Raw genomic sequence first — 530,129 nt, forward strand, 5'->3', positions numbered from 1 at the left:
GCTCAAGACCTCAGCAGGCTTTGGCTGGGAGCCACCGGGGGCAGCCTGGGAGGAGGGCAGCCAGTGGCTTGCCTGGTGAGGTGGGACTGAGAGAGGCCCTCTGGGATTCTGCTGGGCCCGCTTAGGGGAGTCACCCTTGGGAGCCAGGACCCACCTGACTGCCTCCAAGTGTGGTCTAAATGTCACAAATCTAACAACACCCCATTAATCTTTGCAGATCACAGCTCATATTATCCAGGAGATTTGTGTTTTCTGGAGAGAGATAATGACCACCAAGCCTGAGCATGGACAGTGATCTCTAGCCTGGTCTCTAGAGTCCTTCCTTGCATGGGAAGTTTATAGCTGTGAAGCCCTACATGACCGTATAGTTATAAATTTCACTTTTTTCATGGAAAAGACAAATTTTTGGCCTGAATGTTAAGAATCCTAATGACAATCTCAAAATTAATCCAGAATTAGTTCTCTTGTGATCTGAATCTGGAGGCTCAGAGATACAAGTTTCTGACCTGGATCTTGGCATGGAGATTTTAAAGCATAGTTTCTCTGAATTCCAGAAGATTAAGACAAGGAGATCTCCGAGTTTAAGATCATTTGGAATTAAAGTCACAGTAGCACATGGCTTTAATCTGGGCCACGCCCCCTGCTGGAGACTGACAGGCTTTAATCTGGGCCACGCCCCCTCCTGGAGACTGACAGCCTTTAATCTGGGCCACGACCCCTGCTGGAGACTGACAGGCTTTAATCTGGGCCACGCCCCCTGCTGGAGACTGACAGCCTTAAATCTAGTCCAAGCCCCTTGCTGGAGACCTACAGACTTTAATCTTGGCACTCCCCTCTCCTGGAGACTGACAGCCTTAAATCTGGGCCACACCCTCTCCTGGAGACCTACATAAGGACATTGGAAGGAGGCAGACACTCTTTTCTGCCTGCTTGCATCATGGGACTGAGAAACTGCTAGATCCTTGGTCGTCCATCTAGAGCTACTTCTGACTATGGTTGGGGAGTTGGACTGCAGACTGTGAGTGCTCAAGAAACTCCCTAAATATATAGAGACTCCCCATGTGTTCTGTGACTCAGAAGAACCCTGACTAATAAAAACATTGTGATGAGACAGTGGGGCACTGTGATGGGACAGTGGGGTATTGTGATGGGAGAGTGGGGCATTGTGATGGGACAGTGGGGCACTGTGATGGGACAGTGGGGCATTGTGATGGACAGTAGGGAATTGTGATGGGACAGTGGGGCACTGTGATGGGACAGTGGGGTATTGTGATGGGAGAGTGGGTCATTGTGATGGGACAATGGGGCACTGTGATAGGACAGTGTGTCACTGTGATGGAACAGTGGGGCATTGTGATGGGACAGTGGGGCCCTGTGATGGTACAATGGGGCATTGTGATGGGACAATAGGACACTGTGATGGGACAATGGGGCATTGTGATGGGAGAGTGGGGCATTGTGATGGGACAATGGGGAATTGTGATGGACAAGTGAGACATTGTGATGGGACAATGGGGCATTATGATGTGACAATGTGTCATTGTGATGGGACAATGGGGCATTATGATGTGACAATGTGTCATTGTGATCGGACAGTGAGAAATTGTGATGGGACAGTGGGGCACTGTGATGGGACAGTGGGTCATTGTGATGTGACAGTGGGGCATTGTTATGGGATAGTGGGGGCACTGTGATGGGACAGTGGGGCACTGTGATGGGATAGTGGTGCATTATGATGGGATAGTGGGGCACTATGATCAGAGAGTGGGACATTGTGATGAGACAGGGGGGCACTGTGATTGGACAGTGGGACACTGTGATGGGACAGTGGAACATTGTGATAGGACAAAATAACAGTATGCCAACACGGAACACGACAAATGTGTTTACAAATGTGTAATGTTTCCAAGCTATGAAGACCCCTTGTGTATGGCTCTTGCCTTAATAGCCTTCTGTTTCTCTGCATTCACAGCTGTGGTACTCTGTGTCTTTGTCAAGCACCATGACATTCCTATTGTGAGGGCCAATAACAGAATCCTCAGCTCCATATTACTCATTTCCCTCATGTTCTGTTTTCTGTGCTCCTTTTTCTTCATTGGCCATCCTAACAAAGCAACCTGTATCTTGGAGCAAATTACATTTGGAATTGTGTTCACGGTGGCTGTTTCCATAGTTCTGGCCAAAACAGTCACTGTGGTTCTGGCTTTCAAAGTCACAGACCCCGGAAGAAGGTTGAGAAAATTCCTTGTATCTGGAACATCCAACTACATTATTCCCATATGTTCCCTATTCCAATGTATTCTGTGTGCAATAAGACTAGCAGTTTTCTCCTCCCTTTGTTGATATTGATGAACACTCTGAGCATGGCCACATCATCATTGTGTGCAACAAGGGCTCAGTTACTGCATTCTACTGTGTCCTGGGATACTTGGCCTGCCTGGCACTTGGAAGCTTCATTGTTGCTTTCTTTACAAGGAATCTGCCTGACACATTCAATGAAGCCAAATACTTGACCTTCAGCCTGCTAGTGTTCTGCAGTGTCTGGGTCACCTTCCTCCCTGTCTACCATAGCACCAAGGGCAAGGTCATGGTTGCTGTGGAGATCTTCTCCATCTTAGCATCCAGTGCAGGGCTGCTTGGATGCATCTTTGTACCCAAGATCTACATCATTTTAATAAGACCAGACAGAAATTCTATCCAAAAGGTCAGGGAGAAATCATATTTTTGAATAAATAATTCAGGAACTCTATCAAATGTTGACACAAACCTATCAATTATTGGATTATAGTGCATGTATCTACTTTTGAAATCACTCTCACTGGCTCCTCTATTGATGACTAGAAGTATCATATCTGACAATCTTGTGTACATTCTCCATAAAATCTTTACCCCTTTACTTGCTTTGTTTACTCTGGAAGAAATAAAATTCTCAAATCCTTATTACAAATTTATTCATCATATTGCTTTTGTGGATATTTCCCCCCTTATAACTTCTAATAAAATTTGATAAGGCAGTTGAATCTATGCCCTTATATAGGAAGTGAGTTCCAGAACAGACATGTCTATAAGTAGAAACCATCTATCAAGTCAAACAAACAAATTAACTAAAAAATTTACAAAGGTGAAATCAGATCACATTTTCTTATTTCCAGTAGGACCACATATATGACAGTGCACTGCCTATTTTTTCACCTAGTCTTCAATTTATTGGCCAGTAGTCTGAGGCAGAAAATTTCTTTTTCTTCTCACAAGTACAAAATATTATATTGAACAATGGATAGAAGCTGTGGAACCCAGTGGTTGAATTATGGAATAGCTAGAATAGGCTGACAAATAGGGTGACCCATAGGAAGACCAACAATCTCAAACACCCCAGACAGCCAAGATCTCTCTCACATTATACCACTAACCACGCAGCATAAACCAGCTGACATGAGGCCCTCACATATACGGTATAGGATGGCCTGGTTTGGCCTCAGAAGGAGAAGACACATTGACCCCCTGAGAATTGTTAGGACCCAGGAATTGTTAAGGTCTGAGAGTTGTGAGGTGTGGATATCCTCTTGGAGATGGGAGAGATGGTATGAGAAGAGGAAGTGTCAGGGGCAAAACAAGGAGGGGGGGGATAACAACATAAGTTAAAATAATAAAGACTGAAGAATTAAAATATACAGAATGAAACAAAGAAGATTGTAGATATGTGAACATGCTATTATAATGTAAGTATGGAAGGGATTGTTAAAACTACTGATATAGGCATGTAGCTATTTTTTTTTCTCAGAGCATGCCCTTGATGTGCAGTTCTGACTGAGGTCCTTAACTCAGAAAATTCTGGGAGGATGGAATGGGAGCCACCTGCTCCCAAGACAGTGACATTCCCAAAAAGACAATTGAGTGTTTGTGATTGTATTAAATCCATAACATTCATCAACTCTGTTCTCATAATGGGATGAAGAATGGATCTAAAATGCATCAACATTAACAAATATTATCACTTCTCTAAGTAAGTCTTCATACAAATATGCAAATATGATCATTAACAATGTCCCTTTAAGACCCATTCTTCAGTAACATCCACATTGTATTCATTGAAAATTCACGGAAGATGTCACTTCAAAAAGAAATATATATATATTCAAACTGGAGTTTAAAGGAAGTCTACACAACTTTATTATAATAACTGATCTCCTCTGAAATTACATTTATGTTATATTCCAACCTTGAATTTTAATAACATTTACTTATTTTTTCATATTTAATTTTGTGTCCCTAAATATTTTCTAGTCACCATATAAGTGCAGGAGATGGTGGAGAAGAGAAATTGGCAACAGGTCAACTGGACTGTAGAAGTTGGATGGTGGTATTCAAGATTCAATGTCTCTGTGTGATTAATGAAGAGGACAAATGATTACTTGTAACATTAAAAATAAACTGATAACAAAATGACTAAAGATTTTATTCATGAGCTAGATCCCACATTTTAAAAATTCACATGATTTTATATCTATGAATTTGTGGATAATTTTTGACTTATGATTTATAGAATGTGAGGAATCTTATATTTTATATTTTAATACACATACAGTTGCTGCAATGTTATGAGGTAAAATGTTATTGCACAGTTAGTCAAAATTATTAAAATTATGTTGTCAACTACAGAACCAGTAGTACTCAAAAGATTATTTGTTTACAAAAATTGCTCCCTACATAAAAAAGGGAGATTGGTAGATTTAGTTTGTAATCATTTACAAAGAAATCAATGTCTTTAAAGGACACCTGTGGCCAGCCATGGCTAAGCAGCTATATCCATTAACACTAAATATGATAAAGTGAACCCATCACCAGGATTATATAATAAGTGAGATTACATAACCCTAGGAGGTGTCTGCCGAAATCCATACATTTTCACATAATACTTGCTCAAAATTATTATGAAATGAATTATAAAATTATTTCTAATAAAATGAGTCATAATCAACCCATTTAGAACAATAAATTTAACAAAATTTCAACAAAATGTTTATATTATTTTGCTTACGTGTATGTGTGTGCTATAGGTACACAGGTGCTTGTAAGTGCATACAAGTGTAGCTGCAAGTGAGAGGCATTCATTGACCCTTGAGTTAGACACAGAGACAGCTCTGAAAAACCTGACATGGATAGAGGAACAGAACTCAGATGTTCAGAATGGGTAGTACATTCTCTGCACAGTTGAACTGAATGCCCAGGCACATAAAAACATTAACCTATAATTGCTTTCCAAAAATGCATTTCATAGAGAAAAATAAACAACACGATGGAAGCACATCATCACTCCCTGCACATATCCCAAGATTCAGTTCAATTGAAATAATGTTTCTCTTTTTTCCTGTTTTAATTTTCTTACTTTAATCCTTTGTTTTATAGGCCAGATTTTATTTCCCCTCGCGGCCTACCTTCTGACTGTTCCACATCCAATAACTTCTCCCCTTCTCCACAAGGTGGCGCCACCCCACCCACATCCCTCACCATACCAAACCTCCCCACTTCCTGGGGCCTCCAGTCTCTTGAGGAATAGGTGTGCCTTCTCTGACTGAGTCAGACCTGTTAGTCCTCTGCTGTATATGTGTTGTGGGCCTCATATCAGCTGGTGTGTATTGCCTGGTTGGTGTTCCAGTGTCTGAGAGATCTAGGCGTTCCAGTTTACTTGAGACTGCTGGTCCTGGAAAATAATACACATGAAATTAAAGACATATTAACGATTTCTAAATTAATTGATTGGTAAGTAGAAGTTTTCTGGTAAAATTGAATAGTTCCATGGAAAATATTTCTGATTAAATTAAAGAAATATATAGAAAAAACTAAACTACACGGCAGTGGTAAGTAGAAATAATTTCAAATTGTCAATTTTAAAACATTTTCTCAGGATATTTCTTCAATTTTATCAGAATTATTTTACATGTACCTTTCATTTTATCAGAAAATGTGTGTCCTTCCTCCTTCAATTTATTTAGAAATGTGTTTTAAATAAACGAATTTTTCGCTATTATTAACCATGAAAATGGTCACTTTTAACACTTAAAAATACTTTCCTTGTTAACCTTCAATTTTTTCATATAATGATTTTTCTTTCTTTTTCAATTAATTTAGTAAAATATTTATGCCTACATTTTTATCAGTATAATTTTCCATGAAAATTGACAATTTTAACAGGATTTTCTACATATTTCTTCCATTTTATCAGACACACTCTCCATGGAAATGTTGCATTTTGATATAAAATGTTTATTATTTCACTTTCAATCAATTTACTAATGCTTTTTGTCTACAATTTAATCTGTATAATTTTTCATGAAAATCTTTAAATTTATCATATTTTTTTCTTTTTTTGAATTAATTTAGCAATGATTTTTATTTTTACCATTTTATCTGTATACTTTTCCTTGAATTCAGAAATTTTAATGTGTTTTTGATATATTTAATCAAATTTATCTGAAATATTTTCCATGTAAATCTCTACCTGTGTCAGTAAATATTTATAATTCCACTTTCAATTAATTTAGAAATATTTTTATGCCTTTCATTTTATCTGTATAATTTTCTATGATATTCTTCTATTTTAACATGTTTTCCTATAAATGTCTTCAACTTATCGTAAGTATTTTCTAGGTAAATCTTCAATTGTATAATAAAGTGATTCTACTTCATTTATCAACAAATTTAGCAACGTTTTTTATGTATACCATTTTATCTGTATAATTTCCGAAGACAATAGTGTATTTTAATTTGTTTTTCGATGTATATCATTTTTTCTGATTTTATTTCCATCTAATTCTGTAATAGTGTCAGTAAATACTTATAAATCTACTTTCAATTAATTTAGAAATATTTTTATGCCTACCATTTTATCTGTATGATATTCCATGATAATCTTCAATTTTAATTTTTCCTGATATTTCTTCAATTTTTCTTCAGTTTTCATAAATATTTTTGATGTAAATTTTCTATTATTTTAGCCATGGTTTTATGTATACCATTTTATCTGAATAATGTGCCATGAAAATCATCAGTTTTTCTGTGCATTTCTTCAATTTTATCTGAAATAGTTTCCACTTAAATCATCCATTTTATCAAAAAATGTGTATTTCCTCCTTCAATTAATTTGGAAATATTTTCAATTCAACCAATATATCCATATTATTTTGCATAATAATCTTAATTTTATCAGAAAATGTTTATAATTCCACTTTCAATTAATTTAGAAATGTTTTTGATGTCAGACAATTTATTGATATTATTTTCCATGAAAATCGTCAAATTTAATACCTTTTTCTAGTTTACCAAGCATACTTTCTACATAAATAATCTATTTTTTCACAAAATATTTCTACTTCATTTCCAATTAATTTAGGAAAGTTTTTATGCCTACCATTTTATCTGAAAAATTTTCAATGAAAAACATCCATTTTAACATGTATTTCTATGTTTTTTCAATTTATTAAAAATATTATCCGTGTATCTTTAGTTTTATGAGAAAATGCTTTACTTCCCCTTTCAATTATATAAGCAATGTTTTTATGTCTACCATTTATTTGCATAATTTTCCCTGAAAGTTGAGAAATGTAATGTATCTTTCTATATATTTCTTTAATTTTGTCAGAAATGTTTTCCACGTAAATCTCTAATTGTGTCAGGAAATACTTATAATTACACTTTAAGTTAATTTAGAAATATTTTATGAGTACAAATATAATTGTATAATTTTCTATGATAAGCTTCAATTTTTAACATGTTTTCCTGTGTATTTCATCACTTTTATTTTCCACGTTTCTTCAAATCTATCAGAAAATATTTATACTTTTTTCCTCAATTATTGTCCAAATGTCAACCAATTGATCTATATTATTTTCCATTATAATCTTAAATTTCAATATTGTTCTCTATATTTCTTCAGTTTATCAGAAATGTTTCCCTTTACATTTTCAAGTTTATCAGAAAATGTTTATAATTTGCTATCAATTAACTTAGAATAGTTTATATCATCCAATTGATCTATTATTGTTCAAGAAAATCGCAAAACTTAACACATTTCCTATATTTTCTTCAATTTTTTCCAGAATAATATCCATGTAAATCTTTAGTTTTGACACAAAATATTTCTAATTCCACTTTCAGTTAATTTAGTAATGTTTTATGTCTACAATTTTATCTGTATAATTTTTCATGAAAATCTTAGATTTAAATATGATTTTCTATTAAGTTCTTCAATTGTGTCAAATTTTCCATGTAAATCTTCTTTTTTATCACAAAACATTCCTACTTCATTTTTCAGTTAATTTAGCCATATATTTTATGTCTACCAAATAATCTGTATAATTTTGCATGAAAATTGTCACTTTTAACATGTTTTTATATTTATTTTTTCACTTTTATAAAAAATATATGCCATGTAAATATTCAATTTTATCAAAAATGTTTATAATTCCTCTTCAAATTAATTTGGAAATGTTTCTATGCTTACCATTTTATTTGTATAGTTTTCTGTGAAAATTGTGATTTTTAATGTAATGTCTATATATTTCTTCTATGTGATCAGAACTATTTTCCATGTAAATCTCTAGTTGTGTCAGTAATATTTATAATTTGACTCTTGATTGATTAAGACATATTTATGTGCCTGCAATTTTATCTGTATAATTTTCCATGATTATCTTAAATTAAAAAAAAATTCTATATACTTCTTCAATTTTGTCATATTTTCCATGTAAATCTTCTATTTTATTAAAAAATATTTGTACTTAATTTGGCAATTAATTTAGAAATGATTTTAGGCCTACTATTTTATCTGTATAATTTTCCATGAAATTTCTCAATTTTAAAGTTTTAGAGTTTCATTAGGGGAGGGATGTGGACACTGACATGCTTCGTAGCAACAAAAGATTGGCTCATCCACTAGGATTTCTTATCTTATTTCCCAGTAAAGGGCAGAGTGGAAGTGTGGGTAAAAGTAGCAGGGGTTTGGGTTGTGGGGAGCTGTGGGTTCTGCAGGTTACATCTACAAGAAAGGAACAATTTGACTTCAGAACTTAGGAACTGGCTACAAAGAGATGACAGGATATCAGGCCCAGGCAAGAACAAAACGCTTCCTTTAAGCCACCATCATTTCAGATGTTACTGTGTAAGGTTGACTGCCAGAGCCATGAAATGGGGCTCATGGAGGATATCCGAGGAAGAGCAAAAGGTCTCTACGGTTTATAATTGAATAAGGCTTTCCAGAGCCAGGCATGCTTGTGCACACCTTTAATCCTAGCACAGTAGAGGCAGACAGGTCTCTGAGTTCAAGGTCAGTCTGGTCTACAGAGTAAATTCTAAAACAACAAGGACTGCATAGTGAGACCCTGTCTGAAATGAAATTCCTTTATATATATATATACATATATATATACATATATATATATATATAAGATTCAATTATTAAACTTAAGTACACTGTAGCTGCCTTCAGACACACCAAAAGAGGGCATCAGATCTCATTACAGAAGGTTCTTAGCCACCTTGTGGTTGCTGGGATTGGAACTCAGGACCTTCAGAAGAGAAGTCAGTGGTCTTAACTGCTGAGCCATCTCTCCAGCCCCAAGAGATTCTTTTCATGACGGGTAGACAGATTCACTGATAAAATTTCAGGTGGTCAGGTTCTTTGATGATCCAAGCACTCACAAGGGTGTGGGGTGGTGAGAAGGTGAAGGTGGGGCAGAGAGAAGGAGAAGAAAAGTATCAACTCTCAGAACAAGGAAATAAATCCCTTAGGAAGTATATTTTAGAGGAAAGGTCTGTGAGCTGGTCAGATCAGTGAAGGAATAGGACACAAGGTAAACAGCAACAGAGGCAGCTAATCGTACTGTCCCACTCTAGGACACACGTGAGTTCCACGTCTACAGGAGTGAAACAGCCTAGGTCAGTTGTCAGATAGGATGTAGACATGGCCACTCCCTCTGCAACAGCAGCCTCTGGGGTTTGACAGTTCAGAGATGCTTGACTTAGAAGGGGCCTGGAACTCCACACACTCTGGTTGCTCAGATGAGATCTGCATACCTGGGTTCTGTAGGTGGGTAATTTTTTTTGTTTTGTATTTGTTTGTATTATCTCTGTGTGTCCTTGGTTGTCCTGGCTGATTTTTCTCTAGAACCTTTTTTTTAAAAACAAAATCCCCTGGCCGGGATTGCAGCCATCATTTAAAGGGGCAGGAGCTTGCTTCCATGAAAATCCATCCACTTGCTCATGAGAGTCCTGCCTACTTCTCTCTATGTTCTTGATGGATGGCTTTCAAGATATTGCCTTGACTGTCAGAGGAGACTTTAGAACTTTGAACCTTGCAAGAGGTCCTAAAGACTGTTAGGATCACAGAAGACCGAATGCATTTTCACCACAGGATTAGCATGAATCTATCATGACCAGGGCCACAATGCAATTGATTGAAACAAAAAGCATCTAGATAGAATAATGTCTTTGAATGCTTGTATGTCCTGTCTGTCTTTTTTTGTGGAGTTCGTGGAAAGTCATGTATGAGAGACTTTGCCAGAAATAAATTAATAAATAAATAAAATAAATAAATAAGTAAATAATCCCCTTAAAGAAATGCAGGAGAACACAGGCAAACAGTGTCTGCTTTCAAGACACCATCTGAAAAAGTTGCTCAGGTGACGAAGGATGGAGAACTATTCTGCACATCAGGATGAGTTTTCCTTTTACTTTATAGATTGTTAGGTGCTTGATGTGGGAATGTTAGGGTGGTAGTAGCTGGGCTGGGAATGGTATCTGAGCTGCATCCCACAGGTCTGTATCTTTATGTGTAATGTGGATGTTTTGCCTGCATGCACTTATATTCACTACACACACAGGAGTTCAGATGTGGGAATAGGATTGAATAAATGTTGAGTTCCACAGAGCTGGAAGGATAAGAGCCTACAGGTTGGTAGCAGGAACGAATCCTAGTGGTCTAAAAGCATAGCAAGGGCTCTAATCTGTTGGACAATCTCTATTGCCTCTAAGGTGTCCAATTTTGAGGTAGGATACACATCAGAAAGCACAGTACTCAATAGTATATGAATAGTAAATGGGTTTGCTCTATAGGCTGGCACCATCTGGACAACACAACCTAAAACACATTATGCATGTGCTTGTGTAACAAAACAGTCCTGAGGTGCTGAGTCAGAACTACAATGCTGAGGAAACAGTCTTGACATGGAGCTGTATTCAGAGTCAATGAACCAGAAGATGCAGAATGAATTCCCTCCATAGAGGACTTCATTGCAAAAATCATGCCATTGTCTTTTTTTTTTTTTTTTTTTTTTTTTTTTTTTTTGTGGAGGATTTTGATTTTTTGAGACAGGGTTTCTCTCTGTTGCCCTGGATGTCCTGGAACTCACTCTGTAGACCAGGCTGGCCCCAAACTCAGAAATCCTCCTGCCTATGCCTCCCATGTGCTGGGATTAAAGGTGTGCGCCACCACTGCCCGGCCACACCATTGTCTTAAAGAACACTAGTAGCCCCTTCTCCATTTTTGTCCCTGCAGTTCTTTTCTGTAACTGGGGGACTGGGGTGCAGGCCAAGGCTAGATTATAAATCAAGAAATAAAATAATAATAATATAATAATGATAATAACAACAACAATAATAGGACACTGTTAGCACATGGAGAACATCAATCCCCAGTGGGTTTGAGGCATAACAAACCTGCTTATCCTGTCTCTACCTTTCTGTGGGTGAAGTGACCTGGAAGACAGACGGGCCCTCAGGAGATGGATAGAGTATGCATTCTACTTGTGTGAATAAGTTGTATTGTGGGACCACACTTTCACAGATAAAATTATTCAACATTATGGAAGAGGAAGAAGATAGACTATGGTCATAGTAAGTCTTATGATAGCCCATGTCTGGGAAAAATGATACTTTTAACAACTCCTCCACACCCCATTTCTAGAGTGTGTGTGACTTCAGGGTCTAGAGTAGGAATGACTCTGAGTCCACAGTCACATCATATTACATCACAAGGAAGGTTCTGGACAAATGTTGGTTTTCAAGAGCCACTCACAATTAGTTTGACAATTCTGCGTACATACCAAGGGGTGGGAAGCAAAGAGTAAAATACAATGTCTTAATTGACTTTAATGCTACCAATATGTCTTACATGATAATTTCTTTGATCATACATCATGATGTCATAGGATACTATGAACATAAACCTAAAACTGAGGTCAGTGACTCAGTAGCACATGAGAGGAGAACATTCAGTTCATGGATTGGCCATATATTTACAACATGGGGAAGTCACTGGCGATTCTGTCCCGATGGGGGCACATTTAGAAACGCAGTACCATCTTTCTGATTCTACAAGACACCCGATGTTATTATCTTATTCTTCATTTCAAGTGACCCCTGTGCTCTCCATACACAGAACACCATTTTGATTCCAATGGATTTGAAACCACAAAGTTCCGGAACCCCATGATGAACGTACTTCCTCAGATATCATGTCCTAGCATCTAGAATCAACCTCTTCTTTACCGCCAGCAACGGCAAAGTCTGGTCTTCATATCATAGATGCAGTGACTCCAATAATAACGGCAGGTTTCTGAAGCAAATGTGATTGTCTTGGGCTGCCTTCTGGCCCTGAGAATGTCCATGAGATTTTGACACAGTTGGGAAAATCTGTCCACTATAAGATAACCCTCGTGATCATAGCACTCTAGTGGGGCAGGGTACTGCTCAACAACCAGCTTGCTTTGATTGGCCATGCATTGCAGAAGGTCCTTTATTACAGCAGTGGAGAAGTCATTCTCATAGAAATTGACAGAGGTGAGCTGTGAGCACTGGCCCAGAGCAGGCAAAAGGATTTTGAGCTGAGAGTCATTCATCCTGCAGTTCTCTAACTGCAGGGTTTGCAGAGTTTCAGATTCATTCTCTAGGAGAATTCGGAGACTCTTGGAACAGGACTTGGGAAGCACTACATCATCGAAGTGCAGGTGTTTCAGTTGATAGAGCCTCTGACACACTGACATGTGTTTCAAGTCTGACTTGGAGAGTTGGCAGACAGTCATAGACAAGGACTCCAAGGGACTCTTCAGGCATCTAGAGAAAGAACAAGAAAAATTTTCTGACTCATGGTGCTGGAGGACACTAGTAAGATTGATACTGACACAGAGAATCCACATATGTAGAGTCAATCTATGCTTATGTTGAAGGTCTACCCTGGGGAAACAGCATGTTGGTGTCTCCTCATAGCATGGTTTACTGAAGCATATTACACTCAGGTAGGGTGGGATCAGACCGCATGTCTGCAACAACCCTTCCTCACTCTGTCAGAGAACTAGAGTTTGCACCATCACGCTAGGAGAGCACACCTAGAAAGAACTAGCACAGAAGGGTTCTGGCAATATCTTGGCCTATGTCCTGTAGACTTTATCCATGTCCCGGCAATCTCCACAATCTTTATCCCTGATCACAGTGTTTCACCCCTGACACTGATGACCCCCATCACAGTGTCACAGATTTCCCGTCTACTTAGTCAAAACTTGTGTTCAAATCTTTATGGAGAAGTAGAGGCTTACTGACTACAATAGAGGAACAAACGGGTTCCTGTTCTCACAAATCTTTGTAGAGGGTAGTTGTGGAGCCTCCCCATATCTGTCCTGTTACCTTGAATCAGTTTTGCCTGGATCCCAAAGGGTAATATGGAAAGCACACTTACAGCATCTGACCCACACAATGGACATGCTTACAAGACAGCTTTCTCAATATCCCTTACCCCAGCCCATACTCTTCCACATGAGTGGGGACCGAATCAAGTGAGCTCCATTAAGAAGGAAACGATCCACACATCGATAGTGTAATAAGTGCATCACTGTAACATCCTCTATGACTGTCACACCTGAGATGCCCACTAATGATTGAAGTAAAGGGAAAGGTTGTTGCTATAACAGAAACAGATCACTATCCTTCCTTACCTGAACAACAGTTTCATGTTGTCACTGGAAAAGTAGCCACCATTCATGGAGAGGTGTTGGAGATAGTTGAGTTTGGAGAACTGAGAAAGGAATTTGGCAGCACAGTCCTTTACATCTGCAAAATGAAGCACACCACTAACTGAGATCCTCAATCTTATTTCCCTTAGATGGAATTTGCGAAGATTTCTCATCTGGCCAAAGCAAGGTGCAAAGCAACCTAGAAAGGATAGGTCCTGTTTTGTGTATATTTCCAATTCCTCAATATAGTTTGGCTGAAAAATGTTCAAGATCTCCCTGATAATCTCCACTGGGAAGTGACAAATCTTCATCTTCAGACAGCATAGCCTCAAAGAGTGTTTTCTCTGCTGGGCCCATTGTAGTAAGCATGTTTGATGTTGTTGCAGAGAGAAGTCAAGGCTCAGGTCAGTGACCACCTTCAAACGCTGCCTCAGTGCATATCTAGGAATGTGCTTTGCAACTTGTTTCTCATTCCCAGTCTTTGCTGAGCAGACTTCATCCTTTCTTCCAGCCCATACATCCCAAAAATCCTGGTGCACATCTCTCAAGTCCAGGACTTGAAGCTTCCTGCTTCTGTGAAAGATAAAGGCAAAGTTTCATAATGTAAAATGAACCAACATGGAGTTAGCCTGGATCCCACATGTCTAAGATCAGCTCCATCAAAGTACATTGCACCAAGCAGGCAAGGAGCTGCATCTGGAGACATGACCCACATCCCTTCATTCATCTGCTCTTGACTTGTGTCTATTCCATATCTAGTGCCTGTAGGAAAGGCACAGAAAGGCTCATCCTAACATGGTTCCTTGTACCCTGAGCTGTCCTGACCTATGACTATCATTTAGGTCAGTTTTCAAATTGAATAGTATTTCCACAAATCCCCATGTTAATGGCATCATTATCCCCTGTGCTGTTTCCCCCATTCTTCCTGCCCTAATGTGTGTCTTACCACTATCCCTATGATTCCCCATTTAGCCTCCTTGGGCCTTGCTTACCTGGGACTAACATTCTGTGTCAGCAGTATATCTATGCCATCCAGCACAGCTTGCAAGTCCTCCACATCAGGGGTTTTCAGCAGTGTCCCCACAGGGAGGCAGGTAAAGGGCCAGGCTGCCACCATTGCCTTCAATATCTGTGTGTGTCTTCCATTGAAGGCCTCTAGGAAGAGTGGTGGGAAAAGCACAGTGGGCAGGTGATCCAGATCGGAGGAGTTTGTGGCATCTTTCCTCAGCAGCGCATCCAGTGCCAGCTACTGGGGTGTGGGAGGGTTGTAGGTGCTCATCCTGCTAGATATTCAGTCAGAAGCAACCTGGTGAAGCATTTAGGAGACATAATTTCAGTCTAAGTTTTCAGAAGTCCTATTTCTCACATATTGCATGAACCAGAAGTATAGAGCCCATGCTCTGGCAATAATGGAGAACACAGTCTGCCAAAGGATCCAGGTTCAATTCCCAGAACTTCCGAGGCAGCTCACAATTGTCTGTAACTTCAGTTCCAGGGTACCCAACACGCCCACAGAGACATATATGCAGTAAAAGTACAATGCAAGGCAGAAGCAGGTGAATCTCTTTAGTTTGAGGACAGTCTGGTCTACAAGAGCGAGTTCCATAACAGCCACAGATACACCTAGTGTCAGTTAATTAACTAATTAATTAATTTTAAGAAGGCTCAACAAAAGGCTATGTGTAAGTTACAAGGTTACCTATGACTAGGTATCTGACTTCAGACTGGTTAAGATACCCTAATACATCATTCTATTTAATTTTTAGAAAATGGTCATTCAGCTGGGCGGTGGTGGCACAGGCCTTGAATCCCAGCAACTGGGAGGCAGAGGCAGGCAGATTTCTCAGTTCGAGGCCAGCCTGGTCTACAGAGTTAGTTCCAGGACAGCCAGGGCTACACAGAGAAACCCTATCTCGAAAAAAACAAAAAGAAAGAAAGAAAGAAAATGATCATTCAAACCCACAGAAAACTTTCTAAATTCTGTTCAACTAACTTAGTGATTGATTATTCCCTTCCTGTTCTTGGTACAACCTTATTATATATAGCAATGTCAAATTTTTTTAAAGCAATGTCTTAAAGTAATTCCAAGTACTTTGAAAGTAAATAAACCCAAGTTAAGGAACATAGATACAAAGCTACAAATACAATCTTTTGGGAGTGGTGGCTCATGTCTGAAATTCTAGAACTGGAGAGGGTAAGGCAGACAGGAAGATAGGAAAGACTTCAAGAACAATCTAGGCTACATAGTGGTTTTTTTTTTTTTTTGGTTTTTTGTTTGTTTGTTTTTTTGAAACAACAAACAGGATTTCTCTGTATAGCCCTGGCTATCCTGGAGCTTACTCTGTAGACCAGGCTGGCCTTGATCTCAGAAATCTGCCTGCCTCTGCCTCCCAGAGAGCTGGAATTACAGGTGTGCGCTGCCACCACCACCCGGCTCTACATAGTGTTTCTAAAGGTCACTTTTATAGGTGGGAAATTTTGCTCAGTTGTTAAAGAGTACTAGCTGCTCTTGCAGAGGACCCAGGTTCTGTTCCTACCATCCACATGGGCTGCACACAATCATTTAATGCAAGCAAACCAAACACTTGTAAACATCAAGTAAATTTTTAAAGGGTTCTGGGGGCTGGAAAAGTAGTTCATCAATTAAGAGTCCAGGCTACTCCTCCTGAGGACCCAGGTTTGATTGCCAGCACCCACTTGACAGTTCAGAACCATCTCCAATCCCAGACGATCTGAGCCTTCTTCAGGCCTCAGCAGCACCAGACATGCCTATGGTACATGTACATGCAGGCACCCACACACCAGAGCATAATTTTGTTTCGACACCTTTTGCTTTGTTTCAAGACAGGATGTCTCTGTGTAGCCCTGGCATTCCTAAAACTCACTCTGTAGATCAAGCTGGCTTCAAACTCAGATTTTCCTGCCTCTGCCTTCTGAGTGCTAGAATTAAGACACGTGCTACAACCACCCAATTTATTCGGGTCCTTATGGCAGGTTAGGTATACAGCTTTCTGTCTTCTGGGGAAGTGGGGAGTTTAAGAGACTCCAAAACATGATACATAAATTGTTGCCACAAGAGAGAAATAACAGGAAAGCAATAAGCAAGTGGTTTTCAAAAACTTTCTTTTTGTCTCTCCACCAAAAGCATGTGGACTGTGATTGTTTTGAACAGATATTTATGTTAAACTGATAGAAATTCATGAAGCTTTCCATATTTTTACGGATTTGTATTCAGCTATAATGAAAAATGAAATTATGGATTTCACAGGAAAATAGAGAAAATTAAAGTATATTGAGTTAACCCAGACACAGAAAGATAAATAGTACACTTTCATATGTAAATCTTAGTTTCTAGTTGTTAAATATGTGAATTTAAATGAAAGCAAGATGAGAGGCAATAGGACACAGATATGAAAGCAGATGGACTGATGGGAACAGACAGGTTGATAGAGATATGGGTAAGAATCAGCCAAAACTAAGTATATATTAAAAATGCTGTAAGGAAACCTATTACTTTGGAAGCTAATTTTTAAATTAATACTTTAAAAACAGTATGTCACAGATCATATTGGTGCCAGTAGAGCCCAGAAGAGGGCATCAGGTCTCCTTGAACAGGAGTTACAGACAGTTGTAAGCCTCCCTCCCCTACCATGGGTACTGGAAATGTGGAGTCCTCTATGAAAGTACCTTTAACTATTGAGTCATTTCTCCCATCCTTTTAAAGTAATATTTTCTTAAACATGTGGACAATATTGATAAAAGTAAATGGTTTTCAGACTGCAGTCTTTATCCAAACACATCGACATATCTCTAGACTACAAAAAATAATTGGTTTACAAGATTATGGATTAGTTTAAGCCTTTGGCCAATTCTTTGGGGGGGGGGAGTGGGGGAGGAAAAGAGGGAGGTATGGAGGGATAAAAAGAAAAGAAAAGCTAAACTCATCTTGGCAAAGCTGAATATGGCAGCAAATCTCAAACTAGGGTAGTGGTGGTGCACGCCTGTAATCCCAGCATTCTGGGAGGCAGAGGCAGGTGGATTTCTGATTTCGAGGCCAGTCTGGTCTACAGAGTGAGTTCCAGGACAGCCAGGGCTATACAGAGAAGAAACCCTGTCTCAAAAAAAAAAACCAAAACTAAAAAAAGACAAAACAACAATAACAACAAAAAAACAAAAAACCAGAAACAAAAACAAAAAAGAAAAGAAAGAAATCTCAAACTGCATTTACTGCCAAGGATCTATAAAGCAGTTATATATTATCTAACTGACCTACTTAAAGTAAACTTAGGGTAAACATCTTCTTGAAATGAAGTCTTAGGATACTTAGGTATCACTTAGTAACAAAAGATACTTTCAAGAGCTTAGTGTTCTGCATTGGCTGGTGATCCATCTCCACAACCTAAGTGTGCTAGACCACTTTTAAGTATCCCCAAGCAAGGGTTGGGATAGGATTCTGCTTTTATTCTCCTGGAAAAAATAAAAACAAACCCCTGCCCAACTCGTGCTTGTGTGTGTGTGTGTGTGTGTGTGTGTGTGTGTGTGTGTGTAGCAGAGAAAAACAAAACATCCAGCTGATGTTCCTTTTCAACTAGTGTCCCAAAAGGAAAAACTTTCTCCTCCACACTGTCTTAAATACCTTTCAACGCAAAGACCCTCCTTCCTGCTTACTTATGTTCACTGCCTGTGGGCTGATTACTTGCTCACTGCCTCTTGACCTCGCACTGACTTTGGTTCTTGGAGTAAAGGTGTGTGATAGTGCTGAGATACACCACCACAAAGTCTTTTCAGTAAATATCAAAGTCTTTGGGGATTCACAGTATGATCAAATATCCTGCAACGTTCAAGTGCTGTGGGCCATTTCAACTTTACTGTTTTGTCTCACCCCTAGATGCCACAGCAATATTTTACCCAACTCTCTCTACTATACTATTTTATAGCAATTACAAAGATTGACTGCCTTCTTTACTAAACAAAAGCATTTTTACTAGTGTCTAATAAACCCAATATTTAAAGACAATTCAAATAAGAAAACTACTTTGAAAAAGAACTAATTCTTAGGACAATTTTCTAATTGTCATTCTAGTAATAAAGGACAGATAGGCAAATAGACAGATGTTCAATATAATATAAAGATAACTACTTTAGAAAACTCTCAATGGAGTTAAATTTTACCTAAAAGTAGGCTGGGAAAAAGGCTCAGTGGTTAAGAGTGCTGCTCTTCGAGAACCAGTGTTTAGCTCCCGGCACCCTTGTAAGGTGGTAATTCCACCAATTTCAGCTAAAGAGGATCAGACACCCTCTTCTGGCCTCTGCAGGTATGTATATCTGGCAAACACACATATATGAGTACACATAAATACATTTTATACACATACACACAAATAAAAACAGCTGGAGGGAGGATGTGGGGGTGACACACTCCTTTAATCCCAGTGCTAGGGAAGCAGAGTCAGATGCATTTCTGTGACTTAAGGCCAGTCTGGTGTACAGAGCTAGCTCCTGGACAGTCAGGTTTACACAAACAAACCCTGTCTTGAAAAAAACAAAAACAGTAATAACTAGAAGTGGTGGCATACACCTTTAATCCTGACAATTGGGAAGAAGCGGGATCTCTGACTTTGAGGCCAGCATGGTCTACAAAAGAAAGTTCCAGGACAGCCAGGCTACACAGAAACCCTGTCTTGAAAACCAAAATAGATAAAAATATGAAAAAGCTGGAGATGCTTTAGCTGTTGGCAGCACTTGCTGTTTTTACAAAGGAACCCAGACTGGTTCCCAGGACTAACATGGTGGCTTTAGGACATCTGCAACTTCAGTTCTAAGGGATCCAATGCCTTCTGACCTCTGCTAGCACCAGGTATGAATGTAGCACATAAAACATATGTGGAGCTGGGCAGTAGTGGCGCACGTCTTTAATCCCAGCACTTGGGAGGCAGAGGCAGATGGATTTTTGGGCCAGCCTGGTCTACAGAGTGAGTTCCAAGACAGCCAGGGCTACACAGAGAAACCCTGCCTCAGAAAAAAACAAAAAGCAAAAACAAAAAACCCATACATGGAGGCAAAACCACCCATTAACACTCACACACATTGGGCTGGGGAGATGGCTAAGATTTAAGAGCACTGTCTGCTCTTCCACAGGACCTGACTTCAATTCCCAGCACCCACAAGGCAGTTTGAAACTGTCTATAACTCCAGTTCCAAGGATCCAACACCCTCACACAAACATACATGCAGGCAAAACATCAACACACATAAAATAAAAAATAAACACACATTAAACAAACAAATCAAAAACATTTTAATAAAAATATATTTTCTTTGAAAATTTTATCTATGACATTTTGAAGTAATAAAGGATTCATAGAATATTTCACTTTGGGCATTGTTAATTCTCCAATTTAAACTACTTATAAAAATATGCACCCAGGGACTGAAGAAAACATTTAATTAAATTTCAGGATCAATGTTATCTACTCAAACCACTATAAAATAACCACATTATCTTCAGAGTATTGTCTTACCCTTCCTACAGAAAAAATAACTTTTTATCTAGCTCATTTTAAAAATGAAATTATGAAAGAACCATTTTAAAGGAAACCAGTCAGAATAACTCACTTTTTGCTCCAATGTTATTTATTACTTGACCCATAGGGTCTATACTGTAATTTAAAAAAGACAGTAGTCTCCAAGGGCCCCCTGGAATGATACACACAGTAAGTGAAAAGTATTCTAGTTGGAGGAAGGCTGAGAAGAAAAGGGAGTATACCAATCAAGACGGAGATGGGTAGGGCATATGTTTCAGGTATTTTGGCTTTTGATTGTTGTTGTTTCCCCTGTTTTCATTTTTATACAGAGTTTCCTAGCTGTCCTAACATGCCATATGTGCCTGGCAGAGTTTGATCTCTAGACCCATAGTAGAAGAAATGAACACATGTAAGCTTATATGAAAGCGTATGTGTATGTGCCCTTACACACACATTCATACCCACACCATATACACAATAAACAAAACTTTTAATAAGAAATTAGAAATGATGACTGGGGTGATTGCAGAGTATGTAAAAGTGCTTTTTTTCTGCCAACACAAGGACCTAAGTGAAATAAATAAATAAATAAATAAATAAATAAATAAATAAATAAATAAAATATATAAATAAATAAAAAAGCAGGGCATGGCCATGTATGCTTGTAACCCACACATAGAGAAAAGATAGAAACAAGCACATATTAATGGAGCTCACTAGCCTAGCTGAGACCTTAATCTTCAGGTTTAGTAAGAGACCCTGTCTCAAGGGCTGATACATAAACCAGACAGCGATCAAGAAAATGCCTGATGAGTTTCCTATGCTGCACGGGCCTGTACCTCCATGCACATATTACATATGCAAGTACAGGCATACAAATGAGTGGTAGGGATGGGGAGGGGGGAGGGAGACAAAAGGAAAGGGGAAGGGAAGAAAGAAAAAGGAAAGAAAGTAAATTTAAAACGATTGCCAAAATGAAAAATTAAATGGTCAGTCTAAATAATAAAACAGGCATAGATGAAAACCAAGCTACTAATCTGGAAAATAAAGGGGAGGATGAAGTGGAAATATCTGGTTTCTTTAACAACTCAGTTGTGTCGTGTTTTTTTCCTGCAAGCTGTCGTGTGAGAGAACATGCATGTGCTGTTTTGCTGAAAACAGACACTTCAGAGGGTACATGATGTTTAGAAAGGACATAAATAGAACCCCACAATGAGGACACTCTTGCACTGCTACACGCCCGCAATGCTTTCCTGGTCTTAGAAACACACAAAAGAACTTCTCGTGGTATTCCAGCTCATTCTGGCCACTTTCCTGACTTGTGCCATTCGGCAGAGTCTTGCTGTTTCTGCTGGATCATGCTGCCACTACTGATTCATGTTTGGTACTTGCTATTGAAATGGACTGCTGATATCCTAACATCGAAGAATGGAATCGTCCCAAGGAATTACTTCTGAACAGTCCACAACACCCTTTCCTATTATCCTTCTTTTTCCCCTACCCCTGGTTGATGGGTTTGAAGAAAGGTTGAAACATTTAAGAACCCTAGATAAAGTAGATTTTGAAAAATCTAAGCCTTCAGAAGGAAGTCTATATGGGTAAAAAGAGCAACATTTAAATTTTGTCAAGCCTTCACAATCATGTGACCCAACTCTTCAATCCCTGGAAAACTGTCAACACAGAGTTTATCCCAAAGTATAAAATAAAATATCAGGCTGTGAGGTAGTGGCACCTGCCTTTAATCCCAGCAATCAGGAGGCAGAGACAGGCAGATCTCTGTGAGTTTGAGAACAGCTTGGCCTACAGCAAGGCTGTTACAAAAACTCTGTCTTGAGATAGACAGATAGATAGATAGATAGATAGATAGATAGATAGATAGATAGATAGATAGATAGACAGATAGGCAGACAGACAGACAGACAGACAGACAGAAATATACAAACTCAGAATATAAGTATGTATATTCCACTTAGTTCCAACTAGGTGGAAGAAAAGATAGAAGTCTTCCCTTATAAAATTCTAGGAGTTAGCAGATAACCCTCTTCCCAAGTGGAGCTTCATACTGTTTCCAGTATGTGAGTGCAGAGAAAACTGAGTGGGACAAGGTGACACAGAGCTATAGTCTTCAGCAGTTGGATGGCTGGGACAGAAATAGCACAAGTTTTGAAGGCAACATGGAATATAAACAAGTCCCAGATCAGGATTGCCTATATAGACAGACCCATTTCAAAAATCAAAGAAGGGAACATGATGGTGGTGGCACACACACCTTTAATACCAGCACTTAGGAGGCAGAGGTAGGCTGATCTCGAAGTCAGTCTGATCTACAGGGCAATTCCAAAACAGCCAGGGTTACACAGAGAAACCCTGTCACAAAAACAAAACAAAACATCAAAACTTTAAATTCAGTCTCTTTAAAATATCCAAACTCCCTCTAAAACTTCGAAATGCCTCAACTGTAGGCTCACATAAAAATAAAAAAAATAAGTTACATACTTTAAGAGGTCAGAATCAGGGCAGTTACAAATCAAGTCAAAGTTCAAACATATAAAGAGTCACTGCTTAATGTCTGGGACCCACTGAGGATCCACTACGCTGTAAGGGTCCTTGGCAGCAGCATTTATCCAGCTCTGTCTTCCTCAGGACATGCAGCTTTTCTTGTAGGCTCAGACTGGCTCCACTCCATAGCTGCTGCTATCCTGGTCATCTCACAGTACAGGCATCTCCAAAATGTTGGCATGTCAACCACAACTGTGCTGCACTGTCACCAATACCCTCATAGTTTTTTTCTTCAGGGACTCAAACCCTGCCACATAGTGTGAAACCTCAATTCCTCTCCATGATCTATCTCTACAATCCTAGGTATTCTGAGGATGTATCTAGCTCCCACTACGACTGAGTGCCAGATCTGCCAGCAGCAGAAACAAACACAAAGTCCAATGTGACACTATTCCCCTGGGTGACCAGCCAGCAACTAAGTGGCAGGTTGACTACACTGCACCGTTTACATTGTGGAAAGGGCAATGTTTTGTCCTTGCTGAAATACAACATATTCTGGTTTTCAATTTGCCTTCCTGCATATAAAACGTCTGCCAAAACTAAACCCACGGAATTATAGAATATTTTATCCAACACTATGATATTCCACATAGCATTACTTCTGACCAAGAAGCTCACTTCACAGTCAGAGAGGCGCAGGCCATCTCATATAATTCACTGCTTTTTACTATGTTTGTCACTATCCTGAACAGCTGGACTGTTAAAAAAATGGGATGGCCTCTTAAAGACATGCCTATAGGACCAGAGTTCTCCTGAAGGTGATATATGCTTAGACTCACCATAGTTTTTCTTAAAGTTAGGATTCATGGGTCTAAAAATTAAAGTGTAAACCTGTGATGATTCATCTTGGTTATCAACTGATTACATCTGAAATAAAAACACAAATAGCTGGACATGCCTGTGAGGAATTTTTCGTGATCATTTTAAGTGGGAAGATCCACCTTAAATCTTATGCCCCACATAAAAGGACACATAAGGCGTGTTGTTTTCTGCTTTTTGCCTGCTTGACTTCATTGAACGTCATCTAACCTGTTTTAGACCCATTCCTTCATTGGAATTAAAATACATTCTTCAGGATTCTGACAAAGACTAAAGACCAGCCACTCTCTTGGAATCCTATACTCCAGTACCAGGTTGGAACTGCTGTGACATCTAGTCTCGTAAACTGAATAACTACTAGGATTTCTGGCCTTTCCATTAGGAATCAGCCACTGTTGAACTATTTGAATGAATCACCACCTGTAAGCCAGTCTTTCTTTTTTTTCCCCTCCAGGGACTAAACATGAGTATTTGCCTCAGCCACTTGAGGATGAAGCAGGAGTAGGTGGCACTAATACCAGGCCAGCTGTGCTTAAAAGGCATATAGGTATTGGAGAACTCACACAAGTAATGGCATGTCTGCTCTGTTTAATTTCTATCTGGTTGAAGGTATAAGCCCACTATGCTGCATACCATCTGGTAGGATGATCATGTTCCTCAGGTAGATCTTCACCACCTCAGGCTTCTCCATGGGTAGCACCTCCTACTTGGTTTTTCTCAAATGCTTGAATAATGTAAGTACTGCTTCCACTGCCTCTAGAAAGCACTGTACAACTGCATCTGCTACTCATAGAACATGCCCAGTAATTGGTCCAGATCCACACCACGGCAGGCGAATTTGCAGAAGATCCACTTCTCCATTTCAGCCATCTTGGTGGCTGCTCAGAAACACTGGCTGCATCTGTACTGTTATCTTGAACTTCCTATAAGATATTCTTAATAACAAATGTTAACTACATTCTAGTAGATGATATAGATCATGGAAGAGCCTATTTATTCCTAAGAAAGGAAGCATATTGCAAATAGTATCTGCTGTTCAGCTTTACTGAAAACTTATACTCTTCAAAAATAAATAAAGCTGCCAGGCAGGGGTGGCGCACGCCTTTAATCCCAGCACTTGGGAGGCAGAGGCAGGCGGATTTCTGAGGTCGAGGCCAGCCTGGTCTACAGAGTAAGTTCCAGGACAGCCAGGGCTATACAGAGAAACCCTGTCTCGAAAAAAACAAAAATATAAATAAATGAATGAATAAATAGAGCTAATAAAAATTAAGACAGGACTTGCTGATGTGGTGCACATCTTTAATCCCAGCAATCAAGAAGCAGAGAGACAGGTAGATTTCTTTCCTGATATACATGGTTAGCTGTAGGCCAGCTAAGGCTATATAGTGAGGACCTGTCCCAAAAAATAATAAAGCAACCATATATGTGGGTACAGACAAAAAAGAAATGAAAGAAGAGTCTTAAAATTTTTGCATATATATTAACAGCTGCACTAATCACAAGAAAAGAAGTGGAAAGAAGCCAGGGCATAATAGCACATGTCTTTAATCCCAGCACTCAGGAGACAGAGGCAGGTGAGTCTGTAAGTTCAAGGCCAGCCTGATTACAAAGCAAGTTCCAAAACAGTCAAGGCTACACAGAGAAAGCCTGTTTGGAAAAGGCCAAAAACAAAAACAGGAAACAAAAATAGACTAGGAGCCAGCTAGATGGCTAAATGGACATCAGTTTGATACTAAAGACCTGCATAGTAGGAGAAAAGAGACTCCATTCAGCAAATTGCCCCTCTGACCCCCACAAGCATACCATGACATATGTGCCCAAACACATACAAACAAAAATTTAATTTAAAATTAAAGGTTTAAAATGGCTACAATAAGAGGCTGGGGAGATGGCTCAGAGGTTAAGAGCACTGACTACTCTTCCAGAGCTCCTGAGTTCAATTCCCAGCAACCACATGGTGGCTCACAACCATTTGTATATGGGATCCCAAGCCCTCTTCTAGTGTCTGAAGCCAGGGACAGTATACTCATAAACATAAATCTAAAATGACTGCAAGAATAAATATGTTTTGACAATCAAAGAAACAAAAATATCTTCTGTGTAGTAGCACAAGCCTATAACCCTAGCACATGGGAAGCAGAAACAGGAGGATCAGAGGTTCAAGGTCATCCTTGCCTACCATAGACTGGGAAGGAGAGAAAGAAAAGAACTACAAAATATTTTCTATGATTGCACCACTCCATATTCCCACCAATAATATATAAAAGATTTTCTTAGTATCTTTGCCAACAACTGGTGACTATGTCTACTCACATCTTATTTTTAGCTATTCTAATAGTTAACATAGTAATATATTATTGTGCTTTCAATTTGTATTTTCCCTAATGTCTACTGACTAATGACTACTGATACTAAACATCTTTTTATTTGCTTATGTGCCATCTGTGTATCCATCCTTCTTTAGTGAAAGGTCTGTCTTTTGTTTGTTTCCTAAGTGACTGGTTTTTACTGTATAGTTCAGTTTCTTACACATTGGCTTTTGCCAAACATATCTTACAAAGACAGTGGTTCTCAACCTTCTTAATGCTGTGACCCTTTAATACAGTTCCTCCTATTGTAACCTCCAACCATAAAATTATTTTCATTGCCACTTCATAACTGTAATTTTGCTACTGTTATACTATGCTTTCTGGTGGTCTTCAGTGACCCTGTGAAAGGGTAGCTTGAGCCACCCAACCCCCAAAAGTTGAGAACTGATACTCTAGGACTACAGAGGATCACTGGATAAAAACATTTGTCATATAAGCCTGATGACCTAAGTGTGATATCTGAATCCAACACAAAGATGGAAAGGAAAACAAAGACTCTAAAAAGTTGTCCTTTAACTCTCATATACATGACTTGGCATGCATGAACCCACAAACACATATCATATATAATAAAAAAAGTCATTCCAATTCATAACTAGTGTTTGTGTATATGTAGCATTATCTGTAGGTGGTGGTTATGTGAATGAAATGCATGAGGGTTTGTGGACTCATACCTTCACATGCTTAGGGTACAAAAGGATGCCAAGAGCCTTTCTCTTGAGACTGGGTCTCTCACTGAACCTCAACTAAAGCTCCCTGTTTTCACCTGGCTAGAAGGGCTAGCCAAGGAACTCCAGGGATCCAGATATAAGCTTGTCTCCGTCCACATCTATGCTGGTATTAACAGACATTTGCAGCTATAGGCTCTTGCATGGGTGCTAGGAGCTTGAACTCATACCTAAACATCAAGCATTCTTACTGAGAGCCATCTTTCTCAACCTTGTAGTCTATCTTCTCATCTCCCTAAAAGTTTTCATACACCCAAAGGTTTTAGTTTTGATAATGTCTAATGTATCAATATTTTCTTCTATGGATTATGCTTTCATTCTAGTAATAATTAAGGGATCCTTAATTCACAAACATGTGGAAATATCACAAAATATAATATGTATTATTTTAAGTAAGCTACATATAGAACTATTAGTATTGCTTTATAGTAAATATATTAATGTGCTAATAATTATCTAAAAGCCACAGTTTAGTTCTACACTTAAACATATCAACCAGTATTTAAGATTTAGAACAGGTTATATAAGTATGGTGGCTTATGCCTTTAATTTTAATCCAGCACTCTGAAGGTACAGGCAAGTGTTTCTCTGTAAGTTTGAGTACCTCTATACAACAAGCATCAAGCTAGCCAAACCTACATAGTAAGAGCCTGTCTCAAAAACCAAAAAGAAAGAAATAGAAGTGAGGTCATCCATTATAAAGACTAATGCAGAAAGTATACTTTGTTCTATAATATTTTATTTACATTTAAACAAATTAAATTGTTATTTATAAACAACTAAATTTCCTATTATTGAAATGATTCACTATGTAACTATTGCTTAAAAACTGTTTTAGTCCTTAACACTAAGAAAGCTAACTTATAGCCGGGCAGTGGTGGCGCACGCCTTTAATCCTAGTTCTTGGGAGGCAGAGGCAGGCGGATTTCTGAGTTCGAGGCCAGCCTGGTCTACAGAGTGAGTTCCAGGATGTCCAGGGCTACACAGAGAAATCTTGTCTCAAGGAAAAAAAAAGAAAGGAAGAAAGTTAGTTCACTCATGGACAGAAAATGGCTCTTAAACTAGGTCATACTAACCACTCAAGAAAACACACACAGTATAACACATCTGCCATACAAACTGCACCCCGTAAGAAGTTCATTAAAAGAACACAAATGTAATACATGAGGCTGAAAACAAATGTAATACATGAGGCTGAAATATAATACAGCAACGGGGTATTACTGCACACCCATGCCAAGATGTGCTCTTGAGAAATTACTACATGCAAGAGGTCAGGTGTGAGGAGGTTTACTGGGAGACGGCAGAGGGGTGAGGACCTGAAGACTGGGTAGAGGCAGACAAGAGCAGAGCCATGAGGGCAGATAAGGGAAGAGGGGGCCAAAGGACAGAAAACACTGGCAGAACTAAACTGTACCATACAACACCAGGATTACCAAACGCTGACACGATTCTAGCTTCAGTCTTAGGAACTAACTAGTAAGCTCATTATTAGATTAAAAGAGGCACAAAGACAAATTTTTCTAGCCACAACTTAGGCTATCACTACATTATATTTCATAAATTAATACAATATTTACAGTGCTTTCAGTAATTATGCATGTTTATATCAAAGATTATTATTTGAAGCATTAAATACCCTATCAAAGTCAAATTAGCTTTTGTAAGATTTATAAGAATCTTTAACACTTAAAACATATTTTATCCACACACATGACTCTTTAGTTTTTGAAATAACCTTTGATTTGGTTTCTCTTTCTGAAATTTGTATTAATGACATATTATATACATGAAATATGGCTAAAGACACACAGAAGTTGTCAGCTAAGTCATAGGAGTAAAAAAGAAAATTTAAATGTTTTAGGGGAATATGGAAAAGGCCCTGAGAATAAATTACTAATTCTGCGAACAGAAGAGTTTTGCTTTCAAATTTGCTCCAGGCAGGTGTGAGGGTGTTCAATGGTGTATTCATTACAAGCCCAGAACTGCCATATGTTTCTCTTAAATTCTCCTTAAGTAGCTTATTTACCAGTCCTGAAGACTTTATCACTTAATAGTCAGAGAAATTCCTGTTAGAAAATTACTGTTTCCAAGAAACTCTGAATCTATACACCTACTTTTAAAAGCAAATGACTTGAGAATTCTGCTAATGTGTATGTCACAGTCATTAATGTAACTGAAGAAGAATGTCCCCACAGACTCAGATATTTGGACACTTAGCTGGTGGTGCTCCTTGGAAGGGATTAACAGATGCAGCCTTGCTGGAGGAAGTGAGTCCCCAGAGGTCAGCTTTGAGAGGTTAAAGACTGTTGCCATATTCAGTCTGCTTTCTCTACTTCACACTTTGTGCCTGCAGATGTGAGCTCTCTGCATTCTACTCCAGCTGCCACGCCTGCTGCTTGCTGCATTGCTGCCCATCATGATGTCTATTAAACTATAAGCAAAGTTACTTTCTCATGGGAAAGGGAGCAGGAAGGTCGCTTCCTCAGGTTTGCAGCTTGCTTGGGAGAACATCAGGTTCTCTGCGTGAGGAAGTGTCTCCTCTGTCTTGGTCAGCTGAGAATGACAAAGACCCTAGGTTGCCTGGAAACCAGCAAGCTGGGAGCAATCTCCTCATGCCATTTCTCTACAAATAATAAAATATATCTTGTGGGGGTGGGGATCGACACATCTGTGCCTTCTATCTATCAACTATTTGCTTTCAGGATCACATTGCTCCAGGATAACCTAGCTAGGCTCTTTGGAAATGGTAATGGAGTTGAGAACACACACTAGCAGAAAGAGGAAGACCCCACTCACTCGGGTCACTCTTACCCAGCCTCGCTCTGCCAGCTCAGGGATTTCTAAGGCTGAATCTAGACAGTATTTATTTATTTAATTTTTATTTATTTATTTATTTATTTTGACATTAAATAAAAGTTGGGGTCTAAACTAAATAAGCAACACAACCTGCAGAACGGATGAATTTGTAAGGCTTCCCCTACAGAGTTTACCTGAGGATTAAAATACTGTGTGTCTGGGACTGACTTGCCTGAGAGCAGCTGTGTGTTTGTGGGTGTGTGTGTGTGTGTTCATTCTGTGTTGGAAAGTCTACCTAGTATTGAGGGATGATGGCATCACATAACTGTACAGTAAAGAAAAAGAAATCTAAAACAGAGAGCAAAACAAAACAATATCCAAAATAACCTTTCCTGGGGTTAATGAAATAACAGAACTGGGTGTGGCCATACATGCCTTTCATCCCATCACTCAGGAAGGAAGGAAACAGAGGCAATGCTGTGAATTGGAGGCAGGTCTGATCTGCCTCCCAGAGTGCTGGGATTACAGGCGTGCGCTACCACAGCCCAGCTTATCATTGGTTTTTCAAGACAGGGTTTCTCTGTGTATCTCTGGCTATTCTGAAATTCACTGTGTAGACCAGACTGGCCTTGAACTTAAGAGATCCACCTGCCTCTGCCTCCTAAGTGCTAAGATTAGAGAAATCTATTACCATCTTCTGGGAATAAATAATTTTTAAAAGCCAATATTTATTGAGAATAAAAAAAAATCAATACCATTAACAGTAGGCTTCAAGAATAGATCCCTTTCTCTGGGAATTCTCTAAACTCATCAGAAATGCCTGCTGCAACTTTCTTCTCTTGCTGACAGAAAATTCTACCTACAGAAAAGGCAAGAAGTCCTAGAAGATCTACTAGTTTTTCATAAGTTTATTTCAGAAAACACTCCTCCTCAATAGAGTATGCTGGTGCATACCTGTGATTCCAGCACTTAGGAGGTAAAGGCAGGAGGATCAGTGGTAGTCCAAAGTCATCCTCAGTAAAGTACAAAGTGAGCTTGAGGCCAGACTAGACTATCTGAAAGCCTATCTCAAAAATAATTAAAAGAGCCAGGCGGTGGTGGCACACGCCTGCAATCCCAGCACTCTGGGAGGCAGAGGCAGGCGGATTTTTGAGTTCGAGGCCAGCCTGGGCTACAGAGTGAGTTCCAGGACAGCCAGGGCTATACAGAGAAACCCTGTCTCAAAAAAAAAAAAATTAAAAGAATAAAAATTCTTCCTGGACTAAAATATTCCCTTTAAAATACCTTTTGTTTGCCGAGGCAGAGCTGGAAAGATGACTCAGTGGTTAAGAACTCTTGCTGCTCTGGCACAGAACCTAAGTTTCATTCCTATTACCCGGATGGCAGCTCAGAATTGTAGCTCCAGTCCCAAGGGCTCTGACTTCTGCCGACTCCCATGCCAGGTGAGCACATGGCACACATGCATGCAGGCAGCAAAACACTCATGGACATAAAAAAACAAAGCTGCTCTGTGTAGCCCAGGCTGCCCTTGAACTCAAGAGATCTACCTGCCTCTGCCTCCCAAGTATTGGAATTAAAAGCATGTGCCACCATCACCTGGCTAAAAATCGTTTTTTAGGGCTACACAGAGAAATTCTGTCTCAACAAAACAAAACAAAACAAACTTTTTTTTTTTAATTTAAGTATCTTGCCAGCCAAACGATGATGACACACATCTTTAAACCCACTTGGAAGGTAGAGGCAGGTGGATCTCTGTGAGTTTGAAACCAGCCTGGTCTATAGAACAAGTCCCAGGACAGCTAGGGCTACACAGAAATCCTCTCTCCGGTGGGGTAGTGGTGGCGCATGCCTTTAATCCCAGCACTTGGGAAGCAAGACAGGCAGATTTCTGAGTTTGAGGCTAGCCTGGTGTACAGAGTGAGTTCCAGGACAGCCAGGGCTACACAGAGAAACCCTGTCTCGAAAAACCAAAACCAAAAAAAAAAAAAAAAAAAAAAAGAAGAAGAAAGAAATCCTCTCTCCAAAAAGAAAAAACAAAACAAAAAATCTTTTATTCTTTCTTTTCTTCTTTTTCAATGCAACATTGAGGATTTAACCCGGGATTTCCTGTCGGCTACACAAGTGTTCTAACAACTGAGCCGTATCCCCAACCCTATTTTACATTTTACTGAAGCAGTGCATAGCCATAATTCATAATCAAAGTATGGTGTCTTATAGTGAAAAAGAAAAATGCTGTGTAGTAGCCCATTCCCATTCCTAAGTCCTTACCTTTTTAACGCCATGGATATATTTCTTGGGGTAATTACCCCATTTCCCCAGAGCATATGTCTGACTGCCACTTACATGCTAAGTGGATCAAGGGGTTCTGCCACCAATTCTGATGACCTGAGTTTGACCCCTGGGACCTGTATGGTACAAGGAGAGAATCAATAGATAGATAGATAGATAGATAGATAGATAGATAGATAGATAGATAGATAGATAGATAGAAAGAACATAATCCTATGATGATTTTCTTATGTATCCATTTTAGACCTTACAGGTTTATTTTTGCTGCAACCAGTAGTGATTTAAATGTCTTATATTACCTTCCATCCTTTATTTCCCTAAATTCAATTATGATATTTAATTATTTCATTAAATTGTTTCTATACTATTTTGACTTTATAAATGTCAAATAAGAGAGCCAAATTCTATAGTGTATTGTAATCACATTTATTCCATACACGAATTTGTCTTTGGCTTAGAGTTTCTAATTATATTTTTTCTGGCAGTACCTTAAGTATAATTGATCTCTTTTACCTCCCTACTCTGCCCAGAGTACTGCTTGATCCTATTAAGCCACCTTTTTCTTGGAAACCTTCCTCCTGGAATCCACTATAGTATCTCTCTAGTCTGGACTGACTGATAGGGCCATGCTTACTACATGGTCAGGTCCTAGGATTTCATTTGGCTGCTTCTCCTTCCTGAGACTACTACATCCTAGATATGAAGTTTAAATCTTCCTGGTCTACAGAGAGAGTTCCAGGACAGCTATGGCTATACAGAGAAACTGTCTCAAAAAAAAAAAAAAACTAAAAAAAAATTTAATCTCTTTGTTACACCTTTGTTTTTCTGGAGCACATTGGCACATAAATTCCTATGAGAGTATACAGGCAAATTTTAAGTAATTAAATGTGAAAGGTTTTATTATTTGTTTTTTTGTTTGTGGTATGATTTGAACCCAGGGCCCTACATATGATAGGCAAGTGTTCTAACTCAAGACTATACCTGAGTTCCTGTCTTTATACACCCAAAATTAATACCAATTTAGCTGTGTATAAGAGTTTACATTTAGAGCTCAAGAGATGCCTCAGCAGTTAAAAAGTACTAGCTGTTCTTCCAAAGGACCCAAGTTCAAGTCCCAACCCACATGAAGGGTCACAACTATCTGTTCTAAGGGATTTGACACCTTTTTCTGGCCTCCAAGAGCACCAGGCAAAAACAGGGTACCCAGGAACACACAGAGCAAACATCCACATACATAGAATATAGATAAATATTAAAAATTTGAAAATAAGGCAGGTGTAGTAGCACACACCAGCATTTGGAAAGCAGGAGCAGACAGATTGTTGAGTTTTGAGGCCAGGCTGCTCTGTATAGTCCCAGGACAGTCAGAGCTACATACTAAGACCCTGTCTTGAAAGAACAAAAAAACACACAAATAAACATACATACCTACATACATACCTACATACATATATATATTTGTTTAAAATAAACTAGTTGCTGGGCGGTGGTGGTGCACACCTGTAATCCCAGCACTCTGGGAGGCAGAGGCAGGTGGATTTCTGAGTTTGAGGCCAGCCTGGTCTACAGAGTGAGTTCCAAGACAGCCAGGCCTACACAGAGAAACCCTGTCTCGAAAAAGCAAAAAAAAAAAAAAAAAAAAAAAAAAAAAAAAAAAAATTTGTTGTGGATTTGTTGGACAGAGTGATTATAGTAGGGAACTAAGCTAGGAAAAGAAGGAAGAAAATAAAAGTGAGAGCCGGTGGGGTGGATAGCGAAAGGTGGTGTGGATAACAGGGACTGGAGGTGGGGGATCTGTGGGTAACACACAAGTGAGCTGGAAGGAGAAATGGTGCTTACAGTGGGTGACTGGAAACCGAGAGTTAGGGTGTGCTGTGGTTATGGCTGATGAGCTGGTCTGTGGAGAAGCTGATTGGTTGCAGGAGAAGAGAGGAAGTCAGGCAGGTGTTAGAGTGCTGGCTGGGTCATCACCATGGATGACTAAGTCCCCTAGAGGATCAGGGTTGAAGTAAGATAAAGAAAACTGCTATGAACCAAGAAAAATTGAAAAATGTGGTTTTGCCAGATGGGGGTGGTGCATGCCTGTAATCCCAGCACTCTGGGAGGCAGAGGCAGGCAGATTTCTGAGTTTGAGGCCAGCATGGTCTACAGAGTGAGTTCCAGGATAGCCAGGGCTATACCGGGAAACCCTGTCTCAAAAAAAGAAAAAAGAAAATAAAGCAATATTAATAAGCCAATCTCATGAAGTTTTTTTTTTCAAGGCAGAATTTCACCATGTAGCGCTGGCTACCCAGAAACTCACTATGAAGATAGATCAGGCTGTTCTGGAATCACAGCGATCTTCCTGCCTCTGCCTGCCATGCCAATCTTATAAAGTGAATAACAGCATAATCTCCCAAGATCACTATAGACTTATGGCAAATTCAGGTTTATAGACCTGATAGAGGGCAGTAGATAGACATGGCAGGACAGATTGGCATGCAGGGAGTTCTTGAAGCCATATCTGACATGGTTAATTTTAATATTTTTAAAATCAAAAGTAAAATATATCAAGTGAACCATCATACCTATAATTCTGGCATTTAGGAGACCAAGAAAAGAGGATTGTTATGAATTCAAGCCAAGGCCAACCACGGCTGTATTATGAATTCCAAACAGATCAGCCTAAGCTACAGAGAGTGAGACCCTAATCTCAAAGTAATTTTTAAGTGAAAAATGTCTAAAGATATATAATTTTAAATCTTATAAAAGAAGAAAAGATGTTTTTAGGGATGTGTTTATTATTTTGGTACTTACGTCTATATCTGATCCATTTTGAGTCATTTTATATATATTTTTTTTTGAGGTAAGAGAGTCTAGCTTTATTGTTTTATATGTGAACATCCAGACATGCTAGTGCTGTTCACTGGGGCTCATTCTGTGAGCTGTTTCCTAACATTATAATAAATATTTAGTTTATGAAGTACTTGGTCTCTTCTCCTTTTCTGTGCTTTGGAAGAACATAGAAACTTCCACATGGTTAGCACACCACATACACACACACACACACACACACACACACACACACACCAAAAGAATTTTTTTTTGATTTGAACAACTGTGATGGCACTTACATAGCTCTAGCCCTTGAGAGTCAGAGATGGTAAGACTGAGGATTTGAAACCTCCGAGGTGCTGTCAACTTGACAAATCTCAGGTCATGTCCAAGAAGGAGTTTTTATATTGAATTCATTGAGGTAACACCTTAAGAGAGCAGTACTGTCCAAAGCCTGGGTTCCTGGGCTAAATAAAAAAGTGCCAGGGTTAAGTGTGTGCTGCCATTGAAGAGATGGGACAGTGTGCTGATCAGGAGGGACCAGTTCCGGCATCTGTAATTCCAACGTCAGGAGACCCAATGGCCTCTTCTGGCCTCTGTAGGCACCATGCAGACACATGGTGCACAGACATAGAGTCAGACAAAATACTCATACACTCTAAATAAACAGATGTGTGCCACCACACCCAGCTAAATTGCTTTATATATATAAAAAAAAAGAGAGAGAGAAATCAAACACAGCTTTCATCTCTCCCGGCTTCCTGACTGTAGATGAAATGTACAGAGCTGCTTAGCGCTCTCCCACTGATACCCTGACTCCTCAAACTGTAATGAGTTTGACTGAAGCCTTCCTAAGTTGCTTTGTTCAGGTTTTTTGTCACAGTACCACCACCAACAACAACAACAACAACAAACCCACAATGAACTGGGTTACATAACAAGTTCTAAGCCAGGCTAGCCTTGGCTACAGAGTAGACACTATCTAAAGTAAATAAAATTAAGGAATAAAAAAATAAATTAGTTTTAAAAAAACTAATTAGTGAATTAGTTTTTAAATTTTAATTTTTGTAAGTTTAAAGAGAGGATGTGTATGTGCGTATATGTACATGGTACAGGAGTGCAGATATCTACAGAGGCCAGAGGCCTAGTGTGCTGCTAGAGCTAGACTCACCAGTGCTTGTGAACCACATAATTGAGAATTGAAATCAGATCTTCTATAAGAATGGAAGTGCTCTTAACCACTGAGTCATATCTCTGGTTCTGATAATTTTTGTCTTTTTTTAATTAATTAATTAATTAATTACTCCACATTCCAATATCAGCCTTCCCCCACGCCCCAGTTCCCAAAATCCTAAAGAAAAAGACAAGTGACTGAATCCAACAGTATGCAAAAAAGAATTCATTGTGTCTGAGTTGGATATGTCCCCGAATCTAAGATTAGTTTATCACTAGATAAACTAGAGAATCAAATTCCTGCATTAGTAGATGAAAGCCAGTGTCGTTTCTAGACCACAGTGAACCTAATAGGCTTTCTACAGCATGGTGAAGAGTAGATTCAGCCTAGGTGTATATGAAGCCATGTAGAGTCTAGTAAGGAGTTTCTCTTCTCTTTAGGTAAGTTTGACTCTGAAGGGGGCAATAGCACAGGTCTGAGCAAACTAGTCTTTCCTTTCTGTCATCCCCTTCCTCCTCCTTTTCCTCCTCCTCTTCCTCCTTCTCCTGTCTGTTTTTCCAGGTAGGGAGGATTCAGTAAGTTGCCCTTGAACTCTGCTTCTCTTTCTGCCTTCCAGTAGCTGAAACTACAGGCCCACGGCACCAAGCCTGGATCCTTTTAGGAACATGGTAAAGTACTGTGTACACAGATGCCTATAGTCACCCTACATGATTATTAGCAGCTTTGTCCCTTGAGACCTTGTTTCTGCCATCTAAACACAGTTTTATTTGTTTCAGTTTTAGGTTTGGAGTTTCGATTTTTGTGGCGTTTTGTTTGATTCCAGGTGCCCCTCATCTCCCAAGGTCTGGTCATTTCACTCCTTTACAGATATTTGCCAGTCTTAGCCAAAAAACACGTTGCTGCTAATTTTATGTAAGTAAATGCTAGGGTGTGGTGTGACTTTGAGTCTGTTTGTGTGTGTATATGTCTCTGTGTGTCTCTATGTGTGTGCTTGTGTGTGTGTGCCCCTGTGTGTGTACTGTGCTCTCCTGAGCTTCTGTGGAGTCCAGGATAGACTGGTACTCTCTGGTTGTTTGTCTTCCTCAATTGCTTTGTTTTCCATCTTTTTTTTTTTTTTTTTTTTTTTGAGACAGGCTCTCACTGGACCTGGAGCTTGCTATTTTGGCTAGGCTGGCTGGTTAGCAAGTTCTAGAATCCACCTGTTTTGCCACCCTAGACCATGATTCTAGGATTACAGATATATATCCTTAAGCATCCTTTTTATGGGGTTGCTAGGGATCTGAACCTATGTGCTCATGTCTGAACAAGCAAACATTTAGTGAGCCATCTCCCCAGGCCCCATTCTTCATTTGATTTGAGTCTCATGTAGCCAAGGCTGACTTTGAACTCCTGATCCTTTTGCCTCCACTGCTTGAGAGCCAAGATTACAGGGATATGCCAGCTTTATTTGTTTGTTTTTTGTTTTAATTCCTGGGTCTTCCACTGACTTAGAACTCAATATGTAGACCAGTCTTGCTTCAAACTTGATACCTCCAGGCCTCCTGGTCCTACCTCTCAAATGCAGGTTTTCAGTACCACACCCTACTCTGCCTCAACCATAGCACCTGCCTATGCACACTCACAAACACACCAACAAGAGACACTCATTACCTGTTGACTCTAAAAAAAGTTGTGTGATTCCTTAGAGGCTCAAATCCTGAGACCAGGCCGTGGAAGCTAATATTTCTCAACAACAGATCCTGTTTCCTTTGACCCATTTCCTTCAGGGAGATCAAAGACAGCTCAGATATGATGACTGTGATGTTCCTGAAGGTTGAAACTTCAGTCATTTCCTTATTCCTTCAACACGTGCATATTTCACATATTCGTTCAGCAGGTGTGTGCATTTGAAACCAGGTAGAGGAGTTTCTACTTCAACATTCAGAGAGAAAGCTTGCTGTCAATAGATTTTATTACTGTAGAAAATCAAAGGCATTGGATCCAGTGCCTTAGACATTCTGAATGATAAAGAATGTGCACCTCTGCTCTTCAGCAGGCCTCACCTGGAAGAGTGGCGTCCCCAGCACAGCACCACGGACTGGAAGGTACATGTGGAATTGCACAAAAGAGCAGGCCCATCCCCATCCCCCTTTAATGAAGCGTCTCCAAAACATGCCACGCAAACCCCACCACTACCGCCATTACAGCTGCACCTGTTTCCCTGTTAGCTGGTACAGATACTATAACCCTGCTGTCCAAATAAGAACTTCAGCCTAATGTGCTGTCATAATTGTAATTTGAGGCTAAAGAGTTGCTGGAAGTGTGAAGCTATCCTGGGCTACATAGTGAGTACCAGACCAGCCAGCAATCTGTAAGGAGACCTTGTCTCAAACAAACAAACAAAATATCACACAGGACCAGGTACAGTAAGTAGCTCATGTTTGTAATCTCGGCACTCAGGAGGCTGAAACAGGATTGTGATGTTATTAAGGCCAGCCTGGGCTACATTTGTATCTTCTAGGCCAGTCTGAAAAATAGGATGAAACTCTGATAATACCCATCTTCCCACCCCCAGCCCATCTTAGTAACTTTTTTTTCTTTTTCTTTAGTTTTTTTCCCCCCGGTAACTTTTCTAAAGGAGCAGCTGCAAGAAGTACTGTAAGACCTATCAAGGTAACACACTGCTACTGCCACCCTGTCTGAAAAGAACCTTCTCAGGCTGTAGTGGACTCTGCTAGCAAGCAGCCAACATCAAAGGGGAATGAACCTGTTGTCCACCAGATGTTCTGTGTGCTTACCTCTTACCTGGGCTCACTGTACTTAAGGTGGGAAAATTTCCACTCCTCCACGAGTGTACCTAGCACCATCTTCTAAAGAAGCCTCTTGCACCCATCTTGAGATCTGTGTCTTCAGGAACTATATCTCTGACAACCCAAGGTAAACTAGGGGTGCAGTAGAAAGTATAGACAAAGGCCTCTGCTAATCTTTATTCTATCCCAAGCAGTGTTCTCTCCTCATCAGGAATTCTAGCTTTGTGGTTGACTCAGGAGGCTCCCACTCATTCATCCCCTACCTCTCAGAGGCAACTAGACTCAACCAGACTCTCTTTTAGCTTCCAATTGCCATACAGGACATCCTGGCAGAAACAACCAGAGGAGAAAGAGTTTGACTTACAATTCCCGGTCATAGTCCATCACGGTGGGGAAGTGAGCTGGAACTTGAAACAGCATTCCACTGTCAAAGGGCAGAGAAGAATGAATAAATACTTGATCGCAGTCTACGGGCTGGGATCCCCTGCCTAGGGAAGGATCTTCCCACCTCCATTAACATGATCAAGATAATCTCCCCACAGATGTGCCCACACCACAGGCCAACCTGAACTAAACAATACCTGAGACTCCTCCAAGATGATTCTAGATTGTGCCAAATTGACAAAACTGTCAGCAGACAAGCAGATCTCTGTGAGTTACTGGCCAGCCTTGTCTAAATAGTGAGTTCCAGGTCAGTCAAATGCAATGAGACTCTGTTAAAACAAACAAAACAAAACCACCAAGACCATTCAACAAACTTGGCTGCATGCTATCTCTATCACTTCTACTTAGTTTTTAACTCTTTGAGGCAGAGGCAGAGACTCTTAAGTGGGAATGAAGGGAAGGCCTGCCTTCGCAGGCTGGACCTGCCATTCACCACCTGCGGATGTGTACTGTCTGCTTAGGACCATTTCTTTTTCTCTTTTTCTCTTTTTTCTTTTTCTTTTTCTTTTTCTTTCTTTCTTTCTTTCTTTTTTTTTTTTTTTTTCTTTTTTGGAGTCAGCTCAGCAGTTAAGAACACTCACTGCTCTTGCAGAGGAGGACCATGGTTCAATTCCCAGCACCCAGATGGTGGCTCACAACTGTCTGTAACTCCACTTGCAGTGGGGTCTGATGCCCACAATACTAGGCACATGTGATACATACTCATACATGCAGGCAAAACACTCATGCATAAATTAATAAGCTAAATCTTTAAAAAATTAAAAAATACTTACATGCATAAGAATAAAGAGAAATTATTACTAGGAAAAATAATCATCTTGGATGAGTCTCAGGGATGTTTTTCTTTGTATTATAGGTTTTTGTTTTTTGAGACAGGCTTCCTCTGAGTAGCCCTGGCTGACCTGGAACTTGATCTGTAGACCAGGCTGGCCTCGAACGCAGATATCCGCCTGCTGCTGCCTCCCAAGTGCTGGATTACTGTGTGTCACCATGTCCAGCTTTGTATCCTAGTTTTTATCTTGAGCTGTAGGTTTTAACCTGTTTGTTTGGGGACAGTTAGAATGGTGTAGGTGTTACCCTGTTTGGGGACAGTTAGAATGGTGTAGGTGTTACCCTGTTTGGGGACAGTTAGAATGGTGTAGGTTTTACCCTGTTTGGGGACAGTTAGAATGGTGTAGGTGTTACCCTGTTTGGGGACAGTTAGAATGGTGTAGGTTTTACCCTGTTTGGGGACAGTTAGAATGGTGTAGGTTTTACCCTGTTTGGGGACAGTTAGAATGGTGTAGGTGTTACCCTGTTTGGGGACAGTTAGAATGGTGTAGGTGTTACCCTGTTTGGGGACAGTTAGAATGGTGTAGGTGTTACCCTGTTTGGGGACAGTTAGAATGGTGTAGGTTTTACCCTGTTTGGGGACAGTTAGAATGGTGTAGGTTTTACCCTGTTTGGGGACAGTTAGAATGCTGTAGGTTTTACCCTGTTTGGGGACAGTTAGAATGGTGTAGGTTTTACCCTGTTTGGGGACAGTTAGAATGGTGTAGGTTTTACCCTGTTTGGGGACAGTTAGAATGGTGTAGGTGTTACCCTGTTTGGGGACAGTTAGAATGGTGTAGGTGTTACCCTGTTTGGGGACAGTTAGATTGGTGTAGGTGTTACCCTGTTTGGGGACAGTTAGAATGGTGTAGGTGTTACCCTGTTTGGGGACAGTTAGAATGGTGTAGGTGTTACCCTGTTTGGGGACAGTTAGAATGGTGTAGGTGTTACCCTGTTTGGGGACAGTTAGAATGGTGTAGGTGTTACCCTGTTTGGGGACAGTTAGAATGGTGTAGGTTTTACCCTGTTTGGGGACAGTTAGAATGGTGTAGGTGTTACCCTGTTTGGGGACAGTTAGAATGGTGTAGGTTTTACCCTGTTTGGGGACAGTTAGAATGGTGTAGGTTTTAACCTGTTTGGGGACAGTTAGAATGGTGTAGGTGTTACCCTGTTTGGGGACAGTTAGAATGGTGTAGGTTTTACCCTGTTTGGGGACAGTTAGAATGGTGTAGGTTTTACCCTCTTTGGGGACAGTTAGAATGGTGTAGGTTTTACCCTGTTTGGGGACAGTTAGAATGGTGTAGGTTTTACCCTGTTTGGGGACAGTTAGAATGGTGTAGGTTTTACCCTGTTTGGGGACAGTTAGAATGGTGGCTTGCTTTTTCCAATTTGTGTGGCTGATTTTCCAGGCTCTCCTGTGGACCGCCTTCTGTGCCTGCATTGCAGATCTTTGTAACAAAGGAAGAGACATAACTTAATGAGAGTGAAGCCAGTGGTGGGTCACATTTTCTCCATTCATCTTACCTAGAAGCCCTGGTGGTGGCCCCACTGTGTAACCATGGGTAAGTAGTTTCAGGTTTGAGTGTCAGTTTCCTTAACTGTAAAGTGGCAATAAATAATCTTCTCCCTCGGAGTGTGTGGGTCTTCGTGAGGGTGTGATCACACAAAACAGAAACTCCCTCTATAGCAATTCTGCTTTTTCTACCTCCTTTGCCTCTGCTGAGAGCGCTGCAGGTGGTGAAGGCTCATTCAATCACTGTCTTCGCCTTAGAAGACAGCTGCAGGGGGGAGGGGTGCTGTAAAGACCAGGTGGCAAGAAGCATGTGGGAAAACAATGGCCTGGAATGTGTCCTGGGAGCAGGAACTCTGCTTTCCAGGGTGAGCTGCAGTGTGCACAATGAGAACAGAACACAGGCTTTCTGCAGAGTATTCGGAACCCTGGGTTTGGACCCAAGTACAACACTACATTAGTTACTTCATCAGTTTAAATAAATAAAATAAACAAATACAGGCTTTCTGCTGATACAATTTATATATTTTTTCTGGCTACATGGCTTCCAGATCCAGTTCTCCAACACCCCCACCCCCAGTCTGAGTCTATAGGAGTCACCTATGAATTTAAAAACCAGTTAGAGTAGATTCTGTTATTTAGAGCTAAATTCCCTGACAATTTCCATAATTATAGATAAATACAGTGTCTGGTACTAGAAGTGGGGTCAATCAGACTGTACCTGTAGCCTCTGACCTTTCAAGTAGATGAAATAATACATTTCCTTATTGCTTCTGGTGTTCCTACTGAAGCTTCCATCTCCCTATGCTTAAGTGCATGAGAATCAGTTTCACTGAGCGAGGTGGGGCCCAGCGTCCCCATCTACAGATGGATCTGTGGCATATGTAGCATATGTGCGTCCAGGGCAAGAGGAGGTCACGGGTGGGTGGGTGGGTGGGTGGGTGAGTGAGGGGAGGGAAGGGGAGAGGAGGGGAGCAGAGCAGTTCTCCCTGGGGCTAAGGCTGGCACTCACTGCCTGGGCCCCTGCTCCATCAGGGCGGGCGGAGGAGGGCTGAAGGGGTTCGGGGAGGTTGTAGGCTGGCAGCCAGGGCTGGCGTGTGTGGGTGGGGCTCGGGCCGGGCCGTGTGGCGTGCGTGCGCGCCTGCCTGTGGTTCTTGGTGTGCGCTGCGGTACAGTGCGTGTGTCTGCAGGGCCCTGGGCTCGCGTGGGCTCGGCGTAGGGCAGGCGGGCAGGCGGGCAGGGGGGCAGGGGGGCAGCGTTGACAGTGGCGGTGGGCGAGCGCCAGGAGCAGGCTCTTGAGGCTTTCCGGAGCGGTGGCCGTCATCTATGGCCATACCACCCTGAGCGTGCTCGATCTCCTCTGATCTCAGAAGCTAAGCAGGGTCGGGCCTGGTTAGTACTTGAATGGGAGACCGCCTGGGAATACCGGGTGCTGTAGGCTTTTTGGACTCCGCCCCGGCGTGTCCTCTCTTGCTTTTGGTCACTGTCACGACCACAGACGGCCCCTCGGGGACCAGAGACCCGGGCCCAGGGCAGTCCAGCCCCACCCACAACCCACACTCGGGAGAGAGCACCCACCCCCTCGACCTCCTCGAATAGGATGAGGCTTGTATTGCCCATCACCGCTGGCTCCCGGAGCCCTCAGAGTGGGCACCGCCACACCACACCACACCGCACCTCGCTGCAGGGCTGGCTGGCTACCTAGCTGGCAGAGGGTTGGAGGGGAGAGTCTCCATTTGCACCAAGCCCAGGATGGCCTCCAACACCCATCCGACCCACCCATCCATCCTGATCCAACACCGCACTTGGCTCCCACCTTGCCCAGGCAGGGAGGGGGGTGGACCAGGCTACTCCACCCCTCGCCCTCACCCACTCCCTCTCCGTGGGAGGAGTCCCCGAAGAAGCCAGCCACCACCCACCTCTCTAGCCTGCCTCGGGGGGGTCTAGGGAGCTCTGGGGGCCTGTGTCAGAGTGTCTGCTTGTGTCTTGTATCTGGTGCGTGAGTTCATGCGCTGGTATGTGTGGGTGTGAGAGCACGCAAGAGACTGTTTGACGGGTGTGAGACTGTGTGTTGCCATCTTGCCTTCTGCTAATGCGCCTCTGTGTGTGTGGGTGGGGTGTGTGTGTGTGGGGTGTGTGTGTGTGTGTGTGTGTGTGTGTGTAGCATGAGGGCCCTTCCTGCATACTTGCTCTTCTCAGCCAGTACATACAAGTGTGTGTGCCTGGGAGATTGGGTGGGTGTGCCAGCCCGCTAGTGTGGGAGTGCTGTGTGTATATGTATATGTGTGTGTATGTGTGATGGCATGTGTGCTTTGGGGCCTGGAAGCGCTCGCGCGGGCCCGCACAGTGCGATCATGCTTGTGAGTGCGTGTGTGGATGTGCGTGTGTGTGCGCACGCACGCGTGTAACCGGTCCTCAAGTTCCCACTTCTGTGCATCAGTAGCGTGTGTGGGCCGGCGCGCTTTCTCGCCCGGGGGCGGCCTCGAGCCCTTGCTCGTGTCGGGCGCTTTGTGCCCCTGTGTGGGTATTGTGTGTGCGCCCGCTCGCTCCAAAGGGAGGGCACGGACGGTGCCTGGCTCCCGGGCTAGCCTGTGCCGCCGGGTGTGGCTGTGCGGATGCTGGGTGGGATGGGATGCCAGCCATCCACAGTCGGTCGAATTCCCGTGCGTGTCCAGGCTGAGGGTCCCAGTCCGGGGCACGGGGATGGACGGAGGGACGGACGGTGCAGTGAGCGAGGTGGGGCCCAGCGTCCCCGATTCCAGATTCCAGAAGCCGGACTGTCCTCCTGGTCCTCATCGAGCGTCCAGGGCAAGAGGAGGTCACGCGTGGGTGGGTGGGTGGGTGGGTGGGTGGGGATGCTGGTCCAAGAACCTTCGGGGAGCGGAGGGGAGGGGAGGGGAGAAGAGGAGAGGGGAGGGGAGGGGAGGGCAGAGGAGGGGAGCGGAGGGGAGGGGAGCAGCAGGAGAAGGAGAGTTCTCCGTGGGGCCAAGGCTGGCACTCACTGTCTGGGCCCGTGCTCCATCGGGGCGGGCGGAGGAGGGCTGAAGGGGTTCGGGGAGGTTGTAGGCTGGCAGCCAGGGCTGGCGCGTGTGGGTGGGGCTCGGGCCGGGCCGAGTGGCGTGCGTGGTGCGTGCGCGCCTGCCTGTGGTTCTTGGTGTGCGCTGCGGTACAGTGCGTGTGTCTGCGGGGCCCTGGGCTCGCGTGGGCTCGGCGTCGGGCGGGCGGGCGGGCAGGGGGGGGCAGGGGGGCAGGGGGGCAGCGTTGACAGTGGCGGAGGGCGAGCGCCGGCAGCAGGCTCTTGGGGCTTTCCGGAGCGGCGGCCGTCGTCTACGGCCATACCACCCTGAACGCGCCCGATCTCGTCTGATCTCGGAAGCTAAGCAGGGTCGGGCCTGGTTAGTACTTGGATGGGAGACCGCCTGGGAATACCGGGTGCTGTAGGCTTTTTGGACTCCGCCCCGGCGGCGTGTCCTCTCTTGCTTTTGGTCACGGGACCAGAGACCCGGGCCCAGGGCAGTCCAGTCCCACCCACACCCCACACGCGGGAAAGAGCACCCCCCACCCCCCCTCGTCCTCCTCGCATAGGACGAGGCTTGTATCGCCCATCACCGCTGGCTCCCGGAGCCCTCAGAGTGGCCACCGCCACACCACACCACACCGCACCTCCCTGCAGGGCTGGCTGGCTGGCTAGCTAGCTGGCTGGCAGAGGGTTGGAGGGGAGAGCCCGTCTCTATTTGCACCAAGCCCAGGATGCCCTCCAACACCCATCCGACCCACCCATCCTGATCCAACACCGCACTTGGCTCCCACCTTGCCCAGGCAGGGAGGGGGGTGGACCAGGCTACTCCACCCCTCGCCCTCGCCCAGTCCCTCTCCGTGGGAGGAGTCCCCGAAGAAGCCAGCCACCACCCGCCTCTCTAGCCTGCCTCGGGAGGTCTAGGGAGCTGTGGGGGCCTGTGTCAGTGTGTCTGCTTGTGTCTTGTGTCTGGTGCTGCGTGAGTTCATGCGCTGGTATGTGTGGGTGTGAGAGAGAGCACGCAAGAGACTGTTTGACGGGTGTGAGACTGTGTGTTGCCATCTTGCCTTCTGCTAATGCGCCTCTGTGTGTGTGTGGGTTGTGTGTGTGTGTGTGTGTGTGTGTGTGTGTGTGTGTGTGTGTAGCATGAGGGCCCTTCCTGCATACTTGCTCTTCTCAGCCAGTACCTACAAGTGTGTGTGCCTGGGAGATTGGGTGGGTGTGCCAGCCCGCTAGTGTGGGAGTGCTGTGTGTATATGTATATGTGTGTGTATGTGTGATGGCATGTGTGCTTTGGGGCCTGGAAGTGCTCGCGCGGGCCCGCGCAGTGCGATCATGCTTGTGAGTGCGTGTGTGGATGTGCGTGTGTGTGCGCACGCACGCGTGTAACCGGTCCTCAAGTTCCCACTTCTGTGCATCAGTAGCGTGTGTGGGCCGGCGCGCTTTCTCGCCCGGGGGCGGCCTCGAGCCCTTGCTCGTGTCGGGCGCTTTGTGCCCCTGTGTGGGTATTGTGTGTGCGCCCGCTCGCTCCAAAGGGAGGGCACGGACGGTGCCTGGCTCCCGGGCTAGCCTGTGCCGCCGGGTGTGGCTGTGCGGATGCTGGGTGGGATGGGATGCCAGCCATCCACAGTCGGTCGAATTCCCGTGCGTGTCCAGGCTGAGGGTCCCAGTCCGGGGCACGGGGATGGACGGAGGGACGGACGGTGCAGTGAGCGAGGTGGGGCCCAGCGTCCCCGATTCCAGATTCCAGAAGCCGGACTGTCCTCCTGGTCCTCATCGAGCGTCCAGGGCAAGAGGAGGTCACGCGTGGGTGGGTGGGTGGGTGGGTGGGTGGGTGGGGATGCTGGTCCAAGAACCTTCGGGGAGCGGAGGGGAGGGGAGGGGAGAAGAGGAGAGGGGAGGGGAGGGGAGGGGAGGGCAGAGGAGGGGAGCGGAGGGGAGGGGAGCAGCAGGAGAAGGAGAGTTCTCCGTGGGGCCAAGGCTGGCACTCACTGTCTGGGCCCGTGCTCCATCGGGGCGGGCGGAGGAGGGCTGAAGGGGTTCGGGGAGGTTGTAGGCTGGCAGCCAGGGCTGGCGCGTGTGGGTGGGGCTCGGGCCGGGCCGAGTGGCGTGCGTGGTGCGTGCGCGCCTGCCTGTGGTTCTTGGTGTGCGCTGCGGTACAGTGCGTGTGTCTGCGGGGCCCTGGGCTCGCGTGGGCTCGGCGTCGGGCGGGCGGGCGGGCAGGGGGGGCAGGGGGGCAGGGGGGCAGCGTTGACAGTGGCGGAGGGCGAGCGCCGGCAGCAGGCTCTTGGGGCTTTCCGGAGCGGCGGCCGTCGTCTACGGCCATACCACCCTGAACGCGCCCGATCTCGTCTGATCTCGGAAGCTAAGCAGGGTCGGGCCTGGTTAGTACTTGGATGGGAGACCGCCTGGGAATACCGGGTGCTGTAGGCTTTTTGGACTCCGCCCCGGCGGCGTGTCCTCTCTTGCTTTTGGTCACGGGACCAGAGACCCGGGCCCAGGGCAGTCCAGTCCCACCCACACCCCACACGCGGGAAAGAGCACCCCCCACCCCCCCTCGTCCTCCTCGCATAGGACGAGGCTTGTATCGCCCATCACCGCTGGCTCCCGGAGCCCTCAGAGTGGCCACCGCCACACCACACCACACCGCACCTCCCTGCAGGGCTGGCTGGCTGGCTAGCTAGCTAGCTGGCAGAGGGTTGGAGGGGAGAGCCCGTCTCTATTTGCACCAAGCCCAGGATGCCCTCCAACACCCATCCGACCCACCCATCCTGATCCAACACCGCACTTGGCTCCCACCTTGCCCAGGCAGGGAGGGGGGTGGACCAGGCTACTCCACCCCTCGCCCTCGCCCAGTCCCTCTCCGTGGGAGGAGTCCCCGAAGAAGCCAGCCACCACCCGCCTCTCTAGCCTGCCTCGGGAGGTCTAGGGAGCTGTGGGGGCCTGTGTCAGTGTGTCTGCTTGTGTCTTGTGTCTGGTGCTGCGTGAGTTCATGCGCTGGTATGTGTGGGTGTGAGAGAGAGCACGCAAGAGACTGTTTGACGGGTGTGAGACTGTGTGTTGCCATCTTGCCTTCTGCTAATGCGCCTCTGTGTGTGTGTGGGTTGTGTGTGTGTGTGTGTGTGTGTGTGTGTGTGTGTGTGTGTGTAGCATGAGGGCCCTTCCTGCATACTTGCTCTTCTCAGCCAGTACCTACAAGTGTGTGTGCCTGGGAGATTGGGTGGGTGTGCCAGCCCGCTAGTGTGGGAGTGCTGTGTGTATATGTATATGTGTGTGTATGTGTGATGGCATGTGTGCTTTGGGGCCTGGAAGTGCTCGCGCGGGCCCGCGCAGTGCGATCATGCTTGTGAGTGCGTGTGTGGATGTGCGTGTGTGTGCGCACGCACGCGTGTAACCGGTCCTCAAGTTCCCACTTCTGTGCATCAGTAGCGTGTGTGGGCCGGCGCGCTTTCTCGCCCGGGGGCGGCCTCGAGCCCTTGCTCGTGTCGGGCGCTTTGTGCCCCTGTGTGGGTATTGTGTGTGCGCCCGCTCGCTCCAAAGGGAGGGCACGGACGGTGCCTGGCTCCCGGGCTAGCCTGTGCCGCCGGGTGTGGCTGTGCGGATGCTGGGTGGGATGGGATGCCAGCCATCCACAGTCGGTCGAATTCCCGTGCGTGTCCAGGCTGAGGGTCCCAGTCCGGGGCACGGGGATGGACGGAGGGACGGACGGTGCAGTGAGCGAGGTGGGGCCCAGCGTCCCCGATTCCAGATTCCAGAAGCCGGACTGTCCTCCTGGTCCTCATCGAGCGTCCAGGGCAAGAGGAGGTCACGCGTGGGTGGGTGGGTGGGTGGGTGGGTGGGTGGGGATGCTGGTCCAAGAACCTTCGGGGAGCGGAGGGGAGGGGAGGGGAGAAGAGGAGAGGGGAGGGGAGGGGAGGGGAGGGCAGAGGAGGGGAGCGGAGGGGAGGGGAGCAGCAGGAGAAGGAGAGTTCTCCGTGGGGCCAAGGCTGGCACTCACTGTCTGGGCCCGTGCTCCATCGGGGCGGGCGGAGGAGGGCTGAAGGGGTTCGGGGAGGTTGTAGGCTGGCAGCCAGGGCTGGCGCGTGTGGGTGGGGCTCGGGCCGGGCCGAGTGGCGTGCGTGGTGCGTGCGCGCCTGCCTGTGGTTCTTGGTGTGCGCTGCGGTACAGTGCGTGTGTCTGCGGGGCCCTGGGCTCGCGTGGGCTCGGCGTCGGGCGGGCGGGCGGGCAGGGGGGGGCAGGGGGGCAGGGGGGCAGCGTTGACAGTGGCGGAGGGCGAGCGCCGGCAGCAGGCTCTTGGGGCTTTCCGGAGCGGCGGCCGTCGTCTATGGCCATACCACCCTGAACGCGCCCGATCTCGTCTGATCTCGGAAGCTAAGCAGGGTCGGGCCTGGTTAGTACTTGGATGGGAGACCGCCTGGGAATACCGGGTGCTGTAGGCTTTTTGGACTCCGCCCCGGCGGCGTGTCCTCTCTTGCTTTTGGTCACGGGACCAGAGACCCGGGCCCAGGGCAGTCCAGTCCCACCCACACCCCACACGCGGGAAAGAGCACCCCCCACCCCCCCTCGTCCTCCTCGCATAGGACGAGGCTTGTATCACCCATCACCGCTGGCTCCCGGAGCCCTCAGAGTGGCCACCGCCACACCACACCACACCGCACCTCCCTGCAGGGCTGGCTGGCTGGCTAGCTAGCTGGCTGGCAGAGGGTTGGAGGGGAGAGCCCGTCTCTATTTGCACCAAGCCCAGGATGCCCTCCAACACCCATCCGACCCACCCATCCTGATCCAACACCGCACTTGGCTCCCACCTTGCCCAGGCAGGGAGGGGGGTGGACCAGGCTACTCCACCCCTCGCCCTCGCCCAGTCCCTCTCCGTGGGAGGAGTCCCCGAAGAAGCCAGCCACCACCCGCCTCTCTAGCCTGCCTCGGGAGGTCTAGGGAGCTGTGGGGGCCTGTGTCAGTGTGTCTGCTTGTGTCTTGTGTCTGGTGCTGCGTGAGTTCATGCGCTGGTATGTGTGGGTGTGAGAGAGAGCACGCAAGAGACTGTTTGACGGGTGTGAGACTGTGTGTTGCCATCTTGCCTTCTGCTAATGCGCCTCTGTGTGTGTGTGGGTTGTGTGTGTGTGTGTGTGTGTGTGTGTGTGTGTGTAGCATGAGGGCCCTTCCTGCATACTTGCTCTTCTCAGCCAGTACATACAAGTGTGTGTGCCTGGGAGATTGGGTGGGTGTGCCAGCCCGCTAGTGTGGGAGTGCTGTGTGTATATGTATATGTGTGTGTATGTGTGATGGCATGTGTGCTTTGGGGCCTGGAAGTGCTCGCGCGGGGCCCGCGCAGTGCGATCATGCTTGTGAGTGCGTGTGTGGATGTGCGTGTGTGTGCGCACGCACGCGTGTAACCGGTCCTCAAGTTCCCACTTCTGTGCATCAGTAGCGTGTGTGGGCCGGCGCGCTTTCTCGCCCGGGGGCGGCCTCGAGCCCTTGCTCGTGTCGGGCGCTTTGTGCCCCTGTGTGGGGGTATTGTGTGTGCGCCCGCTCGCTCCAAAGGGAGGGCACGGACGGTGCCTGGCTCCCGGGCTAGCCTGTGCCGCCGGGTGTGGCTGTGCGGATGCTGGGTGGGATGGGATGCCAGCCATCCACAGTCGGTCGAATTCCCGTGCGTGTCCAGGCTGAGGGTCCCAGTCCGGGGCACGGGGATGGACGGAGGGACGGACGGTGCAGTGAGCGAGGTGGGGCCCAGCGTCCCCGATTCCAGATTCCAGAAGCCGGACTGTCCTCCTGGTCCTCATCGAGCGTCCAGGGCAAGAGGAGGTCACGCGTGGGTGGGTGGGTGGGTGGGTGGGTGGGTGGGGATGCTGGTCCAAGAACCTTCGGGGAGCGGAGGGGAGGGGAGGGGAGAAGAGGAGAGGGGAGGGGAGGGGAGGGGAGGGCAGAGGAGGGGAGCGGAGGGGAGGGGAGCAGCAGGAGAAGGAGAGTTCTCCGTGGGGCCAAGGCTGGCACTCACTGTCTGGGCCCGTGCTCCATCGGGGCGGGCGGAGGAGGGCTGAAGGGGTTCGGGGAGGTTGTAGGCTGGCAGCCAGGGCTGGCGCGTGTGGGTGGGGCTCGGGCCGGGCCGAGTGGCGTGCGTGGTGCGTGCGCGCCTGCCTGTGGTTCTTGGTGTGCGCTGCGGTACAGTGCGTGTGTCTGCGGGGCCCTGGGCTCGCGTGGGCTCGGCGTCGGGCGGGCGGGCGGGCAGGGGGGGGCAGGGGGGCAGGGGGGGCAGCGTTGACAGTGGCGGAGGGCGAGCGCCGGCAGCAGGCTCTTGGGGCTTTCCGGAGCGGCGGCCGTCGTCTACGGCCATACCACCCTGAACGCGCCCGATCTCGTCTGATCTCGGAAGCTAAGCAGGGTCGGGCCTGGTTAGTACTTGGATGGGAGACCGCCTGGGAATACCGGGTGCTGTAGGCTTTTTGGACTCCGCCCCGGCGGCGTGTCCTCTCTTGCTTTTGGTCACGGGACCAGAGACCCGGGCCCAGGGCAGTCCAGTCCCACCCACACCCCACACGCGGGAAAGAGCACCCCCCACCCCCCCTCGTCCTCCTCGCATAGGACGAGGCTTGTATCACCCATCACCGCTGGCTCCCGGAGCCCTCAGAGTGGCCACCGCCACACCACACCACACCGCACCTCCCTGCAGGGCTGGCTGGCTGGCTAGCTAGCTGGCTGGCAGAGGGTTGGAGGGGAGAGCCCGTCTCTATTTGCACCAAGACCAGGATGCCCTCCAACACCCATCCGACCCACCCATCCTGATCCAACACCGCACTTGGCTCCCACCTTGCCCAGGCAGGGAGGGGGGTGGACCAGGCTACTCCACCCCTCGCCCTCGCCCAGTCCCTCTCCGTGGGAGGAGTCCCCGAAGAAGCCAGCCACCACCCGCCTCTCTAGCCTGCCTCGGGAGGTCTAGGGAGCTGTGGGGGCCTGTGTCAGTGTGTCTGCTTGTGTCTTGTGTCTGGTGCTGCGTGAGTTCATGCGCTGGTATGTGTGGGTGTGAGAGAGAGCACGCAAGAGACTGTTTGACGGGTGTGAGACTGTGTGTTGCCATCTTGCCTTCTGCTAATGCGCCTCTGTGTGTGTGTGTGTGTGTGTGTGTGTGTGTGTGTGTGTGTGTGTGTGTGTGTGTGTAGCATGAGGGCCCTTCCTGCATACTTGCTCTTCTCAGCCAGTACATACAAGTGTGTGTGCCTGGGAGATTGGGTGGGTGTGCCAGCCCGCTAGTGTGGGAGTGCTGTGTGTATATGTATATGTGTGTGTATGTGTGATGGCATGTGTGCTTTGGGGCCTGGAAGTGCTCGCGCGGGCCCGCGCAGTGCGATCATGCTTGTGAGTGCGTGTGTGGATGTGCGTGTGTGTGCGCACGCACGCGTGTAACCGGTCCTCAAGTTCCCACTTCTGTGCATCAGTAGCGTGTGTGGGCCGGCGCGCTTTCTCGCCCGGGGGCGGCCTCGAGCCCTTGCTCGTGTCGGGCGCTTTGTGCCCCTGTGTGGGTATTGTGTGTGCGCCCGCTCGCTCCAAAGGGAGGGCACGGACGGTGCCTGGCTCCCGGGCTAGCCTGTGCCGCCGGGTGTGGCTGTGCGGATGCTGGGTGGGATGGGATGCCAGCCATCCACAGTCGGTCGAATTCCCGTGCGTGTCCAGGCTGAGGGTCCCAGTCCGGGGCACGGGGATGGACGGAGGGACGGACGGTGCAGTGAGCGAGGTGGGGCCCAGCGTCCCCGATTCCAGATTCCAGAAGCCGGACTGTCCTCCTGGTCCTCATCGAGCGTCCAGGGCAAGAGGAGGTCACGCGTGGGTGGGTGGGTGGGTGGGTGGGTGGGTGGGGATGCTGGTCCAAGAACCTTCGGGGAGCGGAGGGGAGGGGAGGGGAGAAGAGGAGAGGGGAGGGGAGGGGAGGGCAGAGGAGGGGAGCGGAGGGGAGGGGAGCAGCAGGAGAAGGAGAGTTCTCCGTGGGGCCAAGGCTGGCACTCACTGTCTGGGCCCGTGCTCCATCGGGGCGGGCGGAGGAGGGCTGAAGGGGTTCGGGGAGGTTGTAGGCTGGCAGCCAGGGCTGGCGCGTGTGGGTGGGGCTCGGGCCGGGCCGAGTGGCGTGCGTGGTGCGTGCGCGCCTGCCTGTGGTTCTTGGTGTGCGCTGCGGTACAGTGCGTGTGTCTGCGGGGCCCTGGGCTCGCGTGGGCTCGGCGTCGGGCGGGCGGGCGGGCAGGGGGGGGCAGGGGGGCAGGGGGGCAGCGTTGACAGTGGCGGAGGGCGAGCGCCGGCAGCAGGCTCTTGGGGCTTTCCGGAGCGGCGGCCGTCGTCTACGGCCATACCACCCTGAACGCGCCCGATCTCGTCTGATCTCGGAAGCTAAGCAGGGTCGGGCCTGGTTAGTACTTGGATGGGAGACCGCCTGGGAATACCGGGTGCTGTAGGCTTTTTGGACTCCGCCCCGGCGGCGTGTCCTCTCTTGCTTTTGGTCACGGGACCAGAGACCCGGGCCCAGGGCAGTCCAGTCCCACCCACACCCCACACGCGGGAAAGAGCACCCCCCACCCCCCCTCGTCCTCCTCGCATAGGACGAGGCTTGTATCACCCATCACCGCTGGCTCCCGGAGCCCTCAGAGTGGCCACCGCCACACCACACCACACCGCACCTCCCTGCAGGGCTGGCTGGCTGGCTAGCTAGCTGGCTGGCAGAGGGTTGGAGGGGAGAGCCCGTCTCTATTTGCACCAAGCCCAGGATGCCCTCCAACACCCATCCGACCCACCCATCCTGATCCAACACCGCACTTGGCTCCCACCTTGCCCAGGCAGGGAGGGGGGTGGACCAGGCTACTCCACCCCTCGCCCTCGCCCAGTCCCTCTCCGTGGGAGGAGTCCCCGAAGAAGCCAGCCACCACCCGCCTCTCCTCTATAGCCTGCCTCGGGAGGTCTAGGGAGCTGTGGGGGCCTGTGTCAGTGTGTCTGCTTGTGTCTTGTGTCTGGTGCTGCGTGAGTTCATGCGCTGGTATGTGTGGGTGTGAGAGAGAGCACGCAAGAGACTGTTTGACGGGTGTGAGACTGTGTGTTGCCATCTTGCCTTCTGCTAATGCGCCTCTGTGTGTGTGTGGGTTGTGTGTGTGTGTGTGTGTGTGTGTGTGTGTGTGTGTGTGTGTGTGTGTGTAGCATGAGGGCCCTTCCTGCATACTTGCTCTTCTCAGCCAGTACATACAAGTGTGTGTGCCTGGGAGATTGGGTGGGTGTGCCAGCCCGCTAGTGTGGGAGTGCTGTGTGTATATGTATATGTGTGTGTATGTGTGATGGCATGTGTGCTTTGGGGCCTGGAAGTGCTCGCGCGGGCCCGCGCAGTGCGATCATGCTTGTGAGTGCGTGTGTGGATGTGCGTGTGTGTGCGCACGCACGCGTGTAACCGGTCCTCAAGTTCCCACTTCTGTGCATCAGTAGCGTGTGTGGGCCGGCGCGCTTTCTCGCCCGGGGGCGGCCTCGAGCCCTTGCTCGTGTCGGGCGCTTTGTGCCCCTGTGTGGGTATTGTGTGTGCGCCCGCTCGCTCCAAAGGGAGGGCACGGACGGTGCCTGGCTCCCGGGCTAGCCTGTGCCGCCGGGTGTGGCTGTGCGGATGCTGGGTGGGATGGGATGCCAGCCATCCACAGTCGGTCGAATTCCCGTGCGTGTCCAGGCTGAGGGTCCCAGTCCGGGGCACGGGGATGGACGGAGGGACGGACGGTGCAGTGAGCGAGGTGGGGCCCAGCGTCCCCGATTCCAGATTCCAGAAGCCGGACTGTCCTCCTGGTCCTCATCGAGCGTCCAGGGCAAGAGGAGGTCACGCGTGGGTGGGTGGGTGGGTGGGTGGGTGGGTGGGTGGGGATGCTGGTCCAAGAACCTTCGGGGAGCGGAGGGGAGGGGAGGGGAGAAGAGGAGAGGGGAGGGGAGGGGAGGGCAGAGGAGGGGAGCGGAGGGGAGGGGAGCAGCAGGAGAAGGAGAGTTCTCCGTGGGGCCAAGGCTGGCACTCACTGTCTGGGCCCGTGCTCCATCGGGGCGGGCGGAGGAGGGCTGAAGGGGTTCGGGGAGGTTGTAGGCTGGCAGCCAGGGCTGGCGCGTGTGGGTGGGGCTCGGGCCGGGCCGAGTGGCGTGCGTGGTGCGTGCGCGCCTGCCTGTGGTTCTTGGTGTGCGCTGCGGTACAGTGCGTGTGTCTGCGGGGCCCTGGGCTCGCGTGGGCTCGGCGTCGGGCGGGCGGGCGGGCAGGGGGGGGCAGGGGGGCAGGGGGGCAGCGTTGACAGTGGCGGAGGGCGAGCGCCGGCAGCAGGCTCTTGGGGCTTTCCGGAGCGGCGGCCGTCGTCTATGGCCATACCACCCTGAACGCGCCCGATCTCGTCTGATCTCGGAAGCTAAGCAGGGTCGGGCCTGGTTAGTACTTGGATGGGAGACCGCCTGGGAATACCGGGTGCTGTAGGCTTTTTGGACTCCGCCCCGGCGGCGTGTCCTCTCTTGCTTTTGGTCACGGGACCAGAGACCCGGGCCCAGGGCAGTCCAGTCCCACCCACACCCCACACGCGGGAAAGAGCACCCCCCACCCCCCCTCGTCCTCCTCGCATAGGACTAGGCTTGTATCGCCCATCACCGCTGGCTCCCGGAGCCCTCAGAGTGGCCACCGCCACACCACACCACACCGCACCTCCCTGCAGGGCTGGCTGGCTGGCTAGCTAGCTGGCTGGCAGAGGGTTGGAGGGGAGAGCCCGTCTCTATTTGCACCAAGCCCAGGATGCCCTCCAACACCCATCCGACCCACCCATCCTGATCCAACACCGCACTTGGCTCCCACCTTGCCCAGGCAGGGAGGGGGGTGGACCAGGCTACTCCACCCCTCGCCCTCGCCCAGTCCCTCTCCGTGGGAGGAGTCCCCGAAGAAGCCAGCCACCACCCGCCTCTCTAGCCTGCCTCGGGAGGTCTAGGGAGCTGTGGGGGCCTGTGTCAGTGTGTCTGCTTGTGTCTTGTGTCTGGTGCTGCGTGAGTTCATGCGCTGGTATGTGTGGGTGTGAGAGAGAGCACGCAAGAGACTGTTTGACGGGTGTGAGACTGTGTGTTGCCATCTTGCCTTCTGCTAATGCGCCTCTGTGTGTGTGTGGGTTGTGTGTGTGTGTGGTGTGTGTGTGTGTGTGTGTGTAGCATGAGGGCCCTTCCTGCATACTTGCTCTTCTCAGCCAGTACATACAAGTGTGTGTGCCTGGGAGATTGGGTGGGTGTGCCAGCCCGCTAGTGTGGGAGTGCTGTGTGTATATGTATATGTGTGTGTATGTGTGATGGCATGTGTGCTTTGGGGCCTGGAAGTGCTCGCGCGGGCCCGCGCAGTGCGATCATGCTTGTGAGTGCGTGTGTGGATGTGCGTGTGTGTGCGCACGCACGCGTGTAACCGGTCCTCAAGTTCCCACTTCTGTGCATCAGTAGCGTGTGTGGGCCGGCGCGCTTTCTCGCCCGGGGGGCGGCCTCGAGCCCTTGCTCGTGTCGGGCGCTTTGTGCCCCTGTGTGGGTATTGTGTGTGCGCCCGCTCGCTCCAAAGGGAGGGCACGGACGGTGCCTGGCTCCCGGGCTAGCCTGTGCCGCCGGGTGTGGCTGTGCGGATGCTGGGTGGGATGGGATGCCAGCCATCCACAGTCGGTCGAATTCCCGTGCGTGTCCAGGCTGAGGGTCCCAGTCCGGGGCACGGGGATGGACGGAGGGACGGACGGTGCAGTGAGCGAGGTGGGGCCCAGCGTCCCCGATTCCAGATTCCAGAAGCCGGACTGTCCTCCTGGTCCTCATCGAGCGTCCAGGGCAAGAGGAGGTCACGCGTGGGTGGGTGGGTGGGTGGGTGGGTGGGTGGGGATGCTGGTCCAAGAACCTTCGGGGAGCGGAGGGGAGGGGAGGGGAGAAGAGGAGAGGGGAGGGGAGGGGAGGGCAGAGGAGGGGAGCGGAGGGGAGGGGAGCAGCAGGAGAAGGAGAGTTCTCCGTGGGGCCAAGGCTGGCACTCACTGTCTGGGCCCGTGCTCCATCGGGGCGGGCGGAGGAGGGCTGAAGGGGTTCGGGGAGGTTGTAGGCTGGCAGCCAGGGCTGGCGCGTGTGGGTGGGGCTCGGGCCGGGCCGAGTGGCGTGCGTGGTGCGTGCGCGCCTGCCTGTGGTTCTTGGTGTGCGCTGCGGTACAGTGCGTGTGTCTGCGGGGCCCTGGGCTCGCGTGGGCTCGGCGTCGGGCGGGCGGGCGGGCAGGGGGGGGCAGGGGGGCAGGGGGGCAGCGTTGACAGTGGCGGAGGGCGAGCGCCGGCAGCAGGCTCTTGGGGCTTTCCGGAGCGGCGGCCGTCGTCTACGGCCATACCACCCTGAACGCGCCCGATCTCGTCTGATCTCGGAAGCTAAGCAGGGTCGGGCCTGGTTAGTACTTGGATGGGAGACCGCCTGGGAATACCGGGTGCTGTAGGCTTTTTGGACTCCGCCCCGGCGGCGTGTCCTCTCTTGCTTTTGGTCACGGGACCAGAGACCCGGGCCCAGGGCAGTCCAGTCCCACCCACACCCCACACGCGGGAAAGAGCACCCCCCACCCCCCCTCGTCCTCCTCGCATAGGACTAGGCTTGTATCGCCCATCACCGCTGGCTCCCGGAGCCCTCAGAGTGGCCACCGCCACACCACACCACACCGCACCTCCCTGCAGGGCTGGCTGGCTGGCTAGCTAGCTGGCTGGCAGAGGGTTGGAGGGGAGAGCCCGTCTCTATTTGCACCAAGCCCAGGATGCCCTCCAACACCCATCCGACCCACCCATCCTGATCCAACACCGCACTTGGCTCCCACCTTGCCCAGGCAGGGAGGGGGGTGGACCAGGCTACTCCACCCCTCGCCCTCGCCCAGTCCCTCTCCGTGGGAGGAGTCCCCGAAGAAGCCAGCCACCACCCGCCTCTCTAGCCTGCCTCGGGAGGTCTAGGGAGCTGTGGGGGCCTGTGTCAGTGTGTCTGCTTGTGTCTTGTGTCTGGTGCTGCGTGAGTTCATGCGCTGGTATGTGTGGGTGTGAGAGAGAGCACGCAAGAGACTGTTTGACGGGTGTGAGACTGTGTGTTGCCATCTTGCCTTCTGCTAATGCGCCTCTGTGTGTGTGTGGGTTGTGTGTGTGTGTGTGTGTGTGTGTGTGTGTGTGTGTAGCATGAGGGCCCTTCCTGCATACTTGCTCTTCTCAGCCAGTACATACAAGTGTGTGTGCCTGGGAGATTGGGTGGGTGTGCCAGCCCGCTAGTGTGGGAGTGCTGTGTGTATATGTATATGTGTGTGTATGTGTGATGGCATGTGTGCTTTGGGGCCTGGAAGTGCTCGCGCGGGCCCGCGCAGTGCGATCATGCTTGTGAGTGCGTGTGTGGATGTGCGTGTGTGTGCGCACGCACGCGTGTAACCGGTCCTCAAGTTCCCACTTCTGTGCATCAGTAGCGTGTGTGGGCCGGCGCGCTTTCTCGCCCGGGGGCGGCCTCGAGCCCTTGCTCGTGTCGGGCGCTTTGTGCCCCTGTGTGGGTATTGTGTGTGCGCCCGCTCGCTCCAAAGGGAGGGCACGGACGGTGCCTGGCTCCCGGGCTAGCCTGTGCCGCCGGGTGTGGCTGTGCGGATGCTGGGTGGGATGGGATGCCAGCCATCCACAGTCGGTCGAATTCCCGTGCGTGTCCAGGCTGAGGGTCCCAGTCCGGGGCACGGGGATGGACGGAGGGACGGACGGTGCAGTGAGCGAGGTGGGGCCCAGCGTCCCCGATTCCAGATTCCAGAAGCCGGACTGTCCTCCTGGTCCTCATCGAGCGTCCAGGGCAAGAGGAGGTCACGCGTGGGTGGGTGGGTGGGTGGGTGGGTGGGGATGCTGGTCCAAGAACCTTCGGGGAGCGGAGGGGAGGGGAGGGGAGAAGAGGAGAGGGGAGGGGAGGGGAGGGGAGGGCAGAGGAGGGGAGCGGAGGGGAGGGGAGCAGCAGGAGAAGGAGAGTTCTCCGTGGGGCCAAGGCTGGCACTCACTGTCTGGGCCCGTGCTCCATCGGGGCGGGCGGAGGAGGGCTGAAGGGGTTCGGGGAGGTTGTAGGCTGGCAGCCAGGGCTGGCGCGTGTGGGTGGGGCTCGGGCCGGGCCGAGTGGCGTGCGTGGTGCGTGCGCGCCTGCCTGTGGTTCTTGGTGTGCGCTGCGGTACAGTGCGTGTGTCTGCGGGGCCCTGGGCTCGCGTGGGCTCGGCGTCGGGCGGGCGGGCGGGCAGGGGGGGGCAGGGGGGCAGGGGGGCAGCGTTGACAGTGGCGGAGGGCGAGCGCCGGCAGCAGGCTCTTGGGGCTTTCCGGAGCGGCGGCCGTCGTCTACGGCCATACCACCCTGAACGCGCCCGATCTCGTCTGATCTCGGAAGCTAAGCAGGGTCGGGCCTGGTTAGTACTTGGATGGGAGACCGCCTGGGAATACCGGGTGCTGTAGGCTTTTTGGACTCCGCCCCGGCGGCGTGTCCTCTCTTGCTTTTGGTCACGGGACCAGAGACCCGGGCCCAGGGCAGTCCAGTCCCACCCACACCCCACACGCGGGAAAGAGCACCCCCCACCCCCCCTCGTCCTCCTCGCATAGGACGAGGCTTGTATCACCCATCACCGCTGGCTCCCGGAGCCCTCAGAGTGGCCACCGCCACACCACACCACACCGCACCTCCCTGCAGGGCTGGCTGGCTGGCTAGCTAGCTGGCTGGCAGAGGGTTGGAGGGGAGAGCCCGTCTCTATTTGCACCAAGCCCAGGATGCCCTCCAACACCCATCCGACCCACCCATCCTGATCCAACACCGCACTTGGCTCCCACCTTGCCCAGGCAGGGAGGGGGGTGGACCAGGCTACTCCACCCCTCGCCCTCGCCCAGTCCCTCTCCGTGGGAGGAGTCCCCGAAGAAGCCAGCCACCACCCGCCTCTCTAGCCTGCCTCGGGAGGTCTAGGGAGCTGTGGGGGCCTGTGTCAGTGTGTCTGCTTGTGTCTTGTGTCTGGTGCTGCGTGAGTTCATGCGCTGGTATGTGTGGGTGTGAGAGAGAGCACGCAAGAGACTGTTTGACGGGTGTGAGACTGTGTGTTGCCATCTTGCCTTCTGCTAATGCGCCTCTGTGTGTGTGTGGGTTGTGTGTGTGTGTGTGTGTGTGTGTGTGTGTGTAGCATGAGGGCCCTTCCTGCATACTTGCTCTTCTCAGCCAGTACATACAAGTGTGTGTGCCTGGGAGATTGGGTGGGTGTGCCAGCCCGCTAGTGTGGGAGTGCTGTGTGTATATGTATATGTGTGTGTATGTGTGATGGCATGTGTGCTTTGGGGCCTGGAAGTGCTCGCCTGGGCCCGCGCAGTGCGATCATGCTTGTGAGTGCGTGTGTGGATGTGCATGTGTGTGCGCACGCACGCGTGTAACCGGTCCTCAAGTTCCCACTTCTGTGCATCAGTAGCGTGTGTGGGCCGGCGCGCTTTCTCGCCCGGGGGCGGCCTCGAGCCCTTGCTCGTGTCGGGCGCTTTGTGCCCCTGTGTGGGTATTGTGTGTGCGCCCGCTCGCTCCAAAGGGAGGGCACGGACGGTGCCTGGCTCCCGGGCTAGCCTGTGCCGCCGGGTGTGGCTGTGCGGATGCTGGGTGGGATGGGATGCCAGCCATCCACAGTCGGTCGAATTCCCGTGCATGTCCAGGCTGAGGGTCCCAGTCCGGGGCACGGGGATGGACGGAGGGACGGACGGTGCAGTGAGCGAGGTGGGGCCCAGCGTCCCCGATTCCAGATTCCAGAAGCCGGACTGTCCTCCTGGTCCTCATCGAGCGTCCAGGGCAAGAGGAGGTCACGCGTGGGTGGGTGGGTGGGTGGGTGGGTGGGTGGGGATGCTGGTCCAAGAACCTTCGGGGAGCGGAGGGGAGGGGAGGGGAGAAGAGGAGAGGGGAGGGGAGGGGAGGGGAGGGCAGAGGAGGGGAGCGGAGGGGAGGGGAGCAGCAGGAGAAGGAGAGTTCTCCGTGGGGCCAAGGCTGGCACTCACTGTCTGGGCCCGTGCTCCATCGGGGCGGGCGGAGGAGGGCTGAAGGGGTTCGGGGAGGTTGTAGGCTGGCAGCCAGGGCTGGCGCGTGTGGGTGGGGCTCGGGCCGGGCCGAGTGGCGTGCGTGGTGCGTGCGCGCCTGCCTGTGGTTCTTGGTGTGCGCTGCGGTACAGTGCGTGTGTCTGCGGGGCCCTGGGCTCGCGTGGGCTCGGCGTCGGGCGGGCGGGCGGGCAGGGGGGGGCAGGGGGGCAGGGGGGCAGCGTTGACAGTGGCGGAGGGCGAGCGCCGGCAGCAGGCTCTTGGGGCTTTCCGGAGCGGCGGCCGTCGTCTACGGCCATACCACCCTGAACGCGCCCGATCTCGTCTGATCTCGGAAGCTAAGCAGGGTCGGGCCTGGTTAGTACTTGGATGGGAGACCGCCTGGGAATACCGGGTGCTGTAGGCTTTTTGGACTCCGCCCCGGCGGCGTGTCCTCTCTTGCTTTTGGTCACGGGACCAGAGACCCGGGCCCAGGGCAGTCCAGTCCCACCCACACCCCACACGCGGGAAAGAGCACCCCCCACCCCCCCTCGTCCTCCTCGCATAGGACGAGGCTTGTATCGCCCATCACCGCTGGCTCCCGGAGCCCTCAGAGTGGCCACCGCCACACCACACCACACCGCACCTCCCTGCAGGGCTGGCTGGCTGGCTAGCTAGCTAGCTGGCAGAGGGTTGGAGGGGAGAGCCCGTCTCTATTTGCACCAAGCCCAGGATGCCCTCCAACACCCATCCGACCCACCCATCCTGATCCAACACCGCACTTGGCTCCCACCTTGCCCAGGCAGGGAGGGGGGTGGACCAGGCTACTCCACCCCTCGCCCTCGCCCAGTCCCTCTCCGTGGGAGGAGTCCCCGAAGAAGCCAGCCACCACCCGCCTCTCTAGCCTGCCTCGGGAGGTCTAGGGAGCTGTGGGGGCCTGTGTCAGTGTGTCTGCTTGTGTCTTGTGTCTGGTGCTGCGTGAGTTCATGCGCTGGTATGTGTGGGTGTGAGAGAGAGCACGCAAGAGACTGTTTGACGGGTGTGAGACTGTGTGTTGCCATCTTGCCTTCTGCTAATGCGCCTCTGTGTGTGTGTGGGTTGTGTGTGTGTGTGTGTGTGTGTGTGTGTGTGTGTAGCATGAGGGCCCTTCCTGCATACTTGCTCTTCTCAGCCAGTACATACAAGTGTGTGTGCCTGGGAGATTGGGTGGGTGTGCCAGCCCGCTAGTGTGGGAGTGCTGTGTGTATATGTATATGTGTGTGTATGTGTGATGGCATGTGTGCTTTGGGGCCTGGAAGTGCTCGCCTGGGCCCGCGCAGTGCGATCATGCTTGTGAGTGCGTGTGTGGATGTGCATGTGTGTGCGCACGCACGCGTGTAACCGGTCCTCAAGTTCCCACTTCTGTGCATCAGTAGCGTGTGTGGGCCGGCGCGCTTTCTCGCCCGGGGGCGGCCTCGAGCCCTTGCTCGTGTCGGGCGCTTTGTGCCCCTGTGTGGGTATTGTGTGTGCGCCCGCTCGCTCCAAAGGGAGGGCACGGACGGTGCCTGGCTCCCGGGCTAGCCTGTGCCGCCGGGTGTGGCTGTGCGGATGCTGGGTGGGATGGGATGCCAGCCATCCACAGTCGGTCGAATTCCCGTGCATGTCCAGGCTGAGGGTCCCAGTCCGGGGCACGGGGATGGACGGAGGGACGGACGGTGCAGTGAGCGAGGTGGGGCCCAGCGTCCCCGATTCCAGATTCCAGAAGCCGGACTGTCCTCCTGGTCCTCATCGAGCGTCCAGGGCAAGAGGAGGTCACGCGTGGGTGGGTGGGTGGGTGGGTGGGTGGGTGGGGATGCTGGTCCAAGAACCTTCGGGGAGCGGAGGGGAGGGGAGGGGAGAAGAGGAGAGGGGAGGGGAGGGGAGGGGAGGGCAGAGGAGGGGAGCGGAGGGGGAGGGGAGCAGCAGGAGAAGGAGAGTTCTCCGTGGGGCCAAGGCTGGCACTCACTGTCTGGGCCCGTGCTCCATCGGGGCGGGCGGAGGAGGGCTGAAGGGGTTCGGGGAGGTTGTAGGCTGGCAGCCAGGGCTGGCGCGTGTGGGTGGGGCTCGGGCCGGGCCGAGTGGCGTGCGTGGTGCGTGCGCGCCTGCCTGTGGTTCTTGGTGTGCGCTGCGGTACAGTGCGTGTGTCTGCGGGGCCCTGGGCTCGCGTGGGCTCGGCGTCGGGCGGGCGGGCGGGCAGGGGGGGGCAGGGGGGCAGGGGGGCAGCGTTGACAGTGGCGGAGGGCGAGCGCCGGCAGCAGGCTCTTGGGGCTTTCCGGAGCGGCGGCCGTCGTCTACGGCCATACCACCCTGAACGCGCCCGATCTCGTCTGATCTCGGAAGCTAAGCAGGGTCGGGCCTGGTTAGTACTTGGATGGGAGACCGCCTGGGAATACCGGGTGCTGTAGGCTTTTTGGACTCCGCCCCGGCGGCGTGTCCTCTCTTGCTTTTGGTCACGGGACCAGAGACCCGGGCCCAGGGCAGTCCAGTCCCACCCACACCCCACACGCGGGAAAGAGCACCCCCCACCCCCCCTCGTCCTCCTCGCATAGGACGAGGCTTGTATCGCCCATCACCGCTGGCTCCCGGAGCCCTCAGAGTGGCCACCGCCACACCACACCACACCGCACCTCCCTGCAGGGCTGGCTGGCTGGCTAGCTAGCTAGCTGGCAGAGGGTTGGAGGGGAGAGCCCGTCTCTATTTGCACCAAGCCCAGGATGCCCTCCAACACCCATCCGACCCACCCATCCTGATCCAACACCGCACTTGGCTCCCACCTTGCCCAGGCAGGGAGGGGGGTGGACCAGGCTACTCCACCCCTCGCCCTCGCCCAGTCCCTCTCCGTGGGAGGAGTCCCCGAAGAAGCCAGCCACCACCCGCCTCTCTAGCCTGCCTCGGGAGGTCTAGGGAGCTGTGGGGGCCTGTGTCAGTGTGTCTGCTTGTGTCTTGTGTCTGGTGCTGCGTGAGTTCATGCGCTGGTATGTGTGGGTGTGAGAGAGAGCACGCAAGAGACTGTTTGACGGGTGTGAGACTGTGTGTTGCCATCTTGCCTTCTGCTAATGCGCCTCTGTGTGTGTGTGGGTTGTGTGTGTGTGTGTGTGTGTGTGTGTGTGTGTGTGTGTGTGTAGCATGAGGGCCCTTCCTGCATACTTGCTCTTCTCAGCCAGTACCTACAAGTGTGTGTGCCTGGGAGATTGGGTGGGTGTGCCAGCCCGCTAGTGTGGGAGTGCTGTGTGTATATGTATATGTGTGTGTATGTGTGATGGCATGTGTGCTTTGGGGCCTGGAAGTGCTCGCGCGGGCCCGCGCAGTGCGATCATGCTTGTGAGTGCGTGTGTGGATGTGCGTGTGTGTGCGCACGCACGCGTGTAACCGGTCCTCAAGTTCCCACTTCTGTGCATCAGTAGCGTGTGTGGGCCGGCGCGCTTTCTCGCCCGGGGGCGGCCTCGAGCCCTTGCTCGTGTCGGGCGCTTTGTGCCCCTGTGTGGGTATTGTGTGTGCGCCCGCTCGCTCCAAAGGGAGGGCACGGACGGTGCCTGGCTCCCGGGCTAGCCTGTGCCGCCGGGTGTGGCTGTGCGGATGCTGGGTGGGATGGGATGCCAGCCATCCACAGTCGGTCGAATTCCCGTGCGTGTCCAGGCTGAGGGTCCCAGTCCGGGGCACGGGGATGGACGGAGGGACGGACGGTGCAGTGAGCGAGGTGGGGCCCAGCGTCCCCGATTCCAGATTCCAGAAGCCGGACTGTCCTCCTGGTCCTCATCGAGCGTCCAGGGCAAGAGGAGGTCACGCGTGGGTGGGTGGGTGGGTGGGTGGGTGGGTGGGGATGCTGGTCCAAGAACCTTCGGGGAGCGGAGGGGAGGGGAGGGGAGAAGAGGAGAGGGGAGGGGAGGGGAGGGGAGGGCAGAGGAGGGGAGCGGAGGGGAGGGGGAGCAGCAGGAGAAGGAGAGTTCTCCGTGGGGCCAAGGCTGGCACTCACTGTCTGGGCCCGTGCTCCATCGGGGCGGGCGGAGGAGGGCTGAAGGGGTTCGGGGAGGTTGTAGGCTGGCAGCCAGGGCTGGCGCGTGTGGGTGGGGCTCGGGCCGGGCCGAGTGGCGTGCGTGGTGCGTGCGCGCCTGCCTGTGGTTCTTGGTGTGCGCTGCGGTACAGTGCGTGTGTCTGCGGGGCCCTGGGCTCGCGTGGGCTCGGCGTCGGGCGGGCGGGCGGGCAGGGGGGGGCAGGGGGGCAGGGGGGCAGCGTTGACAGTGGCGGAGGGCGAGCGCCGGCAGCAGGCTCTTGGGGCTTTCCGGAGCGGCGGCCGTCGTCTACGGCCATACCACCCTGAACGCGCCCGATCTCGTCTGATCTCGGAAGCTAAGCAGGGTCGGGCCTGGTTAGTACTTGGATGGGAGACCGCCTGGGAATACCGGGTGCTGTAGGCTTTTTGGACTCCGCCCCGGCGGCGTGTCCTCTCTTGCTTTTGGTCACGGGACCAGAGACCCGGGCCCAGGGCAGTCCAGTCCCACCCACACCCCACACGCGGGAAAGAGCACCCCCCACCCCCCCTCGTCCTCCTCGCATAGGACGAGGCTTGTATCGCCCATCACCGCTGGCTCCCGGAGCCCTCAGAGTGGCCACCGCCACACCACACCGCACCGCACCTCCCTGCAGGGCTGGCTGGCTGGCTAGCTAGCTGGCTGGCAGAGGGTTGGAGGGGAGAGCCCGTCTCTATTTGCACCAAGCCCAGGATGCCCTCCAACACCCATCCGACCCACCCATCCTGATCCAACACCGCACTTGGCTCCCACCTTGCCCAGGCAGGGAGGGGGGTGGACCAGGCTACTCCACCCCTCGCCCTCGCCCAGTCCCTCTCCGTGGGAGGAGTCCCCGAAGAAGCCAGCCACCACCCGCCTCTCTAGCCTGCCTCGGGAGGTCTAGGGAGCTGTGGGGGCCTGTGTCAGTGTGTCTGCTTGTGTCTTGTGTCTGGTGCTGCGTGAGTTCATGCGCTGGTATGTGTGGGTGTGAGAGAGAGCACGCAAGAGACTGTTTGACGGGTGTGAGACTGTGTGTTGCCATCTTGCCTTCTGCTAATGCGCCTCTGTGTGTGTGTGGGTTGTGTGTGTGTGTGTGTGTGTGTGTGTGTGTGTGTGTAGCATGAGGGCCCTTCCTGCATACTTGCTCTTCTCAGCCAGTACCTACAAGTGTGTGTGCCTGGGAGATTGGGTGGGTGTGCCAGCCCGCTAGTGTGGGAGTGCTGTGTGTATATGTATATGTGTGTGTATGTGTGATGGCATGTGTGCTTTGGGGCCTGGAAGTGCTCGCGCGGGCCCGCGCAGTGCGATCATGCTTGTGAGTGCGTGTGTGGATGTGCGTGTGTGTGCGCACGCACGCGTGTAACCGGTCCCTCAAGTTCCCACTTCTGTGCATCAGTAGCGTGTGTGGGCCGGCGCGCTTTCTCGCCCGGGGGCGGCCTCGAGCCCTTGCTCGTGTCGGGCGCTTTGTGCCCCTGTGTGGGTATTGTGTGTGCGCCCGCTCGCTCCAAAGGGAGGGCACGGACGGTGCCTGGCTCCCGGGCTAGCCTGTGCCGCCGGGTGTGGCTGTGCGGATGCTGGGTGGGATGGGATGCCAGCCATCCACAGTCGGTCGAATTCCCGTGCGTGTCCAGGCTGAGGGTCCCAGTCCGGGGCACGGGGATGGACGGAGGGACGGACGGTGCAGTGAGCGAGGTGGGGCCCAGCGTCCCCGATTCCAGATTCCAGAAGCCGGACTGTCCTCCTGGTCCTCATCGAGCGTCCAGGGCAAGAGGAGGTCACGCGTGGGTGGGTGGGTGGGTGGGTGGGTGGGTGGGGATGCTGGTCCAAGAACCTTCGGGGAGCGGAGGGGAGGGGGAGGGGAGAAGAGGAGAGGGGAGGGGAGGGGAGGGGAGGGCAGAGGAGGGGAGCGGAGGGGAGGGGAGCAGCAAGAGAAGGAGAGTTCTCCGTGGGGCCAAGGCTGGCACTCACTGTCTGGGCCCGTGCTCCATCGGGGCGGGCGGAGGAGGGCTGAAGGGGTTCGGGGAGGTTGTAGGCTGGCAGCCAGGGCTGGCGCGTGTGGGTGGGGCTCGGGCCGGGCCGAGTGGCGTGCGTGGTGCGTGCGCGCCTGCCTGTGGTTCTTGGTGTGCGCTGCGGTACAGTGCGTGTGTCTGCGGGGCCCTGGGCTCGCGTGGGCTCGGCGTCGGGCGGGCGGGCGGGCAGGGGGGGGGCAGGGGGGCAGGGGGGCAGCGTTGACAGTGGCGGAGGGCGAGCGCCGGCAGCAGGCTCTTGGGGCTTTCCGGAGCGGCGGCCGTCGTCTACGGCCATACCACCCTGAACGCGCCCGATCTCGTCTGATCTCGGAAGCTAAGCAGGGTCGGGCCTGGTTAGTACTTGGATGGGAGACCGCCTGGGAATACCGGGTGCTGTAGGCTTTTTGGACTCCGCCCCGGCGGCGTGTCCTCTCTTGCTTTTGGTCACGGGACCAGAGACCCGGGCCCAGGGCAGTCCAGTCCCACCCACACCCCACACGCGGGAAAGAGCACCCCCCACCCCCCCTCGTCCTCCTCGCATAGGACGAGGCTTGTATCGCCCATCACCGCTGGCTCCCAGAGCCCTCAGAGTGGCCACCGCCACACCACACCGCACCGCACCTCCCTGCAGGGCTGGCTGGCTGGCTAGCTAGCTGGCTGGCAGAGGGTTGGAGGGGAGAGCCCGTCTCTATTTGCACCAAGCCCAGGATGCCCTCCAACACCCATCCGACCCACCCATCCTGATCCAACACCGCACTTGGCTCCCACCTTGCCCAGGCAGGGAGGGGGGTGGACCAGGCTACTCCACCCCTCGCCCTCGCCCAGTCCCTCTCCGTGGGAGGAGTCCCCGAAGAAGCCAGCCACCACCCGCCTCTCTAGCCTGCCTCGGGAGGTCTAGGGAGCTGTGGGGGCCTGTGTCAGTGTGTCTGCTTGTGTCTTGTGTCTGGTGCTGCGTGAGTTCATGCGCTGGTATGTGTGGGTGTGAGAGAGAGCACGCAAGAGACTGTTTGACGGGTGTGAGACTGTGTGTTGCCATCTTGCCTTCTGCTAATGCGCCTCTGTGTGTGTGTGGGTTGTGTGTGTGTGTGTGTGTGTGTGTGTGTGTGTGTGTGTAGCATGAGGGCCCTTCCTGCATACTTGCTCTTCTCAGCCAGTACCTACAAGTGTGTGTGCCTGGGAGATTGGGTGGGTGTGCCAGCCCGCTAGTGTGGGAGTGCTGTGTGTATATGTATATGTGTGTGTATGTGTGATGGCATGTGTGCTTTGGGGCCTGGAAGTGCTCGCGCGGGCCCGCGCAGTGCGATCATGCTTGTGAGTGCGTGTGTGGATGTGCGTGTGTGTGCGCACGCACGCGTGTAACCGGTCCTCAAGTTCCCACTTCTGTGCATCAGTAGCGTGTGTGGGCCGGCGCGCTTTCTCGCCCGGGGGGCGGCCTCGAGCCCTTGCTCGTGTCGGGCGCTTTGTGACCCTGTGTGGGTATTGTGTGTGCGCCCCGCTCGCTCCAAAGGGAGGGCACGGACGGTGCCTGGCTCCCGGGCTAGCCTGTGCCGCCGGGTGTGGCTGTGCGGATGCTGGGTGGGATGGGATGCCAGCCATCCACAGTCGGTCGAATTCCCGTGCGTGTCCAGGCTGAGGGTCCCAGTCCGGGGCACGGGGATGGACGGAGGGACGGACGGTGCAGTGAGCGAGGTGGGGCCCAGCGTCCCCGATTCCAGATTCCAGAAGCCGGACTGTCCTCCTGGTCCTCATCGAGCGTCCAGGGCAAGAGGAGGTCACGCGTGGGTGGGTGGGTGGGTGGGTGGGTGGGGATGCTGGTCCAAGAACCTTCGGGGAGCGGAGGGGAGGGGAGGGGAGAAGAGGAGAGGGGAGGGGAGGGGGAGGGGAGGGCAGAGGAGGGGAGCGGAGGGGAGGGGAGCAGCAGGAGAAGGAGAGTTCTCCGTGGGGCCAAGGCTGGCACTCACTGTCTGGGCCCGTGCTCCATCGGGGCGGGCGGAGGAGGGCTGAAGGGGTTCGGGGAGGTTGTAGGCTGGCAGCCAGGGCTGGCGCGTGTGGGTGGGGCTCGGGCCGGGCCGAGTGGCGTGCGTGGTGCGTGCGCGCCTGCCTGTGGTTCTTGGTGTGCGCTGCGGTACAGTGCGTGTGTCTGCGGGGCCCTGGGCTCGCGTGGGCTCGGCGTCGGGCGGGCGGCGGGCGGGCGGGCAGGGGGGGGGCAGGGGGGCAGGGGGGCAGCGTTGACAGTGGCGGAGGGCGAGCGCCGGCAGCAGGCTCTTGGGGCTTTCCGGAGCGGCGGCCGTCGTCTACGGCCATACCACCCTGAACGCGCCCGATCTCGTCTGATCTCGGAAGCTAAGCAGGGTCGGGCCTGGTTAGTACTTGGATGGGAGACCGCCTGGGAATACCGGGTGCTGTAGGCTTTTTGGACTCCGCCCCGGCGGCGTGTCCTCTCTTGCTTTTGGTCACGGGACCAGAGACCCGGGCCCAGGGCAGTCCAGTCCCACCCACACCCCACACGCGGGAAAGAGCACCCCCCCACCCCCCCTCGTCCTCCTCGCATAGGACGAGGCTTGTATCGCCCATCACCGCTGGCTCCCGGAGCCCTCAGAGTGGCCACCGCCACACCACACCACACCGCACCTCCCTGCAGGGCTGGCTGGCTGGCTAGCTAGCTGGCAGAGGGTTGGAGGGGAGAGCCCGTCTCTATTTGCACCAAGCCCAGGATGCCCTCCAACACCCATCCGACCCACCCATCCTGATCCAACACCGCACTTGGCTCCCACCTTGCCCAGGCAGGGAGGGGGGTGGACCAGGCTACTCCACCCCTCGCCCTCGCCCAGTCCCTCTCCGTGGGAGGAGTCCCCGAAGAAGCCAGCCACCACCCGCCTCTCTAGCCTGCCTCGGGAGGTCTAGGGAGCTGTGGGGGCCTGTGTCAGTGTGTCTGCTTGTGTCTTGTGTCTGGTGCTGCGTGAGTTCATGCGCTGGTTTGTGTGGGTGTGAGAGAGAGCACGCAAGAGACTGTTTGACGGGTGTGAGACTGTGTGTTGCCATCTTGCCTTCTGCTAATGCGCCTCTGTGTGTGTGGGGTGTGTGTGTGTGTGTGTGTGTGTGTGTGTGTGTGTAGCATGAGGGCCCTTCCTGCATACTTGCTCTTATCAGCCAGTACACACAAGTGTGTGTGCCTGGGGGATTGGGTGTGTGTTCCAGAGTGCTAGTGTGGGAGTGCTGTGTGTATATGTGTGTGTCTGTGTGATGGCATGTGTGCTTTCGGGCCTGGAATCGCTCACGCAGGCCCTCGCAGTGCGATCATGCTTGTGAGTGCATGTGTGAATGTGCATGTGTGGGCAAGCATGTAACCGGTCCTCAAGTCAGGCTGGCTTCATTGATGGTGGCGTAGCGTGGCCGTTGGCAGCAGGCTCTTGGGCCTTGCCCTCCTGCATTCTGCTAATGTAGCTGTGTGTTTGTGTGTGTGTGTGTGTGTGTGTGTGTGTGTGGCATGAGCACCCTCCCTGCGTTCTCGCTCTTACCAGTCAGTACACACAAGTGTTGTCCCTGGGTGATTTGTTGGGTGTGAGATCATGGAAGAGACTGTGAGTGACTCTGTGATTGGACTCGGGATGTGAAGTCATGTTTGATCCTCGTGCAGCAGGGGTGGGGACAGGCTGGTCCGTGCTGCCCTTTACCGGCTGTGCTCGTTCTCCGCGCTAGGCAGATAAGTGCAAGTGAGTGCTCAGGAGGGTTCTGCTTGTGTCAGCGGGTGGTGCAGAGCCTGCTGAGGCTGCAGGCTGTGGTGTCACCTGGGCTGTAGGTGACAGGACTGTGACAAGGAGGTCCTGCAGGATCCTTAAAGAAACAACTCTCTCACAAATCAGAGAATACAAAGTAAGCATAGAAAAACTTTCATTGCTGATGTTCATTCTACAAAACAAAAACTTGCCTGTGTTGGGGCAGGGAAGTGGGGCGGACCAGCTGTAGGCTGCAGACGGTGGCTACGTCGGGGCGCCCACAAGCCCTGCAGGGCCCTGTCCCAGTGTCTGTCCGATCACTGCTGTCTCCAGGGGCTTGAACCCCACGTTGTCCAGGGGGATTCCGAAGGCCAGTAACTTGGCCTCATAAGTACGCAGCAGGTCATTGTGGGCCTGGAAGGACAGAACAGTGTGACGAAGCGTCCGCCTGGGCCTGGAACACAGCCACACGCTGTGGCTCAGCAAAGGCAGGCTCTGTTGATGGAGGATCTGCCAGAGGTTGTTCTGTCTAGAGCCGTAATGATGGGAGTAATCCTGTAACTCACATAAGCACAGTAAGGACTGACTGGGGAGAGCTGGCACTTGGTGGACTCTGTGTCCTTTACCAAGTGCTTCCCAAGGGACTCCTCCAGGGGCAGCATGTGTGTGTCTGTGGGGGCGGGGAGGCTGGACCCCCAAAATGCTGCTGGTAGCCCCACAAAGATAAGTGACTTCCTTTGAGGGGGTTCTCTTGATAATTCTGTTTTGGTTTTACTGTATGTAGCTTAGGCTAGACTATATACCCCAAGCTAGTTCAACTTACGTAGTCCAGGCTAGCTAGAACTTGCTGTATCTCCAGATTGGCCTCACCCTAAAAATCTCATTGCTTCAATGGAAAGTCAGTTTTCCCCGTGCAGTGTCACTGGGACAGTACCACTCTCCAGGGCTGGCCCTGTGCCCAGGAGCAGCTGATGACTAGGAAGTGCTTGATCTTTGGTTTTGTGGACTTCTTTTTGTTTTTTTGTTTGTTTTTTCGAGACAGGTTTCTCTGTATAGCCCTGGCTGTCCTGGAACTCACTCTATAGACCAGGCTGGCCTCGAACTCAGAAATCCGCCTGCCTCTGCCTCCCAGAGTGCTGGGATTATAGGCGTGCGCCACCACCACCCGGCAGTTTTGTGGACTTCTTGTATTTAGTCTTGCTTTGGCATTAATTTATTTGTTTTATCAGCGTCTTACCTGTTTCATTTTTTGTGGGTTTGTTTTTGTTTTTGAGAGAGAGAGAGAGAGAGAGCGAGCGCATACAGCTAGGTTGGAGGTGGGGGATCTGGGAGAAGTTGCAGGAAAGGAAAAAACATGATCAAAATATATTATATGAGAAAATATTTAATGGAAAAGACTGCTATCTCAGGCAGGTGAGTGCTAAGATTACAAGTGTACATCACACACCTTGCACAACGGGTGTTTTACGTCTTTATGCAGACCCTCCTGTGTAGCCCTTGATGGCCTGGAACTACACCAGGCTGACCTAGAATTCACCTAGATCCACCTTCTTCTGTCTCTTGAGTGGTGGGATTAAAGCGGCATGCTAGCACACCTTGTATGTCTAGTATTCCTTATTGTTACTACACATATGTATGGGAAGGCACGCAGATGCCCACAAAGGCCAGAAGATCAAGTCTGATTCCCTGGCGCAGAAGTAACAGGAGCTGTGAGCCTCCCCCACGTGGATGCTGAGAACCAAACTCCACTGATCTCAACAACTCCAAATACACATTTTGTACCAGGAGACCGTCATCAGGGAGCTGGGAGGATTTGGATCTGCTGTCTGTCTGTCTGTCTGTCTGAGAGAGGGTCTCAATTGCAGCACAGCCCACGCTGGCCTCCAGGCTCACAGGCGTCATGAACTGAGCGAGTGAGCAGTGCTGGCAGCGTGCCCAAACGGCCCAAATGCGACCCAATGGCTCCTGAGCAGGGATTGCAGCACACGCCTTTAATCCCAGCACAGGCAGAGATGGGCAGATCTCGGAGTTCCGAGCCAGCTAGGGCTACACAGTGGGCCTGAGTCTCAAACAAAAGCAGAGAAAAGGGCCAGGAGGAGGTGGTGGCACACACCTGTGATCTCAGCTCTTGGGAGGCAGAAGCAGGTGGATCTCAAGGTGGAGTTCAAGGCTAGCCTGGTATGCCAGGGCTACACAAGAGAAACCCTGACTCGAAAACAAACAAACTAACAGATAAGAAAAGGGTTATCCTCACTGTGGCTCAGGGAAGAGAAACAGTGCTTTGGAACAGAGAGAAGGGGAGAGTGAGGAGGGGTCTGAGTGTCCAAGGCTGTGCTCTGGCTCCCAGAACCCCCAGGTTCAGACCTAGCCCCCCAAGAGCTGTACACCCAGCAGAGAGCCCTAGTTTTGCTCAGAGCACGCCAGCTGAGAACAGGTGTGATAAGTGCTAGCCTGGGCTCCAGGTGGGCCAGAAAGCTAGGACAGCTGCTGCAGCCCGGGGCCTGGGCCACGGGGACAGACACCGTCTACCTCTCTATCTAGGGTTAAAAATCAAACAGGATGGCATGACCGTATGGACGAGGCCCTGAAGCCCAGAGATGCATATGAACACGTAGGAGACAGAGCCCCAGTGTGCAGCAGGGGCTCTGTGTCCTGTGAGCATGGCCAGGACAGGCCTCTTTCTGGCCCTAAGGCTATGAGTCACATGGGGACCACCACCCCTACCTCCTGCACCAGAAATGAGTAAGATTCCTCAGGGACCCTGTGTCTGTGATATTGACAAAGAGAAGCTGGGTGCAGGGCACAGCCCCAAGGGAGTAGAAGCCCTGAGGGAGAAGATGGGGCCTGAAGAAGGTGGGGCCTGAGGGAGAAGGTGGGGCCTGAGGGAGAAGGCGGGCCTGAGGGAGAAGTTGGGGCCCTGCGAGGGGGGAACCAGCCATACCTTGCAGACGCGGGCCAGCTCATACTGTAAGTCCTTGATGGTGGTGTTCTTCGATTCTAGAACATCCTAAGGAGAGACAAGAGTGACTCTGATACTGTCGTCTAGTGGAGGTGGACAGGATGACACTGGTCTAGAGGCTCCCTAAGGATATGAGAGGCTCAAAGAATAGCAGTGGCACAGTGATGAGCAGACATCAGCCTCAGGGCCCCACTGCTGCCAAGTCCAACAAGGTCTCTCTTGGATTCTGGTGCCACCTAAGGCCTGAAAACTGATGCTACCAAGTCAGGCACGACACCCTGAACCACTCCCCACTGGCAGGGCCTAATACTGAAACAGGTCCCAGACCTTGGCACGACTGACGCCATGATGGACGTGACACTCAGGCTGCAGAACACGTAGACAGCACCACTGCCAACATCAAGGTCCGCAGTTCTGGAAAAGCCTCTAAATGCCCCGCCCTGCTCTCTTGTAGCTTTTAGCTTTCTGGCTTTTGTAGCTCTGCTTCTGGCTAATTGTTCTTGTTAACTGAGATATATCAGCCCACAACATGTTTTTTATGCTTAAAAGCCTGAGAAAGGCTCAGTACTAAGTGAGCTCTGGCCCCGCTGCTACGGAACAGGGATGTTACCTTGGATCCCCGGAATCAGGTACAGCCACTCTCACGTCCGCCTCCTGACAACTCTGCCATTCCTGCTTTTCACCCTTTACCAGCCGTACCTGTTTCTTTACCGTTCATGTCCCACCTGAGGTGGAGTGGGCTTTTTCTTTTTCTTTTTTTTTTTTTTTAAGATTTATTTATTTTTATTTATGTGAGTACACTCCTGCTTTTAGACACACCAGAAGACGGCATCAGATCCCATTACAGATGGTCGTAAGCTACCATGTGATTGCTGGGATTTGAACTTACAACCTTTGGAAGAGCAGTCGGTGCTCTTAACCACTAAGCCATCTCTCCAGCAGCAAGTGGGCTTTTTCTGAAGCTTCTACGCCCAGAACTTCCCACAGTTCCCACTACCACTACATACTTCTGTGCCCTTGCCGGGTCTTTGAAATCACCTGCAGTCTGCAACCCACAAAGCTCGTGTGCTCCCTAGGGAGGCTCAGCTCGGGGCTACCAGCAATGCCTAAGGTTGCTTACCTCAGACTACAGCAAGAGAGACAGGCAGGGAGGTAAACAGTCTATGCGCAAAGCTGACGTCTGTGGTGAGCGCTAGCATTAAGCTCGGCTAGCCTGTGTGCTGTACACATCTCACAATGGAACCTGTCCACCGGCCTATCAGCCGCGGCACAACTGCCTTTCTGCTTCCACAGAGAAGCCGTGGCCCTCCTGCCCTACAGGGTCTGCCTTGGGATGAAGTGGCCCCCTTGCTGGGCCGGTTGGGGCTGCAGCTGTTCACATCTCAGAAGCATCAGGGAATATGGCGCCAGAGCACCACAGCTGTCTCCAGGGCCCCTGGGAAAGACACCCAGAGCTACTGGGGACCAACCGGTCTGAAAGCCTCAGTCACACTGGCTGGCTGGCGTTCACGTCAGCCAGACTCCCTCACCCTGTGCCACCTGCTCCTTTGTTCCCATGCCCCAAGCGAGGTGGAGGGGGCAGAGAGAGAGCAGGCAGCAGGTAAGCCGGGGCTCGGGCAGCGGTTCCGTGTCCTGACTCTCCAGGGAACAGAGAGCCTTCTGTCCCCAGGTATCCCATGGTGCATGGCGTTCCACTAGCTTACCCGTCCCCACCTGCACTGCCCCACCACAGCACTGTCACAGGAATGAGCGATGCTCTTAGCTCTAGTCCGGCGCTACTCCCAGGGCCTAGCAGCGAGGGCTACGTTAGGATCCATGGACCCTACGGCCCAGCCGTCCTAGATCAGTGTCCGAGGGTCTTCACGGAGCAGAGCCATCCCGTCTCACGCACATAACAGAGGACTCGGACCTATCAACTCCCAGGTCACCTAAGTCCCAGTCAGTGACTGGGGCTTGGCACAGTCTAAGCCACACTCACTGGGAACTCAGGTAATGCCAGCACTCAGAAGGCGGAGGACGGGGGATCTCTGTGAACTGGATGCCAGCCTGGTCTACAGAGTGAACTCCTGTCTAGGTGGGGGGCTACGGCTGCGCAGCACAGGGGCGTGTAGTCCAGGCCCCGCTCTCTGCTGCAGAAACCATGGGAGACCCTGACCAACTCGGGGTCTGCGCCACCAGAGAAGGCGTAGCGTAGCACAGGATGGAAGGGGGCCTACCTCAAGTTTGCGGGACACGAGTGTCAGTGCCGTGGGGTCCAGGTTGGAGGCGGCCAGCACCTCATTGAACTGCACCTCTCTCTTCTCCACAGCAGCATTCAGGGCCTGCAGCTTCCGCTCCAGCAGCAGGTTCTTGAAGCCCGTCTTCTGCTGCACCTCCTGGATGGCGGCAGTAAACTTCCGGTAGAGCTCTTCCCTCTCCTGCTGCACCTGAGGATGAGGAAAGAGAGCTAAAGGGCCCTCGCGGGAGGCACCTCACCAGGGAGAAACCTTCGCACGCCGCCCTGAGCGTGCTGCTCTGTGGAAGGGCCACTTTTACTATGACCGCACTGTGGCACGAGGACATTTGCTGTCCACACTGCCTGCCCTAGACCCTCTGTGCACACAGCAGAAGGGAAGAAGGGAGACCAGCATTGCTGCTGGGATGAAACACCATGACCAAAAGCACAAAAGCAAGCTGGGGAGGAAAGGGGTTGGCTTACACTTCCACACTGTAGTCCATCACTGAAGGAAGTCAGGATAGGAATACAAGCAAGGCCGGAACCTGGAGCAGGAGCTGATGCAGAAGCCATGGAGGGTGCTGCTTACTGACTTGCTCCTCATGGCTTCCTCAGCCTGCTTTCTTATAGCACTGAGGGCCATCAGCCCAGGGATGGCACCGCCCACAGTGGTTTGGGCCCTCCCCCATCCATCACTAAGAAAATGCCCTATAGGCCTATCTATAGCCTGACCTCCTTGTGGAGGCATTTTCTCAACTGAGGTTTCCTCCTCTCAGATGACTCCAGCCTATGTCAAGTGGACATAAAACGATTCAAGACACTGAGTGTTCTTCTCAGAAAACGGAGAATGGATGGAGATCCACACTGATAACTTTCACTGGCGTCAGGGCCAGCCTTGCCCAAGTGAGGGCCATGGCTCAGATGAGACCTTACCGCCAATCACCCCGTCCGAGAGTCACGGCAAGCCCAGATGAAGTTTGAAACAAGTGCCTATCAACCATGGAGACACCCCCGCCCATCTCCTCCAGTCCCGCCTATCAGCATGTGCTGTGAAAGACCAAGGCTCTGGGCAGAGTCACCATCTTCCTCGGGCCTTGCCGATACCCATCCCTGCCTGGGCAGTGTCAAATATCTGGCAAGGCTAAGCCTGCAGCCCAGGGCACCAGGGCTCTGACCAGCATACGTGGTCTGAGGATTTCAACAACTTCAGAGAATCCACTATACAGACCAGCACTGGTTTTGTCCTCTTCTTCCCCAGAGCAGAGCAGGCTCCTTTCACACAGTCCATCCGGTTAGATCTAGATTTACTCTCAGGGGCTCTGAGCCACTTAGAGGATATGACTTGTTCAGCTCCATCACTGTTTGTATAAGACAGGCTAAGGGCTGAGCCAAGGGGTGGGTCACCAATACACCCCACTGGTCAACACGGCCACCTTCCTTCTCTCTGTGCTCTTGAGGTCAGCATTTGAGGACGGGGGTGGGGGGCAGAGATGGGCCTTTTCAGCACATTCTAGGGGCCCAAGGCACTGACACTAGACATCCATTGAACATGGCGTTAGAGATCGGAAGGATTCTGTAGCAGGAAAGATTGTGAACCACATGTGTGCTACTTGGATGCTGGTCACCTTTGGGTGAAAAGCTGAAACAAGGTCACATGTCACCCCTAACCGTAAGACTGCTCTCATGCGCGTAGAAAACAGGAGAGAGCCCCGCCAAATGTTTAGATTAGCGGCCGCTAGGAATTCATGGTAAAGGGAGTTTTGGTTTTATTTCTTTATCGAAGTACAGTATTTATTTGTCTATTTAGAGACATTCCCTTCACGTAGCCCACACTGGCACTGAACTGCGGAGCGGGGTTGACAGCTGTGTCCCATGCCTGGCTTACTCCACGTTCTCTTCACAACAGACAGGCCATAAGCTCACATAAGAAACTGGCCACCAAGATGAGCATGGGGACCCAGGGTCCCACAAACCCACAGGTCAGCTGCCAAGGAGATGAAAGAATCCTCACCAGGGCCTGGACCTTCCACAGAATATACCACAGGCTGTTGGCTCAGAAAAGTTGTATGCATGTCAGGTGTTGCACACCTTTAACCCCAGCACCTAGGAAGCAGAGGTGGGCGGATCTCTGTGAGTTCAAGGCCAGCCTGTTCTACAGAGTGAATTCCAGACAGGTAGGGCTACACAGAGAAACCACAAAAAATTGCCTCAAAAAACAAAAAACCACCGGGTGGTGGTGGACATTGGTGGCACACGCCTGTAATCCCAGCACTTGGGAGGCAGACGCAGGTGGATTTCTGAATTCGAGGACAGCCTGGTGTACAGAGTGAGTTCCAGGACAGCCAGGGCTACACAGAGAAACCCTGTCTCGGAAAAACCAAATCCAAAACAAACAAACAAACAAACAAACAAAACAACAACAACAACAAAAACCAAAGTTGTGTGCACACAGCTGTAACTCCAGCTGCTCAGGAGGCCAGAGCACGAGGCCAGGTTCCAGGAGTAAGGCCTGGCTTCGTGGGACGGTGAAATCCTATTTCCAAACAAACAACAGGCAGGGCAGGCCCAGCTAGGGGGGGACTCCCAGACTCGGAGCCCGCCGCGGCGCCCACACCCGCTCACCTCCATGGCGCCCACACCCGCTCACCTCCATGGCGCCCACACCCGCTCACCTCCATGGCGCCCACAGCTGCTCACCTTGATGAACCTCTGCTCCAGGACCTCATGTTCCCACTGCAGGTCCTTCAGCTCCTTCTCAGTCACCTTCAAACGTGCCTTTGTACACTGCAGAGAGGTCAGAGGGTAGGAGACATGAAATACTTAGGACTCACAGACACTCACATACCACAGACTCCTGGAGACAGCAAGGCTAGGAAAAAAATCGCCAGGAACAACTGGTTGGAAGACTCTAGCAGCTGGGCCCCACCCAAGCTATGAGTGGAATGTGTGGAAAACTCAGGTCTAGTCTTATAGCTCCAGAGGAGTCTGAGGAGGAGAGGGTGGCATCACCACGCCGCCCCCTCTGCACAGGGGCGAGTCCCGCTCCCACGGGGCCTCAGGAGACATGCCCTCACAAGCCTTCCCTCCTGGGCCCCACAGGGAGAGGGGGATTCAGCGAGGGGAAAGAATTCAGCGGGACACTCACCACCAGGATCTGCTTGTCCCGTTCGTGGTTCCCCAGTCTCTTCTGCATCTCGTTCATCTCGTCCTTGGCTTTCTGAAGCGGGTCGGCCAGCCGCCTGTTCTGTAGAGACACCTCCGCCATCTCCCTCTCCATGTGCTCCTCCTTCTTCCGCATGTCCTCCATCTGCTCCTGTGAGCAGACACACACCGGGGTTCATCTCGGACACTCGTGCCACACACAGGGGTTCACCTCAGGACACTCGTGTCACACACCGGGGTTCATCTCGGACACTCATGCCACACACAGGGGTTCATCTAGGGACACTCATGTCACACACAGGGGTTCACCTCAGGACACTCGTGCCACACACAGGGGTTCACCTTGGGACACTCGTGCCACACACAGGGGTTCACCTCGGGACACTCGTGCCACACACAGGGGTTCATCTAGGGATACTCGTGCCACACACAGGGGTTCACCTCAGGACACTCATGCCACACACAGGGGTTCATCTCAGGACACTCATGTTACACACAGGGGTTCACCTCAGGACACTCGTGCCACACACAGGGGTTCATCTCAGGACACTCATGTTACACACAGGGGTTCACCTCAGGACACTCGTGCCACACACAGGGGTTCACCTCAGGACACTCGTGCCACACACAGGGGTTCACCTCAGAATACTCGTGTCACACACAGGGGTTCATCTCAGGACACTCATGTTACACACAGGGGTTCACCTCAGGACACTCGTGCCACACACAGGGGTTCACCTTGGGACACTCGTGCCACACACAGGGGTTCATCTAGGGATACTCGGGCCACACACAGGGGTTCACCTCAGGACACTCGTGCCACACACAGGGGTTCACCTCAGAATACTCGTGTCACACACAGGGGTTCATCTCGGACACTCGTGCCACACACAGGGGTTCACCTCAGAATACTCGTGTCACATACAGGGGTTCATCTCGGACACTTGTGTCACACACAGGGGTTCACCTCAGGGCACTCGTGCCACACACAGGGGTTCACCTCGGGATACTCGTGCCACACACAGGGGTTCACCTCAGGACACTCGTGCCACACACAGGGGTTCACCTCAGGGCACTTGTGCCACACACAGGGTCATCTCAGACACTTGTGTCACACACAGGGGTTCACCTCGGGGCACTCGTGCCACACACAGGGGTTCACCTTGGGACACTCATGCCACACACAGGGGTTCACCTCAGGACACTCGTGCCACACACAGGGGTTCACCTCGGGACACTTGTGTCACACACAGGGGTTCACCTCAGGGCACTCGTGCCACACACAGGGGTTCACCTTGGGACACTCGTGTCACACACGGGTTCACCTCAGGGCACTCGTGTCACACACAGGGGTTCACCTTGGGACACTCTGTCACACACAGGGGTTCATCTAGGGATACTCGGGCCACACACAGGGGTTCACCTCAGGACACTCGTGCCACACACAGGGGTTCACCTCGGGACACTTGTGTCACACACAGGGGTTCACCTCAGGACACTCGTGCCACACACAGGGGTTCACCTTGGGACACTCGTGCCACACACAGGGGTTCATCTAGGGATACTCGGGCCACACACAGGGGTTCACCTCAGGACACTCATGCCACACACAGGGGTTCACCTCAGAATACTCGTGTCACACACAGGGGTTCATCTCGGACACTTGTGTCACACACAGGGGTTCATCTAGGGACACTCGTGCCACACACAGGGGTTCATCTCGGACACTCGTGCCACACCTAGGGTCATCTCGGGACACTCATGTTCATGTGACTTATTATTAGTATGTGATGTGTGTGGGTGCCAGCCACAGCACACATGCAGAGGACGACTGTCAGGAGCTGGTTCTCGCCTGTCACCACAGGTTCTAGGGCCCAGCTCAGATTATCAGGCTTGCACGGCAAGCACCTCTACCTACTGAGTCATCTTGCTGCTACTGTTTGGTTGGTTTTTGTTTTGGTTTGATTTGGTTTTCTTGAGACAATGGCTCCCGAACCAGCCTAGGCCGGCTTTGATCTTGCTCTCCTCCTGCCTCCACCTTGTAAGCACCGGGAGTATAGGTTGGTGCCACCATATCCAGCTACGAATGCCCTTAGCTAGGAACAGAGCTAAGGTGGGCACGGGAGCACACACCTTTAACCTCTGCCGCCAGGGGTGGGGGCAGAGGCAGAGCGAGGTGGGCCTCAGTGCGTTCGAGGTTAGCTTGGTCTACACAGTGAGTGAGTTCCAGGACAGCCAGGACTACCCAGTGAAGTGCCCTGCGTCGAAAAGCCACGCAGCCATGGGCAGGCCGAGAACCTTGTCTTATTTTCCATAAAGGCAATACTTTTGCAGCCTTCATCTATTCTGAATTATGTAAGAATGCAACGTGCACACAGACCGAGGGGCTGCGTCTGTTTAGACCAGGGGCAATGCTCTACTGTGGAAATCCCGCCAGTGTCAGCTTAATGTCCCGAGTTTCCGAGCAGTGACTGGTGGGAGGAACTCCTGACCCCATCCTGTCGACTGCCAATGTAGCCACTTCAGTCAACACACACTGCCTACCTCAGCCCTGCCTGCATGTCAGAGCGCCTCTGACGTCATTCCTTCCACTGCAGCTCAGTTAGGCAGACGTCCAGAAGACTGCCCGCTAAACTGCGGGTAGCTTACCTTACTTACGGATTATATCTGAGAGTAACGGAGGGACACATGTTATGACGGTAAGGAGTGCTAGATGTGGCGGGTGCAAAGGAAGGCGGGTCTGCACCCCACGGGCCAGAGCACGTCGGTACCTTGAGGGAGTTGATGAGGGCCAGGTTGTTGAGCGTGATGTCGTTGTAGTAGTTCTTGATGTCGGTGAAGGCCTCCTCGTGGCGCTGCATCAGCGTATTGATCTGGCCATTCTTCCTCTCCTCCACCTCGTGGATCTCCGTCTTTCTCCGCAGGTCAAGCTCGTCTCTGAGCATCTTCATCTTCTTGTCATACTTGGCCTCGATTTCTGAAAGGCAGCAGCACACACAGCAGCTCAGACCAACAGGTGACCTCAAGCCACAAACGAAGATGGAACCGAGAAGCAGTGCCCAAGAGTACCCGCCGGGGCCAGACAGAGGCTGCACCGGCAACTCTGCCAGCAGCCAGCCGGCGTTGGTGGAGCCTTTCCTGCAAGTGACATATTCAGCGCATGGGTCACTGAAACCTTTCCCCTGCCTGTGATACCCAGTGTCTGCAGTGGTGTCCCTCACGAATCCCAGGGCACACTACCCATGGCCTACGTGACCTCCAGCCAGCCAGACGCTAGAGGTCCCAGTCAGCAAACCAGTGTACTGACAGCGAAGGGAAGGCTTCTCAGTCCAGGAGCTAAGGAGACCAAGGAAAGCGCCACTCGCTGTAAACCGCAGCTCCCCAGTCACACAGGAACTCTGAATCACTCTGCTGGCTTCTGAAATAGTCTATCTCCTTCTCCCTGCTCTGCCTGTCTGTCTGTCTGTCTGTGTCTCTGTGTCTCTCTGTCTCTCTCTGTGTGTGTGTGTGTGTGTGCATGCGTGCGCGCACACGTACTAACGCATAAGCTTCTTTAACATGACTTATGTGCCTCAGTTTACCTACCAAGCAGCAGTGGGAGGGTTCCCTGACACCATCCTACACCGTGTGTGTCTGCGAAACTGACCTCGAACTTGCCTTTCAAAGTCATTTCGCATCTTGGTGATCTCCTCCGCTTGTCTCTGCACAAATGAGAAGGGGGTGTTACTCGGCAGCCAGCCAGCCAGGCCTACCCTCCCTGGGCTGACCCTGTGCTGCTGCTGCTCCCTAGACTCCCCTCACCTCTACGTCATAAAGCACGCCCAGAACAACACAGCCCTCAGACCTCCACACTTCGCACACAACGCACTTCCCTCCGCAAAGACTCTGAACGTGAGACAGCAGCAGACGAGGTGCTGCTCAGGGGTTGGTCCCTCATCTAGCCTTCCCAGAGCCGGAGAGCAGCAGCCACATCTACACGAGGCACAGGCTCCCTCCAGAAGCCCTCCAAAGCTCCTGTCAGCCTCTCTCACCGCTGCTTACAGCAGTGTTCAGAAATAATGATAACTATTATTATATTGGGTTTTGTTTTTTTTTAAGACAAGGCTCCCCTGCATACATTTTTGTTTTGTTTTGTGTTGTTTTTCAAGACAGGGTGTAACCCTGGCTGCCCTGGAACTCACTCTGTAGTCCAGGCTCCTCTCGAACTCAGAAATCCTCCTGCCTCTACCTCCCAAGTGCTGGGATTAAAAGCGTGCACCCTTGTATAAATTTATTTGTCCTGGAACTCATTCCACAGACTGGGCTAGCTTTGAACTCAGATGCACCTGCAGCTATCTCCCCAGTGTCAGGACTAAAGGCATACCTACCACGTCCATCCCACGTTAAAATTTGTGTAAGGTTTTTCAATTATTTTATGTGTGTATTATATCTGCATATACGTCTGTGTACAATCTGCATGCCTGGTGCATGTGGAAGGCAGAAGAGGGCATCGGATCCCTTAGAACTGTCACAGACAGTTGCAGTCCACCAGATGGGTGATGGAAACTGAACCTGGGTCTTCTGTAAAAGCCAACTCCTAACTGAGTTCATCTGTGTTATCTGATCACTGAGCCATCTCTCCAATTCAAATCTTAATATTGTATGTGTTTCAGTTTTTGGGTGTTTTGTCGGCAGGTATGTCTGTACACTACACGTGTGTCTGGTGCTCAGAGAGGCCAGAAGCAGCTGTAGGATCTCCTGGAACTGGAGTAATGGATGCTTGTGAGCCGCCGTGTGTGTGTGTGTGTGTGTGTGTGTGTGTGTGTGTGTAACTGAACCCAGGCTCTCTACCAAAGCAGTCATTGCTCTTAACTGCTGAGCCGTCTCTCCTGCCTCTACATACTACAAATTTGGATAAACTTTTGCCAATTTATTTGTTAAAAACCTCTGATCGTTTTTCCCTCCCAAATCCTAAGTTCCTAATTGTTGTGGAGCCAGCTCAGATGCTGGGCTCCCTTCCCACGGGAACCACGCTGGCAGGCCACGCACCTACCAGGCGCAGGTTACCGCGCCATAGCCACGGGAGCCACGCCCACGCCGTCGGCCGCGCACGCGCACCTACCAGGCGCAGGTTCTTGATCACCACCTCGTTGGCCAGCTCCTGCTCCTTGAGCTCCACTTTCAGCACCCGCATGTCCTTGCGCAGAGCGCCCTCCTGAGTGCGGTGCTCCTTCTGCGCCAGCTTCATGACCACGGTGCCCTCGGCCTTCACCTCGGCCAGGTTGTTCTGGTGCTCGTACAACAGGTGCTTCACCTTCTGCTTGTACACCTACAGAGTGGGGAGGGGTGCCGCACGCCCACCTGAAGCGCCGGTGTGTGCCCAGCTCACAAGGACAACGAGGCATCACCGGAGTCAGCCCGTCTGGCCTCAACTGATGCTCAGGACCGTGGGGCCTCGCCTACTCCCAGCAGGGTGAAACTGCTTTCCTTTGTCACCTTCAGAGACTGCTGGATGGTTCTACAGGGGAGCACAGCTGATACTGTGACTGGTCATAAGTTATAAAAAAATAAATGAACCCTGTCTCAAAAATAAATAAATAAATAAATAAAATGAAGAAAAATTAAAACTTTGGTTTCTGTTTGTTGTGACACAGGGTCTCCTGCAGACCAGGTTGGTCTAAAACTGTGTGCATCACTGACGCGGGCCTTGAACTTCTGATTCTCTTGCACCCACCTCCAGAGTCCTGGGATAACAACAGGCGTGGCAATGCCAGCTCTGTTTTAAGGACTTTTCCCATTTTGTTTGGCTGAATTCACAGCTGCCCTTGGCACCCCGGCACGGAGGCCCCATGACAGTCCTTCATCAGGGCAGGCGGCCCCCTCGGCAGAGCACACTGCCTCAGGTGGGCGCACGTGATCCCCAGCAGAGTCGATGCTGGCGACCAGTGGGGTGACAAACGACACAGCCACATCGCCTTGGCCACCTTCCTTGCTCTCTTAGCAAAATCGCCTCTGGTTCGCAGTGCAAAGGAGTATGCCCACACAGAAAAGCAGGAAACACGGCGACCCAGCCCTGTTCCTCCAGCGGGCACAGAGGGCACGGACGGACGGCCCCACTCACCTTGATCTCCACCTGGTGCCTCTCCTCGGCCTCCTCCATCTCACGGTCTTTGTTGCGCAGCTCAGCCTTCTTCTCCTCCAGCTGCCTCCGTGTGATCTCCCAGAAGGTGTGGATCTTGTCGCGCTCCAGCTGGAAGTAGTTGCGCTCCTCTCGCTCCCGGTCCAGCTCCTCCCGGATGCGGGCGACATGTTCCTCCACCTGAACAAGCACGGGCACCAGTGAGGGATGCGGCAGGAGCCCACCCACCACCACACCCACCACTGGGTGCAGCCCCAGGGGAAGCAGAGAAGAAAGGGGAGGGGCCAGGGAAGAAGGGGGGGCCAGGGAAGAAAGGGGAGGGGCAGAGAAGAAAGGGGCGGGGCCAGGGAAGAAAGGGGAGGGGCCAGGGAAGAGAGGGGAGGGGCCAGGGAAGAGAGGAGAAGGGCCAGGGAAGAAAGGGGAGGGGCCAGGGGAGAAAGGGGGAGGGGCAGGGAAGAAAGGAAAGAAAGGAGTGGGGTCAGGGAAGAAAGGGGAGGGGCAGGGAAGAAAGGGGAGGGGCCATCTTACTCAAGTTACAATACAAGACAGGAAGGCCCCAGGGACAGTAAAAGTCTCTCAAATCTCACCAATAATTATAAAACAATGCTCTGTCCAGCACTCCTGGATTCTTTTAAGAAATTTCACAAACACAATGATCTACAGCTATTTTAAACAGCACAATGGTTGAAAATCAGAACATATCAACTGAACTGTAAGATTATAAAAATTAACACAGAAGCACATAAATGTCTCCACAAAAATCACCCAAAACTAGCAGGCTCTTTGCACCCAACAGACTTTGGTCCAGAGCCAATTATAAATCTGCAAATAGGTTAAAGGAAAAGTAGGGCAGCCTCCAGCTTTCTCGAGCATGGCTTCCCTTGAGAATTAGTTATCTTTAGGCAGGGCCACAGGACAGTTACTGGATTTTCTCTCTCAAGACTACATTCCACCAGGCAGTAGTGGTGCACGCCTTCATCCCACCATTCAGGAGGTAGAGGCAGGCAGATCTCTGTGAGTTCAAGGCCAGCCTAGTCTACAAGATGAGTCCAGGACAGTCAGGGCTGTGCAGAGAAGCCTTGGGGAGAGAGAGACAAAGACAGACAGACAAACACTCCATTCTATACAGAGAATGAGTAAGACAGCAGGCAGCAGGCAGCTCTGAGGAAGGATGCTGGGCAGCTGCTAGCCGCCTGTGAGGGAACATGCATGTCAGACTTCATGACATGCACATTGACAGTCCTGGCAAGTCTCTTCACACCGAAGGCCTTTAGTGTCACTCCAAGAGTTACAAACAGAACTCCTGCTCTGTTTGGCTCATATGGTATCAGAGTTTGTCTTTAGGACTAAGACACAAAGGTTCAGTCTCCAAATGCGTGAGACAAACAGGACAGAAACAGCGTGTCGGGCGAGCCTGGAACTCACTCTATCTCCATCTGTCCTGGTCAGAACACAAACTGGACCCCCGATTCATCTCCATTAATAACTGCTAATGGTTTTCCTGTACACAATAAAGCAGCCAGCCTGGTCTACAGAGTGAGTTCCCGGATGGCCGGGAGTACACAGGGAAACCCTGTCTCAGGAGAGAGATGGCTCAGTGGTTAAAAGCATTTGCCGCTCTAGCAGAGGAAAAAGATCAGTTCCCAGGATCCAAATGGTGGCTAACAACAACCATCTGCAAATCCAGTCCCAGAAGATCCGAAGCCATCTTCTCCACCTCCTTGGGCACGGAACACACATGGTACACAAGGTGCGCATACAAACATACAGGCAAAACACACACACACACACACACACACACACACACGCAGATACACACGCGCACACACAAAAATAAAAACAAATCTGTAAAAACATATACTCTGCATGTATGTCCGTGCATCGTGTGTGTGCTTGGAGCCTGTGGAGGCCGGGGAGGGCATCAGATCTCCTGGGAAGACAGCTACAGACGGTTGTGAGCTACAGATGGTGTGGGTGCTGGGACCCAAACCTGAGTCCTACCCAGAGCAGCAATGCTCTAAACCCACACAGCCACTCTCCAGTTCCTACAAACATACATTTTAAATCAAAATACAGCTTCGTAAAGCGGCATGGAGAAGACCGGAGCTACAGGCGATGAAAGAGATTACCCAGAATTCAAAGATAAACGGAGGAAATGTATTAACACAGTCTGCAAGAGAGCAGCAGGCAAGTTCCCAGGAGGCCTTGAGTGGCTGAGAGCAGGTGGAGTGCTTTATGGTGGTTGAGGAGGTTATTTGGTCTCCACAGCCATTTATGTGAAAGCCTTGTCTGGATCCAGAGGGGTGGGGGGGCAGCTCACTGTCTCATACGTAGCAAATCGTTTCTCTCCAGACTGGCCAGCACTGTACAGTCATAATGTACATAACAGGTCATTCGGAGTTAGGCTCTGCGTGTCGACAGAAGACACCACACGTCGGCAGGACTCAGGCACCAACTGGCCTTGCCTGGGTGTTAAAGAGAGATTTTGCTTCTAGATTTTGGATTTATGCCTTTGAAATCACCAACACTGAGACCGCTGCCCATCTCCAGTTTCAGCTTAGAGTCTCCTGACCCACTTCATATTATCTTCAGCTATTACAAGAGCGAGTCTTAACTAACACAACTGAATATGATCCTCCAGCCCCGTGTCAGAACTCCGCAAGCCATCTGTCGCAGTTAAGGTTTTACTGCTGTGAACAGACACCATGACTATGACAACTCTTACAAAGACAAACATTTAATTGGGGTCGGCTTACAGGTTCAGAGGGTCAGTCCATTATCATCATGGTGGGAAGCAAGGCAGTGTCTGGGCAGACATGGTGCAGGAGCAGCCGAGAGTTCTACATCCCGATCTGAAGGCAGCCAGAAAGGGGCTGGGTCATCTGCACTGTGGGGAGCCTGAGCATAGGACCTCAAAGCCCACCCCCACAGCGACACACTTCCTCTGACAAGGCCACACCTCCTAACAGGGCCACTTCCCAGGGGCCAAGCATTCAAACCACCACAGCAACTGCCACCGACACAGACCCTGGGAGACCGGCCATGCTGGCACATGCTGTAGTTTTGGTATTCGTTACCTTTGACATCAGTGTACAGACGTGGCTTAAGATCATCTGTATAAGGACATTACCTCCTCGAGTCCAATCCTCAACACAACCAAAACATATAGTAAAGACATCACTCCAGAACGAGGGGTGCAGCTCAGTGGTGCAGCACCGGTCTTAACAAAAAGATAAAGTCAAAGAAGAAAACCTCCTCCCGAGCTAAGCACGGGCAATCAGACAGAGGCAGACCCGACAGGGCTACTCCTTATCAGAAGTTTTGTCAGAAATAAAAAAAACGGCAAGGGGCTAACACAATGGTTCAGCGGGTAAAGGGGTCTGTGGCCAAGCCTGAAAACCTGAGTTCAATCTCAGCCCCTACAGTGGAGAAGAGAACCAACTGACACAAGCTGTCCAGATAATAAGTGAAAGGCATAACAGTAATTTTGAAAACTGTGGATGATTAATCAGACTGAGATGATGCAATTTCAAGAAAATCGTATTCCTCTTTAAACTTTCTCCTTCTTTCTCCTTTTTTTTTTTTTTTGGTTTTTTGAAACGGTGCCTTTTCATGTATCTTTGGCTGACTTGGAACTCACTATGTAGATCAGGCTGGCCTTGAACTCACGGAGATCTACCTGCCTCTGCCTCTGCCTCACAAGACATGCACCACCACACTTGGCTAAAATCTTCCCTTTTGATATAATGTTTACTGGCAGACAAGGAACAACATATATGTATTATCACTTACGAATCAGCTCTGTGACCACTGGGTATATAAAGAGACAAGAATGAAATAAAACACAGAAAGTTTAAAAATGCCTATTATGTTCAAGGGGTTAGGGACGCCTTCCAAGTTCATATTATAAAGTTTCCTCACACAGTGCATTTAAAAATACATCATGGCATGTGACGTGGTGGAAACTACGACACAGGACAGGCACGTTATGTCTGCACAGACTGCACAGAGCAGTGATAGGAGTTTCCCCAGCACATCTGCAGAGGTGCCTGCCCCGCCCCGCCCCGCCCCGGGACCAGGCTGGGGGGTGGGGGGGCTGTGCTCACCTGCTCCTTGGTCATGTCCTCCGGTGCAACGCCATCGACAATCGCGGTCCCCTTGGCCTTCCCCTTCTTCCCTTTCTTTTTGGGTGCCTTTGTGTGAAGAAGAGAGGATTGACTAAGCACAGGTCAGCTCTACCTCAGGGCGCGCCTCTTTGACTGACTCCGCTTGCATGGGCATATGGGAAGGGACACCTGCTTAGAATTCCACAGTCCTGACTGGAACATTTACCTACAGGGTATCAATCAATATACTGATTCCCCTCAGAGTGAGAAAGAGAGAGAGAGAGACAGACAGACAGACAGACAGACAGACTCATTAACACATTTGGAGAAGCACAAAGGGGGAAATCTTCCTCTTTTCAGAAGGGAAGGAGAAAGAAAACACTCAAACTCATTCACTCCTGGATGTAGGACAAGGATTTCTTTGTTAGGGTTAAAAACATTTATTTGGCAGGCGGATTTCTGAGTTCAAGGGCAGCCAGGGAGGGCTACACAGAGAAACCCTGTCTTGAAAAACAAAAAACAACAACAAAAAATGTATTTGGAGAGAAGGCTCAGCCATTAAAAAGAGCACTGACCGCCAGGCGGTGGTGGCACACACCTGTAATCGAGTTCCAGGGCTATACAGAGAAACCCTGTCTGGAAAAAAGAGCACTGACTGCTCTTCCAGAGGTCCTTAGTTCAATTCCCAGCAACCACATGGTGGCTCACAACCATCTGTAATGGGACCTGATGCCCTTTTCTGGTGTGTCTAATAGACCGTGTATTCATATAAATAAAACAAATCAAATCTTAAATTAAAAAAAATAATAAAAGAAGAAGAGCCAGGCAGTGGTGGCGCACACCTTTAATCCCAGCACTTGGGAGGCAGAGGTAGGCAGATTTCTGAGTTCGAGGCCAGCCTGGATAGGCCACAGTAAGTTTGTAAAAAGAAAGAAAAGAGAAGAGAAGAGAAGAGAAAAAAGAAAGGAAAAAAGAAAAGAAAAAGGAAGGAAGGGGAGAGAGAGAGAGAAAGAGAGAGAGAAAGAGAGAGAGAAAGAAAGAAAGAAAGAAAGAAAGAAAGAAAGAAAGAAAGAAAGAAAGAAAGAAAGAAAGGTAGGTAGGTATTTGGGGGAGGAAAGGGATGTTGAGAGAAGAAATGTGGGGAAAGGAAGCATTTGAGGGGGTAGTGTGGAAACCTAAAAGAAAAACTTATCTGTGCTAAAAAAGTTGGAACACACGCCCTCCTGAAGTAGTTGGCGACCGCGCTTCATAACCAACACAGAGACACAGGGGAACCTCATTAGTAAGTCCCAAGAATCCGCCTTTTGGAGCGACCTCATAGCACTGGCCGGAATCGGTTCTGCCAATTCGTTCCTCAGGGAACTCAGGAGCGAGCACACGGCACACTCTGTGTCTGTCCGTACATGTCCCCAGCAGAAACTGCTATAGGTCCTGCTTTATTTTAGCTGCTCTGACCAGGCCATACAGGCTTGGACGGAGGATTCAAAGGCAGTTAATACTGGCCATGTTTCCAGGAAGGAGCTCCCACGGGGAGATGCCACCCCACCACCTAATGACCCATGCATGCCCTGGCACAAGGGCCAAGAAAGTGCATTATTGACAACGTCTATACTTGGGGGCGGGGCATTATGTGAGGAAAATAAAGGAGACAGGGAGCTTCTGCCTTGTTCTTCTCTGGAGCCCGAGGTACACAAGGTGTGTACCCCTGGTCACTCCATGACACCGGCCTTTGGTAGAGACCTCCAGCCACGTGGTATGCGCTAGGTTTTCCACCTCAGCGTTCTGAGGATTTCTCCTGGGCCGGACTCTGCGCCCTGTGGACCCTTAAGCGCCCCCAAGCTCCTTTGCAGTGGTCCTAAGGACCTGACGGCCTCAGCTGCTGACTTCTGGACACCTTGCACACCAGGCTCTCCGTCTGGCCAGTTCGATGGCCATCCCAGAGAACCGAACACTGGACCCGGCATCCTGGCCTCTCCAACCGGGACCACACTGAAGCAAGCGCCCAGATCTCAATTCTAGCAATCCAAAACTGCAGGCCGCTCGCCCGGGCCTCCCAGGCCCGGGGACCCGACCCTATCCGCACTTCTGCGCCAGGGTCCCCCAGGTTCTCTGTGCACCGGATCCCCAGAGCACCGGCCCGACTCACCATGGTGCCAGCAGGCCTGCACCTCCACTACTCCGGGCTGTGCGGTGGTCAGAGGAGGCTGCGCGGTCTCCTGGCAACTCCGACTAGATCCCGCGCCGGTTCTCAAATCCTCGCGAGACTATCATCCAAGTCTCCTCCTCTCCCCTCCCCCGCCCTTCCTAAGGGACCTGAGCAACCGGGAGTGCGTCCCTAACAACGCACCAGAAGAGCTAGTGTTGCCCTCAGTGCATTGCTGCTCTCCTCTCTTGACTTGAGCCACAGAAGAGGCGTCTGTGGTTCCTCGGGTTCTCCAGAGTCTACGTGGCAGGCGCCGGGGAGGAATGGATGAAGAGAGTCTGAATGATTTAATCTGCCACCCAAGCCCAGTTCCCAAATTGGATTCAAATGTGAACTAAGAGCCCGCCCCTGCGGCTTGTCCACCTTGCCCTGCCTGTGAAAATTCCTTCCACATGCTGCTCTGATGAGACTGAGCAGGGCTTCCAGAAAGAAAAAGGCGGGGCTGTTATCCTATGCCTGCAGTCACTGGAGAAGCTGAGAGGAAGATTACATGTGTCAGAAGCTAGCCTGGGCTACATAGTGAATTCTATTTTAGCCAGAACTTTATACCAAGACCCTGTCTCAAAAAAAAAAAAAAAAAAAAAAAAAAAAAAAAAAGAGCTGGGCGATGGTGGCGCACGCCTGTAATCCCAGCACTCTGGGAGGCAGAGGCAGGCGGATTTCTGAGTTCGAGGCCAGCCTGGTCTACAAAGTGAGTTCCAGGACAGCCAGGGCTACACAGAGAAACCCTGTCTCGAAAAAACCAAATCCAAAAAAAAAGAGAGAGAGAGAGAAAGGAAAGAAAGAAAGAGAAAGGAAGGAAAGAAACAAAGAAAAACAACAAAGGGGCAGGACAGGGGCTGGCGCTGTATGCAGTTCAGAGTATTTCCGCAGACATTACAGTGTCCTCTTAAGTCTTCAGAAAGAGAAGGGGCCGCAGGTCATGCGTCCCTGCCTGCTTTGGGGATGAAGATTTCACAACCCATAAGTGGACACAGGCATCGCCATCCAGATGAGCAGGAGAGAAAGTTTGCTTCGTATTGGGGATCTGAGGCTCCTAGCAATGAGACATCCCTGTTTGCTTACCCAACCCAGCCCCCCCCCCACACACAGAGTCTTGAAGAATGGCCCGCTGGAAGGACAGCATGGAATCCTTGTGAGCGTTGTAACAGTGGCTTACTTGTAGTAAACCTTAACAAAGGTCCAACATGAGCACCAGTCTGCCCACTGTTAGTGAGCTTAGGTGAGCATGGAGGGGAAGGGGCGTCTCCAGAGGAAACCAAGCAGAAACACAGTAATTATTCAGCACATATCCACAACAAGCTAGGTGCGTCATTAATCTACTGGGGAATCCTGATTTAAATAAATTTTGTAACAACTCCTTTCAGCTGAGCGGTGGGCATGCCTTTAATCTCAGCACTGTGGAGGCAGAGACAGTTGGATCTCTGAGTTTGAGGCCAGCCTGGTCTACAGAGCAAGTTCCAGGACAGCCAAGGCTACACAGAAGAAACCCTATCTCTAAATAAATAAATAAAACAAAAAACAAAACCAAAAGAATCCAAAATACAGCAACCCCATTTAGCAAAATAAAATAAAATAAAATAAAATAAAATAAAACAAAACAACAACAACAACAACAACAACAACAAAAAACAAACAAACAAAAAAAAAAACAAAAAAAACCGGGCAAAAACAGGAAGATTCGTCCGGGGTAGTAGAAATAGGATTTTCTCTTGGCACAGATCAACAGAACAGCTTGATTTCCTGATACGGGATTACAGAGACGAACAGCTGGAGGCTCCCTAGGCTCCAGAAAGATCCACCCTGATCTGGGCTTTTCCTGCAGAATTAAAGTTACAGTATTCAGAAATGAGCCTTTTCTTAACACCTACAGCATTAAGAAAGTCCTCTTTATTTATGATATATAAGTATACTGTAGCTGTCTTCAGACACCAGATGAGGCATCAGATCACATGATAGATGGTTGTGAGCTGGGATTTGAACTCAGGACCTTTGGGAGAGCAGTCAGTGCTCTTAACCATTGAGCCATCTCTCCAACCCCCAGCATAAGAAAAGTCTTAGCATCAAGCAGTGCAGCTCAGACAAATGGCATCAGTGTCTTGCAGAATCCCAGAGCAAACACAGCTGCCCTAAACCAACCAGCCATCTAAGGTCTGGCCTCTCTTAAGCCATGCGGTTGTCTAAGTAAACTACGTCAGTCCACTGCCTCGGGATGCTGAAGGCTTGGGTAGTGGTGCAACAAAACTTTTAGAAGTAAATACTGAAATATTTGAAAGTGCAATGACCGACTCATTTGGAAATGCTTCGGAACAACTTAGTGTAGAGGAAAGCGCCTGAGCAGAGACCAAGTGTAGACGGGTTGGGGTGCGGTCATAGGTGGTCGTAAGATGCCAGTCTGTCCACCGTGTGTTTGAGAAGGCCCATAATGGACAGCAAAGATAAAACGCCACAGGCCTCAGAAGTTACTGGGTATGGGTAACCAGCTCGAAAATCTTGACAAGGGCCTGTCTCTATCATGTATTCAACTTTAAAATGAAAATCACCACTAAACAAAAATGACGGCTCTGGCTATTGACTGGGTTATAGTACAGTGAGCTAATTTGTTTTGTCCATGAATCTGAGACATGGTTATGACTTCGTGGGGCTTGTGAGGCAACCCACCCAGGCCCCCTCACCCAGGCCCCCTCACCCAGGCCCCCTCACCCAGGCCCCCTCACCCAGGCCCCCTCACCACTCTCTTACAGCAAGCCTAGAGCTGGGATCGCACAGTGTTAGCCGGGTAGCCTGGTCTTCTCTTCTTACCGCACAGAGACCTGGTTTTTAAGGGAGTCTTCCGTCGTGCCATGGTGGCACACGCCTTTAATCCCAGCACTCGGGAGGCAGAGGCAGGCAGATTTCTGAGGCCAGCCTGGTCTACAGAGTGAGTTCCAGGACAGCCAGGGCTATACAGAGAAACCCTGTCTCGAAAAAAACGAAACAAAACCAAAAAAAAAAGGGGGGGGCGGTCTTCCAAAGAATGCTCTTTTCAGAGACACCAGAAGAGGGTGTCAGATCTCATTACAGATGGTTGTGGCCACCATACAGTTGCTGGGAATTGAACTCAGGACCTCTGGAAGAGCAGTCTGTGCTCTTAACTGCTGAGCCATCTCTCCAGCCCTGGATTTCTTTTTCTAATGACCTAGCCTTGAAAGTCACATGGCCTCACACCTACTACACTCTACTGCTGGTCACAGGCTCCAACACAGTCCTGATGGTGTGGTTCTGAAAGAAATACTTCCAGCATTTTTGGCTTGTTTGTTGACACAGGGTCCGTGTAGCCAAGGTTGACCTCAAAGCCAGACCCCATCTTGAACTCCTGATTCTCCTGCCTCCACCTGTGAAGCGTTGGGATGACAGGTGTGCTGCACCATTTATTGGCTCCATGACATTCTAACTGCCAAGGTCATTCTGGAAAACACAGTGTGCTGCGATCCCAGGTACCTAAGAGGGCATCGAGTCTCATTGCGGATGGTTGTGAGCCACCATGTGGTTGCTGGGATTTGAACTCCAGAGCAGTCTGGAGCTCTTAACCACTGAGCCACCCATCCGCGCCCCCTCCCCCCAGCTAACCTTATACCCTAGTTTTGTCCCAGGGAGAAGAGGAATGACCAAGGAATGAGCTTGGCCTGGCCTGGTGGGGTCTCAGAGGGCTTTAACCAGCGGGTGGGTTTGTTCCCTTGTTTTGTAAACTAAAGAGAAGAAGAACATCTAACTTTCTGAAATCGGCCTTCAAGCTTAAAGGCCACAGGCTACCTTGTGTCCACTAGAGCTGGGCAGAAAGCCAGAGCTCTGACTCAGACCCTACTTGACTGAATGAAGCTTTTTGGCTACGGTCAGAGCTGTCCACTCTGCCCAAGGCAGTACCAACTCATTCCATCGGTTCGAACCCCCCTCAGCCTCTTCAGCTACTCATCCTTTCTGATAATTTGCCTTGTTTCATCTTTTTGGTAAAAGTGTAAAAGGATTGCAGATTGGGCCTTCTGACTTCTAGCCCTGGATGTGCAACCGGAGACACCTGGCACCTTCTTTAGATCACTGGAAGAAGCAAAGAGATACTGTGTGTCTTAGTTAGGGTTACTGTTTCTGTGATGAAACACCGCAACCAAAACAACTTGGAGAGGAATACTCAGTTTACATGTCCACAACACTGTTTATCATCAAAAGAAGTCAGAACCGGGAACCTGGAGGCATGAACTGATGCAGAGGCCACGGAGGAGCAAGCGCTACTTACTGGCTTTTTTTTTTTTTTTTTTGGATTTGGTTTTTTTTTTTTTCAAGACAGGGTTTCTCTGTGTAACCCTGGCTGTCCTGGAACTCACTCTGTAGACCAGGCTGGCCTCGAACTCAGAAATCTGCCTGCCTCTGCCTCCCAGCGTGCTGGGATTACAGGCGTGTGCCACCACCGCCCGGCTTTTTAACAATTTTTTTTTTTAATGGAGGCATTTTCTTAATTGGGGTTCCGCCTCTCAGATGACTTCAGCTGTGTTAAGTTGACATAAAACTATCTGGCACACCGAGCAATGCAAGCAGATCTGGTGCAGGACTGACATTTAGAGATGGGATTCCAATCGTGAGTTATCAATACATCCGAGGCCTCCTTTTACCAGGTCACCCCCACCCTGCCCAGACTCTGTATTCTCAATGTGGATTCTATAGCATTAATCAGGCCCACAATTCTAGGCTTATCAGTTGACGGTTCTGGTGCTGCTTTGGCCCGTCTTGTGGCACCTCGTCGCCTAACTCTTCTGCTAGGCTCCTCACGTAGTTGGCGCCCCACAAAAGCCCAGGTTGTGATGGATGGATGGACAGAAGCCAGTGCGCAGGAGCCCTGGACCAAGGAAGCAAGCTGAAGTCGGAGGTCCGCACCGGGCTAAGTCCCTGCAGAAGGGTGGGGGGTGGGGTGCTGTTGGCCGGGTCGGCAGGGGGCGCGCGAGGAGCAGGGCGGGGCTGCACCTGTGCTGCTGGCTGCTGGAGATGGGGAGGGGAGCGGCGCCAGAAGCAGCTGCGCGCCCCGCCCCGCGGGCTCCTCCCCGCCGCCGCGGCCCCTTAGCTGCTGCCCCGATGCGCTGTGCCCGAAGCCGGGACCTAGTAGTCACCAGAGCAGTTGGGGCACCCGGGCTGTCGCCGCCGCTCCTCACACCCCTCGCAGACCCCATTGGCCGCATGGAGTCTCCCGAAGGCGCTGGTCCGGGAGGTGAGTCCGACCCCGGTCCCCAGAACCGAGCAACAAGCCGCAGCCCCTCCCTCTGCCCACTGGCCCTCTGCTCACGGGGCCTGGAGACCCTGCTGATGCCTTCTGAGCCCGCCCGTCAGACTCAGAGCTAGGGGCGGAGGAGGGGGCCGGGCCAGATCCTTGGAAACGGGAGGGTACCCGGCTCTGCAAACACAGACTGCGTCTCTTTCCCTGCTTTGCGAGCTCCGGGCTCAGGAAGCCTTGCGGACTACCCTCCAAGGCGGTGACCAGGGGTTGCGTGCGTCCTGAGCCCCCTGCCAGCCGAGGCTGGGAGTGGGGGAGGGGGCGCAGGGACCGGAGTTAGGGGTCTGGAAAGGCGATTCGTAGGGGCGATGCTACCCGCTTGTTCACGCCTTGGCTTTGTTCGCCCCGGCGGCGATACCAGGAGGAATGACAAGAGGCAGAAGGGAGTCTGGGGCTCCGGGCTGAGCCGGGGTTTTGGTGAGGTCATGGCGCATGCACCCGAGCTCTTGGCGCTGCAGGGCAGCGGCGTCCAGGCTGCCCAGCTGCCATGTATTTATTTAGAAGGGAGGGTGTGAATGGGTGCTCTCTCCTTAGCCTCTCCCAGCAGCTGGAGGCCATTGAGATTAAGATCTTACCGCAGGTCTGCCCTCCTTGGAGTGTGCCCACCGGCAGGTGGCTGAGAATAGAGGGGAAACTCTTAAAATCACCCACCCCGCGCGCGTCTTAGCTTTCCAGGGATCCATCGCTGTGGGAACTTGGATGTAATCTGAACAATCCTTCACTTGCTTAGCATGCCCAGTACCTCTAGGATTTCCTGAAGATCCCATCCCAAGGAGCCAAGTGTGTGAGGATTTGGATAGCTTGCCATTCCGCTTGCAGCCCCGCCACAGGATGGCTTCTTCTCAAGTCCAAAGGGTTGCCCCCTGGGGGCTGTCCCCAAGCCGGCTCCTATGTCTACAGGCGGCGAGCAGTGTCCTGCGTGAAAACCCTTATCCTCCTAAGCGCGAGACCCTTTCCAGCCAGCGGCATCGGCTGTGCTTTGTTTTGTTTGCATGGGAGATCAATGTTCTTGCGATTGACAGTCCCCAGACCCTGCGTCTTCCCAACAGCAGCTCCGTGGGGATCAGAAGGTAGATGGTTTGGAGAGCAAGGCTTGCTTGTAGAGCTCAGGGTTATTCTTTGAGCTGTATGATGTTGGAAACTTGCCTGTGCCCCGACCTCCGCTATAGCATGGCTGTCAGTACAGGCAGCCCCTTGTATAGGGCAGAGGGTTTTCTTTCTTAAAGAACAAGCCCAGCCCACAAGCTTAAACAGAGGTGGAGTGAGCTGTTTCTGATGTATAAATTATGGTAGGGGTGGGGTGGGGGGCTCAGACACCCGATTCAGTGAGTAAATCCCAAGTCCCCACCATGTGCTGGTACTGTACCTGCTTGTCTGGAAGGAGACGTACCTTTAGCGTGTTTTCTTGTCTGCACCCTGAGCTAGTGAGCTGTGCTTGGTGGGACTTCAAAAAGGGTGACTCTAACAGTAACGTTGTTCTGGAGCATGTGAAACACACACACAAAAGCAGGGCTCAGGATGATGGAGTTTTGTGTCCCATTCTCCAGGCCCACGGGGAGGGGGGGCGGGGAGGGGGAGAGCAGGCTAGCTTATACAGACCTCACCAGCCTCCCTCTAGTACTCCACGTTAAATCCAGACCTGTTATTCATCAGTAGCCACTGAAGAAACTATCTCTCCAAACTAAAATCTTTATAAAGTATTATTAAGCCAGGGTCTATGTAGCCCTGGCTACCCCGGATCTTGCTATGTAGAGCAGGCTTACCTCCAGCTCCTGAGTTTGGGGTCTAAAGGTGTGTACCATCATGCCAAGCCTAATATACAGTTTTTGAACCTAAATAATTTCGGGGATGGGAGAGGTGTCATTATGTAGCCCTGGCCGGCCTGGAGTTCAGAGGTCTGCCTGCTTCCACGTCTTGAGTGTTGGGATTAAAGGCATGTCCCATCATTCCCCGGGGAATTTCTTTGAAGTGTGCAGATCATGGAGTTGAGGCAGGTATGTGAGTGTAAAGGCTGCCCTCCTGGACAAGCCCACCTGATGCCTTTGGGCACCAAGTCTCTTCCCTTTCCTCATCTCTAAGTGGGGAGGGAGGGTGCCCCCAGAGTTTAGAGAAACAAGAAGCTGTGGTCCACACGGAGAGCAGACGTGGGGTCTCAGCTTCCTTATAGACTCGGGGGAGATGCTGGGAAATGGGCTCAGGTGACCCCGCCCTCTGTGACCATACCTCCTCACTGGTGGCCATTCTGTTTACATATTCATGTCATTAATTGTCCGCTTGTTCAGTGGTGTGAAAAGTGGCCCGGCCTCGGGAGCACAGCAAGAAACATGAGATTGAGGCCTAGTTTCCAAGTCACAAATGTGCTAGATCTAGGGCAGCGGCAAGGCTCGTGTGACAAGGCAGGAAAGTCCTCATCTCCGTCCACAGGCTGGGGCAGCAGCATCGGCCGCAGCCCCGACAGAGGCTGTACGGGGGCTGAGGACCACTCTGGGGTCCTCCCCTGGCATCAGACACCACTTCCCTCACCGTGTCCAGGGTGACTCCAGAGCTGAGCTCATTCATCTCAGCGCGGCTGCCTGTTCTGCCTGCCCTGGCACCTTTGCTTAACTGGGATGGGCAGATTAACTGATCTGTTCCTTCTTCCCACAATAGCTTACAAGAGGACAAACTAACCTAGGTGACTCTTATTAGCACAGCCACTTCTTAACTGTGGGGCCCTGGGGTCACCCACTAATACACAGAGATGGGGTCATTCATTCATATACACAGAGGTGGGGTCATTCATTCATATACACAGAGGTGGGGTCATTCATTCATACACACAGAGGTGGGGTCATTCATTCATAGACACAGAGGTGGGGTCATTCATTCATAGACACAGAGGTGGGGTCATTCATTCATAGACACAGAGATGGGGTCATTCATTCATAGACACAGAGATGGGGTCATTCATTCATATACACAGAGGTGGGGTCATTCATTCATAGACACAGAGGTGGGGTCATTCATTCATAGACACAGAGATGGGGTCATTCATTCATACACACAGAGGTGGGGTCATTCATTCATTCACACACAGTGTGGGGGCAGGAGAAAGAAATGGACAGGCATCAGAAGCTTCCACTGTCTTGGCAGATTTTTTGTTTTGTTTTTGTTGTTGTTTTTGGGTTTTTTCAAGACAGGGTTTCTCTGTGTAGCCCTGGCTGTTCTGGAACTCACTCTGTAGACCAGGCTGGCCTCGAATTCAGAAATCTGCCTGCCTCTGCCTCCCAAGTGCTGGGATTAAAGGCGTGTGCCACCACTGCCTGGCATCTTGGCAGATTTTAACTTCTGGCTTCAAACCTCACGGTCTGCCCACCGCCACTTCCCAACTCCTGGGACTGTAAATGTAACCAGTGCACCAACCTCGAGGGTAACTGTTTACTTGTTTGTAGACAGTCTCACCAGGCCCTGCCTCCACCTCCCTAGTTTGGGATGACGGGCATGTACCACAAGAATGTTCTTGATGGTGACAATTCTGTTTTCATTCTCCTCCCCGACATATTGAGTTTAGGACAAAGCACCAGGATTTACAGAATAAAGACAGAACCAAGGCCGGAGTGGGATGGAAAAGAACCAAAACTGGATACACGAGGCTACTTTAAAAGCTGCAGATAACACTGGCCGGGTGTGTGTGATGCTCTTGGTTTGGTCCCCAGCACCCCACACAGAGGTACCACATCTCACTGACCCCCAAAGCCTTATGGACAAAATACGAAAAGATGTAATAAGGCCTCTCTTGTCTTGTCCCAGGGACTGGAGAGTATGTAACCCCAGGATCTCTGGGTAAGGGGTGGGGAAGATAGGGGTCCCCATCTCAGTATGAGAGACCCCAGAAAATGGAGGAAAGTGGGAACAGTACACCATGTCTTCTCTTCCACCTGGACTGTCCTCACGGCTCACGTGCTGAGCTGCTGGACGCTCAGTAGAAGCGGAGCTGAGAGAAGATCCTCTAGTCCTGCACGCAGCTCTTCTGTGGCCTGCTATCTAGCCCCCCTCTCCTGAGCTCCTGACCCATCTGAGATCCACACTCCCCACCATCGGTCCTCTGTATCCCACAAGGCTGGAATGTTTGTGGATGCTCCAGCCACGCATCTGCCAACACGTCTCATTAGGAGAGGCAGCCCAGGCTGACATGCAGCTGTCGGCGGCGTCCGGAGCCTGGGCTGTGGCCGCCTCAGCGCAAACCTTGCTCAGAGCAGCTGCTGTTCTTAGTGTGTTCCGTGTTCATCACCCAGGGCTGCCAAAAATAATTCACGGGACACTTGTGCATCCCAGCACAGATCCACAGGTCACACAGGGCTGTCATCTACCTGGGTTCACACTGAGTGGCTGCAGGTAGGGCTCAGACACACCCTTGAAGGGCCTAGAAACCCGAGAGGGGAGTTGGAGAGTATGGGAAGAACTCACTGGAAAAAGGGCTGGGAGGCAGGAATGTGGTACACTCTCCTCTGGGAAGACAGTAACTCAGGGGACGGGCACTGCGGGTGCACATGACTAGCTGTTGGGATCTCTGGAGGGGTGTGGGGAAGGGGGAGGAGGGGGAGGATGATGGGAACCTGCTAAGAGCGCTAAACTACCCCATGGGAGAAGCTGCCTGGATCCTATATGGGGCGCCCAGCACCCCACTGGGTGATGGCTCCAGGCACTGGAAAGAAAGCCTAGTGCTAGCGTGGGACAGTCTTCACCCCTGCAGATCCCTGAGGGGCTCCGCTCCAACAGAAAGCTGTTAAATAAGAGAGACAAGCAATTCACATTTTGAAAAGAACTTTCAAGCTGGGAGGTGGTGGCGCACGCCTTTAATCCCAGCACTTGGGAGGTAGAGGCAGGTGGATTTCTGAGTTCAGGCCAGCCTGGTCTACAGAGTGAGTTCCAGGACAGCCAGGGGGGGCTACACCGAGAAACCCTGTCTTGAAAAAAACCAAAAAAACCAAACAACAACAAAAAAAAAAAAAAAAAAAAACCTTCAGCAAACCTCAGTGCGGGCTGGTGGTGAGGGGTGGTGGGTGGTGGGTGGTGGGTGGTGGTGAGGGGGAGTGGGGGGTGGGGGTGGTGAGGGGTGGTGGGCGGCGAGGCTGCAGCTTCCTGCTTCACTTCCTTTCCATTTTAACTCAAACGCTACAAGGGGGCGGGGGTTATAAGTCAGTCAGTGCCCAGAAGAAAGGCGGGAAGCCACGAGTGACTAACAAACACCGAGTAACCAGACAAGCTGCAGTGTGGCGACAGCGAGCCCGACGTTGGCACCTGATGTAGAGTTTCCAGACCAAGAGCACCCTGGGCTGCAGTGCTGAGTGGTCTGTGTGTCCATCCCTCTATCCACTGGCAGACACCTTTGCCCAGTCACCCAGGGAGGACAGCCTAAAACGAAGCAGCGGCATCTCTGTTTCCTTAGGGCCTTGGCCAGGACCTCATCTTCCTCCCCACGTGCGGCACGGCCCCACCCTGGAGGGATGTGGGGTCCCATGAGCATGGAGGTGACACTCTGTCTTGGTTACAGAGATCGTTAAGGAAGTCAAGGTACCACAGGCTGCCCTGAGTGTCCCAGCTCCTGAGACGGGGGACACTTGCCATACACCTGTGGCAGAGGAGGAGGAGGTTGGCATCCCAATACCGGCACCGGGGTTCCTGCAGGTCACGGAGAGGAGGCGTGAGTATCGCTGACCATCCTTCCCGCAGCCTGGGTGTGAAAAGCAGCAACACTGCTCAGCGGGGGGGCTAACCGTGCATGTAGTTGTCCGTGTGCAGAGCAGGGGAGCTGAGGACATCCTCCAGTCTAGAGTGTGCAGCCCTCGGGGCTCAGGGTTTGCCTGGGTAAACTGATTGCTCTGAAAGCTGAAGAACCTCAGTTCGAATCCCCAGATCTCCTGTAAGAAAAACCTGGCATGGCCGTGCATGCTTATACGCTCTGCACTGAGGAGGCTCCTGGCCAGCCAGTCTAGACAAACTGGTTAAATACATGAGTCCCCATCTCAAAACGTACAGCAGAGAAGTGACTTGGGACACCTGTCGGCCACCCGCTGGCCTGCATGCATGCACGTATGTATGAAAGCATACATTTGTACCCAAGTGCCAGGTCACCCGTGGGTCTGTGGAAAGAGGCCCCCAAGGCTCTTGGTAGCTTCAAGTGGGACTGAGAGGCGCCTGTGTCTCCTGTGACCCCTAGAGCCTCTGAGCAGTGTCTCCTCTCTGGAGGTCCACTTCGATCTCCTGGACCTCACTGAGCTGACCGACATGTCTGACCAGGAGCTGGCTGAGGTCTTTGCGGACTCCGACGACGAAAACCTTGCCACTGAGTGCCCGGCAGGTGAGGCTGCATGCTGGCTTGAGGGAAAGAAGGCATAAAGGAGGAGCTCTGAGGAAGTCTGGGGTTCCTGGGCCCCCAGATCCCGATGTAGACATGTTTTTTACCCAGCTGTATATAGTACTTGTTTCTCCTTGCTTCTGTTTCGCATCGCTCTTTCCTGCTTAGGCAGGTCCCCTCCCCTTGACTCCTCCAAATGAACCAGGGAAGCCAATAATTGTTCCTTGAAAATTTAACTTACTAAGTGTGGATTTTAAGTTAGGCTAAGCACAAGGTGGGGGGGGGGGCATTCGCTAACCTGAGCCCTCATCACTTGAGTGGCTTCCCCTCAGGAAAGGAAGAGGTGCTATCACCTGGAGAGAGGTTTGTAGGTAAGACCCCAGCCTCACTGCCCTTCTGTCCTCTCCTGGGCCCCATGCAGCGGGGTATGTTGTAATCCCTGTGGCCAGAACATGAGGTTTGCCACAAATCCTTACTGGGGGCAAATCCTTCAGTCCTTCTATTTTGTTTTTTTGAAATAGGGTTTCTATGTAGCCCTGGCTGTCCTTGAATTCACTCTGTAGATCAGGCTGGCCTCAAACTCAAGAGCCCTACCTGCTTTTGCCTCCTGGGTGCTGGGAATAAAGGCTTACACTAACATTCCTGGCTCGGTTTTGTTTTTTGATTTTTTTTTAAAGACATGGTCTCAGCCAGGTAGTAGTGGCACATGCCTTTAATCCCAGCATTTGGGAAGCAAAAGCAGGCAGATCACCAAGTTTAAGGCCAGCCTGGTCTACAGAGTGAGCTCTAGGACAATCAAAACTACAAAGAAACTCTGTCTCAAACAAGGACATGGCATCATTGAGTGTTGGTTATACACATCTTTGATCCCAGCACTTGGGAGGCAAAGGTAAAATTCTGAGTTCGAGGCCAGCCTGGACTATAGAGTGAGTTTCAGGATAGCAAAGGCTATGCAGTGAAATTCTGTCTTTGAAAAACCTTTAGCTGGGCAGTGGTGGCGCACGTCTGTAATCCCAGCACTTGGGAGGTAGAGGCAGGCAGATTTCTGAGTTCGAGGCTAGACTGGTCTACAAAGTGAGTTCCAGGACAGTCAGGGCTACACAGAGAAACCATGTCTTGGGGGGGAGGGCAAGAACCTTAAAAAAAAAAAAAGAATCTCATTATGTAGCCCCTGGCCGACTTCTCTTTGTAGACCGGAGTGGCCTCAAACTCAGAGATCCAACTGCAGCTACTTCCTAAGTGCTGGGATTGAAGTCACGACACCTGGCATTCCAACACTTTTAAAAGCCATAAATGTGACTGACTCTCAGATATGTGCTATGGGGTTGGAAAGGCAAAGGAGCTAAGCCCCGCCCCCACCAGCCACAGCTTCCCCTACCCCCACATCAAGACAGGCACACATGACCTGGATTAAGGCCTGTACTGTGTGCCAAGGGCCAATGAAAGTAAGTCACCGCTCTTTTCTCTTCTGAGACAGGTCTCACCATGTAGTCGGGCTGGCCTGGAACTTGCTTTGCGGACCAGGTTGGTTTTAAATTCAGATCTGCCTGCCTCTGCCTCTGCCTCCCAATTGCTAGGAATCCAACGTTCTCTTATTAAAGGTGCCACCAGCCCCCGTGAGGGCTCTGTCAGCTCACATGCTTCTGCAGGTTGGTGGTATGGCCTACATATACCTAGGAAGCTGTGTGCTTTGAGATAGGACGGCAGCATGGAGGGGGACCCTGGCTCCAACTCATGGGTTCCCGTCCCAGCTCTCCTGCAGAATGGAGTCTAGCCTTATCTTGTGGATAGGTCAGCTCTTACCCTGCTTAGCTCTGCCTTTCCTTCAAGCCTGCACGTGTGCGCTGAGCCAGGAAATGACCCGTGACATCTGTGGCTAGGCAGGCAGTGGGCAGCTTGACTCCAGCCCAACTGTTATCCCAGCTCCATACAGCCTGCACCCTGGACAGGAGCTGAGGTTTCATGATGGGACAGACACTGTCAGGCTTACGTGGCCGCAAGATGTACAAAGCTACTTAGGAAGTCGGGGATTGGGCAGCGGCAGTCGACATGCGGGATGAGGCGGACAGTCTCCGGACTGAAGTCAGGTATAGTGGTGCATGGCATTAATCCCAGAATTTGGAAAGCATTTGCGATTTCTGATTTTGAGGCCAGCCTGGTCTTTGTGGTAAGTTCCAGGCCAGCCAAAGCAGTATAGGAAAACTCTGCCTCAAAAAACAATGAGAGGGGAAAAAAGCCCAGTGACTCCGGGGGACATCAGAAAAGTCCCTTCCCATCCTATAAACTCTGCAGTGCAGTGGCAGACACTAAGAGGCCTATGTGCACACAGAAAGCACATAGCTGAGACTGGCAGAGCCACAGTGGGGGAGGCTCAGCCCCCCATCTTACTGAATCCTAGACTGTACCCTCTGTGTTTCCACCAGGTCTGCACCCACTATCTCGGGCCAGCTGCCTACGCTCGCCGTCCTGGACAAAAACCAGGGCGGAACAGAACCGTGAGAAACAGCCCCCCGGTGACCCAGAGCGGCAAGGGACAATTGTGGACACATTCCTCACTGTGGAGGAGCCCAAGGAAGATTAGCTCATCTCCTTCTGTTCCAGAGTTGCTGAAGGGCTGGGCCGGACCACCATGGTGGCACCGTGGCACAGCACTGGCACAAGGGGCACTCTGCCAACTCTAAGACTGCAGCCATCACCCCTGACAATGTGTCAAAGTCCGGGTGCCAGGCTTGGGCCTCTGGGTGCTCTGGCACAAGTCTGGCCCAGTGGCCTTCGGTCCAGCTGGTTCCTGGACCCTGAATCAGGGACGACAATGAATGGAGTCTCTGCCTTGGGATGAGAGAAAGAACGGACAGCAGTGACCTGGGTCTTGTCAAAACTTGTCTCTGGAACAAGACCTTCTGTCTCTTGTGAGATTCCTAATAGGTTCAAAGTAAGGGACCTGAGTCCATGGGGGCTGCCCAGGAACCCGCAGGTTCCTCTCCAATGTCAGTGAGCTCAAAAACTCAAAGCAGATTCGGTGGTAGGTCAAGGGCTGGCTCTGCTGCCCAGCCAAGTGGCAGTGGTGGGTGTTACTTTCCTAAGATTTCTACCTTGACTTAAGAAATTACACCTCTCCTCTGCCCTAGGCAGGCATTACTGTCTCCAGGCTCTGCCCCAGGCCCGCTCTGCCTGTTCCGTGGGTGTGACAGACATTCAAGAGCTGAGAAGCTGCCCCACGTCTCCCTTAGTTCAGAACGTCCAACCTCAGTGACGACTCCCAGAGTGCTCGGAGGGACGGAGTGCCATCTCCCCAGTCCTGTGTCTGTCAGAGGGGGCCTTCCACATCCCTAGCCTAGCCTGACTACCCACACATCCTGTCTCAGATGTTCAGTTGGGAGGCTCCAACACTGTAGACCTGTCTCAGCAGCAGCTCGGGGTGGCAGGGACGACCTGGCCACCCACTGTGCTGTGAGATGCTGGGGACTCAGGTTAGACTCTCAACACTCCTTTCATGTGCACAAGGACAAAACACACTGGCTGCTCTGACCACGAATCAAAGACTGGTTTTGAAATAAAGGTTTACTTGCTTTTTGTCCCCAGGCTGACCTGCCCGCTGCCCACCATCTTCTGAGGAAGACAAAGCTTTTGATTTTCTTTTGCAGCAGACGCTGCCAGGGAGAAGATGCCCTGGGCTTCCGCTGGGAGCATGAGCAGCATCCAGAAGGCGGTGGCTCTGAAGAGCCGCCCGGGCTCTGCACCGCTGACCCCCAAATGTGGGTTATTTCTGAAATGAAAACCAAGCCTGGTTTCCAAAGGACACGGTTGCTGCCGCTGTTTCATGTGCAGGTAGCCGTGCAGCCGCGGCTGCACTCCCACCTGCCGGGGCCTCACCCACGCCAGCCAACCTTCCTGCTGTGGCTTCCATGGGCACTGTTACAGAGTGGGATTGAGGTATCACTGTCATCTTTGGACTTCTGATCCCTCCGAATGGAATCAAAGTGGCCCTGGGGCTCTGCTGTGCTGTTCCAGGCTGTGCTTATTTGAGTTGCAGTTTGGGGACAAGTGTCCTGGATTTCTAGCCCCTAAGATAATAGGCCAAAAGGAATCACTAAGAAGTAAAATCCTGGGAGCTCCTCCAGTCAACAGAGGGGGTCTGAGCCGAAGGAGCACTCTGCCCAGACCTTCCCTCCTAACCAGTGAAATGAGATGAACATGGAAGCCAGCCAGGCCTGACTATCCTTCTGGAGGCCCAGGACAGCCAGGTCTACCGTGTGCATTTTATGGGACTGGTGTGGTTTCTGGCAAAGTCTAAGCACCCCTATCTCTTTTCTAGGAGGGAGGTGGCAGGAACCCTGGCCACCTGAGTTGATCTCACTGAGCAGGGAACAGAGCTCTCGTCTCCCGTACACCTAGCACTCAGGTTGTCACGGACGGCGGGCGGAGCAGCACCAGCACGGGGTTCCCTGACCGGCTGTCTAGAGATGCTGTGAAGCGCCCCGTGAGCCGTATAAAATGGGGGGGGGGAGAGACAGAGAGAGAGACAGAGATAGAAAGGAGAGAGAGACAGAGAGATTGATTCCATTGGTAAGGCAGCACCAGAGTAAAAAGGAGGATGCCACAGCTCTTTAACCAGCAACTTGTGAGAGACAAGAGTGAGAGTTGTTGGAGGGAGAGAAGGCGCACCTGGATCAGAGGTGAGGTATGGATAGCAAACCTCACTGAGTCAATGGGATGAAGGCCCAGCCCAAGTGTGCGCTCGGGAAGAATGCTGCCCTCAGGATCTGGGATGCACAGGAGCCCTGCCCCCAGGTCTGTTTAAAATGGTGGTGGTAGGGAGATGGCTGAGGCCTGACGGGCAGTGATTGGGGTTGATGGTAATTCGGTCTGCTAAAGGCATACACTGCGCCTGTCTTCCACCATCCCCACAGCCTCCAGATGCTCCAATGAGAGGTTCTGACACTTGATCTGCCTCAGAAAAAGCCCAGAGGAGACAAGGCTAACCCAGCCACCCACCCCACCCAACCCTTGGTCCGTCACATATATGTGCCATGGTAGCAACCTCAACCCTGTGTCAATCTGATCCTGGAGTTGCTACCACAGAGTCTACACTGTCACAGGTTTTCTGGGTAGGAGGGATCACCCCCACCTCATCAGAGGTAAGCTGTAAGGGACACACTTGGAATAGGGTATCTGACACCCTATTCTAGGTCCTATATGTACTGCATGCATGTGGTGCACACACATATGTACATACATACAAACATACAGGCAAAACTCCCATACACATAAAATTAGAAATAAAATTTTTTTAAAATTCAATAATGTACAATATACAAACAGTGGAAGTTGGAAGTCTCTGTCCCCTGATGACATCTCTGAGGCAAACATGACAACTTGGAGAATGTGCGCTACCATGCACACCCAGCAGAGGTACATTTTTTTTTACATCCAGCCAATGCACCCAGTTCACCCAATCTGGTCTTAGCCAGGCCCCAAAGAGAAAGACAAAAGGTTTGGGAGGCGGAGGGCAGCCCCACCCTCCTGGCCAGGCCCCCGGGAAGCTTATCACATCGGTGAAAAAGCCAGAGAGTCGGCAGAGGGCTCAATGCACAAGCACCAACATCAACTGTAGCTCCCTGTCGTTCACAGGATGCAGGCATAAAGGTAAGCCTGTAATCCCAGCACTGAGGATAGGTGCGCAGAGACAGGAGGATCCCTGGAGCTTGCTGGCCTGCAAATGTCGCCAGATTAAATAAGAGACTATCTAAAACCAAGGTAGACTGGCTGGCAGGAGGGTTCAGTGGGCACGGCACTGTCTGCCAAGCCTGATGGTCTCAAGAACCCACACAGTGGAGAGAACCCACTCCCAGAGCTTGTCCTCTGCCCTACGCATGTGCACCGTGTGCATATGTGTTTGTGGACATGCTTGTGCAGATATAAGCACAAATAAATGGAAAACAATAGCGATGGAAAACACACTATCATATGCACACAAACACTTTTAAAAAGTCAAGAGAGCAAACGGATTCCTCCCCAGGGCCAGGAGCAGCCCTGAGGCAGGCTAATGCCACTGCCGGTGCAGCCTGAGATCTGTACCCAAGGACTCCGAGCACTCAGCTCTCACAAGCAGGCCTCACCACGCCCCAGGGATCAACAGGAAAAAGCTGCCTCTTTCAGCCCGTGGAGGCTTGGAGTTCACAAAGCCCTTCCTTGACTCAAGAGCTGACCTACCACAGAAGGGCTGGTATATATGTGCCAGAGCCAGAGGGCTCAGCCAAAACAACCCTCTGTGGTTCAAAATAGGAAGGGGAGGGGGAGGGAGGCATGGATGCTGGAGAAAGAAAGGACTGTTGTGAGAGGGAATTAAATTTGACACACCATCAGTGAGGCAGACAAATCCGAAGGCTAGACGCCAGGTCTAACGAAATAGAATTTTGGATGCTGCCGCAGGCCGGACGGCCATACTCCGTCCTCCACTGCACATCTGTTCCTAAGGGCTGAGCAGCTTACACACCCAGCCGTCCTTTGCTAGCGGGCTTACATTTTCTTGAGTTCGTCACTAAACTTCATCTGTGCCTGGTCAAGGCTCACCCCATGAGCAATCACCTCAGAGGCAAGCTGTAAAGGACACAGAAACGGACTCGGTCGTGTTTACTGAAAACAGGATGTAGCTCCTCACGGCTCTACATCTGGGATCTCCCAAAAAGACATCACCCAGGGCTTCACAGAAGCAGAGTGGAGTTCCTCTCCTGTCTGAGCTGACTAAACTTTCGTCCAGGGCCTGTGGTCTCAGGCCACACCCTGGCTCCCTCAGCCATCTCCGTGGCTGGACGCTGGAGTCTCGCTTCTTTTCTGTGGATTTTGAATGGTCTTATCTGAAACGTCCGTTTGCAGTTGTTTTAATCAGTTTCTCAGTTACTTGACAGCTGCTCCGCAAAGGCTGAGCAAGTCCCCGTCAGCAAAGGTCACAGGCGGCCACTGCCAGCGCCACTGGCGGCCACAGGCTATGCAGGGCTCTCCTGCAGGCACCGCTCAGTGCCCCCTTCCTCCCGCCCCTGATTCCAGTCTTTCAGCCCCTCAGGAAGGGAAGTGTCCTCCTCTAGGCTGCCGGTGCCCTCTACAAATTCCTCATAGGTGGACTTCTCGGCAAAGGGCCGGGGGCCCAGGAGCTCTATCATGTCGGCTTTCTCCAGCACTTCTTTCTCCAGGAGACGCCTGCCAACCTGAAAAGCATGGCCGCCCATCAGGCTGCTGTGCCACGGACAGGGATGTACTTAGTGGTCCTGATGCAGCACAGAACCTAAGCTAAGTCAGCCCCCGGAGATCGGCATGGGCCACACCCCAACCTGGGCCACACATACCTTCTCCACCTGCTCCCGGCACTGTGTGAGCAGCTCCACGGTCCGGTTATAGGCAGACCTGACCAGGCACCGGACCTCTTCATCGATGAGCTGGGCAGTCGCCTCACTGTACGGCTTCTCCACCACGGCCTCGCCTTGTCTGGGGAGGTCAAAGGACACCTGGCCCAGCTTCTCACTCATTCCAAACTGCACGATCTGAGGAACGGGAGGAGCCCAGGGTAAGCGTGTGCAGGGAGCACACGGGCCACGCCGCAGGAGACCACTCCTTACCTGGGCATAGGCACTCTGGGTGACCTTCCTCAGGTCGTCCTGAGCCCCTGTGGTGATCTGACCAAAGAACAGCTGCTCAGCCACCCGACCCCCAAGCATCATACACATGCGGTCGAAGAGCTGCTCCCGCGTGTAGAGGTACTGCTCACGGGGGAGGTACTGGGCATAGCCAAGCCCCTTGCCCCGGGGGATGATGGACACCTGAAAAAGACGACCGTGGAGCTGGAGGAACGGGTCAGGGGTCAAGAGCATGTACTGCTCTTGGGAATAAGCCCAAGTCGAGTTCCCAGAACTCACACTGGGTGGCTTACAACCATCTGTAACTCCAGTCCCAAATCAGAGGCCCCCTTCCAGACTCTGTGAGCAAAGCTACACCCAGACACACCCACACACCCAGACACACCCACACACCCAGACACCCACACACACCCCCACACACTGAATAAAGAGCAGGAGAGACAGCTCAACAGGTAAGAGGAGCACTGGCTGTGACTGCAACAAAAGGACCTGAGCTCAGTTCCCACCACCCACATAGCGGCTCTCAAGCACCTGCAACTCTGTGTCCTGAGGTTTAGGGCATCTGACCCTCTTGTGCTGTGGGCAAACATGCAGGCAAAACACTCATACGCATACAAAAATCTTTAAAAAAAAACATAAACTAAAATTAATCTTAAAAAGATTCAAAGCCTAGACTTTGTCAGCTGCAAACACTGCTCCACTAGGCCTGGAAGTGGCCGTGGCCCTTATGACTGAGGATGGCAAACTAAGAGGCCTGGGCTTGAGCCCACTGTAGATCAATGGGATCGTCTGAGGAATACGCCCACCCAGACGGACCCACAGCCTGACTGTATAGCGGGCTCTTCGGGATTTGAATGCACAATTACTTGCACAAGAGTCAGATCCAAAGCTTAATGCTTAAGCTAAGGCCCACCCAGAGCCAGTACCTCCTGCTCTGCCTCCCTACCCCAAAAGGAATCTGACAAATTACAGATCCACATATTTTGTGAAAACTAAGGGAGGCTGTAATGGTAAAGGCTCTGATCACTAAGCCATAAGACCAGCCTAATGCCCAGGACCCATACAGTAGGAGAAAAATGGCTCCCACCTCTGACCATCATATGTGTGTATTCACAGGCAGGCAGGCAGACAGGCAGGCACAGAAGTGTGTGTGCGTGCACACACACACACATACACACACACGCGCACACAGAGAGTAGAAAAGCTGTAGAACCGTATCTGTGAGTGTGCTGTACGCATGTGGGCTGACACCTAGAAAGCTGGAAACAGTACTTGGGCCTCGAGGCTGCCAAGGCCATCAGCTGATAAACACAGCCTGAGCAACTGACCTTCAGCAGAGGGTCTGCATGCTCCAAGAACCAGCCCACCACTGCATGCCCAGCCTCGTGGTAGGCTACAGTTGTCTTTTCACTGGGTTGTAGGACCTGGGTCTTCTTCTCAAGGCCTACAAACCACATTCCAAGGAGTGAGAAACAAGGGCAGGATGTCCTCTCCCAAACCCCCACAGGTACCCTCAGTCTGGAACGACCGCCGGATCCCAGTCCCAGGCCCGCTCAGGGGCCGCTGCCCCTGTACCGGACAGCCTTCCCTCAGCGCCAGCCAGCTGCATTCTGCTCTCTACTCTGCAGTGAGAGCCATGTCCCAGGCCTGGGGGGGCTCCATTCACTCACTGCACCCAAATCCCACTTAACATTTCAGGGCTGGAAGGATGGCTGAGCAGGTTAGGAGCACTGGCTGCTCTTCAGGAAGTCTAGGGTTTGATTCCCAGCACCCACATGGCACCTCACAACCATGTGTAACTCCAGTTCCAAAAGGATCCCCCACCCTCTATGGGTGTGGTTCTATGGGTACTGCACACACATTATACACAGGCACACACATAGCTCCCCCCAAAATATTCACACACAGACAGAATTAAAAATTAAAGACAAAATGTTTAAAGCAAGCCACTCTCAGCCAATCAACTCATAAGTTCAAATCCCAGGATCACTTTTTGTTTTGTGTCAAGCAGCAGCACCCAAGCGACACAAAGAGGATGCTCTCAAGGTCCAGTCAGCAGACTTACAACAGGTGCTGGACAAGGGGCAGAGCAGTGACGAACTGTGCAGACCGCCACTGCGAGGACGGATTAATTAGCTCACCGAGCTGCGGGAGCAGCCCTCAAGAGTGCACGTCCTCCAAACTATTACTCTTCAGAACAAACTGAAACCGCAGTGAGGTCTGCCAACCGGGCCAAACCTCAGCCTCTGACTCAGATGGATCTGTACTACCCTCTGCCTGACCCCGCCCCAGGACCTGCACCAGACCAGCCACAGCAGCACTTGGCAGCTCTCAGTCTCAGAGCCCTCAGAGAGCCTTAGTCCACCCAACTCCAGTCCCTGCCTGGCTAGCACAGCTATGGAGCTGCTTAGGGCTGCTGTCGGAACTCCCGGGCAGCTGAAGAAAACACACTGCCATCCACTCCTTTAACTGCTGTCCCGAGGGCTCAAACACTAGGTGTCCTGGGATAGCCCCTGCTTAACACAGGCTTTCCCTTGGAACCATCACTCATCCAAACTCTGCCCTCCTGCCCTCCAAGCAGACTGTCCCTGGTCCCTGCCCTCCCGTCCCAGCTCTGACCTCCCAGGGCCTGCACACACTTCAGAGGGGACAGGGAGCCATGGGAGAGCTGTTGTTTTCTGTATTCTGGAGTGAGGCTGGGCTATCCAAAGTCGTATGTCCCTTCCCAGGGGACACGGGCTCACCTCCAATGACCCTCTCGATGGCTTGCTCAAAGTGCCGCTCCTGGACAGAAGGGCTGAGGTGGCGGGCAGCAATCAGCGCTGCTTCATTGCACACGTTGGAAATATCGGCACCTGAGTCAGGAGAAGGAGGTCAGGTGCGTCAGCGTTGCCGGCGGCCCGCAGAGACCAACTTCAGTAAAGGGAAATCTCAAGCAGAACCCAGGTTAAAGCGCAGGAGAAGGCGGAGATAGATAGAGACTGCGTCACCGGGCACTGTTAATGTCACCAACGTTTCTGATTGTATTCAGAAATAATTTGTGTATCATAAAGGCATATGCTACATTACTTTTTAGTAAACTTACCAATGTGATGAATAGTATTAGCAACATGAAGGAATGGCCTGGGAGACACCCAGGACAGATGGAGCAGGTGCAGTGGGAGCGCCAGTGTCTGTGAGAGAAGCAGCCCACAGACGCTCCGCCTACTCTCACAGACGCTCCGCCTACTCCCACAGACACTGGCGCTCCCACCGCACCTGCTCCTTCTACCTAGACAGTTCCACAAACCCTGGGCAGCAAGGAAACAGCAACTCTCCAAAGACTCCACCAATTCCCTATCCCCATTTTCTTAGGTTTCCCAGAAACACAACGCCCCACAGTCTGCAGAAGATCATGATGACCCTATTCCTGCTTCACTGTCACCTCTTGGATTTTGGGGGGGTGGGTGTTGATTTTTTTTTGAGACAGGGTTTCTCTGTATAGCCCTGGCTGTCCTGGAACTCACTCTGTAGACCAGGCTGGCCTCGAACTCAGAAATCTACCTGCCGCTGCCTCCCAAGTGCTGGGATTACAGGCGTGCGCCACCATGCCTGGCTCATTTTTTTTTTTTTTTTTAAATAAAACACAGCAACAGTGCCTCTGTCGCAGAGTGTGAGTCCTTCAGCTTTTACAAGACTGATCTGGTCATAGGAGGCCTTGCAGCTAGCTCTGCTTTTAAATGTCTGGCTTTCAGACATCTCATCTGCTCTTCTTACCGCCTGTCTCCTCGCAGGGATTCAAAGGAGCACCTCTGAGAACTGTGCTCCGTGACACAGACTCACACCTCTGCGGACTGTGCTCCTTAACACAAACCTATAATTGGTTTTTATGTAATTTAAAAACATATTACAGGAAAAAGTTATAAATCAAAAAATAAAACCCCATCCCTCCACAGTCACCCTTGCAAGTGTTTCCCCTATGGCCTCATCCTCCTCGGCCTCCTGCTTCCGCAGGGAGCTTCCTGCATTTCTCACAGGGCAGATCTACAGGCAGCTCCTTCTGCCTTGTACAATCTGTAATTCATCCTGGTTGTTTTCTCAGTGCTTCTAGGCTCTCCTTTCTAAACAGAAGCCAGGAGTTCATCACCAAGGACCCAGGTCCCTCTGAAGCCTGAGTCTCTCGTTCCTTTTGGTTTCATCCTTGCCTCACGAGCCTCGCTCTAGGCCTCAGTTTATTCCTACAGTTGAGGTCACTGAGTTTCTTGGACATTATGTAAGCGTTCGTGGCCGTTATCCACTTTGGGAAGTTTTGTGTTGTCACATTGTTAAACATTTCTCTGCATTTCCCCACGTCTGACAGGTGGTGCTGGGCTGCCACAGGCCCCAGGCTCTCCCTGGTCTCGATTTTCTTCTTTCTGTCCCTCAGACTTGAACACTTGGTTTGACCTACCCCTTCTTCTGCCCCCCAAGCCCCCTTCCCAGTAAACCCACCTCCTTAAAGCAGTTCCACCTCCAGACTTACTCGCTTATTTGGTTATTTCTTTGGTTTTTTAAAAGGGGATCTCTGTGTAGCCCTGGCTGTCCTGGGACTCCCTCTGTAAACCAGGCTGGCCTCGAACTCACAGAGCTCCACCGGCTCTCCCTCCCGAGTGCGGGGATTGAAGGCGTGGCTCGGCTCCAGATTTACGCGTGGATCCTCATGTACATCCACTGTTCACTGAGACAGTTTCCAGAGTTTCCTTTAGTTTTCTATCCATGTGTTCTTTTATATTTTTGAGAATATTTATATACTTAATTTTAACAACTTTTAAAATTACATTTATCTATGTACTGTGTGTACTGTGAGTGCAGTGTGGTGATCAGAGGACAAGCTGTGGGTGCTGCTTCTCTCCACACTCCGTGAGTTACTGGGATCTGTGAGCCCTCTCATCTGACCATCTTAAAAATTGCAAGCGGGGCAGTGGTGGCACATGGGAGACAGAAGCAGGTGGATCTCTGTGAGTTTGAGGCCAGCCTGGTCTACAGAGTTCTAGGACAGGCAGGGCTACGCAGAGAAACCCTGTCTCAAAACAAACAAACTCTTATTATGCTTAATGTTATATTGGGGAAAGCATTAAGGCTTTTGTTAGTCATCATCCTAAATTTTTAACACCTGCTTTTATTTTTCTTGATATACTGCAGGGCAAAAAGAATTGTAGAAAGAGAAAACTTTTATGAAGGAGAAGAATTTTAGGTTATCTTGTCTTCTGGGGAAACATCCAAGATTAAAATAGCTCCTATTCAGGGGTCAATCCAAAAATCATACGGAGGGAGAACCAGCCTTCGACAGTAAGAACCAACGGAGGCCTCAGTAGTGGTGACTTGCTTCTCTGACCGTGTACACCAGTTCCGTTAATGCGGGATTCTACAAGGCTCGCGAATACACGGGCAACAGCACAGCTCCACCCTTAGCATCTCGGTACTCAGAGATTGTGTGCTACCCACGTCATGCACAATGAGTCTCAGGGAGGAGAGGGATTTTGTTTTTGTTTTGAACATTTATTTTATTACTTACTTACCTTACCTTACTTACTTACTTTTGTGTGTGTGTATGTGTGTTTGTGTGTGTGTGTGTGTGTGTATGTGTGTGGTGACCAGAAGAGCCTATCAAATCCCAGGAGGGAGAGTTACAGGCAGCTGTGACCCGCCCACCGCAGGTGTCAGTCACCAGCTACACTCTAGTCCTTTGGAAGAGCAGCAGACAGTCTTAGTCACTGAGCCACCTCTCTGGCCCCGGAAGTGCACTTTGATGAGGTGGCATCCTGAAGTCCATGTGGAATGGGTCAGGGTGAATCATGGGAAGTCCCAAGTCCTCCCAGCAGTGGAGCAGTGTTGAGTCTCCTCGCTTAGCTCTACAAGCTGGAGATCCTTGGGGGCTCAGCATGGAGACCTGAAGTCTGGGTATCTACTCTTGTGTCTCAGCTGGGCATGCAAGTGGACACCTGAGCTCTACAGGGGCAAGACATGGGCCAGGAAGGACACTCTGGACAGAATACCAACAAGGCCTTTCACATCAGCCTGGCAACAACGTCTCACTACTACACTACAGACAAACAGACTGTACGTGTGTGCCTCGAGCAGTGCTGGGCAGGACTTGGCAGGAAAGCAGAGGGGTGACAATCCTAAGGACCCATGTGACAGGAGCGGGGCTAAGGGTCAGAAGACCTGCAAACGACCACCACAGGACCCATGAGGCACCTGGATTTCAGGGGGCTGCTCTGGGAGGCAAACAGGACAGAAAACCCCAGGACAGATTCCCACCCAGTTCGGGGGTTCAAAACCCTCTGGTAGGGAAACAAGGCAAGCCAGACAGGCACCCCAAATGGGGGTCAAGCCAAGACCACAGTGTGATGTAACTCATCTCTTCAGTGAATCTCCCTTGGGTATTTTTCTTAGTCTCTGTAGAAGAGACTTAAATCTAAATAGAAATCCATAAACTCAAATGGGTACCAGCAGGCGCTAAGCTAAGAAGAAATGAAGCCTTTGAAATGCCTCAGGAGGTCTAGTTCTACAGACCAGCCGAGTGTACCAGGACCCAATGTGCAGCTGAGTGCCTCATAATGGTTGCCAACTGAGCGCTCACCAGTGAAGCCGGGAGTGAGAGCTGCCAGCTTCCTCGAAAGCGCGTCCTTGGTGAGGCGTTCGTCCAGCTTGAGTGGACGCAAGTGGACCTTGAAAATAGAGGACCTGCCTTTGATATCAGGGGGACCTAATGAAGAAAAGGAAACATACAAAATTATGTTCCCAGAGCTTCTGGAATAGGCTTCCCCACAGCGACTTCGCAAAACTTCAAGGACAGCGTTAGAGCTCCTGCCTCCGGCATTTGACTGCAGCCAGGTTGGAAACGGCCCAAAAGCCACGTGTGCCTGCACTGCAGAAGCTGCCATCACAACACCTTCCTGAACCAGGTTTGCAGCTCACTGGCAGAGTTGGCATGGACTGGGGTCAATCACCAGTCAAAAGCATAGACACTCTCACATACACACTCACACGCACACGCGCACACACACACACACACTATCACTCAAAATTACTTTTACACACTCACACATAATACATACTCTTACATACACACCGTCACACACACTCACTCACAACACACAAACACACTATCACTCAAAATCACTTTCACACACTCACACTGTTACACTCATTCACACTCTTACATAACACACTAATACACTGACATTCCGTCTCATATACACTCATACACACACACATAGCACACTCTTGCACACACTCTAACAAATGCAAACAAACACAAACCTCCCCACCTTCTAATATTAAATCCATTGCCCAAGGCCATGTGACCCAACAGAAACAGTCCTGAACACAGTAATGTCCACACAAGATCAACGTGTTCCCCTTGGGAAATGCTAAGGGAGGGCTGATATCCTTGACCTTCGGGGAGAAGGAGAAGGGATAAATGGTTGATAACTGAAGTATCAAGGTTTTATACACCTAAATGAAAATAAAACCGGACAACAGAAACGCTCTGCATGGCTCTTACCTGTATTTACTACAAGGACATCTGGAACGCCCAAACCAAAAACCATCATTCCCAAAATGTCACACGGGACCCAGCGTCAACACTCCAAAGGCTTAGAAAATGATTCTGCGTGACTTTAATATCAGGGACTGAGATGCCATACTCAAGACACACATGCCAGACACATGTGCCGTGCACTCACCGATGTAGATCTGCCGGTCAAATCGGCCAGGCCGTGTCAGGGCTGGGTCAAGGATGTCAGGGCGATTGGTGCCGGCTAACACTACCACGTTAGTGGTGGAGTTGAACCCTAAACAGAAGGCAGGCTGGTTAACGACGAAGCCCGGCAACAGCAGAGCCTGTATCACCATGCCAAGCCACCGCAGCCTGTCCTGGAGACAACTCTAGAAGCTGTGTCTGCTCTCAGAACTTTCCCTGTGCCTTCACTTTCACTACTCTTGCTGTGTGGCTTGGCGGCCTTGTGCTGGATCACACCTGACTACAGCTGATTCTGTGACTCTCTGGCAAAACACCAGACCCAGGGAGGGCTTTTGGACCTCAGCACGATCCTAAAGCCAAAATGAAGACAAATCTACCAAAGACCCAGTGGAAGCTTTTCCAAATTCAGAAGCTGGCCCAGAGGGACACGGACGGACAGCTCTGAGGTCAGCAGAGCAAGGTCCAAGACAAGGGAGTACGGCCCGGCCGAGTCCACTCTACCCTCTGTACATCGAAAGGACACTTGGACTTCTGCGCACAGTCTACCTCTCTGGGGAAGCAGAGGCCCCCATCCCAGCTAATCTCCTGCCGCCTGGCAGGTGGGGAACAAATCTCCCCTTGTGCAGTGAGGACCTCTATGTGGATCAAGCTCTGACTGCTCCCTCGGGTTTGTTTGAGAGAGTTCTTCCTGAGAATCAGAAGGCATTGCCCAGACACGGGGGTGCACGCCTGTACTCCCGGCCGGCCTCCGGGAGATGGAGGCAGGAAGGGGCAGAACTCTAAGTCAGCCCACGTAGTCAGAGATGTAAATATCTAAGTGCGTATATGTTCCTATGGAAACAGAGCCCGGCACATGCACTCACCGTCCATCTCCACAAGCATCTGGTTTAAAGTGTTTTCCTGCTCACTCTGGCCTCCCAGGTGGCCACGGCCTCGCTTCCTGCCAATTGCATCAATCTCATCGATGAATAAAATACAAGGAGCGTGTTTCCGTGCCATCGCAAACATGTCACGGACCTGGCAAAGGAGGCCAGACGGACTTGGTGATTCACTCTTATGACACATAAAGCGGCCCACCCACAGCCCTCCCCTGGATACAGCAGGACCTCTCTGATGGAGGCATGCAGGGCTGTCCTTCCCAGAGCCCAGAGCTACATGAGATGACTGGCCCTGGGAAGTGTGCTGGTCTCTCTAGCTCATTACCTACCCGTGCCGGCCCAACACCAACAAACATCTCCAGGAACTCCGAGCCGTTCACGGTGATGAAGGGCACGTTGGCCTCCCCAGCAGTCGCTTTTGCAAGAAGTGTTTTGCCAGTACCGGGCGGGCCAGTGAGCATTGCTCCCTGCGATAAAAAAAAGAGACACTTAGTTCTCCAGACAGACGGACAGACAGCACGCTGGGAACAAGCCCAGTTTCTATTTAAATCTAAAAATGAATTTGTTTCCTAACACACACAGGCAACTTCTAGGACTAACAAGAATCTTATCAAATACATCACCAGCACAGCCTCGGGTTTTTAGATCAAGGCTCTTTTCTCTTTAAATTAATGCATGATTGGAAATGTCTCAGCACAGGTAAGGTGGATAAGGAAGCACTAAGATCTGAGATCGATTTCTATAACCATGTAAAAAGCCAGGCCCAGAGAACATCAACTTGTAACCACGGTGTCGAGAAGGCAGCTGACTCCCACGGGCTCTCCAGTCAGGAAGCCAGCCTCGGCTTCTCACAAGCTACAGCCAAACGAGGCTCTGTCTCAAAACAGATGGTGGAGGGCTCCTAAGAAATGACAGCCAAAGTTGTCCTCTGGCCTACCCCCTCTCCATGCACATGTACAAACCTGCACGTGTACACGTGAACACACACATACACATATACAATTAATGCATTCAGCATACTGCAGGAATAGGTCTAGGAGTGGCTGCCGTTCACAGCACCAGACTGTGTCCTGACGAGCGCTGCCTAACTGCGCTCAGACTGCAGCGCCCAGTGCCATGGCCGCCCAGGCTAAAGCACATGCCTGTTGAGACCTAGCCAGTGAATCCTGCCCAAGCCTTTCCGGCTTGAAGAGTGGACACAACTCATTTGGAGTGGTTCCTCAGTTATCCAGGTCAGGCATCTAAGGGCCTGAGTGCGGATCCCCAGAGTATAAAGGCAGGCGCAATGGCAGCACTCACTCAGAACCAGGAGGCAGAGACGGAGAATCCGCGAAAGCCATAGCCTGGCATACACAGCGGCAAGTAACAAGAGGTCCAGCCTCACACACCGTGGAAAGTGGGGTTGCCCACGACCTTCACACACGAGGTCCAGCCTCACACACCGTGGAAAGTGGGGTTGCCCACAACCTTCACACACGAGGTCCAGCCTCACACACCGTGGAAAGTGGGGTTGCCCACGACCTTCACACATGTGATGGTTCATAGATGAACCATCTATAGAAGCCCAGGGAGTGACCCTATTAGGAGGTGTGGCCTTGTTGGAGTAGGTGTGTCACTGTGGGTGTGGGCTTAAGACCCTCACCCTAGTTGCCTGGAAGCCAGTCTTCTACCTGCAGCCTTCAGCTGAAGATGTAGAACTCTCAGCTCCTCCTGTACCATGCCTGCCTGGATGCCGCCATGTTTCTGCATTGATGACAATGGACTGAACCTCTGAGCCTGGAAGCCAGCCCCACTTAAATGTTGTCCTTTATAAAACTTGCATTAGTCATGGTGTCTGCTCACAGCAGCGAAACCCTAACTAAGACAACACACATGCTGTGGCACACCCTGCCATGAGGGAAGAGGAGCCAGAGTAGAGAAACGGCTTCTGTCAGTCTGGCTGGAGACAAGTTTGTGTGGTGCTTTCATGACTGACATTGATGTGGGCGGGCCTAGCCCACTGAGCAGCGCTACGTCTGGGCAAACAGTGCCAGGCTGTACAGAGATGCAGCCGAGGGAGCACAAGCAGCAAGCAGGAAGCAGCACTCCTCCATGGTGTGCTCTAAGTCCTGCCCTTCTTGAGATCAACCCTGAAATGCTTCATGAACTCACACTTGGAAGTCCAAGGTGAAATGAAGTCTTTCCTCCTTGTGATGGTTTGAATAAAAGTAAGCCAAAGAGGTTCATAGGAAATGGCAGTACTAGGAGGCGTGGCCTTAATAGAGGAAGTCACTTCCTGTGGGTGGGCTTTGAGTTCCAGAGGCTGTCCATCTGTCTGTCCCTCCCTCCCTCCTTCCCCTGGCTCTCTCTCTTTCTGCTACCTACCAAACTAGAAGCAGAACTCTCAGCCACTTCTCCAGCACCACGTCTGCTGAAAGCCACCATGTTTCCTACCAGACAATAATGGACTAAACTTCTGAACTGTACACCAGCCCCAATTAAATGTTGTCCTTTAGAAGAGTAGATGTGGTCATGGTGTCTAATCACAGCAGTAAAATCCTAAGACACTCCCCAGGCAGTGGTGGTGCATGCCTTTAATCCCAGCACCCAGGAGGCAGAGGCAGACTGATCTCTCTAAGTTTGAGGCCTGCCTGGTCTATGGAGTTCCAGGACAGCCAGGGCTACATAGAGAAAGCCTATCTCAGAAGAAGAGGGAGAGGGAGGGAGGAGGAGGGAAGAAGGAAGAGGGAGGAAGGAGAGCCCAGACTGTCAGGTTTGGTGGCAAAGTTCCTCTCCCCTCAGAGGCACCACACCCAACTTAATGCATTTGTTTATTAGTGCACATGTGTGGGCGCATACATGCCACTGAACGCATGTGGAGGTCCGAGGACAACTCTGAAGGTGGCTCTCTCTCTCTCCTAATCTCATGTGGTCCTGGGGATCAGACTTGGGTCATCAGGCTTGGTGTTAGGGGCCTACTAACAGAGCCGTCACTCTACCCTTGAAAAGAGATCTAGATGCTCTGGTTCTTTTGGGCGTGGTGCTGCATGTTTTTAATCCCAGCACTGGGAGGACAGAGGCAGAAGAAGCTCTATGAGGAAGCAGCCTGGGCTACATAGAGAGATTCTTGCTAGCCTGGGCTACATAGTGAGACCTGGTGTGTGTGAACAGCAAACCTTGCATCTAGGGTTCAGAGTGCTAACTTAGGACACTGTAGATGAGAGCAGATCATGAAAAACAAACAAACAACAGATGGGGATTTGTTTTGTTTTCTGAGATAGTATCATCTACTCTATAGCACAGGCTAGCTATGAACTATGTGGCCTAGGCTAGCCCTAAACTCTCACTAGTCCTCCTGCCTCCACCTCCCCAGTGCTAGAACTATAGGCGCTGGCCATTTTACTAAACACATGGATTTTTAATGTCCTCTACCGCAGGCACTGTTTCCGCCCTCTATTATAATTAACAGGAACTCAAGGAAACAGAAACTGGCTAAAGACCTGTCTGTTCTCCACCCCAGCAGTCAGCCCTTCATCTCGCAGCCTAGACTGGATCAACGTCTCTGGAAATCAATACCTTTGGAATTTTGGCTCCTAAGTCCTGATATTGCTTTGGGTTCTTCAGGAAATTCACAAACTCCATAATTTCCAGTTTGGCCTCTTCACAGCCGGCCACATCTGCAAACCGCACATCGATGTTGTTCTTTAAGATCTTAGCTGTTGTCTCGCCAACACTGAAGAGGCCTCCTCCTCGCCCGCCGCGGCCAGTGCCCATCGGGCCCCTCCTCATAGTATAGAGGAGGATGCCAATCAGGACCAGAGTGGGCACGAGGCTCCTCAGAAAAGAGCTGCAAAATCCAAGAAAAACGTTGGCTACATTCTCTAAAGAGAAAGGTCAGAAGTTCTGTTGTTGTCCAGAAAGAGAAAACCCCTCAAAAACATTCACTGCATGAAAGAGGCAGTTTCTAAAGTGTCCCAAGGTCCACCCTCAGAACTGGCCTGTCCAGTCCTAACAGCACTGCACCTGCCCTGATCCGCCTGACAGAAGGCTTGGCAGGGCAGAAGCCTCAGCCTCTTACTATGCAGGTCTGACAAACCCTACACTTTTCTCAGGAGACTCTGATCAGCAAAAACATCAATACCTATTATGTTTATTTCTCCTGTATAATACTTTCTAAAGGCTGCATGGCATTCTCCTTGCAATAAATAGACATGAGCCAGTGCCATGGTGTATACTTGGTGAATAAATGTGTATACAGTGTATACTTGGTGTATACATGTATATACTTGGTGAATACATGTATATACAGTGTATACATGGTGTACACTTGGTGTATACATATGTATACTTGGTGAATACATGTGCACAGTGTATACATGGTGTATACTTGGTGAATACATGTGTATACAGTGAATACACGTGTATACTTGGTGAATACATGTGTATACAGTGTATACACAGTGTATACTTGGTGAATACACGTTTATACTTGATGAATACATGTGTATACAGTGTATACTTGGTGAATACATGTGTATACAGTATATACACGGTGTATACTTGGTGTATACATGTGTATTCTTGTTGAATACATGTATATACAGTGTTTACACGGTGTATACTTGGTTAATACATGTGTGTACAGTGTATACACAGTATATACTTGGTGAATACATGTGTATACAGTATATAGACAGTGTATACTTGGTATATACATGTGTATACTTGGTGAATACATGTGTATACTTGGTGAATACATGTGTATACTTGGTGAATACATGTGTATACAGTGTATACACAGTGTATACTTGGTGAATACATGCGTATACTTGGTGAATACATGTGTATACAGTGTATACACAGTGTATACAGTGTATACACAGTGTATACTTGGTGAATACATGTGTATACAGTGTATACACAGTGTATACTTGGTGAATACATGTGTATACTTGGTGAATACATGTGTATACAGTGTATACACAGTGTATACTTGGGAGGCTGAAACAGAATCACTTAAACCAAGAAGTTGAGACTTGGACAGCAAACATAGTGAAACTATATCTCAAAACCAAAACATTTTAAAAATAAAAGTAGACGAAAATGAGGGGCAGTGCTGGTGCACACCTTTAATCCCAGTACTTGGAAGGCAGATGCTAAGTTTGAGGCCAACCTGATCCACAGAGCTACTGAGCAAGTTCTAGGGCAACCCAGGCTACAGAGATACCCTGCCTTGAGAAAAAAACAAAAACCAAAACATAACAAAAAGCAAAACCTATTCTTTTAGTATTGATACTATACATATCAGCAGAAGGCTATAAGATGCTAAAAAAAAAAAAAAAAAAACCTCACTCCCAAGTACATTAAGCACGCAATGTTTCCTGTTCAGAATCAGATGTCTACAGTAGAGTCTCCCCAGACCTCCGCATCCACAGAACTCACCCATCGCTCTCAGTAGTGTAGACCACCGCAGCCTGGTTGGTGGGCTCGATGCCCAACTCCCACTGAGCAGATTCGAGGTTCCGTTCAAAGGTGTCAACACTACCAATGTTAAACCACACGAACTTCTGCAGAGACCAAAAGGAAGTTCAGTCTATACCATCCTGTCCCACAGAGAGTACTCTAACACACTTGCCCACACCCACAGAGTGCTCTGACACACTTGTCAACACCCACAGAGAGTGCTCTGACACACTTGTCCACACTTGTGTTCTTGCTCTCCTAGTTCTAACACTAGAAGTAAACATAAACAACATGGAGTGCTGGTCAACTGGCAATGTAATTTCCGAATGGACAAATATAGTTTACACTTTTTAAAAATAACTTATCCAGGGGCCAGAGAGATGACTCAGCAACTGAGAGCATTGTTCTTGCAAAGGACCAAATTATGGCTCCCAGCACCCAAGTCAGGAGGCTCACGATTATCAGTTACTCCAGCTCCAAGGGATCTAGCGCTTCGGCCTCAGTAAACATTGCACTCACATGCACACGCCCACACAGACATGCACATGCAAAATTAAAAATGATAAAAATCGATTCTAGCCAGGCATGGTGGCGCACGCCTTTAGTCCCAGCACTTGGGAGATTTCTGAGTTCGAGGCCAGCCTGGTCTACAGAGTGAGTTCCAGGACAGCCAGAGCTATACAGAGAAACCCTGTCTTGAAAAACCAAAAAAAAAAAAAAAAAAAAAAAAAAAAAAGAAATCAATTCTAAGAAAAGTAGCCTGGTGTGGTAGAGTGTGCCCTTCATGCCACCATCAGGAGGCAGAGGTAGGTAGACCTCTATGAGTTTGAGGCCACCCAGTCTGCACAGTTCCAGAACACCAGGGCTACATAGCTCAACCAACAAACAAAAAACAAACAAAAGTATGTACGTCTCTGGGACACATGGCCTTAAACTCCCCCCTCACCTCAGATGTCGTCCCAGGAACAGGAATAACACGCACAAATTGCTTGTTCACAACCTCCAGCCGATCCACCTTGGAAAAGAGAAAAGCAGTTGTAACAGCAAAGGTCGCAGCAGAGAATCAAGGCAGCCATAAGCACTGTAGTCCTGGGTACACCTACACCCCAAACAACACGTCACCCCAAACAACACGTCACCCCAAACAACACGTCACCCTAAGCAACACGTCACCCCAAGCAACACGTCACCCCAAACAACACGTCACCCCAAACAACACGTCACCCCAAACAACATGTCACCCCAAATCTCCACAGCCCAATCTAACCTTTAGTTTCTTAGAAGCCTGGAGCGTGAATCTATCTCATCTTAATAAACAAGAATTCAGGAAGTCTCTCAAACTTCGTACATCGAAGCTCCATTCCAGACTACATCAAAACCCTAAATACAGTCAGTCTAATACCAACTAGAGTGTAAAATCTGTGCATCCACGGTGTGTATAATTGCGGGTGCACACGCCCCACACATGTAGACAAGAAAGGACAACTTTAGGGCTCAGTGTTCACCTCCTGCCTTCTTCTAGAGCAGTGGTTCACAACCTTCCTAACGCTGCGACCCTTCAACAGGGCTCCTCATGGCACACGACCCCAGCCACAAGGTTATTTCTTGCTACTTCATAACTGTAATGTTACAACTGTTATGAATCGTGAACACATCTGTGTGTCTGCCCCTGGAAAGGCGCTGGCAACTGCTGTAGATTCTAGACAGCATCTGTCTCTCCACTGCACACTGCAGACAACCTGACCCACAAGCTTCTGGGGCTTCTCCCCGTCTCACTCCCCATCTCCCCACAAGCGCACAAGGTCATGGGCATCCTTGCTGTGCGTCCGGCTTTTATGTGGGCTCTGGGGATCCTAACTCAAATCCTCACACTTGCACAGCAAGGACAGAGAAATTCTGTCTAAAATAAAATAAAATAAAAACAAAAACAAAAACTGTCCAGGGCTTGCCAACAGAGGCCAGAGCTACACTGAGGGAAAAAGTTGTGAGTCAGGCATGAGACTGAAGTCCGAGGACGAATGGACAGAGCCGAAAGGCAGAAGACAAGAAGCAGAGGATAACGCTCCACGTGACGTCACAGCAACTTCCACGCAACCAGAGAGCAGGCCTGACAGTGTTCTGCTGGAGCTGTCCCTGTGAAAGTCCCACGTCTGGGCTATGCCCCCGGCGGCCTCTGAGACAGTCGGCACACAGTAGGCTGACTCTCTGTCCCTCCTTGAGCTCATAGCACCCTAAGGGACTGTGAACCTCCTGCACAGCTCTCTTCCCAAGCAGACAGTCTATGGTCTCCTCACCAGACCTCTGGCCAGGTAATATTGTACGAAGTGTTTCCAGGTGATCTCTTTCCCAGGATCTCGGAAATAGAAATATGAAAATCCTACAGCCACGCCGGCCCCCAAGACAGCCAGACTCCGGAAGTCCTTGTCATCCCAGGGAAAGTCTCCCTAAGAAAGAAACAGTAACACATTTCCTAATTAAATAACAGATTGTTTCTTGCTTTTTCTTTTTCTTTTTTTTTTTTTTGTTGCTTAAATTTTTTTCTTTTTCACTTGTATTTAAATGTATGTGTGTCTGGGAAAGGGGTGCTCATGGGGGCCAGAAGAGGGATTTGGGTCTATGGAACTAGAGCTACAGGTAGTTACAGGCTGCCCAGTGCAGGTGCTAGGACCCTCAGATGAGCTCTCCTCCACTGACCGTGTGCACATGCATGTATACTGGAGACTGAATCCAGAGCTTTACACAAACTAGCTGAAGGCACTGCTGAGCTGCATACGTGCGCGCGCGCGCGTGCGCGCGCGCGCGCGTGCGCGCGCGCGCGCGTGCGCACGCGCACACACACACACACACACACACAGACACACACACACCACCTTGGGAATGGTTACTTTATGAAAATTACCATTACTCTTCTTAGTATACAGCTCTGGTTGGCCTGGAACTCACTAGGTAGCCCAGTCTATTGTCAAATGCACAGACCTCTGCCTATCTCTGCCTGTCAAGTATTAGGAGTAAAAGCATGTGCCACCCACCAAGCCTTGCAAAAGCTTATCTCTTATCTGGGACTCTGTTAATTTAGACAGAAGTCTTAACACACTTCATAAACTTCTTAATCTTTGAAGTGTCTACATACATCCCTCAAAAAACCACGCTGAAAATCAACACCAACGGTGAAGGTGGGGAGGGTAGGCCCTCTGGGAAGCAATGTGGAGTCATAAGGTGTCTGTCTACTCGCTCACTGGACAGCAGCATTCCATGCATTCCCTGCCTCTTTTTTTGTTTTTTTTTTTTTTTTTTTTTTTTTTTTTGTTTTTTTCGAGACAGGGTTTCTCTGTGTAGTCCTGGCTGTCCTGGAATTCACTCTGTAGACCAGGCTGGCCTCGAACTCAGAAATCTGCCTGCCTCTGCCTCCCAAGTGCTGGGATTAAAGGCATGCGCCACCACACCCGGCTTCCCTGCCACTTTAATTGTGAATAAATGTGCAGCATTTACAAATTGCACAATCTGAGGAGGGCATGGTGGTGCACACCTGTGGCTCTAGCACTACAGGCAAGAAGAGGTTCACCACAGCCTGAGCTACACAGTGATCTCCAGGCCAGCCAAGGCTATGCAAGGAGACCATGTTTTTAAAAAGCCAGAACAAACAAATCAAGGTTCACAGTAATTTTGTCCAACAGAAGGAATGAAATAAGACAAAGACATACAAAGGCTCAGCTCTGCAGTGACCACACGCTCTAAGGAAGGAAGAGCACACTGGCTCTGGGCTTCACATACACACAAACCTTTTGCATCCGTTTCCACCAGGTAAAGTCGTTTCCCTTCCCTCCTCTGTTGCCTCCATTTCCTCCAGGGCCAGCATTCTTTGGTTCTATGTTTCAGAGATTTAAAAAAAAAAAAAAAAAGAGAAAGAGTCTTATTTTGCAACACAAACAGAAGTATATATAACTTTTCAGAGAATGAGAACTCAAGAACAGAACCAGGGCTGGGGCAGTAGCTCCGTTACCTGCCTGCTATGCAAACATGGGGGTCTGGGTTCTGAGGCACTGACGTGCATACAGATTCAGTGGAAGAAACAGAGGATCCCTGAGGCATGCTGGCAAAGTCAGTCTAGACCACCCAGCAAGCCCAGGTTCAGTAAGAGACTCTTTCCCCCCTCACTCCCACTTCTCTCTCTCTCTCTCTCTCTCTCTCTCTCTCTCTCTCTTTCTCTCTCTCTCTCTCTTTCACACACACACACAAACAAAAAAAACCAATGAAGAAATATAGTTAGGAAAATTTAAAACTGTAGCAGAGAGTGATAAGATACTCAATACTGACCTCTAGCATACACACACATTTATGCATAATGTACCAAAATAACAAAACCCCAAAGAAATAGGAAGAACGGAGAAGCCTGGACACAGCCTTGAAAGCAGCTTTAGATCATAAAACATCACTGACATTTTACTATGTGGGCATCAAACATAAGCTGTTTGCTTTTTGTCTTTTGAGATAGGGCTCTATATGTAGCACAGGCTAAACTAAACTAAAACTTACAGTCCCCTGCGTACTGTGATTTCAGGGATGCACCAAAAACCAGGCAGTCCTAAAATGTAACAGCAACTTTTTTTGGCTAAAAACATCATGGCTCTACTTGGCAGGGGGGCGGTGGCAGGAGATGAGGCAGGCTGGCACAGGTGCCCCTTCTCGGGAGAATCGAGGTGCACATAACCAGCTCTCAAGAGCAGTAAGTCAGTAAGCAGAAAACCCTGGTGTGTGTGTGCGTGGAAGTGTGCGTGCGGGTGTGCATGTGTGTGCATACGTGTGTGCATGTATGTGTGTGTGTGCATGTGCACACGTGCATATATGTGTGCGTGTATGTGTGTGTGCATGTGTGTGCACACGCGCACTGTTTTTCCTTCCTTCCTTCCTTCCTTCCTTCCTTCCTTCCTTCCTTCCTTCCTTCCTTCCTTCCTTCCTTCCAAGACAGGATCTCACTGTGTAGCCCTGGCTGTCCTGGAACTCACCGTGTAGTCCAGGCCAGCCTCAGACTCAGAGACCCGCTGCCTCTGCAGTGCTGGGATAAACGCGTGCATCGCTATGCTTGGGCCACGTGCACTCTTCTCACCTATGAACTCTACAAGGAGTTTTCGTCCCCAAGCTTCTTTTTGCAGTATCATACAAATTCTAGTTCATGTTGCCATCCAACAACCCTAAAACACTAAGTCCAGAAATGGCTATGGTGACACCAGAGATGGCAATATGAACTAATGAGACAGAGAAAGTCACACAATTTTTCAGGACAAAACATTAGCCTTGAAAAAAATGGTAGCAAGATGTACCAGCATACATCCCAATAAGCTTGACTGTGTTTCTTTTTCTGTTTGTTTTTGGTTTTTTGAGACAGGGTTTCTCTGTGTAGCCCTTGCTGTCCTGGAGCTCACTCTGTAGACCAGGCTGACCTCGAACTCAGAAATCTGCCTTCCTCTGCCTCCCAAGTGCTGGGATCAAAGGCGTGCACCACCACGCCCAGCTGGCTTGTCTGTATTTCTTACTGTTCAATGTTCATAAGGTACCTAAGCAGGTGAAACTCACCAGCTACACCCATCCAAATCACTAAACTGAGATGCAAGTTCAGAGTAATTTACAGGGGCTGGAGAGATGCTCAGTGGTTAAAGCACTGGCCGCCCTTAGACAGGACCCAGGCTCCATTCCCAGGACAGACCTGGGACTCACACCTGTCTATCGCTCCATTTCCAGGGTATCTGACACCCTCTGCTGGCCCCCTCGGGAGCAGGCACACTAGTGACGCACAGATCACATACACAAAAAACACCCAAATACACGAAATAAAATGAAACTTCAAGGGGCTGGAGAGATGGCTCAGAGATTAAGAACAAGGACTGCTCTCCCAGATGTCCTGAGTTCAATTCCCAGTCAACAACGTGGTGGCTCATAACCATCTGTAATGAGATCTGATGCCTTCTTCTGGTGTGTCTGAAGATAGCAACAGTGTATTCACATACATAAAATAAATAAATCTTTGAAAAAATTGTTTTTAAATTTAATTTAAAAAAACTTAAAGCTGGGTGGTAGTGGTGCATACTTTTAATTCCTTTAAGAGCTTGGAAGACAGACATAGGAGGTCTGAGTTCGAGACCAGCCTAGTCTACAGAGCCTTCCAGAAAATCTTGTCCCAAACAAAAACAATTTTAAAAAAATATATAGATGATCCATCAAGGCTCAGAAGCAAACAAGCTGAGAAAGCAGTGGTAGAGAAAGACAAGACAGAGGCTGACAGAGGAACAGGAGGGGGCACTCACGTCACACACATGTTACCCGTATTCACATCTCGTGGAAATAAACCCCAACATCAGCCAGTGCTTTAAAGGTACTCAAAAATGCCAGGCATGGAGAAGGCCAACTGTAATCCCAGCACTTGGGAGGCAGAGGCAGAGGCAGAGGTAGGCGGATCACCAGGAGCGCGAGCGGGCCTGGTCTATACAGTGAGTTCCCAGCCATGGAAGGAAGGCTACATAGTAAGACCATGTTCTCAAAAACCAAAAAGCAAGCACACAAACAAACAAAAAAACTTAAAGAAGGGGCTGGAGGGATGGCTCATCCGTTAAGAAAACTGGTTTCCCTTCCAGAGGACAAAGAAAACGTTCAGTTCCCAGCACCTCACTGTGGCTCAGTCCCAGGGGACCAGGTGCTCATTTCTGGCCTCTCCGGGCACCAGGCATGCACATGGTACACAAACACACATGCAGGAAAAACACTCATACATATAAAATAAAAATAAACTGTAGGCATATGATTTGCACACTGTGTGAAGTTTACCCTTGTGTTATTCAAATGTTGATTTTTCTGCCCTCAGATCTGGTTTCAATCTGAATAGGGCACCGTAATGCTTATACCAAGAATCTCCTGTCTCAAGTTTGTGTAAAAAGTCTTACCATTTATCCTCTGCCTTGTCAATAAATGCTGATCACCCAGTGGCTGGGCAGAACAGAGAACAGGGTGGGATGTCTGCCAACCAGAGGAAGGAGAGAGGGGAGAGAGAGACATTCAGGTAAGCGAGGAGAACAGAGGGTTTGAAGCCATGAGGAGGGGCGTCTGGAGAAAGATCTCGGAAACACACCTAAGCCCAAGGTGCCAGATCAGTAATAATATCCAAGCCACCCGGGCTGGGCTGGGAGGGTTAGGGTTAGCACAGGAGGTCAAGGCAGATCATCTAACTGCTCAGCTACTGAGGTGTAGTTTTAAATAAAGTTTGGTTTCTCTGTGGATGAGTGTAAGGTAAAAAAAAATATACACCCGCTGGATTAAGTCACTGCTAATCTTTATACTAAAGATAATTCATTTACAGTAAACTAAAATTTAGTGAACTGTAAAACGTGACAGACAGCCTGACTTATCAAATGGAACTTTTTACCTTTTTTTGGAGATACTGGATTTCCTGGGCTTGCACTTTTTCTGTTCTTCTTATTCTTAAAAAACTTCTCAAACCCTGAGAAACAAAATGGAGAGGTCCTACCATTTTTAAAAGAAACAAAACCACACAATCGGAAAAGCAACAATCCTGTCCTCAACTGTGAAGTTATCCCTCCTTCCTGCTGTTGTTAACTGATCCTGCGACACGCAGGTCCAGGTCAACACAGACGCTTGAGCCAGGGACTATGTTCTTCCCCTGTGCAGACCTAGGTCTCCAGATGCTTCTATGCATCCCGTCCCTGTGCTCAGAACATCAGAATACCGAGCACAGGTCCATGACTTGCTCCAAGTGGAGCACCAGGTATGTCTCAGTCAGGGTTTCTATTCCTGCACAAACATCGTGACCAAGAAGCAAGCTGGGGAGGAAAGGGTTTATTCAGCTCACACTTCCACACTGCTGTTCATCACCAAAGGAAGTCGGGACTGGAACTCAAGCAGGTCAGGAATCAGGAGCTGATGCAGAGGCCATGGAGGGATGTTTCTTACTGGCTTGCTTCTCCTGGCTTGCTCAGCCTGCTCTCTTATTGAACCCAAGAACATCAGCTCAGGGATGGCACCACCCACAAGAGCCCCCCCACCTCCCCATCACTAATTGAGAAAATGCCTCACAGCTGAATCTCATGGAGGCACTTCCCTAACTGAAACTTTGTCTGTGATAACTCCAGCCTGTGTCAAGTTGACACACAAAACCAGCCAGTACAATTGACCCCTTGTCAACTTGACACACAAACACATCACTATTACACCTCAACCCTTACTTTCTTATTCATCCCCAAGATCTAAATTACTTTAAAAGTCCCACAGTCTTTACACATTAAAAGTTCAATCACTTCAAAATGTCCAATATCTTTAAAATTCAAAGTCTTTTAAAAATTCAAAGTCTCTCAACTATGGGCTCTACTAAAATACTTCCTTCAAGAGGGAAACATATCAGGGCACAGTCACAACCAAAAGCAAAACTCAAACTCCAATGGTTCAATGTCTGGGATCCAACTCACGATCTTCCGGGCTCCTCCAAGGGCTTGGGTCACTTCTCCAGCTCTGCCCTTTGTAGCACACAGCTTGTCTTCTAGGCTCCAGCTGCCTGTACTCCACAGCTGCTACTGTTCTTGGTGGTCATCGCATGGTACTGGCATCTCCAAAACACTGCTATCTTCCACTGTAATTAGGCTTTACCAATAGCCTCTCATAGGCTCTCTTCATGGTGACAAGCCTCTGCTCCTATGCATGACCCCTTCAAGTCCTAGGCTGTCAATTGCAACTGAGGTTGCACCTTCAGCAATGGCCTTCCATGGCCTCTCACTGTGCCAAGAGCCTCAGCTGCTCTTCATGACCCCTTCATGCCTTCAAAACCAGTACCATCTGGGTGACTCTTACACAGTCCCAAGTCCAGCCACAGCACAAAATAGAACTGTGGCTATCTCTGGAACACACTCTCTGTGCTCTCAGAAAACACTTCCCAGAAGATTTCACCTCAGTGATGCTGGTCTCTTCTTAATCACCACTAATTTCTTAGCTCCAGCTAACCAGCATCAATAGTCCCAGTAACACATAGGGTTGCTTTAGTGGTTCTTGTATCTTGTCAATCACAGCTGATTCTTCAGCCCCAGCTAACCAAAACCACAGAATCTTCACAATCAAAACTTGGCCACTGTAAGAGTCTTTAATCTTCCCTCTGAAATTTCACAATCCAGGCCTCCATCTTCTGCACTGTTCTTAACATTGTCTTCCAAGCTCCTACAGAACTTTCCACCAAGCTCTTAATATCAACTGGATCATCTAGCCCAAAGTTCCAAAGTCCTTCCACAGTCCTCCCCAAAACATGGTCAGGTTGTCACAGGAATACCCCACTACGCTGGTACCAATTTGTCTTAGTCAGGGTTTCTATTCCTGCACAATATCATGACCAAGAAGCAAGTTGGGGAGGAAAGGGTTTATTCAGCTTACACTTCCACATTGGAAGTCAGGACTGGAACTCAAGCAGGTTAGCAGGAGCTGATGCAGAGGCCATGGAGAGATGTTCCTTACTGGCTTGCTTCCCCTGGCTTGCTCAGCCTGCTCTCTTATAGAACCCAAGAATACCAGCCCAAAGGTGGAACCACCCACAAGGGGCCCTTCCCCACTTGATCACTAATTGAGAAAATGCCCCACAGCTGGATCTCATGGAGGCACTTCCCCAACTGAAACTCCTATCTCTGTGATAGCTCCAGCCTGTGTCAAGTTGACACACAAAACCAGCCAGTATAAGGTAACTAGTCCATATAACACCTGTTTTACGTTCCGAACATGAGGTGGGATTAACTCTGCAGAAACACAGTTATTCCCATGACTCTCAAAAGACTCGTCTAGTAGGATCCCTCTAAAGGTTTCACTTTGGCCAAGGTCAAAGTTAGATCAAAGTAGGAAAGACATGTAGGGGCTGTAGTGGCTCAATATGCCAACTAGAAAGGGGAGAATGGGGACGTTCTAGCTGTCACGCTCCACTGTCACCTGCTCAGTCAGTGTGAGAGACACAGAGCAAGTCACACTAGTCCTACCAAGTCACACTAGTCCTACCAAGTTTATGACTAGTAAAGGTAGGTAGTTTATTACCTCTGGGAGGTTTTGAATACAGCCTTGGGGAAAATGAAGTCAGTCTTCCCTGCAGAGCCAGCTGCTGCGAGCGTCTCTCCAGATGACCCTGAAACAGGAAACAGGATTAGGTGCTTCTATGACCAACACCACATCCACTCAAGGGTGGCCAGGACAGGATGCAAGGGACGGAACTCAAACTGAGGTATGAGCCTGTCACTTTAGTTACCTAAATATCCAAACAGAATAAATATGAACTAAACTTACAGTAAAAAAAAAAATTATAAAAGAGGGCTGGAGAGATGGCTCAGTGGGTAGTAAGCACTGACTGTTCTTTTGAAGGTCGTGAGTTCAAGTCCCAGCACCCACATGGTGGCTCAAAACCATCTGTAAAGATATCTGGTGCCCTCTTCTGGTGTCTGAAGACAACTACAGTGTACTTACATATAATAAATAAATAAATCTTTTTAAAAAAACTTGGTGGTGCACGCCTTTAATCCCAGCACTTGAGAGGCAGAGGCAGGCGGATTTCTGAGATTGAGGCCAGCCTGGTCTACAGAGTGAGTTCCAGGATAGCCAGGGGTATACAGAGAAACCTTGTCTCAAAAAACCAAAACCAAAACCAAAACCAAAAAAAAAAAAAAAACTTATAAAGAATTTTTTTTATGATTATCATACCCAGCCAGGCAATGGTGGGCACACCTTTAGTGCCAGCACTTGGGAGGCAGAGGCAGGCAGCTCTTCAGAGTTCAAGGCCAACCTAGTCTACACACTGAGTTCCACGACAGTCAGGGCTACACAGAGACCTGGTCTTAAAAAAAAAAAAAAAAAAAAAAAAAAGACCACACAAATTATAAAGCAGATCTGGTGACTCACCAGTAATCTCAGGACTAAGAAAGCTAAGGCAGGAGGACCACAGGGAATTTAAGTGCAGCCCAGGTTATAGAGTGCGACCTTTAAATCAGGTGAAATGTCGCAGCACGTAAACACTAGCTTCCCAGCCCACCATCCTGAGTTGTATACCCTGGGGAGGACAAAATGACTCCAGGAAGCTGTGGAGCAAGATATGGCATGACGGAAAGATACAAATAAGACAAAATAAGTAACTAATACTGTGAGACTAAAATCGTGTAAAAATCCAAATAAAATACTGGAATAGAAATATTATGGCCAAGTATACGAATACTTTTATTTTTTTTCAAGGCAGGGTTTCTCTGTACAGTCCTGACTGTCCTGGAACTCACTCTGTAAACCAGGCTGGCCTAGAACTCAAAAATCCACCTGCCTCTGCCTCCCAAGTGCTGGGATTAAAGGCATGTGGCACCACTGTCCAGCCAAGTATACCTTTCTATACCTACAATCTTACCACCTAAGGTTAAGGCAGGATAGCAGTGAGTTCAAGGTCAGTCTGGACTACAAAACCATTTCTTATAATTAAAGGAAAAAAGGGGGCATCCCTTAAGATGACCACATTTATGCCCTTAAGTGTATCTGTTCCCAGCACCTGGTTCTTCATTCTCATGTTTTATGTAGCTGATTTGACTGGGCATAGTGGTGCCAGCCTTTGAGCCCAGCACTCTGGAGGCAGAGGCAGACGGTCACAGAACATCTCCATGAGTTCAAGGACAGCGTAAGCTACATAGTGAGTTCCAGGACAGCCAGGACTACCTAGTAAGACCCTATCTCAAGAAGAAAAAAAAACAAGAAGTAGGAAGAAGAGTAGTGGGAGGAAACAAAATGAAACAAAACACTCAAGTGGGAACTGGGCAAGGTCACAGGAGCTTCAATGTGGCAGAGAGCCTACCAGTGCCAAGAGGTTCAAAAGCTGGCTGAGATGATTAGATGAGCCACCAGTCAGAGAGAATGCTGAAAATTCAGATTTGCTAATGGTAACAAATAAAAGTCCTATTTGGTGATTAAAAAAGAAAAGAAAAAATTATCTTGGGTCTCAGAAGATACTAGACTTTTAAACACTGAAAGACTGAGGGGAGTTCAGAAGTAGAAGCAAATGCATTATGCTATGCTATGGCTAGGAATCTACGGAGGCAAAGGACCAGAATGTGGTAGATCGACTAAAGATGGCCCCATGGATTCTTCACAGGCTTAAATGCTTCCCAGCTGGTGGAACTGTTTGGGAAAGAGTGTGGTTTTGTAGGAAGAGGGTGCCACAGGGGGCAGGCTTTGAGACTTGAAAGGTCTCCTGTCATTCCTCGCCTGACCTCTGCCACCTGCTCGTGAGATGTCAACTCTCAGCTGCTCTTCCAGGTACCTGCCTTCTCCACCCTCACAAACTCTTAACCCCCTGAAAGCATCAGGTTTCTTGCATGGATTGCTTTGGCCACAGTGTTTTATCACAGCACAGGAAAGTAAACTGGACAATAGTTATTCCTTTTCTTTTCTTTCTTTCTTTCTTTTTTTTTTTTGGTTGGTTTTTTTTGTTGTTGTTGTTGTTTTGTTTTTGGGGGGGTGTTTATTTTTGGTTTTTCAAGACAGGGTTTCTCTGTGTATCCCTGGCTGTCCTGGAACTCACTCTGTAGAACAGGCTGGCCTTGAACTCAGAAATCTGCCTGCCTCTGCCTCCCAAGAGCTGGGATTACAGGCGTGCGCCGCCACCACCACCTGGCCCCTTCTTTCTTTCTTTCTTTTTAAAGATTTATTTATGACTATATGTAAGTACACTGTAGCTGTCTTCAGAAACACCAGAAGGGGGCGTCAGATCTCATTATGGACGGTTGGGAGCCACCATGTGGTTGCTGGGACTTGTACTCAGGACCTTCAGAAGAGCAGTCAATTCTCTTAACCACTGAGTCATCTCTCCAGGCCCCACAGTTAGTCCTTTTCTGATTACTTTCAAGAAGTCATCAGATATGTGCAAGTCTAATTTGTCATGTGCAAAGCCAGGATATGAACATGGCACATCTTTCTAGTCAGACCACACAGAGATCCCTATGTGTGTCTCGCCAACAAGTGCAGCTGACACAAATATAAAAGCCCCGTCTTTCCAGACTTCGCTGCTTCACTCAGTCCTCCTTCATTCCTGTAACCCAGACCCCCCACCGGCCTCTGTGCAGCTGCCTCCTCCAAACCCAAAGGTCCCTCCTGCGGAGACAAAAGCTCTTAAGACTCAAGAAGCCTCATAAACCTTATGCTCAGGAGCTGAAAATACCCACAGGTCCCATCCCCAAAGTTCTACAGGCAGAAAAGAACTGCTGGGGGGAAGGGGAGCCTCTTCAGTGGTACTGACTGTAGGTTTTGCAGGAAACAGGTTTGCCTTGAGTTGTTACCTATGTGGGGGGCCTTTTATAGATGAAACGGCTTTTGAGTCACTCCTATAATTAACCCTTCCCGGATGCGGCCATATTTAGTTCCATTAAGCTCATTGGTTCACAGAGCTAGAGGATCTATCCTGAGTGCCCTAATCTGGGGTAAATGGACATTTGCTTATGGACAGTTTACACAACTGTCATACTAAGAGGAAACAATAAGACCGAAAATGAGTTGGGGAAGAACAGCTGTATGCCCCCTGTGATAACACACATTTATTTGAAGATGGAGAATCAGCATGAGTATTCTCAAGGCTACCTTTCACCATGGTGAGCCTCCTTACTCTTGGCAGATGCACACCCAATGATGGGCGGTAAAATATCTAGTAAGGCCAAACGTAGGTGGCAGAATTCCATGGTGGCCATATTTCTCTGCTCAGTATGGAGACCTACGCCTCCTGAATGAATAAAGGCGACCTTTTAAATGGGGCTCTGCTAAATGGATAAAGGCTATATTGCATCCGCTCTAGCTTCGCGATCAGCGGCAGGTAGACACTAGAGGGAGTGTGAGGCAGAAATCAGGAAGCAGCCACGCCCGACCCGGCCGCAGGCAGATGACGTCACTGCGACGTCCAGCGCAGCCCCCCGCCACGCCGCCCGGAACCTGTGGACACAGCGCTTCCCTGCTCACCTGCAGAGCAATGCCACAGGCCCTCACGCTGCTCCAGACCGTCCCGCCGCTTCCTGCGCATCCGCCACATTGCCACAGCTTGGAGAAAGGCCAGGCCAGGGCCCGACTGCCCGCCGCCCCCACCAGCCGGAGTAACATCCCCCGGCCCTGACCTCGCGCCGCCTGGGCGCGCGCACGCGCAGCAGGCGGATCATAGTGCGCCACGCCCCTGGGCGCGCGCGTGCGCAGCAGGCCGCAGCATCGGTTGCGTCCCTTCTTTAGGTGTCCAGTTCGCGGCGGTGTTGCTTAAGATCCTGAACGGGAGTGTCGCTTCGCTCTGCCTGACGGCTGATGACAGATGGCCCGTGGCCACCTTGAACTACACACCAAGGGTCTTTAGACGTATTTTAAATTTTGCATTGTCAACGACACCAATGGTTTGGGCGGGTCCTCGGGGTGAAGCTGCTCACGTAACTTAATTTTGAGCCTTACTTCTCCCCGGTTGTGGGTACCGGTACCACCGGTTAGAGGTGTTCCTGGTATATCCAGTCTAGTGTGCTTCGAGACCTCAGTTTTGATTTGCCTGCAGTTGTGCGACTAGAAATTTGGACTCGACACTAGGGAGGTGTGGGTGTGCAGGATGAACCAGTTTCTGGACAGTGGGGCTGAACGACGCCTGTTGTGCGTGACATCTGCGTGTACACAAATTCTGCAAGGATAACATGAGGCTGTTGTGACTATGTTTCAAAGGTACAGATGCCCTGGAGAAGGCCATTGTCACTCAGAGTGTTAACGCTCCTCCCAGCTGTTACCTAGCAACAGCCAGGTAAGCTTTGCCTGGATTGCTATAAAAGAGCCTGTTTGCTCCCCCCCCCAGCTCTCTCTGCCCCTTCTCTCTCTCTCTCTCTCTTCTCTCTCTAACCCCTTTCTTCCTCTCCCCCCTTCCCCCTTCCCCCTCTCCACGTTTTCCTGGCCTGTCTCTTTCTATCTCTCTGTCTTTCTCTCTCTCCCTTTCTCCCCCCCCCCCAACTCCCTTTCCCATTCTGCCAAGTAAACTATTATACCTGTCCTATGTCTGATACCTCAGGGGTACAGGGTACCTAATGCCTCAGCATGGGCCAGCTGAGCCACCCCTCCCACCTCACCATACCGAGCTGTATAAAACATATCCTTGGCTTTTTAAAAACCACAACTCACGGGGTCAACGGGAAAGGAAGCAGCTATCCTCAACATCAAATTACAAGTGATGAGACAATTTTAAAGTGGGTGAAGTCTCGAAAAACCAAAAGGAAAAAAAAAGTGGGTGAAGAGCCTACTCAGACCTCAAAAGCCTTAGACCCTTCCATGTCTAGGATAGCAATGATCTAAGAGAATTAATGACAGTAATTCCACACATAGCTAACTCCTTGAGAGCTGCTTTGAGGGTTTGCTATTGAAGTAGAACACGGAGCAGTTTTTGAGCATGTAGCTCAAAGACCAAAGCCAGCATCATTTCAGGTGAAAGTGAAGACTCTGGTGGCTTCCCAATGTTAAGGAGCGATTTCTCAAATGGAAAAGGTTAGTGCAAGTAAAACTGTCGGTAAATTTGGATCCAGGTAAGATTTTGATGTCGATGAAACAGCTTTACTGGAAGAGACTGCATGGAAAAAAATCATGCAAAAACCCCTTGTAGCTGCTGCTTGAAGGGCATGTTACTAGTGTAGCATGGGGAACCCCAAGGCTTTGAGGGGTGCTCAAAGCAAAGTTCTGTGGTTTAATAAAAACAAAACTTGGGCTGTCAGAGGTACCTTAATTGTTTGTTGGTTTTGGTTTTGGGGTTTTTTGTTTGTTTGTTTGTTTGGATTTGGTTTTTTCGAGACAGAGTTTCTCTGTATAGCCCTGACTGTCCTGGAACTCACTCTGTAGACCAGGCTGGCCTCGAACTCAGATATCCTCCAGCCTCTGCCTCCCAAGTGCTGGGATTACAGGCTTGTGCCACCACGCCCGGCTCAGAAGCACCTTTTATGGATGGATTATATACATTTTTTTTACCCTGCTGTTGAAAACTACTGTGTCTTGAGTAATCTCACCAACTAAGCATTGTTCATCCTAGATATGTATCTTATCATCCAATGAACCTGAATAATTTTTCTCATGATCTAAAAGGAGAATATCAAGGGCTGGAGAAGTGACTCAGTGGTTAAGAGCACTTGATGCTCTTCCAGAGGGCACAGTTCAGTTCCCTGAGCCCATATCCTGGCTCAGAACCATCTCTATCATCCAGTTCCAGTGCTAATGCTTTTTTCTGGCCTCCAACAGCATCAGGAATACATGTGCACTTACATACATGCAGGCAAGCACTCGAACACAACATTTTTGAAAGGAATATCTTCATGACAATACAGCTGTCTCAAGTCCACAAGACTCAGTGGAATTTTAGACCTTAACGCTTGAGAAGAGCATTTGGAGGTATCATAGAAGCAACAGATGGTAAAGACACAACGATGATTGGGGAGATGGGGAGAAACCACAACATCACAGACATTGGACAGTATTGCAGTCAGGAGATACTCAAACCAGCCATAATGTGGGAAGGTTTGACAAGAGAGTCTACAGACCCAGAGTTTTTTTCCAGGCATAATACTACATGACCTGAACGTGACCTAGTTATATTCTTTGCTAAGGATGTGGCATTGGAAGTGGTTCCAAGGCTGGCGGGGACAAGTCGCTGCAGTTCCATGAAGATCTCTCAAAGGTTGAGCTGGTGGAACTGGAGTGGGAGATGGCGGCAGGGAGGAGAGTGGAGATTTTCAACCACATGTGCTTGCCACAGAACAGCTGTTAGAAGTAGCCTTTTTTTTTTTTTTAAAGAAAGAAATGCTTGTCTGTTTATTTTGTATAAACTTTCAGCAAATACTACAAGGAAAAATGTTTGAAACCAAGCATCTCTGCCTTACTATGGTAGAGCTAGGCAGAGATAGTAATGTATCAGATGGGGGAAACAGAACATTTCTGTTATATTGTAACCGTACCCACATAGTAGCCTTTTAATGGAAAAGCCAAAGGTCAAAGTAGCTTATAGCTTTTTTACCCCAACAGCCCTAATGATGAATAAAAATAGAAAGTTCTGAGAACACTCAATGGAACAAGCTGTTCTAGGAGTTGTAAGAGGAAAAGCAGTGTTCAAAGCAACTAGGATGTTGTCAGTGTATGACTGAACTTGAAGGTAAAGCCAAAACAAAAGTGACTACAGTAGGTGTCACTACAGCTAAGCCTCTCCACATCTAGGTGTTTAACTTCCTGGAAACCTTGCTATTGCTGCTGCTGCTGCTGCTGCCACCTCCGTTTTTTGTTACCTAAGAGCAATTTGTTCTCAACTTGTAGCTTCCAAACTTTATGAGTTAAATGACCCTTTCACAGGGGTTGCATATCAGATATTCTGCATATTAGACATTTACAGTTTATAACAAAAGTTACACAATCATGAAATAGCAACAAAATACTTTTATGGTTGAGTGGCCACCACAACATGAGGAGCTGTGTTAAATAGTTGCAGGTTGAGAACCACTGTGTAAGAGTATCATAATTCTGGCAATAAAATGTATTAAAAATTGGAGGGATGGGTCAGTTGGTAAAACAAACTCGGCAGACAGGGGCTGTCTCAGAACTCTGAGTTCAAGGCCAGCCTGGTTGGTGTACAGAGTTCCAGGATAGCCAGGGCTACACAGAGAAATCATGTCTTCAAAAACAAAAACAAAAAAAATCCCCAACATAGGGTTAATATTTTAGTGGATCTAGCTATTCATTCAAATGAGTTAAGCATGTGTCCTCAGCATGAAATCCAATTTATCGATACAGTGTTTCCAATCATGAAATGACACACATTACTAAATGAAACAGTAGCAAGATCAAGTTAAGGCTGCTATTTAGGGGACTTCTAGACACTGGCAAAGCAGTCCTGGGATGAACACCACTATGTAGCTTTGCCTTTCTGCTTGATACAGGAATTTGAAAACAGATTCAAGAGTTCTGAAAAAGAGTATTTGTCAAATTTACAACTCCATTTTCAGTTGACCTGAACATGTTACTTGCCTTTTTTTAATTTGCTTTTGTTCTGTCTTACTCTTTGAGTCAGAGAGGCTGGAAGAGAACTCATGGGAGTCAGTTCTCTCCCACCATTCTTAGGGCTGGTACTCAAACGATCAGGCTTGGCAGAAAGAACCCTTACCTGCTGAGCCATCTTGCTGACCCAGTTCTCTTCTAATGTTCAGATGAAACTTCCTGGGAACAAGTCCCGTGTCTTCGATGTCATGACTTATTCACACCACAGCTTTTGGTATACCTAGTTGCCTATGTGTTACTGAGCAACTGTTTTCGTGGCTGAAACAGTAAATTTAGTACCTAAACTCAGAATTCACATAACTGCAACTAGTTCCACCAAACCAGACACTCCACATTTATGTATTTGCCGCTGCAGCAGGGGTGGGGTGGGGGTGGGAGTGGGTGCACACTGTGCCTTGGCATGCAATGGTGGTCAGAGGACAATGGTTAGAAGTCATGGGTCAACATGTCATCCCAGGAACTAAATGCTGGGTATCAGGCTTGGCAGCATCTCATTGAAATCCAAGTCAGAAACTGATGGATTGGTTTATCAAATACAATGTGAACTATCTATCTAGTTTCATGTTTTTCTCTCTTCTTACATTTATAATGAAAATATTTTTCAACCAATGAAGTTCTATTGCTTAGGCATGTTCGTCTGTCAGGGAATCACACACGAGGGACCTGCTCAACAGTTTTAAGAAAGGTATCTGTCGAGCAGTGATGGCGCACTTGGGAGGCAGAGGCAGGCAGATTTCTGAGTTCAACACCAGCCTGGTCTACAGAGTGCGTTCCAGGACAGCCAGGGCTACACAGAGAAACCCTGTCTCAGAAAAAAAAAAAAAAAAAAAAAAAAAAAAAAAAAAAAAAAAGAAGGAGGAGGAGGAGGAAGAAGAAGAAAAGAAGAAGAAAGAAAGAAATAGAAAAAGGTATCCCTATAACTTTAATTTTTTAAAAGTTTATTTTTAACTTTTTTTTTAAATTTATTTTACACTGTGACTGTTTACAGACACACCAGAAGAGGACATCCAGTCCCATTACAGATGATTGTGAGCCACCATGTGGTTGCTGGGAATTGAACTCAGAGCCATCTCTCCAGCCCCTAAAAGGTTTTTGGTTTTTTTTTTTTTTTTTGGTTTTATTGAGACAGGGTTTCTCTGTATAGCCCTGGCTGTCCTGGAACTCACTCTGTAGACCAGGCTGGCCTCGAACTCAGAAATCTGCCTGCCTCTACTGGGATTAAAAGTGTGCACCACCACCGCCAAGTGGATGTTTCGTTAAAGGGAGCGTGTGAGAGGACATCTGATGAAGGATTTTTCGATAATGACACGCACGCGTCGATCTGCCTTACACTGTATAACTGAGCTGCATTTGTCGGGACTCCATAGAGAGAAACACACTAAAAACCTTCTGGTGGAGTGCTGCAGCTCCTTGCCATTTCTACAGACTCAGGCTGATTGGCAGAGTGATGTCAGCTGAGACAGAGGAAGGTGCTGAGGCTAGACCCTTGGAGGTCACGTGATGTTGGGGGGCTGGGTTATAAATAGGACTTGACAGACAGTGACTGGAGGCTGTGCAAGGCTTGTTGGTCTCCTGTCTTCACTGATCTTTGCTTCACTGAGAAAGGCTCAGCCAAGAACTTGTCCTGAGGTTCCTCCCTGGTCCCTCCTGCTGACTTATGCCAAGGCTGAGGCCTAGTGGTCTCTGTTAGGTAGTGCCACTGCTGCTGACTCGCATTTGCTATCCTGACTCTACCAAACTAGATTGCTGGTGTATCCGTGAAGAGTTTAGGATCTCGCTGCTGTGTTAACCTGTAAACTAAACTGCCAATTTCCAGACCACACAGATGAGAGTTGCTCCAACAAACTATTTCTAAACAGGTCCACTTCCCCCATATCCTTTCTTTCCCACTCCCTCTGGTGGGTGGTGGGCTACAGAAGAGGTTAAAACTTTTAAAAACCATCATTAAAAACAAACTTTTAGCTGGACGGTGGTGGCCCACACCTGTAATCCCAGCACTTTGGGAGACAAAGGCAGGTGGATTTCTGAGTTCGAGGCCAGCCTGGTCTACAGAGTGAGTTCCAGGACAGCCAGGGCTACACAGAGAAACCCTGTCTCAAAAAAACCAAATCCAAAAAAAAAAAAACAAAAAAAAAACAAAAAAAACCAAACAAACAAACAAAAAAAACCCTAACTAACTAACTAAATAAATAAATAAATAAACTTTTAAGGCCGGGTGGCAGTGGCACACGCCTGTAATCCCAGCACTTGGGAGGCAGAGGCAGGCAGATTTCTGAGTTTTTATTGAAACCCCGTCTCAATAAAATCAAACAAAAACAAAAATAACAACAACAACAACAACAAAAAAAAAAACTTTTAGGGGCTAGAGAGATGGCTCTTAGAGTTCAATTCCCAGCAACCACATGGTGGCTCACAACCATCTGTACTGGGATTGGATATCTCAAAAAGCCAAAAAAGAAAAATCCTTTCGCTTGCATCTGCTTCAGTGAAACACCCCTTCACGAGTCTGCCTCAGCCTTTCACCCGTGTTCGCTTCAGGAAAGCACTCCGTCATGTGTTTTCCCCAGCAAAACACCATCCAACATAACCGACTCTCCAAAGGACCCTTAAGTTTCCACTTCATACTCCTTTTCTTTCTCTTTCTTTTTCTTTCTTTCTTTCTTTTTCTTTTTTCTTTCTTTCTGTTTTGCAAAACATTACGCACTTTTTTATTATTAAATGAGAAAACCTCATTTGTCACATCGTCCACATTGCTGGTCAAGAGAAATGCTGCAGTGATGAAGAAAGTCAATGTTGGACCAACCAAAGTCCTCATTTCTACAACATTCATTTACAAAGAAATAATGTTCAACACAGCCCAACACTACATTCTTGGTTTTCATCTTATTGAAGTCCCTCCCCCCCAAATCATCCTCTTATGGGGTAGGTTCACTACATATATTATAGTTCTTTTTTTATAATTCACCCCAAAGTGCATGAGAGGTGTATCACACTAAAATATCTAAAGCTGTGCGGAAATCCTTCCCACATTGTCATCGCCAGTGGGTCACTGCTACTTGTCTCTGTGTCATTCTCAATTGTGGCATACCCCTTTCTTAAAGGGCACACTATTCCACAAGTAGTTGTATATTTAATATTTAATATGTGATCCAAGGCAATTCTTTATTCAGCATTCCCCTGAGAAGGCGAAAGGTCAGTTACTTCTGTACTGAAACACCAATCCATGAATGCAGACAGAATGAATTGCCGTTTCACAAGTATACTTAATTGATTATAATTAAATATAACCAAAAGTAAAATAATTAAAAATAATTAACTATAGTTAAGCAAAAATTGTCAGTTGAGATGCATCTGTAGAATGAATAGATATTTTTGTTTAATTTTAATATATATATTAAATGATGATATATGATATATATGATGAGTACACTGTAGCTGTCTTCAGACACACCGTAGAAGAGAACATCAGATCCCATTACAGATGGTTGTGAGCCACCATGTGGTTGGTGGGAATTAAACTCATGACTTCTGGAAGAGCAGTCAGTGCTCTTAACCTCTGAGCCATCTCTCCAGCCCTTGTTTGTTTGTTTGTTTGTTTGTTTGTTTGACGCAGTGTTTCAACATATCCCTGACTGTCCCAGAACTTACTATGCAGACCAAGCTGGCCTCAAATTCACAGAGATCCACCTGCCTCTGCCTCCTGAGAGCTGGGACTAAAGGTGGGCACAGCTACACCAGCTCTGTGAATAAGATCTTAATGCCAACGGCAGTTTCCTCTTGTGGTTGAATTAAGGCCATGAAAAGAAGCATTTATTTGTTTGTTTTTTTTTCCCAACACAGTTTCTCTGTGTAGCCCTGGCAGTCCTGAAACTCACTTTATAGACCAGGCTGACCTCAAACTCAGGGATCCGCCTGCCTCTGCCTCCCAATTGCTGGGATTACAGGCGTGGCCACCACTGCCCAGCTCTATTTTATTATTTTATGTGTATGAGTATTTTGCCTACATGTATGTATGTGGACCACATTCGTGCCTGGTACCTATGGAGGTCCAATGGGACTGGATTTAAAATATTCTTGAGCTGTCATATGGGTGCTGGGAATTGATCCAGGTCCTCTATAAGACAACAAGTGCTCTGTAACTGCTGAGCTAACTCTCCAGCCTCCAAAAGAAATATTCTAAAGGAGTATAAATGGGAATTTAGAAGGAAAGGAGCAGCCGGGCGATGGTGGCGCACGCCTGTAATCCCAGCACTCTGGGAGGCAGAGGCAGGTGGATTTCTAAGTTCGAGGCCAGCCTGGTCTACAGAGAGAGTTCCAGGACAGCCGGGGCTATACAGAGAAACCCTGTCTCGAAAAAAATAATAATAATAATAAATAAATAAATAAATATTAAAAAAAAAACAGAAGGAAAGGAGCAATGTCTGAAAATCAACACTTACACACACAGACACACACACACACACACAGAGAGAGAGAGAGAGAGAGAGAGAGAGAGAGAGAGAGAGAGAGAGAGAGAGAATATAAGTCAGTAGCACAAAATATTAACATTAGGGAATCCAGAAAATGGACAAATAGCAGTTTTGCCTACTTTAAAGTAAAAGCACTGAAAGAAAACCAGCACTTGAGATCTGAGAGGAAGGTAGCTGTACACTTTCAGATGAAGGTGTACAGAGCACAGCTACAGCCACCAACTGTGCCTGAAGGCGCGTGCGTCCCAACCCAGAGTCTTCTGTGCTGTGTGCTGTGCCAAGAGAGGGAAAGACATTCCTCTTGGTCCTTAGGCTTCTGTCTCCTAGAGGGAACAGCCCAGTAGCCCATCAAGACTGGAATTGTGGTGGTGATGGCTCAAGCCTTTAAGCCTTTAATCCCAGCTTTTGGGAGGCAGAAGAAAGGCAGGTAGATTTCTGTGAGTTTAAGACCAGCTTGGTCCACAGAGCAAGTTCCCAGATAGCCAGGACTACACAGAGAAACCCTGTCTCCAAACAGCCCCCCCCCCAAAACAAAACAAAATAAAACAAAACAAAACTGGAATTGTTTGAGGGTGCCTTATTTGGAAGAAATCACAAGGCATTATCCCACCGCGTCCCAAGCTGACCTCTGACTCTGCCTGCCAAGAGCTGGGACATCTAGGGTGGACCACCGTGCTGAGACACACGGGAAGAGTGCTTATAGCTCCTCTGAGGCCAGGGCACAAGGACAAAGGTGATGGCACCTTTCCCGCACCTGGCTTATAAAGATGATGTCCCCAGGAGCTAAATAGAACTCTTGCTGAATCTGCCATAGCTACGCAGCTGGAGGCTCTCATATTTGTAAACAAGACAGTCAAGGACTCTGGAGAAACATGGCTCCTGTGACACAGCATCCTCTCCATCCCAAGTACAAGTGAAATAATTCCCGGAACCTAAAGCCCAAGGGTATGTGTGTGGGCATCCCATCTCACCCAGAGGAAGACCAGACTTGGTCTTCGTCGGGAAATTTCTCTACACAGTGTCAGAACAGGCTTGGACCTTGTCTTCCACCAACCAAAATGTTTCCCTCAATGAATCCCTAATATTATTTTCACTCAGATATCATACTCAAACTCATGAACTATGGAAGACTAGGCTGTTTCCCGAAACTTGCATTGGCTTGTGTGTGACTTAACTCTGCTTTAGCCCAGATTCACTATACACCCATCTAGATATCCATCATTAATGAGACTGAGACCACAACTGAGACCACAGTGGCAACTGTTGTGACCAGGCCTCCCCGTGGCCACCCTGGTTCCATGATGGATAATACCATTGGGTGTTCTCTTCCATAAAGTGTCAGCCACGCAAATGGGCTTTTGCTGCTGGCTAGACTCTTCATAGCAAGCTGTGACTCACAGAACCTCTCTACCCCACCTGCCCCATCCTGAAGGGGGTGACAGAAGGGAGGTGCTGAGGAAGGAGGTTTGCAGTGTGTTCTAAGTGAGGGCCTAACACTTTGCTCGACAAATGCCAGACTACTAACATTTTCGTTAGGCACTATGATTTATAGTTTGAAACGTGATGGTTGATTACACAGGAGGAACAGGAGGGGTAGACAGCCTCAGGACAGACATGTGGTACAATGGCAAGAAACGCACAGATTTGGGGGTGTGGGATTTGGGGGTGAGGGAAATGGCATTTGGTTTTAAGACCCTCTTTAACGCCAAAGAGGAAAGGAGGGACAGGGGACCACTAATTGACCCACATCATACTCAAAGGGCTTCTGACTTTTCACCCTGAGGGGCAGGTCAACTCCACCTTCCCAAGATTTTCCAGATGAGAAAACTGAAACAGAAAAGACAGCACGAGGAAAGCCACCTGGTGTAAAGAGGAGTAAAGAGGAGGTGGCAGTCTGTCTCCGTCCATCCTTCAGACACGCCCGGAAGCTAAGCTTCAACCGGCTAGTTGAGGAGTCCCTTCTGGAGCCTCATTAAAGATGAAGGAAATCCAAGCTGTGAAATGCCCTGGCCTCTGCCCGCCACCTGTGTGTGTCCACAAGTTACAGGCAAGCAGCAAAGGGGCAGAGGCAACCAACTCCCACTTCCCAGGAGGAAAGAAAGCTGGATTTGGAGATGCCCCTCACCACCACACATCTTCCACAGCACGGAGGTGGAACGTGGCTCCCTGGCAAGGGTAGGCCCACCCACCTTCAAAGCCTGGACAACGGGGCCTCCTGCTTGAGGCTAGCAAATACTCCTAGCTCTTGGCCTCAGGGTCCTATGTCAACACCCAGTAACTGGTCATCTTCAAGCAGAGCACTGCAGCAGGCGAACAGAGACCTCTGTGGGAATGCCACATAGGTCGGTGATAACTGACAGGCTCGCCTGACCTGGAATCTCCTCCCTGGACACAGTCCCACCTATGTAACCAGAGACTGGACTTTTCTTCCTTAGGATGGGTTCCTAGCTGCCCAGCTCAGAGCACCAGGATAAAGTGGACTAGGCGGTAGCAGACGCAGGTGTATCTGCCAGGAGAAGCGCCACAGACCCCTTCCCTTCCTATTGTACAAAAGGGGCGGGGAAGCACACATGTCTGACAGATTAAGGATGACAATGACTCTCAGAATGCCGGGAAAGGTTCACAGGACGTCATAGTGAACAGTTCCCGTGAGAGAAAGCCAGATGTCCCTTAGGAAACAAGGTGCTAAGAGGGTCGGGAGCCTCTAAGTAGAACCTAGAAGTAGAATCTTCCTCAGGAGAGATAACAGTCAGGAGGCACCCTTTGCTCTCACTGGACAGGCCTCTGACGTTTCTCAGCAGTTGTAAGGGTGTTCTAGACAGGAGCAAAGCTATCCCTATGGAAGGACTGGTCTTAAAGGCCTGGAGGGCTCTGTGCCATAGGAGAGTGACTCCCCCACTTTCTCGGTGTCACAGCCAGGCTCCTCTGCCTAAGGAGTCCTACAACGGGGCACAGGCAGCATTTCGATCCCTTATAGCAGCACACCCAATAAACAGCCAGGTACACACACTCCAAGTCTCAGCAAGCACCTGAGGAGTAAGAGTCCTGGTGGACACTGGTCAATTCCTTCTGGCCTGAAGAGTCAGAGAGGCCCGGAGGACGCACTCGGGGTCTTCAGGGCAGAATGCACATCTGGTGGGCAAGGCCAGCAGGCGACAGCCGGAGGGGCAGACACGGTGCCTGGCGTTCTCCTCAGTGTTCTAGGCATCCATGTCTAGACCAGGTTCCTGGAACAGTGACTGCTTCCTCAAGGTGAGCCGGGCACACTTGGGGCACGTGGTTGAGTTGTCGTAATAACAGTCCCTGAGGTGAGAAAGACAGGCTGGGTTCTGCCCGGAAGAATTTCCTCCCTAGGCCAGCTCTCAATATCTTCCTATGAGTCCGGAGAGGACCACTACCACAGGACAGAATAGGCGTCCAAGTGTGATTTACTACAAAACATGGTACCTAGCTGCTGGCTTCTTCTACTAAAGAGCCAGGCCACCAGAGTCCTACACACAGGCCCCAAGCCCTTGTAATCTGTATATGTGTGTACCTGCTCATGCAAAGGCACACATGTGCCATGACGCAACTATGGAAAACAGCAACAACTTGCAGGAGGTGGCTCTCTCTCCATATGGGTCGCAGGGATCGAACTTGAGTAACCGGGCTGAGTTAGCAGCAAGCTCCTTTACCTGCTGAGCCATCTTGTCTGCCCTCTAGCTCTCTTATTCAGCCATGACCATAACTTATCAACACTAGGAAGTTTTCTTCCCTTGTTTCTCATACTGTGTGTCAAAGTATAGCACGGCTCTACAGACTTTTTTATTACTCTGATTTAATTTTATTTTTCTATTCAAGCATGGAGGTAAAGCTTGGACCCACCTGGTCTATACTGAGCCAGAATGAGTAACTTTAAGGTAGACACAGAACTAAGCAGTGAGGGGACCCTGTGAGCAACTCTGGGCCAAGAGGGCTTGAGAGGCTGGCTGGGATAAGTTAGGCTGCAGCGGCAGCACAGGCAGGTGTGCATTCCTAATGCAACTTCCAAGCTGGCATCAAACTTGCAATGTAGCTTAGGATGACTGAACTTCGATCCTGCTGCTTCTGCATCTCAAGTGCTAAGGTTACAGGGGTTGGGGTCGGGTGGGGTGGGTGGGGAGTGGGGGGAAGGAGAGAAAAGGGATGAGAACCTGTCGGAGGGCAGACCGAGAGGGAAATAACAACTGGACTGTAAAAAAAGATTTAATAATAATAAGAAGAAGAAGACGAAGAAGGCTGGAGAGATGGCGCAGAGGTTAAGAGCACCGGCTGCCCTTCCGGAGGTCCAGAGTTCAATTCCCAGCAACCACATGGTGGCTCACAACCATCTATAATAAGATCTGATGCCCTCTTTTGGCCTGCAGGCCTATATATAGGCAGAAAGCTATATGATATATACTAAATAAATAAATAATAATAAATTATGACTTATGCAAAAAGATTACAGGTGTTTACCACTAGGCCTACCTCTATTCTGTGCTAGAAATCAGACCCAAGATTTCATGTAAATTAGGTTGCATTCCCAGCCCCTTAATAGAACTTTTAGTTTAGACACAGACATCAGGGCCTAACTCACTAAAAGACTCTGAAAGAAAGACAGCAAAAGCCCGAGATGTCTGTCCATCTCTCAAGGGCAGCAGTGCCAGGTTCCACCAGACCAGCGGCAGCCAAGGACAGGGAAGGCATTCTGCTTCTAAAGTGGTGAGGAGCCTTAGCACCTAGCCTGAGGGTGAGCTGCAGGCCTCACCCACCTGTGGAAGACGGCGGAACAGTCACTGCACACGGATGTGTGGCTGTCGAACGGGAACAGCACGTCACCTTCTTTGCAGAGTTCACAGACGAACCCCTTGGCTTGGCAGCGCTGTGGAAAACGGAATCGGGGTGATGACTGGCAGGGAAGTGCCAACTCAGGCCGGGAATACATTCGCTGGCCAATCCTGGCCCTCGGGACTGGCGGATAGAACAGCTTAGAGTCTCCTCTAGACAGAGCCGCCACTGAAGAGGGGACACGCGCCTCGTGAGGAGGGGACGGGGACACGCGCCTCGTGAGGAGGGGACGGATGGGGACACACGCCTCGTGAGGAGGGGACGGGGACACGCACCTCGTGAGGAGGGGACGGGGACACGCACCTCGTGAGGAGGGGACGGGGACACGCGCCTCATGAGGAGGGGACAGGGACACGCACCTCGCAGTCCAGCTTGATGTGCTTGGCGAAGAGTGTGTGGACCTCAGTCAGCGAGCAGCTCAGGCGGCCCATGTGCACGTCCAAGAGGTCCTGGATGGAGTACATCTCATCGTTCTCCACAAAATGCTGTCTGTCTTGCAGCTGCCAAGACCCAGCAGGTGTTACCACAAAGGCAGAGCAAGATCCCCCCCCCAGTCCCCACCCAGGGCCACTCCGGTTGTCAGGGCCCAGGGTTCTTGTAGAAACCACAAGTTACATAGGGTGTTCATTGAAGGACCTCAAGATTCCGGAGAAGCCAGAGGGAAGATATGGCCAGGGCAACATCTCCCCCGCACGCCCTTTCACACACCTGTAATGCTCCTCGAGCCACAGTGGCTGCTCAGGGCTCCCCACCCTTTGCCCCTCCCCCGCCATCCATGCCTCCTCCTGGTCCTGCTCTGTTTAAAATCTTCCTGTTGTTTACTCCCCTGCCCTGCTTGCTTCTGTACACAGCAGTCAGACGGTGACACAGTGCCTATATCCCTTGCCTTCCCAGCCCTCTGGCCACTCTCCGAGGGGCAGTTCTGCTCACTGTTCCCATAATTTAGACCGTTGTCCTAGATCACTTATTGAGCAAAGCAGGAGGCCAGTCTTAAAACTAGTATTTTGGCCAGGCATGTTGGTACATGCTTTTAATCCCAGCAAATGGAGGGCAGAGGGAGGTAGATCTCAGAGTTTGACACCGGTCTGGTCAACAGAGTGAGTTCCAAGACAACCACGGCTACACAGAGCAACCTTGTCTCAAAAAAGGTAAACAGAAGGGCTGGAGAGATGGCTCCGAGGTTAAGAACACAGACTGTTTTTCTGAAGGTCTTGAGTTCAAATCCCAGTAACCACATGGCCACTTAGAACCATCTGTAATGAGATCTGAAGCCCTCTTCTGGAGTGTCTGAAGCTACAGTGTACTTACATACAATAAATAAATCTTAAGAACAAAAACAAAAAAAACAAAAACAAAAAATACCTTGTATATTGTTCCTTATGCCTGAGGAGGCTAAGATCAAAACCACCTAAGGCAAAACACTGTAATTGTTTATTGTTGTCTATTGTCAGAAAACTGAGATCCTCAGAGAACACTGCTATTGTGTAGACTATCTGTCAGTTTATTACAGATGTGACACTCCCAGACGACAGCCTGCTAGAAGTATAGTGTATCCACAGGGTTATCTGAGGAATCTGAGCATGAAGTACTCCGCCCCCCTGGCCACCTGGGACTGGTCCCTCTAGCAGTCTGACCTGCAGCAGCAGTCGCGCCTCCATAGCCTCCTTACAGGTGATGAAGTATGGCTTCATGAGCAGGATGTCCTGGCGCAGCTTCTGTGGACTCAGACAAAGGGTGGGCATATCAGCCGTGGCACACTGGTGGCACCGCAGCCGGTTCTGCAAGGCTAAGGGGCTGCTTCTATCCAACCTCAAGTGCACATCAGTTTTGGGGCTACATAGGAACTTGGGCTCAGCCGGGCAGTGGTGGCGCACGCCTGTAATCCCAGCACTCTGGGAGGCAGAGGCAGGTGGATTTCTGAGTTCGAGGCCAGCCTGGTCTACAGAGTGAGTTCCAGGACAGCCAGGACTATACAGAGAAATCCTGTCTCGAAAAAACGAAATCAAAAAAAAAAAAAAAAAAGAAAAAGAAAAAAAAAGAAAAAAGAAAAGAAATGGTAGGGTGCCTCATCTTTGCGATGTTAGCATTAGGGAGCTGGGGCAGGAGGGTCACCAGTTCAAGGTCAGCCTGAGCTACATAGTCAGAGCTTGTCAGAAAGTGTATGTGTAGCCGGGCAGTGGTGGCCCACACCTGTAATCCCAGCACCCTACCTTTTCAATGAGATTATTAGGGAACTTAACACTGTCTCTGGTTTTAACAAAGTTGACCCAACAGATAGCTAAGAGTCCAGTGAAAGAAGTGCATCTCCCACAGGGAGACCAACCCTTCGGGGACCCTAACCACGCCCCGGCCTCACCCTGATCTCCACCAGCTCTTCCACATAGTTAAACAGCAGAGGGTTAATCTCCCGGAGCCGGAGCACTGGCCGAGACACCATCAGTGCCAGGTAGCGCATGCTGCAGCGAGACACCTGCAGGGCAGATCGCTGAGTGGCAGCTTGCAGAGCTAGGGCAGGCCATGCCCACCTTCTCTCTGCCCCCCCATCCTGTTGCAAGATATTTCCTATCCATTCACGTGGAGGCAGTGAGAGGCCCGTGATTGGAGGGGAGAGAGGAGGAGGAGCTAAGGGAAGGAGGGGCGGAGAGAGAAGGAGCCAGGGAGTTGCTCCAGGGAGAGGAGGACTCGTAGATCCAGATGGCGTCAGATGTGTTTCTGGTGTGCTGAGAGGTCAGAAACAATGGGATAAAACTTTATCATTGTAATTTGGCTTTATGTAATTGGGAGTTTCATATACATAAATATATTTGGTTAACTACTCAAGTTTAAGAGTCACGCTTTGCCGGATACTTGGAAGGAGTGGGTGCCAGGCAGGAGAAAGACCCACGGGGACTCGGCGCTGAGGCCTGGCGGGGCGGTGCTATACTTTAATCATTTCCCACTACACCACCCCACCCCCGCCACCCACCATCACCTCTCGGAACCCAACCTTGCGTGGCTCAAAGTCCCAGTTGTGCACCACTCTCGCGGGGATGACAGCCAGGTCGTTCCAGTGGCAGTGGCTGCAGTAGTACTGGCCGGTGTAGTCACACTGCCGGGCCTCGCTGGGCACGCCGCCTGTGGGGACCAGGTTGTGACAAGGTCAGGGCAGCCATCATAGTCCATCTTCCCTCACCCGGGCTGCAGGAGAGAGCAAGCCGTGCTAGGTAGGGGTTCTCCTCACGAGACTTCAGGCCACCCCAGTGCCTCAGCACCCTGTCTACTCATCAGCAAAATGAGACAACAGAATAGTAAGACCGAAAGAACCCCAGAAGGGACCCCGTAAGTTAATAGTAGTTACAGTTGCCATCTCTAGAATGTGACTGTTGAGGGCTGGAGAGATGGCTCAGTGGTTAATACGGACTGACTGCTCTTACAGAGGTCCTGGGTTCAAGTCCCAGCAACCACATGGTGGCTCACAACCATCTGTAATGAGATCTGATGCCCTCTTCTAGTGTGTCTAAAGACAGCTACAGTGTACTCACATATATAAGATAAATAAAGATTTAAAAAAAAAAAAAAAAAAACCCAGGCAGTGGTGGCACACACCTTTAATCCCAGCACTTGGGAGGCAAAGGCAAAGGCAGGCGGATTTTTGTGTTCCAGGCCAGCCTGTCTACAGAGTGAGTTTCAGGACGGCCAAGGCTACACAGAGAAACCCTGTCTCAAAAAACCAACCCCCCCCACAAAAAAAAAGTAGTACATGACTGTTGTATTCCTGTTTCCTGTTTTCCTCTGGACCCTGTCTCTGTGGGCTTTCCTTGATAGTGGTAACACAAAGACAAAGACACTGTAGTCAGAGATCAGAGACCAGCCCTGGAGAGACCTAGACAAGTCAAGAAACAGCCAGAAACAGCCTGTTCCTATAAGGATTGAAAGAATGCTAGTAACACTCCTGTGTCATACCCCAAAAACAAGGTGCATGGCCCGCGCTGGGCCCAGGCCCTTCCGCAGCTGCTGTGGTAGAGCTTTCTCACACACCCACCAGGAGCCTTTCCTGGCTCGGTTCTTGCCCAGCACGGAAGGGGAGCCCCATCTTTCACTCACGCAGAGAGATAGGAGCGCGGCACTCGGCGCAGCGGTAGTCCTGGCTGTCCAGACCGGTCTCGGGGCAGATGTTTAGCTCGTACTCAGCCTGGTGACTGACCTTGGAGCTGACACATGGTTTGGAGATGAGGTTCAGGCACTTGCTGTGACAGCGGTAATAACACCCTGCGGTAGGAAATACCCGTCTCTCTCAAAAGTTGTACGGATCACAGCGGCCTAGGAGGACCTTCAGCTGGACTGCTCCACACATACACACACACCCCCACACATACACACACACCACACCCATGAGCTTCCCTGCAGTGTCCATATTAACTCAGGACTTTCTCCCAGAACTGCTGTGTGGCTTAGCATCTCAAAGAACAGAGTCTGGACATTTCTTCTCTCACCCACTTCTAACCTAAACCTTTGTCAGAGACAACCCTCTCTTCCTTTCTGCTCGGCTTAGCAACTTAGAGTCTAAGTATCCAGCACGCATGGTCCTCACTGCACACAGAGAAATGCCCTTGGTCACCCCTGAATGTACCTCTATTACATTACCCTTAGACACGGTGCTTCTCCTCAAAGGCAGTGGACACATATCAACCACAGGGCCTTTGCACATACAATTCCTCCATACCACATCCTTCCTCTTTAGATATACTCCTAGCTTGTGCCCTGAGCTCCAGGGCCCCCTATACCCTATAAACATTATCCCCTTTACATTTTCCTTTACCAGTACCACCCAACATACCATAGCATCTCCTAATCTGGCTTCCCATACAAGGCAGTACCACCCTTCTGCAGTATTCTCTCTGCACGATTCAATTCTGTAGCCACCAGCCTCACGCGGCTTTTCTACTGAAAAGTAGATGATGAAACTAAACTACCAATTTGACTCCTGTGAATATAAATTTTAAAACCCTTCCGTGATTCATCACCACTACACTAAAACAGCTCAGATCTAGATACAAGGCCAGTAGGGCGGGCGTGTTGGTCTCTGCTGGTCCTCGACGACGATGCCTGGTCCTCTGGACACACGACCTAACTCACAGGCATGCGACCCACGCCTGGGGGCAGGGCTTATATAGGAGCAGGTCTGCGTCGTGCCCACCTGTGCAGGTGTACCAGGTCTGGATGAGGCCCCAGATGATGGTATTGCACTTGTCGCAGGTTTGTTTGACGCTCTTGCTCTTCTCCTTGTAGAAGCGATGCTCTAGGAGAACCCGGATGTTGGGTTCCTCCTCGTTGGGGTCCTGTAAGGGAAATGCAATGGAAAAGACATAGTTGCGATCAGGGGCGGCTCCTTCCCATCACTCGGGATCCTCAGCACACACCTTCCAGGACCTGCCTGTCGCAGGATTTTGAGTTCCAGCCCAGTGCACGTTCCCATTCTCTCCTTAGCAACAGAACTGTAGTTAGGCACCAGCCCTTAGGAACACAGACAACGTTTCCCAGCTCCTTAGCATCCACATGCTGTACGGACCCAAGGGACCTGTGAGCAGGGTGGAGGTTGCCTCTGCCCCTCCGCTTGCTACAGTGGGGTGACCTTGGACTCCCTTCAGGATCCGCCAGAGTAACAAAAAGATGACCAAGGGCCCTAACACTTCCTGGACGTCGCCTAGACGAACTGTATGCTTTTCTCTCATAAGGAAAATTGCATGCGTATGTCCCTAAACTACTGTATCTTGGGATATGTTTGCTACTATGTGTCCTTACCCATTTTCTATTTTATTTTATTTTTATTTTAAAAATATTTATTAGCCAGGAGGTGGTGGCACACGCCTGTAATCCCAGCACTCTGGGAGGCAGAGGCAGGCGGATTTCTGAGTTCGAGGCCAGCCTGGTCTACAGAGTGAGCTCCAGGACAGCCAGGACTACACAGAGAAACCTTGTCTCAAAAACAAACAAACAAACAAACAAACAAAAACAATAATTATTTATTTATTTAATGTTTGTGAGTACACTGTAGCTGTTTTCAGACACACCAGAAGAGGGAATCTGTTCCAATTTATGGATGGTTGTGAGCCACCATGTGGTTGCTGGGATTTGAACTCAGGACCTCTGGAAGAGCAGTCAGTGCTCTTCACGCCTGAGCCAGCCCTCCAGCCCCACCTCCCTGTACCCATTTTCTAATGAATATTCCACTATAAACGCCCAGAGGCTCAGAGTCAGGCTCAGAGTCCGTACATGAGACACAGTGACGACAGTCAAGCCAAGAGACACGGGCTTGGACTGCATCCCGGATTTGTGTGGGTTTTGGATCTACGATCTACAATACACTGCCTCCGTCCATTGACACCTTCAGGCGATCTCCCCTCCTAGATCGCACAACTCAAAGAAGAATTGTGTCAACACCTTTGTTTCAGTGGGTAGCCACAAAACTATGCCATGGTTGTGATGGTTTCAAAGACAAACACATAATCCAGGTATAACCAATCACTGTGAATGTTCCCTAAACTCGTCACCCAAGCCTGACTGACCCAATCAGCCATGACTGACCCGAGAAAGGTAAACTTGCGGAAAGACAGCTATCAGTGGCTGACATCATTTTCGCCACCTCTGAGTGCCTTCCTTAAGACACCAACACAAACCAGAGCAAAAGAATACAGGATTCCCAGCCGGGGAGTGGTGGCGCACGCCTATAATCCCAGCACTCGGGAGGCGGAGGCAGGCGGATTTCTGAGTTCTAGGATAGCCTGGTCTACAGAGTGAGTTCCAAGACAGCCAGGGCTACACAGAGAAAACCTGTCTCAAAAAAAAAAAAAAAAGAATACAGGATTCCCCACAACCTTAGCAGCCCCCACCCCCACCCCCAAATGGTCAACAAAACATGCTTTCTTCCTTTGCCTTTAAGGGCCCTAGAATTGGGTTTCTAACCCTCACAATCAAGAGGAAGGGCTGTACTGGGCTGGAGAGATGGCTCAGCAGTTAATGCTGACTGCTCTTCCAAAGGTCCTGAGTTCAAATCTCAGCAGCCATATGGTGGCTCACAACCATGAGATCTGACACCCTCTTCTGGTGTCTAAAGACAGCTACAGTGTACTTACATATAATAAATAAAGAGGGGCCATATTGTCAGGAAAGTAACTAGCATAACCTTTCACCCTGCTTTGCTGTCCCTACCTCAGCCTCTCAGAGAACACAGAGGACTAGCCCTGGAAGGAGCCAAAGGCTCCCTGTCGTCCTGCCTCCATGCCATGCCCGAGCACCTCTGCGGCGGGGCAGGCCAGAACCCACCTTCAGCTCCTGGAGTTTCAGCCGGAGGTGGATCAGCCTCACCACGGCGTCCTTCTGCTTCTCCGACTGCTCCGGCAGCTCCAGGATCACCTGCTTGCATTCTTCGATGGCCTGCCGCAGCTGCTGCACATCAGAGGCCAGGAAGAGACCCTGCCCGGGTTGGAAGGCAGCAGTCAAATGAGCGCCTGGAAGCGCCTCCCCATGGAAGGCAGGCCTGTCCTCACGAGGAGAGGAGTTAGGCATCGAGCAGACCTCAGCTCCCTCACCTGGAGGAAGGCTTGCTCAAGGCCTAGAGAGTTAGCGACACATAAGGACCCACTCACGTCGATCTCGGACTGTGAGGCCAGCCTGGTCTACAGAGTGAGCTCAAGGCCAGCCTGGGCTACACAGAGAGACTCTGTCTTAAGGGGTGACTTCTAAGGCTGGGAGTATCACTTAAATAAGCAAAATTTGGTAAGTAGCATGCTTAGCTAACAACGTCAGAGGCCCTAACGTCACAAACATAGATACACACCTCGTCTTTAGAAATCCAAATCCAATACCTTTTTTACTCTTGCTGTTTCATCTCTAAAAAGGATGAGAAAATGAGGAAGAAGCGTCTGGCTTAACGGCTAAGAGGCCAGTGAAGCAACAGAATGGCACAGTCACGCCCGACTCAGCACCTCTGTGCTTTCTCATACCCAGACGCTCAGTCTAGCTGAGGTCCCACACCCAGAACACTCTGCTTCCACTGAGAGACAGGCTCAGATCTCAGAGCCAGGGAGGTCAGCTGACTCTGTCCTCAGGAGACACCCTCCTTCCATAAGATGGGCTCTCTAAAGACGCGTGAGAGCATCTGCACCAGGAGCAACCTGCAAGTCTTGTCATGAGAATAACCCCTACAGGGCCCAGACTCCAAGCCTTACCACAGGGCGGGAAAAGTGGTCCTCAGACAGGCCGAGATCCATCACGCGCTCCGAGTAGCGGAACTCGGGCTCCCCAGCGGGCAGCTCAGGCAAAGTCTCTGGAGTAAGAGGACAGGCATGAAGGGTGGTAAACAGTCCACCCGCTATCTCCTCACCTAGGGAAGCAGCTGGGAGGATAGGATTGAGCCGGGGGTGTTGGGAAGCCCACAAAAATGAGGTCCTGGGAAAAGCTAGGTGTCACTCAGCTGCCTGTAAAGGGCTCTGTCTCACTGTGAAGACCAGAAAGCACAAGTCAAAATTGCAAGTGTTATTCCAGTCTCTGATCCCCTGTAAAAAGTCTGACTCTTGTGTGTGCTTTGTTTAAAGAATAAAAACAAGCCGGGCAGTGGTGGCGCACGCCTTTAATCCCAGCACTTGGGAGACTGAGACAGGTGGATTTCTGAGTTCAAGGCCAGCCTGGTCTACACAATGAGTTTCAGGACAGCCAGGGTTATACGGAGAAACCCTGTCTCAAAAAATTAAAAAGATTTGTGAATACTCAGAAGTGCTCAGAGCGGTCTACAAGAAAGCATTATAGAAACGTCCCAAACTGGGTATGGCCACACTCGCCTGTAAACCTAGCAGCTGGGAGTGGAGACTGAATCACCAGTCTCAGTTTGAGGTCAGCCTTGGCTACATAGATGGACCCAGTCTCTAAATAAATAAAGAAACAAAGAAACAAACCCAATTTCTAAGGCAGATGTTTCCTGACTAGACTGAAGAAAACCCACTGACTGGTTACATCACAGCCACCCCAACAGCCACCCTGGTCCCAAGAACTCCCCAACTCTCCTACCCAGAATCCATGCCCTACCTTTCTGATCTCAAGGTGAGGTCTATCCACAGACATCGCAGCCATAGACTCTTCGCCCTCCATCTCAGCTCTGAGTTTGCTCCAAGAGTTCACTAAGCACCTACTGTGCGAGGCCCTGGGACTCGACAGTGATTCTCCACCATCAGATCCCTGCCTCTAGACCAGTGGTTCTCAACCTTTTAATGCCACAACCCTTTGATGCAGCCTCTCATGCTGTGTAGACGTCTATCCTCAACCATAAAATTACTTCCTTATTACTTCTTTTTTTTTTTTCCTTTTCGAGACAGGGTTTCTCTGTGTAGCCCTGGCTGTCCTGGAACTCAAGCTGTAGACCAGGCTGGCCTTGAACTCAGAAATCCACCTGCCTCTGACTCCCAAGCGCCAGGATTAAAGGTGTGTGCCACCACCACCCAAGGCTCATAAAATTACTTTCAATGCTACTTCATAACTGTAATTTTGCTGTTATAAACCATAATATAAATATCTGAATTTGCCATGAAAGGGTTACACAAACCCCCAGGGGGTTGAGACCCACAGGTTGAGAACCCCCGTTCTTGAGTGTTCATTCTGATAAGGAAGACAAGAGAAAACCTCAGAGCACATGGAATGTGGCTATGCCCACCCACAGGAAGTGCCAGGGGCAGGAAGAGTGACGGGGCTGAGCTAAGGTGTCCGACAGTCTACACAGCCCTCACCCTGCACCGAAGCTCACCTTCAGAATTGACGTCTTGGGCCTTCTCACTGGGCTCCCGGTCATGATGCCTCGGAGTGAGCTGCTTGTTGAAGGGGTTGAGGTGGGCCTGCCGGAACCGAACCAACTTCTCATCATATTCCATAGCATCCCACCTGCAGGGCCCAGCACAGCTGGCATGAGTGTCCGGGCTCATCGTAGCTCAGGCCCTGTCCCTCTCACTTCCCAGAGGCTGGGAACATGGGGCAGTGCAGAGCAGCCCCCAAAGCAGCTTCAATCCTTACCCTCCCTCGAAGCCAACACCGCTACTCTAGTCATGCTCCCCCCAGCAGTGTTTTCTCAGAAGAACCCCCCAGTGATAAGGGCTAGCCCAGGGGTACAGGCTTATCCCAGGGTGTCTGACAGGAAGTCTGGAATCCAAGGCCCTGGAGCTCCTCAGCAGGCTCGCTGCTAGGCCCCAAGAGGGCAGATTCCTCACTTGGCCCCAGTCTAGTCAGGCCATCGCTGCCTACTTCTATGAGCCACACCTGTTGGAAATGGATCTTCCTTCCTGTCCCATTACTTGACATGTTCCCTACAAAACAGAACGCCCCAAAATACCATCCTCGTTAGAGCGTTCCCCGGGGAAGTCTCTGGAGTTAAATCCAGAGAATCCAGTTAGATCTGTCTGCAGGGTGACCTAGGCCCTTCCCTGGCCCCAGCAGTGCAGCTAGGTTCTAATGACATGGTACCTCTCAGGCTTGAGTTCCAGTCCTACGTCACGACCACATGGCCTGAGTTGTTCCTGTCCTGGCATCCCATGTAGCAGAAGTGTTACACTTGTCAGAAGATCACCAGACACTCTTTCCCCTCCCTAGGGCTCAGCCCACAATGGGAACACCAAGCCTGTGGCTCCTGGCTGAAGGGAGGGGCTGTCTGTGTCTGAATAAACCCTGAGCAGTAGGAAAGCAGTTCTCCGCTTATCTAGTCAGGCCACATTCCATAGCTTCTCTCGGCCTCTGTTTCCTCATCCAGAGGCAGGTCACTGTGGGTAAAATTGGTTCATAGACCCTGAACACAAAATAAACTCTGTATAAGCCAGGTGTGGTGTTGCATGCATTTAATCCCAGCACTCAGGAGGCAGAAGCAGGCACAGCTCTGAGTCTACAGAGCAAACCCTGCCTTGAAAACAAACAACAAGGTGGTGGTGCACGCCTGTATCCCAGCACTTTGGGAGGCAGAGGCAGAAAGATTTCTGAGTTTGAGGCCAGCCTGGTCTACAGAGTGAGTTCCGAGACAGCCAGGGCTATACAGAGAAACCCTGTCTCAACAACAACAACAACAAAAAGATGGAGTGGGGGAGACCTGCCAGCTACTGACAAAGACAAAGGGAGATGCAGGTCCCTGGATCAACTTTGGTGGTAAGTCACACTGGGTGGTACAGTCAGGGGTCCCCAACTAATGCCCAGAACCTCCCAGGCAAAGGAGCAGCCAGAGCGCAGGAGACATTAGACCATCTCAGGGCTCGCTCACCCTTTCATCCTGAGGGAGGGCTCATTACTGTTTGTCACATGATTTCCCAGGCTGCCCTGCGCCTAGGTAATAAGACTGTATTCTGATCAATAGAACACAAGCAGAAAGATCACTCAGGGCTTCTCAGAACTGTTCCCCCGCCCTTCCTCCTCTGTCTGGAATGCAGACGTAAAGAGTGAAGCTGACACAGTGGCCTTCAGCTGTGCTAGGCGAGGTGCCCCTCACAAATGGGGACTGCAAAGGACAGATCTAAAGCACTTCCACCCAGGCTCCGGCGCCCACGGCCAGGTTTCAGTCAGGTGAAGCCAAAGCAAACTTGTTCAGACCACTGCTGTGGGAAGGGAGAGCTCCACCCCTTGCAACCAAAATAGATCCTAATAGACCACTCCAGTCACCTCGCAAAGGTGGACAGCCTCAACCTGAACGCTGGCTCTGCCAGCCTCCCAGCCTTTCTCTGCTCCCCATTTCTCACTCAAAAGAGAATATAATAATAGTACCATGTAGGTCTAAGCAGTAATAGAGACACTCATGGGAAAAGAGACAGGCTCTCAGCCCTTAACCCATAGAGTCTGTTACTAACCCAGCTCCCTCCTCTCTCGTTAGCAATCTATGGGACGTGCTCATTACCCACCCTGTTACTGCAAGGGAAAACTCCACCAGGCATAGGATAATGGCAGGAGATCTCCAGGGACAAACTGGCCACTTCTCCCCATCTTACATGGGAAAAAAAAATCCCCTTCAACCATGAGAAAGACATTTCTTTAAATATTACATTCTTGCAAGGCAGTGATGGCGCACGCCTGTAATCCCAGCACTCTGGGAGGCAGAGGCAGGCAGATTTCTGAGTTTGAGGCCAGCCTGGTCTACAGAGTAAGTTCCAGGACAGACAGAAAGAAAGAAAGAAAGAAAGAGAGAGAGAGAGAGAGAGAGAGAGAGAGAGAGAGAGAGAGAGAGAGAGAGAGAAAGAAAGAAAGAAAGAAAGAAAGAAAGAAAGAAAGAAAGAAAGAAAGAAAAAGAAAGAGAAAGAAAGAGAAAGGAAAAGAAAAACCAACCAAACAAAAAGCCAAGCAACCAAAAACCCACAAAATGCCTTCAAATGCCTTCATCCATTTTTCTGTTGGCCGCACGAGCTTCTCAAAACCAGCTGCTCCCTTTCTCTCAAAATCTCTCCTTTGCAGTTAAGACTTCTGCCTCGCATTCACACACAGACAGGCTTCTTTCCTGTCACCACTGGGGCAATCTCCACAGGGGCTGCTATCAGGATTGTTCTGATGATAAACTTCCTTTAAAAAGTCCCAAGAGCAGCGGGGTGGCGCAGGGAAGGCTCAGCTGTCTGTCAGGAAGAGCAGAACTTTCTGCTCTTCCTGAGGACCTGGGTTTGATTCCTGGAACACACACAGCGACTTACAAACATCTTTCACTCCAGTGTCAGGGACACGAGCACCTTTTTTAAAACCTTCTTGGGCACCAAGCATGTAAATGGTCAGCAGACAATTGTGCAACCAACAACACGGGCCAGAATAGTGTGAGCACCTAATATCAGTTACAATTTATTGCTGTCAGCATTACCAGTATTTTTGAGACTCAGGTAACTGTGACTTAAATCTTGTGGTTGGGACCCTTGAGATGGACTCTGTGGGTAAAGGCACTTGGTGCCGAGACAGGCAACCTAAGGTCCTCAGGACCCACATGATGGAAGGAAACAACCGATTCCTGTAAGCTGCCCTCTGACCTCCACATGTGGGCCAGGGACATGCATATGCCCATACACATACACACACAAAGCAAACAAATAAGTAAATATAATTGTAAGAATTTATTAAAAGTAATAAACGAATCCATGTGTGGCCCTGTTCTCTTGCCTGGAAGTTGGGAAGAAGCCAAGACTGAGAGGAAGGACGAGTGTGTGGTGTGGTAACAACAGAAACTGGAGTTGCTGCAGACCAGGCGCTGACACCGTGTGGTGACCGACCCAATCTAAAGGAACTGGGTGGAGCTCGCACCAAGAGCCCCTCCCAGAAGCCTTCCCTGGAAACCTCCTGATGTTTTAGAATATAGTCAGAGGGGCAGGAAGACCTTGGCCAGAACTTGTCCACCACTCTCCTCTGGGCTTCCTTTCCCAGGAAAACGGTTCCCTTATGCCTGTCCTGACTGGCACTGCCACCACCTGACCCAGAACAAAAGCAGGGGATGAATTAAGCAATGGAGCCTTTTGACTGGTCTGCCGAGTTTGTCTGGAACCAGTCTGGAGAACCATCTTGCCCTTTCCACTGAGAACAAATAGACAGCACCCCACCCCAGCCCACGCTGCAGGAAGCAACAGCTGACTTTGGGTATGACACCATCTCCTCTTTCCCCACCGGCCTTACAGAGTCCTCCACCCAGAACCCATGGTTGGCCTCAGGAAAGAGATTGAAGAAAGGAAAACAAAACAAAAGAAAACTCTGTTCCATCAAGCCCCTGCAGAGGCCTCTCCTAAAGCGAAGAACAATTACAACTTGACAACTGAAAAACCTCAGAGAAAAGACCAAGGGTCTGTGGTGCGTCCGGACAGAGTGCTGAGAACAAGAGTCCGCCTCCTTTGTGTTACTCTGGGTTAAGCCACCAAAAAGTGCCAGTCTAAGGGCCACAGGAGGCCCTGGGGAGGGTCAAGGTACACCTGTCTACTCACACGGGTAACAAGGATGGATGGGCGATGCGGGCCAAACAGGAGCAGTGTTAATCATTCTCAACTACCCCAGAAGGCGCTACAAAGCGCGCCTCACATTTCTACTTGCTATAAAGTAAATTCATCCAGAGGATGCGCCTGTCCTCACTGGAGCAGGTCTCCACGACCTTCCCCACCCATTTATTTCATAATTGTGAAACCGGAGGCTCAGAGAAGCTCAACATAGCAGAAGGCAGGTCTCTGCGGGTCCTTGGGCCGGGAGTCCTATACTCAGCCTTTGAAGCCACCCGGTGGTTGGGGGTGGGGGGTCCCCATCTGTGGACGCTAAGCTCTGCCCCACGTTTGGCGGGGACCAATGAGGTCATCAAGGCCTTGCGCACAGCGGAGAGCCAGCAGGCGGCAGCCGGGAGCTGGACGTCTTGCTTGAGGCCTCTGCCAGTTCTGCACCCTGGGTGCGCGGGTCAGAAGCCCGATCCCGGCGTCCGGCCAGGGGCGATTGCATGCTGGGATCTGGACCCTCGCCTGCTTCCCCACCAGACCCACCGGACACCTGCGGAGACAGCTCCGCCGCTTACCTGGCTGCCGCTACATTGTACCGGACCGGCTGGCTACACTGTAGTTCGCCGCCGCTGTCACACTGTACCCGCTCCGACGCCCGCTGCTGCCGCCTCCGGCCGGGAGGTTTATGACACCGATTGCCCTACTGGAGCGCTTCCAAGTCTCCTGGAGTCCAAGGAGTGCATTACCTTTGCCCTCAGTCTTTTCTCCTCCTGAGGTCCCCCTCTCCCTACACCGGCGTTCAAGCGAATGGCTCCACAGAGGTAACCCCTAAATGTCCCCACATCCCCAACACTGACATTCAGCTCTTCCCAGAACACCACCGTAGAGACATTTAAGGTGCATCTCAAGCTCCAAAATTCCTATCTGAGACAACAACAACAACAACAATAACACCACACCACACACACCTCTCACACACACTAGACACACCACATACACAACATACACACTACACACACCACACATACACTAGAAACACACATTACACACACACCTCGCACACCACACACACACACACACCACACACACCTCTCACACCCCTCTCTGCCAGTGAATAACTCATTCCCACCTGAGGCCAGCCATCACGGCATTCCTGATCACACTCCCCAGAAGCTTCGTCTGACCGTCTCCCACCGTGCCCTTCTTCCCCGCCCCACAGTGACCCCCACAGCCATGACAGCCTCAGCACCCTCAGCCTCCCTCTGAGCCTCAAGTCCATCCTCAGTCTAGCAGTTGGAGGGATCCTGAGGAAGAAGTCTGCCTCAGACTTCACCTCCTGGCTCTCTCGCCAGACTTCCCCCTCCTTACCCCTCTCCCCTCAAACTTCCTCCTCAGCTGTGAGCAGTGACTCGGAGAGGCACTCATGACTGTCTGATGGCTCTCCTCTGACATTTCTACTTGACTGTTCCTCCGCCCAAAGCTAAGAGCTAATGGCAGGAGTTTTGTATTATTTCTTCAGTGCTAGAAGGCCTACACCAGTGCTTGTGATATGAGCCAGTGTCTATGCCAGCCCTGGGCCCTGTCCCTCAGCTTCAAGGACAGTCAAGGACGGACCCAAGTGGCCTCTGTCTTCATCACTATGAGTCTTGACAGATTCTCCATCGATTCAATAGCATTTATTGAGTACAACTGTATGCGGTGTCCAGGCACATCACGCAGAAGTGATCAGGACAAGATCTGATGAGGCTGCATCACCCAAGGACCAGACAGACGTGTAGAAAAGGGAAATGGATCAGGGGTGTGCTGAGCACTGGGAAGGAAACACAGAAGCTGGTGAGGCGGGGCCTGAGATTAGGGAGCGAGGCTGGATGGTTGACTTAAGATTCGAAAGGGGGCTGGAGAGATGGCTCAGCCGTAGGAGCAGAGCGAGCAGGGCAGGAGTGAGTGGGGCAGGAGCAAGAAGTGGAGAGTTGGCTCAGCATTTAAGAGCACCAACAGCTCTTCCAGAGGTCCTGAGTTCAAATCCCAACAACCACATGGTGGCTCACAACCATCTGTAATGAGATCAGATGCCCTCTTCTGGTGTGTCTGAAGACAGCTACAGGGTACTTTCTTTTTTTTTTTTTAATGGAAGTTTTTTTGGTTTTTTTGTTTTTTTTTTTAAGATTTATTTATTATTATATATAAGTACACTGTAGCTGTCTTCAGACACACCAGAAGAGGGCATCAGATCTTTTTATGGATGATTGTGAGCCACCATGTGGGTGCTGGGATTTGAACTCATGACCTTTGGAAGAACAGTCGGTGCTCTTACCCACTAAGCTATCTCTCCAGCCCCTACAGTGTACTTTCATATAATAAATAAATAAATCTTTTTTTAAAAAATAGATTTGACAGGCAGTGGTGGCGCACGCCTGTAATCCCAGCACTTGGGAGACAGAGGTAGGCAGATTTCTGAGTTTGAGGCCAGCCTGGTCTACAGAGTGAGTTCCAGGACTGCCAGGGCTACACAGAGAAACCCTGTCTCGAAAAAAAACAAAAAAACAAAAACAAAAACAAACAAACAAACAAAAAAAACCAAAAAAAAAAAAGGATTTGAAAGGAAAGCAGTTGACAAACACCTAGAAAATGAGATTTGAGGAATGTGGTGTTCTGTTTCTACTGCTGTGAAGGGACACTGTGACCAAGGCAACGCTTACAGAAGAAACCATGTCCCTGGGGACGTGCTTACAGTTTCAGAGGCAGGCATGGTGCTGAGCAGTAGCTAAGCACTTGCGTTCTAATTCACACTTGGAGGCAGAAACATGGAGACAGAGACAGACAGACTGACAGAAATAGGATCTGGCATGAGCTTTTGAAACTTCAAAAACCACCCCAAGGGCCTCCTAATCCTTCCTAAAACAAGTTTTACACACTAGGTACAAAAGATTCAAATATATGAACCCTGAGACCATTCCCATTCAATCCACCACAGACAGTGAGCCCTGTGACTCCAACAGTTTGAAGGCAGTGGAGGGAGCATTGGAAGTTCAAGACAAGCCTTAGCTGCATGAGAGTTCAAGGCTGCTCTGGACTACGTGGGGAGTTGTTACGGTAAGCTTATGTTTACTCTGGGAAACCATCAATTTTCTTTTACTAAACAGTGTTGTGCCAGTTCAGACCCTGTTTGGTTTTGTACCCTGGGGAAAGGGGCCTGAGGTGCATATTTTACAAACCAAGGCAGACCAGGCCGCCAGCTTCTGCCAACACCCCACCCAGTGCCTACCTGGCTACCCTGCCCCCAGAGGCTCTCCTTATACAGTCTACACACCTCGGTCTCTCACTCTCTTCTCCTTTCTCTGCACCTTTTCTCTCCTTCTTTTCCCTTTGCCCTCCTCATCTCCATAGCACCCCCCCCCCGGCCTCAATCCTTAGGGCCTGCCTCTGCCTCCCAAGTGCTGGGATTACAGGTGTGCACCACCACTGCCCGGCTAAGGTCACGACTTCTAATTCTTCCCAAACAGGTCCACTAACTGGGACTAAATATTTAAATATGTGAGCCTTTGGGGTGTGAATGTGCTTCTGGAGGCTTTTCTTCACCCCCTTACCTGAACCCGCAACATTGGGGACCTTTCTCATTTAAACCATCACATAGAGTTTTAGCAACTTTTTATTGTTTAAAAATCATAATTGGGGGGGGGGGGCTGGAGAGATGGCTCAGCGGGTAAGAGCACCGACTGCTCTTCCAAAGGTCATGAGTTCAAATCCCAGCACCCACATGGTGGCTCACAACCATCCCTAAAGAGATCTAACTCCCTCCTGCTCTGGTGTCTGAAAACAGCCTCAGTGTACTTACATTAAATAAATAAATAAATAAATAAATAAATAAATAAATAAATAAATAAAAGCAAGTCGAATTTAAAAAAATCATAATTGAAGCTTCAAAAACATAGAACCCAATGTGTCCCAACTCCAGGCCCTAGTCCACACCCTAATCCATGGTTCTATCCGTCGCCTCCAGCCACCTACACCATGAGGCAGGACCCCGCCTCCAGGAGACTGCCACCCGTTCTCCTGCCCACAGTGTATTGTCACCAGCTACAGAGAAGCATGGTAGCAGGGAGGGTCCCAGCATCCCCGACCCCTGCACGTATCGAGTCTGTGAGCCATGAAAAGAAATAAAAAGAGGCCGGGCAGAGGTGACGCACGCCTTTAATCCCAGCACTCGGGAGGCAGAGGCAGGCATATTTCTGAGTTCGAGGCCAGCCTGGTCTACAAAGTGAGTTCCAGGACAGCCAGAGCTACACAGAGAAATCCTGTCTCAAAAAAACCAAATCCAAAAAACCAAAAAAGAAAGAAAAAGAAAGAAAGAAGAGTAGTCTTCTTAGGCTGGAGAGATAGATGATGGCTCAGTGGGTAAGAGCACACTGACTGCTCTTCGGAAAGTCCTGAGTTCAAATCCCAGCACCCACATGGTGGCTCACAACCATCTGTAATGGGATCTGATGCCCTCTTCTGATGACTAGTCTTAAATCTCTGTTTCTAAGAGCTGGGCAATTCCAGGTGAATCCAGGATGAGGCAAGGACAATGGGTCAGCAACAGTCTCCAGACCTCCCCAGAAGTTCCCAGCCCTGACACCCGGCTAATGGAATGACTGTAGAGATGGACCCAACAGATTAACAGAGAGCTCACCTACCCCAGAATTCCCTAGTGTGTTTTAAGTCAGGCCAAGCTCACTTGGGTGTCTCTGTTCTGCAGTGGCGTACCCCAGCATGCTGTGCTTACTGTTTGAGTCCAGAGTATCATGGACCCTTACACTCAGACTAAGTTTTTTGTTTTGTTTTGCTTTGTTTTTGTTTTGTTTTGTTTTGTCTCCCCAGCACCATCCACCATTCCTGTCCCGTTCCTCTTAAATCTCGCTCTTCCTCCAACCGAGTCCACCCATCTCTAGCTGAAACCACCCGCTCCTGGTGAAGTTTCCTTTGAGTGGGGTCCGGTTCCTTGCTCCATGGGAGGCCTGGGGGGACAATGCAAATGGGCAGCGTACCCCGTTATGCCTGGCCTGAGTACCGCATTTTAAGAAATTTCTTCTTGGGTCTGGAGAAAGGGCTCAGCGGGTAAGAACACTGACTGCTCTTCCAGAGGTCCTGAGTTCAAAACCCAACAACCGCATGGTGGCTCACAACCATGTGTAATGGTATCTGATGTACTCTTCTGGTGTGTCTGAAGGCAGCTACAGTGTATTTATTTATTTATTTATTTATTGGTTTTTTTTGGATTTGGTTTTTTCGAGACAGGGTTTCTCTGTGTAGCCCTGGCTGTCCTGGAACTCACTCTGTAGACCAGGCTGTCCTTGAACTCAGAAATCTGCCTGCCTCTGCCTCCCAAGTGCTGGGATTAAAGGCGTGCGCCACCACCGCCTGGCTGGAGATTTATTTTAAAGTACCTTTTAAAAATTGTTGTTTGGAGCTGGAGAGATGGCTCAGCGGTTAAGAGCACTGACTGCTCTTCCAAAGGTCCAGAGTTCAAATCCCAGCAACCACATGGTGGCTCACAACCATCCGTAACAAGATCTGATGCTCCCTTCTGGTGTGTCTGAAGACAGCTACAGTGTGCTTACATATAATAATAATTAAAAAAAAAAAAAAAAAAGCCGGGAGGTGGTGGCGCACGCCTGTAATCCCAGCACCCTGGGAGGCAGAGGCAGGCGGATCTCTGAGTTCCATGCTGTTGTGAACCTGTTGCCTTTTGCCCCGCCCAGGGCAGGGAGTGGGCGGAGCTAAGCCATTCACCTCACGCTCTCTGGACAGGGAGGAGGAGACAACCAGCACACGCTGGAAAGACTGAGCAGCCATGCACAGGCCCCCGCAGGGAAGAGACAGACAGTTTGGTTCCATCCCAGCAAAGTCAGAGAGTGAAAGTCTGGACCTTACAGTTATTCCAACCAACACACAGGAGGTAAAACTTTCACTTAGCTGTCACCCGTTAATCCCAGCACTTGGGATCAGCACAGGCTGATCTCTGTGAGTTCGAAGCCAACCTGACTTATATAATGAGTTCCAGGACAGCCAGGGTTATATAAAGAGACCCTGTCTCAAAAACAAAAACAAAAACCTTTATTGACACGGCATAGATTGCTATTCCAGATTTCAGGTCAGGTCACTAAGTTTCAGGGATGTTTGTTTCACAGCCACAGTTCAGACAACACAGGGCTATCCATGTTGAACTCCAGAGTCCAGTCTACATCAGGGCCAGAACTGGGGACAGGGTGCTCTGTTAGGGGCAGCACCCAAGTCTGAAGCCAGAGCCAGCACATCCTCAGTCTATCAATACCTATGGCCACATGGAGAGGATGGTGCACTGGCTACACCAAATTCTCTCAGGTGACAGCAAGCGAAGGAGAGTAGGGGTTTTGACAACACCCTTGGTTGGGCGGAAGAGCATCGGGGTTTATAAATTGTTTTCACCCAGCTCTGTACACTTATTCCTCTAATGGGTCGGTCTCCCTGCCTGGAAGGGAGAGTGCTGGTCGAGCATCCCAAGGCGGCAAGCTTTCTGACCGACGCCGGGCATTCTGAAGCTGTGGGAAATCACCACTAGGGGGCGCGCGGGGCCAGCACACGGCGGACTCTGCCCATCGCCGCCGCGCTTCCCCACCCCCACCCGCCACTGCTATTTCTTTACTCCCGCCTAGCCCTCAGCCAGCCCTTCTCAAAAGCCAAGTCCCAGCCTCCCCTGCGCTTTCGTCTCTTCCCCCTCCCCGTCTCTCCAGTTCAAGTCTCGGGCTTCAGTTTCTTTATATGGCTGCATACACTTGCCTTTCAGTGTAGACAGCAGAAAGAAAGCTGGACGTGAGTCGCCTTGTGGAGGCCAGAACAGGCTGGGCTGCTTTCTGAGTCAAAAGATGTGCCCGGCGTCCTGCTGCACTGGAATTTAACCCAAGCAAAGCTTCTCGTTCCCCTCCCTGACTCCCTGGGATGCAACCTGAGCCTCTTTCTGAGCAAACTTAGCCAGCAGCCTGGGAGATAAGCACGGCCTTTACTTGTCCACTTCCCTTTTAGATCTAAATTTCTCTTTCCTGAAATAAAAATAAACCTTATTTCTATGAAACATGCTTTGGCGGCCTCCTTGTCTTTTTCTTTCTTTTTTTTTTTTTTTAAGAGGGGCAGAAAAAAAGAAAAAGAAATCTCGGGCTCAGCGGTTAAGAGCACTGACTGCTCTTCTGGAGGTCCTGAGTTCAATTCCCAGCAACCACATGGTGGCTCCCAAACATCTGTAATGGGATCTGACTCCCTCTTCTGGTGTCTGAGGACAGCTGCAGTGTACTCACATACATTAAGTGAATAAATACATCTTAAGAAAGAAAGAAAGAAATCTCCAATACCAGGCAGAGGTATCTGACAGACAGCAGTAACTTTATTAAGTATACCCTCCCTCTCCAAGTATAAACACAACCCAGTAAAAAACAAAACAAAACAAACCGTAAAACATCAGGCCGGAGCCGCGATAAAACAGACAAATTAGCAACATAAATACAGAGGAGGCTAAAATGGGGAGGACAGAGCCAAGTGGACTCACGAGGGTGGGGATGGCCATAAATACTGAAGGATTTTGACCTGGGAGCCCTAGGGAGCCCTAAGAGCTGGTGGGGCAAAGCTGGGGGCAGGCAGTGTCAGCGGCTAGATGGCTCTGGGGACAGATGCTGCCTGCCTTGGCCCCTGGCTGCCACTTGGCCCCGCACCCCATCTGCAAGCCGCTTCACTTGGGCCCCTGGGCTTCCGATTCCTCGTCATCGTCTTCGTACATCTCCCCCTCCTCCTCGGCAGTGGCGTCCTGGTACTGCTGGTACTCAGACACCAGGTCGTTCATGTTGCTCTCGGCCTCGGTGAACTCCATCTCATCCATGCCCTCGCCCGTGTACCAGTGAAGAAAGGCCTTGCGCCGGAACATGGCTGTAAACTGCTCTGAGATGCGCTTGAACAGCTCCTGGATGGCCGTGCTGTTCCCGATGAAGGTGGATGACATCTTGAGCCCACGGGGCGGGATGTCACACACGGCCACCTTGACGTTGTTGGGGATCCACTCCACGAAGTAACTACTGTTCTTGCTCTGGATGGCCAGCATCTGCTCATCCACCTCCTTCATGGACATGCGCCCGCGGAAGACGGTGGCCACGGTCAGGTAGCGGCCGTGGCGCGGGTCGCAGGCAGCCATCATGTTCTTGGCGTCGAACATCTGCTGGGTGAGCTCAGGCACCGTCAGGGCACGGTACTGCTGGCTGCCCCGGGCTGTAAGGGGCGCAAAGCCGGGCATGAAGAAATGCAGGCGGGGGAAGGGCACCATGTTTACGGCTAGCTTGCGGAGGTCGGCGTTGAGCTGACCAGGGAACCGAAGGGACGTGGTGACTCCGCTCATGGTAGCAGACACAAGGTGGTTGAGGTCCCCGTAGGTGGGCGTGGCCAGCTTGAGGGTGCGGAAGCAGATGTCGTAGAGGGCCTCGTTGTCGATGCAGTAGGTCTCATCCGTGTTCTCCACTAACTGGTGGATGGACAGGGTGGCGTTGTAGGGCTCCACCACAGTGTCCGACACTTTGGGTGAGGGCACCACGCTGAAGGTGTTCATGATGCGATCGGGGTATTCCTCCCGCACCTTGCTGATGAGCAGGGTGCCCATGCCCGAGCCTGTGCCCCCACCCAGTGAGTGTGTCAGCTGGAAGCCCTGCAGGCAGTCACAATTCTCGCATTCTTTCCGCACGACATCCAGGACTGAGTCCACCAGCTCCGCGCCCTCGGTGTAGTGCCCCTTGGCCCAGTTGTTGCCAGCACCACTCTGACCTATGGAGACAGAAGAGGCAGGTAATAGGCAAGGCCGAGTGTCTACCACGGAGAGACCTCTGGGACCTGCCAACCGCACCATCCCCGGAAGAAAGTTGGTTCCCTTGTACTCTATAAAATGTACATAGCACATAACACATCTCCTCACTCGACCCTGGACATCCCTGGTGAGTGCTGGGGACCCCAGCTGCAGCTGCGGGTGCTTTGAACAGGGAATGGAGAATCTGGGATAAGACCCTGGCCTTGCTATCTCTCAGGGACGTCCTGGATAAATAGATTGGCCTCTCCTCTCCAGTTCACCTTTCCTCCCATTGGCCTCTGAGACTTTGGAGGGAGATGAAGGCTGTCTCTTTCTCAGCCACCTTGTCTGCTGTCTTAACCCCTCTAAGCCAACTTCTCTTTCCCAGAATGAAAAGAATCTTTCATTCTTTTCACGTGTATGGGTGTGTATGTGTCATGGCACACATGTGAGGGTCAGAGGGCAACTTAAAGAAGTTGGTTCTCAAGCCAGGCGTGGTGGCGCATGCCTTTAATCCCAGCACTTGGGAGGCAGAGGCAGGCAGATTTCTGAGTTCGAGACCAGCCTGGTCTACAGAGTGAGTTCCAGGACAGCCAGGGCTACGCAGAGAAACCCTGTCTCAGGAAAAAACAAAACAAAAAACAAAATAAAAAGGTTGGCTCTTTCTTTCTGCCACCTGGGTCTCAGGGATTGAACTCAGATCATCAGGTTTGACAGCAAAACCCTTTACCTGCAGAAGTGAGGTGTGCCTGTCTTCCTGTGTCCGTGTGATCACTGAGGACCAGTCACTGGGTATAGGCTCCAGGGCCATCTAAACACAAGCTCAAGAGGTCTGCCCATTGAAAAACGGGAAGGTCACTTTCCCCCTCCAGGGTCCCAGGGAACAGTAGTGGAATTAATCTCCTTCAGGCATCGTGTCTCTGTGTGTCCACCTGACTTCTCCAGGTTTCTGTCATCAGAGCCTGGAGCAGGGGAACTTACCAAAGATAAAGTTGTCAGGTCTGAATAGGTGTCCAAAGGCCCCAGACCGAACGCTGTCCATGGTTCCAGGTTCCAAGTCCACCAGAATGGCCCTGGGCACGTACTTGTGAGCTGAGGGGCAAGAGGATTTGGTGATAGAAGTCAAAGAGCCAGGGATCTAGTTCCCTCGGAATCCTGCCCCAGCCTGCCAGTCTCCTGCTGTTACCCTAAGAGCCTGCCAGTCTCCTGCTGTTACCCTAAGAGCTGGAACTTGTATCATAGGCATGGACCCATGGTCAGCTCTGGCCTGGCCAAGGTGTGATGGGTTCAAGTCATGTGCTCTACAGTACTAATTAAACAGTACTGGTTAAGACTGTACTAGTTATCAAGTAACCCAGTTCCCCTACTAAGGATGTATCATCGAGTCTCCTGCCTGTCCCTAGACTTACATAAAGCCATTGCCACCATTAAATATATTTGCATCTCACGCTATGGTAACCTTTTTTTAAAGCTTTATTATTTATTTCATGTATATGAGCACACTGTATCTGTCTTCAGACACACCAGAAGAGGGCATCGGATCCCGTTATAGATGGTTGTAAGCCACCATGTGGTTGCTGGGATTTGAACTTAGGACTTTAGGAAGAGCAGTCAGTGCTCTTAACCGCTGAGCCATCTCTCCAGCCTGACAACCACACTTTCTCCTGTCAGTTTGGATGCCTCATTTCCAGTCACACCTGGCAGCCTCTTGGTCAATCAAGAGAGGCAGAAATACGGATGCTAGTACTCTATTTGCACAGGAGCCCTCTCTGCGGGGTCAGGATGAATATGGAGCAGTACTCACAGGAGGCCTCATTGTAGTACACGCTGATGCGCTCCAGCTGCAGGTCTGAGTCCCCCACGTAGTTGCCGCTGGGGTCTATCCCATGTTCATCACTGATGACCTCCCAGAACTGGGTGAGGACAGAAGAAAAGAGTTCATCAGACATTTGAATCTCTATGGAACCTTTGCTCTTTCAAAGTCTTAAAGCTGTCAGTGTAAAACTTTGGATTCTTCCCAGGTCCAAAGTAAGGCTTTTTTTTTTCTTAAAGATTTATTTATTTACTATATATATATATATATATATATATATATATATATATATATATATATATATGAGTATTCTATAGCTGTCTTAGATATACCAGAAGAAGGCATCAAATCCCATTACAGATGGTTGTGAGCCACATGTGGTTGCTGGGAATTGAACTCAGGACTTTTAGAAGAGCAATCAGTGCTCTAACCGCTGAACCATCTCTCTAGCCCAACATAAGGCTTTAGAAAAGAGTAAATATGCATACCTGCTCTCTGCGCTATCTGACTGACATTACCAGGCCCCCAGAATGGACCAGGATTCGAGACACAGTGGGTTCTACACAGCTCTATGCCTGTAGGCAAATGTAGAAATCTGCTGGGGTCAATTTTAGTCTTTTCAGGAGAGGGATCGGAGGCACACAAGAGGTAGAAAGCTGCCCAGAGCAGGCTGAAGAACAGGAAAGACAGAGCAGATCGAGCATCAGGTTCTCAGCTGCTCCGTGTGACCCCCCTCAGTGCCAGGGCAAGCCATGTTCACTGATGGAGTCTGTCACATCTGCTGTCTCAGTGGCCTCAGGCAATGCGGCCCACGGGTGGATCTGTGAAGGACCGCAGGCGTTTCCAGCAGCAGAATGGCTTGTCTGAGGTCACACATCGAATCCAGGAGCCTGGCCCCACCCAGGACGGTTGGCTCACTGGTTGCTACCCTCAGCCCCTTGCGCGAGAACACAGTGAGCCTCGCACGGCAGGATCATCACCTCAGCGGGGTGACAGCACAGATGCAGGGTTCAGAGTTGCCCACTAGGGGCTTCGTGTGTTTTGTGTTCCCCTCTGTTGGCTGCATGACAGCAGGCTCTGGTGAGAACACAGCCTTCTGCACAGAGCAGAGGAACCATAGAGCCACGGCGATAATCACCACTGTTATACAGTCCTGGGGGCGGGGGGAGGGCGGGAAGAAAGGGCTTTCACACAGGAAGACACCTTATCAGGACACACAGACTCCCCATCCTGTGAGGCCTGCCTCCTTGGGCTCTGAGATCCCTCATCATTGTGTACTCCTTACTGGTCAGGCGGGAGTGACTTGCAGATAAGTTGTTGATATAAAGGTCTAGAGACAAAGGGCCTCTCTGTGGGAGTCGTGGTGCGGAGGAGAAGACAGCTCAGAGTTGAAAGCTGGTTAGAAAACAGTCAGCAAGTGCCTGTCCTGGGGCATGGTCTTGTGCTGAGAGAGAGACTTTTCACTGGCTACATTTTGGTGATGTTGGGTTTTTTTTGTTTGTTTGCTTGTTTTGTTTCCATGTGGATATTAGTTTCTATTTTAAAAAATTAGTGAAAAATGGTTTTTGTTTTGTTTTGTTTTGTTTTTTTAAAGACAGGGTTTCTCTGTGTAGCCCTGGCTGTCCTGGAACTCAATCTGTAGACCAGGTTGGCCTCAAACTCAGAAATCCGCCTGCCTCTGCCTCCCAGGTGCTGGGATCAAAGGCGTGCGCCACCACCGCCTGGTGTGAAAAGTATTTTTAAGTGGGCTGGTGACACAGCTCATCAGTTAAGAACACTCATTGTTGGCTTGAGAGATGGCTCAGTGGTTAAGAGCACTGACTGCTCTACCAGAGATCCTGAGTTCAATTCCCAGCAACCACATGGTGGCTCACAACCATCTGTAATGGCATCCGATGCCCTCTTCTGGTGTGTCTGAAGATAGTTACAGTGTACTCATATATATTTAATACATATTTAAAATTTTTTTATTTTATTTTCAATTGTGTGTGAGTGTGTCTGAGTTTGGGTAAGTATGGATATGTGCATGTGTGTGTGCACACATGTGTGTACCATGGCCTGAGACACGGGTGTTCTTAAAGAAGGCTCAAATTCAGGTCTAAGCACCGCTCACATGGTGGCTCAGAACTGTGTGTAATTCTAGTTTCAGAGGTCTGATACCTTCTACTGACCTGTATTTGAACCAGGCATGTAAACACACACACAATTTTTAAATTAAATATATACATTTCAAAATTATCATATGGTAGGATAGCTTATCTGCAGTGCTCCTTTTATCTTATTATTATTGTTTTAGAATCAAGAAGCAATCTTGTCAATCCCCCTGCCTCAGCCTCTCCATAACTGGAACTATGAGTGTGCAGCAGTATGCTCAGTTCTCGCGTGCTCAGTTTTCGTGACATTTCAGTTTTTGCCTCGTTCACTCTGCTGGAGAGCAAACCTAACGGCCTCTCACGTACCAAACACATGTTTTAGCCACATCTCCAGTAGCCGGTGTTTCAATTTTTACATGAAAAACATATCAACAATTGCGTTTGTAGATTACAAATAACACAACGTGATTCAAAATAATATTTTCCCAGGTCCAGTAGTATACAGCTGTAATACCAGTACTTAGAAGGCAGAGGCTGGAGGCTCTGAACTACACATTGAGATGCTAACATAGAATAGCACACAAAAAAACTTATAAGAAAATGCTAGCACATCGACTATTTAATATATAAATGAATATAGTTATTTACATTGAGTAGCATCATCGCTACGGAAGAGAAAACCACCCAGTGCAGGGAACACAGGCTAAACACACCCAGCTTCAGACCCCAGGCTCCAGAGTCCGCAGCTGGCCGGGCTGCTGGCCGGGCTGCTGTCCGCGGTGCTGACCCTCTTGGGGCGAGGGTGGCCGCCGACAGCAGGGTAGTGGGACATGAATGGAAGCAGAGTTGGGGTGTGGCTACCAAAGAAAGGGCCAAGATCCCTCCCTGTACGATGTTCAATTCCCCTAAAGCTCTCAGAACCCTTCTCACTTGGCCCATTGGCTCTCAGGTGGGCCACACCCTTCAGGGACTTCTTCTGGGGTGGGGCAGCTGATGGGGTACAGACAGGAGGTGTAGACGAAAGCGCCCTAAAGACACTTTCTGGGGGACCCCTTTATAGGAGAATGCATCTGGGATCTCAAGGCCTACCTAACAAAGGCAGCAGACAAAGGCAGGGCCAGGCATTGCTCCTGCTGGGGGGAGGGGCATGTGCCACCACCCGCCTTGACACAGCTGCACACACCTAGACTAAAATCCCTGCCTTGCCCAAAACCACGGTGAGATCCGAAGCAGGTGACTCAGCTTCCAGAGCCTTCATCTTTCTCAGCCTTAAGGGAGGGTTGACACCCATGGGACACACCTCACAGTGCACAGGCCCCAAGCTTTAGCAGGGCTTGACGCAGGGGGTGAGAATCTTATGAATTGCTAATGTCCCGCTTTAGTGTCTGCTGCTTCACACTTCTCTCCTCGTCTCCACCCCACCCATACTTCCACCCAATCACCTCTCTGAAGCCAGCGGCCCTTTGTGCTAAGACAGGCACCACCCAAAAGCCAATAAGCAAAAAAGCAGCCCCCCCCCCCCCCCCGCACCACTCCCTCAGTTGCTGCTGCCGGCAAGGAAGAACTTTCCCAGGGACCCTAAAGCCAGCTACGAAAATAGGAAGTAAGTCTAGCCAAGGAAGTTTATTTGGCCTGGGGCAGACACTAAGCCCATATATCCCCACAGGGCCCGGGCCTTCAGTCTGGTCCCTGGGAGATCTTCCCAGGGCAGAGGGTGGGATGGAACCTGCCAAAGTGCCTTGTACTGATTACTGCGAAGGGAGCTGGTGGAAATGGAAGACGGCCCTCTCCAGAAAATGTACTCATTATTCGCATTGTTAAAAAGAATAGGTATTAAAAAGTTAAACACTCATAATTTATTTTTTAAAAAAGCCTAAATATTAAAAATTGGGCAAACCTATAGGCCACAGTACTGAGAAGCATGACAGGCCTCAGCTGGGTCCAGCACTCAGGCGCGTTCTGCGGCCCTGGCGCATCCCACGGAGCCTGGGCGTGGACCTGATTTCTGCGCCCTTACTCAACAGGAGGCCCAGTGAGAGCACCATACGGCACAGTTTCAGCAAGGTTACCAACAGGCCTTCTGAGAGCGACCCTCCCCTCCCCCCCACACCCCTGGCCTTCTCAGGAGCAGATGTTCAGGGAAAGCCTGGCACCTGTGACCACACTAATGAATCCCCACCCTCGCTTCAGGCCAGGGCAGCTGTCAGGGATCGTCCCAGGAGTCCAGATTTGATCTGAGGCTCCTGCCTTAGGTTTCCTCTGCATGCCTCCCTACCCGCCACCCCCAACCCCATCCAATTTTTCCTTGTAGGACAGAAACAGCTGTCTCCTCTGTGATTAGGGAGTCTCCGCGGGGCGGGGCGGTTTCCCTCCCCCTTAAACTAGAGGAACCTCCACCGGAGAGCCAAACTTGTAATTTACATGTCAGCCACGTGACTGGCCCAGCCCGTGGTAATTAGCTTTTTTGTTCCTGCCCGGTTTCTATGGCAACAGCCTCCAGAGGTACTTCTTTGCTTCGTCCCCTCCCTCCCAGGACCTGTGTACCCAACCTCCTCCTTTGGGAACTAGCTACAGCATCCCCTAAGCTACCTCCAGAATCCATCTGGACAAAGCTCCCCTTCAGTATTGTTCAGAAGGGAGAAGACGGAGGTAGCTGACCCCACCCACTCAAACGCAGCCCAACGCGAGGCTGGGCTTCTGCAGGGCTTCTGCAGGAATCGAGCGGTTCTGTCTTCCACTGGCTGTGTGACCTTGGGTTAGGAACAGCCTCCTACGGCTTGGAAACAGGACAGACACCTCACTAAAGATAGTGGGATTGCAGAGTCACTGCACCAACACACACACACCTCCGTTTTTGCTTTTTTGTTTGTTTGTTTGTTTTGCCTCGGCTTCCACACCTAGTGGTGGGCTAACAATAGAGGGGAAATTGAGGCAATCTTCGCAGTCGGCTTTGTTCGGTGGGCAATTCCGACTTGGGAGGCCTTGGGAGGACACAGTTAGAGATGGGAGATTCGCCCAGATAGAGTTCAGTTCTGGATCAAGGTCATTGAGGTGCAGGCCGAACTCCTTCAACAAAGGAATAGGGTGGGGCAAGGAAACAGGGTGCGCTGAACAAGGTTGGGGATGTGAGGGCGGCCCTGCTCCCTGAAGACTGGCTAGTTCTCCAGTGGGGATCCAGGCATGTACAGTCATTATGGTTTTAGGGGAGAGCCCCACCCTACGTTGCCCGACACACCCATCTTACTCAAGGCTTAAGAGGCAGCTTCAAAGAAGGCCACGCCCAATCGGCGCCCCCCAACCACATCCCTGTACCTGATGGTACCACAGTGTGTGTGGGTGCGCAGAATGGATGGAAATCAGAGTCAGAAGGGTTACCCCCAGCCTTCCGCTGCAACCTGGGCGCAGAGCAAAGGGACGCGAGTGAGGGGAACCGATTGGGGACCCCGGGGTCCCAGGAGCCCGGCAAGGGGCTGGGCTCTTCCCTTTGTTCCGCTAGCGGCTCCCAGGGCCGCGTTTCTCTCCCTCCCCCCTGGGGCTGGCGCTCGTGGGACGCAGGACGCCGGACCGCTCAGTCTCACCTTGGCCCCTATCTGGTTGCCGCACTGGCCGGCCTGGATGTGCACGATCTCCCTCATGCTGACTTCACGCGGCTAGAGACGAAAAGGCAGGCGGACAGCGGGCTGCGGAGGATCGGCAGCCTCCGCCGCGCCCTCTTATAAGAGGCTGCCCCGCCCTCGCTGGCTGATGTAAGCGCTGCGGGCCAATGCTGGGACGCCGCACAATGCGGCAGGCTCTGCAGCCTCAGCACCGGCATCGAGCCGCCCGCACAATGCAGAGCACGTCTGGCCGCGCCTTCGGAGGAGGGGCCACCGGAGGGTGATCCGCTCTGGGGACAATAGAACCCAGGCCCCTTAGTGCCCCACCCCAGTAGCTGCCCTCCCCATTTCGTCCCTGTCCCAACCCCACCCTGCAGCTTTGTAAGGAGGGTCTTTCTTTCTCTCAAGTGCTTAAGAATCAAGACCCATACCCTCTGAGTTTGCTGAGTCGCTTGAGGTGGGAGAGGCAGGGGAAGCTGAACCCTTCCTGAGACCTCTGTGCAGACCTGGGAACGCTAGTCGGGAGGGCGGAGGATTATAGCTCCAAACTCTGAGGTCACTGTTTTCTAGAGGAGAGAGGATTACCAGTCCATGACTCCACAAAAGGCTGCCGCGAGGGTGCGTATGTACCTGGGGGTGAGGATGCATAATACCCGGCAGGTACCCCTGCTCCATGACTATCTTTGTGGAAAATTCTCATAAGGACATACAAGCCACTCGTTGGAGGATGTTGAACAGTCTTTTCTGTCTGAGCCGCGCCTGATGTCATTGGTCCCCTTGCGCTTTTGGTACAAGTGAGGGCGAGGAGGGGGCAGGGAGTAAGCCGGAGCTACCTAGGTAAGGAGACTGTGTGTGGAGGCGGCCATTGGGAAGCAGAGTCAATGGTCAGGACATGCAATGTGTTCACATACAACACCAATTTAATATTCATTGAGGATCGGTGACACCTTATGAGGACTATCTAGTGTTCAGTGACAGAAATTCTTCAGGAAGAATCTGAGACAATAGCACTATACCCTTGGCTGGTCCGGGAACATCCATGTCGCAGGAGCTAAAAACACCTGCAGATGCCTTCGTCCAGTTTGCACTCACGGGTGCGCGCTGGGTAGAGCGGCTGCGAATACAACTTTCTCTGAGGATAAGCATCCAAGTTAGCCAAGATTAGAAATGGGTCTTTTGTTCTCAAGAGATGCCCCTCCCCCACACTGTGTCCATGATGTGTGGCTTTCTGTGGTTGGTTTCCAGCTGGCCTGGTTCAAGAAGTACTGGGCGAGCATCTGTCTCTGTCTCCTTGTCTGCACAGGGGAGACGCTCAGAAGCATCCAGAGGCCTGGGATGCCTCCCTGACAGATGACATCAGGCCAGAGCTCTGTGTCCCCAGAGAGCTATGGTGTCAGGATAAAGGCTGACTCATGCTCCTGTCTTCCAGCAAAGGCTGGCCCTGCCGGGAACCAGCTTCTAACCTCTCAGTTCAGCAGGGCTGGAGCTGATAGTGTGGCTAGGGCCTGGCCTGGTGCCACTTCCTGACCTGGTGGATGAGGGGATCTCACACCAGACTGAGGCCACCCCAAGGAGGAGGACAAGGGAGTGTTCAGTATCAGTGGGGACTAAGATAGACTCTGCCGCAGGAATCCCAGGTTGTGGCGGCGGTGGCAGAAAGGCTCAGGGTCTGCCCCTCCGCAGCAGCAAGCTTCTTACTTTGCCCCTGGTGCCACTCCTGGGACTCAGATACTCCTGAGCACTCCTCTGTCCTGAGAGGCCTTGTCTAAATACTTCCCAAGTCTGGCAGAGCACTGAGACCACCCCGCCTCCTCCCAGAAGGGCTGTGTCCCGTAGAAGTAGATCTCAGCCCCTGGTCCTCCCTACAGGTGCCTCAGGGACTCTCCGCCACTGGGCTTCTCGGGGCAACTCAAAGTAGGATGAAGGTAGTACACAATGGGGGCAGGGACGGGTCAGGCTCTGGCCAAGGTTACAGATGGGTCATATCAGGGGCTGAGATGCTGCGGAACTGCCACAGTGCGTGGGTGAAGTGGGAGGAGCCTGAACAAAGAGAGTCTTGTCAATCACAGAGGCAAGAGGAAGCTTTTTCTGAGCCTGCAGCCTTGCTCTGATCTGGAGTTTGTGGTCACACAGGAGAAGCCTGATTAGGGTCCTCAGTGTCCTTTGGGACTGTGGTTCCCTAAATCAGGCAGGCAGCTGTGGCGTGGAGACTCCCTTCTCCCCAACGTGACTGCTCTCCTTGTCCTCTCACACAAACCTCGACCGACTTCTGGACAGAGCTAGGGAAGACAGGGAGGGGTTCCGTCTGACCTTAGCATTTCAACTGCTTCCTGCCTCAGAGCCACAGACTGTGGCCAGTGAGAGGCCACACGAGTATCACTCATGGGCTCCCATGAGCCGTACAATGGGTCTTTAGGTCAGTCCACACCGCTTATGCAAACGGGTAGATCCCTCCCGTGAGACGCACATTCTACAACTCTGTTCCGTGTGCTGGGAAGGCTCTCACCTCCTTAAGCAGCCCACGGCGTGGCGATGGCTGGGTTTTCATGGCCACAAACCAGAAGCCTCCACCTTAGCTCTTGTCTCTCGTTCATTGAATTGAGACTTCCTGTCTATCTCAGCAGCAGAGGGCCCAGGCTGAGAGACCTGAAGGACTGAGCAGGGGCTGCCTTGTCAGTGGGGAGAGGTGAGGCTCTCCAGGAACCTACTCTCTGACCCTTGCCCTGGGCTGGAGTCCCCACCGCTTTCTTCCACTTCCTGTAGCTGTGCTGGGTGAGCCCTGCAGGCACAGCTCCCTTTCCCCTGGCCCCAGGCACTTTGTGCTTCTATTTTAGACTTCATCCAGTCCACCCTCAGACGAACGGAGATCAGGAAGGGATGGGGACCCTCATCCCATCACAGGATGTGGGCCACTGGATGTCACTGTCACCCTGTGCCCAGCGCCCTGGCCTCGCGGTGGAAAGCCAGCTTTTCTGCTCACCACGAGCACAGCAGCACCTCTCTGAGCGTCCTGCGGAGCTCCGGGCTGCGGAAGGCGTAGATGAGAGGGTCAACGATGGAGCTGAGGATGATGAGGATGAGGAAGAGGCTGAAGTTCTTGAAGACGCAGCTGCAGGTGGGGTGCTGAGGGCAGAGGACGATGAGCAAGAGATGCAGGAAGAAGGGGCCCCAGCACAGGAAGAAAATCCCCAGAAGGATCGTGAGGGTGGCGGCCCCCTTGAGGCAGAACCCTTGGCGCATGGAGCGCTGCCTTTTGTGGAGCTGGGCGATGCCCTGAGCATGCTGGCACGCTCGGGTGAGCATGTGGGCATACAGGATCGCCATGAGTGCCAGCATGGCTAGAAAGAACGCAACGAGGCAGAGCAGGACGGCTGTGTGTTTGTAGTAGGTGATGAAGAGGGTGCTGGAGGCGATGCTGGCCACCCAGATGCCCGCGACGGCCCGCCGTGCCCGGGGCAGTGTCACGATGCTGTGATAACGCAGCGCATAGAAGATGGAGATATAGCGGTCTATGGCGATGATGCCCAGGAAGCAGAGGCTTGACACCATGGAGCCGCAGATGAGCACGTCAATGACATTGTCCAGCTGCTGCACCACGGCCGCGCGGGCCGCCAGGATGCCCGCCTCCAGCAGCAGGATGAAAGTCGTCTCCAGCACGATGCTTACGCTCACCATGAGGTCCGACAGGGCCAGACAGCAGATGAAGTAATACATAGGCGAGTGCAGGTTGCGGTTTTTGGTGATGGCTGTCACGACCAGCACATTCTCCACCAGACTCACCAGTCCCAGGCTGAGGAAGAGGCCATCTGGGATAGACACATGCAGGCACCAAGGCCCTGTCTGGTTGGTGGCCAGTCCGAGGTGAGGGGTGACTGTGGCGGTGGAGTTGAGAGAACCCAGAAGCCTTTTCTGGGGCCCCTGAATGGGCATAGTCCTGTTCGGGAAGTAGGAAGCAGTCCTGGAGGCTGCGGCGGTATCAGCCTCCCAGCTTCTGCCTCAGCTGCTGTGGTTAGGGGTCTCCGGCACCCCTCAGACCTGCCTCCTTCCATACGGGCATGCTCCGATTTTGATTTTCCTGCACACTTGTGCTCTTTCTGGCTGGTCGGGTCAGCCTAGGCATGGCGTAGGCAGAGTCTAGACACTTCCTGGCTAGGACCCAGAGCCCTGCTCATGGAGTCTCATTGCCAGTGTGAAGAAGCCTAGCCTTCTGCTGCTCCCGCTGTCTCTTCCCGAGAGGCTCAGGTAGAGACATTTCTAAACTCGACACCGCCCAACTTCTCCAACTTCTTGGTTACTTGCCTCTGATATCTGTCTGGTCCCCTGCCTCACCAAGCCAGGCTAGGCGGGGGTCTGGGGAAGAATGGAGCCTTTCTCTTAGTCTTTTAACTATTCCCTGGAGCCCCTCCTCCTGAGGGCGACCACATGATGGGCATGTGCCAGGGACGTGTAAGTGCCCCAGCACCCCAGGCTGCCTCTAGGGGGCGAAGGCAGCACTGAGAAACCAGAAAACCTAGCTTCAGACTCCAACACTGGGTCTTGCATCTCCCTTTGGTGTTCGAAGCCCCTGGGACGTGCCGATCCTTTTCAGGCATCCGGCCTCACTGGAACCTGCCCTGTGTCGCCCTATCTAAACCTCCAAACCCATCTCAAACATCACTTTGTTGAGTTGTCCGAAACCTCCTTCCTCTCCCATGCCATGCGGCCTCAGGCGGTCACTGGTTGTGAGGGAGGCACCCCTGCTTCCCACGCTCCATTAGAAGCATTTCTCCCTGAAGCTGAAGATGTGTTCATATAGCAGCAGTTCAGCCACTTGGCTTCACCATAGCTTTAGGTGTTGGACCGAGAACTGTGAGAATCCAGCAGCTGCAGGCAGGGCCAAGGCAGGTCAGCGCCCTACGCCAGTGGGCTCAGATGAGCTCTGGCAGGGCTGGCGACACTTTATGTCCCTCATGGCCAAGCTTGCTAAAGCCTCCCTTAGCTACACTTCTGGATGTGGGAGGAAGCTTCTCAGTTCCTGGGAGCTGACTGACTGACTAGAGGGGACCCTGAGGCTATTTGCAAGCATGCTTTGGTCACAGTCGCATCCTAGCTCTTCCTCTCATGCCCCCCCCTCCCCAGCCCTTCCCTTGAGGAGTCTCATTTCCGCTGTGGAGCACATGCCAGCCCTGGAGCCAGGAACCATGTCAGGGCAGATCTCTGTCTCCAGCCTCTGTGGGCCAGCAGCTGGGCATGTGACTATTCAGTGTGTGACTATTCAGTGGTCAGGACAGCACGCAGTGGTGGCATCAACCCTCCCTTAGCTGCTGCTGAGTTCTCTCCATGGTACTCAATGCTGTCCCATTAGCACAGGAGTCCCCCTTCTGCACACAGGGGAGGGAGTAACTACTTAAGAAAGGCAGCAGGGGAGTTGGGCAGAGCTTGGCCCTAGGGAACTGTCTGTCCTCTTACAAGTCATCTACTTTGTCTTGAGACAGGGTCTCACTATGTAACCCTGTCTGGCCTGAAGCAGGTCTGCCCATCTCTGCTGCCAGAGTGCTGGCATCACATGTGTACTCGACCATGCTCAGCTGGGAGTCAGTTCCTTCTTTGCCAACTCTGGCGACGTCTGCTCACAAGGTAGTTTCCAAGTCGCAGAGCAACTGTGAGCTACACAAGCATCCGTTAACAGACGTTCGTCTTTTCTTACATTTTCCACTTACCTTTTTAACAACCCTGAAGTAAATGACAAATAGACGTGATACCCTCAGGGCTGGAGAGATAGCTCAGAGGTTAAGAGCACTGACTGCTCTTCCAAAGGTCCTGAGTTCAATTCCCACATATGGTGGCCCACAACCATCTGTAATGGGATCTGATGCTCTCTTCTGGTGTGTCTGAAGACAGCTACAGTGTACTTGTCATATATATAAAATAAATAAAATCTTTAAAAAAAAAGTGATATCCTTCAAGTCCAGCGTGGCCAGTTACACTTTCCTGAATCAATAAATAAGATACAACTTGCACCTTGCACCAGAGTTATCTTGGGCCTTCCCTGGGCCTCAGGACTATCGATTGTCTACCTTGGAACATTATACAGAACAGAATCTTCCAGTTTATACCTTGTTCACTGTGTTATTTGGGTGACTAAAACATTTATGCAGTACCCACCATGTTGATGGCCCGTGCTGGCTGTTTGGCAGCGTGTGGCCAACCTCATGATGCCCGGCTGTTGGTAGGTCTTGTACATCGTCTGGCAGACACAGGCAAGTGCTCACGCTGGGTGACACCTACCAGCGCAGCCCTGCAGGCATGGTGCAGAGCTCTTCAGCTTTCGTAGATCTAGCCAAACCACCTTCCACACTGGTGAACCTGCTTCACAAACTGTTCACACCCTCAGGGGTCCTGTGTCACAGAGGATGACATTGTGACTATGGGTGTCCCGAATGTCCCAAGCCTCCACAGAAGCCTGCAGAGGCTGGGCTCATACTGCCGCCTACAGCTTGAGCCTTATTCTGCTTCTAGTGGAGGAGGTGCCAGTCTGATGGGATGGCCAGAGCCAGGGCTGTGGAGGCATGTGGTCTAGCCTCAGAAGCCACATGATGCCTGTGATATCCTGTAACTGCAGGCCACTTCTTACTTCTGGGACATGAAAGACCAAGTGTCTCCTGCCCTAACTTCCTGTGCCACTGTATTTTCAGAGATGTTGGTATTTCTGGTTTCAGAAGGAACTCTTTGAGACAACCACAGTTTACCCTCCAGACAATCTAACTTCAAAGGGAGGGTGAACCAAACAGTCTCTGGCAGAGGCAGCCACATCCTCCCTGGCGAGCCCCTGCTGAGTGTTGAGAGAGGGTGACCATGCATGCTGTGGGACCCATCTGGATGGTGACATAACTGCTAGAACCTCCAGAGAAGGGAACGGTAATGTGGTGCTGGGAGCGCCAGCTCGTACTAAGCTGTGGTGAGGCCGAATAACCTTGGCCTCATACGTCAAGGTCAATTTCTCAGTGGCCCTGGGAGAAATAAATGACAAATGGTACCCAGGAGTCAGCACCTACTTAGCAGGGGGTACTACCCGCAGACTAGCTCTCTCCATGAGGCAAAGAGCAGACTGCATCCCACTGGGGAAAGGCTCAGTGCCATCTTTAGATCTGGAAAGCCCTTAGGCAATGTGAACACCATCTCTTCTGGCTCTGGTCACACAGGACATCAGGTTCTCTCAGGAAGCCATGCCTGGGGCTGGAGATAGTCCGGTAGTGAACAGCACTGGCTGCTCTTCCAGAGGACACGAGTTTGACTTCCAGCACCCGGAAGGTGACTAAGAAATGTCCGTGATAGCTAGGCCATGGTAGCTCACGCCTTTAATCCAAGCACTCAGGAGGCAGAGATGGTGGATCTCTGTGATTCTGAGGCCAGCCTCACCTACAGTGCAAGTCCCAGGAGAGGACAGACAGAGCTACAGAGAAATCCTGTTCTCAAAAAATAAGCAAATAAATAAACAACAAAGGAAATAGAAAGGAAGAAGGAATATTGTTGACTCCAGTTTCAAGGGACGCGACAGCTTTTTGTATATCCTTTTCTGGTTTCTGTGGGAATATACATGGTGCACAGACACACATTCAGGCAAAACACCCACACACGTTAAAAAGAAAAAAAAGGTTAGAAAGGCCATGTCACCATGTCTTTGTTTCAAAGTCTTTCATTTCTTCTGTTCTCTGAGAGGCAGCAAACAGGTTTTCTCCCTGACTACATGAAGATGCACAAATGACCAACAATTCTGCACAGGAACACATAGGCAGGCGCCTCTTGTGAGACAGAGGAGGGCCAGGGAGGAACAGGAGGAGCGGGATACACTGTCACCCCTAGCTGGGTGACAGGCCAGACTTTAAAGCTGTTTAGATGACATGCAGGTTAGGTGTGGTGGTGTATTCTTTTAATCCTAACATTTGGGAGACAGAGGCAGGCAGATCTCCAAGGCCAGCCTGGTCTACAGAGTAAAGGGCAGCCTGGTCTACAGAGCAAGCTCCAGGCCACTATGGGTTACACAGTGAGACTCTGTCTCAAAGTTACTTTTCCCGATGATGTCCAGAGATGGTGTGAGGGACTGGTTTTATTTTTCACCATTAGAGGTGGGTTCAGTTGAAAGTCTGAGCAGCACTTCTGAAGCTGATCTTTTGATGGCCTCTCAGGAAGCAGGCCTGGAGGTGGGGTGGTCCCAAAGGCCCAGGGTTCCTCTGCTTCACGGTTCCTAGAGCATGGATCTTCATTTGGAATTCGTTGTCTCGTGGTTGCAGAATAGCTGCTGCAGCTCCAGATGTCACATCCTCATCTGGATGGACTTACAGCTGCTGAAAGGAAGAGGCAGGATGCCAGGTTTTCTGTGCTTGCTTGTCATTTCCAGAACACACACCTCTTCTCCCTCTTCCCCATAGATGAAACTTGCCACAGGCCATTCCAGCTTGGACACTGGGATGTACACATTGAATTGGGACCATCTGAGCAGTGACCCTCCCCGGGACCGGGTGTAGATCATCCCACCAAACCCAGGAGTAGGTGAGGCACTGGTGGATGCCATGCCCCTCGGGCCTGCCCTCCCCAGGCCACCGCTGACCCACGAGCAGTAGTAGAACATGGATCCAGACTTCATGGCCTTGCCAATTCACGCTGGAGAAAAAAAGAGATGCAGCACCAATTCATGTGACCTGTGACCTCTTACCCGTATATAAAGTTGAACACGGAGTCCCTCCTGCAAATGGCCAACTTAGAAACAGACTATGACATTAAGCTGACTATAGATGGGTACAAGTCAGTCCTCAATATCTTGCTGAAAGGGCAGTGCTCTGAGCCCCTGCTCAGTCACATCCAGGGCCCCTTGGCCCAGAGCACCTATTAAGATCTCCTTATGTTTACAGGTTGGAGCTGGAATTATGGGTAGTTGTGAGCCGCCCACCGTATGTGCCTAAGGTCACAGCCTGGGCCTCTGCAGTGCTTTAACCCCAAGCTGTCCGTTTTCCACTTCTTGGGTGTATTTCTGTGGGTGTGTATGTGTGGAGGTTGGGGGACAAGCTGCAGGAGGTAGCCCTCACCGTTCACTGAGCTCAGGGCACTAGGCGCGGCAGCCAGCGCCTTGACTCACGGAGCCATTTCCCAGCTCAGGCCAGTCCTAAGGCACACTTTGTGTCTGCTCCATACCAGACACCTACTGATGTCTGAAACATGCAGCCTCCCAGGAAGGCATCACTGGACCAACACGTAGGAGGCCCTCACTGGCCACTGCACAGCTAAGATCCTGCTCCACAGACCAGAGCCTCTTCTAGGCTCTGTTGGGGTACAAACCGTCAGTGCTGCCTGGGAGATACCTGACACAGCCTTTAACACCTCAGTAGCCCAGATCTTCCCACACACAGACAGCTTATGAGACATGGACCTCTGGCCTTGCCTGGCTGTGGTATGTCTCTGCCATTGGACTGGGGTCCTTGGTCAGGGTTCCCAACTCATCCCTAGATCAAACACCCTTCAATCTCTGTAAAGTATTCCTTACCTGCTCAGGACAATTTCCTGCCTCAAACTTGTTGGTTTTTTTTGTTTTTGTTTTTTGTTTTTTTGTTTTTTTTTTTTACTTCTCTTTCAATTCTAAGCCCCTTGGATATCTCTTTTGAGGCGGGGTCTCACGTAACTTAACTAAGACTGGCTTTGAACTCCTCATGCGGCAGAGGATGATCCTCTTGCCCTCTCTCTGCTTGAGTGCTGAGATCACATGTGAACACTGAGTACACAGTCTACCAGCTGAGACACACATCCAGCCCTCCGAGTTCCCTAGGCTGGGACTGTCATTCAGTGGTAGGCCGTGTGCCAGGCCCTGTTTGACCTCAGCACTGCAAACATGCCGGGCACAGCACATGTGGAAGGATTAGAGCCACTATCGAGGAGCAGATAGGGTCCTGGCACTGCAGACCCTGAGACGACCCTTCTATGCGCCATGGTACAAGTTCTGAAGTGTGAGGCGCATGGTAGGGTACATTCCATGCAGGGCTCCCTGCTCCTAGGACTGTTTCTGAGGACCCTGGAGGAAGCTCACTCAGAGCAAACCCACCCCATTCAGAGGGAAAACAAAAGACACGGGTGACGGCATGGTCAGCATTCTACTCGGGGCTGGTCAACTCCAACCAGAAATGAAATCAGGAACATGATCGCACGGCTCTGGGCACAGCGTCTGCACAGTTCAGTCCCAGTCCCCCTCGCCCTCAGGATTGTCCTCCTGAGGCACCTCCAGGTCGTTGAAGTGGAAGTTGGCCATCATGTCACGTACAGCCAACATCAGCCTGTTCAAGCCTTGATTGCGGTTCGGACCCCCGGCCACTCCTTCCTCCAGCCTCTCCCCCTGAACAATGAGACACATCTAAGTGGGGACTGTCTGCATAGACTTGAGATCCTGGGATCAGTGGCTGAGGCAACTCAGGCCCCAAGACTGAGCCTGTCCCCTCCCAAAGTCCCTGCCCAGAAGAAGAAGAACAAGAAGAAGAAGAGCAAGAAGAAGCTCTAGAAAGCCAGATGCGTTTGTTTAGCCGAAGCCGACCTACCGTGGTGCTGAGCTGCCTCTCGGCCCACACCGCTCACCTTCCAGCCGCTATGCGACTCCAGTGGCAGAGTCCCCACTATAAGCACGGCACCACAGGCAGGTGCAGGCTCACCTTTCCTGCCTCCACCCTGAGCAGGACTTGCCCGTGTTGACTTGGGAGGGGAGACCAATGTGCTCGAGCCACATACCTCTGTGGTGTAGTTGGGCAGCAATGACCGAAAGAAGAGGGCGATGGTGTTTCCGTGGCTGACTGGACTCATCCTGAGCATTAAAAAGAACAGGAAAGAGAGGAGAGAGAGAGAGAGAGAAAGGGAGGGAAGGAGGAAGGGAGAGAGGGAGGGAAGGGGTCAGAAAATGAAAGTTAACAGACACTGTGGGGTTCCAGTGTCGGCTGGCCCGACCCTCTCTAATTGATGGGGACAGGCAGCCTTTGAGGGGAGCTCAGGCCTGGCCCTAAGCTGCACATCAGGATGTGGGGTTGGCAGTGCTGACTACCAGCCTGCCCTCGGGCAACAGGAAAAGGGGGTAAGGACACCCAGAGCTGGGTCTTTAGGGATCTCGTCTGCTGGGACGCACGGAGACAAAACAGGGTGCCTATGGTGTGTGACGGCTGGGGAAGACGAGTTAGTCACAAAAAGGCAGGCAGGAAAGGTCAGGACATCACTGGGAGGTCCCTGCAGGGCCAAGCTCAGCTCCGTACCACAGTGTGGTCACACTTGCATCTGGGGACACCTAGCAGAAGGATGACTGGGCTATGACAGCCTGTTAGGATGTTTCTGAGCACACTGAAAAGTCTCATATTAATCTAAAACTTTAACAGAAGTGCCTACTCAATATCTCCTGTCAGGGTTTAGAAAGCCTGTGGCCCTTGCCTGAGACAAGACATGGGAGCAATGGGCCCACGTGTGGCAGCCATGATGGCTGGGAGGGAAGGGAAGCGAGCGCTCCCATGCCCCTGCACACAGCACCGTAGTCAGGCGTGTGCGTGTCAGTGCTTGGCCTACTACCGTTCTCTGTCAGCCACACGGTTCCTTCAGTGCTCACTGGACCCTACACTGTACTCTTGGAAGACGACTTGCACACAGCAGAGGACCAGTTGTCACCCTTTGGTTGGGACACACTTTTCTACAAAGCAGGTGACTGTCACTTCCTGGCATGGCATGGCCTTCTTCTTGGGCATTTTTCCCAAAGCTTCTACACAATGTGACCGCTGTGTGTCTCTGGTTCTAGGTTTGGTGTCTGCGGCATGCCACAGTGCACGGTCAGTGGTCGCTTCTTAGTCTGCACTTTGCAACTTGCTACAAACCCGCAGGAAGTGCCCAGACCTCCAGTAGACTCAGAGGCAGCCCCAGGTTATGCTGTCTTCCCTACTCCTGAGTGCACTAGGCCCTTTAGCCTGGTTTGCCATTTTCCTTCTAGTCTGTAAGGGCAGCCAGCCCCAGTGAGCCCCAAAGTCCCAACGTGGGTTGTGTGGGCAGGAGGACAAGCAGGAACCGTACCTCTCTGGTCTGACGTAGGAGTAGATGGTGTCCAGGGGAGGCAGAGGGTCAAACCCCATCACAGACTGTGTGGTCACATCCTTAGGAGGGGACACAAAACAGAGATTCTGGAGCCGTGTTGGCAGCCTTGGCCTTCCTAAGCTTCAGCTGGTCTCCACTCAGACTTGACCTGTCTGCTGGAGGCAGTGACACCACCCGGCGAAATGGCTGTTCCATTTGTTCCATGAAACTTTAGGTCTGGGTGGAACAGTCTCTCCCAGAGAATGAGGGCTAACATGTGACATTTTGCCTCAATGAGTAGGACGTAGGGCAAAGGGCACTTTACACAGGTGGCACTATCTGTACTCATGTCGCCAATGACTGCCCTGACCGCAGACCACGGTCAGTCTAGGGATGAGAGCCACTGGGTCCCACTGAGCTGCTGGTTCACCAACTGACCCAGCCTTGGCCACACCCTGGGGTGCCAAACATGGGGATCTGTGAGAGCAGGGCCAAGGTGCTGCTGTAGGGGCTTGCATTACATGAACCACTGCAGGGTTCTGTGAGGAAGGCCTAGGTCTCTGTCACAGCAAGCGGGGCACCATGCTGGAATAGCTCACCGAGGCAGTAAGTAACATGGTGAGAAAGGCCCAGAGAAACCAGCCATGGGGACGAACCCTCTGCACCAGTTCCAGCCCACACAGCATGCAGGCCGGCAGACACTGTGGGTAGCTGTGCTATGACCGGCACACATTTCTGCGCCCCTCTTACCGAGGGAAGAGCAGCAACAGCCTCCTTGATCTCAGACAGTATCACGTGGCGGTGGATGTTCCTGGGTGCACGCTGGTACAACACTTTCCGCCTGAGGGCAGAGTAGACAACAGCAGATCAACTGGTGTCCACAGGGCCAAGTGTCAAGTTACCCATGCCCAGCCCGGAGAGGACCAGCGCGCACTGCCTTGTCTGACTTCTGGTAAAGCTTCCCATGTCATCCTTGGGTTGAAGCTGTGCTACCAGCCCACAGCCCCGTGGCAAGAGTAGGCTCTGAAAGTGAACTCCAGCTTGGTCTGAAATGTGGCCCCTACAGCCATAAAACAGAAGTGAGGAGGGCTGTGGGTAGTCTGGTGAGATACTACATTCTGCACAATGCAACCTGGGGTGGCTGTGCAGTCCTTACTGCTACTGTAGGGTCTGCCTCCCGCTGGGCACGGGGCAGAGCAGAGCAGGGCAGGGAGAGGCATCCAGCCTGGACAGTGTTCACAAGAAGAAGAAGAAGAGCATTCTCCGCCCCCCAACCCCCGCCCCAGGAGACCTCAGGGGCCTCCTCTCCCTGGCCCTGCGAGATGATGCAGCCAGGACAGAACAGAGCCCTCGGAACCAGCCAGCCTCGACTGGAGCCGGGATGCTCATGAGGACCATGAGCAAAACTGCACAAGTGGACGAGGGCTGCTTCTCAAACACAGCAAATGAGGCTCCAAGTTCCAGAGAACCCCACATGCTGCAAAGAGGTCAGCAGGTTCTCGAGTTGCCTTTTGTTTCCAATTTGTGTCAAGAAGGGTAAGAAAAACAAAACAGCAGAAAAATAGAAACAAATCAACAAGCCACACACCGTCACATGCGTGAAGACAGCAGGCCCACAATAACCCCACAACACCCCACACTGTCACATCTGTATGAACAGCAGGCTCACAACACCCACATGCTTTCACATCTGTATGGACAGTAGGTCCACAACACACCCACACCGTCACATCTGCGTAGACAACAGGCCCACAACACCCCCCACGCTGTCACATTTGCATGGACAGCAGGCTCACAACACCCACACACCTTTAAATATGTGTGGACAGCAGGCTCACAACACCCACACAATGTCACATCTGTGTGGACAGCAACAGCCATGCCTAGGACCACTGGTTGCTCCTTCAAAAGCTCAACTGGAATCTGAGCTCAGTGTCTGTGATGATCCAGGAGGGCACCCAGCGGGAACTCGGGCCAGCAGCGGTGCTCCCTGAGCTAGCGCCTGTCAGGCTCACTCACCTATTCTCACAGGCCTCCACAGCAGGGTCGCCCGCATCCACTGCTTGCAGAACCTCACGGACATTTTCCTCTAGCCAGCTCATAATGGCGGGTTCTTTCCAAAGAAAGTGTGACCTCCCGAGGTACAGACTCACCAGCTGGCCCAGGGCAGGAGGCTGGCTGTGAAAAGCAAGGGTAGAAGCGGACCTTTCTCAGAGCTCCGTGGGACAAAAGGGTATCCAGGAAAGCCTAGTGCCTGGAGTAAAGGCGGCTACCCCTCAGCTGACCAGGCCACTCCACCTCCGCGGGGTGGGGCTCTTCTCCAGCGGGAGTTACTTGAGTACATAGTCAACAGGAGTGTGAGAAAAGACACAAATGACTCCATGTTTCTGTTTCTGTGTGGAGCAGCACCAAAGGCTGGCCTACAGCTGCTGACTGGGCACCCGCAGAGGGTGGCAGCCACCACACGACACATCTTTTTCTGTCTGTTTTTCTTGTTTCTGAGAAATATGACAGTCTAGAAATCTGGGAAAAGTTCATGATACTAACAGTCACAAGTCCCGCGACCTTCCCCGTCTTCTGTGAGTATGCCTCCTGACTTCACGCCCCACCCACAACTCTTTTAAGGCCGCATTCTGTGAATCGCACGCTTTAGACTGGCAGCTGCTCACCTGTCCACACAGGTGAGATGCCCTGCACATGACTGTGGCTCCAGGGCCGTCCTCTGCTACTCTAGATGGTTGGCGCCCCCGGAGAGGATCCTTTCCTCCTTTAAGGGTGAGGGAGCAACACCCACAGTCTCCCATTTGCAGGGCTCTAGGGAGAAGAACCCACGTCTCCCATCTGTGGGGCTCTGTACCTTATCTCAGCATCCGGCCCAAAGAAGCGGTGGTTTGAGACTGTGGCATCAGGCCGCACACTGCAGTACTCCAGCAATGGCATAAGAACTGCAGAGAAAGCAAAGCTTCTGTGGATTCTGCAGCTCTCGTCCCAGCTTGACTACCAGTACAGAATTTGTACATAGGCTGGGTCTCTCACACTAGGCTCCAATGTAGCTCTAAACTCTAGGGAAGTGGACACATGTCCTGTTGATTCGTCTCATCTGTGTCCAAGGAATACTTGTCTATCACCTCCAAGGATAGATGGATGCACGTTTTAATCATAACAAGGTTAGACTTGCAGGCAGACTAGAGAATGGGGTTGACTGTGCCCTAGGAGAGCTAACTCTGCAGGGGCCAGGATCCGACAGATGGCCCACAGAGCCAACCTGGCTCTCTTTGCATGTAGTGTTGTTCACTTAAGTGCTAGTTTCTCTGAATAGCTCACGGGTTGGTAATCTACCAAAACACAACCCAGCCATCCAGTGACTTCCTGGGGACAAGCTCATGCAGCAGTGTCCTGTGAGGGGGGGTGCCTGCCCTGCAGCACAGCATACGGGCTACCGGTTAGCTGGTCCCCAACAGAAAAGGCACTGCAAGCCTCATCAGACCAGACAGCAGAGGCAGCTTCTAAGAACAGAACTGATCCTCACTGGGTCAGCACATAGAATTTCTGCCTGAGGTTGCCAGGTCTCGTTGGTAGGCTGGGTTCTGGCCAAGACTCAGGGAACTCAGCATCTACAATGTGGCACCAATTACTTTCTAACAGAGAAGCAGTTGTCCATAGTCTTGTGTCAGTGTCATTTTGTGTACACTCTCAGAAGATGTGGGCAAGATCTCTCTCACCCTATTCTCCCGGTCACATGCCTGTGAGGGACGTCTGGGCAGTACCAGGGCTTCTTCCTGGCTACTCACAGTCAATGCCCTTCCAGTACCTTTGGGCTAGCCTTGGGCCTCTCCAGATGCTACTTCTGCTTTTTCTTCTCTAGTACCACAGGCTATCTAACACACCGTGTCTGGAAAATGCCCCACTCTCCCATCCTAAACTAACTCCAGGAGAAGACATTTGTCCCTCCCATCTCATACCTCACCAAACTTGTAGTCAGCTCCCTGAAGTGGGTAGATAACTGTCTACCTAGAGCTACAGCGAGGCTTTAGGCTGTAAGGGATTGCAATCTTTGCATTAAGTGTGGAGAGGGCTGTGAGCTAGCCTCAGTCCCTACAAGAGGTGGCACTCACCTCCAGGGAACATGGTGAGTGCCTGCTGTATCAGGAGGGAAGCCTGCTGCCTGGCAGAGCTGAGCTCCTGCTCAGGTAAGTCTGTTTGCTGACTCAGAAGGAAATAGGCCAATGGAACTGAGAAGGCAAAATTTGGGAGCTGGGATAGGTTCTTGTGAGCCTGTGAAGGAAGAAGAAACAAAGTCTGAGGCCTCAAGCTTGCAAAGAAAAACCATGGGGTTTACAGATGTGCAGTGGACTCCACGTAGCCCGCAGCTGCTTCCTCTTGGGCCTCTGACCTTAAGGTAAGAAAACCTTTTTTTTGTTGTTGTTTTTGTTTTTTCAAGACAGGGTTTTTCTGTGTAACCCAGGCTGTCCTGGAACTCACTCTGTAAACCAGGCTGGCCTCAAACTCAGAAATCCACCTGCCTCTGCCTCCCAAGTGCTGGGATTACAGGCGTGCGACATCACGGCCTGGTGAAAACCCATTTTCTACATGCAGAACAGACAAAATGACACAGAAAGGCAATAATCAACCCAGTCAGATGGCTGATGCTACAGCAGCAGGTCGGCTCGAGCCTCTCCGGTCAGATACCAGCCTCGCCTCTCAGCTCTGGAAGCAGGGAAGCTGGCAAAAAGCTCATAAAATCAATTCAGCAGAAAAGGGATCCTACTCCACCTAACACGAGCTGTTCCCAGTGCCCTCCTTTCTTACTGTGTTTTGAGAAGACAAGTGACTTGTACATGTCGTTTCTATTGTGCATGCACGCACAGTGCACACACACATGTACATGAGTGCAGAGGCCAATGGTCAATACTGGGTGTCTCTCTGCAATTGTATTTCTTTCTTTCTTTTTATTTTTTTATTTTTTTTGTTTTTTTTTCGAGACAGGGTTTCTCTGTGTAGCCCTGGCTGTTCTGGAACTCACTCTGTAGACCAGGCTGGCCTCGAACTCAGAAATCCGCCTGCCTCTGCCTCCTAAGTGCTGGGATTACAGGCATGGGCCACCACCGCCTTGCTTCATCCACCCCCCCCCACGGACTATTATTTTTTTAAAAGATTTACTTTTTTTTCAAGATTTATTTATTTATTATATGTAAGTACACTGTAGCTGTCTTCAGACACACCAGAAGAGGGCATCAGATCCCGTTATAGATGGTTGTGAGCCACCATGTGGTTGCTGGGATTTGAACTCAGGACCTTCGGAAGAGCAGTCAGTGCTCTTAACTGCTGAGCCATCTCTCCAGCCCCAAGATTTATTATATCTAAGTACACTGTAGCTGTCTTCAGACAGCACCAGAAGAGGGAGTCAGATCTCATTATGGATGGTTGTGAGCCACCATGTGGTTGCTGGGATTTGAACTCAGGACTTTCGGAAGAGCAGTCGGTGCTCTTAACGGCTGAGCCATCTCTCCAGTCCCTTTGCAATCGTATTTCATTATTTATCCCTTTAAATTCTATTTACCTATTTGGTGTGTGTGTGCACACATGCATAGCATAGCACGTGTGTAGAGGCCAGAGGATAACCTGCAGAAGTCAGTTCTTTCCTTCATCTCTGTGTTCTCTCCCCTTCTGTTCTGAGACGAGCCTCTTCCTACACCTGCAGCCCATCCACTGGCTGCACCTCCAGCCGTGCCCCGCCCTGTCCCTGCAGGAGCAAGTTACATCCCACACTGCTGTGCCCTGCTTTTCATGTGGGTTCTGGGTAGCCGCACTCATGTCCTCATTCTCACACAGTCCCTTCTGTCCTGGGAACTGTCATCATCACAATTCCACAGCCTCCTACACCACAATGACTGCCGACCTTCAGCCCTATATGACGTTGAGCTCCAGGGATAAACTAGATCCTAAGAAGCAAAATCTCTTGGCCCACTATACTAAGCAGTGTGTAACTTAAGATGATTTAATCTCGTTTTAGTTAATGTAAAATATGTACTGTGAAAGAACCTCCCTCACTAGCCCCTGCTGGGAGCAAGCGGCACAAACCGCTGGCCTCCACACATCCCTTCTTCCCAGCAACCAGCCAAGGCTGGGTGGGTGGGAGCCCGCCAGCCTGCCCTCCTTTGAGCTGTCTGGCAGCTGCATTATGGAGAATGCATATGGAGGTGCCGAGTGGCACCTAACCCAATAAACCCAAAATGTCACTTTAACACACGTCCATGGTCATGGGCTAGAAAGTCTATGTTATTTCCAGCACTGCCTGGCACCAGCCATGCTCATGTGCTGGGCATCCGCGGCAGCAGCAGGTGCCGCCCATCCCCCATTTTCACTTCCATGAAAGTCTGGAAGGCACAAGCGACTGGTTATGGTTATATGCCTGTCTGTTCAGGATTTCTGCAGAATGGGAGTCTGCGTGCTGAGGTTGCCTGTGTCAATCTCATCTGGCAGCCTGCTTCCTGACTGCTTCCTGTGTGACCACAGAGTCCCGGGGTCTCCCCGACCTTTCATCACCACTAGCACCACTGTCCTGCACAACCTCTAGGAAGACTGAATCTTGTTCAGCAAAAGTAACAAGAAAGCCAATAGGGCAGGAGGCCCTGGGATCTACCAGAGCTGATTCAGGCTCCCAACATCTTGTCCTAAGGTTGTCCCCCGAACATACACGGTGTGGACCAGAAAGGGAAGAGGGCCCGGCTGCCCCTTCGAGGCTCGGCTCGTGGCTACACATACCTCCCATTCCTGGAAGAGGCGGATCAGGTACTCGTAATTCCGGGCTCGGAGGGCCAGGTGGTCAATAAGCAGCAGCATGCACAGGGGGTCCTCATCCGGCTCCAGGCTTCCGGAGGGAGGCAGCGGTGGGTGGGAACAAGGAGACAGGAAATGTCGTCAGGCCAGAGTGCCCACGGGTCTGTGGTGAGTGCTGACGGCCATGCGGTCCAGTGAATACTTACCTCAGGATGAGTTTGCAGTACTCCAGTGCGGTACGTGGGCATCCACGCTTCTCCAAGAAACTCATCTGCTTGTAGAGGGCCAGGTAGAAGCTCCTAGGTCAAAAACAGTTCCCTGTGCATTAGTGACAAGGAAAGCAACAGGACATGGGACGAGAGGCCCAGCGCTGTGTCCCCTCTGGGTCACGACAGCATTTCCTAAGTGGCCAGACAAGAGTGTTTGTGGATATCCCCTGTCCAGAAGAAATATGTCCTCTTTGTTATTTAGTTAAAAATGCACTTACATGTGAATCACACTTTTCTGGTTTTACCCAGGATCTGACTATGCTGCCAAGTCTGAACTCCTAGGCTCAAGAGATCTACGTCCGAACGCCACGTCTATACATGGGTGAGCACGCTTGCCTATACTCACGTGTATGGGAAACACTGAACAATTTTTTTTCTTTTCTGGTTTCTTAAAGAGGCAACCTCACGTAGCCCAGGCTGGACCAATCTTCCTAGGTAACCAAGGCTGACTCCTCAGGGCTGAGACTGTCCCTGTACCACTGTGCTTGCAAACCTGACTGACACTTAGAGGAAGGCAATCAAAGCTCTATAACCATAATCCTCACATGCTCACGCTTTAACAGCTGCACAGCACTGCACGTGGGTGCATAAAGCTGTGTGGTGACTTCACTTAGAACCTGTTTCAAAGAAGTAAAAGTCTAACTAGAAGAGACAAAAGCAAGGAGTACCCAGGAGCCAGAGAAGGAGATCCAAGCCCAGCACTCAGTGCAGGAGTGGACAGTGGCTGAGGATAAGGTGGGGACGGCCGCTGTGGCAGCCCGGGGTTACGCAGCCGCACAGAAACACAGTACTAGATGTCAAGGAAGGGCAGGCACTCAGGCTACAAGCAGACGGTAGTTGGGCCGCGAAGGCCGTAGGGAGTGCTCATCAGATTTAAGAACCTGGAGTCACACCTACTAAGCATGCAGTGGAGCTTTAGCCACAGGGGCGGGGCTTTCCCCAGAACCAGGAGGCATGGCCCAGAACCAGGAGGCATGGCCCAGAACCAGGAGGCATGGCGCAGACCTCGCTTGCCCAGGGCCCCACAGGCTCACTTGTCACCTGAACGGGCTTATTTTGGGGCAGTCTAATGTCTGGTCCTTCAAGCCAGCCCTCTGCAGTTCAGCTGCAAACACAGTCTAATGTCTGGTCCTTCGAGCCAGCCCTCTGCAGTTCAGCTGCAAACACAGTGAAGCCTAAACGGCACCTGGGCCTTCAGGACCCTGACCCTCAGGAGCAGGACAGCCTTGGATCACAACACTCACTCACGGGACCTGAGGGCACCCGTTACTCACTCTAGGGTGGACCACACTCACCTGTTCTCGGGTCTGCGGTAATCCAGCCTGCAAGTGCCACTGGTGAGACTGAACAAGGGGTGAAAGGCGCACTCCATGCTGTACAGGGCTCTCTCTGTGGGCCACAAACATCAGAGGAGGGTGTCACAGACACAATGATCATAACTCTCTCCTCTAACAATCACAGCAAGGAAAGTTCTGGAAGGAAAGAGCATGGAACTGGGACCCTGAAAGGGACGGCACACAGACTTCCCAGGTATTTCCCAATGACTCTAGCTTAGTGCAACATACATCTGTTTCTGTACCAGAACACTTCCTATACCAGAACATACAACTGGTGTTGTGATCTGCTAACACCAGATACCCACTTGTTCACCAACATGCATCATCACAAAAGCTGCCACGCACATTCCCAGAAGCGTCATTTCAAACTGCCGGAAAACAACCTAAATGTCCATCAACTGATGACACAACATTTGGTCTACACACAGAGTTATATAGCAACAAACAGACACAAGTATGATCCAAGCTCCAGCAGGGACCGCAGAGGTGGGAAATGAAGGAAGCCAAGCTAGAGCCACACCCACACGGACTCGCCCTTCAAGCACAAGTGTGGTCAGAGCAGTGCTTTAAACCTGACTGACCTAGGCAGGTGCTGGCTCACCTATAAGGTCTCGAGCCATCTCCTGGTCCTCCTGAAAGCGGCAGGCATCACTGAGCTGCAGGAGGGAGTCCACGTGATAGGGGCTCGTCTGCAGCAGAACCTGGTGGAATGGAAGATAGCCCTGGAGAGAGGCTGCAGGCCACACAGAGCCCTAGAGAAACCCCCGATAAACACGCTCCCAAAGGGCACAAGGCCCCGCCCCACAGTGGGAAAAAGATCACAATGAAAGTCAGTTTGTTGTTTTTAATTATTGTTTGTTTTGAGATACAGGCTTCACTATGTAGCCCTGGATGACCTGGAATTCACAATATAGGCCATACCGGCCTCTCTCTAACTGAAAAATCCGCATGCCTCTGCCTCTCAAGGGCTGGCATTAAAGGCATGTACCATGCCTGACTCATAGTTCACTTTTCTCTCAAAGTATGTGGTGTTGTGGCTCAGGTGAACCATTGATCTTATTCAAGGTAAGAACTCAGAAACTGGCCTAATTAGCTCTCTATGACCCAATCAAAAGCAATGCAAACCAGAATTTCTCTTCTCTCCAAAGAAATATGACAGCATTTAGGGGTCAGGGACACAAAGGCACAGACAGAGGATGGGTTTCTCTTTGTCCTCAGTGACTGCAAACTCAACCGTGGCCCAAGGATGGAGCAGACAGAACACGGCTGCTGCATCAGAGAAGGACTAGGAGAAGGGGTCCAAGCATTCCCTGTGCTGAATCACTGAAGCTAAAGGCAGATGCAGCTGGGAAAGATCCCACAATGCCCTGCGCACAGCTGCCAGAGGGACGGCTTTCCTCTGAGGACAGGCTACACCATTAGTCCCAAGCACACTTCCTCTGAACACGTGATCTGACTTCTCTGCACACAGGCATCTTCCATACTTGGGGGAAACAGTTGTCTCTTAGACATAGCTCCCCAAATTACAGAGGAAGGCAGCCCAGGCCCAGCACAGGGCTTGGCCCCGCCCTGCCCCGCCCCACCCCGCCCGTCGGGAGCTGCAGGGTTACACACCACGATGTTGTTTGGCTCCATGGACTCCACGGCCACCAGGAACTTATGCTGTGCTTGCTGGTAGTCTTCACTGTGCTCGAACATGAAGGACGAGAGGCCCTTCTTGGACTCCAGCAGCCGCATTGATAGACCTGCAAGGAATTCTGCTCAGGGAGGGCGGCTGCGGCACGGCGTGGAACGCCACTGCTCTAAGCACGCACAACTCCTGTTGCTCTCGGCAGAAGTATGTCACATGAACACAACTCAACTTGAGCATGTGGTGCAGGTTGGCCGGTTCTGGGGCTGCACGCCTGACAGGCACAGCTAACATCTGCCAGGAACTCTTGCGGAGTGCTTAGGCCTGCTCCAACTGTGACTGCACCGAGCCCTGGAGTCTTACTCCTCAGATCCACCCCGAGTATATGCAGACAGGAAATGTGCAGGTCACTATGGCTGGCTAGGAGCCAAGCATCCAAAGTGGCTGTACAGCGAGCACCGCAGCAGAGTGAGCACTGTACAGTGAGCACCACAGCAGAGTGAGCACTGTACAGCGAGCACTGCAGCAGAGTGAGCACCGTACAGTGAGCACCGCAGCAGAGTGAGCACTGTACAGCGAGCACTGCAGCAGAGTGAGCACTGCATTGGGTCCAGCAGGTGGCTTGGACTTATGACTAGGTACTCTTGTCTGCTGTTCCTTATAGACAATGCTGGGTGTAGTACAGGGACATTTTTCCTAGTAAATTTCCATCAAACAGGCCAGTAAGTCTAAGTACCTGTCCTAAAGTGGTTCTACCTAAGGCCAGAGTCTGGCATGACCACAGACAACAAGCCTGCCCACATTGGTGCACAGGTGTTCTTGCTGGTAAGGCAAGAGGCCTGGCGGCATCAAAAGATACCGCCAGGAACCAGTGCACAGGCCCAGAGCTCCCACACAGGGGCTCCCAGGCACAGAAGAGGCCGGACTGTTGGGGAGGGGCAGGCCCACTTTACTACTGTCACCAGGACAGCCACACACCAACATGCACTTCCCTGCCTTCACCCTGTGAGGGGCTCTTATGTCTGCCCATCAAGATAATGGATACTTTTCCAGGCCATAGAGCCAAGTACCTAGAGCTAAGTACCTAGAGCTAAGTACCTAGCGTGGATATTTACTCCATGCTCTCTTGCCTCTGCCCATACGTTGCCCTTTCTTTAATTTACACACACTTGGTAGCTTGCTGTGAACTATAACACCATAACCAGTTAAAATGAGCTGACTGCCCGGGAGGCCTGAGAGCATCGGTTCTGGGCCGATCTGGCAGGGCCTTACCTGGTTTGCTGTACCGGGGCCAGGTGCTCTTAGGGGTTGTCAGCCATGTGCACTTGGGATATACACGCTGTCTCTGTCGAGGCCTGGGTCACACAGAGCATAGCACAGTTTTATTTTCCACAGCGGATAGGGACCATGCTGATCTACCTAACGCCCACAGGAACTGCGGAAGTTAAACTGCAGGCAGGGAAGACACACAGAAGATAAATGAACAGGGTGCCCAGCAGGCAGACGAGGGTGGACGGAACACAGCGTAGCAACAGAGCTAGGCACCACCACATAACCAAAGAGACAGAGAAAATCCAGGCTGAAGGAGAAGCTGTGTGATGGACAAGCACACATGAGGTCCTAGGTTCATCCTCAGCAGAAACAAAATAAGAAAGTTCAAGTAGTCCAATGAACAGGCGGAGGGGCCCAGGCACGAGGGGACACTGCTGTAGTCCTTGTACTCAGAAGACAGATGCAGGTGGATCTCAGAGTCTAAGACTGGCCTGGTTTACATAAAGCACTCTAGACTATAGACAGCCAAGGCTATACAGTAAGACCACGTCTTGAATGAAAGACCAGGCTGCTGCTCTGCTGACGTGAGGGAGCTGTGGTGTGAGGGAGCTGTGCTGTGCTCCCAGGGCATCATCTGAACAGAAGGAGGCCTTGGAGCTTAGTGCTGAGGACAGGTGAATATGGGAATGATAAACTGACACAGGACAGAAGGACAAGAAGCCATGACAATGGTGAAGAACACTGGAGAGCACAGCTCTGGGAGAACCCTGGAGGGCGGGGCACAGCTCTGGAGAACACTGGAGGGTGGAGCACAGCTCTGGAGAACACTGAAGGGTGGGGCACAGCTCGGGGGAGAACACTAGAGGGCGGGGCACAGCTCTGGGAGAACCCTGGAGGACAGGGCACAGTTCTGGGACAACACTGGAAGGGGGGGCACAGCTCTAGGAGAACCCTGGAGGGCGGGCACAGCTCTTGGAGAACCCTGGAGGGTGTGGACACAGCTCTGGGAGAACACTGGAGGGTGTGGGCACAGCTCTGGGAGAACCCTGGAGGGCGGGGCACAGTTCTAGAACAATACTGGAAGGTGGGGCACAGCTCTAGGAGAACCCTGGAGGGCGGGGCACAGTTCTGGGACAAACCTGGAAGGTGGGGCACAGCTCTAGGAAAACCCTGGAGGGCGGGCACAGCTCTAGGAGAACCCTGGAGGGTGTGGGCACAGCTCTAGGAGAACCCTGGAGGGCAGGACACAGCTCTAGGAGAACACTGGAGGGCGGGACACAGCTCTAGGAGAACACTGGAGGGTGTGGGCACAGCTCGGGGAGAACCCTGGAGGGCAGGGCACAGTTCTGGGACAACACTGGAAGGTGGGGCACAGCTCTAGGAGAACCCTGGAGGGTGCCAGCAACTGGTCCAACAGAAGAACCAAAGGTTTGTAGAAGAGGAAAGCCAAGCTCCTCATACAGATCTTGCATGGATCACAGGAGCCAAACCCTCGCCACCTTCCCGCGTCCTGGTCAGACAGTGACTAGTGGGGAAGGGAGGAGCTTTCTTCTGGCTGACCTGAGTGAGTGACCCATGAACATGTGATAGTCTTTATGCTTCCTGATCATTTGAGCTACAGCAAAAATGAATGAGTAACAAGTGGAACAAGATAGAAAAACTTCAAAAAGAAATAAAGTAATTGCAGAAAAAAATCAAGTGTATTAGAGACACAGTCAAATCTGAAGGAAAATGGGGCAGGCAGCTAACTCAGAGTCACTGGCAGGATGTGACAGGTTAGCTGCCCCAGGTCCTAGGCCATCTTGCCCTGTTCTGCAGTGAACCATTCACCTGAGGGGCAGCTTGAGGTGGAGAGGGAAGGTCTGGAGGAACACTGGAGGGTCACAGCCCCACAGAGTAGTGGGCATATTCAGAGGAGTTTGAGGAGGAGCTTTGAACGACAGTCACAACAGGAAGTTGAGTCCCCAAAAGAGCACTGACCACGCCCGGGAAGAGGGAAGGTTCCAGGCTTTGCCTCAGGGTGGCAGGATAAGAGGTGGAGACTGGCAGGGCTTTGGTGGTGCACGCCCTTAATCCCAGCACTCTAGGAGGCAGAGGCAGACGGATTTCTGAGTTTGAGGTCAGCCTGGTCTACAGAGTGAGTTCCAGGACAGTCAGGGCTACACAGAGAAACCCTGTCTCAAAAAACCAAAAAATAAAAAAATGGGGTGGAGACTGAAAGGAAACCGCTGATACAGCCTAGGCTGGCCTTGAACTTGAGGTCCCCAGCTTCAGCTTCCTAAGTACAGAGAATACAGGTGACCGCAACCAGGGCTAGCCAAGGACAGTGTTTTTTAAAGGTTTGTTTTCACTTAAATTTGTTTTGTGTGTATGCTTTATAACATGCATGTCTGAGTACCATGAGCATGCCTGGTACCTGTGGAGGTCAGAAAGGGTGTGCCATCTCTGGAAGGTGTGGAGTTATGACAGTGTGGTCTGGAAGGAGTGGAGTTATGACTGTGTGAGCCGCCTTGGGGGCCCAGGGGTAGAACTGGGTCTCTGGCAAGAGCAAGAGCTCTGGACCGCTCACTCAGCTGTCTGGCCTGCTTTTTACGTTTGATGGAAGTGTGTGTGTTCACACTCATGCACACGTGTGTGGGCACAGGCATGTCAGGGCTCCAGTGTGAAGGAGGGAGAAGACTTGGGGACTCGGCCTCTTCTCCCGTCGTGACGATTCTGACTGGACTTGGCAGCAGGCAGCCTTGCTCACTGAGCCGCCTCTCTGGCCAACTTAAAATTTTAAAGAAATAAATTTAATTCAGAGTAAAATACCATAAGAGTAAACGAACCACGGTCATGGGGAGAGTTGCAATTGTTCAGTCGTTTAAGACCGGGACTGAGGGACGGTCAGTGTGGACTCGGACTTTGTAATCTGTGGGTCTAACCCTGGCACTATGTATGATGAAATAAATGTAATTATTAATTAATGTCAATAGCTCTAATTGACAGAAACAGGATGTATAAACTATAATGACATGGCACAGACAAAGCACGGCTGGAGTGGAACAAGGTAAGCCCTTGCTGCCAGTTTGACAATATTGAGAATTACTAAGACACATCTCTGAGTATGTTTGTGGGGCACTAACAGGAAGACTCACCCTGAATGTGAGTAAGGAGAAAGACTAACTGACTGACTGACTGACTGACAGGGGCTCATGGAATCCAGGCTAGCTTCAAATTCACTTCACAGCTGAGGATGGCTTTGAACTCCTGGTCCTCCTGCTGTTTCCTCCTCCTCCCAAGTGCTGCAGTACAGTTGTGTGTCACCATGACTGGGTTATACAGTGCTGAGGATCAAACTAGGACTTCAAGCACGTCAGGCAAGCACACTACCAACAGAGCCTAGAGCCCCAGCCCCAAGGGGGACCATTTGAAATATAAATAGTTTTCATCAGCGTTCCAAAAAGAAGATATAAGAGCTAAAATATTTAACATTAAAAATATAAAGCAAGAAATAAATAGGTAAAACAGGCACAGCGGCCTATACCTTTAATAAATAGGTAAAACAGGCACAGCGGCCTACACCTTTAACAAATAGGTAAAACAGGCACAGCGGCCTATACCTTTAACCCCAGCACCTGGGACAGAGGCAGGTGGAGTGCTCTGAGTTCAGGCTAGCCTGGTGTTCCAGGCCAAGCAGGACTACATGGTGAAGTTTATCTCAAACATAATAAAGAACAAAAATGCCCAAACAGACAAAAGCACGGGAAACAGGAGGAAAACAGCAGCTAACGGCAAGCGAAAAGCCAGAGGACTAAAGTCATAAGCTAAGAAACAGGAGCTGCGACAACATCAAATACCCAAACCCTCTTGCGTTTGCTATGGGGAAAGGAAGAGACCGACCGTGGCGGGGTGTGAGTCTCAGATCTAGGCCGCACACCTCCTCTGAGACAGCTCGTTTCACAGAATGCATGCAGGGTGCATAGGAACAGCAGCCTACGGTGCACACAAGCCAACACCTGGGGCAAATAACCCACCCTGCCATGCCACACACAGAAAACCAGATACGCAAGGCAGGATGTTAGCAAGGCAAGATGTTACAGCGCCAGTAGAATTCTTTCATGGTCACATAGAGCAAAGACTGGCATGTGCCTGCAGCTATACCAAAAGCTGATTACCAGAACTAACTCAGGATGTGGTGAGAGAATGAGAGTCAAAAGTCAAATGACTACTAATCTGATTACATTTTCTAACAAGAAGCACTTGTTTAGAATCAATAAAAAAAAACAAAAACAAACAAACAAAAAAACCCCACAAAATTTAAAAAGACATTGCTAGGGACTGGAAAGTGGCTCAGCTGTTAAGAGCACTTGCTGTCCTCACAGAAGGCCTGGGCTTGCTTCCACAAGCCATGTGAATGCTCTAACTGTGTCTAACTACAGTTCCGGAAGACCCGACACCCTCTCTGGCTTCTGCAGGTAACTGCATGTACACAGTGCATTTTAGACAGGCAGCCACTTTGAGTGCACTCTCATGAGGCACTACATTTTTATATATTTTATCAGTATTAATGATAATAATATCTTTTTTAAAAAGACAGTACTAAGCTAGCCTTGACAGCATAAGCCTATAATCAAAGCACTCGAGAGGCTGAGGCATAAGGACAGAGAATCCAAGTCCTGGCCTCAGACGACCCTATCATAAACAGTCACCCAAAGATAAGGCTTCCTGGGCGAAGATGGAGCAGCAGAGAACGCGCCTAACAACGCTCCCAGAGGCGGCTGCTGTGCTCTCTTCCTTTAGGGAATCATGGGACACGCTGCAGTGCTGTCCCTGTGGCATGACGCCTGACACGAAGCATTATTAGATCAGCGAGCACAGTGTCTAACATCTCCGCAGATACAATGGACATCCTAGAGAGGAAGGTGAGAAGGGCAGAGCCAGCTCTGGGAGTCTTGATGATTCCATAAACCTTTTCTTTTGATTTGAATAATTTCGGACCTAATGCTAAGAGTTTCCCTCAACACACCCTTCCGTCTAGAGTGTGAGAAAGACTGACAGGGCTTGAAGGAAACAGATTGAGTGGACCTCACCTTTGCTCGCCCAGGACCGCTCGAGCACCAAAATACCTCTTCAGTTCTGTGTCTGGATTCAAGTGTCTGTGAGAAAAGAGTTTACAAAGAAAAATTACATTTTTTTTTACAATAACTGGAAATTTTTATAAAACCACACAAGAACCTAGTAGGGAGCTTGGCATGTAGGGGTGGTGCATGCCTGTAATCTTAGTACTTGGAAGGCTGAGGCAGGAGGATGGGGTCCTGGTCAGCTTTGAGCACACTGAGACCCATTTTCAAAAAGCTGGCAACACCGGTGGCAGGAAGTCCATTTTACTGAGTCTATGGAAGGGAACAGCTGGGCAGTCAGTGCCCCGAATGTGAAATGGTGCTCTACAGCTCAGGAATCCAACAAGGGGGAGTCCTCTGAAAGGGGAGGACTGCTTCCGCCCCATCATTTCTTACACGTTTAATAATAAGTGTCTTGGTTTGTCTTGAGGAGGCGTGCCTCATTCTGTGCCCGGCCGACCTTGAACTCAGTCCACTATGTGCTCAGATGACACGCAGAACCCCAGGCCCAGCACAACACTGTTCTGTTTGGGAACCGAGTGTGGAGCTCACATGGAGCTCACTGGACAGGAGACGGGACCCAGGGTCTGCCACATGCTGGCTGTGCACTCTGCACTCTCCAAGCACACGGTACACGTCCTTTCTTTCTTGAGTTTATCTTATGCAGCCCCAGCTGGCCCTGAACTCTCAACTCTCCTGTCTCTACTTCATGAGTGCTAGGGCTGGGGTTACAGATGTCTGTCTGCACTAGGCCTGACTAAAAAGGACAGTAAGTTTAAGACAAGGTTTCTCTTTGTAGCCCTGGCTATCCTTGAATTCACACAGATCTGCCTGCCTCTGCCTCCCGAGTGCTGGGATTAATGGTGTGCACCACAACAACCTGGTCTGACTCTTTTAAAACACTGTTCTCTCACGAGTGAGGGCGGACTGTACCTGTGCTCCACATACAGGACATGCTTCCTGGAGCTCAGCGGAGGGGGGCCGGGGTGGCTGAACCCGCTGCTGTCCTCAATCCTCTCTAAGATGCGATCGATGTCTTCTAGTCCATTCTCCTAAAAGCCAGAGCAATCCATTAATCACTGCGCTGACATCCACTGCTCGGATTCTAGGCACGTGCCACCATACCTGGCTCTGACTTTATTTTGACAAAGAACGATTACACTGACTTACTTCCTAAACGATATTATCATACGCTGCACCTACACTCAAAAAGGAGACGTGTCTCACTAGAGAAGTCCAGAAGAGCTGGAATCATAGACTCAGAGGGCCCTGGAAAACACAGGCCAAAACACCACTGCATCTTTGAGGAGATGACTTCCTTGGGTAAACTGAGTCATGACTCCTCAATGGCAGTAACAAAGCTACAACTTGTGCAGAACTAACAGTAAGACACGGGCATGTGGAAGCAAGAGGCCCGTACCATCTGATGATGGCAGGTGCGTGGTGGCTTCTACACCCACTACCAGTTTAAGTCATCAGGTGATACAGAGCTGAGTGAGGAACACTCAACTAGGAACCCAGCGAACAAGAGTGGGGTCTGACAACCAGGGAGCAAAGGGAACAAACCAGACGTAGGATCTCTAAGAGGTCTTCTTCTGACCTCTGAGCTACACCTCTTGGGAAGCTCTCAAAACACTCAATAAGAAACTTTCTCTAAGGACCAGCCTGAGGTACCAGCAGGGAGTAGTGCGGCTCAGGCAGAGGAACCAGACCGTTTGACAACATACCGAGGCTTCTCCTGTGCAGTTTTTCTTATTTTTCTGCTTCTTTTTCTTCTTTCGGAGTTTGCCACTTGCATTAGACTAATGGAAGAGACATTTTAATCAATGGAAAGAAATAAAATCATAAACATTAAGAACTACACAGCAGCCAGGCCTGGTGGCAAATGCCTTTAATCCCAGCAATCAGGAGCAGACAGAGGCAGATCTCTACGGGTTTGAGGTCAGCCTGGTCTATAAAGACATCTCCAAGGTAGTGAGGGTTACACAGTGAGACCTGAATTTAAAAAAATAAATACATAAATAATAAAAATAAAAATTTAAACTGGGCAGTGGTGGTACATGACTTTAATCCCTGCACTCAGGAGACATAGGCAAGCGATCTCTGAGTTTGAGGCCATCTGGGTTGGCCTCAACTACAGACCAAGTTCTAAATAGCCAAGGCTACACAGTGAAACCCTGTTTCAAAAACCCAAAATAAACATAAAATAAAACTCAAACAAAAATGTAACCAACCCCAATCCCCTACCCCCTCTGTGGTAGTCCCTTTCCCTCCTCCACCCTCAGTCCTTCAGATTGACCTGGATTTTGGCAATAAGAAACACCTGCCACCGTCCTCCCTCATATCCCTGCCTGCCCGTGTGCTTCGGGGCCTCCCATGATAGTGCACAGGACAACCCAGCCACCTGGACACTGCATTCTATCTTCATGTTGGCAACCATTCCCTGCTGTGCTCTACCGCCCCTAAAGATAGGACTCCCTGGGTCAGGGTGGCTCACTATGAGGCCTCTGCTCCCCCACAATAACACCTGTAGCCAAGTCCTGTGAGAGCATGAGCTTCACCAGACTGCATGTTCTCATCAGGCACAGGCACTCCCAATAGAGGCAGGTGGACACACTCATGTAAGAACTGGTCTTCCGATTTCTACAGAAACCCCATCCAGGCAGGTTCCTCAAGGCAACAATGGATGAACTTAAATTCGGACGAATTCAAGAAACTGGTACCACAGAGTGGCTGTGGCCGGCACCCTGGGGCTCTCCCTCTGGCATGCCTCACAGCCACCTTCACCATGGGACTGGTCCTCTGTACCTGTTCCGGGGACCCTGCTTTGGTTGCATCTCCAGCTTGCTTGGTCTCTGCGTTTCCGTGTTTAGCCCTTCCTTTGTTCCCTGATGACGCGGAGTCTGGCAGGGTACAGTCAGACCGCTCCCCATTTACCACAAGGTCATCCTCCAGATCCTCGATGTTTATCTGGAAAAAAGGATGCGGAGAGGACAGCACCTGAGCGCCACAGTGCAGTGCACATGGAGACTCCGTGCAGCTGAAATGGTCAGAACTGTGGGCGAGCTGACCCACGCAGCACCAGCACACTTCTGAGCCTGTGAATGCGTTCTGGCTCAGGCCGTGCACTGAGGTGTACGTCAGCTTTAGGTACGACATTCAGAATCTCCAAACCCCAATGACCCCGTTTACCAAATACCACACAAGGGCAGCTTTAATTTCTTCTCTTCTTTATGTATATGGGTATTCTGCCTACATGCATGTATACGCACAGGTATGTCTGGTGCCCATGGAGACCTGAGGAGTGTGTCAGAACCCCTGGAATTGGACAGCTGTAAGTTGACATGTGGGTGATGGGAATCAAACCTGGGTTCTCTGGAAAAGCAGTCAATGCTCTTGACTTCTGAGCCACCTCCTGCTTCAATAAACTATTTGTAATTGTTAGACTTCCCAGACAAGATTGCACTATCCCTGTAAAGGGCTGCCGTAAAGAGTTTACTTTCTGCGTTGGCAGAAGGAGCCAGCACAACTCTTCACTGTGAAGAGCGATCATGAACCTGGGAATCAGGGACAATAACAGACATCTATAGGGCATCAGTGACCAAACCCTGGGGACATCACAGAAAGCTCTCACAGAGAGAGTGCTGACACATTCATTCTTTCCTCACAGCAATATGCACTGTGCGAACTTGCTAAAGACAGCCTCGCCGGGATGGAGGACAATAAACAACCAACGTGGACTGGAGGGAGCTCAGCAGTTGGGAGCACTGGTTGCTCTTCTAGAGGACCTGGGTGTGAGTCCCAGCACCCACGTGCATACTTAGAACCATTTTTAACTCTGGCTCCCAGGGGTCAAATGCACTCCTCAGGCTTCGTGGGTGCCGGGCACGCATGTGATGCACAGACAGACATGCAGATAAAGCATATCCACACACATAAGAAAGAACATGCCCATCGCTGCCCTCACGCCACTGGGCACACTACTTTGGCAGTAAATATTTAGTTCCACTTTATAGATTCTCAGTAAGTTTCATCCTATTGGCATAAAGGCCTGGCCTTTGCTCTGGCTTTGGTGTGGTTAACGTCTAAGCATCTGGTAATTTTCCGCAGTAATGTCTTCTTCACTGGGGCTTCGACCCACACTGACCAGAGGATTTACAGGGGCCTTGAGGCCAAGTCAGTGGTAGCAACATGATCTGAGGTGGGTATCCAAAGGCAGTAACTCAACCCCCTGAAGCACTGCAGATCCAGGTCAGCCACAGGAGCTGTACAGTAGAGTCCGTCAGTGAACTCCACCAACAGACAGGGGACATAGCTCATCCTGTAATTCCTGGGGCCAAAAACAACAAAAACTCCAACATGAAAACTCAGGCTGGGAGTGTCACCCACACACTGTAGATGCATTGAGAAGTGTCACCTGTACACAACAGCGCAGGCCGTGCACTAAGGTGTACATCAGCTTTAGGTACCTCTGGAACCTCACTCTAAACGTTCCCTGCAGTAAGGCATAAGAACAAACGTATTTTGTATTTCTCACAAATTACTGAACTTGGCGAGAACCCCGACAGTTGGAACTAGTTAGTGAGAGAAGGGCACTCATGAGTTCTTTTTCTCGTTGTTAAAGATCTATTTATTTATTTGTTTATTTACTTAATGTGAGTGCACTGTCTTCAGACACACCAGAAGAGGACATCAGATCTCATTACAGATGGCTGTCAGCCACTATGTGGTTGCTGGGAATGGAACTCAGGTCCTCTGGAAGGGCAGCCAGTGCTCTTAACCTCTGAGCCATCTCAACAGCCCGTCCAATTTTATTTATTTATTTATGACAGTCTCACTACATATTCAAGGCTGGCCTTGAACTCACATCAATCCTCCCACATTGGCCTCCATGTGCCACCACACCCAACCCCTAATCAATTTTTTTTTAATTTTGTTGTCTTTTTTCTTTTCAATTTATATGCATATATATACAGTATATGTAAATATACAAGTAATATAAATACATATTGTAAATATTATGTATCATAAGTATATTAGTAATATATTTATATTACCTGTATATCTATATATACTATATATAAAGTTATGTCACACATAAGTTTGTGATGTAAATATACATAATATATATTTCTATTACTTATGATTATATAAAGTACATATTTTATTATATATGTTAAGTATATTTACTTACATATTTTATATTTACTTACCTTATATTATACTTACTTGAATATTTATATTTCTTATATGTTTGTTAAGCATAAGTTCTATATACTGTATATATTATATATGTATATCACAGTCTATATATAGTATAAATGTGCTTTTATTTTTGTTTTCTTGGAGACAGCATCTTATATGTAGCCCTGGCTGCCCTAGAATTTACTATGTAGACTAATGTAGCCTCAAGTCACAGAGGCCTGCCTGCCTCTGTGTGTGCCACCATGCCTAGGAGATCAAGTAATATAAACAAACAAACAAACAGGAATGTTAAGCATACCTAACAGCCTGGGTTCCACCCCCACTCCTGCAAAACCAACAGAATATATTACTTACTGTTCAGCAGTGAGAAAGAACAAACAATAAATACTCAGAACTGAATAAATCTCAAAAGTGTATCCTGAGCGAGGGGCCAGGCCCAAGTGAGCATGTACCAGATATCGAAGACACGGACGGCTTACACAGCTGGGAATGTCAAATCCATACTTGACGCACTTTACTGTGTAACTTCAATAGGCTGATTTTATTTTATATTTATTTATTTTGAGTCAGGGTCTCAGTGCGCCGCCCTGGTTGGCTCAGAACCTGACATGTAGGCTGAAATGTCCTGTAACTCAGAAATCCTCCTTATGCAGGGATCCAAGGTGTGAGCTGCCACAGACTGAGTTTTAAAAACTCTTCTGACTGAAACGGTACAGAGTTCTATTCTACAGTCAGGCGTGGACCCAAGCCATCTTTGCCCCTAGTCCTTCCCCATCAGCCCCTAAGAATGTATCAAACAAGCCGAGGGCGTCACGGGTTCCCAGAGCCCTCCCATTTCCAACCACACAAGTCTATACTGCTGAGTGCTGATCACACGGCCAGCACGTGCTACAGGCTGCACCCATGAGCTCGCCCAGGCTTCAGCAGCCCCATGGGTAGGCAAGAGCATCCCCCGTTCCGTGTCCTGGCCAGGTGGCCAGGCTCTCACACCACAAAGGGGACAGCGAGGACGGGTGGCTCCAACTCCACACCCTGTACACAAGCCTAAAAAGCAAGTTTTGTCTTATTTCGAGACAGAATTTCTCTGTGTAGCCCTGGCTGTCCCAGAGCTCTCTCTGTAGACCAGGTCGGCCTCCAACTCACCGAGATCTGCCTGCCTCTGATGCTGGGATTAAAGGCGTGCACCACCACTGCCTGGGTAGTAATCTGTTTTATTAAAATCAGCACAGACAGACATGCATCCTGGGTGCCCGAACTAGAAACTCTGTTTCTAGCAGTGGGAGACAAGGCACACTCGGAAGAAGAGCAGCACAGCGAGCTGGTGGGAGCTGCCAGGGGGAAAGGAAGGTGAAAAGGAATGGCTGGAAATTTAGGCAGATGGTAAGAGCAGACACTTGCAGAGTGACACAAGCATGCCCATGGGAGGGGAGGGGAGGGGGGAAGGAGGAAGGGGGAGGGGAGGGGGAGAGGGGAGGGAGGGGAAGAGGGGAGAGGGGGAGAGGTGAGGAGAGGGGTGGGGAGGGGGAGAAGGGAGGAGAGGGTGGGGAGGGGAGGGGGAGGGGGGAGAGAGGAGAGAGGTAGGGAGGGGAAGGGAGGGGAAGGGAGGGGAGGGGAAGAGGGGAGGGAAGGGGGGAGGAAGAGGGGAGGGAAGGGGAGGGAAGGAGAGGGGAGGGGAGGCTCATGGGGGGGGGGCTCAGCACAGGGGACTGCAGCCAGAGGAGGAGCAAAGGGAGGTCAGGGTGGCTGAAACAGGAAGATTAGAAGCAGTCGAGGTCGGGAACAACCGGGCAGAGGGCAGATGCAGACACCTGCTGGGGAAGAGAGCTGCCACAGTACTCAGGACAGGCTGTGAGCATGGGCAGGCTCCCTGTGACCTGAGACAGATAAAGAGATCTCACCCCGCCACAGCATGGTATAGATTCGAGGCGCTGTTAGAATCTCTTCAAATGCTAATAACTCCTCAAATTCTGATGTTAACTCCCTGTAACTAAGCAGATATTGGGATAGAGCATTTTGATTCTCCCCCCTGGGCTGCCTTGAAGAAAAGTACTGTCTGCCAAACCTTAAGCATATTCAGCATTGTTTAGAACATTCCAGAGGCCTTGAAAAGACCTACACCGAGATCACAGCAACAGTCATGCTGAAAGGTGCACTCTCAGAGATTCTGTCTCCCTTTGTATCAGGTTTCTGCTACCAAGAGCCTTAGTTTTGATTTGTAGGCGATTCCCTGGTCCCAAACCCCAGTCCTCTGGGAAGGCAGCAAGGGCTCTTCCCCACCGGGCTGTACCTCTGCCCCCCCCCACTTCAGTAGTGTGGCTAAGATAGTAATACAAAGCAGCTGAGCAGTCAGCAGCCAGGTCCTGAAGGAGGCAAGACAGCCAGCTGCTTGTTATCTAAAAAGCAGGCCACTGACCAGCTGGGGAGAGGAGCTGGACAGAGGGTGGCAGAAGCAGAGGTCAGGGAGCTGAGACAAAATGTAAAAGTTGTAAAGACCCATAGGAGACAGCGTGCAGGACAAGTTCAGGAGAGCTGTAAAGTCTTTAGGGCCAGTGGTCTCAGATACCCAAGGTCTGAGAGTGAACACCAGCTGCTGTCAAGGGAGGAATCCCAATGCCAAGGAGGCTTATGGAAGGGTGAATGATGTTGTACTGGCTGGTTGTGTGTCAACTTGACAAGGGCTGGAGTTATCACAGAGAAAGGAGCTTCAGTTGAGGAAGTGCCTCCAGGAGATCCAGCTGTGAGGCATTTTCTCAATTAGTGATCAGGGGAGGAGGGCCCCTTGTGGGTGGTGCCATCCCTGGGCTGGTGGTCTTGGGTTCTATAAGAGAGCAAGCTGAGCAAGCCAGGGGAAGCAAGCCAGTAAGAAACATCCCTCCATGGCCTCTGCATCAGCTCCTGCTTCCTGACCTGCTTGAGTTCCAGTCCTGACTTCCTTTGGTGATGAACAGCAATGTGGAAGTGTAAGCTCAATAAACCCTTTCTTCCCCAACTTGCTTCTTGGTCACGATGTTTGTGCAGGAATAGAAACCCTGACTGAGACAGATGTGGTGTCTACGCACTACTTTAAAATCATCTCTTAGAGAAAAGGGATTAAAATTAAAGGCATGTTGACTGACAGAAACCGGGCCATGGCACATACGGGTTACTTGTATTTCCCTATTTGTGTGTGTGTGTGTGTGTGTGTGTGTATGTTTAAAATTAAACTTAGCTGGAAGGTGGCGGCACACTCCTTTGATCCCAGCACTCAGGAGGCAGAAGTAGGTGAATTTCTGAGTTTGAGACACAGAATCTCAAAGCAGTCTACAGAGTAACTGCCAGGGCTACATAGAGAAAGTCTATCTATCTTGAAAAAAAAGGTAATGATAAGCAAGAGTAAATCTAATAAAAGTTATAATGATGGTACAAGAAATAATAGGAATGGGGGTTGTTTTCAGTCTGAAAGTCAGAGGAGGTAGGAGAGTTCTGACTGCACCAAGGAGAGACTTATTTCACCACCAGCACATGCTACAAGATGAATCTCTCCCTTTCGTTACTAGAGCAAGGAACTTCCAAAATGTCTGTGACATTTCCCACACTCTTCAATATCTTTGGTAGGAACTTTTAAACCTGCTAACTGATAAAAAGCTAGGGACAACGGGGGTTGTGCTGTCCGGGGTGGTGCATGGTTTAATATCTGCGATTTGAGGAAGACACAATACTTCCGTGTGTGTGTCCCAGCTGGCTGGGACAACTCACTGCGAGACTGAGTATCAGACACATTACAAGTTTTCACTCACTCGAAAATGGCCACCGACACCTTACCATATGTGCAAGTCGGAGAGATACAAAACAAGCAAAACAGACATAGTATCTGCCCACACGTGAAGAGAGAATCGCAATTCATACACATACGAAACTGCAGACCCAGGTCAGTCAGTTGCAAGGAAAAACACGGGACTCAGGAGTGCTACACATTGTTCTGTTGCGAGGGAAGCGCGAGGTACAACTAGCTGGGACACACAGAAGCACTGGGACGAATAAGCCGAAATGTTTATAAAAGAGCTAGAACGGAGAGAATCCCCCAAGTCGCAGATATGAAACCATGCCTACCCTACAACAGCACCGCCCTAGACAGCACTACCCCACTCCCGCAGTGAAGCCCGGACCCAACTGAACCCCACCGCCCACTCACCGTCCCGAGTGGCCCTCCCCTTAGCTGTCCCGATGGCACGCCACGCCCACTCTGACGTCACGGCCCTGTCTTGCCCCTACGTCACATCACGTCCCTGGACACTGCCCCGAGACACGCCCTATGCTGCAGCTAAGTCCTGCGGCTCGGCCCCTTGTCAGCACCCGCGCCACACTTCAGAAGCCCCTTCGCTCGGCACCGTATCTCGCCCTCCACTCGGGAACACCGCCCCTCGACGGCTCCCCGACTTGCAACTCAGCACGGCCTCGTCACCCCACCCACCCTGCCGAAGACCCGCCCTCCCCGATGCAGCGCAGTCCCTTCTCTCCGCCCACTCGACTGCAGTCCAGACCCAACTTTGTGCCCCTTCGCATGACGTCATGCCCCCCACCATCCCCCTCAGGTTGCCCAGCTCCTCACCAGCTCGAACCGGTTGTTGACACGGACTCCTTCCTTCCCTGCACCCCCGGGGCGCCGGCCACCCAGCCCCGGTTTTGGTCCCTCTTCCTCTGCGTCATCGTCAGCAGGGAGGACAAACTGCAAGGCGTCGGGCCCTAGGGGTTCCTGGCCGCGCTGTTCCCCCCTCAGCCTCCGGAGGGCCCGGCGCGACATAGGACCCGACAGCCTGATGTGGGCAGAGGGACGAGGAAGAGCAGCAGAGTGGCGGCGCCTGCGCACTCGCGGCGCGCTGGCGCAAGGTTGGCGTGTCGCGTTTGCGCGCCGCGGCTCTCCGGAACTTCCTCCCAATTCCCCGAGGAGTCAGGCAAGGTGCCGGGGTGGCCCGGGGAGTTCTCGCGAGAGTCGGCCCTAGCGGCGGCTGTGGTGCAGCGCTTCGGCTTTCGAGATGGCTGGGTTGCAGAAAGCTGACTGGGCGGCGGGCGGCAACGCGCAGGCTCAGAACGCGGCACGCCAAGGACGAGATTCCCGGGGCGAGCGGGCGGGCGAGCCGGGGGGCGAGCGGGTTGGGGGGAAGCGCGGGCGGGGAGGGAGGGTGAGCAGGTGCGCTCGCCGCGAGGCCCGTGTGCAAAGACTTCACCCTCTCTGCTAGCCTACCCGTGCGACTCGTCCAGGCTCCCCACCTCCGCGTTGCTGCTAGACCGCAGAGGGACAGTTTTCACCTTAATAGACACAATCTAACGTCTTCAAGCCCGGATATCGCCCCTCCACGAGGTGCAGCGAGCCGAGTCAGGTGCTACGGGTTGCTTTTTATTGTCGCGAACTCAACAGGGATGGTGGTGTTTCAGGGGTATTGGGTGAGCTGTCTAGGTGTGGATCCGTAGTCTGAAGTCGAGGTGGCAGCCCTACCTACGTGTATTCTAATTCAGGAAGGTTCTCACAAACCTTTTTTGTTTTGTTTTATTTTTTGGATTTGGCTTTTTCGAGACAGGGTTTCTCTGATAGCCCTGGCTGTCCTGGAACTCACTCTGTAGACCAGGCTGGCCTCGAACCCAGAAATCTGCCTGCCTCTGCCTCCCAGAGTGCTGGGATTACAGGCGTGCGCCACCACCGCCCGGCTGGTTTTGTTTGTTTGTTTGTTTGTTGTTTTTTTTAAACAAAACAAAAGCACGCTGACTGTCCTTGAAGCTTACAGAAATCCTGTTTCCAAAGGGCTGGAATTACAGAGCTATTCCGTGTCCAGGCCCCATTTTTTGTACTTTAGGAAAACGTTCCTAGTCAAGCCAGGATTGAGTTCCTTGAAAGTAAAATGAGCTGTTGTTGGGCTGAACCTTTTCCCACTTGGAGAGCAGGAGAGGGCTGTGTGGGTGTGGAGTGAGCTAGGCCAGTCAGTGCTCTAATTTCCAACCTCATTTTGGGAGATAGATCGATCCCCTTTTACAGGTGTAGACTTAATGAGTTAAGAACTGCAGAGAAAACCCGGTTTTGCATTCATGTGACTCCCAAGGTCCACACAAGGCAGGCGGTTGGCAAGGACGGAGAAGGCGGGCAGGACAGCATCCCTTAGTTCTAGCTCTTGTGTGAGGCCGCAGTCCTTGTCCACTCCAGCCTGCCTCCCCCAGGAGTCTTGGTTCCTCCCTAGGTCGGATGCTGAGCCCTCTGCCCACACTATGCTAGAATCTTTAAGTATTTCAAAGTAGATGGTCTTAGCAGCTGTCTCAAGGTGCCCCACCCTCTTCCCTACTTTTGTTTTGTTTTGTTTTTCAAGACAGGATTTCTCTGTGTAGCCCTGGATATCCTGGAACTCACTTTGAGACCAGGCTAGCCTCGAACTCAGAAATCCGCCTGCCTTGTGCACCACCACTGCCTGGCAAGGTTTTTGTGTTAAGTACACAAGATTATATGTATATGTTAAGTATACAGTAGCTGTTTTCAGACACTTCAGAAGAGGGAGTCAGACTCATTAAGGGTGGTTGTGAGCCACCATGTGGTTGCTGGGATTTGAACTCAGGACCTTCAGAAGAGCAGTCAGCTCTCTTAACCACTGAGCCATCTTCAGCCCTTGGAATCACTGTTAAAAGTTGCAGCTTCTTCTGCATCAGGCTCAGCACACCACCCTGACTGTTGAGGACCAGGCTAACTTCTGAGTCATTCATGATCAAGAGCTGTGGCCAGCTTACACAGGCCAGTACCTGTGAATAAAACGGGAGGTCTCAGTCCGGAACTGCTTCTCCTGAGACAGAAGTCATGGACCCTGAAGGATGGAGTTGGTTTTCTAGCTCCTAATATGTCTCCCCAAACTGCTGCAGATCTGATCCTTAAGGACATCTCAGTTCTCAACCACTGTATTTGGCATCATCTCTGATAGATGAGGCTAGCGCTAGTTCAGAATGCTGACATGCAACCTCCTGTTTAGAAGAGACCAGCGACCCCAGGACCGTAAGACAGAAGGACAGGCTGCTCTCCTGCCTAAGCAGCCTTCTGAAGCAGACGTAGTACACTGTACAACCACCGGGCCTTACCCCGCCGCTCATTTTTCCCAGGACGTGAGTTTATTGTTTTCATTTGTATTATGTGAGGATCAGAACTGGTGACCACGTGCTTGGAGTGGGAGCTGGATCTGGGGCTGCCTTTGAGTCCGTCGATCGACAGCTGGACTTCGTTAATGGCAGTGGCGGTCCTTGAGAATACCACACAGACATGAGGGGTCTCTTGTTTGAGAGATCACTATACAGCTCAGACGTCTGCAGCTTGCTACATAGCCCAGGTTAGCCTCAAACTAGTGACCTTCCTTATGCTAATTCTCAAATGCTGGTCAAACAAGTGTGAGCCTCCCTGCTTGGTTAACTGAGTGTTGTCATTGCTGGAGGTGAGTTGGGGATTCCGGATGTTCTTTTAAAAGGAAACAAAGGGCCGGAGAGATGGCTGCTCAGTGGTTAGGGTGCTTGCTGCAGCTCAAGCAGAGAAACTGAGTTCAGTCCCTAGCACTCACAACCACCCTCAACTCCAGTTTGATAGCTTCCATGGGCTCCTGCACGCATGTAGTTTACATAAATTAATGTAAGCAAACATGTAACCCAAATAAGCATAGCTTTTGAACTTTAAAAATGTGAAATACAGGGGCTGGAGAGATGGCTCAGTGGGTAAGAGCACCGACTGCTCTTCCAAAGGTCATGAGTTCAAATCCCAGTACCCATATGGTGGCTCACAACCATCCGTAAAGAGATCTGACTCCCTCTTCCGGTGTCTGAAAACAGCTACAGTGTACTTACATATAATAAATAAATAAATCTTTAAAAAATGTGAAATACAAGGGTGGTCAATGAGGTACTCAAATGCGTGAGCGCTGGGAGCTAGCTGCCTTTATTGGGAAGTTATCTAATTTCATAGCTAACTTCCACAGCTCCATCTGCCACAGTCATGTGCCCTTGGTGCCTCAACTACTCCTTAGGACTACTCCTAAGCGGGCTGATAGGGGCTGGGGTCGGCCCGCAGGCCTCAGTGTTCTGAGATAAGCAATCAAGTCTCTTTACTGAGCCTTTCTTTCCTAATCTGTAAGACTAAATTGCAGGCAACCTTGACAGTGAAATTACATGATATGTAAGCCCTTGGTAATGGTTGTAGGGTTATTAACATTCCCTGAGGGGCTGGAGAGATGGCTCAGCAGTTAAGATCACTGACAGCTCTTCTGAAGGTCCTGAGTTCAAATCCCAACAACTACATGGTGGCTCACAACCATCCGGAATGAGATTTGATGCCCTCTTCTGGGGTGTCTGAAGACAGCTACAGTGTACTTACATATAATAAATAAATCTAAAAAAAAAAAAAAAAAATCCCCTGATAGAAAGAAAGCAGTCCCTCACAGGAGATTCCAGTCTCCCCCACCCCCTCCCCAGCTGCACCATGGTCTTGATATGGGAAGTAGAAAATTGGCTGGGGGGTGTGAATTATAGGGATGCAGTTTTCATGGGTGACAACCCGTGGGGTGGGGCTTCTTGGTGACCCTGTCTACCTGAGAGTCACTTATGTACCCGTAAGTAACCCCTCACTGTATTCCTCCTGTAATCTCAGTAAATTCGTTGGTTCATCGAGCTAGACTTGAGTCACTCCCTTGCTCTATCAGTGCCGTGTCTGCATGCGTGTTCAGAACTGCCTAGGGAAAGTCACATCTCGCGAGCCTCAGACCCAAGAGCAAGCTTGACTCGGGGCGCCCGGGATTCTTCCCGGCAGAACCCCACACACTCAGAGGCCTCCCCAGTGCCTCCGAGGCTTGCGCTCCTGAAGGACAGCAGAGGGAGACCTGGTCCCCAGGTCCGCTGAGGAAACAGAGGCTGCCCCACACTCAATGCTGAAGAGAACCAGGGCATGGCGCAGGAAAGCTGAGTCAGATCCAAAGGCCCTGCCCTCCCTCCATTCCCCAACCCTCCCAGCCTTTCCGAGGATTCCTGACAGGAAAGGAAGAGGGAAGGTCGTGGAGCAAGGTTGGCCCTGAATGAACTGTAGGGAAAGAGACAACGTATATAAATATAAATATAGGCCATATATATATTATAAATGTATCTATATATGTATATATGTACATGCGCAGGGGTGGGGCTGATGGCGGCCCTGTCCCAGGACGGGGCGCTGGGAGGCCATCCTAACAGTCATTGGAAGTTGAGAGGCCTGGTGTTGGGGATGTAGAGGGACTGCGTCTGGCGGCTGCGTTTTGGGGTGGCGTTGAGGACATCCACACTCTTGCGGCTGGAACGCACTACATCGGCCACAAAGCTGGTGCAGTCACTGCAGACGTCCTTTAGGACACAGCCGTGGGCATAGATGTGGGGGAACTCCTCCTCCACGCTCCGCCACTTTGGTCCCTGCAGGGATCTAGAACGGAGAGAGGCCAGGAGAGAACGATGAGAGGAGAGAACCCAGTGGGACTAGCTTCTCCCAGAGGCCTTGTCCCGCCCGCTGGGCATTGAGGTCTCGAGCCCACACCACCCAAACCCTGTTTCCTCCAACTCCGCCTCTAGAGCCGATGACCGGGCCTGTTCCTTGGGAGGATCCACTCAGGTCCGTGGGGCCCTGCCACAGTTTCCCAGTTACTTTTAATTCTTCACTACCACAGGATACCAGCCACGAGCCAACGGGACATACTGGAAGGCATCTCTCCTCAGTGTTGGCGTGGCTTTGGTAGTTGGCACCCTCTGAAGACTCTCAAAACCAAGTGTGTAGACCGGGATGTGTCCATACTTCTTGGAAGGCATCTTCATCTGCAACACAAGGAAGGGACAAGGTTCCTCAGCAGCCACCAGGCACGCTGTCCTCCCCAGCCCAGCACTCAGGCAGAGGCAGGCATATTTCCGAGTTCAAAACCAGTGTGGTCTACATAGCCAGTTCCAGGCCAGCCAGTATGAAACACAGGAAGGCTTTGTCTCAAGCGTGTAAAATACTACCTGTGAAGGTTTTAAGAAACTGTAGTCTTAGCCAGGCATAGTGAGTTCCAAGGTTACGTAGTGAGACCCTGCCTAAAAGAAACACACACAGGCGCACACACACAGGCGCGCACACACACAGGCACACCCCTATACAGTCTTGGTGCGGGTATGCGGTTCCCGCCTGAAATCCAGCCCTTGGGAGGCAGAGACAGGAGGAGCTGAAGTTCAAAGCTGTCCTTCATCCTCAGAGAGAGTTCAAAGACAGCCCAGACTTTGTGAGAGACTATCTTACAATCAAAACAAGCCTCGGGAAGAGGAAGAGCAGACCCCTGCTTGGAAAGGACAGGATGAACGGCCTCGTGGGGGGTGGGGTTACCCAACATCCAATTGGAAACAGCAGTGCCCAGCCCTACCTCACCCAGACCAGGAAGGGTCCCCAAATCCTCACCTTTACGCTACAGGAAGTGCACACAGCTCTGGAAGGGACAGAGAAAAAATGATGTCAGTGGTAAAGTGTAGGGAGGAAAGACGTCCTCCCCTCATATCCGAGTCAGCTGCCATTGCTTTGGCCAGATCCGAGGTCACCAAGTGCTTCCCTTTCCTCTTATCCCACACTCTCCCTGGGGATATTCATCTACCTCCGCCCCTTATCCCTCTCGGGAATATCTGGCCTGGAGCACTTCTGGTGCCTTTTACCACAGAAGTGCCATCTAAGTAGGACGGCTTCAAATACCATGTCCAGTTTTATTAGTATTTTAAGAATTTCCCATATCACCAAGCAGTGGTGGCTCATGCTTTTAATCCCAGCACTTGGGAGGCAGAGGCAGGCAGATTTCTGAGTTTGAGGCCAGCCTGGTCTACAGAGTGAGTTCCAGGACAGCCAGGTCTACACAGAGAAACCCTGTCTCAAAAAACAACAAAAAATTCCCATATCCAATTTCAGAAATAAATGTCTGCTAGGTGTGGTAACACAGACCTCTGGGTCCCAGCACTGAGGCAAGAGGGTTGTGAGTTTGAGACTATCCTGAGCTACATAGTGAGGCTCTATTCCTCCTAAAAAAAAGAGCAAATTTCTTCTTATTAAAAATCAACCCTAGCAGGGCGGTGGTGGAGCACGCCTGTAATCCCAGCACTTGGGAAGCAGAGGCAGGTGGATTTCTGAGTTTGAGGCCAGCCTGGTTTACAGAATGAGTTCCAGGACAGCCAGGACCACACAGAGAAACCCTGTCTTGAAAAAACCAAATCCAAAAAAAACCCCAACCCTAAATTTAGCTAGCCATTCTGTAGAGATCCAGCCTTCAGACTGCTTTTATACATACCAATAAAACATATGTGATTCGTTACAATGAGAAGTACAAACAAACTATTCTATAAATGTACCATGGGCTCTTCTTCATATTAACAAAGGCAGTCAAATTCCTTTTCAAAACAATGGACCATGTTCCCTGGGAAGAATGTCCTGTAATTAATTTCCCATCAATAAATCCCTAGGTTGGGGCTGGGAGTGTGGTTCAATAGTAGAGTATTTGTCTACCATGCATAAAGCCCTCGCTCTAGGTTAAATATCCAGACTGAAGATGGGGGAGGGGAAATCCCTGGGTTAACCTAATTTTATTTCATTGTAGTCACAGAACATTTTGTATGAATTGAGTATTGCAGGGTTTTGGGTTTAGGCTTCCCCCCCTCCCCCAGTTTTTTGAGATAAGGTTTCTCTGTGTATCCCTGGCTGTCCTGAACTCACTCTGTAGACCAAGCTGGCCTTGAACTCAGAGATCTGCTGCCTTGTGCCTCCCTAGTGCTGGGACTTAAGGTGTGAGCCAGCACAACCCAGCTGTAAGCTCTAAACATTTATTTAATCATATGTGTATGAGTGTTTTGCCTACATGTGTGTATGTGTACCACATGTTTGCCTGGTGTCTGTGGAGGTCAGAAGGAGGTCATCAGATCCCTTGGAACGGGAGTTCTGAAGGGTGGTGAGCCACTGTGTGGGTACTGGGATCCAAACCAGGGTCCTTTAAGAGTGACTTAACTGCTGAGCCATCTCTCCAGCTCCCCCACTTACCCTTTTAAAGACAGCATCTCAAGCAGTGCTTGGAGGCCTCAAACTCAATGTACAGCCAAGAATGACCTTGAGTTCCTGATCCTCCTTCCTCAACCTCCCAAGCGCTAAGGTTACAGGTATGTGTCACCCATGCTCAGCTTGAACTAAATACTGAGACTTAGCTCGCAGTCCAAGATAACAACCTTGGTAAACGTCCCACACACAGTCCACAAAAATGTGCACTCAGCTGCTGTTTGGTGGAACAATTTCAAGCACACTGTCCATATCTCCTGTTTCCTTCCGTTTCTGTCTGTTGGATTTATTGATTATTGAGTGAGAAGTGCTGAGATCACTAAGTATGAATGCACACTTATTTTTCCTTACAGTGGCATAATTTTTGCTGGTTATACTTGGAAACTGTTATGATTATTAATGATAGAGATTGTGATTCTTCCTTAGGGAACGAACTGCTTTACCGCAGGAAATAGCTTTGGCTCTAAAATCTACTTTCTTAACTGTCTTTGGCTTTTTGTGGAGACAGGATTTGGCCTCAGATTCTTGCCGGTTCTCCTGTCCCAGACTCCTGAGTTCCAGGATTACAGCTATGAGCTGCGATACCTTGGCTCTGTGTCTTCCTTTTTCATTCAGACTCAGAGACTGTACAACTCAGGCATGTACAGACTTTTTTTTTAAAAAAAAATTTAACCTTTATTTTTATTTTAAATGTATGGGTGTTTGCCTGCGTGTATGTCTGTGTACCACATGCAGTGCTTGCAGAGGTCAGGTGATGCCCTGAGACAGTTGCTAGTGGCCTTGTGAGAGCGGGGAATCAAACCTAGATCCCCTGCAAATGCAGTGTGAGCTCCTAACTATTGACGCGTCTCCCCAGTTCCCATATTCAACCTATCGACATTGCCATCTACAAAGACTACACTTCAGTTAAAAAAAATAAAAGCTCTACTTTGTAATGTAAATATGCAGTTTTTGTGTTGGGTTACATTCGTAGCTATCTTCTACAGCATGGTGGCAGCTAGGCCAGCACAGTCTATATTTTAATTGGGTTATTTAGGCCATTTACAGTTAATGTAGTAGTTGGGCAGAATTGTGTTTATCATCTTGTTATTTCTTATGCATATATTTGTTCCTTTCTTTTTCATTTTCTGCCTTCTTTTGAACTAATGGAGTTCTTAAATAAGTTTTATTTTTCTTCAGGCTAGTCTCAAAGGCATGATCCCCCTGCTTCAGTTTTTGAGTACTGGGATTGCGAACATGTGACTGCTCCATGCACAAGGACATCTCTGAGGCAGATCTCCAGGTCTCTCTGTGCCACGCTCTCCTCTCCCACCCCTTTTCTAAGATCTCCAGCTGCCCTGGCCTCTACCCCAAGTCCAACTGGTGAAGAGAAACATTTCCAGACTGGCACAAACTCCCTGTAGGCTTCTTACTGCTGCCTGATACCCAGTCTTAAAGCCCATTGTTTTATATCTTTTGTTTAATTGTTTGGGATTGTTTTTCTAGAAAGTAGCTTTGCCCCAGAAAGTAGCTATTGCCCCATCTTGGCTAAACATGGGTATTCCTTTACTTTTTAAATTTAAGCTAAGCCAGATACAGTGGCACATACCTTTAATCCCAGCTCTTTGGAGGCAAAAGCAGGCAGACCTCTATGGGTTCCTATCTTGGTCTACATAGTGAATTTTAGGCCAGCCCAGGCTACATAATGAAATACTGTCTCAAAACGAAACAAGCAGACAAATAAAAATAAATAAATTTAACCTAAACAAGGCATGGTGGCATTAACCTATAGTCCCCAATTCTCAAGAAACTGAAGCAGGCAGATCATGTTTGAGGCCAGTCTGGGGTACACAGTAAGACCCTGTCTCAGAGAGAGACAGAGACAGAGGAAGAGACAGAGACAGAGAAAGAGACAAAGACTGAGACAGAGGCAGAGAGAAGAAAACACTAAATTGGTTGGATGTGGTGGAACACCCCCCCTTGTTAGTTTGTCTGCTGACAGCTCACCTCTTGCAGAAGAGACAGGTAGGTGGCCAGGAAAATAAGGGAAACTTGGCCCGGCAGCAGCAGCAAATCTGTAGGGAGAAGCCTGGATGGAGCAGCTGTGTGAAGCCTCTGGAGCTCGGCCCAGTCCCAACGTGTAGCCTTGGGGCTCCTACCCAAGCACCGAGCGAGACTCTCCATTGCTGGGGACGGCCACTGCCCTGCACCCAGGGCACCCGAGTCTTACCTTCCCCCTCTTAAGGCTGCTGAAGAGCTCCTTGTCCTGCAGAAACTTCTCCATCTCTGCCTTCACCAGCACCCTCCGCACGTCCACCACCTCCTCCACGGTCAGGGCCAGGCTCTCCACCGGGTGGCTGAACTCCTGGGGGCGAGGGACAGGGTCCTGCTTGCTCAACACCCTGGGGACCCCACAGTTCACCTGGTCTCAGTCCACACAACCTGGCAACTTACTAAAGCATGTGTGTCGGCACTCACTATGGGGGACTGGATCTGCCCCAAGGAGGCCCTGTTACTGTGAAAGGTTCTCCATGGCCCCAGGACCCCAACCCGGTCATTAACCCCATTGATGCTGGGAAATACACACTCCACCTTTCTCCCTTGAAACCTTCAATTCACCACTGAATCTTTCTTCTTTTTTAAAGATTTATCTTATGTATATAAGTACACTGTAGCTGTCTTCAGACACTCCAGAAGAGGGCATCAGATCCCATTACAGATGGTTGTGAGCCACCATGTGGTTGCTGGGAATTGAACTCAGGACCTCTGGAAGAGCAGTCAGTGCTCTTAACCATCTCTCCAGCTCCGTCACTGAATCTTTCAACCCTCCTCTCCCCTGATCTGTACTGTCCCCAGGAGTCCTGGGTGTCCCCTGCCTGCCTGACTCTGAGTGTGCTCTTCTGCACGCAGACAGGCCGTATGCTCTAACTGGCATAATGACTGAGTTATGTTAGTTTAAAATAAAACTCATCCGCAGCTCTTCTAAGCCTACTTTTTCTGTAAGGTGGGGTTGTTTCAGTTCCCTTGAGGCAATACAACATACAATTGTCAACATGGTGCCAGGCACACACAACTCAAAATGCTAGCTGTTGTTTGTGGAGGTAGGGTGGGGACCAGCATACGGGGTGCCACAAGGGTGGAAATGGGGTGTTTTCTCTCAGATGGACAGCGGGCAGCACTGCTCAGGTCTCCTTAGTCTTGGAACAGCACCGGGAGTTTCTCGAGCCCCATCCGATCTGAGGCATCAGGACTTCCAGCTTTTTGTCTTGGGAGTTCCCATGTCAAAGGCAGAGAGATTAGCAGCCACCTCTCAGGAACCTGGGCAGGTTCTTCTGATTTCGATGGCCTGCCTTTCAGAAAGTGCTTTTTGAGACCTCAGAACTCGAAGGCCACAATGGGGCTCGAGGGATTTTAGAGCTTGCTCTTCTCTTCCTTGTACAAGAAATGGGCCTGAACTTTCTAGCCATTAAGAAATGGCAGCCGGGCGGTGGTGGCGCACGCCTGTAATCCCAGCACTCTGGGAGGCAGAGGCAGGCAGATTTCTGAGTTCGAGGCCAGCCTGGTCTACAGAGTGAGCTCCAGGACAGCCAGGGCTACACAGAGAAACCCTGTCTCAAAAACCAAACAAACAAAAACAAAAACAAAAGAAATGGCAGCACAGCTAGCTGAGCAGTGGCACTCACACTAATCCCTGCACTCAGGAGGCAGAAGTGGGTAGATCTCTGTGAGTTCGAGACCAGCCTGAGCTACAGAATGAGTTCTGGGACAGCCAAGGCTACGTAGAAAGACTCTGTCTCAAAAGAGAAAAAAAAAAACAAAGGAAAGAAAGAAAGAAAAAAGAAAAAGAAATGACTATACTTGGTTCGTGGTGACACTATGCCGTTGCTATTGTCACTTGGTCGTAAAATATGCTGTGGCTTTCAGCTGGCACAGGTCAGGCAGTCCATGGGGCTTGCAGTTCCTGTTTATATACTACCTGAAACCCCAGGAAGACACTACCCATGTCCCCTAGTTAAATTGCTTCTGAGGTAGAAGCAGGGAGCAAATTTAAGGCTAGCCTGGGTTACATGATTTGTTCTAGGCCAACCTGGACTACATACATTTGCTCTAGGCAAGCCGAGGTACAATGTGAGATTGTCTCAAAAGTAAAAATAAAGGGGCTGGAGAGATGATGGCTCAGCAGAAAAGAACACTAGCTACTCTTCCAGGGGTCCCAGGTTCAATTCCCAGGACCCACATGGTGGCTCACAACCACCTGTAACTTCAGTCCCAGAGAATTCCACTCTCTCTTCTGCCCTCATGGGCAGTGTATACATGTGGTACACAGACTCACATGCAGACAGAACACCCATAAATAGGAAAAATAAACAATATTTTTGTTTTTGTTTGTTTGTTGAGACAGGGTTTCCCTATGTTGAACTCACTCTGTAGACCAGGCTGGCCTCGAACTAACAGAGATCCACCTGCCTCTGCCTCCTTAGTGCTGGGATCAGAGGAGTGCACCACCACTGCCTGGCACACTTTTTTTTTAATGGACCAAGGCTTGCTTTAATTTAATGACTGATCCACGGGAGGCCACAGCGGGGCCACTATGTTCAGACTCGAGGGAAGCTTTATTTCTTGGTCTCTTTCTCATTGGACAGAGTCTTGGTGATGTCTTCCTGCTCTGCCTGGAGGCTCTCCTCCCTGGTCTTAGGACCCGTGACCTCAGCCTGGTCAGCCAGTGGATTCTTGCCTGCCTGGTCTGCCTTCAATTTGTGGCTGTGCTCCGTGAGAATCTATTTGTGGGTTTGGTTTTTTTTTGTTGTTGTTTTGTTTTGTTTTTGATTTGTTTTTTTTGAGACAGAGTTTCTCTGTGTAACCCTGGCTGTCCTGGAACTCACTCTGTAGACCAGGCTGGCCTCAAACTCAGAAATCTACCTGCCTCTGCCTCCCAAGTGCTGGGATTACAGGCTTGCGCTAGACACCACCTGGCATCTTTTTTTTTTAACACATTCCCTTTGACCTTCAGGTACAGGCTGTGATATATATATATATATATGTGGCGGTGGTCAATCTCCTTAGACTCCCGGCATCTCCTGAAAAGCGGGCGCGGGATCCTCATCCTTCTCACCCAGGTCTCAGGCATCCTAGCGCCGGCAGTACCCTTCCGCTTCCCCATGCCCATATGCCTGCCCTTTGGTTGGATGTTTTTCCAGCGGCGAGCCTAGGAATGGACAGTCACAGGCTACATGATCAGACACCTGATCTGTTGACAGGAGCTGGCGCTGGCGAATTCACTGGTCTCATTGGGGTCCAACTGGACCTTCTTTTTACCAAAGTGGAGGACACTAGAGGCAAGCCTCTTTAGCCTGAGTGTACTATGGCTGCAGGCCATTTATTTATCTTACGTATATATGTGCATGTGTAGACGTTAAGGAGTAACTTCTTGGAGCCGTTCTCTCATTCCATGTATGGGCATTACCTTTCAATTAAAAATAATGAGGGGCTGGAGCGATGGGTCGGTGGTTAACATCACTAACTGTTCTCTCAGAGGTTCAGTTCCCAGCACCCCACTAACAGCTATAGCTTCAGTTCCAGGAGGTCTGATGCCTTCTGGCCTCAGCAGGCACCAGCATCCATGTGGTACACGTGTAGGCAAAATGCTCGTATACATAAATAAATGAACCATTTGAAGTTAATAAGGCCACCTCAAACTTACATAGAACTTATAATCTTCAAAGCATTCTAACATGTCTTATTTAATCTGAGCCTCGACAAGATAATGGTGCCAAACATAGTTAACCTTCCTTTACACACCTGCGGGAGCCTTGTAGTCTGCCATCAGCCTTTACCAGTTACCTCACTTGATAAATTTGTACAATGAAATTCAGGCCCACGTCAGGGCTCCACGGCAGCATAACTATTAGCTCTTCATAGAAACAACACAAAACTCATGGGACCAAGCATGTCAAAGTCCCAGTCAAAAGCACACTCCCTGAAAGACTGTTCTGACCTCGAGTTCCACAGTTCCGGGTTCATTGTCTATCCTGACCCCACTGGAATTAAACAAACCACTTTAGGCCTGAAGGTCCTTCTGAAAGGCGTTTCTCTGCGGCTGGGGTTGCAGTGCCAACGTGTACCAGCAAGTGGCAGCAAAGAACAATCTCACCAGAATCAGGGACTGGACTCAGCCACCTGCTAGGGATGCAGCCACCTGAGAGGGATCTCCCCCTCTTGAGCACAAAGAAAGGTTGAAGTTGATGCTGAAGAGGCTACCAGGCAACCTGCCCTGTCACTTACCAGCCACAGGTGTCTGGTATCTGGTGCAGACGCCTCAGGTTCATCCACTGAGCTCAAACTGCTGGGCAGGGCGGAGCTTCGGTGAGGCTGGGAGTGGCCACTCACTGGACAGAAACCTGGAGGGAGGACACAGGCCGTGAACGCCACAGCAGGGGGTGCTGTGTGTCCCAGTGGGGATGGCGAACGAGTCAAAAGTCAAGCCAAGAGCTGGAGGGTTGGCTCAGCGGTTCTTGGAGAGGACCAGGGTTCAATTCCCGACACCTCCATGGTGAATCACAGCCATCTGTTCCAGGGGATCCAACAGCCTCCTCTGATCTCCACGGGTACCAGGCACACATACATATACACATATACATGCACGTGGTACACAGACATACTAGCAAAAGACCCATACATATAAGATTAAAAAAAGTTTTAAAGTTAATTTTAAAATTCTGTTTAGAAGCCACTTGAAAGAATGTCACATTCCTCCAGGGTTTTCACTTTCTAGTATCAAAAGTTGTACACGGTGCTGGATGAACTTGCTGGATGCATGGATCTAGGTCCCGGTGCATTAGCCAGTCACATGAGAGCATCAGGCTGAGCTCTAACCTCTGGGAGATGCGGGGTTCCTTTAGAGATGAAAACTCGCTGGGCGGCGCTGCTTGATTTGACACGGCTGCAAACACTTCTACTAAACTAAAACTTTTGGCCATGCCAAGATGTTTGGGTTGTTTGGTCATGTTCTTGGGACCCCATTTCTAACTCTGACCACCCCTGAGTGAGTAGAGCTACTAAGCAACAGGACTAACCAGGCTGTCATGTGCAACCAGGCCAGCATGGCTGCTTCTAGCTCGAGCCCTCGGGTGGGAGACAGGGGTAGATGACAAGGCAGATGCTTCAAAAGCCACCAAAGAAAGAAATCAAGTGTCAGGCCAACTTTCCTACTGTGCCTCAGGATGTTGAAAAATTATCTCTAGGTAGCAGAACTGAGGGAATTTGAATTCTTTCTTTAAAATGACTTTACTTTCTTCTTATTTATTTTTTCTTTTCTCTTGTCTTCAAGATAGGGTTTCTCTGTGTAACCTTGACTGTCCTTGAATTTGCTTTGTAGACCAGGCTGCCCCTGAACTCAAGAGATTTCCCCTGCCTCTGACTCCAGTGCTGGGATTAAAGGTGTGCACAAGCATGCCCTGCCCCGCCTTATTTACTTATTTTGATTCTATGTATGTGAATGAATGAATGAATGAATGTGTGTGCACCACTCAGGTGCCTGGTGCCACAGAGGCCAGAGAGAGCGTTGGATTTACTGTAACTAAAACTCAAGATGCTGTGAGTAACCACGTGGGAGCTGGGATTCGAACCCTGTCTCTCTGCAAGAGCAGCCAGTGCTCTTAACCACTAGGTCATCTCTCCATCCCACAAGGATTCAAGTGCTTTAGAAAATCTTTTGCAATGAATACAGGCTGCTTCATCTCAAATGGAAGGCTAGAGTGCCTGCTTTAGGTGGTGACAGGCCGTGCGCGCTCCCTGCAGGGCGTAAGCTCCACACGGAGGGTACTTGCCTGCTCACAGACGGTGTGAGACTGAGGCTGTAACACAAAGTTCACACAATGAAGGTGAGGAAAGTGGGTGCTGGTAAAGGCAGTATTTACCCTGGTCTCGGCTGTTGGGCCTCCATGAGTGCATGCTGCCTGCTCTGGCCCGAGGTGGCTCCATCCCTCCTGGGGGCTGAGCAGCTGACTGAAGGCCAGATGCTACCTCGCTCCGGAGCTGAGCCAGGTCATGTTCCGAAAAAGAGCGGTCCCGCTTCAGTGCCACCTCTCCACATGGGGACTCTTCTTCCTGAAAGCACATCGGGCACGGCCATCTCCTGACCGCTGCCCCCTCCTCACCCCATCCTCTCCTGACCCCTGCCCCTCCTGACCTCTGCCCCTCCTGGCCATTGACCCCTCCTGACCCTTGCCCCTCCTGACCACCACCTCCAGTTCTGACCACTTTCTCCATATTCTCTTGCTCATCCTTGGACCAAGGCAGTGAATCCAGAGATGCTAACTGAGCCCACTGACACCCTAGGCTCTCTCCACATCACTAGCCCTTAGTCTTTTGGACAGCTCATAGCAAGTGTCTCAATAATCAAACTATTCCCTGAGGTCTTCCAGAAAAACCTGGAGACGGCAGCTCCGTAGGAGCCCTCGGAGATGGCCAGCACCGAGGTCTTCTGCCTCCCTGGAACCAGCTCCTCATGTCATCTGAGGCCACTCAGGCCACTCATGTGGCCACGAGAAGAAAGCAACTTCCACTTTTAGCCTTTGTGGTTGTGTTGCTCAGAGGGCTCTGTTCCTCTGAGCCAAGGGTGCTTCTGAGCTGGCAGGTTAGGGAAGGGACCACCTGCCACCCAGTGGCCAGAGGGTGCCTACTCAGCTGCCCAAACAGACCCTGTCCTGCTAAGCCTGCCCCAGCCCCGCCGACATAATCTTCTGAAGAATCTCTATCCTCTGACCTCGGAAGTGTTCATTTCTTCCATCTCTGCTAGGGTGGGAGCTTTGAGCAGGACGCGGGGCCGTGGACGCTGACTCCCGCCCCCACCATCCGTGACGGACAGGTTGATGCAGGAAGTGGACTTGATGTCCCCAGAGCAGGCGTTGAGGATGCAGGGCAGAGAACCAAACCCTGAAGGCAGGAAAAAACAAGGCAGGGTGTACGGTGAGCAGCAGAGGCAGGGAGACCGGGGCAGGGGTGGGTGTAGGTCAGGCAGGGCAAGGAGCCCAAAACCAGAGTGCAGGGCCAACAAGAAAGACAGGAGCCAGGGCAGGGGTGGACCGCGAACAAGAAGATGCGGAGGTCAGTGAATGAGTGGACAGTGGTCAGGAAAGAGAAGGAGGCCAGGGTAGGGGTGGACAGTGATCATGGAAGGCGTACTGGCTGGTTTTGGGCGTCAACTTGACACAAGCTGGAGTTATCACAGAGAAAGGAGCTTCAGTTGGTGAAGTGCCTCCATGAGATCCAGCTGTGGGGCATTTTCTCAATTAGTGATCAAGGGGGGAGGGCCCCTTGTGGGTGGTGCCATCCCTGGGCTGGTGGTCTTGGGTTCTATAAGAAAGCAGGCTGAGCAAGGCAGGGGAAGCAAGCCAGTAAATAACATTCCCCCAAGGTTTCTGCATCAGCTCCTGCTTCCTGACCTGCTTGAGTTCCAGTCCTGACTTCCTGGTGATGAATAGCAATGTGGAAGTGTAAGCTGAATAAACCCTTTCCTCCCCACCTTGTTTCTTGGTCATGATGTTGGTGCAGGAATAGAAACCCTGACTGAGACAGGAGGTGAGGAGGCCTATGCAGGAGTGGAAGGGAAGTGAGGATGATGGGGAGGCCAGGCAGGAATAGATGCTGAACTGGGCATGGTGGCGGACTTAGGAGGCAGAGGGAGGCATCTCTGTGAGTCTGAGGCCAGCCTGGTCTACACAGCATTCCAGACCAGCCAGGGCACATAGGGAGACCCCTCCCCCCAAGAAAAAAGAAGAATAGATGTTGACCTGAGGGAAGGGGCAAGAAACACAAGGCAGTGGATGCTAAGGAAGACAGGCGTGGACGGTGAGCGGGAGGATGAGGAGGCGGGTGCATGATCAGGGGCCGCCATGGCTATGAACAGCTTCATGAGCTCCACTTGGTTTAATTCTCCACTTAGAAGAAGGGGGAACCCAAGGAGCTGGAGAGATGGCTCAGTGGTTAAGAGCACTGACTGCCCTGAGTTCAAATCCCAGCAACCACATGGAGGCTCACAACCATCTGTGATGAGATCTGATGCCCTCTTCTGGTATCTGAAGTACAGCGTATTTACATATAATAAATAAATAAATCTTGCTGGGCGGTGATGGCGCACACCTGTAATCCCCAGCACTCTGGGAGGCAGAGGCAGGCAGATTTCTGAGTTCAAGGCCTGCCTGGTCTACAGAGTGAGTTCCAGGACAGCCAGGGCTATACAGAGAAACCCTGTCTCGAAAAAAACAAAAACAAAAACAAAACAAAAACTTAAAAAAAAAAAAAACAAACAAGAAGGGAAACCCCAAGGCTGGTCACCAATGGGCAACTCTGGCCTAGGGAGGAGAGCCACCAAAGGCCCCACAGAAGCAGGGCTGAACTCACCAGCCTCTTTTTGCAAGAAAGACCAGGTCTCAGATATCTGAATACACACCTGGCTTCTAATTACTTAGAAACTTGGACTTCACTTTGTTTGCCTCTCAAATGTTGAGATTTGTCATACGTTATAACAACACACAAAGGCAAAATCAGATCCGCACCTAGAGAGCAAGATTACTTCCTTTCTACAAGCCTCTGGCTAAGACTTCACAGGTTTAGCCCGGTGGTGGTGGCGCACGCCTGTAATCCCAGCACTCTGGGAGGCAGAGGCAGGCAGATTTCTGAGTTCGAGGCCAGCCTGGTCTACAGAGTGAGTTCCAGGACAGCCAGGGCTACACAGAGAAACCCTGTCTCAAAAAACCAAAAACAAACAAACAAACAAAAAAAAACAAAAAGACTTCACAGGTTTACAAAAACAAGTTTACAATCATCATCATCATCATCATCTTAAGGAGATCTGAGGGCTAAAAACAATCCCGAGATCTGATCTGTGGCCCAGCCCTGTCTACTGGGGATGCCTTCTCTCCATCATTCACCCGTGTCCCCTCGCTCACCACGGGCTCCCAAGGGCTGGGCCCCTACTGGACGAAGCCTCCGCTCCTGCTTGATTTCCTCCAGGATCTTCTCGTGCAGTGTCCTTTGCTTCTGAGGTACAGGGCGAAGTCGTCTCTCCGAGACCTGCCGCCAACATGACACACTTAAGTGTGTGTGTGGGGGGGGGGGGGGGGGGCAGGTGGTGAGACAGGCTGCGCTAGCGAAATGCTAGAATAGTTCAGGAGACTTGGTGCTACCTCTCAGCTACCCAAGGAAGCTTTGTGCACACTTGGTGTGGGGTGTAAATGGCTAAAACTTCTCCCCAAGAGGAATTAGATATAGACCGCAAGGCCCTATGCTAAGGGTCACGCCACCCTTCCAGCCCTCGATGGCACCCGTCAGGAAGCATGCGGCCACAGGAGAGCAGCAGACCCTGGAACACCAGAGGAGAAGGCGCAGCGCTGGTACCTGCTTCAGTGGGGGCCGTGAACGGATGAAGTCCAGGATAAGTTCGTGTGCGTCCTTCTTCACTCTGGGAGGGATGTCCCCGTCCACCTGCCGGGAGGAGCAGGGCCACCCTGAGCTCGCAAGGGCCAGCTGCCGATGTTGCGGTGACCAGGGTGGTGCACACGGCTTTGATTGCAGCCTGGTCTCCACGGCCAGGTCCCTCCCTGGCCTCTGCTCCTGAGACCCGGCTCTTTTCCAGCAGATGCGGAGCAGAAACATGGGCCGCACCCAGCAGTGGCTACAGCCTTCAAGGCCTGGTGAGCCCGAACGTCAACTCCAGAGCTACCTGAACCAAGGCATCTCCAGGAGGTGGGGCCGGAGAGCCCATCTCAGGGGTTGGGTTAAGAATGAACTGCAGGGCGGTGGTGGCATATGACTATAATCCCAGCACTTGGGAGGCAGAGGCAGGCAGATTTCTGGTCTACTGAGAGTTCCAGGACAGCCAGGACTACACAGAGAAACCCTGTCTAAAACAAACAAACAAACAAACAAACAAACCCCAAACGAATGAAATGAACTTTGTATACAATGTTAAGAGGGATACCGGCGCACATAAGGCTATGCGCATGCGTGTAAAATGGAGACATGTGATTGGCTCTTAGGGCCTGTCTGATCCTCAAGAGCTTTCTTCCGGCCCTAATTATAGCGTGCTCCAATACAACCAAGGGATGTGGAAATCAGCCACATCTGCCTTATTCACATCTGCAGATGAGTATCAAACTCTGATCAAGCACAGGAAAGGGACAGGGTGGCTAGCGGCGAGGGAAGGCTGCAGCACCCAGCAGGACCGGACCCTGCAGAAGGCAACGGGTGGGGCTGCTGCAGAGGATGACAGGGCCGAGGCTTGCTCACCATGACCTTGCGCAGCTTATAGTTCCTGGCGCGGATATCCTGCATCAGCATCTCGAAGGGGGTGAGCTGGAACTCGGTGGGCAGTGGGTTGAACTCCTTCTCCTGCACCTTCTTCAGCTTTACGCCGTGACGGAGCTCACGCATGAGCTGGACCCACAGCCGGGCCTGACCCGGAAAGGAAAATGGCCTCAGCTCTGGCCTTCATGAACCCTTCCGGGTGTCCTGTGCTCTCTGCCCCAGCCCAGGAGGGCCCGTGTCTTACCCAGTCTGTGTGTCCCAGGTGGTCCAGCTCGGCCAGTGGCTTCTCTACCCGTGGTTCATCCTCCCCCAGTTTCTGCAGCATCTGGGACCGTGTGGCTAGTTAGTGTGGAAGTGGCAGAGGGGTGGACACAGCAGGGCCCTGCTGCAAATCTCATCCAGCAGCAGGCTCTACCACAGCTAGAAAAGAGGCATCGAGGCGCCGGACGCAGGCCTCGGGGCTTGGGAAGGTCTGGAAGACTGTACTTGGGCTTTTGGAATGGCACAGGGGACTTTTCGTCTTGTCCCTGGTCACTTCTCTTAAGCAGGGCCTGATGAGAGCCTAGTGTCCACGTGGCACCGGCTCCCGTCTGATCTCCATGCCTCAGTCCTAGACAGGCGGCTTACGCAGAAGAGCAAGCCCCCCTTTCCCTCCAGATCTCAGTTCGCCCAGCAGCTCAGGACCCCCTAGCCAAGCCATGAGCCCACCTATTCCCTGGGCCTGCTTGTGGCTGCTTCTCTATGCACAGCCCACACTGGAGGTCACAGAGCCTGGCATCTCAGAAGCTGTGTCCGCTCCCTCCGCTGCTGGTCTGCGTCTCCAGCCCAGCACAAGGTGGCACGCATTAGTATTCAAATAAGGCCGGAACTGATGGTGATCACATGACAGGATGGCAGGACCCAGGAGGCAGTCCAGATATAAAGTGCTTCCATCTTACATCGTGGTGAGGGTCAGGGCAGATACCAGGGACGCGTGGGGATTTGGGGAAGATGCTGGACTTACTGCCTTGGTGATTCTGGGTCTCGGCAGGACCCAGGAGCCCCTGTTCTCACTGAGACCTCACTACAGAGAAATATTTATTCTTTAGGAGGTCCCACTCCACAAGGACAGAGACAGCTAGTTACCCTGGCTTTCACCCCAAGCTACCTGCCAAACGGCTTTGAGACACACTGTTGTGTAGGATTCCTGGGGCAAAGGGCATGGAGGATAGCTCTCCTGCCCTACTTAGAATAGCTGCACCTGACCCTGCACACCTGCTTCTTTCCAACACAAACACACTAGCCCAGACTAGCCCAGGTGTCTCTGTCCAGGACCCTACCTCTTCAGCACCCGTCCCCTGATCTGTCTCAGGGACCAGAGTGTAGAGGTCCCTGCTTAAGCAATTGCTCCTTTGTCTTCGTAAGGGATTGATTTGAGCAACAGAACAGAGTGTGTTCAAAGAAAAACAAAAGCCCGAGGACCGCCTGATGGCCACAGGGAGGGAACTAGCTAGAAGAGAGTCTCTAAGATGAAGTCAGGGAGGAGTGGAGAGGGGAGGGGGAGGGGGAAGGGTGCACTGAATCCTGGGAGCCGAGAGGAGAGCCTCCCAAGGTTGGCAAAGTGGTAGCTACAAGGCAAGGAGCAAGGGCTCAGGCTGGGTCCCCAGACTCCATTACTCCAACACCCCTGAGAGCCCTTGCAGGCTCCAGAGGGCCGGGATACTAGCTATGACCCCTTTAGGCTATAGGAAGAGATACACAGGAAGGTGGAATCACAGACCAGCGCCAACTCACTTACAAATGAGCTTCTTTCTACCTGAGCAAGATGGAAAGGCGTGAGCCTCACCTGACCTCTGCCAAGTCCCCCCTTCATCATTAGTGAAATGTTTGGGAGGGGGCAGGACAGCCTACTTCACAGGAAAAAAAATGGTTCTCTGTAAGCAGTAGGAACATCTTCAACGAGGAATGGAGACAGTCAAAAGGTGTCAAGCCCTGTGTGTTATGGACGTCAGGACAACCTAGAGGGAATCTGGCTCAGGAATCGGCTGTATCCTAAACAGGGGGACGAGGAACCCTAACTCTCAGGGGTGGCATCTGTTCATTTTCAAGACAGGGACCACCAAAGGATGAAGTCAGACTTTGGCAAACACAGCAAACGTCCTGCAGGGATTCTCTCACATACCCACCCCCACAGCTCCAAGCCCACGGGCCTGCCTGTGCGGTTCTGCAAGAGAAAAAGTAGCCACTTCCTCCGGTGGTGTCCTTAGCAGCACATTTTCAAAAGGAACTGGGGTTGGAGAGGCCAGCAGGTAAACAGATCTCCCTCTTGCTGAACTCAAAGTGAGGTCTGAGAGGGTAATGGCTAATTTAGAAGGAACGGGGGTGATACAGTAGTAATAAAGACTAGCAGCCACTTCTGATCCCCTTCTCTGAAAACCCGGTGGAAGACACGAAGTTAAAAATGTATGAACATTTAGGACAGTGCCCAGCTTGGGGGACGCGGAAAGTTACAGGTATTCCTAGGAAGGTACAATCAGGCACCAAGGATCTTCATCCTTGTTGGACGACCAAGGGCGGGGCCCCATCGCCTCCTTATTCCCATCCCCACCACCTATCCATCTCCAGCACCAGCCCCTCCCCGCTCCGCCCACACTAGCCCCTCCCCCGCTCCACCCACACCAGCCCCACCACTTGCAGGCCACCTCCTGCTCACCTCTTTGGCCTCCCTCACGCGGGCCAGGAAGGCACGAAGCTCCAGCGTCTCCACAAAGAGAGCTCTGCACACTGCCTGGTAGTGGGCCTGCGCCCCGTGGGGGTCGGTTAGGCGCGAAGCACACAGCCGCATGGCCTGTGCAAAGGTGCGCACCGCTCGGGGGCCGCCCTCGGCCTCCTCCTCCTCTTCTGGACCCACATAGCCCTCGTCCGCTGCCCCGCAGCTGCCGTCTTCGCAGTCGCTGTTGGCCATGAGGTCGATGAGCCTCTCCAGCTGCGGGCTCAGCTCCCGCTCCTCGTTCTCATCTAAGCCCCAGTCCAGCGCTCGGTAGATGGCAAAGCCCAGTGACTGCACCATCTAAAGGACAGAGGTGTCATACGGTCACCAGAGACATTCTGAGCCACAAGGGTACTGGAGCCCCAACCAGCAGCACCACCACCATCACAGGACCAAGGAGACGCCAGACAGAATGAGAGGCAGGGAGAAGAGATCTCAGCACAGCTTTGCCACAGGGGAATCATCGTGGTACAAACTATGGACCGCTGTTAAAAGGACGCTTCCTAAACAGCACAGCCGCTTTAGAAAACAGGAAAATTCTTACCAATATGCAATGACCATGGCTTCAGCGCCCTCTCCTCCCGGGTATTTAACCCAGAGAAGTGGAAAAGTACATCCACACCAGACTGGCTCATAAACTAATCATGTGTTCTTCCTAGCAGAGACAAGGTGGCGTGTACCCACAGCAGGGCACCATAATACAGGGAGCAGACAGATGGACACACACACACACACACACCACAGATCCGAGGAAAAGCCTTTATATGATGTGTTGGCATTAGCTCTAAGCAAGCTGAGCCCATCCACTTCTATAGAAAAGTTAGTAAGGGGGTGGGGTGGGGTGGGGTGGGGGACTGGAGAGATAGCTCAGAGGTCAAGAGCATTGACTGCTTCTCCACAAGTCCTGAGTTCAACTCCCAGCAGCAACATGGCGGCCCACAACCATCTATAATGGAATCTGATGCCCTCTCCTGGTGTGTCTGAAAACAGCGACAGTGTACTCATATACATATAATAAATAAATCGTAGAAGTTATTGGCTCCCTGAGCAGTCTGTGCACTACCTGTGGAGGCCAGAACAGCTCACCAGGTCCCCCGAGGCTGGAGTCACAGACATTGTGAGCCGCCGTGTCTGTGCTGGGAATCAGACCCAGATCCGCTGGAAGAACAGCCAGTGCACTCTCTAACTGATGAGTCATCTCTCCGGCCTCAGTGATTCTTTTTTTAAAGCACACTAAGCACCCTTGAGGTTTTCCTGTAGCGTCCTCATCCTTTCCCCTCAGCATTTCTGTTTCACTTGGCCAGGCACCCTCAGGCCTACCTTCAGAGCTGCGGTCAGTGACCTGGGGACGGTGGCTGTCAAGAGAGCGCACTGGACGGTGATGTTTCCTGATCGCTCTCCAGATGCTGCCTGCACCTCGATTCCCGTGCCCATGTGACTACCCCCCTCCTCCAGTCAGGTTTAATCAGACATGGGAACACGGCAGTGGGCGCTAGCATATCTGAACACGCAGGAGGATTAACGGTGCCCCTAATCCGCCTAACACTTGTTCTTATGCCTCAAAAGCTTTCAGAGATTTGGTTGAGGTGGCACAGACTTGTGATCCCGGCATTTGAGGGACTGAGGCAAGAAAATTCTGACCTTGAGGCCAGTCTGGGCTACAGAATAAAAGCCTGTCTCAAAACAATAAATATAACTATAAGGTTTACAGGCTGAAGTTAGTGACACAGTTTGTTAACCCTGGGTACTCAGGAGGCAAAGGCAGGAAGATTACAAGTTCAAGATCTGCCTGGACCACACTGCAAGTCTGAGGCCAGCCCAGACAATTTAGTGAAACCCCATCTCAAAATAAAAAGATAAACTGAGGCTGGAGATACTTCCTAGCACATGCAAGACCTGAGGATCAATTTCCAGTACTACTGAATGAATGGTTTTCCTATTTTCCTTCTTTGAACAGACTGGCTGGAGCTGGAGAGATGGTTCGATGGTTAAGAGCACTGGGTGTGCTTCCAGAGGACCTGGGTTCAGTTCCCAGCACCTGCACGGTGGCTCACAACTGTCCATGACTCTGCTTCCAAAGGATCCAACACCCTCTTCTGAACTCCTCAGGCACCGGGTATGCACAAAGTACAACAACATATATGCAAGCAAGCAAGACAGACAGACACAAGAAAGTACTTGTATACACAAAATCAATATTTGTTAAAAAAAGGAAAGCCAGGCAGTGGTGGCGCACGCCTTTAATCGCAGCACTTGGGAGGCAGAGGCAGGCGGATTTCTGAGTTCGAGGCTAGCCTGGTCTACAGAGTAAGTTCCAGGACAGCCAGGGCTACACAGAGAAACCCTGTCTCAAAAAAAAAAAAAAAAAAAAACCAAAAAAAAAAAAAAAAAAGAAAAGAAAGAAAAAAAGGAAAGAATATGGGGCTTGAGAGATGGCTCAGTGGTTAAGAGCACTGACTGCTCTTCCAGAGGTCCTGAGTTCAAATCCCAGCAACCACATGGTGGCTCACAACCATCTGTAATGGGATCTGACACCCTCTTCTGGTGTGTCTGAAGACAGCTACAGTGTACTCACATAATATATAGCAAGTAGAGTTGACCAGAGCGAGCAGAGGTCCTGAATTCAAATTCCCAGCAACCACATGATGACTCACAACCATCAGTACAGCTACAGTGTACTCATATACATAAAATAAATAAATAAATCTTTAAAAAAAAAAAAAGAAAGACTATCAAAGGTGCACTCACACACAAATAACAGCTCAACTAAGTCAGACACTGTGCTGGGCCTGTATAAAACTCCTCCTCCTTAACCCCAGGGCAAGCCAATGACACACCCTCCCACCTCCCCACGGAGGGACAGAGCATGGAGAGCTCAGGCCATGTCATCCCAGCCAGAAGCTGGACACGCTAGGCCTGGGAGTCGGGTCTGTCTGTGCTGTGCTCTACACATTCTGCACGCACCAGTGGTCTCTCCACTCTTGGCTGGCTAGCCTGGCATCCCAGGAAACCAGAGCCTGAGGCGGGCAGAGCAGTAACAGGTCAAAGCCGGGGTCGGGCAAGAGATAAGGTCTCTGGGTCTGACGGGGCCGTCTCAGAAGACACTGGAGCCTAAGGTACCTGGGGAAGGTAACCCCGGCTCAGGACGGCTGCACAGGGTGAAGCCTTGGCCCAGCCCTGGGCTGCTTTCACTGTGTTTTCTCTACAGCAAGCAGGTTAGAGTCATAGACTGGCTCCAGGGCACACCAAGAATGCAATGAGAGGGCTTGGCGCTAACATCTAGTGGCTGGCCACACCCGACAGGTGGAAGACGGCAGGGCTTTAGGCCAGGGTAGAGTGCTCTGGGAAACTGGAGACTGTAGGGACCATCTCAGGATGGCTCTTGGGTGTGACTATGGAAAGGGGGACAGAAGGGGAGGTGGCTAGCAAGGTACAGAACCATGGGGAGCTCACACAGTAAATTAGTTTGTTGTAGGGGTAGATGCCAGGTAGCTACAAGATCTGTGTGCTTCAAGCTCTGAGATGCTCAGCCGTGTTGCACTGGCAGGGTCTCCATGCCACTCTATGGTAAGACAGACTGAGAAGCAAGGCGGAAGCCCCCCTACCCATCCCAATGCGCACTGCAGAGAGGTAACCCAATCTGCCCAGGCCACTCTTTTTCCTGGCTGCTGGTCTACACTAGCAGCAAGCCAGAGGGGGGGAAGGGTTAAATGCAGCTGGGCCTCTTATCTGATGGCTGCTTTGGTGAAAGCTTTTCTGTGTTCCAACTCACTGGAAACTTTCTCTGGAACACAGAGAACACTTTCCATCAGGAAGGCTGGCAGCTGGCCAGACTCAGGACCTCCGACCCCACAAGTTCGAGCATGGCCTTCAGCCTGGAATCTGAGGGCAGTTAGAGAGGCCGTCCAGGCAGCTCCTGAAACTCAAGAAGCCAGAATGAAGCTTAACTGTTGAGTGGCCCCCTTGCCGTATCTCCTGGGGCCTGAGCCTGTAGGTTCACACGGGGGCCTCTGAGAACAGTCCGCATAGGACTCCCTCACCCAAGGCTCGTCACAACTATGTTGTGGCATGTTATAGTAGGTAGCGGTAGGTAGCAGCTGCACCTCTGTGAGCTCCAGATAACAAGGGTCAGCTGATGTCCCAGGCCAGCAGACTGGACTCAGGGAAATAAACTATCCAGGATCTGATACAGCTGTGAGTCCAGTTAACCAACCGCCATGCGGCAACGCAGCCGGTCCAGAAGCTCAGCTGTTCCTCCCCGTTTCCAGCCAACCATATATAAAACTGCCATTTTCACGGCGTTTACAAGCGACCCTTGGCAGTGTGCTTAGGGGTGACATTTCAAGGTCACAGGGTATCTTGTCACTGGCATTAAGTACTATGTGTGCTGGTAAGATGTGGTGCCAGTCCAGTACATTGGTACATGCCTTTCTTTAATCCTAGCACTGGGAGGCAGATGCGGGAGGCTCTCTGGGAGGTTGAGGCCAAGTTCGTCTGCCTGGTGAGTTCCAGGACAGTCAGGGCTAGATAGAGAGGCCCTGCCTCAAAACAACCAAACAGACTCATTAATTAAATGTAAGGAAGTATAATATTTTTTCTTCTTGAGGAAAGGTCTAGGTTAAAGGAGCAGGAGGAGGAGGGGAGGAAGAGGGAGGAGGAGGGAGGAGGAGGAGAGAGAAGGAGGAGGAGGGAGAAGGAGGAAGGGGAAGAGGAGGAGGAAGAAGAGGAAGGGGAGGCCTACAGATTCTGGGCTGCCTCTGTTGCCGTCTTTATGTAGCACATGGATCCCCCTTGATCTCTGCTTACCTCACCCTTGGAATGCTATCATGCTGGATACATAAATGCAAAGGTTCCCTCCCTCCCTCCCTCCCTCCCTCCCTCCATATCTCTTCCTTATTCTCCCTCAAAGCTTCAGTCTCCCAAGAAGCTGGAATTTCAGGTCTGTACTGCTGCCTTATGAATTATTTTATTAGCATTATACTTCGAGAGCCTTTCAAAGGAAGAAACCATCAGAGCAGGCCGCTTGTCCCGGAACCCCACTTTCTAACTCTGCCGCTCACACGCTGCTCTGTTCTGGTCCCCAAAGGTCCCTTCTCATCCTAGGACATAAGTGGTCTCCTCTCTTAATTGCCTTGTGAGAAACACGGAGAAGAAACAGATGAAATATCACCAAAGGTAAATATCACTACTCATTGTAAAAAACCAAAATGAAACAAAGCAAAAACGCAGTGGAAAGCCAAGGTGGGGTGGTGCACACCTTGGGAAACTGAGGCAGGAACATGGGGGGGGGGATTGAAGCCTCCCTGACTGCAAGGTATGTGGTAGGTTGAGGCCAGTGCGGGTTACACAAAACCATATAAAACAACAACGAAAATAAACCTCAGGCACAGACCATTACCTCAAGACAATGGGTGGAATTGCCAGGTTTGGTCATCAGTCACTGGCTGGCTTCTGGTTGCCTTGAACTCCGTGCTGAGAGGCCTAGCAGCAGGACCACACCGTTTAGATCCCACTCCCAAACGGGAGGAACCGGCATGTCGGGCTGTGCGCACGCGAGGCTCCTCACCCTGCCTGTCTCCCGTGAACGGCTTCATCATCAACCGCCCACTTAAGACCTTCATGTGTCTCACCCATGTTGCCTCACCTAAAGGACACCGTGACTCTGTATACTTCCAGTTTATACTCTGCAATGCAGGCGTCTTAGCTGGATTTCTATCGTTGTGATTAAACACTATGACTAAAGCAACTGAAGACAATATTTATTTCAGCATTCACCTCTCAGGCTGTAACTCTCATCACCAAGAGGAGGAACTCAAGGCAAAACCCAGAGCAAAACCCAGAGGCGGTGCTGAAGCGGAGACCATGGAGGAGTGCTGCTTTACTGGCCGACTTGCGCTTCATGGCTTGTTCAGCCTGCTTTCTATGCCATTGAACCACTGTGTAGGGGTGGCACTGCCACAATGGCATCAAGCAGGAACCAAGAAAATGTCCCACAAGCCCACAAGCTCACAAACTTGCCAATAGGCCAATCTTTTTTTTTTTAAGACTTAGATATTTATTATGTATACAGTGGCCTGCCTGCATTTCCACCTGCAGGCCAGAAGAGGGCACCAGATCTTGTTACAGGCCGTTTGCGGCCACCATATGGTTGCTGGGAATTGAACCAGGAGCCAGTGCTTCAGTCAACTTTTTTTTTCTTTTTAAGATTTATTTATTTATATGAGCACACTGTAGCTATCTTCAGACACACCAGAAGGCACAGGTGGCTGTGAGCCACCATGTGGTTGCTGGGATTTGAACTCAGGAACTCTGGGAGAGCAGTCAGTGCTCTTAACCACTGAGCCATCTCTCCAGCCCGCTCCAGCCAATCTTAAAGAGGCATTTTCTCAATGGATCTTCTATCCCCTCAGATGACTATAGCTTGTGTCAAGTGGACAAAAACTATCCAGCACAACAGATCAACTTTATTACATAGCAAGTGGTTTAAAATTGCTTTTCAGTACCTGGGCTTCTGAGCTGGCTGGTGGTACCACCATGGTTGTAGGCTCTGTAAGAGAAAATGGTCAAGATTATATTGGAAGCCCAAAGACCCCACAGACAAGGTTGTTCATCCCTTCTCCTGTTCCACTCTGCCCAAGACATACAGCGCATCCCCAAAGGAACACCAGAAAGCTCACAATGGGCTGAGATACAGGGCACCTTGTACAGGAACCCCAGGCCTAGCCTGAGCCAGTGTGGGCAGGGTTCAGGCTACAGGGCATAGATGAGGTGGGCCCATGTTGGCAGCTTTCCATTCCATGGTGCATAGCAACAGCTCAGAGGAGCAAGCCAGGGATGCAGAGTCAGCCGGGCTGCGTGTATGTCTGAAGAAGGGGGGCTGCTTAGTTGTCACTGCAGGGAAGACCAATAATCTGAGATGGGCTCCCTAGAGCTGAGGGCCTGCGAGCCAGGACACAGAAGACGAGAAACCCTGGGCCAGGGGGTGAAGAGATCCCCGGCTCACGGTGGACCCATGGGTTGGGGTTTTTCCAACGCGCCTCTCAGAGGAGTCGTCCCTGGGTTGGAGGGCAGATGGAAGCTGGACTCTGCATTTTATTTGCTAAACACATCAGTATGGATGCCAAGAGGTGAGTCAGCGCTCCCGAGGGCTTAGTCACTGTGGTTGTGAGCCACCATGTGGTTGCTGGGAATTGAACCAGGAGGAACAGCCCAGGATGCCCAGCTCCAGCACCCATTTCACAGATGGGGAGCTGAAGGCTACGGGTGAAGCTGCTGACTCCCAGGCATCACATCTGGCAGGGTGATGGCTCAAGGGTAGCTGGAGGAGGCAGGTCAGAGACCTCGGAAGGTGGCCACCAGCAACCCCTCAACTACCCCACTTCCAACCGTCCCCGAGCGTGTCCCCAGGCCTCCTGTAATCTCATATAAAGGCAGAACCATGTAAGGACATGAACCACCGCCTCCCTGAGTTCTATGAAGTGAGACAGAAAAACAAACGAACCCTGAAGCCAGCTGCTGAGTGAACCTGCTAACTCCACAAATGCGTTCAAATCGCATCGAGAACCAGGAAGACTGCCAAAGATAGACTGTGAGCCCCATTAAAACAATGGAAAACAATCCACCTCCCAAATCAGCGAGGAGAGAGAAAGAATGCTGTCGAAGGTCTGTCTCCCCAGCACATTTCGGATGTGTAACAAAACTTTGTAACTGTGACTGGATTCGGATGCTAGAAAGATGAAAGAAAACTGAGTAAGAATAAGGGTGCTTCCTGGAAAGGCTCACACTGTGAGTCACGTGGGGGCCAGGAAGGCGGGGCAGGCTGGTGGGCCTTGGCTGGTTCTGAGTCCTCGTCTTCAGCCCAGGGCAGCTTTCTGGCTGGAATTTTTAAAAAGACAATGTCTCACGTAGCCCAGGCTGGCCCAGGCTTGAGACTCAGCACGCAGCTGAGGGGAAACCTGAATTTCTGACCCTCTTGCTTCCACCTCCCCAGTCCTGGGATTAGAGATGTGCAAATGCATCATCCAGTTTGTGTGGTGGGGACTGAGCGCAGCTCAGCCTTGAGAGTGCCGTGGGAATACTGAGGGAGCTGCCATCCTAGTCTGGGAGTAGAAGGTTTTTATTGCGTTAATAGTTGTCTCTGTTAGGGTTTCTAATCCTGCAACAAAACACCATGGTCAAAAGACAAGTTGGTGAGAAAAAGGGGGGGTTATTCAGCTTACGCTTCCACACTGCTCTTCCTCAGCAAAGGAACTCACACAGGGCAGGAACTTGGAGGCAGGAGCTGATGCAGAGGCCATGGAGGGATGTCACTTACTGGCTTGCTTTCCCCTGGCCTGCTAAGCCTGCTCTCTTATAGAACCCCAGGACAACATCCCAGGGATGGCACCACCCACCATGCGCTGGGCCCTCCTCCATTGGGCACTAATTGAGGAAAAGCCTTACAGCTGGGTCTCATGGAGGCACTTCCTCAGCTGAGGCTCCTTCCTCTCTGATGACTCTAGAGCTTGTGTCAAGTTAACACACAAAGCCAGCAAGTATGATAGTCACTAAGTTAACAAAAGATGTTCCAAAATGGTTTTTAGATCTAATTGTGTGGGCTGGAGAGATGGTTCAGCAGTTAAAAGCACTGACTGCTCTTCCAGAGGACCTGAGTTCAATTCCCAGCACCCACATGGTGGCTCATTTGTAATGGGATCTGATGCCCTCTTCTGTTATGTCTGAAGACAGCTACAGTGAATATAAAATAAATAAATCTTAAAAAAAAAATATCAGGGCTGGAGAGATGGCTCAGCAGGTAAGAGCACCAACTGCTCTTTCAGAGGTCCAGAGTTCAAATCCCAGCAACCACATGGGATCTGACGCCCTCTTCTGGTGTCTGAAGACAATGACAGTGTACTTACATATAATAATAAATAAATCTTTTTAAAAAAAGATCTAATTATGCTTCAAGTGGCAAAAGACTTGGGGAGTTTCATTATTGCTGTTTTGAGACAGAATATTATTGTCTAGCTCAAAGTCGTGACAATCCTCCTGCCTCGGGGCTTCTTGAGTGCTAGGATTACAGGGATAATCACTATTCCGGGGGGTGGGGGTGGGGTCTTGGGTTTTAATGAGCAAGCTATGGCTTTGTGAGCTCCGGGGATGACAGTGACCACACAGCCAGGTCCAGAGATAACACAAGACTACGAAATGTTAGTGCTATCCTCAGCTCTGCGGTGAGGGCTGAGACTCTAAGTGTGCCACGGCACCCCGCTGCCAAGCTGTCTTCTCTACACTCAAGGAGACTGGAGCTTGGGCAGACTGAGAAATTTACTTGAAACCAAATGGATGATAAATAATGGAGGTGGGCCAGCGAGTTCCCGTTATGTCTGAAATGCTAGGTCAGGATGGGAGTCTGAAGCAAGACACTCGCTTTCCATCAGCATCCTGTCTGTTACACAGCTTGGGGCTAATCTACCCAAGCAGGGTATCCTCGCCCCGAAAATAGATGGCCACTCCAGATTCTTTTTTTTTTTTTTTTTTTTTTTTTTGGTTTTCGAGACAGGGTTTCTCTGTGTAGCCCTGGCTGTCCTGAAACTCACTCTGTAAACCAGGCTGGCCTCGAACTCAGAAATCTGCCTGCCTTTGCCTCCCAAGTGCTGGGATTAAAGGCGTGCGCCACCACTGCCGGGATCAGATTCTTTAAATAGCAAATGAGTAATCCAGGGGCTGGGGAGTTTTCCCAGAAAGGAGCCTGTGCCTTGGAGGTAAGAGGGAAGACTTCATCTGGAGGACCGCCCAGCCCCTCCTCCAGTGGAAGGTGCCTCTGTCACCAGTAGCAGGCAGCAGAGCTGCCTCCGGAGAGCTGTCCTCAAGTCAGGTTCTAAGCCGTCCACAGTTATGGGGCAAGTGGATGACATCACTTCATCATCCAGGGGACAGAGATGGCACCTTCCTGCCTAACTTGCGGTATCACCTCAAGGAAGATAGGAAGTAGGCCAACAGCCGCAGAGGCGCTTCCTAGGGTGCGATACCGGATGGATATGCAGTGCCCGGCCGTGCAGTGGCATAGTGCAATGGTAGGGGCTCCTGACTCTAACTCCCCCTTGGGGCTTGGGTCAGCTATCCACTCCACATGATACAACCCCACCTCACCCCTGACTCTGCTAAAGGGGACTTTACACATCTTAGGGGTGCCTCTTGCTACACGTTCCCTGCCCCCATGACTGTGTTTCTGGGAGTATTTCGACAGTGAAGGAAGGTTGGAAGGAGCAGAGCCCTTTGAAGATCAAAAGACTTCCTGCCCTGCATCTCAGGCACAGGGCAATGAAGATGTGACACACACAGTCCCGGGCGGACGAGGGAACTGGCCACAGCCCTCGGAACGTGGTCTGCTAAGTGTCTCAGAGTTTTACACTCTCACCTTCTCACTTAGCTTGTGGGCTCTCAGGAGGCACACCCCCGCATCACAACACCTACAAGACCACTCAGTGCTACATCTATCTTACACCAAAAATCTTAAGTGTCCTCTAAAGACAGACACACAGGGCACCTGCACCCGGGACAACTGGTGTCACTAAAAAGAGCAAGATGGCCAGGGAAGGGGTGAGATTAAGGAATTTACTTGGTGATGCACAGCTTTAATCCCAGCACTCAGGAGGCAGAGGTGAATTTTTGAGTTCATGGCCAGCCTGGTCTATAGAGCAAATTCCAGGACAGCCAAGGGTACATAGAGAAACCTTGTCTCAAAAAACCAAAAACAGTAAGAAAGGAAAAAAGAAAGAAAAGAAAAAGAAATTCACTTGAAACCAGATCTGGGAGGCTGAGGCTATGGGATTCCAAGTTTAAGGTCAACTCAGTCACACAAAAAGAAAGTTCCTGTATCAAACAAAGAACCCATAAGATGTCTTTTGTGTGCTGAGTTCATCCAAAGACCCCACTCAGGGAGAAAAAAAACAAACAAACCATAAAGCAATGCCTGACTTTAGGAGGAAGTATACATGCCTGAGTATGTGCTGGCATGTTCTAGCATGTGCTGGCATGTGCTGGTATGTGCTGGCATGTGCTGGCATGTGCTGGTATGTGCTGGCATGTGCTGGTATGTGCTGGCATGTGCTGGTATGTGCTGGCATGTGCTGGCATGTGCAGGAACCCCTCAAGTTCTCAGCAGCCTGCGAGGAGGGAGGATGGGCGTCCAGGCACAGCAGTGCAAGGACTCCTTCAAGGTCTTCCCTTAAACTTTCTGAATTTGGACACTGGCTGTGAAGACTGACACTCACAGGACAGCCCACAGCAGTGTGCAACAATCTCCAGTTCCGGAGGAGTCAACTCCATCTTCTGGCTTCCATGGGCATCCAACATGCATACCGTACACACGCATACATTCAGGGGAAATTCTCACACATATAAAATAAAAATTTAAAAGCAGTCTTCTGGATCTTAAAATATGTGGATTTGCTAAACTCAGGAAATAAATTTGGGCCCGGACATTGTGGCAAACACCGTTAATGCCAGCAGTCAGGAGGCGGAGACAGGTGGGGCTCAGAGTTTGAGCGGCCTGGTCTACAGAGTTTGTTCCAGGACAGCCAGGGCGATACAGAGAAACCCTGTCTCAAAAACAAACAAACAAACAAACAAATAAATAAATAGATTTTGTAAAGAGAAAATACAGCACCTACATTTCCCCTAGGTCGGGGTCAAAGGTCAGGTGACTGAGCAGCACCAGCTTCCTCTCACAGAAGTGATGTCACTTACCACACAGGGCTTGTCAGGATTGGGTGGAAACACACCCAGTGACTGGCCCGCGGTAAGCAAGCCACACGTACAGGTGGGTGGCTTCCACTGTCAAGAAATAAACTGTAAAACTGAGCTGTCACCCGGGTCAAACGTCAGCCTTGGAAACTGGAGAAAGCCGAGAGGGAGAGGCGCCCTCCCGCAGGAAGGCGTACAGTCAGAGTCCCGTGCTTGTTTAACAAACAATTCTGTGGGGCAAAGGGATACAGGTGTGGCCGTCCTGCTTTTCCACGGCCGGGCGGTGGCTGATCCCAACCTGCGTGAGAGCGGCAGGCTTTTCGCCCACACACCACTCCCAGGAAGTGCCTTGCTACAGCGGGAACCCCGGCCACTAGTTGCAGATCTGGAGGTGACCCATGTCAGCAGTGCACAAGGCTGAGGCTGTCCTGCGTCCCGATCATGATTCTCTAACAATGGGCAGATCTTGGCGGCTGGAGTCGGGAGGATAAATTAACAGCCAAAACTAAGCAATGGGCAGGCCTGGCTTCCATATCCAACCTCTGACAATGCATCCAGGGGCGTCACAAGACCCCACCGCTGGTCCCAGCTGATAGACAGTGCACGAAGTGGACAGGATTAGATTCAGCAAGATGGCTCAGCCGGTAAAAGTGCTTGTTCTGCAAGCTTAAAGACCTGCGTTTCATCTGAAAGTTATTCATATGTGTCACGGAATGTGTATGCTCATAGTCACAGGTGTGTCTCACACACACACACACACTCACACTCATATACATACTCACACACATATATACACTCACACACATTCACACATACTCAAAACACACACATACACACTTGCACACACTCACACTCATACACAGACCATGAGTAACAAATGTTAAAGAAAGTAAACTGAAAATATGTTAGAAAGATGCTATTCCTAGGGGCGGGACACTGATGAGATGGCTCAGTGGTTAAGGATACTTTCCTCCAAGCTGAACAACCTGAGTTTAAGCCCCGGGGTCCATACTGTGGTAGGACCACATACTACGGGGGTAGCCTCCTACAAGCTGTCCTCTGATTTCCACGTGTGCCATGGGGACTGCACTCACACACACAAAATAAATAAATAAATAAATAAATAAATAAATTTAAAGATTTAATTTCTTATTTCATGTATATGAGTGCTTTGCCTGCATATATGTGAGCTCACCACATGCATGCAGTGCCCACAGCAGCCAGAAGAGGGCATCAGATCCTTTGGGTCTGGTGACAGGTAAGCTGCTTTGTGGTGCTGGGAACCGAACCCAGGTCCTCTGGGAGAGCGGCAAGTTCTTTCAGCCCATGAACTGTCTCTCCAGCCCCAAACTTTTCTTTCTTTTTTTCTTTCTACTTGAACTTCTCTGCTTAGCTTCTGGTCATTCATTATTCCAAGCTTCTTTGGGGTGGGGGTGGGGGGGCGAGAGGTGTTGGAGACAGGGTCTCACTATGTAGCTCTGGCTGTCCTGGGACTTACTGTGTAGACTAGAGTGGCCTCAAACTCAGGGAGATCCGCCTGCCTCTGCCTGAGTGCTAGGATTAAAGGCGTATCACGATGGAGGCGTTTCCCCATCCAGGCTTTGCCTTCTCAGGGGACGTCAGCTTGTGCCACGTTGACGTAAAGCTAGTCAACACAGTGTGGTGGGGATCAAGACCTGGTAAATGCGCCCACCAATTTACCAACTGATAAAACTACAACGTGGACGCGCTGAGCAGGTGCAGCATACAGACCATACAGCCGCCTGGGCCGTGCGAATGAAAGTGACCCCTTCCGGAATCTCGAACAATGAGGTACGGCCGCCGAGGCCCCCCACGGTCTCCTGGGCAGAAGTGTTGGCATGGATCTGAGATCAGATGATTACACACATGACATTCCTGCGTTTCATTACGTGCGACTTTAATTTCACATCCTGTTTTCTGTTTTGTTTTGTTGAGACAAGACCTCAGGTAGCTCAGGCTGACCTTGAACTCACTGTGTAGCTGAAAAGAACCCTGAACTCCGGATCTTCCCACCTCTACCTCCGAAGAACAAGCCCTCATGTCCAGCTGCATGCAAGGTTTTTTTGTTGGTTTTGTTGGTTTTGTTTTGTTTTTTATTGAAGGAAATAACTCGCGGCCTGGTTACAGATCTGGGGAGGGTGCTTACACAGCACATACAAGGCCTTGCATGTGGGCTCGAAGCAAATGCTAAACTCTAGCAAATAGCGTCCATGCGGGGGTTGGGGAGCTGGGGGAGTGCCAACAATTTCCTTGAGATGGATTAAAAATAAGACGGAGAATGAGAGATTTTGACGGGGAGACACTATGTCCGTGTATGACAACAGTCACCCTGCTGCTTAAGCAAAGCAGCCGAGGACCAGAGGACCCGGGAGAGGTGTTCAGCCCCTGCTTTCTCAGTCCAGTGGTCCCCACTTTGTTCCAGGGCAGAGGGCTTGCGGTCCTTTCCCCAGGGAAGGAAGAGGAGAGGGTGGGCAGAACTTACAAGAGAGTGTATGAGGTTAATACACTCTTTTTTTTTTTTTTTTGGATTTGTTTTTTTTGAGACAGGGTTTCTCTGTGTAGCCCTGACTGTCCTGGAGCTCACTCTGTAGACCAGGCTGGCCTTGAACTCAGAAATCTGCCTGCCTCTGCCTCCCAGAGTGTTGGGATTACAGGCCTGTGCCACCACCGCCCAGCATGAATACACTATTAAACTGCTGACTTACACCAGCTGGAGAGATGGCTCAGTGATTAAGAGCACTGACTGCTCTTCCAAAGGTCCTGAGTTCAAATCCCAGCAACCACATGGTGGCTCACAACCATCTGTAATGGGATCTGATGCACTCTTCTGGTGTGTCTGAAGTACAGCTACAGTGTACTTACATATTACCATAAAGAAATCATAGATTTTTAAAAAACAACAACAACATATTTGGTCATAAATCCAGATTTCATCTACCACATATCGCAGGATAGAGCATGTGAGGGATCCCCTGGGCCTGGAGTCACAGACAGTCACAAGTTGTAAGCCTCCCTGTGGGTTCTGAGAGTTGAACCCTGGCCTTCTGGAAGAGCAGCCAGTGCTCTTAACTGCTAAGCCATCTCTCTCTCCAGCCCCTGACATGATCCTCTGAGGATCTGGTTAATGGCCAGAGATGCTTAAATGGTCTGGGTTCTAGGACCAGAACTCCCAGTGTGAAGGGCAGAGAGGAACTTCACTGTGCCGTGCTGGACAATGAAATGATTCTCTGTGGACACCGGGGCAGGGGTGGGGTGGTGACAGATGAGTGTGGGGGAAGTCCAGGACCTTGAACATGGCAGCAAGTCTGGGGCTGTCCCCCTACTACAGGCTGAACCATGCAAGTCACACAGGGAGCCCGCAGCTGCCTGAGACTGGAGGCTTTATCCTTCCGGAAGCACACTCCAGAGCACGGAAATAAATAGGTGGGCTAGGGACCAGCATCCTGCCTTCCCATGTTTGAAGTCTTCTGGGCCGCCAACCTTGGGCACAGGCATTATAGCAGAGGGGAAAAAAACACTTCAAGAATTGTGTGGTGGTGCATCCCAGCACTCTGGGAGGCAGAAGCAGGCAGATTTCTGAGTTCAAGGCCAGCCTGGTCTACAGAGTGAGTTCCAGGACAGCCAGGGCTACACAGAGAAAGTCTGACTCAGAAAAAAAAAAAAAAAAAAAAAAAAAAAAGAATTGTCTTCCTGCAAGGCCTAATTCAGAGGTGAAACTGAAAATCTATACATATACACACACCCAGCTCACACCCACACCCAGACTGCTCAGGCATCCCGCCACAATCCCATAGCATTAAGACCCCACCCCATCCCACCCCACTCCACCCCAAAACCATTCCCCACTTTCTGAGTCGGAGGTCCCAGGGATAGGCCACTGGCCATCAAGAAGTCCACAAGGGAACCCTTTGCAGAAAGAACTGCATTCCTCAGGCTACAGTCTGCAGTTGTGCCAAGGATTCATTTGCATGGACCCTGGATACTGTATCCCACACTGAGTGTGGCCAAGGTACACAGGGGTGTGGCACGGACACCTGCTGCTGTGCCACAGACGCACACACACTAGCTCCGAGGCAGGTGCCATGCCCCTCTCGGTGACCCTGGGCAGCTGCTTCTCCTGTTTCTTCGTGGATTCTGTGGCAGGAAGAGCGAGCATCTCTGAGCAGCTCCACTTCAACCTGCACCCATCCGAGGTGGCCCAGTGTTAGCCCAGCAGGACTTAGCTGAGTGACCTTCACAGAGCACAGGATTTACAGCTCTGGGTCCTTGCAGTCATGAGGTGGGCAACACAGCTGTTGGACTACAGAGCATGGGAGGGACCTGGCTCAACAAACAAGCATGTTTCCACTACAAAGAGTCTGGCACCCGGGAGACTCGGGAGGGACAAATCCCCTCCTCCTAACCGGTGTTGGGTTCCCTCACGATTGGGAGAGCACTGTCCTTGGACAGGGCCACATGTAATATGAGATGGCTCAGCGGTTAAGAGCACTGACTGCTCTTCCAGAGGTCCTGAGTTCAATTCCCAGCAACTCCATGGTGGCTCACAACCATCTGTAATGGGATCTGATGCCCTCTTCCGGTGTGTCTAGAGATAGCGCCAGTGTACTCACATACATAAAAATACATAAATGTTAAGAAGCAAAGCCAGTGGAACAGAGGAAGCTCAAGGGCTCCAACCCCAGAGGGCCAGTGACATTTCTTAGTAGCCAAAGATCTACTTTATCTCAGAGGGGGCACTGGGCTGAGAGATGGGCAAGTGTGCACCCTGGGGAGACAGGTGGCCATTTATACACGCAGTGCAGTAACGAGGAACACAACCGAGGTGGAAGGAGAGAACCGGGGAGCGCTGGCCTCTTTATGGACACACCCACGTGAGCACACGGGCTCATTCTAACCCACCCACCACTTCTCTGTGATGTGCAAGTGCCTAGTCTTAAGCATTGTCTTGCAATAAGAGTAAAAGTATGTTCGAGGCCAGCCTGGTCTACAGAGTGAGTTCCAGGACAGCCAGGGCTACACAGAGAAACCTTATCTTGAAACACCAAAGAATATATATATATATATATATATATACACATATGTATATATGCATATATATACAATGTATAATATATTACATTATATATATTATATATAATAAGTCACCCTTTCCTCAACATAGTTTTACTGGCTGTACATCATGTTAACTCGCTCACCCTCCACCCCGGAGAAGTGGCTTAGTGGTTAAAAGCATCTACTCCTTCCAGAAGATCCGAGTCTAATTCCTAACACCCACACCAGGTAGTTTACAACCTCCTGTAAATCTGGATCCAAGGGGCATTCACTATCTCTGAATTCTGCAGACTCCTCCTGTGCTCATGTATGTGTACACGCGTACACACACACATATACACTTAAAAATAATAAAAAACAATTGTTAATTTAAAAGAGAAAAGAGAGGTCAGGTATAGTGACAGTTTTAGCATTTAAGAGGTTGAGGTAAGAGGGTCTTGAGTTCCAAGAACCTCTCTCTCCCATCTCGTCTCTCTGCCATACACACACACACATACACACACAGACACACACATACATATACACACACACACATACACACACACACATACACACACACACACATACACACACAGAGACACACACAGACACATACACACACACATACACACACAGAGACACACACAGACACATAGACACACACACACACACACATACACACACAGACACACATACATACATACACACACATACACACACAGACACACACAGAGACACACACATACATACACACACACATACACAGACACACACACATACACACACACAGACACACACACACAGACACACACACACACACCTAGGGGTGACTATGAAGACCTCTTCCCATTTAAGATTAGGAGACTGCCAAGCCAGGTAGCTCATGTCTGAAATCTCAATATTCAGGACACAAGGGGTGGGAGGATCTTCATGAGTTTAAAGCCATCCTGAGCTACACAGCAAATTCAAGACCAGCCTGGGCTACGTGAGATGCTGTGTCAAAGAGACAAAATCAGGAGGCTGGGGAGATGGTTCGGGGGGATAAGGTATGTGCCATGCTAGCATGAAGAATTTGGATCTGCAGCACCTGTGTAGCCGAGGTTAGCAGCAGGGACCCATAGCCCTAGGGCCAGGGAATGGAGATAGTGGGACACCCGGCAGCTGCCCGTCGAGCCTAAACGGTGAGCTTCAGGTTTAGTGAGAGACTCTGTCTCAAACCTAAGGTGGAGAATCAGACCTGCACAGCTCAGAGATTGACCTGACGAGTGAGAGCATCCGGGGCATCCTACATCCAACACACCAGATTATGAGACTCTATTCGCACCAGAAACAGCTACTTAGGAATGAACTACACAAATCCTGTAAAGAATTCACTAGTCCCAAAAGTCCAGGAAAAAGGTGGGCTAGCTACTTCCAGGGGGGTGGCTACCTTAAAGTTTCAGTTGCTCTATGAAGCTCAGAGATGGCTCTGGTAAATACTTTTTTTTTCTTTTTTGGTTTTTCAAGTTAGGGTGTCTTAGTCAGGGTTTGTATTCCTGCACAAATATCAGGACCAAGAAGCAAGTTGGGGAGGAAAGGGTTTATTCAGCTTACACTTCCACATTGCTGTTCATCACCAAAGGAGGTCAGGACTGGAACTCAAGCAGGTCAGGAAGCAGGAGCAAATGCAGAGGCCGTGGAGGGATGTTCCTTACTGGCTTGCTTCCCCTGGCTTGCTCAGCTTGCTTTCTTATAGAACCCAAGAGCACCAGCCCAAAGGTGGAACCACCCACAAGGGACCCTCCCCACTTGATCACTAATTGAGAATATGCCCCACAGCTGGATCTCATGGAGGCATTTCCTCATCTGAAGCTCCTTTCTCTGTGATAACTCTAGCCTGTGTCAAGTTCACACACACACACACAAACAGCCAGTATACAGGGTTTCTCTGTGTAGTCCTGGCTGTCCTGAAACTCACTCTGTAGACCAGGCTGGCCTCCAACTCAGAAATCTGCCTGCTTCTGTCTCCCAAGTGCTGGGATTAATGGCGTGCGCCACCACAGTTGGGCAATACATTTTTTTTAAGTCTTCAGGAGCCAGCAAGTCCCTGTCATCCCAGTGTCTGAAGCTTGACCTCAAGGGTTCAATAACAGCCCAAACAACATAGCAAGATCCTGTCCTCAACCAACCAAACAAGCAAACAAGTTAGAACCCTCAATTGCCTTCATGGGGTACGTCTACCAACAGACGCCAAAGATAACGCTGGATAGAACGTGAAGTCCGACCCCTTGGTGCCTGCCACAGACAGGTTCCTCTCCCCAAAGGTCAACATTGAGTGCTTTCTCTGAACTTTGACCCAGCAGGAAGTGCTACTAGTCTGCGAACAATAAGGCAGCACAGGTGCAACTCTGGGGGGTGGGGAGCTAAGCTATGGGTCCTTTTGCATGTTCAGGGAGAAACCAACTCTCAGGCAGTGAGAGTTGACGGTGGTGCACCTTCCCTTCAAGCCAGTTAGAAGAGGGAGCCTGTGGGTTTATGCAAATCATGCCACTTTCTGAGCGAACTGGCCAAGGTCAAACCTCAGCCTACCTGGGTGTTGGGTTTATTTCCTTTTGTGCAAAATTTAGCAACTTGCGAGTGTCAGGCAGGGGTGTGGAGGGAGGAGGGAAGCGGGTCCAGGCTGAAAAGCCTGGGAAAGCCCGCGGCAGCTCCTCTGCGACCTCGATGGCCCTCCCAGTGACAGAGGCAGCTGTTGTCCACTACTTCTCTTTGGCCTTGCTTATCATTCCTAGTCCCCCGCAGATGCCGGCTTGAGAGAATTTCTGCAAGCCCACAGCCCTGGGCGCTGGAGAGAGGCCAGCCTTCACTAGGCAAACACACAGCCTGCCTTTGTGCTCCCAAACAGGGTATCAGCTTTGAGGGTACACTGTCACTGTATGCTCTACACTAGCACTAGGGGGAAGATGACGGGGACAGTAAGCAGTAGCTTGCACTCTCAACAGACTTCAATAATCTTTCAAAAGCTCAATTGTTGGTTCTCACTAATGTTTAAGGTGTTTGTTTTTTTTTAAATATAAATCCACAGATTATACACTCTTATTACACTTACAGTTAAACTCAAGAAATTAGTATCAATTCAGTACAGACTCAGCACAAGGCACAGCACTCCTGCTTTCCCTACCCCTAGAAAAAGGCGCACATCTCTAAGTAACCTTAAGGTCTGCAGTGTTGCCAGAGCAGCGTACCGGCTTCACGGGAACTGCAAGGACTCACCCACAGGCCCTGCTAGAGCAAGGCCAGAAGACTGCGGACTCCCCAAAGCCTATCTCGAAGGGAACTGGCTACAGCAGAGGCTTCGGGGGACCAAAGCCCCTCTCCTCTGGGGAAAGCGTCCCTGGGCGCGAGCAGCCAACCGGCCGCGATGGGCTGCTGGTAGGGTTATCCCTGACTCTGTGTGTGTGTGTGTGTGTGTGTGTGTGTGTGTGTGTGTGTGTGAGTGATAGTAGGGTTCTCCTAGATCGAAAGAGAAGACAAGGAGTCCCAGATCCAGAGGGCAGGGTGGGGCCTTCCCGGTCCGGCAGAGCGCTATCTGGGCGCTGATGAGAGAAAGGTCGAGGCCCGTCACCTGGCACCCGGGTGCCCTCAGCGGCCGCCCGCCCGCCCGCCCGCCCGCCGCGCCGGCCACACCCCCACCCACTCCGGTGCGTCTTACCGGGCTCCAGCCGCGCGCCAACCGAGCCGTCCCTACGCAGGAGGATGTCTGCCGTGTCCCGGATGCGCCGCACGCCGCCCGGCTCGCCCCGCAGCCCGCGGCAGCCCTGGAAGCACACCGCCCAGGCCTGCTCCTCGTTGATGGGCTGCTCGTACACCTTCAGCACTTCCTCCAGGGACAGCTCCCACGGCTCGGGCCGCGCCGCGCCCCCCGCGCGTTCGGGAGCTGCTGCGCCGCCGCCGCCCGCCCGGGCCATGGCCGCCCATCATCGCCGCCCGCGCGCGCGGCGGGTCTCCATAACAGCGGGGCGACGCACCGCCGAGAGGGGGCGGGTCCCGCGCCGCCCGTGTGCTTTGTCATTCCGGCCCCGCCCCTCGCGGGCAGATGCAGGTGAGGGCGGGGGCTGATGGAGGAGGAGGAGGCCACAGTCGAAGAGGCGGGGCCGGGCGCGTTGGGAAGGGAAGATCCGTAGGGAGGGGCGAGCCGGGGGGAGGGGTTGAGCTAGGAGGGGCAGCCGGAGAGGGAGGGTGCGCGAGAGGACAGGAGGTTAGTTAGAAAAGGGTTGAGGACGCTGGCGACCGTGAACACACACACTACACACGCTCCCTTGCCTCTGGGTCTTTAAAGCAGACAGTGCCTGTGAAGACCTTTGTGGAAGGTCGCTATAGTGTGATTGGCTCAAAGATGTTACATGCAGGGTCGAAGTACTTCCTAAATGGTCCTTTTTCTGCTAAAAAGGACCAGCTTTAAACCCTTAGTGTCTTAATGACAAACAATGTGACCGAGCTAACACAACACCTCATTTTTCAGAGTGTGTTGCCTTCATTCCAAGGCCAGCTCCTACAGGGCACAGCAGAAGTGGTAGCAAACCAAGCTCAGCACAAGGCTTTGTTGAAAGTATTTTCGGCCATATTTACGACTGCTGGGAAGAACAAAGCAAGAAGACGCAGCTGGTCTTAGGCTTGGCTATGGGGTAGAAAATCACCAGGAATCACAAGGCTGGGACAGGATCAGACGAGGTCTGTTGGAGTGAAACTCCGGACTGTGGAGTTCCCTGAAGTTCTGGACAGCTCAGGCTGGGACATAGTTGTAAGATAGTTTCACCACATTTGAGAGAGACTTGGTATAGGAGTGGCTGACAATCTCCTCTGGGTTCCCAGTCCTCAATTGGAAAGAAATGATACAAATGAATTTTGCGTAAAAGTGTTTATAATTGATATCTGGGCAAGTGGGACGTCCTTCTTCCAGTTCTCAAGCTTAGGAGATGCAACTGATTTAGGTGGAATCAAAGGACACTTGGAGAGGAGGGAATGAAAGAAAAGGTTTCCTCTGCTCACCCTGGAACTCGGGCTCCTCTTCCCTAATCCTCAGAAACTTCAAGAGCTACCTCCATAGGGAGGGACAGTCTGAACCTCCCACAAAGGGTCTGGCTTGTGTTAGGAATGAGAGCCTGGCTCACACAATGCCTCACACACACAGTGCTGATAGTGCCCACGGATAAGGCCGGGCAGTTTCTTGTTGGCTGTCTCATAGGATGGTTTCTGCATTTCTAATATAAGTAAGAAAGCACCAGCACAAGCTCAGAAACTGGAATCCTGACTGAGTTAAGGAGTGAGCCACCCACATGCTTTGTAGTAATCCAGGAGTGATGGACCTCAGCTGGGGATGTTACAGTGGCGGGAAGCTTCTCAGGGAGTCCCAGTGTATGGGGGTCCCTGGTGCAGAGACCAGGCTGAAGGCAGGCAGTGTGTGTGGGGTGTGGGGGTGGGGGTGGGGGTGTGTGCATGCATGTGTGTGTGCTCGCGCGGGAAATCTCCTGGGCTCCCTCAGTGGTACTGCCTTGCCCCACTTTAGCGGCAGAAGCACCCACAGGAGGTGCGTCGTTCTGGTGTCAGTGAAGTGAATGGATGAAGTTGTGGAACATTTGGGCAGGGGATGGAAATTACCCACAGGGAAGTTATTTAGGGTGCAGCAAACTATTTCCCATTATCATCACAGGGCTCGAGCCTTAACTGTGCGCCAATCACAGATAGGTGATTGGATCGTGAGGCCCTGACACAGTCGATGGATGCTCTTATAATTTTCCTAGTGGTTGTTACTGTGTGTGTATGATGCGAGGGTAGATGCGTGTTACCTCAGCACCTGTGTCAGAGGGCAGGTCAGAGGGCAACCTCTGGAGGTGATTCTCTCCTTCCACTATGGTTTCCAAGGATGGAACTCGGATGGTTAGGCCTGTGTGGCCTTTACCCAGCACACCATCTTTCCAGCCCTAGAACTGCCGTTTAAATAGTCTCAGGGAGGCGTCGCAGACTCATGAAGGTGGCTCCTAGCTAGGAAAGTCGGTCACCAGAAGCAAGTTCTTAGGGACCAGGCCGTGTTCTAGCACTCTTTGTTCATCTCTCTCTCCAGTTCACCGTGAGGTGAACCGCTCTGCTTCTCCACACAGGACTCAGAAGCCACGAAGCCACGTGACCATTGACTGGAACTAAGCCAAATAAACTCTCCTTCTTAAGGAATTGTGTCTCTTTCTCTTAAAGCTTTGAATTTTCTTTGTTGGCTACAAGTGTTTAAATTCTTCTCTAGTGAGAGCTAGCCCGCAGCTGCTGACCTCTTCACCTGGAACTTGATAAGAGAATCCCTAGGTACTGCCAAGGTATCATCCCAGAATATTTAAAACAATGGGTTACACATGCATGCTCAAAGTACATTCAAATTTCAATGTACATTCAAATTTCACACACACACACACAGAGAATACATGTTTTCATGATGCTGAGGCTTGAGCCTAGGGCCTGTGTATACTGGGTAAATACTATAAAACTGAACCAAACACTGATCCTATTACTAATAAATACACAAGTTAGGTTCTGCTATCTATCTCCTCTTATCTAAAGACTAATTCCTCTGAGCCATGGCCAACTTGAGGAAGCAGAAGTGTTAGTCAGCTCTGTGGTCACTTGTAGAAAGCATGGTTTTCTTTCCTCCTGGGTCATTTACTTACAAATCTCCCACAGAGTCAGAGAAACCCAGAAATGGACCTCAGGTGAGACATTAGCCCCAAACCTCTTGATGGTCGTCATAGTAGCAAGGATTTCCACCTGGGAGCCCGGACTGACTTACAGCCAGTCAGCAGAATTAAAGAGCAAATCAATTCAAAGAGTAATTAAACTGACCTCAGTCCTGCGACTAGATGAACTGGCTCCTGGCCTGGTCCGTGCTCTTGGTGCAGTAATGAACTCTACCTGTTTGTAACTGAAGTCTGTAAAGATGGCTGTTTCCTTCAGTTAAAAGTGGCTCTTGGGCTAAAACACCTGGTTTGTCTGCAGACAATTTTGAAGTTGAATCACAACTGGGAAAATATTTCCAGCTGGGTGGTGGTGGTACAGGCCTTTAGTCTCAGCATTCAGCAGGGAGAGGCAGCCTGTAAGGGATCTCTGGGTTGGAGGCCAGCCTGTGGTACAGAGCAAGTTCCAGGAGAGCCAGGGCTATACAGAGAAACACTGTTTCAAAACAAACAAACAAACAAACAATAAACTAAAATAAAGAAGGAATATGTTTTTCATACCTTCAGCTTTCTATGTGGAGTTTAGAAACAAAACATCTTGGTTTTGACTGTTAAAAAAAGAGAAGAAGAGATGGCTCAGCGGGTAAGAGCACTGACTGCTCTTCCAGAGGTCCTGAGTTCAATTCCCAGCAACCACATGGTGGCTCCCAACCATCTGTCATGGGATCTGATGCCTCCTCCCAGTGTATCTGAAGACAGCTACAGTGTACTCACGTGCATAAAATAAATAAATAAATCTTAAAGAAAAGAAAGAAAAGGGGAAGAGAAGCAGTGGCGGGGAGCAGCAGCTGCTGGTGCACACGTTTGATCCCAAGATTTGGGAGGAAGAGGCAGGCAGATCTCTGACCTTAAGGCCAGCCTGGTCTACACAATAAATTCCAAGTCAGCCAGAGCTATCCAGTGAGCTCCTGTCTCAACAAACAAACAAAACCTAGGAAGTGGAGGAGGGGTAGGTGAGACTTTGGGTACTTGATAGGAACTGGGTTGTATATGCCTGTGCCATCCTCTGTGCTTAGTGCTTAGGGAACGGCTGTGGGTTGGTGACCATGCAGCCATAAATGGAAAGCTCTAGAAACTAATCTGTGAGCATCTGTAAAGACACAGGCACTAGAAGGACCCAATTTAGGTTTCTGTGTACCAGCTAGGTAGGGGTGGGCTGGGTCCTCAGTTGCGCTGTGGCTGCAGTTTAGATGCCATTCTGTGGTGTGTTCCGCAGGGCTGCAGGGCTGGAGAGCCTCTTGCGACTTGGCAGAGCAGGTGAGGTGCCTGGCACCGAGGCCAGAGGGGATCTGGCATATAGCCAATTTCGGAGTAAAGGTCTCATCCATTCACCCAGACCCAGGCAGAACTGATCCACCTGCCAAAAATAGAGTGGCGGGGCCCCTGCCGTGCCAGTCCAAGTCCACTGCAGATCCAGGCCGGCTTCTCCCCAGAGGCTCCGCGTATACTGTTCGCGGTGAGCAACCAGGCTTTGTGTTACCGGAATCCGAAGGCCCCTGAATGTGCTCTTTGTCACAGTCTATGCAGCCGGGCAGAGCCAGAGTTCAAGGGTCCAAGAGGAAAAAGCTGAAATTCTAGAGCCTGGTTTTGTGCTTAGGTTTATTTTGGGGATAAGGATAAAGGCTGGGAGTCTCTGGGGATAACAGACAGCCCAGACTGTGCCTGGTCAATGAAAGGACCCAGGACAGCTGAGAGGAAGGGACTCTGGGAATGGGCGTCACAAGGTTTCTGGGCTAGTGACTAGAGTGAGACCCAGAGGGTGAACCTGGGCAGCGAGAAAGGGTCCAGAGAACAGGACCCCATATTGCCACAGGACACAGGGGCGTCATCCAGAGTGGAGTCAAGATGGAGAGGTGTAACCTAAAATCCAAACCACCCATAGAGCAGCACTCAGGACCCTTAGGGATGCAAGATGCTTCAAAACACACAGAAGGTTGGTGAGGCCGAGACAGTGAGAAGGGCCCCTACTCCCAAGATCAGGAGGGCAAAGTGTTTAAGCACCCTGTTTGTGGCCCATCGGGAATAGTTGAAGTGGCCTGCAAATTTTGAAACTGTTTCAGAAAATCCAGTGACCACGAATGAATGGAGTCCCTTCCTAGTGGGACACTTTGCTCATGGTCGCTGCAATTACTCCTTACAGCTGACATTCAGTCTTGGATGATGACCTTCTACTTTCCCTAGGGCCTAAATATTGTAACACTGAAGTTGTAACACTGAAGTCATGGTTGTGACACATACTGCTCAAGTTGAGTTTGATCCGGCTTTGTGATCAAATATTCAAAAATGGTATACACCAGACACTCTTTTTTTTAAAGGATTTATTTATTTATGATATGTGAGTACATTGTAGCTGTCTTCAGCCACCCCAGGAGAGGGCATCAGATCCCATTACAGATGGCTGTGAACCACCATGTGGTTGCTGGGATTTGACCTCAGAACCTTTGGAAGAGCAGTCAGTGCTCTTAACTGCTGAGCCATCTCTCCAGCCCATGCACTGGAAACTCTTACACCGGATGCTGGCCCCAACTCTTATTCCTCTCAGAGATGGTTATTACAATGGTGTGCTGGTTAGTTTTATGCCAAGTTGACACAGTTATAGTCATCTAAGAGAAGGGAACTGAGGAAATGCCTCCATGAGGTCCAGCTGTAAGGCATTTTCTTAATTAACGATCAATAGGTAAGGGCTCAGTCCACTGTGAGTGGGAAACCCACCAGGCTGGTGGTCCTGGGCTCTATAAAAAGGCAGGCCAGGAAGCAGCACTCCTCTACAGCCTCTGCGTCAGCTCCTGCCTCCAAGTTCCTGCCCTGCTGGAGTTTCCATCCTGGCTTCCTTCAGTGATGGACAATGTGTTTGGAAGTGTAGGCCAAATAAATGATTTTTACCCCAGTTTGGTTTTGGTCATGGTGTTCCACCATAGCAATAATGATCCCAAATAAGACAAAGAGGCTTTTTGTTTTCCTTCCTGAAATATCATATACCCATGACAAATAGGTACATCCCTGTTTATACAGAGAGTCATATACAGAGAGTCATATCACACACCCCTCTCTCTGCCCACGAGGAAAGGCTTTGTACCTCTCTGCAAACTGCTTCTGCATTCTACAGAACTGTGGGCCTCTTTTGTAGGCCAGAACCTCTTTCTAGTTCTCACTGAGGGACATGAGTGAGGTTGTGTGTAATCCTAATCAACAGTCCACGCTGTGTGCTCAGTCGCTGCCGCACCAACTGCTTTTCACAGGGCAAGACTGGAGATGACTCCTGTCATCTCGAGAAATGGACTCCCTGAAGCCTGGAGAGATAGCTTGACAGTCAAGAGCATTTGTCTTAGCCGGGCGGTGGTGGCGCAAGTCTTTAATCCCAGCACTTGGGACGCAGAGGCAGGCAGATTTCTGAGTTCGAGGCCAGCCTGGTCTACAGAAAGTTCCAGGACAGCTGGGGCTACACAGAGAAATCCTGTCTTGAAAAACCAAAAATAAGGACTGGGGTTCAGTTTCCACCACGTACATGTTTGCTCAGCCATACATAATTACAGGAAGGAGATTCAGTGCCCTCCCCTGTCCTCCAGGGGACACAGTGTGCATACATACAGGTAAAACACTTACACACATAAAATAAAAAAAATTGTTTTAAATTTTTTAGATAAAAAAGTATATAGATTAAAAAAAAAAGTATATAAATGTGTAACTTTCTTACAGGACTGGCTAGGAGCTAAGCCCAGCGCCTACTCAGCCAGTCGTCTATCTGCATTCGACCTACTTCCTGCCTCAGTGTAGGAACTTAAAACAAGTATCAGCAAACTGCCTACCCAAGAGGCCGTCTCCACTTACGTACACGTCTGTAATGCGCGAAGGTGTCTGTTTTCCTTGGCTCTCTGACAGAGTAGGAGCAGACTTTGAATCTGCTCATGCTTGTGACCCAGGACTCAGTGGGCAGAAGTGAGAGGAGTCCTTATGTCAACATGAGCTCCCCAGGGAGACCTTGCTTGTCTCAAAAGCAAATCCGGCTGGGCGTGGGGGCGGGGGGGGGGGAGGGGGGGAGGGGAGCACACCCTTAGTCCCAGCACTCGAAGGCAGAGGGATTGAATCTCTGAGAGTTCAAGGCCAGCATGGCATACACAGAGAGTTCCAGGTCTCTCTCTCTCTCTCTCTCTCTCTCTCTCTCTCTCTCTCTCTCTCTCACACACACACCATAACAAAAAAGCAGACCTGGAAGATGGCTAAGCAAGTGAAGGTTTTGCTACCCAAACCTGATGATCCCTGTAACTCACTGGGAAGGGAGAGAATTGACTCCTGGACTCCTGGAAGTTTCCCTCTAATCTCTCAATCTCAATCTCTCTCTCTCTCTCTCTCTCTCTCTCTCTCTCCCTCCCTCCCTCCCTCCGCTCTCACACTAATAATAATAATAAATAAAAATTAAAATCCTTGTGAGTCTTTCATAGATACATATGACTTAATGTGTATTTTGCTTGTTAGAGTGAAGAACAGATTTAAATTTTTTTTTGTTTTATTATTGTTCTAATCTTTCTTTTTTAAACTTTTTTTTTTTTGAGACAGCTGTCTCTATCTATCCCTGGCTGGCCTGAACTCACTTGGAGGCCAGGCTGGCTTTGAACTCACAGAGATTTACCTGCCACTGCCTCCCAAGTGCTGTAATCTGAGGTGTTCATAATTAAATCTGGCTTTAAAAAAGCAAGTGTTGCCAGGTGGTGGCAGCGCACGCCTGTAATCCCAGCACTTGGGAGGCAGAGGCAGGCAGATTTCTGAGTTCGAGGCCAGCCTGGTCTACAGAGTGAGTTCCAGGACAGCCAGGGCTACACAGAGAAACCCTGTCTCGAAAAACCAAAAAAGAAAAGAAAGAAAGAAAAAGCTAGTGTTTTGCCAGAAAAAGTGTGCCTCCTAGGGGCCAGAAGAGAACAGTGGCTCCCCTGGAAGTGGAGGGGTTTTTTATTTATTTATTTATTTATTTATTTATTTATTTATTTATTTATTGCTTCCCAAGTGCTGGGATCACAGGCGTGGGCCACCACCACCTGGCTTGGAAGTGGAGTTAAGGACTGTTGTCAGTCACGTGGGTGCTGAGCCTGGAGCCCGCCCCTCTGGACAAGCACCCAGTGCCCCTAAGCACTGAGCCATCTCTCCAGCCCACCTCATCTCCTTTTAAAGCTGAGATTAAAGGATGACTGGGACCATGGCTAAATTACCGGCTCTCCTCCGTATAGCCGAGGGCCAAACTGTGTGTGTGTTTTTTTTTAACCTGAAATAGCAACTTTCTTTCTTTCATTTTTTTTAAAAAAAAATATTTATTTATTTATATGTAAGTACACTGTAGCTGCCTTCAGACACCCCAGAAGAGGGCATCAGATCCCATTACAGATGATTGTGAGCCACCATGTGGTAGCTGAGATTTGAACTCAGGACCTTCAGAAGAATAGTCAGTGTTCTTAACCACTGAGCCATCTCTCCAGCCCCAAAGATCAGCTTTCAAATATGAACTGACCCTGATAAGCAGAAGCACAGGCTTGTGCTGTGTCTGAGCTCACACACTCAGCATGTTTTTTAGCACAGAGCCCAGCCCAGGTTCCTAGCAAGATTCCCATGAGGGAAAGCCAAGGTTTACAAAATACTTACAAAGACCCTGGTGCCCCATCATTCCCACCTCCCCACTGCAAACCTTAGTAACTAGTAATGTTTGTTTGTGTGTAGTACTGTGCACAGGACCTAAGGCCTCATGCATGCTACACATGGGACCTAAGGCCTCATGCATGTTACATCTGGGACCTAAGGCCTCATGCATGTTAAACCTGGGACCTAAGGCCTCATGCATGCTACACATGGGACCTAAGGCCTCATGCATGTTACACCTGGGACCTAAGGCCTCATGCATGCTACACATGGGACCTAAGGCCTCATGCATGTTACACCTGGGACCTAAGGCCTCATGCATGCTACACATGGGACCTAAGGCCTCATGCATGTTACATCTGGGACCTAAGGCCTCATGCATGGTATACATGTGTTGTAGGCCTCATGCATGTGGGACCTAAGGCCTCATGCGTGCTAAGCGGACACTCTATTGATCCATACCCTGGCCTCATTTTGCTTTCTGTCCTTTCAATACCTCAAGGCACCGTCCATCATCCAATACACTGTCTTTCTTACTTGTGGTTCTCACTAGACTATACTACCACAAAGGTGGCACTTTTTGCCTGGTTGCTGTTTTGACTGCGGTGTCCCCAGGCCTAGAATGGTGTGCAGTGAGAGTCCACCCAGGCATGCTGAGGGAGAGTCCCTGTGTGCACATAGCTCTATTTTGCCAACGCTAGTAAATAGTCACAATAATCTCACCAATGATATTTCATTATAGTCTCATGTATCCCCGTGATATGGATAGAATGTATTATGATCTTTACTTGACAGACTAAAAAATTACATGATATCACTGTCAGTCTGAGAGCTAAGATGTCGAGGCTGGGATACAGTCTAGATTTCTGCCATTTTCCCCCTTGAGGCAGAGTTTTATCCTGCAGCTCAGACCGACCTGGGACTCCCTGCAATCCTTGCTCAACCTCCTAAGTGCTGGGGTCATGGGGCTAAGTCATCATATCCAGTCTTATCCTCGTTCATGCTACAGGGATCTTCAGAGAGACCAGAACCTAGAAAACCTCTGACTCTTGGGACACAATTTGGCCCACTCCCTGTTTTTTAAATCAAGTTTTATTGGCACACAGCTACATTCATTTGGAACCTATTTGTGGCTGCTTTAAGCTACTATAGCAAGTCGGGTAGCTGTGGTAAACACCATGTGGTCCACAAGGCTGAGTATTTGCTCTCTGCCCTTTACACTACCGATGCCTCTCTGCTGGGGCAGCTGGCCCCCACCTGAGGTCCATATTCAGAGGTCCCTGGTGCCCTAGATGTATCCACTACATCAAGTCAGTTCCATACTGATGCCGTTGTGTAGTTTTTCACTGTGCTGACCCTTATGATGACACAGAAGAGGCGGTGGCTGCGGAAGTTTCCTGAAGCTGCCAAAACACATGACCACAAATGACCCAGGGGCTCAAAGAACAGAAATTCATTCATTTTTGTTCTTTCTTTGCTAAGACACGTTTCACTAGTACCCCAGTTGGCCTGGAACTTGCTATGTAGAACAGGTTGACCTCAGACTCACAGAAATCCAATCCACCAGTCCCAGCCTTTGCTTCTGGGACTAAAGGTGAGTGCTACCATTTAGCCAGAAACCCAGTCTGAAGGTTCTGGAGGCCAGAAGCCAAAGTGTATGTATACAGGCTGAGGCTCCCTGGAACGGCACCAGAAGACTTTCTTACCCTCACTCCAATATATCCTTCTATCCCCCAACTCTCTCTTTGTTCTTTTAGATGGTCTCATACAGTCATCCAGGCTGTCCTCCTGCCTCAGCTTCCCGATTGCTGAGATTACAGGTCTAAGCTACACCTGGACTTCAGTGTATTTTCATGTCCTTGTCTGTCCTGTGTCACCTTCTATTCTATCTCCTGACACTTGCCATTGGATTTAGGAGTCTTAGACAATCCAGGATGCTCTTGAGAGTCATTGTTACATCTCAATGACCATTTCCAAGATTCTTGGGGAGCAGGAGCAGGAAGAGCAGGGGTTCAGCTACAAAGTGAGTTGGAGGCCAGACTGGGCCACCCGTCTCAAAAAACTAAACCAAGCCCAGGCTGGAAAGGTGGCTCAGGGGTTATTCTTAGTCCCTTGGTCAGGTGGCTTACACCTGCTTTTTTGTCCCCCCCCCCCCTCCCAGCACAAGCTAGGGATCCCAATGGCTCTGGAAACTAAGGTGGGGGATCATTCTGCCTATTAAGATTTTGTGTTGAAATAAAAGACTATTGTATTTTTGCCAAGGCAGTAGTGATACATGCCTCTTCAAGACAGGGTTTTTCTGTGTAGTCTTGGCTGTCCAGGAACTCATTCTATAGACCAGGTTGGCCTTGAACTCAGAAACCCACCTGCTTCTGCCTCCGGAGTGCAAGGAATAAAGGCATGAGCCACCACTGCCTGGCTGGTGGGATGTGCCTTTAATCCCAGCCCTCAGGGCCTCCAGAGGCAGAGGCAGCGTATCTCTGAGTTTGCTAGGCTGGGTTACAAAGTGAGTTCCAGGACAGACAGCCAGGGCTACACAGAGACACTACTCATTTAAAAAAAAGACAAAAACCAACCAACCAACCAACCAACCAACAACAACAGCAACAGCAGCAGCAACAACAACAATAAAGACTTCTCTGTGGAAATGCAGCCAGTGGGGAGTAAGAGGGGAGGGCTTGTGTTGGAGGAGAGCCACCTTGTGGGCAATGATGGAAGTGCAGCCAAATCTTCCGCCGGGCGGAGAGAGCAGGATCTGGTGCTCCTCTCTGACCGGACTGCAGACGTGAGGGGCAACAACGTGGAGCTCCCGGACAGGTTTGATCCCGAACTGGGAAGTGCCCCGCCCATAGTGAGGAGATTTTGTTGAAATATTCTTTCGAGTTAAGTGTTCTCTTTGACGCGTAAAGTGGCTTTTTGGCTCCCAGCCCGACTGTGGCACCTCGAGGTCAATCAAGGAGGCAGATAAACCAGATTCCTGGAAACCCTGGAAAGTCTTTGTCCGCTCTGCTCTGGCTCTGACAATGGCTCCTCGAGCTGCTGACTGATTTCGGGCTGGGTGAATTTTAATCACATCTTGGCTGTTGTGGCCGGTTCAAGCCTGTCTCTGGTGTCCGGTCTTCCAGTAAGAGTCTGCGTGTATGCCTGGGATAAAGCTAAGAATCCAGCACAGTCACTGCAGTGCAGATAATGCCCTCTTTCCTCTGGTTTGTTTGTTTGTTTGAGACAGGGTTTCTCTGTGTAGCCCTGGCTGTCCTGGAACTCACTCTGTAGACCAGGCTGGCCTCGAACTCAGAGATCCGCCTGCCTCTGCCTCCCAAGTGCTGGGATTACACATCGTCCCGCCAGGTGGACTTTATAAAGGAAGAAACAGGAATGATAGCGCTTTGTGTCTGTTTTTCCTTTGAGCGCTTAGCGGGGAGGGATAGCAACTCCTATCTTCTTCAGCCTTTGAAAGTCACACCCCAGCACTAAACTCCTGTGGTCAATTTTCCCGCAGTAAGAGCTAAGCAAGCACAGCAGAGTATTAGGGATCGACCCTGTGTATGTATGTATGGGTATATACCCATACATATATATATACACATATACATACACATATATACCCATACATACATATACACATGTATAATATCCATACATATAATATACAATAATTTATATAATTATATAATGTATAATGTACATAATATATATAACATATACATATGCACATGTATCTAAGTACGCTGTAGCTGTCTTCAGACACACCAGAAGAGGGCATTGGAGCCAATTATAGATGGGTGTGAGCCACCATGTGGTTGCTGGGATTTGAACTCAGGATCTCTGGAAGAGCAGTCAGTGCTCTTAACTACTGAGGCATCTCTCCAGCCCGACCCTATATAATTTTGAGCAAAGGCGGTAAGAAGAGGATTTTAGCATCAACCGGGCCGGGTTTGTCACGTGATCTCCCCAGGCCACGCTCCGGGCCATTGGCAATTGTGTGCCACAGTACACAAGTTGTCACGTGCTGGTATATTGCACCAAGGCTGCCACCAGACAACCCCGCCCCATCCGAACGCTGCCAGTCTCGGGAACCAGGGTCCGCCCTCGGGGGTGTGGTCAAGCGTGCTCCTAGCCAATGAGCGCCAGCGCCTGTCCGCCGCCAATCGGAAGGCAGCGCGGGCTGCAAAGCGGGTGTTCCAGACGCTATGCCGGGCTCGCCGGCTCGGGGTGCTGCGGTGGGCACTGGGCACCGGGGTCCCCGAAAGTCTTGGACCGAGCTGCTGGGTAGGTCTTGCCACCACTACCTTCCGACCCCAACCAGCGCCCGGTGCGGTCCCTCCATTCTCCGGGGCCCGGGTTCAGATCCCAGCGTGGCGCAGCCCCGCGAGTCAGCCGTCCTGGGCCGCTGGTGCTCACAGGGCCGTGGTCCCAGGCTGTCCGGTCGCAGCCGCTCGCTGCAGCGGCCGAGGACTATCCGGATCTTGGGCAGCTCTCTCTGGACCTCCGCGCAGCGTGTCGCCTCGTCGTGTACGTTGCGCTATAATTTTTTTGAGCATTTTTTCCCTTTTTATCTCTTTAGCGGGCAGAGTTAAAAAACAAAAATATGATCCCGAAAGGGAACAGAAATTAAAGGATTCCGCTCTGAAACTCCTGAGATACCATCAAAACATGCATGACCTTTTGCTAGAGGTAAGAGGAAGTTGGCATGGTTGAGCAGGTTGGGTGTTTGGATCCAAGCCAGATAATAATCTTTTTAATAACCTTCTAAGCGTGTGTACCTGATGAATAGCTGGTGCGGGCAAACCGGCTGGGACGAGAACTGAGTGTATTTTATATTTTATGTCTTTGGAGATCAAAGTAGTTGGGCAGTAATTTTACTGATTCTGGAAAGGTTTTAGTAAATTCCTTCTGGGAGAAGTACTTGAGGGCCTGGAGAGGTGGTTCGGTACAATCTATTTTGTTTTGTTTTGTTTTATGTGTATGAATGAGTGTTTTGCCTGCATGTATGTACGCACCACATGTGTGCCCAATGCCTACAAAAGTCAGAAGAGGGCATCTGATCCCTGGGACTGGAGTTAGGGCTGGTTGTGAGTCACCGTGTGGGTGTTGGGAAGCAAAACTTGGTCCTTGGCAAGTGCAACAAGCCCACTGACCACTGAGTCTCTCCCGCATCATGTTGTTCTTAGGAAGATCTGAGCTCAGTTCCCAGAGCCCATGTCAGGTGACTCCATTTCCAGGGGACCGGACACCCTCTTCTGAACTCTCTGAACCCTGCGCAGACTGGACCACACACAGACAAGCCTGTACACTGGCCTAGTTTTAAGTCAACTCAACACAAGCTAAGAATCACTTAGGAAAAGTTCATCTCAATTTGAAAACCCTCCTCCCCGCTCACGTCTGCCTGTGGGCCAGCCTGTGCTGCGTTTTCTTGATTAATGACTGATGGGGAGGGTCCAGCACATTGCGGGGTGGGGGTGTGTGTGCCTGCCCTGGACTGGTGGTCCGGGGGATGTATAGAGAACAGGCTGGACAAGCCCTGGTGAGTGAGGCAGTAGGTAGCTCGGCCGCTCCTTCAGCTCCTGCCTCAAGGTTCCTGCCTTGAGTTCCTATCCTGACTTCCCCAATGACGGACTACTAGTTGCTAAATATGTATGTTTCTTTCATTCTTTTTCGTATTGTTTTGTTTGCTCTTGTTTTTGGACAGGGTTTCTCTGTGTAGCCCTGGCTTCCCTGGAACTCACTCTACAGGTCAGGCTGGCCTCGAACTCAGAAATCTACCTGCCTCAGCCTCCTGAGTGCCACCACTGCCCAGCAAGATGGATGGAGTACAAGCTGTAAACTGAAATCAGCGCCCCAAGTTGCTTTTGGTCACAGTGGTTTCTATCAGAGCAATAGAAATTCTAACACACACACACACACCACACGCTCTCTTTCTCTCTCTCACACACACACACCACACGCGCGCTCTCTCTCTCTCTCTCTCTCTCTCTCTCACACACACACACACAAAGATGAATTTAAAAACAAAACAAAAATAAAACCAAAGTAACCCACCAGAGAACCAAAGCAAAGCAGACTTGCCCGCTCTGCAAGCCGCACAGCGCTGGAGCCTTGAAAGTGACCCGCACTGTCTCCGTTTGTAGGTAGAAGAGCCTCAGCGTCAACAGCCGCGTCTCAGCGAGCTGATTGCCTGCGACCCTGCCGAAGCTTCCTCAGACCCGTCCGCTTCCTTCATCCGTGAGTGCTCACTGTGCTTTTCAATTCACTGACCTAGGAAATGTTTAGGAGAAAAGTCACGTTCTGTTTACAGTAGGTAGACTTTTACATTTCACCAAACGATGCCCTTTGTTCCCTGTGTGTGTTATCACCAGTTACACAGGCTTTATGACTTGATTTGGAGTTACTTCCTTGCTCACGCCTCCCCTCCCCCCCCAACAGGGTTTCTCTGTGTAGCCCTGAGTGTCCTGGAACTCACTCTGTAGACCAGGCTGGCCTTGAATTCACAGAGATCCACCTGCCTCTGACTCCCAAGTGCTGGGACTAACGGTGTGAACCACCATTGCCTGGAGGGATTTATTGCTCTGCCCTGCCCTTTGTGTGTGTGTGTGTGTGTGTGTGTGTGTGTGTGTGTGTGTGTGTGTCTGTCTGTCTGTCTGTCTGTCTGTCTCTCTCTCTCTCTCTCTCTCTGTGTGTGTATGTATGTGTCTGTGTCTATGATGTGGGTCAGAAGGCTCATGTGGAAGTCAGAGGACAACCTCATGGAATTGATTCTTCCATCTTCCCATGGGTTCCAAGAATCAAACTCAGGTCTCTGGGTTTGTGTGCAAGGCCCCTTTACCCCCTGAGCCACCTCACTACCCCCTTTTCCCTGTTTTGAGGTAGGACCTGTATCCTGGCTTGGTCTAGGCCTTGCTGTGTGTGACGGTCCTGCCCCTCCCACTCTCAATGCTGACATCACGGTGCCCACCCCATCCCCCCTCGCTGTGCCTGGTTTCCTGTGATCAGACTTAGGGCTTCATTCCTGCTAGGCAGGCTTTTTCCCAACATCGCAGTTCCTGTCGCTGTGCTGTTGAAAGTGCACACAGCTAAAGGTACGGGCTGTAAAGGACCCCAAGTTACTCTTGGAACCTATCATCTGGGCTGAGAGATGGCTCAGCGGTTAAGAACACTGACTGCTCTTCCACAGGTCCTGAGTTCAAATCCCAGCAACCACATGGTGGCTCACAACCATCTGTAATGAGATCTGAGTCTGAAGACAGCAATAGTGTACTCACATAAATAAAATAAATCTTAAAAAAAAAACTCATATGTACCTCCTTCTTGGCCCCTGAATCCGGCTCAAACTGGAAGGTGCTTGCAGGTGTCACTTTCCCCATTTTCTGAGAGTCAGAGAAAGCTGTGGGGGTGGGGCAGGAGGGGGCAGTTATCAATAAATAAGGTTTTTCTGTACTTCACATTTGTAGCTACGACTTCTTTTAGAAAGTGATGCTCACTTCATTGTTACGTTTTTAAATCTGCTTTTTCCCTTCATGCATTCACTCACTGTGAGCTCATGTGCCATGGTGATCATGTAGAGGTCAGAGGTCAACTGTGTCAATCAGATTTCCCCTTCAAACATGTCATTACTAGGGACCAGACTCAGGGTGTCAGCCTTGGCTTCAGGCAGCTTCACACACTGGGACATCTTGACAGCCCTTACTAAATTTATTTATTTATTTTATTTTTTTATTTTTTGGTTTTCGAGACAGGGTTTCTCTGTGTAGCCCTGGCTGTCCTGGAACTCTCTCTGTAGACCAGGCTGGCCTCGAACTCAGAAATCCGCCTGCCTCTGCCTCCCAAGCGCTGGGATTACAGGCGTGCGCCACCTTAAAAAAAAATTTTTTTTAATTTATGAATATCTGTGAGTATCTGTCACATGCGTGGGGCTACCCACAGAGGCTGGAAGAAAGTGTTGTGTGCCCTGGGTTAGAATCTGCGATGACTGAGGGGTCATAATGTGTATGGATGTGAACTGTGTTCTGTGCAGGAGCGGCAGGGGATCTCAACCCCTGGGCCGTCCTCCTGGGCCGTTTGCTTTTTTGAGTTTATTATTATTTAACACACTGGGGTTTGAGCCTAGGGTATTTTATATTTCTCTAGCCCTTTAAACAATATTCTTAGAAGGAGACAGGGTTTGGCTAAGTCGTCAAGGCTGGCCTTGGGTTCTTGGTCCTCCCTTAGCTCTCTGGGTAGCCGGGATCACAGACTTCTGTCGCCAGGCCCAGCTCCGATTTCTTTTCTTTTCTTTCTTTTTTTTTTTTTTTTTTAAGATTTATGTATTTATTTTATGTATATGAGTATACTGTAGCTGTGCAGCCATCATGTGGTTGCTAGGAATTGAGCTCTGGCCTGGCTCGCTCCAGCCCAAAAGACTTATTTATTATAAATAAGTATTGTAGCTGTCTTCAGACACACCAGAAGAGGGCGTCAGATCTCATTACAGATGGTTGTGAGCCACCCTGTGGTTGCTGGGATTTGAACTCAGGTCCTCTGGAAGAACAGTCAGTGCTCTTAACCGCTGAGCCATCTCTCCAGCCCTGTGACTCCTGTTTCTGTATCTATTCCTTTCCTACCATGATGCTACACCTGAATAAGAAGCACTTCTCAGTGTACATCTTTTGACGGTTGTTCTTGTGTGTTTTAAGGGGAAGTCGTGGCTTTGTTCTGTTTTTAGGCTCTGCTTTTCGGGATCAAGCCTCAAGGCTGGGAGTTCCTGTGGGGGTGCTGTCTGCCACAGTGTTTGCCCGTGCCGTGCGGCAGGTCTGCGTGGAGCCCAGCCACCCCGTGCTGCTCAGCCCGGAACAGAGCGTGAGAAGCCGGCCCCTTGACCTGTCCTAGGCTGTTTGGGAAAATAAGACGCTCCTTTAATATTGTTTTTAGATACTTTATCTTTTTAAAATGACATTGCATCTCTTTTTAGAAGAAGCTGTCTTCCTCACTAGCGACTGCTCAGTGTTTGCTGGCACACAGTATGTTCTCCCGCCTCACCTTTTGTCAAGAATTATGGAAAGCACAGGTGAATCTGAAGTTCTGGGGTTTTTTGTTGTTGTTGTTTTTTGTTTTTGTTTTTGTTTTTTTTTGTTTTGTTTTTGTTTTTAGAGACAGGGTTTCTCTGTGTAGCCCTCACTGTCCTGGAACTCACTCTGTAGACCAGCCTGGCCTCGAACTCAGAACTCTGCCTGCCTTGGCCTTCCAAGCGCTGGGATTAAAGGTGTGTGCCACCAACACGTGGTGAATCTGAAGTTCTTCAGCTTGGGATTTTTAAAGGTGGTCGATGTTCTGTTGGTTTGGGTCTATGAATTTTCCTAGGAATTTGGCCAAATATCTCATTAATTACAGAGCTTGACAAAGGTTCACCAGACGCTCGTGAGGGCGGAAGAAGCACTTCAGTTTTGTGTCTGCCCTCCATCAGCGGTAGAATTTATTATTGGAATAGCGTACCTGGAGGCCTGTAAGGCTAGCACTTGAAAGACTGAGGCAGGACAGTCTCTGAGTTCAGAGTCAGCCTGGTGTACTCAGAGAGTTCAGGGCCAGACAGAGCGCCATAATGAGACCGTCTGTCTCCAGAAAGACAAACTCGAGCATATGATGGAAGCATGGCCCTCTGGCTTCCTGGCATGCTCTAGGAAGGCTCCTCTGGAGTAAGTGGATTGCTAACATAATTGTAAAACGACTCACAGGGCTAGGAATGTAGCCCAGGTGGTCAGGGGTGCACACAGCATGCTCGAGGCACTGGATTAGACCAGCAGCTCCTCATAAACTGGGCATAGTGTGTGTGTGTGTGTGTGTGTGTGTGTGTGTGTGTGTGTGTGTGTGGTGCCTGTAGTGCTAGCACTGGGACATAGAGATCAGAAGACCAGGCTCATCCTTAGCTTCATGGTAAGTTCCAGACAAGCCTGGACTGCATGAGACCATATTTTATTTTATTTTATTTTGTTTGTTTGTTTCTTTCTTTGTTTATTTATTTATTTATTATTTGTAACTACACTGTAGCTGTCTTCAGACACTCCAGAAGAGGGTGTCAGATTTCTTTACAGATGGTTGTGAGCCACCATTTGGTTGCTGGGATTTGAACTCAGGACCTTCGGAAGAGCAGTCAGCGCTCTTAACCTCTGAGCCATCTCTCCAGTCCTGTCCATATTTCAAAACAAAACACATTATATTATTAAGCTGTATTTGAAACATTAATTTTTAAAATCTTTATTGTACACATGTGTATGAACAGATGTGTTCTCCAGCCAAGGTTGGTGAGTGACCACAAGACAATCTCCGGCCAGTAGTTCTGAATGCAAAGGCTGGAGGGAGTGTAGAAAGGATTGGAAACAGCTTCACTGGAGACTCCTGGGGGGTCAGAGCTGTCACATACTGCAGAGGAAAAGCCATGCAGACCCGAAAGGGACGTGAATGCTGTGTGACATGAACCACTTAGGCCCTGCTGTGACACTTTACCTGGGCGTATGCGTGTAGCCCGGGCTGGATACTCTGTAGGACGAAGCTCACGTGGACATAATCGCTGTTGTGTTTTTCAGGATTCTTTGTTGCTTGAAGCCGTGTGGTGTCTTCACACGCATGGTGTCGTGAGCCTACAAGAGCTACTGCAAAGGTACTTGACTAGTCATCCCGCATTACTTAACAGCACACGGCCTTCCTAGACTCAAAGCTGAGTTTCTAAGCTGCCTCTAAATGCTATTTATTTATCTATTTGTTGTGTGGTAGGAGGTTCATGCGCTGTGGCATGCGTGTAGAGCTCAGAGGAGGAGCCAGTTGCCCTCTTTACTGCGTAGGTTCTGCGGTCGAGTTTTTGGTGGTCTACAAACATACTCCTATACATAAAAGGCGTTTTAAAAATCAAATTTAAATATAAAGTCATTAAAAAACAAACATGCCTTAAAACTATTCTCAGTCACATACCAAGATCAAGACCTGCCCTGGGCGCCATGAGACTCTCTCTGTCTCAAAACAAAACAAAAAAGTTAACTAAAAAAGAAAAAGAGACATTCAGGTACACATGGTTGATAAAATGTATGTAACTGTATTTATTCCTTTCTGACATCACCTTAGGGGTCAGGCCATTAATTTGTATGAGGGCGCACATTACCAAAGCACTTGTCTGGAAGCCAGTGGGCAGTGTCCCGGAGCCAGTGGGCAGTGTCCCGGAGCCAGTGGGCAGTGTCCCGGAGCCAGTGGGCAGTGTCCCGGAGCCAGTGGGCAGTGTCCCGGAGCCAGTGGGCAGTGTCCCGGAGCCAGTGGGCAGTGTCCCGGAGCCAGTGGCTCCCGGGGATGGGAGGCAGGTTGTCAGGCTTGGTGGCAAGTGTCTTTATGTTGTTTGCCAGCCCAGAAAGGGAACTTTTATAACAAGAAGTAACCTGATGAAATGGAATAGTACACAAAGTGACAAAATCTAAAATTTGGTAGAAGGGAAGCAGATGGAGCAGCAGTGAGAGATTTAGCAGACCATGCTGAGCCAGCAATGTGGATGAAGACAACCAGCAATGAGGACAACTAACCGTGAGGATATCCAACCCTGAAGATATCTAACCCTGAAGATATCCAACCCTGAAGATATCCAATCATCAAGACAACCAACGATGAGGACAACTAACCATGAAGATATCCAACCATGAAGAAAGCCAACCATGAGGACAGCTAACCTTGAGGACATCCAACCACCAAGATATCCAACCATCAAGGGCTGGAGAGATGGCTTGGCGGTTAAGAGCACTGACTGCTCTTCTGAAGGTCCTGAGTTCAAATCCCAGCAACCACATGGTGGCTCACAACCATCTGTACAGCTACAGTGAACTCATATACATAAAAAAAAAAAAAAAAAGATATCTAACCATCAAGACAACCAACCAGGAGGACAAACACCCATGAAAATATCCAGCCATCAAGACAACTAACCATCAGAGGGCTGGCAATCTTCTGAGGTCTAGCTTGGGACATCAAGCATAACTGAAAATGCCATCTTGAAACCAGGTCAAGGAGCCAGATGGTGGTGGCGCACGCCTGTGATCCCAGCACTTGGGAGGCAGAGGCAGGCAGATTTATGAGTTCGAGGCCAGCCTGGTCTACAGAGTGAGTTCTAGGACAGCCAGGGCTACACAGAGAAACCCTGTCTTGAAAAAACCAAAATAAATAAATAAAAAAGAAAGAAAAGAAAAAAAAAGGAAGAAAAGAAACCAGGTCATGCTGCGACACCAGTTCCCATAAGAATTCTTTTTTTTAAGTTGAATTTCTCCCTTATACCAAAAAAAAAATAAAAGAGGATTGGGTGAATTAATGAAAGAAATAAAAATGAGGGTATAAAAAGACAAGAAAGAGCTGGGTGGTAGCGTACTCCTTGAATCCCAGCACTTGAGGTAGATGCAAGCAGGGGATCTCTTGAGTTCGAGGCCAGCCTGGTCTACAAAGCAAGTTCCAGGACAGCCAGGGCTACACAGAGAAACCTTGCCTCCAAAAACAAAAGAGGAAATCCCAGACATTTGTTTTTACAATCTTGAAGGAGGAATACTTAAATATGAAAAAGCTAGAAATGATTAATAATCTTAATTACACAGAGAGCACATCTCCTAATATATACACACCTGGACTAAGTCTACAACACAACAGTGGGCAGAATTGCTTATTATGTGTCTGTGTGTATACCTGTGTGTATGTTTCTATGCCATATTCATAGACATAAGTGCAGGAAGAGGCCAGAAAAGGGCCTGATCTGAGATCTGGTACGAGCTGGGATGTGGAGGGCTGGAATCAGACCTGGGGCCTCTGCACGAGTGCCAAGCGCTTTAACCTTGAAGCCATCTTTCTCTCTACCCTAGGTGTTTTTAGAGTTTCACTGTCTAACCCTGGCTATCCGGGAACTAGATTAGACCGGCCACGAGCTCACAGAGCCACTTGCCTCCGCCTCTCCAGTGCTGTGACTAAAGACATCGGCCGCCACACCCACTTCATCAGTAAACTTGTTTTTAAAAAAGATTTATTTACTGTGTATAGAGTTCTGCCTGCATTTACACCTGCACACCAGAAGAAAGTATCAGATCCTGTTATACGTGGTTGTGGCTGCTGGGAACTGAACTCAGGACCTTTGGGAGAGCAGCCCATGCTTTTAACCTCTGAGCCATCTCTCCAATGCTGTCATTAGTAAACTTTTAAAAATGATGTTTTTTTTTTTTTTTTTGAGTTTGAGGTCAGCCTGGTCTACAGAGTCAGTTCAAACCCTGCCTTGGAAAACCAAAACCAAAAAAAAAAAGTTTGTTTTTCTTTCTGGCATTAGCAGCAGCCAGGCAGGTGCCCTGTCCCAGCTCAGTTGTTCCTTGAGACAGGGTTTGGCAGCTGCTATCTCGTTCTTACTAGTTCTTACAGTGCCTCCTAGTTAAGTGACTATTGCAATAAACAAGCCAATGACATTGTGAGGGTCGTGGGTTGGGGGTCCAGCCTCTGCCCTTTCTGTCCTCAGCCATCCTGACACGGAAGCTGTGACCACGTGGCTCTTCAGGAACCTACGCTTTCTGAGTGAGCAGATAGGAGCGGCCCGCCCGTCCTCCGATACCATGGCAGCCATGCTTTCTGGTATGTTCACAGCATACGGGTTCCCGGGACAGTTATTCATTTGATATGGAAAAGAGAGCAGTCTTCCTTCCTGTGGGTCTAGCATGATAAATTCACCACGTCAGTCATGGGCCTCTATTTTCTCTTTCTTTCTTTCTTTCTTTCTTTCTTTCTTTCTTTCTTTCTTTCTTTCTTTCTTTCTTTCTTTCTTTCTGATTTATTTATTTATTATATGTGAGTACACTGTAGCTGTCCTCAGACACTCCAAAAGAGGGCGTCAGATCTCGTTATGGGTGGTTGTGAGTCACCATGTGGTTGCTGGGATTTGAACTCAGGACCTCCGGAAGAGCACTCAGTGCTCTTAACCGCTGAGCCATGTCTCCAGCTCACCTCTGATTTCTCAAGTGGTTGGAATCTTAGAGGAGTGTTTGTGGCAAAGTTGGGTTTCCCATTGGGTTCCCCCAACTCCCTTTGCCATCTGCACTGTGGGCTGCAGAGCTGGCAGTGCCAGAGAGGTGACTCCGGCCAATGGTGAGGAGCCTGCGCTCCGTCCAGGTTGGATTTTGAGACAGGGCCTTTCCATGGAACTCTAGCCGGCCTGGAACTTGTGATATAGACCAGGCTGGACTCAAACTCACGAGATCAGGCTGCCTCTGCTTCTCTTGAAGGCTGGGACGGATGGCCTGTGTCACCACCCTTGGTTTTCCCCTGCATTTTGAAAAAGGGTCTGTATGTAGCCCAGGCTGGCCTCTCACATTCATGGCCATCTTGCCTCAGTCTCCCCAAAGCTGGGATTGCAGGTGTTTAACCATTGTGCCTGGCAAGTTGATATATTTGTTTGCACAGATGCTTTCCCAGTGGTGTGGAAAGCTACTAGAAAATGTACCCTAGTCAGGTAAAACTTAAATCAAAGATAAGACAGAAAACCTCAATTCCAGACTTCCTGACCTTTAAAATCAAGAGGGTTGGAGAGATGGCTCAGCGATTAAGAGCACTGAGTGCTCTTCCGGAGAACCTGAGTTCAAATCCCAGCAACCACATGGTGGCTCACGACCATCCGTAATGAGATCTGATGCCCTCTTCTGGTGAGTCTGAAGATAGCAACAGTGTACTCATGAAATAACTAAATCGCTAAAAAGAAAAAAGAAAAATCATCAATCAGTCAGATGTGGTGGCTCACTCCTTTAGTCCCTGTACTCCAGAAATAGAGGCAGGCAGATGCCTATGAGTTTGAGGCCAGCATGGTCCATATCGGATCTTCAGGCCGGCCAGGGCGACATAGTAAGAGCCTCTCGCAGCTCTACCCCAAATGTAAAATTATGAATCAGCTTGTTTTTCTCTTTCCTCAGACTGTGGCACTTCCCTGGGGTGGCGGTGTAGACATAGAAACCTAGCCACCCTGGATGGGTCCCTGGGCTGAGATTGACGCTGATGTGGACAGTTTAGCAAGATGCCAGTCTCAAAGCAGAAGAAAGCAGAAATAAGTCTTAGAAGTCTTTACTGTAAACTTGATTCTTCAAGTAGCTGGATAAAGGCTTGTGTCTCAGCCGTGGGTGGTGGTGGGCACAGAAGCTCACTGAGGGCCAGGTGCTCTTTCTGCACATGAGCAGTTCTGCAGTCTGTGCACACTTGTGCCCCCTTGAGCGGGTCAGCACAAGCCACTGCTGTTTGGAGACTGTCATACATATGAATTACTTTGAATATTTTATCTTTCAGGTCTTGTGCAACTGTTAATTTCAAGGGGATTTCAGGGGAGCTCAGATCCAAGAAGACTTGTGGAGCCTGAGAAGCTGCCCCAGGTAGGAAGGAAAGGTAAAGGGGAGACAGTCTCACGTAGGCAAGGATGCTCTTCAGTTCTCTGTTTGTCTCTCTGTGTAGCCCTGGCTGTCCTGGAACTCACTCAGTAGACCAGGCTGGCCTTGACTTTAGAGATCTGTTTGCCTCTGCCTCCCAAGCATGGCTTGACCTTGACTTTCTAATCTTGATTTTACCTCCTGAGTGTGTTGGGATCATAGCTGTGCACTAACTACCACTCCCAAGTTTCTGATGAGCTAGGGACCAAACCAGAGGCTTACCTCTCTGTAAAGTTAATCTGCCTATATACCTGCCTACATCCACCTCCACCTCCTTCTCCTCCCCCTTCCTCCTCCTCCCCTCTCCTCTCTCTCTCTCTCTCTCTCTCTCTCTCTCTCTCACACACACACACACACACACACACACACACACAGCAGTAGCAGCCGCCCTTACTTATGTGTATTTACTAAGGCAGTGAGAAAGAGTTCCCAAGGGTGAGGCAGGGTCTTCTTTTGCCTCAGCGTAGCAAGGCGTTATCGCCAGCATGTGACCTCTGAGGATGAATTACTGAGTGATGTGTGTTCTGTTGACAGGTGGCCACGGATGTTCTGCGGAGAATGCTGGCCTGTAAGTTGCTTGCTCTGAGCCTCGGACGTAAGCGACTCATTCCCTTACTAGCAGTTCTAGCAGGTTCTAGTCCTTCCATCGGAAGCAGTGCTCCCCTCTCTCTGTGCCCTGAGCATGGCGTGTGTTTGTGTGCACGTGTGTTTGTGTGCACGTGTGTTTGTGTGCACGTGTGTTTGTGTGCACGTGTGTTTGTGTGCACAGGCTTCTGGCTTTTGCTTCGCTCTCGGTCTCTTCTCATTCAATTTATTTTTTAACTTTTTTGAGACAGGGTCTCGAACTCACGGAGACCACTCTGCCTCTGCTTCCTGAGTGCGGGGATTAGAAGTGTCCACCACCATGCCTGGCTAGCTTTTTAAATTTTATATAAAATTTATAAATTTTATATAAATTTATATTTATTATAAATACTTATAATATTATAAATATTCGTCTGAAGAGTGTCCTGGCTGTCCTGGAATTTGCTCTGTAGACCAGGCTGACCTTGAACTCAGACATCTGCCTGCCTCTGCCTCCTGAGTGCTGGGATTAAAGACAGAGGCAGGACACTCACCTTGCACACTCCATCCTTGGCCACACAGAATGTCTAGAGCGATAGAGTGTCACCAGCTCAGTTCAGCATCACACAGTTCACAGCTCACAGATCCCAGTGCTCTGACGGGACTTAGATGCCTTGGCAGACACGGGGTTGTCCGAGGAGACTCTGGATCTCCAGAGACCTTTGACAGACATTGGCCTTTTGTCTGAGAGCACTTGGGGTGACACAGGACAGGGACCCTCGCGGAGCTGATCTTGTTTTTCCGCCCTGTGTTTTGTCATCAGTTTCACTGGATACCCTGGATGATCCACCGACGACTTCGGGTCACCAGACAGTAAGCGGCTGGTAGGTCTGCGAGGCCTGCTGCTCCTGTGAAAACCGTTCTTGCTTCGCTTGGAAGCATGGCATCTTTTTAAAAAAGATTCATTTATTTTATTTATATGAGTACACTGTAGCTGTCTTCAGACACACCAGAAGAGGGCATCAGATCCTACTATGGATGGTTGTGAGCCACCAAGTGGTTGCTGGGATTTGAACTCAGGACCTCCGGAAGAGCAGTCTTAACCGCTCAGCCATCTCTCTATCACCAGCCTCCAGATTTCCAATGTGTGGGACCCCAAAGGTCCTTCGGCCCTACTTTTCTGTCGTGTGTGTGTGTGTGTGTGTGTGTGTGTGTGTGTGTGTCCTCCCTCCCACATGTCTGTCTTGAGCTGTGGTGTGCAGCTCCAACCTTCCTAGTGTGTCTGGTCTCCCACCTGCTTCTAGACATCCTCAGTTCACTCCTCTCTTGATGTCTACATGTCCCATGACTCACTTGACGCCTGTGGCTTCGTGGCCTGGTAGAGAAAGTGCTCTCCAGGCCTGAAGGAGGGTGCGCCCATTGGTTCTTGGACACGGTCCAGGCTATGGACAGTGCTTCCCCCCTTGCCATTTGCAGGATTACGGTGTACTCCGGACATACATGCTGTGGTATGGTAGCAGAGGATTCCCTGAAGAGCTTCTTCAGTCACACGCTAACTCAGATTCTGACTTACAAGCCCGTGCTGAAAGGTAGGTTGCAGCGCTGTGGCCGCAGTCTGAGCATTTAGGTCTCTTCCCCTATGGCTGTGGTGGAACTCTCACAGAGATATCAGTGACCCTTGGGCAGGCTTGTGGCTGCCTGTTATAGGCTCCTGAGCGCTGGGACCTGGGGTGAAATGGAATGCTTTAGATCATAACACTATCCCAGAGTCTGGCATCCTTCTTGTCTAGAACCAGCATTCTTCTGATTCCGAGGAATGACCTCAGCTAACAGAAGGAAATGGTCGTGTCAACCGTACTTGAAAAAAACTAAAACAGTTGACATTGAAGCTTTTAAAAAACATGGTATTTTGTTTGTTTGTTTGGTTAGGTTTGGGGTTTTGTTTGTTTGTTTGTTTTTGTTTTTTTGAGTCAGGGTTTCTCTGTGTAGCCCTGGCTGTCCTGAAACTCACTCTGTAGACCAGGCTGGCCTTGAACTCAGATATCCGCGTGCTTCTGCCTCCCAAGTGCTGGGATTACAGACGTGCACCACCGCTTCCCGGCTGTTTTTTGTTTTGTTAATAAACACTGACTTGAAGTTTTTTGTGCTTCCTCCCAGTGTGCGATGCCATTCAAATGCAGAAAGAGTGGAGCTTTGCAAAGACCCGGCATCTGCTCACGGATCTGTGCTGCAGGGTGAGCGTGCGGTGGACCCACTCCGTGCAGAGGGATTCCGGGTGTAAGACTGGGTCAGACCGGCTCCCGTGGGCACCGCCTGTGTGAGAAGGTTCTGGCGTCTCCAGCGAGACAAGTGTCCTCACTGGGACTGAGCTGAGGATCAGGAGCCTGAAATTGTCCTTGCGCAGAGCCTTTCCTTCTCAGATGGAGAATTCTCCCAGCCACTGCTGACCACTGCAGAGAGGAGAAATACGGCAGCCACGGCTGAGGCCCCTCCTGGAGTCTGTCCTTCCCTGGTGTTGGAGCGGAGGGGCGAGACGGAGCAGAAGCTGGTCTCTGTCTGGCAGTGGTATACGTGGGTTTTGAAAGGAACTGGGGCTGTAATTCCAGGTTTTGGTGACGCTGGGTCCAGAGGAGTCCGTCGGCCGTTTGCAGGAAGTTCTGGAGATGCAGGAGGTTAACTGGAAACATGTGCTCTCCTGTGTGTCCACACTGGTTGTCTGCTTTCCTGAAGCACAGCAGCTGGTTAAAGGTGTGTGTTCACGCGAGCCCCCCTCCTGTCTTGCCGTCAAGCATGCGCACGTGTGATTTGCACACAAATGTGAGTCGCATCCCACATAGTAGAGGCTGAGCGCAAGACTGAGGCTCGTCACCGCTAAGAACTTAATAGAACCCTGTCTGCATGTTTGTCTGTTGATGTGAGTGCTACTTCTGTGAGACTGAGGTGTGTGCGTGCTCTCGCACGCACGCACGCACGCATGCACACACACTCACACACACACACACACGAGGTGACTGACTGTTGCCGTGTAAGAGTCCAGTTCAGACGCTCAGTCGCCAGCAAAGTTCTCGTTCTGAGTGACCTACCCTCACCTGCACCCATTGTGTCCTCATCTCACAGATTGGGTGGCCTCTATGATGTCCCGGGCCTTTGAGAGCTACCACCTGGACAGCATGGTCACCGCGTTCCTGATTGTGCGCCAGGCGACTCTGGAAGGGCCCTATGTATTCCCATCCTATGCAGATTGGTTCAAGGTGAGTTACCTGGGAAGCGGGTTAGTCTGGCTTTGGTTGGGGGGTGGGGGGAACTGCCGGCAGAGGAGATCAGTGTGGCAAGCTTGGCCAAGGCAGAGCCTCTCGTGTTTCTGGAAGCTGTCTGCTATGCCCTGCGTCCTCAGGGGTCACCTCTTGGGTGGAATCTCCTTTTCTGGAACTTTCCTAAGCTGGGAGACTGTTGAGCAAGAGTAGGAGCGATTCGTTGTGTCAAATACGCTGCTCCTCTTTTTCCCGAAGGTTCTGAGGTGTGCACCTCGTCCTTACACGAACCCTATTTATACATCTATTTTTTGCCTTTGGCCGCAACCCCTGCGTTTGGCCGCGTGATGCTCCTGAGCCTGAGAGTTGTCAGGTTTACCGTGCGAGGGCTTTGAAAGTACAGATCTCAGGCCAGCCCAGGCCTGCTGAGGCTGTGCTCCTAAGGTGAAGTCTGCAGGGAGATGCTTGGCCAGCTGGTGTGGAAACAGGTTTAGGCCAGTGTGTGTGTGTGAGGGGAGGGGGCAGGGAATGAAAGGAGTTTTTTGTTTTTTGGGTTTTTTTTTTGTTGTTTTTTTTTGAGACAGGATTTCTCTGTGTAACCTTAACTGTCCTGGAACTCACTCTGTAGACCAGGCTGACTTCAAACTCACAGATCTGGACAGCAAATGCTCTTATTTGCTGAGCTATCTCTTTAGTGCCACTTTTTAATCGTTTAATTTTAAAACTATTTTTTGATGTGTATGAGCGTTTTAGTTGCATGTGTATCTATGCGGTGTGAGATACAGTGTGTGCTTTAGTTGCATGTGTATCTATGCGCCTGTGTGTGCTCGGTGCAGTGAGGCCAGGAGAGGGCTTTGGGTTCCCTGGGGCCACCATGTGGGTGCTGAGTATTGAACCGGGGTCCTCTGGAAGAGCAACCAATGCTCTTAACCTCTGAGTCATTTCTCCAGCCATACCTTCTTATTTACCTTCTAAAATCAACTCCATCAGGATATAATTTAGGGCTGGGGGAAGATTCAGTGGGTAAAATTCCTGCTGTGCAAATACATAGACCCCACATTCAAAAGCCCAAAGCCAAGTAAAGTCAATAGTACACACCTCCACAGGACACACCTTCACAGTACACACCTCCACAGCAACACACACCTCTACAGGACACACCTCCATGGTACACACCTCCACAGGACACACCTCCACAGGGCACACCCCCACAGGACACACCTCCACGGTACACACCTCCACGGTACACACCTCCACAGCAGGACACACCTCCACAGGACACACCTCCACAGCAGGACACACCTCCACAGGACACACCTCCACAGGGCACACACCCACGGGACACACCTCCACAGGGCACACCCCCACAGGACACACCTCCACAGGGCACACACCCACGGGACACACCTCCACAGGGCACACCCCCACAGGACACACCTCCACGATATACACCTCCACAGCAGGACACACCTCCACAGGGCACACCCCACAGGACACACCTCCCCGGGACACACTCCCACAGGACACACCTCCACAGGGCACACACCCACAGCACACATACCCACAGCAGCACGCACCTCTAGCCCAGCACTCCTACAGTGAGGTAGGAGCCAGTGACACAACCCCTAGAAGCTCACAGGACTGCTAGCCCAGCATACACTGGTGACAAAAGACCCTATCTCAAATGGAGCATGGGACCTATGAATAAAATTTTTTTGAAGATATAATTTATAAGCCAGGCATAATCCCAGCACTTGGGAGGCATAGGCAAGCAGATTAATTTCAAGGGCAGAGTAGTCTATATGTTGAGAGTTCTAGGCCAAGTAGGGCTATATTGTGAGTCCTTGTCTAAAAAGGAGGCGGAGGGGTGGGAGAGGAAGAAGAGGAGGAAGAGAGAAAAGGAAAAATAACTGATTTGTTTCCGTCGCCGTTTTTATTTATTCTGGGCCGGTGGGTTCACATGTAGCAGAGTCCATATGGACTCAGTTACGTCCTAGCATGTGGGACCCAGGGCAGCAGGCTGGCCCCTTCACTGGCTCGTTCAAAAGAAGATGTCATTTAAAATGGACCCAGCTTACCTGTGTTGTTGGTTTCATTTTAGTTGACAATATTTAGTATTTGAGTGCCTGTTCTAATATTCTGAATTTTTATGTGTGTCTGTCTGTCTGTCTGTGCATAAACTACACATGCACATAAGTGATAATCTGATGGAGGTCAGAGGACAGCTCTTGGAAGTCCTTCCTGTTTACCAATCTTGAGGCAGGTAGATCTGGGGGAGGGGAGCCTAAAATTGAGGTGGAGTAAATTCTTACACAACAGCCAACTTAATTCAGAGCATCAGACAGTTTATACTCTGAGGGTTAATAAAGGTCACCTGAGCCAAGCTGTCCACAGGGACAAGCTGCCAACACAGACAAGGCAGGGACATGTTTTTCCATAGAGGCGAATAAACAAGTAACCGTGGCCAGCTGTAATGGATAACTAAAGTAAACTCAGTCCTATTTGCTACTGGGAGGGGCAGGGACGTGCATGCCAAGAACAAGTCCGTGGTTCTGAAGAAACAGAGGTCACAAGACGCTTGTCTTTTTCTTGGAGTTTTGTCCCAAGCACTCAGAATCTTCACACCGATTCACTAGGACAAATTTCCAGCCTTTGCCGCCACCTGTGTGATCGCAGGGTGTCTGGCCTGTGTACCAGTGCCCTCCCCAATTGAGTCATCTTGATGCCCTGATCTGTGTTTTTAAGTCAGAATCAACTATGTTGCTGGGCTCTCTAACCACCTCTTTCTTTTTTAAAGAATTATTTATTTTATAAGTACACTGCAGCTGTCTTCAGAAACACAAGAGGGCATCAGATCCCATTACAGATGGTTGTGAGCCACCATGTGGTTGCTGGGAATTGAACTCAGGACCTCTGGAAGAGCAGTCAGTGCTCTTAACTGCTGAGCCATCTCTTCAGCCCTACATATTTTTTTTAAAACTATTAATGCTAAAGCGATGGCTCAGCCGCTGAGAACACTGGCCGTTTTTCCAGAGGTCCTGAGTTCAAGCCTCAGCACCCATGCAGTGGCTCACAGTGTGTAGTGGGATCGGATGTTCTTTCTGGTATGCAGGCAAAGCACCCTGTACATACAATATAGATAGATCTTAAAAAATAATAAATGTAAGCTGAAATGTGATGACATATGCCTTTGAGGCCAGCATCCAGATGGCAGAGTAGGTCAGTGTCCTGAGTTTGAGGCTACATGGTGAATTCCACGTTAGCCAGAAGTGAGAACTTGTTACACATTTATATAATCACAACAAACCAACAGAACCCTACTAATTTGGTTGCTAGTTTAGCTCAGCAGTGTTGTACTGTGTCATAGTCTTTAGTTAGATGTAACTTTATTTAATTTAAAAAATAATTTTGGGGAGTGGGGGGCTAGAAAAGGGGAAATCATTTGAAATGTAAATAAATTATATTGAATTAAAAAAATTTAAAAAAAATGAAAAAAATAAAATAATTTTATTATGTTGTGTGTAGGGGTGTTTCCCCTCCCCCACATGTATATGTGTACACTGTGATATTTTAAAAATGATATTTGATGTGTGTGATTGTGTCTGTCTGCATAAGTTGTACGTGCGCATATGCTTCCAGAAGCCAGAAGCCATTGGGCCCCCAGAACTGACGTTCCAGGTAATCTTGAGCCACCGTGTGGGTGCTGGGAACTGAACCTAGGTCGTGAGCAAGAGGAGCAAGTGCTGTCAACAGCTGAGCCATCTCTTCAGCCCCAGAACAGAACCGTCCTGTCCCAGGGTGTCAATGACTTCTGTGACCCCAGATCTAGGCGTGTGTCCCTTTGGCTCTCTGTAGCTATTCAAGCAGGCACAGAACACAGCTGGGAGCTGAGTGGCTACGAGCCGCCTTGAGCAGACTCAGCTCTGTCTCAGTCGGGATGGAGGGGTGCCGAGCTGAATTTCTTGCATGTAGCAGACAGTTGGTGTCTCCGACCTCAGAGACAGGGTGTGAAACAATTCACTTTGGGGTTTCTTTGGTTGGTTTTGGTTATTTGAAACAAGGTTTCTCTGTGTAGCCCTGGCTGTCCTGGAACTCACTCTGTGGAACTCCAGCCTGGCCTCGAACTCAGGGTTCCACCTGCTTGCTGGGATTAAAGAGGTGCGTCACCACTGTCTGCCTGAGTGGTGTTTCAGAATCTGCAGTTTAACATGCAAAAGAATTGTGTGATATTGGCAAAATGTGGCCTGCATAGCAGAGGTTTGAGAGGCTGAGGGGTAGGGTGGGCAGTTTCCTCATGTGCACGCTCATGTATGATACATGTGCACGCTCATGTATGATAAACTCCGTTATGATTGATTTGTTCTGCATGCTCCAGCCCTGTCCCCACAGAACAGGCTACCTCAGGCTTGACCCTTGTTTCCTGACTTCAGTGTCTTTGGTTGGGGTCAGGGGGCAGCTGTTTGGGCCTTTTCCCTTGGCTGTCTACCATGGGGTGACATTTCTGGTTTCGGTGAGTTTGGAGGTCGAAATAAATGTGTTCAGGAGCGTCTCAAGCCAATGAAACGGACATGTTTCCTAAGAGCTCTGTGTTCCTGATAATCACGGGATCTTATACTTACTATTTCTGTTTGGTTTTGTTTTCTTATTGTTTCTGAGACAGAGTCTCAGGTAGCCCAGGTTGGCCTCACACACACCGTATTGTTGAGAATAAGCTTCCATTCTCAGTCCGTCCGTCTCCACCGAGAGCTGGGGCTTCTTTTATACCACGCCTGCTTTTTAGAAGTTGCTGGGGATTGAACTTGGGACATTGTGCATGCTAGTCAAACACTCCACCAGCTAAGCTGTATCTGCACCAGCTGGGCTGTATCTGCACCAGCTGGGCTGTATCTGCACCAGCTGGGCTGTATCTGCACCAGCTGGGCTGTATCTCACCAGCTGGCCTGTATCTGCACCAGCTGGCCTGTATCTCACCAGCTGGCCTGTATCTGCACCAGCTGGGCTGTATCTCACCAGCTGGGCTGTATCTCACCAGCTGGGCTGTATCTGTACCAGCTGGGCTGTATCTGCACCAGCTGGGCTGTATCTGCACCAGCTGGGCTGTATCTCACCAGCTGGGCTGTATCTGCACCAGCTGGCCTGTATCTCACCAGCTGGCCTGTATCTGCACCAGCTGGGCTGTATCTCACCAGCTGGGCTGTATCTGTACCAGCTGGGCTGTATCTGCACCAGCTGGGCTGTATCTCACCAGCTGGGCTGTATCTCACCAGCTGGCCTGTATCTGCACCAGCTGGCCTGTATCTGCACCAGCTGGCCTGTATCTGCACCCTCTTTTTGTCAGTGTTGTCTTGAGACAGGGTTTAGTTCACGTTTAGTTCAGTCTGCCCTGGAACTCACCATGCACCCTAGTAGCACGCCTCCTGCCTCAGCCTTCCGAGTACTGGAATCTCAGGCCCGAGCCACAACATCCTGTCCAGAGAAACTTTTTGCACAGCAAATAGTGTGACTTCTTTAATAAACTTGGCTCATCCTGGGTACATTTTAAAGTCTCAGAACCAAAGTTTCTTCTCTTTTTTTTCAGCAGCAATTTTGTGTCTGGGTAGATGTAGCTGCTGCGTTCTTGTTGGCTAGCACAGTGCAGAGTGGGCACCTAAGGCCCCAGGGCTCATGAACTCACGTCGCTCTTCCTCCCCCTCTCCCTCTCCCTCCCCTCCCCCTTCCCCTCTCCCTCTCTCTTTCCCTCTCCATCCCTCCATTCCTCTCCCCCTCCCTCTCTCCCTCTCCCTCTCCGTTCCTCTCCCCCTCCCCTCTTCTCTCCAGGAGTCCTTTGGGAGCTCACATGGCTACCACAGCTCCAGCAAGAAAACATTGGTCTTCCTCTTCAAATTCCTGTCGGAGCTCGTGCCCTGGGAAGCCCCTCGGTACATGCAGGTGAGGAAGCAGCTGCACCTGAGGCTGTCTGCTTGTGATGTCCTCTCTAGCAGGGTCACCTCAGCCTCCTGCAGATCACACGGAGCCAGGGCTGGCTTCTGCCCTTCTTCACACAGTTCAGGCGATGCGCCGCGTTGTGTATGCTGAGCCAGCACAGGCACCTGGGAGTGCCCACACATCCAGCTCCGGGGAAGAGAGTGGATTCTACCAGTGTGCAATCATGCCCCATGGGCTCCCAGAAGGAGGAGCAGGTCCGGGTGGGGTCTGGGAGGACACTGGGGAGGAGGAGTGACTGGGGATCGGTGGATGGAGGAGGGCCTATTTTGTCTTAATAGAATGATAGGGTTTTATGGGGTCACGCTCTAGGCCCTAGAGAGGTGGCTCAGCAGTTTGTCCTTCTGAGGACCCCGGTTCAGTTCCCAGCGCCCACATGGCGGCTCACAGCTGGCTGTCACTCTACTTCCCTGGGAATCTAATGCTCTCTTCTGGCCTTTGCAGGCGCCAGGCAGACATGCATACATATTAAAAACATCTATACATATTAAATTTCCCCAAAAATAATCTTCATGGTCATTTCTTCCAAAATATTGGGGGTTTTTTTTGTTTTGTTTTTTTTGTTTTTCAATAAAAGGGGTTTGTGTAAGTTTACTGTTGAGATCTTTCTAACAAGTCTGTGATGCACTTTTTGAATCCCAGCGTTTGGGAGGCACAGGTAAGATTACCACAAGTGTGAGAGAGGTCGGCTCAGCACAGGCGTTCTGGGACAGCCTGGACTACTTTGTGAGACACTGTCTCAAAACAAGACGCAAAACAAATCTCGAAGCCGGAGATGGTGGCACAGTGCTGCAGTCCCAATATTTCAGAGTCAAAGGCTGGACGAGCATAAGTTTTATCTAGGCCGGGCCTCCACAGCAAGATGCTGTCTCATACTCCCAAAGGGTCTGGAGCTCAGCACAGTGGTATATGGTCTCAGCCACTCAAGACCTGGGCGTGAGACCACAGGAGCCCAGGAATTCAAATCCATGGTGAGGAGCAGTGAGACTCCATCTCAAACGAGGAGGAAGGCTTGGCAGTGTTACTCTTCTTCTTATCAGCTAACCCGGTCCCCCCACTTATTTTAGGGCTGGGTTTTTCTTTTCTTTTATTAAGTATTTTACTTATTTACATTTCAAATGTTATCCCCTTTCCTGGTTGACTCTCATCTTCTTATACACCATTGTTTGTGGCCAAGTTAACCATTCATTTTTTTAAATTTTATTTTATGTATATGAGTACACTGTTGCCGCTGGAGTTCAGACACACCAGAAGAGGGCATCGGATCCCATTACACCTTTTTGTGAGCCACTATGAGGTTGCTGGGAATTGAACTCAGGACTTCTGAAAGAGCAGTCAGTGCTCTTAACTGCTGAGCCATCTCTCCAGCCCCAAGTTAACTATTCTTTAAGGCTGTCAGGTGCTGGTATAGATAATGGAGCTGTGAGGACACTCTGGAGAAGAAGTGTGCATACACGTGCACGCAGGCACGCAGGCACGTACCATCACTGTGTCCTTTCTTGAGCTCCTCAGTGTCTCAGGCTTCAGCTCTGGGAAGTGGGAGGTTCAGACACCGAGCACCTTTCTTCCCACTCTCTGACGCTAACCAAAGATGCGTGGACTGTGAGGTCATTGTGCTGACCTGTGAGCAAATTCTTCCAGTGTTTCCTGTTGTTTTTGACGAATCCTTTTCTTCCTGTCTTCTGACCTCTCCTTGTGCTGTGGAGTATGACTCTTAGCCCTCATTGGACATGTTCTCGATTCCTAGCCTAGAGCTTGCTGTGTAGACAGAGCTGGCCTTGAACTTGACATGATCCTTTTGCCCTGCCTCCTGTGTGCTGGGCTGCAGGTGTGCATGTTACAACCAACTCCTTGTGAGTTGATGTAAGTAGTTACACATCTCATGCCTGCTGGCAACCATCCCTTAGCGTCAACACTGTGTCCCATTAGTACCACTCTGGTCCCAGGGAGCCGAGCGATGCTCTCCCGAAGCCTGACACTGCTGTGCTGGGTTCTCTTGTAGGTGCACATTTTCCACCCACCCCTGGTGCCGAGCAAGTACCACTCCCTCCTCACAGACTACGTCTCCTTGGCCAAGACGAGGCTTGCTGATCTCAAGGCAAGTCTGCCCCCAGCCCAGCCCTGCCCGGACACACCCAGTGGCCACCTTTGGGCTCACCCGCTTATTTACCCCTCTGAAGGTCTCCCTGGAGAACGTGGGACTCTACGAGGATTTGTCCACCCCTGGGGACATTGCTGAGGTAACGGACATTGCTTCTGGTTGACCCATGGTCTTTGGTCCCCTTGCCTCGGGGCTTGAGTGTGCTGGCCCTCAACATCCTCCGCTTGGTCATCTCTAGTGTAGCTGCATTGCCTGTTTCCTCAGAGTGTTCCGTTTGTACCGTCCATTGGCGTCTGACAACGCAGGGGAGAGTGACTGTGTCCAGAGACAGGCCTGAGCTGCAGTGAACACTCTTCTGGAATTTTTTAGTTTACATTTTTTTAGTTTAGTTTAATTTAGTTTATGTTATTTATTTAAAAAGATTTATGTATTGTTATATATGAGTACACTGTAGCTGTCTTCAGACACACCAGAAGAGGGCATTAGATCTCATTACAGATGGTTGTGAGCCAACATGTGGTTGCTGGGAATTGAACTCAGGACCTTTGGAAGAGCAGTCAGTGTTCTTAACCAATGGGCCATCTCTCCGGCCCCAACATTTAATAATTTTTTTAAATCTCAAAGTTAAACCTCTGTTCTGGCCTACAACACCTCAACCTTCCACCTTCCCTCCTTCTCTCCTGGAAGAGAGGGGGAAGGAGAGTGGGGGAGGAGAGGGAGGCAGAGGCTTGAGCAAGTGCAGTTGGGGGGAGGACGTCACTGGCTTTCGGGACGGAGCTGGCCCTAGGGCTCACATGAGTCCAAACAGCAGGGCCTGGGGATTCTGGGAATGTTCCAGGCTGAGCAGCGTCCATCTCACCCTTTACCTCTACAGGAAAACATGTTGGTGTAAGGGTTTTTTTCTGCTTGTTTACTCGCTTTCAAATCTTCTTTCTTTCTCTCTCCCTCCCTGTGTGGAAGTAGCGTGAGAGCCAAGCTGTCCAGGACGTTACGAAGGCCATCATGGTGTTTGAACAAACTGGGAAGATCCCAATGCCTGTCCTGGAGGCCAGGTAGGAACGGGCTACAGGGAGCACCTGCCGGCCATAGCACATTCAGAGTCGGGGAGCACCTGCCAGCCACAGCACAGTGTCAGATGCAGGGAGCACCTGCCGGCCACAGGACAGTGTCAGATGCAGGGAGCACCTGCCGGCCACAGGACAGTGTCAGATGCAGGGAGCACCTGCCGGCCACAGCACAGTGTCAGATGCAGGGAGCACCTGCCGGCCACAGCACAGTGTCAGATGCAGGGAGCACCTGCCGGCCACAGCACAGTATCAGATGCAGGGAGCACCTGCCGGCCACAGGACAGTGTCAGATGCAGGGAGCACCTGCCGGCCACAGCACAGTGTCAGATGCAGGGAGCACCTGCCGGCCACAGCACAGTGTCAGATGCAGGGAGCACCTGCCGGCCACAGCACAGTATCAGATGCAGGGAGCACCTGCCGGCCACAGGACAGTGTCAGATGCAGGGAGCACCTGCCAGCCACAGCACAGTGTCAGATGCAGGGAGCACCTGCCGGCCACAGCACAGTGTCAGATGCAGGGAGCACCTGCCGGCCACAGCACAGTATCAGATGCAGGGAGCACCTGCCGGCCACAGGACAGTGTCAGATGCAGGGAGCACCTGTCAGCCACAGCACAGTGTCAGATGCAGGGAGCACCTGCCACCCACAGCACAGTGTCAGATGCAGGGAGCACCTGCCACCCACAGCACAGTGTCAGATGCAGGGAGCACCTGCCACCCACAGCACAGTGTCAGATGCAGGGAGCACCTGCCACCCACAGCACAGTCAGACGCAGGGAGCACCTGCCGGCCACAGCACATTCAGAGTCGGGGAGCACCTGCCGGCCACAGCATGTTCAGACATGGCCATGCTGACACTAATATACTGGGAGTCTTGAAGTCAGTCCCCTTTTGGTCTCAAGGTCACATGGGAATGGAGGGTCAGATTCTATCATGGGAGACAGGTCGGTGTGGATGCTGTGTCTAAGATGAGGTCTGAGGTACCATAGAGTGAGGGCAGGCCTATGTCTAATTTTGGTCTGAAATTCTATGTAGAACAGGCTGGCTTTGAACTCACTGCCTGCCTGCCTCTGTCTCCTAAGATTAAAGGCACGTGTCTCCACATCAAGCCCCTGTTCACATCTGCGATAGCACCAGGCACCCTCAATATTTGAAGCAGGCAATAGATGGTACCTATTTGCAGCCATGTGGGAATAAAGGATTATTGACCCACGGGTTAGCCATGGATTTGTTTTGTTTTGTTTTGTTTGTTGTTGTTGTTGTTTTTCGAGACAAGGTTTCTCTGTGTGGTCCTGGCTGTCCTAGAACTCACTCTGTAGACTAGGCTGGCCTCGAACTCAGAAATCCACCTGCCTCTGCCTCCCACGTGCTGGGATTATAGGCGTGCGCCACCAGGCCCAGCTTAGTCACGGATTTTTACTTGGTGCTTCTGGGGTGACCAGTGTGGACGCGGGCTGGGGGACAGGGCAGCTTTATTGATTCGTTGTGAGCCCTGAACATCTTGCATTGGGATTGCTGTCAGTGTTGGTGACCTGAGCCTGACTCACCACCAAGGTCACCTCCAAACAGAAACTTCATGGTGGCCCCATTGAAACCCTCGTGGCCTTAGAACAGTGAAGACGAAAAAACAAATATCTTAAAAACATCGATCAAGACCAGATGTGGTGGCGCACACCTTTAATGCTGGCACTTGAGACCGAGGCAGGAGGATCTCTGTGAGTTTCAGGCCAGCCAGCACTGCTGAAATATTGAGATATTGTCTCAATAAAACAAACCAAAACAAAACCCACACAATGAGTGTTAAGGCCTGGCCAGGCCTGGCGACACCCACTTAAAATCTCAGTGCCTGAGACGTGGCTACAGGTAGAACAGGAACTCAGGATTTTGTCACATTAGTGTGTTTGAGGCCAACGGGGCTACATAAGATTCTGCCTTACAAAATGAAATGAGTCAAAACAGAGGGGAAACCCTTGGGATGTGAAGGGCGCGGAGGGAGAAGCCTCTCCTGTATTGGTCATAGTGTGTCTGCCTGTCTCCACCACAGCATATTCAGGAGGCCATACTACCTGTCACACTTCCTCCCCGCACTGCTCGCACCAAGAGTGGTGAGTACATCTCAGCTTCCGCCATGGCATGACCAGGCATCCGTTCCCTGCCTCCACTCACAGAACTGTTCTCCCACAGCTCCCGGAGGTTCCTGACTCCCGCGTGGCCTTTATAGAGACCCTGAAGAGGTAAGCGAGATCTTCCTCAGGGGCTGCTCTGTGTCCAGTGGGCTTTTGGTAGGTTTGGTTGTGTGGTTGGGTAGTTGTTTTTTGGTTTTTCAAGACAGGGTTTCTCCATGTAGCCCTGGCTGTCCTGGACTCGATTTGTAGACCAGGCTAGCCTCAAACTCAGAGATCCACTTGCCTCTGCCTCCCTAGCTCTGGGATTAAAGGTGTGCGCCACCACTGCCTGGCTTTTCCAATGGATGTTAATAGGACAAAGAATTTCAGTTCTTTTATGTTGTTGTTGTTTTGTTTTTTGTTTTTTAGATTTGGTTTTTTCGAGACAGGGATTCTCTGTGTAGCCCTGGCTGTCCTGGAACTCACTCTGTAGACCAGGCTGGCCTCGAACTCAGAAATCCGCCTGCCTCTGCCTCTCAGAGTGCTGGGATTACTGGTGTGCGCCACCACTGCCCAGCAAAAGTTCTGTTTTTTAAAAAAAACAAGCCAGGCAGTGAGTTCCAGGACAGCCAGGGCTACAGAGAAACCCTGTCTCGAAAAAAACCAATACATACATACATACATACATACATACATACATACATACATACACACACACACACACACACACACACACACACACACACGCACACACACGCACGCACATGAATGAATGTTGTTAAGAAGGGCTGCTGCATGCCACCTGAATATTTTAATGATTTTTAAAATCCTGGATATAATTGGTCTTCTGACTAATAAATGGCTAAGGGTATAGCTCCGTGGTAGATTGCTTGCCTCGTGGGTTCATTCCCAGCACCGAAAAAAGGAATAAACCACAAAACAATACAGTGTACACTGTTGTGATGACTTTGGAGACTACACACTGTCACAGCTGATGGTGACGTTGTTTTCTTTTTCTCCAGAGCAGATAAAATTCCCTCATCCTTATACGACGCCTACCGCAAAGCCTGTGCCACTGCTGAGGAGAAGCGGCCTGAAAGTAAGGCTCTTGGTCGCCTTCAGTTCCTGTCCTTTCCATTTCTGGGACATGCTGGTCACCTGCATCGGTCCTCGGTGGACAGATTTCTCTCACCCAGGTGCAGCAGGCCTGTGACTTTGCCTGACCCTGGTACCTGGGGACCAAACATAGGCCTATTGCCTCGGAGGGCTTGAGAGTTAGCCATGCCCCTGCCTTCAGGAAGTGTGGCATGAGTTAGTCATGCTCCTGCCTTCAGGTAGCATGGCGCACAGCCCGCTCCAGATTGCTGTCTCCATGTACAGTTCAGGGCCCACAGCATCCTGCAGTCAAGCGTGGTTATTTTCTGACTCGGCAGTTTGCTTGGTAGTAGGTTGCAGGGCTTTTTATTTTGTATGTGCGTGTGTTATTGCCTGTTGTATGTCTGTGTGTTGTGTGTATGCCTGGCATCTGCAGAGGCCAGGAGTGGGGTCAGATCTCCAGTACAGACAGCGGTGAGCCGCCACATGGAATCAAACCCAGCAGTTAGGACTCTTAACCACGGAGACATCTAACCAACCCTGGGCTGGATCTTTGTACCTATGAGAACAATGATGGAACTGGTTGGCCCTGGGAAGCCGCGAGCCAGCATTCCTGCCAAATGGGGCTGGCATGTCCTACCCGCTCCATTCCTCGGCGCCATGTGGTTGTGACAGCTTTGAGAGCGGCATCAGGAGAAGGAGAAGTTCAAGTTTGGTCTTTGCAGCTTAAACTATTTATTAATGTACTTACGGTAAACAGCGTCTTTTGTTTCCTAGGCTGGCCTTGAACCACTGGGCTTCCTGCCTCTGGCTGCCAAGGGCTGGGATCACAGGCATGTGCCACCGTCCCCAGTTTTATGTGTAGTACTGGTATGGAGCCCAGGGCTTTGTGCATGCCGGCAAGCAGTCCACCAACTGAGTCACAAGTTCCCTCTTTATTTATTTATTTGTTTGTTTGTTTGTTTTTCGAGAGAGGGTTTCTCTGTGTAGCCCTGGCTGTCCTGGAACTCACTCTGTAGACAAGTTCCCTCTTTGTTTATTTATTTATTTATTTATTTGGTTTTTTTTCGAGAGAGGGTTTCTCTGTGTAGCCCTGGCTGTCCTGGAACTCACTCTGTAGACCAGGCTGGCCTCGAACTCAGAAATATGCCTGCCTCTGCCTTCCGAGTGCTGGGATTACTGCGTGCGCCACCACTGCCCGGCCTCTCTTTACATTTTTTTGTTATCAATCAATAGCAATCAATTTGATATTGATTATACAAAATACCAGCTTTCATTATAACATTTCGTACATGTAGAATGTACTTTGGTCATGTATGACAATGCACTGACATACATGTGGCATGTATCCTAATTACTCTTCTGTCTCCCTCTCTCTGCTTAGTCTCCTCTTCCTAAAACTTAAGAAAACATGTATAGTGCATGTTCATTGTTCAGAGTAACGGATTTCATTAGAGCATTTGCACGTATGTTTTCCTCTTAGATTTATCCCATTCTCTTGCCTGTTCTTTGACTGGATTGTTTCTCTTTTTGTGTGTAAATGGAGTTCTTCATAGATTCTGGATATTAACTCCCTATTACATGAATAACAGACACAGGACAGTCGGGGCTACACAGAGAAACCTTGTCTCAAACCAAAAAACCAAACCAAAACAAAACAAAAACTCAACTGGGTTTTTGTTTTGTTTTCAAGACAGGGTTTCTCTGTGTAGCTCCAGCTGTCCTAGAACACACTCTGTAGACCAGGCTGGCCTCGGACTCAGAAATCAGCCTGTCTCTGCCTCCCAAGTGCTGGGATTAAAGGTGTGTGCCACCACTGCCGGACTGTATATGTGTGTGTGTTTGATGTCCTCAGAGGCCAGAGGGGGCATCAGATTCCCAGGGACTGGAGACACAGATGGTTGTGAGCCACAGTCCTTGTTGGTATTCAGAACTGGGTTCTCTGGAAGCACAAGCACCGTCCCTGAGCCACCTCTCCAGGCTCCCTCTCTTCTCTTTGTGTGTTGCTAGGAATTAAACCCAGTGTCTTGAACATTATAGGCACATGCTCCATCTTGAATGACATCTCCTGTTTCAATTCAATGTTTTTATTTTTGATATTATATGTAATTTCCACCATCATCAAAGAGAAGACCTCTCAGAAACTGCCCACTCTCTACACCATGCGGTGCACATCTGAGGTACACAGCTGTGGTGCTCACTCAGCAGTGGTGCTCACTCAGCAGGGGTGCTCACTCAGCTGTGGTGCTCACACATCTGCGGTGTTCACACATCTGCGGTGCTCACTCAACTGTGGTGCTCACTCAGCAGTGGTGCTCACACATCTGTGGTGCTCACTCAGCTGTGGTGCTCACTCAGCAGGGGTGCTCACTCAGCTGTGGTGCTCACACATCTGCGGTGCTCACTCAGCTGTGGTGCTCGCTCAGCAGTGGTGCTCACACATCTGTGGTGCTCACTCAGCAGTGGTGCTCACTCAGCAGTGGTGCTCACTCAGCTGTGATGCTCACTCAGCAGTGGTGCTCACTCAGCTGTGGTGCTCACTCAGCAGTGGTGCTCACACATCTGTGGTGCTCACTCAGCAGTGGTGCTCACTCAGCAGTGGTGCTCACACATCTGTGGTGCTCACTCAGCAGTGGTGCTCACTCAGCAGTGGTGCCCAGCAGCATTTCCCCAAGCATACAAGCTTTTTATATTTATAATAATGTCATTGAGTGTGATTCCCATTTGGCTCAATCTTTAAAACATCCCTCCCTGGTTCAGATGCCACCTCGGCTCAAAGGACAGGACCTGACAGTGCTGAAGAACCCCTGGGACTGCTCACAGCAGCACTTGAAGAACTCAGAGCTTTAATGACAGACCCTACTCAATATAGCGGTAAGAAGCAGGGATGAGGTAGCGGGTGGTGGTGTTTGTGCTCTGGGTGCCTGCGTGCCGCCTGGCGACAGAGGCTGGCCTGTCAGTCCTGGAGCTCAGCATTCAGTGGATGAACCTGCCCAAAGATCAGACTAAGTGGGGGTTCAGAGTGATGGGGTGACGGCCTCTGTGCCATCACACACCCTGGACAGGGCCAGAGAGGTGGGGATGCTGTCACGGTGCTTGGAGCTGGGAGATGCCTCAGCAGCTTCTCGCCTGCCTCCAGGCACCATTTCCTCACAGCACACAGCCACGCCCACCACCACACACATCCACGCCCACCACCACACATCCACGCCCACCACCACACACATCCACGCCCACCACCACACACATAACTAAAGGTTGTTGGGAATGAAACCAACCTGAGTCCTTCCTTGTGTAAGGACCCACATCCCAACCCAAAATCTGTTTTCATGTAGAGACCTGACTTTACTGTGGATTGATTTTACAGAGGCCAAGACAGCCTTCCAGAGAAGCACTGATAGCTTTGTTGAGGCTGCAGGTCCTTTAAACACCCTTCTTCAGGCCAGGGGTACAGACGCCAGAGCACAGTCTCCTAGGCTACTGTGTAACCCGTGGTGCTGTGTGTGGCCTTGTGTGTCTGTGTGGGATCCTGTTGTGTAGCCGAGGCTGGCCTGAGTTTTGGAGCGCAGTGTTCTTCCTGCCTCAGCCTCCCCATTCACCACCACATCCAGCCGAGAAAGGAGCATTTGTGGGGCACTAGGAAGAGCGCCAGTGCTCAGCACAAGGTCGCCAGGTCAGCTCTGACAGAGCAACGGAAGTTGGCATGCAGGAGTGAGTCTCAGGCCTCTGCACAACCCTCGGTCTCCTGGGTCTCTGAGGCTCTGTGCTTAGGCAAGGGCTAGCATCACACCTCAGGCTGCGACTGCTGCTGTGTGGCCTCCCTTCCATTCAGAGCAGCCTCACGTGGGCTGTGACAGCTTGGCCAGTGCTCCGTGGCATCCCAGGAGGCCTTGCCGGCACTTCTTCACACCATTCCTCCATGCCTTACATAACTGCGTTCTGTTTGCAGTTATATCTGCTCAGCTGGCTGTGGTTTCTGAAAGACTAAATGCTGTTCTGGGACACAGTAACCATGATGGCAGCCTCCGGAAAGCAAAGGTTCAGCTTGATGTCCGTTCTTCCGCACTCCAGAGACAGGAGCAGGAGGTATGTCCATGAGGCCACAGGACATAGCTGTTGGCTAGATTATATAAAAGGTGTGTGGTGCGGTGTTGAGCACACGGGCACTGACAGTGCCGCTGTTGTCAGCCCCATCGGTCTGCTTGTGGCTGAAGTCATCTTAATTCCACTTTGTAGCTCAGGCTTTGTATCTCTACATTCCAAGTGTGGGGTTATGGTACTCTGGGCTGGGGTTACTGGTGTATACTGGGAGTATAGGCGGGCTGGGGTTACAGGCGTGTTAGAATTACAGGCGTGCTGGTGTTACTGGTGTGCTGGGAGTACAGGTGTCCTGGGATTATAGGTGTGATCCACCACCTTGTTGCATTTTAAAGTAGCCTGTGTGACAAAAACTGTTATAGCATCAGAACCTGTAATGCTTACTCTTCTGTCCTGTCCAGTCAGTGTTCTCCTCTCTTCCACGAGGCATCTTCTCTAGCTTGTGTGGTTACACAGTATACGGGTCCAGTCCCATGATTTGGTCCCAACTTGCATTGTAACTTCCTTTCTAAAGGCAAGTCGGCAGCCTGAACTTGATCTCCGTTTCCCATGAGGTGGTAGCAGTGAACTGGCTCCTGACAGCTCTTGCCTCTGCACACACGCGCACACACACGCATGCACACTACCTATTCACAACACAAAATAAATAAAAATCATGTGCGGCCTTTGCTGCTGCCTGCTTCCTGTCGCTCTCAGAGGTGAAGCCTCACCATGATGTGTCTCCTCCAGGTTGTGGATCTCCTGCTCACAGCCTTCTGTCAGAACCTAATGGCGGCCTCTAGCTTTGTGCCCCCAGAGAGGTAAGGGGGATTTGCATCTGTCCTGAGGTACTGGGACCACAGGGTGAGCTCCGTTCCCAAGATGGATGAGGAGGCTGAGCTTGTCAGATAGGGCTGCCATTGACGATCGATGTTCTGTGTTCTGTAAAGACCACTGTTGGGTGGAGCCCTGGCCCTTCACAGGCCCAGACCAGTTGTGGAGGCAGTGTCCAGGGCTCTAACCTGCCCCTGATGTGTCTCCACATCTGCAGGCAGAGCCCCTGGGCCGTCCTTTTTGTGAGGACCCTCTGTGGACACATGCTTCTCCCTGCGATGCTCACACGGCTCTGGCAGCTGCTCAGTCACCAGGTCAGTGCCCCAGTCCTGCGGGTCATTTCCCGCATCCTGCGAGTCATTTCCCACGTCCTGAGTCCTTCGTGTCACTTCCCAAGGCTGCGCAGAGCCTATGCTGCTGCCTGCTGCTCTTCTGTGGTTTGGCGCCATCTAGCTAGGGGACAGCCTGTGGGTAACTTTGTCCTTATTTCAGGGCCCAAGCCTGAGCGCCCCTCACATACTGGGCGTGGCTGCTCTTGCGGTCCACCTGGGTGAGTGCAGCTCCATGCTTCCAGAGGTGGATCCAGGTGTTCTTGCTCCTGCTGGCAGCCTTGGTGTCCCCGACTTCTTAAGCAGCCTCCTGACCTGCTGCACGAGGGACTCTCTGCTCTTCTGCATGAAGTAAGCCATCCCCAAGTCTCCCAGCAGTCATCTTCCCCTCTTAAAAAGTGACAGATACTCAGCAAGTAAATTATGAGAGGTCACAGGCTGGATGGGTGGCTCAGTGGTTAGGGACACTGGCTGTTCTTCCAGAGGACCTGGGTTTTATTGCAGCCCCACATGGTAGCTCACATCTGTTCCCAACTCCAGTAGAAGAAAGTCTGACTCCCATCTAAAGAGGGAAGAACAGGTCACTTTCTGCTGACACAAGGGCTCCCAAGGTCCAACAAGAGGAAAGAGCAGGACGTGAAATTCTGCTAAGGTTGCTGCTTAGGAGGGGCGCGTAAGAAGAGGCAATGGAGGCGGGCGTGGTGGCGCACGCCTGTAATCCAGGCACTTGGGAGGCAGAGGCAGGCGGATCTCTTGAGTACGAGGCCATTGTCTCTGGTTGCTTGGTATGGGTTAGCCTCACTCCGCCCTGACACTCATGGTCTCCTTGGCATGGGCATGAGGCTGCCCAGGCATGGGTGGAGATGCCGGCTCAGCACCATTCTTGCCTCAGTCTCCCTCTCCTTCTCGCTGCTTCCATCGTTGTAGTCCCCGAGTTCTAGCTTTGGTCTGTGTCATCGTTTCCTCCTGCACACAGCGTTGTAACTGGTTGTGTCTGCTAGGGACCAGGCTGTCCCGCTGTACTGGAGCAGATGCTGTTTTCTCTTAAGACATGGAACGTGCTTTCTCTGTAACTCTTCAGACTTACACAGGAAAACAAAACAAAATCCCACAAGCGGTGCTCACCTGAGCAGCTCCTTCCTGGCCGTGCCTTTCAGTGAACGACCAAGGCCAGTCAGGGTGCATGTCGCTCCTCCTGAGACTTGGAGTGGCCCTTCACACACACCAAGGAAGCGTGCCTTTGCTCACACAAGCAGTGTGTGTGTTGTGTGACTGCCTTCAGTGTGGATGTGAGTTCTTTAAATTCTTTTTTTTTCCCCAAGATTTATTTATTTATTTTATATATGAAAGTACACTGTAGCTGTCTTCAGACACTCCAGAAGAGGGCATCTGATCCCTTTACAGATGGTTATGAGCCACTATATGGTTTCTGGGATTTGAACTCAGGACCTCTGGAAGAGCGGTCAGTGCTCTTAACCACTGGACCATCCCTCCCGCCCAGATGTGAGTTCTTGGAGGCAGCCTCTCCCTCTCAGGAGGCACTGAGCCTGGAAGCAAGGTGGTCCACCATCCCTCAGATCATGGAGTGATCTCAGGCCCTGTCGTGTAGGATGCCCACACTGAGGTTGGTTCATTGAACTCAGTTTCCTTTCCCTTCCCTACAGATTCTGCACAGCAGCCATTTCTTACTGTTTATGCAAGTTCCCTGCGCAGCGCCCTGCCTCCCTGCACGGCTGTTTGTCTCCAGGTCTGATCAAAAAGGTGTGCCTTTCAGATTCCTGCTCGTGATGTGGCCGTCTCTGGCTTCCGTGGCTTGCTTGTGTTTAGCTCAGCACGTGTGTATTTACCTCAGCACGTGTGTGCATGGCATGCCTGGCCGTCTGCTTGGGGAGGATTTCATGCTGAATACTGCTGTCGCGTCTCCTTGTGAGTTCAAATTGAGGCTAAGGTCACAGTTGTCTGCTCTATGCTCCTCCTTTGCATAGAGACTGATGTTTATAGCACAAGTAAGTTAAAAGGTAAGAATTCATTAAAAAAAAAAGTTTTAACCTTAAGCCACAGTCATCCCTGTATGGTTTTGCTTGGGGAGGCTTGACTGTCTGTCTGTCTGTTTGGCTGGTTGTTTGGGTTTTGTTTTTCAATACTAGGATAACTCACGTGTATCAAGCAAGTGCCCGCACCACTATTAGCCCAGACGCCCTTTTCCTGAACTTTGCTGAGCACCTCTTGGGTATGACCTGGATTCTGACTGTAAGCTTTGCATCAGAGATGACACAGATGTGGAAGCAAGGAGATTTGTGAAAGTTTGGGGGCTTTTGTTCATTCACTGTTGTCAAGATTGACTTTTAATTACATGTGAGGACGGGGAGTACAGATGCCTGCCGAGGCCAGAAGACGGCATCGGAAATTCTTGAGCTGCAGTTACAGGCAGTTGTGAGCCACCCAACATGGGCGCTAGGAACTGTACTCTGGTTCTCAGCAATAGCTGACAGAGGAGGCGCACACCTTTAATCCCAGCACTTGGGAGGCAGAGGCAGGCAGATCTCTTGAGTTCGAGGCCAGGCTGGTCTAAAGAGTGAGTTCCAGGACAGCCAGAGTTACACAGACAAACCATGTCTCAAAATAAAAAAAAAAGAGAGAAAGAAAGAAAGAAAGAAAGAAAGAAAGAAAGAAAGAAAGAAAGAGAGAGAGAGAGAGAGAGAGAGAGAAAGAGAGAAAAAAGGAAAGAAAGGAAGGAAGAAGAGAAGAAAAGAAAAAATACAGCAACAAGAAACCTTAACCATGAAGCCATCTCTCCAGTTCCAGAGCATCGGGCCATGCTAGATTGAATAGAGAAATTTGATCTGAATGAATGAATGAATGAATGAATGAATGAATGAATGAATGAATGAAAAGGGAAAAGGAAAAGGAAAGAAAGACCCAAAAAGTAGGTGGACCTAGCAGAATGGCTCAGTGGGTAAGGACGCAAGCTGCTAAATCTGGGGACTGGCTACAATCCTGGAAGCCCGTGTGTTGGAAGGAGAGAACCAGCTCCTATAAGCTAACCTCTGACCTCCACACATGCCTTTTCTTACACACACTCACACACACGTAGGCACGCGCACACACAGTCACACACACATATTAAAAATGAGAATATTAAACAACAGAGCTGATAGTGTGTTTCAGTCAAGTGCTTGCCTAATAAAAAGCCCTGAATTTGATCCACAGCACCAGATAAGCCAGATGTGGCATACCTTGTATCCTCAACACTGAGGAGCTAAAGATCAAAAGGTCTTGATCAAAAACTCAGTCACTCTTGGCCATGTAGCAATGTTGAGGCTAGCCTGGGCTATATGTGACCCTGTCTCCAAATAATAAAATAATATAAAGACTTGACAGGCAGGCTTTTGAAGAGTCTCTGTACTTAAGATCCCTGCCCAGATAAATGAAATCATACCCGAAGCATCCTGGGAATCCAGGCTACATCCACCCTTTGAGAGACCTGGTCCTAGGGCCTAGGTGCAGATTGAAGACCCAGCATGGCCCTGTGCAAAGGGTTGGGACTTCAATAGTCAAGCTCTTGTTAAATAGGGGCAGAGAGTCTTCTCTGTTTCCCTCATAAGCAAGAAATGCTAGTAACGTGTCACTGAGGAGACATTTCTGGTGCTGTCTGCATGCTCCCATTGCTGCCTGGCTAGATCACCAAGGTGGGCGGGGGCATGGGGGGCGGGGGGGGCTGCAGAACAGGTATAGGACTGTGATGTCAGGGCTGCAGTGGGCCCACATGAGGGTGGCAGGTAAGCTGTCCCGGTGGGCATGGTCCCTGGGTATGCCCCTGTGAACATTTCGTACTGACTGTGAACCTCTCCCTGTCTGTCTCAGTTTCAGTTTGTTGTGTTAAGATTGTTCCCAGAGGCCAGAGCGCCTCGTGCTCCGGAGCACACCGCTTGCGTCCCATGGGGACCTCTGTACCTTCCCTCCGCAGACTGGCAGAATGCTGCGCTTGTGCTGTGGAGACAGAGCAGCTTCCAAGAGCTCTTGAAGGAGAAGGAATTTTATGTAGGTTTCCCTGTCTTCCCTGTGCGTGCATGTGTGTGTGTGTCTGTGTGTCTGTCCCTATGTTTGTGTTGCTATTTGCCTTGGCCTTTGTCCAAGTAGAAATTCATGGAGGGTTGTTCTATAATTTGTTGTTGTTGTTGTTGTTGTTGTTGTTGTTGTTGTTTTATGGAAAGTGAGATTTTGAGATTAGGGTAGACTGGTGTGTGAGATTGCTTTAAGAATTTTTATAAGAAAAAAATTAGATGCTATGAATATTTGAAGCAGAGTATTGCATCATGGTTATGGTTTTTGGTTGGTTGCTTGGCTGGTCGGTTGGTTTCGGGCAGGGTCTCACTAGCCCTGGCTAGCCTCCCTATGTAGACCAGGTTGGCCTCAAACTCACACAGATCCCTCTGCCTCTTCCTAGAGTGCTGGGATTAAACACTGTACCGCCATGGCCCGTTTACACCAAGATTTATTCCCCCTAACTCATGGCCTATAAAATAATTTCTTATCAAATAATAAACTTAACTAGGAACAGGCTAATGGATTAAAAGTAAATAGCATACCAGTTAGAAGGCCAGTGCGGCAGGCATGCTTGTGATCCCAGCGCTTGGAGACCGACACCGGATTGCCACAAGTTTGAGGCCAGCCTTGGGTGCAGAGTAAGGACTGTCAAGCACACTGTGCTGCTTTCAGCAGTTTAAATGTCAGGTTCAGATCTCTCCATGATGAAGTAATGCACCAGTTTCCAACTCGTTACATGGAGCGCAGAGGGTTTTGTTGGTTTGGTTTGGTTTGGTTTGGTTTGGTTTGGTTTGGTTTTGGGGATTTCTGCTGGTGCTGGTGGGTTTTTGGTTTTTTGTTTTCTTTTGTTTTTTGAGTTTTGGGGTTTGGGTTTTTTTTGGGGGGGGGTGGGAGGCTTTTCAAGACAGGGTTTCTCTGTGTATCCCTGGCTGTCCTGGAGCTTGCTCTGTAGACCAGGCTAGCCTCACACAGAGATCTGCCTGCCTCTGCTCCCCAGTGCTGGGATCAATGGTGTGTGCCACCACACCCATCTCAGGTTTTTGTTTTTAAGGTAAAGTGACCTTAATGCTTACCAGCAGTGTGGCTTCTGTGTTTCTTCCCTGCCCTGAATGTTTCTGTGGCTCAGTTATCTTACAGAGACTGGGTACAGCTGGAACTGGAAATTCAACCTGACGCTGATGTTCTCTCAGACACAGAAAGGTAAGAGATCAAGGGCGCTGGCATGAAAGCATCACCACAGTCTGTCCCTGCAGCCATCCTGAGCGCGATGTTCATGTTAGCTGTGGAGAGCATGTGCACACACCCTCAATGTTCAGGTTAGCTGTGGAGAGTGTGCGCACACCCGCGATGTTCAGGTTAGCTGTGGAGAGCGTGCACACACCCGCGATGTTCAGGTTAGCTGTGGGGAGCGTGCGCACACCCGCGATGTTCAGGTTAGCTGTGGAGAGCGTGCGCACACCCAAGATGTTCATGTTAGCTGTGGAGAGCGTGCACACACCCGCGATGTTCAGGTTAGCTGTGGAGAGCGTGCGCACACCCGCGATGTTCATGTTAGCTGTGGAGAGCGTGCGCACACCCGCGATGTTCATGTTAGCTGTGGAGAGCATGTGCACACACCCAAGATGTTCATGTTAGCTGTGGAGAGCGTGTGCACACCCGCGATGTTCAGGTTAGCTGTGGAGAGCGTGCGCACACCCAAGATGTTCATGTTAGCTGTGGAGAGCGTGCGCACACCCGCGATGTTCAGGTTAGCTGTGGAGAGCGTGTGCACACACCCGCGATGTTCAGGTTAGCTGTGGAGAGCGTGCGCACACCCAAGATGTTCAGGTTAGCTGTGGAGAGCGTGTGCACACCCAAGATGTTCAGGTTAGCTGTGGAGAGCGTGCGCACACCCGCGATGTTCAGGTTAGCTGTGGAGAGCATGTGTGCACACCCGCGATGTTCAGGTTAGCTGTGGAGAGCGTGCGCACACCCGCGATGTTCAGGTTAGCTGTGGAGAGCATGTGTGCACACCCGCGATGTTCAGGTTAGCTGTGGAGAGTGTGTGCACACCCGCGATGTTCAGGTTAGCTGTGGAGAGCGTGCGCACACCCAAGATGTTCAGGTTAGCTGTGGAGAGCGTGCGCACACCCGCGATGTTCAGGTTAGCTGTGGAGAGCGTGCGCACACCCAAGATGTTCATGTTAGCTGTGGAGAGCGTGCGCACACCCGCGATGTTCAGGTTAGCTGTGGAGAGTGTGCGCACACCCAAGATGTTCAGGTTAGCTGTGGAGAGTGTGTGCACACCCAAGATGTTCAGGTTAGCTGTGGAGAGCGTGCACACACCCTCAATGTTCAGGTTAGCTGTGGAGAGTGTGCGCACACCCTCAATGTTCAGGTTAGCTGTGGAGAGTGTGTGCACACCCAAGATGTTCAGGTTAGCTGTGGAGAGTGTGTGCACACCCTCAATGTTCAGGTTAGCTGTGGAGAGCGTGCACACACCCTCAATGTTCAGGTTAGCTGTGGAGAGCGTGCACACACCCAAGATGTTCAGGTTAGCCCTGGAGAGCGTGCGCACACCCAAGATGTTCAGGTTAGCTGTGGAGAGCGTGTGCACACCCAAGATGTTCAGGTTAGCTGTGGAGAGCGTGCACACACCCTCAATGTTCAGGTTAGCTGTGGAGAGTGTGCGCACACCCAAGATGTTCAGGTTAGCTGTGGAGAGCGTGCACATACCCTCAATGTTCAGGTTAGCTGTGGAGAGTGTGCGCACACCCAAGATGTTCAGGTTAGCTGTGGAGAGCGTGCGCACACCCAAGATGTTCAGGTTAGCTGTGGAGAGTGTGCGCACACCCTCAATGTTCAGGTTAGCTGTGGAGAGTGTGCGCACACCCAAGATGTTCAGGTTAGCTGTGGAGAGTGTGCGCACACCCAAGATGTTCAGGTTAGCTGTGGAGAGCGTGTGCACACCCGCGATGTTCAGGTTAGCTGTGGAGAGCGTGTGCACACCCAAGATGTTCAGGTTAGCTGTGGAGAGCGTGCACATACACTCAGCCATTCACTTCTTTATTGAAAAACCAAAAACCCACGTGACGGCGTTCCCCAGACACTGGGTTACAGCGTGACAGAGACATGCCTGCACATATATATTGTACCATCGCACAGATAAAGACAAATGAGGTCTATGCAGGACCCTAAACCCACCAGAGCCCATATTGAGAGAGAGTGTATATGTATGCGTATACACACACACACAAAACACATACATGCACACACATATATATTTGAATTTGTGTGTGTGTGTGTGTATTCTGTACACTTTGGTAAAACCACAGTAGACACAATGAGTGGTCAGAGGCTACAAGATAGGCCCTATAAGGACAGGTGACCACTCGGGCTGTCCGCTTTGAGGTAATAGGGGCGGGCGTATGGGAGGGCAGGCTCCTAGGAGTTCCTTGAGATGAGAACCAGTCATGAGTACATCATGACTGGTTGTTGTTAAAGGCCTCATTATAACTTCACTTTTGGTTTTTTGGATTTGGTTTTTTCGAGACAGGGTTTTTCTGTGTAGCCCTGGATGTCCTGGAACTCACTCTGTAGACCAGGCTGGCCTCGAACTCAGAAATCTACCAGCCTCTGCCTCCCAGAGCTTTGGGATTACAGGATAACTTCACTTTAAAAATTATGTTTATTTTATATGTATGGATATAAACCTGGGTCTTTTGCCAAAGTAGCCAGAGCTCTTAACAGCTGCGCCGTCTCCCCAGGCTCCCCAGGCTTACATTTTAACCCCTTGGATCACTGTTATCTTGAGTATTTAGATGGGTTTTAGGGATCCCCTGCGCACCCCTCTTTCTGCTGGACATGAAGGCTCTTTCCAAGCTAGGGAAACACCCCACAGATAAGTCCCACTCCTATCTGTCCTCCACTTCAATCACACTCCTGATACTTGAGATCCCAGCCCACATGGACCAATTGGTGGCCCCTCCATGAGCCTCGCCTGCTCTTCGTGGTGTGAGTTCTCTCCCTTGTGCTCGGTTGTCTCCACTTAGAACAGTCACCATGTCCTTGAGGCCCTCCCCCTGTGCGTAGGTACGACCCCTGTCTTGGCCACTCTCCAGGGATGCACAGTCGGGTTTCTCAGCCTGCACCAGCACAGTTACCTGCTGCATCTACTGGGTTCATAGATGTAGTCAGCGGTCACCCTGCAGGGTTAGCACTCTGCCTAGGCTCTGGTCACAGAATTGTCCCTGAGAGAGGGCTTTTCCTCAGCTCTGGTCCCCTGCCTTGCAGTCTCACTCTCCTGTGATTTGTCCAGCTGCTGGGGCTAGCTCCCACTGCCCAGTCACTGGCCCTGTGCTCCTCTGAGGGAGACCCCTTCAGGATGGTTATACAGTGCTGCTCAGGGCTGACCTAGGCCTTCCATTATTGCAGGCGTGACTTCCACCAGTGGGCCATCTATGAGCACTACTTTCCAGCGCCGTCGGCTTCAGGAGGCTGTGGTGGAGACCTGGAAGCGGCGTGCACAGTCCTTGTCAGCGAGCTCATGAATTTCCACCAAAGGTCAGCCACACAGGACCCAAACCTGCTCCCTGCTAGTGACAGCACAACTCACAGGCTCACAGTGTGATCTTCTGTGTGGACTTCCTCAGTCCGCACGTCATCGGAGCCCACAACGAGGCTTCTTCATGGCTGTGGTGTTCGTTCATGGTGGCGCAACCACATTGTAGGAAGTTCAGGGTCTCACTCTGCAGCTGACTCATCTAGAACTCAATCCTCCTGCCTCAGCCTCCGGAGGGTTGGGTGATAGTCGTAATGGCGGCACAGCAAATTATAACTGGTCAGTCTCCTGTTCCCCTTAAGCTCTTAAGCAGCTCTGGAGTGTGAGGCCATGCCTGTGACCGCTGCTCAGAACCCCCAGGCCTTAGCAGTTCACCTCGGGTGGCAGAGCTGCTGCTCTGGACATTTCATAGAGACTGAACCGCTTGTAGTCTTGTGTTCCTGGCTTATGCCAGTGTGCAGATATTTCCAGGGTCTGTTGCGCAATAGTATTCCATTCCTGTATGGATAAATGATGCTGTGGAACTGCTGCGAGCTGAGCCCGCTGGGTCCTCTCTTGAAGGGAGCTGAGGGGGAAGAGCATTGGTAGGGGCAAGACTTGGTTTTGGAAGAAACCAGGGTTGCTTTCTCTGATAGCATTTACTTACTGTCTTTAAGTTACTCTGCCTCAGAAGCTGCAGGCTTCTGGGCCAATTAACACCTGTTGCTTCACAGCAGGGGACTAATTGTTGGCAAGGCCTCTTCCTCTCTCACCCAGAAGGCTTGCCTCTGCCTCTGGCTTGCCAGGCTGGAGGGAGGTTTGGGGCAGTAAATTTTTATTTAACCAGGAAAACAAAGTCAGGCTCACAGAAGGAAAAACTTCTACCCAAGCAAATGTACATAAACACACAAACGTTCCTATACACATTCATGCACACACATTCATATTCCTATATACACTCCTGTTGGGTCCAACTACTTATATTTATATACTTACATACTTACATCCATATTACATATAGATATGGAGCCAAAGCCCAACCACCACTGCAGAAAGAACTCATTCATTCGGAATGAAAAATGAGCTTCAACCTTTATTGCATAGAGAAAGAAAAGGCTTCTACACTTTTATTGCTAAACAAATTAAACTCAAGTCTGTAAGGAAAAAACTTTGTCCTCTTTAGTAAGACTAAGCCTGCCTTGTTAAGACAAAAACCTGTTCCGTCCAGGAGAAGCCCGCCGTACTGTGCGGAGGCTGCGCTGCAGCCTACATCCTGCTCTCTTCATCCTCCTCATTCTGTTCTCTTCTGCTGCCACCTAATGTCATCGTTTCTAGTTTTTTGTACCTTTTTTCAGGAGAGTAGATCACATGCTATCTATTTCAAAAGTTTACCACAAGTTTAAACAAATTCAAATCATAAACTGAATGAGATGTTTACAACAGAGATGTTTCCATGTGTTTCCGTTAAAACTAGTTATCTAAGTGAGCATTCATTTTCTCTCACTAGCTCCACATGTTCATTGAAAGTTAACTTAGTGTCAGTTAACAATGAGGTTTTGTAGAGATAAACCCAGTCAGAATTACATCTTCTGTCCTTACACCTACAATAAATTGTTCATTCACTTTTATGATCTTTGATTAATTGTTTTACAGCCTAAAGAAGGTATTGCTAAATTATAAATGTATATCAGTGCCTGCTTTTTATCTCAGAAGCCATTAACTTATCTGAAGCCTGGCAGAGTTCTGATTACAGTTTTTATACCAGAGAGCTCTAGTTGTGGCACTAATTATAAAAGGCTTTATAATAACTAGTATAATTTTAGGAATTCTTATAGAATCATTCGGAATTAAGAAATCATCTATCTGTTTGTATAGCATCACTACAAAACAGTACATCTTCATTGGTCTGCATAAAATCTGCCCAGTAGGGTGAGCTCATGCACAAGAATTACTATATTAATTTTATAAGGACAGGAAAGGCATATCGGCTGCAGGAGTCAAATCCTGAGATTTGTCCCTCAGGCCGTGACTACAGGGCCATAGTTTAGGGTCAATGGTGAAAGCCTCTCAGTCAGACACCTGCGAGCCTCTCGCCGTTCCTAGACGCTCCTGACATGGAAGAATATGCACCATCTTTATAATCCATCCGTCATTGGTAGACATTTGGCTGTCCCTGCTGTTTGGCTATTGTAACACTGCTGTGACCTTTTGAGTATAGAACCTGGAGTTACTGTTTTTTCTTGGCATCTGCATAAGAGTGGATTGATGGATAATAATAGGTTTTTCTTTTTTTTCAAAATGTTTTCACGTACTGGCTCTACCATTTCATAGTCTGCCTGCAGAAGAGAGGACTCAGTGTCCCACAGCATTGCCCACGCTGTTCTTTTCTGACTTTAGTCAGAGCCATTCTAGGGGATGAAGTTCTGTTTCATGGCTGGTGTTTGAGATTTTTCTTGTGACCATGGATCATTTAGAAAAATATTTACTAGGATTCTCTCCCTACCCCCAATCAGCCATCCCAGCTGTCTTTTGTGCTACTAGAGATCAAACCCAGGGCCTCACAGACTAGAAAGTAACCTCCTTCTGAGGACACCCCAGTCTTTTCAACTGGACTGTGTGTTGGACTGAGTTGTACTTGTTTACGTGGCCCACGCAGGTGCTTAGCACCCAGACTTAGACAGAATTTCTCTTCTTCCCTGAACTGTCTTTTCACACCCTTGATAATGGTCAGTGAATGAATGAATGAATGAATGATGAATTTGCAGAGGTCTGATTCATTTGTGTTTACTTTTAGCTCTTATGCTTAGCTTTTCCCCTCCTTCATGTAAGGCACGGATCCACATTATTCTTTTGCATGTCTTTGTTGAGTAAACTGTTCTCCCCACGATGGTCCTGATGTCCTTGTCACGGGTCAGTCTGCCACTCACAGGAGAGTCTATCTCAGGCCCCTGGTTCTGTCATATAAGACTTCTCTAATAAGTGTTTTCTTTTTGTTTGTCTAAAGACATGGTCTCACCGTGTAGCTTTGTCTAGCCTAGAACTTGATAGGTAGACTAGGCTGACCTTGAACCCCGAGAGAGACTCCTTCCTCCATATTTTCTTTTCAGTGTGACTATGAATAGAATGGCTTTTTAAAAATTATTCATAGATAATATATAGAAATACAACTGAGGTTTGTATGTCAATGCAGCAAACTCAGTTCCATGCTGTAGCTTCTTTCTGAGTGAGGTCAGAAGAAAACTCAGGCCTTATTGGGTGTGAAGTCACGTCCCTTGTCGGTGCCGTTGTTCAGCTTTAAGTTGTTAAGTGTATGAATTAGTTTTGGGAATTCTTAACCTATGACAAATTACACTTGGTTTTAATACATTTTCTCCTCTTTTAAAGTTAAAAAAAAAAGGTGTAGGTTGGGATGTATGTCTGTGTGTGCTTGTGTCTGTTTGTCTATGTATGTATGTGTGTCTGTCTGTGTGTGTCTATGTATGTGTGTGTGTGAGTGAGTGTCCGTGTGTGTGTGTGTGTGAGTGTGTGTGTGTGTCTACTCAAGCACATGCAAATGCAGAAACCAGGAGAGAGTGTTGGCCACTTGGGGTTGTTTGTGTGGCATCCGGCATGTTAGCGTGCGTGTTCAGATCCACCTTTAGTCCTTAGCAATTGCGAGCACACGTTCCTAACCACTGAGCTGTCTCTCAGACACCCTACCCTTTCTTTAGATAAGCCTTTGCAGTTTAGCATGGCTGGCCTGGAACTTGCTGTGTCAGCCAAGTTGGCATCAGACTTCCAGTCATCCTCCTGTCTCTGCCTCTTGAGTACTAGCAGTCAAAAATAGCATCAGTGCAAAGGCTGGCAGGACACATGCGTGTAATTTCTGCACTGAAGACAGCACTGAGCAGGCTTCTGCTTTATTTTCAGTTCGAGGAGTTACAACCGCTCAGAGGACCCTGATCTGGTTCTCGGTGGCCGCACAGGAAACGAGGATATTCTTTCTAGGCTACAGGTGAGTCCGAGACCAGAGCTCCGTGTGTGCTGCAGCAAACCCACCCTCTGCTAAGGCATTTAGGACGCGTCTGCATAACGGGTGACTGGCTCAGCGGAACCGCACGAGGCTGTGAGGCCACTGTCTCCCGGCTTTGAAATATCCAGACCTTGACAGCAGATCCGCTGCTGCGGTCTTCTGCGCCTTGGTGCTTACTCAGCTGGGTTGTAGGCTCTGAGAAGTGGTTTTCACCTGTGTAGACGAAAAGGAGCACATGGAGCCTTCAGGCCGCATGCGGGTCCGAAATGGGCAGGAGAGTGCCGCCGAGTCTCCCTGGTGGTCCAGTGTCTTCGTTTGTATCTCTAGGTAGCCTGTTTCCAAGCCTCCGTGCCTGATGTCCACCGTGGCTGAGGCACAGCGAGAACTGAGTTAGAGGAGCAAAGGCCACCTGCCCCCTGGGCGGCAGTCAGGGCATCCCCCAAGGGAGGGTGAGCCAGACATAGAGGCCAGCAAACAGAAGAAGCGACTGGGGACAAGGCAGATTGTCCAAAGCCAGCCCCTGATGAGGATATCCTGTAGCCAGCCCAACCTTTTACATTCCTGCCAGTTCCCGGTCATCCATTCCGGGTGGCCCCCAACAGCCAATGGGGTCCAGGCCCTCACGAGCCTCTCATTCTGAACGCTGGTGCTTAGGGACAAGCTCTCAACACTGGCCCTTCGTTCAGAGGACATCTCGGAGCCAAGCCACAGTAGTACATGTCACCTTATCAGGCATAGTCATATCTTTCAGTCTTCAAGGGTCTGAATTGGAAATGTGGGGAATTAGACCTGCAGGTGGTAAGAACTGAGGAAACGCCTCACAGCTATTTGGGACACATGGGTCATTCTTTGATGTTTAAAACATCATATTTATTCTCTTTAAAAAAAATAATGTTTAAAAAAAAAACATTTAGAAATATTCCAAAGTACAAGGGTCTCAGGAACTGTGACAGCAAAATGTTGGCCTGACACTGGCCTAGATCCTAAGTAGGGACGGACAGAAGTCTGTCTGAGTTATGCTGGTGGAGATGGGACGGACCCACCTTCAGCTCATTCCTGCATGTGTGTACACCTGTCTACACCGAGCAGACAGTGTGCAGCCCTGGGAGACCTGGGGGGGGGGGGCACGCTGGGTGTTCCCATGCCCCTTTATGTTTACAGTTTAAAGGTTGCTTTCTTGTTTGTTTCTGTGGTTTTGGGGGCTTAAGTCTAGAGTCTGTCCTCAGGCAAGTGTTCTAACCTGAGCAGGATCTAACCTGAATTTTCAGTCCTCTTGCCTCAGTCTCCCCAAAGCTACTCTATCTGGCTAGAAATGGCTTTCACATGGAAAAACTTGTGTCCTTGTCCCTCCCCACCCCCATCCTTCTCAAGGGTCTCTCAGGGTCCCCAACTAAGGTCCACAGTGAGCCGAGAACTTTCCTGTCCTGACTCGTGTTTGGTGACAGATCAGGGACAAGGTGAAATTGGCCCTGCTTTTTTCCAGGAGATGTCTGTGGACCTGGAGCTGGATCAGGGATCTGTGCCTGGTGGCGGCTCCACCCCTCAGAGCCACTTTCTCTTTCGGGTGTTTAGAAGACGGCTGCAAGCTCTGTCCAGGCCAGACAGCACGGCTGCCAGCCTGAGGAGACAGCAGGAGCTGCTCCTATGCAAACGGTACCGGCGCCGGCATCTCTTCACTAACTGCCTGCTTCTGTTATGTCCAATCCATCCAAGCTTGCACTGGTTTCAGTGTCTTGGTGGCTCTCATAGGAACAAGTGTAAAAGGTGTTTTGAATTCTAGTTCTTTCTTCTTAGATTCAAGAATCCCTCTAGGGCCAGGCGGTAGTGGCACACGCCTGTAATCCCAGCACTTGGGAGGCAGAGGCAGGCGGATTTCTGAGTTCGAGGCCAGCCTGGTCTACAGAGTGAGTTCCAGGACAGCCAGGGCTACACAGAGAAACCCTGTCTCAGAAAAAATCAAATCCAAAAAACAAACAAAAATCCCTCTAGGGAAGGATGTACTATAAAAACACAAGTTTTGGTTCTTTTCTTTTGTTTTTAAAGTGCAGTGCTACTATTCTCATAATGGAACTTTCCAGTTAAGGATCATTCCCTTGGTAGTACATCCTTCTACCTGCTTGTTGAGATTTTATTTATATTATTTCAAGTGCATTGGGGTACCCACAGCGCCTAAACAGGAATGAAGAGCTAGGGACACAGTCAGCTTTTGTATTTAGGACACATAAGCTCAAGGGAGGTCAGTGGGAACTGGAAGGCCCGTGGCTTTGAGTAGCATCACTTGATCGAAAGGCCGCCCCGCCATGCTGTCTTCACCACGATGCACCCCTTTCTTCCCAAGGCTTCTCCTCCGCCTGCCTCCATCTATTCTTGTGGGTAGACCCCAGGCCAGACAACCTGTCCCTCCGAACTGTGAAGAGTTCTTTAACCTGGTCAACTCTGAGCTGGTATGTGCAGATGTGCCGGGCTGGCCTTTCTACCTCTCTGTTGGTTTCGTGCTGACTTTGAACTGTTTTACAGAGAAACTTCTGTTGCCACGGCAGTGTCCTGACCTATGACATTACCATCCACTTCTTCAGGGTAATTTGCCTCCCATGTCACTCTCTGTAGTTGCCTACTGGTGCCCATCAGGGCCTGGGTTCCCATGGGCACCTGGGTGGGCAGACCGCTGAGCCTCAGGGTGGTTTTGCTGCAGGGACTCCTCAGTGTGTGCCTCCGAAGTGAAGACCCAGCACTGGTAGCCAACCAGATCCTGACAGAGTGCCAGACTAAGTGTCCCGTGATTTTGACTTCGGCGCTGGTAGGTCTGTCCCAGTTGGGTTTAAGTTACATTTATTTCTCTCCTCCCGCCACGCTGATGTCTCTATGTATTCATGCATGGAAATCAAAGAACTTTCAGGAGTCAGTTGTTTTTGACTTAGGTCAGCAGATTTGGGAGCAAACCTCTTTTCCTATTGAGACATCTCACAGACCCGAGTTGGGATCTTCACTTCAGGAGGTTCAGTATCCTACCCAGGTGGTTAATATTCACACAGATGTGCGGTAGGGGCTGGAGCACTGGCTCAGCACTGAAAAACTATGCTCTTCAGAGGACCCAGATAGTGGTTCACCCCTCCTCTCTCAGTTCCAGGGGATCGAACACCTTCTCATCTGGGATGTGGGAAGCATGTGCCCACATTTAATACATAAACGCACATGCAGGCACAATCTCTCTCTCTCACACACACACACACACACACACACACACACACACGGTGCAGTCACCACCCACCCACGCTATTGCATCCTCTTACAAAGTCCTCAAAGCTCACTGGAGGCTCCATGTCAGCTTCTCGGCATCCCAAAGCACAACTGCTACCCGCAGATGCTAGTGACTGGTCCCAGGAGCTGTTGAGGCCTCCTAGGACCCCCGCGGCCTCCGTCTGGTTTGTTATTCTAACCAGAGTGGAGATGGACAGGTCAAGTCATGGCCAGCTTCGTTTCAGTGTGTAGCTAGCTCTTTTAAGGTGTCTAGATGGTGGCCGGGGTGCAGCGTCTCTCATGGTGTCCATGACAACGTCCTTCAGCTGCTGCTTGGTGATCTTTCATTCTCATAGTTGTGGTGGCCAAGCCTGGAGCCGGTGCTGTGCGGTCAGTGGAAGAGATGTCATCAGAGCACACTGCCTCGAGAGCTGCAGCTGCTGCAGGAGGCCCGGGAGTTTGCCAGCAAGTAAGCTGAACCGGCGTCAGGGAGGAGCCCAGCTGCTCCTTAGCCAGGCTGTGTCCACGGCATCCTCCGAGTACTGGGGTCCAAAGGGAGCCTCGGCTAGAGCTGGCTGGCTGGCTGTTCAAGGGAGCTGCTCAAGTGTCCCTGCAGACTAGTTTCACCAGGTTTGATTCCAGCTCTCCCTGGCCCTGCATTCTGCTCTAGCATGTATTTAACACAGGCTGCCCACAGGGATAGGCTAGGGCAGGGAGCAGGCCCTCACATCGCTCGTGCCTTGAAGGAGAGCCCAGGTTTCTGCGAGTCCTGGCTGACCTACGCACATGAGGAACACCAGGTTCCTCCAGCATCCAGGGAGTTCTCACAGGGCCTCAGCAAGACACTGCTCTTTCTGGAGGACTCCCTTCTGGAGCCAGTTTTGAATCCATGATGTCTGATCAGAAGTACTCCAAAACCTGCTCAGTAACCAAGCAGGTCGTGCTACCAACCTCACTTCTCCAGAGAGATCACATTACTTCTTTGACTCCTAAGGTGAACGGCATTAGTTTTCTGCCAAGCTTTTACTCTTATGGAAACTAAGATTTCATGCTAGTAATAAAGTCTGACTCTTGGGCTAGCCCTGTCACAGGCCCACACGGACAAGCTAGAATATTGAGAACTCAGTAGTACTGTGGCTCTTCCTTCCTGGCTCCTGAGCCCTAGTTTCCCATTATGAGTTGGGTAGGACCAAGCCGGTTCCCTCAGAATGCTACACACCATGTGCCTTGTGTACAGGGCTGGCCCCAAACCTATCAGGTTTTCCCTGTGGAGACACGCACAATCATTTGTCGTGACTTGGCCCTGCCTGGTGTTTGAAGGGAGAGCCCTTCTGTTAAACAGATACCTGGTGGCCAGGAGCACGGCAACCAAATGTCTGCCCTGGTGTTTGTGTGTCAGCTTCGCCTCCGACTCAGGGTCCCCAGCACCCAGACCCGCCTGGATCGCGGCTGCTGCGCTGCACATTGCAGCTGTTGAAGTTAGGAGGGAAAATCTCCCTGGACATCTGAGAAGGCTGGACGGCGAGGGAGAAGAGGTAAGAGAACTAGCTTCCAGGGACGTTGGCCCACTGGCTTTCCTTTTCCAAAGACAAGCATCAGATTTGGGGTTGTTGCTCCATTTCTAAAGCTAAGCAATAAGCTTAGTGTTTACTGGTAAAATGCCTTGACTTTTGGAAGAGTTTTGTTGGGCTGGTTTGTGCCTGCATTACAACCTAGACTTACCAGCGTCCGCACCTCCGTCTTTCCATTGCTGTACCTGTGACCCATGCTGCAGGGCACACAGAGCACCTCAGGCACACAGGCCGCAGCTCTGCCTCCCTGCACAGGCACAAAGAGGAACTGTTCCAACCTCTAAGCAGAAGCACAGTCAGGCTGTGAGTGCTGGGCCCTGGAGAAAGTGCCTTCCCTGATCAGTACTTACATGACCTCTGATGTGTGGACCAAGGTTTGTTGGGGATACAGAGGAAATGAGCACCAGCATTTGGGAAGGAAGTCGCTCCCTCAGTCAATACAGCAACCCTGGTGACTCATAATGTATACGCCAACCTAAGAACCACATCAGTAGGAGAGCTAATTGTTTAATGACTATAATATAAACGCCCCAGGATTCTTCCACGTCCATTTTTCTATTGCTTTTGAATTCATATTAGAAGGAATGTTAATAGCTTCAGAGCCATGTGGCGAGAGAACTGATTTCTATAGGCTGTCCTCTAACATGCATGTGTGTACACAAAATAAAATGTAGCAAAAATTGTTTGAAATGACCCTATCGGCCATAATTTATCCTAAATAATAGTAAGCCTGGACTAGTGGTTCACACTAACAATCACAGCACTTAGAAGGCTGAGACAGGAAGATTGCCGAAATGAGTCTGAGGCTAGCCTGGGTTACATAGTGAGACCCCCATACCCCCCTCCCCCAAGATCCACTGAGGCCCTAGGCTCTAGCCATGGGCCTTACTTAACCAAGTGTGTGACTTTCATGTAGAAACTGTTTCCCTCCTAGCTACTGATCGCCCTCCTGTTCTTTTCCTTGATGAGTCTACTCTCTTCCTACGTGACACAACAGGTAAGTCAGACTGCTCAGCTGAGGTAGACTTTTCCCTGCAGCCCTGGCTGGGCAGGAGCACCAGGTACTAAGTTCCACTCAGACTTGAGATCTCTGGGTATCTGAGGCTGCCTCTTGTCTGGTTTTCCTTTTGAGTGCTTGCTCCTGGGCTTGGCACAGCTACCTGGTGGGCGTGGCCATTCTTCAGCTTGTATCACCACTCTTAGACTTTACAAAGTAAAGGAAGCACAAAGGCCAGCCTCCCACCTCCTCGGCTCTTCTGAGGGCTCTTCTGTGGGTCACAGGACACTGCTGAGTATCTGAAGGCTGTGGACATCTGTGCTGAGGTCCTCCTGTGCTTGGAAAGAAGGAAGGTGTCCTGGCTGACGCTCTTCGAGTTGACAGGGACAGGTGAGGAGCCCGTGTCCCTGGACTAGTTGGAAAGGTTGGCTCTACCCACAATGAGACAGGCATGAATGCAAGAGCTTCCATGGCAACTGTGTCACTTCAGAAGCAACCTCCACATAGATAACAACTCTGGGCGGTAAACCTTCATGGGATTTACTTTTTACTGAGTCTGGGTAATAACTAATTCAGGGCACACTCACTTTTAAAGCTACAGAAGAGCCCATCCCAGGCACTCAAAGGCCCAGGATGCTGCTGGCCTGGAATGGTCTCAGCAGACACACTGTAGGGGAAGCAGTGGGAGAGGGACCTGGTCGACTCCAGTCTCTGTTCTATGTGAGACCCAGGGGAAAGGGACCCTCTTCCCAGCAGCTCTTACAGTGCGGTTTGCAAGCCCCTCTGAAGGTCGCCATAGCTACACAGAACCCTCCCGGGACACATGACATCTTGGGTTCAGGAGCCCACAGAGCTGATGGAAACCCTCCGTTTTGCAGATGCCAGGCTGGGGCCCCTCCTCTACTCAGCCCCAGAGCAGCACACCCGGCTGCTACCACTTGCTTTCTACAGGTAAGTTAGTCAGCGCCAGCAAGCCCAAGCTCATGGCACCTGCCTGGCACAGTCAGAGGAATGGCAGTGTCTTCCCAAGGTCTCTCTGGGTGGGAAAATTTGCCTGTCAGTTTGTTCCACACATGTGTAGTTACTGAGCTAGCTGCTACTCACCCCGCAGCGTCTTCCCAGCCCTCAGCATCTTGCCTTTCCCTGCAGCCTCCTCTCCTACTTCAGCGAAGGGGCCACTGTCAGGGAAGCAGCTTTCCTGCATGTTGCAGTTGACATGTACCTCAGGCTGGTGCAGCTCTTTGTGGATGGGGAAGCCAGGACTGTGTTACCTCAGGCTAGTGGAAGCGGAAGGCGCCAAGGGCACTCTGAGCTCCAGGTAAGGGCCCAAGTCTGTGGAGGGGACCCTCTGTGGGAGCCGCTGGTGAGATGTGCCAGTTCAGTGTGCCTGAACCTTGCCTGCCCGTCTGTGTTCTAGGGTAGCCCTGTACAACTGATAACAAAGGCACGTGTTTTTCTGCTGCAGCTAATACCTCAGTGCCCAAAACAGTGCTTCTCCAACATGACAGAGGTAACAAAACCCAGAGATGTCCTCCCTGAACCGATCTCAAAGCTTAGATAAAATGAAGCCACAGCCCTGTGACACTTCAGATGGTGGCTGCACGCAGGGTCATCAGCAGGCAGTACATACAACTCAAGTGTTCCACAGCTTCCTCATGCTGGCCGGGGGCTGTAGGCACTAAGCAATGTATTTTCTCACAGCTGCTGGCTGCTCGAGGAGACTGTGACCCCGAGGTGAGCAACGCCCTCCGACAGAGGCAGCAGGCTGACCCCAGCTTTGACCTCTACCGGGAGCCTCATCTGTTCTGACTGCACCAACCGGCGCCTTTGTGAATAATTTATTGCAAGCATAGCATGGAGCTCTTGTTACACTAGAAAGTAGATTACAAATCTCCTTGATTGCTCTAGTTAGGAAAAGAAAAATTAATTATTCATAATCTGTGTCTGGCCTTATTGTTCAGTGTCCATAGGAAAATAAAACTGCTGGTGCCACAGCAGGCTGAAGTCCACACCCTCTGCCAGAGAGCAGTGCGCTCCACCATGTGGCTGCTGGCTCTGAGGTGGGTGTAGCCTGGGATCCAACGAGCAAGCACAACCACACCGGCAGAGAAGTGAGGACATGAGCGACACTGTCCTCACCCTCACGTCACCTGCTGAGTTCAGGCTGCCGAACACGCCTGCAGTTCTCAGGTAGGCTCAGGCTTCACAGCCTGGCCCTCCATGGTCCCAGAGAGGCTCAAAGGCCCTGGTGGCGGCTCTGCCTCCAGAGGGAGGGCTTTGTCCTGGGTCTGGGTCAGAGGATGTACCATGGACATATGCACGTTGAGGTTGTGGGCCTTTTCAAACCGCCGGCCACACTGGTCACAGGCGAAGTCCAGTTCAGTCTCTGCTTTGTGTTTGGTCATATGGTACTTGAGGGATGCTCGCTGTCTGCACTGGAACCCACAGACCTCACACCTGGAGGGCAGAGGCAGGTGAGGTAAGCTGCACCTTGTCCCCGTCACAGGAAGTGCCCAGCCCACACTTACTGCAGTGGCTTGGCTCCTGAGTGGCGCATCTGGTGGACAAGAAGGTGCTTCCGCTGCTTGAAAGTCTGCCCACACTCGTCACAGATGTAATTGCGTACTTCTGCAAGACCAGAGGGGCGTGAGCACCAGCCACCACCAGTACCCAATCTGCTCCAGGAGAGGTGACAGTTGTCACTGCTTTATACAACACAAGGGCCCTCTGGGAACCCAGCATTATTTAAAACGAAAGACAATGTCGACATGAAGAACTTGACTAATAAAAGTTTGCAGCTGGAGGACAGTGGAGGCACACCCCTGTCCCAGCACATGGGAGGCAGAGGCAGGTGAATCTCTGAGTTCAAGGGCAGCCAGGGCTACACAGAGAAAGAAACCCTGCCTCAAAAAACCAAAGTTCCCAGTATAAACTATTTCATTAAGAAGGATTTCTGAGTTCCTCAAAACAGTTGCATGGCTAGATCTTCCCCACAGAAATTTTGCATTTCAACTTTTATGTTTGTTTTTGAGATGACATCTCACTGTGTAGCCATCGTTGGCCTTCCAGGGGATTCAGAGAAATATGTGCACCGCCATGCCCAACCTGGCCTTGGGGGCACAGATCTCAAGTGAGGGTTAATTCCCAGACAGTGCAGATGACATCGCTGGTAGAGGGGAGGGGGTTGGGTACACTCTAGAAATCAATTTCTCAAGCTCATCAACAAAACCTTTAGCCACATCAGGCATGGTGACACACCTGCAATCTTGGTGCTTGGTAGTTCAAGACCATCCTCTGCTATATATCAGATTTGAGGCCAGCTGGAACTACATGAAAACTCCACAAAACAAAAGCCATTGAGAAGGCTCAGCAGGTAAAGTCACTTGCCTCCAAGAATAATGACCCAACTCAATCCCAGATCCTATGCAGTCCTAAGCACCAATTCTACGTGTTCTAAACCATGCTGCCCTACACAGCTAGAAAACACCTCTGGCTCTCAGCTGAAGACTGTTCTACCTCTTTCTGGATTTTGTTTTTTGAAGCAGGTTTTCTCGATGTAGCCCTGGCTATCCTGGAACTCTCTTTGTAGACCAGGCTGGCCGCAGACTCAGAGCTCTTCCTGTGTCTGCCTCCCAAGTGCTGGGATTAAAGGTGTGGGCCACCAACGCCCCACTAACATCTCACCTTGGTAGAGAACTGCTGCTGTGGCCACTAGTGACTGGCTACATAGCTTGAAGATCTAGACCAACTGAAATTATTCTGTCAGGAGACATGCCCAGGTGCTTAGCAAGGAAAATCAACACAGCTCGAGTCGTCATAAAAGCAAGTGACGGGTCAATACAATGCCAACCAAATGCTGATGTAAAGGGCTTGGCTGTTTATATAACCCCCTGAAAGGTTAACAAACCTACCCGAAGGAATGCCGAAAGTAATTTTTGGGGTGGTGTGTGCATGCCACACGGCAAGTGTGGGGGATCAGAAGGCAGTGTAGGAGTCGGTTCTTCACCAGGTAGGTCCTGGGGAGATCGGCTCAGTCATCAGGCTTAGTAGTGCGCCTTTACCCCCTGAGCCATCTTGACTGCTTTGGGGAGGGTGAGGTGTCCTGGCTGTCTTGAAACTATCTCTGTAGACCATGTTGGCCTTGAAGTCACAGCGATCCAACTGCCTCCTAAGTGCTCAGACCTTACAAGGAGTGGGTAGGAGAACCCTACTACCACCAGGAACTCAACAGAGGACTCCAATTTGTATATGGATTCTGAATACTTATGTCACACAGAAGCACCCAATACCACGCTCTGTGAGCTCCTTGGGCACTCCTTCCCTCCAGCTGGGCATGTGGCACCCGAGAGTCAGCCCAGGCTCGAGCCCAGCCCGAGACAGGTGCCCACCTGTGTGGATGAGCTTCACGTGCCGCTGCAGGTAGCGGTCGATCATGAACACCTTGTTGCAGCCGGGGTGTGGGCAGGGCCTTTCCCGGACTTCCTCATGGTGCTCCTTGATGTGCTTCTGGGGGAAGACAGGACAAGAGACTTGGTGTGGCATCTGAACACACCCTTCCTCCCCGGAGACTCTATGTGGTGATCTGAGCAGGTGACAACTTACTACTGGAAGAACAACTACTTCCTACCCTACACCACTGGCTCCTTTAAGCAAGGGCCTGACTCCACATCCTCCATCCTCGGGCATCATGGGAGCCCCTGGAAAGCCTGCTCGTGGCACTACAGAAATACCCGGTGCCTCCAGCGGGGTCCTGTGCTACCCAGGGAAAGTCCGCCAAGACCACCCCTCCCTGAAAGCAGCGGACTGAGGAGACAGCCATTCCTCACCTTCATGCCATCAGCCCCACGGTAGACGGCGGTGCAGCCCTGGTAAGGACACTTGTAGATGGTGGGTAGCTCCTCCCTGCAAGGCAAAGCACGTGTGGAGGCGCTGACACGCTCGCTCGCTCGCACGCACGCACGCCCGCCCCACACTGCGGCTGCTCACCTCTCACAGCGCAGCTTCTTCTTCCATCCAGGCTTGGGCCCAGGCTTCTTTCTGATTTTGGGCTCCTCGGGCCTCTTGGCTTCTTTGCCTTCACTCTTCCTACCGGAGACCCTGGGGGACGATTTGGTGACGCTTTTTTTTTTTAAATCTTAACTTGCAGTTGACTCTTGTTCTTTCCTGCATCTACAGTTTTCTTCAAGCTTCCCTGACTCAGCTGCCTCTGTGCAGAGCAGAACCTCACTTGTCATCAGCCATCACAGTTGGGACAACCCTTCAGACACCTGAGGCAAATACCTTGGGAAGGGTAGACAGCCCAGAAAGCAGATGGTAGTGTGGAGCACACGTGCCAGCACATGACTATCACATTTTCAGAATTAAAGCCTGTGTGCTAAGCATCCAAATCAAGAGATGGAGGTAGGGAAAATGATATAGAATTCTGTCAGTTCTGTTCTCAGACGACCTCATGCTAGAAAGAGACTCAGCAAATCTGCTGGACTTGAGCTTCTGTCCAGCACCCAGCAGCCAGGGGCTATCTCCTGCCCCAAGCCTAGTTATATTTCCTATGCCAACAATGAGGTTCAAAAAGACAGCACATGTCCAATAGCATCACGAAGGATAAAGGCCAGCACAATGTTGCATATCTACCTGGCAGCATCGAGAGCACTGCCCAGACACCACGACCATCTCAAAACAAGCAAACATTTAAAGTCACCAACTTGTGTGTAGAAGTGTAGCTCAACTATAAAGCAGGCAGTGACCCAGTGTGAGCAAGGGCTTAGATTTGAACCACTCTCCAAAACGTATTTTACATTTCATGTGTACGGGCATTCTGCCTGCATGTGTGTTACGGTCTGAGTTGCCGACAGAGGCCAGAAGAGAGGTCAGACCCTATGGATCTAGAATTACAGACTTGTCAGCTGCCATGTGAATACTGGGAACCAAAAACCTAGGCCTCTGCAAAAGCAAGAAATACTCTAACTGCTGAGCCATTTCTCTAGACCCAAAATATAATGTTTAATCAGCAAGAGAAGCTAGGCTAAGACCCTGTCTCAGAGTTAAGAGCAACAGCAGAACAGCTTTTATTGAGCAAAGACCTGGCTTTAGTCTCATGTGGAGTGGGGGGGGGGGGGGGGAGGGACAGACATAGAGCAGGCTGGGGTTCATACGGAACTTCTAGAGACACTGAGGAGCCAAACAAGATGTGTGCTGGTGTTGTTTGTGAGGCAGGATCTCAGTCTAAGCTGTCCTGGTAATAAGAGAGGTAGCTCAGTGGTTAAGACAACTTGCTCTTGCAGAGGACCCAAGTTCCAGCACCCTCATGGCACAGTGGGGCCCCAACGCCCTCTTTGGTTGCCTGGCTGGGGCACTTCATACACCTGGTGCACAGGTGTACATGCAGGTCAACACCCATACTCATAAAACTAAACTAAATAAATCTTCAAAACAATAGTAAAACATGGGCAGTGATGTCACATGCCTTTGATCCCAGTACTCAGGAGGCAGAGTCAGGCAGATCTCTGCATTTGACACCAGCCTACTCTACAGACAGTTCCAAAACAGCCAAGGCTACACAGAGAAACCTTGCCTCAAAAAATAAATTAATAATAAAGCAGATAGTTAATTTTTAACAGTTAAGGCAGGCATAATGGTCCACACTTTAATCTCAACACTCAGAAAACAAAGGTAGATGGATCTCTCTGAGTTGGAGGCTGTCCTGGTCTTCACAAAAAGTTCCAGACCAGCCAGGACTATATAATGAGACTCCATCTCAGAGAGAGGTAAAAATTAAATAGTTAAGCATGGAATCACCTGTAATCTCAACACCTGGGAGGTCAAAGCAGGAGGATCACTGAGTTCAAGGCCAGCCTAAGATACATCAAACCCTGTCTCAAAAAACAATAACAAGGGGCTGGAGAGATGGCTCAGCAGTTAAGAGCACTGGCTGCCCTTCCAGAGGGCCTGAGTTCAATTCCCAGCAACCACATGGCGGCTCACAACCATCTGTAAAGGGATTTGATGCCCTCTTGTGCTGTGTCTAAAGACTGGTACAGTGTACTCATAGACATAAAATAGTTCTTTAAAAAAAAAAAAACCAACACGGAATACTAAGTAACCCAGTCCTGTGGCATAGCACTCTCAGGAGACTGGGGCAAAAGGATCAGGTTCCTAAGGCCTGTTTGAGTAATCAAGAGAGGGTGAGCCCAGTGTGGGCTACACAGGGAATTCTACATCAGAGGGAGCTATACACAGCAAGACAGTGTCTCAAAACACCCAAAACAGAAGAAAAGTCACTAGGCTACAACATATAGACTATCCCATTCTCCTCGTCTGATAACCGTCCAGTGCCCACTCCACACTATCTCCCGGCTGAGGGGGTGGCCTGTTCTGACAGTAACTTCCTAGACTAGTTGGGTTTAGAGCAGGTCACTCTGGAGTCTCCAATCCTATCCAACTGCGCTGGCCTCTAAGCCCAGTTGTTCTCCGCTTGAATCATGGTGCTCTGACCAGCCCATCTCAGAAGCTCTGCTAATCCCTCAGGAGGACCACCTGGCCACCAGAATTCTAAAGGCTGAGAGAAAGGGCTGAGGAGGCAGACATGTGAGAAGGCACAGACCAAGAGTTTCTGGAGGCCCTGTCCTCAAACGTCCTCAGCTGTGGGGCTGGGGAGACGGCGACGTAGGTGTTGCTGAGCCCTCGCTGCTCTTGCAGAGGACCCAGGTTTAGTACCTAGCATCCACATGATAGCTCACAACTGTCTATAACTCCTGTTCCAGGAGTCCTGATCCTTCTGACCTCTAAGGGCTCCAGCGCACACTTGGTGCACATATATGAATTCAGCACACACATTTAAAAAGAAACAAAACTATTTTTAAAACCTCTGACTGAATCCTTAGTTATCAGGAAAATGCAAATCAAAACAGCACTGAGATTCTACTTCACACCAGACAGAATGGCTAAGATGAACTCAGGGGACAGCAGATGCTGGAAAGGATGTGGGGAAAGAGGAACACTTCTCCATTGTTGGTGGTACTGCAAGCTGGTAAAACCACTCTGGAAATCAGTTTGGCAGTTCCTCAGAAAATTAGACACAGTACTACCTGAGGACCCAGCTATACCACTCCTGGGCATATACCCAGAAGATGCTCCAACATGTAATAAGGACACATGCTCCACTATGTTCATAGCGGCCTTATTTATAATAGCCAGAAGTTGCAAAGAACCCAGATGTCCTTCAACAGAGGAATGAATACAGAAATTGTGGTATATATACACAATGGAGTACTATTCAGCTATTAAAAACAATGAATTCATGAAATTCTTAGGCAAATGGATGGAACTAGAAAGTGTCATCCTGAGTGAGGTAACCCAATCACAAAAAAGAACACACATGGTATGCACTCACTGATAAGTAGATGTTAGCTCAAAAGCTCAAAATAAACAAGTTACAGTTCATAGATCACAGGAAGCTCAAGAAGAAGGAGGACTGAAGTGGCGAGTGCTTTGGTTCCTCTGAGAAGGGGAACAAAATACTCAAAGGAGCAAGAAAGGAGACAAAGTGTGGAGCAGAGACTGAAGGAAAGGCCACCCAGAGACTGCCCTACCTGGGGATTCATCCTATAAACAGTCATCAAACCCTGACACTATTATGGATGGTGAGAAGTGCATACAGAAAGGAGCCTGTTTTAGTTGCCTCCTGAGGGGCCCTGCCAGAGCCTTACACATAGAGAGGCAGATGCTAACAGCCAACCATTGGACTGGGCATGGGGTCCCCAATGGAGGAGTTGGAGGGAGGACTGGAGGAGCTGAAGGGGTTTACAACCCCATGGGAAGAACAAAGACATCGGCCACCCAGATACCCCAGAACTCCCAGGGACTAAATCATCAACCAAGGGGTACACGTAATTCCAGCCAAAAATGTGGCATAAAAATGCCTTGTAGGGCATCAGTGGGAGGAGAGGTCCCTGGTCCTGTGAAGGCTCAATAGATGCCCCAGCATGGGGAAATCGAGGGTGGGGGAAGGTGGGAGTAGGTCAGGTAGAAGGGCATATACTTGAAGGCAGGGGGTGGGAGGAGGGGTTGGGGGTTTTTGGGGAGGGGGGAACCGGGAAATGTTAATGAAGATTATATTTAATAAAAAAAATTTTTTTTAAAAACCCTCTGTCTGAAGCCAGAGGCAGTGGTGCACACCTTTAATCCCAGCACTTGGGACTGGTGAATCTCTGAGTTCCAGGATAGATGAAGAAACCCTGTCTTGAAAACTCAAAACAAAACAACAAAAAAAAACCACCCCTCCAGCTGGGCCTTAGGAAGCGTCCAGGCCACTGTGCATCATGACCAGGGATGCCCATATCCACTGACACCTAGGCCTACCTCCTGCAAAGTAGTCTTCCCTAAAGCAGCATTGTACTTACGGTGGCTTACAGTGTACCTCATGTGCCCCACCCAAAGTGCACTGTGTTCGTCCCATTTCCTATGAGACAGTACATGCTGCTACAGCTCAGCAACGGGGCTCAGCAGAACGGCCAGTTCCCCACTTTTCTGAAAATGAAACCTTCCTACCGAGGCTAGGCCCCCCAACTACCTACAAAAGTGGCTCCAGGGAGACGTCCCTTGAAAGGGAACAGGGATTCCTTACGGCAGCTGGCCTGCTCCCTGGCCATGCGTTCTTGGGGCCATTCCTCTGTCTCTGTCCTGTGATGCCTACTGAAGTGGCATGGCTGGCTTGGTACAGCATTGATTCTGACCCCTCCATGCTTCCTTTATTTCTCTTCCTCTTTCCATAATATTTTAAAAAGCCAAGAAATTCTTACTTTTTGTGGGTTTTCTTGGCTGAGAGTATGGAGCCCAGAGCTGTGTGCTCTTTGGTTTCCACTCTGAGGTGTGAAATGTGCAGAGCACTGTGGCGATGAGGTAGTCACTAACTAGCTACTGGGTATGTGTGTATTCTTGGGACGGGGAGAGGAGGACAGAGACACTAGTAAAACCCAGCTGTCTCTCCTTGCTAGTCTTATGTTTGCTTGGAGGAAGAAAGGGAAAGTCAAAGCCAAGCCCACGAAGAGCGACTGGTTGACAGAAGTCAGCCAGGGCTGACAGGAGAACGGGCACGGGCTCAGTTACTGGGCTTCACGAGAGAGGATCCAGGGAGCAGAAGGAATGGCTGGAGTAGGGCCAGAGAGATGCTCAGGGACACACTAGGAGCAGAACTAGAAAAGAACGAACAAACTCCCTAAAATCAGACCGTGTCTTATCAACCGGGCTATCTGCCACCTCTGATACATATTTAGGCCAGGTCACCAAACCACCAGAAAGAGGGCTCAAAGACCAAGGGGAATCTTATCATATTCACCTGGCCTTTCAAACAGACATTCTGAGTCACTTAAAGGCCAGTGAGACAGCTCAGCAGGTAAAAGGTTCCTGCTACCAAGCCTGACAACCTGAGTTTGACACCTAGGACCAACATATTGGAAATGTTTCTCTGACCTCCTCCTCCTCTGACTGACACACACACACACACGAGTAAACACAAACACAATAATAAATACTCACATGAGAGACACAGACAGACAGATTGGGGTGGGTGGGGGATGGAGTAGGGAAGGCATGCTTGCTAGACTTGGGAGATGGACCAAAGGAGAAACTGAAGGTGAGCTGACCAAGGCAGTGAGGAAGGATGGGCCTCCATGCCCCATGTTTACACACGTCTTAGTTCCATGCACACCACAGCTAACCTGTAACACATCTCTCCAGAAGGCATATACTTAGACAGGGCTAGATTCTTACTTCTTTTCTGGGTAAGGCTCAAAGGACTCATCCGAGGACTGTGGGCTTTGTTTCTTATCACTCTCATCTTCACTCAGGAAGTCTCTAGGAAAGACGAGAGAGCTTTCAGCAAAGCACTGACCTAGGTAGAGCCTCCTGACTTCAGGTGCTACAGACCCCATAGTCCGTGCGTCGCTTCTGAACATGTCCTAAGAAATCTAAAATCCCCCACTCCTCAATCTATGCCCAAATAGGAAACCACTCACGGAAACCAAACAAGCTAGCTCCCCCTCCCTATAAGCCACTCCAGGAAGACCAGGACCCCAAACTCTAAAAGAGCTCATTTATTTTCAGCAGGGGAGAGTGTGAAGATTTAAAAGCAGGTTCAGAAAGTGATGGTATCACCCATCAACTGTGAACACAGGCACACTCTGAGCCATTTCAAAGTTCACAACAGGAAAAGGGGTTACGCCCTTCCCCCTAAAACATGAATCACTGGCCTCTGGAAAAGCAGCAATAGCCAGTCTAGCAAGCCCACAGTGTTCCCCACAGGCCGCCAGCTATCTGGATGGGGTAAGAGCCCAGCAATACAGCTGGTCCTCACAGGAGTGGTGGGGCAGGGCAGAAGGGGCCAATACCCCTGAGTGGTTCTCAGCCCAGAGCTGAGAGACCCACTGACCCCTTCCAAGGGAAGCCTGACCTCTCCTCACCCTACACAGAGCTTCTGCTCTGTCTCAACATCACAACCCCAAAAGTGCCTGGGTTGAGCATGCTCTGGGCTAGTGATGGTGGAGTTAGTACGAGACTAAGGACTTTAAAGAAGCCGCACACGGGAACAAACAGCACAGGGCCGATCCTGTCCTGGGGGCAGCATACACGAGACCACCCAGCCTGCAGTGGGTCAGCGCAGAGCAGCACTTCCCTGCAGCGGGCTTCATCTGGTGCCCCTGTGACCAGAGAGCCAGGTCAGGAGCCAGAGGCCTCAGAAGAGCCCTGGCCACTCCTCCCCTCCCCAGCTCTGAGGAGGAGGATGGCAAACATGCCAAAGCAGCTCTAGAGAGGCTGCAGCTCTAGAGAGGCCGAGTCTGGTTGGGAAGGAGAGATTTTAGGCTTTTAAACCCACTCTTCTCTCACCCCTCAGAAAGGTCACTGAACTCGTCTTTTACCCGATCATCCGAGGTTGACGATGGAACCTGCGTCTCACCCAGTTGCCCTGGGAAACAAAGAACAGGGTCTGGTTACCAACAATGAGCACAGAAGGGCCTTACCTGTAAGGAGGCAATGCCCGGTCTAAGGACACACCTTCCTGACTGGGGCCAGGAGGCCTAGGCCTCAACCTCCTCCATTCTCACCCCTGACACTCACTGACTGAGTCTGTCCAAAGGACCTGCTCAGATTCAGGTCACTGAGATATAGCCCGCTCTGCATAGCTTACGTTTTAAAAGCCACTGGTATCAAAAGAGCTATACAAACTTTATAAAGCTAGGCATTCTAAAGTCCGTAGCACCGTCCCAGAGCCTTGCCTGGAGCCCGTCTGTAGCTGAACCACAGGGATACCTACATTTTTAATGTTTAAACAAGTTTTTTTTATGTGCATGACCGTTTTGCCTGTGAACATGCCTGGTGCTGGCAGAGGCCAGAAGAGAGCCTTGGATCCTCTGGAACTGGAGTTAAAGATGGTGATGAGCTACCGTGTGGGTCCTGGGAATGGAACCAAGGTCTTTTGCAAGGGCAGCAAGTGTTCTTAACTGCTGAGCCAATCTTCCTCCCCACCCTTTATTTTATTTTATTTTATTTTATTTTATTTTATTTTATTTTATTTTTGAGACAAGGTCTCTCTATGTAGCCTTGGTTCTGTCCTGGAAGTCTCTACATAGACCTGGCTGCCTGGCCTCAAACTCACAGAAATCTGCCCGCCTTTGCCTCCCCAAGAGCTGGGGTTAAAAGTGTGTGCCAGGCTGCCCCAGTGTGCCCCCACAGGTGGGATGGAGGTGGACGGCCATCACTGGCCATGAGGCGTATGAGGCAGACGGTCAGGAAGCTGGTCCCTCCCAACTCTCCCAACACCATGCTTGGGACCGCTGCATCCAACCACAGCATGGAGGGGAAGTCCTAAGCCCACAGAAGGGCCAGTCACAAGAGGCTGCCACAGTGGCCCACACTATGGCAAAGTAGCAGCCTCTTTGTCTGCCTCCATGTCCTGCACACAATAACCCCATTCTTCTCTCTCCCTCAGTCCCCTCAGCCTACAAGAACAACCACTACCCTTTGGTCTAAGGACAGGCTTAGAGGAAGACTGAATGCCAGATGAGCATACATTACAGAAACTGGTGAATGAGAGGCCTACTTGTGAAGAAACAGAAAATCAGGACAGGCTGGTAGGGCTAACCAACTCTTAGGTATTGGGATAGTCACAGGTTCTATGGGAAGGCACTGAGGCTAGACCATCTCCTGCTACCAGCTTCCTGTGCTAGACCATGGTCTACGCCAACAGTACAGAAAGCCACTTTCTGCTGATGACAGTCTTGGTCAGAACATTGAATCCTGTGGTAGCAGAAGCCACATGGGCTGCTTACCTGGGGCCTCACTGGGAGCCAGGTTTGGCTGCATACAGGGGCCTAGCCCGGGTGTCACAGAGTCTCCATGTGAGTGCGGCAGGGCCACATCCACACTGGGCAGTGTCTTGGTCTCAGATCCAACTTGGGTTTCTCTGGCCTGGCAGAGCTGAGAGGTAGCTCCTGAGGGGTTTGACTCTGAGTTCTGGGCCAGCCGTGGTGACATCTCCTTGCCCCAGGCCCACTTCACTGCTAGTGCACTGTCCACAAGGAGAGCTCTGCAGCTGGAGTCTGTGTCCATGGTGAAGTCATGGCCCTGGCCGCAGCCCCACACAGCCTGGATGATGCCGCAGTACTCAGAGGACAGCGTCCTCTGGAGGCTGGGCAGAGACCCACAGCTGACCGCATGCTCATGCACCCAGCCCACCAAGCCGTGCAGACACCGAGAGCTGGAGGTGATCAGATCAGCTGAGGAGAATCAACAGACATGTCAGTGTCGTGGTGGCCAACGCTAGGCCCGACCTGGAACGCCCGCCCTGGCACGGATAGCACTCACCCACACCTGCTCCCTCCTCTGCCACTGTGGGAGGCGGAACACCAACCCTGCAAAGCATCAGTGTGGCCACAGTTAAGGAACCTCACAAGGTCACAAACCTCCCTAGATGTCCTCCCCAGGGCCTGTCTGTTAGCTGCCCCGTTCCCTCTCTTCCAATGATAGCTCTTCACCCTCAGATCTCTGCAAACATTGCTACCACAGCACCTCACTGTAACACCATGAAGGACTTATACCAGCTTTTGTCCACCCCAAGTCACTGGGTGATGAACCCCTAAAGGTCCCAAGAAATCCAACAAGGGCCTACTTTGTACAGGGCTTCCTCTGGCCCGCTGGGGAGACATTGACTTTCTGTAAGAAGGACCTTAGAAGGCTGTGGCACTGATAGAATTGGGTGTAGCAGTTCTTGCAGACAAACTGAGGCAGGGCTGGGTCCTGATGGACAGCAACACCCAGCAGAAGCTGGAAGTCCCTAATGAGGACACGCTCCCCTGGGAACAGTCTTTCTGAGGTCTCCCCAGGCACTCTGTCAGAGATGCTTCGGAGGCTCCGTGAGGAAAACTTCCCGTGGCAGAGGCGACAGTGCCCCATGGCGAGAGTTCGGCCTGCTCCTGAGCAAAGAAGCAAATGTGATGTAAGTCAGGTCCTCGCAGTGTGAGGAGCACGCCTCCCTGGCCGCCTAACACCCGGAGCAGAGGAGTGCCCACACTGGGCTTCCTAAACCTTTGCACCAGCGGTGGGACTCAGGAGCTGGCCTCTCCTCACTGAACATTCAGTTTTCAAAGAAACCCAGATGCCTCCAATGAAGATGAAACTACTGCTGGAACATCCTGATTCCAAATATGTATCCAAGCTGTGCCTCAAAAACTAAGTCACTGTTCATCTCTGTCCATCCATAGGTGTTCTGTCTGCGATTGTGCACGATGCCATCTCATTGCCCCTAGAGGGACTAAAGGACAGCTCACGTAGGAAAGCCCTTCTCAAGTGACTGAAGAGCAATAAGTAAATGTGATGCACACTGATGCTGTTACCCTAACCAGCTGCTGCTTGTTCACAAACTCGCAGCCACACGAGGAGCAAGCAGTTCACTTAACTCAGTTCCCAACACAGGATAGGGCTAGGGGCCTGTTTTAACCATCAAAAAACCTTGGGTTCAGAAAAGTTAAGCAATTACCCTAAGAGTACACAGCACGAAGAGCAAACTTGAAGCCACACCCGCGTGCCTCAAACCTTAAGCTCTAAGCGGCACAGAGCCAGGAAAGCATCGGCTGTCAGGCCTGCCGAGGAAAGGGCCTCCATCTGCAGTAGAAGCCAGAGGGCCCGGGCTCTCCGGAACAAGGAGGCCTGGTTTGCTCTCAGAAGCTCTAGGCTCGCACTAGGGCCCGACGACGCCCGGAACCCACCTGCTTCGTCTATACCGTCCTCGCCTGCGTCCCCGCAGGAGCGCGTCGAGCCCCAGCTGAGCTGAGCAGCCGCCCCGTCCGCGCTCGCCCCGCCGGTGCGAGAAGGGCGACCCCGGGTCCGACCACTTCCGCAGCTGCCGCCCGAGCTCCCGCGCTGCCGAGCTAGTCCAGGAGACAGGAAGCGGCCGAGCCGGTCCCGCTTCATGGTGGCAGCCGCCACTTGATCCCTGCACCGTGCTGTTCGCTGTGGCCCACGGAGTTCGGCGAGACCGGACTTAACTTCACTCACTCGGTGCCGTGCCGCTACACGCCGCCGCGCTATTCCGCTCCGCCCCGCTCGGCTCCCCGAGATCTGAGCCGGATGAAAGCGCGGCGTGCAGAAGGGAGGAGCGGCCCGGGAGCCACAGTGGCCGCTGCTGGGCCGAGAGCCCAGAGTTCTCAGGGTCGCTCAGAACTCGCGACAGGCCCATAAAGGAGGGGCGGCCGGGAGCGTAACCTGCCGCGGACGGACGGACGGACGGACGCACGCACGCACGGGCCGTGGCACTTAACAGAAAACCTCAAGACGAGAGGGTCTCTCCACCAGTCTTCCAGTCCACACTTAGAGCAAGTCGGCCAGAAGAGCTGACAAGACCCGCCTGACCCGCTTCGAATCCGTAAACCCAGGTCTGCGCGGCGGGGCGGGGCGGGGCCGGCGGAAGTGTGTCTGGGTCCCTTCCGGCGGTGCGCAGCTCCCGCAGCTCCCTCAGCTTCGCACTCCGCGTTCCGGTCTGGAGGCGTCCACCCCGCCCCTGCCGCCGAGGCCTCCCCCGCCCGGCGCCATGGCCGCTGCGGCCGGGGACGGCGCGACGAAGCCACTGCAAAGCGCCATGAAACTGGCCAACAAGGCCATCGAGCTAGACACCGGCAACCGGCCCCGGGTGAGGCTGGGAGGGGCGCGGCGGCCGCAGCTCCGGGAGGCGCTTGGCCCGTGGTGGGCGAGGGAGGGAGGGCGTGTGAGGGGATCGGCGCCTCCGACGCGCGCGGCGGCTCTGGGACCCCGCCCCGAGGCTCCGGGCCGGGAGGCTACGGGCACCGAGCTCTGCGGGGACCTCGGACAGCTCAACTCGCACAGGGCCCCGGGTTTACCTGTGTAATGAATCGGTGTGAATAGAGGAGGTTCTGCTTGCAAAGGACCCACATCCAAGATGTGGATGACAGATGTGTGTGTGTGTGTGTGTGTGTGTGTGTATTCTTGACAAGAGTCTGTGTAGATTTAATCCAGAAAATGACCAGCTGTTGGCTCATTCGTGATGCTGCTGCTGTGTTGCCTTCAGAGGTCATTCGTAAAGAAGCCCAGGCACAAAAGGGGTGTGGCCTGTCACTGAGAATGAATGCTAATTAAAAGGATGGCAACCGGGTGGAAAAGCCAGCCGGGCCACCCAGAGAGGAGGGGAAGGATCACTGGTTCTCAGTGCCCCAACTTAGTTTTCTAGGGCATCCTCACAAGACCAGTATCCTACCTGAAACCCATTTTATCTGAAGTACTGAGTTAGTTAAAGGTGGGTAATTTGACAACGAATAAAACGAAACACATGTAGACCAGAGTGCATTCCGTCGTGAGCTGTCACAGAGCCCAGGGCAGAGGGGTCACGCAGCTGAAACCTGCAACTGGGTATTCTAGACTCCTTTGAGCAGAGGGGATTCTTATTCTGGAGTCTGGAGAATGCTCTTTCTTCACCTAAGCCAAAAATCGAGATTGACAAATGAGTCCATATCCTCCTCCTCAGATTTCAGGAAGTGCTCTTCATAAGACATGGAAAGACTACTAGTCTTTGAGTCGCACAGGAAGGGAACTTTGTCACACGTATTTTACAAATGGTATTGATTCTGACGCAACTCCCCGTCAGCTCCTTCATGTGGTGGACAGTAAGACTGTGTCCACCACAAAGAGGAGAGGTGTGTCCATCTGGGAATGCCTCAGCCCCATGTTGAAGGAAGAAATTCTTTTTGCTCTTGAGTGAAAACATTTTTTTCTTCAAGTCTAGACAGTAGGGATACCGTCTCCGTCCTAGCTAGACCATCACTGAACCCTAGAAGGAAATCTGTCAGAAAAAAAAGAAGCAGGCACTGTTGATCCTGCAGTTTGCACAGGGGCACCCACCTGGTGGGCAGGATGCAGGCTCTTGTCTCCAGGAGCCTGACCACTGCCATTCTCTCCCCCACATACAGGAAGCGTACGTGGCATACCTGAGGAGCGTCCATTACATCTCCCAGGTGTTGCTTGAAGACGTGGAAAACACTACAGGTATGCCTTCAGACTTGCTGCTCCTCTCAGGATGGCAAAATGGTGGGCCCCTCCCATGCCCTCACCTGCCAGCCGGCACCGCGGGTGTGTGCACACGAAGGGGGGAGGCCATCTCCTTTTCTGCCTTCTAAGATTGTCCAGAGGTGGTCTGTCTCTTTCCAACATGGTCCTTATCATTAGCATATGATGTCACAGGGTAACAGGGTGGCACTGAGGAGAAATGCTCTGGTCAAGACGCTGCCTCAGGCAGTTAAGAGCGAGTTGCACAAAAGGAGGGCCTGGCCAGCAAAAGTACATTTAAGAGTCCTGGAGGAGGAAGTAGTTAAGGCAGGGTCTTGTACATCTTGGACGGATGTGGAAGGGAATTTTGGGAACCTCCCAAGCTCTACCCAGCATTGGAAGGAGCAAAGAGCCTGGGTATCTTTTGAAAGAGAAAGCAGCCAGACTTGCTGGGGTCGATGGTGAGCTGCTCGCAGCAGGGGATGTTCCAAGAAGATGAGGAGTGACGTCACATAAGAGGAGAAATAGTGAATTCTACTGTGCTACTAGGAATGTAGTTCAGTTGGTAGAGAGTTCTTGTCTAGCATGCAGGAAGCCCTGGATTTGTCTCTGGTGTAGCATAAATTAATGTGTTAGTACAAGTCTGAAGTCTTAGCATTTAGGAGATGGAGGCAGGAGAATCAGAAGTTTGAGATCATCCTCAGCTATGTAGTGAGTTTGAGGCCAGCCTGGCCTACATGAGGCCAGTCTAGGATACACGAGGCCAGCCTGGGCTACACCAGGCCAGCCTGGGCTACACCAGGCCAGCCTGGGCTACATAAGGCCCTGCCTCAACTTTTTAAGAAGTATAGAATTTCTCTATGAACATGTAAAGTCTGAGGCACAGCAACCCATGGGACATAGGAACACAGGGAGAGCGTCAGGACTGGTCATGCGGTTTGGGGGCAGTGGTGGGAGAGGCCTGGGAGTGAGAATGGAAACCAATGAGGGCATCCCTGGTGACTATCTGGTGGCCTGGGATAGGAGGGGATACATGGAGTCAGGGGGTGGGGTGTGACTCTCACTTAGATTCCTACCAGAGGGGTAGTAGAGAGACTGAAATGGCCACCTATGCAGGATTTCCAGAAGAAACTTAAGGAAATAGTATCTTAGAGGATAGAAAAAAATTGGAACGACCCGCCATCTTTGGCAAAAGGCTGGGTGAGGAGAGTCTAGGGAAATCTGGGTGTTGAAATGGACGTGGAATGAGGAGGAAATGGAGTTTATGAGGCATTTGTTGGAAGAGGGAACAGGAGAGCGGGTGCAGGAGCTGGGAGGACTTAGCAAAGTGCAAAGAGAAGATGTGTATCCTGATAGACGCGGGCCCATGTGGAGAAGGGAGCAGCACAGACACCCGTGGGTCACCCGTGGGAGACACCGTGGAAGGAGGACGTGCTCACAGTGGCACCTGCAGGGGGAAAGTCTGTGGAGCAGGCAGCTAGCAGGTGGTCGGCCAGGAGACTCCATAGCACCCGTGTCTCGGTGCAGTAACCATGAGGGCTGCATGGCTGTCCCCAGAGGAGCTGTGATTACAAGCAGGCCCGACACTCGGGCGCTGGAGAAGGGCAGATCAGTGTGATGCTTGGCTGCCGGTCACATGTGCACACCCTGTGTGGAGCTACGGTTCCGAGACGAATGTGAGGAGCTTGCCTAGCATTTACAGTTCCTTCTTCTTAGTCAGAATGTGAGTCACCGCAGAAGGACTAACATCCCCCGTGTTCCTTCCCTAGAAGCTGGCGAGACTGTGCCCCCTGAGACCTCGAAGATGCTGAAGCTGGCTGAACAGTGTCTGGAGCGGGCCCAGTCAACAGCTACCAAACTTGGTGGGTACCCAAAGAAGAGAGCTCTGGGGACCTGCTTTGTGGGCTGGCCCCTAGCCTGCTGACCAGGCTGCTGTGCATGCCTTGCAGGGAGAATCTGCCTGAAGCCAGCCGTCCCTGCGGCTCCTCCCGCGCCCTTGCCAACCAGCCGGCACCGCCGAGTGTGCTCAGATGAAGGGGGGAAGCTCTCTCCGTTCCTGCCCCCCGAGATCTTCCAGAAGCTGCAGGGGGCGGAATCACAGAACTCTAAGAAGTGAGACGGGCAGTGTGGGAGGTGTGCTAACACTGTAGGTGGGCTGGAGGCTGAGCACAGTGAGTTAGTTTCCCTTGGAGCCTTTGGTTAAAGTGGTTCCCAAAGTAGACACACCCCCTGCCTGACAGAAGCAGGTGCAAACTCTCTTAGGAAGACAGTGCCTTGTCTTTCAAAAAGTGAGGGGCAGACACGGCCTTGTAGAAAACAGAAAGGATAGGGTGTGATGACAGAACAGAATGGGAAGATCTCAGGTAGTTACCAGACACGGGCCAAACAGCATTGAGCTTTGTTTAGAAATACAAAGTTTGAAGAAACCTGAACAAGAAACTATAGAGTCAAAGCTAGCAAATAAAAAATGAAGGCAAGCCGGGCATGGTGGCCACGCCTGTGATCCCAGCACTCGGGAGGCAGAGGCAGGCGGAGTTCTGAGTTTGAGGCCAGCCTGGTCTACAGAGTGAGTTCCAGGACAGCCAGGGCTACACAGAGAAACCCTGTCTTGGGAAAAAAAAAAAACAAAAAAACAAATCCAAAAAACCAAAAAAAAAAAAAAAAAAGAAGAAGAAGAAGTCAAAGTGAATAATTTCTGTGAATATGGGATATCCATAGAAATAAATAATAAAAAATGAAAAATATAATGCCAAAATTTGTTTTCTAAAACTAGTTAGGGTATCTGACGCCCTCTTCCGGCCACCTTGAGCATCAGGTACACACTGCCCAGACAAACATGCAGGCAAACACCTAGCTTAGTGGTAGAGTGCTTCCTTAGCGTGCACGAGGCCCTGGACTGGATCCCTAGTCCTTCGTGTAGTCCTTTATTGTGGAGGTGGAGTCAAGAACATCATGGGTTCAAGTCCACCCTGAGCTACCTATTGAATCTGAGGCCAGCCTGGCCAGAGGTGGTCGGATACACCTGCAGTCCCAGAGCTTGGAAGATAAAGGGAGGAGAATCCTGAGTCACAGCCTGGAGGATCAAGTCTCACATCTGCCTGATGGACCTGCACCCACTGCCCCCCAAGGCCCACCAGTCTGTGTGCAGATTCAGCCCTGGGGCAGATACCCCAGTAGCCCCCCAAGGCCCACCCGTCTGTGTGCGGCTTCAGCTCTGGGGCACATACAAACCTCAGCTTCAAGATGGACTCTCACCTCAGTCTTCTCCGAGCCCTTTTGTCTGCTAGCTCTGGAAGAAAGCACTTGTAGCTGAATAGACACGTCTGTCCTTTTGGTGGGTTGCAAATGAATCTTGCTGTGTGGCCCCTGTAGTAACCTCCAGGAGTTCCATTTTATTGCCACAGATCTATAACTTATTTCTATAAGTCCAGATGCCCTGCTTCTCTTGAGAAGCCCCAAGTCCTAGTATTATAGATACTTGTGTTTGGGCACCAGATCTCTAGCCTGCCCTAGATCAGCCTCCTGCCTCACCACCATCTTTTTCCCTCTTGGTCTTAGAACAGGATCTAGAGGGTGTGGGGATGGTTGCTCAGGCCTCTAGAACATTCCTGGGTTTCCTGTGCATGGAAAACGGCTTGTTATTATTTTTAGGGAGCTGACACCACTGGAGAAGGCCTCCCTACAAAACCAGAAGCTGAGGGCCACATATGAGGCCCGGATGGCCCGTCTGGACCCCAGCCAGTCCATGCAGAAGACATCACTGGTGAGCAAGGCCCAGAGAGGAACTGGTCTGCTCAGAGAAGGGTCAAGTCAGTTGAGGAGCAGGCCTTACTTCCTCCTTTTTTTCCTTAGACCCTGTCTCTACAGCGTCAGATGATGGAGAATCTGGTGATCGCCAAAGCAAGAGAAGAGACAGCATCCTTACAGGGAGCTAAGAGTGAGGTCTTGAGCTGAGGGTGGAGAAGGGCCAGGTGCCAGGTGGGTGTGGGTAAGAGCCAGGTCTCAGGTGGGTGTACAGAGGAGCCAGGTACCAGGTGGGTGTGGGTAAGATCCAGGTGTCAGGTGGGTGTACAGAGGAGCCAGGTGTCAGGTGGGTGTGGGTAAGAGCCAGGTGTCAGGTGGGTGTACAGAGGAGCCAGGTGTCAGGTGGGTGTACAGAGGAGCCAGGTGTCAGGTGGGTGTACAGAGGAGCCAGGTGCCAGCTGGGTGTACAGAGGAGCCAGGTGCCAGGTGGGTGTACAGAGGAGCCAGGTGCCAGGTGGGTGTACAGAGGAGCCAGGTGTCAGGTGGGTGTACAGAGGAGCCAGGTGTCAGCTGGGTGTACAGAGGAGCCAGGTGCCAGGTGGGTGTACAGAGGAGCCAGGTGCCAGCTGGGTGTACAGAAGAGCCAGGTGTCAGGTGGGTACAGAGGAGCCAGGTGTCAGGTGGGTACAGAGGAGCCAGGTGTCAGCTGGGTGTACAGAGGAGCCAGGTGTCAGGTGGGTGTACAGAGGAGCCAGGTGTCAGGTGGGTGTACAGAGGAGCCAGGTGTCAGGTGGGTACAGAGGAGCCAGGTGTCAGTTGGGTGTACAGAGGAGCCAGGTGTCAGGTGGGTACAGAGGAGCCAGGTGTCAGGTGGGTACAGAGGAGCCAGGTGTCAGGTGGGTGTACAGAGGAACCAGGTGTCAGGTGGGTGTACAGAGGAACCAGGTGTCAGGTGGGTGTACAGAGGAGCCAGGTGTCAGGTGGGTACAGAGGAGCCAGGTGTCAGGTGGGTGTACAGAGGAACCAGGTGTCAGGTGGGTGTACAGAGGAGCCAGGTGCCAGGTGGGTACAGAGGAGCCAGGTGTCAGGTGGGTACAGAGGAGCCAGGTGCCAGGTGGGTGTACAGAGGAGCCAGGTGTCAGGTGGGTACAGAGGAGCCAGGTGTCAGGTGGGTACAGAGGAGCCAGGTGTCAGGTGGGTGTACAGAGGAGCCAGGTGTCAGGTGGGTGTACAGAGGAGCCAGGTGTCAGGTGGGTACAGAGGAGCCAGGTGCCAGGTGGTTGTACAGAGGAGCCAGGTGTCAGGTGGGTACAGAGGAGCCAGGTGCCAGGTGGGTGTACAGAGGAGCCAGGTGTCAGGTGGGTACAGAGGAGCCAGGTGTCAGGTGGGTACAGAGGAACCAGGTGTCAGGTGGGTGTACAGAGGAGCCAGGTGTCAGGTGGGTACAGAGGAGCCAGGTGTCAGGTGGGTGTACAGAGGAACCAGGTGTCAGGTGGGTGTACAGAGGAGCCAGGTGCCAGGTGGGTACAGAGGAGCCAGGTGTCAGGTGGGTACAGAGGAGCCAGGTGCCAGGTGGGTGTACAGAGGAGCCAGGTGTCAGGTGGGTACAGAGGAGCCAGGTGTCAGGTGGGTACAGAGGAGCCAGGTGTCAGGTGGGTGTACAGAGGAGCCAGGTGTCAGGTGGGTGTACAGAGGAGCCAGGTGTCAGGTGGGTACAGAGGAGCCAGGTGCCAGGTGGGTGTACAGAGGAGCCAGGTGCCAGGTGGTTGTACAGAGGAGCCAGGTGTCAGGTGGGTACAGAGGAGCCAGGTGCCAGGTGGGTGTACAGAGGAGCCAGGTGTCAGGTGGGTACAGAGGAGCCAGGTGTCAGGTGGGTGTACAGAGGAACCAGGTGTCAGGTGGGTGTACAGAGGAGCCAGGTGCCAGGTGGGTACAGAGGAGCCAGGTGCCAGGTGGGTGTACAGAGGAGCCAGGTGTCAGGTGGGTACAGAGGAGCCAGGTGTCAGGTGGGTACAGAGGAGCCAGGTGTCAGGTGGGTGTACAGAGGAGCCAGGTGTCAGGTGGGTGTACAGAGGAGCCAGGTGTCAGGTGGGTGTACAGAGGAGCCAGGTGTCAGGTGGTTGTACAGAGGAGCCAGGTGTCAGGTGGGTGTACAGAGGAGCCAGGTGTCAGGTGGGTGTACAGAGGAGCCAGGTGTCAGGTGGGTGTACAGAGGAGCCAGGTGCCAGGTGGGTACAGAGGAGCCAGGTGTCAGGTGGGTGTGGGACGGTAAGTATTCCCAGCAGTGAGGCACTGTCCCCTCAAGAACATGGCCTTAACCCTCCCTCCACTACTGGGAACCTAGTTAGGCTCTGGCCTCCTGGCCTCCCCAGCACTAATTAGCTGCTCTCCACCTTCACGTCCGTCTTCTTGAGTAAACCCCTTCCTTTAACTAATGGCTGAACTCATCTTTGGAAGGCAGAGGCAGGCTTACAACTACCTAGACCCTAGGGACATCAAGTGTATTGGAGAGCATGGAGCAGACGAGGCACAGGGCAGGGGAGGAGGCCCACTCAGGTCACACACTACCGGCCCCTTGACTCTGTTACCCCAGCTGCAGCGGAAGATGGAAGAGCGCCGCCTGCGCCTTCAGGAGGCTGCCAACAGGTGTGTCTCCTCCCTGTCTCCTAGGCACACGCCCGTATGCCTGGAAGGGGCTCCCTGAGCCTGTAGGGCCACCCCTGTTCCCAGCTTGTGTTCTTCCTCAGGAGGTTCTGCAGTCAAGTTGCTCTGACCCCAGAGGAGCGGGAGCAGCGAGCCCTCTATGCCGCCATCTTGGAATATGAGCAAGACCATGTGAGTCGACTCCCACTGGTCCAAGCAGAGGGGTGGCAGACTTGGGATCACACAGGCCTATAGGACTTGGTTCCTTCCCACACCCCAGGACACCCCACACAGCCCTTGCACGCGAAGGGCCCCCCATCGTGGAGATCCGACTGTGCTTTCCTCCAAGGTCCTCTGTCCTGCAGGACTGGCCAAAGCACTGGAGAGCCAAGCTCAAGCGGAGCCCGGGGGACCTGTCACTGGTGACCAGCCTGGTCTCCCACTTACTCAGGTATCCCTACAGAGCCCATCCCCTACAGAGCCCATCCCCCTACAGAGCCCATCCCCCAGCCTGAGTTTCTCCCTGCCAGGCGATGGGTAAGGAGGAAAGTGGGAGATTCATTAGAAAGGCTACACTGGGCCAGGCAGTGGTCGCACACGCCTGTAATCCCAGCACTCTGGGAGGCAGAAGCAGGCGGATTTCTGTGTTCAGGGCCAGCCTGGTCTAGAGAGTGAGTTCCAGGACAGCCAGGGCTACACAGAGAAACCCTGTCTCGAAAAAACCAAATCCAAAAATCCAAAGAGAGAGAGAGAGAGAGAGAGAAAGGCTATGCCAGGGAACGTGGGGGCAAAGGGCTCCTGCAAAGGGGCCTGTTGTGCTGATAGGTTTTCATTGGCTTCCATTACCTTCTCCAGATCGTGTGGGTCACACTGCACTTGTGATACTCACTAGCAGGGAATGTCAGAGAAGTTACTTCAAGGAATTCTGGGATTTTTTTGTATAGGCAGTGTCACAGATGAGGATATAAGGCCCAGGTGACTGAGACCACTGAATATAAATTGAGGTCAGATTCAGAAGCTTCAGGCTAAGAAGTAGACTGAAGCCCTGCCCAGCACTGGGGGGGGGGGGGGGGGGGGCCGCTATAGTACTCGTTCTTGCTGGGGTGAGAAAAATGGGTGGGCACGACAGGTGCCTGCCTGGGCAGACGCCTGAGGGCTATGTTGCCTGCTTTGCCCCTTGCAGCCTTCCTGATCACCCAATCTCCCAGCTCCTGAAGAAGCTCCAGTGTGCAGTGTACAGCGCCCTGTACCCCGTCGTGAGCCGGGCTGCCGTCAGTGCTGTGCCCATCCCGGGCAGCTGCTCCCTGCCCCCAGAAGCCAATGGCCTCCTGGCCCCTGGGAGCCGGAGGCTGCGGTCCTCTCAGAGCCTCTACTGCATGCTTTGCCCCCCAGAGCCCAGCACAGCCCCAAGAGCTCTGGATGGCCCTCCGTCCACACCCTCTGTCCCCGCACTCCACTCAGAGCCCCTGGACAGAGAGGCAGATGGCAGCCCAGCGGGGCCCTCCTCACCCCTGCTGGATGCTCTGTCCCACCTGCCAGACAAGGACAGCTCCTTTGAGGACCTGGAACAGTTTTTGGCTCTGTCTGAGCCACAGACCCCAGGAGCAAAGAGGGAGCCCTTGCTGGAATGTCTGAAGAGCACAGTAAGGGACATTCACAATGCCATCGGTGAGCCTGCAGGGACCACACAGGACCTGCTCCAGTTGCATCTGCCAGCCCTCCCTCAAGTGCAACTTGCTGCCCGGGACAGCAAAGATCTGTTTACCCACCCACAGGAGCAAGCTTTCAGCCCAGAAGAGCAGGCCTAGTCTACCTTAGTGCCCCGGAGAGTGGGTGGGGCTGGGGTGGGAGCTTAGGGTCGTGGTGCCTTTGATCACAAAGGTGGCCTGGCTGCGCCCACTCTAAGGCTTCTAGACGTTGTAGGAACCAGTGAGGAGCTCTGAGCAGCCTGGGCCTTACTCACTGTTCTAAAGTCCCTGGGCTGTGTGCACATTGAGGAGCCAGGCCTTTCAAAGGGGGCCGTCCACCCCTCCCTTCCCAAGTCGGCCCCAGGGAAGGAGAGCCCAGGATGGGAGGGGAGGTGTGAGAGGCTGAGCAGGTAGGGCCCGGGGGAGCCCGCCCGGCGCCTGCTTAGACCCTTGCGCAGCCGTCCCACAGCAGGGTCTGGTCACAGGGCACCTTGACTTTGGCCTTAGAGCTCTGGAGAGGTGGGGGCAGGCAGGAGCACACTTGGACGTTGCAAACTCTGCTCCTGGCAGATAGACTGCTCTCGCTGACCCTTTTGGCCTTCGAAAGCCTGAATACAGCCACCTCCAAGGACCGCTGCCTGGCGTGCATCGAGGAGCCATTCTTCTCCCCGCTGTGGCCCCTGCTGCTAGCCCTCTACAGGTACTGCCGCAGCCTGGCTTACCACGCCCACGGCTGGAGCCGCCATCCTAGTCTCCAGTGGCTTGTCTGACCCCGAGGCCATCCTCGGGCGTTGCAAGTTTGCAGGTGGCTAGCCCCACCTGTCCGTCTGGGGACAGTCAGAATATTTGCTCGAATACCCGAGCAGTTCTTCTAGGATGAGTGCCAGAATCCCCAGCCGTAACCCTGCATGTCCCTGGAACAGTGTGTCTATGATGGCTGAGCCTGCCCTCTCTGCCTCAGGAGTGTGCACCGTGCGCGGGAGGCTGCCGTGAGCAGGAGCATGGAGCTCTACAGGAACGCACCCCCTGCAGCCCTCGGCATCCCCACCAAGCTCCTCCCGCGCATCCCTGAGGCCCAAGCCTCCGCCTACCCCTACTGCACCGCAGCCCAGGAGCTGGGGCTGCTGGTCTTGGAGAGCTGCCCCCAGAAGAAGCTGGAGTGCATCGGTGCGGGGACATGAGGGGCCCAGAGGTTTGAGAGGTGGAAGACGGGGCCACGCCTTCCCTGCTAGCCACGCCTTCCCTGCTAGCCTCGGTCTGTCACTAAGCAAACACACAGGACAGTGCCCTTCAGCTTTCTCCAGTCCTGCGTTATCAGGACAGGCTGGGCAGTGCTAGGAGACCACTAGAAACAGTACAGTCTCCCTCACAGCAGGTCCTTCAAGTCTTCCTGCCCTTGGCAAATATTCTTTCACTACATCACACCCACTGAAGCCATTTTTCTGTTCCACAGTGCGGACTCTGCGGGTCATCTGCATCTGTGCAGAAGACTACTGCCGTGCCCAAGAGGCCGGGCCTGAGGGAGGACCCCAGCCCCCTGCTGCTGCCATGTGAGTTCCGAGGGAGGCAGTGTCTGGAGCTGTACTAACCAGTATGTGTCCCTGCCCTGTGACTGGCCAGAGGACCCTGGTGGGCCTGCTTCACTTAGCAGCTCCAGAGCACAGCACCTCAGAGTACAGCTCATATCTACCAAAGGCCTTGATGGAGACAGGGCAAAGAGAAGGGCTCCCACCTCACAGCCATGTGTTCCAGCCCATCCAGACAAGCCGCTATTGCGGTGTCCTCTGACGAGGCCAAGAAATCCTAGGGATCCTGGGTCCTTGGTAATCTGGTGAGACTGAGAGCTACTCTCTGAGAAAGACCTGCCAGGACCCCCAGGAACACTCTTAGAGGGAGCAGGGAAGGTGCACTTTCAAAGTGAGACCCCTTTCCTGAATAGATCGAGCATGAGGGCTCCCTGGCACATCCAAGATGGGGCGGGTTCTTCCCACACAGCCTCAGGCTCTGCGATGCTGTGAGCCTACCTACCCCCCCCCCCAACTCAGCTGCTAACTGAGTCCTCTGACCTGGAGTCAATGTCCATCATGTCCTAGCATGAACTCAGACCTTTGCGCCTTGTCCAAAGGACCAGAATCAGCCTGGACGCCTGCTGGCAGACCGAGGGGCTGTGACCCTGGCCTGTACCTGGAGCCCACAAGTAAATATTAGAGCCAAGTATGAGGTCACCTATGAGGAGTTCAACCCAAGAGGAGGGCAGACACTTCTCAGCCACTCTGAGGTTGGGTTACGATTCCATCCTCACCTCAGAACCTGCCTCCTGCTGTCCTCTTTACCTGGTTTATAAAAGAGTTCCCAGGCTGTGTTTGCAAATCACAGCCTTCCCCCAAGCCACCCCCAACAGGGGGGGCTATCGTGTCCCTGTGGGTGACAGGACCCTGAGCAGGTGCAGCAGGTGTGTGGGGCCTCTTTAGCCCATGAGGAAGAGGTCAGACTCAGGTTCCAGCTGCCCCCTTGCTTCTTGGTCCTATGTTCTTCCAAGAAGCTCTGGATGTGTACCCTACCTAGTGCTGCTAGAGTCTCCTGAGATGGGCCCAAAGGCTAGTACAGAGGTGACTATCCTCCAGCCTCAGACATTGGCTCCTAAGCTTCCAAAAGCATGTAAGTCCACAGCCAAGTAGACAGTCAGAAGAGACTAGTGTATCCTGCTGCTGAGTTATTTGGGCCCATGGCCAGGAGATCTCCTGGGCTGTTGGGGGATGGGGGTACAAGAACTGTAGCCAGCCTGGCCACGGTGGCCTCAGAGAGCCAGAGCAAGTGTCCTTGGCCGCACTCACCTCCTTGCCTTTGCCCAGCAGTGGTGCTGATGACTTGCTGCCCATACTGTCGTTTGTGGTGCTGAGAAGTGGCCTCCCCCAGCTGGTGTCAGAGTGTGCGGCCCTGGAGGAATTCACTCATGAAGGGTAGGAAAGAGCCGGGAAGCGGGCGATTAGGAGGCTGGTGTGGGAGAAGGGTCTCTGGGGAAGACCTGGGGACAGGGCAGCTGTAGCAAGGACAAGGGCACCTCGCCCCCAGAACAAAAGCAATGGCTCTGGTAGGCCGTGGGAGCTACAAGGGGCTTGCAGCCCATCGCTTTTGGACAGCCGTCAGAGCCGCCTGTGCACGGGACAGTCTTTCCTGCATGCTCTGCAGCCTTCAGGAGACCCTGTGCAGGAGCTGAGGTCCCCTGAGCAGCATCTGCCTAGGGAAGAGCAGTGTGCACTGCAGGGCCATGGCAGGACCAGGACTGGCAATGGAGAAAGGCCTGCCCTGACCCAGCTCTCTAACAATGTGACCTGTGGCCATGTCATTGGCCAAGCAAGAAGGGAAGATGTTGCCCTCCGGAGGACTAGGCTGCCTGTCTGTCCTCTCAGGCGCCCCGTCCTTCCTCACCTCACACAGGTACTTGATTGGAGAGGAAGGGTACTGCCTGACATCACTGCAGAGTGCCCTGAGCTATGTGGAGCTTCTGTCCCGGGGACGGCTGGACAAGTAGTGGTGGCTGGACCTCAGACCAAAGGAGCCGCAGGCCCTCCAGACTGTACTGTGTACCTGGCTTGGGGACACCGGAGGCCAGCCTGCTGTGCTGGCACTCTATAGCTCTTGCCCACCTTCTTTACATCTGCCCTGGAGGCCTAGGACATGGCTATCTGAGTCAGGCCTGCTCAGTCTTGGGCCTGCCTCTCAGGCCCCATAGGAGAAATCTAGCTGCCGTTCCCTGGGGAGCTGCAACACTGATGGGCCTCCAGCAGACCTGATGGCCCTGACCCATTCTCGTGGACACTAGGCAGCCCCTACTGGGTATCGGCACGGAAATGGGCATTGGGAGCCGTGCCAGGCCAATCTACTCTTACACTCCGCTAGTCTCCTGAGACAGCCCAAGTCGGTGTAAGCCAGCTTCTTGCTAGTAACAAGTGGGCTGGCTTTACACTGCCCCGGGGGACTGGGTGCAGGTCATGGGGGGCTGCTGGCTATTTACCAGGCAGAAACTGCTGTTTGCTTCTGCTGGCCCGGGTGTCACTGCTCAGGCCTGGGATATGAGCCTTTCTCCTACCGAGATGCAGGACGTCCTGACCTGGGCTTATCTTGGATGGGGACAGTGAACTATGTTCAGGACACTAGCTAACACACACAGTTGTACAGGCTCTTCAATGTCAGAGTCTAAAGGTCAGCCCCTAGACTGTTCTGTCTCCAAATGGCCACCAACTCAGCCTAAAATAAAGAAGCCACTCCATCTAAGTCCATGTGACTTGCTCACTTACCTACCAGGCAGGCAGGACTTGAAACACAAACAGCCTCTGCCACTCTCCCAGAGATCACGGCTGACAGGGTAACGAGGGGCCACAGCCCAACCCAGAGCTCTGCACAGAAGCAGTTTCTTCCCAGGGCTGTTTCCAGCTAGGAAAGTGTGGACTTCCCCATCTGGGATAGCAAATGTCTGCAGGGTATCATTAGGAGGGCTAGCATTGAGTCAGTACTGTAGTCCTGAGCCCACAGCAGTTTCCTGAAGGTGTCTGAGTAATCTTCATCCTACTCACACACAATGGAATGTCCCACAGTACCATCCCACATGTAGGGACACATAGTAATGCCCTTTGATTCTACTGGGGCCCAAGGGTGATGCTGGCATCCAAACACAGGCAACATCTTCCAGGGAGGCAAGCTGCCCCAGCCAGGAAAGGAAGTACCCATGGCTGTAAGGGGGTGAGTGGCAGGATACGGGGTTTCCAGTCCCAGACTAGACAAGTAGTGGGGTTGTTGGAGACTCTTGGAGTAAAGCTGTATGTAACTGTATTTGGGCATTTATTGAACACTTGTGTTCCAAACCTACAAGGAAAGAGAGTGCATGCATCCCTGAGCCTGGTCAGCTGACCTACCTAAGAGGCCAGGCTACAAATGGTGCAATAGAAGCCTGAGACCATGACACCAAAAGCAAGTGGTGGGCCCAGGTCAGCCTGGCCAGGACAACAGTTCCTGGGGCACTTGACCTCTGGAAGTGACCTCTGTGGATTGGGAATGGGCCAGGAACTCTGGCACTTTCTTCCCACCAGCATCAGGAACAGCCAGGCTAGTGCTAACTTGCACTGTCGCACCCTGAGGAATTTCAACCCCATGTCCAACTATTACTGAGGCACGAACTTGTGTCTCAGCTGGGCCAGAGAAATGGCTCAGCAGTTAAGAGCAATTGTTCTTAACCAGGTTTCAGTTCCCAGCAACTACATCTGTACCAATTCACGACCATCTGAAACTCTAATTTTAGGAGATCCATGTGCTCTTTGGGCCTCATTCATGGGCACGTGAGCACCCATACACATAAAAAATAAAGGTTCAAGTCAGGCATGGTGGCGCACTCCTTTAATCCCCCGCACTTGGGAAGCAGAGGCAGGCAGATCTCCGTGAGTTCAAGGCCAGCCCGGTCTACAGAGTGAGTTCCAGAACAGCCAGAGCTACACAGAGAAACCCTGTCTCAAAACCCAAATGAATGAATGGATATTAAAAAGCCGTGTGTTTCAGCTGACTTGGACTCGACGCCGCTGGCTCCTAGAGACTCATGCTCTTGGGAAGTCCTTGGATGTGAATGCCAGGGAACTTTGAGGGAACTTTGAGCTCTGTTAGTGTTACCTGCTGCAGACTTGGGCTCCGACATTCAAGTCAGTTTTAAAGCCCCACTTCACGGAACCATGGCTAATAACGCAAGTCTTCATTCTGAGAGCACCTGTAGGGTTCGGATAAGATTAGGACATACATGGGGCACACCCTGGGGAGACCACAGTGCTGCTCCGCGGACCATAGCACTAAGAAGGGGTGATTCGTGTGTAGGTGATAATCCTCTGTGTGTCATTTTTAACTGAAACTCAGAATGCAGAATTAACTTTGCCTGTGAATTTCTTATAGACAATTAGAAAACATTTCAGCCAATACTCTATTGCTTTTCTAGTCTTTATACAAATTTTGTTCTTTTTGAAAACACACACACCAGGTGTGTGTGTGTGTGTGTGTGTTTAGCCCTGGCTGTCCTGGATGGAACTTCCTCTATAGACCAGGCTAGCCTTGAACTCAGAGATCTGCCTGTCTCTGCCTCCCAAATGCTGGGATCTAAGGTGTGCCCTATAACCCATCCAGCTGACTGCCCTGCCCTCTTTAAAGACAGGGCCTTATTATATTCAAGGATACTCCCTAGCTTGCTTTACTGCGAGGATAGCCTTGAATTTCGGATTCTCCTGCCTGGTCATCAGCTACCTTCCAGCTGAGAAGTGCACCAGCCCTGCTGTCATTGAGTTATGTAATGTCCTGAGTGGAACCAGGCTTTCTACATGCCAGACAGGCACTCTTCCATCTAGCCCTCAGCCCCAGCCGCCCACAGGAACTTAACCAGCCAGCTGTCCTCCCATATCTGCTGCCGCGGTGTTGCTTGTGAAGACGCTGTCTTCAAGGATCGCCTGTGCCTTCTGAGGCGTGTGCTTATTCTACACACAGCTTCCTTGGGTCACTATGAGCTGGGTTCTCAGCCATGACCCTTCCTGCTGAGTTTCCCTCTGGCTCACACCAGCTGACCTGGTTTTCTGAAGATTGCGGTTGCACATCCACAGACATTGCCTGTCCCAGCCTCTGTAGGGATTTCCTTGGCGTGGTGTTGACCCTGCGCCTCCACCTTGACCTCCAACTTCCTCGGTTCTGGCAGTGCCTGGGAGATGCCTAATTTGAATTCTTTTACTCCGGTGCTTCTTACCATGGGGCCCGGTCTGACTAAACGTGCCCTTGTCCTTGTGGAGTGCCAGCTTGTCATTTGTGGCTGGCTGAAGGAGAGAACAAGCTGTGTCTTTGGGTTAGTCCGTCGACATTTCTAAGCTATGGTTCCTCCATAGAACATGAAGAGCAATCTTTCCACTGAAAATCCTGTATAGTAACAAGAAGTAGCCCAAACCCAGAACTACAGAAACAGTAACAACTGCTACTGTTAGCTATGTACAGAGGGAAAAAAATCACAGTAACCAGACCCAGCAGGTGCGTCATGCCTATAACCCACACTCCATAGGCAGAAGCCGAGGAATCAGGTTCTAGGCCAGCTGAGCTACACAGAAAAACTCTTTAATAAGGAAAGAAAAAATTCTAACTGGCATAAAAGACGTTAAAAACCACAATCAAGAAATTCAAGTTGGACCGGGTGGTGGAGGCGCATGCTTGTAGTCCCAGCACTCTGGGAGGCAGAGGCAGGTGGATTTCTGAGTTCGAGGCCAGCCTGATCTACAGAGTGAGTTCCAGGACAGCCAGGGCTATACAGAGAAACCCTGTCTCGAAAAAACAAAAACAAAAACAAAACAAAAAACAAAAACAAAAAAAACTACACAGGCATTGGGTTGAGGGAGATGTGCATAGCACACATTGTGTGCCCGGGGATAGCAAGAAAAGTAGCAATGGCAGGTGGCTCTCTGAGTTCTAGGCTAGCCTGGACTACAAAGATAGTGGTAGGACAGCCAGGGCTATACACACACAGAGGGGGTGGGGTAAGAACATCAATATTATTAGTTCAAGGCTCATCCCAATCCAAAATAATCTCTAAATCACAAGTGGAAAAAAAAACCAACACATTTGCAGGTGAACATTAGCTTTGCCAATAGTGCAACATAGTTTTTTGCAATGCTAGAGACTGAACCTGGGACCTTACACAGACTAGGCAATTGTTCTACCTTTGGGCTACACCCCTGCCCCCAAGGCCTCATTATTCTGTCAACTCCCTCATTATGCTGCAGCTGGGATCCGGGCTTGTCTTAAAACAAGGCAGGCATGGAATCTTTATGATTTGCCAGAAGTTAAACTGTGTCACTGTGAGTTGAAGCAGCCTCAAAAGCCAGCTAAGGATTGGTGAGCCCACAACAAAAGACCTCTGTTCGGTGCCTGAGGATTGCTGCCTACTTAGTTACACTCTTTGCAGTACTTTGGCTCTGGGAAATTCAAGAAGACAGATACCTTTCCTATGCCAGGGTCTATTTTATCAAACTTGGCCTAGGTTTGCTGACCTGGAGAGAGGAGGGCACAGGCTGTCCAGGATTGGATAGAGCAAAAGACCCTGCTTACGCGAAGCTTAGGTCTTAGGACTAAGGAGAAGGAGCCTTAGGTCCTGAGTGAATCGCCTAAGACCACAGCAAGTCGAGGGACAGTTGCCCTGAGGTCACCCAGACTAATTCTTGGTGAATACAGGATGCAGGTCAGTTTTGAAGGCCTGAAGGCCACACACTTAAGAAGTACCCTGTCCTGAAGGATAAACAGTCATCCTACCTCAAATACCCACTAGTCAATTTTCTCAGGGACTAAGAAATGAAGTACCAGAGGCCAGGGAACAAAGCCTGCAGAGGAACAAACAAGCAAACAAAAAAAAAAAAAAAAAGAAAGAAAGAAAGAAAGAAAGAAAGAAAGAAAGAAAGAAAGAAAGAAAGAAAGAAAAGAAAAGAAAAGAAAATTAGCCTTGCAGCAGTGGTGGTGCCCACCTGCACTTGGGAGGCAGAGGCAGGCAGATTTCTTTTCAAGGCCAGCCTGGTCTACAAAGTAAGTTCCGGGTTATACAGAGAAACCCTGTCTCGAAAACAAACAAACAAACAAACAACAACAACAACAAAGCCTGCAGAGGCACTCCGAAGGGACCTCCTCTTCTGTGCGTGTTTTGTCTGCATGTATGTGCATCAAATGCGTGCCAGAGGCAGAGACCAGAAGTGGATGCTGGGAACTAGAGTTAGATAGAGACTTTAGGTTGTGAGCTGCCACGCAGGTGCTCATACCCACTGGGCAATCCACCGCCCCACCCGTTTTAAATTGTACTTAAATACTTGTGTTTGACCTCCTCTGGTCTGATCTGCCCGCCTAGACAGGCCCCGCCTCGCCGGTGGTATTTGGCTATTCTGTAAGTTGACTTGATGAGCCAAAGTCCAGCCTAGTTCAGACCCGCTCCGCTGGGCACATCTTGGCGACTGTATTATACGCCCACTGTGTACTCCCATTCATAGTTGAAAGACTGGAGACAGTGAATCTGAGGGGACTTCAAAAGGTGAGCTGCAAGGGAGGGCCACGCCCAGCTTTGCCCAGGCCACGCCTACACCGCCACCACCCTACTTAGCCAAAAGGGCGGCACCCGACTCCAGCCTCGCCCCCTAACGTCACGCCAAAGGCCAAGGGGCGGGCTTGACTCTGCGGAAGAGCGAGGATAGACCCAGGCCCAAGCGGAGCTCTCTGGGATAGCTGGCGACTAGCAGGTAGCACCGCCGCCCACGGGGACGGTTAGCGGGAGAGGGATTCTGGTTACAAGAGGTTCAGCTGGTGGGAGCCGTGCTGTTGCTACAAGGACGCTCAGCAAGCCGGGCTGAAGGTCTCCTGGGGAGGGGAGGGGACGCTATGCATACTGTGACCACTGAGCTGCCAGCGTCCACGTCAGGGGACCATAGATTCTGAGACTTGCTAAGCAGTCCCCATTTCAAGGTTGGAGGGGGCCCTGGGGTTGCTGGGTGACGTGGTCTCTGGTTTGACACCTCGTCCCGCGCTCCATCAGGATGGGCAGCAGCTCGCTGTCGGAGGATTATCGCCTGTGCCTGGAGCGCGAGCTGCGGCGCGGCCGCGCGGGGGTCTGCGGCGACCCCTCGCTGCGCGCGGTGCTCTGGCAGATTCTGGTGGAGGACTTCGACCTGCACGGGGCGCTGCAGGACGACGCGCTGGCGTTGTTCACTGATGGCCTGTGGGGCCGAGCTGACCTGGCACCAGCCCTCCGCGACCTGGCCCGCGCCTTCGAGCTCCTGGAGCTGGCCGCCGTGCACCTGTACCTGCTGCCCTGGAGAAAGGAGTTCACCACTATCAAGGTATGGATGGTGAGCGATGCTCCTTCACTCCCGTCCAGACTGTTGGGGGCTGCGGGCCCTCATCAGGGGAGGGCTCTGCGCTGAGGGGTCGCGGGCGTGTTGGGATGCATGCCCACCAGTCATCACCTAGAACTTACATGGCTGTCCTCCAAGTAGTCTCACTGACCTAGTTGCCATAGAAATTCTAGGGTAGACGTGGGTGGGTGAGGGAGGTATTGATGTCCTATGGTCATCCTAACTCCTCTAGGATGGAGACTGGTCCCATCTGTAAAAGGAGGCCGCTAAGACTGGGAAGAGAACGGGAGTTCAGGAACAGTAGGGATCTTGTTCCTGCCTGGGTCCAGGTTAGGTCCAGGGCTGGCTGAGTCCTTAGGTCAGATGGCCGACCACCTAGAGGGGGCAGGGCCGCTCTGAGCTAATTTTGAGTGGGAAGGCAATGACGTCAGAAAGCACGTGGGCGAGGTAAACCTCCACTGGTTGTCATGGCAGCGTCACCCCCTCCACACCCCACCAGCCTGCTGCTCCGCAGGGAAACCAGAGATCCCAGGACTTTCATTCAATTCTGCCAGGCTGGAGGCCCACCCATCGGCCCCAGGGGACAGAGGCAGCCAGGCGTGGCCTTGACAATGAATAGTTCAGGGTGTCAGGAAGGGGCTGGCATGGAGAAAGCCTGCTAGCTGTGTGGCTTCAGGGGAAAGCCCCTTTTCTCTTAAGCCAAGGTGCAAAGCCATAACTAAGGAGGGTGTTCTGGCCAGTGCTCCTTGTGTGTAGATGTGCTCTCCCTAAGGAGGGTGTTCTGGCCAGTGCTCCTTGTGTGTAGATGTGCTCTCTCTAAGCAGGGTGTTCTGGCCAGTGCTCCTTGTGTGTAGATGTGCTCCCCCTAAGCAGGGTGTTCTGGCCAGTGCTCCTTGTGTGTAGACGTGCTCTCCCTAAGCAGGGTATTCTGGCCAGTGCTCCTTGTGTGTAGATGTGCTCTCCCTAAGGGTGCTATACACAGATGTGCTCCAAGGATACCTAGAGCTGTTGTAGACGCTCACACTTAGAAAACCCAAACTTAAACCCTGATGTTTGGTTCCATAGGTAGCTTGGGTCTAGAAAGCACATAAGACGTTCTGGAATGCTACCGTTGTGGGAGGAGACAAAAACAAGGGCAGAGCCGACTCTAAGAGGCTACCTACCAGAGAGGTTGGTGGCATATTCCTGTAGGCCGGGGCAGGAGGACAGTGTCTAGGGTCAAGCTGGACTGTACAATGAGGACCCTGTCTCCACCTAAAGCTAGGGCTCAGTGACATGATGCTTTCTTAGGTTCTCCCTTGGAGGAAAAGAAAATGTCTGACAGCCAAACTCACTCCAGACAGATGAAAACCGTATCGGGGGTGTGTGTGGGTGTGAACACAGGCATCAGCAGTGCACCAAGGCCAAGGCAGGCCTGAGTGCACACAGGCTGTGTCAGGAGCCTTTCTGGACGAGCATGCCTGACCAAGCCCCTTCTTTCCAGACCTTCTCAGGGGGCTATGTGCACGTGCTGAAGGGGGTACTCTCTGAAGAACTCCTGACTCGAAGCTTCCAGAAGATGGGCTACGTGCGCAGGGACAACCACCGCCTAATGGTGACCACCCCGCCCCCTGCCTGCCAGCTGATACAGGTGGCCCTGGGCTGCTTTGCCCTCCGGCTGGAGTGTGAGATCCTAGGTGAGGTGCTGACTCAGCTGGGTACCAGCGTGCTTCCGGCTGAGGAGCTGCTCCGAGCCCGCCGGGCTAGTGGGGACGTAGCCTCCTGTGTAGCCTGGCTGCAGCAGCGGCTGGCCCAAGATGAGGAGCCACCACCCCTGCCCCCTCGGGGCACGTCTGCCGCTTACGGGGCCTCGGTGGACCTGTATCAGGACCTGCAGGAAGATGAGAGCTCAGAGGCCAGTCTGTACGGTGAGCCTTCCCCGGGGCTGGACTCGCCTCCTGTGGAACTGGCTTACAGGCCACCACTCTGGGAGCAGAGTGCCAAACTATGGGGCTCTGGAAGCCAGCCCTGGGAAGCACCAGCTGATGATATGCATCGGGCCAGTAGCCCGCCATATGGGGCTCTGGAAGAGGAGCTGGAGCCAGAACCCTCTGCTTTCTCCTTCCTCTCTCTGCGCCGTGAGCTGAGTCAGTCAGGGGACTTAGCTCCTCCAGAATCCCCTTCGAGCCCTGGGCAAGCCAGCCCCCGACACAGGCAAGCAGAAGGAGCAGCACCCTCGGCCTATGGGCCTGCTGTGGAGCCTTTGAGCTACCAGGCACACAGTTGCCTGAGCCCTGGCAACCTGCCCACCCTTTGCTGTGACACCTGTCGCCAGCTACACGCCACCCACTGCACAGCCCTCTCTGCCTGCCGCCCAACTCATTCACTGCGCATACTTCTTGGTGACAACCAGAGACGCCTGTGGCTGCAACGAGCACAGGTGGATAACCTGCTCTATGACAGTTCTGGGGCCCATCCCTAGGCCCAGATGGACCCCAAGAGTTTTGGGGACCGTTTCCATGGTGCTTCTTTTGGAAAAGGGCCCAGGCCACTGGCTGGCCCTCCTATTCCCCAGGGGAGTCCGGGACCTGCAGCTGAAAGAGGGTAGAGCCTTCACAGAAGGCTCTTGCCTGGTGCTGTCTCGCCTGGTGCAGCAGGCCGAGCTCAGTCAACAAGATCCTTCCCTCATGTCCCTATCCTCATGCCCAGATGAGCTGGGTGGACACGTCCAGGTTCTCTTGTGTTATAGTACCCAAACTCAGAGGGACTCCGCCCTCCCAACTGCCTGAGGCTCCCTACCTGATCCCTGTAGACTGTGGTTGAGGATGTGTATGTCCCTCTCTCCACGTGCAGAAAAATCCTCACCCTGGAACTTGCAGGTGACATGGAATCCCCGAGTTAGCTTTGGGCCATGTGGGAGGGTCTGACAGAGCAGAGCTTGCTTAGCTGTGAGGACCCCGGTTCACCTCTGCTGTTACCAAGGAGGCACAGAACTGCAAAAATGGTAGGAGGCGCATTCGCAGGCAGTGGGAGGAACTGTCCCCCTACCCAGCAGGAATGATTCTCAGCCATCAGCTGCCTACCCGCCAAAGGGGAGGTGAGCATGTACAGGCCAAAAAGCAGCCCACACCCACATAGCTCATTCTGGGTACAGTTAACCAGATATACCCTCATCGCCCAGGGGGTGGCCCAGGACCCCTCATTGGGGTCCCTAAACTGCTAATGTTCAGGAAGGGTTGGGTTTTCATCAACCACTTGGAGGCTCAGGCAGAGATCACCACTCTGCAACACTTCCTCTGGTGTCACCGTCAATCAAGCCTGTTCCTTCTCCTCATGCAGGCCCTCAGAGGACACTGTCCCCCTCAGCCAACCCTGTTCCTTCTCCTCATGCAGGCCCTCAGAGGACACTGTCTATGTTGCATGGATCGAAACCCCACAGTACATTAAAGGATTGCCAAACTGTCCACCGGAAAGGCTTTTTATCCACCCCTAGAAAAACAGTCCACCAATTCTCTCCCTGGGCACCAGTGTCAGCCACATCCAAAAAGGACTCTCATTCCTACAGTCTTCAAAGTATCCTTCTCCAACTAACCCTTGCTCCTACCTTCCTACCCGAGGCCCCAGCAGCCCTGCCCAGGGTCGCTGCTATAGCCTATGTGTCCTGGGCAGCTCCTAGTTACCAAGCAAGAACAGTTGTGATCTCCTGGGCCTGCTCATTCCAGGCTAGTGCCCAGCTCCAGTTCCCACACACACTGAGCCCTTTAGGGGCCTCTGCACTAGCTCTGTCCGCCCCCCACTCCCCCACCCCCAGAAGCGGGGCTTCACTGACAGACAAGATATACCACCAGATGGTACTACAACAGCCCAGTCTGTCCTGGGAATCCCACTCAGCAGCATCCCTGCCTATAACTCCCCTCTGCATCTGGACACAGAAGAGGTATCAGGGAGGAGCAGCTGAAGAGGACGGCCAACTGCAGGAGCGAGGGCCTGTTGGGAGGCGGGGCCTCCCAGTCGTTGGCTGATGATCCGTGAGGATGTGCAGGGGTGGGCTGGACCCACTCAGGGCCGGCATCGCTTGCTCTGCCCCTCCGTGGCGGCTGGGGCAGCGCGCTTATTGCGGTGGTGGGGGAAGGTAGGCATAAGCTCCGGTTCACAGGCTGCAGGAGAAGGGCAGCGTCAGGGCTGGCCTGGAGGGGGGCTCCTGGGGGCCAGGCTCCGGGGCTAGACAGGCCTCCTCACCTAAGCAGGCCCCGACCCAGCTGCTCCCCTCCTTCTCCCCTGTGGAGCCTGCCCTGGGTACCCACCCAATAGGGACAAACGGCTTCTTGTCAAGCCCCTACGAGAACCTGAGGAGATCTGGAGAACTTACGCAGGGGCTTCTCCTTGAAGTAGGAACTCTCCAGGCAGTCTCCTGCTGTTGCCCTGGACAATGACAGTGACCTTTGGCCTTAGTCAGGCCTACTTCACTCAAGGCAGAGCCAAGCTCAACAGCCCAGTTCAATTTCCAACAAATGGGGGTTAAGACATAGACACTGACAGGGAGCTCAGAATGGCTCTAAGACCCAGGGCCACTCAAATGGACACCTGGCACCTATGGGTGTCTGTGTGTGTCTGGGAAGTGGGCATCTATGGTCTGTGTTGTAAGAAGCCATCTTTAAAAGGTCTGTTGACTTGAGCTGGCCCAGTTCTAGACTGCTTGCCTGGCGTGTGCAGGGAAGGCCTTAGCTCCCATTCCCAACACCACAGAAGGTGAGTTAAGGATCTGGGTTTAAGTGTCGTTCCATCTCTGCAGAAGCAAGGGCCCTATCCTCCTGCGGCAGGGCCCACAGAGCTGCCCTCGGGCGAGGTCTACCTTTTCTTAGGGTCATACATGAAGAGGAAATTGAGCAGACGAAGTCCGGCTTCTGAGAGCCACGGGAACTTGTGCTTGAGGTTGTTGTAGGGCTGTTTCCTCAAGCTGTACTGGCCGGCCAGGGGCAGCTTAGAGAAACCCTGTAAGAGGCAGGGGCTGGAGCGACAGAGCCACCAGGCATGGACGGGGACTGAGGGTTGTCTGTAACACCCACCGGCCAGATATTCTCACTCGGTGTCCCCAACAACTGTACAATCAGGTCGATCTGGTGGATCTCAGAAGTGCCAGGGAGAAGGGGCTTATGGGCCAGCAGCTCTGCCAGGATGCAGCCGACAGCCCTGTAGACGAGGCCGATCTCTGCTTAGCTCTGTTATCAACATAGCCATGAAGAAGCAGGCAAACGACTACAAGGCTCTCCCCCCAAGCCTGAAGGGCCTCGTGACAACCTGAGGCCCAAGCCAGTGAGCACCCCAGCCATGTTCTTGTGCTCCCCTGGGCAACGCAGTCTGGCTCACCACCACCACCAGTCCTGCTACCCCTGACCAGGGCTGACCTCCAGGGCCACACGACTTGAGGCCCTAGGAGCAGAGGCCACACCTACCACATGTCAATCCTGGTGGTCTGGGTGGTGGTCCCAAGCAGCAGCTCTGGGGCTCGGTACCTGCAGACAAAGGCCCCGTTTGCCTCTGGCCAGCTCTTCTCCCTCAGCCTGAGCCCCCTCAGGTCCCCAGTGGCCCTGGACGAGCCTCTACCCTAAGCCTGAGAGCCACCATGCCTGTCCCTGAGAACCAGGGATCCAAGCAGACACGAGCCGCCGTCAGCTTTCCAATGGTTGTCAGCACACGGCTGAGGCCATGTGAGGATGCCGATGAGGATGTGAGGGACACCAATGTCCTGCCCTAGGCATAGCCTCATCCTGCATTAAAAACGACCTCAGCAGCAGGCCGGCCGGCCGGGCAGTGCTGGAGCGCACCTTTAACCCCAGCAGTCTAGGAGTTCAAGGCCAGCCTCGACTACAGAGAGTTTCAGAGACAGAGAAATTCTCGAAACCCCCATAATACGCCCCACCCCACCCCCAAAGAAAAAGAACTTGCAGAAAGCTACCTTCCCTTCCTGAGACAGAGCCAGGCTGTTTATGGCTATTTCAGTGTACCGTGGCATTTCTTTCTCTGGGTGTTTTTGGTTTTTTTCCAAGTCATGGTTTCTCATGCAGCCCTGGCTGTCCTGGCCTCGACACTGCCTACCTATGCCTCCTGAGCGCTGGGATTAAAGGCACAACCGCTGTCCAGCAGGGAATGTCATTTCACCTGAACAGAGCAGAGTTCTTTTTTTTTTTTTTTTTAAATTTGGATTTTTTTTAAGATTTATTTATTATTATATGTAAGTTCACTATAGCTATCTTCAGACCCACCAGAAGAGGGCGTCAGATCTCTTTACAGATGGTTGTGAGCCACCATGTGGTTGCTGAGATTTGAACTTAGGACCTCTGGAAGATCAGTCAGTGCTCTTAACTGCTGAGCCATCTCTCCAGCACCCCAGAGCAGAGTTCTTGAGGCCACTGAGCCTAGCTCTGTTCAGAACAGGTGGTCTGGACCCCTGATGAGCAGTTTGTGCATCCCCACACAGTTTCTAGATTCTCGAGGCCCTTCTGAAGCATCTGCCTCAACATAAGGATGCTGTGGAAGACATATGAATCCCTATGGGCCACCGAGACTCTAAGGGACTCACCAGAGGGTAACGACTTTGGGAGTCATTGGCTTTACTGGAACACCATAGGCCCGAGCCAGGCCAAAATCGGCTGCAGTGGAGGGGAGAGGAGAAAACATGATCACTCACGAGGACAAACAAGCTGCTGTCTGGAGAGAGACTGGACTAAGGTGGCCTGGGGCTCGGACAACAGACACGTCATCACAGGTTTCCAGAGCCACCCCAAAAGGCATGCTCAGAGAAACCCACATCCACACACGCAGGGCCACACCCAGCACCCACCTGTCTTTACACAGCCCTTGTCTGTCATGAGCAAGTTGGACACCTTCAGGTCCCTGAGTCAGAAAGAGAGCAATGTTTACCCAGACAGTGAGTTCCCAGAGGATAACCAGGCTGTCACCACAGTCCGACACACTTTTCTGGCACTTAACTGGGGTTTTCCAAAGTCTCGAAGGTGTGTGGAGACCACGGCTCCTTCAGCCTTGTCTTGCTACAGCAGCCCCAGCACAAAGGACAAACACGCGGGCTCCAGGCCTCACAGGCATCTCCAGAGACTGGCCAAAGAGTCTGGGTAGGTGCTCGCTATTGAAGACTTCCAGCTGCTGCCTCCCGACCCACCCACCCACCCACCGTCTACTCCCAGACAAGTGAGGGCCTCGTTTGATCTAAGAGCCTTGCCTGGGAGCAGTCAGACTTCTCCTCTCCTGAATATATTTGGAATGAGACACCTGGCCCACTCCCTTCCACCCCTCAGGGTGCCTTCCTCCTGGTTGCCCCCGCCCACCTGTGGATGATGAAGTTCCTGTGCAGGTACTGAAGGCCGCGAAGCACCTGTAGCAGGATGCATTTAACCTATGAGGAGAGAGGTCCAGAGGCACAGTTGGAGAGCTTGGATGCACTGCTGGAGGGCACCAGCAGCCTCCAGGGTGTGGCTGCTGCTATGGGCTGCACAACTTAGTGACGCAGCAGACTTACTACCTACCTATCTATCTATCTATCTATCTATCTATCTATCTATCTATCTATCTCTAGCTATCTATATCTCTACACCTACACACACACATATGACCATGTATGTGGTGCACATGTTGGTGGGTATGTGTGCACTAGTCTAACAGTAAAGAGGTGGACACTGACTTCTTTCTGAGTTGTATATGGCGGCAGCATCTTTCATTTGAACCCAGGGCTGACCAAATGTAGCTGTTCTACCTTGCCAGCCGGCCTAGAACTTACCCTGGGATTGCAGACAGGCTGCCATGCACACCCTCCTAACATTTACATGGACGTCAGGATCCCAACGCCAGCACCACACTTGCATGCATACACGCACCCCACCCGGAGCTATTTCTCCAGTCCCTTTCCAGTGGCCTGCCTGCCTCGGACCGAGATGCCCTGGGGCCGAGCAGCCCATGCAGCAGATGCCGCAGGAGGCACTGCACTGGGTGACTCACTGCCAGCTGTCACAGTCAACACCAGCCATCCACCAACCAGGCAGCATCTGGGAAGCGCCTCCCTCTCACACCTGGGCCTCCGAGAAGGGTGTTGGCATATTTTCCAATAGGCTGGCCAGATCTTGTTCACAGTAACCCATGACCAGGAAGATGCTAGACGGGAGAGAGAGAAGACGTGGCTTCTTCTATTTTCTTCTTAGTAGGTAAAGAGGTCTGTGCCTGCTGTGGGAAGGTCAACCCTGGGAGACAGACCCTTCTGTGTGGGATAGGCTCAGGAAACCACACACCTTTCCAGGTGGTTGCCCACAACCACCTCCTTCAGCTCCACAATGTTCGGATGGCGGAGACGCAAGAGCAGTGTGATTTCACGAAGGCTGCTAATGGGGATGCCTGCAAGCAGAGGTGCTCAGTGAACGCCACTGGGGCCACCACACGCGCTATCCTCCAGTCAGGGACAGTTACAGCTAGTGGGCGGGGCTACTGGCAGATGTGGAGGGTGACAGTGACCTCCCTGGGGGTGGGGGTGCAAAAGGGATTGGAGAAAATGTGCACAGCTGGCCAAGGTGAGGAAGGACTAAAAGGGCTCGTAGCTCACTTCCAGCTGCGGTGACAGGCTGGGCCGGCTCCTTAACTACAGTGCCCTCTGCAGTGTCAGTCCTGAGGAACCTCCGGGCCTGCTGACACCCCAGGAGGGCCGGGTGGGCCTGCATCCTGTTCCCAGCTCACCATCTTTCTCTTTGTCCATCCGCACCTTCTTCAGGGCAACGATTTCATCTGTCTGGGTATCCCGGGCCCGATCTGAAACAGGAGCACGTGTATGATGGAGACCATCTCAAATTGTCACAGCCCCACCTTGCCACATGGGAACCTCTCTTTAAGAGTTTACTGAAATTCTTTTTCCTCTCTGACAAGGTAATGTCCAGCAACACTCAGTGCTTCCTCCATTCTCAAGATATGAACTTGGGAATTCTCATTTGAGCTGGGTTGGGGAAGTTTCCAGTTTGCTCTTGGGCGGAAACCTGGCCACCAGCAACTCATGTGGAGAGCTCTCCAAGCAAGCCCTTTCCCATGCAGACTACTGCTGAGTTCACTTGTGCAATCTTCCAATACCAAGGAAGGTAGTCTATCTAGAGAGGGAAGACTTATTTTATATAATAATGGCTTACAAAGCATTTTGTTGGCATGTGCAACTTCCAAATACTTGGGAAAAGCCTCACAGCTATACAGCTACTAGGAGCTTTTGGAAGTAGTGGATTCTACTGGTCAGTTACCTCCACTGCATAGCCACACATCTGGATTGCTGACATTAGCAACCTGATGCTTATGTTTAAGTATCACTCCAGGGATTAAAGTTCAGGAGTGAGCTCTGGCCTGGCGCGGAGTACGGCATGAGCCTTCCGGTCCCAACAGAGCTTCCTCTTGGCCACTCACACACAATGCCATAGGTGCCCTCGCCAATCCGGTTCAGCTTCTCAAACTCCTTAACGCTGCGGCATCTTCCCAGCTGAAAGAGAGGCAGCCAGTGTGGGCATCTGGAAGCTAACAGCACAGTGAGACGTCTCACCCATACCAGGCACTGAGAAACATGCTTGCATCTTGCTTGTCAACCAGAAAAGCAACCATGTATTTGGACTTTTCTGACGAGCGAAGGGGGCAGACACCACAGGAATCATTTAGAAATACTGAAGCAGCCGGGCAGTGGTGGCGCATGCCTGTAATCCCAGCACTCTGGGAGGCAGAGACAGGAGGATTTCTGAGTTCGAGGCCAGCCTGGTCTACAGAGTGAGTTTCAGGACAGCCAGGGCTACACAGAGAAACCCTGTACCAAAAAAAAAAAAAAAAAAAAAAAAAAAAAAAAAAAAAAAAGAGAGAGAGAGAGAGAGAGAGAAAGAAAGAAAGAAAGAAAGAAAGAAAGACTGAAGCATACTGAAGGTGGCCTAAGTATCCCTTCCCTCCAACTCGGTGTTCCACATGTCTGCTGTCTAACAACAAACAGCCACAAGCCATGGACACAAAAACCTCTGTGCCGGAGAATCCAGCCTCCAACACAGACACGACCTTTCATGTGTGAGGAGATCTATCCAGAGATTTCGTTTGCGAGATGGGGAAGGGGCGTTCAGATGGAGGGAGGCTAGCTGATCCAAGTCCTTTTGCAGGCTGGGGTGAGGATGAGGAGCAGGCGAGGCAACGGACTGGAACAGTTAGCCCACTCATGGGAACCAGCTGCCTGTGGGACTTCAGGGCTCAGAGAAATAGCTTGCCTGAGCCACAGTATTCTGGGGTCTTACTGGGGGTCTGTAACCTAACACATCCGCACGGTGTGGCGCCTTTATAGGTGGGTTAACTAAGCACTCCTTGGATACCTGCAGAAGGGCCTCAGCAAGGTTAGGGTTCTGTCAGCCAGCCCCTTCTCAACTGCCCTGCCCTGGGTTTTGTGACTCTCTGACTCAGGATGGCCCCAGGATCCACTCTCCCTCCCTCCCTCTCCTCCTAGGCCCCCTGTATTCTGCAGTTCCCTTCACCATGACCCTGTGCTGTCACCTGTGTTTGGCATATCATTCCTTGTCAGATCTGCCCAAATTCTGGCAACACTTCCTGGTCCAAAACAAATGTCAACTTTTCCACAAATTTCTTAAAGAATATACTCCCCTTTTCCCAAAATCTCCACTATTTTGTATCTTTGCTTATTTTCGAGTCCAGGTCTTACTCTGTAGCCCAGGTTCTCCAATACGGAGTGATCATCTTGCCTCAACCCCTGACTGGGGTTACAGGTGTGAACCACCACGCAGGGCTCTTTGACATTTTTTAAAGGATCAACCACTGCACACGTACATTTTCTCTCCCTTTAAAACGGCTTTCGCTATTTCAGCTTCCAGTGCAGTGCTCTGAGGCAACTAGCTAAGTGAGCCTTGCGCCTCGTGCTCTGAGGCTCTCCGTTAAAGTGCCTTGGCTTCGCAAAGCATAAACAAGAAGTTAGAACATGCGCGGGCTGCTGGGAAGACCTCTTCCCACCTACCGGCTACGGGGGCAGAAATCGGTGTCCCTAAAGTTCACCTTCCGCATCACACCAAAGGGACATACAAGAACGGGGTAACGCAAGGTGAGCCCCGCCAGCCCCGGCTGCGGAAGCCGCCGGGACTCCCATTCTCCTCACCCGCGGTCGCACCCCTCGGTCCCACCCCGGCCCCGGCCTCCCGGCTGCGGATTTCTGCACACGCCGCGGCCAACTCCGGGACTGACGTTCCCTCCAGCGCCGGACCTCAAACTTTACCGCGGCGCGGAGAGGTATGAGTGGCACCCCGCCGCACCCTGTGTTCTGGAGGCACGGTGAAGAAACCTTCCTTACGGATACACTTCAGTCGGATCTGATCCGACTCCAGGTCCACCTCCGCCATGCCCAAGCCGGTGCCGCCCCGCCGCCCTCTTCCAGCGCGCAGGCGTAACGCCCCTCGGCGCAGGCGCATAACGTACTTCCGGTGTGTTCTGGACCTGGCGAATATCTAAGCCTCTCCTGGAGGAGAGGATCTGCCCAGGGCACAGAGGCTTTTAGCGTTAGATGCAGTCACAATTCCACAAAGTTGCTCAAAGTACCATCTGTAGGCCAACCTGCAGAAGACTCGGATTGGTTTTGATAAGCTAGGAGAAAATGTTTCTCTTCCGTTTCCCATTTAAGTGAGGCCAATCCCACGATCAGCAGTGCTTTCTGCTCTACCAGGAGACTACCACAAATGAGAGCTATGCTTTCTGGTAGTGGTTGGGTACATTCCCTGAAAGCTAGGTCTTTTGGGAACCCAGTCCTTCCTGGGGCCACCTCATGCCCATCACTAGCCAAGGACAAGATGGAAGGAAGCCTTGTACAGCCAGGGCATCATACATGATAAAATAAAGAGCTGCAGTTCCTGCTATTCCTTTCCACTCCGCATTTGTCTGCCTGAGTTGAGAACAGTTGGTTGGTTCTGAACACAGCTGGGAATTAAGGTACTGAGCAGTGGAGAGCAACTCCAGCCCCGTGGCTCTCCGAGGCTGTGCTCAGCTCTTGTACTGTGTAACGGAGCTCAGAACACCGATTAGCTCTGATCCTTTGTGGAGGGTCAGAGCGACATTGATTAGGAAGATGAATGTTTCTGCTTCTAAATGGCCAGAGTGCAGGCCCATGAGGGTACTCTCCTTAGGTAATACTAAAACACATTAGTTGGTCTTTGGACGTGATGGCATATGCCTGTAATCATGTACATATACTCTGGAGACTGAGGCCAGAAGGGTCTGAGTTCAAAGCTAGAATGAGGTATATAGCCTATTTCAAAGCAAAAGAAGGCTTTCAGTAGCATCTTAATAATAAATCATAAATAATAATACTACAAGATTTCTAACAGATTGCTTGCCATTTTACTTTTTTTTTTTAACTTTGAAATTCTGTTTTCCTTTGGGCACACTCACACACCTCTAATTGCAGCCAGCAGTCAGGAGACTGAGGCTGTGTGTTCAGGGCTAACCTGGGCTATATAGTGAGTTCCAATCCAGACTGGATTGGATGTGAGACCCTATCCCTGTCTCATAAACAATCACATTGGGATTGCAGCTCCGTGCTGGAGCACACGCCTAGCATTTTGTGATGTCCTGTGCTCACTCCTTAGCACTACACACAGCTCATTTTTTAAGGTTAGTGGCTTGCAGACAGTTCCAGTAGGCCCCTCCCAGGAGCCCAGCAACAGCAACCTAGCTATAGTTTACATTGTCATCTGCCCTCATGTGAGAGCCAGGCCTGTACGAGGGCTGCCCACACCCTCGCTCTCTATCACCTATTCTCTCTCCCCCTTCTCCATTCTTTCTTTCTCTGTCCCCACCTGTCCCCACCTGTTCTTTTCTCTTCTCTCTCTCTCTCTTCCTCTCTCTGCCTTTCCCCCTTCCCCACTTTCTGTGCCTCTGCCCCCTTCCCTGCTCCACTCTCCTTCCCGTAAACTTTCTAAATAGTCCTGTGGCATGATTGCTTAGTGGGACTCCTTACCATGGGCCTGCCCAGGGGATCCCTGTTGCATTATACCACCTTATAAAACACAACAAAACTCATTTAAGTGTATGAATGTGTGTGTGCATGTATGTATACATGCATGCATACTGTCAGGCCTGCACATATATACTAGATAGGATAGTATGTATTTCATATTCTACCTGGTATGATGAATATATTACAAACTGGTGGCATGTGTTATAGGTAGCAGATTCCCTCACCCTCGTACAGGAGAGGGTTGTGTTTGTGATCCTGGTCGGCATACGACTGTCTCTGGTTAGCCCATAGAGGCCAACCAATATGGCATTCCTAGTGGTCCTTCATTATAAATACCCCTCATCCATAAGTCAAAAAAAAAAAAACAAACGAGATGCCATTCATAGGCTACTGCCAAAGTCCCAAGTACCCAACGCCCTCAACTCCAGGACACATTGCATTCTTTTGCATTAGTAACAAGTCTCAGAACAAGCTAGGACCCCACCAGCCCTGGGTCTTCTCTACTCTTGAGCTCAACAGGCCTCTCAGCCTTTTCCCAGGTTGGGGGTGTGGCATTACTGACCTCCAGCTGTTTCCACCTTCAGGTGCAGAGGAGTGGAGAGGATTTTAAACGTCCACCTGAGTCACAGTGTGAGCTGCCACACGCTGTGTAGCACTGCACAGCTGGCTGTTTCCAACACACGTGCCAATCAGACCTTCAGGACCACCACCGGGTTTACTCTCTGAGCCAGCAGCCCCGCCCCTCTCTCTCCCCAGAAAGCTGAAACTGACTTTGGGAAAACTAGTCACTGAGACAGAACTTCAAAGTTGGGGAGGGGTGGCCCTTCTGTGGCTTAGCTGACACTCGGGTCACAGTAAAGGACCACGGCTACGAGAGCTCTCATTTATTCTGTGTTGTGTACGTCATAGGCTGCTACTGTGCTGGGGCTCCTGTGTCGGGAGTAAGGGCCCCAGTCGGCGTGCTCCCGAATGGTTCTCTGTTCTTCGCTGTCAGGGAATCCATAGCTGATCAGCGTCTCATTTGAGGCCCTGGTGATGATGATCTGTGGGATCACACTTCTCTTCTTGCTCGACCTTTGCTTTGTGTCCGGTTTGTCTAGAGGGAAGAAAACATGCATCCATTTAGTGGGTGTGAGGACCATCTCCCACAGTCAAGGCAGGGCGGGGAGACGGGGAGCTGAGAGATGGCTCAGTGGTTAAGGGCACTGACTGCTCTTCCAGAGGCCCTGAGTTCAGTTCCCAGTTACCACATGGTAGCTCACAACCATCTGTAATGGGATCTGACGCCCTCTTCTGGTGTGTCTGAAGACAGCAACAGTGTACTCATATAAAATAAAATAAATAAATCTTAAAAAAAAATGTGCCTGACTCAAACACATTCCCAGCTCAGAGGATCAGGCTATGAGCACTGGATATACCCAAGCGAGGAGGAAGCAGAGACGCGACAGTTCATGAACTGCAGACGGCTTCAGGGGACAAGTGCAGGACACTGCCTCCTTCTGAGTCTTTAATACAGACAAGCTGGGATCCCACCCGTCCCGAGGCCTCTCGGTTCTTCTAGTTAACAGTTAGTTCTCACACTGCTCTGTTCCCAGATTTGGGGGCATGCCATTTACTGAGGTCCAGCTGCACATCTTCAAGAGTGAATGAGTAGAGCAGATGTTCTAAAAGATATTTTATTTCTTTATTTTATGTATATGAGCGCTCTGTCTATGCATGTACACCTGCATGCCAGAAGAGGGCATCAGATCACATTGTAGATCGCATTGTGAGCCCTAAGAATTGAGCTCTGAAAGAGCTGCTGGTGCTCTTAACCATTGAGCCACTTCAGAGAATTCATAGAGGAGATTTGAAATGTCCACCCGAGTCACAGTGTAAGCGGCCGCCTGCTGTCTAGCACTGCACAGCTGACTGTTTCCAGTGCACCCAATGCTAGTCAGAGCTTCCGGACCTTCTGACTTACTCTCTGACCCAGCCACCCGCCCTCTCCCAGCAAGCGAGAAGAAAGTGAATCTACCTCTGAAATCAGGTGTTTTGTTTTGTTTTTAATTATATGTATTAGTGAATGTGTGTGTAGGGATTCACTGATGTTAGGATGCAGACGTGGAGAATGAAAGGCCCCCTGTGGGAGGCACTTCTCCCACCATGTGGGGACTGGACACCTGATTCAGCCCCTGAGGCTTGAAAAGAAGTGTCTTTTCTCTCTGAGCCAAACACCCAATGATAACTTTTATTTTTTTGAGACAGGGTTTCTCTGTGTAGTCCTGGCTGTCCTGGAACTCACTCTGTAGTCTAGGTTGGCCTTGAGCTCAGAAATCCACCTGCCTCTGCCTACCAAGTGCTGGGATCAAAGGTGTATACCACCACCGCCCAGCCCAATGATAACATCTGCCTAGTAAACCTATGTGCCAGGAGTCTCGGAGCCCTTGAATGATAGGAAGTGCTGGACGTGGTGGCATAAGCTTTTAAGGCCATCACTCAGGAGACAGAAGCAAGTGGATCTCTATGATTCTGAAGCCAGCCTGGTCTATATGGTGAGTTCCAGACCAGCTAAGACTGCACGCTGAGGCCCTTTCTCAAAACAAGTAAAAATAAAACAAAATAAAAAGATCTAGGAAATAAAAGTACACAACTTCTCACACAGGTTCTCATGACTTATGTTTGTTTTACAGAAACAGGCACAGAGAGGTTAAACCACAGAGACAAAGCTTCGGGCAGCAGAGGGAGACACAGGCATCCAGGCCCTACAGGAGCGATGCATCACTGAGGCCTCTGATGCATCACTGGAACTTCATTGTACTTAATTTCTCACAGTCCCCTGCTGACCTCAAATTCAACGTACAGCCGAGGATGACCTTGAACTTGTGATCATCTGACTTCTCTGTGCTCTAGAGCTGGAGTTACAGGCCTGGGATGGCATGGCTTATGTGGTACCGAGGCTCCAACCCAGAGTGTCTTGGATGTTAGGCAGCCATTCTACCAACTAAGGAAATTCATCTTAACCATTGCCAAATTACCACGACCCACATCTGGCGGCAGAGAACTCTTCCCTTTTCTTTTAATCATTAAGACCAAAATTACACTTCATCATATGTAACATCAGTGTCAGGATGTCAGGTTTGCTATTTCCATTGACTATAAAGGATACGTGGCAAAATATATCAGGACAACTTAAAAGTTTATGAGTCCTTTTAATTAAAAATGATGACCAGGGAGGGTGGCGCATGCCTGTGACCCCAGCACTTGGGAGGCAGAGGCAGATGAAGATCTGTAGTTAGAAGCCAGCCTGGTTTACATAGTGAGTTACGGGGCAGAAGTGCTAGGTACAGAGATCCTGTCTCGAAAAGACAAAAAACAAAAACAAAAACCCACAAATAAAAAGCAATACATCTTGAGCCAAAGGTGGTGGCACACACCTTTTGTCCAAGCACTGAGGAAGCGAAGGCAGTCTGGTCTCTACCAGTTCAAGGCCATCTGGGTGTACTTAGAGAGTTCCAAGCCAACCAGGGGTATATCGTGAGATCCTGTCTCAGTATTGCCTAGTATAGTACACACCAAGCACACACGAAGTCCTCAGCTCTACCACACAAAACCACAGAAACAAAAATAGCTGGGGTGGCAGCACATGCCTTTAATCCCAGCACCTAGGAGGAAAGGAAAGAGATCTCTGAGGTCAAAAACACCCTTGTCTACACAGAGAGTTTCAGGCCAGTCAGGGAACCATAGGAAGACTCTGTGTCAATCAACCAACCAATCAAATTGGACGTGGAGAAGTCCAGCTAGGCCTACCTGGAGCCTTCCCCTGTTACCTATTCACGGCACTGATGGTCGGCGACCCACAGCTGGACAATGTGCACAGAATGAAAATCATTGGAATACAGGATGTTTCTAGCAAATCCCTCCCCCCAGGGCTCAGGTAACTGCTGACCAGGGCCCCTGGACATATAAGCCCCTGAGACTGTGCTGCAGAGCCTGCTGGGCCTGAGCCTGCTGGGGTCCATCCCCCAGAGAAGCAGGCACAAGCCGCATCCTTACTGCACAATCTATTTCCAGTTGATAACTGCTTGCAAATGAAAAACGACTTTTCTCCAGCCGAGTCTCGCTGGACAGGCGCCCGCTCCTAAGGCCGTGCAGTCCATGGTGAACACAAAATAAGTCAGTGGTGGCTTCTGGAGATTCTTTGTCTCAGAACGCATTGTCAGGGCTTTTTGTTTCTGTGTTACGGTTTCTAGTTTTGTGTTTTATGATTCCTGTGTGTACGGATGTGTCTGTCTGTTTCTGGAGCTTTTTCCTTGGTTCTCTTCCTCTGGTGTGTTTTGTCCTATTCTGGCTTGTTTGCTTTCATTTTATCTAATTTTATTTTTTGGATTCCTGTTTGTATCCTAATGAAAAAGAGGAAGAAGGGCTGTGAATTTGGGTGGGTGAGGAGGTGTGGAGGGGGGATCTAGGAAGGATTGGGGAAGGAGAAATCACAATCAGAATATATTGCATTAAAATATTTGGCGGTGGTGGTGCATGCCTTTAATCACAGCACTTGGGAGGCAGAGGTAGGCAGATTTCTAAGTTCTAGGCCAGTCTGGTCTACAGAGTAAGTTCCAGGACAGCCAGGGCTATGTAGATAAACCTGGCCTCGGGGAAAAAAAAAGAAAGAAAGAAAGAAAGAAAGAAAGAAAGAAAGAAAGAAAGAAAGAAAGAAAGAAAGAAAGAAAGAAAGAAAGAAAGAAAGAAAGAAAGAAAAGACAAAAAAGATTGTGTGTGTGTGTGTGTGTGTGTGTGTGTGTGTGTGTGTACTCCTAGCACTCTAGAAGCAAAGTCAGGCAGATCTCTGTGAGTTCAAGGCCAGTTTGGTCTACAGAGTGAGTTCCAGGATGCCACAGCTACACGGGGAAACCTTGTCTTGAAAAAAAAAACAAAAACACCCACAAAAATAATAAATGTTGAGCCTACACCTATCTGCAGTTTCCATCCTTTGTGTGGCCAACTCCATTTGATGTACATAGATTATTTCTAATTTTTATATATTTTGTGGCATCTGTTGCTATCCCCTCGTGTGTGTGTGTGTGTGTGTGTGTGTGTGTGTGTGTGTGTTTATACGTGTGTTTCTTTTTTCTCATTTGATATCACTAGTGCCTGACAACAAATTAGGGAGGGTTTATTCTGTCCCATAGTTTAAGAGGGGAATCAGTCCATCATGTCCAGAAGGTATGGCCAGAGAGCATGAGGCAGTCATGCAAGCAGTACCAGCACGCACATGTAGGATGAGTCTTACGTAGTTAGCCCTCTCTAGAAACTTTTTTGTTTTGTTTTCTGTTTTTGGATTTGGTTTTTTCAAGACAGGGTTTCTCTGTATAGCCCTGGCTGTCCTGGAACTCACTCGGTAGACCAAGCTGGCCTTGAACTCAGAAATCTGCCTGCCTCTGCCTCCCAGAGTGCTGGGATTACAGGCGTGCGCCACCACTGCTCGGCCTCTAGAAACTTCTTCATACTCAGGCCCAGAGTTTAGTCTCCTAGTGCCTTTCAGGTTGACAGCACCAACCATTGGACAGGTGCAGAACATCTGCATCAGAAACTGTGTGTCTTCAGAGTGGGGTAAATATCAAATTAACTGTGAGTAAAAATCAAATTAATTGGGGGAACACATGCCTATAATCTCAAAACCCCTCTCTCTCTCTCTCTCTCTCTCTCTCTCTCTCTCTCTCTCTGCCAGCCTGAGATACCGTCCTCTATGCTAGACTGCATGCTTACCATGCTTAAAGTCTCGGATTCGATCGATCTCCAGCAAATATCAATTTACGTTTCTGTCAGAAGACTATAAAGAGCATCGTGTATAGTAGCTACGGAAGCACAGACTTGAGCATCAAAGTCCAAGGTCGCCCTTCCTTAGATCATAGGAATGATCCGTAATGAGATCTGACGCCCCCTTCTGGTGTGTCTGAAGACAGCTACAGTGTACTTACAAATTACAATTAATAAATCTTTAGAAGAACATCTTATGCATTTTAGTCAAATGCTTTTGTGGGTTGTTTAGTGGCATTTTTCTTCCTTGAGATGGCCTCACTCTGGAGCCGAGGCTGGCCTGGAGCCCATCATTTTCCTCCAATGCTGGGATTATGGGGAAGAGTTAGTATGCTTGGCTCTTTTGCTTGCATGTATGTGTACCTTATGTGTGGTGTGAAGGTGGGGCCTGGTGAAGGCTAGAAGAGGGCATCTAACCCCAGCAACTAAAGTTACAGGTGATTGTAAGTTACCATGTGGGTGCTGAGATTCAAACTCAGGTCATTTGTCTGGTAAAGCAGCCAATGAGTGCTCTTAACCACTGAGCCATCTCTCCAGTCCTTACTTTCTTACTTTGATTTTTAAAAAGTTGCTGTAGTAGTTGTTTTGTTTGTTTGTTTGTTTGTTGAGTCAGGGTTTCTCTGTGTAGCCCTGGCTGTCCTGGAACTCACTCTGTAGACCACATTGGCCTCGAACTCAGAAAAATCTGCCTGCCTCTGCCTCTCAAGTGCTGGGATTACAGGCATGCACCACCACATCTGGCAGTAGTAGTTGTTGTTATTTTGTGTGTGTGTGTGTGTGTGTGTGTGGTCTCTGAATGCAGACATGTATGTGTCGAGGCACCTTTGTTCTCTCCTGCTATATTGTGGGCCCTGGGGTTCCAATTCAGGCCTACTTGAAAATGCCTTGGTGGCTGGAGAGATGGCTCAATGGTTAACAGCTCTTCTGAAGGTCCTGAGTTCAAATTCCACATGGTGGCTCACATCCATCTGTAATGGGATCTGACGCCCTCTGCTGGTGTGTCTCAAGACAGCTACAGTGTCTCATATATGTATTCATATACATAAAATAAATAAATCTTTAAAAAAAAAGTGCTTTTACCCCTTGAGCCATCTTGCTAGCTTCTAATTTTGTTTCTTCATTCAAATGGCCTTAATTTTCTTTTTTTAACGTTGGTTTGCATGTATGTGTTTGTGTACAGGTGTGGAAGTCAGAGGACAGCTTGTGACAGTTGGTCCTTTCCTTCTGCCATGTGGGCACTGGAGTATAGTTAGAGGCCTCAGGCAGGGCAGTAACTGTGGTCTAGCATGCTGAGTTATCTTGCCAACTCTAGTTTCTTCATTTTAGAGCAGTTGTTTCAACCCCATAATGCTGACACTTTTTAAAAATCATTTATTTAATTATTTTTTTTTTAAGATATGTAAGTACACTGTAGCTGTCTTCAGACACTCCAGAAGAGGGCATCAGATCTTGTTACAGATGGTTGTGAGTGAGCTGAGCCATCTCTCCAGCAGTAATTATTTTTTAATATTTATTTATTATATGTGAGTATACTGTAGCTGCCTTCAGACACTCCAGAAAAGGGAGTCAGATCTCATTATGGATGGTTGTGAGACACTATGTGGTTGCTGGGATTTGAACTTAGGACCTTCAGAAAAGCAGTCAGTGCTCTTAACTGCTGAGCCATCTCTCCAGCCCCATGCTGACCCTTTAATACAGTTCCTCATGTTGTGGTGACCTCCAGCCATCAAATTATGTTTGTTCTTACTTCATAACTGTAATTTTGCTGTTATGAATCATAATGTAAATGCCTGGCTTGTAGAATATCTGATATGTGACTCCTGAAGGGGGTCTTGACCCACAGGTTGAGAATGACTGGTTTGGCTATGCACTGGGTGTAGTGGGCCACCATCTTATTTTGTTTTTTCGAGAGAGGGTTTCTCTGTGTAGCCCTGGCTGTCCTGGAACTCACTCTGTAGACCAGGCTGGCCTAGAACTTAGAAATCCGCCTGCCTCTGCCTCCCAAGTGCTAGGCTTAAAGGCATATGCTACCACTGCCTGGCTAATGTGACACCATCTTTAATCTCAGCCCTCAGAAGGCAGAGGCAAGCAGACCTTGGAGTCTCACTCTGTAGGTGACCCTGTCAGAGGAAGTGGGCAGGGCAGGGAGTAGCGTGTGCATCACTTTTCTGTGGTATTTCTTTTCTTTTCTTCTCTTCTCTTTTCTTTGTTTTGTTAGGGTTGAAACTTAAGGGCTTTGCATGTGCTAGGAAGTATTCTACCACTGAGTTATATCCTAACCACGAGGGCTATCTATCCATCTGTCTGTCCGTCTGTCTAGTTGTGGACACAAAGTCTTAACCATGTAGTGGGCTGTCTAGAATTCATATTTCAGCCTCCTGAATGCTGGGAATACAAATGTAATGACTGACTTAGGGTTCTTCCTACATAATGCCTGAACTATTTATTTAATTTTTGAGATGGGGTCTTGCTCTGTGGCCTAGGGCCTGTTTCCATCTTCCTGTCTCAGGCACCATGCCTGCGTGTCCTCACTTTGCCTCTCTGGTGCTGGGCATGCATCTCCCAGCCTCTTGACTGCTGGGCACACATCTTACTTTTGATCCACAGTACCGCCCCCTAAACTGCAGAGCGAATGACTTCAAAGTCGGTGACTTTGATCAGTGTCCATACTTAGAGTCTCTCAGTCTTGGTGCCCCAGGAACTCAGCAGAGCTTGGCTTCTCTTCAGGCCCTGAGGCTATATTCTCATGTACAGATCAGATGAGGGTCAGGGTCTCTTTGTTTCTCAAGTACTGAAGTCCCATCTCCCCGATAGCTATGCTCAGGAGTTGTCGGGACTTTCAGATGCCTGCAACCTCTCTGCCCGTCATTCTTTGAGTGGAGTGTTTTGAATAGGTTTCTACTCTGTAGCTCTGTCTGGCTTCAAACTGAGGATATTCCTGTTTTAGCTTTGAGAATGTTGGAATTACAGGAGGGCACTACCACACCCAGCTTGCCTTAACTTTTTAGAAACATTCTAAATGGTATTTTGTTTGCCCCTGTGGCAGAGGAGCCACATAAGCCCTGCTGCAGGTGTAGAGGACAGAGGAGTTTTTGTTGTTTTCTCTTCCTTCCTCTGGAAAAAATAAAAATTCAGGGTCCAGGGACTGATCCCAGGTGGTCAGGCTTGGCACATCTACCCATGCTCCCCACCTCTGCCTGGCCTCTGAGGTTAGGTTGGTATACTTGGATAAGCTCTGTTCTGATTAGGTTAAAGTTGACTAAAACCTAGCCACAGTAAGGGCACCTCATTCTTTGAGGTAGTTCTACCCTGGGAGAGATCACACAAGGTTGTTCAACAGAGAACAGAGATTGGGAGACTGTACCACACTGTCAAACTGCCTTTAAGAAAAATAGGTACTTTTAGCCAGGCGGTGGTGGTGCACGCCTTTAATCCCAGCACTCACGAGGCAGAGGCAGACGACAGCCTGGTCTACAGAGCAAGTTTTAGGGCCTCTCAGATATGTTGCTTTTACCCTTTTTTTGAGACAATCTCATTACATGGCCTGGCCTGGTGTGATAGATACATGGGATTTGTGTAAACTTTGAAAATGTTGGAATTACAGGTGTGAGCCACCGAACTGTAAGTGAGTTTTCACTGTTTTGAGTTTCTTTTGAGTTTTATAGTGCCTATAGTTTTTGGATTTTTTTTTTTTTCTGTAGTGTGTGTGCAGTTTGTTTTGTTTGAGACAGTGTCTCTATAGTCACTGCTGACCTGGAACTCAGAGATTTCTCCTGCCTCTGCTCTATAACTACAGAGAACGCAGAGAACACAGGTGCTGCGTCTCCATACAGTGCGGCCATAGCAACCCTTCCCCCCAGACAGGGTTTCTCTGTGGAGCCCTGGCTGTCCTGGAACTCACTCTGTAGACCAGCCTGGCCTCAAACTCAGAAATCCACCTGCCTCTGCCTCCCAAGTGCTGGGATTAAAGGCATGCGCCACCACCGCCCAGCAGGCCAAAGCATTCAAGACTTGGAAAGACGCTCCTTGCAGAGAAATACAATTCAACAGCTGAACTGATGGCTCTCCTTCTACCTCCCGAGTGCTGGGGTTACAACATGCAGCCCAGGAGTGGGTCGCATGGCGCTGGTAGTGGAGCCCGAGGAGCACACACAATGACCAGCCGTGCTCACGTTCGGCCTCCACGGTTTCTTTTCTTAAGATTTCTAGCCAGGCGGTGGTAGCGCACGCCTGTAATCCTTGGGAGGCAGAGGCAGGAGGATTTCTGAGTTCGAGGCCAGCCTGGTCTACAGAGTGAGTTCCAGGACAGCCAGGGCTACACAGAGAAACCCTGTCTCCAAAAAAACCAAAAAAAAAAAAAAAAAAAAAAAAAAGATTTCTTTATGTTTTATATGTGAGTACACTGTAGCTGTCTTCAGACACACCAGAAGAGGGCATCAGATCTCATTACAGATGTTTGTGAGCCACCATGTGGTTGCTGGGATTTGAACTCTGAACTTTTGGAAGAGCAGTCCGTGCTCTTAACCGCTGAGCCATGTCACCAGCCAGCCCGTTTTCTTTAATGACACAAGTTCTCACGATGTAGCTCTGGCTGTCCTGGAACTCCTTTACACCAGGCTGGCCTCCAGCTCACCAATAATCCACTTGTCTCTTGCCTCCTGATGCTGGGATTAAGGTGTACTACCAAGCCACACCCAACGCCCACTTACATGTACTGTTAAATGTTATGTGTAGTTCTTTTGGCCAGTGCACATCTGCAGAAGCCAGAAAGGGTATGGGATCCCCTGGAACTGGAATTACAGATAGTCACAAGAGGCCATGTGGGTGCTGGGAATTGAACTCAGGGCCTCTGGAAGAGCAGCCTGTGCTCTTAACTGCTGAGCTGTCTCCCAGCTTCCCTGCCCCCACCCCCAAGCTCTTCATTCCTACTCTTGTGAAATAATCTCTGTATGGCCAAGAAGCTACATGCATATCTTTAAAGTATCAATTCTCCCAGCAGAACTTACACAGCTCTGCCCCTTTCTGCTAGTGTTTTGTATCAGTGTTATTGTACACTTAAAACACACACACACACACACACACACACACACACACACGCACTCCACTTATCCTCCGTCTTCTATATTTGGTCTGCTTTTCTTATACTGGACTAGAATAATTAAAACTATAACATTTTACAATCTTTAAACTTTTTTATTTTTTAAAATACTCATAAATTCAGACAGTTGCAAAAGCAGCAAGAAGTGCCTCCCCCCCCCCCGTACCTTTACACAACTTCCCCAGTGGTAGCATCTTACACCAACTAGTACAGAGTCAATCCAGGAAACTGACACTGGTGCAGTGAGTGCGCAGACGTGTACAGCACACAGGCCTCTTCCACCGGAGACCCCCTCCTGATTCTCCTTCTCCCCACACCCGTTCTCCCTGTTCCTTTAGCCCTAACACCTGGCAACCAAGTCTGTTCTCCACATCGTTAATTCTGTCATTTGGACATCATTCCTAAGGGAGTCACAGAATCTGAGACTGGGGGTTGCTACTCTTTACTCAGGTACTTTACTTTTGTTTTTTATTGTGCTGGAGACAGAATCCAGGGCCTTCCGTGTGCTAGGTATCTGCTCTGCCACCAAGCTCCACTGCGGTGTAGACCGCAGTCCACGAACAATTCTTCATTATTATCACCTACTCCCAAACTGACTGTGAAGATGGCCCAGCTCAAGTCTACACTTTGGTTCATTTATAAATCCCCTCTTTTTCTTGTTTGAATTTAAAGTACATGTGTGTGTCTGATTATGAATTTGTGCATGAACGCAGTGCCCACAGAGGCCACACACACTTGATGGTATCTGATCTCTTGGAACTGAAATTAAAGGTGGTTGTGAGCTACCCAACGTGGGCGCTCAGAGCTGAACGCAGGTCTTCTGGAAGAGCAGCGTAAGCCCCTAACCACTGAGACATCTCTCCAACTCCTTCTGTGTCTATGTGCTGAAGGAACTGGGTCATGTGGGGCAAAGATCTTTCAATACTGTAGAATAGGCTGGTTGTAAATCTGTGGTGTCCTAATCTCTTTGTGGAATTTTCAATGTAAAAATATCTTAAGCATATAGATACAGTATGTATAGAATAACATACCGTATCTACAAGCTGCCATGATACCATTTTTAAAAACCAAAACCAAAACAGGGCCTTAGTATGTAGGTCAAGCTATTTGAAATGCATGACCCTCTGGCCTTGGCCTCCTGAGTTCTGGGATTACAGGAGTGCTCTGGAAGTGGTAGGCTAATATCCTCCCTCTGCCACCATCACCCCTGGATCTGAATATCACCACCGTGTAACGTCTGACTGCGAGCACTTGCAGCTTAGGGTAACTGGCTTTTCATTGTTACAGGTCAGGGTCTCAGGACAGGCTTGCCTGGGCCGTTTTCACTTGGGGTCCCAAGGTAGGTGCAGCTGGATTATTTGTAGGCTGTGTCCTCTTTAGACTTACTGGGCTGAAAGTGCTGTTGATAGCAACAGGCTGTGAAGCCCCAAAGGCCACAGCTGACAATCACCTCATGTTCACTCAAAGGTCCAGCCCAGGATTACCAACCATATGCAACCCAGAGCCTCAGAGGTGGGCAACCATGGGTCAGCTTGTGTTTCGTGTGTGTGTGTGTGTTTGTGTGTGTGTGTGTGTACCATGTGCATATCGGGTGCTCACAGATGTCAGAAAGCGGCACTGGTTCCCCTGGAACCAGAGTTATAAATGGCTGTGAACCACCAAATGGATTCTGGGAACTGAACTCAGGCCCTCTGTAAGAGTGGCAAGCGATCTTAACTGCTGAGTCAACTCTCCAGGATATCATGTAGCTGAACACTGATGCTGAACACTCCATGTAATGACAGCTTCTGAACTCATGCTCCTCCTGCCCCAAGTGTGAAGATTCCAGGCATGTGCTACCATGCCTGCGGGGTGGGGTGTTAGTGAAGGAACCCAGAGACCCACACCTTTGTGCTTCTTGTACGGTAGACACTCTCCCTAGGACTTTGAAAACACAGGGTCTCATGATGTTGCCCAAGTTGGGCTCACATCATGCTCCTGCCTCAGGCTTCTGAGTGGCTGGCACTATAACTCCATGTCCAACCTGCTCAGTTTTAGAATAATTTCCAAATGGACCTGGGGAGCTACAGCAAATGGACTGTGAGTTCAAGGCCTGCACTGGAAGGCCGTCATAACAATGTGGACATTCGCACTCACTTCCTGACATCATGCTCTTAGGCACTTCCAGGGTCGCATGTGTCAGTCCTTTGTTCCTGTGACTGTTGAGCCTTATCATCTTCTCTTGACAGCAGACTCACTGGTTTCTCTTCTTGTCCACCTGCTTTTCCTCCAGGTGTGACGCTGTGTGACAGGTGTCACTAGTGGCCTTCCTTAGACCTGGGTAGTTCTCTCCTGCAAGGGCCTTGTCTATCCTGACGCCTCATGACTCTTCAAGACACGTCACAAACTTGCAGAGCTGCACCCATCTTAGAGAGGCTGGGCAGGTGACGCCTACCTCAGAAAGATGTCCTTGCCAATAGCAAGCAAGGCCCCACATGTCCTAAGGGTCAGCATGGTCTTGTGTGCCTGAAACGCCGCAGCCTTCCAGACTCCTTGACACTGTGAAGGAAGGCATTCCTGAGGCTGAAGATGGCAGACTGGAGCACAGAGTTCTTGATGCCGGTGCCATGCTGGGCAGGAAGCATCTCTGGGGTCGCTGCCTCTGACCCTTCTTTGGTGAGACATCAAACCACAAGGTGACAGAATCTTGTTTAGTGGGCTTTTCTGTCATCAGCTAAAAGCATCCTGAGTGACAAGTGTCACATCACAAACCTCCCTAGGTCTTCAGCCTCTGCGTAGCTTTCTAGCCTCAAATGAGGGGCCCCTAAGCTTCAAGGCCAGACCTCTTTCCCAATCCCAGCACCTGGATTTCAAACTGCCTGCTGCTGGGCCGCACCTCAAGTCCCACAGGTGCCTCAGCCTCCTCCTCATCTGAGAGGAGGGTCTACTCTCTACCTCCAATCCTTCCCAACTGTCTTCCCCTACTGTGCCTCTGGGATGCACCTCTGGGATGCACCTCTGGGATGCCCCTCTGGGATGTCCCTCTGGGATGCGCCTCTGGGATGCGCCTCTGGGATGCGCCTCTGGGATGCGCCTCTGGGATGCGCCTCTGAGATGCGCCTCTGAGATGCACCTCTGAGATGCACCTCTGGGATGCGCCTTTGGGATGCCCCTCTGGGATGCCCCTCTGGGATGCACCTCTGGGATGCACCTCTGGGATGCCCCTCTGGGATGCACCTCTGGGATGCGCCTTTGGGATGCCCCTCTGGGATGCCCCTCTGGGATGCCCCTCTGGGATGCACCTCTGGGATGCACCTCTGGGATGCACCTCTGGGATGCGCCTTTGGGATGCCCCTCTGGGATGCCCCTCTGGGATGCACCTCTGGGATGCACCTCTGAGATGCACCTCTGAGATGCACCTCTGGGATGCGCCTTTGGGATGCCCCTCTGGGATGCCCCTCTGGGATGCACCTCTGGGATGCACCTCTGGGATGCCCCTCTGGGATGCACCTCTGGGATGCGCCTTTGGGATGCCCCTCTGGGATGCCCCTCTGGGATGCCCCTCTGGGATGCACCTCTGGGATGCACCTCTGGGATGCACCGGATTGCGAGCTTGGGGGAGTCCCTCCTAGGGCCCTGCTTCTTCTCATACACCTCCAGGGGAGGTGTGCCGTCTGAAAGACAAAGCATGCAGCTCCCAAAGCCTCCCTTGTTGTAAACCCGCAACAGATCTGCTTCCGACAGTGGGTGCCACGGCGCCCGGAGGCTCTGTGCATGGCCCTCCTTCGTCTGGCCGCCAACAATTCACACCAAAGGCGTGGCCAGAGGTGTCCCACGCGGGACTTTCTCCCTGAGAAGCCCTCCACCCCACCCCCGTGGCCAGGCTGAGGGAGGCCGGACCCTCCCGGGGCCACCCTGCGACCCTCTCGGGGCGGGGGACACTGTGGGGATCCCTCGAGATTCTTCTTGTTTCTCCTTCGGGAGCAGGGTGTCCACGTACAGATGCCCGCGCCGCGGCTCCCTCGGCGGACCCCAGACTCCCGACTGCTTCCCGTCCAGGACCGTTATCCTCAGCCACGGACGGCACCCAGCCCTGCGCCTCGACCTGGCCGCTGTCCTCGGGTCTCCTACCTTCAGACGACGACGAAGGCCTCGAGTGCTTGGATGTCCCTGTCCCGAACAGCAGGCTCTCGGCAGGCTGAGAGTCCTTGTCAGACTGCTTGGCCTCCTTCTCCATTACTTTGTCCTTAGACTTTGTAACTAAAGTGGTAGGGCTCTTCTTTTCCTCCTCAACTGAAACACACGGACAAGCCGTTAGACCTACAGCCCAGGGCGCCTGCGCGGAGGGCGCGCCTCGCCGCCAGGCGGCGCCCTTTACCTTTCTTCTCTCTGGGTTTGCTTCTCGACTGGCCCATAGGTGACCCCGCCGCCCCACCGGGCGGCCTCGGGGCCCCAGTAACCCGACCGACTCACAAAACCCACACTCCGCTCTGGGAGCTCATTACCATGGCAACCGCGTGCCGCGCGAGACCCGCCTGAGCCCCGCCCGAGCCCCGCCCGAGCCCCGGGGCCGTCCTCTCGCGAGAGCAGGCCGCCCGACCGGAAACAGCGGCGACCCCGGAAGTCCTCGCGGAGACAGCTGGTCCGTAAGAGCTCGTCCCCTGCGCCGCCCCGAGGGGTGTGCTGCCCGACTGGCCATGGACGGTAAGGGGCCGCCATCCACTTCGGGTTCGGAGCGGGATTCTGCCCACATCTCGTCTCAGCCCCATAACCCAGCCGGACCCGCCCCGGGCGTCAGCCCCAGACTATGCCCGGGCCTGGAACCTGTCTCCACCCAGTATTCGGACGGGGACCCGCCCCTTGCTTCAGCTAGAGACCCCCACCAGGCCCGGACCCGGTGCCTGAACCTTTACAGCCTAGCTGAAGCCCTCTCCTGGGCCTCGATCCCACAACCCAACAGAACGTAGCTCCCGATTCTTTCTCCAGACCCGGGCCAGCTCTTAACCCCTGGGCCGTGTTCCTTACCCAGATCTCCCCAGGGCTGCCTGCACCCCACACCCGGGATCCAAACCCTGAATCTTGTCCAAATGACCCCTCCTCCCCCGATCCAGGCCCTTCTGTTAGCCATCTCCACCCCCTGTTTTGTTTCTGCCTTGGGAACCCTGGAGTGTGGTCAGAAGGCACCAGAAAAGCACCCAGAGAAATAGTAATCCAGATACAAAGGAGTTCAGGCTCAAAGCAGTTGCTTGTGGGTTCTCGCCTAGTAGCTCCTTGAGATAGGAGTTACACGGTAACCTTGGGTTAACAGGTTGGGAGGCTACCACCTGTCATAAGATGAGTCACTTCCACCTGCCGTGGCTCCGAGCTCTAGACTCCCAAAGTACTCATCTTAGGTTTTATGGACTAGTGTGATAGAGTTTTTGTTTGTATGAGACAGTGTCACTGCGTAGCCTTGGCTGGCCTGGAACGTAACTATATACACCAAGCTGCCCCTGAACCCAGAGATCTGCCTGCTTCTGCCTCCTCACTGCTGGGATTAAAGGTCTCTGCCACCGCCTAGGGCTGGAATGGAGGTTTTGTTTTGTTCTTCAACCACCTCATCGTCATGGAAGAAATACATAAGAATTCTATACTGTGTCCCTGGGGAAGAAGGTGGAGCACCCCGGCATCACAGGAATAAAGAACTTTTCTGACATTACAGTTCGTTCTGCCCTTGTGATGGAACTTTTCTTAAGCTCACATCAGTGTTCTCCCGATTTTCAGAGTCCAGTCCCCCTAAAATCTAGATGAAAGTATAGGTTTAAAAAAAGGGGACGATTTGGCCAATGTCCTAAAGCTAGTGAGATGGCTGGGCCACACCTGGGTGACACTGTTCCTCCAGTCTCTATGTCATGGTCAGCCTGCACTGAGTGGTGGGAGATGCTCAGATGTGATGGCAGCCCAGCAGGCCTCTGCCGGGCCTGGCCTGCATCTGCAGACCCTCAGTGCCCCCAGTCTGGACTGCTAGGGTAAGACTCTTCAGGAATCAAGTATGAGAGCACTCTGCAGATTTAGAAACGGAGCCAGTTACCTGGTATGGTGGCTCCAACTGTAATGCCAGCCCTCGGGAGGTAGAGACAGAAGGGTCAGGAGGTCAAATTGTCCCCAGCCTTGGCTACTTAGTGAATCTGAGTGGAAATCCTGTCTCAAAACATCAAAAATAAGTAAGAAATTGAATTTGCCCATCCCAGGTTTGTGAATGAATAGCTAGTTTGCTTAGTTCCATTTTTTGGCTCAGTACAGGTGGGGACAGTGTGTGCTGGAGCCTGGTGCTGTGGCTTAAAAATGCCATCTGTCACGGAGTAGCCTCTTCAGTGACCTCAGGCTTACCTTCACACCAATTATATCTATTTGCCTTTGGATTTTTTTTTTTTTTTTTTTTCCGAGACAGGGTTTCTCTGTATAGTCCTGGCTGTCCTGGAGCTCACTCAGTAGACCAGGCTGGCCTCAAACTCTGAAATCCGCTTGCCTCTGCCTCCCAGAGTGCTGGGATTACAGGAGCGTGCCACCACCGCCCGGCATCTATTTGCCTTTGGGAAGATAAAGGTTATGCAAAACAACCACCAATACTAACAATTACATTTGGTACTAAAGACAAAGAATGCCGTGTGTCTTGTAAAGTTGAATAAATTGTAAGCCACCTTCTCCACTCTGACCATGGCCAAGAGCTGCCCACGTCACCCTGTCTGTTCTTAGAGTAGTCCTTTGAGATTGGCTTCTGCCACCCCGTGTCGCTGACAGGTCAGTGAGGGTCCCTGTTGGTTTGGAGGCCTGAGTCTGACATGGCTCTGTCTTCTGACTGCACTGTGGGCCTATCCTTCTGGTGTGAGTCAGCCCCTAGCACCTGCAAGGATCCCACAGAGTCCACTGGCTTGTCAGATGTGCCGCTTGTTACAGTTTCTTAACGTTCTTTAATCTGTGTCCTCTGTCTTTGCAGATACCCTGTTCCAGTTGAAGGTTTGTACAAAATCCCCTTCCCCAGTCCTGTCCTGGGAAACAGCCAATAACAAGGAGAGTCACAGTGGCACTTGGAACCCAGAGTCTTGGGGAAGTTACTGTAATTGAGTGGCAGCTGCACAACGCTCAGACTGCTGACGAAACACAGGGCCATTCTTCATTTTTGGCTAAGTAGAAGCAGATCACAGACTTGTCTATGAGGACTGAGTGTATTTAAGAAACAACTGGGCGATGCACACATGCCTTGATGTTTTACTAAGTGTTTGAAACAACACACTGAACTTTAGGAACTTGAAGGAGAGTTTTATGTGCAACTGAAAGTGCTTCCTCCTGGGAAGTGTCTGCCTGCCTGCTAACCATGGCAAGCATCTGCCCTCACGCGTGACAGTTAGCTTTCTCTGGCGTCTCCCTCCCTGGCTCTGAGGGTCGTGCAGGAGTGAGGTAGCAAGCAACTGATGGCTCTGGTGTCACACTGGGACACCAGGTGGTGGCCCGAGGGCCGATGCCCTAAAGAAGGGCACTGTGAGCCTTGCTTGCTGGTGGCCAGGGTCTAGTCTCCAGCCCTTGAGTTTCATTGCCAGAGGGGTCCTGGGTATGTTGACATTTCCTCTTCGAGGCAAAGCAGGGAAGCTGTATATGCAGAATTCTCCACAGAGAGTTCCAGGGGTTTATGTCCCTGCCTGAGGAACCTGAAGGAGGTTCTGGGTGCATCCGTGAATCGGAAGTCCCTCACAAGCAGGGCCAGGGTTGGTGAGAGTTAATTGTCTTGTGGGCCTTCCACTCTGGGGGAAGGACATGGGTTAGGGTGTTACTAGAGACGATGGACATTTTAGGAAGCCAGTTGCAGCCTCCCTGAGCACACGGCCTAGGAACCAGGCAGGGCTCTGGGCATTCATCCCCGGGGCTGTTCAGTTTCTGACAGCTCACAGTGTCTGTCTGGATGTGGGCGGCCAGGCTTTGTCCCTTCATGCAGGGTTGGGCCAAGGACAGGCAGAGAGCAGGTCCAGGGCTAAAGGGCGCATCTCAGGATGGTGTGGTTTCTACTTAGTTCACAGCAAAGCAGCTGGAGAAACTGGCCAAGAAGGCAGAGAAGGACTCCAAGGCTGAGCAGGCCAAAGTGAAGAAGGTGTGTAACTTCTCTGGTCCCGTTCCTTTTCCCCCATTCCTGTATTTTATATTGTTTCATTATTGAGATTGACTACTGTAGTCGAGGTTGATCTGGAACTCACAGTGTAGCCCAGGCTAACCCCAAACTTGACATATCCTGCTTCAGCTTCACCTGTGGTAAAACCGTGGGTGGGAGCCGCCATGCCCGGCTTTGTCTCCCTCTGTGCTGCTCTAATGTCCTCTCTCTGCACGCGACTCTTCCAACGTTGTGATTTAATCTCACTGATTTCAGAGTGTTGATGTGTTTGCTTTCGTACTTGAGAAGCAAGGGAGGAGTAACGGTCCTCCTCCATCCTCCCTGCCCATGCCCACAGTGATGTCCAGAGCAGCACAGGTGCATGGCCTCCACGCTCCTCCTTCCTCCCTTCCAACATCCTGAATTGGCGAGGCCTGGCCTCCTAGCTGTCCTTGCTCCAGTGCCATCAACTGGCTTTCTTTCCTTCAGGGCTGCAGCCTAGGCTATCATGATCAGGCGGGTTGGGAACTTACTGAGCTTTTGTAGGAAGGCGTCCTAAGGGTGCACAGAGCAGACCTGCCAGTGCTCTCCAGCTCTTCACTGTTGTTCGGGGCTCAGTAGCTCCAGGCCTGTGCTGATGGTGGCGCACTGCTCAGGCCTCTCGGGTGAAGCGCTCTGCACCTTTCCCACTGTGGCGCCTTTGGCCTTTGTCACCTTCCTGCTGTGCAGGTGTGGCTCTGGAGGAACAGCAGACTAGACCCCCATCGGCTGACCTGTGGCACCCATGTCTCCAGACTGTGCCATTGCACTTTGACAAAGCTCACCCATTCCTGAGGGTTATCCTGGGGTACACTGGAGAGGCGTGCAGGCTGCCCACAGTGCTCACCATGAGTATTTCCCTGTGAACTGTAGGCTCTGCAGCAGAAAAATGTGGAGTGTGCCCGTGTGTATGCTGAAAATGCCATCCGCAAGAAGAATGAAGGGGTAAACTGGCTCCGGATGGCATCCCGCGTGGACGCAGTGGCCTCCAAGGTGCAGACAGCTGTGACCATGAAGGGGGTAAGTGCTAGACCACAGGGCCGTGTGGCCAGGGCTTGCTGTAGGGTTTAGTGTCAGAACTGGTGCGTTTCCAGAGGGAAGCCGGACCAGCAGAGAACCTGGGCGGGCGGCAGGCAGCACTGGACACAGGAAGGCCTGAGGACAGCCTGGACCTCTTAGTGTCATTCCACAAGAGGCCGGAGTGAGACGGAGCTCTTAGTTCCACAGCAGAGCTTCCCTTCGAAGTGGAGAGGCCCCAGGACTGTCATCTGTTGTGCTCTAGTAGCTGAGCCGAGGCCCTGGTCCTCATCAGGAAGTCCCGATAGCCTGCCCTGGTCTGCAGCCCTCCGTCACCTGGTACTCTGCTTCTATCCCTAATCCTCTTTTGCCCCAGGTGACCAAGAACATGGCACAAGTGACCAAAGCGCTGGACAAGGCCCTGAGTGCCATGGACCTTCAGAAGGTGTCTGCTGTGATGGACAGGTTTGAACAGCAGGTGCAGAACCTGGACGTGCACACATCGGTAGGTGGCCATGGTGCTGCGGCTGGACAGTGTGCCAGGGTGGCTGGACGGAGCTGGACACAGGATGCCAGCCCTTCCTGGGGAGGCCCACAGGATAGGGGTTTACACACAGGTTCAATAAGCTTCGTGAACTGGGTGGCCTTGGAGGTAGGACTCGCAGATATGGGGCAGGAAGGGCCGAGGGAGCCAGCAAAGGCTTCCTGGAGACCCTGTGAAGAGAGAGTGGGGATCACAGTGGAGTTGGGGAGATGGCTCAGTGGGGAAAGTGCTTCCTGTGCAGGCCTGAGGGCACAAGTGCAAGCCCTCAGCACCCACAGAAAAGCCGGGTACATGGTAGCCTTAGTGCTGGGGGCCAAAACAGGAGAGTCCCAGGGCTTAGCTGGCAGCTGGCTGAGGTGTAAGCACTGGCCTAGTGACAGGCTTGTAGATCGCAGTGTCCAGAGGACACTCAGTCTTCACGTCTGGACTTCACACGAGCACGTATATGTGCCACACATGTCCACAGCAGACACAAAACAATTGCAGTGCGCTTTGTGGTGCCTTGGAGGGTTTGTGGCCATACTGCCCAGAGGGAATGTCTCCTCAGGTAATGGAGGATTCTGTGAGCTCTGCCACTACGCTGACCACACCTCAGGAGCAGGTCGACAGCCTTATTGTTCAGATTGCTGAGGAAAACGGCCTGGAGGTCCTAGACCAACTCAGCCAGCTTCCAGAGGGGGCCTCTGCTGTGGGCGAAAGCTCTGTGCGCAGCCAGGAGGACCAGCTGTCTCGGAGGTAGGGGCCGGCTGGGTGGGGCCGTGGCGCTTGCTCTAGTCCTGTCGTGACCCCGAGGACTTGCTAGGCTGGAGTGCAACCTTGCAAAGACCCATCCCACTTGATGGACTGTTGGGAAGGGCAGAGGGAAGCCCCTGTGTCAGGCTGCCCAGCTCCCCTTACCTAGAATACTGCAGTTCACGCCTGTAGCTCACCATAGAAGGAGAGCGCTTCGTAAGAACGTCACAGTACGTGGCTGCTTCTGGCATCTTTCCACCCGTTACTCCAGGACAACTTTGAAATCCTGAGTCTAAGTGGGTGGGTCCTCACTTCTGGGTTCAGGTCTAGCTCTGCACCCAGTATGGCAAGTGCCCTCTGCTCGCTGCCTTTCTTACCAGAGTCTTTTGTGTTGGTTTCCAGGTTGGCTGCCCTGAGGAATTAGCACGTCCTCGGCAGGTGCTGCCTCCTTTGCCGTGGTTTCTGGAGGCTTCTGCCCGACGGCGCTCCAATCTCTCCAACCCTTCATCGCTGCCTTGGCTCTTCTCCAGCCTGTCAGGCTGGCGCCTCAGAACCGAGCCTTAGGTTGGGCGGCAGGTTTCTGTCCTGGTATTGAATTTGCACAAGTGTGTGGTGACTTCAGTGAGTGTGGGCCACAGCTGGAGGACCAAGCTTTCTGTTGGCCTCTGCCTGTGTGGAGTTGACAGGGTTTGGCCTGCAGATGTGTGTGGTCTTCAGCCCAGTGCTTTGGGGCCTTCAGATTTCAGCGACTACACACCTGCTGTGCTGTGGCCACTGAGGGTCAGAGCCATTCCTCCTTTGCCAGGCAACTCTTGGAAGCCTCTCCCCCTTCCTCTGCAGACAGGAAATCCCATTGTGTGACAGCCCCTAGGTTCCTGTGGACTTTGTGTACCAAGGTGTCCAGTGCCACCAACACTGACCTTTACAGGTGGTGGTTCTCCTCCATCTTCCCAGAGCTGTCTGCTGACTGAGTCTACGAGGGCTTTCTGTCCCTCAGCTCCCTTTCCCAGCCCGCAGGAACAGGACCACCGTCCAGTTTCAAGTCCAGGTCCTTCCTAAGAGATTCTTACGCCGTACTCTGCAGCTGCCTCTGGAAGAACTTTGGGCCGCCGGGGCTGAGCCGCCTGCTTGATGGCGGCAGCCTGTGTCAGCCTCCCGGACCATCTTAGAGCTGCTCCTCTGGGATGACTGCTCTCCTGTCCTTTTAGACAAAGGCTGCTGCTTTCTGCCTTTTCCAAGGGAGAGCGGGGTGGCCAGCAAAGGGAGCCCGAGTCCGTCACTTTTGGCCGCAGGCAGCAGGCTCTTGTATCCTTCCGCAGTGAGGAAGCTGGCAGCAGGCAGGTAGTACGGCTCACTGGGCAGCTGGAGACTGTGGGCAGGCTGCTGATTTATTTTCTGTCTCCTGAAGTTTACTCATGTTCTAAAAACTCGTGGTGATTTTGTTCTTTTGCCAAAGTAGAGAGCACAGCGGATGGGGTGTGTTTGTCCCAGCCTCTATGTAGGCTGAGCTGAGGCTACCTGTGTTCGGGTTCTTAAAAGTTGATGTTATAGGCCAGAGCTGGAATTGCTGTCCTGGATGTGGGGAACAAGGTACAATCTACTCATGGCCCCCGCAAGGCTTCCTGAATCAACTTCTATGTTAGGTGTTGAGTAGCTGCAGTCTCAGGGGAAAGCCTGTGCAATCCCTGGGACCTGGAGGGTGCAGGATTTGTGGAACAGTAGTAGGGATGGGGGAGCCGGACTGGGCTCATCAAAGTGGGTGTGTCTGCCTTTACTGTGCTGTCTAGGTAAATAAAGGGATCGGTGGAGAACATCTCAGACTCTGCTCTGGTGTCCTGGGCAGGGCTGTGAATTGTGGACTGCACCCCATGTCGCTGATCAGTGCCTCACCTCAGGATGAAGTCGGGGATAGAGGGGGGTTGTGTCCCTGGAGGCCTGGTTTCTGGGGGAAAGGGAAGGCATGGGTGGATGATTCTCAGACTGCACACATGGTGGGATCAGAGTCAGGCTCATGATTTCTTATAAAATTTAAAGTATTGATGCAAACATGTTTTCCAATTTAAGATGCTTCCTTTGGCTTCTGAGCCCTTGAACCTACTCTCTTTGGTCTCAGCACATCCTGCTCCCAGCTTCCCCCCGCACTGCGGGGACAGGGTTTCTCTTGGCTGCTCTGCCTTTGGACCTGGTCATCCCTGATTCATTTGAGGGGAACAGTGCTGAGACAATAGGCTGTGTGTGTGTGTGTGTGTGTGTGTGTGTGAGAGAGAGAGAGAGAGAGAGACAGAGACAGAGACAGAGAGAGACAGAGGGAGGAGAGAGAGAGGGAGGAGAGACTCCTTTGGCAAAGTGCTTACTGTATAAACATGAAGATGTGAGTTTGAATCCCAAGAACTCATTAAAAAGCCAAGCCTGAAGTAACCCTGGAGTTAGCCAGAAACAGGCAGATCCTTGTAGTTCACAGGCCAGTAGGCTACTTCAAGTCTGAATCTGAGAGGTCCAGATTCAGTTGAGACCTTATTTCAAAAGGTAGAGAGGTGGCTCAGGTTCAGAGCACTGACTGCTCTTCCAGAGGTCCTGAGTTCAATTCCTGCCACCACTTGGTGGCTCATAGCCATCTGTAACTGTAGTCCCATGGGATCTGATGCCCTCTTCTGGTGTACATGCAGGAAAAAACCCCACCTGTATACATTAAATACATAAGTTTAAAAGATCTAAAAATTGAAATCATGAAATGATTGAGAAACACAGCTGTTAATCCCTGAGCTATAAATGCACACACATCCACATCAGAGAAACTGCCTGCCTGTCACACCTCACTCTTCCAAAAAAGGTAACTAGCTCACCAAATGCATGACTGCCCTCTGATGATATTAGGACCATATATTAGCACTGTAAGGGTCAGCCTAGCCACCATCTTCCTTCCTTGTACCTTTTTTGTTACCGTTTTTGAGACAGGGTTTCTTGGTGTAGCTCTGGCTATCCTGGAATTCACCCTGAAGACCAGGCTGGCCTCAAACTCAACAGAGATCCACCTGACTGCCTCCTGGGTGCTGGGATTAAAAGTGTGCTCATATACATAAAACAAATACATCTTAAAAGTATGCACCACCACTGCCAGCTTAAAAGTATTTTTTGAAACAGGGTCTCTGTATGTAGTTCTGGCTGTCCTGGACCTTACTATAGTGAGTTGAACTTGAAATCCTAGAGATCTGATCTGCCTACTGGTATCACAGACCCAACTATTTGAAACTTTTTTCTTTCTTTTTACTTCTTTTTTGTTTTTCTTTTTCTTTCTTTTTTTAGACAAGGCCTTGCTAAATAGTCATGCTGATTTAGGAAGCAGAGTTATCTGACTGGCCACAAACTTGCTCCCTGATGCTGGGATACAGGACTGCAGGAATGAGCCACCATTTTCTGCTGCTTTATTTTTATTTTTTATTTTTTTTTATAAAGAGATCTCAGGGTGGAGAGAGGTGGCTCAGCAGTTAAGAGCAGTAGCTGCTCCTCCAGAAGATCTGGGTTCAATTTCCAGCATCATATAACCATCTGTGACTCCACTCTGCCGACCTTTGTGGGCTCTAGGCACACATGGTTCACAGACATACAGAGGCAAAATACCCATACACAAAAACTAGTCCTCAAAGAATTTCAGAATGAGGAGATGTCACCATGTAGTCCTCCTCCCACTTTGGTCTCTGTCTTAGTCGCTAAGGGGTTCAGGTTATATGTGGGTGCCACGTGCATCTTGTTTATTTACTGTCTTCCAATGTAAAAACTAGCTTTCACCTCTACCTCTCCTGTTTATCTGCTACACTGGAGGTTGGACTCCTCTGCTTTGCTTTGTACTGGGGTTTGGGGTAGTTTAGCTCAGTGGTAGAGCACACTTGCCTAGCAAGTTCAAGGCCTCCGGGGAGTGGTCAGGGACAAACTTACTATATCCAGTTAACAGATTCTGTGTATATGTGTGTGTGTGTGTTTATAATGCTCAAGGTAGCTGTGTAGTTCTGGTAGGTCCATTCGCATTGTGGGCAACTCTTCCCACACACTTGATCTCTTTGGCCTGAAATAGCCTAACCTTCCAGGAAGGTCGGCCTCACTTAGAGCCTTGCCTCAGAAGCCTTCCAGTGGCCTCCCCTGCGGCCCTCAGAGCTCAAAGGGCTGCCTGATTCATCTGTGCTAGACAGAAATCCAGATTGTCTCCCTATTCGCCAAGATTAGAACCTGCATCTGTGTGGGGTGCGTTCTAGCGTCTCCCCTATCTGTGTGAAACCTTTCGCAGAATCCTTGCTCTGGTCCCCTGGTGAGGCCTGGATGTTTTCAGAAGGAAAGGTAGGATGTGAAGATGGTCGGTGGGTAGGTAAAAGCTTGTTACTAACCATGCTGACCTGAATTGACACAGCCTGAGATAGGAGGAGAGAACCAAGTCTCAAATGTTGTCCTCTGTGATTGTACCCAAGATTACACACACACACACACGTACATATGCACAGTTTTTGTTTTGCAATCTGGTCTCTCTATATAGCCCTAGCTGTCTGACCTCAACTCACAGAGATCTGCCTGCCTCCACCTCCCGAGTGCTGGAATAAAATGTGTGCCCCACCATGGCCAGCCCCACCATTTTAAAATAAAAAGAAAGATGGTGACCCAACTTAGGACAAAGGGGATACGTGAACAGAGCTTCATCAAGTACCACGGACTCTTCAGACAAGACGTGTTATCTCAGTGGGTGCTATCGTGATTTTACCAAGTTATCAGGAATCCAAGGTCATCCTTGGCTGCATAGCAAGTTGGGGGCCACCCTTAGTTACATGAAACCCTGACTCAACAACAACAAAAAATTATGTTAGGCAACTGGAAATCTTGAGACAGGGTCTTGCTATGAAGCCCAGGCTGGCTGTGAATTCAAAGTCCTCCCAATCTGGCATCAAGACAAGGCCTTGCTATATAGCCTGAGCTGATGTCAGTCTCAGGGTTCTCACCTCAGCCCCTGAGAACTAGGGGCTTAGGGTTGTTTTAGGGCTTCTGCCTCTTTACTTCCCAGTTGGCAAAATGGGGTGTAGTACCCTGGAAACACACCAGAGGGACCTTTCCCACTGCCTTGGCCAGACAATGGGCACAGAAACCTTTCCTGAGCGTTTTTCCCTTATAAATCCATACTAAACAGTCAGAGGGTGTTCCTATTTACCCCAGACTAAGAAGGATACTTAGTGGACTGTGTTGTGACAGACACAGGATAGGACTGAGCCTTGTTCTGTGCTAATACCCACAGACCTGGGGGTACGCAGGCCCCTGTCCTTTGATTCCTTGGTTGCCTGGGACTCTCCAAGCCAGCCTGGGACTGGCATCAGGTGGCAGCATGCTCGCCTAGCACACGTGTGGCCCGCCCCATGGGAGTGGTCAGACCATGGGAGTGGTCAACCCCATGGGTGTGGTCAGCCCCATGGGAGTGGTCAACCCCATGGGTGTGGTCAGCCCCTTGGGAGTGTGTGCTAGGTTTGGCCCTCAGCACCAGTTAAACCAAGGGAGGCAGTCTATACCTGTAATGGCAGCATTTGGAGGTTAGGGCAGGAAGATCAGAAGATGAAGATCATCTGTGGTCACATAGTGAATTGGAGGATCACCTGGGGTACATCAGAGCCTGTGTCAAAAAATTAAAGCCAGGTAGGGATGTCCCTGTGGTCAGCCCCATGGATGTGGTCAGCCCCATGGGAGTGGTCAGCCCCATGGGTGTGGCCAGCCCCATGGGAGTGGCCAGCCCCATGGGAGTGGTCAGCCCATGGGAATGGTCAACCCCATGGGTGTGGTCAGCCCCATGGGAGTGGTCAACCCCATGGGTGTGGTCAGCCCCATGGGAGTGGTCAGCCCTACAGGCTATGGCTATCCTCTAGCCACTTTTCTTTCAGGGAAGGCAGATCTGAAAGGGACATATATACTCTGCACCCTTTGTGGGGTACCTAGGGGCAGGCTCTCAACAAAGGAATGCTTTCCCATGTCCATGAGGAGTAACTCAGAGGCATGAACCACAAAGGGGTCATTGACCATTCAGGTGAACGCCATCCCTTACAAGTTTATTCAGAAGATTCATCCTTGAATGTCCTCGTCAGAAGTCTTGGTGCCCTGCTTCACACTAACAACCATGCTAGGGAACACACTGGAGTTAAACTCTACCCTGGGAATCTGGAAAGACCTGTTGTTAGCTACCTGAGATAGCCCTGTGAGTCCAGGCACCAATCCAATCTGGATCCCACCCTCCAAGGCTGGACCAGATGCAGATGACCTGTGTCCCTTCCCAGCACTACAGAACCCAGACATGTGTGACTCTCCTGTGGTATGTGTCAGAGTACATGTGCCCGTGTACGATATATATGTGCATCTGCATGTCTATGTTTGGGGCTGTGTGCACGTACATGTGTGTACGTACATGTGGGGGGAGGGGTTCACGTGCACGTGGCACAAGCACAGTGAGGAGAAGGTTGCCACTGGAACATGGCCATGATTTTTTCCAGCTAGCCAGTGCTCATGTGAGACCCTCTGCAGAGCTCTGAGTCCCTTCTAGTCCTCCCCTCCAAGAACTCAGGTGCTCCCATGTCCTGTTCTCAGGACACTCAGAAGAACCTCCCAGGCTGAGATACAGCATATACTCAGCACTTAAAGGCTCATTGCGTTTATTGCATGCCTGTGTCTCGAGCTGTCCCCAGGTAAGCTGGCTGCTTATTCAGGAAAGGGTGTGGTTTTGCATGAACAACAGGTTCTCTGGGCTTGTCCAGTCTTCCCTGAGCTCAGAGAGCACTGGAGGAGGTTCTGGTCCTCGCGGTGTCACAGAAGATGCAGACTGAAGAGCAGAGACGCCAGAGAGGCTGCCAGGGCCCCTGTCTGCAGGTGTATGCTGGGGGCCTGTGAGTAGCCATAGTATGTCCTGCAGGAGCCGCCCAGCTCACTCAGGGAGATCGGCTCTTCCTCAGGGGCTTGCATGCTGTTGCTTATCTGGAGACAGACCCCGAGTTAGGCAGCCTGCCGTGTGGGTGGAGGGGGGAGGACAGGAAACCCAGATGACTGCGCTCCTCACCTGTTCCACGGCAGAGAAGACCCGCAACAGGTTGTCAGATAGCACACCTCTGACCTCGGTCTCCGTCCAGTTCCTCCTGAGAAGCTCTGCTATCAGGTCTGGGTACTTGGAAACATCCTCCAGCCCCACAGGAAGCCTAGGCCAAGACCAAGAGGACCAGGCTTTGCAGTCTCTGGGTACATGAAGACCCGAAGAGCAGCAAATGTCCTACACTGTACTCAGGACACAGAAATGGGATCATAACTCCATCATAGAACATGATGTTACCATGACTTACCTGGTAACACCATCATAATCTCCTCCAAGGCCCACAGCCCCAGGTCCTGCCACCTTCTTGATGTGGTCCAGGTGGTCTGTAGGGAGTAGCAGGTGTGAGTCCTAAGCAAGGCCGTCCCTCACTTGGCCACTGCGTGGTCCTACCCACTTACCGGCCACTTGGGACAAGGTGGCACTGTCTGAACAGGACACAAACTCGCTGTAGAAGTTCACCATCACCAGACTGCTTGTGTTCCTCTGCTCAGAGAGGGGTGAAAGTTAGAGAGCCCCCCCCCCAGGAGGCAAGGGGGTCCCCTTCCCTTCTCGATTGCTTACCACCAGCTGCAGCACGTCGTCAGGTACATTCCGCCTGCTTGGACACACGCTGTAGGCAGAGGAGTGGCTGAAGATGACCGGTGCCTTGGAATGCTGCAAAGCGTCCTTCATGGTAGCCACAGCCACGTGGGACAAGTCGATCATGACACCCAGACGGTTCATCTCAGTCAGCACACGCTGGGGGGGCAGGGGAGAGTATTGAGTGGACACTTGGCAGACATTCTGAACTTGAAGCATGGGAAACGCAGCACTAGGTGTTATTAAGTGGCTGGAAGTTGTGGGGTACCCAGGACTCTGCATTGTGGATGCTCAGGGGTTCTAGCAGACCCCCTGGAAGCAAGCATTGTTAGCTCCCTGCAACTGAGAAGGAGACCAGAGTCCACTGAGGTGCGACACTCTGCCCTCACCTTCCCAAAGGGTGACAGTCCTTGGCTCTCAGCTTCGTCATCTCCTCTGTCCACTAGCCAGTTGTCCGCCCTGAAGAGAGAGACACACGTCTAGGGAACAGGGCAGTAGTCTCAGCCCGTCCTCAGCCCGGATAATGGAGCCTGGTCTGGAGCTCAGGGAGGCCAGGGTTCTGGGCATAACAGAGGTCACCAGTTTCCTTTCCTGACCCTTTCACAGGTTTTTCACAGGGACTCCTTACCAGGGCGTGTTGCAGTTGTGGGTGAGGGTCAGGTACCGCATGCCCAGATGGTAGAGTGTCCGCAGGACAGCGAGGCTGCTGTCGATTAAGTGACCACCCTCCACACCGATCAGACTGGCCACTTTCCCCTTCTCGAAAGCCTGTAGGATGTCTACAGAAAACAGAGCAGAGGGTTGGCACTGGACCTTCAGGCTTCAAAGTCCCACCCTCTACTAAAGACCAGGTCTGGCAGGGGGACATCAGGGCCTTGGTGGGGCACTACCTGAACTATTGGTGACACACATGAAGGTCTCAGGATAGAGTTGGCACATGCGGTGTATGACATCGATCTGTTCCAGTATCCTTTTCACGGCATCTTTGTTTTGGGTGTCACAGGGCATGTATGCGGACCAGAACTGGGGGGTCAAGGGGAAGAGCTGACAGCCCGGACCACTGATGTTCCAGCCTACCCCAGTGTACACATGGGCCGGCTCTCTTGCCCTCCTGTAATCCCTGGGGTCCATGAGGCATGCTTCTCTAAGGCAGGCCATACCTAACCAGTCCCAGTGCACAGCCAATGGGAGACGAGAGGATGTACCTGGCCTCCCACAAAGCCGGCCTTCAGCTTGGGGATGTTGGTGTGTGTCTCGAGGAGCGTGCTCAGGTTGGCCTCTGGCTTCTGCAGCTGGTTATTGAACAACGTCAGCAGTTGCCAAGGCAAATCGTTGTGCCTAGGGGCAGGGCGGGAACAAGGAGGGGTCTGAGGTAGATTAGGAAGTCTGCTTGGGCCTGTAGGCCTCTCAACCAGCTGGATTACAGGCTGCCCTTCTCCGTGCAGGCCTCAGAGGTGGACTACGTCTAACGTGAACACACCTGCACACAGCTAAAATTCCTAACTGCACCCCAGTCCAAGTGGCCATGAGCTATGGCTAGGTATGCCTTCCTATGCCCCACTCCATCGCCAAGGGGAGGAAAGGGCAGGTCCTTCCTGAGACAGGGAATCCTTGCAGGTACCCTATAGGAATATGACATTTTTCAGTTCAAAGTCTAAGTTTGGTTTGAAGGGAAAGCCACGGCCTGTAGGGAGTAGCTAGGCTCCCACCCTTCTGAAGTCTCAGCCTCTTCTGTGTCTACTCCTACAGCAGATCTGTGCTCACCTCTGGACAGTTCCCCTCTGACTCCTAAGGGCTTTGATCCTTTGAGTTCTGAGAAGCCCCAAGGGAGCCAGTGCTTTTCTGGCAGAAGGAGAATACCAGGAGCTAGCCCCGAGCTAGTAGCTAGCAGGAGGGCTTTATCTTTTTATTTTAAATCACCTCTGCCTGTGCTTCTGCAGACTGACTTGTCATGAGACTCCAGCAGACACTCTAGGAGCAGCCGGGTAGGTGTGCTCTAAGACGATAGAATAGATAGGCTCAGGCGCGGCAGAAAGCTTGCCTGTGATCGCACTCTGCTGATTTGCATGCCCAAGACTGCTGAGGAGGCACCCACAGGTACTCACCGGTCTGGTGGCTGCAGTTGTGTTAAGTGGGGCCTCGAGGGCCCTGTAAGGTGAGCAGAAACCCACTCCCTTTCCAAGCTCAGGCTTTGGCCCCATTACCCACTTTCCATCTCTAATCCCAGTTCCCTTTTGCTACACCTGAGTTTCCTTATCTATGCCATGGGGTATCTTCCCTGGAGAGTGCATTATTAAGGTAAATAAGTTACTGTTAATGTAGTCATTTGGATCTGCCCACCAAAATGCATCGTTAGGTGATTTTATACTTGTTGCTAACTTCTACAAAAACAGGACAGCTATGTGTCACTAGGTGTAATGGTTTATATAAACTTGGCCCAGGGAGTGGCACTATCAGGAGGTGTGACACTGTTGGAGTGGGTGTGTCCCTGTTGGAGTGGGTGTGTCACTGTGGGTGTTGGCTATAAAGCCCTCCTTCTAGCTGCCTGCTGGTTTTCCACTAGCAGCCTTCAGAAGAAGCTGTAGAACTCTCAGCCCCTCCTGCACCACGCCTGCCTGGATGCTGCCATGCTCCTGCCTTGATGATAATGGAAGAACCTCAGAACCTGTGAGCCTGCTCCAATTAGATGTTCTTATAAGCGTTGCCTTGGTCATGGCCTCTGTTCACAGTAAAACCCTCACTAAGACAGAAGGCAGTATCACAGAGCCCCACTGAGGCACACAATCCCTTTCCTAAATGTCCCTATGAAACACATAGTTTACTTGATTGTTTGTTTGTTTGTTTTTAGGGTTGGCTTCTTTTGAGACAGGGTCTTACTATGCAGCTCTGGGTGGCCTAAAACTCTCCATTTAGCCCAAACTGGCCCTAAATTTGCTGTGATCTGCCAGCCTGTGCCTTCCACATGCTGAGATTACAGGCTCATGTCACCCTGCCCAGCCTCTTTGTTTGTGTGGGGTTTTTTAGATTTATTAATTTAATTTTGTGTGTGTGTGACTTTTAAAAGATTTATTTAAATATTATTATTTAATATTTATATTAAATAATTAATTAATTTTAATTATTATATCTAAGTACACTGTAGCTGTGTTCAGACACTCCAGAAGAGGACGTCAGATCTCGTTACAGATGATTATGAACCACCATGTGGTTGCTGGGATTTGAACTCAGGACCTTCAGAAAAGCAGACAGTGCTCTTAACTGCTGAACCATCTCTCCAGCCCTTATGTGTATGTTTTACTTTTTTCTTATACATATGTGTGTATGTATGTAAGTATGTATGTGTACTACATGTGTGCCTTTTGGCCACAGAGACAAGAAGGCAGCACTGGATTCCTTGGAACTGAATTTATAGATTGCTGTAAGCTGCTATGTGGATATTAAGAACTGAACCCTGGGCTGAAAAGATGGCTCAGCAGTTAAGAGCACTGACTATTTATTCTTCTGAAAGTCCTGAGTTCAAATTCCAGAACCACATGGTGGCTCACAACCATCCATAATGAGATCTGACGCCCTCTGCTGGTAGCTGTCTGAAGACATCTATGGTGTACTTAGATATAATAATAATTTTTTTTTTTTTAAAAGAACTGAACCCCAATTTGGGCAGTAGTAGTGAACACCTTTAATCCTAGCACTCAGGAGGCAGAGGCAGGTGGATATCTGTGAGTTTGAGGCCAGCCTAGTCTAAGAGTGAGTTCCAGAACAGCCAGGGCTACACTGAGAAATCTTGTCTTGGAAAAAAAAACAAAAAACAAAAAGAGAAGAACCAGCCCTGGTCCAACCACTCTTAAGCACTGAGCCCTGTGTCCAGCCCCTGCTTCGTGTTTCTGGTTTTCTGGGGTTGTTTGTTTGTTTGTTTGCTTTTATCTCACTATGTGTCTCTAACTGTCTTGAAACTCACTATGTAGACCAGGCTAGCTTCAAACTCACAGAGATCCACCTGCCTCAGCTTCTCAAGTGCTGGGATTAAAGGCATGTGCCACTATGCTTGGAGTTGTTTGTATCTATCTATCTATCTATCTATCTATCTATCTATCTATATCTATATCTATATCTATAGTTATATCTATCTATATGTATCTATATCTATCTATCTCTACCTTTCTATCTCTATATAGATAGATAGATATAGATACAGATATATTGGGGTTTTTTTGGCTTTTTTTGTTTTTGTTTTTGTTTTTTGTTGTTGTTGTTTTTTGAGACAGGGTTTCTCTGTGTAGCCCTGGCTGTCCTGGAACTCACTCTGTAGATCAGGTTGGCCTGGAACTCAGAAATTCACCTGCCTCAGCCTCCCAAATGCAGAGATTAAAGGCATGCACCACCACTGCCCAGCTGTATTTTTAGACAGGACCTTTCTGTTACCCTAGAAGGAACACAAGGTCATTTTGAGATCCAGGTCGGCCTCAAGCCTTTAGTAGCCCTTTAACCTCCCAAGTTGTGGGGTTACAAGTGGAAGCAAGGACACCCAGCATCACGAGATAATTGACTCAGGTCTGTTGCATCCATGTCCTAGGTCACCTGACACCCATCAGCTCCCCTTCACCTTGACCCCACCCACTCCCAGTAACGGCTATTCCAAAGCCAGTCAGTCAATCCAGGAAGCTCCTTTGGAAAGCTCAGGCAATGTGCCCCTCCTTAAGGCTGGAGCTCAATCCATCCCTCAGCAAATGTGAATGCCACTCCCAGAAGAAGGCCAGGGAATGGGCCAAACATCCTCCCTCTCTGGCCCCACCCACCCTTGCACCTGGCACAGCTTCCTGACTGGATAAATGAATGGGTTTGGGCTAGCCAGGGCAGCCTTGCCAGCGCTCTGTGGCAGGGCTCGGCAGCTTCCAGGAAAGGGACTTTAATCTTTAGTCGAGGACACTCACAACCTGACTATGAAACTCATCCTCACCATAGGCGCCGGGGAGGGGTGGAACACTTGAAAGGGGCCCTGGATACCTCAGGAGCCCACCCCCCTCTCTCCATGGGGAGACAAAATGGGATTCCTGTCTCCCAAAGGAGCAAAGCCATTTCTGCTGGGTCTAACTGCGGTTCTAGAGTCTGGATGCCCCGGGGATCAAGGGTGCTGGTGGGAGATCCATCAAAGGAATGACCCAACGGGGCTGGGTAGGCAGAAGTGACAGCTAGCCGCAGAATGATCCGGCTGCAGCTGCTGGGTGGTAAGGAGCTGATCCTTCAGGTATCAGAGGGAGCGGACACTTTGGGATGGACATATACCACACTCCCACTGTGTGACTTTCACGAAGAAACAAGAGAGGCGCTGGGACATTTGGCTCTGGGCTGGGCACAAGATGGGAGAGAACCTGAAGGATGCTCAAGAGGAACTTCCTGGCCAGGTGGTGGTGGCCACGCCTGTAATCCCAGCACTCTGGGAGGCAGAGGCAGGCGGATTTCTGAGTTCGAGGCCAGTCTGGTCTACAGAGTGAGTTCCAGGACAGCCAGGGCTACACAGAGAAACCCTGTCTGGGGGGGGGGGGAGGGGAAGGAACTTCCTGGGGTAAAGCCACCTTCACCTCCAGGGAGGGTCCTTAGACCCCTCCCTCAGACATATGACTGGAGTGGGGAAACTCAGAATCCCCCAGACGCAGCAGCCAAACTCTGAGCTTCACGAGCCCTGGGATTTGGGTGCCAGGATGCTACCTCCTTTCCTGTCCCTCTTACGCCCTCTTTTGCTGAAAGTGTGTAGGTCCTAATACACTCCACTGAGAACTGAGGCCAGAAGACAAAAGGCATGGTTCGTGGGGGAGGGGAGGTGGGAGGGGTGGGGGAAAGGCCCCACAGGGGCATCTTGATAGGTAGTCACTCACCCGTCAATGACCGGTGTGGTTCTCATGATGTTCTCTGCCTGCTCCCGGAATGTGTCGGAAGCACAGATGGTCAGCAGAGACCAGAGCCACCAGATGACCAACATTTCAAGTCCCCAAGTCCCCAGGGATCTGCTTCCACGGCTGTCTTGGCACCTCCGCGCTGGCCTACGCACAGAGGGAAAAAATGTACAGAGCCCGATGGAACTGCCGTGCCTGTCAGGAGAAAGGACAGAGGCCTTTGGTCCAGGTAATTAAGCCTGTGAGTCCTGTTTATAACTTCCAGTGTTCAATGAGTAACTATTCCATTCCCTTTCAGGATAACATCATGACCCCTTACTGGGCGTTGCTATATCAGCTAGATAGAAGCTCAGAAAGAAAACCCCGAGACAGACTCAGAAGGGGCTAGCGCAGGGCAGTTTGCCTATCATCTGGCTTGCGGGCACATCTGCCCCTGGAGGCTTGGTACCTTTATGAAGACCTGCCCTTTGGGGTCCAGCTCACTGTAAGTGCCTAAATTCTGACAGGCCAGAATTACAACATCCTGGTACCTACCCACCTCCAGGCACCAAGGCCTCTCTTTCCTCCTGACCCTGAGAAGAAAGGTCATAGTCAGGTATAATTCCTTGGCAGGTGCATGAGCCCCTGAGCCTGATTCTCCCTCCTGCTGAGAGCAAGTCATTGATTGTTTGGGAGACTGGGTGAGGTAGCAGCCATCAGCAAACCTCACCATTGGGGAAGAGCCACATATATGTCATCTTCCCAGCTCCCACTGGGCCTGGCAAAGAGGCCCCAAGAATCCCGAGTCCCAGAAAGAGCCACTGTCCTTGTACCTCTGTGGTATCTGGGTCAGGTGACCATATACATTTAGCCCTGTGACCCCTTGTTGCAGACAAGAGGGTCACAGAGGCCTCCTGGTCTACTCTGTCAGCTGTCACATTCCCTGGGTTTGCAAAGCAACTGTGTCTGTGTTTTAAGGCTGTTGGGTGGGGGAGGAGTACAGGAAAGAACTTGTAACCCAGGCTGGATTGGATCCTGTTGCCTTCGCTGCCCCCCCAACCCTAAGAGCTGAGCTTACAGGCGTGCCCACCACACCGTGCTGCTTTCACTACCACAGCTTTCAAATTAGTTTTCTTCCTCAAGCCCTACAATTAGAAATAACAATTCTTTCTTTGTTGCTCTTTTGGTAGCACTTTCTCTCCTTGCTTAGCAGCCTTAATGTAACTCTGTGTCCCTCCCAGAATCCTTAGTGCCTAAATCATGCTCCATAACATCCCTTTAGGAGCAGCACACTCTGGGTTCATTTGTTCCCTCTTCCTATATTTTCTCTTGCAGTATTTATTATGCTTGTTTGCAATATATATATATATATTTTTTTTTGGGGGGGGGGGACAGGATTTCTCAGTGTAGTCGTGGAACTTACGTTGTTCATCAGGCTGGCCTTGAACTCAGGGATCTGCCTGCCTCTGCCTCTTGAGTGCTTGGGATCAAAGGTGTGCACCAGCCCAGCCCAGCTTGGCCTTGAACTCTTGAACTCTTGGCCTTGAACTCCTACCCCTGGGACCCAAGTGTCAGGATTGTATAAGGACACCATCACACCCAGCTTGGATCTTTAAAAACTATTTTTAAAATGTCTGCTGTCATCTCTGTATTGGTTGGAAAGCCCCAAGGGAGCTGGGGACTGGCGCTCAATGTCTCAGTGCTTGCCTAGAATGTGTCAGGCTACAGTTCTATTTCAGATGCAGAAAACACAAAAGCAGAACAGTATGCCTGGGAACTCTCAGGTTCGAATCCCGCTTCATCAACTGTGGGTAGGTCAATCTGGATGTTATGAGCTGCTCACAATTCTCAGCTCATCTTCTCTGAAATTGAGAAGTCCTTGTGTCACCTTTATTTTTGGTAGGAAAAGCCAACCTTCCTAACACTGCGACCCTTTAAATACAGTTCCTCATGCTGTGGTGACCCCCCCAACCATAAAACTATTTTAATTGCTATGTCATAAACTGTAATTTTGCTACTGTTATGAATCATAATGTACATACCTGATATGTAGGATATTTGATATGTGACCCGCGTGAAAGGGTCGTTTGACCCACCTAGGGGTCACGGCCCACAGCTGAGAACCACTGAGCAGGGATTCAGACCTGAGCCTTTTGACGTAGGTTTCATCAAACTAGACCTTATCTTGCTCATCCACATGACTTCTGTAATCCTGCACTTGGGAGGCTGAGGCAGGAGAGTAGTACATTTGAGGCTAGCCTAGGCTGCAGAGTAAAACCTTGTCTTTAAAACCTAGAGAGATGGCTCAGAGGTTAAGAGCACTGACTGCCCTTCCAAAGGTCCTGAGTTCAAATCCCAGCAACCACATGGTGGTTCACAACCATCTGTAATGGGATCTGATGCCCTCTTCTGGTGTCTGAAGACAGCTACAGTGTACTCATATATAATAATAAATAAATCTTAAAAAAAAAACAAAAACAAAAAGATGAAAGCTGTGTTGTGCCAGGTTCCCCCACTGGGTGGCGCTATCACACTCTGGAGTCTTTCAGCCTCCAGATACTACAGCCTCCTCTCTCCCAGGCCCTCTCTGGTTCTGCCTCCTCCAGGATCCCTGGCTGCCAGCTTGGAGCCTACAGCTTCCACTTATTATCCGTGCTTTAACTGTTCCTCCTTGTTGGCTCAGTCTCATACTCAATTAGAACAAGTCCTCACAACATCCTCTGGCCGTGGGCGTGCAGGGGCCGCATTTCTGAGCTTTGCAAGCCTGCTTTATGTCTGTTCAGTGTTCGCACGAGGCCAGCAGTTTGCTGGATGTGCAGTTCTGGGTTGTAAATCATTGCCCCGTGAACTTGAAGGCTCCAAAGTCTGTCTCACTTAAGCCGTAGACAGGAACGACATTGGGTCAGCCGGAATATAAATAATAATAATAAAATCATAATATTTTATTATCCCAGTTCTTTACAGATGGCATGTTTTTTTCTCTTTTCCGGGGAGTATGGCCTCCTCCTGGTGACAGTTCTGTGATTTCTCAGTGAATGGCATGTTTGACATTGAGTTCTTTTTTTTTTTAAGGCAGGGTCTCACACATCCTCCAACTTACTAGCTGAGTGTGACCTTGAACTTATGATCTGATGGCCTCCTACTGCCTGGTGTGGACACACCTGGTTACATGTGGAAGGAGAACAGAGCCCTAGAGGGTCGAGCATGCTAGAAAAGACTGCCAGTTGAGGTACATTGCTGGCTTCCCATTTTATGGACATTGTCATACATACATCATACGTATGTTCTTGTTTGTTTGTTTATTTATTTATTTGTGTGTGTGTGTGTGTGTGTGAGTATGCATGGATGCATTTGTGTATTTGTGTGTGTGTTTTCTTTTTCTGTGTCCCTGGGTGGCTTCCTCTCTTTGTCTTCATGTTTTATTTCAGAAGTTATATATTCAACTTCCTAAGACTGGCTTCTTGTTCCCCTCGGCACTCAGCTTGCGAAAGCCACACCCGTCTGCGGCAAACACTGTTTTCTTTTGTTCCCTTTGGTTTGCTGAGCGGCCTCCAGCCTCTGCTTCCCCGGTTCCCGGTTTCCAGACTTTCCACGTCACTGACGGCACTGACGGCGTCCCATGACCAGCAATCCCTGTTGCTCCTCTACCTGATGTTTAAGGCTGGAGCGGCAGCTAAGTGGGCGGGGCAGGGCGGGGCTGTGTGGGACTCAACTAGGGCTGACAGGCAACAAAAGGAACTTGCCCCAGTAGCAGGGTTCTCCAAGCAAACCAGAAGCACTGTTGGGAAAAGCCATCCTGGTTCTGGAAGATTTCTGTCATGGGTGTCTCTCAGTGGTTTTTTCCTGCCTTGACTAGGTTACAGTTCTCTCTGATCCCTCCGTGTCTCTCTTGAATCTCATCCTGGGCGTTTCCAGAATCCCACTGCCAGCCAACACCAACCGCAGCTATCTGACATCTCTGCTGGGTTAGGGAGCCCCCTACAGTTCCTTTGCAAGCACTCTCTATAGTGCTCCCTTTGCAAGCACTCTCTATAGTGCTCCCTTTGCAGCACACTTGTCACCAGGTGATGTTGACGTGGCCCCACTGAGGGGCCAGCGAACAGCCAGATGTATAGACAGCGTGGCCAGAAGCCGGGTTGCTTCATTGAGCCAACCAGTTGTTTTTCTTTTTACATTTTTAAAAAAGACTTATGCCAGGCAGTGGTGGCGCACGCCTGTAATCCCAGCACTCTGGGAGGCAAAGGCAGGTGGATTTCTGAGTTCGAGGCCAGCCTGATCTACAGAGTGAGCTCCAGGACAGCCAGGGCTATACAGAGAAACCCTGTCTCAAAAAAACCAAATCCAAAAAATAAATAAATAAATAAAAATGAAAAAAGACTTATTTATGTATTATATGTAAGTACACTGTAGCTGTCTTCAGACACCAAAAGAGGGCATCAGATCTCATTACGGATGGTTGTGAGCCACCATATGGTTTGTGGGATTTGAACTCAGGACCTTCAGGAAAGCAGCAGTGTTCTTAACCACTGAGTCATCTCTCCAGCCCTCCTTTTACATTTTTATTTGATTAGTGTGTGTGTGTGTGTGTGTGTGTGTGTTTCAGACACTGCTTTCTGCCTGCTTTGGTAATTGCTTCTCAAGAGATTCATACCCAACACCGGCCTCAAGTGTTGCTTTCAAACTAACAGTTGGCCTTGAACCATATCCCTTTATTCTATGTATAGGATGGTGTTACTCATTAGGAAAACATGCTTACTTGCCAAAAGCAGAAAGAACACAGTAAAAATAAACATATGCTACCTAAATTGTGTTCCTCAGTCCCACCCAGAGTCAGAGAGGGTGCCGTGGAAGGCAAGCAGTAAATCGTATCCAACCCCCTAAAAATGTGCTGCATTGAACTGGGTGCCTTGATGGGCCTGGAGTCACCAAGTCCTGGCACAGAAGACCTCAGAATGAGTCACTAGCCGGACCCTTGTGCCAAGCCTCCTTGTGATGGGGGCCTTAGGAAGCTGCCTCTAAGCTGCCTCTTGTAACTCGAGACCCAAATGGGCTAACTTGACTCTGGTCCTATCACCAGGTAGCCGTGGGGCAGTAGAGACAATTGCACAGCAGCACAGCACAGAGACCTCAGATCTATGATCTCATGTCCTCTATAAACACAGGTCACAGTGCATGTCCAAACCCAGAGACATCTCAACACACGGGTCGGGTGGCACCCCCACACAGTAAAAACACAAACATATTCCACGTGCATGCTTGTAAATCTACATGTTACACGTATGCTCCCTCATGAACACCATCTTCAGTAGACATGTACAAACATATCTGTCCATGTCTGAATGTTAGTCTCTGTACAGAAGGATCCATGTAGACACAGACCTGCCCAGGCCCCACACCTTCACATAGATCACCACAGACAGAAACACTTGGGCATACCCAAAGAAAGAGTCCCAAACGGGTGGCCATGCTTCTGATTACATGTGTGGACTTTTCCATATGTATTAAGCAGATACTCAGATGCCTAGACAATTATAGACAGCTACACATGTGCCCACATAGGCCCATCATCTGTCAGGCCATACACTCTCCAGATGGCCCCTGCCACACTTACCTGTGGCCCAGGGGTGGGTGTACCCAGCCACTCAAGTACCACCCGCTTCCATGCCTCTTGGGTGCCTTCAGTTTCATAGGACTACTTGTGTGGTCTCGAACCTAGGTCCCCCAAAGTCATTTTCGGCGAGGCTGTATGTGGAATGGTAACTTGTGCATCATCTGTCCCTATGCCTTTCCCCCCGGGGATGTCACTGGATCGCTGGTGGCTCAGTAGACCAGCCCGTCTCCCAGCTGTACACCAGGCTGACATCTGCACTGAGGTCCCTCTGACCACTAGACTTTCAGGAGCAACAGCCAAACCCTCACCCTGACCTCCGTCCCCAAAGCCTAGCTCCTCAGGGGTCATGCCATATGATATCGCAGGCCACCTGAAGAGGAGTCCTTCCCTCCGTCACCTCCAGTCCATCCTCAAGCTCCATGTCTTCCTCTCTCCCCCACCCTGCCTACGAGTCTCATATAGCTCCTAGCTGTCTGCCCCATGGGGCCGCCTTTCTCAGTGTCACCCTAGCTGTGCATACCTTGGCTGCATTAAAAAAGGTTGAGCTTTTAGCTAAACCTTTACCTCCCCCACACCAGGCTGGGCATCTAGAGGTAACACTCGTGCTCTGCCCGCCCCTCCATGTTTATCATCTATCTGACCGCTCTCACCTGGCAGAGCCTCTCCCTTCAATGACTTGTGCGACGTCATCCTCCACATGTAGACATTGTTCGTGGGCTATCTGTACGGTTCTCCTGCTCACAGGATGTTTTCTACCCAGAAATGGAAAGGGCTTTCTGTCCCTCATTACCGCTTGGCCTCCGCCCACTGCTCCTTCCCAGCACCCGACACTCACCAGGAGCTCACGCAGTCACGTCACGTCACGGGTGCGAATATGGCTTCAGTCCTGCGGCTGAAACCCAGAAAGACGGACAGACAGCCTGCTCCTGAGTCCTCCAGCTTTGAAGGGCCACCTCTTTAAAAGGGAAACTCCCCGGGGCTCCACAGAGTGCCAAGGAGGGCAGTCAGAGCTAATGCATCACACGTGTCAGCTGGTCCTCGTCTCCGAAAGGCACGCAAACCCTCAGTAACGCAGAGCATCCGGTGAGGTCCGGATCTCTGGGTCAAAAGTCTGGAGAATGATAGGCCTTTGGGGCCACAGCCAGTAACCTGAGCTCTCCACCTCAGAGGTCATGGCGCAGGGGCACCGAGTTAACTGACCAGGCTAACTGAGTTAGGAAGCCAGAAGGGGAGTCTGGCCTGTGGTCTTAAAGTATGTATGCTCTTGGGGTCATTCTGCTAACCTCAAGATCCTGAGGTGGCCTTGGGATTTACAGTCACATATTTTCTTCCATCCTCTGACCCCCTTATCACTTCCCTCATTACTGAAGTAAAAATGTCCTGTGCTTCCCAGTTGGGACAGCCAGTTCCCCACCCTAGGAATGAACCAGCACTGTTAGACCCACCCCCGGGAGCCCCTGGATCCTTTGTTCAAATGAGGAGGGTTGATTTCTCTCCATCCTCACCATAAGGAGAAACAACAGCAGCCTCAGATTGGAATGTTCTCTGGCAGAACTACAGGCCTTTCGAAATTGTGGGAGGGTCCAGTGCCTCTCTGTGAGCTGGAGGCAGGCCTTCTCTGATCAGTGGCTTTAAGATTCTGTCCAGAGCTGGGCGGTGGTGGCGCTCTCCTTTGATCCCAGCACTTAGGAGGCAGAGGCAGGCGGATTTCTGAGTTCGAGGCCAGCCTGGTTTACAGAGTGAGTTCAAGGACAGCCAGGGCTGCACAGAGAAACCCTGTCTTCAAAAAACCAAAAAACCAAAAAAAAAAAAAAAAAAAAACCAAAAAAAAAAAAAAAACAAAAAAACCCAAGGTCTGTCCAGAGCTGGAGAAATGGCTCAGCGGTTAAGAGCACTGACTGAAGCTCTGGGAAAGAGCAACCCACCTGCTGTTACACGGCCAGGCCAGGGGGTGGGCCAGAGCAGCAGCAGAGGCCCCTGAGTGTTCCTATTGTGCCCCTCCATGGAGGCTGATCCGGCCTTTCCTTCTGTCTTAGTACTGGGGATACCCTGTTCTCTGCTTCCACAGAATCTTTTTTTTAAATGTATTTATTTATTATATGTAAGTACACTGTAGCTGTCTTCAGACACACCAGAAGAGGGCACCAGATCCCATTACAGATGGTTGTGAGCCATGTGGGTGCTGGGATTTGAACTCAGGACCTTTGGAAGAGCAGCTGGTGGTCTTAACCACTGGGCCATCTCTCCAGTCCCATCCTTGATGTGTCTTACAAGCAAGTCTGATGCACATACAGTATAAAGCCCCTAGCTTGAGTGACTGCCTGGGCACAGGTGTGGCCCCCTTGTCTGTCCTCAGCACCACAGACAGTACAGCTTCCTACTGTGGAGCCACAGGCCTCAAGCCTCTAGGACAGAAGTGTGAAGTGTGTGCAGGGTAAGAGTTCATGTTAACTGAGCAACTGTCATGTGCTGAGGGAGCCTAGCGGCATGTGGCGTGTGAGGCAGAAACCTCCCTGCCCCCCTCTCCGCCCCCATGAGCTTGGAAACCCCTAAAAGAAAGAGGGCTGGGCTCTGTCCTTGAGCCCCGCCTTGTCCCTCTGACTTGCCACCTGCTAGGATCCACATCTTTAGGCTTGGCTTCCTTGTCCTTTCCCAGGCCAATTCCCCGGAGTCCGGGTGTGAAGCTTGCTCCCTGTTCCTTTTCTACCCCACCCTATCATGACTCTTGTGGGGAACAGTAGACAGTTTTCTTCTCTCTCTTGCCCCGCTCGCTCCAGCCCAAAGGTTTATTTATTTATTTATTTATTATATGTAAGTACAGACACCCCAGAAGAGGGCATCAGATCTCATATGGTTGGTTTTGAGCCACCATGTGGGTGCTGGGATTTGAACTCAGGACCTTCGGAAGAGCAGTCAGTGCACTTAACCACTGAGCCAGCTCTTTGGCCCACACAACATCTTTTCAAGACAAGGAATCTCTGTGTAGCCCTGGCTGTCCTGGAACTCACTCTGTAGATCCAGCTGCCCTCCAACCTAGAAGTCCACCTGCCTCTGCCTCTGCCTCTCAAGTACTGGGATTAGAGGTGTGTAACACAACCCGTTTGGCTGGTACCATCTTTTAGCCTGGCTTAAGGCCCTATCAGAACCCTCAGAAGTCCCATCCGCACAGAGAAGACTCTTAGGAGACCTTCCATGACATATGACCCCAGCCTTGACCTCACCCCTCTCTGCTCCACCCTTGTGACTCCCCAGGTGTGTTTAAGACCACAGGGCATTTGCATCTACCTGAACGTTCCTCCAGAAGACAATCCAGGCCTCCCTTGTCCAGCCTGCCCCAGCACTGCCTCACCCTGCCTAGGCCTCCCCAGCATCCAGCAGCTGTGGATTGCTCAGGTCTGGCTTACTGTTTGCTCCTCCCCCTACTGCTTGCTCCTCCCCTTACTGCTTGCTCCTCCCCCTACTGCTTGCTCCTCCCCCTTACTGCTTGCTCCTCCCCCTGCTGCTTGCTCCTCCCCCTTACTGCGTGTCCCTCCCCTTACTGCTTGCTCCTCCCCTTACTGCTTGCTCCTCCCCCCACTACTTGCTCCTCCCCCTTACTGCCTGCCCCCCCCCTTTACTGCCCGCTCCTCCCCCTTACTGCGTGCCCCTCCCCCTACAGAACCGTCCCTGACCTTGGAGGTCTCATTTGCTCCTTCTGGCGTGTTCCAGCCAAGAGAGAATTATGAAGGGTCAGAGAGTGAAGCGCAGACTCAATCTTTCCGAAGCCTGCTTGGCCACCCTGCCTCCAGGGCTTCCACACTTGACCTCCATCTTTGCCTGGGGTCCACAGCCACGCCCAGAATTCCAGTTGGTTTTGAAGGGACAAGAGTGATTTGTCTCCAGAATGGCCTCTCTGCTACTCCTACTGGCCATTTCTGACCATATTTTCAGCTTTTTTTTTTTTTTCCCGAGACAGGGTTTCTCTGTGTAGCCCTGGCTGTCCTGGAACTCACTCTAACCAGGCTGGCCTCGAACTCAGAAATCTGCCTGCCTCTGCCTCCCGAGTGCTAGGATTACAGGTGTGTGCCACCACCGCCCGGCTTATGTATGTTTTTTTAAAAAGATTTACTTATTATTGTATGTAAGTACACTGTTGCTGTCTTCAGACACCCCGGAAGAGAGCATCAGATCTCTTTACCAGATGGTTGTGAGCCACCATGTGGTTGCTGGGAATTGAACTCAGGACCTCTGGAAGAGCAGCCAGTGCTCTTAACTAGCTGAGCCATCTCTCCAGCCCCACTTTGAGTTTCTAGACCAAGTTCAAGTGAGGATATTCTGGTGCTTCCCACGGCTATGCAGTGGGGCATCCGAGCACATACAGGGTCTGTCGGGGAGTCTGAAGGCCTGCGCACCTTGTCAGGACTCGCCCTGGGGGAAGTCCTATTGGTTATTCTGAGACAGATTGTTAAAGAACCACTGGTGAAGTTGGCCCTGAGCTTTCTCCCTGGGTGGGGTTGTCCCAGCTGCTGACACCTCTGTGCTTCATCAGCAAATCTCTTGGTAAATCTTGATCATGACCTCAGAAGCCTCCCACGCTGCATGCCAGAAAACAAAGTCAGGGTCAGGGCCGAGCAGAATGGAGGAGGGGCTCCCGTGTGGACTGTAAGATCCAAGACAGTGAACTGGGGAGGAGGAAACTCTAGGTTGAAAGAGACACAGCATTCGGTGGCTCCTTGGGCTTCAGCATCCTGGCTGAGAGCCTGAGGCTGGATGTGGTGGTTTGGATAGGTGTGGCCCAGGGAATGGCACTATTAGGAGGTGTGGCCTCGTTGGAGTGGGTGTGGCCTCGTTGGAGTGGGTGTGGCCTTGTTGGCTGAAGTGTGTCACTGCGGGGTGGGCTTTGAGAGCCTCCTCCTAGCTGCCTGAAAACAGTCTGTTCCTGGCTTCCCTTCGATGAAGATGTAGAAATTTCAGCTCCTCCAGCTCCACACTTGTCATACTCTCGCCTTGACGATAATGGACTGAACCTCTGAACCAGTAAGGCAGCCCCAATCAAAGGTTGTTCTTTGAAAGAACTTTGCTTGTGACTGCTTTAGTCATAGTGTCTCCTCACAGCAATGGAAACCCTAACTAAGACACTGGCGAACACTCGGGAGTAACGCCAGGCACCCAGGCTAGTGCCCTGCAGAGCTGCTTACAGTCAGCCCCGAACTCCAGACAAGGAGACAGGCCCAGGCACACAGCCAGTGTCCCCGCACCCGTGCCTGTCAGCACGGGCATCCACCAGGAGGCCTGGGCTACCACCCTCTGCGGGCGGGGTCCCTTCTGGCTCTCCTTGATGGTCTGACCAGGGGACAATGGCAAGTCGGTCACCGAGGAAAACTATTCCCAATTGCTTGTGGTGGGCTCCATTTACAGTCTCTGAGGACTTGGCAGGACAGCCAAGGGCTTGGCGCCAACCCAACGTTCCACGGCACCCTCTCTCCAAGGCCCGAATTCTTAACTCACATCCTTCTCTCTGGGAGCAAGTCCTGCTGTTAGCCCTCTTGCCCAACTCTGTAAACAAAGCGATGAAAGCACAGGGCCACGGGAGCGGAGTCATCACTCATGCTCTGGCTCTAAACTCTCGCCTGGGCCACCGTGGCCGCTCTCCCGACCTTGAAACTCTCAGGACTACGTGAGGTGGAGGGGCTCCAGTAGGAAAAGCCCTAACTCCTTCTAATGCCTCTTCATCTAGCTCATGCCAAACCGGAAACCCACCTCTTAGAAGGGCCACCATTACTGCTTTTGCTTCCCTGCGGGAACTGAGGTCAGCTTCTTTCTGTTGTGCTCACCTGCCCTCAGGGAACTCCTACTTGGACCTTAGCCCTCAGAGTTGACACTGACCTAGGCCTCTATCAAGATCCCTCAGTGAGAGCTGCTTCCTTTACAGACAAGAGAACTCAGCTGGCCCAGAGAAAGCATGATAAGGTGGTGTTTGAATATTAGGGAAATGTCCTGGTGCCTTTTCTACCTAGGAGCCCAAGCCACAGGTACCCAACACCAATGGACAGCAGCTCCTCCCATCCCTGAAGTCAGCTCCTCCCATCTCAGAAGTCAGCTCCTCCCATCTCAGAAGTCAGCTCCTCCCATCTCAGAAGTCAGCTCCTCCCATCTCAGAAGTCAGCCCCTCCCATCTCAGAAGGCACCTCCCATTTCAGAAGTCAGCTCCTCCCATCTCAGAAGTCAGCTCCTCCCATCTCAGAAGTCAGCTCCTCCCATCTCAGAAGTCAGCTCCTCCCATCTCAGGGCAGTAATTCATCCCCTCCCAGGGAAGATGCCTTGGTCCACACTGTAGTTTCTCTGTTACACCTGGCTGTGGTGCCTCAGCAGGTTCTGCCCCAAGACCCAATTTTCTTTGACATCTAAAGAAAAGAGGTAATTGAAGGATCAAAGAAAAAGATAATATGGCTGCTTGGGGGTTAAAAAAAGATTTAAGAGCAAATCTGAAAACTGAACATGGTAGCCTACTTCTAATGTCAACATTCTGAAAGCAGAGTTGAGCTGGAGAGATGACTCAGCAGTTAAGAGCACTGACTACTCTTCCAAAGGTCCTAAGTTCATTTCCCAGTGACTCACAACCACCTGTAATGGGATCTGATGCCCTCTTCTGGTATGTCTAAAAGCAGCTATAGTGTACTCACATAAATACAATAAATAAACCTTTTTTAAAAAAATGAAGGCAAGCCGGGTGGTGGTGGCGCATGCCTGTAATCCCAGCACTCTGGAAGACAGAGGCAGGCGGATTTCTGAGTTCAAGGCCAGCCTGGTCTACAGAGTGAGTTCCAGGACAGCCAGGGCTATACAGAGAAACCCTATTTCAAAAAAACCAAATTAAAAAAAAAAAAAAAAGAAGGCAGAGTTACACTAATCTTTGTGAATTCCTGTACAGCCAGGGCTACACAGAGGGATTCTGTCTCAAAAATCGAAACAAAACAGAACAAAACAAAACAAAGAAAATCAGATCTATGATTAATGACCAGGACTTGAAAGGTGACCATACTGAGTCTTCTTTCAGGGTTGTAACAGGCGAGACACACACACACACCCCACTACACTGCGGCTCCAGCCCTAGTCCTGGGCAATTTTTTATTTTGTTTTTTCGAGACAGGATTTCTCTGTGTAGCCCTGGCTGTCCTGGAACTCACTCTGTAGACCAGGCTGGCCTCAAACTCAGAAATCTGCCTGCCTCTGCCTCCCAAGTGCTGGGATTACAGGCGTGCGCCACCACCGCCTGGCTAGTCCAGGGCAAACATGACTGTTAAAAGAGTTCTCGTTGCTGCTGCTGGGATGGGCCTTTGCGGGCTGGCCTGGAGCCCTGTATGTAGACCAGCCAGGCTTCAAATGAATAGAGATCTACCTACCTCTGCCTCTGCCTCCTGAGTGCTGGCATTAAAACCCACCTTGAACAAGCTATGTCTGAAGAAGACAGGTGCTTGATGGTGGCCAGACAGACGTACCCAGAGACCCAGTCTAGACAGGAACCAGTCCAGATGACTGCAAGCATCATGTCCTAAGCATTAGGCTTAGAATACCAAAAGAAGACTCAGCAGAGGACATGCCTTCACACCACGCAAGACCATTCCCTGAATGTGTCTGGTGCTGTCTTGTGCCACCATTGTCAGGTCTACTGCTGCCAGGGAGACAGAACATTCCGAGCTCAGAGAGAACCGCCACAGTCCCCGTTCCACCGCCGCTAAAGCTAACAGTGTTTTCATCTCTTCCTCTCAAACACCCCTATATCCAACACACATCTCCTCACGTGGAAGCTGAAGTGGTGGGACGAGGGGCTGCCTGCAGTTGGGTAAGAGGACAGATAATTGTACGGAACATTCCGGAACAGCAGCAAGGATTGACCGGCCCCTCACCCTGTTTCCAGGAAAGCTTTGCGGAACAAAGGGACAAGTTAGAGAGTCTAAAGGAAAGCAATGAAGGGACACGAAAGGCTGAGAGGGCATGGGGGAAGGAGCTGGAGCCAAAGGCAGAGTGGAAGGCTCGCTGATATAAAGACAACCAGACCACAACAGCTCATCACTGACGCAGCTCTCCCACCGGCTAGAACCACTGGAGAGCCCTTCTCTGAACATCTGTTTCTAGGCTCTAATGGTGCCCTGCAGATAGGGACGACTCTTCCCTCCAGACAATATTCTCTAATCCCCACGGGTCCTCTGACCCTAACCCACTCACCCCAGCATATACAGGTCTGTCCCAGAAGGGCCCTCCTAGTCTCTGCAGCTCCCCAGGTCTCAGATGCAGGCTCCTCCCCACCACCTGCCTTTCCTCCCAGACCTCTCCTAACACTGCTACTTCCGCCCTGTGCTCTTTTATTGAGGAGGAGGGGTAAGAGGAAAAGTCTTGAGGAACTCTCCAGTCCCCTGCTTAAGCACTAGAAGGCCAGTCCTCACCCCAGGCGGAGTCACTCTCCTTAGCTGTTGGCCTGCACACTTCAGGTGAACATCCTTGAGATAGCCTCTCTCAGAAGGCCGGGCATTTCCTTCCTACAGTGCTGGGACCTGTTCTGCCAGTTGAACCTTTCGGGAGTTAGTTCTGGGACACTGAGCCATATTAGGACAGTCAAACCTTCCTCAGTCTTCACAGTAAACATTTTAGCTGTGCAACTACAGTGTACCTATGGGGGTTCTTAAGCCCCGTGTGCAGATCCACACGGAAACCAACATGGCCGTGTTCAACGTGGGACTGTCTGTTATTGCTCCAGGAGGAAAGAGACTCTTCGTCAGTGCCGTGGAAGACCATCAGCTGGGATGATCGAGGAGCTGATGGCCGAGAGACCACGAGCCTCTTCTCAGGGGCCCATCCACTTATGATTTTGTTTTGGGATTTTTGCTTGTTTTTTTTTTCCCTGTGTTTTCAGAGACAAGTTCTCACTCTGCCACCGCAGCTGGACTCAAACTTGTTATGATCCCCCTACCCCAACTCCATCTCTGCCTCTTGATTGATTAAAAATTTGTGTCACTTTGCCAGGCCCACTTGGGGCATTTCTTTTTCTTTCTTTCTTTCTTTTTTTTTTTTTTTTTTGGATTTGGTTTTTTCAGGGTTTCTCTGTGTAGCCCTGGCTGTCCTGGAGCTCACTCTGTAGACCAGGCTGGTCTCGAACTCAGAAATCTGCCTGCCTCTGCCTCCCAAGTGCTGGGATTAAAGGCATGTGCCACCACCGCCCAGCACTTGGGGTGTTTCTAATTACGGGATGCCACAAAATGCATTGCCTGAGAGAACTCTCGCCCCTCACACGCCCACTCTGTCTGAGGGGTAGCGGTCAAGCAGTGTGATAGCATCTGTCCAAGGTCACGGCATTCAGGAGCACCGCTCACTTACCCTTGAACAAGTATAAGTTACGCAAAGTGGTCCAGGTTTTGCTGTCATGGTTCCCTCCCTCTGCAACGAAGGCTCTGAGGCCTTCAGCTGGGGATCCCGCCACGATGACCTACACTGATCTGTCTTTCTGCTTCTCCTTCCAGGTCAATCAGTGCCTGGGGCTCTTCAGGCTCTCTGCTCAGACTTACTTGAATCCCAGGCGTCTTCTGTGCCTTCCCCGAGTGTGTAGACCGTGTAGACCGGAAGCTGTACGACTCCTGCCCACCGACATTCCAGTGTCCTGGCACATTTGTTTCATCTTTACTCAGTGGTCCCTCAAGGGTGTGGAATGCTTTCTTGTGGCCTCATTTGTCTCTTGCTGGGACTGAGCAGAAAAACAGCCCCTGATGGTGGGCAGTGCCATCTCGTAGACTTACAGCTTGGGTGGAATAAAGAGAAAAATGGAGAATGCCTGTGACAGGGAGCAGACAAGGCAAGCAAGTCCACCCCCAACTCCCACCGTGTGTGTGTGTGTGTGTGTGTGTGTGTGTGCGCGCGCGCGCGCGCGCGCGCGTGTGCACGCGCGCGTTCAGGCCCTCAGATGCATGAAGAGGGTGCCAGATACCCAGGAACAGACCACTGTGAGCAGTGAGTGTGGGTGCTGGGAGCTGAGTTAACCCTCTCTGAGAAGAATAAGTGCTCTTAGCTGCTAAGTTACGTCCCTAGTCCCTATTTTGAGACAGAATCTCTTGTAACCCAGGCTGACCTCAAACTTCCTATGTAGCTGAAGATGACTTTGAATTTAGGCTCCTCCTGCCTCCATCTCCTGAGTGCTAAGATTACAGACTTGTACCATCATGCCTAGCTATTGTTTATAGTTCTGAAGGCTGAGAAACTCAAACTCTAGATGAGCTAGAAGATCTAGAAGAAGACCCACATCTTGGTTTACAGATGACCACTTCCTGTTGTATTGTTATATGGGAACAGCACGTCTTGTGTATCTTGTTTTGTTTTGTTTGTTTGTTTTTTTCTAGACAGGGTTTCTCTGTGTAGCCCTGGCTATCCTGGAACTCACTCTGTAGCCCAGGCTGGCCTTGAACTTTGAAATCTTCCTGCCTCTCTTGTGCATCTTCTTCAAGGGGCACTGATGTTCTGGATTCATTGTGCACACCTATAATCCTGGTACTTCCTGGGCTGAGTAGGAGTTTGAGTTTTAGGGCTACATAGAGAGATCCTGTCTCAAAAAAGCAAAGCAAAGCAAAACAAAAGAAACAACAACAAGTCGGGCGGTGGTGGCGCACGCCTGTAATCCCAGCACTCTGGGAGGCAGAGGCAGGTGAATTTCTGAGTTCAAGGCCAGCCTGGTCTACAGAGTGAGTTCCAGGACAGCCAGAGCTACACAGAGAAACCCTGTCTCGAAAAACCAAATCCAAAAATTAAAAAAAAAAAAAAAGAAAAGAAACAACAACAATAAAAAAAACTGCGTAAAGATAGCTAATAAGTGGGCTGGAGAGATGGCTCAATGGTTAAGAGCACTGACTGCTCTTCTGAAGGTCCTGAGTTCAAATCCCAGCAACCACAAGGTGGCTTACAACCCTCTGTAATGAAATCTGATGCCCTCTTCTGGTGTGTCTGGAGACAGCTACAGTGTACTTACCTATAATAAAGAAGTAAATCTTTTTAAAAAAAGATAGCTAATAAGCAAGCAAATAAATACATTGTTCCCACTCACGACTAACACAAGGAGGCTTTCTGTCTACTGCCTCCCAAAGGCCTACCTCCTGGTACTGTTACACTGGGGATTAGGATTTTAGCATATTAATTTTGGGGTGGGTTACAAATATTCATTCCATAACAGAAATTATATGTATTAAATCTTTTAAAAATATTTTATATTTATGTGCATTTTGCCTGCACGTATGTATTTGTACCATTTGGTGCAGTGACTTTGGTAGCCAGAAGAGTGTCCTAGACATAAACCCCCTCGAATTGGAGTTATAGATGGTTGTGAGCCACCATGTGGGTACTGGGAACCGAATCCATGTCCTCTGCAAGAGCAGGAAGTGTTCTTAATTACTGAGCCATTTCTCTAATCTCCCACTGCTTTTGAGACAGGGTCTCATGTAGCTCAGGCTGGCCTTAAAATCAATGTAGAGCTGATGACCTTAAATATTTGACTCTCCTCTACCTCCTGAGAGCTGAGATATGTAGTTATAGGTATATGTCACCATGAATGTGCACTGGCACATGTGTTACCATGTATGTACAATGACACATGTCATCATGTATGTGCAAGGGCACACATGTCACCATGTATGCAATGGCACATGTGTCACCATGTATGTGCAATAACATGTGTCACCATGAATGTGCAATGGCACATGTGTCACCATGCATGTGCAATGGCACACGTGTCACCATGTATGTATGGCAGAAACTGAATCCAGGCTTCTTGAATGCTAAGCAAGCACTCTTCCAGCTGAGCTCCATCCCAGTACCACTATAAAAATTACATCTCAAGAAAGCTATCAGAACTAGCAACAGCCCTGATGTCTATAAACACACAGTGAGCTGGTGAACACTTATCTATTCAACACAACACAGCTGTGCCCGCAGTTACATCGAAGGGGTTACCTGGAAGGGAAGCTGGGGATGTATGGGAAGGCGGAAAAAAGAGATGGAGACTAAGACAACACCTGCTGCTCAAGGTCTCAAAGTTTAATGGAGGACTCCAAATACATAGGCAGAGGAAAACCCTTCCCCCAAAGGCTGGAAGCTTCTCCACAGAACCGGTTCGGTTGCTCCACAGGTGGCTAGTGTCTCTCAGGAAACTCCGAGTCCTTGAAGAAAAATGGGCTTCACCTTGGTCTGAGCACTCCACCCTAGGTGGAGGGGATTATGGCTAACACAGGAGGAGTTCCTGCTCAAAGGCTGAGAGAGGAACTTCATATTGGTTGATGTCAAGTTGCTGCCAAGTGGCATGGCACCCCAATAAGGCTTTCCACACAGAGGAGCTGTCCGTATATACAATACAATGACATGGACGAATGTCATAAACAACGTGAGGAGGAAACAAACCCAGACACAAAGCCGTGTGTCGTGTGGTGTTCAACAAACAAACAAAGCAAGAGGTGGTGACAGACTTGTGTAATTTGTCAGGGGAGGACACAGGTTTATGGTAAGAAGGAGGCCCAGTCGTGACTGCTGTAATCACATAGTGTGTGAATTAATGAAATCGGTTTAGCTGAACCTTTGGAGAACTTGGCTGTGGTTTCTCTGAGTTTCGTGAGCTGATTTCTCCTGGGGAAGATCTGAGAAGAGGGATCAGGACCAGAGTTACTGCAGGCGGGGACAAGCAAACGCCAGGTCAGTGTGTTCTCTGTGGGTGTGTGTTGATATCGACACATTTCCTATGTATAAGACAAAGAGGATGGGGACTCTTCGGTACTCCCCTGCAGTGTAATGGATCAAAACAAAATAGAAACCCATACCAACCAAACCAAAAACACCCAAATCTCCTAAGCAAATGGAAGTTTTGTTGTGTTGTAAAAAATCTCCAGGTCTCTGGTTGTTGCAAGTGCCACTGTAGGCGGTAAGTTCTTGTGCTTGTTGGCAGCTGCCTAATGAGACTGTGAGGCAAGGGACTCCGGTAGTTGGCAGCTGGCGGTGGTGGGTGATGGAAAAGTCTTTACAGACAAACTCTGTTAGAGGGGATTGTTTGGGGCTGCATCTTACCACAAATGTCAAAATTATATAAACTGCATGATTTCTAGAGAAAGCTGCCTTCTGTTGTCAGAATACAAGAAAGGGACGGTGCATTGCCCCCTCCTGGCTCCCTCCTGGCCCCTTCCTGGCCCCCTCCTGGCCAGTGCCTCCACAGGGGAGCATTTTTGAAACAGGGAAATTGTGTCGTACCCAGTTACTGTTAAACTGAACCTTAGTCTGCTCAAAAAAATAGGAATATCCACTTATTGGTTGCCTATGGGGGCGCTCTTCCCAGCCCCTCCCCCATATGGGTCTGGTTGGGGGCGGGGCGCCCTGCAGTCATCTGCCCCAGGGCCCTGCAACTCTAGGGTGGAGCCTCTTTGGAGCTGCCCTAGTAGAGCCTGAGCCACGTTTTCTAGGGCTGGGCTGCGTGTACACAGCGAGGCACAACTTGCAGAGAAGGACTTTGTGGTAAGTAGGGGATCCCGGGGGAACAAGGGAGGCGGAGCTTCTATCAGAGGCTGCTCCAGGATTCACTAGAAACATTCCAGTCAGCTCAGGCTGGGCAGCTGTATGGGAAGACTGGAGGGGGTCCGTGGATGGGAACTGCTTGCTTGCAGGATGGGGCCTTTGGATACTGATCTCACTATGCTTTGGGGCTGACACAAGCAAGAATGTTCACACTACATCACAACCACACAAGTTCACTGTCCAGGTGTAGCCCTGCATACAAATGACCAAGAACTGGTGGGCAGAGGCAGAATTCTGCAAGCAACTGGCCGCACTCTCAAGGCCAGACAGATGCCACTGTTAGTCTAAGACCAGAGTGCAGAGATCTATATCTTCTGGTGGGATTGGGACCTTCCTTGGACCAGATGACCGATGAGTCTGTTTGTGCTTCTAAGATGGCCCTGCAATGATACCTGAGAGCTGTCCCAGCAGCCACTGGGTGTGGACCTATCTCAACTTTAATGATGGAAGGGCAGACTGGCTTGTATTCTACTGGAAAGAGCTTGGGCCCTGGGTAACAGACTCCCTCACCTACAGGCCTGCTCCGGACAGCATCAGCATGAGTGAGCGCATGAACACCACTGAAATCTTCGATGGCATCCGCTTCCCAGGGTTCATGCACACCCAGGAGTCCCTGAGAGCGGCCTGTTCTTTCCAGTTCCAGGACACAGACATCCTCTTGGTGACATTCCCCAAGTCAGGTGAGAGACAGGCTGGGACAATGGGCCTGGATAATCACAGGGCTTCCTTCCGCCCACAGCACCTCACTCCCCTTCTGGGCACTATAGACACCTGGACCCTCTCTGTCACCCGTGAATCTGGGCTGCCTTTCTGGCTTGAGTCAGTACCAGCTCCATGAGGCCACTCAGTAGCCTCGTTGGCCGCTTGGTCCTCTTTCTAGTAGCCTCAGGAGCTCAGGGTATCCTGGGCACCAGCAGTCCCCCTCCCTGTACCTTGGTCAGGTTCCCACGAGTTTCTCATAATCACTCTGCACTTGCTTGAACATGTTTCTGAGCTTCCCGTGGGGAGAATGCTGGGGATAATATGGGGACAAAAACTCCCTGATCCTATAAGACTGCCTGGTCTACCCTGCCCCAGTGTGTTCCGGGTACTAGCATAGTTCTGCAGGACCACCCTGCAGGACCATCCTGAATTTGTAAGGACTGGCACAGGGTTAAGGATCCAACTGGGGGTAGTTTGCTTTTGTTTCCTGGGCATAGGCCAGCTAGGGCACAATGCCCATTAAGAGCAAGATCTACCTTATGTGATTATGTGACTTGGCCACCAGGGCCACCTGAACTACAGTGACCTAGGTAAGCCAATGATTCAGCAGATAGGGCCGAGTAACCCTCCTATACTCCACATTTCTGAGTCTTCCTCTTACACCAGACCCCCTTCCCCTCCACCCCGCATAGTTGTCCCACATCCCAGCCACATCCCCTCCTGCTCCCTGGATCCCAGCCCTCCATTTACATCTTAACGTATCTGCACAGGGGCCTGGTCTGTGGGCTGGGCTTCCCAGCAGAAGGAATGCAGTGGTGGGCGGGGATCCATCAGACTGTGCCTAGCAGCCTCAGTACAACCTCCTAAAGGATGGAGCAGCAGAGCTGGATCCCTGTGTCCTGGATCCGGGCTGTCCCTGTCCCTGTCCCTGTATGGGGGCGGGGCGGAGACAGATCGGCCCACAATAAGTGCCCGAGCCCATCCTTGTGGAGCAGGCAAGTAATGACCTGTAGCTAGAAGACACTGCTGAGTCTTATCACCGTCCTTGCACTGGATGCAGGCAGGATGGAAGGGAAGGGCCGTGCCTGCTCTGAAGAACCTTTTCTGGTTTGTGTTTTCTTACACTGGTTCTGTTTGACCTAAAAAAAAAAAAAAAAAATAGGTGGTACCCTTCCCCTTATTGGAAGCCAGAGAAGCTACAGGAGGGAGGGCCCTGTGGCCTTCCATTCCCGTCAAGGTCCCTAGGACTTGCTGTCTCTGAAGGTGACCCCAGGAAAGTGTGATTGCTTGAGGGGAGTAGACACCTGAATAAACTCCCAAAGCACCCTCCTTTCTGGCCAGGGCCAAAGCTCCTTTTCAGATGTCTAAGGTAGAGAAACAGGTTGTGGCATAGCCTGGCGGAGTGTTTGCTTTGTGTCGATGAGGACCTGGGTTACATTCTTAGCAGAGAAGGCCAGATAGGCTTTCTGGGAAGATCATCACCAAGGCTGGAATGTTCTGGAATATTCCATTAGAAAGCGATAGTGGGGCAAGTAAGGTGACTCACTCCTTCAGTCCTAGAATCTTAGAGGCAGAAGTAGGCAAATCTCTATGAGTTCAAGACCAGCCCAGTCTACAGAACCAGTTCCAGTGCAGTTAGAGCTACACAGAGGTATCTCGGCTCCAAAAAACAAAACTAACGAACCAGAAAGTGGTACTAATTAGACGTCATGGTTTCCCCTCAGGGAGGTCATAACAGGGACCACAAACATGCACAGGAAGCCACCAGGAGCTGGGTGACAGGCCCATGCCCCAATGCTTCTCTTACCTCTCTGACCACCCTCCTCTAGTTCATTGGCTATCCCTCCTGGGAAGGCTTCTGCAGATCTGGGCCTCAGTTTGCCTACTCTCTGCCTCATCTCTCTCCTCTACCTTGCCTGGCAGGGTTACTGTAGCATCACTCATACCAAGGAGGCTTGGACATCAGTGAGTGTCCATCTCAGACCAGGGCCCTGCAGTGATCTGCAGGGGGAGCGGCGGTAGGACATACAGCCAAACAGGAAGCTGGCATGCGTGAGTCAGGTGCTCTCTGGTCAGCTCTTCCACAGGGGAGCCTCTCTTCCTCTCTGCCCAGCCCTCACATTCCTGCATCTGATGCCACCTTAGCCTCTCCTCTATCCCTGCCTGCCATCCCCCGGAAATCAGCCACAATATGCTTGGAATCTAATCCTCATGGTACGTGAGCTTGTGGGGCAGAAGGGATGTTGCAGTCATGGTGAAACTAAGGACCTTTAGATGGAGATCATCATGGGTCACAGAGTCCAGTGTCACCACAGGGTCCCTAGAGAGCAGTGCCTACGGCACAGACGTCAAAGGAGTTATGGTAACAAGAGCAGGGATGGATGGGAGGGGTGGCAGTGCTGTGGTGATGCTTTTGCCCTTGGCTGAGATGGTTTGGCAGTAATATGGCAGCCCCAAGAAGCTGGAAAGGGAAAGGCCCTAAGGACACCGTATCCTTAGCAACACCAACCCCACTAGCACTCTGATGCCAGAATTATAGGATGAGTTGCATTGTTGAAAGCCACTGGTTTGGTGGTTATCTGTAGTGTTTATTTATTTATTTGTCTGTGTGCATGTGCACACTTGGGCACACACTGTGACACAGCAGATGTGTGGAGGATGAAGGTCAGATGACAATTTTCCAGAATCGGTTTCCTCTTTCTTTCTTTCTTTCTTTCTTTCTTTCTTTCTTTCTTTCTTTCTTTCTTTCTTTCTTTTTGTTTGTTTGTTTTTTTCAAGACAGGGTTTCTCTGTGTCCCTGGCTGTCCTGGAACTCACTCTGTAGACCAGGCTGGCCTCGAACTCAGAAATCTGCCTCCCAGAGTGCTGGGATTACAGGCGTGCGCCACCACCGCCCAGCTGGTTTCCTCTTTCTACCATGTAGTTCTCCAGGGAGTTTATCAGGCTTGGTGGCAAGACTCGCTACCCATTGAGCTATCTCAGCCATGGAGCCGCTGGTTACAGCAGCGGTATGGGAGGGAACAGTGGTGGTGGTATGTCCAGGACCACATCCAAGTCACACCACACCTAGCACCGTCCAGGTACCCGCCAGTCACTCACGGTCTGGAGAAAATGGCGACCTGAGTGGGCTACTGTCTGGACATCCAACGGCTAAGGACCAGTTCTTGCTTTAGCAGACCACAGGGGGATGTGGCTATCTCTCTCCCCTCTCTCGGAAACCCTGCTTTTGTATCTACTTCTATTCTTTCCAGGCTCCCAGAGGCCCACAGGTCTGCAGAACTGAACAGCACCTAGCCCTCAGGAACTCATCCCTTCCTGCTCCAGTGGGCACAGAGTCAGCCTCAGCCTACCTTTGTAAATACAATGGATGACTAAAGTGTGTTCATAAGGCAAAGAGGTGGAAAGTCCTGGCGCTCTAGAAGCCACTCACTCCTGCTCAGTGTCTGTGTGATCCCAGAACTTTCTTTTCATTTTTTTTCCTTAAAAGATTTATTTTATGTATATGAGTACACCAAAGCTCTCTTCAGACACACCAGAGGAGGGCATCAGACCCCATTATGGATGGTTGTGAGCCACCATGTGGTTGCTGGGAATTGAACTCAGGACCTCTGGAAGAGCAGTCAGTGCTCTTAACCACTGAGCCATCTCTCCAGACCAATCCCAGAACTTGCAGTGGGGTCTTTTACATCCACATCTCCTATCTCCTCGACAGTGTCAGGTCTTACACACAGTGCTTTCCCCTTGTTTGTGATCTAGGTTACCCATATTCAGTGTAAAAATATTAAAGGGAGGGCTGGAGAGATAGATGGCTCAGCGGTTAAGAGCTCTGATGGCTCTTCCGAAGGTCCTGAGTTCAAATCCCAGCAACCACATGGTGACTCACCACCATCCATAATGAGATCTGATGCCCTCTTCTGGGGTGATGAAGACAGCTACAGTGTACTTACACATAATAATAAATAAATCTTTTTTAATAAAATAAAAATATATATTAAAGGGAAAGTTCTAGAAATCATTAACTCCTGTCTTAAATCATGTGAGGAAAGCTGCTCCCTCCAGCCTGGGAGGTGACTTCTCCACTGCCTCCCTGCTGCGTCCATAGCCTCTACCACTGAGCTCTTATCGAAGTTCCCAGTTATCAAATCCACGGCCGTAGAGTCCAGTGCTCCTGTTCACGTTGCCCTCGAGCCTCAAAGCACGCGATCTGCCCAACCCAGAGAGGCCAGAAAGTGCTCCGCCCCACCCCCCACCCCGGAAAAAGGTACAAATCTTCAACTTAATAAGGGAAAGACAGAATCATCTCAGGTTGCCAAGGTCTGTGTGTGTGGAGAGGGAGGGGCAAACCCAATCTGTGAAAGTGTGAAGATGAAGGAAGAAATCCAAGCTCGTTTTGCTGCTGCCCTGAGTGAGGTCGGTCACCAGGCAACGCAGAAAAGGTGGTAAAACTTTAGGTCCTGGGCTTGAGGGTCCCCTGGGGAGGGTATCAGGGGCCCATGCCCACTCAAACTTTGCCCACCCCAGCTCCATTGCCCCCAGAACAAAGGAAGAGAGTGCCCCTGTGGTCATGAGAATCAAGCTGCCATCTCCAGCCTGGGGCCAGGTGAGACACAGAGAGAAAAAAGGCACTAGATTATAGACGGAAGAAATGGCCGATGGTGGCATGCTGTCACTAATCTTGGCATGTGTACTTAGTTAGAGGGTTTTTTAAATTTGCTTTGTTTTGAGACAGTCTCTCTATGCAGCCGAGGCTGACACCTGGAACTCACTATATAAACCAGTCCGGCCTAGAACTCCAAGAGATCCAGTTGGCCCTGATAGGATTAGAGATATATGGCACCTTGCCCTAGCCTAAGGTGCTTGTATAATACAGTTTACAAAAGAAAAGGTTAGGCTGAGGCAATAGGTTCCCATAACCTGTCACAGAGCAGTTACAGTTGCCGTTTATAATTGTTAAGCCACACTGAGACACCACAACTGTAGCCTGTTACCGCTAGACTTTGTAATGAAAATGTGTCTTGAGGGGACATGGAAACTGCTTCTTTTCTTTTCTTTATTTTTGGAAAGAGGGTCTCACTATGGAGCCCTGGCTGGCATAGAACTTATTTTGTAGACCGGACAAGTCTTAAACTATAGAGATCCTCCTGCCTCTGCCACCCCAAGGGATTAAAAGTGTGTTCCACTACCCCTGGCAGTAGAGACTCTAATTCAACCCTGCACACTACCCAGCTAGCACTTGGTGAGTGGGAGCCAGCTTTCCCTCACTCTGGGAAATCTCTCCAATAGTCAATGCAAAGAGAGTTTCCGTTGGCCCATGGTTCTGGAGATCCCAGTCCACGACCCAGGGTACCACGGCTTTGGTCTTGTGGCACGTGGCAGAGAGGACTTGGCAGAGTGAATTCACTATGACTGAGAACTGAAAAGAGGAAGGGAAAGGAACTCGGGTCTAGGGACAGAACTCGTACTGCTGTGCACAAAGCCCTGAATCCACCCAAGTACAAAAAATAAGGGAAGAGACACACTAGGGATAGAAGAGGCGGGAAAAATGGATCTTAGCACACGGCAAGACCCACAGTGTGAAACAGACAAAAGCAGGTGTGGCAGGCAGCGCATGTCTGTAATCCTACCACCACCACCCCGCCCCCACTCAGACACTCAGGTGGTAGGGGCAGGAGAATCAGAAGTTTAACATGAAACCCAGCTCAAAAGAGGGAAGAGACTGGGGTGCTACTATCTCAGAAAACACTCCCTCCCCATGATCCAAAGACCCCCCCCCCATCCATCTCTTCAGTCTCCCCTCCTCCCTCTAACATGCAGGCCCTTCAGAGACATTCTGGATTCAAGCTAGAGTGCTGCTAGCAAGCATTGTCAGACCCAGCTTGCTCGCCCCTGAGCTTGACGGAGGTCACTAATATTTTGCATTATACTTAGGGACAGTCACTGTACGGATGTTATAAAGGAATCTGCCACCAAGTGTGGTGGTGCACCTGGAGTTTGTGGCCAGCCTAGTCTGTGAGTTCCAGGACAGCTGCTACATGGCGAGACCCTAGCTCAGTAAAACAAAACAACAACAGGAATTAAAGACTTTGTCCATTGTTTGCAATGTTCACATTTGGTTTATTCCTGTGGGGTGTGAAGTAAGATTTGGCTTGTGCAAATGGCTACTGTGTTGACCCAGAGGGGCTGTCCTGTGCTACACTCCTGACCACACTGTGTCTCCCACTGGGTGACTGTGGGAGCCGCGTCTTGGTCCCCACCAGGCTCCACTTGTGTTCGGAGGCCCAGCTGCCGTGTGTTTCTTTTCAATATGATTTCAGCACCAACTTGCCTAAGTCTGTAGAAACCCGAGGGTATTTTTATTGGAATCGAGTTTGAGTTACAGATTAACATGAGAGGACTGGTCTGTTTATTTTGTTAAGACATCCTGTCTAAGGACAGAGGATTCTCCATCTGCCCAGCCCACCCCCACATCCTCACGGAGGCGGGAATGCTCTTCCCACAGAAGCCTTTACCCGTTCCTTCCTGTCGGTCTCTCACTGCTATAGTAGGGGAGTTTTTCTCCGCTGTTGTACCTTAGAGTTGCTCTAGGGCCCGTGAGGACAACTAATATTCTTCTTTTTGTTGTTTTTGTTTTTGTATTTATTTTTAGTTTTTTGGAGACAGGGTTTCCCTGTGTAGCCCTGGCTGTCCTAGAACTTACTCTGTAGACCAGGCTGGCCTCGAACTCTGAAATCCGCCTGCCTCTGCCTCCCAAGTGCAGGGATTAAAGGCGTGTGCCACCACCGCCCAGCTTGTTTTTTTTTTTTAATTAAAAAAAAGTTTTATTTATGATTCTTTAATATATATGGGTATATACATTAAATGTGTAGCCCAGGCTGGCTTCGAACTCGTGATCCCCCTCCTTCAGCAAATCCTACCGGCATGTGCCACCACACAACCGGCTGTCTTTATGATAAATGCCTGGTGCCTGAAGAGGCCAGAAGAGATTGCCACACTCTCTGGAACTGGAGTTACCTATGGTTGTGAGCTGCCCCTGTGTGGGGAATTGAACCCACATCCTCTGGAAGAGCAACCAGTGCTCTTTTGTTTTGTTGTTTTGTTTTGTTTTTTGATTTTGTTTTTTTTCGAGACAGGGTTTCTCAGTGTATCCCTGGCTGTCCTGGAACTCACTCTGTAGACCAGGCTGGCTTCGAACTCAGAAATCCGCCTGCCTCTGCCTCCCAAGTGCTGGGATTACAGGCGTGCGCCACCACCACCCGGCTGCAACTAGTGCTCTTAACCACTGGGCAACATCTCCAGTTCCAAGACTTGTCATTTCCTTCCAAAGCACACTTTCCTCTTTCCCTTTCCCTTCCTTTTCTTCCTCTGTGACGCACAGACTAAAACCTAGGGCTTCATGACTGGAGACAAGTGATCTTCCGAGGGGTCTGTCCCCAAGCAAAACATGCCTTTAATAACGCCCGGGGGCTGTTAGACAGAAACTGACACTAAAAACTAGGGTTCTACAACATCAACTACAGAACAAAACCCAAAAGTGGGAATGCAGGGAGGGGTTTCAGGTACCTTGCCACAGCAGGCACTTCCGTGGTAAAGGCATAGGAAGAAAAGAGGAAGCGGCCAGGATTTGGCTCTGTGGTGGAGTTCTGGCTGAATTTATACACACCCCTGAGTTCTACCTGTAGGACCCAAAGCAAGGGAGGGAGGGAGAAAACAGAAGTGAGGGGGCGTTGGCGCTGGAGAGATGGCTCAGCGGGTAAGAGCACTGACTGCTCTTCCAGGGGTCCTGAGTTCAAATCCCAGCAACCACCTGGTGGCTCACAACCATCTGTAATGAGATCTGATGCCCTCTTCTGGTGTGTCTGAAGACAGCGACAGTGTACTTACATAATATAAATAAATAAATCTTAAAAAAAGAAAAAAGAAGTGAGGGGTGTTATAGAGAAAGCCCAAGCTCTTTAGAAAGGTCTTGAGGGACTAGGAAACCTTTGAGTTCTCTTGCACAGAACATTAGCAGAAATACAGGTGATAAAAGCACATACCAAAGGCCAGGTGTGACGGCTCAAGCCTTTAATCCCAGCACTCGGGAGGCAGAAGCAGATGGATTTCTGAGTTCGAGGCTAGCCTGGTCTACAGAGTGAGTTCCAGGACAGCCAGGGCTACACAGAGAAACCCTGTCTCGAAAAACAAACAACAAACAAACAAACAAAAAATCATTACTCTGAGGGGGCGGAAAACTGGAATGTGTTAGGCAGAAGTAGCCACACCCTACACCTTCCCCCCTTTCCCCCTTCCCCCTCTCCTGCAGGTACCACCTGGATGCAGCAGGTTCTGACTCTTATCTTCTGTGAGGGCCACCTGTGGCCCATTCACCACCTCCCCAACTGGGCCCGCATGCCCTGGATAGAGCAAATCTCCTTCGGCAGCCTCCTGGCCAAGCAGAACAGGTCCTGGCCCCGTCTGCTCACCTCCCACCTGAGTGCCAAAGGGCTCTCCCCAGCTCTGATGAAGGCCAAGGCCAAGGTAAGGGACAGGCACCTTCGTCCTTCAAGTCCTGGGGTGAAGGAGTGTGGAGTGTGCGCAGGTGGGTAAAAAATCCCAGGAGCAGCAGACGCGGGCTGGAGGGGAGGCAGGGTCTATACAGCAGGAAGTTTCTGCCCTGCCAGCAGTGCGGCCGGCTGGCCCAGGAGGAGTGCTGGTGAGTCTGGGCAGGTTAGGGCAGGTTAGCTCATTGTCCAGGTGTAGTGAATATCAGTGGTTGGCTCTGGGGAAGAGAGATCCCTTCCTAACTTGGTGGGAAGACCCTAGAGAAACTCGAGTAGGCTACACCAGATATCCTGGTAAGTAGAGGATTCTGGTGGAGCCTTGGCAGGCCGGGCTCACTTTCCCCTGTGGCATTGAGAGCAGCCATAAAGGAATAAGGAACAGTGCCCCGCCCCAATAAAAACGTAAACAACAGGGGGCTAGAGAGATGGCTCAGCCGTTAAGAGCACCAACCGCTCTTCCTGAGTTCAAATCCCAGAAACCACATGGTGGCTCACAACTATCTGTAATGAGGTCCGACGCCCTCTTCTGGTGTGCCTGAAGACAGCTACAGTGTATTTACATATAATAATAATGATTAAATCTTTTAAAAAATGCAAACTGTAATAATAAAGAAACTAAAATCCACCCCCATGAGCCACCCACTCACTAGCCGCACAGGACTCCTCCCACTGCGGCTCAGGGACCAGGTGTGGTCCACGCCTGGGCTGTGGAGGGGGCTGGAAGCCTACACTATGTAACTCTTGCCACTGCCAGCCTGGAGCTGGGGACCCAGGCTCAATTCTTTAAGTGTTCTGAAGGCTGGAGCGTGGAGACTCAGGACTCTGTCCACCAGGTGGTGTACGTGGCCCGGAACCCCAAGGACGTCCTGGTTTCCTACTATCATTTTCACCGAATAGCCAGCTTCCTGCCCAGCCCCAGCTCCTTTGAGGACTTTGCAGATGAGTTCCTCCAGGGCACGGGTGAGTCTCAGGGACTGAGGTGGCTCTCAGAGTCCCATCGTCACCCAGCTGGTGGGCAGCCTTGCCTCCTTGTTCCGGTCGCTCTGGGATCACCCTGTTCCTCCTGTGTCCCAGTCACACGTGGCTGGGGCTGCAGTACCTTCTCTGTTTCCCCCTGGTTCAGGTTTCTTCGGCTCCTGGTTTGACCATGTGAAGGGGTGGCTGGGACTGCAGAACGACCTCACTTTGCTTTTTGTCACCTATGAGGAGCTGCACCAGGTGGGCACCCCTTCCACGTATCCAACAGGCCACCTCCTCAGTCAAAGCCCTGGCATGTGGTGTAACCCAGCTCTTCCAGAATATTCTGTGAAGCTTGTTTTCCTAAGACAGAACTGCCAACGAAACGATATTGGTACTTTCAGAACTCCTAGATGCTCCAGATTCAGACATACTCCCCTGCCTGAGGCTTTCCAAAAGTAATAGCCATTGCGAGACTTGTTGGTAGGAGTTTCAAGCAACTTTTATATTATGTGTATTTATTTTCATGTCTGTTTAGACCATGTGTGTGCCCAAGGTGGTCAGAAGAGGGTATTGGTTCCCCTGGAACTAGAATTATAGTTGTAGCCGCCATGTGGGTGCTGGGAATCAAACCCAGCTCCTCTGCAAGAGATATGAGTGTTCTACATACCACACACACACACACACACACACACACCCCGAGACAGGGTTTCTCTGTGTAACCCTGGCTGTCCTGGAACTCACTCTGTAGACCAGGCTAGCCTCGAAATCAGAAATCCACCTGCCTCTGCCTCCCAAGAGCTGGGATTACAGGTGTGCGCCACCACTGCCCAGCGCTATGAGTGTTCTTAATTTCAGAGTCATCTCTCCAGCCTGAGTTTCAAGACTTTCTTACATTTATTTTATTTGTATGTGTAAGGATCTTCCAGTGTCAGTGGGGGCCAGAAGAAGGCATTGACTCCCCTGAAGCTCCCTCGATGTGGGTGCTGGGATTTGAACCTTCGTCCTCTAGAACAACAACAAGTACTACAGCCGCTCAGTCATCTCCCCAGCCCCAGGGTTAATGTACATTTACAATTTTAATATTGTGGGGCTAGGGAAATAGCTAAGTAGGTAACGTGACCCTAGCACGTGTACTAAGCCTGAGTTTCATTCCCCAGAACACATGTGAAAAAGTCAGGTTTGTTAAAACATGTAGGAGAAGCAGAGACAAGTAGAGCCCTGTGGCTCACCGGGCTGACCAGCCTAGTCTATTTGGTGAGCTGAGGGCGAGGGATAGACCATTCACCAACAAAAGAAAAGACTGGTGACATGGCTCAGTGGTTAAGAGCACTGACAGCTCTTCTGAAGGTCCTGAGTTCAAATCCCAACAACCACATGGTGGCTCACAGCCATCTGTAATGAGATCTGACGCCCTCTTCTGGAGTGTCTGAAGACAGCTACAGTGTACTTAGATATAATAATAAAAAAAAATTTAAAGAATAAATAAATCTTTAAAGGAAAAAAGAAAATGGGCTTCTCTGAGGATTTTCCTCTGGCCCCTACATGTGCATGTGTATACACACACACACACACACACACACACACAGAGAGAGAGAGAGAGAGAGAGAAAGACCCCCAAATACATAGACACACTGAAAAACAATTCAGGGACCAATGAGATTGCTCAATGGATAAAGACATTTGTTGGCCAGGTTTGATCCCTGGAACCCATATGGTGGAGACAGAGAACCGACTTCCCTCTCTCTCTCTTCTCTCTCTTCTCCCCCTGTGCCTTAAGCTATACATTCAGCCACTGATGTTATTTCTGTATTTATTCATCAAGGTGCTCTTTGATTCACGCCTGACTGCATTTGAAAATAGAGATAAGCTCCCCTGAGCAGCTTTGGTGCATGGATACAGGCCCGCTTCGCCCCTCCCTCTCCTCCCTCTCCTCCCTCCCCTCCCTCCCCTCCCTCCCCTCCTGCACTCTCTAACGGAACAGACAGGCCTGGCCTCCCCATTACTCAGCCCACCCTGGCACAGGCAGCACATTGCATGCGCGATGCTGAAGAACCTTGAGTTCTCTGAGCTGTTCCAATATTATGTGTAAACAGCAAGATTTTCACTCGGACTGACAAGATGAGATCTACCTCTTCACAGTGCGTTTCACATCCCATCCGCAAGGCTGCCCTTTCGTCTGCCTGTGGCTTCTGCTCCAGCTGCTGATGCCGTGTGTGTGCTCAGGGATTTTGGAGAAGCCGAGATCTGTTGGTCTTAGAAACTGTACACAGTTGCCTCCCAGCAGACAGCACTGGTTTGGCCTCAAGACATTAAAACACGGGAAACAAGAAGGATCATGAACACATTCACATCGGCGGAGGTCTAGGCTTCCCAGAAAAATGAGTCTTGGGACAAAAGTTAAAGCTCAATTTGCAAGGATTTTTTTTTTTCTTTTAAATCAAATTCCTTAATGACGTGACACCTTCTGAGTGTCAAGTGCAACATGATCCCAACACGGAGATATATTAATACTTGAGGTTTTATTTAAGATTTTTATACCTTGCTTCTAGTCCTTGGTGGTGTTGGCCTGATACTGCTCAGGGTACGGAGAGCTGTGAGCTTCTGTGTGGCTGCCAGGAATGGAACCTGGTCACTGCAAAGAACAAGGGCTCTGAACTGCTGAGCCGTGTCTGCGGCACCCCACCCACGCCTTTTTCAGGACTATGAAATATTCTGTGGTGTAGACATAGCTAAAAAAATTCTTTTTGTGGTTGATTTTATGCTGATTCCAGCTGCTTTCTATAACAAGTAATACTGAATTGAGTGTGTTTGTTTACACTTCAAGTTACTTGTACTAATTTTTAAAGTTATTTTATATATATATATGAGATTTATTTATTTTATGTATGTGAGCAGCTGTACACACCAGAAGAGGCCATCAGATCCCATTACAGATGGTTGTGAGCCACTATGCAGTTCCTGGGAATTGAACTCCAGACCTCTGGAAGAGCAGTCAGTGAGCAGTCAGTGCACTTAACCTCTGAGCCATCTCTGCAGCCCATACTATTTTTTAACACATACTGGGGGATGTGTTGAAGCACTGTCTCTCTATGTAGCTCTAGCTGTCCTGGAACTCACTCTGTAGACCTCTTTGGCCTCAGTCTGCCTCCTGAGTGCTGGGATTGCCCTGCTTATTATTTTTATTTTTAAATATGTGTTTATCTGTGTGTCTATATTAATATTTATGCATTGGCTCTCTCAGAGCTACAGTTACAGGGTGCTGGAAACTGACCTTGGAACTGTCCCAAAAGCAGAATGCACTCTAAATCGTTACATTGTTTCTCTCGATTCTACTTGTACTATGTTAATGTCTTAGATATGTATCCATTCCTCTGAGTCCAGGAACCTCGGAGTACCATCCGAAAGTTAAGTGAATTCCTGGGGCGCTCCCTGGGGCCAAAAGAAGAGGACATCATCCTGGAACACAGCAGCTTCTCCTTCATGAGTCAGAGCAACATGGTCAACTATAGCCTTTTGTCCGAGGATATCATAGACCACAGCCAGGGCAAGTTCCTCCGGAAAGGTAGGCCTCCCTCCCAGCCTCCCTTCAAATACCCAGGGCCCTTCCTGGGACCAGGCTACCCTTATCTTTTGTTTGCATGTCTTGGTTTTGGTTTTGAGAAAGGTGTCTATGCAGTCCTGGCTGTCTTGGAACTTGCTATGAAGACCAGGTTGGCCTCAAACTCACGGAGATCTTTATGCTTCTGCCTCCAGCGTGCTGGGATTAAAGGCGTTCACCACCCTGGCCTTTTGCAGCCCTTGGCCTACCCAATCTTCTTCCTCCCTGGCCTTCCTCATTCCCCCACAGCATCAGTGTGATATTGAGGACACTCCAGCCCCCGTGCCATTACTTCTGGTGCTACCTTCACAGGGGTCCTCTTTAAGCCCCAGGCTACAGCTCCACCTCAGACCACTCCTCCCAGAGCCACCCAGATTTCTGAATACCTCTCAGAAAGTGCCCTATACCCCATCATTGCCAACTCTTCCAAAAGAAACTGACCTTCTCCATTATTAGAGGCAGCGTGTTCTAACCGTGCCTGAGCCAGCCCCACCCCGCCCACCCAGTTCTGAAGAATGGAGAGTAGGAAAGATCTCTAACTGCCTGAATACCTATGGGATGCTTGGATGCGGAAAAGAGGGGGGCCTGCAGATCCTCATGGTCACTAAAAGTACGCCTTGCTATGGTCCCTGATACAACCCCTCTGTGCGCCGGGACCTCCAGCCGTGTGTAGACTGGACGTCGCCTTCCTCAACAGTCAGAACACTTGGAACTGTCCTCAGTGTCCCCAACAAGACAAACCCTCAGGACAGGTCTTCGGGGTACCAGACCCTGGCCCCCAACTGCTAGCCAAATGTGTAAACCCCAAGATTTTAACTTGGTCCAAGATGGGGCAGCCATGGGTGCCCACGACCACATCCTGTGGCTGTCATCTAAAGACTCGGGTACGTTCTCCCACAGCCCTCGGGCCACGCTCCTCCCGGCCTGTTACTCCTGTGGCGCCAGTGTTCACAGTTTCTGGCTACGCCACTTTAGGTTCTGTCTTGATTAGGGTGTCGTTGCTATGAAGAGACGCTGTGCCCACAGGTACTCAGGCAGATAGAGATCTTTTCCACTACCCTTTCTTCAGAACTGGGTAGGGGAGAGGCTCAAGCCAGCTAGAACTCGCTGCCTGTAGTAATGGAGAAGGTGGGTTTCTTTTGGAAGAGTTGGCAGAGATGGAGTTTGGGGCACTTTCTAAGAGGTATTCTTATAAAGCAAAACATTTCATCAGAATTGGCTTACAGGTTCAGGGGTTCTATCCATCATCATCATTATGGTGGGAAGCATGGCAGCATGCAGGCATGGAGGAGCGAGAGGTGATCTGCAGGAAGCAGGAGACTCTGTGCCACACCAGGCATAGTTTGAGCATAGAAGGCTTCAAGGCCCGCCCCCACAGTGACACACTTCCTCCAACAAGACCACACCTACTCCAACAAGACCACACCCACTCCAACAAGGCCACACCCACTCCAACAAGGCCACACCCACTCCAACAAGGCCACACCTACTCCAACAAGACCACATCTACTCCAACAAGACCAACAAGATCACACCTATTCCAACAAGGCCACACCTACAACAAGACCACACCTACTCCAACAACAAGACTACACCTACTCCAACAAGACCACACCTACTCCAACAAGGCCTCACTTTCTTTTTTTTTTTTTAAATATTTATTTTATTTATTGTTATATGTAAGTACACTGAAGCTGTCTTCAGACACTCTAGAAGAGGGCGTCAGATCTTGTTAGGATGGTTGTGAGCCACCATGTGGTTGCTGGGATTTGAACTTGGGACCTTTGGAAGAACAGTCAGTGCTCTTAACCGCTGAGCCATCTCACCAGCCCAAGGCCTCACTTTCTAACAGCACTACTCACATGTGGGCTAATCCACCACGAGTCTGTGAGGGCCATTCCTCTTCCCGCCCCATCTACTCTTACACTCTGAGGGTACCACTCACTAGATTAGGCCTCTCTCCTCTTGTTTGTTTTTTGGATTTGGTTTTTTTGAGACAGGGTTTCTCTGTGTAGCCCTGACTGTCCTGGAATTCACTCTGTAGACCAGGCTGGCCTCGAACTCAGAAATCCGCCTGCCTCTGCCTCCCAAGTGCTGGGATTACAGGCGTGAGCCACCATCACCCAGCTGGCCTCTCTCCTCTTAACCTTTTTCTAAATTAAGTCATGTTCCCAGGTATCAGATGGGAGGTTTGCTGGCCTCCTACAGGACAGAATTCAGAATGTGGTGATGGAGAAGCGGCTGTCAGTCTCTCAGAGTTGGCTGTGGTATGTCCTGCCTTCTGTCTCTGCCTGACTCACACCATCTGCCCTTACTCTAGGTGTTGTGGGAAACTGGAGGGAACACTTTACTCCTGAGCTGAATGAAAAGTTCAACGCTGTCTACCAGTCCAAGATGGGTGACTCTGGCCTCTGCCTCCCCTGGACCATGGACTGACCCTTCTGACCTATATAGACAATTCACCCAGGCTTGTCCTACTCTGCTATGACCCTGGTCTAGCCTGTCCTCCTACTGTGCTATGTCCCTGGTCTAGCCTGTCCTTCTGTGCTATGACCCTGTTCTAGCTTCTTCTCCTACTGTGCTATGACCCTGGTCTAGCCTGTCCTCCTACTGTGCTATGTCCCTGATCTAGCCTGTCCTCCTACTGTGTTATGTCCCTGGTCTAGCCTGTCCTCCTACTGTGTTATATCCCTGGTCTATCAATAAAATCCCAGATCCATATTGTACAGACTGTCCTGGCTCCAGCCTGGACCTGTTGTGTACTATATATACCCTTACCCTGGGACTTGAGGGGAAACCCACCCCCAGGACCCTCTTTTTTCTCTAGAGCTTGGCCCTTGACTAGGCTGAAGCCCCAAAGCTTTCTTTGGAACCTCCAAATGAGACTTCCCTAGACCCTTATACCCCAGGATCATTCTTCCAGAAGGCAAGGGTAAAAATGTAGAAAAGTGGGAGGAGCCTGTGGGGTTCCCAAGGAGACAAAATCTAGACCAGAGAAGCCAAAGCAAGCATTAGGAACAACAAACCCAAGGAAGGGGAGAGGCCTCTGCCTACTGACTGGGGCTCCCAGAGTATGTGCGCGCCTTCCAAGATGGCCGCCATCACAGCCACACGTGCTCGGCGGCAAGCTTCTGCTCTGAGGAGAAGGGTTGGCGGCACTGGGCAGAATGAGTCCCAAATGGAGCCAGAAAGTCCCTTCTTGTCCTCCCCATCCCTGTGTGCTGCCTGTCTGCCTGAGTTCCGTGGAATACTCTAATGGCAGCATGACAAAAATCCATCCCTGGCTTAAAGCCAAGGAGTGACTTGATCCGAGTTGCTGGCTCCAGAATCGGTTGATTCAGAGCTCCGTCCTGTTTTCATTTATAGCAGCTGTCTGCTCACGCGCTGCTGCGACAAGAACAACCCTCTCTAGACCCTTGGGTCTTGGTTCTGCTCTTGGAAAGGGTCCCTGGTGTTTTTGCAGGACAGGACCTGATGACTGGGCCACACCAGGCATAGCCTGAGCATAGGAGGCCACCCCCACGGTGACACATTCCTCCAACACGCCACACCTACTCCAACCAGGCCAAGAGAATCCAGGAGGCCACATGAGAGTGCAGGCTCTTCAGGTCTGAGTGCAGATCTGGAAGCTCTGCCCCTCGGCCTGTGCCAGTGTGGAATATGAAGGCATCCAGATGCCAAGAACATTCATCCTCAACATTGCCACACATGGGTCCACTGCTCAGCCCCAACCATTGGGCTAACAAGCAAGGAGGGACCAGGTATGAGGCCGGCAGCTGGAGGACTGTGACTCTGAGCTGTCTCCCTCAGAAGCTTGGTGTCAATGCTAAGCCCAGCTTGCCTGCCTCAGACCAGGGACCACTGAGAGAAGGGAAGGAGGGCATCCTAGAAATGACATGCACAGGCAAAGTAGAGGTGATCCTGTGGGAGGCAGGGAAGGAACAAGCCCTGATTCGCTGTTTTTTGGGTGAAAACTTAGAGGCAGACCCTAATCAGGCTGAGCAGTCCATCCCAGAGGCCAGGATGACTCCACTCCAGTATCCGGGGAAGAGGAACCCAGGGGCAGAGGCATCAAGCTCACGGGACTGGGGTTGCCTGCAGAGGGGCAGAAGGCCAATTTGCAACACTGGACAGCGAAGCCAGGAATTCACACATGCTTAGTGAGAATTCTGCTGCTTCTGGGTGTGGCGACACGGCATTGGGAAGCAGAGGCAGGTGAATCTCTGAGAGTTTGAAGCCAGCCTGGTCTGCATAGTGAGTTCCAGGACAACCAGGGCTGTGTAGAGAGACCCTGTCTCTAAAAAGACAGACAGACAAAGAGAGAAAGAGAGGAAGGAAGGAAGGGAGGGAGAAAAGAAAATACATGAGAGCTCCAAGGAGCATCTGTCTGTCTGTCTGTCTGTCTGTCCTGGCTGCAGGGTTGCTTTTAGCAACCCAAGTGGTCATGCTTAAAGGACAGCTGAATGGCCACAGCCAGGTGATGTCCCCAGACCTCATTACAGACGCCGTTTATAATGGTTGTAAACACAGCAGCAGCAGCCTTGACTTTGGACCTTCTGTGTGTCCCCAGAGTGGGAGTTCCTATGACAACAAGTGACTTTTCCAAAGACCCCATGAGCTGGGATGGAACTCAGTTGCCGAGATGCTTGTCAAAGCCCTGAGTATGACCTCAAGCAGTTATAAAACCTAACATAACGGTGCATGCCTGTAACCCAAACACGGGGAGGAAGGGACAGGAGGGATGGAAGTCACGGTCACCATTAGCGACATAGCGGTCTACAAAAGACTGACTCAGAATAAACAGCCTGATGTGGTGGGGCGCACCTGTAACCCTAGTGCACTTGGGAGACAAAGGCAGGTGGATCTCTGGGAGTTCAAGGTCAGCTTAGTCTACATAGAGAGTTCCAGGTCACCCAGTGCTACTTGGTGAGACCTTGTCTCAAAACAAGAAAGATCCAGGAGGGCCCAGTGGCCTAGAAGCACTGTGCTTCAATAGCAGAGAAAGAAGTCAAGTCCCTGTCATGCCCAGAAGGGCTGAGAGGAAGGCACAAAGGGTAGCCGTGCTCGGATGGCCCGCCTCCTGACAAACTGCGCTCCCCTGGGGCCTCAGGCCGGCCTCCTAAAGCTGAGTTAGGGACATTCAGAGCAGCTCCCTAGTTAGAGAAGAGTGCACAGCAAAGGAAGGGGAACCTGCCCACTGTGGGCTGAGGTCCAAAGCCCGGGAAGACAATAGGTGACTTTGTGACCAGCTGGGGAAGTGATAGCACCAGAGTGCTCCCAGGAGGTGCTCCAGACTACAAAAAGGCACAGATACTTGTCTCGGGCCACAATAGCTAACAATCCAGGATGGACCCAGGGGTTTTTTGGATGAGTCCAGCAAGGACTTGGGAAGGAGCTGAGCCTGTGAGAGCGGGTTCTCTTGGTAATGCAGACAGGAAGTGGGATTGCGATGGAGTCCTAAAGGACACACCGACCGAGCGACCCTCTACCAGCCTCTCCTTTGGGGCCAGGAGCCTGCACTACTCAGTCTTGGGAAAAAAGAGAAACTGTGAGCCAGAAAGATCTCTCTCTCTCTCTGTCTCTCGCTGTCTGTGTCTGTCTGTGTCTGTCTCTCTGTCTCTCTCTCTGTGTCTATTGCTGTCTGTCTCTGTCTGTCTCTATCTCTGTCTCTCTGTCTCTGTCTCTCTCTCTCTCTGTCACACACACACACACACACACACACACACACACACACACACACACACACGATGACTGAGTTCTTCTTGGTATCTATCAGCCTGAAATCCCACAAAGGATCGTCTTAAAGGCCTTGGTCCTGGCTGAGAGAGAGCACTGAGAAGCGGCTGGCTCTGGAGGTGCCTTAGGACATGTCCCCAAGTCTCATCTTGGTTGCTGAAGTAGATTCCCCAAAAGATAGAGCCCAGGGCAAGGGAGGATGCCCTGCTGCCTCACAGGGGCCTCCTTTATCCCGGGGCTGTTTTTCAGGGGTATTCTGTTCAACACAGTGACTCTAAGAGGATTTAGTCTGTTAACCCAGGTCATCAGCTCCCCCACCAACAGCATGAAAGGACATGCTAGCACCCCGAGTAAGTAACTCCTAGCACCCCGAACAGATAGCTTCTTACCCTACTTCCTCTGGTTGAGACTCTGTCTTATACTTGTAAAATGGAGCCTCCTAGGGTTGAAGGCAAACTCCATTCACCCACTTAATGCCTGAATTTTCATGCATGTGGTGAGGGGCAAAGCACTGGCCTTCAAGCCCCAGTGCCCATTTGCAAACTGGGAACTATGACAAACCTGTTCAAGAGAGACACAGGCCTCACCTACACCCTGCAAATAACTTCTCTGAATCCGGATGTTGTTGCTGGGTTAAAACCTCATAGAGTAGACTGACTGGGAAAGTCTTAAGAGAGGTTTGAATAGTGAAAGCGACAGAGCAGTGCAGCCCTCCCCAAATGCACACATGCACACTCAGACACTTGGTAAAACAACACACACATGCACGTATTTGTGTGTGCACAGACACATGCCTGAACGCACAACACATACATAACCAAGGCTCCAGGCGTGGCCTCCTGGGAGTGACGCATGGAAGGCCCAGAGACTCGGTCGACTGTGTATTCCCGGCTAAACGCCTTCATTTCTGTGAGTTCAGGCCCCCCTTCCATGAAATGCACGCACTCACAGTAGGCCATCACGTGGGGCTGTTGTGAGAACTCAACACAGCAGGCAATGTTTAAGCAAATGCTTAGGGAGTTCTGAGGAGGGAGGGAGGGATACTCCACGGTGTACAAGCACTAACTAGATCTGGTGAGAGGAGGAAGAGAGGAGAGGGAGCAGGGAGGACACGCCCCGAGGGCTGATTGCCCACCAGTGAGGGGCAGGCTCAGCAGAAGGGCAGGCGAGGGGCAGGTGTCCCGGAAACAGCTTCACTCACAGCTCCTGTCTGACAGCCTCTCAGCCCCCACACCAATTACAGGCACTTAGTCACAGGTTCCTGCCCGCACTTCCGCTCAGCTCAGCAGCAGGAGAAAGAACAGCCTTGATGGGCCAGTTCTTCCCACCCCCTCCATCCCGGCCTCGCTCGCTTGCTCGCTCGGATGAGGAACAGGACGGCACTAATCCAGCGAGGCAGAGCTTGGCCTCTGAGGACGTGAGCTCTACAGGAGGGACAGTGAGGTGGGAACACAAAAGATGGACCTTCGGAAGCTGGCTGTGCCCTTAGACTAAGAAACTGGTCCAGCCTCCCACAAAAGGCTTTCTGTTATGTCAGAGTGTGTGTGTGGCAGGCCAAGCTGAAGAGCCGTGCTCGGAGTGTAAGAAATGTGGGTCCTCTCAACCAATTCAATAAAGCAGCTATGTGGCTCTGCCTGAGTCTCTTTCTTTACAGTGACACCAGCCAGGGCTGAGTCTTAGCTAACAGAGAGGGGGGTACAAGGGGTACTCTGAGGTCATTTAGACATTTAGCCATGTATTACTGCAGCATGGAAGCCCATTGGGGCGGGGACTCATTCTCATGACACTGGCCATGGGTCACTCCTGTCATCGCAGCCCCAAGGGGCTAACATTTCAACTGAGCGGAACAGTGCATGCTATTTGTAGGGGTTTTGTTTGGTTTTGCTTTTCAGGACAGGGTTTCTCTGTGTAGCCCTGGCTGTCCCATAACTCAATATGGACCAGGCTGACCTTGAACTCAGAGATCTGCCTGCCTCTACCTCTTGAGTGCTAGGATTAATGGCATGCACCCCCATCACCCAACATATTTTTTTTAAAAAACAGGGTCTTATTATGTAGCCTTACCCGGCCTAGAATTTACTATGTAGTCCAGGCTGGTCTTGAACCTACAGAAATCTGATACAGCCACTTTCTGAGTTCTGGAACTACTTAGCACTTGGTATTTTAATGACCCAGCTATAGAAGTTACATTGAACCCCAAGTCCACCCAAGTTCAAAAAGACAGAATGTGAGCCTACCTCTCAGTGGTACACTCAGCCCTGGTAAGCAGCCAGGCCTGTCTCTGGTAGACAAGTAACAAGGATCAGACCGCCCCAGACAGAGGCACCCCATCTCAGGCCAAAAGCTGTTAAAAGTTCTCAGGTATTAAAAGCTAGAGCTGGTTAGCTGATTGGCCAACGCCTCCAATCCTGCAGAACCTGTGGAGAAGGGCTGATCCCAGACCTTGCTTGAGTTGGCCCAAGGTGAGTCCCAGAGGGGTGGGCTGTGGGGCACATGGCCACTCTAGGACCCCTAGTTCAGCCATCTTGGAAATTCTTCACCCAAGGCCCTAGGGTCATTCTTATGCTGTATGCTCAAGTGTGAGCTCCCACGCAGGTTGGAAGAGTCCCTGAGTATCTGGGGATGCATTCTATCTACCTTCTTAGGTTTGCTTCACACAAGCTCCTCTGGATTCCAAGATCGCAGATCGCGTGGCACACGCTCTAAGGTAGCAATGGGGGTGAAAACAGGAACTCCTGCCAATCAAGGATGTACCGGCCCTGCCCCCACCAGGTCTGATCCAGGCGAGTCCCTCTACTAATCTGAGCCTTGATTTCTCTGTGAGGTGGGAGTCCAGGAAATGCTTCTGCACCAGGCAGAAACGCACCTTTGTCTGACTTTGTGACCTCTGGGAAGGACCTGCCCCACTTCTCACCCTTCCAGGGCCAGCTACCCCAAGCCCCTCCACACTGACGCCTCTACATGGATAAACCTTCTGCCTCTTCCGCCTGCTGCTGCTGGGGTCCCAGTCCTTGGCTTCACCAGAGAAGAACCCCAGGCAAATCTAAGGACTATCAGGCGCTTACACTGTGCAGACGAGGTCAGACCTGACTGACACCCTGGGTCCCACCCTGCTGGTGTCTCCTTTCCCATATATCCGTGGAAGGTACATTTCTCTGGTGTCCTCTCTGTCCCCCAAAGAGCCCAACATCCACCGGCCCTTCCGGAATCGTAGCCAGGTTACCATGGCGATGTCTATTATCTGGGCTTAACAGGAGATGAATCAGAAGCTAAAAATAGCCCCAGAGTGGATAGATAGATTGATAGGTGGGTGGGTCTGGTTCAGGGTTGGGACAATTTGTTTTTCTCAGACAAGATAATTGAGAGGAAATCTCAATTAAAAAATCCACCCCCACTCAGACAGGTGGAAGCTGCCCCGCAGCCGGCAGCGCATGTGAGTCCTGGGCGCAAGCCAAAGTCACTTTGGCTTGCTTTTCCCTTCCTGACACATCAGCTGAGGGGGAAAAAGCCCCAGGGCCACAATCCTGACTGGTGTGGGTGACCTGGTGAGCCTGATTTTAGGGAAGCTCACGACAGATCCCCTGAAGCAGGAAAGTCATAGGCTGTGAGGATAAGGGATGCTTTATTATACCCTAAGGTGCCTCCCACAGACCCCGCAGGCCCCGGGGGCTGAGGAATGGCCACAGGTTGGAGCGGCACCAGGTAAGACGGAGACCTACGGGACAAGTGCCTAGATATAGGTGTCCTCAAGGGTTGGGGTACTGCCTCTCTCCACAGGATCGAATGACAAGATTCTCCAGGGAGACCACCCCTTCACCACCCTTTCCATAGCTGAGCTGCCAGGATTATGACAGGCACGGTCCCACCCATCTCTCTGGGCCAAGCTGGGCTTCAGGGCTCTTCTGAAGTGCTGCTTTGATTGACACCTGATTGCAGGAGAGCAAGCAAGAGGGAGGACATTCTTTCAGAATACCCAGCTCCACGCCTGTTGGGTGCAGAGAGGCCCAGACCTGGGGGAGCCGCTGATTTCTGTCACTCCACAAGGCCTGGACTTCTTCATGTTGCGCGGGGTAGGCTACTGACCCAGGCCAGCAGAACACAGGAGCAGGACTGGGGTCTGGGCTGGGTGATCAGCTTCTGAGGGGTCTCTGGGGGCACCGGAGATGCTGTAGACAGACAGACCGCTTAGACGCGGCCCCCACCCCCACCCCTGATGCCCTCATGGCGCTGAGCTGGCACCGGCCTCTCCAGTCTGCTGGGCGCCAAGGCTTCGAGGAGGCAGCTCCTTGTGGCTGTAGTACTCGACCACTTGCTTCGGCACCTCGGCCAGCACGCACTTGGCCAGCGCCGCGGGGGATGCCTGGGTTCAGAGAGAGCATGGTTACTTCTAAGGAGCTTCTAGATCCTCATCCCCCTATCTGGGTCACAGTCCCAGGACTCAAATCTACTTAAGAGACATGTGACTCGGCAGTCAGTTGAGCTGCTACGGACACAGACTGGAAATGCAGCCACTGAGTCCCTAGGCTGTCCTAGCATTAGCTGACAGAGGGGTCCACGACCGTCCCCAGTATGTCTGTGCTGGGGACATCTCTCCCAGCACAGCAGGAAATGTCAGGGGGCAAAGTGGGGCCACCAGGCACAGGTACACACACACTCATGCTCTCTTATGACCATGTATGTGGAGAGTCCATGTGGCATGTTTACTGTGCGGTGGGCACACGGAGCTGTGTGCCAGGTCCACAGAGCCCCCACTGCCCTCTCCATGCCATAGATTTTAGGGTCAGAGCTCCCTGCTCAGGTGGTCATCACGGTAGAGGCCGACTGGGAGCCATCCCTAGGGCCTGCTCTTCTGCCTGACATTAAAAGTGTGGGGCCTGGGCTGGAGAGATGGCTCAGCAGTTAAGAGCACCGACTGTTCTTCCAGAGGTCCTGAGTTCAATTCCCAGCAACCACATGGTGGCTCACAAGCAGCCGTAATGGGATCTGACTCCCTCTTCTGCTGTGTCTGAAGACAGCAACAGTGTACTCATATACATTAAATAAATAAGTAAATATATATTTTTTTAAAGTGTGGGGCCATATCCTGAGCAAGGAAGCCATGAAGGGAGCAGTGGGGACCGCCCCCGGGGCCCAACTCTCAATGCCACCCCCTCTTCCGGCCACTTACATTCTTGAGTTCACGGAAGGGCACAAACTGGACGATGTCCCGTAGTGCTGGCTCGCCCCGTGGGGACCGCAGGACCCCATCATCCCCGTCTAAGATCTGCATATCCGTGAAGTCAGCGTTGCCCACCCCAACGATGATGACAGACATGGGCAGGTGGGAGGCGCGCACGATGGCCTCTCGGGTGTCCGACATATCCGTCACCACACCGTCCGTGAGGATCAGCAGTATGTAGTATTGCTGGAGGCATGGGAAGGAAGGGGGGGGGGGTGCTGGTCCCTGAGTCCTCCCCAAGCCACACATGTCACATCCAGCTCCAGTCCCCCACTAGGAGGAGCCCTGCTGTGTGCGCCTCTCCATAGCCCAGGCTCTAATTATTGAAGCATGACACAACAATCCTAATCATAAATCGCTGTTGGCCACGATGCAGCATAAAGCTCAGCGCTCCACCTATCTTGGCACTGAAAACCCACTTTACAGACAAGACCACCTACTCAGGGCTTGAACCAGGTTTCACATCAGAGGAGGGGGACGCCTGGATGGACAGGGCCCCAACACCCTGACACCAGGGTGCCCAGTCCATGCTTCAAGAATGGCAGGAGTGGGAACTGTTTCAAACAGAAATCCATTCTCTCTCTCACTCTCTTTTTTTTTTGGTTTTTCGAGACAGGGTTTGTCTGTGTAGCCCTGGCTGTCCTGGAACTCACTCTGTAGACCAGGCTGGCCTCGAACTCAGAAATCCACCTGCCTCTGCCTCCCAAGTCCTGGGATTAAAGGCATGCGCCACCACGGCCCGGCAGAAATCCATTTTCATTGGAGAAAATACAATACCCAGGGGGCCGGAGAGATGGCTCAGCAGTTAAGAGCACAGTCTGCTCTTCCAGAGGCCATGAGTTCAATTCCCATCAGCCACATGGTGGCTCACAAGCATCTGTTATTGGATCCCATGCCTGCTTCTGGTGTCTAAGTGACAGGATACTTATATACATTAACTAAATAAATCTTTAAAAAAAAAGAATACCGTACCCAACCAGATGTGGTGTGCACCTAATCCCAGCACTATGGAAACACAGGGAAGATGATCCCTGAGTTCCAGGCCAGCCAGCAGAACTGGAGAGATGGCTCAGTGGCTAAGGGCGCTGACTGCTCTTACAGAGAACCTGGGTTTCATTCTCAGCACCCACATGTAATAAATATTACAAAAAAACGTTTAAGAGCTCGGACAATTGGGGTTGAAGAGACAGTTCAGCAGTTAAGATCACAGACTACTTTCTCAGAAGACCTAGGTTCATTCCCAGCACTCACGTATAAGCCCACAACCATCTGCATACATACAGGCAAATCATTCATACATATAAAGTTTTTAAAAACTCCGGTTCCGGGCAGTGGTGGCGCACACCTTTAATCCCAGCACTTGGAAGGCAGAGGCAGCTGGATTTCTGAGTTCGAGGCCAGCCTGGTCTACAGAGTGAGCTCCAGGACAGCCAGGGCTACACAGAGAAACCCTGTCTCAAAACAAACAAACAAACAAACAAACAAACAAGCTGAACCTCAGGGTATTTACAAAATGCATGAATGTCCTCAAATCTCTGAGCTTGGCATTTAAAGACAGTTGTAATCATAAATTTTCAATTGTATGTGTGCTTTATCATAACAAACTAGTTAAATCAATTTTTTCAAAACATAAGCAATGTGAAGCCTGGTACCCGTGATCCAGAGCGGCCCTAGAACAGAACACAACAAAGCTCTTGGCCATGTTGTTGGGACTTTCCTTTAAGTCTGAGATTAACTCAAGGTGAAACAGTGAAAATGTTTAAATTCAGGAACAAGCGATCCGTGGGCATTTATTGGCCAAGCATGTGGATCTATGGGAATCATCTTGCAATTTCTTATTTTTAATGTTAAAAAGGAAAGGTTATCACTGTGTGGGATGCACACATGCCCATGTGGAGGTCAGGGGCCGACGCCTCTGCCTCACTGCTCTCCCTGGCGCAGACTCTGGGGACCAAGCTCAGGGAGACAGCCTTGCATGGCGGGCACCTCAGCGGGCACCTCAGCGGGCACCTCAGCAGCCCGCCTGGCCATTCCCTGACTTTGGGAAAACATTATGAGATTCAACTCTTAAAAAAGTATTTTCCCTGGGGCTGGAGAGATGGCTCAGTGGTTAAGAGCACTGACTGTTCTTCTGAAGGTCCTGAGTTCAAGTCTCAGCAACCACATGTTGACTCACAACCATCCGTAATAAGGTCAGATGTCCTCTTCTGGTGTGTCTGAAGACAGCTACAGTGTATTTACATATAACAATAAATAATTTTTTTAAAAAAATTATTCCCACCACGAAAACAAAAAGCATAAAATTTGTTGTTTAAAAAAAGGGTGGGTGGGTCCACTCAAGAGAAGACAGACTGGCTGGGTTCACCACATCTGTCCACTCTGGGCAGCACTGCCTAGAACCCAGGATGAGATCCGTTGGAGTCCCTCCTTCTCAGAGCACAGAGGAATCCTGGCAGCCGGCCCCGGAGAGCGGTCCACTGTGGGTAGTGTGTAGCAGTCCCTGACAGAAGACAGGCTGCTGCCCTCTACGCGCTCCTCCCCCTCAGAGTGCTGTTGGGCAGCAGGACTACCCAGGCCCAGAGTCTGGGGGTTCCAGGTGGAGCCTGAAGGGTCAGGATAGGCTCTGTGGGGCTCAAGATGACGGGGACAAGCAAAGTCCAAATCAGAGCACACCTGGGGGTCTCTGGGGAGGACAGGTAAGAGTGTGGACCTGGTAGGACTAGACAGCAGGAGGGACTGCCTGCCTTGCCCTGCCAGATATGAGATCTACCTAAGACCCACTCTGCAGACACGGGCAGCATTGGCATTTAGGGAGGAAGCCACATCAAGCTATAGCTTCTTCCTCTTCTTTTTTTTCCCCCCAGGGTTTCTCTGTGTAGCCCTGGCTGTCCTGGAACTCACTCTGTAGACAAGGCTGGCCTCAAACTCAGAAACCTGCCTGCCTCTGCCTCCCAAGTGCTGGGATTAAAGGCGTGTGCCACCACTACCCAACTAAGCTATAGCTTCCTTTTATTTTTTTTTTTTTAAGATTTATTTATTATATGTAAGTTCACTGTAGCTGTCTTCAGACACCCCAGAAGAGGGCGTCAGATCTCATTACAGACAGTTGTGAGCCACCATGTGGTTGCTGGGATTAGAACTCAGGACCTTCGGAAGAGCAGTCAGTGCTCTTAACCACTGAGCCATCTCTCCAGCCCTAAGCTATGGCTTCTTAAAGAGTTCAAAAGGACACTTAATACAGGAAGCGGATGGAGACAGGAGGGGTGGAGAGGAGGAGAGGATAAACGGGTCCAGGGAGGGGGAAGGGAGAAGGGAAGGAAGGGGCAAGCTGTCGCTACCATGACCCAGTGGACGGCCACAGTCATGCGCTAGTCTGCTCGTTTGTAAATACAATTTCCTTTTTTTTTTCCTCCAAAATGAAAAATTAAAAGTAAGCAGCAGGACAGCTGCGTCTCAGCAACACACAGAGGGCTACAAAGAGCAGAAGACAACCCTGAGGAAAATGTGCACACCGAGCATGCCTGAAAGAAAGCCGACATGTGACACCTGCAGAGGTGCAGAGGGACAGGAAGGAAACTGAGGCAAACCTGAGTCCATCTTGGATAGCCAAGGGCTGACTTTGAAGTGATTCATTCAGTCCTGTGGCAGAACTAAAAACTGGCTGCCCGGGGCTTTGAGGGGGCCACCAGCTGACGACCTGAGCTCACCCCCCTGTACTGCCTGGCTGCCTTTGCACGGGGCGTTACCCAGACTACTGCTGCCCTGGCTCTCCCCCACGACCACACACACAGCTAACTTGAGCGGCAGCTGGATGTGTGCAGTCCCTGTCCCCAGGGACCTACAGAAGCCTCCCCTGTGCGCTCCTCAGCCGCTGCCATGCGGGCCACCTTGGAGATGATGGGTGCCACGTTGGTGGGGCCGTAGAGCTGGACCTTCGGCAGACAGTTCTGGTAGGCCTCCACCACGCCCTGGATCCCTGGAGGGAACAGGGGGAGGGGTGAGCCTGGCCCGATGCAGCCCTGTGCCAAACCCACCCCCAGATCCTACCTTCACACTCGTCGTCCTCGGGGTTGAAATTGATGGCAAAGTCGTGGGACACCTGGTGGGGACAAGAGTCAGACGGGACCTTCCCAGGACCCGCTGGGTTCCCACTTACTGGGAGAAGCTGGTTTGTTGCTTCTTGACCCCTCCTTCCGTGGAGAGAGGAGGCCAAGGAGAAGGAAGGCAGACAGACAGACGGACTACTGTTGGGCAATTACTTTAGTGTCTGGATGAAATAGTAACTGCATCTTCTAAGGAACATTAGCCAACAATCCCCCTCTCCCACCAGCATCTACTGTCACGCCCTAAGGGCCAACCGTCAGTCTCTGGCCCATAGGCCAGGGCCTCCCCTCCCTCCACCCTCATCCCAAGAGGGAATGGTGACAACCAGGTTCTTACACCCAACACACTCCTTCCCGGGGAGGCGAGGCAGAAGGCAGAAGGGAGGAAAGGAGGGTAGGAGCTCCAGCCCAGGCCTCTCCTACCTCATACTTGGGAGGGATCCGGGCTCCAAATCCCAGAGCGGAAAATCGCTTGTCACTGGAAAAGAGGAGCCAGGTTCCCAGCTGAGTGAAGCAGACACCGGAGAAGGACAAGGCCTGGGCCTTGCTGGGTCAGAAGTGGGGTCACAGCCATGCCACAGAGGGGAAACTAGGGGCCTGAGCTGAGACCATCCATAGTACAGGCAGGACACGGGAGCGTTGACACGGCAGGACTGGGAGCTGCTCCCCGGGTCTTTCCTCCGGGCCTAAGGACCCTGACCTGCGGTTGCAGCTCCTGAAGCTCACCTACTCTGCCCCACTACACTCTCTGTTCTCCCAGAGAGAGGGAGAGTCCTGTGGGCGGGGAGCTCAGGGCAGATCTGGGTTGTGGTGTGGAGCTCAGAGACCAGACCATCTGGGTTTGCCCTCAGCTCCTTCCTCATCAGTCCCCCCGAGGCTCGTGGCATTTTTCCGCCCTATAAAATGATTTCCAACCAACGCCCAGGTTTGTTTCACAGTGAAGGGGTATGTGGCCTTGATAGAGACACAGCCCACCCCCCCATCCGTCCCCTGAAGGGTCTGTACCCAAGGTCAGGTGAGCAGCATGGTCTACTGTCGTCCTCTGCTGGATTGCTGCAAGGATGGCCCCCCTCTTGCTTGAGCTCACTCCCCTACAATCAGGTGTCCCCTGATTCGAAGCCCCACTTCAGAAGAGCCCCCAAACCCAACTTGGCCCAGAGAGATGGGTGGGGGCCACACCTGTCATAATCCTGGCAGACCTCGCCCACGGCCACCAATGCCCTCAGGTACTCGTTGGGCTGGTACGGGTTGATGTGGTGGAGGGAACAGCTGTTCCTCGGGTCACCGTTGGAGGCTGTGAAGTCTATGGCTACCTGCAGGCGCCAGGATGATGGGTGTCACTGTGCACCTGTGCTCTCCGCGTGCATGCTCACACACACGTGCGCTCTCACACACACACACACAGACACACACAGACACACACAGACACACACAGACACAGACACACACACACACACACTGCACAGGCACAGGATACCCCAGCCTAGCTTGACGTCAAGAGCCTAGCATCTCAGCTTCCCCAGCTCTCCGCAAGCTCCACTATTCACTGGAAGGACTTGCTATACCCTAGAAGATGGGGGGCTCCCCAGACCCTGAAATCCCAGGATACCATTGACCCTGTCCTCTGGGAGATCCTTTGAGCTGAACTTCCCTCAGAGGGGCAAGGCCCATGGAAACTCTTTCCCTCTTAAATGCCACGGTCCCTCTGTGCCTCCACCTCATCATTCCAAGGCCATCTTGGTGTGGCTTTCTGCTCAGTATAGCTGTGCATGAACGCAGGGATCAGAGTCTGAGATAGACTCTCCTGGACCACCTGTGGTCTGCTCAAGGCTAGCCCTCATTAACTAAGTGCCCACTCCTGTTCTCTTCTTTAAGGTGTTTCTTGTTCTTCTTCCATCCCTATAATTCTGTAGAAGGGATGCCCTGGGTGCAGCTAAGGGGGGCTGGTCCTCAGCCCCCCTATCCTTTCCTTCATCAGCATCAAAAGAAAGACACAGGGAAATGTAGATGAGAACAAATAGCACCTCGGAACCTGACCTCTCTGTTTGCTCCTGCCCAGTTGGCTGGGGCAGCACGGGGTGGGGGTGGGGGTGGGGGTGGGGGCGGGGGCGTGGAGGCAGGACTACAGACTTACCGTGCAGTGGATCTGGCAGCCACCCATGATGTAATCCAGGAAGGAGTGGACCCTGTGGAGCTTCCGGGCAATGCGGTTGGCAAAGCCACTCGTGACCCCTCACCCCACCCAAGTCCACCCAGAAAAGCAGGTCAGTGTCAGTGGGGGAGGGGTTGAGTATCTCTCCCTCCTCCCTCACCCTTCCCAGGTATTTCAAGACCCATGGTGACGACCACCACACCTTAGAACTGTACCTTCGAGAATCAAGAATCACCTGACAACTCGGAGAAGCTAATCCCGCTAACCCATGTCCCTAGGGGCTCCGGGTGGGAGGGGCCGAGGCTCACCTTCAGGTCGGCCAGGACCACCACCCCAGAATTCTTGTAATTGCGCTTCTTCTGTTTGTACTTGGCATTCACACAGTCCCACTGGGCCTGGCACAGGGACAAGGACAGGCAGAAGCTCCACCCAGAGCAGCAGTATTCAGCCCCCCACACACACAAGGGCCAGGAGCCCCTGGATGTCCCAGTCCTGCTGGGGTCCTCACACTCCACAAGGCTGTCTCCAACAGGGCATACAAAGCCAGTGCTGCCCCATGGGGACTAGAAATGGCCTCTGTGGGGACATACCCATTTCACAGGGGAACAGTCAGGTACACAATGGAACAGAGACCAGCCATGTAGATGAGGATATGAGCAAGACAGGGGCTGAGGTTAGACCCTGCACACTGCAGCCTTGGCCTGTTGGCCAGCCATATTCTGAGCCTGTAGATCTTCCTCAGGGACACCAGGGCCCAAGAAAGAAGCCAGGGCGACTCTCCCAGCATGCCCACCCAGCTACGGAGGGTTAGGCAGGTCCCAGGAAGGGCGCCCCTCCCACCTTGACACACAGAAGGACACGGTTGCTCACACGGTCACTTGCTTGCAGGCCCCTGTTCTGGCCTCGTGGTGGATGTCACTGTTCTTTGTCACCTTGGTGCCTTCTCTCGGGTGGGGTACAATGACTAGCCTCCCGGAGACCCACTAGAACAAGTCAGAACCTGTGTGGCCCGAGATGGGCCAGCAACTCACCTGTTCCTCCTCAAAGGCCTTCTGCATGTCTGCGAAGGTGGTGGTGAAGTCGCCAATGAAGTCATGCTTCCCTCGCGAGTCATAGTCCCAGACCAGGCACTGGAGAGCCCAGGCCTCTCATAAGGTGGGGGTGTTCCTCGGAGGACCTGAGGCCCTCCCGACCCTGTGCAGGCTGTTATTTATCATCCCCTCTGCGGTCTTCCCTTAGCCACAAATCCTAACTCTGCAAATCTCAGCTGGTCTGGGGAAAATGGACACCTGCCCGTGGGTCCTGGCCCCGCCCCGTGGCCACGCCCCCAAACTCCCTGGCCCTGCCCCCATGGCCACGCCCCAACTTCCCTCCAAACCCCATCTCCCACCTTCAGAGGCCGTGTCTCCTCGCAGCTGCAGAGTGAGTTCAGGGACACCTTGAAGGGTTCCCACACTGGGTTAAGGTTATTCTTTACTACCTGTGGGCCAGAAAAGACTGACCTGGTGGAGACCCCAAGGGAGCGAGGCCCGGGGGCGCTGGAATCCTTAGCTCATTGGCCCCTTAGCTGGGGTACGGGGCTCTTAGAGTCTCAGCCTGCAGGGGCACTTGGGTGGCAGCCTGTATCCTGCCCCATGGAGACTGGGTACTAGGAGCCTAGGTCTGCTTCAGGCTGCAAGCAGAACTGGTGTAGCCCAAAGCCTCCCAGTCTCCACCCCCTCCACCCCTGACCCTAATAGCTTCAGCCTCATGCCAGCCACCTGGGCTGTTTTCTCCTTAAATAGATTCTTTTTCCCTCAAATTAATTTGTCTCAAAAGGGAACTCTCTCCCCGCTGTAACTAAAATCCTGTTTCTCTGCAGGAGGAAGCAGGTATCCCTAAAAATAGGACCGGTAGCAACAGAGCCGCCACGCTAAATCTGGGCGGACAGAGAGCCAATCCTGCCAGCTGTTGCATCCATCGAAAGAGAGGGAGGGCCTTGGAAGTAAAGACCCCCCAGCCACCGGGTCGTGGCATCTCCCTGTCCCTCAGCTGGGAGGATGCCGGGCCCACTTCCGGTCACCTGATTTGACTCCTGAACCCCTCTGTCGTCAGGCAGCGCGACCCTCACCTCTGTCCGGTACACCAGCTGCTCGCTCCCGTCGTCATTGACCCGATACAGCTCTAGGAAGGGGTCCGACTTGCTGAAGAGGTCCTGGGGCAGCAGAGGGTGTGCTGGCAAGAGGGCTAGCCAGCTGCCGGCCTGAGCCCGGCTCCATCCCTTACGGCCCTGCCAGCTTCATCCTTTGCAGGTCAGAAATTCACCCCCGCCCCAAGCTCCAGTTCTCCCAGGCATAAAGCGAGTTGGAAAGACTCCCCGAGAGCCTGCCGTGATAGGACTCACGGTTTGGAGCCTTCACTGGCTTCACCCATGGGGACCCTTCCTTAGTCTGTCCCCGGGATGTTTCCACAGACCCCACCCTGCTAGTCCTCACCTCTGCTCTGCTGCTTGGTGTCTAAACAGTTGTTCACACCCCGCCTACCCACCCTTGCTGGCCCCAGCTTAAATATCTCAAGGGAGATGAGGACCTGCGCAGGGTCAGTTTCCAACCCGTGAGAGGAACCAACGAACCAGGCTCAGTTCCAGTTCACCACAGTGACCTCTCTGTCCTCACTGGAGGACACAGTGCCTCTCTCCCCATCATTAAATATGTACCCTGCTGGTCTGATGGTCACATGCCAAGGCGTGATGCAGAACGAAGCTCTCTCTACCACTGCATATCGCAGTGTGCACGAGTGTGTGTATGTGCACGCGCGCATGTGTATGTGCGTGCATGTGTGTGTGTGTGTGTGTGCATGTGTAACAAAGCTCTCTACTACCGTATATTGCGATGTGCATGTACATGTGTGTGTGCATGTGTGTGTGTACATGTGTGTATGCGTGTATATACATGTGCGTATGCCTGTGTATACATGTGTGTATGCATATGTGTGTGCATGTGTGTGTGCATGTGTGAGCATTACATGAGTGTGTGTGTGTGCACGTGCATGTGTGTATGTGTGCAGGTGTGTGTGTGTGCACACATATGTATGCATGTGTGTGCATGTGTATGTGTAGCTGAGACAGTGACAGACATGTCTGTGATGACTGTAAAGTGTAACAGTTAACAATGAATGTGGTAACCAGGACTGTGACAGCAGCGTGCCAAAGGCTCCACACGCGTCTCTCACGTCTCTTGTTTTCTGAAGCTTAGAGGCCAGTGCTGGGCAGGAACTAGGTTTCCACAGTGAGCCAGCCTGCAGGAGTCTCAGAAGCCAGCATGCAGGGGATCTCGGCCTCACCTTGTCATCTAGTTTCCGGGCTTGGAAGGAGAGCTCCACGTAGCCGTTGTTCCCAGAGATGTCCTCTGCTATCACCTGTGTGTGTCACAGGGGACAGGTGGGCTCCGGGCCATCGGTCTCAGCCCCCGCCTCAGCTGCCACTGGTCCTCAGGGGGCTCTGGTCTCTCCTAGTAGCTCCACAGCTCCAGTCCATCTGAGGCCTCCTCCAGAGGCACCCCTCCCTACAGCCCTGGGCCTCACCGTGATGGTGGATTTGCCAGCATTCCTCCCGAATCTCAGCACCAATGGGCGTGTCATTTTCTTCTGGGCCACGATCTAGAAAACAAGAAAGCTAGGCAGGCTTCAAAGAGGAAGAGGACACCCTCCTGGGCTCATTCTTCTGTTCTCGGTGGCTTCCCGCCCCACCCCCCACACACACACCCCACACTCCCCTACACCCCCGCCGCTGGCAGCCTTTCTGCCAGGGGTCTGAACGTGCTACTCAAAGTCTCTCCCTCCTGGGTCTTCTCATCTGCCTGTGGCGTGCACAGGTCCCATGAGGGGCAACAGAAGGAGATGCATTTGGACATCAACCATCAACAGGACCTCACTGTATAGCTGGCCAGACTCTGCTCATCGGTCTTGGGGTGAGAAGCCTTGTAGGGTGACTGAGCTCTGGACCCCCGCCCCCCCCGTCCCAAATGAGTCTGAGTGGCCCCGAGATGACAGAAGATGGGCGCTTGGCACAGGTGCCTGCTGAGAGAGCCATGAGGCTGTGGGCGCCAATGCTCAGTCCCTGGAGAGCCCATCTCCCTCCTTGGCTCCCTTCCCCGCTCGTCCCACTGAGTGCATAGCTACCCATAGAGCAGTGCACCCCAAACCTAAGGAGGGAAGTGACGTCACACAGGCCCAGGGTGCACGTGGCGTATCACCTGTCCAGTAGGGAACAGAGTCCACAGGACAAGATCCAGACAACCCTTTCGGCCTTCACATCTTTCCATGTTCAAGGGCCCAGGATGGTCTATAGGGCAGTTGTTACCTTGACACCCAGGAGTGGCCTCTGACTCACATTTGCTACTAGCTGATGGACACCAGGGGACCACGGTAAAAAGACCTACAGATTGTGGCACCTGACCAGTCAGCCACACTGACATCAGAGCTCACAGTGCATGTAGATGTGTTCAAGTACAGAACCTGTATGTGGCCCTCCGTGTAGCCACACGTGGTCACGTATGTCTGTGCCCACATATGTTCATGTAGCTCAGTGCTGCCCAGACTGCGGTGCGTGTGTGCATGCCTGGGAAGGCATCTGGGAATGCATCCACATGTGTCTGCTCCTGTGCCATTGTCTGTAAGAGCCAGGAAGGGACGGCACCCCGCTCCATCCCAGCCACTGTTACATAAAGCAGGGATGGCAGAGAGATCTAAGGAGAAGGAGCCCGACCCGGCAGTGGTGGGGATGAGTCACACTCGTGATGTCGGAATGGAGAACCAGACACCGAGAACAGGCCGTGGGGTCACCACGCAGGAAACTCAAAAACAGAAATAGCCAAGGGACTGGCAAGAAAGAGCGACCTGCATGGTGACAGAAATGCCCACCTAGTCGGGTGACAGCCCCGTGAGACTGCTGGGCGACTCAGTGCCTCCATGTCTTCTACAAAGTATTCCTTAATGTGAAGGGTATTCTGTGGCGAGGTGGGAAGGCTGTGTCACGCAGCCCAGAGCGCGAGCAGACTGAAGTTCTTGTCACATGGGCAACAGAGGAGGCCGAGGACAGTGGCTCCCGGCTGCCAGCAGGAGTCCCATGGTTAACCCCATGCAGTGCTCCTCCCAACCCCTGCTGCAGGGAAAAACATGGAGTCTGCCCCTGGCCCTGTGTGGGATAGAACCCAGAACCTGCCACTTAGCTGTGAGCCAGACTCTGGAAGGCTTGTGTGCTACTGTGGAAAGACTCGTGAAAAGGCAAATACAAGGTACAGGCAGAACTGTGTGTAGAGTGTGTGGGGGTAGGAGTGGGAGGCGGGAGGGGTGGGGGAAGAGATTTTAAAGACAGGATCTTACTATGCAGTTCAGGTTTCTGTGGACCGGGTGGCAGCCCTCCCCTCTCCTCAGTCTGCCGCAGCCTGGGATTATAGGTGGGAGCCAGGACAGCTGGCTCTGGCTTGCTTTTTGTTTGCTTGGGCTTTTTTCTTCTTGTGTTGAAACAGGATCTCGAGTGGCTCAGACTGGCTTAAGACTTAGATTTGATGTGCGTCAGATGATGGTCTCAAACTCCTGACCCTCCTGCCTTCAACTTCCAAATATTAGAATCACAAGCATGTACCTGGTTTGTGGGAGGGAGTGGATGTGCCTGTGTGTGTACATGTGGGTGTGTGAAGGCCACAGTAGGACATCAGGTGTCTTGTCCGTCATTCTTGTCCCTGGGGCTAGATTGGTGACCAACAAACTCCAATAAATTTTGGGACTGTACCCCTCAAAGTTGTGGGTGCTGGAGATTTGAATTCACGTCCTGTTTGTGTAACAAGAGCTTTCACCAGACAAGCCCTTTCCCAGGTTCCTCCTCCTCCTCCTCCTCCTCTGCCTCTGCCTCCTCCTCCTCCTCCTCTTCCTCCTCCTCCTCTTCCTGCTCTCCCCCTCCTTTTTCTTCTTCTTAAAGATGGTTTCACTAATCCAGGTTGGTTCCAAACTCACCATAGAGCACAGAGCAGAAGATAAACTTTTTTTTTTTTTGAGGCAGAACCTCTCTCTCTACAGCCCTGGCTGAGCTGGAAGTCATTATGTAGACCAGGCTGGCTCTGAACTCTCAGAGATCTGCCTGCCTCTGCCTCTCCAGTGCTGAGATTAAAAATGTGCACCATTGCTGGGCAGTGGCGGTGCACGCCTTTAATCCCAGCACTTGGGAGGCAGAGGCAGGAGGATTTCTGAGTTCAAGGCCAGCCTGGTCTACAGAGTGAGTTCCAGGACAGCCAGGGCTACACAGAGAAACCCTGTCTCGAAAAACCAAAAGCAAAAAACAAAAATGTGCACCACCACTCAACCTTGACTTTCTGATCCTCCTGCCTCTACTTCTTTTTACATGGTGTTGGGGACAGCGAATCCAGGGCCCTGAGCCCAACAGGCAAGCACTGTGTCAAATGAGGCACATTCCCACCTGTGCCTCATTTGTAAGGGGAAAAAATGTATGTTTTATTCAGTCATGTGAGAACACCACTCACGTGAGGACTCCACTCTGGACAGAACTAGAAGGATCTGGAGGGAGACGTGCTAGAACAGGCATGTGGGACACACAGGAGCATGGAACCCAGCTCAAAAATATTAAAACTGCCAGGCAGTGGTGGTGCATGCCTGTGATCCCAGCACTCAGGAGGCAGAGGCAGGTGGATCTGGGCTACAGCGTGAGTTCTAGGACAGCTAGGCCTATACAGAAAAACCCTGTGTCAAAAAAAACAAAAACCAAAAACCAGCCAAACAAACAAACAAACAAACAAACAAACAAAAACTCTGAGGACTGAAGACACGGCTCAGCAATTGAGAATTCTTGCTGCTCTTGCAAGAGGACCCAGGGTTGGCTCCCAGCACCTAGAGAGGCTAATAACTGTCTGTAACTCTGCTTCCGGAGTCTCTGATACCCTCTTCTGATTTCCCAGGACCCAGGATAAATGTGGTATCCAGACATAGTTGTGTGCAAAACACCTATACACATAAGATATATAAATCATTAAAAAATAAAACTGGGGCTGGAGAGATGGCTCAGCGGTTAAGAACACTGACTGCTCTTCCGAAGGTCCTGAGTTCAAATCCCAGCAACCACATGGTGGCTCACAACTATCCGTAACAAGATCTGACTCCCTCTTCTGGAGTGTCTGAAGACAGCTGCAGGGTACTTACATAAAATAAGTAAACAAATCTTTTAAAAAAAAAACTGATAAGGGTCCTGGTTAGCGGCACACACCTTTAACGCCGACACTTGGGAGACAGAGGCAGAAGGGTCTCTATGAGACCGGGTCAGCCAGGGCTACACAGCGAGACTGTCTAAAGCAAAGAGGCAATGTAACAACTAGCAAGGGACGGTGGACATGCTGGTGTCCTCCTGCACCAGCAGCACTCAAGGCTGAGGCGGGAGGATCTCAACTTCAAAGACAGCCTGGGCTGTCTCAAACACACAAGTGCTTTGAAGGAGAAGTGGAAGCAGGCAGAGCCAGATGCTCCTCTCTGCAGAATCCCTGAGCCGAGGGCATCACTGCCCAAGAAGCTGCTCCCGCCCTCTTCCCTGCTGAGATAATGGGGTACTCACTTGACCCAGGGTACACTCCATGCCCCCTAGGAAGTCATCATCCTGACAACTCATTCCGCTAGGCCCGTGGGTGTCATACACCTCAAAGCGCAGCTTCTGTACCTCCTCGAAGTAATAGTCGACGGTGAAGACCTTGGAGAACACAGGGTGCAGGCAGCTCTTCACCACCTCTGTTCTGTCCACCTGCAACAAGCCCCGCGCTATGAGCCAGCCCCATGGGTGGGACCTCCCTGCAGATCTGTCTGGCTTCCTGCCACCCCCTCCCACTCACCTGTACCATTCCAAGCCTGTTTACCATCCGTGGGGCCCAGCTCCCACCTGCGTATACAGGGCGGTTTGCCCAAAAGGGTCGCACCATACACCAGCGACACTCGTGTGCCTGGGATAAAAACACACCCTTCCCCTAGCCAGCCACAGGCTGCAGTTTCTCCGCATTCTCTCATCTTGTGCCCACTACTACCTTCCTATCTCCACATTACAGATGCTATAACACTGAGGCTCAGGGACCGGCAGGACCAGGGTGTCAGGGACAGAATCAGATCCTCATCCTGGGCAGGGCAAGCCTTTCCCCAGCACTCAGCTGAGTGGCAAAGATTTCCCTGCTCGAGGGACTTGGGTTCACCAGTCTCTCCCACGGAGTTCAGCTCCCTCCTTCAGAACATATACCAATGACAAACCTTTTTTTTGGGGGGGGGGGGTGAGACAGGGTTTCTCTGTGTAGCCCTGGCTGTCCTGGAACTCACTCTGTAGACCAGACTGGCCTCGAACTCACATAGCTCCACCTGCCTCTGCCTCCCACGCCGGGCACCAATGACAAACCTTAGCTAGCAGACTATCAAGTCTCCTCAGCAATGGAGGTTCCTGTATGCAAGACAAGGGTCTGCCTGGGCTTTGCCAGGAATATATGTATCAGGCAGGCAACAATCAAGCCAGACAACGCTATGGGAGGACCTGGGTCACAGGATGGTCCTGAAACAGACTGCAGCAGGGCAGCCCCCTAATACCTTCTAGGGGCATGGCACATGCTTTGGGGCAGGTCCTTTATCTTCTAGGACGGTGAGCCACAGGACTTCTCAGACCCAGAGCCTACGGAATAGCTGAGATGCAGAACTGTATCATATGGGATGCCCCGCATCCATAGAGGGCCCCCGAAGATGTCCTCCCCTTCACTCTCTGGATGCCCTGGGTACCCCACAGCCCCAGTGTCTCTCTTTCCTGGCGATCCTCCCATGCTTTCTGCATCACCGCCAGGGGCCAAGGGGCGGCTCGGTGGCTCGGAGCTGCTGCTGGGGGCACTGCCGCTTGAGTACCGACTCAGGTTCAAGTCTTTTTATGCCTGTCAGGTGTGCCCCTGTTTCCCACTCTTGAGATAAAGCCAGTCCCCATGAGAGTTGGCGACTGAGAAAGTGGTTTGTATACTCCACGACACGGGCTATATACAACACTAGCCTTACCCTTCTTGGGGCTAATGAGAGCTGGTGAGTACAGAGAAGCCCTCTTTCTGAAGACCCTGGCTACCCTGGGTTTATGCGTGGCCAGTGGAAAAACCCCATGCTGGGATGTGGGTCGGCAGGGGGCATTAAGGAGCGGGGAGGGGCTTTCAGACCTCAACTGGAGCCACAGACGAGCAATTTGCGATTTCCCCTAAATCGCAGTGTCTTAAATCTGAGCGATGGAGTCCCTGGCCAGCCCTGGCCAGCTCCACTCTACCCAGCCAGCAAGGTCTTATTCGCGGCCCTAACACCACCGACCATGCTGCTTCACCGGCGAGAAGCTCATGGCTACTGCAGCCAATTGAAGGGGAGCTCTATGACCTTAGACAGTCCCTAATACCTGCCTCAGGCAGTGTCCCCACTCCTGAGCTGCACTCCTTCCTGCGCTCCTTAGTCTAGCCTGGGCGCTTCGCTCTAGACATACAACCCCAGGCTGAGACCCTCGGCTGCACTTCTGAGCACTTTCCGCCGAGGTTCCTTTCCGCCGCTGCTCCCTCGTTGCCCTGCCCTTCCTCGCAGGCGGTAGACACCTCCTCTTTCGCCCTGGTAACCCCAGTTTTGGAACACCTTTGCCAGCACCCCAAACCTCGACTCACACTTAGGTCTCCAGGTGCCCAGCTCCAGGACACTGGCCGCCCTACCTGTAACCACTGGCCCTGTGCCTGCTGCAGCAGCACCACGCTGGGGTCGGACTTGGTCAGCGGGTCCCGGTCCAGCAGGTGCCGGCAGCTCAGCCGCAGCTCCACCTTCGAGGCGCAGGGTGCAGGCACCACCCCCGGGGCCACCGCGCGCTCCGAGTCGCCGCTCATGCTTCAGGCTCCGCACTCGAACCGGTGGGCGCCGGAGAAATGGTGGCCGGACCAGGCGTGGCCGCGCTTCCCCGCACGCCCGCCGGGCGCGGGCACACGTGTCTCGGGCGGCCGCCACAGAGCGGGGGCTGTAGGGCGGCGATGCAGCGGGGAAGGGATGGAGGGGACCGCGAAGGGGCGGGGCCGGGGTGGGGCCACCGGAGGAAAGCACACGGACCTGGCAGGGAGCTGACAGCCCCCGGAGAGCCGCCCCTTGGAGACAGGGGTTTCGATCCCCTCTCTGGAGCTGAGAGATAGGGTCTGGGTTGCACGCCAGCTCTGGGATTGTGGTGTCTCTATAGGGTTCGTCGGTTCTGGAGGCTCCGCAGTCCACACTGCTCGAACCTAGGCATCGGGTTTGCTTCCTAGACACCAGACAGCCTCCGAGAGAGGCACAAGCACCCCAGACTCACACCAAAGCCCTGTGTCCCTCTTGGGGTTGTCACCTAAATCAAAGAGCAACTTCGTGGTCGCTCACTGGCTGCCCTGCGCGAGCTGGCAGCAGGAAGGGTGTCCCTGTTTCTTAGAATTTGTAGGCCAGGGGCAGGTCCTCACCAGACTCTGGTCTATGGCTGAGGGTCGGAGAGGGACTAGGAGTGTTCTCTCCCAGTCACTCCCCACAACCATCCCCCCAGGTGGAAGGAAGGCTTCATTACCCCTCCCTCTTGTACTCTCCCTCTCCTTCCCAGAGAAAGGCGCTCGGAAGAGGAGGTGTTGGTTCCGACAGCAATCACCCCCCAGCCCATTCTCTTTGCCAATTTCTGCCTAAATATAGGGCAGAACCCAGACCAAAAGCCACGGCTGGGGCGGGGATTGAGGCAAAGGGGGCAGGAGATCCGGAGTATAGGGCGGGGTGTTTGTGCCTGTGGGGGTGTCCTGTGGTGTAGTTTGGTGTGTTCAGTATCAACAAACAAGACTCCAGAAGATTCTTGGATCAAAAGGGTGTCAACACCAAGACTGGGATATTCAAGGTGGTGGGAAGTGCGCGTGGGGGTAGTGTAGCTTTGATGAAGGGTTAAACTCTTAAGGTATTGTGGGGACAACACCTCCTTGAACTAGGGACACACCCATCCCGCTCCAGCGAACATCCTCCATTCCCCTAGGCCATCGCCTTCCTGCTTCCTGCTTCCCGGGCTGTTCTGAGCAGTCCTTCTCCAGAGCTGCCCCAGTCAGGGGTCTTCCCTCTGCTAACTCCAGCGCGGGCAGCTCTGGGCTTCTCAGTCCTGCAGGGTTGGGAGAGCCCACCTGTAGCTCACTGCTGCTTGAGGGCTTGTAGTTGTGGCTTTCCGTTCGCAGGGACTCATGGTCGCTCCAGAGCCCGTGGTTTCCTGGGATTCTTCCACTCCTGGCCACTCAGCACTTAACCTGAGCAAAGAGAATGGGAAGGCCGGGCGGTGGTGGCGTACTCCTCTAATCCCAGCACTCTGGGAGGCAGAGGCAGGCAGATTTCTGAGTTCGAGGCCAGCCTGGACTACAAAGTGAGTTACAGGACAGGCTACACAGAGAAACCCTGTCTTGAAAAAACAAAACAAAACAAACAACAACAACAACAACAAAAAAAAAAAGAATGGGAAATCCAAACAAAGGGCGAGGCTCAAAGCAGATTCCCCAGCCTGGCAAAGGACCGACAGTGCCCACAGAGCCCCTTGGACCCCCCAACAGGACTTTGGGGTCACTGCCCTTTGGGCTGTTCCCAGGTCCCCAGTCAGACTTGTCTTGATGTCTCAGAATGTCCACTCGCTATTCCTCCAACGCTAACCTGTGGCCATGTTCAACAGCTCCACTTCAAAAGAAGAGTCACCAAAGAATTTAGCATGGGCTGACAAGAAGGCTCAGTGCACAAGGGACTTGCTGCCTAGACTCACAACCTCCTGGTAGAAAGAGAGAACTGAATTACACACACACACACACACACACTTGCACACACAGAAAGAGAGACAAAGAAAGGGAGATGAATTTACCAAGAAAAATCTTCACTTAAAAATAAAATAAAATAAAATAGGAGAGCAGGGCGGTGGTGGTGTACTCCTTTAATCTCAGCACTTGGGAGTAAGAGGCAGGCAGATTTCTGAGTTCGAGGCCATGAGCTGGAGAGATGGCTCAGTGGTTAAGAGCACTGACTGCTCTTCCAGAGGTCCTGAGTTCAAATCCACAACCATATGGTTCAGCAACCACATGGTGGCTTACAACCATCTGTAATGGGATCAGACGCCCTCTTCTGGTGTGTCTGAAGACAGCTACAGAGTTTGAGGCCAGCCTGGTCTACAGAGTGAGTTCCAGAACAACCAGGGCTATAAACCCTGTCTCAAAAACAAACAAACAAACAAACAAGAGGATACAGATATGGTTGGACACACCTTCAATCCCAGAACTTGGGAAGCAGAAGCTGTGAGTTCAAGGCAAGCCTGGTCTACATAAAGAAATTATGTTTCAAAATAACAAAACAACATCAACTAGTGTTTTGGGGCACAAATTTTGATTCCAGCACTTTGTAGGAAGAGGCAGGTGGATTACTTTGAATTTGAGGCCAGCCTGGTATACATAGTGAGTCCCAGGACAGCCAGGGCTACATGATAAAAATTTTATCTCAAAACATAAGTACACACACACACATACACACACACACACACACACACACACACAAGTGGTTCAAGAGGCTGGAGAAATGGCTTGACAGTTAAAAGCACATCCTGCTCTGTTCTTTCAGAGGACTGAGTTGAGTTCCTGGAGCCCATGTCAGCTGGATCTCCTGTTACTATGTGACACCTCTGCCTGTCGTAGGCAGTGGCATGCACGTGTATATGCCCACACAGGGACACAGGCATGTACACATAATTCAAAATACGATAAACTGGAAAAAATAATGTCTTCGATTCAAAGTCACCTGCCTGTCTGGGGACTCTGTGCTTCACTGACATTTCTATCACAAAGCACAGCTGTGGGGAAAGTGACAGATGGAGAGAGAGAGAGAGAGAGAGAGAGAGAGAGAGAGAGAGAGAGAAGAAAGAAGACTCGAGGAGGAGCTTGGTAGCTGGAATCTCAGACCGAGTTGTAATCAACCTCCTGGACGCTAGCTCGGTGTTTGCTGGCTCCTGGTGGCCTGACCGCAGCCAGGAGTAACAGACAAGCACACAGACACTACCGGGGACAAGCTGGTGTCCGTGCTGCCTGGTCTGCTTGACGCCTGGGTCAGTGGCCCTGCCTCATCGCCATCTAACGGTCTAAGGGCCCAGGAAGGCGGGGCACGCCCCACCTCCAAGAAGAACACAGAGACAGTTCTTTCTGTTCCCAGCCTCTGCGGGCCCAGGCTCTGCTGCCGGCCAGACACAGGAAATGAGACCTCCCTTCAAATATATTTTGCTATTATCATACAGGAAATAACACATGTCAGTGTTGAAATGTCAAGAAGCTGATAAAAAAAAGCACCTTAGTTTTTAATTGAACACCCAGACATAAACACCATTAATGTCTTGTGTTTATCCCGCTAGGTTTTTGTTTTGTTTTGGTTTGGTTTGGTTTTTTTTTAGTGCAAAAAATGCTTTCCCTGGTTGATGGGGTTTTGTTTTGTTGGTTGATTTTGTAAAAGAAGTTTTTCTTTTCTTTTCTTTCTTTCTTTCTTTTTTTTTCCCGTTTCTTTTTTTTTTCTTTTTCTTTTCTTTTTTTTCTTTTGGTTTTTTGGTTTTTCGAGACAGGGTTTCTCTGTGTAGCCCTGGCTGTCCTGGAACTCACTCTGTAGACCAGGCTGGCCTCGAACTCAGAAATCCACCTGCCTCTGCCTCCCAAGTGCTGGAATTAAAGGCATGCACCACCACTGCCCGTCAAAAGAAGTTTTTCTTTTCTTTGTTCTTTTGTTTTGCTTTATGTGACAGGATCTGTGTATGTTGCCCTGGCTGTCCTGGAATTAACTATGTAGATCAGACTGGTCTCAAACCTACAGAGAAATCCATGTGCCTCTGTCTCCCAAATGCTGGGATTAAATGTGTGTGCCACCATGGCTGGGTGTTTTGGTTTTTTAAAAGATTTTAAAATCTTACCTGTATGAATGTTTACATACATACACACACACACACATATATACATTTATATATATATACATACACATATACACATACATACATATCATACACATCATATACATATACATCATATACATGTACACATATACAAAGTGGAAATGACTGGTTTCTTTGGAAAATCAGTTATGACAAATGGCTTGCTGGGGCACACAGGTAAAAGAATGACTTGTAAAAACAGACATGTACAAGAATGTTTTCCCGAAGCAGATACAGGTGAAGCCGACATAAGAGAGGTCATGTGATGAAGGACTATGAATATTACCTCACCGAAAGTGGGAAAGAGAGCATTGGTTTGGTTTGTGCCTCGGGCCCGTTGACTAGCCTTGCAGTTTCTAGGATTGAACCACATCTGCCAATTCGTGCCTGGTGTCTGCCTGCCTAGAGGACTGGTCTGCAGCTACTGAGTTGTATTTGTTGTTTGCTACAGAACTGAACTGCTGCCAAAGAAAATCTAGCTCACCCCTAAAGAACTTTTGTTAAACAGTTCCACTTCCCCTACATCCTAATAGCTTCTCTCTTCCACTACCTCTGCTGGGTGGTAGGCAAGAGGAGAGATTAAATATTTATTAAAAGGAGGTTGCGGGGCTGGAGAGATGGCTCAGTGGTTAAGAGCACTGACTGCTCTTCCAAAGGTCCTGAGTTCAAATCCCAGCAACCACATGGTGGCTCACAACCATCTGTAATGAGTTCCGACATCCTCTTCTGAAGACCGCTACAGTGTGCTTACATATAATAATAAATAATTAAAAAAAAAAAAAAAGGAGGTTGCAGAGGGCTGGAGAGATGGCTCAGCGGTTACGAGCACTGACTATTCTTCCAGAGGTCTTGAGTTCAAATTCCAGCAACTACATGCTAGCTCAAAACCATCTGTAATGAGATCTGATGCCCTCTTCTGGTGTGTCTGAAGGTAGCAACAGTGTAATTACATATAATAAATAAATCTTTTAAAAAGTGTGTGTGTGTGTGTGTGTGTGTGTGTGTATACCACTTATGTCATGTATCTTTGGGGGCCAGAAGGGTGTATTGGAGCCTCTAAAAAAATGATTTTTTTTTTTTTTTGGTTTTTTTCAAGACAGGGTTTCTCTGTGTAGCCCTGGCTGTCCTGGAACTCACTCTGTAGACCAGGCTGGCCTCGAACTCAGAGATCTGCCTGCCTCTGCCTCCCAAGTGCTGAGATTAAAGGCATTCACCACCACCGCCCAGCAAATTATTCATTTTTATTTTGTGTGCATGAGAATTTTTTTTTATTTCATTTTTTCGAGACAGGGTTTCTCTGTGTAGCCCTAGCTGTCCTGGAACTCACTCTGTAGACCAGGCTGGCCTCGAACTCAGAAATCTGCCTGCCTCTGCCTCCCAAATGCTGGGATTAAAGGCGTGTCCACCACTGCCTGGCTTGTGCATGAGAATTTACTATGTCTGTGCACTAAGTGTGTGCCTGCTGCCCTTGGAGGCCAGCAGGTGGTAGCAGCCATCATGGACCAAGCTACAGGTGGTTTGTACAGACCACAGCCATGTGGGTGCTGGGACCCAAACCCAGGCCCTCTGAAAGAACAAGTGCCCTTAACTACTGAGCCATCTTTCCAACCATGTTATATGATTTTTTTCAATGTTTTAGGTAGGTGTTAGGAATATTGCTTATTTGTTTTTTTGAGAATCTTTTTTTTTTTTTTTGGATTTGGTTTTTTTTCGAGACAGGGTTTCTCTGTGTAGCCCTGGCTGTCCTGGAACTCACTCTGTAGACCAGGCTGGCCTCGAACTCAGAGATCTACCTGCCTCTGCCTCCCAGAGTGCTGGGATTAAAGGCGTACGCCGCCACCACCACCTGGCTTTTTTGAGAATTTCATATGTGAAGACTGTATTTATCCCTCCCTCTCCCCCTCCAACTTTTCCTGGGTCCTTCTACTTCCTCTTGTATGTTGGGATTACAAGTGTGTACCACCATGTCCAGCTCCAATAGACAGGGCTCACTTCACTGACTAGCCCCAGGAGGCAGAGGCAGGTGGATTTCTGGGTTCAAGGCCAGCCTGGTCTACAGAGTGAGTTCCAGGACAGCCAGGGCTACACAGAGAAACCCTGTCTTGAAAAAAACAAATCCAAAATGTGCTGGGATTAAAGGCGTGTGCCACCACCGCCCGGTGACCATTTTCATGTCAATTACCACAGCAACATGGGAATTTATCTCTCACTGTGTTTATGTGCAAGCAAAGGGTGCAGGTGTGCATGTTACAGGACACCTTGTGAAGTCAGTCTTCTCCAGCCCCCGTGTGGGTTCTGGAAGTTGAGCTCAGGTTGTCAGGTTTGGCAGCAAGTGCCCTTACTCACGGAGGCATCTCTCAGGTCCACTAATGGAACTGTGGAAAGGAAATGGCCACACCTTAGCTGCAGCATTCAATAACTGGGCTTCAGTTCTTATCTCTTCCTATCTCTGAGCCTCTGAATGACTGCAGTGTGCCACTTTCCTACAAGAGCTGACATTTGTCTTCTTTTAGAAGTCTGTATGGCCAGGCGGTGGTGGCGCACGCCTTTAATCCCAGCATTTGGGAGGCAGAGGCAGGTGGATTTCTGAGTTTGAGGCCATCCTGGTCTACAGAGTGAGTTCCAGGACAGCCAGGACTCTACAGAGAAGCCCTGTCTCGAAAAAACCATGTTGGACTGGAGAAATGGCTCAGAAGTTAAGAGCACTGTCTGCTCATGCAGAAATTCTGAGTTCAATTCCCAGCAACCACATGATGGCTCACAACCATCTGCAATGAGATCCAGTGCCCTCTTCTGGCATGTAGGTATACATGCAGATAGAGCACTCATACATTAAACAAACAAACAAACAAACAAACAAATAAAAGTCTGTGTGTCCTGGTGCCTTGTTGACCATTACAGCACCATTAGGTCCTGGGCAACTCTCTGAGATTCCTAGTTACAACAGGAGAGATACCTGGAGGACTGGTAGTACACACTCATTGTAGAGTGCAGCAATGTACAATTCATGCACACACACAGACTTATGTATATGCAGTGCACATGCATACACACATATATTCAGATCACATGTAGACACACACAGGCACACCAAGAGATGACTGGGTCCTGGCAGCACCTGAGGTGATGCTCTCCATTAGCTCTTCCCCAAGTGGTGCTGATGGAGTCTGGTCTTTCTCTTCTGAGAGGTGTGCTAGCAGCCACGCCCACACGGCCATGCTCAGCTTCTGGCTGGCCCCTTCTGCCCCAGGGGACTGCTGCACTCTGATGCACACAGCCAGGAACTCAGTGTCTCATGTTTCCCCACCCCCACCCCCACCCCCAGGTGACACCTGCCATCGTGCTGGTCAGGGAGGACTCCACAGAGCTTGAGTTCACACAGGTGACATCCCACCTGGATTCTACCAAACAGCTCAAACCCATGCCTTTGACTTCCTTGACCCGCAGAACCCCTAAACGTGTCTTAACAACCGTATTGCCCCTACCCCAGGTGTCTTAGTTTGGATTTCATTGCTGTGAAGGGACACCACGACCAAGGACACCATTGATTACAGTTTCAGAGGCTCACTCCTTATCGTCATGGTGGGAAATGTGGCGGCGTAGAGGCAGACATGGTATTGGAAGAGCTGAGAGGTCTACATTGTGACCCAAAGCATCCAGGAGGAAACTGTCATCTGAAGGCAGCCAGGAAGAGGGTTTCTTTCCACATTGGGTGGAGTTTGAGCAGTAGGAGGCCTCAAAGACCACGTACACAGTGATATATTTCTCCAAATCCTATTCCAACAAGGCCACACCTACTCCAACAAAGCCACACCCACTCTAACAAGGCCTCATCCACTCCAAGGCCGCAACTATTCCAATAAGGCCACACCTACTCTAACAAGGTCACACCTCCTCATAGTCCCACTCCCTATGGGCCAAGCATATTCAAACCACCACACCAGACTGTACACAGCTGGCCAGAGGGACACCTGATATGGATGGCGGCTCAGTCCTTATAGTTGATTCCATTGTCGGGTGACTGCCTGAGCCAGAACCAGCTCTTGGCTCTCTTGAGTGGGAGTCCTCTGTGCCCAGACTGAGACCCTAGAACCCCAGGGACACATGCCTCTGGCCTCTGACTTCATTCTATATCTTCTTTTGTCTCCCAGCTTCACATACTCATAAAACAGCTGAAGTTCAGACTCGGCCAAGCCTCAGAAGCCACTGAGCCTATAGCTAGTCAGCAGGCGCCTGGGCCGTGCAAGGGGCCCGTCTTAGTCTGGGTTCTTACTGCCATGACAAAGCACCCTGAACAAAAAGCAAGTTAGCGGGGGACGGTCTAGTCACATTCACCAAAGAAAGTCAGGACTGGAACTCAAATGGGACAGGAACCTGGAGACGGGAGCTGATGCAGAGGCCATGGAGGGTGCTGCTTACTGGCTTGCTCCTCCTGGTTCTCTCAGCCTGCTTTCTTTTTTTCTTTTTTCTTTCTTTTTTCTTGTGTGTGTGTGTGTGTGTGTGTTTGGTATTTTTCAAGACAGGATTTCTCTGTGTAGCCCTGGCTGTCCTGGAACTCACTCTGGAGACCAGGCTGGACTCAAACTCAGAAATCCACCTGCCCCTGCCTCCCAGAGTGCTGGGATTATAGGCGTACACCATCACCGCCCGGCTCTCAGCCTGCTTTCTTATAGAACCCAGAACCACCAGCCCAGGGATGGTACCACTCACAATGGGCTATCCACAGCCCCATTGATCACTAATTGAGAAAATGCCTGGATCTCATGGAGACAATTCTTCAACTGAGGCTCCTTCCTCTCTGATGACTGACTCTAGCTTGTGTCAAGTTTACTCCAAACCAGCCAGTACAGGCCCTTTGACCCGCAGAGTCAGAAGCCACCCTGAGCTCCTGACCACACCTACGGTCACCCTAGAATGTGTCTTCAGGTGGCAGCCACAAGCTTGTAACCCGTGGCACCTGTTTCTTCGGACATTCTCAGCAAACACCCTTCTCTTATGTGGCTCCCAGAATCCCCGTAATCCACTGCTAACATGACACCTTCCTCGGCACACACAGGTACAGGGACTAAATTAGCCACGTTTTTCTGGGTGCCTTGGTCTCAAGCAGGACAGGGTGGGGACTAGAGTTAAGTGTTACAAATGGTAAAAAGGACATGATTTCACACACTGGCCACAAGGGGCGCAGGAGCAAGGTTAGGAAAAGGGCAGGGCTGTTTGCTGAGTTTATTTATTGTCTGCAGGCTGGTGTGGAGAGCAGAGAGGCTAAGGCCATTCATTGTAAGACAAACAAGACCTCACTGACATTTAAGTCTCCACTGTGCAAAGGAGAACCTGTGGGGCTGGAGAGATGGCTAAGCTGTTAAACGCTAGGCTCACAACCAAAAATATCAGAGATGAAACTGCACATATGACAGCTACTGACATGTCAAATTGCACCGGAACACTGAAGCCAGCACAGTGCTTACTGTCTGTTGTGCTGTCCCCGTGCAAGAAGAGCCTTGGCTTTAGGAACAGGGGCAGGCCTCTGCCACCCTGAGGTGTGGTGGGCAAGACCTGCTTCTAGTAAGTAATCAGTGGAAAGGGGGAGGGAGGGGGAGCCAGGGGCAGCAACTGAGGTGGAGTGGAGAAGAAAAGGGACAGGGGAGAGAGAAGACTCAGAGAGAGGAGAGAGATAGGAGGAAAATGGGCTGAGAGAGGAAGGGAAGGAACCCCAGATAGCAGTCAGTCACTGCTATGACACCATTTGTCAAGACTGCTAAGACCTCTGGGTAAAACCACAGAGACCAGAGAGACTGGCGCTGCGGTAGCCATGGCAGCGTGGGTCTAAGAGGCAGGCGGGAGCAGAGTCGTTGAGCGGCACACCAGGCGGAGCCCAGGGAATGGGCATCCTGATTTTAGTCTCTCTTGACTTATCTGGAACTTTGATGATATTCTTAGCAGGAGTCCCGGGCTGATGTCTGGATGTTTCTCCCCTCTCTTTTCCGTCCTTTTCATCAATAACCTAGTTTTTCCCCCCCTCTTCTTTACATATTTTTGTGGTGGAATGTTTTTCCATGAACCCATTTTAGAACAGACAGAAACAGTTTCTAGGATTTGAAGTGAAGTTTTTTTTTGTTTTGTTTTGTTTTTTGTTTTTTTTCTTCAAGACAGGATGTAGCCCTGGTCTTCCTGCCTCTTGAACTCACTCTGTAGAGCAGGCTGGCCTTGAACTCACAGAGATCTACCTCCCCCTGTCTCCTGAGTGCTGGTATTAAAGGCGTGTGCTGAACTGCTACCACCACTGGGCCAACATACACTTCCTCTTGTGTGTGACAATGTTCAAATCCAAGCTCTGTTAGGTCAACGTTAGGGTGAGCTACCTCCCAAGTCCTTTTCTGTAAGTTATAAAAGAAAAATGATTTTAACATCCAAAAGCCATTTAAAAAAACAAAAACTGGGCTGCAGAGATGACTCAGCGGTTAAGAGCACTGACTGCTCTTCTTCTGAAGGTCCCGAGTTCAAATCCCAGCAACCACATGGTGGCTCACAACCATCCGTAATAAGATCTGATGCCCTCTTCTGGAGTGTCTGAAGACAGCTACATTCTTTAAAAAAAAAAAAAAAAAAGAAAATGGAACTACTTCTGAATCCTCCAGGCCACTGGAGTGCCAGGATGGGGCTCATACTGGGTCTCTGCCTTGGCAGAGACGAACATGGCACCGCTCTTGCTGTGGCTGCCCTGCCCTCATAGCACTGGCACGATGGTGTTGGAACTGAGGCACTGTAGCGGGTCCACTCCTTGCACTGCCGCACAAATGCCTGCTGCTGGAGTCTTCCCCAAGGCTGAGGCACAAACTGCTGCAGCCAAGCAGCATTGGGGAAGGGCTGACGATGCCTTCTGGGCACCAGGATGCCCTCAAATGCCTGTCCCTGAGGGAGAGAGCTCTTCAGTCTCTGGGACTTGGGAAAGTGTTATACATGGCAGCATCTCTAAGGATTTCCACAACCAGGATGTATTGCTGAACCTGGTTTGCAGGAGTAGGGAGTCCACAGAGACCCAGGCATTGCTCTCTGGCCACACTGTCACCTCTCATCCCATCCCAAGTTCCTTTTGCCATCACTTTGGTTAAATTTAAAAACAAAAACAAAAAAAAGTACTTTTAAAAAGGAGCTGGAGAGATGGCTCAGCAGGTAACAGCACTGACTGCTCTTCCAAAGGTCATGAGTTCGAATCCCAGCATCCAAATGGTGGCTCACAACCATCCATAAAGAGATCTGACACCTACAGTGTACTTACATATGATAAATAAATAAATAAATATTAAAAAAAAAAATAAAGGAGCTGGAGAGATGGCTCAGCAGTTAAGAGCACTGACTGCTCTTCCAGAGGTCCTGAGTTCAATTCCCAGCAACCACATGGTGGCTCACAGCCATCTGTAATGGGATCCGATGCCCTCTTCTGGGTGTCTGAAGACAGCTATAGTGTACTCACATACATGAAATAATTCTTTTTTTAAAATGGAACTACTTATAAACTGTAGAGGCATACACAAAAGAACACTTTAGAATCAACTTTCTATACTTAGGAATATTGATTTTACACACTAAATGGATTTCAACCTGAAGTGACCACCCACCACCCTTCATACCAGTTCTAAGTGATTTTTTTGTTTGTTTGTTTCCCGAGACAGGGTTTCTCTGTGTAGCCCTGGCTGTCCTGGAACTCATTCTGTAGACCAGGCTGGCCTCGAACTCTGAAATCAGCCTGCCTCTGCCTCCCAGAGTGCTGGGATTGCAGGCGTGCACCACCACCGCCTGGCATTCTAAGTAATTTGAAATGCCAGCTTTTTATACATATATTCAAGACTAGGCAGGCTAGCTGGCCTTGGCTGGCTTTCCTCCTGTGGGTTCTGGGAAACAACCTCAGGCACTATTGCAGGGCCTTTGCAGCCGAGCTCCCTTCAACCTCCTCCAAGCTAGGAAGTACAAGCTAGTAGAGCTGCTGAGGAGGTTAAGGCGGCAATAATTGAGAGTTCAAGGCCAACCCAGATTACACAGAATTCCAGCCCTGATGGGCTCCATGATAAAAACCCTCGATCAAGGCAAGGAAAGGCAGGAGAGAAATGGCTGAGGTTAAGGCTCTTAAGAGGATCTGTTTGGTTCCCAGCATTTATGCTTGGGAGCTCACAATTCCTTTAAAAGACTATATATATATATATATATTCTACATACATACATACATGTGTTTCGTCTACATGTACCCTGTGCTTGCACGGGCCAGAATGCAGCTTTGTACACATGGACTAGTTATAGATGGTTGTGAACAACCAAGCACGCAGGTGCTAGAAGCTGAACCCTGGTCCCCTGCAAGTGCAGCTAGTGCTCTCAACCAGAGCCTTTACCTGCAGCTCCAGGGGGGCGTGATGCACCTCCCTGAATACCTGCAGGCACCCACCCAGGCAGAGCTAACCTCAGCAGGCCAGCCCATTCCAACTGCTCCTGCAGAGGACCAAGGCTTCCCAGTGCCCAGTGCTAGTTTACAGCTCCTACAGTGTGCAGAAACACATGAAAGGACTCACACACTTAGAAGGTCACAGACCTCTCGCTATCCAGGGCTACCTGCATAGGGAACGCCTGTCTCAAAGCATAACATGAATTTACATACTTAAAACCAAAGAGAACAAGGGGCTAGAGAAATGGCTCAGGGGTTAAGAGCACTGACTGCTCTTCTGAAGGTCCTGAGTTCAAATCCCAGCAACCATCTGTAATGGGATCCAATGCACTCCTCTTCTGATGTCTGAAGACAGCTACAGTGTACTCAAATATAATAAACATATCTTAAAAAGCCAAAAAAGAACAAGAGGCAGGAGGATCTGAGTTTGAGGCCAACCTAGTCTACACAGATACAATACAGTGACTGTCTCAAACAACCCCCAAAGAAATGTCCAAAATGGCTTATAGCCCCTATGGTACCAGAGCTGCTCTGTAGTAATGTCCAATTGCATCCATAACCTGGTTATCACATTGTCCTCCACATCTGGGATGAGAAACGGCCTGGCAGGGTGGGTAAGCACACTTGGAGAGGGCTGGAGTTTAATTCCCAATACCTCAGACAGAAATTTCATTTCCACATCTGCAAGAGAAGCTTCTGCCCCCTTGTGGACACTCACAAGTGACTGACTCTAGCACCATCCCACATGCTGTCCTCAACTGGCTGGCATGTTACCCAGGACTCTTCCCAGCAGCCTCAATCCCTCAAACTCAGGACTCACACGGAGTAGTGCCTGGACAAAACAAAAAACCCCAGGCCCCCAAACCTCTGGGGCGCTCCTTGAGGTTTGTATGCGGTAAGAACATCCCAGGAACCACAAGCAGCGCAGAACTGGGCTCACATGGTTCTAAGTCATGGTTAGGGACAAACAGCTACAAGCAAATTACTACCAATCCAGGCACTAGCCTTTCTCCAGGCTATGGTTGATGAGTGAGTTACTGATACAGCAGTGGCCACCCCAAGGAAAGACCTGAAGTTAAGGAATTTTAGGGCTGGGCTGCAGCATCTACCATGAATGAGCTCAACAGTTAGCCCCCTTACCTTGCCTAGACAAGACCCACCATGCTCAAACTCAGTTCTCAGGAACACCTTCTAACACAAACCGCAAAACACAACTATTACACAGAAATCCAGCTTTGCTTTATGGAAAATTTATTGCAACTCTCCAGCCCCGCGTTACTTCTTCTTCTCAACGTCTTGCTCCGCAGCTTCCTTCGCCCTTTTTGCTCGGATGCCAAAGAGCCGGGCATTGGCACGGGCCATGCGGAGACTGGCAAAAGCCTTGAAGTTCTTCTCTTCTTCTGTGATGACTCTGGCCTTTTCCTTTTTGTACACCTGGAAAGAGAACAGAAGTCAAGACCTGACAGCCTGTGCACAGGACCAACACTGCCACAGCCCTCTGGGCACACACAGGGGTGTTACCACTTGGTGACAGGTTGAAGAGAGGAGGATCCTGAGTGTAAGCTACCCTAGACTACAAATTACATCCCAACGCAGCTTTGGCCTATATATGGAAATATCTTAGAAAATAACTAGGGATGGAAGGATGGCTCAGCTGTTAAAAGCACCAACTGTTCTTCCAAAGGTCATCAGTTCAAATCCCAGCACCCACATGGTGGCTCACAGCCATGCGTAATGATATCCGACTCCCTCTTCTGGTGTCTGAAAACATCTACAATGTACTTATATAATAAATCTTAAAAAAAAAAAAAAAACCTAGAACCATGGCTTCAGTAACAATATGTGCTGGTAAGGTAGGCGATGTCACCCTGACACGGCCAAAGTCATCACAGAACAGGACATTCAATGAGAAAATGTACCCCCCCCCTGCCTTTAACCCCTCAGAGCAGATGCAGGTTAGAGGACAGCCTGGTCTACTGTAGCAAGGGCTACAGAGAAAGCCTGCTGTGTATGTGTGTGAGGGTACAGCCCGCCGTGCACAGGCCAACCTCAGCCGGAGGGTCTGGGCTCTCACAACAGCACTTCCTTCTCCCCATGGCCTCAGCCTCAGCTCTGCCTCTGGGTTCCTGCCCTGACTATCTCCAAGGTGCAAGTGTAAGGCCAAACTTAGTTTTGGTCATAGCATTTCATCATAGCATCAGAAAGCACACACACACCCTGTCCCCTTCAGAGTACACTCGGAAACACTCCAAACAAGTAGGGAATGCTAAGTTAGGATCAAGCACATTTCTAAAGAAACACCAACTCATCCTTTAAAGTCTTGGAGGCGAATGCCTTAAATCCCAGCACATGGGAGGCAGGCACAGGTGGATCTCTGAGTTCAAGGCCAGTGCAAAGCTCTGAGAAACACTTTCTCTAAAAACAACTCCCCACCACCAAGACTGGGATGTTGTTCCCAAGAGGTAACTTCCTTTCACCAGCCTCCAATGTCTGCCCCAACACACTTTATATCTGCCAATCTTGTCTAAAGTATTAACCAAGCCAGGCCTACAACAGGGTCCACTTACATTCCGGATGGGCATCACAGGTCCTGTTAGCTGGGTGGCCAATTTAAGTTCTTCAGCCTGTTTTTAAGAGTAAGAAAAAGAAGTTGAGTCCAGCTTTCTTTCTGATGCCTATTACAGGCCCCATTACCGGCGGTGTGCTTTTGTTCCTAAGGACCAGGCTGCCGGGGCCTGCAGCGCCCAGCACTTTGAAACCTGGTGTGCTGGCTTACTATTTGGTCTCCACAAAACAAACCCATCCTTATCCCACACTGACAGGACACCCATGGATCCTTGTTACAAAATTCTTCACACTTCTGAATACTAAGATACTGTATGTACAGATGTATTCCTGAATGACCTGGTAGGGAGTGAACTCTATAGCACAGCATCAAATCAGGCCCCAAGTCAACAGCTTCCAACATTAACACAGGAAAGCCCAGGCCCACCACAGTAGTTCCGACCTGATCTGCACAGCTCACTCCCCCAGCATGCGCCCATCTCCCACTGCTGCAGTGTTTTGAAAGGCTGCATTCATGTCTACTGACAGAGGCGGACCCAGAACCCAGACTTATCTACAGCACTTACAGAACTGTCTCCCTTCTTTGGCGCGGAAGGCCTCCTGGGGAACAGTATGAGTTTGGAGCGGTACTCCTTCAGGCGCTGCACGTTGGCCTGCAGTGACTCAGTGGATTTGTTTCGCCTCCTTGGGTCCACAGAGATGCCGATGGTGCGAGCCATCTTCTTGTGGATACCGGCCACCTGTGCGGGAACAGACCCGGGTCTAACACCTCGCCGCCACCCCCCATGCTGGCCCTGCCGGGAAAGCTCGGTGTCATCAGATGGAAAAGGGTTCAAAAGTACTTTCATCAAGAATGTACAGCGATTCCGGAGAATTGTCATCATTCCACCGAGCCCAGGAGTCCTGGACGGGGACCCTGCCCTGCCGCGCTCACCCTGAGTTCCTCCAGGCTGAAGCCCCGGCCTGCGCGGACCTTGGTGTGGTATCTGACGGTAGGGCACCGCACGATGGGCCTGATGGGGCCGGACGCGGGCCGAGGGGCGATGCGGCGCGCCTTCGCCTGCCGGGCCTTGCGTCTGCAGGAGAAGCACAGCAGTCACCTCTGCCCCACGCGCGTCCACGCCGCGCCCCGCCCCGGCACGCACGCAAGGCCCGCGGGAGCCGTACCTGCGTATCTTGCGTGCCGGCTGGTTGAACCAAGTGTCCACTCGCTGCTGCCAGTCCTTGTGGAAGTGGGGCTTCAGGATCATGCCATTCCGGCTGGGCGCCATGGCTGCCTAGGGCCGCGAGGGAGAGGAGTGCGGCAGGTGAAGGCCAGAGTCCCGAGCTCCCACCCCGGGCCCTCCCGCCCCTGCCCTGGCTCCATGCCGTCGGCGCCTGGGCTCCTCCATGGCTGCCCGGGCGGTCTCTGCGCCGATGACGGCGGATGGAGCGCGATGGAGCCCGATGCAACGCGATGGAACGGCCGGCGATAGAGACTCACCTCCTATACAGGAGAACGGCCGAGCGGAAAGGACCGGGCGCCGCAAAGCACCCTGGGGTTGTAGGGAGGCAAGCCAGTCCTAAACACCAATCAAAATCAGGTGACGGGGAAGTGACGTCACTAGAACCCGCCCACCGGCGAACCATCACCTCTCTAGCCGTCCGGTTGCGTATTCTCGCTGGTTCCTAACCTTGCAGGATTGGAACTTACAGCGTGCTCAGGGGCGCACAGCTAGATCTATGAATTAACTCCCTAAAAATCTTTTCCCCTCCTGGGTCTAGTGTTCGTGCCCCGTCCATTCAGATACATTTATGCTTCTTTCTTTATTCTTTTAAGAGGTGTGGTCTGTGTTGCCTAGACTTGCCTGGAACTCATGTTTCCCCAGAACTGAAGTATGCACCACCATTCCAGACTTTTTTTCCCCTGAGATTTTTATTTATTTTTACTTTATTTGCGTGAGTGTTTCCCTGGCTGTGCGTCGGATCCCCGAGTACCGGAGTTACTGGGTGCTGAGAAGAGCAATTTCTCCAGCCCCAAACTCCCCATTTACGTAGCCTAGACACTTCGGGAGGATCAGGTGTGACCAAATGCAAATACTGCATTCCTAGCCACAATAGCAGAGACAAGGACAAAACATGAAGCAGCCCAGGCATACTGCAGTCAGGCACCCGTACGCCTATGACCCTGTCTTTTTCATTCCTCACTGTCAACTACCAGGATTCTTCCTGATAAAAACTCCACTATAGACGCTGTAGAAATGGCTCAGTAGTAGAGAGCTATAAATTTCAAAATCCTCATTATACTCTGGGGTCTGATGTCACAGGCCCATAATCCCAACTATTCTAGAAACTGAGACAGGACAACAGCAATTTCAATGCTTCTTGAGCAACTTAAACCCTCTTTTAAAATGAAAAATGAAGGGCTGGCAAGATGGCTGGGGTCGAAGATGCTTGCCACCAAGAGTCTGACCATTGGATTCCTGGGACCCACGTGGTAGAAGAAAACTGAGCTCCCCAAGTATGTCTGCTGAGCTCCGTATGTGCCCCATGATATCCTCTCCCACATACACACACAGAGAGAAAAGAAAAAAAATATTGGATGAGAGACTAAATTCAATCCTCAGTAGGGGGCAGTTACTTTTTGTGTGTGGGTGAGAAGACCAGAAATTGATGTTGAGCCATCTTCCCAACCCAGAGAGAAAATGTCTGTGGAAGGAATGCCCCGTTTCAAGGTGCATTTCTTTGAAGCAGTCACCTAGCACTTAGCACGTGCTTTCTCAGACCTCTTTCAACGTTCCCAAGTATCTGTCTCTTTCTACTATCAAAGATTACTTGGGAGGCAGAGGCAGACAGACTTCTGAGTTCAAGGCCAGCCTGGTCTACAAAGTGAGTTCCAGGACAGTCAGGGTTACACAGAGAAACTGTCTTGAAAACAAACAAACAAACAAACAAACAAAAACAAAAAAAAACCCCAAAAACGAAACAAAAAAAATTACTTCCATGTCCATGACCAGCTTTTCTTCCTGGACAGACATGCTGCAGACTCATGTGAGTTCCAGCTCAAGCTGCAGTGCTGCTGTAACATTGGTGAGTGTAGGAGATCTGAACCTGAACCACTGCTGAGAATCAAGTTAGGGAAGGAATGGGAAGATGTCATCTGAGGTGTCCTCTGTTGCATAGAACCAAGATGGACACAGAAGTGAACAGTTACACAGACGCGGCTGAGGCCATTGTTCAAGCTGGAGCTCCAGTTCCTGGTCTCCTGGGCAGAGACCTCTGCTGACAGGATTCTGCCCAGGAGCTCCTTGATAAGGCCTTGCCTGAGAGGCATGCTGTGCACAGGCTGGCACCAGCTGACTGGCCCCAGCTGCTTATGGCTGTGATGTGCTCACCACTGAGGCAAGCTGCTCCTGCTCGAGCCCCTCCTTTCCCTGTGGCTGCTTACAGAAACTTGGGTGTTTGGAAGTGTCAGAAAACTCTAGCCTAATCCAGCTTCCCCCAACCCCCACCTTTTCTCTTTTTGGTTTTTCGAGACAGGGTTTCTCTCTGTAGCCCTCGGTGTCCTGGAACTCACTCTGGAGACCAGGCTGGCCTCGAACTCAGAAATCCGCCTGCCTCTCCCTCCCAGAGTGCTGGGATTACAGTGTGTGCCACCACCGCCCGGCAAGGCAGGGTTTCTCTGTGTAGCCCTCGCTGTCATGGCTCACTCTGTAGACCAGGCTGGCCGTGAGCTCAACAGAGATCCCCTTCCCCTTTCCAGTAATAAGCTTTTTTTTTTCTTTTTAAAGATGTATTTATTATAGTAAGTACACTGTAGCTGTCTTCAGACACTCCAGAAGAGGGTGTCAGGTCTCATTACAGAGGGTTGTGAGCCACCATGTGGTTGCTAGGATTTGAACTCAGGACCTTCGGAAAAGCAGTCAGTGCTCTTAACCGCTGAGCCATCTCTCCAGCCCCCCTCCCCATTCTTTTTTGATCTTTGAAGATTACTTACTACTTACATGTGTGAGCCTGCAGTTGTGTGTGCCACGTGTGTTCATGAGCTCAGAGGCTGGAAGAGAGCACTGGACCCCTCGGAACTAGTTACACAGCCATATAGGTGTTGGGAACCAAACCCTGGGGTCCTTCCATCCGCAGAAGCAGTGCATGCTCTTAACCACCGGGCCACAGCTTCCTGTCAGGTGGCAGTGTCTCTGGATTTGGTGGTGCACAGCGACAATCCCAGCAGGCAGAAGGCAGAGAGAAGAGGGTCACTGGAAGCATCACGCCAGCCAGGGTGACGTGATCCAGACCTGGTCTCCAAAACACAAACTCACGGACTCAGTGTTGACAGCATTTACTTGTTCTTGCAAAGGACCTGCATTTGATGACCAACACCCACAAGGTGGTCACAGCCATAGCTGTAGTTCTGGGGCCCAGTGTTCCCTTCTGTCCTCCAGGGGCACGCACGAAGCACATATTTGTGGTATACACACACAGACATGCAGGCCAAACAAAAACAAACACGATCTATAAAAAGAAAAAACATATGCATACAAAGGCGGGCAGACAGGACTGTCGGGAGGCCGCTTGCATTTACTCCCAGTCCTTGATTTCAGAGGTGGGGTCTCATTACATAGCTCTGGCTGGTGTGAGCTCTGTAGGCCAAGTACGTGGGGCCCAACACACACCAACATCTACCCGTTTCTGCTTCCCAAGTGCTGAGCCTAAAGGCTGTGTGCCTTTTTATTGTGTGTGTATGGATCTGGGCATGGACTGGTCGGAGGACAACTATGGCAGTCCAGAGACTGAACTCAGCTTACTAGGTTTGCAGAGTTATCTTGCCTGCCCAAGACCCTGCTTTAGAGAAATCAAAACCTAATTATGTGCTAATCTTTGGTTAAAAACTAGAACTCGGGGCTGGAGAGATGGCTCAGCGGTTAAGAGCACTGACTGCTCTACCAAAGATCCCAGCAACCACATGGTGGCTCACAACCACCTATAATAAGATCTGACTCCCTCTTCTGGTGTGTATGAAGACAGCTACAGTGTTTATTAAACTTACATATAATAAATAAATAAATCTTAAAACAAAAACAAACTAGAACTCAGTGAAACTCAGAATTTTTTATTTTATTTTATTTTATTTTTTGGTTTTTTGAGACAGGGTTTCTCCGTGTAACCCTGGCTGTCCTGGAAATCACTCTGTAGACCAGGCTGGCCTTGAACTCAGAAATCCGCCTGCCTTTGCCTCCCAAGTGCTGGGATTAAAGAACTGCGCAGCCACCCCGGCCCAGCCAGAATGTTCTTATAAACCCTTCCCTCCCTGGTGGCTTCCCACTGCCCAGCAGCCTCCTCCGGTGCACCATGCTGGGCAGGAAGAACAGTGCACTCTGACAGGAAGCTTCTGTAAGCCAAGCTCCTCACTCTAGCACACAGCAAGGGGTGGAGGCAGCACAGGCGGGAACTAGGAACCAGCAAATGCCTGTGGCTACCCCGCATGGTCTTAACTCCAATGCCCTACACAAGGGGCTCTTCTCTTGCAGTGAGGGACACAAAGACCCGAGACTGCGCAGCTCAAAAGCGGATGCCCTGTCCCAAGGTGTACGCTGCACAGGGCTAGGCGGGGGAGGGTCCCCACTTGCACACAGCGGTAGGTGGCAGTATTAGAATCTTCCAGGATCCAGTGCTGCTTCTGACTTTGGCCGTCGATGAGGGAGCTCTCTGAGGAGCACAGCTGGCTCCGAGGGTCTTTCATCTTGGATCCTATTAGCATTCTGAGGGAATCCAGGACACAAAGGCAATTCAAGCATACACACTGCACTTCCCACATGAAAAGCAGTACACATGAAAGGTTCCTCTGCAAACAATTTACTAGTCATAAATCAATAAATAGATATCAGAAGTCTTCATCAGAAACCAGAGAGCTGACAGAGGCTGAGGTTCACGCTCAGGTGAAGAGTCCAGGGGCTGATGGCGCTACTGACAGGCCCTGTGGTACCGCAGGTGCATGGAAGAAGGCCTTTATCTGGGCCCTGGGGGGCGGGACTAGGGAGCCGGAGCCTCCTCCTCCCCTGAGGCTTGCTTCTCCTTTTCAGCATCAATCCATTTCTGTGGTGCGATCATTTTCTTTGGCCCATGGGGCGGCGGGCCAATGAGCGCCTCAATGTCCTCATAGTTTATCACTTCCTTTTCCAGAAGGGCATTCGCCAGCTAGAAAAACAAGCAGAGCAGTGTGAGTGCCGGACACGGGTGAGAGCCTGGGAAGGCAGAGCATCAGAGATGGAGCCCCATCCCACAGGAGGCCTCTGTGTCCCAGGGAAGCAGGAGGGCTCCTCTGTGAGTGAGCAGGATGCCTCCAAAAGGCCAGCTTCCCAGGGACACAGGCGCAAAGGCAGCTCGGGCAGAGAATCGCTCCCTGTGTTTACCCTAAGTCATCTGTCAGCTGCCAGCCCCATTACTGTTTCTATTTCCTTTCGAAAGCTCTGCTTATTTCTGGCAACTTCAATTTCCTTCACCAAACAAGGTGTGTGTGTCTGGGAGCAGCAGGCGGGGGGCTGAACAGAGAGGCTCCGGCTTGAACTGTGGAGACAGGTGCTGACCGACACAACGGGGAGGAAATCCTGCTGCTTGGAATCCATCCTGAATACCACCATTTTATTGCCAGACGGGGTATCACTCAGGCTGACTTCAAACCTGCTATGCTCCTGCCTCAATTTCTTGAGTGCTGGGATTACAAGCATATGCTACCATGCCCATCCCTGGCCCAGGAAATATTTCTAAAGGTCCTGTGTCTGTGGCCATATCCTGCTACTTCTTGCTGTTTGAGAAAAGTCTTCCAAAGCTGGGCATATTGGTGCACACCTTTAAACCCAGCATTTGGAAGGCAGAGGCAGACAGGTCTGTGAGTTCCAGGACAGCTAGGAGTACACTGAGAAACCCTGTCGGGGAGCACGGGGGGTGGGGGGGGGATATGGACATAACTTCCAAGGGCTGTGTGTGGAGGAACACATCTTCAATTCCAGGACACCAGAGGAAGAGATAAAGGCACACGGGTCCGAGGCCAGGCTAGGTCCAGACCAGCTAGGGCTACATGGTGAAACCCTATTTCAAAACAAAACCAACAAGACTCTTCCGACCCAGCGGTCAAGGCGCTAGTGCTGCATGACTAAGGGTGGAGGGGAGTCTCTGCCGAGCTGGCTTGACATGTGTATCATCAAAAGACAGAACAGGCTCTAGCTGATCGGGGCTGTCACCATTGGCCATGCTGACCCCTCCACTTCTAGGGGCTCCCGAGATGCTTGTCCCCACATGCCCTCACCGCCTGCAGCTTGTCCAGGTTGTCCAGCAGCACCTTCTCAGTGTGTCTGTAGGCTTTGGCCACCAGCAGTTTTGCTTCCTGTAGAGGAGTAGGTCCGGCATGAGGAAAGGTTTGGGCCGTGGCTCACGGACTCACTGGCTGCCAGCTCCAGCACCAAGGCGCAGAAGGCACAGGCCCACCAGCAGGCCCGTCTTCCACAGTGCACAGCAGCAGTGTCTCCCCCTCACGGTCTGAGACGCCCAGGCCGGGATGCACCCCCACCAGCCACCTTTACCCTAGAAAGAGCGCCTGGATGACCTTCTGCTGGCTGGACTGCACGAGCAATGGCGATGGCCCTCAACAGAGCCACAGTGGCCGTGTGCACAGGCTCTGCCATTTGGTATCTTTAGTTGACATTTCCCCAGTTCTACATCTAGTTTTATTTGGCCCCATTCAGAACACGGTACACAAAACCCCACCCCCGTTAGGCCATGCGGCATGCTCATCTGAGGGTGAGGGCGCAGGCTCCTACAGTAGACCTAGAAGCCTCTCCCCAAGGCAAAGGTGTGCAGTGGGAAGGTCTGGGCCCACTCACATGGTCCATCATCTGCTGGAGGCCCTGGCTGAAGGGACGACGTCCAATGCCCGCAAGGCCCTCCTGTGCCTCGGGAAAGGACACAGGCCCGATGCTAGGAGCCATCCCGAACTGCTTCACCATGGAGTAGGCAATGCGGGTAACCTTCCTCAGGTCATCCTGGGCCCCTGGAATGAAGAAAGGCAGGAATCCTGGAGAGCACAAGAGCACAGGAGCACCTGTCCCAGGTCCTGTCACAGCCCAAGGAGCAATGCCCAACTTCCCAGAAGGCGATGCTTAGAACCCGCAGGACATCAGACGCTGGGCAGGCACTCTGCTGCTCTTTCTTACGGCCTTTGCCGTGTGTCTGCACACACGGGCAGGACTTGGTTCCCTTCTTTCACAATGTGGGTCCTAGGGACAGAACCCATCAGCAAACTTGGCGGCAAATGCTTATAGCTGCTCAGCCATTTCACCGGCCTCGCAGTGACGCACTCCAGCCTATGGCCAGCTCTGTACTAGGGGAGCCTGTCACTCTTTGGTTTGATGGTTTGTTTTTTTTTTTTTTTTCCCCGTTTTTCGAGACAGGGTTTCTCTGTGTAGCCCTGGCTGTCCTGAACTCACTTTGTAGACCAGGCTGGCCTCGAACTTAGAAATCCGCCGGCCTCTGCCTCCCAAATGCTGGGATTACAGGTGTGCGCCACTACCGCCCGACGGTTTGATGTTTTTTAAGAGGGTTTTTCTGTGTAGATCTCACTGAACTGGAACTCACTCAGTAAACCAGGCTGGTTTCGAACTCAGAGATCTACCTGCCTCTGCCTCCTGAGTGCTGGGACTAAATATGAGCACCAACACCTCTTGGCTATCTTTTGTTTGTTTGTTTTGGTTTTAAGCCTGTCACTCTTCAGGCGCGATGGATGCCCTGAGACCCACCATGACCTTTCTGGCGATCCAGTGAATGCTCTGCTATTCAGTTTGATGAGGCCATAGCCGTGAGCAGTTACATTTACAATCACATTTCCAGTCCATATACATGACGTTTTGGTATCTGCCCAGATCTCTGGCCTGCACATACCTTCCCCCAGCCTCACCCTGACAAGAGCACTGAGCACCAAGAGACAGGCACGACAGTGCCCACGCTGACAGCCCCACCCAAGGGCTATCTCCTCACCAGAGGTGACCCTGCTGAATGAGATGGCTTCAGCTGCCCGACCGCCTAGGGCCATGCACATGCGCTCAAACAGCTGCTCCTTGGTGAAGAGGTACTGGTCCCGAGGGAGGATCTGAGAGAAGCCCAGAGCAGCGTTTGTTCGAGGTGCTATGGAGACCTGCAGAAGAACAAACAACTTAGCAGGGAGCATGTGGCCTCAGAGAGAGGCAGGGCCTCCTAAAGCTGTCATCACTCACGGGATGCCTCAAGGAACCAGGGCAGGCCATCCTACCCTTGCCTTCTCTCCCTACAATCCAATGCCAGACACTGAGGAAGAGGCGGGACTACTGCTCTGACGGGCCAGGAAAAGCCTGCTTACTACAGAGGAATGCAAGCAGAGCGGGTCACCTGTGAGCCCCAGCTAGAAGCGAGCATTAACAGAAGTCAGGGCTCAGTGGGAAAGAGCTCGCGTAGTGTGTGCAAGGGTTCGATTCGCAGCACTGCCTGGAAATAAGAAAAGTTGGAGGCTGGAGAGATGGATGGCTCAGTGGCAGGCTGGGGCACTGGATGCTCTTTTTTTTTTTTTTTCCAAGACAGAGTTTCTCTGTGTAGCCCTGGCTGTCCTGGAACTCACTCTGTAGACCAGGCTGGCCTCGAACTCAGAAATCCACCTGCCTCTGCTTTCCAGAGTGCTGGGATTACAGGCGTGCGCCACCACTGCCTGGTTTACTTGGGACTTAACCTCAAAGTCCCAGCATCTGCAACTCTGGCTCCAGGGCATTCTCACTTCCGGGAGTACCAGGCACATACATGGTACAGAGACTAGACTCAGCCAAATACCCATACCATAATAGAAAGTTTTTTTTTTTTTTTTTAGCTTTTTAAGATATGTCTTTTTTTGTAACCTTGGCTGTCCTGGAACTTATTCTGTAGACCAAGATGGTTTCCAACTCATAGAGAACCATCTGTCTCTGCCTCCCAAGTGCTGGGATTAAAAATGTTTAAAAGACGGTTTAATAAGGACATCTGTGGTCATGACTAGTCTTGGTGACAGATCACAGTGACTGTCAGACCAGTAACAGTGCCTCCGTTTCTTTCCCAGAACATAACCATGCCACTGGCTGGCATACATAAACCAACTGACAATTCTGAGAACAAAATGAAATCTTGAGTTTGGTTTGTTGGATTTTTTTTTTTGAGACATTATTTTTCTTTGCCACTGAGTTCATTAATGTCCAGCCTGCCTTGTGCTGGGTCTGGGCACCAAATCAGCGACTGCTAAATATGTCATGGGACAGCAAATCGGAGTTAATGTCCTGTCAGTCCCACCCACTCTACTCTAAACAGACGACTGACCCATGTAGCCTCTGTCCTAGCTCTGTAAACAGCAGAGAACTGAAAAGGGAGCCCATGCACTGTTGGCTATTGGCTGCACTGTCGCATACTGCACTGTCGCACACTGCACTGCTGCATACTGCACTGCGGGGTGGAACAGCGGTGCCCCAGGAGGTAAGCGGGACGCCTGTCTTATCCATAACCCTGGCCTCTGCAGGGTCTCTGTGCAGTCTACATCATTTCGGGAAACTGTCTGAAATAACCACTTGCTGCCCTGAGTGGAAGCGAGTTGAGCTCTCCCCCATGAGGCCCAAGCAGGAAAGGACAGAGGCCTTGGACGTGGGAAATGTCCTCTTAGCCTGCTAACTGAGGCTGAGGCTTCGGAGCTTCAGCCAGAGTGATGCCAGGTGGGTGGTAACCTTTTCTCGCACATAGTACAAACACGTGTGGTATCTCCAGACCAGATGGGTGAGGCCTCTGGAGCTCAGGCCTGCTGCTCACCACAGCCTACCTTCATCACAGCCTCTGTGTGCTCCAGCAGCCAACCCACCAAGGCGTGGCCAGACTCGTGGAAAGCGACCACTCTCTGCTCCTCCTTGGAAAGGATCTTACTCTTTTTAGCAGTACCTGAAGGAAGTCAAGGCAACAGCAGGCTGTGGGCACTCCCGGCGCCCTCGTACTGCTTGGCGCTTCTGTAGTGACAAGCTCTCTCACTCCGACACCACCCACACTCAGATCAAGGGAACTCTGGGGAGGAATGGAGTGGGGCTGACCTGTCTCAGGAACTTTCGGACACTAACAATTCTTTAAGAACTGACAGTTTTCAACCTCACAAGTGACACTGACTTTGTCACTGACAGGATGAGGAGAGGTCCCTCTGCTGCCGTGCTGAGACGACAGCCTCACACCTCAGGGGCAGGTCCACTTAAACTTCCTTGCTCAGTTCTGTTCATTCACCACTCCAACCTTTTTGGGGGGGCAGGGGTTGGAGTGGTGGGGTGGTTTTGAGACAGCGTTTCTGTGTGTAGTCCTGGATGTCCTGGAACTCACTCTGTAGACCAGGCTGCCCTCAAAGAGACACAGAGAACCGCTAGTCTCTGCCTCCTGAGTATTGGAATTAAAGGTGTGCGCCACCACCACCCCGCCCAAACTTAGTTCCCACCCTGGGCATCTTTTCGTGTGGTTGCTGCTGGTTTTTAAGACAGGGTCTAGCTATGCAGCTCAGGCTGTCGAGTGCAACCACACCTGACCTGGAGTTAATGTTTAGGACACATGTCACAAGGTTCCCAAGGCTGGAACCCTGGAAGCAGCAAGTTTCTGAGGGAGGGGCAAACGGCTGCTGTTACTCCCTGATCTCTTCATGCCAGTCAGCAGACGAAAGAACTGAGGATGTCTGTTTCTTACTAAAAGATGGTTTTGTTCCAGTAAGGTGATATACCTCTGTGAGTTTTAAGGCCATCATCGGTCTACATAGCAAGTTCCAGGCCAACCAGGTCTACACAGAGACCCTGTCTCAAAACAGCAAAGCGAAGCTTTTGGGTAAGCACCATCACAAAGCCACCTCATTCATTGGACATTATGAAACTCACAGAGATCCTCCTGCCTCTGCTTCCCGAGGGTTGCGATTAAAGGAGTATGTACCATGCCTATCCTTTTTACTCTGTAGACATAGGTGAACTCCTCATCTTATACCCCAAACGATAGTATTACAGATGTGTGCTAGCACATGCTGGACATGAAGAGGAGCAGGTATGTCCTCCTTAGGTAAATTACAGTATCTCAGATGGAGGAAAGGCGACAGTGCCCTTGCTACTTACGTAATTAGAATATTACATTAATACGGAACATTAGAGCCTGGGTCTAGTCTCTACCCACCCCTAATCTGACGGCCCGAACAAAGGGTGTGGCCCTCGTACCTGCAATGACCCGCTCCACCGCATACTCAAAGTTGAACGTGTGGACGGATGTGTGGCCCTCCCGCGCGGCATGCAGTGCGGCCTCATTGCAGATGTTGGCGATGTCGGCGCCTGTCAACACAAACCACAGGCAGGGGTGGGGAGTGCTGCTGCCTCTGCCCTGTCAGCATTCAGGAAAAGGAGAGAGAGGAGGGAGACTCAGCTTTTCATGAAGAACAACAAAAAGGACAAGAGAGCAGGGCAGTGGTGGCACATGCCTTTAATCCCAGCACTTGGGAGGCAGAGGCAGGCAGGTTTCTGAGTTTGAGGCCAGCCTGGTCTACAGAGTGAGTTCCAGGACAGCCAGGGCTACACAGAGAAACCCTGACTCCAAAAAACCAAAAAAAAAAAAAAAAGGACAAGAGACGGAAGAGGAGACAGAGGCCTAGGCTACCATTCCTGCCATTCCTGGGAGGCTGAGGCAAGAGGACCATGCGTTCTAGGGGAGCCGAGTCTACACAAAGGAACTCTGTCTCAAAATAGCAAACAAAAGGGGAAAAAGGAAAGGAGAAAGGAGGCCGGGTAGAAGGGAGGGAGGGAGGAGGGAGGACAGCGTTCTGCACCCTTCCCTCAGCTTTCACAGAAGCAGCTCAAGCCAGCAGTGTCTGGCTCATCTGGACCTCACAGTCCTTCCCTGTCTGCTTCTGCGATCCTGTGTCACCCGACAGTGCATGTGTGTACAACAGGGCAGGCATGGAGGGCTCAGAGTCCACAGAGGTGACTAACAACTGGAGGGCAGTCACGAAGGCATGGCGTGTGAGAGGTGAGAGAGGGCTTCTGTTCTCCAGTAGAGACAGGGCCTCTGCTGCAGCCTGGGCTGCCCTCAAACTCCCAGCAGCCCTTATGCCTCAGCCTCTCAAGTGCTTATGATTAAGGCACAGCTGCCGGCCTGGCTTTAAGGGAATTTTAAATGCACATTAACCTTTAAAATAAAGCTGTAAAGAAAGGAAGCCTAATTGTGATTTCTAACTGGAAATCACCTAGGGAGCGGGCGGCAGCCTGGTGGGACAGTCTGAACTGGAAGATGGTCTCTGTGTAAATGCAACACAGAGAACATAGTACACAGAGACTGCAGGCAGACTATCTCACAACGCTCTGATGGCACAAACTCTAGGCTTGTCATGATAGCTTCTGCTGCTTGGTAGAGACATCACAACTGCCACCTGAGGAGTCCTGTGGGCCGCAGCACTGCTACCTGCTGCTTCCACCATCCAAGAGGAAGGACCCTCTTTTCTGTCCCTCTGCTGCCCGCAGTCACACTGACCTCACTCAGGCCTGCAGTGACGCGTGCCTCAGAACAGGGACAGCACTCCCATGGGGGGACGGAGGCTGCTCTCCCTCACAAATATGTGTCTTAGGCGGATGTCTTACCACTGAATCCAGGTGTCAGCTCTGCCAGCCGCTGGGAGTAAAAACTGCTGGGCTGGGTCAACTTCAGGCCTTTCAAGTGCTGCTCAAAAATCTCCCGCCTCTCCTGTCACGAACGGGGAAGACAGTTGAACTGAGACGTGCCTGACAGGACAGCTCCCATCTCCTGCAAGCTCTGTGAAGGAGCCTTGCTGTCCGTCACAGCAACACTGGCTTTCCTATGGTTGACATTCTCAGTTGTTACCCACGATTTGGAAACCAACTTAGAGCCCCAAGCAGCAGTTCAAAGATGAAAGGAAAATAAATTAATAGGGTGCAAGTGAAGCATGCCACACCTGTCACACATGCAAGCGTGCACGTCACACGCTCTGGGTCCCGACGTTGTCAGGAGACAGGCAGCTTCCCTCCTGTGGAGTGGCAGCCTCTGGGGCTGCCCCCACACCTCTGTCCAGTGGTATTAGCAACTCCCCAGCCCCTGGGTCTGCTCTCCTTCCTTCCACAGGGACCCTCTGCCCACACCGTTAATCCCTGCTCTCAAGACTATAATGAGGACTCCTAAACCATGGACCAAACACGAGTGTGTGAGGGAGAGGCAATCAGGCAGAAAATCCAGGTTTCCAGGGCTTTCATCAGATAACACACTTCTAGGACAAAGTGTAATTCTTAGAGGCGAGACGGTTAGAGGCTGGAGAGACGCTCAGAGGTTATGGAGGCTTGTTCTTCCAGAGGAGCCCAGCTTGCCCCCTCCTGTGTAGGCAGGGTTCACAACCATTTCTAACCCCAGTTGTGAATTACTATAAAATTCAACTGAAGCCGGGCAGTGGTGGCACATACTTTTGATCCTAGCACTTGGGAGACAGAGGCAGGTGGATCTCTGGATAACCAAGGCTAAACAGAGAAACCTGTCTCAATAAACAAACAAACAAACAACAAACAAAACAACACCCTCCTCAACTAGACCAGTGCAGTCAACTAACTGCAAGCATTCAAGGGTGAAGATAGAGCACACTATCTTTGCACACCGAGAAACTAAGAACAGTGAGTGGCACCGAGCACGCCCAGGGCCCTGGGGTCCCAGCACGCAACAGGCTAAAGCTGCAGGGTCTTACGTGCAAGGCCAGCCTGGGGTACATAGAAAGACTCTGTCTCAAAACCAAACCAACTCCAAAAGGACACTGGGCATAGTGGCAGGCAGAGGGGCAGGGACACTTGGGCCCCACAGGTCACGGCAGCCTAGGTCCTGGAAGCAGGAAGCGTGGCAGCTCTAAAGCAGAGCTTTCTGTCCCAGGCCACAAGCACTGTGCCGTGGGAATGGACTGCCCGCCCTCCCCAGCAGTTCTGACCTGGAGGGTGGGAAGATCAATGAACACATGCCTGTCGAGCCGACCAGGCCTCATCAGAGCATTGTCCAGAACGTCAGCTCGATTGGTGGACGCCAAGACGATGACATGGTCTGTGGTACCCATTCCTGAGGGAACAGAGCAGATACAGTGGCCTTTAGAGTAGGGATCTCAACAGTGGATTTCCCCAGTGACTACCACCTTCAGGGCACAGCAGGGATAAGTAAAGGCCCAGGGGAGAAGACACCACATTCCTTCTGGACTGTGATGAGATGGAGACACCTTCCCAACAGCTTCCAATCAAAGTCATGCCAAAAGTGTGAAGTTGCTTGTTTTCCAACAACAGCAGTTGTCCTTGGCCACTCGTGGAGGCAGAACCAACCAAAGTCCCCTGGAGATGTAGGTAGCATCCCTGGAATCCATTTTCTTCCCGAGGAGCTATTGTTAGTTGCTGGGCAGCAGCCATCTTCCCTGGGTGGTATCTAAACACTTTATGTCTGGGTTTAGGCATGAGGTTTCTTGTCTAAAATGCTGAAAGTGGGGCTGGATAGAGGACTCGGGTTAAAAACCGTGCTCCTCTTGCAGAAGAGCCAGGGTTGGATCCTAGCACGCACATCTGGAGGCTCACAACCATCTTTAACTCCAGTTCCAGGGGATGTGATGCCTTCTGTTGATATCTATGGGCACTAGGCACACACACACACACACACACACACACACACACAAGCAAGATACTCATACATAAAAAGTAGTTCAGAAGCCACCCCAGATCCTGGACTATGACTGAGGAAGAAAACGAAAGAACAAAACAACAAACCCAAACACACACCATTTTTAGCCAGGTGTGGTGGCCACACCATCTTACTCTCAGCACCTAGGAAGCAGAGGCTGCAGGGTCTCTGGGAGTTCTAGGTCAGCCTGGTCTATATAGCAAGTTCCAGGACAGCCAAGACATAGACACCTCCCCCCTCAAAAAAACAAAACAAAACAAAATAAAAAAACCAACAACCCCCCAACCCAGAAATCTTTATAAGGAGGGCGAGGAGGGGTGGAGGAGTGTCCCCTGCAGGAAGCCATCACTCACTTCACAATCATCGCCCTGCACAGTCCAGGTGTGGGGTGCACACTGGAACACTAGCACTCCGGAGGCTGCAGGAGCTGAAGTTCCAGGCAATCCTCAGTCGAACACTGAGTTCAAGACTAGCCTAGAATACACGAGACTCTCAAAAATAGAAAGAAGGCGGTGGGGAGTGGAGGCAGAGGAACGCCCTAAAGCTCTCAAACCATCTAGGCTGGCTAGAAGGCTTATGTGTGGATGGAGGCAGAGTATACCCAAGAGGTGGGTAGTTAGGAAATGCCGCACAGAGACACGGGTCCCGGCAGCCTCCTGCTCTATGGACACCTGACAATGTCGACATGGCGTAACAGGGCATCTGTTAACACACAGCACCAATAAACAGCCATCCCCACAGAGTGGAGGCTCTCGGGTGCTCACGATTAACCCTTAGTCTGGGTTATGTGGGGGATGGAAAATGGCTCGCAGCAAGGCCAATGCTGCTATCTGGGGCACAAATAGTCACTAGTAATGTCAGCAAGCCTGGCATCACCCAGGCCTTGGTCCACAGTGACCCCACTTAAGGGTGCTAGCACTCTCAGTGGTGAGAGGACTCTACTGGTAGGGTGTGCCAACAGCCGAGTCCCAGGCTGTGTCTGACACGGCTCTGAGGAAATGCATCCTGCCAGTGTACAATGTGCTCTCTGCTCCTATGAAGATGCTGCCTAAATGCAATCAAAGCCATGACTGAGGCTGCCCTGGAACTCACACATACCCCCTGCCTTGCCTCCTGAGTGCTGGCATTAAAGACACCACCACCATGCCTGGCTACAAGGGCTCTAACCACTGAGCAACCTCTCAAGCCTGCTTTCTTCCTTTCGATTTCTGATACAACCCAGGATCTCATACATACAAGGCAAGAACTCTACACTCTGACAGTCACCAAGTCCTGCTAGGAATCTTCCCCTTTCTCCCCCTTTTGAAACAGGGTCTCACAATGTAGCTCTGGCTAGCCTGGAACTTGCTATACTGACACCTAACTTTGCTTCCTGAGTGCTGGGATTAACGATGTGTGTCACCATGCCTGGCCCTGCTAGGATTCTGTAATGACTCTTGTGTAGAATCCACGTTTACAGTACTCGTTTCCAAAACCATAAACTTGTGCATAGGCCATAACCGACCACACATGTTAAAGCCCTCTCTCTAAGGCTCCTGTGGCCAGGTGACCTCGTGGTAAGCAGGTGGGGAGCAGGGGCTGGCCTTAGGCGCACTTATCTAAGCATACAGTCCCACCCACGCCCGCAGCCCCTGTGCTGGGGCCTCCATGACTAGCATCTCTCAGGCCCATGCAGAGTTTCCCACGAGCAGCACAACGTCTGCTCAACCTCATCCTCCGCACTCCGATGAACACAAACTGCTCTTCCTGAGGAGGTGACAAAGACTAGTCTCAGGGCATCTGAAGGAGCCAGCACACACAGCTGTGAGCACAAAGAGACTTGTGAGTGCTGGGCCAACCTGACAAGCAACAGGCTCCTCAGCCAGCTCTGGGGACAAACAGCTATTATAGTAGTTCAGAGAAATTCAGCTCAGAAAAATGCCATGCTTTCTAGTAGATTCAACTCTTGAAAAAGGTGGCCTGTCTTTAACTGTGTGAGGTAACAAACCAGTTAACAGATTTTTAGTATAACTAGTTGAATATTAATGTTATGAAATCCATTTAAACCCTTATTTAAATAAAATATCTATGTGGGGCGGTGGTGGCGCACGCCTGTAATCCCAGCACTCTGGGAGGCAGAGGGAGGTGAATTTCTGAGTTCGAGGCCAGCCTGGTCTACAGAGTGAGTTCCAGGACAGCCAGGGCTACACAGAGAAACCCTGTCTCCCAAAACCAAATCCAAAAAACCAAAAATAAATAAATAAATAAAAATAAAATAAAAATAAATAAATAAATAAAATAAAATATCTCGGGGACTGAAGAGATGGTTAAGAGCACTGACTGCTCTTCCAAGGGTCCTGAGTTCAAATCCCGCAACCACATGGTGGCTCACAACCATGGTAATGAGATCTGACTCCCTCTTCTGGATTGTCTGACGACAGCTACAGTGTACTCACATATAACAAATAAACCTTTAAAAATAAATAAAATGAAATAAAATATCTCTGAGGTACAGGGCGGGGAAAGAGCCACAGGAGAAGGTTCGCTGGAGCCTCCTTCACGCCAAGGACGGCTGTGTTCAACTTCACTTCACTAATCACAGAGCCACAGCTGAGACCACAAAGACCTCCATGCCAGGTCCCCGGGCCCCAAGAGTTTGTAGCAGTCCTCTGCCTTTCACAGGGACTCCACCTAGGTCTCCCAAGGCAGTTAGTACTCCGGAAAAGCAACCCTGAGCACGTCTGTTGGTATTCGAAGCAGCTGTTGGGACCTCTGTTGCTCACAGTGGGCTCTGAACTAATATGCTGACAGACAGCTAGACAACCAAAGGGACAGAAAAGAGGAGGGCTGTGGGGCAGCTCTAGATGAACCTTCCTCATGGCATCTCCATCACGCAATCCCTTCTCTTCATCATTCTCAGACCCATCCTTTGCTGGAACAACTTTACAGTCATGAAATAATGTGCACCAGCCCATCTGATAACATGATAGCTAGGAGGTGAACTCTAATGTGCATGGTGATAGAGCAGCGTATACCTACACATGTGCACATGTGTGTAGGTATGTGCCTGTGTATGAATACCACAGAAGGACACCACATGTCCCCTGTCACTCTCCAGCTTTTAGTCCACCACAAAGGAAGCCAAGTTTTGTACAAACTGCCTTCCTTGAGGGTCATCATGCTACTGAACTGTTTCTACCAACTATAAGCTGTACCTGGACTTGAGGACACACCCCAGGCCTGGGCAGCACTGGTGCACACCTTTAACTCCAGCGTTCAGAAAGCAGAGGCAGGCAGATCCCTGTGAGTTGTAGGCCAGCTTGGTCTGCATATCAAGTTCTAGGCCAGCTAGAGTTACATAGTAAAGCCTTGTCTCAAAACTAAAACAAAAACCATAAACTGGGCATGGTAGCTCATGCATTTAATCCCAGCATGCAGGAGGCAGAGATAGGTGGAACTCTGAGTTCGAGGCCAGCCTGGTCAACAGAATAAGTCCCAAGACAGCCAGGGCTACACAGAGAAACCCTGTCTCAAAAAAACAAACAAGAAAACAAAAACAAAACCATGAGATTATAATTGGCAAATTTATGTTTTTAACTACAAAAATGTTCACAACAAATAAAATCAAAACAAGAGAGAGGGAGTGGGGGGAAGAGGGGAGGGCGCAGTTGGTAAATGCTCTTATGGCCAAGCCTTGACCCCCCAAGACCCACACAATAAAAATCAACATCTCCCCCACTGGGCTTCTCCATTACAAAGAAAAGCAACACCACTGAGGTCGGCCCAGCATCACACATTGGCACCTCTATAATACGAGAATCTCAACACCACACAACATCACACCATGCCCCCCTCCAAGGGCAGAGAGTCACACAACATAGAAACTGAGGGGATCACAGCCTGGGGGTCTCACTGCCCCCTTCCCCCTGCTGTCTCCACTCACAGTCCAGCCTGACTCCTGAATCTCACTGCAGATGAAGACAGTGCTGAACATGTGTGAAGTCCTGGATTTACTCCCCAGTATAAAAAAGGAAAAAGGACAGCTGAATTTCCTTTACACTCTATTTTATGTGTCTGAATGTTTTGCCTGCAATTATGTTCCGTGTACCATCTATCTGTGTGCCTGGAACCCACTGGTTACAAGGGCAGTGGATGCCACAGAACTGGAGTTGTGAATGGTTGTGAGCCATCATGTGGATGCTGGAGACCAGACCCAGGTCCTCTGGAGGAGCAACAAGTGCTCTTAACCACTGAGCCCTCTCCAGTTCCCAAGGCTGATGTGTTTTATTTTGTTTTGTTTCTGATGTGTTTGTAGCCCTGGCTGTCCTGGAACTCACTCTGTAGACCAGGCTGGCCTCAAACTCAGAAATCTGCCTGCCTCTGCCTCCCAGAGTACTGGAATTACAGGCGTGCGCCACCACCGCCCGGCAGCAGACTTTCTTAAAGGTAGCGAATTGATGGATAATCCTTAAAGTGACCTGCTATTAGATGTCAACATCTAGAATATTCTGTGTAATGTCCTCATCAGGGCAGGACTGGGCAGCAATACACAATAGTGACTCAAGAAAAATAATCCCCCTACCAGTGACACCCTAAGCGCTAGAGCAGAAAATGACCCGAGTCGTCTGCCCTAAAGCTATCCCCCTGACACAGTCTTTTCCTGGTGGACACGGTGTGGGGAGCATGCTGTGCACTGACCGTCCATCTCGACGAGGAGCTGGTTGAGGGTCTGTTCCTCTTCGGTGCTGGAGAACCCGGACATGGAGGTGGAGCGCTTCTTACCCACGGCGTCGATCTCGTCGATGTACACTATGCAGGGGGCCCTGGCTCGGGCCTCCTTGAAGAGGCTGCGCACTCGGGCGGCTCCCAGGCCTGAGGGACACAGGGACAAAACACAGACGGATAAAGGAAATCAAATCTATTTTTGGGCTCCAGCCAGGCGACATCTCCCACTAATGCTGACTCTCAGATGAACCAGAAGCAGTCAGCATCTAGACATGCTGGCCTCCCAAGTCACAGTGAAAGTGGAATCAAGGTACAGAACCACCAAGTTGATGGGGCCAAAGCTTATTTTGTGTCTTAAAATAGGTTTCTCTGTGTAGCCCTGGCTGTCCTGGAACTCACTCTATAGACCAGGCTGTCCTTGAACTCAGATCTCTTGTTTCTGTCTCCCAAGTTCCCAAGTGCTGGCTTAAAGACATGCGTATCACCACTACTCTGCTTGGACCAAAGCTGATTTTACCTTGGGCTGTTTGTCCTTCTCTGTTCCACTCAGATACTCATGTTAGGGAAGGTTATATGGAAGGCCACCCAGACACAGGCTAAGAACCTGCCCACACTTTCATCCCATACCTACCTCCAATGACCTCCACAAATTCTGGACCAGCCATTGCTAAGAAGGGCACCTGAGCCTCCGTGGCTACTGCCTTGGCCAACAGCGTCTTCCCACAACCAGGAGGCCCCAGCAACAGTGCACCCTTTGGAACCTTGGCACCGAGCTGAAGGAAACGCTCTGGGCTCTAGGCAGGAACAGACACGCGACACTCAGTACTCAGCATTTAACAGAGAAGGTTTTAAGTGACTTATATGAAGAGCAGCCTATAAGAGTCATGAAACAGCTATAGTTTCAGTGCGAACAGAAAAAAGCAAAAAGTTTCATATGGCCACAGTTCCAAAAGAAAAGATGGTCCAACTGAAGTGGACTATACTCTTCTCTTCTGACGGACAACTGCATACTGGCACTATTGGTTTACCAGGCACAGACACATACTTACAGTACCCACGAGACACCGAAGTCACCCGCAACCCATTCCATCCCACCCATGGAGCTCCAGTCTCACAGTGCAAGGGCCTGCTCACCACAGCCTTCCTTCCTGGGGAGAAGGCCTGTCAGCATCGCTCACCTCTCACTGGCTGACACAGCCTCACTCACCTTCAGGTAATCCACGAACTCTCGGACTTCCAACTTGGCTTCATGCATCCCCGCCACATCTTGGAAGCTGACCCCTTTCCCTGTCTTCCCGTCCACAATGGTGAAACGTGCCATTTTAAGCTGATTCTGTGCAGAAAGAGTCAGGGGATGAAGCTCTGCATCCCCAGCAAAACAGGGAAGCAGCAGCAGCTGCTATCTGCCTGACCTGACACAAGCCTCTCCATCCATCCTGGGTACAACTGCGTCCTCTTACAGCCCAGGAGGAGCAGCCCACAAGCCTGCGCTACTCCTGCAGTTATGAGACAACAGACCACTCCAAACACACAAGGGGAAATTCTTGGTTTGTATTGTTTATACTGGGAAGAAAGTCATATAGCAGCTTATCTTTTATAAATTAGAGCAGGAGAGATGTTTCAGTGGTTAAGGGCACTTGATATTCTTACGGAAGACTAGGTCAATTACTAGCACCCACATAGAGACAGTGTTCTCACAGACGTTGGTCTTCCAGATGAATTCCAGGAGATTTGATACTCTCTTCTATTCTGACCTCTGTGGGCAAGGAAGGAAGGAAGGAAGGAAGGAAGGAAGGAAGGAAAGGAGGAAAGAAGGAAAGAGGAAAGGAAAGGGGAAGAGAATAGAAGAAAAAAGAAAAGAAAAGAGAGAAGAGAAGAGAAGAGAAGAAAAGAAAAGAAAAGAAAAGAAAAGAAAAGAAAAGCCGGGCAGTGGTGGCGCACGCCTATAATCCCAGCACTTGGGAGGCAGAGGCAGGTGGATTTCTGAGTTCGAGGCCAGCCTGGTCTACAGAGTGAGTTCCAGGACAGCCAGGGCTACACAGAAAAACCCTGTCTCAAAAAAACCAAAAAAAAAAAAAAAAAAAAAAAAAAAAAAAAAAAAAAAGAAAGAAAGAAAGAAAGAAAGAAAGAAAGAAAAAAAGAAAAAAGAAAAAAGAAAAGAAAAGAAAAAAGATAAAACAGAAAAGAAGGAAAGGAAAGACAAGGCAAGCAGAACCGTCCTGGGGTAAGGAGCGCAGCCTCACAATGGTGGCGCATCCTCCTGGCATGTACAAGGCTCCAGGGTTAATTACCAACACCGCCCAAGAAGAAAAAGCCTTCTTTAGCTAAGGAAACAGAAATATGCTTGCATTCTCTGTGGAGTGACACCCCCAGGGTGGAAAAGGAGCTTCCTCCACCCCAGCCCAAACTCCGCCCCGGCCCAAACCTGAGAGATGGAGAGCACACTTTCTAAGGTATGGCCCGGGGCTGGGGGGTTCGTGGGGGTGGGGGAGTTTCCCCTGTTATGGCTATTCTTTAAGTTTCTTTTAATGTTTCTCTTATTGGCTAACAACAGAAACTAGGGACGGAGGGAGGGAGGGAGGGAGGGAGGAAGCACCACCCCCAGCTGATCAGGAACACAGAACACAGTTCCCTCTGCAGAGTCACCCAGTGGCCCCCATGTGAGGAAATGTTCTTTCACTAGCCCGGGTTGTCCCACTCTCCGGTCAGCTGATGGAGCAGGAGATGAGCTCCTACCTAGTCACTGTAAAAAGCTCATTTTCACCGGTTGGAAGTGGCACATGTCTTTTGTTTTGTTTTTCAAGACAGGGTTTCTCTGAACAGCTGTGGCTGTCCTAGAACTCACTCTGTAGACCAGGCTGGCCTCAAACTCAGAAATCCACCTGCCTCTGCCTCCCAAGTGCTAGGATTAAAGGCGTGCACTACCACTGCCACTGTCTTTAATCCCACCACTCTGGAGGCAGAGATAGGAGACTCTGAGTCTGAAGTTAGCCTGGGGACTTTTCCATAGACTACAGACTATCTGGGAGGATTCAAGCTCTTACACACCAACATCCAGAAGCACAACTTACGAAAGCACTGAATCCTCCTTCCCGTCCAGTCATCCCAGCCAGTCTGAAAACATACCACAGGATGGCCAAGCCCACTGCTGTCATCCCCAGGGCGTACAGGGCGCTGGGTAAAAGGGAAAGGCAGTTATGTTATGGGGTTAGAAGTCATTGTCAGGTAACTGATGGATTAAATAAAGCCTTAGTAGCCAGGACCTCTGAGTCTGAGTCATGCAGAATGTTTGCCTGTCCCACTGTGACTGACCTTCCTCTTCCACACAGGCTTTCAAGTATTTAGACCAAATGTGCAAAGGCTTACCTATTCTGCTACGTGACAGTGCCCAACAGAGAAGGTTCTTCTGTGGCTAACATCATAGTTTGCTATTTCAATTAGTAAACCAAAAACAAGAAAGACTTGACAGAATTAGGTTCTGTGATTAGGCTCTCAACACAGAAGGAAGAGGAGGACGCCATGCCGGACACTGTGCCCTGCGCTGCACCTCCCAGTCGTCTGCCTGTCAGCCTCAGGGTGGGACGGTTCAGCATCTGGGTTGTGCAGACTAGAGGAAGTCATTTTCAAAGGAGCACGTGTCAGGTACTGGCCTGCTACATCTCAGGTCATAAACCCACAGTAAACTTCTCTTTAGACATGGGCTTCCATCATTGTTGCTTTAGCAAGCCTATAGGCTTCATGGACTCTCACAATATTCCAAACAGTGCTAAGATGCTAAAGGCCCATAGTAAATAACTTCTATTTACTATGGGCCTTTCTATCCCTTCTGTTCTGTTTTCTTCTATAGAAAACAGCAACCTCAGTGTGCTTAGTTAAGAATTCCCACAGATGAGCCGGGCGTGGGGTGGCGCACACCTGTAATCCTAGTACTCTGGGAGGCAGAGGCAGGTGGATTTCTGAGTTCAAGGCCAGCATGGTCTACACAGTGAGTTCTAGGACAGCCAGGGCTATACAGAGAAACCCTGTCTCAAAAAACCAAAAATAAATAAATAAATAAATAAATAAATAAAAAGATTTCCCACAGACAGCTAAAGACAGCAAGAAGTGAACATGTCCACCCCTGCACTCTCACATTGCTGGAATCTTCCCTGGGGACCCAGTCAACCATCAGCAAGGGCAGCTCACGACGTGGTCTGGTCAGTGTGTCTCCATTGCAAAGTCAGGGTGGGTAGGTCAAGTCCACAGAACAACTAACGTACTTCCCAAAGAATCCTGTCCGCTTGTAGGACACGGGAATCCTGTCCTTGCTCTCAATGTTCAGTTCATCTTCGGCTGCTCGAAGCTTCTCTTCGAATTTGTCGATGTTTGCAACCTGCATCCGGTACATCAAGGCCAGCCTCTGGGGGCCAGAAGGAGAGTGGGCAGAGAGAGGGCAAAAGGTCAGTACTGAGCACTGGCACACGCTATGACAACAGTGCTTCAAAGAGGACACTTGGGAGAATGAATGGACTTCCATGCCTAACAAGTTCTAGTTTCCTCAAGTATGGCCTAGAATGACAATCTCATTTTCTGATGGAAACGCTTTGCACTAAATCAACCTTTGCCCTGCCACATGGGACTCCCCACAGGGACAGGCACCTGCAGAAGTCACAATCATCCCCATGGCCAATCTGGGTCACCAGTCTCAGGTGTCACCATTTTTGTTTCTGTTCTGTGAGACAATAATCTGGTGGCCAAGCAAGGCTAGTCTTGAATTCAAACTCCTCCTGAATGAACTGCCTGCCCTGTGTCCGTGCAGAGCTCAGGCTCTAACTGCAGGACGTAACTTGAGTCAACAACCACCGAGGGTGCCAGCCTGCCAGCCCTCCAGCCGCAGAGAAGCCTGCCCACTGCCATCGCTCAGGGGAGCTGGTGCAGGAGCCAGCAGTTAAGAATCTAAGTCCCATTTGCATTTCCTCCCTCTGCCCACGGATAAGCACGGAGCAGTCACACTTTCAGGATTACCTTTACGGGTCCTAGATGTTTGCCTGGGCTTTCCCAATACATCAAACCATTCCAACTCCCACATAGCTGCGCAAGGGAAAGGGTTGAAATGTCTCTCTTAACTATGCCAGACTCATGAACACAGAGTTTTTATTCAAAGCCTATGCAATCCACAGTGCTCTTGGACCTCCTGGAGCTGCCTTACCCAGGCACCTCAGCCCAGCAGAGCACTCTGCACCTCTGCTAAACCTTAGAGCTGGTGCTTCTTGTGCCGCCCCTCCATCTTTGTGGCTAGATGGCTTCAGCTTCTGTTTGACTGTGTGTGTTGATCCCATGTCCCTAGTTCTTACAAATTATCAGCACAGAGCTGACCTAACAGAACCTGCTAGGCCAGACGACATTTGCACCACCCACAAGCAGGTAAGAAGAATTGCGAGTTGTCTTGTTGGGGTACAGAACAGGTCTGTTGAAAGAAAATACACTATGCTGGAAGAACAGGCTCATTCCAGTCAGTAGAGACTGCAACTGGAGCCTGTGCCTAGAGTGTGGTGTGGCTACGAGGAACACGGAAGAGCAGGGTGACCACTCAGCATGTTTTCCCACCACCCAACTTCAAATAAAACATGAGAAGGAGATTAAAAAGAAAAATTCAGGGTCCGCTGGCTAAGTGTGATAGCACACACCTTTAGTGCCAGAACTTGGGAGGCAGAGGCAGCCTCATCTACATGAAAAGGTCCAGGCCTGCCAGAGATACATACTTAAGGCTCTACCTTTAAAAAGCACAAGCCGCTGGGCGGTGGTGGCGCACGCCTGTAATCCCAGCACTTGGGAGGCAGAGGCAGGTGGATTTCTGAGTTCGAGGCCAGCCTGGTCTACAGAGTGAGTTCCAGGACAGCAGCTAGGGCTACACAGAGAAACCCTGTCTCGAAAAAACCAAAAAAAAAAAAAAAAAAAAAAAAAAAAGCCAAAGCCAGGCGTGGTGGTGCACACTGTAATCCCAGCACTCTAGGAGGCAGAGGCAGGCAGATTGCTGAGTTCGAGGCCAGCCTGGTCTACAGAGTGAGTTCCAGGACAGCCAGGGCTATACACAAAAACCCTGTCTCGAAAAACAAAAACAAAAGCAAAAAGCACAAGCCAAACAAAAACGAGAGTCCCAATGAAGCCTATGCTCAAAGAGTTTCAAGGCTCACTCAGAAACAACCAGGAAAGAGGGACAGGAATTCCATCTTTTACTGTAATCAAAGCAACATCTTTGCCAACAACTTTCAGGACTTAGTAATGGTTACAGCACTGGGGGAGACGTAAGAGGGTCACTCTTAGAACAGAAGCAGAGTACGGGGAGACTCAGCTTCACCAGGCGGTCCTCTGAGGCAGTCTCCACAGCTTCAACTGACCACTCTCGCCCTAGCAGTGGGGCATTTCCCTGCTCTCTAACACCGAGCCTCCTGCTGGACCTGAATCCTCCCCCTATCCCATATTCCTCCAGGGCTCACAGCCCTCACTGTCTGAGTTCTAGCCCTTCAGTAACGGGTGTATGTGTGGCTCTCCCAGGCCTTCGTGACCTCCCTTCTGACTTCCCAGCCTGCACAGCACCCCTTCGGGGCTGCAGGGTCTCCTTTCCTCACCCCTGGTATCAGGTGATACTGTTTGGAATCAATTCTCACTTATTCTCTCACCTCTTCCCTCTGAGCTGCCATCCAAGCTGTCCTTCCTGCCCAACCCTACAGCAAGCCCTGTTCTGTACACATCTTGTTCAAGACAACCAGACAAGCCCAAGTTGAAGAGCTGACTGAAAAGGGGACACTCCCAATTTTCCCAGTCTCTCCAGTGTATTCGCCCTGACTCACAGGCCGCCCAAACACCACAGCTCCGGGATGAAGATAGACTTCTACCACATCGCTCTCCGGCACCACCTGCACACGCTGCACCTCGCCTTTAGCCAGCATCTCATTGACAAAGTCAGCCCAGGAAATGCTGCCCCCACTGGTACTGAGGGAGTTCAGCAGGCTCATTATGACGGCGATGATGAAGAGGGTGCGGAGCCTCTCTCGGTACATCTGGTCTTCCCGCTCTTTCCGTCTCCTCTCTTCTGAAGAACACAGGGAGAAGGCACATCAGGCGCAGGCCCAGGGGCTCTCACATGGGCAGGCTCTCCTTTCTATCTTCACCCTCAGGAATGCTCAGCACTGGAGGGAAGGGTCTGTGCCCTAATAAATCCTGAGGGGGTTTCAAGTTACCCTAGCCCCTTGCATGGTGGTGCACACCTTTAATCCCAGCACTGGGAGACAGAGGCAGGAGGATCTCCAGGAGTTCAAAGCCATCCTGGTCTATATAGAGAGCTCCAGGAGAGCCAGCACTAAACAGAGAGACCCTACTTCACTCCACCCTGAAAGGAGAGATACATTTGACAAATGCTACCCACATGTTGTCTGCAGGCATGGGGGACTTTATTCCCTGGAGTCACTTCTGAGGAAGTAGTGGTCCCACCACTAATGGCACGGAATAACTTTTTTTTAATCTTTTTTTTTTTTATTGAGTATCTTCTTCATTTACATTGCCAATGGTAAAACCTTTTCCAATTCCCCCCCTCCCAAACGGAATAACTTTTAAAGTCAAAAGTCTTCCGAGCAACACCATGCTGTTGCCTTGTAGAGAAGGTAGTGCGCTACAAGTCCAGAAAAGTGGTAGACACGGGCACTGAGATGCACGCTGAGATCTACACACCAGCACAGCAGCTGTAGCATGTGGAGACACAGGCACAGCCAGTGTAGACACGGGCACTGAGATGCACGCTGTGAACTATACACCAGCACAGCAGCTGCAGCATGTGGAGACACAGGCACAGCCAGTGTAAACACGGGCACTGAGATGCACGCTGTGAACTATACACCAGCACAGCAGCTGCAGCATGTGGAGACACAGGCACAGCCAGTGTAGACACGGGCACTGAGATGCACGCTGTGAACTACACACCAGCACAGCAGCTGCAGCATGTGGAGACACAGGCACAGCCAGTGTAGACACGGGCACTGAGATGCACGCTGTGAACTATACACCAGCACAGCAGCTGCAGCATGTGGAGACACGGGCACAGCCAGTGTAGACACGGGCACTGAGATGCACGCTGAGATTACACACCAGCACAGCAGCTGCAGCATGTGGAGACACAGGCACAGCCAGTGTAGACACGGGCACTGAGATGCACGCTGAGATTACACACCAGCACAGCAGTTGCAGCACGTGGAGACATGGGTATAGCCTGTGTGTAGACACAGGCACTGAGATGCACACTGAGACTGCACACTGAGATTACACACCAGCACAGCAGCTGCAGCATGTGGAGACACCGGCACAGCCAGTACTTGCTCCTACCTACCCCAGAAGTTAACATCTTACTCATCCACTGAAGAGTTCAAGTCTCTCTCTACCCAAACTTATTTACTGAAATGAGTAATATTTAAAAGTGAGTTGAGGGGGCTGGAGAGGTGGCTCAGTGGTTAAGAGCACTGACTGCTCTTCCAGAGGTCCTGAGTTCAATTCCCAGCAACCACATGGAGGCTCACACCATCTGTAATGAGATCTGACGCCCTCTTCTGGAGGGTCTGAAGGGAGCAACTGTGTGCTCATGTACATAAAACAAACTTTAAAAAAGATTTAAAAAAATTAAAATAAAAATAAGTTGATAGCAAGTGTAGTGGCTTCGGCCTTCAATCCCAGCACTTGGAAGGCAGAAGGATGCAGAGCCCTGTACTCTCTATCAGCAGCAGCACGCACAGGGCATGAAGTATGAATAGCACCAACACTTGGGAGGAAATGAGGAATGGATCTATGCGTGTTCCAGCCAGCAAGAGCTAATGGTGAGACCCTGTGTCTAAAAACAAACCCAAAACCAAAACTCACACTCATACATGCATCACACGCACTCTCACACACACACACAGACCGCGCGGGGATTGGCAAGAAAGCTCAGCAAGTAAGGACATCTGCTGTAAAGCCTTGTAACATGGACCCACAAGGTGGATGGACAGAACCAGCTCCCATAAGGTGTTTCCAATTTCCACAAACACACTGTGCCATGCATGCCCCTGATCTGTAATATACAAATAAATAAATATAACAGAATTTAGAGCACAGGGCAAGAGACACGGTTCAGTGATTCAAAGGACTGGCTGCCCTCCCAAGGCCCCAGCACCACACGTCAGTTCACAGCCATGGTGCTCAAGTTACAGTCATCTCCACTGCTGGCACTGCATGCATATGGTACACTGGCATACATGCAGACAAAACACCCATACACAATAACTAAAGATGAGCCGGACAGTGGTGGTGCACGCCTATAATCCCAGCTCTCTGGGAGGCAGAGGCATGGCTGCGTCTACCTGCAAGGCCAGGCATGGCTGCGTCTACCTGCAAGGCCAGGCATGGCTGCGTCTACCTGCAAGCCCAGCGCGGAGGAGTAGAAGGAGGGGCTTGGGAGCTGGAGAGTTGGCTCAACATTTAAAAGCACTGGTTGCTCTCCTAGGAGACACAGATTCAATCCCAGCACCCACATGGCAGCTCACAACTGTTTGTAACTCCAGTCCTGTGCAACCTGATGTACTTATACAGATACACATGCAGGCAAGAACCAATCAATGATCATAAAATAAAAATAGATTATTTGTGTGTGTGCGTGTGTGAGTGTGTGTGTGTGTGTGTGTGTATGTATGTATATATAATTTACTATAATATATAGTATGAAGTTCTCAAAAATAAATAAAAACAAAGATTTTTAAAAATCAAAATAAAAGGCTTGAGAGATGGCTCAGTGCTTAAGAGTACTGGCTCCTCTTCTAGAGGACCGAGATTCAATTCCCAGCACCCACAAGGCAGCTCACAACTACTGTAACTCAAGTACCAGGGATCTAACATCTTCACACAGACAAATGCATACAAAACACGAATGCCATAAAACTTTAAAAAATTTTTAAATTAAATTAAAAAATATTAAAACAAGCCCGGAGAGATGGCTCAGCGGTTAAGAGCAGTGACTGTTCTTCCGAAGGTCCTGAGTTCAATTCCCAGCAACCACATGGTGGCTCACAACCATCTGTAATGGGATCTGATGCCCTCCTCTGGTGTGTAGGTATGTATGCAGGAAGAATAATCATAAACATAAATAAAACTTTAAAAAATAAAATTAAGACAAATCTTTTCTCTTTCTCTCTCTGTATGTATGTATACACACACACACACACACACACACACATACACAACAGGAAGCCTGCCCCGAGGCAGGAGGACCAGCGTGAGTCCCTCGGATGCTGAAGGCTGTGTGAGGCCGGATGTGCACAGTACAGTGCTCGCCTAACTTGACTCCCAATACTGCATAAAACCTCATTTGGCCAGAGGTGGTGGTGCACACCTTTAATCCTACCATTCAGGAGGCAGAGGCAGGACTGATCTCTGTGATCTCTTTGAGGCTAGACTGACCTACAGAGAGTTCCAGGACAGCCAGGGAGGGACAGAGAAACAAAAATAACATAAAACCAAAAAAACAACAACAACAACAAAAAAAAACAAAAACAAAACCCACAAAACCCAAAATCAGTTTCTTAAGACACTCCAGCAGTCCAGTTCAAACTTCATCTCTTCCTGCTTCACACTCCTGGATGAGTCTCAGCTCCAGAAAGGCGAGGCCTAAGATGTGAGGACTGGAGGCTGGGACCTGGGACCGGGCAGCATTAGCTATGAATGCTGGAGATCCTGCCCCTGCAGACCTGCTCCGCTCACTGTCCTGTCCTCATGTAAAATACCCGGGAACAGTGAAAACACTGACCCGTGGGGCTGGGGGGCTGGGCTCACCAAGGTCCCCACTCCCAGGACACAGGGTAGATCTAAGAGTGCAGAGTCACAGAAACTCTGCCTTCAGACATGGCTGACTGTGACAGAGGGACATAGGTGTCCACAGAGGCATCTCCAAAATACAACAAAGGACTCAATAATCACAGAAGTAGGGCAGTTCACACGGGGACAGGCCCTCAACTGTGTCTTTCTTTCTCAATAAGCCTCGCCCTGCTAAGAAGAGAGCACAGGAGGGACACAGGAGGGACAGGCAGGTCCGGGCACGAGGTACACATACCTTCATCATCTTCAGGGGCCTTGCCTTTCGGTTTGTCATTGTCTTTATTCTTCTGTTTCATTCTTGAGGTGTTAAAATACAAAGTGCTACCTATAATAAAGAAGAAAAATACCAAGTTGCACACGAAAGTAGTATGTACACAAATAACATCACAACGGAAACTCCAAGCTAGCTCTGCTCTGAGAGTCGCTGCATCGGAGATATTACAGCATTTCCTTCTACGCATTGACACTATTACAGCATCTGCTAATGACAGAATAATGCACAGAGACAGTTATCTTTGCTATTTAAACTGGATAGCTAGTGGCTGGAACATACTTCTCTTGCAAGAGTACTCCAAGTTTGGAAGATCACAGTCACCTGTAACTCTAGCTCCAAAAAAATCCAACACCCTCTTCGGGCCTCTGTGAGCACCTGGATATGGACACACACACACACACACACACACACACACACACACAGAGAGAGAGAGAGAGAGAGAGAGAGTTTTAAAACTTTAAAAAAGCAAAATGGAGCTGGGGAGATGGCTCAGCAATTAAGAGCACTTGCTTTTGCAGAAGACCTGGGGTTCAGTTCCCAGCACCCGCATAACTGCTTCCGGTTATGCATCCATAGCCTCAGTTCCAGGGGATCCGACGCTCTCTTCTGCCTGCTCAGGGCAGCGAGCACACATGCGGCACACACACAAACATGGAGGCAGAACACACACGTAACAAAAGTAAACCTAGATAATGTTTTAAAGTAAAACAATAAACTGGCTAGCCAGGTACAGCAGCCCATGCCTGCGCCACAGCACTCGAGGCCGAGGCCGAGGCTTGAACTCAAGGCTGCCTGGGCTACAAAGTAAGCTGTACCCAAGCCTGAGCTACATGAGACTGTCTCCAAAAAGGGGGAAAAAAACAAAAAAACAAAACAACAAAAAAAAAACCCCCACATAGACACACACACACACATACACACACACAAAGTTACAGACGTGAGTTTGAAAACGAGTTAATTGGGAATGATTTAAGTGAATTTAAACAGATAAATGGCACAATGGTGCTAACACAATGTGGTGACAGCAGCAGCCCAGTTGCCGTTGACAAGGACAGGCTAGCAGAAGGTGCATGCACACCAGAGAAGGCCTGACCTTGTCCAAAGTCTCAACAGATCAGAGGGAAAAATCACCATGACATCAAATCTGATTCTTTTCTAAAAAATAAAATTGCTTTAGCCAGGTGTGGTAGCGTACACCCTCAGCACTTGGGAGGGACAGGCAGGCAGATCTCTTGAGTTTGAGGTTAGCCTGGTCTACAAAGCAAGTTCCAGGAGAGCCAGGGCTACACAGAGAAACCCTGTTACAGATTTAAAAAACAAACAAACAAACAAAAAAAAAACAAAAGAAAAAAACCAAAAAATTAAAAATTAATTTAAAGAAACTAAAAAGCAAGTATTTTTATATTTTGCCTGGCTGTCCGTGTACGCACCATGTGCACACCTGTTCCTATGGAAGTCAGAATCCAGAGTCACACATCGGTGTGAGCTGCCTGATGTGGGTGCTGGGAATTGAACTCAGGTCTTCTGGAAGAGCAGTAAGAGTTCTTTACCTATGAGCCACAGTTCCAGACCCAAGTCTAATTTTCTTCATAAAGACATTAGCAGACTGTCAAGTATGGTGGCGTATGCCTTCAATCCCAGCACTTGGGAGGCAGAGGCAGGCAGATTTCTGTAAGTTTAAGGCCAGCCTGGTCTACAGAGTGAGTTCTAGGGCAGCCAGAGCTATGCAGAGAAACCCTGACTCAAAAACAAGAAATCAAACAAATACTCAGAAGCAAAGCTGCCTTCATTTCCATTAGAAGGCAACACTGAAGTTTTGGCATGTGAGGTGCATTATGAGCCCAATTCACATCAGTCACGGAGCATGGGAAGAAATTCAAATAAAACTCAGCAGGTGATCCCACTCCCAACACAGGCTGTTCAAGTTAGGGTTGAGGCATTCCACGGTTCCCCATTCCAACTGCGGAAAAATGGAGTTAAATTATGGTACAAACCCGAATGTCCTCTGAGCTAAAGCAGAGAGTCTGTAGAATTTTAATCCCAGAATTGGGAGGCAGAGGCAAGACCTGAGTTTGAGGAGAGCCTGGTCTACAGAGTGAGTTCCAGAACAGCCAGGGCTACAGAGAGAAACTGTCTCATAGTAAATAATTAGAAACCCTGTCTCATAATAAGTAAAAAATGTATTTATTTGCTTGTGTTAAAAAGCAATCCAGAGCCGGGCGGTCATGGCGCATGCCTGTAATCCCAGCACTCTGGGAGGCAGAGGCAGGCAGATTTCTAAGTTTGAGGCCAGCCTGGTCTACAGAGTGAGTTCCAGGACAGCCAGGGCTATACAGAGAAACCCTGTCTCGAAAAAAAACTAAATCCAAAAATCTCCCAAAAAAACAAAAAACCAAAAAAAAAAAAAGCAATCCAGAAAGAACAACAGCAACAACAATGAAAGACAACTTACTGTTTTATTTAGTTTTTAAGATGAAATTATTTTTCTGTGTGGGTGTTTTGCACATAAGTCTGTATACCGTGTGTGGGGCGCTTGTGAAGGCCAGAAAAAGGGATTGGATCCTCTGGAGTAAGCATTATGGATGGTTGTGAGCCACATGTGGGTTCTGGGAACCCAACCTGGTTCCTCTGGAAGGGTGGCTCTTAACTGCTGAGCCATCTCACTAGTCCACACTACTTAGGCTTGTAAAGGAGGGCTAATAACACGGTTCAAGAGGCAGAGGGGTGGCGGCCAAGCTTTATGACCTCAATGTAATTCCTGGAACCCACAGGGAGTGTCCCTGCGCGCTACTCACTCTCTCTCTCTCTCTCTCTCTCATGCTGACACACACACACACAGAGCGAGAGCAAGAGAGAGAGAGAGAGATACTTTACTTAAAGTGAGCAAAAAGATGTCTAGGCCTGGTAGCCCACGCCTGTAATCCCAACACTTGGAAGGTGAAGACCGGAGGATTCTAAATTCAAGGCCAGTCTGGACTGCAGATTAATACCTTGTCTTAAGAAGACAAAAACAAACAAACCACAGCAACACCAAACTGCCAACCCCGGGCGAGGAGTGGGGTCCGATGCAATGTCCTCCCGCTGGGAAGGGACAGGCAGGATGATCAAGGAGTGCTCAGAGCCCCCATCTATATACTTCATTTCCAATTATCCCAGGTCTAACGGGCTCAAAACAGAAAGAACCAGAGGTTACAGTGAAAACAGAGCTTAGTTGTTAGAGTGCCTGAGCACCACCCACCAAGTCCTGACTTCAACCCCTAGCTTCATATGACACGGGACAGAGTGGCACATACCTGAAACCTCGGGACTGAAGAGGGTCAGAGGGCCAGGTGTTTTGTTTTTTAAAAGAACCCAAAGTACTCTTAGTGGCTGTTCCTAGTCTTCTGGTCAGTGTCAAACTAGGGACGTTCTCCTAGGTCACTTGTCACCTGCCAAGGGGCCTCCACTCTTAGACTACAGTGCATGCACAGACTGAGATGGTGGATTCTGCTGCACACCTGTTCTGACCAGCATGGCCGTCTGCTCCTAGGACACTCTGCTGACCAGCAGGCAAGCACTGCTCACAGCTACAAGTGCTGTGCTCTCGGGCAACCCAAAACCTTTTGGGTTTTTTTTGGGGGGAGGTAGGGGCCAGCAGGGTTTCATTAGCTAGTTCTGGCTGGCCCCCAAGTGGCAGCCCCCTGTTTCAGTGCTGGGATTACAGGCATATAAGACCATAGACCTCTTCCACTGTGCTCTTATAGGACTCCAATAAAACCTGTGTCCACCAGAAAGGGAGCATGCAATGCATATATACACACCTGAGAGCTGCCACAGTGTCACTGCATTTGGAACTACATGCTGTTTCAGTAATAATCCGCTAATACCTCCAAAGCTAGGGGTCAGTATTCGCAATAGCAAGCTCTGTAAAAAAAGAAAAAGACTGCGGTAACACTAAGATCACACACCACACCAACACAGGTCTGGAGATACGGACCAAGGCCCTTGCCTAGCATGCAGAGGGCTGTGATTTGATCCCCAGTACTCCTCAGGACTGAGTAGAGTGGCACATGCATGGAATCCCAGCACTTGGGAGGGGATGCAGGAGAGTCAGAAGTTCAAAGTCATCCTCAACTATACACATTAACTCCGGTCAAGTGTTTATTTATTTCTCCCTTTGTCTCTTTGTGAGACAGGGTCTGACCTCAAACTCAGTGATCCTCCTGCATCCTCCCAAGTACTGAGATTATAAACATGAGCTACCAACAGAGAGCTTGTTGCTTTTTCAGTTTTGTCATTTGTAACTGCTTCAGATAGTTCAGGCTGGCCTGAATTTACTACGTAGCTGAGGATGGCTTTGAAATGCTGACCTTCCACCTCTCCCTCCCAAGTATTAGTATTACAGGTGTTCTCCACAGTTGGTTTAGCCTTTTCTATTCTTCCCCCAGCCCCCAAGTCAGGGTCTTACTACATAGCCCTGGCTAGCCTTCCGTGGAACTTTAGATATAGATCAAGATGGCCTTGAATTCAGAGATCTACCCGCCTCTGCTCCTGCGTGCTGGGATTAAAGATGTCCACCATCATGACCCACCGACCTTTAAATATGAAGATCAACTATCCAATTTGACATTTTCTGCTTCTTGGTACAGTGAGGGCTAAGAACTGGAACCCTGTCATCACTGGGAAGGCCATTCGTACCTTCTCAGAGCAGCACTCCCAGCAGCGTCTCTACCCTGGAGAAGCTGGGTGGTCGCCACAGGTGGGGCCTGTCCCTCTACTGAGGCGGCCATGATGTGAACTAGAGAAGTACAACTCATCCCACGAGCATCGGCAATGCCTCTTGTCCCTCGGGTTGCTTAGCCCCGATGACCGGGGCATCTATGTCAATTTCAACGCCCTGAAGGGACTCATATCCACGATCCACGCCATAACACACTGGGCCTCCTGGAAGACCCACAGGATGGCAATGGAGCTGCCTGGCACTGCCAAGGCTGTGGGTGACTTCATACCAGAGCTAAAGAGGAAAGAGGCTTACTGGCACAATCAGCCACACCCAATGTCTGTCCTATCACCTGGAGAAAGCTGCCAATCGTACAAAATCGAGAAGGTGGTGAAGCACTCCTACAGGGCACCCTGGGCTACACTGGAGCTCCAATCATCTCCTGAGCCTTTGCCAGTGACACCCACTTTAATACTGTGACACCCACTTTAATACTGTGACACTCCGTCTTTAATACTGAGGCTGTCAATCCATACAACTACTACTCTGTCAAATTCACTCACTCATGCAGCAAACCTGACTACACCAACATGGTGGTGGACCTCGTGATCTATCCCGCCTTCAGGGAGTGACAGTTCTGGACCACTGATTCCGGAAAGAGCACGAGAGGCTGTGAGAGGCCCTCCACTGCTGAGGAGTCAGGGGTCCCATGGACTTATGGAGAATTCCCCCCTTCAGTTTCTATCCTAGACCTGCCTCCCAAGAAGTGACAGGGGCCAAGGGAGTGTGTCAATCAACTCTACCAATGAATTTCACTGTACTCAGCCAAAAACAAAGAAACAACAAAAGCCAATAACTTTCAGCCACAGACTGAGGATCTCACCAAGACCAATTTCAGTCTCCAATTCACACTCTTCCTGGCTTCATTCTATCAGTAAATACTGAAATTGCAAGGGTGCATTACCTTGCCCTGCTTTAAATAAACAAACAAACAAACAAACAAATAAATAAAGTTCAAGTGCATATTTATCTGTAATATTTACACTGCTCTGAAATGTGACCATTTGGAAGTTTTAAGATAAGATCAAGCCAGGCAGTGGTGGCGCATGCCTTTAAGCCCAGCACTTGGGAGGCAGAGGCAGGCGGATATTAGGGTTCGAGGCCAGACTTGTCTACAGAGAAAACCTGTCTCGAAAATTGAAATAAAAAAAAAAAAGATAAGATCATAACCTCATCAGGCCGAGATGGGGGCCTTCATGTAGGCCTTCCCACGTGGACCTCAAGGAATTTCACAAACTACACCGACTACATATGTAGCTACATGTTTTCCGCTCATGAGCCTCCTACAGTTCTAAAGCAACAATTACTTTCCCGAATGCACTGTAATTCATCCTAATGGAACTGGTCCAGGCGAGCCAATCCTAACGCTACGCCAGACACTAGTGACATCACCCAGGATGGTGGCCCACACCTGTAGCCCCCAGGTATCCCGAAGTTGCGAGCAAAAGGATCAGGCGTTCGAGAGCTGCTCTCTGACTACACATAAAATCCTGCCTCAAAAAAACCAAAACAAAACAAAACAGAAAAGAAAGAAACAGGTGGATAGGACTCAGTGTCAAACCGCCAGGGACTGCGGTACGAGGCGTTCTCTCACACACGCTAGCGATAGAAGATCCACCCGAGGCGATGCTACCTCCGCCCCGGGGAGCCCGCATCAGCCCTCGTGCTGCACCTCGCGGGGCGCACTTCCAGTCCGCGCGGACCCGCCGCACCCGCCGCCGCCGCCGCACCCGCCGCACCCGGGCTCCGAGCGGGTTACCTGGGGCGCGGGGCCTCCAGCCGCAGCCAGACCAGCCGGAGTCCCGCGGACCACGTACGGCCGCCTGCTCCCAGCCCCGGACGAGAGGCCTGGGCCCCTGCCGGAGAGCAGGCCCCACAGCCGTCGGGGCCCAGGCTCCGGGCTGTGGCGGAGGGCGCGAAGCAGCAGCAAGGCGGCCGCCATGGTGCCGAGAGCGGCGCCTGCGCGGTGGTGCTCCGGCCGCCCTAACGGACAGGTTTTGAGGGCGTCCTCCCTTTGCGCCTGCGCGGGCTTGAAGGGTCGGTGCTCCTGGCGACGCCTGCGCGGTCCGAACCTTCAGGTCTCCGCGAGGTTAGCTGCTAAACCCCGAGTGTCAGCAGGGTGCGCAGCGCGAACGCCAGCAGCCCGCAGCCCGCGGCTTCCCGTAGAGGCAGGCTTCGGTTAGCCGGTGTTTTTCTCGCTTCTTGTTTTATTTACAGTTCCAAGTTGCGGTTTCCAGTACTTGGCAAGTGGATACATGATTCGGTTTTCACGTTGCCCCTCTCTTTGGGGTGCGATTTGGTAGTTCTTCTTGGCCACTTTCTTCCCTCCTTTATGTATTTATTTTGTTGTTGTTGTTTTTTCGCGACTGGGTATCTCTGTGTGGTCCTGGCTGCCCTCTCTCTGTAGACCAGACTGACCTCGAACTCGGAGATCCACCTGCCTCTGCTTCCTGGTTTTTGGCTTTTGTTTGTTTTTAAAATACTGTATCTTTGTGCAACAGTGTCTGACTTCAAACTCCGCCTCCTGAGTGCTGGCATGGACAGGCATGAACCAGTTTTTCTTACCACCTGAGATCCTGGGGATGCTCCTGGCTGGCTGCAGAATCAGCTTAAGAGGCCAGCGGTGTGTGAGACCACAGCGCAGCAGCTACTTTCTGAGTAGGAAAACAGCGCTGATCTCAGTCTTAGAGAAGAGGGAGGGGAGCTCTTAAAGTCGGAACTGGAGGGGCTGGAGGAATGGCTCAACTGTTCAGAGCACTGGCTTCTCTTCCTGAGGATCTAGGTTCAATTCCCAGCACCCACATGGCAGCTTACAACCGTCTGTAACTCCAGTTCCAGAGGATTTGACATCCTCCCAGAGACATAAACGCAGGCGAAACACCAATGCACATTAAATAAAGCATTTAAAGTGGTGATTGAACCCATGTCCTCTGGAAGAGCAGACATCTCTTCCAGCCCCCCCATCCAAAAATTTTAAATTTTAAATTCTCTCTCTCTCTCTCTCTCTCTCTCTCTCACACACACACACACACACACACACACACACGTACTGAAGAGTCAGAGACATGATTTTAGAGTAGTTGTCACAACCCCCCAAAAGGTTCCCCCCCTCTTTTATAGCCATTAATGATCTACTACCCATCTTCCAAATCCTTTGACGCCAGGCAGCCACTAATACACTTTGTTCTGTGGACTGTGTCAATGATCACATTTAGGGCCTCCTTAGTTATAGCCACTACCACCGAGAGCACCCTCATCCCAAGCTTCATACCATTTGGCTTTGACAGTTCTTTTGCACAGAGACAGAAGGGAGGACTTGCTGTCCCACCCATGGACAGCTGTGATTCCAGGCCTGGGCTGGGTCACTGCTGTTCACTTGGTTCAGGCAAGAGCCAGCGAACCTGTGAGTCCTCGCTAGTCCGTGCCAGGCTAGGGCCTGGAAGTCTAATTGCCAAAAGCCTCAAACGTGAAGTCATGGTGCCTTTCCTTCCACTCCACGTCTTTCCGTACTCTCCAGGTTTCTTAATATTAAATAATTAAAACAATAACCCTTCTTTGTGCTGACTAGTGCCGGGTTTCATGTCAAACAAACTCTCTGGAGTAAAAAAATAAAAAATAAATAAATAAATTGCTGGGCAGTGGTGGCACAGGCCTTTAATCCCAGCACTTGGGAGGCAGAGGCAGGCAGAGATTTCTGAGTTGGAGGCCAGCCTGGTCCACAGAGTGAGTTCCAGCACAGCCAGGGCTACACAGAGAAACCCTGTCTGGAAAAAACAAAAACAAAAAATTACTATGTAGCCCTAGCTGGTCTCAAACACACAAGAGCTCTGCCTGCCTCTACCTCCTCAGTGCTGGAGTAAAGGCATGCACTGTACCACGCAGAAGTAAAAGGTTAAGTCATTTGATTCGATGTGTTTAAGTGTTTCACCTGCATGTCTATAAGTGTATTTGTTCCTGCCTGGTGTCCTCAGAGGTCTGAACATGACATTGTACCCCCTGGAACTGGAGTTATAGATAATTGTGAACCACTATGTGATGCTGGGAATCAGTCTGGGTCCTCTGCAAAAGCAACAATGTCATAGTAGAGCCACCTCTCCGGCCCCATAAATAGTTTAATTAATTTATCGATTTTATACGTATGGATGTTTTTGTCTGCATGCAAGTGCATGCACCTAGTGTGTGCCTGGTGCCTGCAGAGGCCAGAAGAGGGCATCAGATCCCCTGGCTCTGGAGCGACAGATGGTTGTGAGCTGCCATGTGGGTGCTGGGAATTAAACCCAAGTCCTTGGAAGACTAGCTGCTGCTCTTAACCACTGAGGTGGAACTATCTTAAGTTCAAGTGAGCCAGGCAATCTTGGGGAGAGCTTGTCTTGAGATTAAATAAATAACTAAAAATAAAAAATACTTTAAAATGAGTTTTAAAAAACACAGACTAAGGCTGGGCGGTGTTGGCCCATGCCTTTGATCCCAGCACTTGGAAGGCAGCGGCAGGTGGATTTCTGAGTTCGAGGCCAGCCTGGTCTACAAAGTGAGTTTCAGGACAGCCAGGGCTACACAGAGAAACCCTGTCTCGAAAAAAAAAACAAATCCAAAAAAAAAAAAAACAAAAAACAAAAAACAAAAAACAAACAAACAAACAAACAAAAAACCCCAAAAACCACAGACTAGGGAAATGGCCCAGTGAATAAAGGGTGTGATGGGAGGCCTTCCATCTGAATTCAGTCTCCAGAAAGGACGAAAACTCAATGCCCAGTGCAAACATCTGTCATCCCAGTCTCCTACCCCAAGGAGAGGAGAGGATCAGCTTATAACTGCGAGCTTTTCGACCTGGGCCCCAGTTCCCAAATAACAATTCAAAGGCTTAATATTATTAATAAATGCCAAGTCCATAAGCTAGCTCGTTCCCCGGCTAACTCTTAAGCTAATTTCCCATTTATTATAACCTGAGTTCTGCTATGAGGCTGGCTTCCTCTCCTTACCTTCTTCTTCTTCTTTTTTTTTTTTTTTTTTTAATGGTTTTTTGGATTTGTTTTTTTCGAGACAGGGTTTCTCTGTGTAGCCCTGGCTGTCCTGGAACTTACTCTGTAGACCAGGCTGGCCTCAAACTCAGAAATTCTCCTGTCTCTGCCTCCCAGAGTGCTGGGATTACAGGCGTGTGCCACCACTGCCCGCTCTCTCCTTACCTTCTTGTGCCCAGGTCCTCCGGGGGTCCACTGGTGAAAAGGAGGCTCTCTCTCCACCAGAAGCCCTGCCTCCTAACTGCCTCAGCGTATTGACCATCAGCCTTGTATTGATGCTTCCACTCAGGACCCAGGAGACCAGCCCTCCCCTTTTAGTTCAATAAAAGGCTCTTTCTCTAACATCAATGAACTATATATAATGAGAACAATTATGAAAGCTATCAGGTAAGATTACATTCACAATGTCCAGTCCAAATGCACTTGGCAAACTTGGAGAAAGCATTCTACTGTGTATCCTATCTCGGTGAGTCCAAAGTTCTGTACCTAAATCATTTCCTATCATAACTTGTGTTTATCAACCTATAAATATCTTTTTTAGACCTTAAAACATTTTCTTAAATCCTAAACAACTTAAGGTTGATTGTGAGTCTGTGACTATCTAGTCTTCAACCCCATCAGAGACCTGTGAAAGGTAATTATTACTCATGTGAACAGGAAGTGCAGAGCAAGCAGCTTATAAAACGATAGAAATGACAGAGGTTGTTAGCTACCTGGACAGTCACCCGAGATACTTCTGCAGTGTTGGAGCATCACCTACGGCCTTCAGGCCAGGAATAACTGACAGACCTTGTGAAGCAGGAATTAAGAAGGACTGCCAACCTTGTCTTAGCAAAGTGCAGCAGTTGACTTCCCTGCACTGTCTGTCCACAGCTTGGACAGCATTCTATCTGAATTGAGGCTGCGCTAGCTTGGCATGTTTGAAGCAAACTCTGCATGGAGGTTCTCCAAAACACATCATCCACTTTCATGGAGTGTGGGGGTGCTGCCAGGAGCAGACAGGTCTCACTGTCAGAAAGGCCTTTTATCAGTAAAACATCTTTAAATGCCATATTCTGTACATTTCTGTAGTTTTCGAAGACTATAGTATATCTGAATAATCAAAACTTGCTTGTTTCTAGATATTCAACTATCTGATTAATTTTGAAAACATCTACAAGAATAAAATTGGGATGTTAGCTTTAAGAAAGGTAGGTGTAACATTTGCTGCCCAGGCTCTGTGTGATATGAAAGTGCAGGGCTTAACTGAAGTCCTGGCTGGAACTGTGTCTGAGAGGCTTGAACAAATGCAGTCGGCCATTTAGAAGCTGTCCTGGATGCAAGCTTCGATGAAGCAGCTACTGAAGCACTCTGAGGCTGGATCAAGCAGGATGCTGGAATAAACACGTCTCGGCATCTCAGCATCCGTCTCAGGATCCTGGAGAGCGCATGGCACCCAGGCTGCTGTAACTTCACTGGTGTCTGGTTGTTCTTCTCTGTGAACATATACACTTCCAAAGGCAATATACATTTCTGCATAAGCACATATGGATGGAGCGTGCGGTGTGCACAGCTCAGCCCTTGTTTGAGTAGGTAAGGCATCTGCCTTTATGAGTTCATTTGGACTGTATAATCAAAGTATACAAAATATAAAACGTCACCCGCACCATATGAAAGGATGACATAGCCGGGCGGTGGTGGTGCATGCCTCTAATCTCAGCACTTGGGAGGCAGAGGCAGGTGGATTTCTGAGTTCGAGGCTAGCCTGGTCTACAGAGTGAGTTCCAGGACAGCCAGGGCTACACAGAGAAACCCTGTCTGGCGGGGGGGGGGGGGGGGGGGGGGGGGGGGGGACCAAAGAAAACCAAAAAAAAAAAAAAAAACCCAAACAAACAAAAAAAGAAAGGATGACATAAGCCCTGAGCACTCTGCAGCCACCAAGATTTGTTGGCCTTGCACAGCTGAAGTCCTGGCTGGAGACATTCATGTCTCAGCCAGTCTCAGGCTGTTCCCATGTAAAGGGGTCACCATAAACTTCACCTGTTTTTGCTGTCATTCTTGGATTCTTTATGGGTACAGCATAGATCTTCAGGAGGCCTCTGCCCATCAAAGTTAAACTTTATTAATTTGGGTGGAATCCACAGCTTCTTTTCCCCTGTTGAAACAAAGGCAGAGCTGGGCACAGTGGCGCATACCGTCACGTCAGTCCCAGTACTCGGGGAGCAAAGGCAGGGATATCTCTGTGAGTTAGAGGTCAGCCTGAGCTATAGAGCTAGTTCCAGGGCAGCCAGAGCTACACAGAGAAACCCTGTCTGGAAAAACCAAAAAGAATAAACCACCCAAAATGGAAAAAAAAAAAAAAGAGAGAGAGACAAAAACTCTTCCCCAACAAAACACAATTCTTGCCTTCTGTTCTGAAGTTATATAACATCCTGAAGACAGACAGGCTTTTCTGGTTTTTCCATAATCCAGCATCTCTCAGCAGCTGAGCTGTCTGTCTGACATTTAAAAAATTTAAAGTCAGCTAGGCGGTGGCATGCGCCTGTAATCCCAGCACTCTGGGAGGCAGAGGCAGGCGGATTTCTGAGTTCGAGGCCAGGGTCTACAGAGTGAGTTCCAGGACAGCCAGGGCTATACAGAGAAACCCTGTCTCGAAAAAAATAAATCCAAAAAAAAAAAAAATTAAAGTCAATAAGGATGTATTTAATCTATGAGAAAACCCATACCCCCTTTTGATCTTTGAAGTGTCCTAGGGACAGAAAACCCACAGGGACACACAACCCACAGGGACAGAAAACCCACAGGGACACACAACCCACAGGGACACACAACCCACAGGGACAGAAAACCCACAGGGACACACAACCCACAGGGACAGAAAACCCACAGAGGGACACAACCCACAGGGACACACAACCCACAGGGACACACAACCCACAGGGACAGACAAACCCACAGGGACACACAAGCCACAGGGACAGAAAAACCCACAGAGGGACACAACCCACA

At 50.7% G+C, this 530,129-nt stretch overlaps 21 protein-coding genes, 14 non-coding genes and 2 pseudogenes across 62 annotated transcripts; 20 read left to right on the forward strand and 17 right to left on the reverse strand.

Moving 5' to 3' along the window:
- Positions 1-12,426: 12,426 nt before the first annotated feature.
- LOC127671530 (PRAME family member 7-like) lies at positions 12,427-15,317 on the reverse strand. Its single transcript, XM_052166337.1, is given in 3 exon segments — positions 12,427-13,107; positions 13,983-14,573; positions 14,993-15,317. Coding segments are annotated over 3 exon segments (1,446 nt in total). The 5' UTR covers positions 15,280-15,317; the 3' UTR covers positions 12,427-12,539.
- Positions 15,318-24,234: 8,917 nt separating this feature from the next.
- Positions 24,235-24,788, reverse strand: LOC127671960 (40S ribosomal protein S15-like; annotated as a pseudogene).
- Positions 24,789-42,950: 18,162 nt separating this feature from the next.
- On the forward strand, positions 42,951-43,069 carry LOC127672206 (uncharacterized; annotated as a pseudogene).
- A 1,884-nt stretch (positions 43,070-44,953) lies between these two features.
- Positions 44,954-45,072, forward strand: LOC127672188 (5S ribosomal RNA). Its single transcript, XR_007974851.1, has one exon. It is a non-coding gene; the product is annotated as a 5S ribosomal RNA (ribosomal RNA).
- A 1,886-nt stretch (positions 45,073-46,958) lies between these two features.
- Positions 46,959-47,077, forward strand: LOC127672189 (5S ribosomal RNA). Its single transcript, XR_007974852.1, has one exon. It is a non-coding gene; the product is annotated as a 5S ribosomal RNA (ribosomal RNA).
- Positions 47,078-48,964: 1,887 nt separating this feature from the next.
- LOC127672202 (5S ribosomal RNA) lies at positions 48,965-49,083 on the forward strand. Its single transcript, XR_007974866.1, has one exon. It is a non-coding gene; the product is annotated as a 5S ribosomal RNA (ribosomal RNA).
- Positions 49,084-50,966: 1,883 nt separating this feature from the next.
- Positions 50,967-51,085, forward strand: LOC127672190 (5S ribosomal RNA). The gene has a single exon (XR_007974853.1). It is a non-coding gene; the product is annotated as a 5S ribosomal RNA (ribosomal RNA).
- A 1,881-nt stretch (positions 51,086-52,966) lies between these two features.
- On the forward strand, positions 52,967-53,085 carry LOC127672191 (5S ribosomal RNA). Its single transcript, XR_007974855.1, has one exon. It is a non-coding gene; the product is annotated as a 5S ribosomal RNA (ribosomal RNA).
- Positions 53,086-54,984: 1,899 nt separating this feature from the next.
- Positions 54,985-55,103, forward strand: LOC127672203 (5S ribosomal RNA). The gene has a single exon (XR_007974867.1). It is a non-coding gene; the product is annotated as a 5S ribosomal RNA (ribosomal RNA).
- Positions 55,104-56,979: 1,876 nt separating this feature from the next.
- Positions 56,980-57,098, forward strand: LOC127672192 (5S ribosomal RNA). Its single transcript, XR_007974856.1, has one exon. It is a non-coding gene; the product is annotated as a 5S ribosomal RNA (ribosomal RNA).
- A 1,877-nt stretch (positions 57,099-58,975) lies between these two features.
- On the forward strand, positions 58,976-59,094 carry LOC127672194 (5S ribosomal RNA). The gene has a single exon (XR_007974858.1). It is a non-coding gene; the product is annotated as a 5S ribosomal RNA (ribosomal RNA).
- A 1,877-nt stretch (positions 59,095-60,971) lies between these two features.
- On the forward strand, positions 60,972-61,090 carry LOC127672195 (5S ribosomal RNA). Its single transcript, XR_007974859.1, has one exon. It is a non-coding gene; the product is annotated as a 5S ribosomal RNA (ribosomal RNA).
- A 1,880-nt stretch (positions 61,091-62,970) lies between these two features.
- On the forward strand, positions 62,971-63,089 carry LOC127672197 (5S ribosomal RNA). Its single transcript, XR_007974860.1, has one exon. It is a non-coding gene; the product is annotated as a 5S ribosomal RNA (ribosomal RNA).
- A 1,888-nt stretch (positions 63,090-64,977) lies between these two features.
- LOC127672198 (5S ribosomal RNA) lies at positions 64,978-65,096 on the forward strand. The gene has a single exon (XR_007974861.1). It is a non-coding gene; the product is annotated as a 5S ribosomal RNA (ribosomal RNA).
- A 1,884-nt stretch (positions 65,097-66,980) lies between these two features.
- Positions 66,981-67,099, forward strand: LOC127672199 (5S ribosomal RNA). Its single transcript, XR_007974862.1, has one exon. It is a non-coding gene; the product is annotated as a 5S ribosomal RNA (ribosomal RNA).
- Positions 67,100-68,989: 1,890 nt separating this feature from the next.
- Positions 68,990-69,108, forward strand: LOC127672200 (5S ribosomal RNA). Its single transcript, XR_007974863.1, has one exon. It is a non-coding gene; the product is annotated as a 5S ribosomal RNA (ribosomal RNA).
- A 1,463-nt stretch (positions 69,109-70,571) lies between these two features.
- Gas8 (growth arrest specific 8) lies at positions 70,572-91,211 on the reverse strand. Of its 2 annotated transcripts, XM_052167004.1 has the most exons (11): positions 91,120-91,211; positions 88,974-89,060; positions 84,850-85,047; positions 83,851-84,057; positions 82,396-82,450; positions 81,521-81,726; positions 78,733-78,900; positions 78,285-78,371; positions 75,589-75,798; positions 73,355-73,420; positions 70,572-70,827 (listed from the first exon to the last, which is right to left on the reverse strand). In XM_052167004.1, the coding sequence occupies exons 1-11, from the start codon at positions 91,120-91,122 to the stop codon at positions 70,678-70,680; spliced, it is 1,437 nt and encodes a 478-aa protein (XP_052022964.1). In that variant the 5' UTR covers positions 91,123-91,211; the 3' UTR covers positions 70,572-70,677. The 2 variants fall into 2 exon arrangements, with proteins under 2 accessions (XP_052022964.1, XP_052022965.1); XM_052167005.1 differs by lacking the exons at positions 83,851-84,057; positions 84,850-85,047; positions 88,974-89,060; positions 91,120-91,211 and adding an exon at positions 83,782-83,787.
- Positions 91,212-96,189: 4,978 nt separating this feature from the next.
- Positions 96,190-105,584, forward strand: Dbndd1 (dysbindin domain containing 1). 2 transcript variants are annotated; one of them, XM_052167065.1, is made up of 4 exons: positions 96,190-96,409; positions 102,006-102,155; positions 102,672-102,812; positions 105,233-105,584. In XM_052167065.1, the coding sequence occupies exons 1-4, from the start codon at positions 96,190-96,192 to the stop codon at positions 105,388-105,390; spliced, it is 669 nt and encodes a 222-aa protein (XP_052023025.1). In that variant the 3' UTR covers positions 105,391-105,584. The 2 variants fall into 2 exon arrangements, with proteins under 2 accessions (XP_052023025.1, XP_052023026.1); XM_052167066.1 differs by lacking the exon at positions 102,672-102,812 and having other exon boundaries at positions 96,379-96,409.
- A 2,498-nt stretch (positions 105,585-108,082) lies between these two features.
- On the reverse strand, positions 108,083-138,671 carry LOC127671685 (AFG3-like protein 1). Its single transcript, XM_052166568.1, has 17 exons — positions 138,482-138,671; positions 134,549-134,636; positions 131,898-131,972; positions 128,266-128,351; positions 126,781-126,930; positions 125,433-125,501; positions 124,466-124,590; positions 122,600-122,870; positions 119,374-119,511; positions 119,030-119,183; positions 118,150-118,257; positions 117,042-117,167; positions 113,185-113,295; positions 111,769-111,884; positions 110,423-110,623; positions 110,153-110,347; positions 108,083-110,014 (listed from the first exon to the last, which is right to left on the reverse strand). The coding sequence occupies exons 1-17, from the start codon at positions 138,617-138,619 to the stop codon at positions 109,796-109,798; spliced, it is 2,370 nt and encodes a 789-aa protein (XP_052022528.1). The 5' UTR covers positions 138,620-138,671; the 3' UTR covers positions 108,083-109,795.
- Positions 138,672-148,556: 9,885 nt separating this feature from the next.
- On the reverse strand, positions 148,557-166,478 carry Def8 (differentially expressed in FDCP 8 homolog). 3 transcript variants are annotated; one of them, XM_052166662.1, is made up of 13 exons: positions 166,385-166,435; positions 162,361-162,653; positions 161,651-161,784; positions 160,086-160,183; positions 159,181-159,330; positions 157,055-157,196; positions 155,962-156,126; positions 154,865-154,992; positions 154,235-154,348; positions 153,513-153,593; positions 152,238-152,378; positions 151,803-151,912; positions 148,557-150,333 (listed from the first exon to the last, which is right to left on the reverse strand). In XM_052166662.1, the coding sequence occupies exons 2-13, from the start codon at positions 162,423-162,425 to the stop codon at positions 150,231-150,233; spliced, it is 1,431 nt and encodes a 476-aa protein (XP_052022622.1). In that variant the 5' UTR covers positions 162,426-162,653; positions 166,385-166,435; the 3' UTR covers positions 148,557-150,230. The 3 variants fall into 3 exon arrangements, with proteins under 3 accessions (XP_052022622.1, XP_052022624.1, XP_052022623.1); XM_052166664.1 differs by lacking the exon at positions 162,361-162,653 and having other exon boundaries at positions 166,385-166,478; XM_052166663.1 differs by lacking the exon at positions 162,361-162,653 and having other exon boundaries at positions 161,651-161,738; positions 166,385-166,457.
- A 6,707-nt stretch (positions 166,479-173,185) lies between these two features.
- On the reverse strand, positions 173,186-182,223 carry Tubb3 (tubulin beta 3 class III). Of its 2 annotated transcripts, none has more exons than XM_052167099.1 (4): positions 182,127-182,223; positions 176,447-176,555; positions 175,624-175,734; positions 173,186-174,623 (listed from the first exon to the last, which is right to left on the reverse strand). In XM_052167099.1, exons 1-4 carry the CDS (start codon positions 182,181-182,183, stop codon positions 173,548-173,550), a joined length of 1,353 nt encoding a protein of 450 aa, XP_052023059.1. In that variant the 5' UTR covers positions 182,184-182,223; the 3' UTR covers positions 173,186-173,547. The 2 variants fall into 2 exon arrangements, with proteins under 2 accessions (XP_052023059.1, XP_052023060.1); XM_052167100.1 differs by lacking the exon at positions 182,127-182,223 and adding an exon at positions 176,944-177,377.
- Positions 182,224-185,083: 2,860 nt separating this feature from the next.
- On the reverse strand, positions 185,084-186,074 carry Mc1r (melanocortin 1 receptor). The gene has a single exon (XM_052167101.1). It carries the CDS (start codon positions 186,072-186,074, stop codon positions 185,121-185,123), a length of 954 nt encoding a protein of 317 aa, XP_052023061.1. The 3' UTR covers positions 185,084-185,120.
- A 3,385-nt stretch (positions 186,075-189,459) lies between these two features.
- Tcf25 (transcription factor 25) lies at positions 189,460-220,710 on the reverse strand. Of its 4 annotated transcripts, none has more exons than XM_052166155.1 (18): positions 220,382-220,709; positions 213,397-213,558; positions 212,316-212,390; positions 211,522-211,640; positions 210,559-210,624; positions 205,487-205,569; positions 204,199-204,329; positions 203,186-203,285; positions 202,543-202,636; positions 201,185-201,277; positions 200,964-201,069; positions 198,314-198,473; positions 197,056-197,143; positions 196,218-196,376; positions 194,949-195,039; positions 194,199-194,278; positions 192,888-192,960; positions 189,460-190,465 (listed from the first exon to the last, which is right to left on the reverse strand). In XM_052166155.1, the coding sequence occupies exons 1-18, from the start codon at positions 220,571-220,573 to the stop codon at positions 190,460-190,462; spliced, it is 1,878 nt and encodes a 625-aa protein (XP_052022115.1). In that variant the 5' UTR covers positions 220,574-220,709; the 3' UTR covers positions 189,460-190,459. The 4 variants fall into 4 exon arrangements, with proteins under 4 accessions (XP_052022115.1, XP_052022114.1, XP_052022113.1 ...); XM_052166154.1 differs by having other exon boundaries at positions 189,460-190,468; XM_052166153.1 differs by having other exon boundaries at positions 189,460-190,784.
- Positions 220,711-224,903: 4,193 nt separating this feature from the next.
- Positions 224,904-263,660, reverse strand: Spire2 (spire type actin nucleation factor 2). Its single transcript, XM_052167119.1, has 15 exons — positions 263,359-263,660; positions 249,389-249,432; positions 242,829-243,185; positions 240,381-240,461; positions 240,119-240,283; positions 239,228-239,314; positions 238,780-238,903; positions 236,595-236,764; positions 235,747-235,936; positions 234,113-234,228; positions 230,061-230,195; positions 229,838-229,905; positions 226,226-226,253; positions 225,497-225,612; positions 224,904-225,226 (listed from the first exon to the last, which is right to left on the reverse strand). The coding sequence occupies exons 1-15, from the start codon at positions 263,612-263,614 to the stop codon at positions 225,004-225,006; spliced, it is 2,160 nt and encodes a 719-aa protein (XP_052023079.1). The 5' UTR covers positions 263,615-263,660; the 3' UTR covers positions 224,904-225,003.
- Positions 263,661-276,204: 12,544 nt separating this feature from the next.
- Positions 276,205-329,268, forward strand: Fanca (FA complementation group A). 5 transcript variants are annotated; one of them, XM_052167199.1, is made up of 43 exons: positions 276,205-276,313; positions 276,609-276,718; positions 278,173-278,266; positions 280,743-280,876; positions 280,989-281,084; positions 282,598-282,671; positions 285,528-285,640; positions 287,336-287,418; positions 288,007-288,040; positions 288,860-288,920; positions 289,513-289,625; positions 290,194-290,270; positions 290,643-290,784; positions 291,154-291,287; positions 297,105-297,215; positions 299,272-299,367; positions 299,450-299,509; positions 300,334-300,422; positions 302,481-302,541; positions 302,621-302,670; positions 303,564-303,640; positions 306,397-306,510; positions 307,586-307,722; positions 308,464-308,534; positions 308,765-308,861; positions 309,040-309,227; positions 310,541-310,637; positions 312,741-312,917; positions 314,050-314,123; positions 317,337-317,465; positions 321,352-321,436; positions 322,938-323,107; positions 323,793-323,898; positions 323,972-324,031; positions 324,147-324,251; positions 325,048-325,160; positions 326,034-326,226; positions 327,197-327,259; positions 327,544-327,649; positions 328,138-328,210; positions 328,409-328,577; positions 328,677-328,769; positions 328,961-329,268. In XM_052167199.1, exons 1-43 carry the CDS (start codon positions 276,235-276,237, stop codon positions 329,066-329,068), a joined length of 4,416 nt encoding a protein of 1,471 aa, XP_052023159.1. In that variant the 5' UTR covers positions 276,205-276,234; the 3' UTR covers positions 329,069-329,268. The 5 variants fall into 5 exon arrangements, with proteins under 5 accessions (XP_052023159.1, XP_052023161.1, XP_052023162.1 ...); XM_052167201.1 differs by having other exon boundaries at positions 326,091-326,226; XM_052167202.1 differs by lacking the exon at positions 327,197-327,259.
- Positions 329,083-343,195, reverse strand: Znf276 (zinc finger protein 276). 2 transcript variants are annotated; one of them, XM_052167205.1, is made up of 11 exons: positions 342,517-343,192; positions 341,421-341,724; positions 341,117-341,163; positions 340,582-341,028; positions 339,140-339,218; positions 338,027-338,110; positions 332,246-332,356; positions 332,086-332,161; positions 331,648-331,765; positions 329,788-329,887; positions 329,083-329,716 (listed from the first exon to the last, which is right to left on the reverse strand). In XM_052167205.1, the coding sequence occupies exons 1-11, from the start codon at positions 342,719-342,721 to the stop codon at positions 329,446-329,448; spliced, it is 1,842 nt and encodes a 613-aa protein (XP_052023165.1). In that variant the 5' UTR covers positions 342,722-343,192; the 3' UTR covers positions 329,083-329,445. The 2 variants fall into 2 exon arrangements, with proteins under 2 accessions (XP_052023165.1, XP_052023166.1); XM_052167206.1 differs by having other exon boundaries at positions 329,580-329,716; positions 329,788-329,934; positions 342,517-343,195.
- A 60-nt stretch (positions 343,196-343,255) lies between these two features.
- Vps9d1 (VPS9 domain containing 1) lies at positions 343,256-357,153 on the forward strand. The gene is made up of 15 exons (XM_052167207.1): positions 343,256-343,436; positions 344,728-344,803; positions 346,573-346,665; positions 346,753-346,915; positions 348,455-348,566; positions 348,656-348,718; positions 351,141-351,193; positions 351,295-351,382; positions 351,556-351,641; positions 352,374-352,858; positions 353,449-353,578; positions 353,840-354,045; positions 354,332-354,428; positions 355,734-355,838; positions 356,317-357,153. The coding sequence occupies exons 1-15, from the start codon at positions 343,338-343,340 to the stop codon at positions 356,408-356,410; spliced, it is 1,950 nt and encodes a 649-aa protein (XP_052023167.1). The 5' UTR covers positions 343,256-343,337; the 3' UTR covers positions 356,411-357,153.
- A 4,911-nt stretch (positions 357,154-362,064) lies between these two features.
- Spata2l (spermatogenesis associated 2 like) lies at positions 362,065-366,214 on the forward strand. The gene is made up of 3 exons (XM_052166570.1): positions 362,065-362,159; positions 362,453-362,756; positions 364,255-366,214. Exons 2-3 carry the CDS (start codon positions 362,454-362,456, stop codon positions 365,230-365,232), a joined length of 1,281 nt encoding a protein of 426 aa, XP_052022530.1. The 5' UTR covers positions 362,065-362,159; position 362,453; the 3' UTR covers positions 365,233-366,214.
- Cdk10 (cyclin dependent kinase 10) lies at positions 366,215-374,199 on the reverse strand. 6 transcript variants are annotated; one of them, XM_052166571.1, is made up of 13 exons: positions 374,069-374,199; positions 372,192-372,264; positions 371,487-371,558; positions 371,048-371,150; positions 370,832-370,913; positions 370,094-370,161; positions 369,592-369,644; positions 369,331-369,400; positions 368,204-368,263; positions 367,817-367,940; positions 367,603-367,742; positions 367,120-367,172; positions 366,215-366,907 (listed from the first exon to the last, which is right to left on the reverse strand). In XM_052166571.1, the coding sequence occupies exons 1-13, from the start codon at positions 374,153-374,155 to the stop codon at positions 366,810-366,812; spliced, it is 1,083 nt and encodes a 360-aa protein (XP_052022531.1). In that variant the 5' UTR covers positions 374,156-374,199; the 3' UTR covers positions 366,215-366,809. The 6 variants fall into 6 exon arrangements, with proteins under 6 accessions (XP_052022531.1, XP_052022532.1, XP_052022537.1 ...); XM_052166572.1 differs by having other exon boundaries at positions 374,107-374,180; XM_052166577.1 differs by having other exon boundaries at positions 374,032-374,113.
- A 2,448-nt stretch (positions 374,200-376,647) lies between these two features.
- Positions 376,648-391,166, reverse strand: Spata33 (spermatogenesis associated 33). 2 transcript variants are annotated; one of them, XM_052166362.1, is made up of 3 exons: positions 391,017-391,158; positions 390,770-390,931; positions 376,648-376,861 (listed from the first exon to the last, which is right to left on the reverse strand). In XM_052166362.1, exons 1-3 carry the CDS (start codon positions 391,051-391,053, stop codon positions 376,650-376,652), a joined length of 411 nt encoding a protein of 136 aa, XP_052022322.1. In that variant the 5' UTR covers positions 391,054-391,158; the 3' UTR covers positions 376,648-376,649. The 2 variants fall into 2 exon arrangements, with proteins under 2 accessions (XP_052022322.1, XP_052022321.1); XM_052166361.1 differs by lacking the exon at positions 376,648-376,861 and having other exon boundaries at positions 390,030-390,931; positions 391,017-391,166.
- A 21-nt stretch (positions 391,167-391,187) lies between these two features.
- Positions 391,188-398,902, forward strand: Chmp1a (charged multivesicular body protein 1A). Its single transcript, XM_052166364.1, has 7 exons — positions 391,188-391,342; positions 393,615-393,634; positions 394,683-394,760; positions 395,670-395,816; positions 396,190-396,318; positions 396,905-397,092; positions 397,492-398,902. The coding sequence occupies exons 1-7, from the start codon at positions 391,336-391,338 to the stop codon at positions 397,511-397,513; spliced, it is 591 nt and encodes a 196-aa protein (XP_052022324.1). The 5' UTR covers positions 391,188-391,335; the 3' UTR covers positions 397,514-398,902.
- Positions 398,903-403,737: 4,835 nt separating this feature from the next.
- On the reverse strand, positions 403,738-424,530 carry Dpep1 (dipeptidase 1). 7 transcript variants are annotated; one of them, XM_052167082.1, is made up of 12 exons: positions 417,081-417,493; positions 416,896-416,997; positions 410,638-410,802; positions 405,970-406,102; positions 405,655-405,787; positions 405,393-405,543; positions 405,154-405,223; positions 404,747-404,923; positions 404,584-404,668; positions 404,433-404,508; positions 404,156-404,291; positions 403,738-404,073 (listed from the first exon to the last, which is right to left on the reverse strand). In XM_052167082.1, exons 3-12 carry the CDS (start codon positions 410,739-410,741, stop codon positions 403,906-403,908), a joined length of 1,233 nt encoding a protein of 410 aa, XP_052023042.1. In that variant the 5' UTR covers positions 410,742-410,802; positions 416,896-416,997; positions 417,081-417,493; the 3' UTR covers positions 403,738-403,905. The 7 variants fall into 7 exon arrangements, with proteins under 7 accessions (XP_052023042.1, XP_052023041.1, XP_052023037.1 ...); XM_052167081.1 differs by having other exon boundaries at positions 410,638-410,850; XM_052167077.1 differs by lacking the exons at positions 416,896-416,997; positions 417,081-417,493 and adding an exon at positions 424,451-424,530 and having other exon boundaries at positions 410,638-410,850.
- Positions 424,531-429,685: 5,155 nt separating this feature from the next.
- Positions 429,686-446,342, forward strand: LOC127671639 (sulfotransferase 2B1-like). Its single transcript, XM_052166487.1, has 7 exons — positions 429,686-429,751; positions 430,328-430,491; positions 438,816-439,030; positions 439,887-440,013; positions 440,177-440,271; positions 443,395-443,575; positions 445,932-446,342. Exons 2-7 carry the CDS (start codon positions 430,350-430,352, stop codon positions 446,045-446,047), a joined length of 876 nt encoding a protein of 291 aa, XP_052022447.1. The 5' UTR covers positions 429,686-429,751; positions 430,328-430,349; the 3' UTR covers positions 446,048-446,342.
- A 6,608-nt stretch (positions 446,343-452,950) lies between these two features.
- Positions 452,951-470,902, reverse strand: Cpne7 (copine 7). Of its 2 annotated transcripts, none has more exons than XM_052166848.1 (15): positions 470,549-470,902; positions 468,517-468,597; positions 464,382-464,456; positions 464,142-464,216; positions 462,931-463,014; positions 462,211-462,300; positions 461,852-461,950; positions 461,129-461,215; positions 460,803-460,862; positions 459,848-459,981; positions 459,092-459,146; positions 458,613-458,664; positions 458,408-458,541; positions 454,515-454,751; positions 452,951-453,707 (listed from the first exon to the last, which is right to left on the reverse strand). In XM_052166848.1, the coding sequence occupies exons 1-15, from the start codon at positions 470,714-470,716 to the stop codon at positions 453,567-453,569; spliced, it is 1,572 nt and encodes a 523-aa protein (XP_052022808.1). In that variant the 5' UTR covers positions 470,717-470,902; the 3' UTR covers positions 452,951-453,566. The 2 variants fall into 2 exon arrangements, with proteins under 2 accessions (XP_052022808.1, XP_052022807.1); XM_052166847.1 differs by having other exon boundaries at positions 468,415-468,597.
- Positions 470,903-484,466: 13,564 nt separating this feature from the next.
- On the reverse strand, positions 484,467-487,381 carry Rpl13 (ribosomal protein L13). Its single transcript, XM_052166912.1, has 6 exons — positions 487,287-487,381; positions 486,971-487,080; positions 486,738-486,879; positions 486,370-486,543; positions 485,806-485,862; positions 484,467-484,672 (listed from the first exon to the last, which is right to left on the reverse strand). Exons 2-6 carry the CDS (start codon positions 487,072-487,074, stop codon positions 484,514-484,516), a joined length of 636 nt encoding a protein of 211 aa, XP_052022872.1. The 5' UTR covers positions 487,075-487,080; positions 487,287-487,381; the 3' UTR covers positions 484,467-484,513.
- Positions 486,600-486,686, reverse strand: LOC127672240 (small nucleolar RNA MBII-202). Its single transcript, XR_007974898.1, has one exon. It is a non-coding gene; the product is annotated as a small nucleolar RNA MBII-202 (small nucleolar RNA).
- A 3,491-nt stretch (positions 487,382-490,872) lies between the features above and the next one.
- Spg7 (SPG7 matrix AAA peptidase subunit, paraplegin) lies at positions 490,873-524,124 on the reverse strand. Of its 2 annotated transcripts, none has more exons than XM_052166379.1 (17): positions 523,883-524,124; positions 521,165-521,267; positions 517,326-517,415; positions 513,052-513,290; positions 510,481-510,620; positions 509,293-509,395; positions 507,429-507,554; positions 506,853-507,015; positions 506,195-506,368; positions 500,790-500,914; positions 499,450-499,552; positions 498,040-498,150; positions 496,635-496,750; positions 494,810-494,966; positions 493,660-493,826; positions 493,086-493,163; positions 490,873-491,977 (listed from the first exon to the last, which is right to left on the reverse strand). In XM_052166379.1, the coding sequence occupies exons 1-17, from the start codon at positions 524,063-524,065 to the stop codon at positions 491,813-491,815; spliced, it is 2,343 nt and encodes a 780-aa protein (XP_052022339.1). In that variant the 5' UTR covers positions 524,066-524,124; the 3' UTR covers positions 490,873-491,812. The 2 variants fall into 2 exon arrangements, with proteins under 2 accessions (XP_052022339.1, XP_052022338.1); XM_052166378.1 differs by having other exon boundaries at positions 513,052-513,293; positions 523,883-524,123.
- Between the last annotated feature and the right edge of the window lie 6,005 nt (positions 524,125-530,129).

The sequence above is a fragment of the Apodemus sylvaticus genome, chromosome 21 (assembly GCF_947179515.1).
Source record: "Apodemus sylvaticus chromosome 21, mApoSyl1.1, whole genome shotgun sequence".
In the NCBI taxonomy this organism is placed as follows: domain Eukaryota; kingdom Metazoa; phylum Chordata; class Mammalia; order Rodentia; family Muridae; genus Apodemus; species Apodemus sylvaticus.

Coding starts and splice junctions, on each gene's coding strand:
- Gas8 (XM_052167004.1), bottom strand. Junction 82,451..83,850: donor TGATCAAGAACCTGCGCCTG/GTAGGTGCGCGT, acceptor TCATTTGTGCAG/AGACAAGCGGAGGAGATCAC. Junction 78,901..81,520: donor CCCTCATCAACTCCCTCAAG/GTACCGACGTGC, acceptor GTCTGCTCACAG/GAGCAGATGGAGGACATGCG.
- Dbndd1 (XM_052167065.1), top strand. CDS start 96,190: ATGGGGAGGGGAGCGGCGCCAGAAGCAGCTGCGCGCCCCGCCCCGCGG. Junction 102,156..102,671: donor GCAGGTCACGGAGAGGAGGC/GTGAGTATCGCT, acceptor TGTGACCCCTAG/AGCCTCTGAGCAGTGTCTCC. Junction 102,813..105,232: donor TGCCACTGAGTGCCCGGCAG/GTGAGGCTGCAT, acceptor TGTTTCCACCAG/GTCTGCACCCACTATCTCGG.
- LOC127671685 (XM_052166568.1), bottom strand. CDS start 138,619: ATGTTACTCCGGCTGGTGGGGGCGGCGGGCAGTCGGGCCCTGGCCTGG. Junction 113,296..117,041: donor TCTCACTCCCGGCTTCACTG/GTGAGCGCTCAG, acceptor CTCCTGACTCAG/GTGCCGATATTTCCAACGTG. Junction 110,348..110,422: donor CCCAGAGTGCCTATGCCCAG/GTAAGGAGTGGT, acceptor CCCGTTCCTCAG/ATCGTGCAGTTTGGAATGAG.
- Def8 (XM_052166662.1), bottom strand. CDS start 162,425: ATGCCAGGACAGGAACAACTCAGGCCATGTGGTCGTGACGTAGGACTG. Junction 159,331..160,085: donor ACCACTTTTCCCGCCCTGTG/GTAAGGCTTGGA, acceptor CAACCCGGGCAG/GGTCTCTTCCTGGCCTCTGA. Junction 153,594..154,234: donor AAGAGCTGGTGGAGATCAGG/GTGAGGCCGGGG, acceptor CTGAGTCCACAG/AAGCTGCGCCAGGACATCCT.
- Tubb3 (XM_052167099.1), bottom strand. CDS start 182,183: ATGAGGGAGATCGTGCACATCCAGGCCGGCCAGTGCGGCAACCAGATA. Junction 176,556..182,126: donor GCAACCAGATAGGGGCCAAG/GTGAGACTGAGC, acceptor GTCCTCACCCAG/TTCTGGGAGGTCATCAGTGA. Junction 175,735..176,446: donor GTACTACAATGAGGCCTCCT/GTGAGTACTGCT, acceptor CTTGCCCCTCAG/CTCACAAGTACGTGCCCAGG.
- Mc1r (XM_052167101.1), bottom strand. CDS start 186,074: ATGCCCATTCAGGGGCCCCAGAAAAGGCTTCTGGGTTCTCTCAACTCC.
- Tcf25 (XM_052166152.1), bottom strand. CDS start 220,573: ATGTCGCGCCGGGCCCTCCGGAGGCTGAGGGGGGAACAGCGCGGCCAG. Junction 212,391..213,396: donor AAGCAGGGTCCCCGGAACAG/GTACAGAGGACC, acceptor CTCTTCCATTAG/TCTAATGCAAGTGGCAAACT. Junction 192,961..194,198: donor TCCTACGTCAGACCAGAGAG/GTACGGTTCCTG, acceptor TTTAATGCTCAG/GATGAGTCCAGTCAGCCACG.
- Spire2 (XM_052167119.1), bottom strand. CDS start 263,614: ATGGCCCGGGCGGGCGGCGGCGGCGCAGCAGCTCCCGAACGCGCGGGG. Junction 238,904..239,227: donor CACGGCCCCCACTGAAGCAG/GTACCAGCGCTG, acceptor TGTTGGCGGCAG/GTCTCGGAGAGACGACTTCG. Junction 225,227..225,496: donor CTGAGGAGAGATGCCTTCCA/GTATGTCCCGTT, acceptor TCTCCGTTCTAG/ATCCCTGCAGGGACCAAAGT.
- Fanca (XM_052167199.1), top strand. CDS start 276,235: ATGCCGGGCTCGCCGGCTCGGGGTGCTGCGGTGGGCACTGGGCACCGG. Junction 310,638..312,740: donor CTCCAGGTCTGATCAAAAAG/GTGTGCCTTTCA, acceptor TGTCTGTCTCAG/TTTCAGTTTGTTGTGTTAAG. Junction 327,650..328,137: donor CTTCGAGTTGACAGGGACAG/GTGAGGAGCCCG, acceptor TCCGTTTTGCAG/ATGCCAGGCTGGGGCCCCTC.
- Znf276 (XM_052167205.1), bottom strand. CDS start 342,721: ATGAAGCGGGACCGGCTCGGCCGCTTCCTGTCTCCTGGACTAGCTCGG. Junction 331,766..332,085: donor GTGGGGCTGATGGCATGAAG/GTGAGGAATGGC, acceptor GTCTTCCCCCAG/AAGCACATCAAGGAGCACCA. Junction 329,888..331,647: donor CGTGAAGCTCATCCACACAG/GTGGGCACCTGT, acceptor CTGGTCTTGCAG/AAGTACGCAATTACATCTGT.
- Vps9d1 (XM_052167207.1), top strand. CDS start 343,338: ATGGCCGCTGCGGCCGGGGACGGCGCGACGAAGCCACTGCAAAGCGCC. Junction 352,859..353,448: donor GGACATTCACAATGCCATCG/GTGAGCCTGCAG, acceptor TGCTCCTGGCAG/ATAGACTGCTCTCGCTGACC. Junction 354,429..355,733: donor CAGCCCCCTGCTGCTGCCAT/GTGAGTTCCGAG, acceptor TTTGCCCAGCAG/TGGTGCTGATGACTTGCTGC.
- Spata2l (XM_052166570.1), top strand. CDS start 362,454: ATGGGCAGCAGCTCGCTGTCGGAGGATTATCGCCTGTGCCTGGAGCGC. Junction 362,757..364,254: donor AGGAGTTCACCACTATCAAG/GTATGGATGGTG, acceptor CCTTCTTTCCAG/ACCTTCTCAGGGGGCTATGT.
- Cdk10 (XM_052166571.1), bottom strand. CDS start 374,155: ATGGCGGAGGTGGACCTGGAGTCGGATCAGATCCGACTGAAGTGTATC. Junction 368,264..369,330: donor CCCAAAGTCGTTACCCTCTG/GTGAGTCCCTTA, acceptor CTTTGTCTGCAG/GTACCGAGCCCCAGAGCTGC. Junction 367,173..367,602: donor ATGTATGACCCTAAGAAAAG/GTAGACCTCGCC, acceptor GTCATTGTCCAG/GGCAACAGCAGGAGACTGCC.
- Spata33 (XM_052166361.1), bottom strand. CDS start 391,053: ATGGGCCAGTCGAGAAGCAAACCCAGAGAGAAGAAAG. Junction 390,932..391,016: donor CAAACCCAGAGAGAAGAAAG/GTAAAGGGCGCC, acceptor CGTGTGTTTCAG/TTGAGGAGGAAAAGAAGAGC.
- Chmp1a (XM_052166364.1), top strand. Junction 395,817..396,189: donor CAGCTGTGACCATGAAGGGG/GTAAGTGCTAGA, acceptor CTTTTGCCCCAG/GTGACCAAGAACATGGCACA. Junction 397,093..397,491: donor GAGGACCAGCTGTCTCGGAG/GTAGGGGCCGGC, acceptor GTTGGTTTCCAG/GTTGGCTGCCCTGAGGAATT.
- Dpep1 (XM_052167077.1), bottom strand. Junction 404,669..404,746: donor ACGACGTGCTGCAGCTGGTG/GTAAGCAATCGA, acceptor CTCTCTGAGCAG/AGGAACACAAGCAGTCTGGT. Junction 404,509..404,583: donor CACCTTGTCCCAAGTGGCCG/GTAAGTGGGTAG, acceptor TACTCCCTACAG/ACCACCTGGACCACATCAAG.
- LOC127671639 (XM_052166487.1), top strand. CDS start 430,350: ATGAGTGAGCGCATGAACACCACTGAAATCTTCGATGGCATCCGCTTC. Junction 439,031..439,886: donor TGATGAAGGCCAAGGCCAAG/GTAAGGGACAGG, acceptor TCTGTCCACCAG/GTGGTGTACGTGGCCCGGAA. Junction 443,576..445,931: donor GGGCAAGTTCCTCCGGAAAG/GTAGGCCTCCCT, acceptor CCCTTACTCTAG/GTGTTGTGGGAAACTGGAGG.
- Cpne7 (XM_052166847.1), bottom strand. CDS start 470,716: ATGAGCGGCGACTCGGAGCGCGCGGTGGCCCCGGGGGTGGTGCCTGCA. Junction 459,982..460,802: donor GCTGCCAGATCCACTGCACG/GTAAGTCTGTAG, acceptor TGGCGCCTGCAG/GTAGCCATAGACTTCACAGC. Junction 458,665..459,091: donor GGATCCCTCCCAAGTATGAG/GTAGGAGAGGCC, acceptor TGTCCCCACCAG/GTGTCCCACGACTTTGCCAT.
- Rpl13 (XM_052166912.1), bottom strand. CDS start 487,074: ATGGCGCCCAGCCGGAATGGCATGATCCTGAAGCCCCACTTCCACAAG. Junction 486,544..486,737: donor TCAGCCTGGAGGAACTCAGG/GTGAGCGCGGCA, acceptor GTTCCCGCACAG/GTGGCCGGTATCCACAAGAA. Junction 485,863..486,369: donor CAAAGAAGGGAGACAGTTCT/GTAAGTGCTGTA, acceptor TCTTAAAAACAG/GCTGAAGAACTTAAATTGGC.
- Spg7 (XM_052166378.1), bottom strand. CDS start 524,065: ATGGCGGCCGCCTTGCTGCTGCTTCGCGCCCTCCGCCACAGCCCGGAG. Junction 500,915..506,194: donor GCTCCTCGTCGAGATGGACG/GTCAGTGCACAG, acceptor CTGTTCCCTCAG/GAATGGGTACCACAGACCAT. Junction 499,553..500,789: donor TTGATCTTCCCACCCTCCAG/GTCAGAACTGCT, acceptor CGTTCGTGACAG/GAGAGGCGGGAGATTTTTGA.